Source organism: Melanerpes formicivorus, unplaced genomic scaffold, assembly GCF_026170545.1.
Source record: "Melanerpes formicivorus ecotype bairdi unplaced genomic scaffold, bMelFor1.0.p_v2 SCAF_3, whole genome shotgun sequence".
NCBI classification, from domain to species: Eukaryota; Metazoa; Chordata; class Aves; order Piciformes; family Picidae; genus Melanerpes; species Melanerpes formicivorus.
Genome location: NW_027142355.1, coordinates 14,068,224 through 14,473,168, shown reverse-complemented (window position 1 = coordinate 14,473,168; position 404,945 = coordinate 14,068,224). Strand labels below are relative to the sequence as shown.

At 41.5% G+C, this 404,945-nt stretch overlaps 12 protein-coding genes across 32 annotated transcripts; 7 read left to right on the top strand and 5 right to left on the bottom strand.

Moving 5' to 3' along the window:
• Window positions 1-15,762: 15,762 nt before the first annotated feature.
• PTPN12 (protein tyrosine phosphatase non-receptor type 12) lies at window positions 15,763-79,405 on the bottom strand. The gene is made up of 18 exons (XM_068167435.1): window positions 79,049-79,405; window positions 51,814-51,922; window positions 46,920-46,996; window positions 45,940-46,035; window positions 45,029-45,067; window positions 44,194-44,265; window positions 42,385-42,444; window positions 40,318-40,460; window positions 39,184-39,250; window positions 38,485-38,562; window positions 38,287-38,385; window positions 32,413-32,498; window positions 24,674-25,638; window positions 21,573-21,650; window positions 20,218-20,306; window positions 19,173-19,203; window positions 18,115-18,231; window positions 15,763-17,057 (listed from the first exon to the last, which is right to left on the bottom strand). Exons 1-18 carry the CDS (start codon window positions 79,145-79,147, stop codon window positions 16,996-16,998), a joined length of 2,367 nt encoding a protein of 788 aa, XP_068023536.1. The 5' UTR covers window positions 79,148-79,405; the 3' UTR covers window positions 15,763-16,995.
• A 35,596-nt stretch (window positions 79,406-115,001) lies between these two features.
• GSAP (gamma-secretase activating protein) lies at window positions 115,002-158,440 on the top strand. The gene is made up of 31 exons (XM_068167378.1): window positions 115,002-115,127; window positions 117,729-117,802; window positions 119,719-119,775; window positions 120,444-120,513; window positions 120,909-120,965; window positions 121,077-121,165; window positions 121,536-121,605; window positions 122,664-122,713; window positions 123,539-123,643; window positions 124,561-124,620; window positions 125,957-126,000; window positions 127,569-127,654; window positions 131,285-131,362; window positions 133,596-133,673; window positions 134,163-134,255; window positions 135,891-136,108; window positions 136,387-136,456; window positions 137,133-137,215; window positions 137,811-137,864; window positions 144,221-144,346; window positions 144,724-144,779; window positions 145,206-145,237; window positions 145,966-146,027; window positions 149,013-149,108; window positions 151,928-151,998; window positions 152,548-152,642; window positions 153,722-153,841; window positions 154,937-154,998; window positions 156,814-156,918; window positions 157,065-157,158; window positions 158,135-158,440. The coding sequence occupies exons 1-31, from the start codon at window positions 115,043-115,045 to the stop codon at window positions 158,233-158,235; spliced, it is 2,541 nt and encodes an 846-aa protein (XP_068023479.1). The 5' UTR covers window positions 115,002-115,042; the 3' UTR covers window positions 158,236-158,440.
• On the bottom strand, window positions 121,377-227,360 carry CCDC146 (coiled-coil domain containing 146). Of its 9 annotated transcripts, none has more exons than XR_010990947.1 (21): window positions 226,851-227,360; window positions 218,911-219,074; window positions 194,912-194,994; window positions 191,474-191,683; window positions 184,437-184,494; window positions 183,728-183,904; window positions 183,085-183,158; window positions 181,583-181,810; window positions 180,507-180,693; window positions 176,917-177,012; window positions 175,633-175,803; window positions 174,194-174,282; window positions 173,937-174,101; window positions 172,668-172,892; window positions 171,812-172,040; window positions 164,016-164,144; window positions 162,655-162,792; window positions 161,005-161,259; window positions 159,479-159,920; window positions 153,943-154,086; window positions 121,377-121,586 (listed from the first exon to the last, which is right to left on the bottom strand). XR_010990947.1 is itself a non-coding variant. In XM_068167357.1 (19 exons), the coding sequence occupies exons 2-19, from the start codon at window positions 219,061-219,063 to the stop codon at window positions 154,069-154,071; spliced, it is 2,679 nt and encodes an 892-aa protein (XP_068023458.1). In that variant the 5' UTR covers window positions 219,064-219,074; window positions 226,851-227,360; the 3' UTR covers window positions 153,825-154,068. The 9 variants fall into 9 exon arrangements, 6 of the variants coding, with proteins under 6 accessions (XP_068023458.1, XP_068023450.1, XP_068023444.1 ...); XR_010990946.1 differs by lacking the exon at window positions 121,377-121,586 and adding an exon at window positions 141,349-141,628; XR_010990945.1 differs by lacking the exon at window positions 121,377-121,586 and having other exon boundaries at window positions 153,825-154,086.
• FGL2 (fibrinogen like 2) lies at window positions 209,075-215,179 on the top strand. The gene is made up of 2 exons (XM_068167296.1): window positions 209,075-209,762; window positions 212,390-215,179. Exons 1-2 carry the CDS (start codon window positions 209,144-209,146, stop codon window positions 213,094-213,096), a joined length of 1,326 nt encoding a protein of 441 aa, XP_068023397.1. The 5' UTR covers window positions 209,075-209,143; the 3' UTR covers window positions 213,097-215,179.
• On the top strand, window positions 227,222-257,092 carry FAM185A (family with sequence similarity 185 member A). Its single transcript, XM_068167407.1, has 8 exons — window positions 227,222-227,715; window positions 233,630-233,739; window positions 234,875-234,967; window positions 238,551-238,689; window positions 242,418-242,459; window positions 246,720-246,815; window positions 249,065-249,199; window positions 255,710-257,092. The coding sequence occupies exons 1-8, from the start codon at window positions 227,322-227,324 to the stop codon at window positions 255,823-255,825; spliced, it is 1,125 nt and encodes a 374-aa protein (XP_068023508.1). The 5' UTR covers window positions 227,222-227,321; the 3' UTR covers window positions 255,826-257,092.
• A 5-nt stretch (window positions 257,093-257,097) lies between these two features.
• Window positions 257,098-315,507, bottom strand: FBXL13 (F-box and leucine rich repeat protein 13). Its single transcript, XM_068170926.1, is given in 18 exon segments — window positions 257,098-258,401; window positions 258,404-258,474; window positions 264,853-265,016; window positions 272,018-272,035; window positions 272,038-272,103; window positions 273,253-273,307; window positions 278,637-278,756; window positions 283,468-283,492; window positions 283,495-283,629; window positions 283,786-283,900; window positions 284,316-284,414; window positions 289,129-289,205; window positions 289,208-289,254; window positions 292,899-292,920; window positions 293,261-293,266; window positions 299,205-299,289; window positions 300,177-300,314; window positions 315,393-315,507. Coding segments are annotated over 18 exon segments (1,413 nt in total). The 5' UTR covers window positions 315,501-315,507; the 3' UTR covers window positions 257,098-258,339.
• On the top strand, window positions 288,097-305,617 carry LRRC17 (leucine rich repeat containing 17). Of its 2 annotated transcripts, none has more exons than XM_068167396.1 (5): window positions 288,097-288,181; window positions 289,102-289,188; window positions 296,298-297,169; window positions 300,908-301,063; window positions 301,649-305,617. In XM_068167396.1, exons 3-5 carry the CDS (start codon window positions 296,416-296,418, stop codon window positions 302,050-302,052), a joined length of 1,314 nt encoding a protein of 437 aa, XP_068023497.1. In that variant the 5' UTR covers window positions 288,097-288,181; window positions 289,102-289,188; window positions 296,298-296,415; the 3' UTR covers window positions 302,053-305,617. The 2 variants fall into 2 exon arrangements, with proteins under 2 accessions (XP_068023497.1, XP_068023490.1); XM_068167389.1 differs by having other exon boundaries at window positions 288,129-288,192.
• Window positions 315,508-316,115: 608 nt separating the features above from the next.
• Window positions 316,116-335,086, top strand: ARMC10 (armadillo repeat containing 10). Of its 3 annotated transcripts, XR_010990943.1 has the most exons (9): window positions 316,116-316,257; window positions 317,483-317,628; window positions 318,755-318,889; window positions 320,254-320,430; window positions 321,438-321,509; window positions 322,723-322,941; window positions 332,397-332,552; window positions 333,207-333,245; window positions 334,865-335,086. XR_010990943.1 is itself a non-coding variant. In XM_068167274.1 (7 exons), the coding sequence occupies exons 1-7, from the start codon at window positions 316,116-316,118 to the stop codon at window positions 332,478-332,480; spliced, it is 975 nt and encodes a 324-aa protein (XP_068023375.1). In that variant the 3' UTR covers window positions 332,481-332,575. The 3 variants fall into 3 exon arrangements, 2 of the variants coding, with proteins under 2 accessions (XP_068023375.1, XP_068023384.1); XM_068167274.1 differs by lacking the exons at window positions 333,207-333,245; window positions 334,865-335,086 and having other exon boundaries at window positions 332,397-332,575; XM_068167283.1 differs by lacking the exons at window positions 332,397-332,552; window positions 333,207-333,245; window positions 334,865-335,086 and having other exon boundaries at window positions 322,723-324,573.
• On the bottom strand, window positions 326,646-348,240 carry NAPEPLD (N-acyl phosphatidylethanolamine phospholipase D). 5 transcript variants are annotated; one of them, XM_068167225.1, is made up of 5 exons: window positions 347,998-348,240; window positions 335,662-335,971; window positions 330,892-331,538; window positions 329,789-329,903; window positions 326,646-328,649 (listed from the first exon to the last, which is right to left on the bottom strand). In XM_068167225.1, the coding sequence occupies exons 1-5, from the start codon at window positions 348,189-348,191 to the stop codon at window positions 328,524-328,526; spliced, it is 1,392 nt and encodes a 463-aa protein (XP_068023326.1). In that variant the 5' UTR covers window positions 348,192-348,240; the 3' UTR covers window positions 326,646-328,523. The 5 variants fall into 5 exon arrangements, with proteins under 5 accessions (XP_068023326.1, XP_068023353.1, XP_068023360.1 ...); XM_068167252.1 differs by lacking the exon at window positions 347,998-348,240 and adding an exon at window positions 347,740-347,965; XM_068167259.1 differs by lacking the exon at window positions 347,998-348,240 and adding an exon at window positions 347,532-347,708.
• A 17,095-nt stretch (window positions 348,241-365,335) lies between these two features.
• Window positions 365,336-377,458, top strand: PMPCB (peptidase, mitochondrial processing subunit beta). 4 transcript variants are annotated; one of them, XM_068167213.1, is made up of 13 exons: window positions 365,336-365,463; window positions 367,488-367,628; window positions 367,952-368,038; window positions 368,502-368,631; window positions 369,013-369,211; window positions 369,821-369,900; window positions 370,469-370,581; window positions 371,226-371,369; window positions 371,917-372,077; window positions 376,557-376,642; window positions 376,718-376,806; window positions 376,993-377,068; window positions 377,155-377,458. In XM_068167213.1, the coding sequence occupies exons 1-13, from the start codon at window positions 365,374-365,376 to the stop codon at window positions 377,205-377,207; spliced, it is 1,449 nt and encodes a 482-aa protein (XP_068023314.1). In that variant the 5' UTR covers window positions 365,336-365,373; the 3' UTR covers window positions 377,208-377,458. The 4 variants fall into 4 exon arrangements, with proteins under 4 accessions (XP_068023314.1, XP_068023305.1, XP_068023298.1 ...); XM_068167204.1 differs by having other exon boundaries at window positions 371,914-372,077; XM_068167197.1 differs by lacking the exon at window positions 365,336-365,463 and adding an exon at window positions 366,111-366,317.
• Window positions 377,385-394,708, bottom strand: DNAJC2 (DnaJ heat shock protein family (Hsp40) member C2). Of its 2 annotated transcripts, none has more exons than XM_068167172.1 (17): window positions 394,547-394,708; window positions 393,570-393,760; window positions 392,910-392,985; window positions 391,183-391,281; window positions 389,554-389,695; window positions 388,332-388,412; window positions 387,547-387,612; window positions 384,489-384,580; window positions 384,267-384,388; window positions 383,024-383,173; window positions 382,657-382,745; window positions 382,502-382,571; window positions 380,816-381,000; window positions 379,537-379,637; window positions 378,578-378,685; window positions 378,018-378,172; window positions 377,385-377,504 (listed from the first exon to the last, which is right to left on the bottom strand). In XM_068167172.1, exons 1-17 carry the CDS (start codon window positions 394,602-394,604, stop codon window positions 377,430-377,432), a joined length of 1,860 nt encoding a protein of 619 aa, XP_068023273.1. In that variant the 5' UTR covers window positions 394,605-394,708; the 3' UTR covers window positions 377,385-377,429. The 2 variants fall into 2 exon arrangements, with proteins under 2 accessions (XP_068023273.1, XP_068023279.1); XM_068167178.1 differs by having other exon boundaries at window positions 393,570-393,671; window positions 394,547-394,627.
• Window positions 394,709-395,005: 297 nt separating this feature from the next.
• On the top strand, window positions 395,006-404,410 carry PSMC2 (proteasome 26S subunit, ATPase 2). Of its 2 annotated transcripts, XM_068167150.1 has the most exons (12): window positions 395,006-395,170; window positions 397,251-397,288; window positions 398,672-398,753; window positions 399,740-399,839; window positions 400,137-400,268; window positions 400,857-400,929; window positions 401,061-401,156; window positions 401,405-401,569; window positions 402,443-402,530; window positions 403,259-403,461; window positions 403,964-404,060; window positions 404,156-404,410. In XM_068167150.1, the coding sequence occupies exons 1-12, from the start codon at window positions 395,101-395,103 to the stop codon at window positions 404,311-404,313; spliced, it is 1,302 nt and encodes a 433-aa protein (XP_068023251.1). In that variant the 5' UTR covers window positions 395,006-395,100; the 3' UTR covers window positions 404,314-404,410. The 2 variants fall into 2 exon arrangements, with proteins under 2 accessions (XP_068023251.1, XP_068023260.1); XM_068167159.1 differs by lacking the exons at window positions 395,006-395,170; window positions 397,251-397,288 and adding an exon at window positions 397,452-397,499.
• The last annotated feature ends 535 nt before the right edge of the window (window positions 404,411-404,945 follow it).

Below are 404,945 nucleotides of genomic sequence, written 5' to 3'. Positions count from 1 at the left end.
TGTTTAAAAACAAGGAAAGTTTGGAGTAGCGCCTTTCCTAGGAGCTTACACTGGCAGTGGCCCATGAGGTGATGCTGCCACTCTCTTACGCAGAGGCAGCCGCAGCTCTGAGGATGAGCCTTGTGTCCTGGAGCTGCGAGGGTTTGTTCAGTTCGCTGAGGTCGCAGCGACGTTTCTGGCTGCACCCGAATTTCCCACATTCTCACATCATCAGAGGCAGTCAGCTTATGGCCTGGAAGCTCTCGTGGGCCCGTGGGCAAACGCTGCGACAGATTTGCTGCAGTGTGCAGTGCTGTCCCACCAGAATAGTCGGATATCGGTCTCATCAGTAAGATCACCGCCACCAGACCGCTGCGCCTGGGTACAGACGTCGCACCGCTGCTTCCTCCAAAGCTTATTGGAACTTCTTGTAACAAATAGGAGCACCCCCACCCATGCCTTTGGCATCCAGGGCTGCCATGGGTACCAGTTCAGGTACTGACTGAAATTCTCCCAAGTACTAATGTAAGCAGGAAACAGTCACAGAAATAAAGAGAAGGTGCGCCCTTGTTCCCTGGAGCCTTTGCATTGCCCTTCTCGTGCTCTCCTCAGTCATATCTTGCAGATATGTCTTATCACAGTAGAAGGAGCAGAGAGGCTACCACATTAAATGTTATATGGTAGACTCCTGCCCAATCCAATTGCTTGGTGAAGTTTCACAGATAATGCATTAGCAGACAAACAGGGTTTTGAAGTAAGATTTCTTTGCTTCACAAACTATTTTCATCCGAGCCACAACTGGTCAGTCGCAGAATAAGCTCAGCCCTAGCACTCTATATATCTCCTCTTTTGTTTTGTTTTTGCAAATTGTAAACCAGGTGGGATTCAGTTCAGTGTTCACCCCAACAACAGTGAAGAATTTTCTGTATTCAGCCAGCTCAACTTAAGGGATTTTTCCATAGATCATGAGTGTGTATCCTCAAACTGTATTTCTGGGCATGATGGGGAAAATGGCATCTATGTCAAAGCAGGGGAAAGAACATTTCACAGCACCTGTTCAAGGAGTAGTCAAATTTGTTAGCATCCAATCCCAAACGGAAATCCAGGTGCAAATTTACCCACATGGACATAGGGTAGTATAACTAAAATAGGCCTGTGAGTACTAACGTTGCTTTCAAATCCCTCAGAAATGTGTTACTTGCAGGTGAGAAAAAAACATTTTAACATCTCTATAATGAAGACTTTGAGGCACCTTGTTGCACTCTCTCAATGTTGCAGGCTTCACAACCCATTTAATCTTCTGTGTTGGTATTGATACCAAAACAACAGCATATTAAGCTTATTCAATAAACTTCAGATATGGCATAACTCTATTCTCGCCCTCCCACTTTGAAAAGCAACAGTGTTTTCCTGAGAGCTTTGATCTGCAGCTAGAGTAAATACAGGGCATGCTTTTGGGCCAAGAAACTTGACCACAACTTCTGTGCAATGCTAGAGTCATTTAGGAGTGCAGTGCCATTTCTCTCCACCTGTCAGGCTTAGCAAGATTAATAGGCTAATTAGGCTAGATAGCTTCATATTTAAACAGCTGAATGTCTTTAAATGTACACTTGCATTAATGTAATTAAATCTTCATGTTTCTGAACTTCTTATTGGACATGCTAGATGTCTAAAAAAAGGCACTGAATCGTAATGTAACATATTAATGGCAACATACTAACCGGAAAGGAGATTGGAGGGAGGTGCGGGTCAGTCTCTTCTCCCTAGAATCAAGTGATAGAGTGAGAGAATATGACCTCATATTGCACCAAGGGAGGTTTAGTCTGGATCTTAGGAGAAATTTCTTTAGTGAAATGGTGGTCAGGCACTGGAATAGGCTGCCCAGAGAGGTGGTGGAATCACCATCCCTGAAGGTATTAAAAAATATGTAGATGTGGCACTTTGGGACAATGTTTAATGATGATAGGGGTGTTAGGCTGGTGGCTGGACTCAATGATCTTAGAGATCTCTTCCAACCCAAACAATCTTGTGATTCTGTGAAAATAAAACTGGTGACAGGGGGAGTTATAGCTCAAAACTGGATGTAAAAACTGACAGGTAAACTAATAATGTTCATCAAACTGACAGCACGCTACTAAACTTCAGGCTATTGTTTCCTTTGTTTTTGAAAGTAGCATATTGCACCTGCAAGCATTAAACCAAGTTTTTATTAGTGACTTCTTCAGAAAACTCAATTGAATCAAGGTGACAGAGCACCTGTTAAATGTAATTGTTGCCTGTTGAAAAACCATGTGACTAATATTTGGAGGCTTTCTGCCGTCTCCTAACCATTTGTCAGCAAGGAAAATTATAAGGCTCTGGAAATCCAGAAGCCAGCTCCATGTTTAAGATCCCACAGTCCTGCTGCCACGTGACATCTAGCTTGGTGAACATGCTCAAGGACTAGGTGTTGCCTCTTTTGCTTGTTCTGTCACTAATCACACAGATGGATGGAAGTGCTACACTATAGCTAGATCAAGCATGCATTATACAATATTGAACCCAGATTTCACTGTGTCTTCCTTTCTACTGCTTTTTACCGTCATTACACCTCTGGGTGCTGCTGCACAGGCCACAGACAGATGCTTTTGAGTGAGAGACAAACAAAATGAGAAATTTCAGAATAAAAGATATCTTTGAATAAAAGGGAGTAAATACAAGCAGTATACCTTGAATAAAAAACAGGTTAGAATCACAGACCTGTTCTGATGTTAATTTGAAACAGTACAATATATATAAGAAAATTATGCAAGCTCAAGAAATACCATCAAAAACATTGACCCCAACCTATTATGGAGAAATACAGTTGCGTCTTCTGCCACAAGTCCAGTCCCCCACAGTGACTCCACAGAGCTTTGTGAACTCAAGGAGCCTTTGTGAGGATCAGTTCTTGGTGGAATGACTGCAGCATGGTACAGACTCCATATATGCAGAGAAGCTTAGCTGTTTTAGTAGAAGACTTTAAATTGATTATAGAAATGTTATCAATGTGCTTTTCTCTGAATGTTCATAGGCACTTAGGGAAAGCTATGAAGATTTGCTAAACCATGAAAACCCAGAAGAGACCAAAGCACAGCAGTAAAAATGGCAGGAACATAACAGTCCAGAACCCAACATACATTAAAGACAAGCTTAGCAGAGTTGTGCCTGTTTATTACAAATGTCTTATCATATTAGTTAGAATAATGATGAAATGCTGATGTAATTGTGTTTAATCAAAATGTTTATTTAAATACCTATCTTGTTTCAGTACCTAAAGAAGCTAAAGAAGTGAGTGCATATGGAGCATATGCTCACCTAAAATTCATCACATGATAGACCATCTTCTGTAAAATGAAAAGCTGTGTGTAAGTCCAACAGATGGAGTTACAGTTTTGGCATTATGTTCTTAGCTGTCTATCTAAGTGATGCTCCGGAACCTTACTTGGGTCTCCACACAGAGATACAATTTTCAGAAACATTGTTTAATCTCTTTATAGTTTCAACAGTTTGCTGTCCCTGTGCTTACTTCCTTGGTTTGGCATCTGTTGAGCTCCTAATTCAAGCATGGAACTCGCTGTGCCAAGAATAAATTAAGAACAGTCAATAACACTTAGACATATTTATGATGGTTTCTGTAAGCAAAAGTAGCCAAATATCATTTTAATGCTATTAATTTTTCCTACAAGTCATTAAAATTAAATTTATTCACCTTGGAAATGGAGGTGAAAGCATTCTTTTCTGCACAGAATGTACTTACAAAGAGGGTTTCATCACGTAGAAGTGTGATTGATTTTAGAGAAGCCCAGAAAAACCTCATTTTAAAATTTGTCAGAACAACTATCAGCTTCCAAATTCTTCTGTAATTACCACCCAAACAACTGAACTCACTGAGACAGCGGGGACTCACTTGTTTCATAACTGGGACCTGCTGACAGCATGACAAGCCTTGCTGCAGGGCGGGGTTAGAACTTCCACCCGCCATTGTCCTTCACAAGGAGCAGAATCCCCATGCCTAAGCAACACGAAGGCACAGCCCAGCATCTTTGATTAAGCAGCTGGCAAAGGCAGGTTTATGCCAAAAAGCCTTTTCTTATAGCAAAGCAAGTCTATTTTTCTGACTGCTCAGGGGGTAGGAGTGGGTTAGAAATTTGGAAGAGGGACAGAGTAGACAACTGGGGACAGCAACGTTTTTAGTTATACCGCTCAGTTGCCAACATGTTGTAAGATCCATAAAAAAACACAAAAGGGATTTTACCTGCAATTATTGTTTCTTGGTTTATGTTTCTTTTTCAAGTATCCATATATTACTGTCATAACTCTTCAGTCTTTTTAACTTCTTTCTCTCACTTGTTTAACATGCAAAATGCCGTAGCTCCTGTATTTCTCTTCTGAAGGGAATTTCTAGAATGTCTATTGTTCTCCACTGCAGATTTTAGAAAAGTTGAAGTTACTTTACCAAAGTACTTACTTCAGAGAATTAATTCAGATTATTAATTTCCAGATTGTATGGACAACTCAAAGTGAGCCAGCAGAACTAACAGGAAAGAACAGCTCCCTCAGTAGCACGGAGGCAGATGACTACAATAAGGCAAATGTCACAACTGTAATCTGAAGGCCACAGAGTGAGCTACCGCAGTTTTGATATGCTGAGAAACTATCTCCACCCACATTAAATCCAGCACATCTCACAGAGGCTTCAGGCTAGGTTTAAGCACAAGGTATTGTACTTCCTTCTCATTAGAATATATTTATGCTAAATGATGTTTAAATGTATATACTGAATGGCACTTAGGGACCTTGAGATCCATTCAGGATGGAATGAGTAACATTGATATAAATCTAACACATTGCTTTCAACCTTGAACCACTGTCTTGGATATGAGAGAGAACCTGGCTGCTGCCAGCCTGCTCATGTAAAATCGCAGCTGTCCTGTACATTGTTACTTGCATGGTCTTGCCCTGACTTAGAGGCAGGAATGCTGACGGAGAGCCCCACATTCCACTAAACCTGGAGAGAGGATTTCTTGTCTCTCCATGGCCCAGAGGCTGCACCAAGTGAAGTTCCTTGTGCTGGTTGCTTTTGATGCTTGGACATAGTGGCGTTGGAGGAGGAAGGGAGAGAGAGAAAGAGAAACAGATGGAAAAATCCTTCACACATAAAATGCATCTTAAGTACTGAAAGATGAGACACTGAAAAGTGTTTACTTGATACATCTACTTAATACTGAGCTAAAAATTGACTCCAGCCAGCCTTCTGAACTCTGCAACTGAAGAGTGCAGAGAGTGTACAAGAAGTCATGTACCCAGGTGTCCTCTCTCTGGCTCTTACAGTCACATATACTTCAGTCTCTAGCAGAGCAGAGATTTCTTCTGTTGGTTTAATTATTAATTTAGACAAGCTTGTGATGTGGTCTGTCAGAGCACCTATACATGAATGAGTTATGAGGAAGTGAGAAGAGGAGCCCTGAACTGCCAAAACACAGAGTATTCAGTTTAGTGACAAATAGTGGACCCTTCCAAAATATTTTCCGTATGATCTTGGGGCTGCAGCCAGGCCCCAGAGAAGAGCTGCTACACTGGGAGCCACACTGCTCCTGGAGGCAGGGTTGAGCTGGACCTTCTAGATTGATCTGGAAGAGGTAGAAGAGAGACCTTTTTGGCTTGTGTAGCCATGCTGACTTCACCATCCACAGAAGGCTGGCAAGTGCCAGCCAGGTCATGAAGAGGCCTGATTTCTTTCTTTCTTTCTTTCTTTTAATTATCATAATAAAACCATTCTGTCTTATGACTCAGTGAGGCCAAGACCACCTTCCCTCTCGTGGAATAGCTGCTTGAGTTGAGTTTTTCTAAGTGGAAAATGTGAAAGGCAGAGAGGAGAGTGAGGTAAATTCAAGACAACTTTGACCACCACGCAGTTTCCAAACTCTAAAAGCTAATTTATCTGTAGAAATGCTTTTGGAGAATCTGAAAATGTATTTCCCAGAAGGGTAGTTTAAAAAAAAATCCACTTAAGAGTTTTTTCCAGCTTCATTTCACTTGCATTGCTTTGCTGAGGACACAGAAGGGGAAAGAGTGCTCAGGAAGACTTTTTGGAACTGCTAGGTGTCCTAAAGTACAATAAAGGCTGATTTACACTATCAAAATAATTACTTTCATTGCTTCCTTCCTATCAACAGAGGTTTACATAAATGTGCATTTACTACTGAGCAATGGTATCACACAGTGATGCTGCTCAGGTGTCACTTTGAGGTCTTAAAATCTACACATAACAACAGATTCTTTCTAAACTTGTCATTCTTCATTTTTCCACCTCCTCCACTTCTCAGCCTGAGATCGTTTCAGGGGTCAATGTGTCAGTATTAGGTCCCACCACCCTTTTTTCTCCCACTGTGGGGAGTAATCTTTCCCAGGGCCTGATCAGGCAAACCCAAGAAGGCTGGTACACAACTGCATGTTTTGTAAGAACCAAACCCCTACTAATTTATTTAAAGAAATGTCTTCCTTGTGCTACATTCCTGTTACCCAACCACACCTCTTCTGCCCTTCTGAGGGTCTGGAAACCTGCTTAACAAGTTCACTGCTGCCTTTTTTTAGCCAGAGGCAGACTGTTCCCTCTTTGTACTCAACTACAATTCAGCTCTTCCCATCTCTCTCCTCCTAAGCTACTGCTCCTTGTTCTTCCTGACTGCCACACTTACTCCTTACCACGCACTAAGCAGAGACCATGGTATTTTATGAACATGATTTAGGTTGTCTATCCAAGCAACTTCCTTCAATTTTGAAATGCTCACAAATTAATCCTCACCTCTCATGACCTGAGTTATGAGTCACTTTCAATTAACTCAGTACCAGTGCTTTTGCAAAACCTGATGGCATGGACTTCTCACATCAACAGAAAATATAACTTTGGGTTCCTTTCTAGAGTTAACAGTGATGGCTACTTCAGTTTAATTGTGTATAATCAAACAAATCAGAAACTATGTTACTGCTTTTTCAGAAAATTACCAGCCTTTCACTGCTGGGTTAGAATAGAATAGAATAGAATAGACCAGGTTGGAAGAGACCTTCAAGATCATCGTGTCCAACGTGTCATCCAACACCACCCAATCAACTAACCCATGCAACCAAGCACCCTGTCAAGTCTCCTCCTGAACACCTCCAGTGATGGCAATTCCACCACCTCCCCGGGCAGCCCATTCCAGTGGGCAATCACTCTCTCTGTGTAAAACTTCCTCCTGACCTCCAGCCTGAACCTCCCCTGGTGCAGCCTGAGACTGTGTCCTCTTGTTCTGGTGCTGACTGCCTGGGAGAAGAGACCAACCCCCACCTGTCTACAACCCCCCTTCAGGTAGTTGTAGACAGCAATAAGGTCACCCCTGAGTCTCCTCCTCTCCAGGCTAAGCAGCCACAGCTCCCTCAGCCTCTCCTCATAGGGCTTGTGTTCCAAGCCCCTCACCAACTTCGTTGCCCTTCTCTGGACTCGTTCCAGCAAGTCAACATCCTTCCTAAACTGAGGGGCCCAGAACTGGACACAGTACTCGAGGGGTGGCCTAACCAGTGCAGTGTACAAGGGCAGAATGACCTCCCTGCTCCTGCTGGCCACACTGTTCCTGATGCAGGCCAGGATGCCATTGGCCCTCCTGGCCGCCTGGGCACACTGCAGGCTCATGTTCAGCCTACCATCAACCAGCACCCCCAGGTCCCTCTCTGCCTGGCTGCTCTCCAGCCACTCTGACCCCAGCCTGTAGCACTGCATGGGGTTGTTGTGGCCAATGTGCAGAACCCGGCACTTGGATGTGTTAAATCTCATGCCGTTGGACTCTGCCCATCTGTCCAGCCTGTCGAGGTCCCTCTGCAGAGCCTCTCTACCCTCCAGCAGATCAACTATGTCCAGACACATAGAATTGGACCATACCAGACCCATCCTTCCTTCACTTACAGACAAATAAAAGAATTGTATCCAGTGCATGTAGGAGCGAAATCCTAAGGAGAAATGTACTGGATGATGCTGATAAAAGGTGTAAGTGATAGCACAAAGCCCAATATTCACCATAAAGTATATGCAGTGAAAGAAGAAACTATTTTAGAGGTGAAGCAAGTAAAAGGAGAGCAACTACATCCAACAGACATCAGAAAGTTTGCTTGTTTCCTTGTAAGATTTATGTCTTCTTCCTGCCAGCTTCTCCAGGCTCACCTGAACAATGAATTCTTACACACTTTCAAAAAGTGAAATCAACAAGAGAGCTAATAAAAACGTGAACAAATATAGCAAAATATTTACAAGTACTCAGATGCATGGGCCTTAGGTTTTTTTGTCCTTCTGACATTAAGTCTGAGACATAGCAGGTGGAATATATGCTAGGATGAAACCACACATCAGACTTCTGGTGAAGAGTCAGTAAGCAGAAAGCTCAGTACAGTCTTTGATGCTCCATGTTTGAACAATGGGATCCTCTTTGAACCAAGTTCAACTCTTCATTTGCCTTGACAGTCAAGCTCTCCATGGGATCTCAGCTCTACCTGCCCCAAAGATCCATTTTCTGCTGTGCCTGTGATCTTTTACATTAAGGGCTGTAACTGTGGATCAAAGCGAGAATGGTAGATGTGAAAGAACTTACACTTCAGCAGTGCAACTGAGCTCCATGGGTTTCAGCTAGTGAAGACACAGCTAACCACCCTCCCTACAAGGGCCCCAGAAGTGCAAACATTTACATGTATGCTTAATCCTGCAGATGAATGGCTGCTCACTACGGCTGTTTACATGCATAAGTTACTCACCTGTCTACAGGGCAAGTCAAAATGCAAACCTCTTGCCCTGGCTTCATGCAGACAGACTGGGTTTTCAGAAGCAAGAGTCAACTGGTTAAAGAAATCAGCTGTTACAGCAACAACAACTTAATACATCAAAGCAGAAGATATTTTCAGGTAAGTCCCTTCATGGAAAGACTACCCCAGAAGTTCAGTGTGAGACTTGAGCACACAAACAAGATTCGATTTGTGCACTGTTTTAAGATTGTGAATACTAAGCTTTTGCCATGAACAGTCTTAGAGGTGATGAAGTTCAGCATTTGGTACCAATCTTCAGGATGATTAGGAATACCATGGTAATGCAGCAGAGAAAACAGTATTTGCTAGCTCTAGTTGATGGCCCCACACTCAATATGTTTTAAGTGCATACAGTGAAATGGTCATAGAGAGTCATATCAGAGAGAGCCTTGCTGCTGATGGTTGCTACCAAGACTGTTACTAACCACTTTGCAGACTTCCTAACAATCTCAATAGGCTTAAAGTATGCTGAGGGTTCCATAAGGCTAGTTAGTGTGTTGCACTGGCCTGTCCCAGCTATACTAGCCTAGTTGAAGCATTATTTGCATTTAGTGCCGCTTTTGAGCCCACACATCACAATGCTCTGTGGAAGCTGTTTGAACTTGGAGTTAAAGAGCATTTAGAGGTCATGGGAAGGGCCCTTCTTTGGTGAAGGGCTGCAGTAATTGAAACTTGCTTGTATTGCTGAGATGCTACTTCTCTGTCACACACTGAGAAATCTCTTTCAAGTGGTAGTTACATGCAATTGTGTATGCTTGCATCATTTGCTCAATTACATGAAGCCAGCATTATCCTTAACTCCTTGTTCCTCTATCAAACCCCCCTTTTCAAGGTGATTTTAATTTCTGGTCTATCTTCAGTCCAGCCATCTCTTGCTCTGACTGCAATGTGCCAGGGTTATGCTGCAGGCAACAACTTTATACTTAGGAGCTCCTAAATGACACAGACAAATCTCAGTTGAGTAGGGAGGCAGCTGGGACTGCACAGTGCCTACAGCTGTACTGACCTGGCTGGCTACCAGGACTGAGCCTGCACCCCAAACACACTTGCATCAATTGGTATCATCCAGTTGCACTTGAGCCTTTGCCACCAAATCACACCTACAGCAGCAGCAACACTAATACCCCTGAAGCAGTTTGGGCATGGTCTCCTTAGCACTGCTGTTTATGCTTGGACATATGCTTAGAACATGCAGCTAAATGAGACTGCTTTTGTAGCAGAGCACAGAGGATGTGACTGTTGAGCAGTCTGTTGGTAAGCTGTGTAAGTAGGTGCACATTTTCCAAGAGCTGCAGTGGCTTCAGTAGTGATTTTTATGATGTATCTAGACACGTACTGAGTTCACAAGCTGTCAAGTTCAGCTTTTAAGACTTTCAGACTGAATTAGTGGAACCTTGATGAAGCTTAAAACACCTGAGAAAAGCTCTGCCGCCCTTTCCAGCCTGTACTTATAGAGAACTCTAGTGTGGGGAATTTACCTCAGCTTATGCTTCAGCAAGTTAGATCACTTTAAAGCAGGTTGCACTGATGTTGCTCAAGAAGCCCTTAAACAGTAAATCATCTTCTCTCCAGGCATCTATACCTCACTGTCATGTCATGTTTATTCACTCTAACTCCCATTACCCTTAATTTCAGTCCAAGACAACCAGTTAATGTTTGCCAGTTCTCTATGCATCAAGGGAGCTGACAGCTGCAACAAGTACATACACAAAATTGCACATTGTTGGCATGTTGTTGGCAGCAAAGACAATGAAGAACCTTTGAGAAAGAGTAAGCCAGAGCCTCCACACACATCATACTGGTAACATCCCAGGCAAAGCCCAGAGGACAAAATCAGTTGTGCTTTATGGACCAGCTGGGAGTGGTAGTGCATAGAGAGAAGTCCACTACCTAGGTATGGGAGGTTCTCACTGCAGGTCTGTATAGTTGCTCATCCTCAAAGAAGGAAAGCAAACTGTTTAAGTGTCTTAAACGTTCATAGCTTTAAGGGATGGTGTAGGAGTGAGTTTTACGGAGAAACAGTAACAAGTAAGGGCTCCCCTTGTAGAAACCAAAATACCTCTGATTCAACTCCTCAAATATTCCTTGACTTCTGCTCTCCCTTACCTGTAACATCACATCTTTCTTCCAGCAACTGCATGCAATTTTTGTCTTGTCTCCTCAACTTTTTCTGCTTGTCCTCATTTCTGTCCTGTCCTTGACCTCCATCTTGCTGTTGTCTTTTGTGCTTCCCTCACTCTACAGCCTTGAGTGTCTGTGTGGGTGTGTACAAGCAACTGAACATAATACCTGAGCTTTCTGCCTCCCAAAACACTGAATATTTGTTTTCATTTTTACCTCCATGCTCACTTCTTGTGTTCTTCTCCTGAAATGCCTTTTTTGGCCTGTGTCCAATCTGGCTCCTCTCTCAAACCAGTTTCCAAAGGCTTTCTTGATTTCAGATTTATTAAATGCCAGATCCTTTTGCTCCTTACACTGTCCTGAAAATTCTTCTTCCTGTACCTTATGCTTTTTCTGACTTTTTTCCTGTCTTACTACTCCCCAGGTGCTCTAGCAGTATGGGCACCCCGAGTAGTCCCTAAGAAACCCTAATATCACATAGGTGTGTTCTTACACTCTTTCTGCACAAAGGGCTTACATAATTTGTTTTCTCCTTTTATAGATGCTTAACCATTAGCTCCATGGTTAGGAGCTCCATTTGGCTTAATCAGGCCTTTTCTCCTGTTTTCCTTCTTCTACCCTTTCTTCTCATCACTGCCTTTGCTGCAACCAGCCCAATCATCACTGATGCCTGTTCCCTTCCACCTGGCTTTCTTTCCAGGTGCTCTGATTTAGGTTGGTCAGATCTTGCAGGTCTTTCCTGATGAACATATATAAGACCTTAGCTTCCCAGACTTCTTGCCCATCTCACTTCACCTTCATGAACAAAATGTCTTGCTTATAGCTGTGAGAGGGCAGCTGCCATTGAGATTTTTGTGCAGTGCCTCGCTTATCCTCATTTTACCTCTTGCTCTGTTTTCCATCACACTAAACAGAACAACTTGTTTTCAGTTTCAGTGTCCTCCACACCCTTACTTTTGCCCTTCCTGCTGTTCTAAGAGATCAACTTTTGCATGATTGACCTGCTATGCCAGCAATCATGGTCCTCTCCCAAGTTTTAAGGCCAGCCTTATAATGTCTCCCCTGCTGCCTCTCAAGTTTGCAAGTTTCTTTCAATCCTTCCAAAGCCTTCTGTTTGCATTCCTCCTCCAAGAGATTTCCTTGACCGAGATACAGCACAACCTTGGTTAGATCACACCTGTCATTTTAATGTCCTAACATAGAGGACTATCACATGTTCCTCGCACTCCTGTCAACCTTGAAATCAACTACCATTGGATATATTACCCCATTGGAAACTCATACCAAGCGCTGTATGGCACAGTGGGAATTACAACCTGAAACACTTTAATCCTCAAATGCAAGTGTCTTGCACCTGATCTGCATTTTCTTTCACATCCATCTGCAAAAAAACCCAGTCCAAGATTTCAACATATAAAAGCTCAGAAGTAATTTGAGGTTTTTCATTGTTCTGCACAGTTCCAAGTTAAAAATTGCAAGTACATGTAAGTGCAGCAGGTTCTCTGAACAGATAAATAAGAAATCAAATTACTGAAGTAATGCTCTAATTAGTAAAAAGAAGAAAGCTGCCTGCCAAATCAATACAAAACCTAAATATGCTGCACAATCAAGATGAGCAGTGGCATGAGTAGAGGTCAGCCTTCTGAGTATTCACATCTTTAAAATATAGAGAACTCATTTTGCTCTTGATGTGATAATTTACTACATGATTTACTTAATATTAAGATATGTCTAGATCTCTGTTCATTGATAACTTGCAAACTAATGTCCTTTCAATGTCAAATTCAATTCCAAATTGTGGTTTTCTAAGTGAGTTGGTCTGGCAAAGTTAATGCTGGGGGGAAACTTCAACCCATCACACAAATACATAAAAGCAAATAAAGTGTAGGAGAAGGGTGTTCTCAGATAGCTTTGGAAGGCCATCATTAGTCTCTGACTTAGAAAAGAATGCAAACATCTTGTGACTGAAGGAGAGAAACTGGGCAAAATTTGATTGGATGTGTTAAAATATTGTTATTTTAGCCTACTCTATGCCTTAATTATATGCATGCCAGTAAAAAATAACCAAGTAAGATGTGACACGTGCCTTCTGATGGAGTATATAACCTTGCTGTGTAATGTAATAAACGTCTTTGCCTGCTTACATCTTGTCCTGGAAGCTGTGCTCAGGGTGATCGAACACCTGTACTACAACAAATGCTGACCCCGACAACAGCGCTCTACTACAACAAATGGTGACCCTGACTGTGCACCTTGAGCAACTATAGATAACTCCGACCTGCACCACCAACAAAAAATTTGGCTTCATGGGGACTGCAGGGACGGCGTGCGCCGCCGTTACAGAATGGGAGTCTAAGCTGTTAGTCTCTCTGAGATTTGCTAAAGACTGTTCTTGCTAGAAGGGCAGCCTTCTGGTAACGGTCCCCAACTTGGCTTCAATAGAGGTGCAAAAAGTGCCAACAGCCCCATATTGAATTTAAAAAATAAAGAAAACCAAATAAATAAAAAAAAATTAGAGGCACGTCTGGAAAAATGAAGAAATTGAAGAGAAAGAGAATCCACAGAACTGCAAAGCAGAGGTGAGCAGTTGGAGGCTTGGAGCCTCCTTTTTTGGCAAGCACAACAGATCAACATTCAGAGTCTTCAATCAGATTTTGAAAAAAAAAAAAAAAAAGAGCTGTAACTCTCTTCAAAATATTTTAATTGCAGACAGGAGGGACATTTTAAGCAAAAAATATGACTTGGAAGAAGATACCTGTCCTGGAAGCCTTAAGAAATCCTGCTGTGTGTGATGTGCTGGCAGCACACGTCAACATCCAGCGGTGTGGAGCGAGGAAGAAGCAATGGCATTTGCTCTAACCATCTTGAGTTTCAGAGCCAGCCACAGCAGGAGGACGAAAGGCACCTCAGCAGGAGGTTCAAAAACGTGAATTAAGCTCAGAATCGCCGCTATCACCTTCCTCTGGGACTTGCTTGTTATCTTCATGGGAGAATTTTACAACTACTAGGGATCTTATGCAACTTTTCAACACCTCTGATGAACACTACAGCCTGCTACAGCTGTACACCTATATTGTTGTAGTATAGGTGTTGTACTAAAGTTATTGGGTTTTGAAGAAGCTGGTACGGCTGGAGAACATTTTGAAATGAAGATGTGAAACTATCCAGCACTAGGAGTGCCCAACACAGTACTTCTGTCTGTGCCACCCACAACAATGGATACAAGTAATGACACTGGGCAGGTTTTATGTCGTACACAAAATTGTCAGTTTACCTGAAATTAAACTGGTGAAAACAGAAAGCTCAGATGAACAGAAGCAGGCAACAGTGAGCCTTAAAACAGGTCTGTCAAAGGATGCAAAATCCCTACAGGACAACTGCAATTTCATATCACCAAAGCAAAGAGGCTGAGAACCTCCTGTGATGAACTCAGTTTAGAACACTACCCAAATCCAAGGTAAAAAGTATCACATGTATATACCTGAATTAATCCTTACCAGGTGGCCTGTACATAGTATACAGACTGCTGTCAGCCTTTGCTGTAAGGGAAATTCAGATGTGGAAAGTCTAAAATCTGCCATCTGCATAGGTCTATACTGTCTTGGTAGAGAAATATAGCAATGGTCCTGTCCTGGGTTGAATTGACTGCTGCTGTTATTCATACCATGCTGCAGTCATGCTAGCTTCAAAAATGGAAGTGCTGACTGGAGCAAAGTATTATGGGGCTTGAAGTTCTCATTGCTGCTCCTGAGTCTGGGTTCTTGGGTGTGGTCTCTTCTGCAGGCATGGCAGTAGAAAGAGTGGAAGTCGGATAGCTGCTGGATTTGGCTTTGTTTTGTGCCTCCCCCTCCCCCTGCCGTGTGTTTCATTGCAATTCTTCTGCAGATGGGCTAAGGTAATCGTGCACTGTATTTTCAGATTAATTAGATTATTAGCTAAGGTAATTATGCAGTGCTCGTGATATCTCATATTAAACTCTTATCTCTTTATCTCAGCCTTGAGTTGTGTGTATTACTCTTCCCCTCACTTTTGTGTTGGGGGAGCAGGCAGGTTAGTTTAGTTGCACTAAACCATTACAGGTCCTTAAAAAGTGCAGCCAAAATATATTTGGAATTTTTTTTATTTAATACAGCTACTTCAAAAGGTGAAGCTGATTTGGACCATCTAGTGATGACAGCCCATCCTGTGTTACAAACCATGGGAGGTTTGTCAGAGTGAGAGTCTTAAGTTAATTGTCTTCACTGCAGGGGAAGGGAACAAAGCTCTGGCTAACTTCATTCACCAACTAGGAGACATTCCAGCTGTCAGAACTTGTTACAAAGCAGGAATCAAGTTGATCCTGGTTAACCCAAAGAGCATATATTATGGAATAATTTATTTCCAAATGAGTAGCTGCAAAACTACAACCATAGGAAGTTGGGGCCTTTGGAAGAGCCATGCATGGAAATGAATCCACAAAGACAGCAATTGCAGGTTTTGTACCTTTTGGAAGTTACAACAGGACTGCTACCTGGGCCTCTTTTAGCAGAGAGGTCCTACAGGTACAAGTAGTAAATTAGACATACTGCTTCCATGGCTGAAGTTCTGATTAAAGTTTCACTACCTCAAATTAACATTTTTTTTTCCTCTAAACATTCTTCTTCATTTTTCTGGCATTATTGTTAGCCAGAACTTTGAAAGTAGTTACTGAAAATCAGGTCCTGAGGGTCATTGTTTTGCTCAAGTATGAGATCTATAAACTAAGCCAGACTGACATCCTTCACTGTTTTAGCTGCTTCTGAATACAGTTTTTCCTCAGAGTAAAACCACTCATAGTAAGATTTTGACTTTCTTTAATTTAAAGATTGTATTACAGAAAAGTTTAAGTAAGGAATCCTTATAAGGATTAACTCCTGACATAATATATTGCCAAGATACAGTGTAGCTGCAAGGGCTCTATGTGAACCTTCATATAAGTTGCTTTCTTACATACACAGTGGCTGACCAACAGAAATAGTATCTGCCATTTGGAAGAAGACAGTGGTATCCAAACAGTCCTTCCACCGCTCTACTCTAGTTCTCCCAGACCAGAAACACACTATAGTAAAACTTTTGTACAGCAAGTTGAGGGAGATGGGTTTTCTAGACTGCACCTGATGAAACATTAAAATGAAAATTAAGGAGTGTTGATGATGCAGAATGGTTTCTCTTTTACTGGCAGGTCAAATATACTAGAAACGTACAAATATTGATGATCTAATTCCAGATGAACTCCAAACACTGAGTTCTAACATACACAGGCTAAGAGAATTCAATACTGTTCCAAGGCACTTACTGAATCTCTGTGACTAGATGAAAACCAGAAGGAATTAGGTCTGACAGTTAAACAGCATATAATATAAAAATAACCTTTTGCTTACAATTTACAAAATGTATTACAATCTTTATCTCTGCTAACCTGCAATTCTGGTTGCGTGTCTCCAGCAATTCTTGTAAAAAACCCCAGAAACTATTTTCTAAAACTTCAGGGCAAATAATTTACAAATAAGGTACACAAAAAATTTAGATCATGCAGAGATTTCTTACATCTTCTGTTAATATTTTATGATTGCAACTTTATCAAATTATATACTTACTTGCCCTGTACATATACAAAATAATGCATACGTGATACTCGAACGTTAGCAAAAAGTAGTCCATAAACACAACCTGTCCCAAGTAGTATCTATTAACGTGTGCCTACAAGCAGCGTGTAACAGGGTTAAAGACATTAAGGCAATAATACTTGAAGTTACAATATAAATCATAAGTAATACTTTCTCCTAAGTGTAATAAGGCAGGTAGATGGCCCCAGCACAAAGTTAACTTGTAATACTGGAATCCACTGTGGTGAACAATGTGTAAGGTTTTACGTGGGATGTACTGCAGGAGTGTACCATTGGTAGTTAGATCTGCACTGCACTGTGTTAGTTGCTCCCCAGAAAAGGTCAACACTAGGTTCTCTAGTTCTCAGTGGCACTTGAGTTTTCCAGTATAATTTATTGATAGTATGTCCATTCGTTCTTGGCATCATGTCCATTCTGAAGGGGGCTCTCTTGGTCCTCTGGGCTTTCCACAGCGGTTACCAAAACCTAAGGAAAGAAATCGCAAAATGTTAGGGGTTGGAATGGACCTTGAAAGATCATCCAGTCCAAGCCCCCTGGCAGAGCAGGATCATTTAGGGGATGTCACACAGGAACACATTTGGGTGGGTTTGGAAAGTCTCCAGAGGAGGAGACTCCACAACCTCTCTAGGCAACCTGCTCCAGGGCTCTGTCACCCTCACAGTGAAAAAGTTTTTCTTTATATTCCTGTGGAACCTCCTCTGCTCCAGCTTGCATGTCTTGCCCCTTGTCCTACTATTGGACATCACTGAGCAGAGCCTGGCTGTGTCCTCCTGACACTGCCCTTCACATCTTCATAAATATTTATGAGGTCACCCCTCAGGCTCTTCTTCCCTAAGCTGAAGAGACCCAGCTCCCTCAGACTCCTGTGGCTCTGTGCTGGACTCTTTCAAGCAGTTCCCTGAGGTCCTTCTAGCACTGAGGGGCCCAGAACTGGACAGAAGTGTAACTAATAATTCTGTTGTATGACAGCAGTCTCACAAAGACTGGCAGCAGTCAGAAAGACCACTGTCAGACACATTCCAGCTGTTAGGGAAGAGTTTTTCTCTCAGGGCTAGAAAACAGCTCTGCAGTACTAGGAGCTCTAAAGGCACTGTGGCCACATGAAATACAAACATGAATTTGCATATAGTTGCAGTTCACTAACCTAACCCTCACTTGCAAGTGCTTTCCAGTACATGCAGTGTTACAGCCTTTGTTAGTATTTATTGATTTCCACCCCCACCCACCCCCTTCTGTGTACCAAACCATTTTTCTCAGGTATTCTTTCTGAAAGCTTTCAGTGCTCTACAGAAATTATATGCCTTGTGACTAATTGTACATTTCACACACTTGAAAGTGAGGAATGACTGACTCACTCATCTGACAAGAAACTCTTCCAGCAATGCTGAAGAGGCAAGGCAGGCTTCTTTGACTGGGTTCTGGACCTCAGCAAGTCAAAGGGAGACAACTAGCAGCTATTCAAACAGTTCTGCTAATGAAGTTATTTTGGAGCTAAATGATGTCTTGAATGCAGTGCAATTACCAATATCTGTCACTTCTTCAGGAAATTCAGAAACTTGACCTCTTGTATCAGTGGAAACAGAAAAAGAAGTCTGAGGTAAAATGTCAGTTGGTGTTTTGCTGCTTCTTTCAGGACGATCTGAAAAACAACCCCCCCTTACAGTTAGCACTCTGAACACTACTTGTAGGTACAGCTCAGACCAGAACACAACTTGCTTCAAACATTATTTACAAAGAAAAAGATCTCTCATTTCTTAGAAGGCACTTCCAAATAGCTTAGGAATCAGATTTCAGTGACAGCAACACATTCCTTTTCACAGCTAGGAGTTATTGTCGGAAGTTTGCATGGATATTTAAGGTCTGATGCAGCACCATTCAATGCACTGATATAAATGTATCTAGCCATGCTCTTTCTACACTGAAGGTGCTCAAGAAGACATGAGATGTAATGATGCGTTGTGTTCCTCTACCACAGTGTTAGCAAATCTGGTGAAAAACCTATCAGGTAATTAATGTTTGGCTGCAAGTGGACTGTGCAAGCTTCTTCAAGCACATGCAGAAGACACAGGTCAAACAGGCTTACAGCTGAAGCAGGCTGCTGTGAAGCTAAACATCAGCTGATAGACTACACTAAATGCTTAGCCTTTCCAGAAGATCAAAATTAAAGATGGACGTGAATAGGCAACACATATCCCCACCCACACTGCTGGACTTGCTTCAGCTTTAGTCTTGTGCTTATGAAGAGACTGATTTACCAACTTCCAACATTTCTATTGCAATAACACAGTAAGGTTTTGATTGAGCTGAACAAATAATTATTACAATATGCATTTAAATTCAGTATTTTTGGTCGTCACTATTTTAGCATATCTGAAGTTTAACATTCCTTTTTTAACTTGCTTCCTCAGAAGATCTCAGAAACTTTCAGAACAGGAGATCTTTTCAGAAATACCAGTGTTTTATCACTGTACTTGGATATCTTCAGAGCAAAAGCCAAGTCTAGACAGATTTCTGTTGTGTGGGAAAAAAATGTGTTTTGGACAGAAAAAAGGGAACATAAAAGCCTTTCCCATCACTTACCAGGTAGTATAGGTGAAGTTGTTTTCAAACCCTGTTAATAGGAAATATTTAAAATAACTTTATTAAATGCTTTCAAAATTGTAAAAACACACCAGAAATGTAACCTTATAAAAGCATCATCAAAAACTATGTAACATCTGTGGAAGTGTCGAGTCACACCTACTTTTCTGACCTGCTGTATCTCTGACCCAAACATGATGCAGTAAGTAATAATTTACTATAAGAACCTTACTATTTGATTAAAAACTGGTCACATTACAAATTATTACAAAATTTGGTATGTCAGTCCTCCTATTATATTTACAGTCCCTGAAAATTCCAATCTGTCCTTGTCACATTTTAAAGTGGTAGGAGATTTTAAAGAGGCTGTTATATGCGGTGGGGATGGGATGTAAAGAGGCACAGAAACAGGCCAGGATGTAAAGAGGCTCTGAAAGCATCTGACATTTCACCAGCTGTTTATGCTGGATGACTGAGCAATGGTGAAAAGTGCAATCTGATGGGCAGAAAAGGTGTTGTCTAGAATAAATAGGGACAGAAGGAAACAGGCTGCCCCTACAGAGGATATGAAATTGCCATCTCTGGAGTTTTTTGGGACCAATCTGGTTAAAGAAGCCTCATCAGAGTCCCTGCTTGATGCAGCAGGTTAGACTAGAGACTCCAGCTTCAATTAGCCTGTGATGAGAGAACTGTTTTCATTGAAAGAGTCCTCTAAGGTCAAGTCCAGCCATCAACCTAATGCCACCATGACCATTAAACCATGTCCCAGAGTGCCACGTCTACATGGGTTTTGAACGCCTCCAGGGATGGTGGCTCCACCATCTCCCTGAGTAGCCTGCTTCAATGCCTGACCACTCCTGCAGTTAAGGAAGTTTTCCTCTTCTCCAACCTAAACCTCCCCTGGCACAATTTCAAGCCATTTCCTCTCCTTTCATCACCTACTGAGCAGTAGCTGTACCTTTTCACAAATCTATATTCTGCTTTGGTGTAGCTGCCAGCCAAACAAGCAATGCCTGATTTGTTCAGACTTGTCTCCCATACTTACTCTGGAGAGTGTTTCTTCAGGGCGATGCTGATCATGCAGTGTGCTCCACTCTGACTGTGAAATCACAACTGGCTTCAGCAAGGGTGTGCCTAGGAGACATTAAATTCAACTCAGCATACTTGAGGAAACATTAGAACACAGCTTTAGAAATATTCTATACAGCAACTTTGTTTTTGAATTAAATGCTTGTGAAAACACAATCCTATCTTTATGAGAAGAGTGTTTAAGATAAGGGAAAACTCCACAACATCATTCAGAACAGGAGACTGCAGTATCTGCACTGTGGGTGTTCTTTTCCTTCACCTGAGGGCTTCTAACTGATAAAAAATTTGCATCTTTTTCAATACCATTCCATGTTTTGTTACACCAGCTGTGCAACAACAGCAGATCACAAAAAGACATAACTAAATAAAGAAAACACCCAGGTCAGGACAGTCATATCTATCCTTTACTGGCAGTGCAAACCCACAAATCTGGAGTGTTTGGAGTGAATCCAGTCCCTAAGAGATTTTTTGCATAAGAAAAAAGCTGTTTCTTGTGTTCTCCCAGAAAAGCAGCAAGTCCATAAAGATAGGCTCACTTTGAGCCTGAGCTCCTTGTGCTTGCAATGCTCAAGGGAAATACTTCCAGAAGTTTGATGGTTTTATTCTGAACACATCTATACTAACTACTCAGGCCAAAACTTCTGAAGCTTTCACAAAGTGCCACTACCCAAGACCTCAGTAAATAACTGTATCACATGAGGGGTTTTGGAACCAAATGTCAACCTAATTTATCATTTCAAGTAATCTCTGTTGTATTCTTCCATTACTTGCTTGATGAATGAAATATGAAGATATAAGCACATAATGTGTGTCAGTTTTCTCTTTCAGTTACCCTTGATACAAAGAATAAACTATGTTAAACTCAGATGAACTGGGCATGTTCCCTAGGTGCAGTGCATTATGAAGTCATCATCATTCCTTTGCCCAAGAAAGAAGCACTGTATATGTGGTTTCTCACTCTGTACCTGGGAGCAGTAGGAAACTCAAACAGCTGGGGAATTCCCTATACTATATGGCATTTCCCCACTGTATCTCATTTATACATCCTTTGGACTGAAAACCAGCTCCACTAAAATCAATCCTGAAGTATCCAATATAATTAAGTATCCTCTAACAGCATGCTTAGTCAGAAAAAGAAATTACTTGCCTGTATTCAAGGGCTTGTGAAAGCTAAGTTCAAAACAAGCCATTACATGTGCTAGATTGCATTCCATTTTACAATATACTAACCAGAAAGCAAGGGCATTCAAACACCGTATTGAACTGCACTCCACATTTTTCCCCAGTTATCACAAAGCATTAAGGACTCACTGTGTTCACTTGCTAATACAAATGATTCTGGTGTCCTTTCTGGGAGTGGGGGAGAGGAATCTTCACTACTATCAGCACCTAGATCAAACATGACATTGAGATAAGTTAAAGTACACTTACATTTTCCTATTAGGCTCTTGGAAATTGATATTTTGGTATGTGAGATAGTCCTAAACTTGGTATTTGATTTAAAGCAATGAGAAAATTTGCTCTAAATATTATAAAACATTCTGGTTTCCATTCCAAAGCCTTGGGAAAAACTTCTTGCTACTGACACTATCTTCACATTAAGGGGTATTAGCACTTAATGTTGTAAGAGAAAGAAAAGGAAAACGTATTTTCAGCCTAAATAATTTGGCAAATTTTGGGGGAAAAAAACCAACCCTCAGCCACTCCAATTAATACTTTTTCTTCATCTTTCAGGAACAGCATATAAGCAGAACTAACAGTCTGCACTGGACCAGGACCATTTGTTCCTTGAACTGGTGGATCTCTAACCACAGCGGTTGCTGTACTTTCATTGCAGTTCACGACACATCTACTTGCAGCCACTCCAAGTGAGTATATCTCATTTACAACACAGTGGCTTCTTGAATCCTGCAGAGACCAGCTGGCCTACCAACTCAGCATTAGCAGAGTTCCTAAACCATATTAAGAAGCCTGTTCAGAGATGGCTACTGTGGCGCCAGTAACACATCCCATCCCCAAGCCTGTTCACTCTCAGCTGGCAAGAGTGTACTAGCTCTTGAAGCAAAAGACCCATTCTAGTTTGCTAAGGAATTTGGAGTAGAAATTAAAGGTTTATAACCATTCCAAGGGGCTGCTGCCATAAGAGGTCTCAGCTGACAACTGCATTCTACCCAGGGTTCATCAAAATAAATGTTTCACCTGTGGAAGCCATGAAGCTTGTCCTGCCAACATGACAGCAGCTGGGACAGAAACTCCATCATATTTTACAAGAGGCTGTGCTCAAAGTGACTTCTCTGAGATCTGCTCCATCTCAAGTTTACCATACAGCCCAAGAAAACCTACACCTATTGAAACAGTCTCTAAAGGTATCAAACAAAGTCACTCTGCAGCATGCACTACCTGAAAGTGAGAGTTTGGTTTGGGTTCCCTGGGGTTTATTTGGTGGTCATTGTTGCTGGTTTGTTTGTTAAACCTCTGGGTACAACTACTTTTTACTTGATTTTAATTAAAAAGAGCATCTAATTAGGTGGTAAGATCATGTGTACCAATAGTTATGGTTAAGTAACTATAGTACTGCTAAGTTCACAGCAAGCTTCACTGGTGACTCTACCCACATCCCCTATTTCAGAGAGAAGGGATGCGGACAAGCATGACAATGACACAGCAGCTGTAAAACATGGTTTAGGATTACTGTTGCAAAGCAATCTAATCTTACACTCTCGAACCTAAGACTAACAGCCTCAGGATAAAATGGGAAGTGTTCACTATCACACAAGAGGGAGCAGGTACACCCTAGATAACAGAAAATTACAAAATCATATAATGCTTTTAAACCATTCATGTGAAATCAGCAACATACCAGCAGCACTACGTCTGTGCTGTCACTTCAGGATGTTTCTGATATGCAGTTACATGAAGCAAACTCTTGAGTTACATTTTTCACATTGTTTTTCACATTTATGTCATACCACATCTTATTTGCATATTCTTACAGCATCTACACAATGAGATGTTTAAAGAGGTAATGATTTTCAAACAGGCACAAACAAGCTGCAAGGATATGAAGCAGCGTTGGTTTTCATGACTGCCTCCTGTGAAATTGGCTCTAGGGAAGCTCTGTATTACCCGCTTCTCTAAAGCCTTAAGTTTTGCCTTCCAAGTCCCTGGGAAAGAAGGAAAAACCTTGGCTAGAAGCAGTGTGGGGAAAACACCGTAGTATGCTTGCTATAAACACAGAAGTGACTACAACAAAGGGCTTTGCCTGCTATGCAGAGCATGTTTGAAGTGTCACAGAGTTAACATCATACATGCATCGGCAAGTATTGCTTTGTGCATATACATCATCTCACTAAGTCTATATAAATCAGACTGTGTTGAAAGCTGCAACAGAGCTCTTGTTTCTGAATATCTGAGTTTTGGTAAAATCTTAGCTCACAAAGCAAGTATTTATTACAATTCAGCTGATTCTGCGACTTACATCATACACTGATCTCCATTTCGTCTCAGAAAGTCACACAAGCCTCACAGACTGCTGAAGCTAAGTCATGGTTGTAAGGAACTCCTAGCATGAGAGTCTCATCTAAAGAGAGCAGCTCATGTTCTCCTTTCAGCCTTACTTGGTGGTGTGTTGAACTTCAGGCAGGCAGTTATTGAGGCCACCTTTGTTCTTCCCAGTGTGCCAGCCTGACTGAAATCTGCGTCTGCACACTTTAGGACCCTTTAGCTCTCAATAAAAGATTTCAGTTTTTGCAGAAGCAGTCTTGCAAACCTTCCTTGCTCAAAAAATTGCCAAAAGGCATTAAAGGATTAAAAGCAGCTGAGTACTTTTCAAAGCACTACTAAAGCAGCACCTGGATTTTGAGATGAACAGCAACATCACTTAGTCTCCTCTGGCCATGTACAGAGAAAGAGGAAAGCAGGACAAAACATTTATAATGCAATTAAAATGCAGTGGTCAAATCACACTCAACTTCCAAGGCCTATACAGTGACAGAGGTTACAGCTCCAGCTTTAGGACTCACTCGTCAATCAGTAAACGTGAATTTGATGCATACTTGCACAAGCCTGGCTCAAATACTTCCACTACCCAAAGCTGCCATGGCTACAGACACTTCATGAGACTGGATGTGGAGGAAAGAACACACCAGTCAGTAACACAGAAGCCTGAAATTAAAAATGCATTCATGCCTTGCAATAAAGTTTGTGAAGCAGCTTATCAAGATCTGTAGTACCTTGGAATACAGAGCTTATGTGCAAAAATGAAAGCTGGGAGGAAGAGAGTTGTGCCCTTCCTGAAGCTGCCACACTTCAATTTACATTTAGAAATGGTGTTTTCAAGAAATTTACATTGTCCAGCCCTACATATGCAACCAAGTTAAAGAGTAGCACTTCTTAACCATAATGAAACCTACCTTTGCCATCTTTGGAACACGTTACAGCTGCTAAGTCTTGCCTAGCAATAGACATTGGCAACACTTTCCTGGCAGCACTGTTTTCAGTATTAGTGGCAGCAGAAACAGTGGCGCTTGCAGTTGAAACATTAGATGCGCTTCTGCTGACAGCTCCGTCAAAGTTCATCTCCTCCATGTCAGAGTCATCTGAGTGCAGAGGATTAGTAAAGCAGAGGGGTGCTCGCATAGAAACAGCAGTAACAGCAATGCTGTCAGTGGGAGGATGTTCAGCTGTGGTGTTTGATACCAGAGAGAGAGTTTTCACACTGGGACACAGGAGATCTGAAGACACATCCTCAGACCCTGGCGTACGCAGTGCATTGTCAGGCCCGTGCAGCGACCACGTGGCATGTCCCTTCTCTGCCAGAGGCAGACGGTCTGGTCTTGGTGGAGGATCAGAAACCTGCTGACTCTGCAGGCTTTCTGGTGAAGATATTAAGGCTGTGTGAGACTGTGGCACACTGCATTCCACACATGAGTTTTGAGAAGCATCTACAAATAAATCCCCAGAAAGTTGTTCCTGTGGCTTAAAGCTTTTATCAGTTACAGAGGATGACACAGGCTTCATTTTAGTAGCATGTCCCCTGTTCAACAAGGAGTTCCCATCAAAGCTTCGTGGCCCCTCCTGAAGAGGAACCTTCTTGATCTCAAAACTCAGGTTGCGCTCCAGCCTCTTTTCTGAACGTTCACTGGGCTCACTCTTCCCTGAATGTTCTGTGGACTTATTGTAATTCTCATTGAGGTCTGTTGAATGCTCTGAGGAAACCATGTGCAAAACTGGCTTTGGATGGTATCTGTCATTGTCCTGCCACACAGTAGTTACTGTCGGATAAGCTGAGGGTGGAGACGGTGTTAAGATTGGTGGTACTGGCTGAGGCTCCGGAGGCTGTAAAATTTCTTCTTTAGCATCTCCTTCCACAAGGCAACTGCAGAATACAACAAAACACAACCACATAAGTTCTCTTTTTGGCAGTGTTTTTTGGCAGTGTTTGAGACTCCTACCCAGCTAACTCCATAGCAAAGCTTTCATACCAATACTGAACTCCAAGCAGTGCTCCCACTGCATACAGACAATGGTTATACAATATGACTAATAAGGGAGGAAAGAACTAAGTCAACACACTCAGAATGTCTTTCAGAACATCAAAGGCATGCACTCAGACCACAACTAATCCTGAGTTCCAGGATTGCTCACATCCTTTCCCAGCAGTGTTTTGTCAGACTCTGAGAAAGGCCCTCTTGTGGCAGGATTTCTGTACTTTTTTTGCTTCTCTCAAAAAGTGGCTCAGAACTCGACATGGCATTCAATTTTCAGTAAAGCCAAAAGAAATAAATCTTTCCAAGACAGATTTCCATCTTCCTTTCATTGCTACTTTTAAATCTAAACAAGCGTTTTTATTTGAGACAACATGGTCTAGTAACATAGTTCGAGGTCCAGAGAGTCTTCCACATTCTCAGCCAACATTAATAAAGTATTAATTAAAAAACAGTACAAAAGCTTATAAGAAAAGCACAGAGTACCAACTTATCTTTCATATCCCTTCAGTATTTTACTACCCAGCAATCCACAGTTAGGGTTCTCCTATTACTGCTGGCAGATTCCAACCTGTCTTTGTCATACAGCAAGAGAAGAAGCAAGAATGATTCCAAAACCTTGATCACATTTTCAAAAGGTTACCAGAGAGCACAGCAGACAAATAAAGCTCCCTAACTACTGCAGAACTTAGCTGCTACTTCTCCAAGCACTAAGTATTGAATGCAGTTTCTGCTATGTTGGAATGAAGCCAACAGTAGGGTTGCTCTTAAGAGTTAAAGGGAACAGGGCTAAAGACCTTTGTGATCATTAACATCAAGCTATAGTAATACAGGATGAAGAACTCATATCGTTGTATGAATGACTCCAAACTGAAGAGAACTCTTTAGACTTTCAGTTTATGAATATCTTCACCCACTGAAGTGCCACGAGGTCCCCAGCTTCCAAATTATCTTCTAAAAGTCTCTTGACCTTCATATCTGGAAAACCCCAAATCCCCTTGCAGTTCTTCCATGTGTCCTCTTCCATTCTTTGCCTGACACCTGTTCTCAAAGGCTTGGACCTCAAATTTCACCTCTTCCTCCCTCTGTTGTGTGTGTATATTGCTGTTTACCTTTACATTAAGATAGCAGAAATACAGAGCCCATCCAAACAATTTAATCAAAAGTAGTCTCTAGACATTCTTGAAAAACAAACAAGCTTGAGCTTAAGATGTTTGCTTGAATTAGTAAAGATAAGGGGGAGCAGGGGTAAGTCAGCTTTGCTCCAGATTAATGTACACTAAGGACAGGAAAACATTTCTCTTCTAGGGAATGGAGGGAGAAAGAGAGTTCACTTGCACAAATATTGACATTCCCCTTCACCAGCAGTGATGCTTATCAGTAATCTACACTAAATTCTCCTACTGAAAATGAGGCCATTTCCTTCTGGCCTTATTTTCCTAATCCAAAGTTATAGATGCAGTCAGCAAAAGCAATTTCCTACCTGGTACAGACATACTACTAAGCACCACAATTAGCTAAAGCAGTAAATTAGCATTAAACTAGTTACGAGAAGAATACAGGTCCATAATATCAGTACAAAATTAACCAATTTCTTCCCTTATAACTGTTTCATGAAATCACTCTCCCATTGGGTACTGGTTGATAGTAGGCTGACCAGGAGCCTGCAGTGTGCCCAGGCAGCCAGGAGGGCCAATGGCATCCTGGCCTGTATCATGAATAGTGTGGCCAGCAGCAGCAGGGAGGTCATTCTGCCCCTGTACGCTGCACTGGTTAGGCCACACCTTGAGTCCTGTGTCCAGTTCTGGGCCCCTCAGTTTAGGAGGGATGTTGACTTGCTGGAACGAGTCCAGAGAAGGGCAACAAAGCTGGTGAGGGGGTCTGGACCACAAGCCCTGTGAGGAGAGGCTGAGGGAGCTGGGGTTGCTTAGCCTGGAGAAGAGGAGGCTCAGGGCAGACCTTATTGCTGTCTACAACTACCTGAATGGAGGTTGTAGCCAGGTGGGGGGTTGGTCTCTTCTCCCAGGCAACCAGCATCAGAACAAGAGGACACAGTCTCAAGCTGCACCAGGGGACGTTTAGGCTGGATGTTAGGAAGAAGTTCTTCACAGAAAGAGTGATTTGCCATTGGAATGGGCTGCCCAGGGAGGTGGTGGAGTCACCATCACTGGAGGTGTTTAGGTGGAGACTGCATGGGGTACTCGGTGCCATGGTTTAGTTGATCAGATAGTATTGGATGATAGGTTGGATTCAATGATCTCAAAGGCCTTTTCCAACCAGGTTAATTCTATTCTATTGGATTAACTACTAAACAGATTCCCAAAGCTACACAAACTGATGCCTTAGAGAGATGCTTAGAACCGATGCCACAAGAAATACTGCACAAGTCAGCAACCCAAAACTTGTTTAATCACCTTCCTTGTACACAGCAAAACAATTATGAGAAATGTTTCTCATTATGTTTGAAGTTATATTTCACTGAGTGCTTACAGTGATTAAATAAATTCTGTACCAAAACCATTCTTTGCCTTATTATTCCTGAAGAATATCCATTCCCAGAAAATTGCATTCTGATATATTTGTTTTTTAAAGGACATAGAAGACATCCAGGATTTCCTGGTTTTCTCTAAATACATCACAATGTTTCCATTTTACCAACAGCATGATATCCTCATTTCACACGTCCATCCTTACAAGTAACACTTTTGTTTCTTTTTACAAAGCAGAAATATGGGGATATGAATACATTTAAGAGCTCTTTGTCTGCCACTAGCTTTTCCTAAAACTCTTGCCAGAAAATCCTGAACATTTGGAGCTGCTGTATAATGCTTTCTTTAGGCATTTCCTTCAACAGCTGTGCTCTACAGATACTTCTCCCCCCAGAGGCTGAAGACTATCCGAAGATGAACTACTAATGTTACTACAAACAGGAGACAGTATAGGAAAGCCGGCTTGATTTCAATTGCCGGGAAACTAACAGAAAGCTCAGAGAGACAGAAGAGTCAGTGACCCAAAGAATACCAGATCATTTAAAGAGAAGTAAGCTTTCCTGTGCTGCATCTTCAAATTAACCCTGCATTGCTTTTATACACTGCAAAAGAAAGCATTTCTCCAGCACATTTGTAAGATCACAGCGTGTGACATGAAACAAGAGAAGCTTCCCATTCCTCGGCCTTGACAGCATCTCTTCATGCACACCTGCTAACGGCTGTCTTGTAGTTCGACTGCCTCCACTCTGCCTCACTCACACACCACTGTTAATGGCGTTGCTCTAGGTGACCAAGGCAGCCGTTTCCTGCACTTTTGCTGCCACACAGCCTGAGCATCTGGACTTAGTACCAGAGACCTCAAGTCAGTGGCTTCTAGCTGTCAGATAAATCATGACTTAAGTAAAAAATAACTGGGCAGGGAAAAAAAAAAAAAAAGATTTCTCATAGTAAAAGCTAATTATAAATTTGCTGAAAGTACAATAATTTATGGGGAAAAAAAACCAAAACAAACCCAAAACCAACCAACAAAAAAGCACACCAAAAAGTGCCCTTCCACAACTTTCCAACAAAACCAGACACATGGAAAAACCCAAACCCAAAGTGAAGTGAGGTCAACACTACTGCTGCTTTTTCTTCATATTCTATATATTCAGAATGCTAAGCTATCCTAGACTTAATGGAGAAGAGCTATATTATTAAAATAGGGCACCATGGGTTCAGACTTCAATGAAACTTGAACAGTGTTCAGAAGAACACCTTAAGTAATCCATGGTTATTCTATACGGCATAATGTAGGAGTTTATTTTGAAACAAAAGAGTGATGCCAAGGCTACAGAATGCTGCTGCTGCATCAACCAAAAAGAGGTATAAAGCTCACATTAAAATGGGAAAATGAAAGTTAATGGTAAGCAGGCTGCCACCAGACAACCACATTATAATGCTTTAGCATTAGCATGGAATAGACTAGACCAGACCAGAAGAGACCTTCAAGATCATCGTGTCCAACGTGTCATCCAACACCACCTAATCAACTAAACCATGCAACCAAGCACCCCATCCAGTCTCTTCCTAAACACCTCCAGTGATGGTGACTCCACCACCTCCCTGGGCAGCCCATTCCAGTGGGCAATCACTCTCTCTATGTAAAACTTCCTCCTAACCTCCAGCCTAAAGCTCCCCTGGTGCAGCCTGAGACTGTGTCCTCTTGTTCTGGTGCTGGCTGCCTGGGAGAAGAGACCAACCCCTACCTGGCTACAACACCCCTTCAAGTAGTTGTAGAGAGCAATAAGGTCACCCCTGAGCCTCCTCCTCTCCAGGCTAAGCAACTCCAGCTCCCTCAGCCTCTCCTCACAGGGCTTGTGTTCCAAACCCCTCACCAGCTTTGTTGCCCTTCTCTGGACACATTCCAGCAAGTCAACATCTTTCCTAAACTGAGGGGCCCAGAACTGGACACAGTACTCGAGGGGTGGCCTAACCAGTGCAGTGTACAGGGGCAGAATGACCTCCCTGTTCCTGCTGGCCATACTGTTCCTGATGCAGGCCAGGATGCCATTGGCCCTCCTGGCTGCCTGGGCACACTGCAGGCTCCTGGTCAGCCTACTATCAACCAGCACTCCCAGGTCCCTCTCTACCTGGCTGCTCTCCAGCCACTCTGACTCCAGCCTGTAGCACTGCATGGGGTTGTTGTGGCCAATGTGTAGAATCCAGTACTTAGATGTGTTAAATCTCATGCCACTGGACTCTGCCCATCTGTCCAGCCTGTCGAGGTCCCTCTGCAGAGCCTCTCTACCCTCCAGCAGATCAACTCCTGCCCCCAGCTTGGTGTTGTCTGCAAATTTACTGATGATGGACTCAATGCCCTCATCCAGATCATCAATAAAGATGTTAAAGAGCACAGGGCCCAGCACTGATCCTTGGGACACTCCTGTCAAAGAAAGGCTGCAGCTGAGTGAAGCTGTCAAACTATGTTACTGATAATGTATGTAGAATGATAGAACTGCTTGGGTCAGAAGGGACCTTAAATATCATCCAGTCCCAACCCCAACACTTTCCACTAAACCATATTGCTCTAAGTCCCATCCAACCCAGCCTTTGAACACTTCTAGTGATGGAACATGCTGCTCTAAGGTCTCCCTAGAGCTTCTCCAGGTGGAATAACCCAAGCTCCCTCAGCCTGTCCTCATAACAGAGGTGCTCCAGCCCTCTGATAATTTTTGTGGCTCTCCTGTGGACCCACTTCAGCAGGCCCATGTCCTCCTTTGATTTACTTTTAATAGCCTAAAGATGCTTGTAACCTCTAAGAAGAGCCGAGCATGGAAGAAGCCTAGAAAAGTACAATTAGAAGTTATACTTTGTAGGATTAAATACTAAAAGGATTAATTATCTTCCTCTGAGTAAGCTTCCTATCTTAAATGACAAAAGTCTTTAGCAGCATCTCATCCTTACTTAATGCACTGAGACGAGAGTTAACTTGATACTTAGCTGCACTGTGACAGGAAGAGAGCTGCAGATTTAAAGATAATACAGAGATGATCTGTCTATGATCCTGTCACAAACAAGAGACAGCTGAGAAAGCTGGAAAAAGCTGTAGAGATGTCACCATCTCATCTAGCAAACAGCTTCATGATTGTCAGAAAACAGCTAACAGGAACCATAAGCAGCACTATCCAAGCAAACAGAGCTTGTCTGGTAGCAGTATTGAAGACAAGCACCCAGAGGTCAAGAGACGTGAATCAATTTTCCTCCTGAAAACCCTCTCTTTAAGGAAAAAAAGCACCTATCAAAGCTTCCTTTAAAAAAATTAAAATGCAAGCTGCTTTACTAATTACACATTCTAGAGCCAACTATCACACAGTATATAAATCATTTCAAAGCCTTTTTGCTGTTTAAAAAAATGCTATCAGCTTTAGCAACTTGCTTGGAACTTCTTCAAAGATGGTGCCTGTACAGCTCAAGAATACATTTGGCTGGCATCCTAAAACGTCACCGAACAAAATATTTTAAGGCAGTTCCCAGAGAGGATTCTAAAACAAATAAAAGATGGGAGCGCAACTGGAGTTCTTTCAGAGTTTGTATTGAATGTGAGCTTATCCATAAAGGCAGTGACACTTAAACACCCCTTGAAACCAGTGCCTCCAGAAAAGAGATATACTAATACTTACAACAGTTGTACCAAGATACTTTCAGTCACAGCAACGCAGATCAAAATAAAAGAGGGACATGGAAAAAAAGTGGTAACAACGCTCTGGGGGAGAAAGCTACAGATGTGATAAAGAGACAGATGATAAATTTAATAGTTTCCTTCTCCATACAGTGATTACTTTTGAATCTTTCATGGATTCTGCTGGCTCTAAGTCATGATGAATCAGACTTCAAATTAGTAAAGTTACCTCCCACATCAAGACCAAACAGTGGGTGTTCTGAGCAGATGTGACTAAGAGCAAATCAAATCTTTCCTCAGAAACATCTTGCATGAGGGGAGGTAATTACTTTTCAAAAATAACCTGCATTTTAAAAAGACAACAGCTCTGCTAAAAGCTTCTATTTATTCACCTCTAAGGAACCACTTTTTCTGCCAGAGCATCTTAAGATCCTACAGTATCAGTAGTTTTAGTTGCTATTTCTGAAGCATGCCCATCTGTCAGCTTAAAACTGTATGTTAATATAGTTAACTACCTGCGGGTTCGTGGAGGCTTTGGTGGAGGAGAATCCTGCTTCTCAGCATCTGAAGAACTGACAGCATTCTCTGTATTATTTTCATCCTGATAGAAAGAAAAAAATAAAATCATGGCTGTAAGGCAGATACATACAATACTTCAACTGCAAGGTCCAAAGATCCATGGTAACAGCTAAAGAGAAAGATTACAGTATTACACAGTTTTGGCCACAGAGATCACTTTCAAAATTCCACTCTAAATTCACAATATTATTTTATATCTTGTTTATCCAACTTCAAGTTTTTCTGACTAAATATTGTTGTAATTGTACAATCCACTAGGAAAAAAATTATCCTCAAAAGCTCAACCCTATTAAAGAAGCTAACAGATGTCAAAGGTGTTTTTAAACCCTATGCATACAGTATGAAGCTGTTTCTAGTAAAGACAGGAAGGGGCTGAAGAGGCATTGCCATTTTTGCTACAAGTAATAGAAGTTATGAATATACCTTGCAAAGATGTGTCAACTCCAGTGTTTGAGGCACACACACAACCACAGCTTACAAAAACAAGTCTTTAGCATATTTTTCTAAAAAGGCAAAACCCCTCAACCCCAACCAAACAACAACAAAACCCAACAAAGAGGAAAGATGGTACTTTCAAATTCAACCACAGAATAAAAGTCAGTGGTTCATACAGTAGGAAGTTGTTGGGCAGATTCGTGTTCAAAAGCTTTCACTTCTGCAGTAGTTTAAAAATCAAGATCAGTTCACCCTGTTCTAGTTACATGAAATTAGGAGCAAGAATGTTACGCCAAAAAAAAAGTTACTTCACTGTTTTGCTTAATTAGTTCAACAGATTGATGCTTCTGTGAAGACTTCATTTACTTTCATACAACTCATTCCCCAGTACGTGAAGGAATTTTACTTGAGAGGCTGAAGAGGATAAAAATTTAATGCACTAAGCCATGCAGGCAAGCAATGTGTTCGTATCAACTTCACACCCCAGCATTTCTAAGTAGGCATGCTCTGTTACTACTGGATCTCCTCTTGTTTTTAACTGAGGAGATACTGCTTGCTGAACTCTCAGAGCGAGTCTGTTACTTGTTCTCAGTTCCATGTCACAAGAGATAGTGAACAACTGGTACTTTGAGCATTCTTGAGTGGTACCAACTCACAGATTTCCCCTTCTGTCATCTATCTAAAGAACTGAACTGGAAAATATGCAGAAAAACTAGCGTGGAGCAGAACAGAGGCAGCTTAAGTGTAGAAGTCAATGCAGCATCTCACTGGGGTGACTGCATCTGTTGAGAAGAGCAGATGGCAGTATTAAGAAAAAGCCTCCCAGCCTTCCTAATCACAGCTTACTGGCATCAGCAGACCTTCTCTTGCTTCTACAGACAGACGTTACATCCTCAGGCAGAACACAATTTTTTAAAGTATTGGCTTAGATAAACCAGGACAACATGCAGAGCTCACAAGGGTCAGCATAGAGAATTATTAGGGTTTTTTCATGTGCAATTCAGTCAATTAATTGAGCACTCAGTGCAGTGCCTTTCTTTCTTACAGGCCATTTCTACTGGGGCAAGCTTCTCACCCTGGAAAAATGAAACCATTAAATAAATGTTGGGGGGAAAAATACAAACTTTGCTTAACATTCGCTTTTATCTGCATCAACTGCTGAACAGATCAAGAGTCAAAACATCCTTGACTTGAGGGAGCAACTACTCCGATCAAGTAAAATCCATCCAAGTATTCTGTTCAATTACAGACATATACATAGATGGGAAATGTGTACACATCTATGAAAGCCTGCATCAACAAATGAAAAGACCAGAAAGTCAAGCAAGTGTGGATTACATCTGGGCTACAACAATACAGAGCAACTCCTGTTCCTGTGGTAATGTAGAAGAACCAGGAGTTTTCCTGGCAGATGCAGTGTCTGAATTCAGCTTGCTAAGGTGACCTAAATTGTGCCATCATCTCCTGAGGTTGAGTCTTTTCCTCACTGGATGAAGTACCAAATGCTGCTGTCACTAACTGCGCAAACAGAGGGCCACAGACTGAGGTTTCACAGACATTGCCTACAATTCAAAACTGCCCAGGAATTGCAATGCCCAATTTTCTTTTGGAACACACAGTGGAAACATTTAACATCATTCAGAAGCTTTCTGCACTGTTAAAGTACCATCAAATTTACTGCAAATACTATTCCAGAAGTAATGTCATGGTTTCCCTTAAAAGGAATCAAGGCATTCCTTTTGCCCTTATCATGAAGCAGCATGGGAACCACAGAGCATCAGTAGATAAGAAAAATAATTCAGACTGAAATGGTACACTCCGATGATTCATATTAAGTAAAACTTTACAGGCGTAGACAACAAGATAAATGCTTCTGAAGAGAATTAATTTTTTTTTAGAATGCTTCAATGGCCAAAAATCTCTTTCCAAGCTGCAAAACAGTGAAGAGAATTTGAACAACAATCTTTTCACTTAAGAGTTTCCAAACTGATAACATTTTCAATACCAACATTCTTTCTATTGCAGCCAATTCCTCCACAGCTTCTAAATCTGAGATCAACTGCAACAACAAAATTCTATCACTTTTACTGGAAGAAATCCAGGAGACACTTGAGAGTACCATCAATGCCTTATTTTGGAGAAAGTGTGTAATTGTGTAATATTAATACAAGCTTCTATCAGTAGATAAGCATAAACCAAGGACTTGCAGTACTGAAACATGCTTGGTACTGCAAAGAGACAAAATCCAACAACAAATATTTTTGAAGACACAGTAAAATATTTGTTGCTCATCTTTTAATCAATTTTCCTGTTTCTACATACAGAACATCCAACTTCATGGAATTTCTTTGGACTTCCCAAGATGATGATGGTGGTTCACTTCAGATCATGGAGATGTCTCTCAAGCAGCTCACAAAACATTCTACTGATACAAATCCAGCTGATATCTTACCAGATAATCAGCACTAATCAGCTCAGGTATGTTTCAAAGCTTCCAAACACAAACCCAAGTGTAGTACTAACAAAACTGAAGATGGCAAGACGACCCAGTTCATGACTTCAAACACATGACACTATCAGCAAGAGTTTCAGTAGGAAAGGGGGCCAAGTCCAACACTCAGTTCTGATTTGTCTGATAGTTTAAAAAAGATTGGGGGGAGATGGTGGGGGTGGTGTGTTTGTGGAAGAAGCAAAATAGTTTTGATTATTAAATTTAGCCCTAAAGTTTGCCCACTGTGGGGATTGTTGAAAGAACTCTATCTAGTATCTGAAGAAAGCTTTTCCTCGTACTAAGGGTATAAATATAATGGTTTTAGCACATGAGGACTTACAGGTCTATCCACTCACCAGATGTACAACTATATATAAGAGTATACAACTACTACATGATCTTATATGTGCATTTTTGGATCCTTCTATCAAACTCCAACAGACATTCTAACCCTATTAAAAGCCTATTTACAAACACTGTACTGTGGGTTTTGTTGACTTTTTACAGTGTTGTTTCCAGTAGAGTGAAACTGGCAAGTTCACAGGAAGATCACAAATTCAAGATTGTCTGAGCTACTTGCCTATGAATGCTGCTCCTTGGTGTTGATCAGATGAACTTCCTACTCTGCTGTTACTGGCAAACATTGCTTACAAAGCCTAGGTAACTCAATTCCAAACACTGCTTCAAATGGGAACAGCAACTGGGTAACAAAATAATGAAGCCAGCCCTACAAAGTACTGCAACTCTTAAAACTATTATAAAAATATAATAAATGAAAGGTAAGTGAAAATTTCCTCTTCAGTTTAGTATTATCTGCTATATAACTAACAGTAGTATATCTAAAGTGGGCACATTCTTTTATTTGGCATTAATTCCACTGAGCATGATGAAAACCCTCCCCGTGTATAGTATTCCATACTTGCTGCAGCATCAGCAGGCCATTTTTCTTCTAGTTCTGGTTGTTCTTTAGATAGGAGCTTTCTGACACATTTGATTCTTACCCAAATTTCTAGTGTCTGAATTCTGTAACATGGTTTTGAGATAAGCAGAGTAGATCTGCAGACAGTATTTGAGTTGCAAGGTATCCATACAATTACATTATGTTCTTTGCTCTTACTAGTTTCAAAGTAATTGCTAAAATTGTATTTCTTTGACAGCTTTCTGATTATAACCAAGGTCATATCCAAACACAACTGAAAGCTCACACTCGCTCACTGCATATTTGGAGTTAGATTTTCCCCGTCTCACTCCCAAACACATTAACCATACAATCTACTTTTTCTTGGTTTAGATACTTTAAGATCTTGGTTCAGATACTGTAAGATGTGCCACAGACAGCAGTTCCCTTTGTCACAAATATAGTATCAGCATATTACGTCTCCTCCTTATTCAGATCATATGAATGACGTATTAAGAGACATTTTTGATTTGTTGTGAGAATGTAGAATAATAGAATAAACCAGGTTGGAAGAGACCTTCAAGATCATCACGTCCAACCCATCAACCAATCCAACCCACCTAAACAACTAAACTATGGCACCAAGCACCCCATCAAGTCTCCTCCTGAACACCTCCAATGATGGTGACTCCACCACCTCCCCAGGCAACCCATCCCAATGGGCAATCAGATACAGATCAAAGTCCAATAACCGTACAGCAGACTGATCTGCCTATTAATTGATGACCAAAACTCAATTAATCAGGAATCACTCCATACAAAGTTAATAAATCTGCATATTCCAATCTCCACCATGCTCATTCCTTAGTAAAACTAAAAAAAACCAACCAAAAAAAAAACAAAAAAAAAAAAAAACCACAAAAACCAACCAACCAAACAAAAAACCAACAAACCAAAATACACACCAAAAAGAACACAACACAAAACAAAACGACAACTAAAAAACCCAAACCCACTAAAAATAAATCACAGCCCATGCAGGCTGCACACCAAACCCGTACCACATTAGAACGGCCCGCTCCATCCATACAGCATTTAGTCCATCAGGTTTTTGCTATGACTGAAGACTATAGCATTACTGCATGAACTGATTTGCCTTTTTCATGAATTAAAAACATTTCAGACTTCCTAGAAATCACAGTGCAAAACAGTTAAACCCCTCAAAGTAAAAGGATGCTTTTTAATAAGCTCAGATGCAAAATTACTTACAGATTTTCAAAAGGCCTTGAAGATACCACTCAATCCCTCTAGAGAGCTATATAGTCTACACCAACTATTTACTGAAGAGAGAGAGAAAATTACTGGGTAACTGAAATGGTCTAAGGGCATGGGTGGTACGCAGTTTCAGGCTGTAGGGGACACACAGAATATATTGATCCAAAAAGCCATTTATCGCATAGGCCCAGCAGCAGCCAAGAAAACGTATTTTAACACAAAATAAGGGGGAAAAACCTAGGGAACATGACATTTAAAACAGAAGCACAGAAAGAAAGAAAGAAAGATCAAATGCTTTGATAACCACTGAAGAATATTATTCTTCCAAGTATTTTTCTATGTTTGCTAAAAGGCTAGAGTATAAAGCTTCCTTACACAGGCAACAGATGAGCTGCCAACTGCTGCCACCTCACCAAGGTAAGGGCACACCTCCCAGTTTAAATACTGACTTGGAACCCAGCATTTCATCCATACAAAATTCTCCCTATTGCTTTCCTCATGGCAATTGCGTTTGGTGTAGGTGGTGAATATTCCTCTAATCATCGGAGATTCTCAGTCCTTCCTACTCAGCAAAAACTATTTGTAGTCCAAACAAGTTCTGTAGGTGCCTTAACAGCATTAACGCTTTTCTTGAAAACTGGACTTCACAGGCAAGTGTTGATCAGAAGCTAAGAGATACAGCTGAGTGAAATTCATATAGTAGAGACATACCACTCCATCTGCAATCTTCCAGTTGGCACAGCTCTCGTATTTTTGCAGCTGCTTCTCAAACAGTTGTGCTATGGCTCGGTGGACAAGCTCATACTGCTCCTGGAGTAGGTTAACAGACAGAAATTAGTGCAGGAGATCTTTACTGAAGATGCTAACATATGATCAGATTATCAAGATGGATTTAAAAACAAATGATACCTTTGTCTGCACTGCAGAATGCCTTTGCGTCCTCATTTCCTGTATTAAATTAAATACATTGAACTCTTCAGGTATTTTCTGAAATACAGAAGCAAGTCAATTACACTGTTGGTCAGCACAGCAACATAAAATCACTTTGAACTTCCATAGGTACAGCAAATCTGTTCTTTCCACACTGCAGCTATTCATTTGTTTGGGTTGGGCTATTTTTTGGTTTTGTTTTTTAAAAAGGCAATTTCTCCAGAATTTTTTCAAACATTTTCAAACATAATTTAGATCAGAAAAGAGCATATCAAGTATTCTGAAAATGAGACATCCAATGAAAGTATTAACATGACACTTCCAGCTTAATGATGCTTAATAATCTAAAAGCCCAGAAAGAAGTTTTATATGAAATATACATTTGAATTATCAAGCTTAAAGAGCCACAAGATCAAGCAGAGAAATTGAACAAGTTGAAGTCAAAATTATTTGTATTTAAAAATTTTAAAGGTACTCAGAATTTTCGTGGCTTTTAAGATAAAAAAAAATGCTGTCAAAGGAATGTTAAGTTCATACTAAAGCATGACTGCAATGAAACTATGCATCCACCCTGCCAAAACAGTTCCAGAACATTTCACTATTTTAGAACACTTGGGAGCTCAATCACTTTATGAAATGATGAAAATGCCATAAAGTTTCTTCTTTAAGATACCTTACCCCAGCTTTAAGCAAATTCCATGTATAATCTATGGCACAGATGGCTCCTGTTCTTCCACACCCTGCACTATGAAGATAAAGTTGGGGTGTTAGAATCACCTATGTATTTTACAAACACACTATGAGCTTTATATTTCCAGAGTCCATGTGAGAGAGAAAAAAAAATAAAAAAATCCTTCAACTAGCATTTTAAGTTCATTGAACATGACACTAGAGTGTCTAAAAAGATGGAAAATGAAACATTCTAGGTTTTTTATGCAAGTTTTTCACAACCAATTGAATCACATAATGGCTCAGGTTGTCAGGGACCTCCAAGATCATATACACCAATCTCCCCACCACAGGCAGGGACACCTCTCAAAGAGACTTGGCTCCTCAAGGCCTCATACAGCCTGGCCTTGAACACCCCCAGGGAGGAGGCATCCACAACCTCCCTGGGCAACCTATTCCAGAGTGTCACTACCCTTGTACTAAAGAGCTTCTTCCAAAGATTCAGTCTAACCCTATCCTTCCTCAGCTTCAAACCATTCCCCCTTGTCCTGACTCTAGACACCCTTACAAGAAGTCCCTCTGCAGCCTTCCTTTAGGACCCTTCAGGTATTGGACAAAGCGGCTGTAAGGTCCCCATGGTGTCTTCCCCAGGCTGAGCAACCCCAGCTCCCTCAGCCTATCCTCATAGCAGAGGTGTTCCATCCCTTGGATCATCTTTGCGGCCCTCCTCTGGACTTGCTCCAACAGCTCTGTGTCCTTCTTATGATGGGGACACCAGAAGTGCAATCATGAGAGATGCTTTAACCCTGATGTTTCTATTGCTATTCCTAGTTATACCTGCTTCAACAGCAGGGATTTTCCTGAAGTTTAAAATACGTTAACCAGCAGTACAGAACGTGTGAAGACTCGCCACATGTTTCTAATACAGTACCATATCTGTATTTTCAGGTCAAAGATGGAACTGATGTTCAGGAGCAAAGGCTTACCAACTGGAAACTAATTTTATCATCATACAGAAGACAGAAAAGTTCTCAGGTAGTGCTGCACTTGCTCCATGCAACTCATATCAAAAGTCTAGACTTCAAATATATATCAGCTAGACTTAAAATATATATCAACTTAAAAAACAAATATATTTGCTACCTGCAGTGTATACAGATGGGTACATCTTCATGCTCCTGGTATTCTCTCATCAAGCTGATCATATCCAGAATAGAATCAAAAGAGGAAGGGACATCATGGTCAGGCCAGTTAACATAATGGAATTGATAGACACTACGAGTCTCCTAAGCGGGAGAGAGGGAGAAGATTGTTAATGATTATACATATTTGAGGAGTTTGCATGAAATAATTAGTTCTATGAACCTTTAACTTTTTGCATGATCAAGCACGGACAAGCAGAGTAAAAACCAAACCTCCAAAACTCCACAGCTTGGAAGAAAACAAAAAGGTAGTTCTGAAATACTGCCAAAGTGCAGCTAATGCACAGGAGAAAGCATTATTGGACAGTTCACAGAAGCCCCTCTGTCCTGTGGGTAAAAGGATCCACAATGTTGCACTTTGTTAAAAGATTCTATATCCTTACAGTCTTAAAATGTGAAAGGGAGAAAGACCATCCCAAAAGGTTCTTTTTCCAATCACATTCTGATAACTTACATTGGAAACAAAAGGGGGAGGGGGAAGAGAGGAAATACTTTTTGTATTTTGTTACACTGCAAAACAAGTGCGTGTATGCAGAGGTGCCTGCACACAGAGGGAAATTAAAACAGGTGAGAAACGTCAGGCCATGCCTAGATACAGACAGTGCTTGCCACAGTAGGTACACTTTTATTCCAGTTAGCTGATGGCACAAGGGTACTGAAGGCAAGCTACAAAACAAGCTTTAGCACAGCCTAGTTAATCAGCTACCTGAATCCCTGAAATATCAAATTCTCTCATCATTACCCAAAACATCCACAGTGTAACTAGTTCTACTGCACTATTCCTTGCTGTTGTCACACCTGGATTTTCAAATAACCTCCCAGTCATGTCCTAGAGAGGTATATGAAGTTTTTGATCAAATATTACAAGCTTCAAGAACTCTGCTACTTTCTGTTCAGATAACTGAGGAGCAACATAGTAGGCCTCTTGAGCATGCTAATTCATTTCATCTTCCAACTGAACCAACTATTTCTGATGTTTTATTTTTGCCAGACCTGAGGAAGTGCTGTAGCTATTAAAACAGAAGAAATTCCAGCCTAAGAAATTTCAAAAGTACAACTGTCCAGTCTGACATTCCAGTATAATGCTTTCAAGAATGCAAGTGCTTTTATTTCATACTCAGTTCACATTTTACAGTATGTCTCATGTTTCACAGTAGTTTGCATCATAATCTTTCACTAAGCTGAATAAACTCCATTCTTCCTTAAAGACAATAACGGTAACCATTTACACCTGCCAGCTTAACGAACCGCATCAATGAATACCTGTCTGGTAAGCCAGTTCTACATCCTGAACACCAGAATATCAATTTTTCAAGAATTCAAGTCTTGAGCTCATTTTTAAAAGCAGAATTCTATCCTAACCCTTGAATATACTGCACACAATTCACCCTTGCATGAGTTCTCCAAGCAAGAAGTCCATGAAGCTCAAGTTAATCAAGAACATGCCATATTTTTCATGATCTTTTTCAATTCCTCTTTTTGGAGCATTTGACATGATAGAGTGAAAAGCACTGGAGAAAAAGATATTGCTAAGTTGTTGTCATTCTTGCTTTATTTTTATCTGGCAATAAAATTCTATGGATGGGCAACTCTCTTGACAATAAATGAAAGCACAGGGGAAATTCTAACAATGACACACACCTCATCCAAATAGAAGCTAACTGGAAGAAACAGGGAGTCTTGACAAGCTTGATTGAGTTTATCCCAAACAAAAATATGACGACATGAAATTCAACTCGGGTGACAGAAGCTTTCTAGTTGTCAACACATGCTATTGAAGACCATCCCACACCTTTGGTTAACCAAAGAAACACATAAAAGACAAGTAAAGACTTTCAGTACTCTGTTCTTGCATACTAAGTTTTTAACATCACTTCTAAACTTTGTATTTTACATAAATACAGTCAGCACCTACAAAGCAGTGAAGACATTTTAATGAGTTTCCTCAATTATATAATTTTAGAAACCTTTCTGTAACAACTGAGAGCAGAAGTTATCAAATACTTACATTTTGAAATTCAAGTAGTAATGTTCTAATGAAGTAATCTGTTCTTGCTTGCTCAGCTTCCTAAACATAAAGAAGATAGCAATTAATTGGGAAGGATCAATATGCAACATACATGATGCAACTAAAAGCCCAAACTTTAAACCTGGGTTTCTTTTCTTGAAATGTATTAAGAGTATTTCAAAGTACTTTTTTTGCTCTATTTCTCCATGCATCTACAGATTGCCTCCCAGAGCTATCCTCTGGAACACCTCTGCTGTATGATGGTCAGCTTTTATCTAACCTGTGACATCCCCTTCTATTTTCTCCCTTTCCATGATTTCCAGCAAAAATGCACCTGAATGGATCACTGTAATTAGAAGTATAGCTTCTAGGCTATCAGAATCTTCATATTATATTATTCATAGTCTCTTCTCCCAGGCCACCAGCACCAGCAGAAGAGGACACAGTCTCAAGCACCACCAGGGGAGGTTTAGACTGGATGTTAGGAAGAAGTTCTTCACAGAAAGAGTGATTGGCCATTGGAATGGGCTGCCCAGGGAGGTGGTGGAGTCACGAACACTGGAGGTATTTAGGAAGAGACTGGATGGGGCGCTTGGTGCCATGGTTTAGTTGATTAGATAGTGTTGGGTGATAGGTTGGACTCGATCTCAAAGGTCTCTTCCAACCTGATTAATTCTATTCTATTCTGTATGTGCCTTTGGAACACCAAGGGAAGTTTATATTGCAGTTGAACTTCAAGTTGTAATACTGCTGATATTTTTAAATTACTTTAGAAGCTTAGCATTACAACTTCCCCCAGTGACTTTAGGATGCTGCACACATTTTAATGTGCTCAACCATGTTCCATCAAGGAAACTATTGCAACACTTCGTATATTTGCAGGCAATAGTGCACAGCCAGCAGCAGTGGAGCCCATATGCAACACTGGACCCAAACTTAGTTATTTTGAGCCCTAGCTGAGATATCAGTTAGGACACAGATAATCCCTTTACACAAAAACTTGCCAGCCACGTGACCATCACAAAAAACTAAAAATCTTTACAGACTAAATGTAAATCCTGACAAGATTAATTTGAAGTGTACGTAATAGCTTGTTAAACTATGATGATAGCTCTTCCTGGACACCTTAAAGCACTTAGGCTAGAAAAGAGCAGCAATTCCTCCCCAAATACAATTAATTTTGAGTTAAGAAGAAAAAAAAAACCAAAAAACACGACAGTTTTGAGATCAGTTTGGAATGGATCAATTCCATTGTTTTAGAACAACTGAACAGCTAAGGCCAATCACGAACTGCAGCGTAAAAAGGTTACAGTAAGGTCATTTTAATGCCAAGGCTTCCTCATTTCCAAACGATAACCAACAGAATGAAATCAAACATGACTAAACTACCAGGTGGCAAGAGTAAAGACACAAAGATGTTATTTTATTTCCCCAATATAATTATGTGAATGTCAAGAAGTGTAAGTGACAAAAAGCCAAAATCCAAACAAAAAAAAAGCCAAATTCATCATCTATTCCATTATCAGTAGTCCACTTTTGTGGAATGCTAATTGACAGGGTTCCCTACTTTAAAAACAAACAAAAAACCCTCAGAAATTTAACAAACAAACAAAAAAAGGCACCAAAAACCATCTTAGGTACAGACTTTGTTTTCCACTGCATTTCTTTGAGTTTCTATGCAAAATTTGGTCATAAAAATATAAAAAGCACTTGTTTTGAAAACTTGTTTTCAGCTGTTCGTTGGGCAGTTATTTTAAGTTACAAAAGCATTAAATCCTGCAAATTGAACTTATAAATCTTTATACTTACACAAGAAACACGAAATGGCCCAAAAGTCACAGCTGCTTCTCCATACAAAGGCCAGTAACGTTCACATTTTTTCTGTTAAAGCAAAGAATCCTAATTTACTTCATGTGTTGTACTGAAACGCGATTAACAGAAGCAGAGCCAACACAACTATAACCTCAAATGCTTTATTCTGTCTCTCTTGTTGAGTGCTCTTCCTTAACACTTGCCCAGTGGTGCCTTGCTGGACTTCTTTAAAGACAGTAAAATGAACTTCCTTTTGGATACCAAAGGAAAAACAAACCCCAAAAAATCCCTGTGACAAATAAACAAACCTAGAAGGACAGGAACTTCATGGCTGCCTACATATGCACAAGCATGCCTCATATAGAGGGGAGCAATGAGAGCAAATTATTTTTTGTGCAAGGTTGGAGTTCACAACTCTGGGCTACATTTTTATTCCTTCTCAGATCCTATGAACATAGAGAGATTGAAAAGATGGATTGTTTTTGCAGCTGTATCAAATGACAGGAATTTCTGAAGGGCTCAGGATTTTTATAGTTGATCTACATCCCACAAACAAGATTTTCACCCATAGTGATGTGACCAGAGAGAGACCATTGGTACAGTTGTGTGTGTGGACACTTCTGTTCCACTAACAGCTGGATAATAATGTAACAGCACAACTGGAGTAAAGCCAAGGAGTCACATGCACCGTTTTCCATGCATCCAAACATAAGGACAGGCATTCCCATTCTATCTGTTAGATGATCTTTACAGTTCTGCATCTACAGCTTCACAGGTCTCAGCACACTGCTCACACAGGCACTGCTCATTTGGTTTAGTACAGTGTACATACCCTTCCCATTTCAAATTCTCGACAGGCCATTACAATTATCTGAAAAGAACAAAAAGATTCTCCAAGTTAGCTGCTTTTAGATTAAGCTTGCTTCTACCTGGGCAGAGGCTGATATTCCTCAGTTGATTACTGCTGAAGAGACTAACTAATATTATTTTCCTACCTGCAGATGCATGCTTTACAATAGTATCCAAGTTGTATCCTGCACAAAATAATCTACAACGTTCATACAATATTTTAAGGTTAATTTGAACTCACTGTCATCCTGTACAAATACCTTATTTATTCATCCTGACTGGAAAGACTAAAGTTAAATATCTGGAATAAATGTAGCTCTACTAGGTTAAAATGACAAAAAGTGCTTAAAACAGGTGCAAAAATTCATTTAAAACCCAAGAGCTTCCCAGGTGAAGCTTATTTCCAAAATATCCATGTGAACAGTACAATAACACTACCCCGACAAGTAACCATCATTTAAGCATCCGATAAAGCAAAAAACGACAAATTTTGTTGAACACACCCAATTTTAGTAATACTAACTAAATTTTAGCTAACTCCTGACAATAGCATTTTAAACAGCTGCAGTAAGTAATCCCAAACTAGCATCAACAGAAACAGGCTTTTGTTTGACATACTGCTTCTGTCCCATGAAGTCAAGAGTTGTCAGGCTCCCTACAGGACAGACGTAAACCAGGCACCAACCTATTCATTACTAAGCATAACTCCACAGCCATTCAGTAATGCTTTGACTCAGAACTTACATTTTGAGTATATTAACACTAATGTTATACAGAATGCTATTTAAACTACAAAAACATGATGCGAGGACTAAACAGACTAAACCACAGCCACCTCAGGCAAAAGATACAATTACTGTGTCATGAAATGTTGGCTTTTAAGCAGGTACTTACTGCAACATTGTATTCCCATATCATCCTCCAGAAGTCTATTACTGTGTTTGCTAATGGTCCCTGGGTAGCAACATATGCTTTTGGCCCATGTACTCCCTAGGAATGCACAAAGGTACCATTAATGTTTGTACAGAAAAAACGTGCATTGAATAAAAATATAAACATCCATGTAAATTTAGAACTATTTTTTGATACAACAAGAAAGGTGAATACAAAATTAGACCATTGACATAAGCAAAAATTTTGAAGGGGATGCAAGATTATAAAAACTACTGTACTGTCAGAAAGTGCAACAGAAAATAAGGTTTCTGAAATCTGCATGAGGAAAAGTTAAAAACCTTTCTGCCAAAAAGCATCACCTTGAACAAATGTAAGTTTCCCTCTCCCAGTAATACCATATCTCAAAAACAAAAAATTATTTTTGTTTAATATAAAGCTTGAAGATGTTTATATTCAGCTTTTCAACCTAAACACTCAGAATTAAGAACACCTGTTTTGGAATAAGCATTACTGTGTAGATGTAGTATTGAAACAAGACAACAAAGAAAGTCTAAGACATTCTCACTGTGAAAACAAGTGTAACCATATTTTAGCCCAATTCTGCCTTCCCTTTCAGAAGGTTGGATAGAATTCCATTGCCACATTTCTCATGAACAGCAAGAACTGCATATTGGCATACACAATTTGATAAACACCTTATTGTAATCCCTAAAAACAATCATATCTGGATTTTCCTGTGGTAGAGATATTGTTGCCTGTCATTTTAAAATTAAGCATTTTTCATATTATACACTTGGAGTAATAAAAACCTTTTTTTTTTCCAAATGCTTTATAAACTGTAAATTTATTTAAACCATAATAAAAGAAAAAGCTTCCCTCACATGTTTACTTTGTTATTTAGGAGGATAATGTTAAAACTGCACTGATATGAAATAAAAGCTTAACAAGAATTTAAGGACTATTAAGACAGCAGCACATACCTTAATAAAGTTGGCATTGATGTAGTCTGAATCTTGGGGGGGAGTTTTTAATGTCAGTTTAACTCGGCTATGATCAACTAAAAGAAGAATTGTTTTTTTAAACAGGAATTACAACACATGTAAATCAATATGGAACAGTAAACATGATAAATAGGTATAGAAGAAACTAAGGATTAGAGAATGTTTCCTAAATTTAAGTTATACCAGCAAGTCAATTTAATTTATTGGTAAAGCAAGCAAGGTAGGGATAAGCAGAGGAGCTCCTACTGCTATGTGCTTCTGCTGCTCAAGTTAACAGAGTACCAATTACAGGAAATCCAAGAGCATTTCATTACAGAGAAGCAGAACCCAACTGATCATAAATAATCTAAATTGTAGTTACACACTTAACACAGATCATGATGGTCAGAATTAAAGGCACATTTAGAGAAAGCAAACCAAATAAAACACCAGTGCGTAATAAAAGCAGAGGGCAGGTCTTAATATTCTTTGCCAAGGAGGACTCCGTCAAGTATTAGACCATGAAATGCACTGGGGTTTATTGGCCAGGCATAGATTGGTACTATCCCCCAAACACTAGGCTGAGCACTTTGCTGGCTCACTTCAAAACCAGAAGCAGCAGATTCCTGGTCAAGCTGTCAGCCCATGGCTAACCTCCACTGGGTTAGGAACTGGCTGGAGGGCCAAGCCCAGAGAGTGGTGGTGAATGGTGCCACATCCAGCTGGCAGCCAGTCACTAGTGGTGTCCCCCAGGGATCAGTGCTGGGCCCTGTGCTCTTTAATATCTTTATCAATAATCAGGATGAGGGGATTTGTGGTAATGGTTGTGACAGGCAGTGTGAGCAATCTGGCAGTGTAGGCCTAGAGCCTGACATGGTGGTAGGCCATGCCCAGCATGAGTGCGGAAGTGGCTAGCAGTATACCAGAACAGTGCTGTGCCCGCACTGTGTAACCAAAGCAGGGCACTGGTAGCCATAAACATAGAGAGTTATCTTGGAATGACAGGACACACACGTATATCAACAATCCCGCGTGTTAACCAATAATCCACAGTAGTACAGTGTGTGGTCACTCGTGAGGGGCCAATGAAGCCATGCCAGCAATGCCCCCCAAGCTTATATAAGTTGTAAAGTTTTTCTTAATACGCACTTCTTCTGCGCACTTCTTACTAGCCGGTCAGCTCTACTGTCTGCTTTGCACTATGCTTGCTTTAAAACGGAACAATGATGAAGCAATAAAGGAACAATACTAGATCATATTGATCAGCCGTATTGATTCCAATCTCTGTCGTCCCCAGAGGGATTGAGTCCATCATCAGTAAGTTTGCAGATGACACCAAGATGGGGACAGGTGTTGATCTGTTAGAGTGTAGGAGAGCTCTGCAGAGGAACCTTGACAGTCTGGACAGATGGGCAGCACCCAACAGCATGAGATTTAACACATCTAAATGCCAGGTTCTACACACTGGCTACAATAACCCCATGCAGTGCTACAGGCTGGGGTCAGTGTGGCTGGAGAGCGGCCAGGCAGAAAGGGACTTGGGGCTATTGGCTGATAGTAGGCTGAACATGAGCCAGCAGTGTACCCAGGTGCCCAAGAAGGCAAATGATGTCATCCTGGCCTGTATTAGGAACAGTGTGGCCAGCAGGAGCAGGAAACTCATTCTGCCCCTGTACACTGCACTGGTTAGGCCACACCCCGAGTACTGTGTCCAGTTCTGGGCCCCTCAGTTTAGGAAAGATGTTGACCTGCTAGAATGTGTCCAGAGAAGGGCAACAAAGCTGGTGAGAGGTCTGGAGCACAACCCTATGAGGAGAGACTAAGGGAGCTGGGGTTGCTTAGTCTGGAGAAGAAGAGGCTCAGGGCAGACCTTATGGCTGTCTACAACTACCTGAAGGGAGGCTATAGCCAGGTGGGAGTTGGTCTCTTCTCTGAGGCAACCAGCACCAGAACAGGAGGACACAGTCTCAAGCTGCATCAGGGGAGGTTTAGGCTGGATGTTAGGAAGGAGTTCTTCACAGAAGGAGTGACTGGCCATTGGAATGGGCTGCCCAGGGAGGTGGTGGAATCACCATCACTGGAGGTGTTTAGGAAGAGACTGGATGGGGTGTTTGGTGCCATGGTTTAGTTGATTAGATAGTGTTGGATGATAGGTTGGACTCGATGATCTCAAAGGTCTTTTCCAACCTGGTTAATTCTATTCTATTCTCATATTTACCCTCATTCAGAGGGTTCTGACATTTCATGCATTACTGTCTCAGAGAAAGTAGATCTTTCTAATGAAAATAGATATTTGAAAGGCAAAATCCTCAGCAGTCTTGAAAATAGCCTTTATTACCTGTTGACAGAATAAGTTAAATATCTTGAAATTCTTTTTGTTGGTGAAAAGAAACTTAAGTGTATCTTTGAAATAGGCATAACTTGGTGATTCTTACTAAGAAGGGTAGGTGGTTGGAAGGTTCATGACTCCTCCCAGCTCCTATTGACACCAGCACTTGCTAGCTATCATATAAAAATCCCCAAATTATTTCTACAATAGGAGCTGTTTTAACTAGAAATACAGATAAAAACATAAGAATCATCTTTGAACTGAGGAACAGAAGTATCTGCAGAAAGAGCATGTGCCCAAGCAATTTCTATTACTTTCTGCTCCCAGGATCATTTCCTCAACCACAGAACAGGTGCTACAACTTTAATGTTTGTTTTTTCTTGAATGCAGCTCTAGTAAAGAAAGAGCCTATTTGAAAAGAGGAAATATGGTTGGCTGGGTTTTTTTATAATCAGAAGATCACTGACAATAAAACAGGGAGCCGTGCCTACAAGAAGTACATGCTAAGTGTTACTGCCATACAGAAATAAAGCTGTACTTTACAAAAAGCTTCCAAGACAGTGACATTTTCTGCCAGAGTCATTATAACATACAAAAAATGTTTGTGTTAGCATGTAATGCTTCCTAAAAAAGCACAAGCGTAGATTACTAGATGTTTAGATTGCAGCTCTAAAGACAAGGCACTCAAATAAAGGCCTAGAGAAACCCTTCAAACACATTGCACTGCATAACACTCATTGATAGAATGGAAAGGCAGGAGCAATCTAAGCATGCACTCCTGTCACAGACTCAATACTAAACTACTTTAATTACTTTGATCTGCCACTTAAAAATGATAGGCTGGTGAAGGCTCCTATCTTCCCAGCACAGTAGATCCCAAATTCTAGAGCAGTTTCAATCCCCACATGCCAACATTTCCTGCCTGCCTGTATCTGACACAGCTCAGCTCTGTCAGAATTTTAGGTCTGGAATATAATTCTTAAAAAAAAGTATTCCACTGCAAGTTCCAGTTTGGATATTTCTTTACAGCTTAAAGGATCAGTTCACAACCGCAAATTAGTATCTTCAGGTAACCAGTGAACTGTAAGGTGGACGTGCACATGCTTTACTCCAAGGCTGGTAGTGAATTAGTACTGAGGTCCTGCTTTCTCTGATAGAGAATTTTCAGATAAATGTAGCACTAATCTCCATTTAAATTAAATTTGTTAGGTTCTTCCCACTATTTATAAAAGATAGGCAAAGTATCAACCTTCTTCCACCTTCAGAATATCTCATGGCTTTCATTTCTGTCAAGCTCATCTCCCACCACTTTACTCCTGAAACCTTTGGATGTTTGAAGATATTCTCACTGCAACTGACAACATACCTTCAATTTCCCTCAATGTCTACTTGGAGCTTTGTTCATTTTCCCCACTGTGATGTGTGTACCCTTTCAGATCCCAATGACTGAGGTTTTATTCTTACAAAGAAGAAAGGCACATCTACCACTCTAGCTGCAGCCATTCACTACTGTAGTAACTACTAAGCATCCCTGATACAGCCTATGTGCTACCAAGATTTTGCTATACTGATCAGGATCTACAAAATTCCAGCAAGGAGGAAAGAGTGTATCACTCAATAATAGGATGACAATAACAACTTCTCTTGTCTTTTTCATTACAGCCATTAAATGTGTTTCTTCACAACTAGGCCACACCTTGAGTACTGTCTCCAGTTATGGGCTCCTCAGTTTAGGAAGGATGTTGAATTGCTGGAACATGTCCAGAAAAGGGCAACAAAGCTGGTGAGGGGTTTGGAACACAAGCCCTATGAAGGGAGGCTGAGGAAGCTGGGGTTGATTAGCCTGGAGAAGGGGAGGCTCAGGGGAGACATTGCTTTCTACAACTCCCTGAAGGGAGGTTGTAGACAGCTGGGGGCTGATGTCTTCTCCCAGGCAACCAGCACCAGAACATGAGGACACACTCTCAAGCTATGCCAGGGGAGGATCAGACTGGATGTTAGGAAGAAATTCTACACAGAGAGTGATTGGCCATTGGCTGCCCAGGGAGGTGGCGGAGTCACCATCACTGGAGATGTTTAGGAGGAGGCTTGACAGGATGCTTGGTTGCATGGGTTAGTTGATTAGGTGGTGTTGGATGATGGGTTGGACACAATGATCTTGAAGGTCTCTTCCAACCTGGTTTATTCTATTCTATTCTAACTGAAAATAAAAAACAAATCAACCACAAAACCTTTAATACACTTAAACTACTTTGCTGCAGTGGAGCTTAGTACCACACTACTTTTCAACAAGTGATGCATCTTATATACCCTACCAAAACAGGAACATGTGCCTTTCCTTCTCACTGCTGCAGCAAGCATTATGTCCACCTTGTTAAATAATCTAGGGCATGTGGCTTTAGGGTGAAATTTACCACTAGCAGCGCTCCAAGTGCTGACAAACAGTAAAAATTCCAGCCCTGGACAAAAAGGAGCACATAGGTACACAATAATCTTAAAGACAAACTACATCAAGAGTAACAAGCACTTCCCTTCCTCTTGTATCACCACAGAAGTCAGACTTACATGGCAATATATCCTTGTATCTATTCTTTTTAACATTTTCTTCTTTTTCTCCAGTGGCTGTTGGGTAGATCTTCTCTGTTCTGTATTTTGTTGATAATCTTCTTAACCTCTGGAATAAAACAATTATATTTTCATGTCTCAAGATAACAGAAACATCACATGGTATTAGCTTCATTGATGTAAAGTAAGAAAATCACACATAAAAACCTCCTCTCCTTTTACAGTGTTTAAAAATCTCATTTTCAGGTAATCATCAGTTTGCAAACGCATTGAAGCCAGCTCTACATATCATGAGATAGGGAGCTTTGGGAAAGCCACTACAGCAGCAGTATGGAATACAGCTGTACTTCATTTGCAAAAGACACTGCCCTGTTAGAGAGTAACAATTGCACTAAGAACACCTGTGAGAAACAGAAAAATTGTTACCGCAGAATGCGTGGAGGAGGAACAGACTGTCTTAGGTCCAGCTGCTAACAGCCAGTACTCTGCTCTGAAGCCCATGGCTTCTAACACTGACAACTGAGCAGGAAGCAAAATCACTTTTAACAGACGCCAACTCCCAACGCCCAATTTCTGTCGCGTTTCAAGCTTACTTGGAGAGACAGGGTCCCGACTCCCAGGCACAATGTATTCACAATTAACATGAGTGATAAGAGGTTTTCTGTATTGCCCTGGTTTAAGACGGTCTGCTCTAAGATGACTCTCTCCCACAATCAGGAGTGAGAGGATCATGTAAAATGCCCTGTGGACTGCCATATGGAGAATTTAAGGGAATAACACAGTGTGCAATACACCAGCATATTTCACAGAAAAGCACAGCAAAAATCAGAAGGCTTCACCTATTTTAAATTCTAGAAATCTGAAACAGTCGTACTCTCCAATAATAAAATCCAGCCAACGCCTTCTAGCCACCCAGAAAACAACAAGAGCAACACAGCTGTTATCATGCCACTCAAATTAGGCCTTTGCAACCTTAAAACCGAGGAGAAAAGAAAAGAGTGTAGTTCTATTTTAAACACTAAACCTAAATTCAGAATGTAACCTGTATCCGTAACAGGCAGAGAAACCTGGTTTGTAACATGGTACAGACATAAAGGATACCACTGCACATGGGAGACATTGTCCTAATACAAGACTGCCCTTAACTGTGTCAAAACATTGGCCACAAGCAGAAGTCTAGAAATAGCAAAATAAATGCACATAATTTAGCTGTATCAGCTAAGAATTGCAAGACTGAGAAACAGTTTGAAATAGGAATACAACCCCCCCGTTGTGAAAGGGGAAAAAAAAAAGCAAAGAAAAATTACTTTCCAAGCACAGCCACTAGTATGATTTTAGATATTGTTTCACATCACAACCTGACTGTGAGTTTTGGGATTTCTTTTTTTCCCTTTTTCTCCATGTAACTGATTTTTATGAGACAAACACCAAGACTCTGCTTAGAAAAAGTTTAAAGGGAAAAAACATCACCCCTAAAACCCACAAATAGAAGTCATCTTGCATGCGAAAGGATACCCCTGAGGAAGTAATACCTGAAAAGGGTTAGGTGTCAAAAAGCACCCAAGGAAGATGATCCTCTTAGCTTTAACCTATTTTTAAGGCATGTAGGAAACAAAACTCTTTTCATAGGTACAACTTAGACCTATCATAACCCAAAAAGTCTAGAGTAACTAGTATCAACTTTCATTTTCTAGAAAGTGATGCTCTAAGAACTCAGAAGAGCCTTCTCTCTATGACTCCATCGCTGCACAATCTAGTAAACAGACTGGAAAGCAGGATTAGCACAACCCAGGTTTAAGGCAACAACTGAAAATTAAATAGAGATTGATTTTAACACACAGTTGTTTCTAAAATACTTCAGGATCCATGCTTTTAATGTTTGTTTGTTAGCTGTTCTGTGACACAAGTAATACTAGTAAGTACAGTACTGAAAGCAAAACAAAAGTGTTAGTAGCACTCCATGATTTGTAGTACTACCTGTTAGAGCAGTATCTACTTCATGCTTTGGAAGAGAAAAAGTACAGTGGAAACAAATTCTAAAAATTGAGCTTTACACAAAAAGTACCATAGAAATAGACAGTGCAGGACTCAGCAGAAGATTTCACCCTATACACAACAAACAAATGTCTGCAGAAAGCTATTGCCATGTGCATACTGGAAGATGCAAGAGATTCAGTGGCTCCTAGGTGACAGCCTCGTGACCAGCAGAAGAACATGCTCAATAGTGGAATGAGGTAATGATAGGGTAGAAGAAGAAAGAATTTTGTTTAGGCTGTGTTAAGTTGATGACAAGATCCATCTCAATCCAGTTTCATGCTAATTTACAATGAACAGCTGCCTACAATCCAAAGAACACTCCTTTGGGTTAAGGCAGCAAACAGCCAAGTCACTTCCCAGAAGATGCTCAGACTCAAACAGCAGGGTTATTAGAGATGTAGCCTGGGGCCTTGGCAGTAACAGGAGACATTTCCATGGCACTCACATACTCACTGGAACTGCTACTCTGATAACACAAAAATATACATTCTTCTAGGAACAAGATGGTCAAAAGTAAGTGTGTAGTCATGACTCATCATACTTAAAGAACTACATTCATAAGGCCTTAAGTGCCACTCTTTCAAGTTTAAGTCTGCTTATTCACTGCATCATAGAAGTAGGTTGTGGGGTGATGACAAATGCTTGCCACATGCGACAGAGGTGAGATGAGCCTTTGAAACAATTTGAGTTTCAGGAACATACTTCCACAGTGTAGTACAGACTGTACTACACATCTACTAAGGGATTAATAGAGAAATCTGATTAACTATGGTCTCTTGGGAGGTTTGTCTTTCATGTTTCATAGCAAGACAATAATGGGTCAAAAACCCCGCTGCACTTGAGAAAGCTTCTGTGAAGCATGCAAAAGAAAAATCCTTCCAAAATTAGCCAAGGAAGAAAGGAAGGCATCATTTGAGTATTAGACAGGGTACTCTACAGCGCCTTATCTCTGGTATTTTCTCAGGGAAGAGGGGAACTCATAACTGGAGATTTATATTGAATAAAGAAGCACCAGTCAATGAGAAGAGTGCTGATAGGTCCTGACACAGAGCAGGCCAAATGACAGTATTGAAAAGAACCAGCTAAAGAGTATATCCTGCTTCCTTCAGCATCACATCAAAACTAGGAACAGGAAAAGCCAAAACCAGAATGAATAACACAGCAGCATACTCTCAGGAATTAGGTACTGCTAGTGAAAGACTAACATTTTTCACCTTTCCAAATCTGCATTTTCCCTGACAGCACAAGTGTATTTAATTGATTTTTCCCTTTAATTGCTTCATTGACCATATAGAGCTCTTATTCATCTTACTTTGCTATGTGATTAAAAACTAAGATGCTGCTCAAGAAAGCTGTGGCAAATAATTCAAGAGAATGTTTTTACACCATGCAATCTGATTGTGTCAATGGAATCAACATATCTACAAAAAAACGCCAGCAGCTCATTACTGAAAACAGCTACTAAATAGTTAAGAAACCTCTGCTAACTGTAGCACCTAAACTATGCCGCCTTTATATTGTCTGCTATACGAATCACCTGTCTCATTTTTCACAAGTTGTTGAACTTTCAAGTCAAGATAGTAACTAAAGGCTTGAACTGTCTTTCGTACAATTTCATCAATTTTAGGGCAAACAAATCATGATTGTTTCTTATGTGAAAAACAATTACTACTACCTAAAACCATTTAAACTCCTGAAACTTGCAGAATAACTATGCATGCCAGTCTATTCACTTCCACAGAGAATACCTTTTGCTTTTGTTTCTGCTCAGCACTGAAAAAGAAAACAACAAAAAAACCCACACCGCACAACAACCCACAACCAAAGTTCTCCCTCTTCCTTCACAAGATGCAAAATTCTTCCTCTTTTCCCATGCCTTGGAACACATTTCCTTGAAGTCAGTGCTTGTTTTCAGCCCGATTCATACTAGGGAGGGAGGGGAGGGAAAGGCATCACAAGTGAAACAGGAAACACCAAGCTTTCATGCCAACAGAAGTAAACTAGAATTTTCTACCTGTTGATCCCCTGCTACCAAAGCTGCTATAAACAAAGCCTTTTAAAAAATATCCATTCCCTTCCCCCCAAAAAAGGTCTGCTGTGGCTGTTATGCCCTGCCTTTCTAAAAGATGTCAGGGTTTTTAACAGCTATGGCTCGCTGATTTTCCTGAAAGAAGGGTTGTGCCCTGCAAGCTTTTCACCAAAATTTACTTCAAGCTAAAAAGCTAGAGCCCAAAAAATGCTCTGTGTAAGAAGCATAGCTATTTGTGCAGTCAAGAAACACTGCAACTGAAATTTGGGGTTGAGTCCAACCCTCTGGAATTCAAAGGTGCTGTTCCTTTCAGTTATGTAATAACCTTCAGCGGACACTGGAATGGCTGTGTGATGACATGAGTTCAGTGTTGAATATGCTGATGTGGGACACACAAACAATTCCAATAAAAATATGCCAGGTTTATTTTTCCCCAGAAGTCTTCTTTCCTCAGTAAGCTTGAACCTTGTACAGAAAGTCAGTATCAGAGTCTTTTAGTAGTTTAGACCCAAAAGCACTGACCAGGCAAAGTGAGAATAACACTAATCTAGTTATGTTACTTCGTAACTGGCAAGTAGAATCCCATTGCCCCTCTGAAACCCACAGACACAAACATGAAGGAAGCCCTGCTTTTGGCAAGAACTGAATCAGTACTTCTGCACAGTAACACATACACAGGGAACATAGAAGGGGATGTAGAGGGAAAGAGAAGGGTTCAAATAGAAAATACATTTCTACAAACCGGAGAAAACATGCTTACAACTATTTTTACCCCTTCTCTGAGGCTGTTTCTGGAGGCCAAGGAATGTTGTAGTTATAAAGAGGCTATTTATGATGGAGTTCAATAGCATTTTAAGAGGCAGAAAGATGTAGCCCCATTAAAGACTTCAGCTGTAATAGCTTTAGCTAATAACCAGCACAATGATTATGGACAGGCAAAGAATATTTGATTCATAATTGTCTGTATTTGGAATGCCTGTCAATTTTTGTCTAACATCTGTGTCCCCATGAGTTCAAAGCATGTACTTTTCAACAAGGTTATGATAATTCTGGTTTCAAAAAGAGATAAAACAGAGCATGCAATGGCCAACATAAGTCTCATAATTCCAGAAGAATGTTATAAAGCAACTACTCAAATAAAACCAAAGCAGCAATGACCAGCATAGAAACAACAGCTCTAGATTCTATGTTATTCACAAGTGTGATTTTAGATTAGTTCTCTCCATGAAGGTCTTTGTTTTAAAGGCTGAACATTCAATAGTTGGATATAAAACGGATAAAAGCTGAATTGAAATCCTTAAACCCCTCTCCGCACATGCTATATCATATGCAGCTATCTTACACAAAAGTAATATAGGTATATGCACAGAATTTTCTATGACCTTATAGTACTACCACTCAGAGAAAATGTTTTTCTTTATTAATTTTGTTCAATTAACTGCTTAATTTTTTATTTTTTTTTGGAAGTGATCTTTCATTCTGGGCTGCATCAAAAGAAACCTGGCCAGCAGGTACCTGAGGAGAACCTACAAAAAAGCTTGGGAGGGACTGTTTCCAAAGGCACATAGCACTAGGGTGAGGGGCAATGTTTTTAAACTAGATAAGGGTAGATTCAGACTGGACCTTAGGAAGAATTTCTTTAGTGTGAGGGTGGTGGAACACTGGAACAGGTTGCCCAGGGAGACGGTGCAGTCTCTATCCTTGGAGACTTTCGAAGTCAGGCTTGATGGGGCTCTAAGCAACTTGATCCAGTTGGGGATGTCCCTGTTGTCTGCAAGAGGACTGGACTAGATGCCCTCTAGCGGTCTGTTCCAACACAGTGCATTCTAGGATCCAATGGCTCTTAAGCCTAACCGTTGTAGATTGTGAAGGTTTACAAGAAAATTTTAATTACGAAGACTCATTAAAGCATCCATCAAACTAAAAGGTCAAGTAGCAAACACTCTTTTAAAACCAGCACTGAGAACAAAAATCCCTGATTCTTCTAAAATAAAGCCTTCAGATACATTTTATTGCCTTCCATACACCAAAACTGCAAGTTGAACTTCAATTTCCAAACAGTTTGTTTGTAGCTGTTTTGCCTTTATTGTATTTGTAGTGTAATTACTTATGTAATTCTCTTGAAGAGCAGAGAAATGTTTACTTCACACAAAGCACACATTCAATAACATAAAGGCTCCTGAAGTAGCCAGTCAATGATGTTTGTACCCTGCAGGTTTAGTTTGTCACACAGGTCATTGTGAAATACAGTCTTGCAGTGCCAAATTTCAACAAATAAAAAGGTACCGAAGTCAGCTGGCAAACTTCATCTGGTTGAGGCAAGTGCCTTGTCAATTAAGCTGATAATAAATGTTAAATAACTCTCAACTGTCATCACTTTCAGAAGTTGAGTATTTACAATCCAGAATGCAGAAGTCAATAGTTTGTTTGGTGAATAATAAAACCCTTGTTGTATTTTTTTCTGTCTGAAATACAAACAACTTCATTCAACACCCCCAGGTTCTGGATGATGGATTTACTGCCAGGTATTTCAGAAACAGGGGAACACCTTCAGATCCTGTCTCAAGATTTTTATCTATAATTCTCATCTAAGTGGAATAAGTGACACAGTAATAAGACTCCACTTCCTTTCTTGGGAAAAGAAGCTGTTCCAATCTGAGCTTCAAATCAGTATTTGATCTGGTGCCAATTCAGAAGAGTATGTGAATTTTTACAAGAATTCAGGCGAGGCAAGAATCTTCCAGCCCAATCAGGCATTTTCCTTCATGAAGAGTAGAGCACGCTAACAGACATTAGATGACAAAGCTAGAGCATGACCAACAAGGGGAAGCTGAGCATGAAACATAAAGCAAGCAGGCAGATGTCCAGGGGGAAAAAGAAATGAAACTTAACAAATGCCAAATATGGGTGTACACCAGAAGCTGCCAATGAAGGAAACACACCTGCACATTCTCATAAATCACCTAAGCAGTCACTAAGGTAATAAAGACTTGGGATATTTATAGAAAAATAAGTTGCATTCAGTAGTGATTCCAGCATGCTGGGAAATTTCTAGAGATGAGGCAATATAAATTCTCATCGACCGACAGGAGATAAAAATATTTTGTTTGCCTTAATTAATGGGCCCATTGATTTGTCTTTTTAAATTGGTTGTATGCTTTTATTTAAATACATGGCCTGAAGATAAAACTGATTTAACTTGAAATTTCTGAAACTTTCCTCTGAGGACAGAGACATTCATATTCTACTTTATCTATTGCTTGCATCGCCTAAATTAGAAAATGGCATTGGGTTGGAAGAGACCCTCAAGGTCATCTTGTCCAACACCCCTGCACGGACACCTGCAACTAGAGCTGCTCTCGTCTGCATCAAGACTGTTCTTAAATGCCTCCTGGAGTGGGGCCTCAACCATATCCCTGGGCAACCTGTTCCAATATTTCACCATTCTCATTGTAAAGAGCTTCCTCCTGATGTCCAAACTAAATGTCTCCTGCTCTAATTTCAAACCATTGCCCCCATCCTTTAGCACAGAAAAAGCGTTAGTAGCACTTACATTTGATTGTCTGGTATTTCATGCAAAACGTGAATTCGGTTTTATGTTCATGTTTTTGGTTGCGATATTTTTTAAGCTCAGGATACTTTCCACCATCACCAAAGAACACCAGTAAGCAGCAAAACACTGTTAATATCTTTTGGGGGGGAAAGTTGACGTTTTTCTAGCCAAGGAAGCAATAGTGTCATTTTTTAAGTCTGTCACTAAACATTAAGTCTAACACTCTGCACACTGTCTACACTTTCTCTGACTCTGTTACATGGAGCCTAAAAGGCTTATTGTAAGTCACAATTCAAGTACCTTAAAACTGTCTCTTGTTTTAACCTCATTTAGAAAGTTACTATCTGGTCAAAAATCCAAACCCAGTAGGTTATAGTTTAAGAAACACTAGTGCAGAATGACTTAAACCAACAGACATCAAACCATTTGTAGCAAGGTACTCACAGGCATGACAATTTACTCATTCACATTGTCTCCAACAGCAGAACACACTGTGCTTATCTACTGAGCTATCAAGCTTTATACAGTATTTATTTACTTTGATGAAGAAATGTGAATTTTATGACTTCCACTGAAACTTTTCTTTTTGTCTGAAAGTAACACTAACATTCTGATGAACATTTTCAGAAAGTTTGGTTTCTGTTCCCTGATTAAGAACATTCTTGGGAAAACTGCTTTTGTTAAAGCTTTCCCTGCTCCTTGGTTGCCAGTCAAACTAGCCAATGTCCACGATGAGCTGCAAAGCAACACTACGTGTTATTAGACTTCAGGTGTCATTGGAGGGATAGATGCAGAACTTAACACAACTCAGAGGCACTGTCTGAGAAGTGAGAAGCGAGAAGCTGGAAGATCTGCCTCTTCATGCAGTACTTGACTACATAAAGCTACCTTCTTAAAACTCTTGTTCCAAACAACCCTATCTAAAGAAAGCAAAATATAGATAAAAGTCTAGGAGAAAGGTGGCCTTAAAGCAGCAGTTTGCTTGCTCTGTGCCTGTGAACCCATCCACTAGATGTCAGTGTCCTCTTGGGCAGAGAAAAATCTTGGAACGAAAAGCAGGCAGCTGAATCATAGAATACCAGGTTGGAAGAGACCTCAAGCATCACCTGGTCCAACCTTTCTAACTAGTCCTTGGTTATCAGGTGAATTGAGAAGAAGGAAATTCTCCTAAAGCATCACCTGGGCCACAACGGAAGCAGACAGCAAGTGTAACATTTGTGGATATCAGACAGCAAACAGGCAGTCCTAGACACAAAGTTTAGCCACTGAGGTAAGAGGCTTAAAGACCAAGAGCTCTTTCATACAACATCACTGATTAAAACTACAGCACATTGGTCAATAGATATTAAGGCATGTTGAAAATGGGTGATAAAAAGGCTGCAAAATAAAGGAATTTGTTTCCTATCCCGTAAAATGCCCCCACAACACAAAACATTTTAAGACCAAAAAACCAAACAAATGAACAAACAAACAAAAAACAACCCCAAGCCACAAAAGCAACAAAAAATTACAAAAGACAGACAAAACAACACAAACAACAACCAAAACCCACTAGACACAAGAATGAGCTTTACCTTTACCAGAATTCAAATCAGGCCCCAAGAGACTTAGACTCAAAATTAAGAGAATAAAGCAGTTTAGTACAGTCTGAAATCCCCTGTGATAGGCATAAGAATACCACACCCTAAGCAAAGGACAGAGAAGTCAAAGTTCAGGCATATTAAGTGCCTGTTGCAGGAAGAAATGGGTAGGTGTTTCTAGTCACATGCAAAAAATCTAGACAGTAAGATGAACTATAGATTTAGAATACTTCAGTTGGAAGGGACCCAACACAAATCACCTAGTCCAACTGCCTGACCAATTCAAGAGTGTCTAAATTCAAGTATAAAAGGACAGTAGCAATATAAAACCAGTCCTTAAACTGGACAGCAGAACCACACACCTGGAAACTAATGCCACCCCTACACATTATGGAGGGTTGGTTGGTGGGCAAGACAATGTCAGAGAGGAAGCAGCATCATGCATTACAACAACAGAAATACAATCAAAAGGAAAGCGAGAAAAAAGTAAGCCAAGTTGTAATCTGTTTTACTGCCCTCAGGACTGTATAAGACATATACCATCAAGGAAGTAATCACAGTAATTGTAGCACACACAAGAAACCTGGTTTTTCCACGTGGAGGTGACTGAGAAAGCTACAAATCTGAAAAAGCATAAATTAAGAATTTCAGAGGGGCACAATGCACAGATTTCTTTTTTTAAACATATCAGATTAATTTGCTGTAAAACAATCTCACTCTGTCTTGATCCCCCAGCAAGAAAAACACCCTGAAGTAGATTTGAGCAAGCACCAGATCTGGCTAAAGGCACAGCTCCAAAAGAACCATTTATAGTTCCTGCATACTTTATACCTGGTATCCTTGCCAGACAGGAAAAGGCTGGGGGGAAAAAAATTTAAAAAAAGAAAATTTCACCGCAAGTTTTTCCTTTAGAAATAGGAACCTTTAAAAAAAAAAAAAAAAGAAAAAAAGAAAAAGAAGGAAGTTGAATGAAAGGAAATTATACAGAGCTGAAAAAGTCAAAGCAAGCAACAGAGGGCCTGTCTAAACATGCCAGGTAGCAGTACTTGCTACTGTCCTATACAGCAGTGATGGGTCCTGGTGGCATATCACTGTCCACCTGCTCATACTGTATACACAGTCTGGGATCTTCTACTTGGACCCTGTCACTGAAAGAAACTGGGAGGATGGCTCCATCTCATGCCCTGCTGGAAAGCAGCTCCATGGAGAAAGGCCTTGGAGTCCTACTGGACAGCAAGTTCTCCATAAGAGAGCAATGTGTCTTTGTGGCCAAGAGGGCCAATAGTATCCCGGGGTTCATCAAGAAAAGTGTGTTGAGCAGGTCTAGGGAGATTCTTCTCCCTCTCTACTCTGCCCTGGTGAGACCACACCTGGAGTATTGTGTCCAGTTTTGCGCTCCACAGGGATCTGCTGGAGGGGGTCCAAAGGAGAGCCACAAGGATGATTAGGGGACTTGAGCATCTCCCTTATGAAGGGAGACTGAGAGACCTGGCGCTGTTCAGTCTTGAGAACAGAAGACTGAGAGGGGATCTGATCAATGCCTATAAATATCTGAGGGGTGAATGTCAAGGGGAGGGTGCCAATCTCTTTTTGGTGGTGCACAGTAATAAGACAAGGAATAATGGATGCAAACTAGAACACTGAAGACTTCACCTCAACACGAAGAGAAACTTCTTTACAGTGAGGGTGATGGAGCCCTGGAAAGACTGCCCAGGGGGTTGTGGAGTCTCCCTCTGTGAAGACTTTCAAAACCCACCTGGATGCATTCCTGTGCAAACTACCCTAGGTGATCCTGCTTTTGGCAGTAGTGTTGGACTTGCTGGAGGTCCCTTACAACATCTAACATCCTGTGATTCTCTCTCAGTAACCATAAGTCAGAATACAGCATTAGACTAGGTATATGCATGATTTGATTACAGAATTAAAAAAAAAAATTCTTTTAAAGATATAGGAGTCTAAAATTTACCCACTTTCCTCACTAGTTAAGAATATGCCTCTTGCACCATGTACAGCTGATTGTATTGCACTGTCTGGGAAGGATATAAAAAAAATTTCTCTCATTCACATTATTGCTTTTGTCCCAAACACCACAGTTGTTGTTATGATCACTTCAAATGTTCATTGTTTTATAACTAAGCTATTTTTAAGGGCCTGTCTTCTAACGAGCTCCTATTTCCCTGAGCAAGTCCCAGACAATTTTAGCCCTTTCACTCTAATGCTGTAAATAAGAAGAAAACAAGAAAACTGTCCTCAATATAGAAACAACCCCAGATTTTACTTCCCATGTGCATACATGCACTACAAGAATAGAGAGTTTGCTGGTCCATCTCTTTCCCAAAATCTCTTTCCATGTGCTGGGACACGTCCAGAGAAGGGCCACAAAGATGATCAGAGGGCTGAAGAACCTTTCCTACGAAGACAGACTGAGAGAGTTGGGGCTATTCAGTCTGGAGGAGAGAAGGCTCTGAGGAGACCCTATTGTGGCCTTCCAGTATCTGAAGGGGGCCTATAAGAAAGCTGGGGAGGAACTTTTTAGGGTGTCAGGTACTGATAGGACTCGGGGAATGGAACAGAAATAGAAACGGGTACATTCAGATTGAAAGTTAGGAAGAAATTCTTCCCCATGAGGGTGGTGAGACACTGGAACAGGTTGCCCAGGTAGCTGGTAGAAACCCCATTCCTGGAAGTTTTTAAGGCCAGGCTGGATGTGTCTCTGAGCAACCTGATCTCATGTGAGGTGTCCCTGCCCATGGCAGGGGCGCTGGATCTAGGCAATCCTTGAGGTCCCTTCCAACCCTAACAATTCTATTATTTTAATGAGCAAGTGATCCTTCAACAGAAATAAAGGCAATAATGGGAACATCATGGCCAAATACCAACTCTGACATTTCCTGTCCTATATACACTGTATCTTCTTCATCCAGCATGCTGACACTACTGGTTGGGTAAACACAGGTATGCTCAGTAACAACATAACTCATCTGTAGATTCACTTAGTCATCTTTCTGCCCAGTTATGAATATACCTATTGAATCATGAGCATCAAATTCTAGCACTAAAAAGAAAAAAAAAAAAAGAAAGAGAGAAACCCCCTAATGATATTTGTAGCAATTTGAGATCCTTTCCAGGCAGCATAAGACAATCTCACTCATACTTCTTCAGTGGTTGATACTTAGATGCCATTGAAAGACTGTAAGGTATACACGCTAATGGATTAGTGGGATGGAATCACAAGTTTCTCATATTAAGAAATTAGAAAAAAAAAAATAAAACCAAACACCCAACAGATCCTAGGTAATCACTTTGGATACAATTCCATGGTACACTTCAGATTTTAAAAGAAGCTTTCCTCTAACTTGAGGCATAAGTGCATAAACTGTTATCTATCTGTTTCTTCCCCATCATACATTACAGAAGGTAACAAGTTTTTTTACTATCTACATCATTGTAAGATATGGATAGAGGACTTTCTTACTTCTCCAGCTTTGGGATTTTTTAAAGTTTGGTATGACCCATGCTTCTTCACATAAGACTGCTCAACTTCTGGTACAATGAGCTATCACCAAAACCAAATTACACATCCACCCTGACAGACAAAGGTTAGCTGGACTGTTTTTACCATTTTGCAATAAACATTTAATATCAATGACAGCAGCTATTTATATATTGAGATTTTGCAAAGCAATCACTTATCCATTGCAGCAAGTAGAACAGATTTTCAACTCTCAGTAGTACATTCCAATTCCATTTCCCTTATTTTCCAAGTCATTAATCCCCTTTATTGCCATTTCTTCCTCTTATCAGAGCAAATGCTGTCTGTACAGCAACTTGCTACTGACATGGAATTCAACCCATACAGGCCCATCTAGGAACAGTAAAGGTGCTCAACAAATGAAGTATTCATCTTTTCTCTGTTTACAAATATATTTTTTTAAAAATTTAAAAGATACAGTTGTGGTCAAATTCATATCCTAATTCTGGAAAACTGGAAACCATTTCAGTGAAGTCATAGATTTAACAAGGTGACTTAGTAAGAACCAACTGAGGAAACATCAGAAAAGAGGGAGCAGGTGGATCCTATCAAAAAGCCTTGTTTGTAAAATACTGGTGACAGTTCCTGGCACAAGCTGCACTTCCACATTTTGACTCTTTCAACTCAGTATATTGCTCAACATACGTTATGCACAGAAAAACCAGAAGGCTGCTAACCTGCACTCAAACAAAGAGTACCTTCCCATTTTAGCTGACTGAAATGCAATGTAATCACCACAAAGAAACTCCTGCTGCCTCCTCCATCAAGATGTTTTTTTACCTCCCTCCAGAAAAGTCACACTTTATTGCATTTTACCAAGTATTGAACATGAAGATCTAAAATTGGAGAATGTACACCTAATTACATTTTCATATCTTGGAAATGCAAGTTTGTGAAACCACTAGTCATGGCTCTGCAGAATGATGAAATAAGCAGATGAAATAAAGGAAACAAAAGTTGCCTTACCAAAGTTACTTCCTCAGACCTATCAAAGCCACTCTTGGGGGCAAAAGAAAGGTAAGAAAGTATGGAATCAAAACTTTTACAAACTAAGGTAGGAAATCCTGAAAGGAAGCAAAATGTGGGTTTCTTATTTTTTATATAAGAATAAAAAAGAGCACCTGGGCAAGTGAGGCTATATCACACTGAACACCTTAACAGTTTTCAAGGCTGTCAACAGCAGCACGACCTACATGAATTGCTTTTCAATATGGACACATATGCCTTTAGTCAGAAAAAAACCAAACTTCTACATTCCTTCAGATGTGGAAGACTGCCTATTGCAGTATTTCGAGCTAGGAAACAGGGTAGATATTGCGTGTAGTTTGGACAACAGAAAAACAGTGATCATTTCCAAATATCAGGACTCCCCACACTCCCTGATAGGATAAGTATTTAAGCACTCTGTAAAAGTAGGGCACAAATGAAGTTTTCAATCTTATTTTCCTTTGATGGAAGTGGCAGCATTCTAAACAAAAATCAATAGCTTTAAAAGATCTCAATTTATTTTCAGTACAACAGTTAAGTTTAACCTTAACCCCAATGTCTGCAGCAGTTTGACTTTACCGAATAGCAGTATTTTTCTGAAGCAATGGCCTCTTTAATCCTTGCATTGTGCATTCCCTTAAAGGCTACCTTCTTCTCATTCCCAGTTGCTAGCATTGTGCATCAGTATTCCACTGGGGAACCAGAACAGCTATTAATGCTAATAAGTCCAGACAGGAACACACGTTTGTTCTAAAGAGACAGTAACTGCATGACAAGTAATAGGACGAAACACACAGGATTGCTATGTCCTGGCTTTAAAATAAAAAATGCAGAAATACATCCTTTAAAACCAAAGTAAATTAATTCACAGAAACAGTGAAGTATCACAATGACTTATCAGGACACAAGTGCTTCTTATGGATGTATCATGGTGAATAGCACATGATATGAAAGCAATTCAAGTACACTGCTTACTAGAAAATAGCACCATGACCACACTGCAAGGTGTGCTGCTGTTTTCTGAATGCTGATTGCATTCCTTGTAACTGTCCGGACTCACTATTTATGTCAAAATAAAATCAGGCATCAGGCTTTGGCCTCCAGAATTCTCTTAAAAACAAAAAAAAAAAAAAGGCTTATACAATGGATCACTACCACAGTTCCTCTTTTGAGGAAACTGATTCCTAAGCAATATAATCTAGTCGACTGCAAACTCTGGAGTATTAATTCTGGTCAAATGAACAAACACAGTATGAAAACTCACAAGGAACAGTGTGTATGATGAGTTTTACAAAGACCATTTCCAAAGAGAAACCAAAAAAAGTACAACTTTCAGACATACAGAGAAAACAGTTCACTACATTCAAAACAGCTTTGAAGAAACCTTTTTAATCCCTGCAGTCGCTTTTAACCACTCTGGTTAAGCCTCATTATTTGTCTTCCCAGGATCTTGTCCCATTGTCTACAGCTAACACATGTCTAAGATTTTTACTTATGAAAATAGTGTTTGTTATCAGAGTTAGACAATATTCACAAACAATTTATCTTTTAGAAGACAAATTCAATAAAATGTGTGGCTAAGATGATTCTGTTCTGAATTTAAAACCAGACCCAGGTAGACCAGCCAGTTCTACTCTGATAATAGAATTAAAAGAAACAAACAAAACAGAATATTTTTTTTTAAATCCATTTTCTCTCCTATAACTCAAAAATTGAGCCAATCAACCAATCAAAAAAAAAAAAAACAACCCAATGTTTGCACAGCTTACAATAATTTAAGATAATCACTAGACAATCACTTGCCTTCATTGCATTTAATCAACAATAACTTGTATAAAATTAATGCTTGTTCTTATCTAAAAAAAAGGCAAAGACAAAGTTGAAGAAAGGTATTTAATTATTCACATGGTTTTCCAGTCATCATGTAATGGCCTCTATCTTCCAAAAACAACTGATGGTTTAAAAAAATAAGGGAATAATTTTGTAGTACAGGGATAAGGTAGCATAAGCACAGGAGTAAAAGGGAGGTAATTAAAAAAAAAAATCTCAACAGAAAGAGCAATAAAATGAAAAAGATCAGAGTTGATACGTATTGAATCAAAAATACAGGTTGCAATGTGCGTAAGATCTGACAGAAGTATTATGCCCAGTGGAAGAGACACTTTGTAGTAATGATTTAACTATCAACTGACAGAAATGAAGAATTCCTAAAGGGTAGTTTGTTTATACAATATCCAGAAGCTAGATCCAACAAGCTAAAGACAGTACAAAAGAAAGCAGTTTGAATGCAAAAGGAAGCTCACACATGAGTTTCTTCTCTCTTCTGTAAATATCCTTCCTCCATAGCATTTCAGATACCCTTAAAATTCACAACACAATTTGCACAAAGTTCCCCAGCTTTTTTTCTGGAGGCATTTCTCAAGTCCATTCTATAAATTTGAAAGGGTTTATGTACATAACTTTCCGCACAATCATAAACACATTCAGCTGACCTACCACAGGAAGGTAAGACAGTTGTGGTCTCTACTCAAATAGATCTTCAGCTCAAGCATAAGAAGTCGGCGTAAGCTACATTCCTACAAACAAAACATTTCATGTTCTCACTTGTTACCAATACATACTGAATTCCAATAGCACAGTAGCAAGAATCCGTTAACAGGGAAAGGAAAACTAAAAATGACACAAATCTTCCAAGTAGTGCTGTGTTGTTATCACTTGTCTCGGAATAGCATGCAAGGAACAGTATCTGAAAGTCTACACCATCAGTACATGATTCAGGGAACTCCAGACCTCAAGATCAAGTTCTGGAGGTTTTAAAGTGATAATATAATGGCCTTTAAAAATCTGAAGGACATGGCACTGAAATGCAAGAACAGAAGGAACTAATTTTTGCATTGTTTTACTAATGTCAATTTCAGTGACTTGCTGACACACCCTGTAAAATCCCTTAGTTGACTAAAATTATGGTCACTTATAGTTGAATGGTACTGACTCTCTAGAAATAAATCAGCTCACTACTTAATTACATCCCTGCACTGAATTCAATTTCTATTTCACTGATACTTTTCTCACTTGGACACACATCCTGGCCTGATTGTACACCTAGTATGTCTGGAAGTTATCTTCACCAATTAAAGCTAAAAATACCATCAGTGAGGTTTTTACATTCACATACATTCTTCACCGGATGATCATACTACCTTACTTCACCAGAGTATTTTTTTCTACGAATTCAGGAAGGGAAGCCTATTATAAAACTGTACGAACAGGATGCTGGCTTCATTTTCACACAATCACCTATTTAAACAGTGCTAATGGTTTTTAAAATACTCTGCCAGAAAGACACATTACTACAGCTCTGCACCAAAAATGCTTACTAACATAGAGGTTACGGCATGCAAGCTCTCACTCAGACTATTCCATACTAGAATTACTTGTGGAATTAACAGGCATTTTAGAAGTAACTATTATTTCCCTTTAAGAAATCACACTTTATACATAGATTTATGGCAATAGCTTGCTGACTTCAGGACAGGGTTTTTTCCTAGTGTTATCAGTCTCTCAATTTAAATCACTGACTTCGGGCAATACATTTCTGTAATTTAAAAGACAGACAACTAGGCATCTCTCCACCAGTTTTCATGTTTTTCTACCTGTTTTTCCAAACAGCAAAAATAGGAAGTCAACATCCTAAATACAGTCAAAATGAAACCTGCAAATTCTAAAACATAAAGAAATGTAAACTCAAATGTCATCATCTTAACCAAAATATTAAGAAAATACATCGACAATTGAAGAAGCAAATGGAACAATGTTACCACTGAACATCAAAGCAATCCCCACCACAGTTCTGTGGAAAAGCCTTTAGAAAGGTTCTATTGTTTATAAGGAAAACAAGGGTTGCAATTGATTTGTGACTGCATGGTTTAACATTCAGCTTAATGACAACTCACTTCAGGCCATTCAGTTTCAAAAAAACAGACTCATGACTAAAGCTTTAAGTGCAAAGCTCCCGTGTTCCAGTTTTACAGCAAAAAGCTGTTAAAGGAAACAATGTAAGTTACATGTCTGCGACCTTACAGGAAATAAGTTAAAAAAAAAAATTAAAGTAAAAAAATAAATCAGTGTGGCTTTGGGTAATCACTTATACTACTAAAAATGGAAAACTTGCAAGAAATTGTCAAAAGCTTCTAGCTACCTGGGGAGACCCATACTATATCTAAAGAGATTATATTCTTCAGCATTTTGTGCAATAGGGCTGCTGCCCTATAGGCAATTTATAATACACTAATTTCTGTGAGAATTCTCAGGGTTTTGAAGCAGTTAAACTAACCTACATATGCCCTTCCCTCCAGAACAGTGGTTCATTTCCCAGCTTTATTTTAGGATAAATGATTCCCTTGGGTACTCCTACTGGACAACTGCTTTCATTTAATTTAACAATTACCTATTTGCTAAAATTGTCAGAATATACATGAGGGAGTAACTAATAATGGAAGCATAGCTTTCAGTCCTAATCCTGCTTCCCATGCAGGAAGGCAAAGATTCAATTTTAAAATAAAGAAATAATTAAGACTTATTTTCTTCAACCAGAAAAGTAGCAGTAAACAAACAAACACAAAACCCAACCCAACAACAACAACAGCTCTGCACCGCAAAAATTCAGACATAATATATCTACAAATGAGGCATCCCCATGATTGATTTCACTCACTCACACAGCAGCTAGTCATCAACTTACAAATGCAACCTATCTATAGACTAAATGCAGTGCACTATTCATGTAGTTTGTTTTCTTCTCTTCTGCTTTTCATGTTAATCAATTTCTCAATGCTGTGCAGTAAGACTTTGCAAATATTGGACAACTAAACCACTAAGAAAATACATCGAAGTAGAAAGTTCTATCCAAGCACCACATGTGCTAACAGAACACTGAGTGCCTTGAGGAAAAAAAAACAAACCAAACTAAAACACCACACTATTCCACCACAGGGTTACACATTAGAGAGCCAAATACAGTCAAAAAAGTGAAACATTTAGGACAGAGTAGAACACCATTCAGTCTTCTCAAGAACCATGCAGCTCCCACAGCAATCAGTTGTTTCAACATTATGCTTAATCTACACCGGCAAGTCCCTTCAACTCTTACAGACATGAAACCCATGTAGCATCCTTTGAATTAACAACTGCATTCCCTCAAAGGTAGCTGTGTCCTCCAAGAACTACCAGAGGAATAAAAATAATGCCATGCTAACATAAGTGAAAACCATCTTTTAAAAAAATAAACAATAGAAAACAATATGAAAATTCTAGAAACTCTCAAATCTGGCAAGTGACTGGGAATGATGCCCATCAGTCCAGACAAAATCCGCATAAACTAGAACCTTGTCTAAAGAGACACCCAGCTCAGAACAAGACATGGATATGAAAGATAGCAATCATAGCAGAGGTGCTAACTGCCCAATCTCGGAAAAAAAACAGGAAGATAAGGCAATGCCACTCATTACCACATTCTTTTCAGTCTCCCCTTGATTGTCCTTTATGAGCCGTCAAGAAGAAAGCCTTGGCCCCTTGTTCCCATTGTAGCCCAGCTGCACAGATGAAAGATGATCGTCTACCTCTTAAGAACCAGAGAAAAAACTGTTTCCCATCTCCCTGACCCACGTAGAAGCTGTTCTTGCTGTGATCATGAGGACTACAAAACATCTGTGTATTTTCAGATGAAAAACAAAAAAGCAGATGTCATCCACATGAGGCAGTAAGAATGACAAGACAGCAAGACAGATGCAGCAATATGCAAAATTGTTCAAGAGGACATGACTGTATTCTGACCTTAGAAAAACAAACAAAACCAGCTATGACTTACAAGACTACAAATGAAGAAAGTTAATGTAAAAAAGTTTAAAACAGACAGACAAGTTCAGTACTGTAACTGTAACAGAGATTGAAGTAGTGCATATGCTCTCTAAAGCTATATGGTTTTAACTAAGTTAACCTCTCCTTAGAGACTGATGCTTTACAACCCATGACTTTAAACACCACCACTCACACAACTAAAACTATTCTATTTCAATAATGTTTAAGAATCAAAGTCTGCTCTCCAACATAAGATTATGCCTTTCCTCAAAATAGAAAGGCACCTAAATTACATGGATGCACTTATGACGCTTAACAACTGTCAGGATTTCTTCAGATCATGGCAAATTAAAAACTGAACATGCCAACTGAACCATATAGCACTTACAACTTTCAGTTTATTAATGTAGCTGCCCTTGGCACATTCCTAACACCAGGTAATTCAATTATTTTTATTGGACTAAGGGGGCTCAGAATTAACTGTCAGAATTACTGGTGCTTCCTTCTAGAAATCTGAAAGAATGTAACATAGACCTTTATTTGCTTTTGTTCTTAATGACATGTCTAGCCTATCAAGCAACATCATTCACAGCTTCAGCACTCTTACAATAGCTAGATATTTCTCCCTATTGAAGCAACTGGCTACAGAAGCTTGCTACTTTGAACAGCCGATAATTCAATTCTTCAAGGCTTTTCTTTCACAACGCTTCCATTAGAGCAATATTGCCTTTAAGTCTTCCCATAAATCAATTACCACCAATAAAAGCACCTTTTAAAATAATTAAAAGTACCAGTTTGTAAAAGGATAGATAGAGGGCAGAATTTGGTCAAACTAGGTCATCCGTTTATACCTCTATCTGGTAGCTTTTGGGAAACTTATTTCTACGCTTCATCTTTTTAGCAGTGGAAGAATTTTTTCCTTCTAAAGTTGATGGCAAAAGGGTAGCTAGAACACAGCCCTCAGAGATACAAGCACTAGCTTTCCTATGCAAACCCCACAGTGCCTTTCCATCCCAACAGCAGTATTCAAAGATTCTTTAGAACACTTCTCAGACAAGAACAACGTTCCTGAGGTCTGACATACTTCACTCTGCTCTTCTTTCACAACTCCTTTCTTACCTTGCCGCTGCATGCTCAGCTTACTTAGTACAGCTACTAGCTTTGCACTTCCAGGGTCTCAGCAGTATTGGGTCTGAAGACAGCTTTGTTTCTCAAAGATACAGAAGGATTTAAGACAGTACTATTAACAATACAGCTGCTTTCTGGGGCACCTGGTTCTGGATCAAAAACTCTTCATTGACACATCAAGACTGTTCAAATTCAAACAAATAATTCATGATTTAAGTTTATCTTGTCAAGTTTGGTGTGTGTTGGGTTTTTTCCCCAGATGAAGCAGGAGAGCAAGAGCTTAATCTCTTTGCAACATTCACATGCTAGTTAACAGAAGCAGAAATGCACATCCATACTTCATTTAGGGCAAGCAGGCACAGCTGAGTTCTCTGAGCCTGCGCTGGTGTAACTGTAGCAACTGTGGAGCACAGCATTCCAAGGAAAGCACCAGGATGCAAACACTGCACTTCCTAATGGCACAAAGAGCTCCTGCACTACCCAATTAACTTATGCTGTACTCAGTTCCATATCTGACCTTTAGTACTGATGCCTCTCCCTCAGTGAAAGCTGTTATATAATACCATGAAGAAAAATGCCATCTAGCTTCTGATTTCAGTTCTACAAACAGATACTCAAGGTACTGCTACTAGCCTCATCTTTTCCCAACATTAACCAAGTCCATCACTATTTGCTTGCTGTCAAAATTTCCTGTATGCATATTAGTGTAGACCTGCAGTGGTACACAACACAAAATCCATATGTCCTAAAACAGTAACAGTGATGAAAACCAAACAGGTTTTCTGTTTATTACAAATTAATGGCTTTAAAATTAATTTAAAAAGCTTCAGAGTATTTTTGCACTTACTATTAACAGACATACAGATATTAGATAAGCAGATATTCAGAGTAAGCTTCCCTACTTGCAGAGCTGATGGCTTCTATTTAGCTGTAATAATATCAAGGGGAAATATTCTGAAGCTGCTACAGCTTTAAGTTAAATTATGTACACTCTGAGAAACAATTAATTCTTACCATAGCAATCAGCCACACATGTGCAGAGTAGTACATAGACATACATCCAGATCTATACATACCTGGATATACATATAACTGCCTATATTTCCAAGTATACATATATGTACAAAGCTGTAGACCAGGGTCAAGAGTTGAGGAACTACATCCACATGAGATATCTATATATAGGTATCTGTATATACATACAGATAGGTACATATAACTATATACAGCACAGCAAAAGGCACTGTAGAACTGAGATCAGAATAAAAGTGAAAGATGTATTTGGCGTGCCATTTAAATTATTTGGAATAAATGTAGCATGCCATGAGAAGCAAGTTGAAAAATCAACATTTGGTCCTCTGCAACAATTCTCTAGAACTCATCAAAATCAGTAGACAACCCTTTTCTCCATAAGGACAGTAGACTTACATACTGGCTGTCTTCAGAGAATGAGCCAAGAGCACTTACTGCCACAGAAGCTATTTGACACAAGCCAGATCATTGCCTAACTGACTTGTTTTAGTTTCATTTGCCTGAAAGAACTAGTATAATTTCAGGCAAAGTTCTCAAGTTCTCATACCCCAGAGTCACTATAGCAGCTTTTTGGTTGTATTCAGCTGCCTCTATGGTAATTGATAATGGCATCTTTGAAACACAGGAACAGCACTCATTTCCTCAAAGGGGACAAAAAAGCTGCATATCTTAAATGAGGAGTTGTTCACAGAAAGTTGCATTTCTTGTGTAACATTTTAAGAACAGCATTTCACAAAATTTCAGAAGCTTCTGAAGTGAATGGTTACTGAAATTATTATTCAGTCATAGTGCTCCAACCACATGTTGTCTGTGTAAGTGAAGCTTTTTGAATGGCCTGGATGACTGTCACTGCTCACAGGAAGTAATCACTGGTCTGTGATATACACAGACACACCCCACCCCCAGTAAAATTAACAGCACCTAGCTGAAATGTAGCTAATGGAAAGATGACTTAAAAATCCGCACAAGCAAATAAACACCACAAAAACCACAAAACCATTAAGGTTCAAACTAAAGCATAATATGGAAGATGAGTAGTAGCAGACCCATTTTTCACCCTGAAGTTATAAAAAGACTCTAAGGGCATCTAGAGTGACATTTGTCTATGAGCTATCAACGCACCTCTAAAAGCAGAGCTTCTTATAACAGATCATCTGCACAACATACCTACAGATCAAGGCAATTATTCTGTCACATCTAGGTGAACAGAAATGTTCAGAACTGTTGATGTTTGTTCAAAAGCCCACAATTCACAAGAATTTAATGCAAATCTGTATTTACACCAATTAAATCCTTTTTTTAAGTATCAAAAAACTAGTTGATTCCACCAAAGCATTTTTCCTAGCTTAGCCTTAGAGATGAAAATATTTCTCTTCAAAAAACACTTAACATGATAAAGCATTAAGTTGCGAGCTTATGTTTCAAGCCATATGCTTAGCTTTTATGCCTTTATCCTTCCACCTCACCTTTTTTTTAAATAGGATTTTCAGAGAACAATGAGGTAGAAGTACTTAAAAATTCTGAAAATAAAACTATCAAGGTTAAAAGCACAGAAACTGCCTTTTTGCTTGTTTCAAATCAAGGAGACATTTGAACTCACTTTCACACTTTAGAAAAGCGCACACACAAAGTTTTTACTATCTCCAAACTTGAGAGTTTCATCTTAGATGGATTTAAACAGAACACAGATACACAGTATTCCATTGCAGTTGTTAGCAGTGTCCTCTGAGTGAATGGTAAGGTATAAAAAGACCTGAGACCAGAAGTAAGTACTTAGTAAGTCCTTGCAAAGTCATTAAAAAAAAAGTGCTACTTAGACTGATCATCTAAGACAGGGTCGTTTTGATAGGGCTACCTCCAGGTGACTGCCAAGGGTCCCCTACACAGTACCCACTGCAAAAACCCCAAACACTTTCAGCCTTTCTGTGTTCCAAGACAACAGACTAGCCAGATATAACCCAAAGATTAAGCAAGATTGTCATATACCATAAAATATTTGAAACATAGCAAATTATTTTTAAGGTAAAGCTTTAGAGCAGTTCTCAGTTCTGCTATAATAACTGCAGTCAGCATCAAACAGAAACTAGAGTATCAGAATGCTTTTGCTGAGGTTATTGCGTAGGAAAACAAAATGTTACTTGCGGATACATTAAATAAAAATCAGGAAAAACTATTTTAGGTGGTTTGGGTTTTTTTCCTCTGAAATTTAGACCCCAGGCAAACTCTTTACCTTCATATGAAGCTTTGACTTCCAACCCTTGTTTGATGCAAGACATATGTTCATTATATAAAATCAGAATCTAGATCAGGCTGGTTGTATTTGTACAACATGAGACACCACGAGGAAGCAATCTATACTTCCTTTTGCCTAAATAACAATATCAGCAGAAAACAAGGAAAAAGCACACTCTTGGATGTAATTATACTAGTAAAATCCTGACCTGCATTATTCTAGGAAAAAAGCACATTTGCTGTATCTGCAGACATGCTTATTGGCAAAACACACAAGCAAGCTATGCTGTTTTGAACTATCCACCTCATTTAAACCTAATTGGGCACACCCACAGTATTGAAGTGATCTACTAATAACTCCTGCTTACTTTCCAGCGCATACTAATTAAACTAAATAAATTTGATTTCCAGTAACAACCTTGCTATTATTACCCAGATGATACAATTCATCCTATAAGTAAAGTTGGGGGGAGCAACCAGAAATAACACATCAACTTTCCTTCTACCGAGTGGAACATGTTCTCAGGCGTGTCAATAGCATTATTAGATAGCAGCCTCAGTCAGCTACACTATGGACTTCCAGTTATGTCTAGCCATGCTAATCAGTCTACCTACGTACAATTCTAGCTTCTTGACCCTCTCTTCCAGTGCTCCCTGGCTCCAGCCTATCAAATACTTTTAGTTCATTCACTCAGGATCGAAATACAATTCTGTGAGCCTATTACTCAACACATTCAAAGGCAATAAAGATGTGGAAATAAAGAATTGTTTTCAATTGCATTCACCCTCTGTTCGATTCCTATTTTTAGATTCCATTCTGACTTGGAAATGAAGTGATGAGTAACGGCAATTCCTATTCCACAAATTTCCCACTGCTTAGCAGCAACACTACATCCTGCACTTAAGTGAGAAAATACAACTTCCTCCCTCCTCCACTCCTCAAAATATCTCTACTAAATCTTAAAGAAAATAGAATACTCAAGGTTTTTACTCCCTTTTCAATAATTTCGAAGCACATTTAAGCATGGTTTCATAAAAAAAACATAAAAGACATCCAAAAACCCAAAGTGAATACCCCAACGTATTCTTAGTGAAAAAACCCAAACCATAAATCAGTAATTCTGATTCTTGTTGCCGTACTACTTTAAATATGCCTTACTACATGGATGTGAATATTGAGACTAATCTATTAAGGCCAAAGATCAGCAGCCTAGTTTCCTGGTTTTCCTATAATTTATTATGCAAAAAAATTACAAAGTTTGAAAGTGTTCAGAGAACAAAAGGAATTCTGCATTCAATTCTTTCCAAAGCACTTCACTCTGTTTCAGCTAATACATCTTCCTCTTTGAATGCCTCACCAGTTAGTTCCTACAACCCTATTTCCCTGGTTTTTTAGCAGCAATCTCTTTCCTTGCTGCTCTGTGAAAGTAATAGGAAAGCTTACTGACTATATTGTTGAAAGCTGTAAAAGCAAATGCTGCAAAACAGAGAAATTGAAACAAAAGCTATTTTTCTGTTCAGAGGTGTGCTACTGCTTAGGAGAAAGGATGACAAAACTATTGCATACCATTCAACTATCACAAGGCTAAAACATCAAGCTACTTATCAGACATGAAATGGCAAAACTGCGTTATAAGATCTAGTACAAAGTATTCAGCGTAAAGGCTATTAAAAACTCCTGCATTTTCCACTCATCTAGGCCACCCTTTCTGTGAAGTACACATAGTTTACATGAACAAGACAGACGTATCAGTGCAAGACCTCAATGTGTGTTTAATAAAACAATCACTAAACAAAGCAGTTCTGTCAAAATATTTAACCTTCAGATTCTCCTGTGAAGATGCTCTATTCAGCAAACAGAAGTGTCCCCCAATGCTACTCATTTTACATATTTCTCTCTTCCTTTCCCACACACTCAGATGTTTCAGCAGCATACTTCCAGTACTTGCAAAATCCTGCTCAAAGAGCGTGGCCGATTTCCCACGGGTTCCCACCCCACCCTGGATGAACTTGTTACTTCCCGAAGTCCACTGCACTTCCTCTTCCACCCCTGGACCTGCCAGCACTCCCAACGCCCCTCCACTTTGCGCAACATCTGCGGTCTCCTCCCCACGTTTCAGGCCATCCCTGACGTGTCACTTACATTGAGATTTGTATTCTTTTTTTTTGTTATTTCCAAATCACCAGCAAGGACTGACAGCTTAAAGGGCAAACGATGTGGTTTTGATTCTTAATAGCACCAGACAGTAAAATAAGATAAAGACACGCGTACATGTAGGTCGCTAACCCAGCCATCTTCAGTTCTCCTGTGGGTCACACTGGATTTTGATATTAAGTATTTAAGCATTGAAAAGTGTCAGTGGCATCTGCCCAATCAAGATTATTGTTCACAGCTCAGACCATTTATTCAAAAGATAAACCTCCTCAAACATTTTAACAGCCCGATTAAAAAGCTAAAACAAACCAGGAAAAGAGTTAGGTCTCCAATAAACTCTTCTCCAGCACACACGTTAACCAAAGGCTGAGGGTGAACTGGTCTGGAAGGAAGAAAGGACGAGGGATACAGGCAGGGCTGCGATGGGGGATGGGGAGCAAAGGGAGATGTTGGAGAAGATGAATATTCCTCCAAGGACTATTCTATATATTTAACACACCTCCTCGGAAAGAAGAGAAATCTCAAGCAAGCGGCTACAGGGGCAAATAAAGGGTAAAGGAAGGAAGGAGCGCTCTATTATCCCCAGATGACATTATACATGGCAACTCCGCCAGAAAAGGGGCTGTAAGGGAGAGGAAGCGCTAACAGCCCTCCCTGAGCCGCCTCTGTCCCCTTTATCTGCTCAGGGAAGGAAGGAGGGGCGGAGGGGGGGGGGGGGGGGGGGGGGCGGTGAGGAGGCTCCCATTTAATATTGCAACAGCCGATCACCTATCATCTCTTCAGGAGCTGAGTAGGGCAGGGACAGGGGGCTGCGGTGACAAACCTTCCTGGACGAAGGAGGCAGGAAGAAGGGCAAATTAAGGCGGCTACCTCCACCTCGCGGAACTCAAAAAGTGGTGGGGGGCACAGGAGAAACGACAGAGCTTCGGGGCTACACAATAGCAGGTCATTCCCGGGGAAGCGATGGTGCCCCTGATGCCCGCTTAGGCGCAGGGGAAGGGGCTGTGGGGGCAGCGCGGCACCACGACACCCCCCTGGCGGGACTACCCCACCCCCGCCCTGAGGGGAGGCATGAGCCCTGCTCGCACCCCCCTGCCGCGCCGCCGCCCCTCACCATGAAGTCACTGGCGAAGTTGTCTTCCCCATTGTGGTCCGTGTCCTTCATGGCCTGGACTCGCTTAATGAATCTCCTCAGGATCTCCTCCTGGCTCATCCTGCCCCGCCGCCCGCTCTGCGGAGCGGGAGCCACAGCCCCGGCCGGCCAGCCGCTCTCCGCCTCGAGCCCCCTGTGCCGCACGAGCCCGTCACCCGGCTGCTTCCCCTGCCTCGCCTCCTCTCTCCCACGCTCGGGGCCTGCCCCGCGGCCTGCTAGCGCGCCGCGGCTCCCCACCCCACTCACAGCCGTTCGGCCGTCCGCTCCATCCTCCCCTCCCTCCGCCCGACCCTTCCCGGACGCTGCTGCCGACACAGGGACACGACGAAGTCCCCACCTCCTACCCCCGCGCAGGCGCGGATCCCGCTTCTCCGACACCCACCCCTCCGCGGGAACCGGCTCTGCCTCACACCCACTGGCTCCTCTGACGGCGGCCTTGTCCTATTGGTGGCTGTGCACGCTAATCACCAGTTAGACCAGCCTCGAGGGAGAACTTTGTCTTTCCCCACTCTGCTGATCCCTCCCTTTTCCCATGGATGGGTCGTTCTGAAGGGCGCCCAATGGAGCACTGGAAGGGACCACTTGGAAGGCGGGGGAGGGAGGAGGGCAGAGCGAAGTGCGGTTTCCCCTGGCTGGAATACAATGGGGCCGTGGTGGGTGTCTACAGCTTCGGGGCCCGGAGACATCCGTCGGCCCTGCGGCATGTCGGGACCTGTAGTCTCGCCAGCGCTGCGTGGCCCGCGCCCGGTGGCCCATAGCGGAGGAGGACTGGGGGACTGGGGATTGTCGCCTCCTCGCGAAGCGTCCCACTGAAATGCCCAAGGGAAAAGGGTTCCCTCCTTGGGTGGGAATACAGAAGCCGTAGAAAGTGCCCCGGGGGCTGCCCGTGGTGGCAGTAATCGAGATGGGGCGAAGGGGCTCCCCGTGGGGCCGAGCCGCGGGCGGCGCCGCTACTGTGGTAAACACCGGGAGTTGGGAAGATGGCGGGGCGGTCGGTCGGAGCAGGTGACAGGCCGATCGCGGAGCCGTGACCGGGTACTGCTGCCCCAGTGTGCATACACACAGCTATATCTATATTGGTCTATGTCTATATCATCTATATATCCACACTTAATGTACCAGGGTCACACGCGAAGCTGAAAGGCGGCAGTGCTGCCCGCCCGTCGGTGCTTTAATGGGCCGGGGGTTCCTTTTGGGTGGCAGTAAGCAACACTGTAGGGAATCCGGGACACGGGTGGTTCAATATGTCCTGGGGGGAAGAGGGGTCCCCCCACCCCGCAGTACAGCAGCAGACTTCTTCGGGGCACCTCGGGCCTTCCTACTGGAAAATACTGAGAAATGTTCTTGCCTGGTGATGGACGTTTTGGCAATGTCAAAACATGACAAGCCAGCAAGATCATGTTATTTCTACTTTTATGTGAAAAAATTTAAATGTCCTCCATTTTGGTGTCCTGACTACATTTATAACTTCTGCTTCAGCAAAGGAAAAACATTTTAGAACTGCATGTAGGTATAGCCTTAGAGCATAATAAATATACTCAGTATTTTAAAGTGTAGTCTTTACTGATGAAGATCTTCATTTTTCTTTATTGTTGTTGTTGACCCAATAAAACTTTGTCACACAAACCAACGCTAAAGGTTCATGCTGAGAAGCATAACCTGATTAAAGCACTCCAGCCAAATCACCCATTTTCTACTTCTCATTCCTACCCACTGGAGCATGTTGTGCTTGCAGCTGCACCAGGATGACCATTTGTTGTAAAATACATTAAAGCAATTTAGGGACTGATTGAGCTGCAATATAAGCACATAAGAAAAATTGGGGGTTTTCTTCTCAGACAATTCAATTAAGATGCTGTTGCTATCAGAACAACCCTACATAAAAGCTTGGTCTTCCTGTGATGAGGTAAGGTGCTGCTATTTTAGATGACTGCCAAGAATCAGCAAAATGCATCTTACCACCCTCAGCCCAATTCATTGTCCATCAACTCATCACCTTCCTAGTGAACACAAGTTTTGAGCTATGACATGAAGCCCTGAACTGTAGCTGCTGCAGCATGACCACATGTTTCCTTCTGCACCTGCTACAGAAGCAGTCATCTCCGTCAGAGGGGCAGGGTGGAAAATTGAGAGCATTAGCATTCTCACATGGTTTGCTGCAAACCTCAGCCTCGTATGAAAGGATTATTTTTAAGCATTTGATGCTCATGGAACCTACTATATAGCAGACATAAGGACACATGAAGGAACTGGGAAAGTGCATTGGTTCTTCTGTGCGGAGGTAGTGAGTGTTGAAAAATTCCCACTGTACATGAATATTGAATCTTGAACACTCCACACAAGCACATCAGCTGTCTGAGCTCAGTCTCCTCTCTCTCTATTTTGCAGCAGCATCCATACGTAAGCTAATCAGTCAGCCCCAAAGAGCCACAAAGATGACTGCTTTTCTTGCTTTAATCTCCTTTTGCTTCTCCAAGACTAATTTCCCCTCTACCAAGAAGCAAAGGGAAATATAGAAACAAGATAGATGATAGATAGATAGATAGATAGATAGATAGATAGATAGATAGATAGATAGATAGATAGATAGATAGATAGATAGAACAAACACAATGATCACAAAGGATAGCTGTAACTCAGATCATCATAGAATCTTTTCATGCCACCTTGCTGTATTTGTATCTGCTTCAGGAAGGTTGCTTAGTTTGTTCAGCAGTTGCCCTGGCAAATCTACTGCCAGATGTCATGTAACTTTAGGTAAGTGATAGCTGAGACTAAGCAAACAATTGATCAAAATCTTTCCTGTGGTATGGTTTTCTTCACTGCTCATTTATTCACAGGACAGAGTCATAGTGGACTTGATTAGGAGAGAAGAAAAGATGATTTATTGCTTTTGAATCTCCTATCATTATTGCCTTCCACTGGAAGAACCCAATTACCAGTCTGGCCTTGTTCACAATCTGTCACTGTGTTGTAATAACCTGTTGTAGACTAGCAAGTGTAAGAGTGACCTTTCATTTGAGTAAACTGATAAGAAGGATCTACAGTCTCGAACAGGCAAAAGAAGGCCCCCCCAAACCAGGTATGTGTGGCAGCCAAATAAGGGAGTATAACAAGCAAAACAAATCAGACATGTCTGGGTGGAGAACTTTGCTTAGTGTTGTTTGAATACTCGTGAGAGCCGCTAGACAGTCGTAAGCTCAACAGCACCATTTTTGCCGCTCTCAGCCCTAAATGTTGCACGAGACCATCTCATCTTTGTGCTATGAACACAGAAACCTAAACTTTCAGTAGCAGAAGCAGTGTTTTAGCAGGACATCTGATCTGAAAAACTGTCTGGGTTTAGCCCAAGCATCTGACCAATCTAGCATGCATGCATGAGTGTCTATTTGTGTAGCTGTAGGAGAGAGGTGGAAAAAAAGAGAGGCACAGGGTGAATTACTCACCCTACAAATACAATAGGAAGTTGCACACAAAATCAGTAGAAAAAATTGTTGTGTCCTAACAATGTACACGAGCATGGTCCTCAGAGGAAAGTGTGTACATCAGCAGCAGCTTCTCTGCTATTAATCTCATTTTGTCTTGCCATGCACTATTCCAGCTGCTGCAGGGAAGGAAGACAGATTTTTTTTGTTTTGTATTCAGAGTTGGCTTCCCATGTTCCCACACGGTAAGCATGTGTTAACTGGTAAATGTCTGCATGCATACCATGGTTACACCCAGTCAATGGGCAGGAGTACCAAATGTCCTAGTTTACTAAGCTTCAGAGGTTTCCCTGAATGAGATGGAGCACTCCTCAAAGCTGTTTGGCTACACTGTCTGTTTAGCTTGGAGGCATGTTCAAAACCCAGTGCCCATCTACCCAAAACTGCACTCCATAAAGAAATCCAAGAACTGAGATGAGAGAACAGGCTGAAAGAACCCTGAAGCTCTGAGTAAGGCCATAGTCTCCTATGGTTTGATTCCTCCTTTGTCCATCAAAACCAGACAGTGCATTCTTTGTTTATTTGGGATGACTGCATTAGTGCCAGTGATAGCTCACTTCATCATGGATTTCTCCTCCCTTTTGCAGTAATCTACAAATTCTTAGATGTTACCTACCTATTTGGAGTAGCTTATTAGTTAGTGGGATGGAATTAGTAATATATTACTGTAATTATAATTATTACCAATACATCCCCTAAATGAAACCTCAAATAATTGTATCTATACTGAGTCTGATTTTTATTCTTTTTTAAATCACAATCATTTAGGATAAAAATAAGATGCTAACATTCAGAGGTTCTGTAATAATACTCTTGAAATGCATTTCAAATGCATTTGGTTGGGGTTTTTCTAAAAATGTAATGTTTCAATGGAAAATGCTGTTTCTATCAAAACATTTTCCAAGGAAACAATTTTGCCAAAGTTTTTCTGCTTTTTGACAAAAGCTGTGCACCATTATACTTACAGATGCAGGAATGTCTTTACCACTGAAGACAGTAGCACTTGGGATAGGCACCCAGCAGATGAAAGAACTGGAGTGTAGAGTATAAATACCAGGAAGCTGTTGAGCAGCTTAAGGGTGTATATGGAAAGTCCAAATGGAACATTTGCCTGTGATCTGACAAACTGAAATGCAGCCTATCTTTCCACAAATTTAGAAATGGTTTATGCAGGTTGAAAATGGCTAAATGAAACATTCAGGAACATTCAGTGGTTTTTTGTACACTCTGACTCTCCAAACATTATGGTATTTAGTCACTTTTGTTTCTGAAGAGGATACATACAATCACACGAGGGTTTAGGGCAGATCCTCAGTTACCATTTGACCACTTCGATTACAAGTAACAAACTAACAAACAGGAATGCCTGTGGTTGCTCAGTTTGAAAGGACACCATGGATAATAAATTTGAAGAAGTTGCTTTGTATACAACAAATTAATTGAATTTCTGATTCAAACCTGAAACTAATCTCATTTTAAGTGAGTCATAAAGACCTGATCAGCATCTGTATAATATGTTCCATTCATACTAATTAAGTGCCATATGACTGCTGGATTTCTTGACATTTGCCTCTCTAACTCTCCGTTAGGCAATGACTGACTCCCCTTCTAGAATTGCCACTGAAAATGCTACTGCTACAATTTCATTTCACCTGGCTCCATTAGTTTTTATTTGTATACTTACCAGCTTCTGGGATTCATTGCACAGTATTGCTAAAACACTTTAAATGTGGCATTTCTTATACAGCTAATAAATATTTTAGATCATAATGACTGTGTTTCATAATCAGTGCATAATTTGGATTCCTCTATAACTGTAACATACACACACATACCCTCATATGCACAGTTGCCATGCACAGAAGAAACTTTGTTCTTGCTGCTGTACTTATTGTGGCTACATTCAGGTTTAAGGCAGGTTTGAGGTATTGCTAACACACAACTGAAATGAAAATAAGAGTGTCCGTTATGATCATCAGCATAATCCTCTAGCATGACCAGTTCTAAAAAGAAATACTTAACATGTTTCATAGAATTAAAGATATACTTTATTGATTGAGGTATTTTGTTTCATTTTTGTGAATGTAAAAAAAAGGGGAGGGGGGGAGGGGGGTGGTGTCCAGAATACAGTTAATATTTTCTGCAGTACATAAATGGTGTTAAAATAAATACCATATGAACCCAAATGAATTGCTGTGTGTCCTTTCAATAGCTGGTTTTAAGCAGTTTCATTGTAAATCACAAGGAGGCCTGATGACAGCTGTTTATATATGTGGCTCTTAGTGTAGGAAGGCTGATTTAAGTAGGATACTTCCTTTGCCCTGTTGGACATAAGATCAGGAAAATCTGTATCTTTTGACCCTCTTAAAACTGGATATGCTATTTCAGAGGCAGAAATATTTCTATCTTGCAACTACGCTGCACATTTGACACAGCGTCACACATCCCTGGTTTGCTGTCAGCCATCAACCAGCTGCAGCACTATGGTGGGCTGCACTGGGGGAAACCTCATTTGCCTTCTTGTGACAGAGCTTTCATCATGGGTATTCCCCAGGCACATCCCAGCGCATCTGAAACACAAATACCAGCAGCAGAAGGTAAGCCTGTGTACAGGGCATGTTAAATATTTGCTCTCAAGTCTTTGCCTCCAAGTACCAGGAAAAGCATAATTTCAAATATCAGGGTGTTTAAAAGACCCAAGGGAAGAATCTGCATTTTCTAATGAGAGGCACTCATTCAAAATCTGATTTTGAAAACAGGTGATTGAACAAAAATTAAGTTTTCAGTATCCCTTAAAAAAAAAAATAAAAATCTCAGTACTAAAATCACGTGATAATGAATCCAAAATATGTGTAAAACTGCACAAGCTCTGCATCATTTATTTGCCTATTTTTTGTGTATCAGCCTCAAGAACAAAAGAATTAATATTTTTGTTACCAGTTCTATTTCAAGGTTCACACTCATTAGTGTAGCAATATTTGTATTCTGCTTTAAAATCCCCTCAGGATAATTTTGGTCTCTAGTTTTGTATTAATTGATACAAGTTAAAATATTTCCACTTCCCTAAAACATATCTTTACTGAACATAAAGCTCAAAGAATGATTAGACACAGGCTAAGCCAAAACGATTCAGCACCTGGCATTAGCATTCTCTGGATACACATCCTAGTCCATTTTATTCTGAAAATCCTATTAAATAATAATAACAAGGACTTAGATTGCTGCTACTAATGTGTTAGCTATGCTGGTGAACATGAGCTCCCTAAATGTTCCTCCTGCACAATGCTTTCTGTTATGACCATTAGTAGTTGTAACAGTCCGCTCAGATTCTCTACTTCGTAGATTTAATTTTTTTATCATTAGTTTGTTCAGGAAAATAGTGAGCTTTATAGTTTGGGCAACAAAACCATATTAAAAAGAGAAAAAAAGTAAAGAACAGCACTCCCCTCAAGTCCATGAACACTGTACTGTAGGGAGCCACTCCGTATGTGACCAGGTCTGGTTTTATGTTCACTTCAAACAAAGCTGGGTACGGTTCTGACTTAGACTTTCTGACTCTAATGTGTTTCCTCCCACATTTCAAGTGAGAGGCTTTCTGTTTTATCTGTGTACACTTAGCAAAGTGACATAAGCCCAGCATCCACTATATGTTCAACAATAGTCATATTTCATTATCAGAGAGCACAACAATGGTTCTATTGTACAGGGCAGCTCTCCTCAGAGGTGGAAGGAAAGCTGCACACAGGCTTCCAGAGTGGTCCATAAATACGATGGTGACACCCGACTGGCTCATGTAAACAGGAAATCAAACCAGGATGTAAACTGGACTGCTTCCATATTCAGTAATACTCAGCTAAAAATAAACAGGTTGAATAGAGGTAAGAAAGCCAATTCTCTCTGTAAACTAATTTGTCAACTTGAATCTTTCAAGACCTGATAGGCAAATTCAAATAAATGTAGTTTTACTGCTACTTCAGCAGTATGTTTCTGATGAGATTGCAGTCACATCCAGGGGGGCTACTAATATGAAAAAGGAAAATGGAAAGCCTCTCTTCCCAGAGAATACTAAGGACTTGGAGATGAGACTGCTTTGGAGATATGACTGCTTTGTGAATGCATCAAGTGATTAAAAAAATCAGGGGAAAAGAAGTTCTACTTAAGTTAAAGACAATTTTATCATGACAGTAAATAAACATGGACTGAAATTTAGGAGGAGTAAGGAGTTCTCAAGCAGTCATTACAGAATGAGGAGGGAAAGCTGTTTTTTCTTTCTCAGAGAATTATCTAATGCTGCTTCCTTCAAGAACATCATGTAGAGATCACCTAGGACATCTCCTGCAGCTTTCTGTTGCTTTTGATTTCTCTAACATTTCTAACTGCTGACCATATCTGTCTCAGAAAAGAAGTCTTTCAAAAAAGGAGGAATTCTTGAGGATTGTTCAGATGACATAAGAAATACACATTTTACACTCCTATGGCAGGGGGCTTGGAACTAGATGATGTTGAAGGTCCCTTCCAACCCAACCCATTCTATCATAAGAATTACTTGTTTATTAAGGTTAGGTATATCTCCTTGGCTTTGCTTTTGTTTTATAAAGAAATAAGTATCAGCATTGAAGCTAAACAGTAACATCTGCAATCACTTAAAAAAATGTTGGCATTCACTGTCGGCCTCTCTAACCAACCAGACTGTTATGATGGAATATGCTTTTTAAAAAGCTTATTTCTGCCTGTTGGCACCTATAATTTGAGAGGCCTTGAGCACAAGCCCTATGAGGAGAGGCTGAGGGAGCTGGGATTGTTTAGCCTGGAGAAGAGAAGGCTCAGGGGAGACCTTCTTGCTCTCTACAACTACCTGAAAGGTGGTTGTAGCCGGGAAGGGGTTGGTCTCTTCTCCCAGGCAACCAGCACCAGAACAAGGGGACACAGTCTCAAGCTGCACCAGGGGAGGTTTAGACTCGAGGTGAGGAGAAAGTTCTTCACCAAGCGAGTCATTCGTCATTGGAATGGGCTGCCCAGGGAGGTGGTGGAGTCACTGTCCCTGGAGGCGTTCAAGAGGGGATTGGATGTGGCACTTGGTGTCATGGTCTAGTCATGGGGTCTGTGTTGATAGGTTGGACTCGATGATCCTCGAGGTCTCTTCCAACCTTAGTTATACTGTGATACTGTAATTGACACTTTTTGAGTTAAATTCAATGCAGGAATAGAATCCAGAGAATCAAAAAGTTTAGCGTACAATGTTCAGTACTTAAAACTGTTCCATATTCATAACACAGACTTTGGGCTTCTTAGTTTCATGTCAAGTTAAAGTGGATGGTAAAATCTATAAATTTACAAACTAAAATAGAAAGATGAAGAAAAAATGATTCAGTTATGATAAAAGGAAATCTGCATAAAGAATGAAGGTAGACTACAATGCAGCTGCTACATTTCAGCATCACTCATTGAAGAAAAGTAGCATGAGGCTCTTTTTAAATGATATCTTTTCCTCCTTTTATTTAGTTCTTGTGTACAAGTATGCAGTAATTGCTCAAATAAATCAGCCATAAAACTGTTTTGCACATGTATTTGGCTATCATTTTTGATCATGCACTCTGGAAAGTACTAATGCTTCAACAGGAACGTGGCTTGGGTTCAATACTGATTGTATGTATCGCATGCATGTTTTCTGTCTAATCGTTTAAAACAGCAAAATGCTTTTTCCTTACTAGTGGTACCAATTTATGCTTTCCACTACAGGGAACACCCCAATTTTCATTCATCATGAAAGAAACTGTGCGTGATTAGAGTCAGGAACTATTATGCTTTGTGTTTTTTACAGATGACCATGGCGTCAGCTTCTTGGAAGGATATAGCTGCTGAAGAAGTGGCCAAGTAGTCTCTCAGAATAAGATACATAATTGACAACCATTTAATAGATGAAATCTGCTCTCTATAGACATAGGCTGTCTTATTGGAAATACCTGCACACTCCACTAGAAGCTCTTGGCATTACACTATTTTTCTCCCAAACAATCACGAACTCAAGAGGCTGTAACATACAAAACCACTTACCGTTTTTCATCATCTGGCCATGTCAATGAGCAGGTAATACCATGGTTGAATGCTTTGAATACTGAATATAAAAAAATAGAGAAAACTAAACTGCTCAGGTCCACAGACAACTACTCAAGCAGAATGCTCTCAGAGTTAGCTGTACTCATGGTTTAAATCTGCTTCTCATTTTAGTTTTTGCTTCCATTATACAAATCCAGAGAAGTCAACTGTCACAATGAGGTAAACCTGGTAGAATTAGCTAAATAGTCTTTTAACATGTGCAGCAAGATGTGCTATGCCTGAAAAGCCTGAGTTATGGTTAAACTCAAATCTAGATGCTTCTTGAGCTTTCTTTTTAGACTTTTTAAAGGCATCATGAGTGGTTGTCTTGAGGGAAGTGTTGAGCTCTATGCTGAGAAAGTGACCATGAGAGGCCTGTGTGCCATTGCCCAGACAGAGTCCCTGTGCTACAAGGTGCTGAGAGGCTTAGCGGTGTGCTGGTGAGTACAACGACATGAATGGCATGGCCCAGCCACTGGCATTCAAAGGCCACCCCAGAAAACCTCTTTGCAAACTCCTCTGTTGTTTGGAAGTCCAGTAATGCTGTGCTGGGACAGGGCAGCTCATAAGAGAGATGGACTTCGGGGTGCTGGTGGGTGGAAAGCTGAATGTGAGTTGGCACCGAGTGCTGCCAGCCCTGTCCTGGGATGATCCTCGGCAGTGTGGGCAGGGAGGAGATTCTGCCACTCTGCTGCACTCTGCTGAGACCCCACCTGCAGTGCTGGGGCCAGCTCTGGAGTCCTTAGCACAGCAAAGACAAGGACCTGTTGGAGTGGGGCCGGAGGAGGCCACAACCACGATGGGAAGGCTGGAAGCCTTCTGCTGTGAGGCTAGGCTGAAAGTTGGGATTGTTCATGCTGGAGGACAGAAGGCTCCAGGGATACCTTCTGGTGGCCTTACAGTACTTAAGGGACACCAGGAAGGCTGAGGGGAGAGACATTTTAGTAGAGCTTGTAGTGATAGGACAAGGGATGATGGTTTTAAACTAAAAGAGGGAGCTCCAGACTGGATGTAAGGAAGAAATATTTTTAGGCTGAGGGTGGTGAGTCCCTGCCCCAGGTTGCCCAGAGAGGTGGGAGATGCCCCATGCCTGGAACCATTCCAGGTCAGGTTGGATGGAGCTCTGAGCCACCTTATCTAGTGGAAGATGTCCCTGTTCACTGCAAAGTGGTTGGACTAGAAGACCTTTAAAGGTCCCTTCCAACCTAAGCCATTCTATTATTCTGTTCTATTATTCTTCTATATTGCTCGCAGAAATGCAGAACTACACAGGACAGGAAACACTCCACAGCGTTTTTGTAATGAGGCTTCTACAAAGCAATGATCCCAGCAGCACTGCTCAACCCATGTGGTAGCATGGACACAGCATCTTGGAGCTGTCTCCTGCATGCAAGTCAAAGGCACAGAGATCCATCTGCCTAGCTGTGTGTCCATGTCACACATCTCCCATAGAAGCCAGCTCAGAGAAGCCATCACTAAGCAGTGCTTATTACCCTGATACCAGTTTTTAAACAGGACTCCAGGACAGCTTTTCAGTACTTTGAACTTAAAACCTGTATTGGTTAAACCAGAAGAAACTACAATAAACAACAGAATTAGTAGACATCAGGATAAATATTTGTATGGGGTTCGGTTGAGCTGGAGTTAATTTTCCTCAGAGCATCTTTCCAGTGCTGCGTTTTGCAGTGCTGTGGCTGGGTGTTGATAGAACACCACTGTTTTGGCTACTGATGAAACAAGCACCTGGGCTGTGCTTTTCCAACATCTCCCCACCCCAAAAGTATGCTGAGGGGTGGGCAAGGTCTTGGGAAGGGACATGGCCAAGCCAGCTGACCTAAACTGGTCATGTGACATCAGTTCTGATATAAGAACTAAGTGAAAGAAGGAAGTGGGGGGATATTCATCCATGGCTTCTGTCCTCCAGAGAAACCACTACACGTTAGAGCCCAGCTTCACAGGAAGTGACCAACCACTGTGTGCTGATGGGAAGTGGAGAATGACATCTTGCTTTGCTTTTGCTTCCATGCACAGCCTTTGCTCTTTGCCTATGCTTAGCATTATTACTGGCTTTTGTTATATTTCCCCCTCTCCCCTGTCTATCTAAGAAGGGGAGTAATAGTGGCTTTGGTGGGCATATGGCCCTCAGCCAGGGCCAAACCACCACAATATGGTACAAGAAGAAGAGTTGAAAGGTTTTTGTAAAGGGAAGTCATGCTTCACTAATCTACCTGAGTCCTCTGACAGAGTCTACAAAACATGCTGGCAAACACAGATCTGTTTGATACCATCTGCCTGGATTTCCAGAAGGCACTCAAGAAGTTGCTTCCCTCAAGGCTCTTGAGGAAGCTACTCAGACATGAAGAAAAATTCAGAAGATAGGAAGAAGGGGGAGGAATTAATATTCACCTTTCCCAGCAGAATGGGTTCACACAGAGAGGGTCCCATCTGGCTCTGTGGTGAAGTCTGCATTGCTCAACACACATCAGAGGTGATGAGAAAACACTGCTGAAGAGGGATGAAAATGTTTGCTGGTGACACTGAATTAGTCAGAGTGGTAAAGACCACGGCTGATTACAGACTCACGGAAGAACCTCCTACCATGCAATGACACCACAACAAAAAGTCACAGTAGAGAAATGTAAAATGAAAGCAAACAGTGCTAGAATTCACCACAAAAGGAATCCACAACAGAAATTATCTTTTTGCTGTTGTATAAATACAGGACATACCCACACCGTCAGTATTTTTTATAGCTATGCATCCATCTGAAGACAGATACAGAAGTACTGCAAAAGACAGAGAGAAGTGCAGCAAGTATGGTTAAAGATATGGAGTGGTTACAGGGTGAAGAACAATAAAATCAGGTTTTGTGTGAAAAACACTAAGACATAGCTACAGATCAATAAAATCAGTGGCCTAGACAAGGTGAATAGGAAATAATTGGTTTTTTTTTCAATCCAAAATCTGGAAGATGTCAAATGAAACCAGAATATAAATAGCCTCCAGGAGAACAAAAGGAGCTATGCCTTCACTCATCACAAAAGGTCATCCTCTAACCTGTGGGACTTGTGACAGAACACTGTGGATGCTAAAAATGTACCTGAGGAAAAAATACTGCAAAATTCCGTGAAGAGAATAACACCGAGGGCTGTCCAATACAGACCAACGGCATCTAGCCAAGGAAGCCCTAGAATAACTTATCACCCAAAAAGTATTTGGGGAAAGTTTTCTACAGGGTCTTACTAATCTTCTCATGACACTATTGGAGACAAGGTGCAGAGCTAGATGAAAGTCTGCTCTGATGTTATTCAGTTTTGAATTTGGGTTATGCACTGTCAATGTAGAGTCAGTGTGCAAATACAAGTCTCTGTGCTGGACCTGCAGAATGAGCCTGGATTCTTTTTGGGCCGTGCCATCACACTGTGCATGCACAGCTACACCTTTTAGGGGAACATCAAACCTGTGGTACACATGGAGCCTCACTCTCCAATTTACTGTGAATGTCCAGGGTTCCCAAAACTATGCCAAGCCTCCACTCACAACTGTGCATGCTCACTGTCATTGAACTGTCAGATTAACCACGAAAAGGGCTCCTGCATGCCTCAAAATCTTAGATAAACACAGAATTCCTCTATATTGTGCCAGATAAGATTTCTAAGTGAGAAGGATGTATTCAGGAGAAAACAGAAGGATAGTAGTCCTGCTTGGAATATCCTCTTTTATCTGGAACAAATATGGCTTCACTGACTTGAAAGATAGGTTTTATATCATTTATATCTGCAAATGATCTGTGTCCTGGTCTCTTTGTAGGACCTAAAACATTGCCAGACAGTTACTTTTCTTTACCCTCATAATTTTTGTTGTCACAAGTTGCACTCTAATAATGACAGGTGGTTGAGTTTGTGAGAACAACCTCAAATGTCTGGAATTCTGCCAGATTGATCTTCCTGGTCTATACTGCACATGTGAATGAGGCTCTTGAATGCAGAGGTGTGGCTTTGTAGTGAAGTAAACCAAGATAGGGTCTTCATTATCTTCATTTGCCTTTGTGTTTGCTTTGCTGTTTCAACATAGTTTTCAAAGTCCATTGAACTCTGACTCATGCAGGCTGCAAGCATGGCTATGAAACCTCCATACCTTTCAAATACTTGAAATTCTTGAGATATTCTATGTGTTCTGTTATCTGAAACAACTTTATCATACATGTTGTTGGCTAATGCTGTCCTGATGGGATTAATTTACTTGCTGACTAATATATTAGCTGAATTTAATAAAACTAGAGCAACAGTCAGTCAACTCTGAGCAAGTCCTAGTCACCTCTGTGTTCAAACCACTTCCTTACCAGATGCTTCCAGGCTCTGCTCATTGTCACACAAATGAGCACAGGCTTATTGTAAGTTCACCCTTAATATTTTTTGTACAGTGAAGAAATAATTTCTTTTGTCTCTGCCTTGTATTGGGTGTTTTACTATTCTTGGATGTTCTCTTGTCAGCATAACACCAGCATGCATCTATGTGTTTTCCTCTGAACTGCTTCCTTTTCTTTTAGGACTAGTCTACTTCCTACAGTCAACTGTAAGAATTTATGAAGTTTTCTATTAACCATCCAGATTTGATTTTTTTCCCTGTTTGTTTCTTTAAAAGCACAATTTTACTTCTTCCTATGTCTGATAGATTATTTGTAAATTATGGTAAGTGTACTGTGCTCTTGTTTCTCCTTGATCTTGTATCTTCTTACTCTGACACTGAGTGAGGCCTGTTTGTCAAAACATAATATAAAGCTCCAGGCTGATACTAAATTGCTTGCTGTATTTTTAATTTTTAAAGTTTTATCATAGAAAAATTTTCAGCAGAGATACCAAACTTTCCTCAAGGATATTTTCTAGGAATACTTCATACAATTTATCTACCCAGAGCTTGTCCAGACTCTTATCCTTGCTGTCCCTATCACTGTGTCTCACTTCAAAGTTCTCATAAACACATGATCATTCTCATGTGTCTGACAAGAAAATATCGAAAGTTTCCTTTCTGTTACTGATGTGAATATGTCTTAGGTGAGGCTGGTGCTTTTGGCTGCTGCTGAATGATCATAGATAAACTTTCAGACATCTAGTGACAATGTGAAATAATTCTTTTTCTGCTTGAGAACAATCCTGCTACTTCAGCATTGGTGTTCTCCATTTGCTCCATTCCTGCCACAAGGCTGCTCCAAGGGCTGTTTATGAAGCAGTTTATCATTTAGCATTGTCCCTTGTTTCACACACCTTCAGGAATTATTTGGATTTCCAACTTGAAACAGATTATAAACATGTAGGATTTTCCCTTGTTTAACACACCTTCAGGAAATATTGGGCTTGCCAGCTCACACTCAGCTTTTTGCAGCCAGCTCAGCAGCGGCAGGCAGTCAACATAAAGCTGGAGCTTCCACAGATTTCAGCTGCTTGGCTTTTCTAAAACAATGCATTCTACATACAGATGTTACAGATTCCTCTCATTTAATCTCCTAAGGGCCTGAGCAAATGTGATTCATCAATAATGAACAGCTTAGTTTATATTTTATAAAGAGTCATATTTTAAGATGAAAAATGCCTGGTTTCCACGAGAGATTCTTATGCACCCAAAAGCCAGACAGGAGACAGAGGACAATATGGGAACAGATGTTTATAGCCTTTTGTCCCTATACAGCATTTCTGCCAGAGGACACTAGCCCTGTTTAGGTTTTGTATTCCACATGCTGTGAGAAGGAATGGAGGTAACCAGCATTAACATTCACTGGGGTCATCCACAGGAAAAGGAGTAGAGGGAATTCTGGATAGAGCTGCTGCAGTCTAATCAGCACCAGCTTTGCCAGTTCTCTATTTCGGGTGTACTGATAGCTGTGGACTTCTGGATCTCTTCTTTGTGGTGCAGCCACAAGAAATTAAGACATTGCCCTTGTCCTTGTCAAACTTTATGAGGCTGGCTTGGGCCCACCACTCCAGCCTGTCCAGGTCCCTCTGGATGGAACCTTTCCCTCCAGAATGTCAGCTGGACCACACAGCTTGGCATCATCCACAAATTTGCTGAGGGTGCCTCAGTTCTACTGCCCCTGGCCCTGACAAAGATGTTAAACAGCACTGGTTCCAGTACCAGTTAAAAATGTTAATGGTCAGTAACCAAAACATCAAGGCTTACATTTTATCTACCCTTCTTCATTTTTTTTACAGATTTTTGCATATTCCACATAACTCCTTATCAGTTCAGTTAAAAAACCCCAAACCAAACCAAAAACCACCCCCAGCATACTTCCCCAATGCCTTGACTCAAAACTTCCACGCATGCATTATAATTTGCAGAATAACAGCCAATTTACAATGCAAAATGTCATACAAATTTTTATATACAATTCAAATTGCCAGAACGATGGCACAGGCATTAAAAAGACTGCATTTTGAAAATCTCATCTTATGCAGGCAATATATTGCTGTTGCACCCATAAAAGAGTATCTTAAAACAGGCAGGTATGTCTCACAGGTCATAGCAGAATACACATCAGCACTCCAAGCAGTAGTTTTGTTTGCATGAAAATTATCACTGGGAAGTTTTACTGGGAAACTGAGTGCTTGGGTTTTCCATTAGAAGACTGACAGCAAGATAAGGAGTTATTTTGACTTTCGTCATGCTTGTGTTCTGCCAGTTCCCATGGAAATACCCATTGCTTTAAACTTTCTGGGAAAATCCCACTGAGTTTTAAACAAACTGTGTTTGTATGAAACTCTTTGAAACAGAAGAGTACAACTGTGCTGCCAGGATGCCTTTGGGGAAGCTACCATCACTAGTCTGCAGTCAGGATACAATGGTGGGGATGTTCAGAGATGGAGAAGGGCTAAGGGAATACAGCATTTCCAGGTCGGGACTTTACACCTACCCTAGTCACTTGTTAATACCAGAGGATGATTTGTAAAGTGATCAAGGGCAGAATCTGGCCAGCATTTAAGCAGTTAGAAGTTACTGCTACAAGACCTAAAGAAAGGCAGAAACAGTCATGCTTTGGAGCTCTCTGCTATCTCTGCAAATTGATTAAGATAGTGTGGCAGGAGTTCTGAAGCCTGGATAAAATGGCTAATGTGAGAGGTTTCCGTAACTATGAGGGTTAAAAAAAATCCCTTTTTGTTAATGATTCCTGAAATTCTAGATAGTCTGAATTTGTTGGTAGGCCCCCAAAATACCCCTTTACTTTATACAGACCCATTGTGCAATCTGTACATGTAATAATCCTGCTTCAAAGCATGCAAGGGGGCAGATGAGTACCTGATGAAACATACTTGTTATTTCTTAGTTTTGTTCTGCTGAGTTGCTTTGAAGCTTTTACTATCCTGAGCTTTTTACTATCTCCATTTACTATGCTTGCACTAAGTTCCCTCTACAAAGTCCAGAGTAATGGCAGGGTGACCACAGCCACTCTTCAGAGAGTTTGTAACTTACATTCAGACCAAATATTGGTCACTGAGGTAAAGACTTTTTTCTATTGTCAATTAAAATGTGTATTATGTTGAGAAGTTAATATTTACCATTTACATAGCATTTCATGTTTCTGAAATACTGAAAACATTTGACTTTGATTAATCTGTCTATCGTACACTTTCAGGTCAAATTTGTTTTTATGGGCAACAATGTTACTCCATCTTTACATGATAAGATAATTTGGCTTTAAATGTTTACTAATATTTTTTAAGAGGTTAAAGCAATGAATCAAATTTTGTTCTGATCTGCAAATCCATTGCTGCGGCCTTACAGGATTACATCGTTTTAAGCAATGGCTGGATCTGCTCATTTTGTGGTTAAGGGATTGTGTAAGGGCTTACTATGTTTGTGGGATAAAATTTATGCCTGAAACAAATTCACTGAACACGGGCACTTGACAACATCCTAGGTCCTCGCTACATACATTCTACAAGTGCAAAAATTTATGTCTACACCAATGTATGCAGATACAAGCATTCCTCCAGCAGGAGGAAGGGCCTCTCCTTGTGCAAAGGAACGCTCACAGGCTGTCACAGAGAAAGAAGAGTGACCACTACCTAGGTCCAATACAGGAAATCCTCACCCTACCAGTGCTATTGTATTTTATCATCTTACAAATATATTCAAGTAATTTCAGGTTTTCAAAACTGAATCAATCCCTCCTTAAATGAAGACAGATGGTGGATTCTTCTTTAGAAGAAACCTAAGAAATAACTGATTTAATTTATAGCATGGCAGGTTTAGTACAGACATTATGGAAATGCTTTTCAACCTGAAAGATTGTTCAACGCTGAAATAGATTAGTTTGGAAAGTCATAGAGTCTTTTATTGGGGATGGTTTAGGATACAGTGGACAAGCTCAGTGCAGGGGAATGGACCTGTGATCTTTTTGAATTCCATCCACTACAATTCCAGAAGGGTAGGACTGCTTCTAGACTGTTGCAAATAAATCTGAAAGTAAATGACCAACCCAAAATAATTGTACAATTGAATACATTTAAGAGAAAGAAAATGTCTTCACAGTTTTCTTACTCTTTATCTCAGAGCTGTGCATTTTATTGGTCAGCCAAGAAAACAAATGCCATCTTCTGATGCAATTCAATCCTGTCTGTGTTGCCCACATTGTTGTTTCTTTTTCCTATGTTGATTATAGATCAGAGTAGCAGGGGCTTAAAATTGCAGTTGTCAGAAGAAGAGGTCACTGGAGTCAGTGCAATTTTCAGAAATGTGGCTTATGCCCTCAGCATTTTCTCTGGGAGTGTTTTGTTGTAAATGAATCATATTTCATATTGCTGGATTTGCAATATTTCAGGAGGTTTGACAAAGCGGGATGGAATGGCTGAAGGTTTTCTGCTTGGTTTTTTTTTTTTGACTGCCCAAACATTAGAACAATACATTTCTGGTTTGGTCAGTTTTATGGCTCACTGCCTGCCCTTCTGGTAAAGGGATAGTATAAAGGAACCAAACTGAACACTGGTGCTCTATTGCAGTCTTGTTTTCTGCATCACCCCTCCAGAGAGGACAAATCCTTTTGAGTAGCCAGAGCTAGGCCTCTGAACCAAATTCTTCACTGGTGTAAGTCCTTTGATGTGTATAAACCTGACTTTTGCTTTCTTTAGTTACTGAAAATTTGTGATTTGTGTTTTAACAGGTATTTTTCATGGCACAAATTACATTTGTCTGTAAAAATCCAAATTCTGACCTAAATGCAGTCTTGGCCATCTAACACTGTAAAGTTAGAAACTGAATGCTGAAATGACACATTTGAAAATATACAATCATCCTAACTCATATTAGAGAAAACAAACCCCAAAAAATTGGCACATAAGCTTCACTCATATTCCCCTTAAATCCTGATTTTATTCCCACCAGCAAAATGACCTGTCTAGCCAGTGATTAGATTGCTAATATGTGACTTTGAAATGTGCACCCCTACTTTGCTTCTAGGTATAGTCTCTATAGATGCAAATGGAATGCAAATGCCCCAAACATTGCAGCAACTTCTGGTCCAAACCAAAACCAAATTATGTTCTAGTTTAGCACCAGTAAATCCCCAGTGTAGGTCAAAGGCACAGCCAGTAGCCAACAGAATAGAAGACACTAGCTGAGCTCTGAGCAAAAGTTTTACTGCAACAACCACACTGAAATAGGAATAAAAATCAGTAGCATAAAATAACAGTAGAGAGTGAGCTACATTTATTCTCTAAAGAGCAGACTAAGTGAATAGTATTTGTGGTTCTCAGCTGCTTCAGAAGATTGCAGAGTTATTTAGAGGAAATCTTTCCAAACTGCCAACTAAACTGAGGGACATCTTGTTTCTACATGTTACATTACCCAAATTGGCCATTACTATATTTAAATGAGGCTTTGTTGAAGTTTTTCACGTCCCGCCAGTTTTGGACTAAACCAAACAGTGGTTTATTGAAATAGAAACATTTTCCAGTTAGTCTGGCCTGAAGACAAGCCTTAACTGACTTTAATTCTGGAATTATTTCAGTTAAAAAAAAAAAAAAAAAAAGAAGAAGAAGAAGCAGAAGAAGAAGCAGAAGAAGCAGCAGCTTAAAGATGCTATGCTAATCATGTTAATTTAGCTTTGCTGCACAGATTTTTTTTCCCAGCTTTTATATTTATTACTTATATTTCCAAGATTCTAATAGCTGCTTCTATTTCTCTTTGCATTTATTCTGTATTCTAGACAGGAAACCTAACCCAAGATTTGGTTATGGTGTTTAGAAAGTATGTTGTAAAATGTAACTCCTAGGAGTTCAGCAATAGAAATAGGAATCTAGCATTGGTTTGAGACCAATGAACCAGTTAATTCACAATGACATTCTCCTTTCCATTGGGCAAATAGAGAAAATATTTACTGTGGTAGTTACAGAACTCAACACATCTTATTACTGTTCAAAGACACCCCATTTTAGGCAAAGATGATACATGCCTTACATGTGCACAGTTGTGCTAAAATTTGCAGCTATATCTTTCCAGGCTTGGCAATAATTTCTGTGCTTTTCTGCTTCTGCAGCACTTATGCCCCTGTCTAGTCCAATCCCAGCAAACTCATAAGAAAAAGCCACAGGTTTTCCCCACCTGTATTAGCACAACTCACCCTCACAGACTACTAGGCCATTTTAGTTCAGGAGCAGGCCAAGCTTGTGGTTGCAATCATTTTGCTAGTTGAGTTCATTACTCTTACACATTGCTTGCATGGTTTTGTATTACAGGACCAAGAGTTGTAAAGCACGTGGGGAACAAGGGAGAGAACTCTTTCTCCTCTTCCTCCACAGTTTCACAAGTTTAGTTTCTTAGGTAATTCTCAGTGACTTGGATGTTTTCATTATCCTTGGCTATGTTCTGAAACTTTATAGCCTCCACTAGAGAAGATAAAGCATTCCACCTCATACTCATCCCCTTCAGTCATGGGGAGAACTCTGTACTCCCTGAAGCTGTCACTGTGTGACTCCAGATTTTGTGCATCCAGGATCTGTAAGTGAGTGAGTAGCATTTCACCTGAAAGGACCAGTCTGCTCAGACTAAACTGGTTTTCCAGGAGCAACAGTGTTTCAAAACACTCAACTTTCCCTGCTTATGACAATGTTCATTGAAAGGAGATTGAGAGAGGAGTCATTAGAGTGGGGGTGCAGCTCAGAATAAAATGAAAGCAGCAGACACGGAACTAGTCTTCTGATGTTTGTAAGATGTACTTACACTGGTTGTTTGGAAGCAAGAAGTAACTGCACATGCCTGGTGAGCCATGGATGTATCTGAACATGAAGCACTGAGAGTGCTCTCTGTCCTCCATGGTGTGGGGGAGGTCATATCTTTTGGATCCCACTTTTAGATTAAAAGACACAGGATAAAAGGCTGAAGTACAACACTCAGGTTTTCAGTCATGTGAGAATGACAAAAGCTGTTGGGATTTGCATGTTGTGCATTCACACACTGCTCTTCAACATGTTTCTCAGTGGCATGAGCAGAGCCCAATTGGTGAACTGGTAGTGCAGCTCTGCAAGATGCTGGATGCCCTCCTCAGTGACCCTGATGTTTATTTCATTGTGTTGTTCTGTGAAAGCAAGTTTTCTAACTCCACCTAGATTTTAAGAAAGGTTTCTCTTTTGCAAACTTTCCACACTTTAAACAACTTCAGACCTTCCCAGAAATTACAAAAAGCAGATTAGCTGTAGCCTGTGTTACTTTCCACTGACCTCACTGGCTTTAGTTTAGGCAATTTGAGAGGTATAGATATTTAAGATTACCTGTGAAGCTACTTTTACATTGAGAACCAAAAATACTATTTTTGGATTTTGAGAAAAGGAAACTAATATTTACACTGTATATATAACTGAAATTAAAGTGTAAAGAATAGTATTGTGGTTCCTGAAGCCCAGAATATTCAGAACTCAGCTGAGATACAGTAAAAATAAAATAACTCAAGCCAGTCATGTGTCCTTAAGGTACTTACACAAGTGTAACCTCACTTCAGAGGGAAGTCACACAACAATCAGACAATTAGAGTTAACACATTCTTTGGTGCATTTAGCTCCTAAATAATTAAAACTGGCTTTTAAAGCCTTATTTACATTTTTGATGTAAATGTTGTTTTTCATCCTGAGAATACCACTCAAGGCTGTTATTCATGGAGTTCTTCAAATAAAATAGTGTAGAAACATTCACTCTTCATAATATGGGACACATACTCATTAGCTAACCCCCTTAGGCTCTCAGTCCAGAAAGCAGTTCAGAGCATCTAAATTGAGGTCCTTAAACATTTCGGAGCATGAAAGCTAAGCAAGCTTCTTGTTCCCATAACCAGGAGCCACAGATCCACTGATTGCGTGTGAGACACCACCCTGCATATTTCTCTACCCATAGACCCCACCACAAATGCATGAACACATAAACCCTACTGCAATTGCATGGCACTGCTGAGTTTTGTGGCTACTGGGCAAGAAGCAGGTGAGAAAATGGGTTTGGCATGTATTGACCACAGTCATAGCGTGGCCTGGTCTGGAAGAGGCATTTAAAGATCACCTACTGCAGCCCCCTTGCCATGGGCAGGAACATCTTTCACTAGATCAGGTTGGTCAAACTCACACCCAGCCTAAATCACTTATCATAATGAGGCATCCAGTGTCTCATCAGCCACATGGTAAAATATTTCTTCCTTATGTCTAACCTAAATCTACCCACTTTCAGTTATAAACCATTAGTCCTTGTCCTGTCACCACAGGCCTTCGTACAAAATCTTTCTCTAGCTTTCATACTGAAAGGCTGCAATAACATCTTCCCAGAGTCTTCTCTTCCTCAGGCTGAACAACCCCAACTCTCTCAGCCTGTCCTCACAGCAGAGGGGTTCCAGCCAATGGGTGATTTTTGTGGCCCTCCTCTGGACTCACTCCATCAGGTCCATGTCTTTGCTGTGCTGAGGGCTCCAGAGCTGGACACAGTACTCTAGGCAGGGTCTCACCAGCTCAGAGCAGAGTGGACTCAAAGAATCATTTAATTAGGAAAAGACCTTTAAGGTCACCAAGTCCAACCATAAACCTAGCATTGTCAAGTCTACCACTAAACCATCTCTCTAAGCACCACATCTACATGTCTTTTAAATGCCTCCAGGAATGATGACTCAACCATTCCCCTAGGTAGCCTGTGACAGTGCTTGACAACACTTTCAGTGAAGAAATTTTTTCTAATATCTAATCTAAACTTCCCCTGGTGCAACTTGAGGCCATTTCCTCCTGCCCTGTCACTTGATACTGAGACCAACTCCCACCTTGCTGAAACCTCCTTTTAAGGAGTTGTAGAGAGCAATGAGGTCTCCCCTCAGCCTATTCTCCAAACTACACATCTATTTCTGCAGCTGCTCCTCATAAGGTTTGTTCTCCAGAACCTTCACCAATTTTGTTGCACTTCTCTGGACCTGCTCCAGCATCTCAACATCATTCTTGCAGTAAGGGGTCCAAAACCAAACCCAGTATTTTAGGTGCAGCCTCACCAGTGCTGAGTACAGTGTAAAGATCATTTCCCTGTTCCTGCTGGCCACACTACTCCTGATTCAGACCGGGATGCTGGTGGCCTTCTTGGCCACCTGGACACACTGCTGGCTCATGTTCAGCCTGATGTTGATCAACACCCCCTTGTCTTTCTCTACTGGGCAGCTTTCCATCCACTCTTCCCCAACCCTTTAACATTGAATAGAGTTGTTGCAACTGAAATGCAGGACACATCAATCCAGGCTACCCAAATCCCTCTGCAGAGCCTTCCTACCCTCAAGTAGATCAACACTCTCACCCAGCTTGGTGTTGCCTGCAAATTGACTGAGTATGCATTCAATTCCCCACACCCAGATCACTGATAAAGGTATTAAAGAGCCCAAATCCTGAGGGGCAGAATTACCTCCCTCAGCCATTCTTCTTTTCACATAGCCCAGGTTTTCTGGTCTGGAAGTGACACCTTACATTCATTTTTCTTGTCCAACAGTACACCTGTGACCTCCTTTGTAGGGCTGCTCTCAATCTATTCATCCCCCCCAACCTGTATTGATATTGGAGATTGCCCCAAGTGATATGCAGGACCTTGCACTTAGCCTTGTTAAATTTCATGTGGTTCACATGATGCGATGGTGTCTTACTATTAAACCTGAGAAATTCCATTTATCTTGATATTCTGAAACCTTCAGCGTGGATGGTGTGAAGTACGGACTGTTTCTGCAGCAGTTTTGCTGTCCCCACCAGTCTGCCATCCTAGACAGCTGCTACCTTCCCTATGGCTAAAGCCAGCCCTGACAAGGTTCAGGGACTGCAACAAAAATGCAATGTGTGAACTACAATTGATAATTAGCATCATATGACCTTTGTGCCTGTGAAAAGCAAACCACTCATTTACATGCCTTTGTAAAAAGTGCTTCTGGGAACTAAGATATCAAATGGAAACTAGAAGACCTAGGGGGGGAATTTGACAAGCAAATAGGCATTGACGTAAGACGAATTACAAGGAATTTGATTACAATGTTAAAACACAAATTTTGGATCCATGGACTTCCAAGAAAACAAAAACAATTACAATGAATAAAGCTCCTGTATCCCATTTCAAATATATTATACAGGCATAGAAACATGCAAAGAACCGTAGTGAGTATAGTGAAAGGCAAGGGATGGATTTTACTTGAAGAGACATTAAATAGATGCCTCACCTTAGAATAAAGATGAGAGGTAAGGAAAACATCACAAATTTGTATAAAACCCTGATTAAAGAATGATTATGCATTATTTTCCTGATAATAAAAACTAGAGTACATCACAGAATTATCAGGCAGCACCAACTTCATGAGGTTCAACAAGACCAAATGCAGGGTCCTGCATCTGGGTTGGGGCAATCCCAGGCACTGATATAGGCTGGGCAGTGACTGGCTTGAGAGCAGCCCTGCAGAAAAGGACTTGGGAGTGCTGGTAGATGAGAAACTCAATATGAGCCAGCAGTGCGCACTTGCAGCCCAGAAAGCCAATCACATCCTGGGTTGCATCAAGAGAAGCACAGCCAGCATGCTGAGGGAGGTGATTCTCCCCCTCTACACCACTCTCCTGAGACCCCACCTGGAGTACTGTGTCCACAAGATGTGGACAAGAAAGATAAGGACGTGCTGGAGCGTGTCCAGAGAAGGGCCACGAGGATGATCAGAGGACTGGAGCACCTCTCCTGTGAGGACATTTTGAGAGAGTTGGAGTTGTTCAGTTTGGAGAAGAGAAGGCTACAAGGAGATCTTATTGGGGCCTTCCAGGGCCTTATTGGGGCCTACAAGAAAGCTGTTGAGGGACTTTTTAGGGTGTCAGGTAGTGATAGGACTAAGGGGAATGGATCCGAACTAGAGGAGGGTAGACTTAAATTAGACATCAGGATGAAGTTATTCACCATGAGGGTGGTGAGACACTGGAACAAGTTGCCCAGGGAGGTGATAGAAGCCACATTCCTGGATGTTTTTAAGGCCAGGCTGGATGTGGCCCTGGGCAACCTGATCTAGTGGAGGGTGTCCCTGCCCATGGCAGAGGGGTTGGAGCTAGATGATCCTTGGGGTCCCTTCCAATCCTGACAATTCCATGATTCTGTGTGATTAATTAAATACACAGAAGTACCATGTCACATTAAACTGCCACAGGAATTTTTTGATCCCAAAATAATTAATAGGTTACAGACTGCTTTGAAGACTGAAAATTACATCATAAGGAAATAAAATCTTTGATGTTTTTGTTCATGCTTTCTCTCAGCATCTGTTACTGGCCATGTCAGAGGCAAGATGCTACTTAAATGGACCTTTGATTGGAACAGCACAGTCAGGCTGAAGGTTTTTGCACAACAGATAATCACCCTTGTTTAGCCTTTGTCCCATCAGAGAACTTTGGCTGCAGTCATATTTTATTCGTAATAACAATACAGCAATGGCAGAAATATTACAAATATAAACTGATTACATTATATAAACTGATCTATTTAAAATAAGGAGCAGGCAGGACAAATCCAACCACACTGTAAGGATGAGAAAGTTCACAAGCTAATACATGAATGTTCTTGTTTAAATGATCTAAATATCTAATGGTATTAGAAGTCTATAACATGTGTATAGATCTACAAAATTAAGACCCAAAAAAAAAAAAAAGATTTTTAGGAATTACAAGACAAAAGTCTTTATCACAAGGTCAAGTGGCTGACAGTCTCTAACGACAGACTTATAAAAGGCCTAAGCATGAGCATAATAGGACAAAGAGCTCTGTCCAAATAAAGGAAAACCATGCTTCTTATCATCTAATGGACAACAAGCACATAGAGCTTATTTTGGGGGTTTAAAGGAAGTTTTTCAAAGTCTCACTTCAGAAGAAGGAAAGGCTATGAAAATGATCCAGAGCCTGGAAAGCATCTTCTCTGAAGGCATATGTGAAAGATTAATAGTGATTAACTTAGGAAAGAGCACAGAAGCCTAGAAGGTACTACAAGGAAGATAGAGCAGGAGTTCAATTCAAAGCAATTAAATGATGGCACTTCCTTAAATAATTCTTTCTTACTTCTCTCTTACTTCTCATGTACTGTGTAATTAGATTGTGGATAAAGGAGATCACTGAACTTTAAAGTTAAAAAGAAATTAAACATTTCAAGAATATGGAGAGTTCTAATTAATCTGGATACCCTGGAATATTAAATGTTAGACTTTGAGGCATAAATCAGTCTTTTTTTATTAGATTTCAGAATGAAATCTAATGCCCACAACAGGTGCAGTTGACAACTGCAGGACTTCTTGCATCTTTCTCAGAAACACATGAAATGGACAACTTCTGAAGGTACAACAATGCAATTCATCTGCAATTTTAAATACATCTTCTATTTCTGTACTCCTGCCATGACAAAAACAATTAAGTCATGCTGTGGAAAGAGCCCAGCTGCAGCATTCTAGTGGTTAGGGACCAGTAGCATTTATAGTGGAATGAGGATCCAGTAGCCCAAAATGAGAGAAAGGGGGGGGGGGGGGGGGAAGCCTTTTGGTTAAACACCAAGGTAGATGGACAGCTGTAAGAATATCAGATATGATGATTTCAATGCTTGTGTTTGCTGACTGGGGTTAGGCCAGGGGAGTGTGCGGAAGAAAAAATGGAAGAGGAGGCTGGCCAGTATGTGTTTGTAGGGAACTTGGCCCAGGTACCTATGGCTATGTTTAGGAGGGAACGGACAGAAGCTGGAGGCCTTAGAAGAAAAGGCAAGACAAAGCATGAAGGCTGCTGTTTGTAGGAGATGTTACAGAAGAAAATGCAAAAAATACAGAAAAAAGTGCCATGGTCACACTGCACACTGCAACAATATTCTACTTGCAAACAATTATACTTTGGTGAGAAAAAACCTGCTGCTTTGTTCATTAATAATTGTTATGATTCAGAAATTTAGTGACTGCTTTCATCTGAAAACATGTGCACTCTCTTCCAAAATAAGGAGAATCCAGTGCTTTCATTTGTTCCTTAGAAAAACTAACAATCTAATCAGAGTCAGCTTATTGTTATGGTACTGCAAGCAGAACTTAAGTGCTTATTTTTTCCTGTTTTTTCTTTGTTTGGCTATTTTTGTTTGTTTGTTCTTAATTTTTTAATTTATTTATAACATTGCAAAAATAACATATGCAGCCTTAGGAGATGATTCTGTGACATTTACCAATTCCAGGCATCTGGGAACTAAGCCTTCAAAATCATACTCATGAGAATTCACTCGCCAAGTCAGCTCACCAAATAAAAGCTCCTCACATGAGTAAAACTGTAAGAATAGACCACAGGAGGTGAAGGTCAGTGGTGAGTTTTGGCTGAGTCAGAGTTGGAGGATAAAGCCTTTATGAAACCTTTAAATAGTTAATTGTTACAAGAGGTCAGATTGAATTCTGGAAGTATTTTGAGAAAAGAAGCCATTGCGTGACCAGTGACGTACATCTCCCCGAGCCTCGGCCCATTAATGTGACATTTGCTTAGAACCACACATATAATAAGTGAAAGATATTTTTAGGATCTGCCAAGGAAATGCATTCAGATCTTGAGAGAACACTTTGCAAGGAAATTATTGCACTGTACCATAGGAGTGATTGTTACAGCACACAAGTAAGGTATCAAGAACTAGTGGTTACTAGTGGTTTCTAGTGATTCTTTTGATTTCTATTTGATTCTTCCTATTGATGGAAAGAAGAAATCAGGACAAGGATGATAAGAATGGGATTGTCTCTCCTGACTTATATCAGATAAGAGCTAATACCTAGGCAGGTGTACAGCCAGGTAGCTGTAGTCAGTGGACAATCAACCTCATCCTAATGCTGTAGTCTGGCACAAACTTAAACTGGCCTAACCGAGCACCAGCAAAAGCAGTTTTCCTAAGGCTTTTTGTTCAGCATGAGTGGTTTGTTCCCAGTTCTGTGGAATATTTTCATTTTTGTTGGCATAAGAGTTCAGTAAATGCAATGGGTAGCTGATATAACTGAAACCATCCCCTGCTGCCTCCTCCTTTCTCCCCTCAAGGTGATTTTTCAGTTGGATCAGTTATCTGGTCTGGAAACTATGCCAGCGGTGGTTGGACAATGGAGATGAGTAATGCTGTGCCAAAATGACTGTTTCCTTCAGTCTGAGAGCCAGAGGAAAGTGTTTGGCAAGGGCTCTGAGTGAGCCATACAAGTCTGACACTCCTGCCAATACAGGGAGGTCTTCTGTTCTCCTATTCCCCTCCCTGCTGCCAGCTGCAGTCTACCACCACTTCCCTTTGAAGCAGCTGTGACACTTGTAAAAAGTCTTCTGAGACCAGCAAGTAGGGCTCTATCACTGAGGCATCAGATGCACAGTAGAGCTGGCAAATGAAGAGGTGGGATGACCTGGAGATGAGGGTAGGGAGCAAAAAAACAAGAAGAGAAGGAAGTCTAGTACTTTCAAGCATCATGAGCTGTTAGATCGCCTGCTCATTAAACCTCACCTTCAGAGTTCCACTCCATATCCTCTGAACCCCCTTCCATATTACACTGCATGCTTTCCACCAGGCCTTCAGCTGCATATTCCCAGTAGGCATGACAGGAGATGGACATAGCAGGAGGCCCAGCATCTAGAACAGGGTTAGATTGTGGAAAATGCATCCTAAAATGTGTGGCAAACCCAGGTTCTATAAATTGCTTTCTGGAGTTCTTGTCTTTCTTCATTAAGCTGAAGGAGGCTTGAGAAAGAACTCATACTGGGGCTCTGTATTCAAGATGGCTGAAGCCCAATGAGATTAAATTCAATTGATGCATTCATCCTGTGCTGTCCCAGTCTGTAGTCTCCACTCTACCACGTTGTAGCACAAATTTTGAAGGAATGCATTTCTTTTTTCCTTTACAATAAAAATAACAATGAAAATTAAAAGAAACCCCAAAAGTGAAAGGAAGTGGAACATCATGATCTGCTGATAAATAGATTTTTACATTCCTTCCCCAAAGCATTGCAAGTCCATTACAGAGTACCAACACAGTTGCCTTGCAATGTAAAATGAAGCCAAAACTGAAAGATTACAAAGGAAAAAAGGCAAGTTTCTAAACTCTATTGATGCGTCCCAATGAGGCTGTAGCTGGAAGAATAAACACAGAGCAGAGCTTCTTCAACAGCTGTTGAGACAGAGTGCGCTCAGAGCTTTCATCGGCGCTAGCAGGGGTTAGTCTCTGGAAAGAACAAAAGAGCCTCAGAGCCTGGGCCACGGAGGGAGAACTGTCAGGAACAAAAAGGCCACTTGGACCACAATCAGTGACTTTGTTAGCTTCCATTCTCTTCCTCTCCCTCACTTTGAGGAATACCTTAATTGTTTCAGAGGCTTTGTTGACTTGAAACATGTTATTGGCTTGAGTATGTTATTGACTTCAGTGGAGATATTTAAAAGGTACTCTTCAGTATGAGCATGAATACTAAGATGGATTTTTTTCCTCAGTAGCTGAAAGACTGTTTCCTATGATTAACTATTAAACAAAGAGTTGAAAAACACACCCATGAAGCACTGGCATCTGTAAAGGATGCTGACTGACTTCAGTGAAACTGTTCCAATTTATATTGATGTTCTGTGGTTAAAGATACTAAAAAGATATTATTCTCCTACACTGAAATACAGGTATTTGAGTTTAGTGCCCTTGAATCCCAACTTTCATTTTTACTGCCAAAATAGTGATTTCTAATTGTATCTTATCTGTGGTTCCTAGAGGGTTTAATAAACATATTGACCACCTCCTTGAGGAAAACTGTTTATATATTTTGTGTTTGGCTGGCTGAAAACATTCTTCAAGGAAGCAACTGTCTAGACAAAATGACAATAAACCCTCTGTTGCTAGAACAGTGGGAAAAGAGGTTGCCCTGAGAATGCAGTCGTGAGCTGTTTTCTCAACTGTCACATGTTTAAATAATTATTTCAGAGATTAATTCTTCATAAGAAGTTATAAATTACTGATGCCATACACATTGATGATTTATGGCTCTGTGTGGTTTTTTTTTTCTCTATGAATTAAGCTTTGTTCCGTTGAGAAAGCCGAAAGGTATGTTACACTCATCAGCATCAGCGCTAGGATGGGGAGCAATGGCTCATCAGCCCTCCATTTGTTTCATGCCATGATTTTCTAACTCCTGATGCTTGAACTATTTGGTAAAGGATGAGAGGCACATTCACAATTAACACAAAAATTACTGGTAAAAAAATGCTGATGCACCACATCATCAGTAGTGCCACTACCACTTTCTGATTTGCCTGACTGTGGTCATGGCCTAATCCAGCTAAGCCTATAACCTTCCTAGAACCTTTTTCCCTCTGGGGGACAGGCCATTCTCATGTGCTAAGATCTTCCCCCTCTGGGATGGATGTACTCCATCTGTTGCCAGCTGACCTGGTGCCATAGAAAGTTCTCCAAGATTGAAAAACCCAAAATTCTGTTGGTAGCACCAGCCTCTGAGCCACTTGTTAATTCCAGCTGCTGTCCTGTTCCTTTCAGTATTCCTTCCTGCAACTAAGGGTATTGATGAAAAAATTACCTGTGCCCCTGACCCCTCAACCAGTTCTCCCAGAGCCTTGAGGTCCTTTTCGATTGCCTTGGGGCCTCTGGTTGCAACATCACTGCTCCCTAACTGCGTAATTATTAAGGGATAGTAATCAGAGGACTGTACCAGACTAGGCAGCCTCCCTCCCCAGGCCCCAGGGAGGCAGGGAGGCAGTAGACATCCCTGTGGGAAGGATCCGGCTGACATATGGGGCCCTCTGTTACCCTCGGGAGGGAATCACCAATAACTATTACCCTCCTCTTTTTTTTGAGGCAACAAGTCCTCATACACAAGAATTGGAGGGACATCCAAGAATTGGAGGGGCATAATTGGTTAGATGGGAACAGATTCCTGATAAGGAAAATAAAAAATAAAAGACAGAAAATTTTAATCTGCCATTATTTCCCCCCCTAAGAGCTTAGTTCCACATCCCAGAGGTTGGGCATCAGCTCCCGTACCTGCACACAGATTCAGTATGGTCTAGAAACCCAAGCTAAGTGTGATAATCAGAAAAGGAAACCGAGTATAAATATAAAGTGAAAGCTGTGATTTGGTTTTAATGGTGCAAGGAAAAAGGAAGCAAAAGTCAGAAATGGGTTCTAATATTAATTTCACTTGGCAAAGATAAGAATTTGTTTTGTTTTGGTTTGTTTTTTACACCAAGAAACTTCTCCACCTAGCAACACTGGTAGATACTATCAAGAATTCAGCAGGCCCTCTGTCTTAGTTCAAAGGCTGCTGAAGAAGGTGCTTATGGCTTTTGCATCAAGCTTTTAATTTTATGTAGTAGTGTTAAAGTGGTACAACACACTATACTGAGTTAATACTTGAAGTACTCTGAATGAGTCAGCTTTGCGGTTTCTGAGGAATGTGTGGTGTTTTCTAGGAATTCAACCTTGGTCTCTGGGCCTGTAGATATGGGCTCTAATGTGCATAGCCAGACTGACAGGTCAGGGAATGATGAGGTTTATACAACAAGCTCTAAATCTGGAATCTTTGCTGTAACCTGTCCAGAGAAGGGCAACAAAGCTGGTGAGGGATCTGGAGCACAAGCCCTGTGAGGAGAGGCTGAGGGAGCTGGGGTTGCTTAGCCTGGAGGAGAGGAGGCTCAGGGCAGACCTTATTGCTGTCTACAACTACTTGAAGGGAGGTTGTAGCCAGGAGGGGCTTGGTCTCCTCTCCTAGGAAACTAGCACCAGAACAAGAGGACACAGTTTCAAACTGCGCCAGGGGAGGTTTAGGCTGGATGTTAGGAAGAAGTTCTTCACAGAAAGAGTGATTGGCCATTGGAATGGGCTGCCCAGGGAGGTGGTGGAGTCACCATCACTGGAGGTGTTTAGGAAGAGACTGGATGGGGTGCTTAGTGCCATGGTTTAGTTGATTAGATGATGTTGGGTGATAGGTTGGACTTGATAATCTTGAAGGTCTTTTCCAACCTGGTTAATTCTATCCTATCTGTGATTTATTTTTTTTTTTTTCAGCAGGCACTCTGAGGTTCACTTTAAGGTTAATGCTGACATCAGTTGCCAGCATTTTATGTTTCCTTGGTTAATTTAACTATGCTAAAGCTAATTGATTCAGAAACTGCACCGACTTTGTCCATTTACTGTGAAAAGGATTTGCCTGTTTGGAAGTATTTCCTCCGTACTATATAAACTCACAAACAGGCAGACAAACCATCTACTTTCTCTTACAATGTATTTTTAGCAACTGAATGCAGATCTATGTATTTTTTATTCTCATGACTGTAAATTAAGCTCTCAAGAAATTGCCCAAAAAGCAGTTTATACAACCTTAATTACTTCTCTTTGAAACATCATTCATCTTGTAGGATACAGTCCACTTTCCTCATGATTTTCCTTTTGTTTTGTTCATAGCATGGATTACATTTTAGAAGTGAAAGAAGAGTGAGACTGTTACCTATCCCAGAATGATTGTGTTGTCATTCTTATATGTAACTGTGTGCGAATTTTTGAGGAAGTCCAGATAATTGCACCATGAAATCATAATGACATTCCCAAAGGTTATCAGCAATGTTGAGCCTGTAAGATTCACATGGAAACCTTTACCACTTGACCCAAAGAAACTGGCAGTAGTATCTTTTTATATGGATAAGCCATTGGAAAATAGTGTAATTCAAATGATTGGTTGGACAATAGAAACCTATAAATCCTGACTTCACTTCTGGGACGACTGACCTCAGTTCCACACAAGTTATAAATGTCTGTCTTGTCTTTCCAGATTCCCTCCTTCTTATTCCCTTCTGTTCTGGCTCCTGACTCCTTTTAATTCCTCCAGCTCCTGCTGGCACCATCCTCCCTTGCTCTATGTGGTTGCTCTTCTCATATTTCTGTATCACTATATCTTGATAGTCATCATCCTTTCCTGTTTCTCAAAACTCTTTATCTGTCACAATACCACTTCCGTCTTCTTACTGAAGACAGGGAAACTTCAGAGAGAATTTATCTTCCTTAATTTCAGGGACTGGCATCAGAGCACCTTCCATGTTCTGGGATGGCACAGTGGTGGTGAGGTCTGACTCTATTCCAGGAGTCTCAAGAAAGCAGATTTATAAGCTTCAGTGAGATAATGCAAACATACTGGCCATACAAAAATAATGAAGAGGCCTTTCCAGTGAAAACACAGTCTGAGTGGAATAGCCAATTCCTCAGCAAGAAAAGTTTCTCCTACCACACACCATGAAGTCTTTACTTGTGCAGACCTCCAGCAACCTGTACAAACTCTTCCAGTCCTTTCCTGAATAAGGACTGTAGAATACTGTCCTATACACAGACCACAAGTGACTGGATCTTCTCCATACTTAATTTTCTGCATAGCTACTCACTAATTCAAATCATCTAGGAATATTTCCAGTTGTCACAACTCTCAGTGTGTAACTATTAGAGAATGATTTACCCATCAGTTATGTGAGCTGTCTTTCAAGAACTTTAATAAGTGTCATGGTTGACTTGGAAACAAAAGAGCAGTAGCGGCTGTCTTCATTTGGTTTGGGTTTTTTAGATGCAAGACCATCACGCTAGGCAGCCATACTTAATCTTCTTTTCCTTTTGCATTTGGAATCCCTGCTGTTATAGGTAGACTCTTTGTTACCCATCTCCACATTTCTTTTTGTTTTACTTTACAGAACAACCAAAATTCTGCCACTTGGCCATCTTGGCCTTAAATGCACTCTATAGGTCTGAGCACAAATTTTCTCCACATGAAAATCCTCCTGTGTGGCACATAGTTAAAGAATCATTCATATAAGTTGCTTCATTTCCCTCCTTTGCTTACCTCTCTGCTTGTGTCATTCCCAAATACTCGTAATTGTGAATTAGTCCCACCTCCTTTCTAAAAAAATGCATCCATTTGGGACCTTTTGACTGTTTTCTACATTTTTCTTGGAAAGAAACATTCTGGTCACACTTTCAAGCTTTATTTCAAAACAGTGAAAATACAAGCTGAAATTCTTGCACAACCACTTGATCCACGATGCTTCCTGAAGGATGTGGATTGTGAAACTTGTGTAATGTTGTAGAAGTTGGCAATAGGGAGTTTGAGAAGAACCACTTGTCTGCTTTGCATTTTGACTATCACTTTGCAGGCATACCTGATTCTCATCTGGTCTTTATATACCTACAAAGCTTAGCAATGAGGAGGAAAGATGAAGAAAAGGATGTGGAGGTGCTGGTGGATGAGAAGGTCAGCATGAGCCACCAGTGTGCACTTGCGGCCCAGAAAGCCAATCACATCCTGGGCTGCATCAGGAGAAGCACAGCCAGCAGGTAGAGGGAGGTGATTCTCCCCCTCTACTCCACTCTGGTGAGAGCCCACCTGGAGTACTGCATCCAGTTCTGGAGCCCATATTACAGGAAGGATTTGGATGTGCTGGAGCATGTCCAGAGAAGGGCCACAAGGGTGATCAGAGGGCTGGAGCATCTACGCTATAAAGACAGACTGAGAGTTGGGACTATTCAGTTTGGAGAAGAGAAGGCTCCGAGACCTTATTGTGGCCTTCCAGTACCTGAAGGGGGCCTACAAGAAAGCTGGTGAAGGACTTTTTAGGGTGTCAGGTAATGACAGGACTAGGGGGAATGGAACGAAACTAGAAATGGGTAGATTCAGATTGGATGTTAGGAAGACATTCTTCATGATGAGGGTGGTGAGATGCTGGAACAGGTTGCCCAGGGAGGTGGTGGAAGCCCCATCCCTGGAGGTCTTTAAGGCCAGGCTGGATGGGTCTCTGAGCAACCTGATCTAGTGGGAGTTGTCCCTGCCCATGGCTGAGGGGTTGGAACGAGGTGGTCCTTGAGGTCCCTTCCAACCCTAACAATTCTACGATTCTGTGAAAGCTTGGTACTGGATTACAGATTCCAGCTGTCCTATACTCAGCATACGTCTAGATTGGTGTCTTTACAACCCATCCACTTTGATACCACTTGTGGCTGGCTGACATCAGCCAGCACATGTCAGAAAGGAAATGGTAATTGGAAGCAGACTATAGATAACAATGTAGTAGCATCTTATCAGTGCTGCAAGTATTTTCAAAAGCTAAAAAAGTCCCAAGCAACTAAACCACAAAACTGTTAAAGACTACCCTAAGGTTTACCTCCTCTGCCAATAAGCAGATGAAAGCAGGATCAGGCCCGGCTTAGCTTGCGAGAAGACGCCGAGCTCTGCCAAAGCAGTCTGCAGACACTCGATCCCTTCAAGAGGCCATTTCAGACAGCACAATCTCAGAAAACAGGGATACTGAGGGACACTCTGGAAAACACCTAACACTTTCAGGGGGAACCCGAGGAGAATAACAGACGATTGGGACCTTCCAATCAGAGGACAACAGATGACTGTAGACCAGATCTCACCCTAGGTACCCTGAGTCAGTCTGTGAGTAAAGCTTTGGAACGGCTCACCCTTTCTTCCAGCGCTTTATCGGAGGAGCCAGGGCGCAGGCCCCAACGGGAAAACCAGGGCCTTCGAGTCTACCTGGAGCTTGTCGGTCACCTGCGAGCAGGACGCCTCACAAGCCTCTGGGACTCTCCCGCTACTGCCCCCGTCCCCTAGGAAGCGGAAGACCACAGAGCCGGACAGTGAAACCGGGGACGGGGGGAGGCGGGAGCGCGCCCAACCACTCCGCGCCTCCGCCGACTGAGTGACACCCGCCCTGCCCAGTGGGTTTAGAGGCAGCGGGTGGACGCCCGGCGGCGGTGCCCGCCCCGCAGGAGGCGGCGTGAGTGGGGCGTGGAGCTCCGACGCTCAGAGCGTCGCCGCGCTGGATTAGCTGACTGCTCCGCAGCCTCTGCTGGTCAGGTCGAAAGAAGGGCGCTATGCTGCTGCACCTGGTAGCCGAGTTTGACCTGCAGAGGGATGTGGTTCCCTGGCTGGTGGCACGGGGCTGGGCCGCGGCTCTAGGTAACGCCGCGGCGGGTGGCGTTGCGCCGGCGGGCTCCGCTGCCCCTGGGCCGCCTGCTCCCGAGCTCCCCAGGGAAGACCGAGGACAGTCCCCTTCCTCTCTCCCCTCCGCTTGCTCCCGGTCGCTCCCATGCGCTGCCTTCGACGGACGGAGAAGTGGGCCTTGAAGCGAGGCCCGCTGTGTGCTGGTTCCCCCGGGGCTTGCCCTGCGCTGCGCCTTCCAGTCAGGCCGCACCGCCTCTGGCCACGGGGGGGTAGGGCCGAGGGGAGGGGGGCGAGGGTAGTGGCGGCGGCGGGGCGTTCCCGACAGGCTGCGGGGAGCGGCCACTGGCCCCTTCTCCGTGGGGCTCCTGTGCGGCGAACTTTGCCGTCCCTGTACTCCGCATCCGCAGCAGGGCTCGTCTCTTCGGGTGTCTGTAGCCGGGATACTGGAGTTGGACAGCTTGGATGTTTCCAAGGCAATTTGCCTCTGCAGCATTCCACCGCTTGCTTCTTCTGCTTCCTCACACTTCCTCCCCGCTCCCCTGCCAAAAGACTTTCAGTTTGACACCCTTTGTCACACTACTGCCCTTTCTGAGAAGGGAAAGAAAAACCAACAAACCACAAACGCTTTTGTCTACGTGATAAATGAGCGCTGGTTAAAATTAGACAAGTATTAGCTCTCGGCATCAGCGTAGCGAGGGCCTGATGTAGTGGTTGGAAAAACAGAATGACCCTTCTTGTATTCTTGGCCCTGGGGGTTTCTGGTTGTGTTTGTTCTCATTCATTTCCAGGGCAGCAACCTCAGTTCTGCTTATAGGAAACTAGTTAAAGGTACTGTAATAGTCATTGCTTTAGTACACGTAGATGATCGTTGATGCACTGCTAGATGAATTGGAAACCTCGGCACCTTTGATCGCTTTTAATTAACTCATATTTAACTAGTTTCCCTCGTTGAGGGGCTGTTATCAAATAGCTTAATAAGCCCTTGTTTGGCAGTAAACCTGAAAGTATCAGATATTTTTTGTTTTGTAGGAGAAAATTTTTACCAAGCCATCAATTATCTGTTAACCCCAGATAGTTTGCTGAACAACAGTTGAATACTGCTTGAGATAAAATGCTGAAATTCTCCATGCATAATCAATTAATCTAGGAATTTATGAGTTTATCTGTGATGAATTCAATGAGTCAGTCTTTGCATTTATGTCATCACAATCTCAAAATGGTGCTGACTTGGGAAAGGGACAACTGCATTCAGCTTTTTAAATGTATAGCCTCTTTATTCAGTAACTGACCCTGGTAAGGTGCATTCGATCAGATACCAGTATTGCTGTATTACATCTGAACTTCTGTGTATACTGACTTTCCCCTGATGTAGCACAGTCACATTAGGAATGTGAAGGTGGCAGGTAGGATTTGAAAAGATTCAATTCAACATCAAATAAATACTTATTCACAGAAAACAAATAATTAGGAGTCATGGTACTTCTGTGTCAGTGGTTTCTGATGTTGCAGTTTTTCATATTATTTTCTTTCCTGAGGACTTGAAAGCCCTTGATAATGTGTGAGAATTTCCAGTTGCATGAGAGCTGGGAGTAGCTACGAGAGGGGAGCAACATGTGAAGAGAACCAGCTTTGTTCTCTTTATTCCACACATTTTTGTATGAGCTGCTTATAATGGCCTTTAGGAAATTGAACACTGCATTCCCCTGAGTATGTTGATAAGTGCTGTTTTCTGGTCACACAGGTTGGGTTAGTTCTTTTGCAGCCCTTCATCTGGGTCTCAGTTATGGGGATGAGGAAGAAGTGATTCTACACCCCGAGTTTTACTGTTTTGGCTCCACATTCCCACCTAAAACATTCAGTGACATGAAAATCACCTCTAACAGTGAACTACTGCAGTTCCATGCCCCTCCATGGCTTCTTCAAAACCTTTAACATCTCTGTGTGAGGTGATACAGAAATTCATTTGCAGGGAGCTTTCTCGTGGACCTCAATGTTCTAAGGAAGTATTGTACAAGAGAGAAGTGTGAAGACAGACAGTATTCATCTTGAAAGTTTGAGGTGATCATTAAATTCTGGAAAGTTTTCAGTAACAGAGGAGCAGAATATGTGGTTATCTGAGACTTTCTCAGACATCACCATCTAGCCCTTAAATAGTGGCATTGCAGTGTAGTTTGATCTGAAGAAAAAAACCCAGCAAAAACCAAAATCTTTTTCCTTCTGATAATACTTGGAAAAGGTGTTTTGTGTTGTTTTTCATAGCACTTTTTTTCTGTGAATGAAAGATAGTGAAAAAGTGCTTTCCCATTTTCATCACAAAATGTAGTGGCCATTAGAATCACAAGTAAGAGTTTGCATAATTATTTTTTTCCTGTGTGTTTTGAAAGCCCTCAACTGTTTTTCTGTCTATGGTATTTAAATCATGGTGTAATAAATATTCTCCCTCTTCTTTCAGAAGGCAGCAATTTTGGCATGTATGAAGAATTATTTATACATAAAAGTGTAGTTAGTATCTGTGCTTGAAGTGTGCATAAGTGATACGGCTATGGTGGATTGAAAATTCCTTCCCCAAACCAGCTCAAAAAAAAATCCTGTGCTGTGTGGTGCTTATCATTTCAGATACTTCTGAGAAGCCATCAGAATTCTACATTCTAAATGTTGAGAGAAATGGAACAATTATTTATACCTGGAAGGTAAGGCTGTCTTGGCACATAACAGAGAATAACATTGTGTGTGTATCTATGCCTGGCTTAGTCCTTGTGTTTTAAATGGGTTGTAGTGAGGGTTAGGACATGAAAAGTTGACTGATTATGACTTGGGGGTTGGACAAGGTGAAAATATCTATCTCCACTTCAGACAAAGGTTAAAAATGATGAAATGAAATGTAAAGTATTTACCTAATTAATACATAGAATTTTTGCTGTTGTGGGTTTTTTTTTTTGAGGGGTGAGGATGCTGAATTTCCCCCTGAATGAAATGCCATTTCTTTAACAGATAAGCTTTTTGAAAGCAGCACATTGTTTCAGAGTATCTCAGGGAGTCTGAATATTGAATTCATGTGTACTACTTTAGTCAAATATATTTCTCCTGCCAATAATTATGTTAAGATGTCATTTATCTGACATTTCATTCTGCTTCTGCCTGCCTTTCTTACTTCAAGGTTCATCTATAGTGCTTTGTTGCAAGTTGTTTATTAGATGTCTTGAAGTATCTGGAGCTGTTATTTTTAACACAGGGCTCTGCTCTCTATGGCATATGTATAGCTTTTAGGTTGAAAGTCCTATAGTTCCAAGAGGGTTTTTTTTTCAAGGTTTGAGATGTTTTCTCCTCGATGAGCCAAGCCATGCTTCTGTCTGTGGAACCCAGCTGTATTCTGGAGGATCTTGGTTCTTGAAGAGGATATATTTGAGATAGCAGACTCAGTAGAGTAGGGTTGCCTTTCATTCCCCTTCAGCTCAACAATGCTAAAACTCTCCAGCTTTCTTGGGGTTAAGGGAAGAGGTGAGGCCTCCATCAAGGTGTAGTACATTTTAACTGTGGGTGGATGTTTCCTTTAGTGCAAGCATAGGGAGGGGAGGCTGTACAAGACAACAGTAATCATAAAAACAACACTAAAGAATGTCAAGTTGTGGGTTTTGTCATTGCTCAAAGCTTTAGAAAGACTTAATGAAAGTAGCCTATCTAGCTACCATCACACAAGGGGGGGAATGCCTTAACCACAGATTTCTTCCCTCTTCCCACAAGCTGCAGTGAAAAACAATGATGCTTACTGTTTGGGTACAAGCTTATGTGGCTGGATTTAATTTCAACTGTTTAGAGTACTTTAATTGACTTTAGCTTGATTTGATATACAATATATGCTGCCAAGCAGAACTTATTCTTTGTATTAAAAAAATAATTAGAATATTTAAAGCATAGTAAAAATTACCAAGAAGAAAAGTTTTTATTTGTATTATTCTAGAAGTGCCCCCAAGAAATCATTGTATGTTGTTATCCACAAGATGGAAAGGATGTGTATTATGTTTCTTCCCAAAGGCAGCAGCCTAATGGTGTCATCTGAGCTTGTGAAATATATTTAGCTTTCAGACAATCATTTCCTAAGGCAAAGTTGAAATCCCTTTTTTCCAGCCTGCAGCCAGGTCACTGGATGCTGTGTTTGGTGATGTTTGATGTTTCTGTGCTCCCTCTTGGAGCAGTGACCCACAAGTTGGTGAGGTTTGGAATACCAGCCTTAAATCTTCCAGGGGCCTTTGCACCCCCTCTTCTGTTCTTGTACTTGGCCCTACTGCCTAGACCTAAAACCAGTTTAGAATCAAAGTGAGAGAGAGACACTTGGGTTATGCATGGGATCATGGGCTGTGGACTGGCCACCTGTCAGCTTTATCCCATGTGTTGGTTCTAAAAGAAAAAAAAAAATAATCTTGGTTCTCTTTCTTGCTTTCCTTTCTTAGCATTACATAATTAGCTGCCTGTTTATAGGACAGGGAAATGTGTAAGGATGTGTGCCAACAGGAGTGGGGAAGAGGAGAGTGAGATAGCAAAAAAGTAACCCCAGTGTTTAACTTTGTATTTATTTACATTGCCAGTGCTAATTTGGGTTCATTCACAGGGAAATCAGCGAAATACTCATATTGGATTGTTTGATCTTCACACCAAACAAAATGAGGTGAGAGCAACACCAGGCTTCTCTCTGGTGGAGACAGTGCTGTAGTGTTTCGGTTTGATGCCTTGCAACGCCATCTGTTATGTCCTTAAGGAGTATATATGTATTTGAAATGGGTGGGAGACCAGAGAAAGTATTTGAGTGATGTTCATTAGTATTAAGATGCAGAACATTACAGAACATCTGAATGACTTTAAGCACAGTAAAGCATCATGGCTGCAATCTTGATTTCTAAACAGCCAACCCAAGCCCTCCACTCCTTTTTGTGCTGAACATGTGTGCTAAGAAGTAAATACTTTGCCTTTTTTTTTCTCATGTGGGCAACCTCAGTCTGTTTGGTGCTACCATTTGTCAAAAAATATTATAAACCTGAATGTATTGCAAGTCAGTGGCTGGAATGATGATAACAGATCCATAACAGTATTCACATAAAGGTCTGCTGTGCTGCCTTTGTGGCAGTGCAGAACTTAACCAGTAACAAAGAGATGAGCAAAAAGAAGTGATACAACTGAGGCTTGAAATGTGATTGTTCTGGCTGTGAACCTGTTTGTTTTAAAAATAAACATTCTGTATTGATCAGGAGAGCTTTCCTCAGAAGGAGTAATTAGATTATTTTCTTTATATAGCAAAAAGAAAAATAAATTGATTAGCATTAATCTGTTTCTTTGTAGCACCTCTATATGTTTGAGAGGGATCTACGCATAATCAGTTGTTCGGTCAACAATGAAAGGACATTATTGGGTAAATATGTGTTCTATCATTACATGTGTTTGTGTCACAGGAAAGATGGTGTGGTTTAGCAGGCTGATACATTTGGGTCTGTAATTACTTGCATTTGTTTTGACCCATATGTTGTCCACGGCAGTTTGTGTGGATCCATGATCAAGTAGTAGGTAACATCACAAAGACACATCTGTAATCATAGTGCTGGCTTACAACAATCCCTATATATGCTGACCCTTTGTTGACTTCCCCGTCCTGCCTCCTACATCTAGAAGAGCTTTTGCTGTTCATTTAACAGTATGTTTTTGGTAAGAAAAAGTTTAATGCTTGCTGTCCCAGAGTGTTTAGTAAGACAGATATCAAAATGCATGCTCATTATGATTCCATTGATCTGTGGATTTTTCTTCTCTTAGCGGTCAGCTTCCGTCAGTATACAGAGGAAGAAAGAGTAAGCCAGCTATTGCAGTCAGGTACTACAAATGGTTTAATACTGTTAGAAATATTCTACTCTTTTGCTGTCTCCCCCCCTGTAATTTCTCTCTAGAAAACAGCATTTTATCTAAAACATGTTCTTTTTGCAGTAACCAAGTATTTAACCTTGCTAATTGAAATTCGTCCCATTAATAATGTGAGAGTCCTGAAGGCTGTGGATAGCTGTGTTCGAGTACAGGTAATTTGTTCAACTAAGCATGAAATCTTTTTAATGCACTGTGCTAGAGACAGAAAGAGATTGAGTGCAGAAATATCTTATGTTCTCCTGCAGCTGTTACAGAGACAGTATGTGCATGTTTGTTCATGGAATGAACAAAATGGGAAACTTCATAAAATGTTTGATGTAGACTGTTTTGAGGTTCATTATTTCTCTGCAATCCCTCTAAGCTTGCAATTATTGTGGTTGGTGACTGCTAGTCTCTAGTAACAACTATTTTGTATTAATTAAATAGCGTTAGTGTGTCTCTCAAGTTAAGAATATGTAAATATCCAGCTCAGGGTTCTCAACTACTTGGGTTACTTACTTGCTTTTGTGAAACTTTCTTCAGTTTCTTTACCCAGATGAAGGCAGACGTGCTTCTACAGAAAGTCACCTCCTGCTAGTTTCAGAAGATAAATGTGAGTTAATATCTTGAAAATACCATGTAGTTTTTACTGTGAGATGACCATTATAGATTATATTTTTGGTAGGCCCCAACATCCAACACAGGCAAAAAAAAAAAAAGAGAGAGAGCTATTCTGGGGGTTCCATGTATCTTTCAAAACCTGTAAGAAGATTGTTTTCAATGTTGGCAAATGGCCAGCTTTGACTGCAATTATTTGCTTGGTTCATGTGCTCATCAGTTATCTTTATTTCTAAAAAAGATAAAATTGACTTTTATAGCTGCATATACAAATTCAGAGCAGATTGATTGGCTATGAGAGATGGATTGTGATTTAACATGTGACAAGTGGAATAAAAATAGGACAGTAGCTCCTTGGATACATCAATCTTTGCATGTTTGATCTAATGGGAGGGAATGGATGGAGGGTGGACACTTAGAAAAGGCTGTTAATCCCTCTTGCTTTTCAGTCTTAGTATAGAGTGAGATTACTTTTCCCATCCTTTTTGAGAGGCTCCTTTTCTCTGCTAAAGGTAGCTGGACCAGGTGGGCGGAGTTCACCTCCTCATGCATTCATATAGTGCTGGGAGCTGTCAGAAACGTTTTGACATACACTAGGTGAATCTTGCACCCTGCACACAGGCAAACTGACAGTAACTGTTAGGAATTTTGTGGGGGAAAGGATTCTGAGATGATATTCATGCTAGGAAGTAAACCAGGGCTGTGATGCAGTCTAAAGCACAGGCATGCAGTTCTGCGTGCTGTCTGTGTGTGCTCCCTGGCTTCGTTTTGCATGTTTCAGTTAGCAGTCTTCTTGCTGGAGCTGTGCTGAAGTGGGCAGAGAACTGTTTCCATGAGGTGTTGTGGCTAAGACCATGCCTCACCTCAGCAAAGGAAGTGAGTCCCGGGCTCTGCATAGGCACTTGTTAATATTTCACAGATTTGAACTGAGTTGAGCTTTCCTGCCCCTAATATGCTCTTACAGCATTCTAAGGGGTGAGCTTGCTCAGTGAGCTGTGTAAAACCCTGTCACAATCTGTGCTTCTAATAATGTTTTTCAAATGCATTTTAAAGATATTGAACAATTTGGCATTCGTGTTGCTGCAGAAGAGGAACACAAAGTGGTAAGACTTGAAAAATCTTGGCTTTTGAGGTTTTTTTGCTTTAATTGAAAATTTCAACAGATGGAATTTTACCTAACTGATTTTGTAGTTTTATACTTGGGCAAGACAAAGTGTATTAAAGTATTGGTAGTATGGCAAGTTATGCAGCTAACCATAAGGCTTATTGAAAAACCTGCATAATGTGTAAGCTATCAGGAAAGATACCTATTCTATAGTTGGGGTTTCTTTTTGTTTGCTGGATGTGTATGTTTTGCAGTAAACATATTGTATATACATTTTTAAACCATTAGAAATATTTGCAGTCGCCTTCTTAACTTTGCCCTTTGGGAGTCTGTGTGTCCCAGTAACTGAGTCATTTAAAAATCAAGCAAACAAAAGACGTAAAACATAGAACACCCACAGTTCCTGGAGTGTTTCTAATCCCTTCCCCCCCACATCTCTTTCCTGTTTTTTAAATGTGAATCTGTCATAAATTGCGGGTGTTTTGTTTAAAAGGTTTATTAATAAGCATACTTCCAATATAGTGTAAGAATTATGTCATAAAAGACAGTGTTCCACTTTATGGAGAAAAATGTAGCTTTGGAAGGAAAAAATTAAGGCCCTGATTTTCAGTGACTTTGAAGTCTTTAGTGTTTGCTTTTGTTTCTTCCCAGTGGTTCTGAATTGACTGTGGTATTTCACTCCTCTCCCCTTCTCTGTGCCATCTGTTTTTCTTTGTTTGCTTTATGCTTTTTCTGTCACTGCTTTTCACTTTAAAGCACAGACTGCACACAATTGTTACAAAATCTTATTTGACAACTTCAACTGTTCTTTCTTTCCTTTCAGGTGATTCATAACTCAGGTCAGCTTCCAAGAGTCAGAGTAGCAGATGATGTCATTTGGGCACAATGGGATATGATGGAACAAAGGCTCTTCTACATTGTTCCAAAGGTGAAATGAAAGTAGTTTTGTTGCCGCTTGTCTCGTGAGAATAAAGTTTTGAGTGTGGGGGGTAATAACAGCCTCAGTTTGTTTTTCAGTGTAGTAGGTCTTGCTCCTGTCTCAAATAACCCAAAGCAGAAGACAGACTTGCCTTAAGCTCTATTTGTGTGGTGAATTGCAAGAATACTGGTGGTCTTAGTGCTTTCTCTAAAAAAGAGTGGGTTTATTAGATGGTTTGGCTTTAAAAAGGTCTTGTATTCAACAGGATCTGATGCCAGAAACTGGTGTGAGTATAATGCCTCTGTTCTAGGGAATTCCCATGCAGAAAGTAGGGTGTACACAGACTTACTGAGTGACCAAACAAGGGCAGGTTCTTGGCTAGAAATGGTGTAACTCTTTTCCTTTTTTTTTGTGGTTTGTGGGTTGGTTTGGGTTTTTTTTTGGGGGGGGGGGGGTGTTATTTACACTTGATGGATTCTACGTAAAAGAAAATTAGTTCTTCTTAACTCTTAGCCACCAAAAAATGCAAGCATTAGGAAATAACAGGAAGTGAACTGTGATGGAGAAATTTGTTCTTGTTTTCGTTTCTGAGCTGACTGAAATAAGAGACAGTTCCTTTTGTGAGCGAGGTGCTTATGGAAATTCTTTTTTCACTTTCTAGAGCTTGTGTGACACGTACATGCTGTACTTGAAGTGGGGGCCCACGCAATTAGAGATGAGTGGTAGATAATGAGCTGGGACAGGAGGGAAGCATGCCATAGTGCTATTGTGGGGGGTTATATGTGGGTTTTAAAGTCATCTTTTGTCCCCTAACTTCTGCACATTTGTTGGCAAAACTGGTTGAGTGTGGTGTGGAGTATCCAGTCACTTTTCCATCTCTGTTATGCTTTCAGTTTTATTTACAAAACACATTCTCTTCATTCCAGGAATCAAAGGCTACTTTAAAATGTGTCCAGTTTTATCCTGATGAAAATTTTAACTCAATAGTAAGTCCTGAGTATTTTATTATGCAGTGATTTTGAGTGGGATGTAACTGCATGTTCCAGGCACTGATGGGAAGGTGTATTTCCATGTCTTCTATTCTTAGAATTTTTGGAGAGGAAAACTGTGTTTTGGTTTTCCTTTTTTTTTTTTTTTTTTAAAAAAACATTATTTATTCAAGAATATATTCAGTCAGATTCAAATTACACCACAGTCAGGTAACCTAGGTAACTTCAGTGGAATTGCACAGATACTGACCTAGAAGTAAGTGACATCCATGACCTAATAGTATCATAGTATCAGTCAGGGTTGGAAGGGACCACAAGGATCCTCTAGTTCCAACCCCCCTGCCATGGGCAGGGACACCCCACACTAGATCAGGCTGGACAGAGCCTCATCCAGCCTGCTCTTAAACACCTCCAGGGATGGGGCCTCAACCACCTCCCTGGACAACCCATTCCAGGGCTTCACCACTCTCATGGTGAAGAACCTCCTCCTCACATCCAGCCTGAATCTCCCCACCTCCAGCTTCCTTCCATTCCCCCTAGTCCTATCACTACCTGAGATCTTGAGAAGTCCTTCCCCAGCCTTCCTGTAGGCCCCCTTCAGATACTGGAAGGCCACAATTAGGTCACCTCGGAGCCTTCTCTTCTGCAGACTGAACAGCCCCAACTCCTTCAGTCTGTCCTCATAGGAGAGGTGCTCCAGCCCTCTGATCATCCTCGTGGCCCTTCTCTGGACACGTTCCAGCACCTCCATATCCCTCTTGTAATAGGGGCTCCAGAACTGGACACAGTACTCCAGGTGGGGTCTCACCAGAGCTGAGTAGAAGGGGAGGATCACCTCCCTTGACCTGCTGGCCACACTTCTCCTGATGTGGCCCAGGACCTGATTGGCTTTCTGGGCTGCAAGTGCACACTGAGAGCTCATGTTGTATAATACTGATAATAATACTGATCTTACACTTAAGTATTGAAAAGCAGGGTTATCAAATGCACTAAACAAAGAACCAGTGTACAAATTTTGTCCTTTATAAGAAAGAGAGGTTTGTTGTACAGAATATCAAAATGAGAATTGTTGAACATGTAATTGTTACCAAACTTTTGTCCCAGTGCCTGAAATTTGCTCCAACGTGGGAAGTTAAAGATCTCACAAATGTTTGATTCTTTTAAAAGATAAAAAAATTATGGGTTTTGGGGTGACTTACAAGGGCTAGGAAAGGATAAATAAACTTTGTTAAAATCTTGAATCTGTTTAAATGTGAGTTTGGCCTATTTTATTGGTCTAGAATATGAATCAGAGTGTACTGACCTCACTAAACAGATTTGTTTTGGTTAACAGCTGGAATCACACCTGGATATTTCTATAAATGACACACAATTAAAGTAAGGGCTTTTTTTAATGTTCTGCTTTGCTTTCATTTTAATACATAGGGTAACGTTTTACCAGCCTAAGTAACATTTGTCCAAACCCCAGCATCTTTCTTTGCAGTTGCCTACATCATACTGGAACATAAGCATAACATGAATACTGTGTCCAAGCCTCTCATTCCTCTTATTTTCATTGGAGTAAACTGTAACATGGAATTTAATCTTTGACTGCTTATTAAAAAAAACAAAAAAAAATTGTCCAAAGAGCTAGCTGTAGGTTAAACTATCCCTTCCCTGAGTTTTCTGTACATATTTAAACTAATTTGTTCTAATCTTGGACATCTAATCTTGTAGTGGTGATGTCAAAATCCCTGTGAAAGGAAGCTCTTAGTTTTTAATTGCTGCTCCATGTTTTACTGGACAGTTAGCCAGACCAGTAGCTCTTTTTTATATCCTGTGAAACACTGCCTGTATTATTTTCTCCTCCATCATACTGTTTCCATGCAGCCTATACTTCTAGAGACTAAGATTTGTCTGATTCTAGCTGTGTGAACCATGACTGTGTCTGAGCTTGTCTCCTTAAGGCTGTCTTTTAATTGAGGGTAAACTAGTTAGGATGGTCTGACTTTCAGTCTTAATTAATCTCATCCTCACCTATCTTAAATTAGTTGAATTTCCATTCCAAAAGGGCCTGTTTCTCTTTGTGAGCAAAAAAGTTGCTAGATCAGATATTGATCACCAAAGGGAGTCAAGTTTCACCCTGCCCAAAGTGTCTCAGAATGTCTCAATGCTATGCAAAAGGCTCAGTGTGCTGCTGCACATGCAGGCTGCCCTAAAAGGGCAGTACATCCCCTTGCAGTTAGTACTGAAAAAATTCTAGGCCTTGTAAGAGTGCTGGAATTTTAGAGTTTTTTCAAAATTATTGCAGAAGACCTTGGGAAAAATCCCTACAGGATCAGAATGTTTTCTGGAGAAAAGCCAAACCAAATGAAAACGCCACCAGCAAAGCAGCCAGAGCAGACTGACTACAATCTTCTGTTGCATGTTCTGCTGGCAGAAATAGGGCTTGTAGATGAAAAGATAAATAAAACCACTAAAGCACAAATAGCACACTACTGAAACATGCCATGGTCTAACAAGTTCCATACAAATGTGATTTATGTGCTTTCCTTTTTGCGTATTTCTGCTGAAATTAGTGTGTCTAATTGCAGATTAAAATGTAGCTTTACAAGATTAGAGATCATAGAGCAATGATGGAAGGTCTTGGAGTTCTCTGGTGTGATGAGTTTTTGGATTTGCAGTACTTCATCAGAGCTTTGACTTCAGAGAACGGGAATGGTTGGTCAGTGCTGCAGTAGGTGAAGATGTTTGCAGGCATAATCCAAATTGTTGTTTGTGGTAACAGTGTGCAGTCTCAGGATTCTCTTTTCTAACAGCATTGAGTGGACTGGTTAAAGCTTAATTTAACTTGAATTAGAGAGCATCTGATTATAATTAAATGAGTATGTTTTGATTACATAGTGACTGTTCTCCAGGTCTTTGGTGGACAAGAGATTTATTTAATGATCTTTCTTTGCCCATAGATTTGTGAATTTTGGATACAATCACTGTGAAGACCAAGATGTGGCATCTAAATCTTTGAATCTTCAGATTTTTACAAGTAAAGCAGGTAATTAGTAAGTACAGGTATTGGCAAAATGTTCTCCACTAGTAATTAGCATGCAGTGTAATCATAATTGATCACTAGTTTTTTGGTAAGACAGATCTGTGTTTTGGGTGGGTTGGTTGGTTGTTTTCCTGAAAGTTTCATATTGCTGTAAGCATGTGTGGTGGTGAGAGAAGGCCCAGCTCTCCCTCCCCCACAAAAGAAAGAAACCACAGCTAGCCCAGTTGGAGAAGCAAAAGGATATGCTATATGTACAAGCAAAATGAAATGCAGGTTATATATATACACAATATACAGTATTTGCAATATATATACAGAAATACACAGCAAAGAAAAATAATCAGAACAAAACTCTGTATTCCCCCTCTGTATCCCCTCTCTCCCCCTACCTCCCTTTTTCCCAAAAAAGGGTTAGAGAGAGAGAAAAGGTAGTTATTAAGGAGGAAAATTCTTATTAGGCCTCCAAGCGCATGCAGGATTAGTGCTTATCTGTTATCCAAGGTCGTTCTGGCTACTTGCTCAGAAGCAGACAGGCTGGAAAGGCAGAACAGACTGGACTCAGAAAAGATTCCAACTGAACTAAAACTTAAAGTTGCATTCTACCTATCTACCAATGAAATTCGTTTAGAATATCTGAATGTTTTCATTTTAATACCAAAACATTCAGCCAGAGTGTCCTAGCACTGTCCCTTTCTTAAAGGCACAGCCTCAAACAGTCACAGCATGTGACACTTATAGACGGTCTAAGTACATGATACTAAGTATGGGATACTTAAAGGTTTAGTATATGTATGTTTTTTTTAAACTTAAAAATGTTCCTTAAACCTTTAGGATTTAGGAGTCCCTCTGCATCCTAAGGTATGCCACGAGCTGGTTTTGTTTGTTATTAAAAACTGGTCTCAAAAGACATCTGTTCATCACAGATGCCTGCATTTTCAGCTTCTAAATTAAACCATACCACAACCAAGCAGAGATGGATCACATTAACCTTGGAATAGGTTGCAGAGTTGTGTAAGGATGTGATATGTTGCAGAAGTGGCTTTGCATCTCTTAAGGAGTGCTGTATGCACACAAGTGCATTGCTGAGGTATGTGCTGGTTGCCTTGAACTGACAATCAATGCAAGCCAAGTGAAGTACAGTTTCCTTACCCAAACTTTGCTTCTTATCAAGGCAGACAGCACACTTAAAAAGATTAGGGGGAAGGAATCAGAAGTGAGGGAAAGCCAAGTTTCTGTGTACCATGTATGGATTAGGCCACTTTTTCTCTGGTAGCAAGACAGACTATTTCTTACATAAATAGTGTGTCCAATAATGGTAAATGTATACATTTATTTCCTTTTAAACCTAAACTTCCCTAGGGTTTGTTCAGATTGAAGCATCTCCTTCTAGTTTAGGATGGAATCCAGTCTTCCTCCAGCCAGACTCATATGTCGTTACCCTGAAGTAAAATGTTCTTTTCCATCTGGTAGCAGTGTTCAGATCCTGCATGGAACCTTTCACATGCAGTTTTCATTGCACTTAGTGTAAACACAGAATTTGACAATTACTAAATGAGATCATTGTATGTGGCTTTTCAGTGGGTGTTGTTTGAAACTGAGGATTACTTTGCACAACCTATTTTCAGTAACTAAGAGTTTGAAGCAAATGGTTTTGATTGTGAAACCATATCTAGTTGTCAAAGAACACTGTGGGCAGTAACACTGAAGTTCTCTCTTGTACCTCCTGTTTGTGGTGGTTTACAAAGCTGGCCTGCAAGCTCTCTGGGGCACAGACTGTGCCTTCAGTGAAACTACTAGCACACTTCAGATGCTAATGCCAGTATCCCTTTTTGTACCATTCAGACATCTCTGTCAGTGAATAATTGGCATAACTTCAAAATGGAATATTCCATGCAATTTCCCATTTAATAAAACTGTTAGCGGCTGCTGCCAGTCTGAAACTCTGAATGAAATCACTCTTCCTTTCTCAGACTTCCACAGCAGAAGAAAAGTAGTCCTGTTCCTTATACCCAGCACAGACAAAATGTCTCCCTATGTACTTTTAGATTAGCTGAACTCAAGCAGTTCTTGTCTCAGAATTAACTTCGAGTCCAGAAAGCAGTAGTTATTTAAACAGCACTGAGCTGTTAGCTTTTCTTTTAGTGCTGGGCTGCTCGCTGATCCGAGACTGTCATGTTTCTATCTGTAGTAATAAAGCACTATTTGGTATTGTCTATTATTTTTACTTTGGTTTGTTGGACCAGAGTCCTGGAGTTGAAAGATACATGTCCTATTAATAGTCTCCCATAGGCACTGTTGGTGTGATCAGCATGCATTTATTACCTCTGACACTTTGCTCTGAGCAGGCTTGCTTGAATGTTGTGCAGTTTATGGCACAGCGCATACACGAGCTTCCAGGATACAGGAGAGAAATCTGCAGTCCTGGAAGGGAGCTGTGGATAATAAACCAACATTGTGGGTTGCTGGAGCTTTTCCAGTCTTCCTCATGAGGCCTGATGCTGCTACTTAAAAAATTATGCATGCTCTGAAAGATGCCAAGTACTCTGGCAAAGTGCCTTGTATGTTGTTTAAGTCACTCAGATATCCAAACAAAACTGCGTCAGACTATGTCCAATTAGCTAGGAATAAGCAAAAAAACCCAAACCATGAAATCTCTTTTTGGATGCACTGTTTACCTTCCCCAGAAGTGTGGAGTGGCCCAGCCACATCTGTGTCACAACTATAGTGCATCCTTGTGGTCTGAAGTAGGAGGCATTTAACAAGTAAAATCCTTGGTAGCTGTACATTTTTTTTGTACTTGTGGTTTTGTTGTACTCTGCCTTTTTCTGTCTATCTTGTACACATCAAGCTTCATTTTTTACAGAACACTGTCTCTCTTAGCATTACTCTCCTTTATTTTCCTTTTTTTTTTTTTTTTTTTAATCTTTCCCTTTTTTAAGTGGTAAACTTTCAATAAAGATAACAGGTGAGTAGTCATAGTTGTGGCCCAGCTTTCCCAACTGTATTGGGATAATGTGGTTTGGTAGCTGTTTCTAACAAGAGTGCCAGAGCATTGAAGTAAGTGGATTAAAGTTTTTCTAAGAGATGGAAGGAGTGGAGTCAAAACAATATCAGTCTGATTTAGAATTCTGCTGAGAGTGGGGAGCATTTCTGCATGGAATACCTTGGCTGGCATAGGCTTGTGCTGAGGACTGACTTTTCTCCTGAAACAGGGATTGACATCTTTCTGGGCTGCAAAGGGGAGAAGTGAGAAAGCTCCTGTAGTGTATCATGCTGCTGCCAATATGAAAGTATTTAGAAAGCAAAGAGATTGTTTTACTAAGTTGTTCTGTACACATGGAAAATCTGTAGAGATCGAGGTAATCTGTGGAGAGAAAGTCTTGATCAGTTTTTTCTCCAAGCATGATTTCTGCTGGGAAGGGCTAAAAATGTATGTCTCATATTGCTTCCTCTTCTCTCTTACTTTTTGGTTTGCTATGTAAATGATGGCTGGAGATATGTAGTATGTATTTCTGTAATCCTCACCTCTTTTTGAGAGGTTAGATTCTAATTTGAATCAGTTTAGGTTTGTGCAGGGTAAAGATGTGGAGGTATTCAGACAAGTCAATTTTCTTTTCCTTTTTACTTTTGTAGGAGGCTTGTGTGTGTGTTGTAGTCCAGCCTCTGCTATTGCTGATGAAATAATGTACTCCATATATTTTTTACATAAAGGTAAGATTAACCTGTTACGCTATGCTTGATTTTGGAGAATGTCACTTGGCTGAAAGAGTAACACAATGCCTTGCAAAGCAATTAACTGGCAAGATCTGCAGGCAGACCACTGTGGCTGGAGTTTGAAGAAAGCAGTTGCCTTCAGCTGCAAAGTTGACTTTCCTGTTGTAGACTTCTTGCCTAACACTGAATGAGTTACCTCAAACCAGTGGCCTATGAGTGGCTATTAATCTGGTCCCTTATTTCAAGCCAGGCTTTTCCAGCATGCTGAGTACAAACATCAGTGGAATCTGTGGGAGCTTGCAGGTGTATTGTATTTATGCCTTAAGTAGGGGAAACAGAGCCAACAGCTCTTAGCTTGAATGCCCATTTAGAGTTCCAGTTCAACATGTCATTTTCACGGCAAGTGGTGCAACACCCGCTGACTCTAAGAATAACTGCTATGTAAGTGGTATTCTAGCTCTTTAGTTGAACTTTTTTTTCCTTGAAAAGAACAAAGAATGTTGGTTTATGCTGATCAGAATGAAAATTGTCCTCAGCAAGATCTATCTTGTCTGCTCTGTGGAGGAGAGAGGTGAATTGTCAGTTGAGAAGCTGAATATTGTGAAGTAACCTTGTTCAAGTGGACAGCAGGTGTCTTAGGTTTTTGCTTTCTCCTGTCAGAGAGCTTGTCCTGTGTCAGAGCAGCATCAATGTGTTGCTTTGCTGCTGGAACCTTGTGAAATTGAATGCACTGCGTTGTTGTGCATTAAAGAATTGGAAAAGTCCCTTCTGGCTGTGTCAGTGTTCCACACTGCACTGCTGTGAAAGGCTGATTACCCCAGATGTACTCGAGACGTAGCTGAAGGTTGACAGCGCTGCTTGGAGCCAGCCATGGCTCTTACATGCACCTAGCTGTACCAGCAAGAAACTGGGAATCCATGTGTTGACCTTGACCAGCCGCATCTGAAATGATCTTCATGAAAGGAGTTTAGTGCAGAGCTGTTTGTGGGTTCATGTAAGATTCATCAGTCATGCAAGAGAGTCTTAAGACTGATCCCGAGGTGACCCACAGAAGCAGTGGTATATAGGGCCAGTAAGCCACACACTGGAGACATACAGAGTACAGTCTGTGCTGCAGCACCTGTAAACTCTTAATACAGTCACTCAATGCAGCATAAACACAACAGCCAGAGTGCTGCAGATGTGTTCTGCAGTGCTGATGTTAGCTTGCATGTGTTGGCATTGTTAAGTCACAGGGTGGCAGTTCATGAGTATATTGACTTCAGTCCGTGTCTTGTGTGAATAGCTATTTGGTTTAGATTCTCCTTCATCTGTTGTGTTGCTGTTGGTCTTGGAGACCTCAGTTTTCTATTTTCTTGCAGCACAGATGAAGTGCATCTCTCTGCTGAGCTCAGGAATCAGTCCTGGCTGAGTAGCTGAAGCATGGCCCATGAGCTGCTTTTTCCCTTGGTGGTCCTGTAAACTGTGGATCTCTCATCTTCTCTGGAATTTTCATGCAGTGTTTAGTAGCATCCTGTTTGTGACACCATTCAGCCTTTAGGATAGTGTAGCATGGATGTTTGGAGGACAGTCATTGTCTCTTTAGTTGTTTTAATCTTCAGCTGTTCTTAGAGTCTGAGGGAGTTTGAGGCTTCTTGTCATTTACTAGAGTTCAGAAGACGTTTGGCACAAGTATAGCATAAAATAGCAGCTGTGCTGATGCAAAGCCCCTGCAAACACAGCAGGTCTGCAGATAGCCAATGCTTAAACAGAGCTGATTCAAATTATTGCAGTAAGGCATCCAGGTAAACAAACTGGAAATTCTGTAAAGCAGTTGAAAGATCACCAAAATGTGAAGCACAGCTACATAAAGAATGTGTTTGGCTTTTGTGTTGTGTTTTTGTGGGGTGTTTTTGTTGTTGTGTGGGGTATTTAGTTAGTTATTTTTGGTGGGGGAAGGGATTGGAGAGGTATTTCTACACAAGCCTGCTCTGAGGTGGAATGCTTCTTTCTACATGAACATGTATAAAGAAGCATTGGCTAGTTGCCATGCACTGAACAGTGGCATTGTGTGGGTGCAGGTCGAAGTGCGCTGCAGCTCTGCATACGATGAGGTAAATTTGTACAGACAACTCCATAAAACAGTCTAAAATATCTCTCTTTGGGTGTATTGGCACTAATGAAGTTTTTAGCTATAAAGTAATACTTGGATTGTAGCAGCTGGTGTTTATTGTTTGGGTTTTTTCCTCAGGTTACAACAAAACTTTTACAGTTTCTCTAGAAAGAACAGAATCTCATCAATTGAAGGAAGTGGCTTTTATGAATCTTGGTAGGTTACTTGTGTTACTTCCCTGTGTGACTGCTGTTCTGGCCCCAGCAGTGAGACAAATGGTTAACCCTTCTCTATAAGGAAGGGACTTTTTTTCCTTGACTTTTAAGTAGTTGTGCTGTTTTGCTACTTTTTTTTGGTTAGGTGGGTGGTTTCTTGCTTAACTTTTCTATTTGGCATTTGATACTGCAATGTTTCACTATATCAATAAGCAACCTCCTCTGAAATTGCCTTAGAATCTGCTCTGGAGATCAGCTGCTGAGTTCTTGAGTGTCTCAAGGCTCTTGAATCCTCCCCCAGAAAAGCAAATGAATTGCTAGTGTTTCCTGTGCTAATACAACAGCAGCTTTTAATTAACTCCTTTATATTTCCTAGATGTAATCAATTGCATAAGAGAAAAGTGGGCTGAGATGAGAATCGTGTGCAACAGCCTCTTAAAGCAAATAAGTGCACAAGTGCTAAATTGACCACTGTTATTTCTTTAAATAGACTATTATGTGGCTGCTTATTTGCCTGGTCAGTTCCTGCACCTCCTGAATATTCAGCATCCTGATCTGCTGTGCTATAGTTTGTTTCTGACAGGTATGGTAAGACTGCTTCTTGAAGTAATTGCGGTGTTGTAGCGGAAACTTGTTCAGATCTCTTTACTTGAAGGTTTCATTTCTCAGTGTTTGCTTTCTGAAGGAGAGAGACTGAAATACTAAGATTGGCATTTTTGCCACTTTCCATTTTAAAATGGAAAAACCTGCCATGTGAGGAAAAGCTGAGAGAGCTGGGTATTTTCAGCCTTGAGAAGAGAAGGCTTGGGGAAGACCTTATTGCCATGGACCAGTATGGAAAGAGTGTGTACCAGGAGGATGGAGACTCCTGGAAAAGGATGGAGTCCTTTGGAAAAGACAAGGGGTGATGGGGACAAGTTACTGCTGGGGAGATTCCCATTGGACAGAGGAATTCCCCTATGAAAATATTTGGATGTTGGAATCATCTCACAGGGGAAGCAGTGGAGTCTCCTACTTTAGACAGGTTTAAGACAGCTTGACAGGATGCTGGGCCAGCTCATTTCAACTACTCTGTGGCCTAGAAAGGTTGGACCAAATAAGCCTTGGGGTCCCTTCCATCCTGGCATTCTGTGATTCTGTGTAAGAGAGAATCTGAAGTAACATTTCATACTTCATCTGCTGCCTACTTCCAGCTTGTTATGAAATGGGAGAAGACCTTTCACTGAATTTGAAATTCTGTACTTAGTTTTATAGTTCCCTTTCCTCCATCTTTGCACATACTTGGTGGTTCTCCACTGTTCTCAAATTTCACATGGAGATGTAAATTTGATTTTACATTTCCTTCCTCCAATTGAGTTGCTCTGAATGTGTGTGTTCGGAGGGTGTGGGGAGAGGAAATCTGTGTTTCCTTCACCTGATCAGGCTGATGCAATTTGATTTAGAGTCTCATCTGAGAGACATGTTGTTTCATTCCCAACAAACATGTTTATGGGAAGCAGGTTATTTTTGGAAGTGGGGGGCCTTTGTTTGGAACCAGAAATTTGTTGTTCTGATTGGCTGAAGGAGAGGTAAGTAGTGGGAGCTGGTGCAGGGGCAGCATCACAGAAAGCTAATACCTGTTGTATATCCATAGTGGACTAGTATTCTGCTAGAGAAGAGTGGAAAGCATCACTGTGGTACAGTGGGACTGATTTCTGTGATGCAAAGGGTCTGGAATTCTACTATATAGAAGTGTGGCAGTGAACTTTAGCGTTAGCATAAATAAAGTGGGTTTGAACTGATACTTCAACCAGTAGGCACAGAGCAGATTCTTCCTGTTCTGGCCTTTGACTTTGATGACAGGAGTTCCATCAGTACAAGTCTGTGTCATGAGTCTGCGTGTGCGTGGCTCTGATTTGTACTAATATGCTTTTGGATGCTAATTCTAGCAGTGAATCTCCACTACTAGCCTTGTGCCCTTCTCTAGTCAGTCCTGTGACAGCATTGTGAGCCTCCAATCTGTGCACCTCTGCTTCAGCAGTAGGGAAGGCGATCAGTGAGCGTGAACTGTGCTCCTCATTTACAGCCTTTACACAGATAGCATCATTCCTTCTCTTCAGCGTGGGACCAGGGCAGGCAGTACAAGAGGCAAACTGTTTCTTACTGCTGAGTACCTGCAAGTCTTAGCAGTCAAATTTTATGTTCTTAGTGCTTTTTGTTCTCAAACCATGTTCCTCAGGTGAGGATGCAAGAATTGACGTGTTACAGAACTGCTGCATTCGCTCCCTGCTCACATCAGCAGTGCTGGATTGCCAGGCGGGGAGGATGTATGCAGTGAGCATCAGTGCCAGCGCCTTGCTGAGCTTCCTGCAGGGCAGCCAACGAGACAGCCAGAGGTTGGCAGCTCTGCACTGTGCCCTGCTCTACTTCCGACTCCCAGAAGACTTGGAAATGCAGGTGGGAAAAGAATGTCCTCTAAGTTTTTTCAGCGGCTGACATAAATCAGGGTCAGAGCCTGAATGATATCAATCAAGGATTCACAGAATCGTAGAAATTCACCTTTAAGGGTCATCTGGTCCACCCCCATGCTGTAAGCAGGGACATCTTTAATTAGATTAGGTACTAATTTGGAGTCCTAATTGCCATGTGCCTTTTGGCAGTGCTTATCATTTGAGCTGCCCAAACCACTTTACTGCAGAGAGAGATGACAAAGTCCCCTGTTCTCATTTTGACAGATTATTTGGTGGCTTTCTGAGAACCTGTCAACGTGTCATTCATTTGACCCTATTCAAGAATTTATCATAGGTAGGTATTTCTTTCCCTGCATATTGAATTCCTGCATGCCCTAACTGTGACTTCAGAGGAAGCCATTATGTCACAAACTGACTCTCTTCTTTCCAAACACTTTGGTTACAATTTATGTTAACTGACCTGCATCCTCTAGTGACAGTAGCAGAAGTTTAAGAGATCGATAGATCTCTCAAAATCAGATTGGCAGTAAAATGTTTCAAATGCATTTGTCTAGTGAGACAAATAGATTTATTGGTGTGTTAGGTCACTGAAGAGCAAATTCTCTATCTGGCTCCTGTCTCGGACGTTTACAATGTAAATAAATGAGATTGGAGCAGAGGACCAAATCTCTGTTTTTCATAAGAATTTGGCACATCATGATATTCTCCTCTAAGAGCTGATTCCTCAGCCGAACCAGTGCATGTCCTGTGTCCTGAGCTGTTGTACAAAGGACCCCTGCAGTGCTGAGCTGTAGCCAAGCAGCTGACCCAGCCCTGCAGCCATCTGGACTTCTCTTCCTCCTTTTGTGCACAGAATGAGACCAGTTCCATCATAGAGGAAGCTGCTTCAGAGACAGCAGCAGGATTTGTCCCTAAAAAAGTTCCTACATAGGAACTGATTCTGGAGTCTTCTCTTGTTAAGAGGTAGTTTATACAATCTTATCCTTACAAATCTTTTTGCATTGCATTAGCTTCTCTCTACTGCAGAATGTGTGCAGAAACTCACAACCTGGATAAACTTTTGCCCTACACATCCCTGCTTGACTGGATTGGGGTAAGATGAAAGCTTGTTCTTTAATAGCTAGAGTGAGGTGGTTTATTCTCCCTTAGTACAGCCTCACATTTTCATAGGCATGCTCCAAATTCATGGGCTTTATCCCCATTTTATTTTGTCAAGTCTTAAGCTTAGTGGAGGTTTCCATGAGTCTTATTTTTTATTAACAAAAGCTTTTATAAAACAAGAACAGGTACTATAACGAAATGCGTGATTAAAGATCTGTTTTCATAATGAGGTATTTATTGCTTATCATATTATGTTTATAATGAATACAGACTGAATAGCCAGAAAAGTCATGCAGTTATTTCCAAGACAAATGGTAACAGTTAAGATTTATGAATAAATTTGCAGAATTGAAATAATTTCAGAGCCAGTAGCTTATTTCAGTTTCTCTGATCTGACAGTGTTCTAAAATTCAGATGAATGAGAGAAACATCTTCTGTATTGTTCTTGGGCAAAACTGCATGTACAGGTTTGGCTAGCCAGCTAGTTTCACAAAGGAAACTGGTTATGAAGATTCACTGAAATCCCCAAAGAGGCTCATGCTTTTTGTGACATGATTCATATTATTATAATTTGTCTGTGTTTCCAGAGCATCCCTGGAGTAACATGTACAACAGACATTATCTCTCTACCTGTCTTAGAGGTAAGTTCCAGTATAAACTCTCATTCATATTTACAGATTAGGAGCTTTTTCCCCTCCCGGTGTGTGTAGGTTGGGTGGGTGCTAAATAGCAATGAAAAAATGTCCCCCACAGCCTTATCCAAAAAGAGGAGTGAGCAGAAAATTGTGCTGTTTGAAGTGGTTTATGCATTTACTAGAATACCTGACTAGTTCAAATAGCTACGTCAAAGATGGATTTTTTTCTCCCCTTTCTGAAGAGACTTCTATTCAACAGGCAAACTCCTCCAAGACTTATTTCTAGCTAGATTTGATTTGATACTCAGTTATCTCTGAAGTTCCTTCCAACCCCTAACTTTCTGTGATTTGTGCAGCTTCATTAGCTGGAGATAAACTTGGCACCATGTGTAGGATTTCTACCAATGTCTACATATCCCACTTTGAGTGGTATTTCATTGTGCTGCCGCTGGTACCAGTGGCTCACAACCCTCTCGCTTTGTTTTGTCCAGAGCATCCTGTGATTACACTGATGCCAGGGTTTTGGCTAGCTCAGTCTAGACACATTCCTGCAGAGCCTGGAGAGGTGGTGGAGCTGGCTGGGAAGAGCACATGCTGTTGGGTAGGAAATTGTGCATTCTGTTGAACACAACAAAATGATTCTTCCCATCTGCCATCCTGCTCCCTCAGCTCCAGTTTAGACAAATACTTGAAACTTGCCTGAGTGCTCCCATACCAAATGGAAAGAGGCTTTTAAGAAGCAGCTTGTTGTGGAGGACTCATGGGAAGAGTCAGAATTTGGATGCAACAGTACCAGCAACACATTTGTAGATTCTGGATACGTGATGATGTTGTTTCATGTGGTGCTTTAAAGAACCAAGCCTCTCTTTCCTCCCTGGTGCTTGTAGCTAGCTCAAAGCTTCACACAAAGTCTTTTAGAATCAGTGGAGTTACTCTCTGCTCACTTACTCCACAACAGTACATCGTAGCTGTGCTGTGACAGATGCATATGACTGCTGTCAGGGAACCATGCTTCACATTGTTTGCTTGGGAAGGCTGTCCTGAGAGTTGGGACACCTGGGAAAATCAGATCTTGAGAAAATTTGTTGCTAGATAATCCCTGTAATTCACTGAGGTCCAAGTTAGTAGACCTTTGCTTTGTCTGAGATGGAATTTCAAGTGCTTGGGGGCAAATGCCTTCAGCAGCTATACTTCCTGATTGTGGAACTCATTTCCTATTTCTGTCTGAAACCTAAACAGATTGAGGAGGTCAGAGCTGAGCTAAAGACAAATATTTCATGCTACTTCTGTCTGCAAATTACTCTTGAATAAGGACAAAGATGGTAGCACAGGGAAAGGTTTAGTGCTTTGACTGCTTTGTGCTGCTCCAGTGGCACAAAACCACCATGGCTTGACTTCCTGTGGTGCAGTTGTAGGTGTTTCAGTTGGTGTTTGTCATTGGCATCACAAGTCAGATCATAGTGACAAATCTGGTCCTGCAAGTAGGATTTCTTTTGCAAAGACTTTGACATTTTTTGATAGACAATGTTTCACAGAAACAATGGTGAATTGTTGCTTTGAGAAGCTTTTTAGACTTCTCAAGGCTATGAATTGTTGATGGCCTTTGGGAGGGCTACATACATGTTAAAAAATGGTCCTAGGTAGGTCACAGGTGTATTTTTATAACCAAATTTCTCTTCAGTAAGAGATGCTGAGTCTGTGAGGAACAACAGTCAGTCCAGTTGTCAAAAAGCTTTACATAAGGATTGCAATTAATAAGATTCTGATTTGTGTTCTTTTTTAAACATAGAAACCATACTTGAAGGTGTGCACACAGGCTTGATGAGAAGGGGAGAAGGAAGGTGCAGAAGGAAGAAGGGAAGAAAATAGGAGGGGGTCCGGGAGAAGAATGAAACTATGTAGCGTAAGCAGCTGTCAGAGATCAGTGCAAGAAAAGGCAGGCTCTGCCTCATGCTGTGCTGAGCCACTGGGGTGAGGAATGATTTAAGGAGTAGCTGCTTGTGTAGCTAGGTAGTTAGTTACACAGCTTTATGAATATCTTCACTGCTAGGGACACATAGCACTACAGAACCCTGGGAGAGGACATAAACCTCTTAAAGGTCATTGTCACTTTCCATCCTTTCAGAGGGGCAATAGCAGACAGCTCTCTTTGTCTTAACTTACACCTGGTACTTAGGAAAGGTTTTCTGGGAGTTTTTCCACTGACTGCAGTCTTCTAAATGGTAACGAAATGGCTTTTAGGTCTTCATGCTTACTTATTCCTGATTCTCCAGAAGTGTTTGCAAAATAACCACCACCGAAGGTGAAGAAGCCTTCTCTTCCTAGGCCTTGCCCTGATGATGCTCAGGAAATAACAGGTTTAATTAAATGAATCCTTTCTTTTAGACTTCTGACTTTTCAGTGATACCTAATACAGTGCAGGTTTTCAGTGGTGTCTGCTTTTAATTCTGCAGTTTCTACTTCCTGTTACAGTTTTAGGCTCCCCAGTTCAAGAGGGACAGGGATATGCTGGAGAGAGTCCAACGGAGATGATTAAGGGACTGGAGCATGTGCCCTGTGAGGAGAGACTGAGAGAGCTGGGGCTGTGTAGTCTAGAGAAGAGAAGACTGAGGGGGGATTTGATAATTGTTTATAAATATCTGAGGGCTGGGTGTCAAGAGGGTGGGGACAGGCTCTTCTCAGTTGCACCCTGTGACAGGGCTAGAGGTAATGGATATAAACTACAGCACAGGATGTTCCATCTCAACATGAGGGGGAACTTCTTCGCTGTGAGGGTCACAGAGCACTGGAACAGGCTGCCCAGGGAGGTTGTGGAGTCTCCTCTGGAGACTTTCAAGACTGTGTGTTCCTGTGTGACCTGTGCTAGATTCTCTGGCCCTGCTCAGGCAGGGGTGTGTTTTGATTGGGATTAAATTAACAAAGTGGGAATTATATAGTTAACTTTATTTTGGGGTGGGGTTATTGGGAAAATAATGTATAAAACTAATTAAATTATTTACAGATGCTCTTCAGTCCTGAATTCTACCAGGATGCTTCTGGGCAACTGAAGTACAAGTTAGAGAATTCAGAAAATGGAAAGGCTAAGCCACAGAATAGCTTTACTCCACTTACAAAATCAGAGGCAAGCCTGAACCTTAGGGAAAGAATGAGAATGCCAGTTGTACTCAGGAGGATGGAGCAGGAATTTGGAGATAGTCCCTCGGTCACTCTTCAGTGGCAGGCTCCAGAACTGCAAGTTTATAATCCAGTGTGTGGATAACACGACACAAATCCAAAGGAAAAGGGAGTTGCCAAAATCAAAGTGTCCTTAGACACAACTGCCATGAGGGAAAACTCCTGCAGCAGCACTGTCTGAGCAGTGCAAGGGAAGTCACAGTTTGACGGCAGGCAGGGTCACTCCAGCAGCAGGCAGGGAGCAGGACCCCAAGGTAGGTAGGTCCCGGGAGAAGCCAGGTCTGAGTGCTGATCACTCCAATTTTGCCACAAATCCAGAGTGAGAGCAGAGCGAGTCCAGAATGTTCGCCAAAACTCATGCAAAAATGAGACCCAAAATGAGAGCACAGGCTGCTTTCTGGTTGCTCTATTTAAGATTTTCCTAGACAACATGTCCAGTGCCAACATATACTTTGGTGCAAAGAACCCGGCCAATCAGTTCCAAATCCCAGTGTGGGCTACCCGCAAGGGTGAATCCATGTGAGTGACCTCTGCCCCGGTGGGAAGAATGGGTGCCTTTTACCTGTCCCCAGGGGGCAGGGAAGGCAATTTCACACCTGTAAGAGAAGTAATAGAGTTAACCAGGTTAGAAAAGACCTTTGAGATCATTGAGTCCAACCTATCATCCAACACTATCTAATTAACTAAACCATGGCACCAAGTGCCTCATCCAGTCTCTTCCTAAACACCTCCAGTGATGGTGACTCCACCACCTCCCTGGGCAGCCCATTCCAGTGGCCAATCACTCTTTCTGTGAAGAACTTCTTCCTAACATCCAGCCTAAACCTCCCCTAGCGCAGCTTGAGACTGTGTCCTCTTGTTCTGGTGCTGGTTGCCTGGGAGAAGAGACCAACCCCCACCTGGCTACAGCTTCCTTTCAGGTAGTTGTAGACAGCAATAAGGTTTCCCCTGAGCCTCCTCTTCTCCAGGCTAAGCAACCCCAGCTCCCTCAGCCTCTCCTCACAGGGCTTGTGCTCCAAACCCCTCACCAGCTTTGTTGCCCTTCTCTGGACACGTTCCAGCAACTCAACTTCTCCCAGGCAACCAGTACCAGAACAAGAGGACACAGTCTCAGGCTGTGCCAGGGGAGGTTTAGGCTGGAGGTTAGGAGGAAGTTTTACACAGAGAGAGTGATTGCCCATTGGAATGGGCTGCCCAAGGAGGTGGTGGAGTCACCATCACTGGAGGTGTTCAGGAGGAGACTTGATAGGGTGCTTGGTTGCGTGGTTTAGTTGATTAGGTGGTGTTGGATGATAGGTTGGACACGATGATCCTGAAGGTCTCTTCCAACCTGGTTTATTCTATTCTATTTTTTTATTCTATTCTAACATCCTTCTTAAAATGAGTGGCCCAGAACTGGACACAGTACTCAGGTGTGGCCTAACCAGTGCTGATCTCCCTGCTCCTGCTAGCCACACTGTTCCTGATACAGGCCAGGATGCCATTGGTCTTCTTGGCTACCTTGCACTGCTGGCTCATGTTCAGCCTACTATCAACCAGTACCCCCAGGTCCCTCTCTGCCTGGCCACTCTCCAGCTACTCTGACCCCAGCCTGTAGCACTGCACAGGGTTGTTGTGGCCATTGTGTCTTCCCTCATTCAAACCTCCACCGATGGAGGTGGGGGAAGGGGGGTTTGGAGCACCCCGTAACAGGGGGTTGGACTCGATGACCTTCAGAGGTCCCTTCCAACTCCTAACATCCTGTGAATACATGGCACAAACTTGCAGTCTTGCTTCCCCCCTGCCACACACTAAACAAAATCCTGTGGCCTGAGTGCATTTCTGCAGCAGTGGTGGTGTTGCAGTTGCATCAACTGCTCACTAGATGCTACTCTTATGCTATACTCTTGATATTCCTCTTCATTTCTGATGAGTAGCATCTAGGGAACATGCTGCAGGAGTAGATTGCAGATCTTGCTTGTTAGCTCCAGCAGGCTGAACATGTGGTGCCATATGCAGTCCTAATGTCCAGCTGCTAAATATAACTAACATGAAGCAAAAAAGAGCTTGATTTTTTTTTTTTTTCCTCTGCTGCCACTACAACAATAAAGTGAAAGCACTGGCAGTGAGAGGGAACTGGCTGGCAGGATTGAGTCTTTGAAATGTGTTTTCCTTGGCAAATTGTAGTTTATAGTAGGAATTGATTTTTCAAGGCTTCTGAGAAGTTCTTCTGAAATTATCACTGTAGAAAAGTAGGGGAGAGAGAGCAAAATCCAACATGCTAACACAAGACAGAGGAATAGTGTGAACTCAGCTTCTTTTCCTTCAGCTGTCACTGCTGTGATGCCTGTGCTGGGAGACAAATGTGTATGAAGAGGGGCAGAACAGCTAGTACCACCTCTTGCTTTTGGAAACTGCAAAGAAGAATATCCTGAATCTTTTGCCTTCCTCAGCAGTGATCACATCGCTCTCTTTTGTAAACAGCACCTTCAGATCTTTACAGCCAGTCCAAGAGAAACCAGTGCATGTGTGTTTGGGTTTTCCTCTCCTGCCTATTCACAGCTGAGTTGAAATTAATTACAGCATTACAGTCAAAGGCTTGAGAATTGCTATGGAAATATTTGGGGCTTCTTTCTTTGTTGGGCTGAGGCAGTGTTGCTTGAGGTTGGCAAATGGGTGTTTGCAATCTAAGTATTAATGCAGCTTGAAAATGGTGGCAGTCTGCAGCTGCCAGGGTCACGGTAGTATTCCTTTATTTGGAACTACTTAGAAACCTGGAATGGGATTTCTTTGACCAACTGTAAATATTTAGAGCCAGGTCAATTGCCTGATGCTCCTGCAGTCAGTGGAAGTCTGAGACCATATGGACAGTGTAGGCTGTGAGGCAGTTCTTCCCAGCCCATCCCAAATGTGTGAAAGAGGTCAGAGGAATTCTGACCTACTTATTTCTTCCCAGTGACTTAAAAAGATTCTAAGATGACAAAGTGCATTACAGGCACCAAATCCTGACCTCAGGTTTAAGCTAAGCGATATCCCTGGTGTCAAATCAAAGACATGAAAGTACTGAAGTAAAAAAAAAAAAGTGTAGTTGCTGTGGACTTTTTTCACTTGGGTTGCTATGAATTGCTATGCCAGTTATCACTTAGTGGGAGAGTGATTAAGTATTTGAGTGCAGCCTGTGTTCATGCTTGCCCTGCAATACTTTGCAGTTCCAAAACTCTAGAGGCTTCTGGGAGAAACTCAACTCAAACCTGGAGAGCGTGAAGTACTCAGAGCCGCACTTGCACTACCACAGTAACCTGCTGAGGAGGCAATGGCGCAGCCTTTCTGAGGAGGTAAATATGCAGGCTTTAAACAGTCTCCAGAGCTGCTTTAAGGTGGGTGTTTTAAAGCCAAACAAAGAGGAATTTGCTTTATTTTGAGGATAAGGAAATGGGCGTATGCTTATGAGAAGTGGAAGAAGCAAGTCTTACTCTGTTAAAAGAATGCAGGAAACTAACCAAATGCAGAGCTTGCAGGTGCCTGGATTGTGGTGTAGGTCAGATGTGTGTCAGTGGGTGTGAGCAGGGGTGGTTGGGTTGAATCCCTACTACGTGTTATTGCCATTCAGAGGGAAAACAAGCTTAATTTCTTACCTGCATTTTATTAGAGTATATTTTAATTGGTCTTCTGCTTTTATTCATGTGGGGATATTTGTCTGCTCACAAACCAGAGAGAAGAGAGAAGCAGCACAGCTTACTTGAGGAATATTTTTGAAAATGCCCAAAAGTAGGTACTGCATTCTGTTTTATTTATTCCTTTTTGTTTGGTTCAAGCATATTGAATGATTTACTGTGTAATTTAAACAGTTGAAGAGGTATCTGATTGGATATCTTGCTTTAAAGAAGATGATCCAGCTGAAAATCAGTTGTTGGAATTCTTGTCATCGCTATGGCACGATCTGAAATACACAGGCCTCTAGAGCTAGGGAAGTTATGGCAGGTGGGAAGTTGTGCAACCTAGGCAGAATTTTATTAGTGCTATTTACATATTTACTAAATGTAGTCACATGCACAGGTCTTGGATTTCTTTAGCTGTCTTTGCAAGATCAAAGGGTCATGTGAACTTTAAGGTTGGTGTGAAAGTGTGTAGAGTATTCCATATGAAACAAGCTGGCCTTGTTGTTGTGTTTGTGTTTTTCTCTCCAAACCCCAGGGTGCTTTCTCATCTGGACACTTGGGACTCTGGTAAGTAAAACTTCTCTTGATATAGGCCCCAGGTGTAAGGCTTATTAGAATATTTTGATCTAACTGTTGTTTGCTGAAGATAAATTGCTGTGTGTGTTTTTAGAACTGAAGAGTTTGAGGGATTAAGATGAGCAGTTACTAAGTTAGATGAGAACTTTGGTAGTCATGGTAGGATCATACACTGACTATGACACCCTTGAAAATAAAGTTCTTACTTCTTACTGGATTTAACAACATAAACACTAAGCCTTTGTCTGCCAAAAGGTTTCTTCAGAGTTTTTCTCCTGGAGCAGAGTATGAGTGATACCATGTTAACTGCTGACTGCTGAGTCTTGTCCACTTAAGGCTGCCCTTGCAACTCTAGAACTTGTGTACAGCTGGTTGAGCTTGTTGGTTTGTGAATGACAAGATCTAAACAGTATATGCTGAACACCACATTATGGTAACCATTACTTAAAGAGTAAGACAGATGAAGTGTAAGGTGGTGACAGGCATCTGTGTTCCTCTGGGTTCAGCACTGGAGAGAGAAGACAGAGATCCAGGGCTGGTTTCCATTCCTCATTTCTCTCTTATGCAGTCCTCCATTCTTTGCTCTTTTAATGTTGTAGGTGAGTAGGTCAAACCACAATTGTCTGTGCACCTTTCTGAGCACTGGTGAAGCTGGCTGAAGTCTGGTGGTGGTTTTACAGGGGCATGTACTTGACTGATTGTTGCTGTGTTTATTTCAGAGGAAAGGCTGGCACCTCTCTTCCAAGAGGAGGATTACCAGCAGCAGCTGCTGATGGGACTGGTATGTGCTTTTGTCACCTTGTGCACTAGGGGACGCACAGCCTCAGCAAATGTAAAGCGTAATCTTACAAACCTCAGTGCTGAGTGGAAGCTCACTCGGGTACCATGGGACAACGATGGTGTTTCCACAGGTTCAGATTTCCTAGGTCAATGTTTTCTTCCCCATGCAACTTTTCTTTGGCTAGGAACTGTTACTCCATCCCTCTGGAGTTCATCTTGATCCATCAGTTATTTTTGGACTACTCTACATCTTTTCGACATGTATAAGTGAATTTACCACCCACTGCTTTGCTCAAGGAGATCACAAGTTGTCTTGCTCTGCAATTTAACACCTTTTTACTCTCTTCCTCCTTCTACCTCACTTCCAGGATTACCATGGCTGTTGTGAGACCCCTTCTTTGCACTCTTTTCACTGATGATTTCTGGGTAATAAATCCTATCTCAAATCCCTACCTGTCTACCCTCTGTCTAAATACACATATTTATCTCTTTTCTCTTACTATTACAACCAAATAAAGCTCTTCAGTGTATACTGGGATGTCTCAGCACTTTGTCGGTGAGCGGCACATCAACACTGTCCTGTCTGTCCAGCCTCAGGCAAGTTCTCATTCTCTGCACTCTTGCCCCCTTGTTTCCAAGTTCTGACTCTCATTCTTTGAACTTTCTCTGCATTGATTTCCTGCACTTCATTCAGACAGATCCAAAAAGCAGGTCACTACTGTCCCTTGTCTCTGTTCCCTAGCACCTACTGCTGTCCTGACACAGTGAGATTAACCCACTTGTAAACTCCTTGAGACAGATTTTTATTTGCCTCAGTTTTAGTCCGAGCTTTGAAACAAATAATGCTTCATGATAATCCTCAGCAAAGACCTGACATGGAGTTGAATTGGAATCTGAAGCTATATGAGATCAGAATATTTCAGAAAGGAGAGGATACGAAGTGACATGGGCTGTGTGATGACAAGTACCTGATTTTAAAGACTTTGCAATTAATCTTCAACCTGAACCTGAAGTTGTTGTTCATCACTCAGGTTCTCCAGTTCTTGGCTACTACCTGTGGTGAAGGCACATTATGCCCAGAATTAAGCCCCAGATACTGAAACTTGTCCCAGCCTGTGTGGACACATCCCCCTCCTTTCCTGAGGGGAACAAAGGCCAAGTGGTCAGCGAGGCAGCATAAACAACTGCATGCACCCATCGCAGGGATGCTCGTGCCAATACCAAGTGTGGGCATAATTCTAGCTTCACGCTTTCTATAGGCTGAAGCTGGTTGTTTACGAGAGTGCCCACTGGCAAAATCTGGCCTTGAGAAATTTGTAAGTATTACCCCAACTTGTAAACAAGTTGCCCTCTTTGTCCTCTTTCTCTTTGCTCAACCTACCAAGCTCTCTGCCTTTGCTATTAAGCCATTGCTAGTAAGTCTTCTCACTCCCACGTGCAAGCACGCTAGTGACCTCTGCAAGATGAGGAGAAGCCAGAATCCGGGCAGGCCCATCAAGCCTCAGCCCAAGAGTCTCCGGAGGAGGGACCCTCGCTGAAAGCCTGAGATGCCACAGCGTTGTATTGCCAGCCCCACCGGTCAGAAGAGCCCACAGTGTCTTCAAGAGGACTGGACCCCCGAGGGTAAGACTGCCCAGTTGATAGGGAAGGCGCTAGCTGAGTCCGGCAGTCCACAGTCTGCTACAGCCTTAAGTAGCAGACTAACGAGCTGCACAACCCTGTGTGCTAGCTTGGAAAGCAGGACCAACATGCCTGCATGACCCCACCGTTGCGAGAAAGAAGAGGAGCCGCCACTTCACAGCTCCGTGCCCTGTGAACCCCAGGGAAACCCAGAGCACCGTCCGTGCCTGTGCTCCAAAGCCGGGATCACTCCAACAGGGTCCTGCCCGCTCCTTCGAGCCAAGCAAATGGGAAGCCACCGCTCCACACAGCCGTGCCTCTTCCCCGGGGCCGTCTTCACTGGCCTGGAAGGTCGTTATTGCAGGGCTGACCCGGTCCAGGGACCAGCCCTACCGGCCCTGCCAGGCTGACCCCGCAAGACTGCTCCCTGCCATGCAGAGGGAGCCGCCTGAGTCCTGCGAAGGGAGCCTGCTTACCGGCTAGCCTACGTTCTGCCCCCTCTCCGCTGCCGCGGGAGGGAGAAGCTTGCCCCCACTGTCACCGTCTGGACCAGCCCAGGAGCCTGCCCCAGTGACACCAGCCTGCTGCAGCCTAGCACCTAACCTTGCTACAAACAAAGGACGCAGCGTACCTTCCACATGCTTTCCGCTCACTTTCCGTTCAAAGCACCCGCGCCTAGCAGCATAAGATTTCCAGTTCAAGCCTCTGACACATTGTGATACTCTGTATATAGTTAAGCAGCTGCCAGCATCCTGTCGAGTTGCTGCCTGGTGGACAAGCGGCAGAATTGCACCCTTTGTGCCATTAATAGAAATTAATTCTATAAATATTCTAATTGGGTCCAAATTGTAAATACTACACCACTTATGGGATGTACTTCACAATCAGGCACTAGAATCTGTATATAAAATAGTGATTAATCGGTTATAACTATTAAAATTATTAAAATTATTAATATAATATTCATAAATTAATAACATTGTCATCACACTACCACAAACTGTACTTGTGCTAGTTCTCTCTGTTGTAAAATCCCTCAGCTTTATTTGTGTGAGCAGTGTTCCTACTGAAATCCTCTTTAACCCTGTTGACTGAGGTGTAAGAACTGCAAGCTTTTTCTCTTCAGTGTCTCTTAAAGGTCAGTTTAGCTTTCATTTTGCTGAATTTGCACCAGGTGAAGATGTTCACATCTGCTTTAGAACTTGGCAAGATTGCAGGGTGGCCTAGAATCTTGCTCTGAGCTGGAGCTTTGTGACATGGAAACGTTTTGTTGGGCTAATGCCTATTGATCAGGTCCTATGGCAGCAGGGAACTGTCTGTTTGAAGATGCCTGGAGACACTGAACTGTTGGCTTTTTGTTTTCTAGATGGTTGCTCAGCTAAAGGATCACCTTATGAGACATCTCCAGTATGTTGGAAAAAAGAAGATCGACCAAATAGTTTTGGATTACGTTGCAAACCTGGTTAGTTTGATTTCATAGTTGCTGTTGTGGGCAAGCATGCATTTGTTGTAGGGTAGGATCTTGGCTATGTGTTGTGTGTATCCTGCATGTTTCTAGTGGGGAGAGATTGTTTATTAAGATGATTAACCATACTTGGCTGCTTAATAGTGTTTAATTGAGAAGAAGTAATAATGCTTCATGTTAACCAGACTTGTTTTGGTCACTAGGAATACAGAAGAAACAGTTCCCCTTATAGCTTGTACACATGTGATCTGCTCCCAGAAGTGAGAACATGAACTCATCCTGAAAGTTGAAGGAATAATGTTTATATCAGTTTTGTTTCCTGTAGAATACATTGCTGCATGTATTGAATGATCAAAGTGCCATCAAACAAACTCCCCTCAGGGCTGTTTTCTATAGGTGGGAATCTCTTTGTTGAGGCTGCTGTTGCCTGCATCTTTTCAGCAGTCCTGGTTGCTCTGTCATTGTCAGAGTGTTCTCTGAACTGCTAAAGCTTCCACTGAGGTTAGTGACTCACTCTGTAGCCTGACAAGTTGTTTCACTGTTAATCAGCATCTGTATCACCTCTGTATCTTTATAGGAAACAAAGAAAATATAGTGGCTAACCACAATAGGAGCAGTACAGCACGAATCAAAGCTTTGAACCTGAAAACAATGCTGAAAAAAAGCTTAAGTGAAATGTTTGTCCTTTCAGTTCTTTCCCAGTTATCATTTGTTCACTCTTGGCTAGGGTGGTAAGTTTGAAAACATCTGTACAGCCTTGATCTGCAAGACTAAATCACTATAGACTAAGTCTTGTGATCCGCACAAGTGTCAACTATTTCCAGCAGCAAATTCTCAAGGTTTTTTGTTGTTTGCTTTGTTGTTTTTAAGTTCACTAAAAGAAAGAATTCACTCAACTCCATTTACAGACTTCTTGCTCTTAGAAACAAAGAGAATATGTATCTGAAAGTTGCTTCTGCCCTCTGGCTGGCACATCTGTGAAAAACTCTAGAATCTGTTAGTCTTGGGTTTTCCCTCGTTCTAATCAGAAGCTCCTAAATTTTTCTGTATTCTAAATGTTTGGAATTTCTTCAGGGGAATGAAGTGTTCTGATTCTGACACCAGTTTTCCATGGCAGCATCAGCATGTAGCTGAGCTACCAAAGCTGATGAAACAGCAAGAGACTTGAAATTGCTTGTCTATTTTCAAGAGATACTTTTTATTACGTTTAGAAGCGAAGTTGTGGCTGAGGATAGGGCTCCTTGGTGTGTAGTCATCAGCTGTAGCTTAGCTGAAGTGGGATTAGAAAGGACATGCAGCATTGACAGTTTCTCAAAGCAGAGGAGTGGCTGGTTGCTGTCAGAGAACTGTGTGTGTTTGTGCACAGAGAAGTGACATGAGGAAGTGGGAATGAAATGTCTCAGTGGGAATTGCTTCATCTGCTGAGGACGTCTGCAGAGTCTGAGTGTGCTTGGTGATCTCTCAGTCTATATGCCACCTAGCCTGCAGCAAGTGCTGCAGCTGTGCTCTCACCCTCCCCTGCAATCACTTTATCTTAGCACTACTCCATATCTGGTTTTCTCACTCCTTTAATTTCAGTGGAGCAGCAAAGGGGAACAATAACTTAGAGAAGCAGATGAACAGCCAGCCTGTGACACAGGCCATCTACTTGCACTTTCTCACTTGGGTTCTTTCATCAGTTTAGAGCACTTCTGGTACTTGCTCAGAAAAATCTTACATTGTACATCAGTCACCAGAAGGTGGTGATTCTGTATCAGGTAGCTGTGCAGGGCTGGATGGAATGGTGGAGAGTGGAAGCAAAAGGTGCTGCCTCATAGAGCTTTCTGGCCAGCATAGAGAGAAGAGCACTGGGGAGCGGTACTGAAGACTGATACTGCTGTTGCCTGTGAACATCTCCTGTGTCTCCTGTTCCTTAGTCTGCTAAGAGGCTGGAGAGGTCAGAACCAATGAGGAGAGTGGGAAAAGAGGATTCCTGGTTTCTGGCCATCTTGGGGGTTAAAAGGGTTTGTAAGTTCTCATGACACCTCCCTGCAAAACACAGGGCACTTGCTTCCTGGGAGTTTCCTGGGATTGGTTGATTAGTGCACTTTGAGGCCTAGAGATAAAAGGCATCTCAGTTCTGTTACTGAGACATGGAAGTGGTTACATGGGACACATGTGAGGGGCTGGCAAGGGAAGTGATTTCAGTTCTTTCATGAGTGGTTTCTCTCAGCTGCAGAAGCTTAGAAAGCCCACGTGAGAACAGGGCTTGTGGCTTTTGTACTGGAGGTCCATCTGGGAGCACAGAAACAACAGTGTGGGCCAAGGGATTGTGGTACTCTGTGTTGAGAGGAATTTGCTTGTCTCATCTTTCCTCCTTGCTAGGACTAGATTTTTGGTTCCTCCTGCAGGCTTTTTTTTCAGCAAACTGAACATTCAAATGTCTTCAGCATCATCCTGTTTTGTTCCTTGCCAAATGCTCAGCCACTTGGACATGAGATTTTTGCTTTCATGGCAAACAGCTCTTTGAAAATGTGATGCAAGAGCATGAGATCAGTTGATATCCAAGAAGCATGATGTCTTAAGATGCTTTATGTCTTACATAGTGCTCTGATGAGCTGTAAGCACTTGCTTTAAACTTCTGGGGTAGGACAATTCAGTCACAGTTCCAGTTTTAATCAGTGTCACATTTGAAGCCTCTAGGGCAAATGGATAAATAATGAAGGTGTAGTAGGGGTCTTGTGGTAAGTTTTTACCAGGCTGGTGTGTGAAATGCATGAAGGTCACACAGCTCCTGTGCTCAGGCTCTTGCAAACAGCCTTTCTCTTTTGTTTTAGCTGAATCTGGTACATCGGATAATGAAAGAAGTTTGGAGGAGACACCACCTTCATTCCTGCATCTTCTGCTTGTGAGCAAGTAATTTGTTAAACTTTACCACCTGATTTTTGAAAGATGGGCACAATAATTCTGGTCCTCAGCAGCCCTACTGGCTTGGACAGTCAGTGCTTACTCTGCTGGGAGGGTTGCTGCAACTGCCATGCAGTCCCCATAACAAAGGCGCTGGCCCTCTCCAAGCCAATGTGAATATTAATCATAGAGGCAGTTTTGTGACTGGAGTCCAAAGCTGCTGGGCTCACAGTGGTCTCGACTGGGTGTTTGGGACTGAACATCTCTAAGAGCCAGATCACTCACACCAGCACTTGAGTCACCTGCTGCTTGTACTAGGGACTGCTGAGAGACTGGTAGTGGAACTAAGGGAAAGGGGACACCACAGAGACTGTGTCAGCATGGAACAGCTGCTGCTGTAGACACCTAAGTAAACCATATAGCACCCCGTGGCAATTCACCCAGAATGCAGGGTGCACTAAGTGCAGATGCAGTTCGACAGAGCGACCCTGTCTCCAGGTGGGTGGGGGCATCTCAAAACACTGATGTGCTGCTGCTTTTTAAAACACAGTGAGGAGAGAGGGAGTGCAGGAGAGTTTGCTGTGTTCCACATCATGAGTCGGATCCTGGAAGCCACAAATGGCATGTGCCTGCCTTTGCCTCCTGGTAAGTCCTGTCTGTTGCTGGTTTAATCATCAGCAATCCTTCCTAGAAGAGCTCTAGCTGCAGAGCAAGTGTTAAGTTACCTTTGGTAGTACTGAAATCTGTCCAAGACAGTTAAGGTGGGGAATACCCTCCATGAACATATGCAAGTGAAACAACCCAACACTGAATAGTTACTACAAACAGTAACAACACATCAGAGGTATAGTTCTGTTGTCAGCCTCCAGTAGAATGCCTGAGCACAATCTTAGCTCAAAACTAAGATTTAGACTTTTCATTTATATATTCTTCGTGGGCAACTGGACTTGTAAGTGTAATGGGCAGCAAGGGAAAATTCTGTCCTACAGAAAAAAAAAAGCTTTTTCTGATGCTGCTGCCCTGATTATATTTTGAAGTTGTTGCTTTTCTAAAAGGATTACTTCCAGCCTTGCTGATCTTGATAGTAGACTTCAATTTCACAGCCCTCCTCAAAATCCCTTCCAGTCTTTTCAAAGCACTTGCTTAGTTTTGTTAGAATTTGAAAGCATTCAGAAGTCTTTTACCTGTTTGAATCTTTCTAGTTTACATTTCCTGATGTGTCTCCACTGTGTGAAACTGTTTGGGTGCGATCCGTTACACTGTGTGGGTGCAAATGGTGCCTTGTGATGACAAGAGCATTATGTGGCTGATAAGTAACAAACCCAAAGTCTTAACTCTGTTGCTGGGAATATGTGGGTGGCATCCATATACTAAGGGTGGTGAGGCCTCAGGTTTTGATTAATTAGGAAGAGAGAGGAATATAGAGAGAAATCAATAGAACAATTCAAATATAAGGCAACAGTTTGGACATATTTAATGGCTATGATTATAGTGACTGTGTTCAGTCCCCTTGGCTTTCCCTTTCTGACAGGGTTGTACTTGAGAGGACTTAAACCATGCCTGAGACTACAAGATTTTTGATGAACTGATTTCCTCACCGGATAGAAATTGAAATTAAGAAAAGTGGTTGCTTTTGCTTTAGCTAGAGTAATGCCAGTCCCTAGTACAGGCTTAGGGGAAACCCCAGCATGGTTGTACCACCCAAGTGTGTCTCCCTTTCACAGGTTTTCACACTCTGCACTTGGGGCTTGGTGTTCGATGTCTCCCTCTGCACACCCTCCTGCACTACATTGATATTGGAGTGCTGCACTTGACAGAAACCTGTGTAAGGAAGCTGCTGAAAGGTATAGTGAGTTCCCTGGCTCTCCTTTGTTGTCATCTGGCTAAACTGGGAGCAGTGGCCTTTAGCTGCTCAGACACAGAATTCCCTGCCAGTGAGACTCACCTCTTCTTGCAGTGCTGTTTCACTGATGATGGTGCCCAGCTGAGTGGAGAAAGTTAGAATTCCAACTGTAGGGCTGCCAGTGCAGGCAAGGAAATCCCCATTTGGAGAGCATCTGAGTTGATCATTTTACCACATGCAGCTTCTCTGTGAAGTGAATAATGAAGCTCATCATAAAACTTGCTGGAGATCTTTGTGATTATTTCTGGAAGTGACAAGGAAGTCAAGTCTGCTGTTCAGGCCTCAGCTTTTGCCTTCCTTGTGTTTGGAACCAGATAATCCTAGAGCAGGGATTAGGAAATGGCTAGAAGCTCTGTGCTGGGAAGTAATTTAAGAATAAGGAGACAAAACCCTGCCTGAACCAGCATCTTGATATTTTAGTAAATATTAAGCTTGTGGACATTTAAATATAGTGTAATGTTAACTGCAAATGGGAGTTAGAATGAGTTGTATAGAAACCTGTATAGTCCTCAAGAGCAGAGTGTGTCTGAATGTGGCTTTATCCTCAGGAGAAGCTAAGTACCTCATTTCTACAGAGGAAGCTTAGGGGCCTCAGAGTGAAATGGGAAGTGGGAGAAACTGGCAGTTGGCATCACATCTCTGTTAACTATCTTTTCTGCATCAGAAAGGATAGAACTGCAGCAGAAACTTCCTGGGATGCAGCAGTACTGTGGTAAGGTTCTCCAGCAGTAATGCATTTGATCACAGCTGCAGCCACATCCCCTTACAAAGAGGGGATTTCTTTGGTGTTCATGAAGAGGGACAACACAAGACACTGTGCCTGGTCTTGACCAATGAAATACTGTAAATGTGGGAAGTTACACTTAGTCAAAACAGGTTTGAATGATTAAGTTAACTAAAATGGTGATGTTATCTACAAATACACAGGAAAATAATTATCTGAAGGCTATAAATGTAAACAACTCTGCAGTGAAAAGTGACAGTTCAAAGTTTTAGTTATTGTGGTTACTGGTGTTTTGGGCTTTCTTCTTTCTAGATCTGGATGACACTGAGCAGAATGAGAAGCTGAAGCTCAGTATTGTCATGAGGCTTCCTGAGGTAACCAATGACTTTGGATGACATTTCTTGAATCATGGAACTCATAGGAAATTCTTCCCTGTGATCAGGATCAAGCCAATGGAAGACTTACCTCTGAATATAATAGGGCACAAAGATCACCTGAACCTCCAGTTTCTCCATCTGCTGCTTATGACCTTTGGGGTACTAGATTTGTCCATGGTGGGATCCATGCAGGGGTCAGAGGACTGAGACTGTTGTGCATGAAGCTATAAGGCTTTAATGGTGTATGGGGTTTGTGTGTGTGGTTTTGAGCATCCACAAATGCCCTTATTTGTGACCTCTGCACTTGGCTTTATGTATTTTATCAAATATGTTCAAAAGCTGATAGAGTAAAAGCTGTAAAATCTGATCCTGTCAAATCTGTCAGGAGCTGAACTACAAAAACTCCTCTGAAGTTCCCAGCTTTGTCCACTGATAAACTTGACTTGTTTAGCCACATGCTGGGACTACCTACTGATGCTCCATTACAAGTTGAGCAGAATGAGAGATTGACTTCCCCTTCCCCCCACCCCGTTGTTCTTAGTGCACAGCACTGCAGAGGAAACACTGGGTGAGCAGAGGAAAAGTAGGGATCTCCCCTCAGGAACTGCCTTGCTGCGAAACAGGCTTTTCTCAGCATAAGTTTCTTATTGTTTGCTCATTATGGGCTCTGACATACAGTTCAGAGGGCCAGAAGTGCCACTTGGGTTTTCCTCTAACAAGGGCTTCTTTATTTGACAGCAGTTTTGAAAAGGGGCAGTGAAGAGGAGCCCCACAGGAGGCTCTTTGTCCTCTGTCTTGTTTTGGTCAGGGGTTGGTGAGCTGGGGTCAGTGCGGGGCCCCTCTGTGCTGTCAGCTCCAGGCCTGGTGGGTGGGGAGCTCCATTTCAACTGCACTTGGATGTGAAGAGCTGGGAGGAACTTCAGGGCTGTGCACTGCCAGTTCTGCACAGCAGACTCAGTGCCTTACTGTGTCTATTTACAGCCTTGGGGGAAAACGCAGAGAATAGTTTGTTTGCCAAAAGGGGACACTTTGGGGTGAATTGAGCTATTTTGAGCAGGGTTTATTCAGTAGATGACTTCAGCTGCATCAGAAGCAGGCATCATTGAAGCTGTCCAGTATTTCTAAATGAATTCTTTCAGTAGTCTGTGCTGCAGTACAGCTGACTGTGAGAGCAGGAGGAAGATCTAGGTGGGGAAAACAGCAGAAGTTGGAACTGGCTTTATTGTGTGTTTGTGTTGGTTAAGACTGGAAGCTTTGGGAAATCAGGACTTGAATCTCTTTTGCCTTTGGGAATGTGAATTGATGTTATTAATTCCCAGGATGGTGTCCTAAATAATGATGCAAATTCTGCTCACAGTATCTCTCCTTGTTGGCATTCTGCTTTTGTAAGAATCCTTAGGCTGAGCCTGAGCAAAGCTCTGTTCTGAACAGAGCACTGAGGAATGGGCCATCTGCGTTACTCTTTAGGAGAAGAGAAAAGGAGAAACAGTCATTTATCCTCAATTAATAGTTAAGTATACATGCAAAGTGGGACAGAGGCAATGGGGCACACCAATCAATAGAAACTTGCTGCATAGCTCAGTGGGTACTGAGCAGCAAAGGTTTGGTTCACAGCTATCTAAGAAAGGCTACAAATGATGACAGTTTATTGTCATAATTTCTTTTGTCTTCTATTGTCACTGTCTGAAAGCAAAGCATCTGTGATACAGCCTGGTTTTTGTTCCAGTGTTTTCCCTTGTCTTCCCCCTCCCTAAACGTCTGCTGTCCTGTGCTTACGTGCTCAGGTTTGGGGTTTTGTTTTTTGCCTACTAGGCTCTTGGTCAAAAGGTCCATCAGTTTTGGGCTCATCCCATAAATGCCAACCTCGTTGCACGGAAATACGTGAAATTTTTGCTGGAGAAGCTAGGGAACAGGCAGGTAAGGGCACAAAGTCATTTCACAAAGCTGCTGCTTTGACAGTGGTGAGATTCCTGGCTGCTCTGCAGGCTGTAAGACACTAAAGAGAATGCTGGACTTGGTACTGTGCACATTTCTGAACTAATCTGAAATGCTTTCCCTTACAGTGCAGTAGGCCTAGCCCTGAGAGGCTCTCAGTCCCTGTGGAGTTTTTGCCACTGAACTACCTGACCAATGTGTTGGCAGAGATAGAGAATCAAGGTACTGTTCCTTCTGTGATTGGGATATCAGTAGTTGTTACCCTCAGCTGTGCCCTGACTGTACTGACGTAACTGAGCTCTAGAACTCTAGAGATGGAACACTGTAGGTTTGGACATCTTTCTGCTGCTTAGGGCCATCAGGGCCTTCTTCACTGCAAGTCCTTCCATCCACATCCTCTGTGTTTGGAATCTTGTTAGGCAAGTTGTGTGTCTGAGAACACAAGTAGTGAAATGTGGTTCTTGTTCTGTGTTCAGATGGAGAGAAGGGCATGCTCCTGATTTATGCAGTGTGGTGCCTAAGGGGCAACCAAAATCAGACCTTCCACCTCAGGAAAAAGCACTCACAGCAGTAGGCCCAGAGGTACTCAGGAGGAACAGATTTATAATTTTTCAATGTTACTACTTTTTTTACAAACTAAATGTACCTTAGGGCACTTGCGTCAGAGTGAAGCAGCTGGAGATGTTCAGTTCCAGGGAAAACAAGGTCCATTAAGGCAAGTTTCAGGCTTTTTACATTGCTGCCTCTGCCTAGACTGGGGAACAAAGTAAAGTCAGGGCAAGGAGCTGGAGGCTGAAATAGGATTGTCCATGTCTGGACATCTTCCATTTTGGAGAAGAAAGAGTTAAACCATACAGAAGCATATGAGGATGTGCCCTGGGCCATTTTATGTACTTGCACTGACACAGCCATGATGCTGAAATCTTTTCTTGGATCTCTCCAGTGTAGAATTAGTATGGAAGTCCCTAGCAGCCTCCAGAGATGGTCACAGCTTTCCTGCAAGCAAGGTACCATTTACTTGTGTCCCTCTTAGAGGGAAGCTTCTGCTGTGGGTGAGCATCCAAAATGGGTATTTTGTGCAGATGGAAAGACAGGCCCATCTCTGGGCCTGAGATGGAGATGTTGAACAGGCTTCAGGACTAAGTTTTGGAGAACACTGAGGAGTTTAAATGCTGACTGCCTCACAATGTTGTTCTAGGTGTGCATCCACATGAAAACCAAGATCCTGTTAACGTCAGATTTGTAGAGGAAACAGCACTCAAACACACTGTGGCGCTTCTGGGCCTCAAGTATTCCTGAAAAAAGCAGCAGCTGAAGAAAACTGCCTGGGTTACTCCTTCTGTGAAAGCATTCACACACACACGACCAACTCTTTTGTTTGGTTGGAATGCCAGCTTGTTTTGTGTAGCCACTGTTACCGATGTAAACTACTCAAAATACTGCTTGGTGCAAGTTTTTTAGGCTGAAATCACTGACTTCTAGAGAAATCCTAGAGAGATTTATCTGACACAAACCCAGGTTTCCAGCAGGAGAGATCTGGTTTCACTGGTTTGTCCTGAAGTGGTCAAATAAATGCAGCTACAGCAGGTAATGAAACGGGCTGTGAAAATTGGTATCGCTGATAGTTATTTTAACCAGATAGTCCTGAAAAAGATAATCCATAAACTGGGCACTGTTTACTCATTTAGATTCATAGAATGATTTCTTGCTGTGGCCATGTGCTACAATCCTCCTGCCTTTGAGCTGGATTCACATAGGTCCCTTTTGGAATTATCATGAAATAGCATCCTAAAAAGCATGTGACAGGACTTTGTTTTCTTGAAGATATGTGAAATTTGTTGTAAGCAATACAGGGTAAGAAAAAAAGCTCTTTAGGAATTTACCTTAACTGTGCCTTTGACAGATTTTTACTCAGTTCATTTGGTACAACTTTTAGTGTTACAGTTTCAGCTTCATTTCTTTTTGAAGCTGATGGAGGTTGGTTTGCCTTAATTTTCAACTTTAATGTATATATGACTGAACCAGTGTTTGCTTTTCTTAGTTTTATGTTCTGGACTGTGCCATTAATTTAAAACAGTAGATTGCTATGCAGAGAGAATCTGAAGTTCTGATGTAAGATTGCTGCAGTCTTCACTGGATTTAAAACAACTCTATCAAAACTTGCTGATACTGATAGATTTTTTTAAGATGTTTCAACAACAGCCCCTGATATTCTGTCAGAACAGTGTCCAAACTGCTCCCTGTTCCTTACCAGTGAAATAAAATGACTTGGTAAGTTGGTGGTCATTCCCTTGTCATTACCATCAGTGGAGAGCTTCATTTTCTCAGTAACTGCATGGAGGGCAGGAATATTTTTCTCAATATAATTGAAATCTGTCTGGCAAGTGTAAACTCCAGCCAAGCCTGCAGCAAGTGGGGTGGGTGTGTTTGTGTGAGTGGTGGGGACTCTATTTCTATTATATTAATAAGAGAAGATTTTTGTAACTTTTTTTGTTTTAAGGAAATGTATTATAAAATATAACTGGATACAATAAAACCTCACCTGGAAACAAAAGAGCCTTAGTATGACGACCTCTCATTTTTCTTAAAGCACTGCACTGCATTTGGGATACCAGGCTCCTCATAGGCAGAAGGGTCACTGACTCTTCAACTATGCTGTAGTATCAACTCTTGTTTCTGACATGGCGTTTGGCTAAACACCAAGGGCCATTGTTTCAGTGCAGTGTAAATGCTGCTGACCCTTCAGATCCAGCTGCTGGTAATAGCCTCTCCTGCTTTCAGGTGCTGTCTGTTCAGACTTCAATGGGCTTCACAAGAGGCTTTCTGAAATGTCTCATATTTGAACCAGGCTCACTTGGTTTGAAAGGAGCCAGAGCACCGTAGGGCCGTGGCACCAGGAGGCTGAATTCATCATCGGGGATGTAGGCGGTTGGGCGCTGCACAGCTGTGTGCATGTTTGCAGCTTCTTCCTCCTCTGCAGCATGCTGTGGAAGAAATGCACTTTGATTGCTTACTGCTGGCTGTGAAACTCCAGTATTTTCCTAAGCCAACCTACAGAATGCCTGACAAAGGAAGTGCCATTGGTTTTTCCTGAGCAAAGCAGGAACCCCAGAGGGCTGCTGATTGTTCAGGGAAAGGAAAGTGTGAATTGTTCCCCACTTAGACCTGGGTGCACAATTCAAGCCTGCAGTGCCTCTGCCACTTGTGAAGAAAACAGATTAGATGAGCTCTTAGGTGGTGGTATAAGTGTGCACAGAACAGGGACAATATAATAGCTCTGTGCTTTAAACCATGGCTGTGCTCACGCTGACTGCAGCTGTTGCTAAATACAGTTACTGCAGTGAGCTTCTACCACGGTCCTGAAAGGGAAGCATCTTCAGCATAAAAAATGTTAGTGACTGAGATGTTTGTTCTCTAAACCAGTTTTACTGCAGCACTTTTAGTGTATACACAGTGTATTCCTCTCCCAGCATTGTGTGCCTTTCAGAGTCCCTTGGAGTAATCAGCTAAAGGGTTTACAAAGCAAAGCTAATTCCCCAGCAGCAAGTGTTTTCTCTATACACATCTGATTTCTATGCTATTTTTTCTCTTCTGGGAGTTCTCTGCTCTAGGTTCATTGGTGGTCTCAACTAGGAAGGCATACTATCCAGCAGGGTAGAATCTGAAGCACTGATAAGCTGTCTTGCCCAGCAGTTTGATTTCTTCCTACTTCTGATCTGATGTTCACTGCAGCTGGTACATGGGAAATGCAAATCAATATTCCTGAGCCCCACACCCAACCTTTTGCAGCATTAGTTTGAAATCAAATGGGATCTAAGCCTTCCTTTTGGTGTATTCTTTCCTAAAGATTCAATGACCAGGGCTAAGTGGTGTGCCTGAGTGCAGTTATAACTCCCAAACCCACAATATTTCACTTCACTGCTTGGCTCCATCTGTACTGTTGTCTCCACTGACTCCTGCAGCTCTCTGTTAGGCAGCAAGCAGCTGCTCAGTGAGCTAGCATAGTTTTTTTCTGAAAGAAAAGCAGTGAAACGAGGAGGTTGAAGATCTAAGTGCAGCATGACTAACCTTTACCTTAGCTCTGGCTTCAGCTGCTGCTTTTTGCATCTTCTTGTTGCGTAAGATCTTCAACCATTCATTTTCTGTTTCTTTGGGAGGGCGAAGGCCTTGATCTATCCTTGATGAAACAGTCATCAAAAACTGTTCTTTGTCTCTCATTTCCTGCTGGAGTTTAGTGGCAAGTGCTTGTTTCATGGATACCTCTGCAACAAGAGCCATCACCTGCCGGGTTCGGTCCTTTATCTTCTTCTGCATTTCATTTGTCTGGAGGAACAATTGCATGTTGCTAAAGCTTCCCTTTAGACACTCAACAGGGCATGCTACTTAGGCCTAAGTACAAATAAATATAACTTGACAGGGTTTTAAAAGTAGTGTGCTTGACAATCACGTCATGGAATAGGACCAGTCAGAACCACAGAAGTGGGCAGCTTAGGAAGTCCCATTCACTCCAAGACACAGGAAAACAAGTTAGTAATTCCTGCTGCCTTTCTTGGCTTAACAGCAAAACTCCCACTGTCCTCAAAGACCTGGTGCTCTGATTCTCACTTTCTGTAAAATTAACTTCCACAGAAAGGTGCAAGAAGCCTAATCCTTACAAGACAATTGAGAGAGAATGTAGATGGAGCAGGGCTGTGGGTTGTGAAGTTATCCTTTGCAAGATGATGACCAGAAAAAGAACAGGACAGGAATCCTTGAGTCTGAGTGGAGATGATTTAAAGAACAAATCCCTAACCCACAGCAAAACTGAAAGGCTCTTTTCTGACTGACAGGAATGGGGACAATCAGAGCAATTGTGCTTGTAACTTATGGCACACTGCCATTTTTACAAGAGTTTATTAGCCAATGGCAGTTATTTGGGTGTGTGAAATCACGTCACTACTTGTTTGGGAAAAAATATTTATTGAAAAGATTTGTTTAAAGCCTGAGTGCCAAATTTAACACCTAAGTAAAGGCACCAAAATTAAATAAATAGAAAAATCAGCAGCCCTGGCCCTGTTTTACATTAATTATTTAACTTTTTTTTTTTTTCTTTATATCTTTTACTCTATTTAGAGCTTTTTCGTGAAGGACATGGTGTGGGTCAGAGGATTTTTGCTATGGCAGCTAAAAGGAAATAGCTATAACTATATAAAAGCAACAGTACTGAAAATGCTGTGTTGTTCTTGTATGGTTCTCCCTAGCTAAACAACAAGGAAACCTTTAGCCAGATGTCAACTTTATCTTTTCATGTGATGGAGTAGAATTCAGCTGCCTCAGCTTTATGTCTTTTCAGCCTTTGGTATGTTTGTTGTGGAAAGGCTGTTAAGTAGACTCATCGGATGGCTTAGGTTGGAAGGGACCTTAGAGGTCATCTACTCCAATCATGTGCAAAAGGAGGGTTCTACAAGTTTGCAAGCATTTACCTGAGAACTAATCCCAGACTTTGATGAGAGGAGCTATTTATGGTACACCTTTCAAAGGCAAAGTGCAGTCACTTACTGCTTCTGGTTTGCCTGTGTTACTGTTACTACTAAACGGCTACAATTTCTGAAGACTAACTTGATTTGTCTCTCACTATTTCCAGCCACTTTAGTAATCTACAAGTGAGTCACCTTACTTCTTGCCCAGATATTTCATTTCTCACAGGCCAGCTTGCAGAATGTGCAAAGCCCTTCTTACCCTTTTAGCCAAGAGCAGTGCTTTCTGATTCCTGTTTGCTGCCATGGCGCGGATTCCATCTGTCAGCCTGGAAATGTGCTCATAGAGAATATCTTTTTCCAGTAACAACTTCTCCTTCTGCAGCAGCTCTGCCTCTAGCTGTAGTGAGAAGGTGTATACAGGGTCTAGGTGAATGACAGAGGAAGGTGCAGCACAAGGTGTTCCAGCAGTTGCATTGAGAGCTGCTGAAATCATGCTGGTGAACAGCTAGAAGTAATTCCTCAAGGCCTTTATCCTCTCTGCCAAGTATCAGGCCCCAGTTGGTTTCACTTGGTTACTGTCTCTCACACAGCTCTTCCATAGCAGACTTGGCCCTTTTGGGAGCAGGGAGTTACACCAGCACTATTGCTGCCTTGCTGTGATTTTCTTGAAAGCAATGGGGGTTTTACAGTGGTTTGTTTGGGGCTTTTTAAAAATCTTCTGGCTCTTTGAGTTGAGAATAATGAGAAGGTTTCAGCTCTTGCTTTAAATAACTTCTCTGTGCTGCCACCAAAACCAAAAGAATGTAGGAGGTGCAAAGACTACGAAAGTCCTGTGCAACTAAAAGGACTTCCAAATCACAAAGAGATTGGAAGAGAGCACTTAACCTTATCTCAGGAGTCCAAGCAACCTGGCTTTTTAACATGGAGGTTGCTGTGTTGTAGCCTGCTTGGCTAGGCAGAGTTCCTTCCTGTGAAGGAATATGGGACAGTAAAGCAAAAAGCTCAGGTAATTAAACCAGAAGTGTTCATGGTAAATCCTTACAAACTGGATTTCACCAGGAGGACTTAATTATATTCTGCTCCAAGCTTGCCATTACCTTAACACTTTCACAGCCCCACCTCAATCCTAAACATTAAACCTAGAGAGGGGACTTTTGTGCCCCTGCAAAGGGAACAGACAACAACAGCTAAGAAAATACCACAGCTGCCCCTTCCCTTTCTTTTCCCCCATATGCCATACAGGAGGTGCCCTGAATTAGCTTTCATATGAATTTCATTTTGCAGCCTCTCCTGGCAGCTACTGACAATGGTGCAGTCAGGTGTGCAGCTGCTTGGCTGGCCTAGCTGCCACTTCCATGCAGCTTTCCATGCACTTCTGTGGATCCCTGTTTACTGTGGAAACAAAGCAGTCCAGCCAGAAGATAGATGTTTGTTTGATTCTGTCATGTATGAAGACTATGCTAAGAGGGCAGTAGGACTGCCTCCTGCTCACAGCCCCTGCAGAGGTGAAACAGCTCACAGCCAGCTGCAAGAGGACAGCTTTATTAGCAATTTGTTATCACAGAAAGTGTATTTCTAAAAATCCAATATTTGATTGTGGAAAGTGAGAAGTAATGTTACCTGCTCAATCTTTTTTATCAGCTCAGGAGGAGATGGGTCCTTCCCTCTCAAGTCTCGCTTTCTACGCTCATTTGTGGGCTCAGCCAAGATGTCCTCCATGTGTTTAATCCTGTCCTTGCACTGGGAATGCTAGCAAACAGAAAGACACCACAGTTATTTTTCCAGCCAAAAAGCCCAAAGCTTTGCTGTTACTGGGTGACAAGAGAGGGATGGTCTCCATGTGTCTGACCTACAGCAGGAGAACTGCACAAACATAGCTGGGGTGGCTGCACAGCCAACACCTGGACTTGGAAGTGGGACTCCAGCCTTGCTGGGAGATGCTTGGGGTGATTGGGCAGTGTAGGACTAAGCAAAATGATTCTGGTCAAACATTAGGAACCATTTCCCTACAAAACCGGAGATGGCTGTCTGCCATAATGCTGTCCTACTGCTAGTGAATGACAGTTTGAAAAGCAGGAGACTGTCCCAAAAGGTCATCTACAGAGTGCACTAACATAAATCAGCTTCATCTTACTAGTGTTTTAGATGTTTTGCACACTTGTTCCTTTGAGCCCTTCTCCATGTGCAGCACAACCATCTGTAATTGTGTATTACTAACTCAGCGACCCAGAAGAGGCTTTTCTGAGTCACTAGGTATCATGACAAGAGTCCTAGACCACAAGATGATTATTACATGCTGAACATGTTTGGTAGGTCAGGAAAAGGCTGTCTTGAGGCCTGATTACCTTCACCTTCTCCTGGGTGGCCTGGATGGAAAGCACCTGGGGGTCCTCTGAGAATCCCCACCTAACTCACCCCCAGATCTTGATCCTGCAGACTTTAACAGACAAGGTGTCCTTGCACTAGGAAGGAGGGAGGATACCACAGAAGTTAATGAGCCTTTTTATTTTTTTTTTCTTTCAAGGAACTACAGTGTTGTACTTGCAGGGCATAGGAAAACCCTGCTGTCTGCCAGAAATTCAGTCCCACCTGCTGCTTTTTCCACAGGCTCCTTCTTTATCCTCCAGAACAGACTGTTTGAGGTGGAAATTTTCTTTTATTCCCTACAATCTTCTATTGTACCCACAAGATCTATTTAGGGATGTAGGAAGGATGCAAGTGCCTGACACTGGTTGCAAATCAAATCTGAAAGTCTCACTTCCCTGCTGGTTAGCAGTAAAGCTCTCATCCCTACAGGCATCCAGCTTTTCAGTGTTAAAGTTCTCAGGCATGTGTCCTGAAGTGACTCAGTGGTGGCAGTGAGCTATGTGGTGCTCTTGGGACCCAGAGAGGCAGGTGTTCCCTGACCTTTCTGATGTGAGAGTTTCCCATGGAATAATACTTTCCAGAATACACCAGATGGACACCGGTGCTTTGTGTAAATACCCACTGAAGAAGTGACTGGGCCCATTTCTTCATGTTTGGATTTGCAAGACTGACAGTGCTGAGGTTTTGTGCTTTGATATGCACCTGAACATCTGTCAGTACATTGTCGTTCCAACCTTAATCTATTAGTGCTAACCTACCATGACCCAAACAAGTTGATCTAAATGCTGTCAAATGCAGGTGATGATATTGTTAAGGAAACAAGTGGTCAGTGGCTCTTAGGAGCAGTCACCAGAAAGACAAAGTAAATGTTTACATGTTGCTACCGGGATGGGGTTTGTCACTGGGAATTATCAAGTCATGTTTAACTGGCAAAGGGAAAACTGACAGATCTTGGGTGAACACTTGTCTTAAACACTTCTTTTTCTGTTAAAAGAAGCCTCATGAAGCTCCTTCTTTCATGTTTTGTCTGAGAGCAGGCAAAGTAAAAACCTTAAATAACTGTAATGAAAGATTTCCTTGTCATGTCATGACTCAGTTTACAGTGACTGCCAGCTAGGTACTTGTTACAGTTTGAAGGGAGAACTTAAGCCTAGTCCATGACTGCAAAGAAGTAAAATAAATTACCACTGGATGTAAAAGGAAAATAATGATCAAGTCTATATAATTCATTGGATTGCTAATGGGAATACAGAGAGAGACATAACCAGCTCTTTCTCTCTTCTCTTCTTTTGTCACTTCTGCTTGCACCCTTCTCTCTCCTGTGGCCTTGCCAGGATATCTTTGTTTTGACTGCTGTGTGAGGTAATGGGAAGGAGGGAGGGAGTGGGGGAGGAGGTGAATGGGTCCCCTATATAATGTATATTTTGTACACAGTCATTGCATTTCATATTTCTAGATTGCATTTTGCTTGTAAATATAGCTTCATTTGCTTCCACCCTAAACTGAGATGGTCTGGCAATTTATTTTGGGGGGTAGTTTCTCCAAATTAGTTGGGGGGTAATTTCAACCCACCACAGTACTGAAAGGTTGAATGGAATTATAAACAACTAAGCCACAAGACCAATAATACATGGAGCGCATGAATGTAAGAGCAGGACCAGCACAAACAACAGGATGCAGCTATGCTTCCAGTGACGTTTCCTATCTGGGGCCACCCAGATAACCACTAACTCAGCTTAAAATGCCTTGCTGGAGGCAATAATACCTTAATGAGACTAGGCACAAGTCACCAAGTCAATTTTTGCATGATTGAATAGTTACATTAGAGAAGAAGGACTCCTGTAGCAAAACCACTGTCCAAGATAGTAAATTAACCCAGCTGACATAAAAAGCTTCATGTTAAACATTGGGCTTCGTTTCTTGGTTTTCAATACACTGTGAATCAGGAGTGATTAGATGCAGGCTAATCTGTAAGTCCAGAAAGCAAAGCACAATTAGAGATAAGCACACTGCTGTGTCTGTGTCAGGGATCTGACCATATGTATCTTTATTGTCTCCTGTTTGTGGTGTTTTCCTTGGACAGACTTTATCTCACTTCTGAGAGACTCTAAGTCTTAAAAACAAGGCCCCAATCTTGGAGTGGATTTGATAGAGATGATGAGAAAAGGCCCTGCCAGAAGGGCTTTCTATATCTGAAGGTAATCAGTCCAGAGGCATTCTTGAAGGATGGACAGACAAGAAGGAGTGCATGCCAAGACAAAGGAACTGCTCTGAATAGGTGGAGATCTGGTGCTTATTTTGGAAATGCCAGAGAAGGCAGGTGAGGTCTGCAGGGCATTAGGGCAGACATCATAACTGCTTTTAAAAATAGCAGGGGAAAGAAGCTATGGAACCACAGAAAACTTTGTTTTTTTGGAGAACAAATCTGGAAGAAATCATTCAGCTTGCTTTGTAGGCAGCTAGAAAAGGAAAAGAATAGGAGTCACAGCCAACACAAGTATGTTGAGTCGTGCCACACCAAACCCACTTCCTACAATGATAATTTAACAGGTCTGAGGATGACAAATAATACATCTGAATTTTTACATAGCTTCAATATTGTTTCATATGACACATACACAAGGTAAGGAAATGGATTCTTGATGAAAATTAAAGTACTGTATCAGCAGAATGAGATTAAGCTGAAACAGACTGCAAACCCTTTTTGGAGGAGAAGATTCAGAATTACCCTGTCCTGAACAAAAGGGATAATATCCAATAACAAATGCAAGGTACATGTAGGCAGGAAAAATTACCTGTACAAATATAGACTTGAGGCCATCTGATCAGATAGACTTTCTTCAGAGAAGGCTCTGGTTGCTACATGCAGAACCAATATGGCACCTTGCAAGAAAGGCTCCCATCCTATCTGCGCACAAAAACATCAATATAACCTGCAAGATGCCTGAATGAATTCTCTCACTCTCAGCTAATGCTATTAGACACTGCACCTCAAGAAAAATAATGACCAAGTTCCCAGAAATAAAGGAAATATTGAAAGAGAATGATGTAAGAAAAATCTGTAAGGGCTGATTAATTGAAACAGGAAAAGGATGGGAGAGGTAGATGATTAACTTTCTTCCATTAACAAGAAAGAGAATGATCCATTTATCATGTCACTGGTAGATAGAATACAAATCAATGCAGCAGGAAAGATCCAGGATAAAGGTTAAGAAAATCCTTCCACTCTTAAGAAAGGACTAGGATAGCTTGCTGAGGGACTGGGTGATGGCTTGAAAGCATGGCTTAACCCTTAGCAATGACAGGCAATCTGTTGCTGGAGCAGGAGCAGGACTGCCTGGATGAACTCTCTACCTCTCTACTAGGCCCATTTTTCTGTGGTTGGGATAATGTAGTCTGGAGTTGTAGTAAAACTTGGCCAAATGCCTCAAATAAATGGTTGGTGCCTTTATGCTAGCTGAACTCTGAGGCACTGAAGTTCCATATACAGCATCTTGACAGCTCAGCAGTGTTGAACTAATTAATGATTAATGCTAAGCATTTCTCATTGATGCATGAAGGCAGATTAGTTTTCACAGGTCACTTCAGCCAGCAGGAACAGTTCCCTGCTGTGCAGCCCCAATTAAAAGTTACATAGTTTCATGACCAGAGAAAACCACTTTAGGATCTCACTAGGCGGTTTTTGTGCTAGATAAAGGAAGTACCTGTAAGTATTTATGATTGTAATGTTTTACATTCACAGTAACGGGAATACCTAGTCCATGTTATTAGCACTTTTGCATTTCACTATTTTCAGAAATTTCACTAGTATTCCCTAGCTGAAGCCTACTCACCCATGCTCTGCTCTCTTGGGGAAGTATGCAAGTTCTGCTGAAAAGCACATTGGTGGAACATGCATCAGGCTGGTGATCAAGCAGCTCATGTGGAATAGAGGAGTCCCAGGTGACATTTTTGTTCTGTCTGAATTGGCACACAGCCCTGAGCTGTGCTTTTGCAGTAGGGTACCACAGCCACCCAGACAGGGGTGCAGCTTCTGCAGCCTATTGCTGATTAAAGCATGTGGTGAGAATACTGGGACTTAGATTCAAACAGTGTCTCTGTAAGAGTCAAAATATCTCAAGTGCAAGCAACAAATACTGAAATCTTTTCTATTTTGTAAGGCTGAATCTTGTTTTCCTTTCAGATCTCTCTATATGTTTGAAGTATTACCAATTATGTATATCTGTTGTTGGAAAAATCCTTCAGCATTTAGTACTAGAACGTTAAATTCACCTGTGGAGTGAGAAAAAGAAAGAAAGGTCTGGGGTAATGGGAAGGGTGGGAAATGCAGGAGAGCAGGGGAAAAAAAAAATATTGGAATAAGATGGCAAAACGTGAACAATACCAAAGATTTAAGGAGACAGGAAGGGTAAGTAAAGTGAAGAAGAAAATGTAAGAGGTACAGGTATGGGATTCAGCCTAATTCAGATGATCTAAACTGTATTTTAATTGTAGATGCCTTTTGAAGCACTCTTATGATTCAAAGTTTCCCATACCACTGATGAGGTGAGAGAATAAAGACCTCCAAAAGGAATATTGCGCTCCCTAAGTACAGGTGTCAGGATCTCCCTCTGGAGGCTAAGGCATCCAATTCTTGCCACTAATAGAACTTGTTCAACTACCCACTCCCAACAGAAAGTTAAGGTTGGCATGCTGGCTCTTACACAAGGTCACAACAGTAGGGTTAAAAAATGAAGAGAAAAACTCAGAAATGAGATTTCCTATCTGCATGAAAGGACATCTGTGGGCCCCTTGACAGAAACTGGGGTTCTGTGGTGCACTGTTCAGCTGTCTGCACATTCATAATTAGCTAAATTGAAAGATAGACTAATGGTAGTACAAAAGGAGCTCCTGTTACAATTTCTTCAGATTTCCGCTTGGCTTCAGAGAATAGAATAGAATAGAATAGAATAGAATAGAATAGAATAGAATAGAATAGAATAGAATAGAATAGAATAGAATAATTAACTAGGTTGGAAAAGACCTTTGAGATCATAGAGTCCAACCTATCATCCAACACTATCTAATCAACTAAATCATGGCACCAAGCGCCCCATCCAGTCTCTTCCTAAACACCTCCAGTGATGGTGACTCCACCACCTCCCTGGGCAGCATATTCCAGTGGCCAATCACTCTTTCTGTGAAGAATTTCTTCCTAACATCCAGCCTAAACCTCCCCTGGTGCAGCTTGAGACTGTGTCCTCTTGTTCTGGTGCTGGTTGCCTGGGAGAAGAGACCAACCCCGACCCGGCTACAACCTCCCTTCACGTAGTTGTAGACAGCAATAAGGTCTCCCCTGAGCCTCCTCTTCTCCAGGCTAAGCAACCCCAGCTCCCTCAGCCTCTTCTCCTAGGACTTGTGCTCCAGACCCCTCACCAGCTTTGTTGCACTTCTATGGACACGTTCCAGCAACTCAACATCTTTCCTAAACTGAGAAATGGACACAGTACTCAAGGTGTGAGGTTGGTTTCATAGACGGAACAAGTGATTTGGAGCTGTGTTCACCATATCAAGTCAAAGTCTTGTAAGACCCCTTGCAACTCATACCTGAACAGAACATGAGACAGATTTCACCATGGGGCAAATCTGTAATCAGTACACAAGTTAGCATTGTTTTACTTAAAGCACAAAGATAAAGCCAGATAATTTGAAGCTGTTTCTCACTAGCTTTAATGACTGTTGGTAGGGGAAGAATATGAATGCTAGAAAGAACTGGCTGGGTTAATGGCCGGGTTGAACCATGCAATGTTCAATAACCACAGTATCTAGTTATTTTAAAGGCTGGTAACTTGTTATTTGCCATTGTTCACTGGAAAATTTCTGCCTTGGGAACATTTGTTAATACTACTCCATGTGCAATATCTCACCACTTTGTATTTTTCTACTTTTTAAACCATGTCAATATTGCAACGAGCTTTAAAGCGGCTGTAACACTATCCTCCTTTTATGAGTGGTTTTAGGCTTCACATGATCCATCATCACAAACAAGAAAGTTTTAAGAATGCAGAACAAGCACTGCAAAGCTTTATGACTGATTGTTAGTCCACAAAACTCATCTGCTTTTTGTCACTGTATTTGACTCAGTCTCATTCTAAATCTTACCTGAAAATCTCTCTCTTCTAGTTGTCTTTAGTTACTGTATGTTTTTCATACTGCCCCTGTTCATCATTTAAATCTGTAATGGCAATGCCAAGTTCTTTGGGGTATGACTTGCATAAGGTATTGTCCAACATCTTACTCTTTCAGCAGAACATACAACTTCTTTATAAGACCAGAAGTACCAGAATAGTGCTAGCACTATCTAACAGTGAGTCACAGCTCCCATGGATGTGATTATGAAAGGCAGTGGTACAGTCTCATTTATGATTTTGTGCAGACATTAACAGAATATGTATGGAAAAAAATTCCATCTGGAGAGAAGGTCAAAAGTAAATGAGCCATTTCAGAAAGCAAGGAAAGAATGTCCCAAACACTGCACTTTGCTTAATGTCATGTTGTAACTAGAACTACAACTTACACTGGTGTTATGTAGGAGAAAATCTATGTGGATTATATCATTGTAGGCAGCAGAGCAGGCTCAGGGTCAAGTGTGAATTGCGTTATTATTTTCGAAATTTGAAGAGCTAAGTAGATCTTCCACCCCTCCACCTACCCCATCAATACACTTTTAACAGATTTCATCTACATTCCCATTTTTTCCCCATGACTCCCATTCTCCATCTTAGTCATGCTGACATTTCAGGCTGTGGGGAGCATTAGCTGAGATTCCATGCCCAGGAAGCATCTGGCATACACACAGCAAAGGGCATCAGCCAATTACCCATAAGTGTAGAAACTCACAGATCTGAAGTTAAAAACTTATATCAGTGGTTTGCTAGACAGGTGTATTGCTGACCTTTGTTTGAAAATACCTCCTGCATCCAGACATTTTTTTTTGCTGTGCAATTATGTTAAGCCTTAAAATACAGAAAAATACAAACAAAACAAACAAGGTTTTATTTGCCACCAACCTGTATCTGAAGTACCACCAGCTGTGCATCCAGGGCATTCTTCACTGGCAGTGTTTTGAACCACAATTTAATCTGTCTCTTCTTCTCAGCTACCTTCAACTTCAGCAATCTGATCCTTTCATCCATAGCTTGCATCTCAAGATCTCCATTCCTACAGAGCAGCTCTTGCGTGTTTACTTTTTCATATAAGATGCATAGTTCTTCTTCTCGCTCTCTCAGCAGAAGACCACTACAATAAACCCAAAATAAAAGGGCAAAAATTTAAACAATTTGACTCACATTCAGCTTATATTCAGTATATTCCATTCAAGAACATAACTGGTGACCAAAGACAGCAATAATCCAGGAAAATGCACAAAGCTTTCACAACTCTCGTTTAATATCATGACAATGTTCTAAATCTGTGATATGTTCTAAATATGTGATAACAATAAACAATTGCAAAGGTTACTCTAGTCTCTCATTTGATTTGGAAAGCTCTTTTGGCCTTCCACAGAATTAATTTAAGAATGGTTTAATGATTATGATCAGGGATATTTACATCTCTGTTGTTTTTATACGTCATTTGCACAGAAATGGCAGCAAGAGGCTGAGGTTCTCAACCAGGCAGTAGCCAAGGCACCCTATCTATTTTAATAGTAGTTCTGAAGGATGAACACCTTCACCAATCAAGATAAAGTCTGTGTAATGCAAAGCATCACTGACATTGCACTGAGCCAGATGACTGTTTAGCCAGTAGACTGCAGCGAGGCAGCCTTTTAGTATTCCCAATTTGGAGTGCTTGTAAATTGAGAACTATTGTTGATTTATCAGTGTCAAAATTAAACACTATATGAGATAAAATTTCCACTCCTACCTGTTTCTTTGTTGTTGAATAGCCCTTTCATATTGGTTGCATTGCTGCACAATTTCATCTTCAATGTGTGTGACTACGCTGGTAAATTTCTCAAGCTCCAGACACTGTTGCTGCTCCTTTTCTTTCATCTCATGCATGATCTGTACAATTTTGCCACAATCACTTTTGAGACTGTCTATAATTGCTGCATTATTTTTATTCTTCAGGTGTAGTTTCTGCAATTTTCTTTAACATAACAGAAAAGTAGGAAGGTTTTCAGTCTTTTAAATTTGAAAGCATTTTCAGCAACTAACAGCAGATCTTAAACTAATTTCTTAAATACACAAAATGTCACTCTGCTTCACAGAAGAACTACAAGAGGGAGAAAGACTCTGAGAACAGCTTTTGTCTGCAAGCTCTTTCCAGCTTGAGGAGAACTGGATTGTGGCCCTAAAGCACAAATGGAGCCCTGCACTAGCTCTTTTCTTCTCCATGGGGTAGTCCAAGTGGACCCGAGAAATGAAGTTCAAGAGCAGAAGCATAAACTGTGGTCCTAATGTGTAGAAATTGTTCCCCTCTATTTGAAGAGTGGCATTTAAATACTTGTTTGATTGCAATTCAAAGTTCTGGGCCTCTCAGTTCAGAAAAGACAGTGAGCTGCTTGAGGGAGTCCAGTGCAGAGCCATGAGGATGATTGAGGGAGTAGAATATCTTCTGTATGAGGAGAGCCTGAGGGAGCTGGGGCTCTTTAGCTTAGAGGAGACTGAGAGGTGACCTCATCAACGTTTATAAATACGTAAAGAGTGAGTCCCGAGAGGATGGAGTCAGGCTCTTCTCAGTGGTGCCCAATGACAGGACAAGGGGCAATGGGTGGAAGCTGAGGCATAGGAAGTTCCATGTAAACATGAGGAAAGATTTTTTCACCGTGAGGGTGACAGAACACTGGAACAGGCTGCCCAGGGCGGGTTGTGGAGTCTCCCTCTCTGGGGATACTCAAAACCCACCTGGATGTGTTGCTGTGTGATCTTTTATAAGTGCTAGGGGGTTAGACTGGACAACTTTTCAAGGTCTGTTCCAGCCCCTGCAATTCTGTGATTCTGTGATCTACAAGTGTATTGTTTACAAAACAATGTATCACAAAGTTCACACAGGAAAGAAAATTACCATTTTCCATGATAATTACTATCAAGGATGGTACAGGCATAGCTCCAGTTGGACTAGATTATCTCTTAAGATTTTTTCTAATCTTACATTTCCATAATTGTGCTCTATAGTTTACTTAAAACTCACCTTTCTTTGGTTAGAACAATACTCCTCAAATTTTCCATTTCATTTCCCAGCAATTTTATCTGGTTTCTAATTTCACTTGCTTTGTGCTGATAAGCATGCACCAAATTTATACATTTGTTCCTTTCCTTTTGGATAGCATCACACATTTTAGCAAATCCTTGGAGTCTGAAGAAATGACAAGTGTGAACAAAATTATTAAAATTTTATACATTGGCTACAAATTCTTTTTAGCTAATGTATGATTATTATTGTCTTACTGCTTTTGAATTTCTCTTTTCCTCATTTTATAGTCTCTTATTTCAAGATCCTTTCTTTTTATTTCTTTAATAATATGTTGGATTTGCACCTGAAATGTAAATAGACATCAGTGAGCACTTCAGATGTGTCAAAGAAACACCTCAAAAAAAGTTTTCAGAGTAGCTATTCCTCTTAGACAAGGAAAAGACAGCAAGGTGAGATTATTCTAAGAACTTTCTCTATAGCAAAATGCTTCTATCATAACAGCATTTCAGAACACAGTTTTTTCTAGGTATATTAAGCTTACAACAACTGTTCTTAATGTAGACATTAGGTGCTACAATCATAAAATGCTTAGTCCCTTGTATCTGGAGTTCTTCTCTCTGTTACTCAGCCTCTCAGTTCCATCACAACATAATGATTTGGCACGTGCACCACTGAAACAGAACCTTTTCAAACAAGATTTCTTTTTTACCCTTTTCTGGCTGTGACCGTTTGAAGCTGTGCCTTTAAGAAAGGGACAGTGCTGGGACACTCTGGCTGAATATTTGTAAACAAAGACAAGTCTAAACAAATGTCATTGGTAGATTGGTAGAACACAGCTTTAAGTTTTAGTGCAGTTGGAATTTTTCTCAGTTCGTTCCTTTCCTTCTCCCTTTCCAGCTTGCCTGCTTCTGGGCACCTAGCCAGAGTGACCTTGGATAAGATAAGCATTAATCCTGCATGTGCTTGAAGGCCTCTTCCTTAATAACTGCCTTTTTCTCTCTCTAATCCTTTTTGGGAAAAAAAGGGAGGTAGGAGGAGAGAGTGGGGTACAGGGCGGGGAACCCTCCTCTGTCCAGAGGAGGGAATTTTGTTCCTCTATTTTTTTCTTTGCTGTATATATATTGTAAGTACTGTATATATTGGGTATAAATAACCTGCATTTTCACATTGCTTGTAAATATAGCATCCCTTTTGCTTTTTCCGACTGAGTTAGCTGTGGTTTTTTTTCCTCTTTGTGGGGGAGGGAGAGCTAGGCCTTCTCTCTCAACCTGCTACACTGGCTTTTAAGTAATCACTGATGAATGGAGCAGTACATTTTCATTCTGTTACGGCTCTGAACCTTTTGTTTTCTGTTGTGTTCAGTCTTTAATACCCCATGCCATTAACCTTCAAAGGACAGGCCTCTTCTCACCTCCTACTGCTAGCAGGAAGAGGAGACTGATATGCAAAAAGCTGGTGCACGTTGGGTTGCAGCTACCTTATTTCAGTTCTGGCATTATATTTTAACATGCTCTTGCACTTCATCATAAATTACCAATGAAACAGCACAGTATTGTGATCTTCCTAGGTTGTGATGGAACTTCAAAAGGTAAGTGGGAAATGGCAGTCCGTGAGGCTCTCCTCACTCGTAATTCAATTTGCCCATATGTCACCTTTCACTTTATGAGAATCTTACAGTCATATGAGATTTTACCCGTGCTTTCTGAACATCCCTGGATTTCTTTTCCCTCTCTTCAACTCTGAGCTTGGTCAGATGAACAAGTCTGGATAACTCATGTCTGTGTTTTTCCTGCTCTCGGAAAAGCTGGCTCTCTTCAGCAATACATTCTTTTAACACCTGGGCATCCATATCTGACATGGTTTCCTAAAGGAAATTCAATTCAATTCCTTACACATTGATGCAGCAATGTTGGCACACCTGAAGTCAGAAATGCTTTGGGTTTATCTGCCAAGTATGTATAAACCCAGAGTACAGAGATATTGTTAAAAAGGGAGTATTGCTTTAACATTCCAGCTGAAAGGCCATGCACAATCCTTATAATAATGTCAGAACATTGGGCAGGATGGTCCCTTATGGCTGTGTAATCTTAAAGTAAGCTTGCTGTCAGTTCTTAACTACACAATATATGACACTAGGCTTTCACATTAAGAGACCAAATTTAGACATTGAACACAGAGTAACATAACTAGTCACTGGAATTGTTGGAGAGTCAGTCAGTACAGCCAGAGAACTCTGAAGAGTTATTTGTTGTACCCAGTGTATGCTAACCTCTTTAGGAGGTGTGGGGATGGCTTCCCAGGCTCCATGGACTATGGTGGCATGCCAGATACATCAGCCACACACAAATAGTTATGTGTTCAAACAGAGCTGAATGTCATCTGATAATGCTAATGAATTCAAAGACAGCACAAACAAAACTGATGTAAGAGAAAGAAGCTAAGGAGGTATGAGCTTAAGATGAAATATGTCTGAAATACATTACTTCTTATAGTCACTTATAGCAGAGGCAAGTGCTAACATTCTCATAATGCAGACAGCTGCATTCCCACACAATACATGGCTGTGCTGATACATACACAATGGGGAGAGACACCCACAAATGACAAAACTCTGGAGATTAAAGTGTAGTGTATGGATACTGAATTGTCCTTGTTTCAGCAGCACATTGTGCCATATCCCAAGGAAACTTACAGCTATTGTTTTTCTAGTTCAAATGTCATCAATTATACCCAGAAAGACTTAACCTAGAAAGTAAATTTGCTTTCTACCTTTCAATATGTGACCAGTAGCACCAAAAGATGTATTTGAAACATGACAAAGAAGTGGTCTTTAAAACAGAACAAACACCATCACACTTTCTAACCAGAAAGCTGCAGCTACAAACTCTCGCCCTTTTTTCTTCAAACAGTCCCTTTATTCTCATGACTGAAACTCAACCACTACAGTGACAAAGTATGAGAAAACAGAACTCAGCACCTGCTCAGCTAAACGTATCTTGGTCACTTCCACTTCTTTCTGCAGCTCTCGGCGTCTTTCCAACAAAACTCCATTACTTTTAGAGAGAGTTTCTACCTGCAAACACAAACCAAGCACACTGAGTGTTGCTAACAGAGATGTAAAAAAAATGCAAACTGTAGGTCATATATTTGAAGCAGTTACACAAAGGAAGAAATTAATTTTGTCTTGCTACCCTAACTAGTCCAAGAGGTGTTTGCTGAGTAGAGTTCCTCAGCAATATATCCACATTTCTCTTTTTTTTAATGTATTTTAAAAATATAACTATAAAGGCTAAACTTCACAGAGCCCAGTTTAAGCACTGAATTTCTAGGAGCTGTATTTGTTAGCATCTAAACAGTCATTAAAAAAAGTAAAGATCACTAAGACTCACCTTCCAAACTCACAGAGGATTTTTCTGACCTTACACAGATTTTAATACAGACAGCATTTCACATCTGTGTAGATTTGTTCTATTTCATGGGATTTGTTATTAAAGTAAAGATTTTGATGTTTCATCCTTAGACTCTAGGAAGTCAAAACTAACACCATAAACAGCCATGTATTATTTTTTCTTGGGAAAATTTCTTTATTCAATCAGATTTTATAATGGAGTGCACATAGGAGGACACATTAGAAACTATGTTCTAACTGAAATCTATCATCTTGTGAGACCTTGAATACTGCATCCAGTTCTGGTGTCCCCATCATAAGAATGACACAGAGCTGCTGTAGTGAGTCTAGAGGAGGGTCACAAAGACGGTCCAGGGTCTGGAGCACCTCTGCTGTGAGGACAGGCTGAAGAAACTGAGGGTGTTAAACCTGGAGAAGAAATCTCCTGGGGGGGACCTTAGAGCTGCCTTCCAATATCTGAAGGGATCGTACAGGAAGGCTGCAGAGGCACTTTTCATAAGGGTGTTTAGCAATAGAACAAGGGAAAATGGTTTGAAGCTGAGGGACAGTAGGTTTAGGCTGGATCTTAGGAAGAAGTTCTGCAATGAGGGTGGGAGACTCTAGAATTGGTTGCCCAGGGATGTTGTGGATGCTTCCTCCCTGGGGGTGTTCAAGGCCAGGCTGGATGAGGCCTTGAGCAGCCAAGTCTAGTTGAGAGGTGTCCCTGGCCAGGGTGGGGAAGTTGAAGTAGATGACCTCTGAGGTACCTTCCAACCTGAGCCATCCTACAATCTGAACAATCCCACCACCACTACTTGCCTGACAAAACTTGTAAGGCAAAAAGTTGTATCAGCCTCACATGGACTAATTTCCATGAGGAGGCTCAGGGGTGACCTCATTGCCCTCTACAACTACCTGAAGGGTGGTTGTAGCCAGGAAGGGGTTGGTCTCTTCCCCCAGGCAACCAGCACCAGAACAAGGGGACACGGTCTCAAGCTGCACCAGGGGAAGTTTAGGCTTGAGGTGAGGAGAAAGTTCTTCTCCGAGAGAATCATTGGTCATTGGAATGTGCTGCCCAGGGAGGTGGTGGAGTCACTGTCCCTGGAGGTGTTCAAGACGTGGCACTTGGTGCCATGGTCTAGTCATGGGTCTGTGGTGACAGGTTGGACTTGATGATCCTTGAGGTCTCTTCCAACCCTGGCGATACTGTGATACTGTAATTTCTTAGATTTAAACTTAGGAATTCTTCAATAAATAAACACAGCAGGCTAAGTATGCAGGCAGATGTTGCACATTCATACAGGTGGGGAAAATATGACATTGAATCACATGTCTGGAAGCTATTCAAAGAGGATACATGCAACCCCATGGGATCGCTCCCACATCTCAACCACATGTTAGGACTGCCAAACACTATCACTCAATATAGCTAATGAGATGGTTTGCATTTATATTAAATAATATTATAAAGCTGGATGTTCACCTGCATTAGAGAAAGGGAAACAAGAGGCACAGTAAAGGTCAAACTGCAGAGTTACTTAGGTTTCAGCTGCCAGCTCTGAGATTTGATTTGACTTAGGTTTGCTGAAAGGTCAATAAAACCTATTCTAAGGATGTAACTTCCACTCTTGTGGAAGGAATAAATACGGCTCTTCTGTGGACCCCTGTTTACCAGTTCTGCTGTGTGGAAGGCTGCAGTATCTGGAAGTAGGCATTTCCACAGTTTCAAGATGAGATTCTACAGATGCCATTAAGTTCTTGAGTCTCAAAGTAGAAAGCTCATATAAACACAAAACATGACTAAACTCAGGCACTTTTGGCTGTCTCTGCATTGGCCTGGCTGAAGAGAAGGCATGCATGGAGCAGAAGAAGGGGCTCTGTTCCAGGCTGGTGGCAGCCAGAGCGGCCAATTCTCTTTCACACAGAAGATTGGTGTTTAGCAAGAGCCGATCTTTCACAACTTACTGAGAAGAATAACATATTTGAAGGAAGTGTTCCTGTAATTAGCTTATTCTAGAAACCAGTTATTTTGCACTTGGCACATGACTGAAAGTAAGAGAAATTTGGGGAAGCACACTGTTTTAATACTAGCAATTAATTCTTGTGAATTTTTCACTTGGAGCCACAATGGATAAATGGAAATCCAGCTTTCTAAGCAGTTGAAGGACCTTCAACTACTTAAAATATTTTAACTCTTCCTAGGTGTGCTACCAAGGCTTCAACAAACAGTCTCAAGCTAGCAAAGGCCAAGCAGAATTTCCACTCCAGTAATGCATATGAACAGCTCATGCTGCAAAGAAGCAATGGTTTCACATTTACTCTTCTAAAAGAGCCATGAGAGGAAGCAGAGAAAATGCAGAGCGTGGGAGGATGGGCTAAAATAAGGATATTGCCCAGCCTGTTTGTGTTAGAGTAGCATCCTGCAACTTCTGGAGTAAAATACTGCTTAGAATTCTACGCCTACTGCCATTCTCTTTCCTTCATTCTTCATGATGATGCTACTTGCAAAACACATCCAAGCCTAGAGGGTAACCTAGTATTAGCACCGAGCCTTTAGGGGTCTCATTACAGGTCTCTCCCTTTTGCAATGTGAAGGGGTTGGGCTTGGATTTCACCCAGGACTCTGAACCAGAGCCATCAGGGACTTATGGCATTCAATTTGAGCATTACATGGGTTTGAACAATTGTGGTTCTCCCTCCAGGAATAATTCTTCAATAGAAACACAGGAAGAAATATGATTTCCCAGATTCTCTTAGCTGATACTGGACAGAAAGTCAATATGCGGTTTAGGATCGAAGACTGGAATATGAGTCAGGCCTTTAGTCAATATTTCAGAAAATTCAATGTGAAACTTTTTAGCGTATTTACAGAACTTTCCTCTCTCCTTCCAGGTGGGCTTACATTACTAATAAGTACATGTATGACTTCAGAAGAACTTCAGTGAATCACAGAGTGGAAGGGTTGGAAGAGACCTCTGGAGATCATCTAGTATTTTTATTACAGCCAGAGCACCTAGATGCTTCTCTGTCAGTTGTAGCAACCCTCTTGACACTTTCACCTGCCTAAGACATAAAATGATCTTCTCCCCTTCCTCCTTTTACAACCAGTCAAAAGAATTCACAGACAGATTTCTTGCAAGCAAATTTAGAATCCTTATGATCAATGCATTCATACAGACCTCCAATTTGAGTCTTTCGTGCTGTGACTTATCTTGTTTCAAGGAATCATAAATCACATTCAGTTGTAACTCCAGCTTTTTTAAATTTCTCAGTTCTCTGTCTTTCTGTGTTTGCTTGTGGAGGAAAAGATCCTGCTGCTTTCTTATCTCCAAGACACGTGTTTTTAAATTATCTTCCAGAGCTGCTCTGTGGAGACAAACACAGAATTTTAGAAGCAGGTAACCTGACCAAAATACACACACAAGCAGTCACAATCATTTTAGTAGGTTTTAAGTACTGCATCAGTATGGCTGAGCAGCAAGAGAAACTCATAAACTACTCACATAAATTACCTAAAAATACAGCAGTCAATGATAATACTCCTAATAACAGCAATAAGGTCTCACAGTCCAGAGTGAAGAGAAATTATTATTTAAAAGATGAGAGCACACCTCTTAGCATGAGGGATTCTTTACATCTTCACTATTTCAGTTTAAAGAGTCCCTACCCTTTAATACAAAGCTTTGTAGGAAAAGGTATTGTTACAGAGCACATGGCCATGAGTACAACTACACATCTTCCTCTGCAAAGAAGGGTTTGAAGCTTTCATTGACTCAATCAACCTAACAGGTTATTTGACCAAGTATATATAACCTCATAATTCAGGGGTATATTAGAAAGGTAATTAGTCAGTCCCCACTGGAGTATGTGAGTGAAAAGTAAAACACTTAAATACTTGTTTTTTTTCCCTCCCAGTTCAATATACTTTCTGTGGGTTACCCCACAAAAATTAAAAATTTCTCTGGATTAAGAGACCTTCTAAAAGATTTCTCTATCAGAGCAAAAGCCAGTTTCACACTCCCAGCATTTTATCAAATGCTTATTCTTTTTGATATCTTTCTTCAAGCCAGATCCCAGATTCCAAAAGTCTGTACAAAACATTCTGAAGTCAAAACCAAGCCTGATAATTTCTAATCTGTGCTGACTGCAGCATAGAAACTTGAAAATATAAGTAATAGAGCAGAAGAAAGAAACAGGTCTTGGAGAATAGAGAATTGTTCACTCATACTACATGGTTTATGTTTACTCCTCTAACCTGTCTAATAGGACTGCTGATTCCTTCTCTCTGCTGATTTCTAGGGATTTTGTCAAAGCAATGCATTCTTTTTCTTTGCTTTCCAGCAAAATTTGTTTCTCATGCAATTCTTTCCTTACATCTCCTCTTTCTTGCAAAATCTCTTCAGTCCTTTTTTCAATGGCTTTCAGAGTGGCATTCAGCTCATCTATTTGGTGATTAAGGGCATCTTTCTGCTTCTCTGCATCCCTGGGGATATATTTTAACAGAACAGTAGGGATTAACAGCTCCACCTGTATATTTAAATGGCAAAAATGCAAGCTGCCAGTTTTCATGGACATGCAAAATCATTTCAACACCACAACTATCTACACTGTATGTTTGCAAGTGGACTATATACAGAGAAAAATTTCAGATGCTAACATAGTGTAACAATAAAATTGTAGAGTGGCACTAACATGAGTTGAGCAACATGACAGTATTCCAAAGAGTTCTAGAAAACTGATTTCCGTCAACACGACATGGGTGTGACACTTCTAAACATAATTCCCAAGACTGGGAACTCGGGTTAGTTCACTCTGCAATGTGACACAAGTATAAAGTCTCATTTAAACCCTTCATCTACAAATTCTGCTAGTTTTTGAAATTGCTTCTCTGTAACACCACAGGGAAAAGATTTTATATTTATGCTGCATTAAGCAGTGAAGAAAATGTAGAAAAAAACTATTATGCAAGTTTTAAAACTGAGGAATTGAACATGCTCAAACAATTTCCATGTTACAAATAGGGACTGTGAGCAGCAAACACAAAAACTTCAGTGTAACCCTGTGCCTGGTCAGATATCTCGATAGCAATTGGACTCCTGGGGTCTGTGACTGACCTGGCTGAAACTGCACAGTGCTAACTAGATTTTACACACAGAAAGCAGCACGTAATGCTGCACGGTAGGGAAAACTCAGCTACACAAGAGAGAGAAAGAAAAGTCTGGCTACTGCATTGCATTTTGTCTGTTGCAATACTGGAGACCAGAATTCACATCAGGAGCTTACAGCAAAGCAGGTCTGACTAATAAACTGGTATAGCTGTATTAAAGGAGAATGATTACTTAGCTCAGGCCAGACCATCAGTTGTGAATGCTGCTGCTTTCACTGAGGCCAACAGAGATCAGCTGATGAACAGGCACTGAGGACCCTAAACTATAAAAAGCCTAATTGCCAGACTCCAGGGTAACATAATTCTCCATTACAAATCTACTGAGCGGATCTGATATACAGTAACACAGTACAGTAAGATGGTTAAGCAATTTTTGACTAAGCTTTCTTCTACAATGTCTTTGTTGTACTTAAATAGACAGTGTTTCACAGCATACAGGATATTTTTTCCAGCACAGCACATGCATTTTAAGTGGATTATAAAGGGCTCTTTCTAAACATTGATCCTAAGATCACTCAACAATGATACTCAACCATCTCTGTAACAAATGGATGAAATCATGCAGAGATAATTATTCGTTAAGGGCATACCTTTCTTTTTGATTCATCTTCTCAGTTTCTTTTCTGAGATGTGTTGGAACACTGAGGATCTTAACCAGCTCATCCTAGTGACAAAACAGAAAGGTTAGATTAATAGCCTCAAAATTTGATGAGATTTCACAGATGTAATATTCACCTTGAGCTGTTGTGAAAACAGCCAGGTAACAGTTTCAAATTGCTTGAGCTTGTCCCAGGGAATTGCAGCTTTTGAAACTAGACATTGATAGTTATAATTTCATTATGTTTGCAAGATACAAATTAGGCTTGAATATTATTAATACACCTGACCATGTTATCCCAAAGACCTGCTGATGTTTTTAAATCCTCAGCATAAATCTGTGTTAACTTGGAACTGAGTCTCTGTTAGACCAGCCTACAATAATACAATGTATCAAACAAGTCTTTAGAGAAACCACTTTTTAATGAAAACCATGACTGTTCTTATTTCCTGTAGAAGTGATAATGGATATGGCAGAGCAACATGGTTTTTGCCTACTGAAAAATGGTGAAATGCCATTTAATGAATTTGGAATGACAGTCATTCAGAGGATTCATTTCCTTGGCCGAAGCAGGCACTCATATACACATACATGCACACAGAGATATAGACAAGACACAATTCATTTAGGGTTACTTTTAAAGCAGCCTGCTTCTCCAGGAGCTGCTCCTTTTCATTTTCATCTGCTAACATCAGCTTTTGCTTGGATGAAACATCTTCTTTAATTGCATTAATTTCTGCTTTCCTTTGAACTACTTCTTTGAAGAGCTCATCACAATTGTCTTTCAACCGTTTCATTTTCTTTTCTATTTCCTTTAAGAATGAAGGAAAAGATCAGATGAATTTTATTTTCCCTTCTGTATTCTGCAGGTTTGTGATATTAGAGAATCATTAACATTGATGACAACATATTACAACAAAGTATGAAACATATTTTTTTACCAGACACGTTTCTTCCATCAACAAACATCAGAATTTTAATTCCAACAAAACCACATTTATTCATCAGGATTTACAACCATAAATGTATTTTCCACACTTACACTGTAGAACCAAAACCCTGCAGCCATCTTTACTAGCAGTATCCATTTGCTGAATACAGTAAAAAATTTTCTTGAGCAAACTTCAGAAAATCCAGATCTTTTCTGAATCAGTTGTTTATTGCTAGCCCCAGAGTTATAACAGCTGAATAATAAAATATGGCCTCTCCTTGGTTTCTCTTTGTATTCAGATTTAAAATAAACTCCAGAGCTACACACACTGTAGCTGTAGACATTTTCATTGATGTTTCTATATGTTAGCTAACAGAACACAAATCATGGCTTTTCCAATGCTTTGTACTTACTCTTTGTCTTGGAATTCTTTCATACTCATTTTCCAGAAGGCTTTTTAATTCTTCCAAACTACAAGAAAATCAAACCAGATATATTATTAGCATGATTAACATTACTACAATATTGAACAGTGAAAAAAAGGGGAAGCTTGTCTTGTGTTAAGACTAAAATGTATGATAAGTTATCACGAGAGACAACTGAAGGGTGCTGACTGGCAACTGGGAGTCCTGAAAGATTGGCTGTACCTGTGCAGGCTTTTTCTGCAGTGCATACATCTAAACAGGGATGCATTTATGTTTGCACTTACCCCCAGGTTGTCTAAATGTATAAGTACAGCAATAGGGGCAATCCATATTCCAAACACATGTTGGCAGAATTCTTAGTTGAACTCCTTGTGAGTGGCATAATCACACTAATTATAATGAACATCCACTTTGCACAAATACCTGTAACAGTTTGACTGCCACAAAATCTGATTAAGTCAGTCCTGGGCAAACTGATCAAAGAGGGTGCATTATTCGTCGTCATTCCGTGCTGTGCCTTCTTTAATATCATGCCACATGATCATAAAACAATCTCCAAAACCAGGAGGGAGAGCAAAGTTGACACTTGTTTTGCCTTTGTCACATTCCTCACTCATGAGGACAGATTCCTGTGGAGCCCTTCCAGTTAACACAGACTTTTCCATCCAGCAAAAGTAAAATGATTTGAACATTGCATTTTCTGTGACCTAAACAAAGGCAACACTGAACAGCAGGCAGCAAGGTACCTTAAGAGCTGGCAGACCACTATGTCCAGACAAAAAAACAGTGAAAGTGAGAAAAGAAAAAGGGGGTAAAAGAAAGAAGTTAAATCCCTGCCTTTAGAGCAATGAGTTTTGTCCAGCTGCCCACAGCCAAAAGTTAGACAGGCGCCCCTATGCTAAAATGCCCAGGCCTCCTTACTGTCAGAGGTAAAAATGGGAGCATGGCATCTGACATCCCAGGGTCCCATTTTAGGAAGACACAAATTATCAGCTGAACATAACATATTTCTCTCTGTTGACTCCAGAGGAAAACCAAAGCAATTATCTCAGATTAAGATATCTTCAAAGATTTTAAGTTCAGTCTCTGGTTTAATAGCTATATGGACACAGAAGGTTGATGCAGGGTGAGCAGCTAAAATCTGGTCTTTCATTTAGCATCTGTATCTTGCTATCTGAATCATGTAATCTGTGATATAGGGACCTCAGCCTCATCACTGCCTTTAAAATACTTAGACATCAATCACAATGACAAACAAAATGGCTGCAGCTGGCATTCGGCATTTATAATTCCCATTGGTTTAGAGCCCTTCTGTGATGAGCGCATTTTTCAACATCATGTGGTTTTTATTATTATCATTACTATACCTATAACAATATACAGAATGAAAAGAAGATGAAACTCTTCAGTTTAAGTATTAATGTTTCCAAATGTTTCCCACATTGCTTTCTTTATTTTCATGAAGCTTTATGGCAGTACTGCCCATGAAAAGCTATGATGGATGCAGATATAAGGAGCTGCAAAAAAAAACAACCCACACTTGGAAAATTGGACCATTAATGAAAATACATTCCAGACTTTTCCCTGAGAGATGTCTACAGCTGCAAGCTGACCCAGAAATAAAAAAAAAAAAAAAAAGGCCAGAGAGATTAAGAAATATAGTGGTAGTTGTCAACAGAGTGCAGCTCCTCAGCTCACAAAATAGCCAAAATGTTGCTATCATTACGAATCCCATCACCAATTCCTTCAGCTGCTCTGATCTGTATAGCTGGCATTTCTGAGGAACCCATAGAAGGTGCTCAGCACCTCACAGCTAAATCTAGTGGCCACAAGTAGAAGATATCACAGCTGACAGGATGCCAGCATGAGGTTCCTGTAAGGCTCTTAGCTATAATTTGTACGTACTGGACAATGCAGTCACAAGACTAGTTGATAACTTTAACTCAATTTATTTTACTTATGGCTTGTAATTCTTTACAAGAAAAAGTAGACCAAAGCTTCACTCCTCACATTCTAATTACTAAGTGACTAATCCTGAAATAATTACAAGCATTGAAATAATTTTCCATACTTGCAATGCTTCTACAAGGACAAACTTGGTTTTGCAATCCTGACTTGGATTCAACAGTACTTCTGTGAATAGCCACTTTGCTACATGTGAAGGCTGTAGATTTGACCTAGACTTTAAAATAAAGTTGTTTTCCAGAATCAGACCTCTTTAACCTCACTAACTCTTGTGATAGATAATTATATTACAAAATAATTGCTTACTTTAAAATAGATAAATCAGATTCTATATTTATTATATATGTATTATTGTTGACACTATTACCTGACAAAAAAACCCCATAGCTTCTTTGTCTCACAAACCAAGACTCTGAGACTCATATGGCCATTAGAATGAAAAGTTTTTGTGCTATAATCTTTGCTGATCACATTCATCCTTTCCTTGTTCTTGTGCTAATCTGGTTGCCTATATCCTTATTTACTGAGGCTTGTTCAGTCCCAGTCATATGGTGAAAATTCATGGTTCAGAATGCAATTGTAGCATTTTTCCTTTTACTTTATTACACTTACCTAATAGTTTTTGAGGTGAAGAACATGCCAGAAGTCAGCTCTGATTCTCTCAGTAAAATCCTTCCAATTGCTGTGTAGACACACTAGCAACAAACCCAGCATAACCATGCAGCAGAACAGGAACATGAACATGAGCTTGAGGAGGCACATACCTACAGTTTCTCTCAGGCTGACTTCCTCCTCAGCCAATGTGCACTATTCAAGCTATGAGAAAAGTCGCAGAATTTCTGAAAACCTGCTGATATGGCAGGGCTGAAACCCATTCAAATTTACTCTTGGAGTGCTGACTGCTCATTGGAAGAGTAAAGGCCTTTGACACCGTCCCCTGTAGCAAACTCCTGGCCAAGCAGTCAGCCCGTGGCTTGGACAGCAGCACTCTGCACTGGGTTAGGAACTGGCTGGAAGGCCAAGCCCAGAGAGTGGCGGTGAATGGTGCCACATCCAGCTGGCAGCCAGTCACTAGTGGTGTCCCCCAGGGATCAGTGCTGGGCCCCATGCTCTTTAATATCTCTATTGATGATCTGGATGAGGGCATTGAGTCCATCATCAGTAAATTTGCTGACGACACCAAGCTGGGGGCAGGAATTGATCTGCTGGAGGGTAGAGAGGCTCTGCAGAGGGACCTCGACAGGCTGGACAGATGGGCAGAATCCAACGGCATGAGATTTAACACATCCAAGTGCCGGGTTCTGCACATTGGCCACAACAACCCCATGCAGTGCTACAGGCTGGGATCAGAGTGGCTGGAGAGCGGCCAGGGAGAGAGGGACCTGGGGGTACTGGTCGATGGTAGGCTGAACATGAGCCTGCAGTGTGCCCAGGTGGCCAAGAAGGCCAATGGCATCCTGGCCTGTATCAGGAACAGTGTGGCCAGCAGGAGCAGGGAGGTCATTCTGCCCCTGTACACTGCACTGGTTAGGACACACCTTGAGGACTGTGTCCAGTTCTGGGCCCCTCAGTTTAGGAAAGATGTTGACTTGCTGAAACGTGTCCAGAGAAGGGCAACAAAGCTGGTGAGGGGTTTGGAACACAAGTCCTAGGAGAAGAGGCTGAGGGGAGCTGGGGTTGCTTAGCCTGGAGAAAAGGAGGTTCAGGGGTGACCTTATTGATCTCTACCTGAAGGGAGGTTGTAGCCAGGTGGGGGTTGGTCTCTTCTCCCAGGCAACCAGCAGCAGAACAAGAGAACACAGTCTCAAGCTGCACCAGGGGAGGTTTAGGGTGGATATTAGGAAGAAGTTCTTCACAGAAAGAGTGATTGGCCATTGGAATGTGCTGCCCAGGGAGGTGGTGGAATCACCATCACTGGAGGTGTTTAGGAAGAGGCTGGATGGGGCACTTGGTGCCATGGTTTAGTTGATTAGATAGTGTTGGATGATCTCAAAGGTCTTTTCCAACCTGGTTAATTCTATTCTATTCTATTCTGTTCTGTTCTATTCTATTGAATTAGAATAGAAATATTTCCTTCAGTTGTTGCAAAAGCTATCTGACTGATCTGGGAAAAAATCATTTACAGAGGCAAGCAAACAGGAGATGAAATATGAAATATGAAAAAGAGCACAGAATACTAAGGGACTTTGTGACAAAATGCAACTTCGCTGATGTTATGGCATAACTACATGACTTGTCAAGAGAAAAAGTTTACTGCTGTCAGATTTGGATCTGAATGCCAAAGGGGTGCTCTTAGCTATCAGAGAATGTGAACTGAGGCAGGAAGTAAAGGAAACAGACTAGAGAGATGATTGAAAGAAAGAAAGGCTTATAGACACAGGGGAGCAGATCTGCTGAGGCTCTCACTTCCAGCTCAGTGGTTTTTCTCAGTAGACAAGATCCAAGACTTCTAAGAAAAGGATAAAGCAATAGATAAGACACACAGATATTGCCTTCAAAAGCTTTCCTCCTCCACGTTCCCCACCTGTTCTACCTAAGAAGGTGAATAAGCAACATGTTTGTTTTCAGACTAAACAACCACTAGTGAAAGCTCCCAAGAGAAGTTCCCTTGTAAGTGCCAAGCACAGCTGTGGCTGTATTAACACAGTTGAACAACAGGGGAAACTGTATTGCAGACAGATCAAGGGCCAAGAGAAGTTTGACCATGAGGATCTATCTTTCTGAGTGATGAAGGAAACCAAGAAGTTACCTAATAGCACACTTCTAATATCTTTGATGCAGCTTCCCCTCTGTAACACCAGCCATGCACACCAAGATTTTGGAAATTGCTTTATCACTTGTATGAAACCATCAGGCATACAGGTCCTCATTTTACATCAGTGTTCCTGTCAGACCACCTCCTACTCACAGCTCTATTCTGGACATTCATTTCCACTTTATTTCACAGGCACCAAACCCATCCCCTTCTTTACAAAGGTGTATTCACATGCAGTAGCTGTTTTGTTTTCATAGCTCATTTCTTGTGTCCCCACTAGTTTCACTTCCCACTCCCCACACAGATATGTGTTCTGCCAGTCCTGTTCATGCAGCACTACTCCCTGCCATTTCTCTAAAGCAGCATCTTCTCTCCCAATAAACAAATCCACAGAACCGTGTCCCATCCTCTTCACTCCACACCCACAACACACGTAAGACACAATGCTCCCACCAGGCAGTAAACAGATTCCAAACAAGGAACAATCCTCAGCTCTTCCGTTTAGAAAGTTGACAAATTGGGAGTGGAATAAAAAAGAGGTCTGCCAAACTATCCTGCAGATGTTCACTGTCTCATCCAATACAAGAACTACAAGGCACAAAATGAAGCTTGCGTGAGCCAGGTTCAAAAAAGAAAGAGGTGGCAGTTCTTGTGTAGTTAACCTGTGGAACTCATTGCCCAGGGTGTTGCAATGCCAGAAGTTTATTTGAGGAGGACACATGAAAGTTCAAGGAAGAGGGGTCAGCTGAGGATTCCTAAATACAGAGGACTGTATCTGACTCATGAAATCCCAGCATCACAAATGGCCGGAGGCCGCACTTGTGGGTGTTATTAGATACTGTGCCATGTGGACCTCTGATCAGACTGTACAGCTGGGTTTAATCTAATGCAATACAGAGAAGGAAACAGAGGAAGTTTCTTATTACAGTGAAAGAACACATCTCAAAGTATGACTGACCTAAAAAGTGCTTTTTTAATCTGCAAGATAAGATAGTAAACTCAAGTACAGAAATTAATGCAGGGTATGTGCTAGGGGAATTGAAACAATACCTAGAGTGTATTTGTGTCGGACAGAAACCACCTTTTGACTATAGCTTGAAAATACAGTATATTAAATGGCCTCTAAACATACAAAACCCCATCATACTTTTGAAAAGTAAGAAAAAAAATGAATCAGTTAAAATTATTCATAAGCTGTGAGGACAAACAGGTAAAAGCACGATATCTTGAAGAGCTCATTTCTGGACTGCTTGGAAATTGCAATAAATTCCGTATTTAACAATTATTTCAGGAAACTTCACGTTGCTTAGTTATCTCATAGCACATAATTTTTTCCAGATGCTTTCATGTTTCTTTATTTCTCCCACTCCCAATTTGCTTCCCTCTCAAGCTTCTTTCTCACTTAGAGCAAACATTTAGCTGCAAAAAAAAAAATAAAATCAAGAAATAACTGCCAGAAAAATCTGCTCTATGCAGTTTTTTCAGTGCCACTGCTCTCCATGGAGAAAATAGCTTTAACTGCTGAGATGCTGACATCAGATATTCGTATGACAGTATGAATTCTGTATGAATTTGTATGAATCAGTTATTTGTATGAACTACACTACAACTGGATTGAAAATAGGTAAAAATAGCAAGGACCCCACAAAAAGAAAATGTAAGTTCTTCTCTATAGGAGAATATTTTAAAAATACAATGCTTGTAATTTACTATAAAAGCTTTAACACACCACACTAATATATGCAGATAATTAAAATATATACAATAGCAACCTTTCTCTGGACTTTTCTCTTTTTACAGAAATGACAAATAGTCACTCCTTTCACAGCCAACTTTTAATTTTTTCTATCATAAGGATATAGAATGACTTCTCCTCCTTTAAATACCTGCCTAGAAAAACTTGACTACACTGTGCTTCTGATGTTAAAATAGCACTGGATCTATTGATGACATTTTTTCAGTAAAAACTCAGGCCTCTGAGACACTTTAATCATAGACATTAAAGATGTCCTAGACTAGAATTGTTTCCATACTTTTTTTTCTACCTAGACATTAATCATGCAATCTAGTAAAATTTAAACAGCATTTCAGAGGACACCATAGCATGGTCTAAAGTCAACACTTTGCACCAAATTTTGCACCAGGGTAATTTTATTCATCAGTGAAATGTTGCTGTCACTAGGGAAAGGTTTTGGCAATTTGTTTACCAAAAGCCATCAAAGCAACGTATCGCATAAGATAGAGATCAGATGATATTCTGTTACTAGCTAGCTAGATAAGCTATGACAAAACATGCATCACCTACCATTCGATCTGGAACTGAACCTCATACTCTCGGTCTTTAATGGCCTTGTATTCATTTTGGCAACCAAGAAGTTGTAGCCTTATTTGGGAAGCTTCACTGGAGGAGTCTTCAGGGAACTGTTCTGCTTTTTCCAGTTCATGTTGTTGCTGTTCCAGTTCTACACTAAGATTTTTGGCTTCCTGCAACAGCTGGATCTCAGATTCCTGTAAACTATATTAAATATAAAAACTTAGAAATAGGCAATGAGAAGCATAAGCTTTGCATTTACCTACCTGTAATATTTAATTCAAGGCTTTCAAGACGAACAGGAGGTTGGATCAGAGACCTCCTGAGGTCTGTTCAAACCTGAATTATCTTATGATGCTATGAGAACAGTGGAATCTGATATGAAGGTATTTTTCTCCACACCTGGAGCTGGAGTGAGCTCTCTCATCTAATAGTTACTCAGTCTAATATATGTTTAGCATTTTCTGGAACTAGTGAAGAGACAAGGAATATGTTTTATCCTATGAAGTGCTAAAGGCTTGATATGAATCAGCATGAGGACCAAATAACAGAGAGGTATCCACCAGAACAAGGCTCACTGTGGGCTCTAAGACTTTATAAGTTCTTTGTAAATACTGGGACACCTACAAGTGCTGAACTGCATGTAGCTACTGCTGCAGTGTTACCAGGACCTGAAGTAACTCACTTAATGACACACAAGTTATAAACAGACTTGTGGACCTCTGTGGAAGCTTACTATAAGGCTTGCTGCCAGGATCAGTTATCTGATCAGACTTACATAACCCAAGTCTAGCTTCACAGAAACAAATAGTGGGAGACTGATGCTCATAATATACTTAGACACCTACCTGGTGATAGCTAAACAACAGCTCTTAATACATTGATTATTATGGAAAAGCCTTGAAGGGACTTACAGTATGAAAACTCATAAATACTATACAACATATAAACCTGTTCTTGATACTACAGAAATCATTGTGACTTATTAAAACATTGTAACTTGTGTATAATGGCATGCTAAAATTAGCCACAAATGATGTAGAAGAATAAAGAACTCTATCTCTTGCCATTTATTAATTACAAACATCATGTAATTTAATATCTTTTAAAACAAAGGACCTTATAATCTCCAATAGTGAGGAACTCTACACACAAATTGTAGTTCAAAGATGACCTTTATGGCTTAGCAACAACATCAAAATTACCTATCATACTGAAGAACGGAGCTGAGATGGTAACTATCAAAACAAACAGCATACAACTGCAGCAGCATAGCTGAAACAATATAGCAGAAGTGTTGGGTTGTGTAACATTTCTACTTTGATAACCACTTCCTTTTGTTAAACAAGAATGCCAGGAAACCACTGACATCAACAGAAAATAGTGTGCCTTTATCACGAACCAGTAACTTCATGTGTGATGTACTTACAAATTAACTTTTGAAGGGAAAAGTAAACTGAGATCAAACTCAACTGCAATAAGCAAAAAAAATAAGTTATTGCTCCACTGAACTGTACTGCACATGTAAGGCTGGAGAAATAAAAATCCATAGAGTTGTGTTAATTGGAAAAGACCACTGCAGCAAAGAGTACACACACATACTGAGCCTGTCCTCAGGGCTCACTTGACAGTCAGTGGAGACAAACAGGCACTTACAGGTATCCATTAAAAGATATCCTCACTATTTCTTTCTACTGTCAGATAAGAGACTTCTGATACCTAGTTCAGATGTGCATGCCTACTGATGTTAGCAAGTGAATCCCACTTTTTATTCAGAGATTCATAGAATGGTTTAGCCTGGAAGGGACCTTAAATTTAGATCATCTAGTTACAACCCCCCTGCTGTGGGCAGGGACACCTTGCTCAAGGCTTCATCCAATCTGATGTCTGAGAAGTCCTTAAAATATGCAGGTTTTGGTAACGGATATTCCATGCTTTCTTCTAGCAGGAAGAACAATTTCTCTGTGGGAATCAGCCCTCTCTCATGTGTTAGCCTTATTCTGCTTCCACACATCTAAGAAAAGAATGTGACACCATTCTCCCTGATCCATTTTCACACTCCAGTGGGAGCCTTGGAAAGAATGAGAGATGGAATCTACCATCTCATGGTTTCACGCTTTTGGTGCATGGTGTTTACTGCAGTTTTGTGTGTGACAGAACAGACAGCTGAGTCCCGTTCTAAGGTCATTTTCCACTTACACACACAAAGGAAGTGTCTTTGCATAAAAGAATTTTCTATACGAAAGAATAAAAGATATAAATATACAGAATAAAACATGTAGCAATATACTTGTCATTTGTCCAACCAAAGGCTGGTTTCAAACTAATACCAGGTGAAAGTTAGTCAAGTTCAGAAGATACTGGAATTGAACAGTCGTGTGGTAGAAGCCTTCTCAAACAACTAATCCAGTCCCACATAATATGTTTAGTTCTGAGCATCATAAAAAATGCTTCCTGCATTTTCTGGGGACTTGAACTGATTTAGGAATGCTGTTTTTAATTTTGCTTCCCCAAAAATATTTGCTATGCAGTAATTTGAATAAAGTCAGTTGACTTTTTACAAAGCTGTATTCCAACTCCCCATTTTATTAAGTTGAAACAAGAAGATTTATCTAACCCCAAGAAAAATTGTGGGTTTAGGATTTTGGGAAACTCTTCTCAAATTCCTTTACATTGCTTGGCACTTGTTATTCAGGTTGCCAGGAGGCACACCAAAGCCTGGCATAACCCAAGTAAGCATCTTGAATTATTTTTGGAATCCTTAAATAAGGCTTTAGCTTCAGTGACAGAATAGACATGGTTCTCTTACAAGCAAAGTAGCGATAAAGGTTTTGATACAGGCTGCTATGGCAACTGGGCCAAACGCTGTTTATGTGGTGGATATTATGATACATATTACAGAATTATAACAGGAATATTCCTATTGATACTGATTTTACTGATAATTATAGGTATACCATAAGTAATCTCAAAGATCTTAGTCACAAATACTGATGTAGTATTGCAATGCTTGCAACAAGCCCGCTCTGTGCTGTGACACTGCTCATTCTTCCTCGCGAAAGGAGCCTTTAGCTTCTGCAGTTGCTCTCTACAATGTTAGCTCAGCAGATCAGAAGCTTTTCAGGTTACAATTCTGGCTACATGATCTTCAACTACTTATTTATTTAAGCTTCTGTATTGTCTGTTACAATTTATGCTTCCTTCCATTGTCATTATTATAATGTTTATATTAAAACCAAAGATGTTGTTCAAACAAGTGTTTAAATATCCCAAATTGCCTCAAACATTCCTATTAAATATTACTGCTTTTCAACTTTGTGTTCTTACTTTCTCTTTATGAACAATTACTGTAAAAAAGCTTAAATGAGCAGAAAAATTGCCTTCAATACATAATGCTCTGGCTACTTAAAGTTTAAAAAAGAATTATTATACCTTATCACAGTCTTGTGCAGCAGGGTGTACTTTTCTTTCAGCTCAGTTGCTCTGGTGCCTGTGATTTTTCCAGCAGAAAATAGCTATGGATGGAAAACAGACAGTTATGAAATCTGCCTAGCACTAATATTTTCATCCTGGTGCAACTTTTTGTAACTATAATTGGCAGCCTTATTGTTTATACAGTCTTTGGTGACAAACCAAATTAAATACACAACAAAATCAAGTACATAGATAAAAAAAAGCTCTTTTACATCATAAATCAATGTATGAACACACAGAATGCGTCTGTCATAACTACAGTGCTGCCCACACCACCATTTCTTCTCTGATTTTCTGTCTCCATGAACATTTTGTGATAATTCTGCCATGACTTTGGACTCAGGCTCTAAGTCACCTGTGTTCCACACTGCTTAATTGGTTCAGTTTTGGTATGTAGCAGGTGGCGTGCACAGCCAATATGCTTGTAAAAAGGAGGAGCTGGGCTCATCTGGCATCATCGGCAGGCCATAGAACTCACTGCTTTCATGTCTGTGCAGACCTTCAGCAAACATCAAACTGCTCTGCATATTTAGTACTGCACAACCTATATGTATGAGCTGCACACCCATCTCTTAAGTAACCCTTTAGGTGTCTTGAAGGCAGAATCTTGGAAAGGGTTTGAGTTGCAAGGCACCTCAAAGTTCATCCAGTTCCAACATCCCTGCCATGGGCAGGGACACATTCCACTATACCAGGTTGCTCAAAGCCTCATCCAGCCTGGCCTTGAACACCTCCAGGGAGGGGACATCCATGACCTTTCTGGGCAACCTGTTCCAGTGTCTCACCACTCTCACTGGAAAGAATTTCTTCCTAATCTCCAGTCTAAATCTCCCCTCCTCAAGCTTCAATCCATTCCCTGTCATCCTCGCAGTACAAGTCAAAAGTCCCTCCACAGCTCTCCTGTAGCCCCCTTCAGGTACTGCAAGGCTGCTCTAAGGTCTCCCTGGAACCTTCTCTTCCCCAGGCTAAATAGCCCCATCTCTCTCATCCTGTCCCCACAGCAGAAGTTCTCCAGCCATCTGATTATCTTCATGGCCTCCTCTTGACCCACTCCAACAGTTCCACATCCTCCTTGTGCTGGGGGCACCAGAACTGGATGGTGTGGTCTCACCAGAGCAGAGGGGTAGAATCCCCACATGGCTGCCTCTTGGACTGTCAGTGGCCATTGCTGGCTTACGGGGAGTTCATTATCAGCTGACACCCCCAAGTCCTTCTCCTCCAGGCTGCACTTGAGCCACTTCTCACCCAGCCTGTATTTGTGCTTGGGATTGCCCTGATCCAGGTGCAGGGCTTTGCATTTGGCCTTGTTGAACTTCATGAGGTTGGCTTGTGCCCACCTCTGCAGGCTGTCCAAGTTCCTCTGAATGGATTCCTTTCCTCCAGTGTGTCAAATGCACCACACAGCTTGGTATCATCAGCAAACTTGCTGAAGGTGCCTCAGTGCCACTCTCTATGTTACTGACAAAGATGTTAAACAGCACTGGTCCCAGTACCAACTCCCAATTGGGGGTACCCCCTAAGACCTTAATTTGGGCCAATGACTCAATCCTTTTCCATATAAATAGGAAATCAAACTAGGAGCCAGATTTTACCACTGGAAAATATCACAGCAGCAATACGATATCTTGGTTACAGGTAAGGAGAACCAGGTTAAATCCAAGTTAAAAAAAATAAGGTGATCTGCCTCTGTAAAAGTGCATAGCTCGCCTTTTATTGCAGCAAGTCAAATCTGCACCTTCTAAGAGAACTCGCCAAGAAATGTGATGGTGCAGATGTCCTGAAATAACAAATGAAGTTACTGCAGCGCCAGGAAAATCCCAGAAGTTGTACTTCAGCCTTTATGTTTAACAAGAACTCCAAGAAGAGGCCTTTTCCTAAGCTAAGGACCATTTAAGAAAGTCATCTGTGGGCTATTTTGTAGGTGCTTGTTTCTTAAATATATCCAGGAGAAAGTGTCCAGAACTAGTCCCATAGTCAAGAATCAGAACCCAAGCTAATATGCCAAAGGAAGTCTACATTTTGTTGGTAACTGTTTGATTTAAATATTTTTTTAAGATCCAGTGCAAATATTTCATGGTAGCAAAGACAACCTTTGCTGTCTGAGGCCCTGAGAAAAGGAAAGGAAATCTGCCTTTCATTTGTTTGCATGAGATTAAAGATAAGAAGCTCTCATGTTTATTTTGGCATCCCCTATGATACAAAGACACCATTCACTGAAGTTCACAATAATAAATAGCTCTTCTGTGAGAATGAAAATACCTCCCTATCTCAACCCATCTATGACTTATATGGAAGTATCATTGTCCTGTTTGAGTCGTACATAACTAATGTCCTTTCTCCGTACTCCGCTGGTCTGTACCTGCGAGTGCCTGCTTGTCTTACTGCAGATCTATGCTACATTTGACAATGTTTCTGCAAAAAGAAACTTCCTTGTCCTTGAGGCTATGTCTTTTCCTTTATATCCATAAACTTTTTACACCTTTTACACTTAATTTCTCAGTGGAGTTCAGAGTGAAGTTCTCTACGCCAACAAGGCTGGTCCTACACCAAGTGAAGAAACAAATCTTTGAGGCCTACATAAGGCAGACTGTATGGATAGCATATCAGCATGTCAAAGGGAGGTCGATGTCTGTGAAAAGTATCATCACCATATAGTTCCCATTACCACAACTTTATCTGGAGAGTTATCAGAGAGTCAGTGCTGGGCTACTCTAATCCCAGGATTTGTTATTATAGACCAGCACACGGATTTTCTCCAAGATTCTTGGGAATGCAGAAAGGAACGAGGTCACCACTCGAGGGGAAGAAACAGTCAGTTGTGAAAGAAGGCAGGCTAAGCATGAGCCTGCTGTAGAAAAAAAAAGGTGCTATTTGTGGGGATAAAACCAGGCAAGGGTTAATGCCTCTGATACATAGATATCTACTGCTTTCAAGGCTGCCTGTCCCACAGGTGTGAGAGCAGGTGATGTGTATGTGAAATGAACCTCACTCAGAAGCTATGTTAGCTGAATCAATGGATGCTCCCGGAAATCCACTGAGCCCCTAAAGGGAGGCTAGCAATTGTTTTCCTGACTTTTTTATCAAGCAGATGACCAGCAAATCTCCAATGCCTGAACACACTGCCAATTGATAACAAAAAATTAGAGATAGGGCTGGAACTATAGCTGTGCACAGTCAGCAGAAAATGAGTAATTTTTTTTAAAAAAGATCTGAAAAAGGAGTAGGGGTCACCTCTCTTTAGAGCCACCATTCAGCGAACAGTATAAAGGGTAGAGCCTGCCTTGTTTGCCATCAGGGGGCTGAGAAGAGTTTTCTAACTGGAATGACTTTGATTCCTACTGATATCTAGAATGGAATTAGAGCAAAGAAATTGATTGTACCTCTGTCTTCTGAAAAGGCTGTTCACAGTCCTGAAGCAAACCACCTCTTGTGGCCATGGACATCCTCCAGCTTGATGGCAAATTACAGTAACTCTAATAACAACCTTTCCTGTATAGTTTCTTCTCAGAACATTTTACACTTCATTCCATTGCACATTTGGCCTTCTTGGCTTGTAATCACAGACTTTGCCTATCCCTTATACGTGGCAATATCCTTCTGCCTCTGACATTCCACTCCAGGTCAATGCTGTGTATATTTTTGTTTACAAGGACAAACATCTTATGGTCAAGAACAATATCAGCTACTAAGTTTCAGGGTAGCTGTCAAAACAGCATTTGAAATATTGTAATCTAAGGACAACAATCAGACTATCTTATTTTTGTACATGTTTTACTTAATAACTAGTAGATATAATAGGTACAAAGTAATACTATGTTCATAATGTCCATTCTAAATGGCACATACAGAGGTCTGCACAACAATGTTTTAAAATGCAGCACAATCATAGAATGGAAGGGATATCCAAAGGTCATTTAGTCCAACACAATACAAGTTAATTTAAAAAAGTCTACTTGGAATTGATTAAATTAATACTCCCTTCCCTGATGTTCTTCACCTCATCCAGAATAAATCTGATTTTGCAGGCAAATGATACATTTGAGTGACAGAAGCCTGTATGGAAGGAAGTGTCTTGTACAAAGTACCTAACACCTCAGGCTTTCAGAAGAGAAGTTCTTGCCAGAGAGCACTAACATCATGTGTACAGGTCAGAGTCCCCAGATTCCTGTGAAATCTAGAACCATGAGTCTTGCAAAGATTAAAAACCAAACAAAACCAACTAAAAATCTTAAACCAGCCAATTTTTAAAATGCAAAGCAATTTGATTAATTCCTAATAATTGTAGCATGAAAATTTAATGCAAAAAACCCCAGAAAATATTTCTACCTTTATTACTATTTGTAAAAATACTTTTGAATATGCACTGGGTTAAGTCAAAAAACACTCTGCTTTGGCAGCAGTGACTGCCTCCAGATTTCAACCTTAGGGAAGTAAGGTTCCAAGTCAGTTCAAAAAAAGTCATTACTTAAAAGTATGCAAATAAAACAAGCAATGAAAAAACAGCCAGCAGTATTTATTTATGTGCACACACAAACATGGCATTTCTAAGTTATGGTTTATGGCCATTTTCTTCTACTCTGTTGGATGGTCCATCTTTCTATTAAAAACAAACAAACAAACAAAGCTGTGTACAGGACTAATATCCCAAGGTTTGAAAATATGTTCCTTCTATTTCACTCCTCCCTTTCCCTTCCAAGACAGACTCAGATTTCAGTTTATTGCTTGGAAGCTCTCACATTGCTGAACTAAGTTTAATACCACTTCTCTGTAGTTCCATTAATTGTGTTGCTATATTGAAAAGGAAAAGAACAAGTGAGAAGGGAGGGGGGAGGGAGAGGGCCAGAAAGCAGCTTGTGAATGGCAACTGAGGATGGGTTTTTTTAAGTCCGGTGGTAACCATAAATGTCTTGGAAAGCACTGAGAGCACTTTGTCATACTGGTAGTCTTAAATCTAGTCTGGACTATAGACAGAGAAACAGTATTAAACTGCTGAGTCTTCCCGTCTCTTTCTGTACCACTTGCATTTAAATACGTTTAGCTTTTCTCAGCTTTTCTTTCTCATGATACAATGAGATGGGCTCCCATACCTTTAATGCACTTAAAACAGATAAATCATCTGGGTAGGCTAAAACAGACTTTTCTTATCTACATGGAGAATTATTGGAAAGTTGGATGAAGAATTGGCTGCTAACAGAGCGTTGCCTGGCAACTTTCTGTTTTCCTTTTCCCCATACTCCCATCAGTGTAATGGCATAAAAAGTATACATGGAAGAAGGTATCTTATTATTTGATTTAGTTCTATTGCTCCCTTTTAATTTAAAATTTCTGTTATGTTTATTTTACCCTATTAAGTAACCCTTTCTTTTACTTTACACTTACCTTTAACTGATTAACATGAGTGCAACTTTCTAACCTTGGTACATTTTTTCATGTTACCTCACTATTTGGAGCCTGGCTCTTCTACCAGTAAAATAGAATATAACAGACCCAAACCAAACCCCTAACTGAATTCCAAACTAAACTGTTTCCTTCAAACAGTGAAAATCCCATGAAGTAAAGCATTAGGTACTCCTGTATTATGACAAAGACTGTGGAGGAAGATTCTGCTGAAAAGTGGAAAGGGAAGAGCAAATTTTTCTAGGTGGATTTTGTTGGCTCTGGGCAGGAACCTTTTAAGTACAGGAATCCATGAGAAATCCAGAGAATGCTTACACTCCAATAGCTGCTCTGTACAGCTGTGCAACTCTTCCCTATACACATAAAAGTAGTAAGCTCTTATTTGCTTGCTACCAACACTTCCCCATCAGAGCTGTCTTCAAAAGTCTCTCAAAGACAATTCCAAGAAGATGTGAGCATAATATGAGGATATACGTAATGTGATGGAGGTCTTGTATAACCTTCCAGCCTGACTTCAGGTCCACTAGCCCCTAGATGTAGGGCCACAGTAGCTTCTTCAAGGCTGGAAGGTGAGACGTTGGTAAGAAAATGTCAGAACATGAATGAGAATTAAACCCACAAAAGGGAGAGGACTCACTTGCTAGACAAGGTACTCTTCCACATGAGCACAACTAAGGAAATCTGGCCCTAACTTCTCACTCACCCATTAAACACAGTAGGCTTTTATTCTCAATCTTAACAGATTGCATTCAGTCTTTTCTGACAGTCAGCTCGAAGCAATACAATCATCTGGAATTTCAAAACAAGTTTTCTGTAACTCAAGTGTGATATAAATAAGAATTCTGACATTTCCTGTTTGAATTTCAAGGCTTTTAAAGCTTCTTTTGGACTCTCCAGAAATGAACAAAACTAAGCCAGATTTTAAACTTTAAAAGATCTGAATGTTGATCTAATTTTAACTTCCCACACTACGGATAAAAAGCAACAAGAAATGGAAGGTAAATATAGCCACTATCAAGAAATTACTGACTGACAACAATTACTCATTATGCAAGTGAAACACTTGAAGGCTTCTTAGGAAAGACTCAATTTCAACAGTCTCTAAAATCTCTGCATTTCAGAGAAATGCTGCAGCTAACACGTGTTTCTAGTTAAGTTCCCAAAATAAGTAAAAAGTATTCTAAGCTCCAAAGAACAATACTTTCCACCTCTCATTCTAAACTGCAGGTTTTACAATGATAATGAGACGTTGTGACTATACTTTATGTTGTTTTGCACAGAATAGCCAACATTTTCTAGTATTTGTTTCAAACACCTGAAAGGGTTTGTGAAACAACTTAACTGCCTTATATCAGGAGGAAACAGACAAATCTCAAGAGATTAATACATTTTATAGTGTGTATACACTAGGGATTTCAGGACAGTATTAGCCACATGGCAGATGGCTCTTCTGGCCAGTCTTCTATGTGAGGTTTGGAATTTTTTCTCTCTATTTTTCATTAGAAGAGCTTTTTTAACCTTTTTTAAAAAATATATTTAAATGTTTAAACATTCAGGGAAGAGAAAGGGTAAGGGCTCATCTTTGAACAGAACGGTCTGTATCTGTCAAAATCCTCACTGAATCCACACCATTTGTTTACTTGCCACTTGGCTGAGGTGGTTTTAGTCTGGGGAAAAGGCAATCCCATCTCCCTTCCAATAACCCCATTTTCAGGAGTTATTTCTAAATTGCTGAGGGGCAACAGGTATAAGTATGCTGAACCCATACTATAATTCTTACATATTGCTGGCTATAAGTCTATTCCATTCTTTAGACGAGGTGAGCTAGGGATATCTGCTGGTGTTTGACTTGCCTGTGCCTGACACCTCCAAACTAGCTGGACAAAACTTGGACCCATGATAATACACTAAGGGAACTGAAACTTTTCTCCTATGTTCAGCCCATTGCTCAGAGCAAGTTCATAACTGAGCTTGCACTTATGACAGAAGAGTACAGAACTGGAATGGAAAACAATGAGCATCTCCTTCAGGTCTTCAGAATCACCCTTGCCATCAACTAGAACTGATATGCTACCAATACAATCATCATGCTAATGTGGCTTTAAAATGGCCAAATGTAATAGTTTATATTGTTCTCAGTTTCCAAGAAGTTCTATAATATCTCATTACTTCTGAAGATTGTGACTTGGCTACTCCAAGATGAGGAACCCAAAAATGAAGGAAAACCATTAAGTCTATAGAGGTAGTATTTGTAACCTCTGAGAAAATAGGTTTCTCTTAAAAAAAAAACAACAAACAAAACAAGAAAAGTACTGGTCCTGCTGACAGAGAATTTAATGGTCATAAGGACTTCTGTGAGACTTTCATCCGATTCCCTGAACAATACATAGGATATAGGACAATTTTTGCCATCTTTACCACTTTTGCTACAGGCCTCGAAGTATGCACTTCATCTTCAGAATGCCTGCAAATTTTCAGCAAAAAAATTACTCACATGTAATATAAAAGAGGAGGAGATTTGGAAAAAACAAGGCTGGAAGGAAACTCTGGATACTATTTAGTCTGACTTCCACCTCCAAATAGGGATGACTTCAAAGTAAGACCAGGTTATCTCAGGGCCTGTCAAACTCTGAATATGGATCCAGTGGCTGAATAAGTATTGCACCAAAACAAGACATTGGCTTGTTCTGAAGCACACTGAGTCTAAACACTGACTAGCTTACTTTGCTTCACTCACTTACTTCTTTCAAACCATGCAGTTCAAGATAAAAGTATTGCCTTTAGAATTTAGGAAGCACAAGGATGACAAAGAGATGCCAGAAGATAATAATTAAGCCAGTATATTTAAGATTCTGATCCCTTTTAATAACAAAATTTAACTCAATAAATCACTTCAGACTGCTTTCCAGCATTTATAAGAAATAACAAACACCCTCAGTGAGGCTTTTACTGGCCTTTGAGAATAGAGGGGGCCAATGACAACTAACTAGCTTAGACCAAGCACCAGATGTTTAGATGACCTAAACTCTTTTTTTCACTGTGCTGCATCACAATTTATACATACCCAGTAAATATCATAACATCATTTTTATTCTGTCATCTATACCACTTCTTGGTGGTATAGATGGTTCAAGGGATGGTGGCAGCAGTGGAACTTTGGGTTCTTTGATCAAGGGGCAACTTTTACCTGCTGGACCAAGATGGGCTGAGTCTGTCTAGAAAGGGAAAGAGGACTCTAGCACTAGAGTTAGCAGGGCTCATTGAGAGGGCTTTAAACTAGGTTTGAAGGGGGTGGGTGATGAAACTAGTCATTCCGGAGAGGAGAGAGAAGGACATAAACTAGAGTAAGTGCAGAAATCAGCAGCCCAGCTGAAGTGCACCAATGCACACAGTATAGGTAACAAACAAGAGGAACCGGAAGTCTTGGTTCACCAGGAAATCTATGATGTAGTTGCCATTACAGAAACATGGTGGGATGATTCACATGACTGGAGTACTGCACTGGATGGTTACAAGCTCTTTAGGTGAGACAGCTGAGGGAGAAGAGGAAGAGGGGTGGCCCTGTATATTAGGGAATCTCTTGATGCCACAGAACTCGAGGTAGAGGATGAAAGGACTGAGTGCCTGTGAGTTAACCCCAGAGGGAAGGCTAACAAAACTGGTTTCATTGCAGCAGGTCTGCAGGAATCAAAAAGGAATTTTGCCAAAAAGACAGAGCAGGGAGAGGCTTCTGCATTTGGTATGTCATTGTTCTTAGAGTATACTCTGCTTTATTTCCTCCGTAGACTTGGCCAACCACAGCATCTTCTGTGGCTATAGATAAAGGAAATACTAAGCAGTACATTCCAGGTTTTGGGCAAGCAGGTCTTTAGCTGTCATGGAGAAACAGAATGAATAGGAACTTAGCTCCTGGATGTCTTCTTTACAAATATGGTCTTCACCTTAACAGACACAGTGATATTCTTTGCCCAATGACCATGTGAATTTTGTAATCCATATTACATTTACAATTGCTTATACAAACATGTGGTCTGCTAATGACATGCTCTGTGTCAGTATCACCTTTCTGCCTGTCGCCAGATTTCATAACTAAAGCAAAGATCAATTTAAACAGATAGAACAAGTAGTAGGTGGATTCTCTATGTCATCTGTACCTCAATCAGCAATACCAACAAGTAAAATCAAATGGCATAGGACTGCCTTTGCATACTTTGATGTGTTCTCACAGACACAAGGAAGATGAAAGCAGTCCAGTGGACAATATTAAGACTGCTTGCATGAAGAACGACTAGTGAATTGAATAAAGAAAAGCAATTACTGAAAAAGAATCCTAAATCATAATTGGTTTCTCGTATGAACTTGTAGTATGTATTCCATATTATGGGAAATCCTGAAAATAACATGTCACGGCATCACTGAATCTTAACACAACCCAACTCTGCCACCAAAGGGGTTTCTATGAATGAGCCCAGATGTGGTTCAGGTTTGTTCATCCCTATAACTCAGGCTGCTTTGGATGCTTTGCAGAAGCTCTTCTGCAGATGTTAATCCCCAGCATGAAGCCAGAAATCAAACAGATGGCAAGCTGTCATCTTTTAAATAGCCACAGTCACTAGATAAATTAATATCTGCCTACAGCCTTAACTTTGCTGTTTTCTATTTGACCTACATTCCACTATCTGGCAGGAAGAAACCACCCTTTGCTCTGAAAAATCATGGGAATTGTCCATGCTGCTTTTGATAATCTTTGAATAAACAGTCCTCAGACAAGTCTCTTAAACCAAAACATTTTACTACTTTAACCTTGCAGCTATGGGTACTTTTGGAAACACCACTGAAATCTTTGTTAGTATGGTAAGCTCTCAGTTATTTACTTCATCTTTAGGAAGGTATGTCCGTAAGATCCCTCCGCAGAAGGAAAGATATATTCCTAAAAAGAATAAAAGAGATTAAAAGCTACATGAAAATGACCTTTAACCAAATAAAGGTGCTTGGTAGAAAATTCTCACTTGTGGACATCAGCTGTTACTCTGTTAGATCCTTTCACAGTTGACAGATTGGCTTTTGGGCTTTGTGATTGCTTAACTATTTTAAAGTACTACATAGAACACTCTAGGGATCTAGAAAAGCCCCATCTGGGAAGAAACTTTGTTTATAAACAAACTGTAGTTCTCAGTTTTGATCTGGTCCAGTATATTTGTCTATTACTTAAGCTGCATCAGCATCTAACAGTTATATATTGCCTAGTGCCCTTTCTAAAGGCAAAGACTTGTGGAAAACTCAGTTTTGAAAGTTTGCTTCATTTATCCCAAGGGAGATAAGAGGCATGAAACACTGCAAAAAGCTGTGACATACCATTCTGAGTGCCCAAAGGAAGAAAAGAGACCTGACAAATTGCTGGGAGTGAATGTTCCCTGACAGACAGGAGAAAAGACCAGTCCTCAAGACTTCTCCAGGTATGAGAAGCACACAGACATCTGGCCTCCAGAGAAATGTGTCTTTCAGGCCCTAAACAGTCTGCTGATAACCTAACAGCAGAACAGACTAATAAAATAGCAGAGCATCACAAGATGACAGAAATCTCATTCAAAGGAGGAAGTAAATATCCCAAACCAAAGGTATATAAAGGACCAAAGAATGAATGTTTCTGAACAAAGCTGTTTGAAAAGCTCACATACCTCACATTACCTCAGGTTACTATCTGAATTTTCTTTTCTTTGACATTCAGCATTGCTAGAAATGTCTGCCCTTTTTGAAGTTAGTGAGTTCTAGTGATACTCTTGGCTTTCAATGCAGCATAATCATACGCAAAGCAGTCATAAACAATACTTGATATGTATTCAAAACATTACAAGGCAACTCATAAGATGTGGTCCACCAAGAATAATTATTAATTACAGAATCACAGAAGGCAGGAGTTGGAAGGGACCTCTGACCTCTGGAGGTCATCTAGTCCAACTCCCCTGCTAAGACAGGTACACCTACATTTGGCTGCACAAGAACATGCCAAGGCAGGTTTTGAAAGCCTCCAGAGAAGAAGACTCCACAACCACACTGAGCAGCCTGTTCCAGTGCTCTGTCACATTCAAAGTAAAGATTTTCTTCAAGTTCAAGTGAAAGCTCCTCTGGTTTAGTTTGTACCTGTTACTTCTTGTCCTATCACGGGCCACCATTGAGAAGAGTCCACCCCCATCCTTATGACCTTCACTCTTTATATATTTATATACATTTATAAGATCCCTTCTCAATCTTCTTTTTTTTTCAGGCTAAAGTGCCCCAGGCCCCTCAGTCTCTACTCTCAAGCCCCCTAATCACCCTCATGGTCCTCCTTTGGACTCTTGAACTGCGGAGCCCAAAAGTGGACATAATACTCCAGATATGGCCTCACCAGGGCAGAGTAGAGGGGGAGGAAAACCTCCCTTGATCTGCTGGTCACACTCTTAATGCACCCCAGAAGAGCACTGTCATTCTTCGTCATCAGGGCACATTGCTGGCTCATGGTGAACTTGTTCACCAGCACTCCCAGTTCCTATTCCACAGAGCTGCTTTCCAGCAGGTCAACCCCAAACCTGTACTGTTCATCCCCAGGTGCAGGAGCCTACAATCGTCCTTGCTGAACTTCATGCGGTTCACCTCTGCCCAACTCTCCAGCCTGCCCATGTGTCACTGAATAGCAGCATAGCCTTCTGGTGTGGCAGCCACTCCTCCCAGTTCTGTATAATCAGCAAACTTGCAGAGAGCACACTCCGTTCCTTCATCTAGGTCAGTGATGAATGTTGAGCAAGGCTGGACCCAGCACTGAGCCTTGGGGAACACCGCTAGCCACAGACCTCCAACTAGATCTTTAGACAGATACAGAATAGTTTGTCCAAAATCCAAAGTCCCAGAGCAGATAGGAGAGTTCATCGCAAACTGAACAAAAACCAGTGAGTAGGGATTGTGGCTGCCCAAATAGCAAGGATTTAGGAATACTGTTATATTTCTAAATCCCCTCAAAAGAGCAGGCAGAGCTTTTCTCAATTTGATAGGAGCAGACATATAGGAGAGCAAAATACCTGATTTTAGACTGATGAAAAAAGAAATGCCATAAATGAAAACAATTCAAATTTTACTCACAAATTAAAGTAACAAACCTAATCTGTTACAAATATTTCAGTTTTGATGCAGAAGTGATATCAATACCTTACACCCATGATGCAGTCTGCAGGGAGTCTTTCACCTCCCATGATCTGAAAGGCAGAGATATACACGTTTCCCATCTAACTAAAAGCACCATGGCAGGTTCTGGGAGGTTAATTTAGAATACAGCAGAGGTAGATTCAAAGTTAATTTCCCAGGAAAGTGCCCAGGCCATTGTGCTATGCAGGAACCCACAGCAATTGTTGTAACAGGTTAGACAAATAGGGTTTTTTTTACCAAAACTCCTTCCTGCCCTGTCAGGGTAAGTAATTTTCCAGAGATCATGAACCTGTGTGACTAATGTGTTTAATGTTTAATCTGTATTATGACTAATTTCAGACAGGGTTTAGAGAAATGAATTGTTCAAACTGGTCTAATTAAACAGTAACTGGTGTAAAGCCGCTTTACTCATGCAAGTAATTTGTCTCTCAACTGTGTTCTGAATGCACGAAGGCATGGCCATGGAGTGTTGCTTTGGGGCACAGGAGAAAGCACAAGGAACATTAAAACTGTGTAGGCACCGTGTGAGAATGGCCAAGGTAGTGCAGAAGAAAAATGAGGAAGCACATGGCAGTTGTCATCTAGAGCTGAAGTATTCCATCTTAAAGCTTATACAAAGGCAGAACAAAAAGAAAAGCAGAAACAAAAAGTCAAGAACATAAAAAAAGAATATCCCAGCCTGATGGGCCCGCAGGAGCTCCTTCACTAGCTATCTGCCTTGCTTTAGATTTGGAATTCAGGACATTACTCAGAACACCAGAATCTGCTTAGGGTTTTCTGGACAACCAATCCTACAGCTAGGAACCTATGCATCAAAGGGGGCTCTGTGTGTGTGTGTTCCCATCAGTTAGATTCAACAAGAAGTACTCAGAACTACCTACCAAGGAATTTTAAATGTAATGTGTCACATAAATTATTAGTAGTCCAGATAACTCTCTTAAGCAGTGCCAGGCAAAGTAGGAAGGAGAAAGCGCTGCTCATCCTCCTTAGCTTGTGACTGTGTCCTGAACATGTTTGAAACAAAACCATACGTGTGTTTCAGTATGCTTTAGGATTTAAATAATTTTCATTAATATATCCACCAATTTAAAACAAGTTTTAGGAAGAAAGGGAGTGAAAGTCAGTGAAGATATTGCTGTGATAAACCTTGCATAGGGAAAGGGGCTGGTTTCCAGTTTCCCCACCTGCTGTGGTAAAACCAGCCTAGTTTTCAGAAGCAGCTTTTGAAAACTCCAGAAACAGATGTTAAAGACTGCTGTAACACAGAACTAAGCGATTTCCATAACCCCCTACCCACACCCCCACACCCCCCCAAACAATACAAAATAATCCATGTACAATGAGGATTGAAATTAAACTGCCTAAGTGATCAGCACACATGCATTCCATCCTTTTGCTTACATACAGTAGTTCTGTGTCAGGAATGCCCACTGCAATGCACTGCTCTGGAAAGCACTACCTCCTTTGCTCTGCTATTAATCACTCATGATGCAAGCACTCCCACCCATTTCTGAGAACAGTGGAGGCAGTCTGATAACTTACAGGCTGTAAGCTGCCCTTATAAACTTGTTCCACTTTTGCATACTTCCTCATACTGCTAGCTTCTCTGTGAAGATGAAGCTGATTACTTACTTAGTCTTGCTGAAGACAGCTCTCCTTGCTTTAACAAATGTCTTTGCAGTTGCTTTAGAAGATGAAGAGGAAGCTAAAGAGAAAAAAGTTGCTGAGACTTGTCCTATAAAGCTCAAAACTAATCAGAAGTGTGATGGAGAGGATTGTCCCTATCAGATAAATCTGCCTTCGATGACCATCCAGTTACCTAAAGAATTCAGACTGTTTGAGAAGACTCTCAAAGAAGTACAGACCCTTAAAGAAGCAGTAAACAAGCTGAAGAAATGCTGCCAAGACTGCAAGCTGCAGGCAGATGACAACCAAGAAAGAGACAGTAGTAATGAATTTCTGCTACCCAGTGCAGAAACTCCTTCAGAAAACAGCAAAATCCAAGATAACAGAGTAAAGGAGCTGCAAAGCAAAGTTAACAGAATGGCAACCAGCTTAAAAAATGCAAAGAGCCAGATCCAGACACTGCAGGGTCATGTAGAGAAGATGAGCCTCATAAATATGAACAATATTAAACATTATGTTGACAATCAAGTTGCTAATTTGACATTTGTTGTTAACAACCTTGATAACAAATGTTCTTCTAAATGTCCAGCAATGCAGCCAAGACCTGGTAGGTAGCCTGTTCATTCTTACTGTCTGTATAAGCTTTCTCTGCATTTCACAAATATCAGTTAAAAAAAATTAAATCTATTTTAACCAAGTTGCTGTGCTAATAACTTTACAAGTTAGGTGCTTGCTCTTTTAGTGTTTATTTGTACTGTTGTAAAACATTGCAGCTGCCACAAGAGGGTTACAGAGAGCTGCAGGTGTTCGGTTCCTCCTAGAACTGCACCTTGTTGTGTGACTTAAAACATGAATTTTTGAAAGGACCTTTATTTGCAATTCAGTTAATAAACATTAAAAAAAAACACTTGATTTTACACACCATGCTACCCTTCATTAAGGGTATTAAACATCAAAGGATGACACATTTTCTTCTTGCATGAAAAGGGGAGAATTTTCTTTAGGTATGCCTTACAAAACTCCATGGGGTTTTGTCAATGTGGGACTGAAAAGGTTTGTAAGATATTATTAAACAAGTGCATCGAGTAAGTGCTTAGTTTTTAACATATTGTTTCTATCATCACAACAAATATCTGAAAGGCTCAGCTAAAAAAGCTTATCAACAGTATTTCTCAAGAGGGTAACATATGTATGATAATTTTCATACTAAATCCTTAGCATGAAGATAATGCATAAGCAATATGAAACAGAAATCAGGAGTTAGCACTGACCTAATTGTCCTAATTAAAATCAAGAAATAGAACTAATAATTTCTTTCTAATGTTGGCTTACTAAGGGAAGTTTAACAGGGGGGTTTTTTGAAGGCACAAAGTTTTTATATCACCTACAAGAATCTCTGAACAAACCCAAGCAATATTCACTACACTGTTTGTGTATTCTACCACGGATATCATACACATGAGGATAGGGCTCTCTAGAGACTTAAGCACAGGAAGATTAGGCTGTATCATCACTTTTAAGCCTTTGTTGCTTAGCATGTAAATGTAAAAATCAAACTCTTCTTCTGCCTACCCATGTTGAAATTTGGAGACTCTGCAGATGGTACAGCATCTGTACAGATGACATTCTTGAAAGTGTGACAAGAGCAAATGAACAGAGGTAATGCCTTGAGTATATCAACAATCTTAAATCATACATAAATCAGTACAAATCAAATAAATTAATTCAGACATGAAACATCACCAAAAAAAAAAGAGAAAAGGCAATACATTGATAATAGGCAACAAATCAAACTCAAGTACAGTGCTTCATAAGCAGGTTAGATTAATTTAAGATGTTTCTCACACTGAATTGTTGGACAGTGTTTATGATCATGTTAATATCCCTTTATATTTTACAGTAACTGATGCCAAACGTTTTGTAGCACCAATACATAAATGTGAAAACTAGCAAGGGTAGCAGCTATGACTTTCTCCTACACAGAAACTGTTCCTGCATCCACTCAAAGTAATAACAAAACTTCATTTCAATGAAGAGTTGATGTGGATTATAAAAGTACTTTATCTGAAATTAATATTCTCTGTCAATATCTGCCCTGAAACTTAGCCCACCAAGATCTTACACAAAGTTCAGTGAAATAAATTGTGGCTTTAGATTTGGGGTTTGAGCCTCTGATTTCTGTACTTTGGGCTATCACAGATGCCCAGTTTTCTGTACTGGCAAACAAGGAGTCCTAAGACTTATTCCCTGCTGTAGAGTGCAAGCACTCATCCCTTTCCAGTGGTTTGTTTAAACTTCCTAGGAAAAAAAAAGCAATTCAAGCCTGCAAATTAACATGCCCATAAATTCAAAACTGCACTATGAATTAACACGATGGGTTTGATTCCTCACTCAGAACCTCAGAGTTCTCTGTATCACCCACTTAAGAACAGGATTACTGGATAACATAAAGCGGTCTTAAAAGGATTTTCACTCTGCCAAAAAACCCTGGGGTTATTTTTCTTTTGAATAAACTGCATCACCCATTGTTGAGCAAAATCTGTGGTAATGGCAGATGCTCAGAGTTTTCCTTACTATAAAGTCAGCAACACCACATACACAGGACAACACTGTTACTTTCCTAGCTTCATCTTTCTAGAAGTCACAGTATTACTATAATGGATGAGATAATTTGATTACTTTTTGTCCTGCTTTCTGAAGTACAATCAACATGACCACTGAACAAGGGCCAGATTCCCACATGGACAAAGCTTTGCTCTAACATACTGCTGAATGAAGATTTAAATGACAGGCAGGGATTGATGGTATACTTTTAAATACAAAAAGCACCAAGTGTGTAACCCCAAAACACTAGAAATATGGACTAAAGAAATCAGGCTGAATTTACAGAAGACAATGAAAGGATAAAAAGAATAGTAGATAAAATGGAAAGTAGACAATCAAAATGCCTCATATTCAGCAGCTTTTGTTAAAGAAAGTAATTTAAATTGGGAGTTTTGGACAGGTATCTAATACTGTGTGGCCATTTGAGCCATGTGATCCTAGGTGGCATCTATTATAGAGTAAACTTGAGGGAAAAAAACAGGTTCTACCTAGAACTGAAATTGCTTCCGCACTATTTCTTATGTATAAATCTCCCCAGTTCAAGCTCTCTATGCCACATCAGAGTACAAAATTGTGTTTAGTTTGAAATGGCAATGATGTTTCTCATAAGATTATCTGTTCTTCCACCAGTTATACAAATAATGCAGAGAGACTGTGCTGATCATTACATGGCAGGCAGAAGAAGTAATGGGCTCTACAGGATTAGCCCTGACCCCAGAAATGCTAGCTTTGAGGTTTACTGTGACATGCAGACACAAGGAGGTGGCTGGACAGTACTGCAGCGGCGTCAGGATGGCAGCACTAACTTCAACAGAACCTGGAATGACTACAAAAATGGCTTTGGAAACCTCAGCAGGGAGTTTTGGCTAGGGAACGACAAAATTCATCTCCTGACAAAGAGCCAGGAAATGCAACTGAGAATTGAACTTGAAGATTTTGATGGTATCAGGGAGTACGCAAGATATGATCACTTCTATGTGGCCAATGAATACCTCAAGTACCGACTGAGTGTTAACGGCTACAGTGGCACAGCTGGGGATGCCCTGCACTACAGCAGGCATTACAACCACGACCAGAAGTTCTTCACAACTCCAGACAAGGACAATGACAGGTATCCTTCAGGAAACTGTGGAGCATACTACAGCTCTGGCTGGTGGTTTGATGCGTGCTTGTCTGCCAACCTCAATGGCAAATACTACCACAAGAAATACAAAGGTGTCCGCAATGGCATTTTCTGGGGTACATGGCATGGTATTTCTGATGGTATTCCCAGTGGATACAGGCAAGCCTTTAAATCAGTAAAAATCATGATCAGACCAAAAAGCTTTGTGCAGTAATTCTATACCTTTCTCTTAACTAGTTTTCATTGGATTGCACTCAAAACATACTCAGTATTAGAATTCAAGTATTCAGTTATGTTTGGCGTAAAAGAGCTCTAGACTAAACAGCATCCTGCCACATACTCTTTTAGAGATGGTCTGACCCATACCATGTATTAAAACCAGCGTGAATGTTTCTAAATACTTTCTGCTAAAACTTTGCACAGGTTGAGTCTTGATATCTTTATGTAAATATTCTAAACACTGCTTTTGGTGCTTTTACTGACTGTGATATACCAGTTTTTACCATTTCAAAGTTACATCATGGCAACATCAGTGTCATTAAGTACTACAAATAATTATTTTTAAAAGACTAGGAAAGAGAGGGCCACATGATCTGCTCAATCACACACACACGCACGCACACACACACACACACACACACAATAAAAACACTTTGAAGAAAACTTAGAAAATGAAGATGAGTCCTCAAACATTATCTCTTTTATCAAAGATCATTCAAAGAAATTGGTGAAGGAATTGAATAAATGCAAGTGGAAATAACGTAGAGAGTATGTAAGGAAAGACAACAGCTCTTGCTCATGTTGGTCCTCCACTCAGGCTCAAAGTTGTAATGTCATTAGTAGGAGGAAGCAGCTGTTACGTAGCTTATTGCACAATTCTGTGGGCAGGTAGACAGGTAGGAAGGAGACACATCAAGAAGAATCCATGTCTCTAAACACATACAAAAGACTTTCCAGGCCACTTTGCCTTCACCTGGAGCTTTTAGGCAAGCCAAATGCTATAAGATGACTCCTGTAGACACTCCAGCTCTCATTTAAATACTTCTCACTCTAGGTACAGCTAGTACTTAATATTACATGAAAGATTATAAATTTCTGTAAGATACAAGAAGATTGTGTTCTCCCCACTTTCTGAGCCACAGAAATGCGAACAAACCACCAACAATTACAAACAGAACAGAGAACACACGAAAGACTTTTTTCTTCAAGAAAGTAACAAATGAAACAATCAAACTTTCATCAGGAAAATCAATCAAATTTACATCAGGAAGTGCAAATTAGCTCTTGCTGTAGATAGCTGGCTCAAATGTAGGTGTGTGTATCGATTGCTTATCGTAGGAGGGACAAGGTTCTGTAACTCCAGTGACTAACACTGAGTGGAGGTGCAGTTAAGCTTAGCAAGAGGCTATTTCGCTCATGCCAAATCTTGAGATGTAGCTCAAGACAGTAATTCTTTACCAGTTCAAGTGTGGTCTTTGCTGGCATTGCCTTTTTGATAAAAAAGAGACATACCAGAAAAAAGAAAAAAAAGTGTTCACCTCACCCAAGGCTTTACAAAGATGACCTTTACTGTTTTGTAGGATTATGACAAGAACTCTTGTGGTTACAAGTTATGCAACGTGCAACAGTGGCAATTGCTAAATTGTAAAATATTAATATATATTTTAAGGAAGTAAATACTTTGAATGATATTTCTGTGTAAAGTATCATTTGGTTTAGTTTATTTCCATTTTAAAGGCAATGGAAAATTTTAATTCTAAGATGTATAATCTTCGCTTGAGAACTTGTTTTGAAGTTATAGAATATTTATTTTGGAATAAAAAAGGTATTGTCTAATTAAAAAAAAAGAGGCAATTAATGAAGCATTGGTTAGAAGAGCAAATATCTATTTGCATATGGTTATTGTAAGCGTTTTGCATTAAATGCCCAATATGCTCCTATTCTTCATGTGGTAACTAGCTAAGTATTTACAGCTTCTATTTGAAAATGTCTTTTTCCTGCTAATTTGTTAGAAGAGAAACTGTTCTCTTTATCTTATTTGAAGGAAACTTTGTAAAGCACAGACATTTTAACAGACTAAGCAAATGTGACTAACATAAGCTACAAAACCCTGACTATTTTTTTTAAATAAAAAAGCAGTGTGATTTCATCACATACATCTGAATGTTACCTGCCTGGAACTGTTGTAGCTGAATCTCTAGCAATGTGTACTAGCTTTTAAGTGTAACGCCAGCTACTTTTTGCAAGCATTATTTTGGTTTACTTTGGTGTAATAAAGTCACACTGTTAAAGCTGGACTACTCTCATAGATGTTTGTGGGGACTATCCAGAAAGTTCTCATTGACTCTTTTATTGATTTTTCTGTAAAATTCAAAGCAAAAAGAAAACTTCAGATGTCCAACAAAGACAACTCAGTGACATGCCAGGAAAGTAACTGCTAGTAATGATAGCTCTGTTTGATACAACACTGCAGCTGCCAGACAGTATCAAAGACTGAAATCTCAGACATCTTTTTGAAACCACTCATATTTTGGAAGAGAACAAAGTAATTGACCAATCCAGAGTTTACACAAATCTTTATCTTCAATATGAAAGAGGAGACACAAACTCAACTGGTTTTTGCATTACACACAACCTGTCAGATCACTGCAATCTTCATCAAAGCATGTGCATAGAAACCATAACCCAAATTAAAGCATGCCAATTTTTTGTCCAAACAAACACATTTGGCCTCCGCTTAAGGCTTAATAATTCAAACCACATATTTCAATTTACAGAAAATATCTATGTAGCACTGATTAGCATATGAAACCATTTGTGGGTTTGTTCTTGCTAATACTTACATGGTGAACTTCAGTGAAGATTACTAACAGCAGGCTTCCTAGAAAAATTCCTATGACTCGTTTCCAAAAAAATAAAGGCACAAACTCATCTTTCAATGCAATCAGACAGAGAAGAAATGAAAATGAAGTCTGAAAGCAGCGATTAACCATTTTTTTCTTTGCTTTTTAATGCAAGTATCTGTTTCCTTAATGGTGTTTTTTGGGATATACTGCAGTGAAACTCAGAATGAGCAGCAAGCAGCACAGTTTGACAATCTTTTTTGAAAATAAACTGAAATTTATGTGATTATTTTCAAATGGAAATTAAGATGGTTCTCAACTCATACCTAGGACACCATGTTTACAAGAAGATAGAAAGGTGCCTATCACAACAATCAGTCTGTTTAATGTTCACCATGTAAACTACAATGCGCTTGCTGAGAGCTGCTGCAAAAACCCCAGACACTCCAGCTTTTATCAGCTCTATAATCCCACGTTACCACCCCTGACTCTCCAAGTGACCATACCAATACAGCTAAAAAAAGGTTTATTTAATTAGCACTCAGATTCCTATTGGTGGAGGTGGAAACAACATCTGTCTTTGCTCTCTGTGTCAACACACTTACACAGCTTTTATACTGTGCCAGGAGCATTTCAAGTGTGAAATGTGGAGTGTGCCAGGATCAGTTTAAGTAAAAAATGTTGTTTATGTTCAACAGCTGTGTTATGATTTTTACATTAATTGAACACATACATGTTTGGAGAGTACTGAAACAAATTATCCACTGCCATGGTTACCATGCAAAAATATACTGATTATCACGCTTTATAAGAGTAGAAACAGAAAGCACACAGAATCATAGAATCTTACAGGTTGGAAGGGACCTCAAAAGATCATGCAGTCCAATGCCCTGTCAGAGCAGGACCACCTACAGCAGGTCACACAGCACACTACAGTACACTTAGGTGAACAGAAACCAAGTTGGTGCTCATATTAAAAACAAAAATTAGTTCTTAATCTCCTAAACTAACTTTTCTAGGAAGATCTTCATTTAAAGAGGTATTGACTTGACATTTTTAGACAGGAACATCGCCTACACCTACCATTTAACCTAAGTTAGGAGAGAATTAAAACCAGTTTGTTAGCAGAAGAAATTGGAGAAGTCTGTCTAGAGTGAGAATGTTAGGCTGCTGGAATGCTGTTGAAGAAATGTATGGAATACAGATACCTAGTATTTCTATTTGAAAGATGTTGCCAACCGTTACATGGTTTTCTCCTCTTTCCTGCACCTCAGATGAGGATGTTATCCCATTTAGTTTTGTTGTATTTTGTTTGGGGAAGGAAAAGATCTTTTACTAGGCATATGCTTCCTGTTGACATACCAAAAATTGTACCACAACTGAAAATTCAAAGAAAATGTATGGCAGTAGCTGGAAAATAACGTACTCTTCGTGGTACAGTTTCCATACTTCCAGTAGACAGCTGGATTTCTGCAAGGTGGGACATCAACTGCCATTAAAAGTTGAGCTGTCCTGAACTTTTGCAGCTGCCTTGAACTGAGAAGAAAGGAGTTTTGTGCTACAGCAACACTGGAAGCTGTGAGCTCCGCATATACTGGCACTGGACTGCAATTGAAAAATCTTTTTCCCTCCCATATGCTTCACTTGAATGCACATGACATTAGAGAGGAAGACTGTGCAGCTTCATGCCATGCTCAGTATGACCTAGTAGCAGGACAGGAAAGGGACAGTCCTATTATCCTCTTCTCTACAAATTCTCAGCCCTTCCTTTCTACTGACCTAAGGTCTAAGGCAGAGAGTTTGCTGGGCTAGCCAACCAATCTGACAGATCCAAACTGGAAAAAGCTCAAAATAGTGAAATTTTAAGTAAGAACTTTGAGAAAAATGTGAAGGGTATAAAAGAGATGCACATTTTTATTATAAAGAGTGCAGAAATGGACTGCTCTCCACTCTCACTGCAGGAAAGACAAGAAGAAAGTTGCACTCACTCAAAAGGAAAATTTACAGTTGTATTTAGGAAAAACACCTTTTTAAAAAACTCTAGCAATGCTAGATGAAGTGCTGGAAAAGGATACCCAAAGAGCTATCTCCATAAATTAAAGCTTTAAAGGATAATTTAGACAAATATCTGCAGAGAATTTACTTCAGTGCAAATTCTGGATTATTTGATCTCTTAATGTCTTTCCTGGTATTACATTTCAAAGGATTCCATTTGATATCTTACTTCTAGAATACCAGAAATATTTTAGAATGTGTGCTTAACAGAAAATTCCACAAAAGAAACCAAGTTCCAAAAAGTTTCTTCTGTCAGCATCAGCTGTCAGTGAGCCACTTACCTTGGATTTTTCCTGCAGCTGTTGAATTTTTAAAAAATCATGATGCAATTACCTCTATAGCTAGAATACTACAAAACCAAGAACTCTCTACTCTCATTCCTCTTAAGGCCATGATCACTGAAAGAAATAGCATGTTTATCTATAGAATAGAATAAACCAGGTTGGAAGAGACCTTCAAGATCATCACGTCCAACCTATCACCCAACACCACCCAATCAACTAACCCATGTAACCAAGCACCCTGTCAAGTCTCCTCCTGAACACCTCCAGTGACGGCGACTCCACCACCTCCCCAGGCAGTCCATTCCAATGGGCAATCACTCTCTCCGTGTAAAACTTCCTACTGACCTCCAGCCTGAACTTCCCCTGGCGCAGCCTGAGACTGTGTCCTCTTGTTCTGGTGCTGGCTGCCTGGGAGAAGAGACCAACCTCTGCCTGTTTACAACCCCCCTTCAGGTAGTTGTAGAGAGCAATAAGGTCACCCCTGAGTCTCCTCCTCTCCAGGCTAAGCAGCCCCAGCTCCCTCAGTCTCTCCTCATAGGGCTTGTGTTCCAAACCCCTCACTAACTTCGTTGCCCTTCTCTGGACTCGTTCCAGCAAGTCAACATCCTTCCTAAACACACTAAAACACACTAAAACACACTAGCCCATCAGGAGCATGCCCCATGTATATTTCTGTTTCACAACACCTTCTTGCCAGTCAAAAAAACATCAGAGAAGAAACAGAGAAGCTACAGTTAGCCTATGGTTACAACTTTAAATTTCTAACAACAAAACAGACATTTCAGATTAATTGATTTGGACAAAATATGCTCTGCTGTAGGCAGGAAAGGCTGGGTTATGTCGTACCTCATCCAAATACTGGAATGCAGGACTTGCTGTTACATCAGTGGATCCCTCATCTTGGCTATAAACTGTTGGAGCTAGAGCACAGATAGGTTGCTCCTCAATTTCCAATTCTGTGTCACTGGAACAAGAACTTTCTCCACTTGCCTGACTCATTGTTTGAAGTTCTAGGAAGTAACAAAAATACCAAAATAATGTTAATTAGATCCAGGGATATATATGACTGTGCAAGGCAAATGTGCAGTGTAAAGAACACAACATGGACCCATGAGACATAATGTGCCAACAACAAAAGTCACGACATGAGCAAAATCGGCGAGTCTACAGTTCCAACCCTGACAGAGACTTGTAAGAGGCTTCCTATCACTCCATCAGGAAGTAGTTTTTAATTCTTCTAATAGCTGTAGTTATTATCACATAAATGTCAGACAATGCACAAAACAGTATGTCTTAAAGAACAGACAATAAATAACAGACTTAAACTAGAAAAGGGCTCTGGGGTCATCTAGTTCAATCTTCTGCTCAAAGCAGGGCTAATTTCCAAACTAAATTGGGTTGTTTCAAGCTTTCACCAAATTTTGACAATCTGTTAAACTGAGGAGGCCAGACATTGTCTTAAGGCAGGTCCTTATAAAGCAAATGACCAAGTGGATGGGACTCCCATAGGTATAACCACTACAATTTACATCTTATCCAAGAATGTGTTTCCCCCTCTCTCCATCCAACTAAAGCTTAATGTTCATGGTGTCCCTTGACCTTGCAGAAGGTAATTACATATAAAAGGAACCCTTTGACAGAACATACAGATCTTGAGGAGAAAGAACTGATCTAACTTATGTGAGTAGTATCACTGAAGTTATTCACAGCTCTAAGTCATTGCATGGCCATAATTAAACACAAACAAACAACAACAATCAAACCAAGCAAATAAATCCTGAAACCGTACAAAATGAGAAAAAAATTATATAGAATCTGGAGGCAGAAAAACTCTGGGAAGAAAAAATAATTCTGAGATCTTCTCAAGTCAGAGCTCCTATGCAGCAGTTACATAGCAGGTTACATAGCAGGTTATATTTTTAGTATCTGTGACCTCTGCTAAAACAGACTCATAGACTTGTTTGGGTTGAAAAAGCCCTCTAAGATCAAGTCCAACCATCACACCAACACCACCATGGTCGTTAAACCATGTCCCCAAGTGCCATGCCCACACATTTTTTTTAACACCTCCGGGGATGGGGACTCCACCTCCTCCTTGGGCAGGCTGTTCCAGTGCCCAACCACTCCTGCAGCAAAGAAATTTTTCCTAATATCCAACCTAAACCTCCCCTGGTGCAACTTGAGGTCATTTCCTCTTGTTCTATTGATACCAGGTAGAAGAGACTAAACCAGGTAAAAATTCAGCCATTCTCATAACATATGGGAGACCCTTCTCTTTTAAAAGAAATTAAGGGCAATCAAAATTAAAACTGCAATAAAATTGAGAAACAATTCTGAGACTATTTCAATTAGCATATACAAGACTTCTCCAGTGAAACAACCACAACACAGTTTTTGTATTCCACAGCCAGAAAGATGCCAGTTAATAAAAACTCTTTTCTTTTTTTTTTTCAATTGTGAAGTGAAAATGGGTATAAAAATGTCATGTTGCATGTATCCAGCTTTGGAAAAGCCGCTTGTCTATAAAGGCAGGGAAATTTAAACTGGCAAGTTTATGACCTTCTTGAGTCCTGTTTGGAATTTGTTCTTGAACATTTTGACTTTCAGAGAGATTTGAGTGGCTGTATTTGTTTATTGAAGAAAAGAAAAAAGAATTCATGATCCCTCCTGGAGAAGTCAACACATTGTGAAACAAATGTAAACATCCTGGAAGCCAAGAAATACTCTGAAATACTGTACACAAACATGTACACACATTTAGAAATAGAGCAAATTTTCATCTATAAAGAACTACTGAATATTTTAGAATATGCATGTTGTGGGCTGCTGCTTTGTTTGTTCCACTAAACCTAGCTGAGGAATCCAAACAAAGGAAAAAGCCCAGTGCCAGAAAAAAGCACAGAGGCAAAAACTCCAAGCACAACAAGGCCAAACCCTAAGGGCCTCATGGGTGTAAGCATTTTTGCCCATATGGGTATGTGAAATGTTGATGCCAGTCAAAAAATACACTTCCTTGCACTACAAGTCACCAAGCCTCCAACTTACTGGGCAGGGAGAGAATAAAAATGATTGCCTGAATCTGAAAAGTTTCTAGTACTATGTTAAGGCACAACTAGATACAGCTGAGACAGGAAAACAATGAGGCAGCCTTAGCTAGTGTGATAAATGCTTCAAAGAGGGAAGGGGAGACAGTAACAAAAGATACATGGGACATTAGAAAAATTCTAGCATTCTTCAATTACCTACTACATAATTAAAACTCAGCTCATACAAAATAAAGTTCAAAAGCAAAATAGAAATGTTGTCATTTTTGCAGTATCTGGGAAATAAATAGTCTAATTCAAACAGAAATCAAGGTTGGCATGATTTCTAAATTTACAGAATAGTTCAACAAACACGGATGATTTCAAACTGTAGAGCTGCAAATAATCTCACTGCCTTGACCCAACACACAAAACTTCAGAGAAACAGAATTGCAAGTCTGTTTTGGAACCCAGGTCGAATCAAGCTGAGAACCATAGAATGTTAGGGTTGGAAAGGACCTCAAGGATCATCTAGTTCCAACCCCCCTGCCACTGCCAGGGACACTTCACACTAGATCAGGTTGCTCAGAGCCACATGCAGCCTGGCCTTAAAAACCTCCAGAGACGGAGCTTCTACCACTTCCCTAGGCAACCTGTTCAAGTGTCTAACCACCCTCATGGTGAAGAATTTCTTCCAATCTGAATCTACCCATTTTTATTTTTGTTGCGTTCCCCCTGGTCCTATCATTACCTGATGCCCTAAAAAGTCCCTCACCAGCTTTCTTGTAGGCCCCCTTAAGATACTAGAAGGCCACAATGAGGTGTCCTTGGAGCCTTCTCTTCTCCAGACTTGTGAAAAAGCAATAAGAATAGAAGTCTGAACTGGGATTGCCAAGATGAATGCCAGGTCTGTACTTCAGAACCTTTCTGGCAAACAGCACTGTTGATAGTCAAGAAAGTGAAGAATTCAGGGAGGTGACACTTAGCTGCACTGACTCTTTGCAGAGCAATAAGTGCAAAAAGTAGTGAATTCTCATTCCAAATATGAAGAGATGAAGCTCCATGTATGAAGATGCACCAACCAGACTGATTAAGAAGACATCAAACGCATAAAAGTCTCTGTTGAGGGAACTACACTTCAGGTGATCAATTCATTAACATATACTAATTAAACCCTTTGAACTTTATCTTTACCCCTAGCATTTGTAAAGTCAAATTAGAAACAGATTCATGTTCAGAAGCGTCAGGAAGATTTTTATAGCAATGACCCTGTCTTATGCTTCAAACTCAGCCTGAATGTGCTTCAAATTTAAAAAAGCACAACAGGGGGAAAAAGTAATCATAAGAGGTATGAATTAATCATGAGAATAAAACTATTTACAGTGCTAATGCTGGAGGCAAAAACTGTTACATCTTGAAAAGCACATGTTAAAATAATGTTTGTAAAATTATTTTAGTAAAACATTTTTTATGAATGTACAGTCAGGGAAATTTATAACATCAATCTACTAACATCAGGCCAGAGTGTGAAGTCAATCAAAACAGTGAGCAGTTATTTGTGCATGCAGCCTGACTTAACTCATGAGGAAGTTCTCATGAAGTAGCTGATTACCTGTGTCCCATGAGGGTTCGTAAATGGATTTATAGAGGGCACAGTAGACATTGACATATGTGCCACTTTCCTTCCTGATGGAAATGATCCATTTCTTAATATACTCCCTTATTCATTCATTCTTGCCACACAAATCTGACCTGTGTCAGTTAAGATGGATTAGTTAAGCTGGTGTAGACACATAAATGCTCCAGCTCACACAGAATCATTTTAATACAACTCAAGTCTAAGGTTTAGCCAAGTTTAAACAAACGAGTGTAAATATGCATTAAGCTGAGCTCAGGCCATAAACACAGCTCTCCTTCCACAAACAGCTGCATCTGTGCATGTTATATATTACTTCCACCTCTTGCAGGAAGAGATACCTTCCTCCTTCCTCTACACTTATTTGCAAGAGGACCAGCTTTATAACGTCCTCAGGCGAAAACCAGCCAAGGAAGCCCCAGTAATTTTAATCAATGTTATGAGCATCCCCTGAAATGTCTTTCCTATAGTTTCTTCCCTAAAGTTAAAGCTCACAGTTTATAAGCATAGCCTTTCTGTTTTAACTGGTCAGAGCCTGGGCTTCAGCATGAAGGGGTTTGTCTTTAAATAACAAAGCTATGCCAATATTAAATCATCATCATTAATACTACATCATGTGAAACAGGGCACTATAGTATGCATGTCATTCAGAATGGATCCTTTGATTAGACCCTACAACCTCATAAGCAGCTACTTTGGGGAAATCAGAGTACACCATACACCCAAACTGCTAAACAATTTCTTGTTAGGTTCCACTGTTTCCCCTTGTTTTCAAGTCTCTGATATTTGGGATGGAATCACCCTGAGCCACACACAGACTAGCTACTGGAGTTCTAATTAGATATGGCTAAGACAGGGGGAATTGGAATGGTAAGATTTGCCACCTCCCTTTTCACGTGGTTTCCATGAGGAACTTCATTTTCTCAGAAAATTTTGGCAGTGTGACAAACCAGAAATCCCTGCAATCCAAATCATTGTATGTTTTGGAGACTATCTCCCTCTGCCACCCTTGAGAAGAAATGGTTACCATCACTACACACACTAAAATAGAATCACAGGATCAACAAGGTTGGAAAAGACCTCAGAGATTATCAAGTCCAAGGGGACTTGAATACTGAAGGGGAAACAAACAAACCATACTTCATCTACTCACTGAAACATAAACATGCCTTGAGAACTAAAGTGGCAGTTCAGAAATACATCACTGAAAAAATACAAAATGCAAAGAAAGGAGCTAATGTAATGCAATACAAATATTTCATCATAGAAAGACATCAACATTTTTAATGAACTTGTAAAAATTATCCAAACTACAAAATTCCTAAGCCTTATGATATGAAGGAATGTTGATAATTAGTTGACCCTGTGATGTTAACTTACATCTGCAGGTGTAGGACCCTCAGTATGAGCCTAGCACCAGCAAGAACGCTCCCTGCAGGATATGCCCATTTCCCCGAGCAGAGAAGCGACAATATGTTTTCATTACAGGTATAGAAAATGGGTGAACTTAATCCTGACCAGGCAGGTTTATATCCTGTGGGTACCTGAAGCTGCCTGATCTTATTCTGTGATTAATTCCAATTAGAAAAGTTACAAAAACCCTATTCCTTCTACAGCCTGTCCTTTATGTTCTCTTTATTCAATTCCTTTTCCCTTGAAACTTCTCTCTCACTTATCTTAGCCTAAAAGCACCTCCATTAATATTTGTTTTACAACACTTCATAATCTCTTTTTACTGTTGCACTCCGCCACGTGCCATACCAGCTGATATAGAATTCAGTCGAGCATGAAAATAAAATAAAATCAATATTATAGCCAAAATATAGATATCTATCATAAGTACATTGCAAATATGAGGATGGAAAAAGAAGAACTTCTTCTTAGCAATTACTTTTTTTTTTCTTCAATATTTTTAACTGTAAGTATGCTCAGATTGTATCTAATGAAAGGAAAAAACAACAAACCAAACCAAAGGACACAACAACCAAAGAACACAAAACAAACCAAGACAAAACAGCAAAATATATGCATAGCTTAAGCATCTTCAAATGGATTCTTCAACAAAGTTCTCAATTATGCAGAACTTGACAATTCTGAAGATAATGCATAGCATAACACAGAGACAAACGTGACACACCTCTGCGTACATAAAAAGCATGGAGCACCAAGATACTTGAGGAAAATCGGGCGGTGGGGAAGCAGCACTAACGTTTCACAGTATCACAATATAGCCAAGGTTGGAAGAGACCTCGAGGATCATCAAGTCCAACCTGCCACCACAGACTCATGACTAGACCATGGCACCAAGTGCCACATCCAATCTCCTCTTGAACACCTCCAGGGATAGTGACTCCACCACCTTCCCGGGCAGCCCATTCCAATGACTAATGACTCTCTCAGTGAAGAACTTTCTCCTCACCTTGAGCCTAAACTTCCCCTGGCGCAGCTTGAGACTGTGTCCCCTTGTTCTGGTGCTGGTTGCCTGGGAGAAGAGACCAACCCCTTCCCGGCTACAACCACCTTTCAGGTAGTTGTAGAGGGCGATGAGGTCACCCCTGAGCCTCCTCTTCTCCAGGCTAAACAATCCCAGCTCCCTCAGCCTCTCCTCATAGGGCTTGTGCTCAAGGCCTCTCCCCAGCCTTGCTGCCCTTCTCTGGACATGTTCAAGTGTTTTGATGTCCTTCTTAAACTGAGGGGCCCAGAACTGGACACAGGACTCAAGGTGTGGCGTAACCAATGCAGAGTACAGGGGCACAATGACTTCCCTGCTCCTGCTGGCCACACTATTCCTAATGCAGGCCAGGATGCCATTGGCCTTCTTGGCCAGAAGAGGTAGGAGATGATGATAGGGAACAGCAGCCCTGACTTCAGGTGGCAGCAGGAAGCCCCAGCTAACCAAAGCCCGGGGATTCATTTCAGAGTCAGTTAACAGTTACTTGCTGAATTGGCTGTCACCTAGCGGAACTACAGCACACTGCACTACACTTCTTAGAGGTCAGAAACTCTCCCTTGACAAACTACCTAACTTGCAAATTCGGCATTTGGTTTCAAGAGTGAGAATTTTGTTGTGTTTTTTCCCAAATCAACTATTTCTGAAGACTTAAAAAAGGTAACTTCTATTCCCCATCATCTCTTATATTTATTTTTGTCTTTTTGCCCTTCTACACTAAATTAACATATGGCATGCTGGTCCTTTTGGTGTTTCATCTAACAACTTTTGAGTACTTGCCCTGGATGCCATTATTTCTTGGGTTGCAACATAGCTAAAACAACACACCTTTCTATGCATGTTTTACTCTCATTGTTATTAAACTAGAACTATGGCAAAAATGCATCCACTGACTTTACATCATCTATACCCCCATCCCCCACAGAATTAAAAAGATTACTATACACCAATAATGTGGGCTATTAAGTCCATTAAAGTCCTTTAAACTCAATTAACTAGTTCCTTCTTGTTTGTAAACCCTAGAAGTAGAAGTGTCTCATGACATATTTGTACAGAACTTGAGAAAACATTTATTTGGCTGGCTTTAGAACTGATGCATTCTAACTACTAAAAAAATTACAATAAATAACATGTTAATCAAGCTGTCTTGGCAGAAAGCAATTGTGAAGCTCTGAAATATGACTTGGGGGAGGGGGGGAAGGAAACGTTTTTCCAGCTCATCTGCCAAACTGCTTCTTTATCTCCTGATCGTGGACATTTCAGCACGAGTCTCACTTCAGGCTTATGCATAACAAAGTCCAGCTTGCCACACAAAGTCCTGTTGCTGACTCCATCCAATTCCTCTCTTTTTCTTTCCCTCTTCCTTGCAGGTGTTAAACCCTGTGGCCCCTGAGGGTGCTTCAGAAGGGAACTGAGCAGGCTGAAATTCAACCAGCGCGGCTCTTTCACTGGAAACAAGTACTTGGCCCCCACACCCTGAGGCACACCGTTTTCTCACGCGCGAGACGGCGCTACCCTGAGCCACCAGGAGGGTGGCCCGACTGGGCCTGAGGGAGCCTAGAGCTTGCTTCCCGCTTCCTACTTCTAGATCGGAGCTGCGGCTTTAGTTCGCGCACTCTCTGGCGCCGTCCCTCCAAGCCGCCCAAACCTTGGCGCCCGGCCCGCCTCAGGAGCCTACCTGTGCAGCTGCAACTGACCCCATCTTGCCGACCCGCGTCCCGCGTTCCTATGGCGACGCGATCACGTCCTTTGGCCTACCCGGCGCCCTCTCTCTCGTTTCTGATTGGCTCCAGCATGCAGCCCTGCTGACCAATAGAGGCAGGCTACGGAGATGCTCCTCCTGCCTCCTTCGCTGATAGGCCGGGATCGCCCCTTTTCTGGCAATTATAGTTCCCGCCGCCTGCTGCCGAACTACAACTTCCAGAAGCCTTTTCGGTAAAGGGCGCGAGTGGCGTCCGTCGTTGCCGGGGCGCGGGCCAGCGGCTGCCGCCTGTTTACCGCCGCCCCGGTGCCTCTCCCCTCGTACAGCCGCGCCGCGTGACGTGGCGGGGCGGAGCTAACGGCTGTTTGTCGCGCGTAGGAGCAGCTCCCTGCCCCGTTCCGCCTCTCTTTGGGGGCCTTCTGCCAGCGGCTGACCCCGCCGGGTGACATGAGGGCGCTGCCCCCTCGCTGGGGGCCTCTGGCTGTGAGGGCGGCGGGCAGGTGGTGGGGTCCGCCTGTTCTCCGCCGAGACTGCAGCAGCTCCGCTGAGGCCGGCGAACGTAAACCTCTTCAGGAGTGGGCGTTTACGGTCAGCCCACGGGGACGGCTGCAGGTACGGCTGCCGTGCCAGGTGAGCATCCGCCCGCTGGACCCGCAGCGCTACCCAGGCGCAGACCGCGTGCTGGTCGCCGTCAGTGGCGCCGACGGCAGTCCCCCGCCCCGCGGCCGGCAGCAGCACCGCGTCCGGGTGGAGTACGACGAGGCACTGGAGCAGGTGGCGATCGTTGCGGATGGCGTGGACAGCAAGACTGCCGTGGATGTCAGGACGCCTGTGAAGTTCGGTGGGTGAAACGGGGGTGGGTCTCTTCCTGTGCCTTCGTTGGGAGAGGGTGGCACGCCCAGCTGTCAGCCTGCCCGGCTGCTAGTCCTCTTCTTCCGGTATGCTAGCACATGAAGCCCGAGGAGAGACGGGATCGCAGCCGCAGGTGGGGCTCACAGGGGACTGCCGGCACTACTGCCGCATCGGCCGGAGGCGCTGGTGGCAGCGGATATTCGGAAACGGCATCGTGCGCCCTTAAGGAGTTTCAAAACGGCCCGGTTTTTTCTTAGGTATACGCGATTTGTTGTTGACCGTTTTGCCAGCAGTAGGTGTGAGGACTTAAGAGCTCAAGTGGAACTTGCGATGCACACTTTTATCTTTGCTCTGACAGCGGGTGTTCCAGAGAAGACATAACTGCAGCTCAGGTGGGAGACAACAGTTCACACTGTGTTGTGTGCAACTGCAGTTAAAGGCGTTGTACCCAGTAGGATTGTTGGACCTACCATCTCCATTAATGGTTGTTATGCTGAGTGGCCATCTACTGATCTCATAAGATTGTTCTGGTTGATTAAAAAAAAACTTCTGCAAGGTAAAAATATAGATTAAATACTTGTCTTGTACCAAATCTTGCATTGTGCTTTTGGGCAGAAGGCAAAAAAATCTGTGCAAGGTTACTGGTATGGAACCTACAAAAAACTTTGGAGAGTGGCTGTAGGGACTGAAACCAATAAATGTCTGTACCAAACTGACATGCCATCAGTAGCTCTAATTTTGAGGAAGTGAAAGTGCAAGCTTGCTAGGATAATTCCCTTCATTGACCTGAGGTTTAGAGATTACTTGACCTGGAGAAATCTCTGTCTAGTCATTGATGTGTTGGGTTTTTTTTTTTTGCTGTGGATTTGTGCCATTACTTATACACACACACAGAATCATCCAGGTTGGAAGAGGCCTCTGAGATCATCAAGTCCAACTGATCACCCAACCCTAATTAATCAACTACACCATGGCACTAAGTGCCTCATCCAGTCTTTTCTTAAATACCTCCTGGGATGTTGACCCCATCACCTCCCTAGGCAGCCCATTCAATGGGCAATCTCTCTTTCTGTGAAGAACTTCTAAGATCAAGCCTACACTTCCCCCTGCACATCTTGAGACTGTGCACAGTGCAGAATAACTTTCACTATGACTGGAAAACCTTTTTGGTTTAGAAAAAGCCCAGCCCTTTACTTCAGGTGGCTCTTGTATACTCCTGCTTTGTTTCATTTGATGCTTTGCCATAGCTGTATGTGAGAAATGGTGAATAATTTCATTATATTTCAGCTTCGTGCGTCTTGCCTATGACTTATGTAGATCATGGTGCTATATTCTCTTGGTTATAAGTTCTCCAAACCCTTAAGCAAATGTACTCTGCACCTTTTATCTTCTCTTACATTTCCCCTCTCTATCTTGAATCCTGCTGTTTATTACTCTGACATAGTCTACTTTTTTGGAATGCTGTTGATAATTGAAGGGGTGTTTCTTAAATGTGTTTGCCAAAAGTTGCTGTCTCTTGTTTGTCTCTACATTAGTTGTTAGGAAACATTCTATAAGTAAAACTGGAGCCTTCCCCCTGCTTTTCTGCCCTCACTATACTTTGTTAGAATGGCTATGCTGATTTGCACCATACGTCCAGCTAGCCCGCTGTCATGTCTCCAGAAGTAGTCATGAACAGATGCTTAGGGAAGAGTAAAAACAAGGCAATCATAAATAATATTTCTTCTGAGTGTTTTCTTAGCCATAAACTGTTTCCACTTGAGGGATTTACTCAGTGTGTTTTTCTTCTGAGTGTCCACTTAAAACACATAGACAGTTTCAGTGTAAGAGCTTCCTAGCAAGCTCCATCCCCCAATAATGAATCCTGAATGATTGTCTAAAAATCATTTAGCCTTTGTCCTGCCTTTGAGCATTGTCTTACCCTGATTATTAACCAGCCCCACAGACTGTTACAGCCTTCCTTGAAACAGACTGTTAGTTTGTAGTTTTCTAAGTTGTTTTGCTTGGGTTTGTGGTCACTTCATGTAGTTGAGGTACACTGGACAATATGTGGATTATAGTCCACTTCTACTAGCTGCAGTTTGTCACCTTGTGATTAGCATGATGTTAGTATTGTCTGTTCATGGTGTTATCCAGGTGTATTCAGAGAGAAGTATCCATTAGATATCATTGCATAAGCAAAAGATCTTATCCCTTGTGAAAACATAGCAAACAAGAAACAAACTGTTGTTCAAGCACATTGACTTTTTGCTGGCCTTCCTTGAATGTGTGAGGAGGATATTAACTTATTCTGTTTAGACCCTTTTGAGTCTCAGTCACTTAGCTGTAAAAAGTTGAGGAGTTGATGTGTATGTCTTCAGAGTATTCTAGTTTCTTAATTTCTGAAGTTGAAGTGTTTCATAACATCTTGTGCAATTTAGGTTGGAGTTTGTCCAGGAAACTTTAAGTTAGCCAAAACTCCACAGACTCTGAAGAGCATGGACAGAAGATACTAGATGATGAGCTTAAATATACATTTTAAACCAAAGGCAACTTGTACTTGCTGGGCTGCTTACTAAACAATCCTCTATCTCTTAGTCTCAAGTTACATGCTGTGTATAGCCTTTCAATCTCATACACCATCTCATAATTCTCTCTGGTACATGTAACCTTCAGAAATGATAGATGTCAATGAAAGCCCATGAAATCTCTTCCCTTTTTAGCTAAAATATTGTAGATTCGTGTGGACTGAAGTAGGCAAATTGAATTAATCTGTGGTTCTTGAATGTTTCTGTAAATCATCAATGTAATTTTATTATATCCTTTAAATTATTCTTTTGCCTGCTTATGTAAGGAGAGAACCTAAGCTTCTGGGACTTTTTTGGTCTTTTTTTGTTGTTTATTTGGGGGTTTTGGTTTTGTTTGGGTTGGTTGGTTTGTTTGCTTTGTACTTTTTAAATGTAAAAAACAGGTGTGAAGGTTTTTAGCAGTGTGTATTTCTGAACTCTCAATGTATCTCAGAATAATAGGGATTGGAAGGAACCTTGAAGGATCAAACGCCCTGCCAGAGCAGGATCACTACAGGCCTTTGGAAGCAGTTTCTCTGCAGCTTTCTTGTAGGCCCCCTTCAAGTACTAGAAGTAGTCCTGAGGCACTAGAAGTATTTTACCAGTCTATTTCAAATGTAACAGCTTAAGGTGCTATTTCTGGGTTATCCTTGTCTACATTCTGATGCCACAGGTGGTTTGTAGGTTGTTGTTTGTTGTTTTTTTCCCCTATGCACCTTTATTTCCAGTACAGGTCTTTTCCACTTCAGATTTTCACATGTTCTTTGAGATTTGCGTAGATAAAGTTGGCTTCAGCCCTCAGTTTTGCTAAGGAGGAATCAGACTAGCTAATTTTGGAGCTCTGGTGCTGAAATGGATCGTATCTTTTTCCTCCCAGCTTGTTGAAATTTTGTTAGCAAGATCATCCAGCTCCTAGGCTGTCTCTATGTGGGGACAGTCATGTCTGCTTCAAGGGGCCTGTTCGTGAGGCGCAGGGATTCCATTCACTGCTCACTATTTTTTTTGCTATATCAAGGCTAGCGGTGCTCTGGGACTCTGCAAGGGATCAAGGCACAAAGGATGTTTCCAGAAACCCCTGGTGTTTTTAGCAGCATGCTTGTGACTCCCCATATTTTTGTGTTTTTATTTCAGCCCCTGTCTTCAGTACATCTAGGATTACACTGCTGCTCTACCTGTCAAATAATGTCCATAATATGCTCTGCAGGATCAGAAGTTTTTATTAACCTTATTCTTATAAAAACCATATTATGTTGGCATTGTGGTTAAACCCACTGCTCTTAAGCCTTTTCCTCCTGCCTTTTGAGGGAGGCTGTCAAGCTGATAAGAGTTAAAGATGTGCACAGGCAAACTAGATTTTGGACCTCTCACTTCCCTTAAAGCAAAAATAGCTGAAATCTTGGGCATAGGCCCTTCAAAGGACCATGCAGTTTCCCAGTGGGTGAACTGAGCAGTTATGAGCAAGAAAGTCTGTATTTCAAAAATGACAGTTTTCTTTCTAGCCTCTCCAGGTCTGTGCTGTGCAGGTACATACTGTTTAGAGCTTACATGTTTGGGGAGTGCCTCTGTTTGTGCCTCTCTGGGAACTGTTTAGACAACCCAACCATTCCCTAAGAAGCAGCACTTTATGGAGAAGTTTCATCTGCCCTCCTTACCACCTTCAGAATCTGCAGATCAGCGTTGGTCAGATTAAAAATGAGTGGTATCGGAAATATGTCAGTCTGGTGAAAACATCTGGGCTTTGCCAACACAAAATCTTGTGGTGCTTTGCCTCTGATGCCTCTGAGTTTTGCCAGGTTTTGTGCTTTTACAGGCCTCAAAGCCTTTCTTAGTGTTTACTTAAATTTAAGAAACTTACAGTTTGAATTAGAATCTTGGTCACAGTAGGTCTGTTTTGGAAGTCTTCTGTGAAGAGACTAAGAAAATAATACCTGCAAATAAAACAACTTTCTGGGAAACCTTCTTATCCACATGTTCTAGCTGCCTTTCTTAGGGAATTGTTAGCTGTGAACACTGTCTGCATGCTTCACTGAATTTAATGTCTCAGCTTACCATGGCTAGCACTCTTGTGGCAACACATTTTGTCTGTGCCTCTTGAATTCTCCTGGTTTGTCGGTGACAGCATTTCCCTTTGTTGTTAATTGAGGTATTCAGTCTCTTCCCCTCATGATCTGCAAGCTATTGTCATGGTTCCAGCATGAGCACCAGTGGGACTGTATTGATCTTTAGCCTATATATGTTATGCATGCTCATTCTTGTCATCCTTCTGGTCACCTCAGCAGATAGTGGAGATGGAAGAAAGACTTTCACAAGTGCTTAAAATGGAGGTTTCTTTCCCAGATAATCTCTTCTTTCTCTCTCAACTTTTCAGTTCTGTCTTGTAGCATACAATTCTGACTCCTGTTCAGATTTCCTTTTTCTTCCTTACGGCTTTTTTCCTTAGAGGAGTCTTTACCTTTTTCCAGTGGTTATTAATATAAGTGATTATTAATCCAGTCAGAATCTCCAGACTGCACATTCTCAAACTTCTTCCCTGTTCTTTAAACTCAGGGGTGAACTCAAATGGCAGAAAAATGCTTCTTCTGCTCCTTTGTGAAGCATTACAAACCCACATACTTCTCTCTTGATAAGAGAAGTATCTACAAGATGTAGGGATTTTGTGGGATCCTACAAACAGTAAGGTGAGGTGATTCAGGCCAGAGGCAAATAGATCTGTTCGTGCCAGGGAGGTAAGTCAGGCCTTGCAGAAGGCTAGGGAGGATTGATGCATGCAGACTTTTCTGTACCTCTTTTTTTGTTATGCTACTTGCTAGTTGAAGGAGAATAGATCTAAACAAGACCTATGTATTTGTGCTACTGAATCTTGTTACCCAAACAGCCTGCTAGCCTTCCTATCCCAAAAGCTATGTCAGGGTACCCAAATGTCTTCAGTAAAATTGCTAATAAAATTGATGATTAAAGTAGCTATGAGATGGAGGTGGAGTTTGGGAGTAGGTTAAAAAAACCTCAAACACACACAAACCCCCCAACATCCTAATCCAAAACAACCTTTGCAAAAGGACCTCACCCTGCATATTCCCTGCTAGGGGTTACAGTCACTCTGCTGTCTCTCAGTGATCTCTTTTGATGCAGGATGGTTATACACAAGCTTACAAATTTGTCAATAATACTTGTACCTAGTGACTATCATGCAGCCAAATGGCCAAATATTGCAAGAAGGGTCTTTAAGTAACAGAGCAGCTGCTTCCCCCCCATCTTCCCCTCCCACTGCATGTAGTTACTATATAAACTGATAAAGTACTATGTTAAATAGATCTGACTTTCTTAATTCTGTTGCTAATAAAATTCTTTCAATTCTAGATTTGGATATCAAAACATCAGGGACTGGCTGCGTGAAGGTACAGAAAATAGAATGTGATAACTGCAAAATAGAAACAGAGAAGGGGACTAGTGTCTTGCAGTCAATAAAGGTACAAAGAACCTTCCCCCACTCCATCAGTGTTTTGTGTTGGTGGTTGTTGCTTTTTCTTTAAAAAAGGATTGTGTGATAGAATGAAAATGTAGACTGCATTCCTGGAGATGAGAAGTACTCTGATATTTCTAAGTGTTACTATGTGTGTACCTCAGCTGTTTTGTTTGTGTGTTTGGTTTTTAATTACTGCATGCAATGGCGACAGAGCCAATAGCACTAAATAACATGGAGTCTGAAGTCCAAGTACCTTTGATTGCCAGTCAGCAGACACAGTGATGGTAGTAACCCTGAGAAACAAATGTTCAGTTAGAAAAGTATAGAAGTCAGCTCTGTTTTCCCAGAGGCTTCAAGTATCAATGACAATGCTCTCTAATGCACTGAAAAAAAGGCTGCAAAATGACCAGTTCGCGGGCTCTGAGACCAATGCCTTCATGGCCTCATTAGAGTTCAGAGGAGCTTGGTGTTATTTTTCCTCTGTCAATGCTGAGCCTTGCTCAATTCACAAAAATGTCAGGAAAACTCAAAGTGTAAAATATGATCCTTCCCTTTAGTAGGGCAACAGTAACTCTGGTTTCTAATTCAGGTTTTGGAATTACACTCTGTTTTAGCAGAAAAGCAGAATTATTGGTGTGAAGCAGAATTGTTAACCTTCTGGATTTGGCCAAGGTACTGCAAATCTGACGGTCCAGATTCTGTAGCACAGTACAAGGGCTGGTTCTCCCCTTGGAAAGGAGCAAACTGAAGTGAGGCTGCCCTCCCCTGGATGGAGTAAAGAGCTGTTTAATATTGCTTCACTGTCACACTGTTCACAAACCTCACTGAGCAGGAAAGCTGGTCCCCCTTTCTTTACAGTAGAAAGTGAAGGAACATTGATCACTGACTTCAAATATAAATAAAGGTTCCTCAGCGTCATTCTCTTCCTTGTGTTTCTTGTTTTGGTTTTGACTCTACTGGAAATAAACAGCACATTTGGTAATCACTAGAGAAGAAAACTTCACCGTAAAATGAAAGCTTGTGATTCAAGGTGGTTGTTGTGGTGCAGCTTAGAACAACAATGTAACTTGTTTTCAAATTGCAAATATCCCAACCATAGGATTTTAAAACTTTTGGTTGTTTTTTGGTTGTTTTTTCAGAGCCATAAAATTGATATAAGAACAGATGGTGGCAAAGTAATTGGCCTTGGAACACTTTATGGAAATACAGATATCTGTGCAACAGAGAAGGGTGTAAGTAATAAGTAAAACTTGCTCTTCACTGGCTTATTCAGTTTGTGTGTTGCAAAATGACTAATATTTGAACAATAGGCTGAGGAATGTTTAGTGACCCTCATTAGCTTATTGTGATTTCTCTGTTAACTTATTTGTCTGTTTAGTTAATACTATCTCACTTCATGCTTGATTTGAATTAGTAAACAGGCTCCACAGAAAGAGCAGTAACAAATGTGATTATTCCATCAGCACAGTGGCTCTGCTAGCTGATACAGTTCACCAGCTTTAATTAGATAGATGCTCTTAAACTCTTAAACTCTTTGCTTGGCTGATGTTTAGACACCTGGATTCTGCAGTAGGCCCATGAGTTTGTTTTAATGTCTCATGAATGCTGTCTTGATATTTCTATATGCTGTACATACACTTCCATCATTATGTGGTTGCAAGAAAGGAAGAGTGGAAGGATTTGTATATTTCTTCACAGCTGAGGAAATACAATCATATGTAGTCTTGTGAGATGCAGAAGTTTTGTAGAGAAGTAGGTTGCTTTTTTCAGCAGATGGCAGCAGGAGACAAAGCTCCTACTGCTCTAATCTGGCTTTGTTTCTTGCCTGAAGTACTCAATACTTCTCTGTTATTTAAAATAATGTAGAGCTAGGCTCCCTTACACAGTATTACAGTTCTCATACTCAGGCTGGGTTTTAGGCTCAGCTTGAAAGCTTAGGTATCATAATGTCCATGCATATGGTTGCATTAGGACGCCTTTGTTCTGAAGCATTGGTAGATGAAGCCTGGAAGTAACTTGGTTGCATGCAGGATTTTGTCAGAATCAATAGGTACCCTTAAATTCAGTACAGTCCATACAGCTAATGTTAAGTAGTATATGACTGGTGTTGATAAAAACAAGTGGATGTTAGAAAAACAATTAGATTCGTCTATGCAAAAATGTCTCATTTGCAGGAACTGAGATTGTTTTGTTTTAAAATGTTTTTTCAAACACATTGTCCTTTTGAAGCGAAACAAACCATGCAGATAAGCTGGATTTCTTCTTTGTAGTCATGAATATTTATAATAGTCTGTAATATTGCTGGAAGTCCCTCTTGGAGTTGTAAGCTCTTGAGTGAAGTGAGTAATTTTGACAGGCAGTTACAGCTATGGAACAATATTTTGGCTTACATTATTAAACTTGTTAACAAACCTGACTGTGTCGTGTGAGATGTCTTGTCTCAAATGGCCACTTGTGTAATAATCACTTAGCCTCATGTCTCCTATGTGTGTTTGTATGAGATGTTTCTTCCATCACTTGTAGTCATTATTATGTAATTATGGTTCTGTTAGCCTTTCCAGCCCCCTCCTGGAGGTGGGTAGGAAAAGGATGTGGTAAAATACACTAAGCACTTGAGAAACAAAAGATTGTTAAGGGGGGAAATGGAGAAGATATTAGTAAATATTTTAGCAAGGATAGCACCAAAAGGAAAACCAAGAAGTGGAATATGTGTGGAAGGAGTAATTTTCATAGCAAGGTGCTGGTTTTCACCTTGAAAATGTGTTAAGGTACAAAAACTTCTCAGGCTGATTTTTAAAGACAGTCTGTCAGTTTTGCTTTAAAGGGTAAGAAACTAATGGAACCTGGGCACGTGGTGAGTAACTGCAGCTCCCAAGGGAAGGAAGTTTTCCAGAAAACCTGGTGGTTCAATGGACAATCAAATTTGTTTGACTGTGGAGTCATTAGCTAATCTGTGCCACAGGGACTTGTCTATAACACTTATTAACAGAGCCAAACATCTACGTTCTGCCAAAAAATTCATAAAAGTTAAAGAATTTGAAATTGAAAACAGATTTTGGCTCAGTAAAAAGCAATCCTGTTTGTTTTCTTTCATGCTTTCCCTATCTAGAGTACTTATTTATTTATTTTAGTCTTGTACTTGAGCGGTCTGACCTCTCACCCCAGCTCCCCCCACCTCAATTTGGGTTACTCTGAAACAAATGTTAATTTCACTGCTAGGTTTGGGTTCATTCTTTATACTAACTAGCTGACTCAGTACTTTTTGTCACGTGCTGAGATGACTCCTCTTATTGCTGTGTGTTTTTAAGAGAGGTAGTTTAGGCTAGTAAATGGGCAGAGTTGCTGTGTGAGCTTGTTTATAATAAAGCACTTAATATTTAAAATAAGAGAAATACTAAATAGAGTCAAAATTTGCATACCATAGCAACAGAGGTAGCTTTTTGGGCTTTCCTTGTCCCATTTAGGAATAACACAAGGCAGCCAGTTTGCACTCAAACTGCAGATATTCTTGTCTTATTTCCCCTCTGCCTTAAGTAGTCTCTATTTTTACTGTGCTGATAGCAATGATTACCCTGATTTAACTGGAAAGGTTCTTTGCAAGTAATTTAACGCTCTTGGAGGCCTACTTTGTGTTACAGCATCGTGTCCAAAGTTGTAAGTCAACAGTCCATTCTGTAATCTTAGGACTTGAAGTATAAAGATGATGTAAAGGTTAGTATGTTGGTAAGGTCACAGTAGAATGTGGTTGTCATGTAGTCCATACTAAGCCAGCTGCTTTAGTTCACAGGACAGCATGGAGTTTGTGCAACGCTACCCCTTATTTCACCCCTACCTTACGTTTTATGTAATGTACACTGGAAAGGCCAACATTGATCTAGAGCCACATGATGTAATTGATAAGGATTTTATGCAATTTGCATAGTCTTCATAATTAAAATAAAAATTGAGTGAGGATTAAGTAAGAAATACTGCAGGATTCTATCATAAATCAAGGTTAACTGAGAAAGACTAGCATTTCTTTCACATGGTAGTCACTATAAGCATGCTGTTTTGTTCAGGTAAGTGCAGGTTAGGTCATACAACAGGTTCCTTGTACACAGATTATCTCCTTTATCATCTTTTCCTCCCCAAATCTATCTATAGCACGACTTCTCCAACTTACCCTTGTCTGCATTTCTATTGAGAAGTAGAAATGGAGATGTTCTCTCATTTTTCAAGACTTTGAACAGAGGCCTTACTAAACAAGGAAACAGGAACAATTTTACTGAGAAAGGGCAGCTGTGGCCTTTTTGCAGACTTTCATCAGAGCTGTGTAAATGAAGTGAGCCAGCTGAAGGTCTGACTAAAGAGCTGTGTGTAACAGAAGCACTGGGTAGGTTAGCATGTGGTGTCAGAAAACTGTGTACTGATGCTCTTAGTGTCAGAATAGTTACCAACATTAAGGCTTCATTTTTAAAGTTAATTGTTTTGGGGTTTCTTACCTTCACAATGAAGGGTTCTGGGGTTTGAAAAGGAATCAAGCTTTTCTTTCATTTATTTGTGACATTTGGGTCCTTCACTTGAGTGATGGATGCAGTTAATTCATGGGAATGTTGTAAAGAATTACTAACTTGGTCAGAGCTCTTGGATGAAAAGATTATTTTTTGTTGTGTTTTTGTTTGTTTTATAGCTTTTAACTAAGAACTTGATTCTGTTTGTTCTGCACCAATGACTGCTTTCCATTTATTTTGCCTCTTAATACTGTTACTTCCTTCTGCCTTTTCCAACTGTGATGACAGGTTTTCCATTATGTTTATTTAAGTCTATTTCTCTTAGAGTGTGAATATAGAGAAGCTGCAGGGGACATCTATCAAAATATCTACTGAATATGGGCTGCTGAAAACTAAGTACCTCTATGCAGAGTCATCTTCTCTGTCTTCAGTAGCTGGTGATATTCTGCTGGGAAGCATTCATGGTAAGAAAGAAAGAGTGTCACATGGTTGGGGAAAGGGTGCCGCAAATCTCGCTGCTTTGAAGGCTGTGTTCACAGTAGCCAACAGGCACAGTATATGAACAGAACAGCTCTACATTTGTTGGTGACTGAGTTGATGAGAATTAACTTACCATATAGCACGCTGTATTTATTTCTTTTAAACAGTTTTGCAAGAACACTTGTGAAATGGCAAAAAGCACACATTACAGGAAGGAGACATCACACATACTAAGGATGTCAAGATATTTTACATTTCAGCCATGAAAATTGTATACCAAAAATAGTAAAAAGGCTTTTCCCCCCTCTTTCCATAGGAGAAGTAATTCTTGCAGCAGTGGCAGAACTCAGGCATATTTAGACATTTTTAGCAGCAATAGTCTGTGTGCTGGCATTCTATGCTAACAGAGGGGACAGTTTCTGTTCTTTTTTGGGGAAAAAGAGTCTCTAATCCATCCACCATTTAACCTCCTTCACCTAGAACTAAAACTAACTTGAATGTCTTTTATATAAACAGCGAGGGAGGTTGGAATCTCTGGTGTTTTTTCAGTTTAATAAAATACCCGCTTGGTTCTGACTGTGCTGTGATGTTTGTGGTGATTTAAGTAAAACAAACTGAAGGATGTACAAAGGGTGAATATTACACAGGTCAGAGTTCCAGGTTGTCAGCTTTATGCCTTATAAACAATTTGCTGTAATTGCTTAGAAATTTTGTGTTGTCTTCTTGCTTGAGAAATGACTCTCGTTTCTTCCTTAAGGGAGTAACTCCTTTGTCCAGCTATACTAAGTTTAAGAATAGTTTTCAAGCTTGTTAGGTAAAGTCTGGTAGAAATAAGCTTTATTTCCCTTCTTGCTGTTACTGTGTTTTTCTAACATGTAGACTGGTACTTTTGTCTGAGAAGATGTTTTGCTTTGGTTTGTGGCTTTTTTTTCCTCTCTAACTTCAAACCAAAATAATGATGCTGTGAAGTGGTCAGTTTGTGACCACTTTCTTGCCTCAGCACACATCTGAAAGATTATTTGTACTAGCATTCCATTTTTGTACCAAGATAACTGCTGTAGTTAGTGACTTACATCCTTAATAATGCCCTATTGCCATTTAGCTGGTGAACAATGTGAAAATACAGATCACCATACAAGTGACGCAGACATTTGCATTACTTCAGTCTTATTTTCATGAGATCTCTTCTAAATGGGTCTGGAACACCTAATGTTATGTTAGCTGTTTCCTTGGAAAACAACTGCATGACAGCATTTGCTTTGTCCTTCTAGTCTGTCTGTTCAGAAAAATATTTCTTGCAAAACATCATGCTCCTCAATCATGTTTTAGTAGTGAGAGCAAGTATTTTTAAAGGCTTTTATTATATTGCCTACACACACAAACATTAATTGTAAAGATATACTCCTGTTGTAACTTCATGATAGAAGGAAATGGGACACTTTCACTCCTAGTCTTTGCTCATGAGGTGACTCCATTTTTTTAATTAATGTTTGTGAAAACTTGGGCAGATTGTTTCTGGGGCAATTGAGGCCACTATTCCCTATAGCCAACAGTGTGCTGATACAGTTAGCGTAAAATCAGCACAGCTGAGCACAAAACTGGACTGGACTTCATGGCTTTTGCACTAAGAACTTTGAAGTTAGGGCAATGCAAGCTTTACAAATCTGTCTGAGACCCATCTTGAGCAGTACAATTCCAACACTGTCAGTGCCCAGGCGTTCTTTTGCATGCTTCATACTTCTATGGCAAATGAATAATGCATTATTTTGAAGAAATTAGTCTTGAGTCATTTTTACCAATTTCTGTAATGGGCATTAGAGATGTCAGGCACCATGAAGCTTTTGAGTTGACACATGAAACAGGCAAGAACTCTGAGCCTGGGAAATGTGCTGCTTTCTCTGTAGGCAATAGTGTTATGGTGAAACTTCCTCACAGCAGGGCACAGAGGGGGAAAAAGGAAAGCCCTCTTGGCAGCTGTGCCAAAGTCTTAGGCTGAGTTGCATTAATTGTTAATTTGTTTAATCCACAAAATCATTTGAGCGGGAAAGGAATTTGACGTAAGTCCAAACTAATGCTTAAAGCGGGCTCAATTAAAGCAAACCTACTCATGGCTTTGTCTGTTTAAGCTTTAAATATTCTCTAGGACAAAGATTGCGTGACCTTTCTGGGTGACTTCTTCCAGTCCTGAATTCCCCTTCTGGTGGGGAAAAACTCCCCTCTTTTTTTCCTGTTTTATGGGGGTTTGGGTTTTTTGGTGGTTGTGTTATGAAATTTTGGGGGAGGGAGTGAAGGGTTTGGTTTTAATAATTTCCTTTATGGCAATATGTAACCATTGTCTGCTGTTGCTGCATCATCGTGAGGAGAGTCTGGCCCTGTACCCTCCCATTAGGTAGTTGAAGACCACAGCAAGGTTTCTCCTGAGCTTTCTCCTTTTAAAGCTCTCTGAACACTTGTAGTATGCTCTGAGCCCCTAATCTCAGTACCCTGCTCTGGACACAGTATTCCAAATGAAAAGCTACCTGGTGCTTTTATTTGCTTTTTGCACAAGAATAGCTCTGCCACTTTGAGAGCCTTCAAAACATATGGGTGGGATCGTGAACCTGTCATGCTGGTATGTTCACATTGTGCCACATTAGTCACATCTGCCATCCAAGCCTGTGGTTAAGAAGAGTTGCCAAAAGCCTAGGATTTGTTACAGTTTGTACAAAAATAAGTACCAGTTAGGATAAATTGGAGAAGGGGTGAGATAATTATAATGTGCCTTTTAAAAGCAGCTACAATTAAAGCCAAACATCTTTCAAGTCTGAAATATGACTTTTGTTTCAACTCTGATTTCCAGAACCCTTAAGTATTTTATGTAGAATGCTGTTGAAATGATGAATTGAAGCCTGTTGATGATAGGCTGCTTTTTTAGCTTTCAGACCACTAAGAAAAACAGTGCAGGTCATATAGAGTGGAATGCATCCTGCCCTAACGGCTGTTTGCTGCTGTGCAATTAAGAGAAGGGAGCAGAGCTTTGGTTTTGCCTTCAAAAAAAAATTGAAAATTGAAAATTGTTATATTACAAAATAGGGTTTTTTAAACATTTTTTGGTGAGGGAATTATACTTTTGTAGCACACATGGAACTATTGAAGTCCCTACCAACTTTTTTAAACCATTAGTAGTATAGATAGCTTTTCTTTTTGTAGGTGCATCTATTCTTCCAGATTCTCTTCACACTCTAGGTAAGGAGTGTTATGTATTTGGTAGAGGGGATATATGTATATAAAAGAGGAAAATACAATCTGTTTCTCTTAGGTATCTTATTAAACTGCTTGAATCATCCATAGTTCTGTTGCATGCATCAGAGCAATTAAAAAGAAAATTGGCCCCTAAATAAACTAATTATTGTGCTTTATCCTTGCAATGCCTCTCTGCTTTTTCTCTCCCTCACATCCAGTCTGTCTTTAAGTTTTACTCAAGAGTGTTTTTTCTTGTCTGGAATCACATTGCTGTTACCCATAGGTAGTAGGATTTTTGTTTTTAAAGCAGTAATATTCACACAATAGAGCAGTTTATGGTATTTTGCTCTTATATGCTCTATATAAGAGATACTACTACAGCTGCACTGCCCTTGTATGGGATCTTATTACTTTAGCTTTTGTTATGATTTCAGAAAACAGTTAACTAGTATGTTTAACATATTTTTTTCCCTGTTTCTTTTCCTAATAGGTAACACCAGCCTTCAGACCAAAACAGGGAGTATAACAGTAGGTAGGTTCTACTTTTTCTCTGAGGTATCTTTTTTCACTCGTCCCTTCTGCTTTCCAAAAGATGAGTATCTGCAGGGATAGTAAATAGGAGATGATTCCTTACAGATATTTCTGCCGTCTTTTCAAGAGCAGCACTGATAGCCTGCAGAGATCCTTTCCAAACTTGGCTGTCAGCCTTTACCAGTTGGGCAAGGCTGTCTAGTTTTTGCTATGACAATACCTTCTGAGCTTTGCAAGTTAGATGAGACTAGATGTCATGTTTTGTGTTCAGATGTGATAAAAGGACACAAGGAAAGACTGTGTGCATCAAATGCAGTAATTTTGCATTTGAACCTTGTTGTCTTTCACATTTGCTGATACCAATGGCTAGCTATATTCTGTATTTACTTTTGATACCCCAAAGCGTTAATCACTGATATCTTGCATGTTGTATGGGGAAGGCTTCTGAGAACTTGAACATTTCCAAACTATTATTGTAATCATTGTTTTTTCCTTCAGGGACTTGAGCTTTCATATAATAGGAGGATAACTCAGAGTTATCAATTGCAGTTGATGCTGTATCAGTTGCATTATTCCAGGAAAATATTAGGAACTCTTCTTTAACCATAATGCATGAACACAAGTGAGAAACTCAAATTCTTTGATTTTCTGCCATAGAGATAAGAAGTAACTTAATCCTAGATGAAGCCAAATTTCTTTTGTATGTACACAGAAGAATTTTCCCTTCTGTAAATAAAGTTGGTTACAGGCCCACAGCTCAGACTTCTGCTAGTGGTAGCACTCATAGTCACTAAGCATGGTGCAGAGACGAGATGTACTGTTACAGTTCTTATGTTTCTAAGTGATTTTTACTGACTCTCTGGAAAATGAGTTGGTCTTTAAACCATAGAATTAAATTAAGCTTGCTAGTTGGCTTCTCCTTCAGTTAAATAAACTCAGAATATGAAGAATGTTTAAATAAAAGTTTCTTAGCACAGGAGGTAGGTTTTTTCCATCAACATCATGCTTATTTTCCTTAATTAGGCAGGTTCAGCTTAAGTGTTAAGATACCTCTTAAAATTGAATAATAACTTTTTTCAGATTTCAATTCTGAAGGTCTTATTTGGGCTTAATCTTTTCCTAAAGAACATCAAACAACCTTTAGATTTTTATTAATTTTTCCAAAGGCAAATAATTGTTAAGCTTCAGTGGTTCAACTCTAAAAGCATGAGAAAGAAAATATTGAGTTCTAAGCGAAAGGGGTTTGTGTTTGAGAAATGTATTCCAGAAGATAGTTGGTTGGATTGCCAGACACCTGACAGGGTTTTGCTGTTAGAAACAGGAAGAACAACTCAGATCTTCCAACTTCCCTGGCTGTGTTTTCATTGAGATGAATTGAGGATTTGATCAGTTAATGTGGCAGTTCAGGCTGGGTGCCTCCTGTTACTGCCACATAGGTTACATCTCTGGTGTCCCGAATGTCCAGCCCGGTAGGTGGACACAGGGAGCTGCATATTTCATACCCATAATATCCTGCACCCTATAAATCCAGCTGCAAAGTCTTTCACTTACTCTTTCTTCCCTCTCTGCTCCTGTTGGGAGATGCTTCCTACTAGGTAATGGTGGGGGGGTATCTCAAGGCATCTTAGGCCTGGCTAGGCCTAATGCCAGGAGAAAAAGGGAGAGGGGCAGTCTCAAACCTGGCCAGCTGAGACTAGCCTAGCAGTGGGGGGAGGGGGCAGGAAGAAAGAGCCCTGGGGGGGGTTGGATATACCCCTAGGTGGGGAGATGGGAAGTGTTGGGAGGCTTTTGGGTCTGCTTTGGATTTCTTTTGTCACTATGCTTGTAGGTTTCTGTAAAACACTAATTTCTTTCCCATTTAAACTTTCCATCACTTCTGCAATCCATTGTGAGAGTGTCATTCTTTTGCCCCTTTGGGGGCAAGAGAGGATCTGTCTGGCCTCAAACCCAGGGCACCCATGACAGTGCAGTCATCTCTACATTTTGGGGATGCATCCTTACAGGTCAGGCTAAAACATAGTCAAGAGTGCTAGATTCTTTTCTTAAAATACTGTGGGGCAAATACTACTGTGTAGTTCTGTGTTAAAATGTGAAACTAATGCTGTTCTCACCCTTTAAATTTCTGCTTTGTTTAGTATTTATAAAATAAATATAAATAGAATTAATTTTGTTACTGTTTGTGTAAATCTATTTTGATATTTTGGACACTTCATGGAAAATTCTGTCTGCCATATGGCAGAGGCTTAAAATCAGTGTTTCACACTGACACTGTTGAAATATGGAAGTAGGGATTCCTGATTAGTCACAAACAAATTGCTTTTCAGCCCTATACTAGAAGCTTTCTTGTAACAAATGTTCTGAAGATTTTGAATGGATTTGAATTTAAAACTTATTTTTACTTCTAGCTGAAGTTGCTACTTAAAAGAAAACTGAATAACCTTACAAAAAGTAATGTGGTACTTGGGTTTTAGAACAGCTTAATCTTTTTAATTTGGTAAATTAATAGTAAGTCTCGGGCTGGAAGAGACCTCAGGAAGTGCTAAAATCCCAGAATGGTTGAGGTCACAATAGACTTTCAGAGGTCATCTTGTCCAGTCCTGCTGTTCAAGCAGTCTTTAGTCTTTAACTTCCTGCTAGAAGCCTTGCCATCTGTGAGGCTCCCGAGTGCTTTATCCTGTGTCTTGAAAGCCTCCAAGGATGCAGACACCCTCTCTGGGCAAGCTGTTCCACTGTTGACTGTCTGAGAATTAAATGTTTTCAGGCTGAAACTCTTCATTCAGCTTACATCTGTTGTTTATTTGGCTCTCATTGTGCACCACTCTGAGGAGCCTTGATCACCTCCTAGCAGATACTATGAAGCTCTGTCAGCTCCTGAAGCTCTCATCCCTTGGTCTGTCCTGATGGGGAAGGTGTTCCCTCACTATCTTGGTGCTTCTGTGCTGAATTCACTTCAGTTTGTTGATGTCTACCTTCTCTTGGGAGCCCCTACACCGTATGTTGTATTCTAGATGTGGTCTAATGAAGTGCCGAGTAGAGAGACATGATCCCTTCCTCAATACACTGGCCATGTTCCAGTTAATACTGCCAAGAACGCCATTGGACTACTTTCCTGCCAGGGCACACTGCTGGCTGATGGTCAGTCCTAGAAGTTGCTTACTTTTCAGTGTTATTGGTATGGTCTGATTACGTATTCCCTGTGGGGCTGCCAAGTCAAATTTTCCCAGCTGGGGAAAAAAAAACCTTTTCCTTCCTGGATTACCTGTTTAATTTAACCCCATTAGGTATTGAAGAAATAGGTCTTCTGTGTTTGGTATAGTCAGAAAGCTTGCAGTGGTTGCTTTGAGTCAAAGGGGAGGAAACAACCCTAACCTGGCAAGGAAAACTGTCCATTGAGATCTTTGCTTTTGCCAATCCCATGGAGATTCTGTGGTTGATTGTTACTAATTTGGTTGGAAACATCTGCAAAAATACCTTTTACATGAAAATGTCAAGCTCTCAGTACCAGAAATGTTCATTAAAGAGCTTGATTCACATTACATTTTCTTGGTTTAATGACTTGAACTTTCAAATATCTATTATGAACAACCTTTTAAAAAGCCATCAGTAAAATGTTTCATTGCCACTAAAACAAAACCTTTTTTCCTAGTTCATTGATTTCAGTTAATGAAGATTTGCTGGTTTGTTGTTAGCCAAAGATGCTCTCAGTTTCTCAGCTGAATAAATGTGGATTGGCTACTTTTTAAATTACTTCCCTCTCTAAAGAAATACATTCTAGCTGTGGGATGATCCCTTTCCATGTTTTCACTGTCATATGTAATACACTGCTCTTCCACATCTGTGCTTGAGAACTGGCCTCAGAAAAGCTCCAGATGAGCTTATTTAGAGCTAAAACTGCTATGGCAAGAGTACAGCATTAATGCTGGACATCATTGTGATGATTAACCAAGTTTATTTTTATTTTTTCAAGTGGGAAGCATCTTTCAGGTTTCATTTAGTTGGTTTAGCTACTTTTGAAAGTTTGACTGTTTCTTTTTTTGTTGTTTGCACACCCAGAAGCTGAGAAATGTCTCTATCAGGACTTCAAGGTTTTTTGCCAAAACTTTAATTCCTGGTGTTGTATCTAAAAAGATATTTCACTGACTGTCTCTTGCTCCTGTTTTTTCACACTTCTCTAGAGTTGCTCCACAGCACAAAGATTCCAGCAACATTCTATGTTAAAAAATGAATGATACACCAGTTCTCTCCTCTTTGTTTTCTTTAGATTCATCAGATGGAAATCTCAAAGCTTCTACACAGCATGGGACAATAGATGTTTATGTCAGTCAGTTAAGAGAAGTGGATCTGAAATCCCAGAAAGGTTAGCAAACTAAAACATTTTTTTTCTGTGTCAACTTATGATGTAATAGAAAAGGGAATAAGTTGTGGGTTTTGTTTGTTTCTTTTTCTGTCTAGTTTGTGATTTTAGGTTATCTATGTTTTCTTTTAATCTCACTTTTACAAGTATATAAACATGTGGAGTCAATTCTGGAAGGGGCAATGATACCTAAAATGGATTACAGAATTTTTGTATTTTTCAATATTTTCCTTTTTCTTGGCAATATACCCAGCAGAAATCTGCAGAGTTGGATTCCATTTTCCATTTGCTTTGAGCAGTTTACTCTATGATGCTGTTATATATGTGCAGAGTGACAACTGACACATTTACATGTCTTTCCTGCCTGTTAAGGGCAAAATGTCATGTTACAGAGACTGGAAGGCAGAAAAACAAAGATGAGAAGGTCTTACACTGCCATTCTTCCTTTTTTCCCTCCTGATTCATCACTAGAATTACACATCTTAGTGAAGCTCACTCCTAAACTTGGATTTGTAATTCTTCCATGCAGAAGACAGGATATGTAAATGACAAAGCCCTGAATACATCTTGGTTTGCAAAAAGCCCCCTACAGCATTTTTATGCATCATGATGTCAGGCACTTCAGGTGGTATAAATGAACATGGTACTTGATACCCCTCTCTTATCTATGAGACAGGGCTTGTGCCCTTGTAAAACCTAGCAGATCCTCAGAATGGGAGTCATGAAGGAAATGCACAGAAATCACTTGTGCACCATCCTGCTGTACAAGCTGTTCTGGTTCCTTCCACTGGTGCAAAGGAGGTTATTTTTATGTAACTTCTCAGTTACCTTTTGGATCAATTACTACAAAGTTAATGTCTTTGTGATTTAGTGACAAAGTGGAACATATTTAATAAAAGCTATTTCAAGACGTTGCCTGCCATCTCCTCTGGCAGCACGGTTTAAAAAAGACAAAGCTCACGAAGTTCTGGTTGTGCTTCTCTAACTTCAGAGTAACTGCTGACAGCTGCAGTGTAGAAAATGCCCCATTGGTGATAAATTAGCTGCACATGTGCTGGGGTTTGTGAGTCACATAGCTGAGCAGCTCTCCAAGGAGAACCCAAGACAAGGCTTTTTCCATTTCTTTTACTAAGGCTTTTGTGTATCCAGCAGAACTTAAGCTTAAATGATACTGACAGTTACTTGTTCATTAGGTCTGCCAGAGGCAAGTGATTGTGCTGAATTTAAATTGAAAGCTAGAGGTGCTTTCTGACTGCTCTTCAGCTGTTAGGACATCAGTTTTCTTGTGTTCTGCTTCAGCTTTTGTGACCTACTTAAAGACAATTTACTTTTAAGCCTCTTTGGTGGGTTTGGGCTTGGTTTATTTATGTTTAGTGCACTGGGCAAAAACTAAGAAGCACATGTACAAACACAAAGATTTTTGTGTTAATGTGTAGAGTGCAGCTTCTACACATTGTGACCAAGTCATTATAAACATGACTAATGTGGGCAAGCTGAGGGCCTGACATCTACCTTCAGGATAGAAGCACATACTGAAGGGGAGCAGAATTCAAAACTTCTTTTTCCAATGTCAAGAGTAGAATTAATTATTCAGGCCACCAAAGCTGCAATTTTGCTAATAGTTTAGACTATGTATCACAAAAATGTAAACTGGTTAGTGACTTTGAGCCTGAATCTGCTTGAGGATGTGAACAGCTGGCCCTGTGCACTAATGCAAAAACTGTTGCTAGTGCTGACAGTGTGTAAGAGGCATCTGATCATGCCAGAGGGGCAGCTGTTTCATAATGTGCCATGCACTGGAGGGATCAGTCATCAAATCCCATCCCCTGTCCTTGCTCAGGAGTGTAAATATGCAGCTAGAAGATGCAAGTAAAGTCATTACAGTTGAGAGCTGTTAGACTTGCTTCCCTTGATCATTCCTGCAATGGGATCCTCTACCAAGAGCCACTGCTAGTGGTGTATGTCACTGTTAATTTTTCTTCTCTGCCAGTGAAATACTGTAACAGCATTTCCTGCCTGTGACATACAACATTCTGGTTTTCATAAATGAAAATATCTTCATTTATCCATTCAGAGTAAAATTAAAAAAAAGAGGTTTCTGTCTCTAGAAGCTGTAAAAACAAAAACCAAAACCCACAATCCAAGAAAATAAGCCAACAACAAACCAGCAAAACAACTATTTGATTAGTTCACAAAATAATTGCCTAGTTTGATCTCAGTGCTGAACTAAGTTTCATTTATATTTATACCAGGTTCAATTACAGTGAAGGTGCCTGCATCTCTTAAAGCCTATTTACAATTGTCTGGTAGGAAAGTGGATGTGAGCTCAGAGATCCAGTTAGAAGAAACACAGAGTGCCTTCAAAGAGGACCATGTAACTCTAAGTGGTAAGACTTACTAATCTTGGCTTTCAGTAACTGTCTGGTCTTACTCAGAGGAGTTTATTGCTCTTGGCATCTTGTTTTGTCTGTTTGAGGTTTTGGTGGGTTGATGTTTGCTTGTGCCATTGTACTCCCCATGTTTCTAGATAGCTTTTTTAATTTTGCTTGGTAAAAGATGTGTAAACACAAACTGCCTCTCTAACCAGAGTCTTAGATCATTTGCAGCATTATTCCTGTGAATCTGTGGGAGGTAATCAGGGCTGAATTTGACCCATTGCTTGGTTGGCTTAGACAGTCACATAAGAAATTGCCAGGGAATGTCTATTAAAAATATACTGAAAGTTTTCTTTTTCTGTCAGGCAGGAGGGGGAGAACATAGCCTATTTATAAATGTACAGTGTAAATGTTAAGCAGTGAAGGACAGGGTGAGAAATGAAGTGTGGGAGATAGCTAGAAGAGCTGTAGAGGAATAGAGAGTATATGGAAAGGTGCCTGCAATTACTGGAAGCATTTTTCCAATGCATTTCAAATTGAACTTGGGAATCCCAAGCTATGCTGTTTCCTGCTTTGGACAACAGTTGTGCAATTCATTGTCAGGGTGTGTGTTTCTCTCCTCCCCTCCAGATGTGTCTATCTTGCAGTTAAGGCTGTTGCTGTTACCAATTACTCCATTTGCTCAAGAGAAAGCATTAACACAATGAGTCTGAAGGCTCCAGCTTTGGTTTTCAAATGTGTTATGTCACTGTGACCTGATTTGATAGCAGATTGGGTGAGGCTTTCAGTTTTTCTTTGCTTTTAAACCTAAGGGGAAGAAAAGCACAGAATTCTTCTGTGTAAGATGATATTCTCAAATTAAGGAAATGTTAGAAGTGTTTACACACAGCTTTAATCTGTAGCCTGCTTGTTTAGAATAGTAGCCTTGAAATGTATAGGCTTTTTTCTTGCCTTGAACTGTAACCAGCATTTAAACTTGCCAGTGCTTATAATACGATTGCTTTTAAAACCATGGTTACAAGCTCTCAGCCTAGAAACCTGTGAAGGATCCCACATTCTAGCAAGGCTCCAAGGAACGAATCTCCTCAAAACTCTTCCCAGTGAACAAGGACCACTAGGCAGGCAATCTTGTCACTGGAAGCAGTGAAGAGTGAGATAGTCACAGCTGAGCAGCTGCTGTGGTTCCATGTTCACTCAGTGTTTATGTAGGATACTCCTTGCTGAAGCGGATGCAATTTTTCAACCCACCACTCTGTGTGGAAGTGATCTTGGCAGCTGAGGTCAAAAGCAGCTCTGAGTAGTTAACCCTTAAATTTATGTATCCTAAAATCATGGAGATCAGCTGGAATTATGGAGAGGCAGCAACATTAGGCCAGTGATGACCAGTTGTTTGAAGAGTTATGGCATTGCACAAAATGTTTATTAAATGCAGCTCTAAATTGATTGTAATACAGCTGGATGCAAAATAGCCCCTGGAAGGAATTTCCTGTAGAACACAGCTCAGCTGAACCAGTGCTGGCCTGAAGTAAAGCATCCTCATCTGTCATCATACTCAGCACTGAGCTTGGAGTGTTTTCTCGTATCATGTAACCAGTTCTTCATAGGAGCTCTGTGCTCCCTTCTCTTCACTGATCAGCAGAAAACAAGCCTGAAGGTTGCTTTTAACATCTGTTTTGCTCTTTCTCTTGCCATTTGGAAAAGAGGGCCTCCCCTTTTTTTTCTAAGCCAGCAATATTCCTTTGCTATGATGAGGGAGATGCTTCCAGCTTCTCCTTCTCTTTACCTTATCTGTGGAGATAATGCATAATTTCTGCAGGCCTGTCCCCTCATTCTCAAGAATCTCCTCTTCTTCAAGTTGGTATTTGCAAATTTTCTTGTAGAGGTAGATCCTGAAATAAAAACTCTGTAATGCTGTTTATATAGCATGAAAACATTATCCAGTGTTGAAGTTTTAAGTTCAGAGGCTGTAGCTGATCTTCTGCTGTAACTAAAGTATAAGATGTAGACAGAAGAGGGAGTTTTGCAAGTGGAAAACCTCTGTACCACGAGAGTATGGCAGCTGACATTGTGGAAAAAAAATAATCTACTTCTATATTAACCTCTGAGCTCAGAAGCATAACAAACTGGCCAGTTCTCATGTGGATGACAGGAACCAGCTGCTTTCAGGAAGCTTTACTTGCATCTGGGAATATTGTGAGAAATCTTCTGCAGTGGGAAGACAGGGTAGAGTTCTGTGACTTGGGTAAACATATGTGCCTAGTCTGTCACCTGCTTTAGGCAAGCCTTTCCCTGCTCTGCTACAGTGGCTGTAATGTGCTGGCATCTCACCTTGCTTCGTGGCTCCCGTGGGGAGTCAGTATACAGCAATCCCACAAGCAGTCACACCCAGGGCTCTGCAAGATATCAAAGCAACAGAGCAGGACTTAAAGCTAGAAGAGGAAAGCCTGGAGTGAGTGCTTTCAAAAAGTGTCCTTCAAATATCTTGGAAGACTGGGGCATTTACTAAGAAAGGGCAAGAACTACAGAGCAGTGCTAGAGAGTTTACTCTTTGGTCTAATTTGCAAGGGTAAGGCATCTGTTTCTACTAGCATCAGTAGGCACTGATGCCTGTGCCTTCCACTGTGTGTCCAGGTCTGCTGTACTCTTAAATCAGCCTGTAGGGATCATTACCTGTATCTCAAACTACGTATGGTAAGGGGCAGGATAGCAGTTAAAGAGTGTCAAGCAGAAAAGGAGCTTAGATTGTCAAACCAAAGGAGTTGCAAGCTGGTGGAAGGGCATGGTTAAAATTCAAATAATCTTCAAATTCAAACATTTAGGGCATCTTTCTAATAAGGCCATTTCAGTTCGAAGTACAGTAGGATAATTATCTCTGTGAGCCCAAAAGGAGGAATGCAGGGGGTTCAGATACATGTGTTCTACCTCAGTGTCTTTCAGGAATGACTTGTTTCTTGCTGCTCACAGAATGAATGGCTTCTCATCCAGTAGTACTGGGGAAAGGGCCTTGTGAGGTGCTGTGGACTTTCCCTGTAGGGTTGCTTCAGAGCCGGGGTGAAAGGAGCTTGGTGACTGCCTGAGTCTCATACACCACACAAAGCTTTACAGATGTTTTAACTGCTTTGGTCACCAGAAATTCTGTGGTGTTTGAGGTAATTTCTGCTGCTTTAGCTGCAAGGTGTCCCAGGGTTAAATAGAGCTGAAGGGGGACAGTAAGCAAGGCAAGCAACCTGCCTTTAAAATCACTGGAAGAGCTTGTATCATGGCAGCCTGCTGAGGCTTAGGTTTCTTCTGAAGTTGAACAGCTGTTTGCAGCACTTCTCCCACAGTGAAGCTGACTGGGGCCTTTTGGACTGAGAGTTAGGATTCTGATCCCAGCAGTAACATTATCCACTTGCTTTGTCCCTCCCTGTTTTCTCTGTTCTCAAGGTGCTTCAAAACTGTCCTCCTTTCCTAGAAGCAACTTTTATTGACTCCCTGCCACTAGAATTGAGGGAAGGGCTTTGTTTTACAGTGTCTCTCTAAATACTCTTCCTCTGTGAAGCCTTGATCCTTAAGCAGCATCTTAAAAAGACAAGGACAGACCCAGGTTGTATCTGGAAAAGATTACATTCTTTCAAGTCAGGGAAAGTTCATCCAGCTGTTAGAAAGTACATAAGAGGAGATGCTGTCCTGCAGATTTGTATTGGTTTCAGCTTGGACTGAACTCAAGCTGTCTCACAGCCTTTGAGATACCCCAGTCCTAGCCACACCAGTGAGCAGTGTTTACAGGCTGCCTGCCCAGGGATGTTGTGGAGTCTCCCCCTTTGGAGACTTTCAAAACCCACCTGGATGCATTCCTGTGTGGACTATGCTAAGTGATCCTGCTTTAGCAGGGGTTTGGACCCAATGATCTCTTGAGGTCCCTTCCAACCTCTGACATACTGTGAAATAAGCTCCTTTTCATGTGTTTTATGATATGAAAATGGAGCTCTTGTTAACTTCTCCAGTCTTCAGGAAGACAAGTGAGTGGAGTCAGTGCTCAGCTGTGTAAAGCTCTGCCTTTAGACACCAAACAGGGGACAAACCCTCTTTCCTTGGTCTTCAGTTGAAATGGTGGCCACACAGCACACCGGTATATGTATCTTTTCCTGAGTTCATGCTGTTGTCCTGACTGGTGGAGTTTGAAGTGAATTTTGTTTTTTCCCTTCCTTATGCTCAACCCATCAGGCTGTTTGCCTTCATGATTCAATTGTGCTAGCAAAGTCATCCTCAAGCCACTGATGTTCATAGTGTTCAGCCTACAAGCCGTGAGTACAGTTAAGACTGAACTCATCAAAGTATCTCTAACCAGACCTTGGTACTTGATTAGGGCCTCACATATAAAGCTGTTTAAATAATCTTAAGCTTGATTTGAACCTGCAACTGGCAATAGGCTTAATAACCTTCAAATGGCTTGAAGATCTTCACCCCTAGGGAGTAGAACCTGACACTGTCTTGCAGGCAGTTTCATATTTTCTGTGTTCCTTTCACAGGCAAATGTCCAAAAGAAGCATAAGGAACCAAACATTTTTCTAAGTTCACATTAGCAAACGTAAAATAAGAAATGGAGCCCAGACAGCCCAGCCTTACAACAGCTCTTCTTCATTTGTTTCTGTTTTTCTGCAAAGCTCTTTCAGCAAAAGTGTAGCAGGATGTAAGCAGGGCATGAAACTGTTCCTTTCTACTGCTGATGCTGTGCTTCAGTGTTTATTCTTTGTGCAGAAGTACAAGTCACGGCAACAGACACAGGAGAGGGAGGAATTAACACCAAGCACTCCAGTGTGCATATCCTGGAAATATATCTCTGCCTGACTTTTATTGTCTTCTCCTTAAGGGAAAAAAACAAACCAAACAAAACCAACCAACCCCCCCAAACCATAGTATTTTCAGTGCTCCACAACTCTGTTAAGAGATCAACTGAAATTTTCCTTTTCATTGCTGTTTTATTTTGGGGGGGGTTGGGTGTGATGTTTAGTTTTTCTTTTATGCCTGGAGGCTGTTTCTTGTTTAAAATTCAGGTGGATTTAATGTTTTAAGGTCTGTCTCCTGTTCAAAGGTAGACTCTGTTTTCTGTTCTGCATTGTTTGATCCAACACTATTGATTCAGGAAAGCATTCTGAAAAATTGAAGCTTTAGATTTTAATACCTTTCATGTACAACATATTTGTCTGTGAGTCTGTAATTAGCTGGGGAGCAGAACTGTGGAGTCTGCCTTACAGTAGGAATTACACTGAGACTGCTGATGCCTGGGGCAGTCAATGGTGCAGAAATGGTACTAGAGCATTCACATGAAGATCCTTGAAGGCATGCTGTGCTCTGATAACAAGGGACACTGAAATAACTCTGCTGTCAGTGTTGGACTTTTCTGACAGTCACGTACCTCTAAGCAGTACCTCAGCCTGCAAGTGATGTGGCTTTGGCCTGTGACCTTATATGCATCCCACTTAGAAGCTCCAAAGCTATTGAAAAGTTCTGGCACATGGGCTTGGGCTGTAGCAACCAATGCAGTGATGTCACTTGGAGTTTTGCCACTGGTTTTGACTTGCCCAAAATTTAATTTCAGCTGTGTTACAAGTCAGAGCAGAGCATGTTTGCAAAATTGCTTCCCTGCCATCACTCAAGTTAGTTCTAAACTTAGAACTTTCATGCAGTGAGACAAAAATTAATGATAAAAGATAATCTGTAAAGATAAACCAAAGTGAAGGCTGAGCTTGTGATGAAGGCACTAATTTGGGTTATAAAAGATCCCAGCCGAGCTCCCAATTTGGTCATTTTTCTGCATAAATCTGGCCTCACTTTCTTAGCTGTGAAGTGAAGGTGAGTTGAACTTTCTCCATAGCCTATTCTACAGTGAGCTTTACAGAACATCACCTTGCACCCTAAGTCTGCATGAAACACGTAAGGCAGGCACTTCCCAAGGATGGATTGAAGCCATTATCAGAGAGCAGTGATAGCAGCAACATGTCTGGTCATCTGGAAAATCTGGTTTTGCACAAGGCTCTTTGTGCTTGCAGTGAAGGTGAAGGCTTCCCCAATGAGTTAGCCATATGAATGTCCTGTGTAGAGTTATCTGTTGGATCTGCATGGTAGTGGGGGGCTGCAGGGACAGCTTCTGTGAGAAGCTGCTAGAAGCCAGCCAGCTCCAACATGGACACATCAGCAGAGCCAAGGCCAAGCCCAGCAGTGACAGTGTCAGCACCTCTGGGATAATGTATTCTCATCCAGAGAATGGAGTGATGCTTTGTGAGAGAAAACTCCATAGGCACCAAGGTCATTGAAGAAGGGAGAAGGAGGTACTCCAGGCATTGGAACAGAGATTCCCCTGCAGCTATGGTAAAGAGGTCATGACAAGACAGAAGTAAATGTCAAACCCCTCTATTAGAAATGCTTACATTCTCCCAAATAAGTCTTAGGAATGTTCCCAGGGGGCTGGAAAAAAGGGCAGTGTGAAGATGATGTGTTTGCTGTGTGTCAAACTCAACTGAACAGAACTCTCTTTTCTAGGTCACATGAACCAAAAGAATGGAACAGACAAACGGATTAAGGCTGACACACAAAATGGCAAAGTGTGTCTTAAAAGCCAAAGCTGGATCCAGTCTGTCAAGCTGAAGAATTCTTAAAGGTGAAATAGGCCCAAGAGATTCAAGCAGGAAACTGTAAAGGACTATTTCTGTAACATTATGACCCTTGGCTCATGTATTTGCTTAATAGAAAGGAGAAAAAATTCATGAGGGTGTCTGAAGCCAGGATTTGTCCCTGACAGTGGCTGGTGCTTACTAGGTCTGTTTTAACTTTAGTGCCTTTTAGGAACAGCAAGATCTTAGATATGCAGAACTTGTGTGACCTGGCCTACTGACCACAGCAGTTTAAGAGCTGGAAACTTTCAGACCTTTAAAAATAAAAAGCATTTCCTATGTGTCCTATTTGCAATATGAACATTCACTCCCAAGATGACTGTTCTACAAGCCATTTTGTACCTCTGAATTAAATGTCTCACTACGGTGGGAATTCTGCTGGTTCATGCAAAGTGCAGAGGATTTTCTTAATCCAGATGATTTGTATCATGGATAGGATAAAATCACTTTCAGGACTGTAGTTCTTTAGTCTTGGGTGTCTGACCCCTAAGCAGTTTCTGCCATGGGTACTGTAAAGCTATTTACATGAAATCACTGAACTTTCTCTGTCATCCACAACCACTTGTTTGTGGATGGAAATAAGTTTAGCTGTTTACCAGTGTTTGTTCCCCTAAAGGAAAGCTGCCAAAGAATGGAAGCAGTGGCCTAATAAATGTGAACTGTAATCTGTTTGATTGTTCCCATTTCCAGGGTCTTGCTATCAGCCTTGTATGGCAGCACTGCAAGCTCTTCAAGGCAGGAAAGTAGAGGAGGTGAGGGAAGCAGATATGCCCTGCACAAGGGCATGCAGGACTCTTGTGGAGGAGTTTGTGTTACCATAATACACAGTAAATGGAGTTTTTAAAAGCCATTCCATACTTCTCTGTGGTACCTTATGAAAGAAGCAATGACATTTGTGTTCTAAAGCTGAGATGCAGGAATTCCTGGCAGGAGAGTGGCAAAGAAGAGTTCAGAGTTAGCTCAGGTTTTGTGTCTGTACTTCAGATCATAATGGTGCGTCGTGAAATGAACCTCTCTATTCCATAGGATACTCCAAGAGGTATAATTGGCCTTGGCTAATGGACTTTGGTAGTCAAGGGCAGCATTTTTAGTGTAATTGGGGGTGCTCAGTTTATCATTCTGTGCACTGTTTGGCTGAGGTAAACACTGATGTGTTGCAAATTAGTTGTATATTTAATATAAATACTAATATACAAATCAGTAGTGATATTAGTTCTTAAAGCAATCAAATATTCCTCCTGTTTGGAATTATTATTCATTCTGCATCTTTTAAAAGTATTATAATAAATGAATACTGATCTTAGATTGCTGAAAAATGTTTGAAGCTAATAATTTCTGTGCATTGCTGCAGACAGAGTGGAAGGAGCACCTCTGAATCCATACTGCTTTGTGCAGTAGGTTTTTCACAAAGGCCCCTTGATGGTTCCATTATTCACCTGCAACACAAAGCCTGACAGCTCCTGTGAGTTAAGGTTGTGCTTTTTGGGACCTGCTGCAGCAGCAGTTCAAGGGAGAACACAATAAGCAAACAAGTTCTTTCTTCCATGTTCAGAGGAAAGCAAAGAACTTCAAGATATCATAGTAACTGTCCTACCACTAAAGTCACTATGATTTTATTCTTTCCAAGCTAATAAATGTTGATAGCAGGTCAAGCTTTAGTGTAAAGGTCAAGAATGAGCTGAAGAAAGACAGACAAATCTTTGGGAGCTTCCCCAGAGGCATTTGAGCAATGTCTTGTTCTGCTACAAGGAGGTGAAACTCATTTGCTCTGACAAGGAAGATGAGTTATCAGTAACTGACAGATCCCATCTGTGCACTCTCTTTTTTGTCCATTTGATGGGAAGACATGTTTGTGTAACTGGAGAAACTTGTCCTTTAGCACTTTCCTCATCTCTACTCCTTTTTATTTAATTCTTCTGCCAGCCCTCAGCTCAGACCTGCAGATGTAAACAGCAGCTCACTTAGAGCTGCACTCAGCCTGAAAGGCTTTTCTGAGCATTAGGACTCTGGGTGCATGAGTGGCTATTGAGAAGCACAGCACTGTGCTGGAAGGGACACATGTAGTTGTATGAAGGGAGGGGTGGTCACTGCCTCTTCATTGTTCTCTGTTGCTCAAGAATACTACTTGATGAGTACCAGCTGTGTCACATGTGAGGTGCTGTGAAAAGGCAGTGTTTGTTGTGGAGAGGATCTTTGTGCCAACCAAGCCCCCCCAACACTCAGATTTATTGATTGCTTACTCTGTGTGGGCCTACAGAAACTTCCTGTTCCTGGAAGAGGAAGGCACCTGAAAGTCAGCAGTGTGGTTCCAGTGCAGCTGTCTTGCTTGAAGGCACAATACAACTGCGAGAGTGCTTCCTCAGTAATGTGGTGAAACAACTCTTATTAAAGTGTGATTAGTTTTAAGGAAAATAATAGTGTCCTCCTCATGCCCTAGAGATAAACCCTTGAATGGTAGAAGTTGTGCAATTTCTTCATCTTTCCTTTTGAAGGATTTGTTTACACAAGCTTTGCTGTGTGTGTTTTGGTGAAGGAGAGCATGCTATCATCACAGTCATACCAAGCCAGGAAGAAGGGTCAGCATCATTGTGTTGTTGTCTCTCCAGCTTGGCTGTGTGTTTCAAGACAGCTCGTCTGCAGCAAGAGGTAAAAAAAATAAATACAGAAGTTAAAAATAAAAGCACACAGAGGCTGTTTCTGCAAAGAACACTAAAAGTTTTTTAATGAACAAAAGCTCCTTCTTAAACTGGAAGCTATCACTATTACAACAGATGTTGTAGAAACTAAAAAAGAAGATATCTGGTTAGGCCATAGAGTCATGGAATTACTCTGGAAGGGCCCTCTGGGCATTGTTTAATCCTGGTCTTGCTCTAAATTAATCCAACTAGGCCAGATGGGTCATGGCTTTGCCAGCTGAGTTCTGACTATCTCCAGGGATAAAGATTGCACAGTGCCTCTGGGATCTTGTTCAAGGGTTTGACCAGGTTCCTGGTTGAAAAATAGTCTCTTTGTACTATCAGAGCACCTTTGGGAAGAGCCTGGCCATGTCTTCTCTTCTGATGAAGAGTTACAGATAGTAAGATCTCTCCCAGCCTGAGCTTTCCCTGCTTGAGATTGAGCAAAGTAATTCTCTCAGCCTTCCTTTGTATCTTACATCCTCCAGTCCTTTAAGGGGTGTGGTGGCACTTGTCTGCTTTGCAGTGTTACAACACAAAACCAATGGACCAGAGCAAAGTTACACAGAAAGAGGGGAAAAGCAGGCTTGCTGAGTGAGAAACCCTAAAAAGAAGCCAAAGCACAATGCTCTCCTCTCTCCTCTTTCCAGCCAGAGCTTTCATTGCTTTCCTGAGCTGAAGAAGCTCAATCTCCACTTCCACTCTTTTGAACCTCTCTTTCTATCACTTCTGCACCTTGGCTGCTGGCCTACTCCAGGCTGCACAGAACACCCTTCTCCCCATGGCTGGTCCCCATGGCTCATTCCTGTGCTCCAGACAGTCCCTGGAATAAGCCTTCTTGTGCGGGCTAGAGAAAAGCCAGCTCTCCATCTCCTGTTGTCTGCTGGAGTTTGGGGTGTCACAGCACAGCAAGGCAGCCTTGCTCCATGCTGGCTGCTTGCCTAAGCTCTGTAACAGAACAGAGGACCTGGCACCTAGACAGAAACAAAGACTCACATTCAAGCTGGCTGTTATCTGCTAGGAATGCTCCTACAGTCTGGATTTGCTTTGTCCCCGAAGTGCAGACACTAGCTGATGCCCAAAGAGGCAGACACACACAGCTGCCATACTTGCACCACCGCAGCAGGAAAGGGGACAGAGGGAGGGGTGCGAAATAGACAAAATTTATGATGCAAGGAGGCTCTTTTCCAGCTGCTGCAGGGTTGTTTGTTAAGCTCTGACAGTGGCACATTGTGTGACCCACAGCAACACAAGACTGGGGCTGTTTCTGTGCTGGGGAGGCCCCTGCATTGAGGAATGTGTGCACAGTTTATATGTACTATAAGCTCTGAGCTGTAAAATAAAAAGCAACTCATACACATCCAAATTCCTGTTTTTCATGGAAAGTGCAATGTATGGTGGCTGGCTGAAGCCTGTGTAAGGAGAGCTTTTACTGCTTTTTTAGAAACTTATGTTGTCCCTTGCTTGGAGCTACAGCTGATTAGTCTGCCAGAAAGACCCATTCATTAATGATCAGCACATGGCAAAACAGATTAATTTCTTTAAGCTGTGCTGCACTCTGCTAGACTCTACTTACTTATTTACATGGTGTCTTAAATGAACACACTGATGAATAAAAGCATTGCAGCACAGAATTACCATGCTCTTTGGCAAAGCAAGCATCTTGGCCCAAGCCTATGGCTTGAGAAGCACTGCAATATATAACTGAATCCTTACCCAGACTGTCAATCCCTTTTGCTAAGAGGGAGGAGCTAGGAATTACAGTTTTGCGTTAGTACAGTTCTGCATTTTGGGCTGAACCCTGATAACTGTATCCATCATAATAAAAAGCAGAGATTTTGAAAAAGACTTTACAAAAAACAAGAGCAAAAAGTAACAGAAAATAAAATCTTAAACATGAGACACCTGTTTGTAGTGCAAACACAAGAGAAAGGAAGCTGAAGAGCCAGGTGGAGGCAGGCAGCTAATGGTAAAAGCAGAAAGCATCCAGCAGCATGCTCCAGGTTATAAAAAGTGATAAGACTACATAAAATCTGAAGTATTCTGGGATCAGTCAGCTGCAATAGTTGTATCATTTGATGGCAGCTGGTTCAAGTGCACAGGAGGCTTAAACAGCACTCCAGGTGCTTTCATGTCACTTCTCAAGTGTGCTTTCCTGTCAGTGAGGAGACAGTTCAATGACATGCTTGTTGCTTCTTCAAGAGAAAACCTAGGAGCAATGATTCCTAGTCCTTTACCAAATCATGCACAGACTGCCTTCATTTCCAATTACCTCTGTGTTGGACTCCCAGATCCTCCCTCCCTTGAGACCTGAATATTTGGGTAATAACTGAAAAATTCTGCTTTTTCAAGAAAACAGTTTCTAACCAACAGCAGCCATCAGAAAACACAGCAACAACCCCCCAAACAAATCAGAATGCTCTCCACTTGTCAAATGCATTGTAGCTATTAAGACCCTGTGGCATTTCTGTTTCAAAGGCAAAAACTGACGCACTATTTGTTGTTGGGTCACTTGCTAACAGAGTAGCCAACAAGTTTAAAATAAATGTAACTGGTTTCATAGTACAGACAAGAAGGAAAGTAGTATTTAAATGCTCTTAGAGAACAGCTTTTGATGGGAGCAAACTGTTACAGATGAGACAAGACTGGCTGCCAAGGGCTACTGAAGGCAAGGGCAGACTTCCTTTCTCATTTTGCACCAGAAATCTTCCTAGACAGCCACAACCTTTCTCAGCACTGCAGCTGACTTTAAAGGGTATTTGTGTTTGAAAGCATAAAGAGAATGTTTTACAGGGCAGAGAAGAGTTTCTTTGAAGCTCTCAGTGAGTTCTCTCTTGTGGGATTAGTCCCAGGTGACTTAGAAGCACCCTCGTTACACTGGATCGTTACCTTGCTTTCTCTCTACTGGAAGAAATTAATTGTACCAGTACCACACACTCCCACAGACTATCCATGATCCTTTATGGCATTGAGGAACAGGGTTAACTGAGAGTTCATTAGCCTCTGGCTGCAGAAATAGGCAGCAGGATATCAGGCCATAGATCTTCTGGCATTGAACAAACCTGGCACCAGACTGGTGTGTTGGCAAACATCACGTTGAATGTTCCCTGATACTGGAAAGAGTGGACAGTTCATATGCTCTGAGCTGCTCCCTGTGGAGCTGCATTGGACTGGATTGTGAAGAGCTTGGTGGCTCCAGATGTTTCCTATTTCAACCTAACAAAACAGTAAGAAAAGGGAAAAAACAGACTTTGAAGAAGAACATAACACAATACAAGAACTGCCTCTGTGTTTGCAAGGCTGAGCCTGCTGAGAGATGGCTGCTAGGACTGGTTAGTGGCTCACAATAAATACTGGGGAATTCCTTTAGCAGAATGAAGTATAGACAATTAGAGATTATGTAGGGCAACTTTAAACTAAAACTGTATTTCTTCTATTACATATTTAGAACCCAAGACACCAGCAGTGTCTTAGTTCTCCAGATTAACTGATTTTTACGTTATCCCATCTCCTTAAATGGGGAATGAAATGTCTCTGCAGTGTAGGTTTCACACCTGCAGAACACAAATCACGCCTGAAACCAGCCTCTTCTAAATCCTGTGAAAACCAAAGGACCTGAGTAAGATTTTAATAGTTAGTCTGGAAACAGAGAATGGGGCCCTGTTCAGTTTTCTGACAATCTGTTGCTTTTCACACACAGAGGTTGTGAATGCAAGACACAGTTGTGTAAAACCATTGTGAGATAGCAACAGTGCTGCCTCTGCTTTAGATGTCGCTGATGACGGCCTGTAGAAGCACTGGTATTTTATTGTGCTCTTCATGATGGAAGATAATTTTTTTGTTAATCTTTGCATTATTGGCCTTCAATTCCAATGTAAAAGAAAAATTTCCAAAGTGTGCCACATGCAGCATGTGGAATGTATCTGAACACAGCTGTGACTCTCCTGTGTTTTCTGAACACTATTCCATCTAATTCAATGCTGAATTTTTCTACCTGATCAATCCAACTGATATGTTTTGTCCCAGAGTCAGATGGCACAGACTAGGAGTTTCCAGTCATTGAACATAGGGTGCTGAGAGGTAGACACTGGGGCTGGCAAAGAAAAGAACTGTCCACCAGCTCATACCAGAAAATCAGCAACTCAGGGTTCAAGAAAGTAAAAGCAGCAACATTTGCCTAGTTCTAAAAACCACAAAAAGGGCAAAGATGACCCTGGGTGGAGATGTGTGTCTCATGGTTGCTTTTTGTTTTGCAAAGATCTGTAAATCTCTAGGGATTTCTTTGCAGTAAGGATAACTGGTTGGGAAATTCCTTGGCTGAGTCAGAAGAGTTTAGTCAAGGCATTTGGAGAACCCATAGCAATATGGGACTCTGAGGCAGAGGCATAATCCTGGGTCACCCTGCAAAGGCTGCAATAATGCAAATGGTTTCTGAGAGGTCAAGTCAAGCCTTTGATGAGGGCTCACCCAACATTGCCCAGAATTTGCACAAAATTCTGTTTCTACTGCATCTCACTGCTATGGGAAGATGTAGAAGCAATGGCTGCCTTTGGCTGGATGGAAGTAGAGCCTGAAAGGGATGGCTGCTTTTGTCTGAATGAAAGCAGAGCCTGAGAAGGATGACAGGGGTGGGGAAGGTGTTTCTTTCCTCTCCATTCTCTGGTGACCAGTAATAAGATAAGAGAAAATGGACTGAAGCTGCATTGGCCATTAGGAAAAGGTTCCTAACTGAGAGGGTGGTTGGTCACTGGAACAGGGTCCCCAGGGAACTGGTCCAGCCCCAACCCTGTCAGAGTTCAAGGACGGTGAGTGCATTCTGGACGATGCTCCTACTTGTATGGTTTAATTTTAGGAAGTCCTGCAAGGAGCAGGGAGTTGAATTAGATGACCCTTGTGGGTGTCTTCCAACTTGAGATGTTCTGCAATTCTGTTATTCTAAACCTAACCAGAACTGACAGGCTTTTAACCGCCATGTGCAATCAGAATTGGTCCACTGACACCAGGGGGGAAGCTGGGTTACTTTGTGGTACATTACCTGTTTTTTCCAGATGTAGACACACAACAAGTGTGTTCCACTTGATGAAACTGAACTTGATACCTTGACTCGCTGGCTGTAACCATACTGGATTCTGAGCACAGACCCACATCTACCATATCCTGACAGCCAGTCACTGGCAAACAGGCTCCCACAAGGCTTCAGAGGGAGCCTGAGTACCTTCTGCAATGGCTGGCAGCATTAGGTTCAGTCTGGGGTTTTCCCACATGTTCCCATGTCCCCTTCAGGTGATATCCTGTGCCTGCAGGAACTTCCTTGCCATAAAGAGAGACGGGGTCCCTATTCCTCTTCACTTCTACATATCATTAGAATATGTAGAGAGCCACATCAGGCCACAGGGATCCTAATGCAGCAAAGTGAACATAGAATCATAGAGTTTTTTGGGTTGAAAAGCCTTCTAAGACCATTGAGTCCAACCATCAACCCAATACCACCATGGCCATTAAACCATGTCCCCAAGTACCTCTGAGGATAGTGACTTCACCACATCCCTGGGCAGCCTGTTCCAGCACCTGATCACTCTTGCAGCAAAGAAATTTTCCCTAATATCCAACCTAAACCTCCTCTGGCACGATTTCAGGCCATTTCTTCTCATTCTATCATCTGATACTAGGGAGAAGAGACCAAACCCCACCTCACTGGAACCTCCTTTCAAGTGATTACAGAGAACAACTCAGTCTCCTCTTCTCCAGACTAAACAACCCCAGGTCCCTCAGCTGCTCTTCACCAGACCTGTTCTTCAGACCCTCCACCAGCTTCATCGCCCTTCTCTGGACATGCTCCAGCTCCTCAATACCCTTCTTGAAGTGAGGAGCCTGAAACTGAACCCAGTATTCAAGGTGTGGAGTCACCAGTGCCAAGTACAGGGGGATGATCACTTCCTTGCTCCTGCTGGCCATAATGCTGATCCAGGCCAGGATGCTGGGCACACTGCTGGCTCATGTTTACCCAGCTGTTGACCAGCACCCCCAGGTCCTTTTCTGCCCCAAAGCTGGAACATTGCATGGGGTTGTTGTGTCCCAAGTGCAGGACCTGGCACTTGACCTTGTTAAATCTCCTGCAACTGACCTTGGCCCATGGATCCAGCCTGGTCAGATCCCTCTGCAGAGCCTTCCTACCTTTGAGCAGATCAACACTCTTGCCCAGTTTGGTGTCATCTGCAAACTTATTGAGAGCAGATGACACTAGATAAAGAAGCAAGATGGCTCAAGCCAGATAGCAGGCACCATAGTGACAATTTAGAGAAAAATAATGAATTAACATAATGAAATATCCTCTTACTTGGTAATATTTCTGCAATACAGCATCTTGAGGGCCCAGAGTCTCTTACAGCCTTTCCAAAGACACTTCAGTGCTTTGCCAGTAAGATGAATGCAACCTGAAACATCCAAGAAATGAAGATAACGGCAGGCTGCAGCCAAATACTGGATACAGCTATCAGTCATCTGTAAATGAAGCAATGAGAGATGCAGAAGTTGGAAGATTATTCAACAGCTGAAGATAAGAAAACATAGAGCATGATTACAGTGTCTGATTTGTGGGAAAGCTGTATTGTACAATATTTTGTGAAAGAAAAGTTTAGCACAGCAGAATTCTGAAGCCCTGCAAGAGGCTCTGTAGGAGCTGTCGCTTAACCATCAGGACCATATTAGGTACTGCTGTGAGTCCAGCACAGTCCAAAGTATTCTTAGGATTCTTTTTTCACTTAATCAGAATCGTTTCACTTTCTCAGCCTCATCATTTTGCATGCAGCAGATATGAACCTTTAGCCTCACCTGCTGTTGCATTGCTCTTACTTAACTATTAGGCTGCACTTACAGTTTTATCAGTTTTGCATCTCAGTTCTCTGTTACAAATAAGTGTCTCACAACAAGACCTTTTTCAGGCGTAGCTCTGGAGCAGAGCTGAGGGAGCTGGAGAGGCTGAGGGAGCTGGGATTAGAATAAACCTTTATTAGAATAAACCAAACCAGGTTGGAAGAGACCTTCAAGATCATCGTGTCCAACCCATCAACCAATCCAACCCACCCAAACAGCTAACCCATGGCACCAAGTACCCCATCAAGTCTCCCCCTGAACACCTTCAATGACGGCGACTCCACCACCTCCCTGGGCAGCCCATTCCATAGTGCAATCCCTCTTTCTGTATAGAACTTCTTCCTAACATCCAACCTGAACCTCCCCTGGTGCAGCCTGAGACTGTGTCCTCTTGTTCTGGTACTGGGTGCCTGGGAGAAGAGACCATTGTTTAGCCTGGAGAAGAGGAGGCTTAGGGGTGACCTGATTGCCCTCTACAACTACCTGAAAGGTGGTAGTAGCCAGGAAGGGGTTGGTCTCTTCTCCCAGGCAACCAGCACCAGAACAAGGGGACACAGTCTCAAGCTGCGCCAGGGGAGGTTTAGACTCGAGGTGAGGAGGAAATTCTTCACCGAGTGAGTCATTCATCATTGGAACGGGTTGCCTAGGGAGGTGGTTGAGTCATCGTCCCTGGAGGCGTTCAAGAGGGGATTGGACATGGCACTTGGTGCCATGGTCTAGTCATGGGGTCTGTGTTGATAGGTTGGACTCGATGATCCTCGAGGTCCTTTCCAACCTAAGTTATACTGTGATACTGTGATACTGTGAAGTTTCACCTCACAATTCTATTTTTCTAAACTGAAATTCATTGCCATTAATGCTGGAAGTTGCATTTCAGAGAAATGTGAGACATGAAGTCTGCAAGACACACAAGCAGCCACTCAAGCTACTTAATTGCTCCACTGATCTCAGCAAGAAGAGTCAAGAATACATTATGCATATATTTTAATTACATTGTTCGGTCAGAACCAAAACTCAAGAGGGCATACTAAATACCTTTTAAAGATGCTTGATTAAAATCAGGAGTGGGATGGTGGAAAGAGTCATGAGACTTTCACTTGCATAAAACAGCCAATGTCATGAGAGTCTAACAGGGACACATAGGCAAGATTAAGCTGGGACCTCATGTTGCAGAACAGAAAATGATCACACCAGTTTGTGACACAGTCCTCCTGGGACACAGAGGTAATTCTGCCCTTTGCTTATTCCAAATTGAGCTATCTGCTTTAGAGGACTGAATTTAGAGGACTGTGATGCTCTGAGCCTGTGAATTACAGAATTCTCTGGTCATGGAACCATGTCTTCAGAACTCTGCTATTTAAATAGCTGATTCACTTAACAAGAGATTTCAGTTCTCGATGTGGAGGATGTTTCCCACAGCAACTTAATTTTTTTCCTGTGAAGAATTACTTCTGAATCATAGTATCATAGTATCGTAGTATCGTAGTATCATAATATCAGTCAGGGTTGGAAGGGACCACAAGGATCAGCTAGTTCCAACCCCCCTGCCATGGGCAGGGACACCCTACACTAGATCAGTCTGGCCAGAGCCTCATCCAGCCTGCTCTTAAACACCTCCAGGGAGAGGGCCCCAACCACCTCCCTGGACAACCCATTCCAGGGTTTCACCACTTTCATGGTGAAGAACCTCCTCCTCACATCCAGCCTGAATCTCCCCACCTCCAGCTTCATTCCATTCCCCCTAGTCCTATCACTACCTGAGATCCTGAGAAGTCCTTCCCCAGCCTTCTTGTAGGCCCCCTTCAGATACTGGGAGGCCACAATCAAGTCACCTCGGAGCCTTCTCTTCTCCAGACTGAACAGCCCCAACTCCTTCAGTCTGTCCTCAGACTGAATCATGCTCAGAACTACACTGCTGCCTATTGTGCAGTATCAGCACTGGCAAAATTACTTGTTCACGTTGTAGGTACAGAGAAATGTGACAGGGAGGCTCTCTGCATGTCCACTAGAGCCAGTGCAGTTTGTTCAAAGACAGCTAGTTTGCACAAGTAGATATGACTAAAGCGACTTTAGAGTAATCTGCAGAAGACATACCAAAACACTCTTAAGGCACATGTATTTCTGTATCGATTTTCCCCATGTTCTCTTGCTGATTTTTTGTTTTCAATTATTTTCTTATAGAATATAGCTGATGTTGCAGGATATGACTGTCAGACTTAACATATATCCTTTAGAACAGGTTCATTCTTACCTTAATCTCCTGATGATTCTTAAACAGTCTCTGAGTGGAAAATATTTCCTTACTTAGCAGCTGGATTCCCTCTATTTATACTAGAGATTGCCAAAGGATTTGAAAGAGCCATTAGCTTTAACATCCACAGGTGTACCCATCTAGTTTTATGGATTCAAGTTAAACAAAGACTTGTAAACTTATGTGTAGGTTTCTTTGGAAGAGCCTTCATGTTCTTTTCTGAAAATAGTGTGGTATTAGCAGTTAATAGCTTGGCTTCATAACCATTTAAAGGAAAGATACCATCTAGGAACAAAGCATTGGAAGGAGATTGTAGGGTCACTGAGTCTATTTCTTGTTCCCATTTGAAGGAACTACAAAATAGGACCAGTTCATTCCCTAAGCAGGAGCCATCCTAACATTTGTTAATGCTTTGTCCCCATCTCCCTTCCCAGGATACTGTCCCAAAAGTTCTGAAAATCAGAAACGCTTCCAATTTCCATCCACCCCATTTTATTGGGGTTTGGTTTGTTTCCCTGTATTAGTATCCAAGGTGCAGGGAAAACATTACAGAAAAGACTGATAACAACACTGCCTAACTTCAATGCCTTTGGGCAGACCTCTATGCACAACTTCTAGTGCCATTCCTGTTGTGCAAAAACAGCTTACTATGTGTCTAAAAGCAAAGAACAGAGGAAATTGAAACCTATATATATAATAACTAATGGTGAACAGTAGGTATCTGTAAGATACAAACCAAAGGCTGTTGTAAAGAGCAGAGCAACTACCTCGGCCTGCCATAAGCAGCCCCTGGGGTTTTATTCCCCAAAGGACTTAGATTGCTGTGCTCGGAATCCTCAAAATTATTAAGCATGGATTTACATCCCTGAGTGCATCAGCTCTTTCTTAGGTACTACTGCTGTTCTCAAAGAAGCCAGAGCCCTGCCATGTAAAGCCACAGGTAAAATTCCTCATGTCCCAGGTTTTGCTTTACCTGGGTTCAGAAAGAGTGCTGGAGAAAATAAAACATGCAAATACCAGGAGTTATTAAAACAAACACATCACCCTTTGGAAGCACCCAAACTACCAGAAGCTGAGAGAGTATTTGTAAGAAGCATCACTAAAATCCCTTTTTTCTTCACCCTTTACTAGACATCAACCCCTGGAGAGACAAACCTTTACCTTTGTTTGTTGTTTGTTGTTTGTTGTAACTACAACACTCTCAGAAGCCAAGTCTTAAAACTCATGGAATGCCCGCTGAACTTGAGCTATGAATTCTAAATTACTTGAGTACGTTGTACAGTTGTGACAAGACACAGATCATAGAATCACAGAAACACAGAATGGTAGTGGTTGGAAGGGACCTCTGGAGATCAGTTAGTCCAACTCCCTTGCTAATACAGGTATGCCTAGGTCAGGTTGCACAGGAATCCAAACTCTGAAAGTTTCCAGAGGAGACTTCACAACTTATCTGGGCAGACTGTTCCAGTGCTCCATCACCGTCAAAGTTTCTCAAGTTCAAGTGAAATCTCTTGCAGAGGAATGGTTAAGAATCTCAGGGCTGCCACCATGGCTGAACCATGACCTCCTGGTAAAACTAAAGGGCAAGTTGGGACTACACAGGAAATGAAAGAAGGGACAGGCATCCTGGGAAGAGTATAGGGACATTGTCCAGTCATGCAGGGACAAGGTCAGGAAGGCCATGGTGCAGCTGGAATTGAACTTGGCAAGGGATGTAAAGAAAAACAAGAAAGGCTTCAACAAATAGGTTAACCAGAAAAGGAAGGTTAAAGAAAGTGAACCCCCCCTCAGTGAGCAACAGTGGGGAACTTGTATCAATGGACAAGGAGGAGGCTGAGATTCTCAACAACTATTTTGCCTCAGTCTTCACTGGCAACCCCTCTCTTCATGGCTCTCATGTTGATGGCCCACAAGTTGGAGACCAGGGAGATAAAGTCACTCCCACTGTAAGTGAAGTCAGGGTGCGTGACCATCTGAGGAACCTGAAGATATAGAAGTCCATGGGACCTGATGAAATACATCCCAGAGTCCTGAAGGAATTAGCTGATGTAGTTGCCAAGCCACCCTCCATGATATTTGAAAAGTCATGGCAGTCAGGTGAAGTCCCTGGTGACTGGAAGAAAGGAAACATTACACTACAGGCTGCTTGTCACCTGAAATGCTCTAAACCCAGAAACTGGATGGGTTTTATTAATGTATAAGAGAAACTACACTCCCTCCAGAATCCAGCCTCAGCTGTGATGACTTCATCACTACATTCTCAGCTGGGGTATGTAGTACAAGCTGACACCAGGCTCTTACTGCCTGTGAGATAGGTTTATCTTGTTTTTACTGGCATCATTTGTCTACACACAAATTTAAAATACCCTGCAAAGTTAGGTTCTGAATTTTCTCTTAACTTTAACTCTACATTATTTTGCAGATAGCACTAAAATTATATTCACAATCAAAGGCAATGGAGTTTTGTTTGCTGTCTCCATCTCTGTATCCCTGATTCTGTGCCTATAAAGAAAATCACAGAAAAGGCTGTGAAAAATAAATAATGTTAGAAAAACATTTAGACACTCCATAGAGTCAATTACCATAGAAAGGAGATAACTTTCTAACTGCTTTGCAGAGTTTTAATTCTGTGTAAGGCCCGAGGACACGAGCATCAGTGAAAATGCAAAACATGGAACACTAAATTGCTACTCATTAAGAGGGCATCATCTGAGTTATGAATGAGCAAAGATCCTACTCATAAAAGATGTGATCACATATATGTTTTCACACTGTCACAAGGGCTGGGAACAAGTAACAGAATTAAGACTGTACAGTCAAGGTTAGTTCTGTTCATATTAATTTGGGTTATATTAGTTATTTAGAATTATTATTTCAAATCAGTTATTCCATAACTTTCTAGCAATTTACCTTTTCACATATTTTAAGTATTGTGTATATAATCAAAGGGTAACCAAGTCATGCAGCATACAACAGGGCTACTCTCTTTTTTCCATAGAATCAGAGAATTTTTTGAGTTGGAAGGGACCTCCAAAGGTCATCTAGTCCAACCCCCTGCAGTACGCAGGCACATCCTCCACTAGATCAGCTTGCCCAGAGCCATAAACTCATGTTTAGATTGACCTTACAAAAAAGTTCTTGCCACTTAGAGTTATTTCACACCTCTTCTTTTTTCTCCTACCTAGATCCATGCCAATATGGGTTCTGTAACTCCTGTAGGTATTCTATTCTATTCTATTCTATTCTATTCTATTCTATTCTATTCTATTCTATTCTATTCTATTCTATTCTATTCTATTCTATTCTTTCTCCTCAAAAAGTTCAAATTCATAAGCAGACAAGGAAATCATGAGACAACTGAAACAGCTTCTGAGCCATAATCATAGCACCAAGCAGATGTGAATATTCCCCTTCAAATGCACTGGTGCTACATGAGGTTCCATGAAGTACAGAAGGTGCACTTCATTGTTGTTTTGGGTTCAAACATAGAACTTTACATAGAAATTCATGAAAGGCGAGTCAGAATTACTCCTAAAGCAGCAAATCCTAATGGCCTGCTAAATGTGTTGGGTAACTAGATTCAATCCAGATGCATCCCTGACTCATCCTTACAATATATGGCTATAAAATGATGGTTGTTGGAGCTTTATAATGGAAAAAATGTAGAAGCTGAAGGCTGGGATTGTATGATGGTATTGCCTGTACCTGCAGTCTTGTGATCTGCAAATGTTTTTGGGCATGTAATTGATACAATTAAAACCCATGACCCTAGGTGTTTCTGTTACATATGTTAGGAAAAACTCTCAGTTACAGAGAGAAGTGCTGTCATTTGGTTGTAAGTCCTCAACCCTTCCTAACAAGACTAAGCATTCTTTTTTCTACTGTAAATTACCAACCAGATTATTTCTTTCATTGTTCTCAAACACAAAGCAGCAAATCTATGCAATCATCCTGAACTTGTGAAATCTCAAAAAGGATTTAGGTACATTTCAAGCAACCTCTGTTAAGGATAGGGAATTCCACAGCTGAATTACACATTTTGGAAACAATAATCTCCTTTTCTTTATCCTGAATTTATCCTGGAAGTAAATAGCAAAAAGTCAACACCTATCCAAGTGTTCATGCCACTTGCAATTGAACAGATCTCAGTCATATTCCCCTTACAGACTGTAAGTTCCTTGCTCACTTATCTGTTCCTTTTATGGAGATTGTATCACAGCTCTGATCATCCCCTTAGAGAGAAACGAAAAGGGAGAAGCATTTGTAAGAGTGAGAATGCAAAATGGTGCTATGGAAAATGAATGATGATGATGATGATGATGATATGAAGAAATAGAGAGGCTTCCAGGAAACCCTAAGCAGAAAGGTGAAGCCTTACCTGAATCCCAGTATCACTGGGATGTTTCTGCACTCTGATATAGAAAGTTCCTTTGTTTTCCCATTGCAGCCAAGGGCTCTCAGGCCCTAAAAAATTCCAGAAGAATTAATCTTAAAAATCAGTAGATGGACCATGTGAAGATAGTCAATAATCTCTTCTGCTTGTATATTAAAACTTCTACCCAAGAGTTACAGCACCTTTTCAGACATTCTCTTCAGCAAACCGCATACAGTTTATCCTCTGAATTTTGCTTGCAGTACATAGACAGGAAGAGAATTCTTTGCAGAAATAATTCAATTGAGAAAGCAAAATAAAAATAATTAGTTAAAAAATGTAGATTTTCCTACTTGTTCAGCAAGAAGCTAAAGAAAAGTACTGTAGTATGAAATACTTTTACAGGACACAGACCAGACTGTCATAAATGACATACATTTACACATCTCCAAAATTTAGCTTTGAAGGAACTTTTAACAGTTTGGGGTTTGTTTTGGGTTTGTTTTTTTTGTTTGTTTTGTGTGTGTGGATTTTTTTTTTTTTGTTGTTGGAAGACCATAATGCTGTTTGCTACAATCAAATAATATCTTTAAACTTCTGTCTATGATTTGCTTACTCTTAAGAGTTTCATGGCTACAGCTATGGTACAAGAAAACATTTGAACTGGTACAGTCACATTCATAGGTGAATGAGCAACCCCCATATTCAAGACAACAGGGAGGTGAAAACTTTGGTAAATTCCTATTTTAGGAGTGCAAAGAGATTCAAAGATGCTTTATGATTTTTACTGCTTGTGCATCCGGAACCAGGACCATGCTTTGATCCTAAACTCACTGATCGGAACAATTAAATGTTGACTTTGTAAAATGCATGTTGATCCTCACAATATTTCTATGCTTCATATCATCAAAGTAAACTTGTCTGAAAACTGAAGTGATCACTTTATTCCATATGGTTAATAAGTTATCTGTAATTAGGCAGTGAACAGCACTGCACAGAGAGGAAACGTCCTCTTGAGAGAATAAGCACATGTAAAGTGTGTCTGGAGTGCAGATGTGGACACTGTCATGATAATGCTGCAAGAGTGCGGCTGGAGTTCAGATTTTGCAAATTCCTGAAACCTCATGGGCTAAACGAAATGAAAAAATGGCCCAGTGGAAGAGCTCTCCAATCCTGGATGCTTATGCAAACAAAGACATTTGCATTTTTCTCAGCAGATACAGTCAGGTGGTGACCATTACTTTCATGGTTTCATGGAAATCCACAGGCTGCACATTTGTACAGAGCAGAACCCTCCTGTTCCAGATGAAAAACAATTATGTACTTAAATCCCAAATGGGTTTGCATCAGAACTTGCCTTTCTTATGCCAGAGACTGATAGTGGAGATGTGGTCTTACAGACATCATTTCTTCTTGCATTTTTCTCTGTTTTAAAAGTGGCCACTTTAATGCACTTGGTAACAAAATATTAAAGAATATTATCAAGATATTTTTGCTACAGGACCACAAACACTGCTGTGCCTTGAGTTCACTTGCCATCATTTTCTAGGATTAGAATGACACTGAATCACAGGACACTTTTCTTTCTCTCTTTCTTTTCTTTTCTTTTTTAGTGAAAATCAAGGTCTCCTTTGAGGTGTTTCATTAATAATTCCAGATTTGAGAAGGGAAAGAATGAAGCCATGGACGACAAGCAGTGTCATTAGGAACTGTCTATTATGTAGATACTTGAAACTTTCACATTTCAGAAAATAAACCTCTTCAGATAAGACCTCCACACTCTAATCTATATGAAATTATCATACATACAAAGGAGCCAATTGTCACTGGTTTCATTGGATTTCCTGATTTTTTTCAGTAATATTTGCTGATAAATATCATCAGAGGTCCCCATCCAGGATACTGATCTATTTCTAGAGACTTTTATTGTCTATACTAAGCCTCACACCACTTTTTATAGATACGATCAGAGCTGTCACATTACCATTAGAACTCCTGGAAGGCGATGCTATCAAAACAAATACTGTGCAGCATACAGGCTAGGATCCCCCACTCTGTTTGACTCCAGAAACATACTTCCCCTTTAGCATAATGAAATCACCCCCTTTATCTTACGTCAATCTCCTTTTGCCATAGAGAGAGGGAAGACTTTGCCCTGTGTTTCTTGTATAGCATGCACAGTACCATTTCCATTTAGTAAACAACTTCAAAAGAAACTTCTTATTCCTCTCCAACAGCTGGGGTTTTCAATCTAATTTTGCATTTTTATACTGTTTCCTTTATTTTATTTTATGAGGCCTATACACATTTACAGAACATGATTAGTTGTTATCCCACCATAGTTTTTGTAGATGAGAAAATGAGTATCAACTACACCAGCTATTGAGGAGCTTCACTCGCCAGAGACAAAAGCCATTGAGGCTACAGCATGCCAAAGAACTTTCTATTATCTATATTCACAAGCTGTAAGTCTCTCTGCCTTTCAGCTGCAGACTCTAACAATAACCATGTGCTACACTGTTTTCAACTTCTTCTGAGATCTCTATTCACATATCTCTTCAGAACCTTAAAGGTCAGCATCTGTAATGTATCTATACGTTCCAGAGATATCTCACTTCCTGTTTGTAGCCCAAACCAAACAGATTGACCTCAAAGTGACTCCAGTATTGGAAGACCTCCCACCTTTCATTTCTGAGCCATTTCATATTACTCATCCTCTGAAATGCTCAGACTTCTGCATAGATTAGCCACAGACAGGCTTCAGCTTCATGGATCAGCTACTGCAAGAGAAGGATTTCGTTCCTATCACTCATTATCATTTTGCTGATAACAACACATATGTGGCAGCACAAAAATAATTTTCAGACAGCAAAACCCTTCTGGAAAATGGCTCATTTCTTAAGCAAATGTAGCTGTGGTGTTTCCAGTTCCTGCCCTAATATTACAGGAACTGTAGAGACATTTTTTCTATTGCAGTGCAGAGATGCCCCTGTCTGACTTTGTGTATAACTCATGCCATACAATTTAATTTCTCTGCCTGACACTCTTTAAGGTTAGAACAGATCCCAGTTTGTGAAATAAGGTTGCCAGTGTTGTTGATATTAAGTCCAGATGACCTGGCTCCCAGTGTAACTGAAGGTTCTGGAAAAATATCAAGCCCAATTGTCAATATTGCTAAGTACCACTAATGACTACTGATCTGCACGGGCACTCAAGGTGCTGCACATCTGACAGCAATTCTGTTGACTCTCTCTTAGTATTTCCTCTCTCCACACAGAATTAAGTTGCTAAGTATCCAGGTCAAATTCTCTCTTTTCTCCCAAGAAAACTGGAATGCTAACATCTGAATTTGGAGCCCATTTTAATGTATTTTAACATTTTCTTTTCCCTGCCTGGGAATGCATGTGATTTGTTACATCCTCCCCTTTGGAAATCAAATGCAACTAATTAATTTTCAGACTGTTGCTGGTTAGATCTATTGGACTGATAATATTTTTTTTTCTCAACTTTTACAAGGCTCTTCCTCAGTTCTGTTGGACTGAAATGTGGAGCTGGGCTACGGATTCAAATCACCATAGATTCAGAATCCCACTGAAAATGTAAAGAAATTACTCTAGATATCTGTAGAAAGCCAAAACTCTTCTGCTGGGTTGTCATTGTCCCCCCAGCCCTCCCAATTAAGAAACTTCTTATTAAAATATTAGTAAATATTTATGTTAGAATCATTGAATCATAGAATGGCTTAGATTGCAGGACCAGCCAGGATCCAAAGATCATTCAGTGCAAACACATAAGAACAGACAGTTGAGCTCACTGTTTATACATGTACAAAACCACCACTACAGAGTTCCCAATGACTGCAAATAGTCAGAAAATCTGCGACTGATCTGTGACTGTAGCGAATTGATACCACAGATACCTCCTGAGGAGGCATTTAAGCCACAAGAGAGAATGTGGGCTTGGATTATTAAGAGAGAGAATTTCATGCCTGACAGTCACTGAAGAAGAAAATGCAGAAGCAAAGAATATTTCTTTGCATACTTCATATTTCCTTTTTATCTTTTATTTCAGAAAGGTGCCCAAATTCTTCCCATTTTAAAATATTTTACCTATTTTTTGTGTTTCAGGCTCTTATTTTTTTTCCCCTCTAGTTATTATACTACATATAGTTCACCACTGATATTAATCTTCCCTGTGTCTGTGCCAAGGCATCTCCTGGTTTTGCTGCTAGATGCTCTAAATAACTCAGGAGTCACCTATTCTTTGCTATGGTTTCTCGGTCTAAATCCTGCTTTACTTAAGACATTTTCCTCAAATGTCCTGACACTTCTATACTTAATTCATGTCACAAGAAGATGGGTGGTCCAGGCCATATGCATCAGCAGCATGAAGATAAAGTCAGTCAGTCAGAACACAAATCTCTAAGAAAATCTGACTCTCATATTTTTCCTTCTCTTAAGCATGTCATCTTATTGCAGGAAATTCTGTTTTCCTTCAGTGGGCAGAATGTTTCTACTGTCATTAAAAAAAACCAACACACCAAAAACACAGAAAGGAAAATTCTCCATAGTGCAAGTCTGTGTTGCACATTCTTCATTTTGACACAAAATAGCAAAACCAGCAGAGTTCTACTGCATGGACTGCATGAAAGCAATGAGTCTTACGGCTTCTCTTTGCCAGCAGAGCATTACAGAGCTGATTACTGCGCGTAAGGCATTCTGCTCCCTGTTACATTAATGAAGCAACACTAACAAAGTGTACATTGAAAGAGACCTTAATACAACTTCATCTGTATGCTAATAAAATGCATACTAAAAAGTCAGAGCACACAAATAGTAGCTTGTCAGAAAGCAGACTGCTCTATTTCCTTTTATCATATGATGTTTTAAGACTAGAAAATATATTTATTATACATGTGTGAATATTATATTACTTGAACACAATAGCCAGTACTAGCAATCAGAAATTGCAGAAATGATAAACAGTCTGTTTCTGGGTTAATTTATCTGTCTTCTGACAGAGAGAAATCTGAAAGCCTTAGCAGTGCAGCATAAGTAAAAGAGGTTGGCTTACAGCCAAGGTCATGGGCTGTGTTATGTGAAAACTGGAGTAAGAAGCAACAGAGCCTTTTAAAAGCCTAGCTGTGGCAGGCAAAGGGGAAAGAAAATATTGATGCTGAAATATCATGAGACTGCAATTCAAGGCAGCATAAATTTCATTCAGATATAATTACATGAAACTTAAAATGATCACATTAAATGAAGCCTTCTTGGGTTTCCCAACCCTCTTTATTTATCCTTTTCATGGTTCCATAAAAGATATGGCATTTTAATTGCCTTTTTTTCCACAATTTAACTATTTTTGGACAAACTCTGTGCTAGAGCCAAATAATAAAGTTTTTGTTCAGAATTCTGTTTGACCAGTGACTGAGTGAATAGTTTCTTCATGAGGTTTCTCCCAGGAACTGCAGAATGGGCTCTGAAACCTGTGCAGAAGGTAGTATCTGCCAAGAACATCTAATGCAGAGGCCTGTGATGTTTAACCTGGCTCCCTCACTCACTGTCATGCTTTCCAGACTCTTAGCAACTCAGTACAATTGAAGTTACCTTGTTAGCAATTCTCTCACTAACAGTAATTTCCTAGACCACAGTGTAGAGCAGTACCTCTGCTGGAGCCAGCATTCAGGATTTAGTTTGTGGAAAACACAAATTTTTACACACTTACAATTTTTCAAAATATTTTTCCCTGCCCCCACCCCCAAGTCTCCCTTAGATCAAATCACCCTAGAGCACCATGAAAAGAAACACTCTAGACCCACTGAATTGTAGCAGACTTTTGCTGCCTAGCTCATGTCCATGGATTGTACTCATAATGCATAAGCATTTCAAACCATCAACAGCAATGACATTGAATCAAAATATGGAAATCAAGGATCTCTATTACAAATAGTTTTTACATTATATGATGCTTGACTTGATCCCATCTCCAAACCCCTCACATCTTGCACCAGAACTTCAAAGATCATGGCAATGACAGAATTCAGTATCACATGACTCCCATCCACAGCTACACAAGTAATGGTAGAAGCAATGAGGCCATTGCCAAGTTCTGCAAACCAGCACTCACTGACCATATATGGATGACTGAGTTTTACCGTGTAATTAAGCACTGTAATGCACCACAGCCAAATGAGACCTGAGAAACATGACTGTTCAGACAATTCATCTGTGGTCAGGGATGCTCAGCTATCCAACACAACAACTGAGGAACTGGAATTAAAGAAGTTTAGAGGTAGAGTGCTTTTTGTTCATACAGACATCAGGATTTAAGTTTGCAAAAATGTGACTTATGAATATTGATCTTTTCATACAATATGGTCACTTAAAACCCTAAGCTAAGCACTTTTTTCACCCTAAAATCAGGACTTCACAGGTATCTGTATATATAATGGATCATTTTTAAGGGACTCACAATGCCCACAGGGACTACTCGTTTATCTAGTAACAATTTGCTGTCTATGATTGCCTGCATAATTTTACCCACTTTGGTAACATATTCAGAGCACTAACATTAGAAGCATGTTGAAAGTCTAACCACACATGAAGAATATACTGCACTACAGTACCTTTGTCCTATTTCTGTGACAGAAGCATCAGTGAAACGAATACAATTTGCCAGATTCAGCTCTCTTAGCTTAGCTCCTGAAGAGCCTTGTACAAATGGCCTTACACCACCGTCGCTGAATCTAGAAGAGAAATGCAGGGAAAAGTCATGATACAGAATTTTTCTACTCCAGACAAGTCAACATACAATTTGCATTCAGCAGCCTGTATGGTAGATCACAGAATCACAGAATGCTAGGGGTTGGAAGGGACTGCCAGAGATTGAGTCCAAACCCCCACCAGAGCAAGATCACCTAGGGCAGGTCACACAGGAACACATCTAGGCGGGTTTTCAAACTTTCTAGAGAAGGAGACTCCACAACTTCTCTGGGCAGCCTGCTCCAGTACCCTCACCATAAGAAGTGTCTCTTCAAGAAGAGGTGGAACTTCCTGTGTTTTAGCTTGTACCTGTTTTTCCTTGTCCTATCACTGGACACCACCAAAAAGAGCCTGGCACCTTCATCTTGACACCCACCCTGCAGATATTTATAAATGTTGATAAGGTCCCCTCTCAGCCTTCTCCTGACTAAACAGCTCCAGGTGTCTCAGTTTTATGAGCAGTCAGATGAGCAGAAATTAATAATGGTATATTTTAAACAGCTTTTTATAACCCAAAAGTATTCAGAATAATTAATGGCTTGATTAGAAAAACACTGCTCTTTGGAACCACTGAAAAGAATAACTTTCTGAAAGAGTCTGTTGGAGATGATGAGAATTTCCATTAGTTCCACCACTCAGATATGATAGCACTCCAAAAAGAGGGCTTAGAAAGTGTATGTAGAAAGTATCAGAACCTGCTTAAACACTTCAGAGTAATATTAGTTTGAGTATCTCTGTTAAAGAACTGAAATAATTCAAAGCAAAAATGCTTTTCCAGCACAGAAGCAGAAGTCACGGGTAGTGTATGTATGGTGTAGCTGTTCTGTACACACATGTGAAGAATTAACCTATGCTCTTCCTCGGAGTATTTTACTTAACTATGCTTCACACACAAATTGGTAACTCACAGCAAACACAAAGGTTATAAAAATTAAGTAGATGGAAAATCTTTCAGCCAAGTTGAATGGGTTAGAGAACTGACCCAAATTTGTTTCAACACAGTCGACACCTCTGGCATATTTAGCTTTACTTTCTGCGCTCAGATTCCAGTGCATTCCCAGTATTTACTCTGTGTTCCCCAATGTATAACAAAATTAACTGCAGAATTCTTTCGAAAATTATAATATTTTGGCTTGCACAGTTTGTTGAGCACAAATAATCACTGCAAATTCCAAAGTCCTAGAGACACATTAATAAAACTATAACCTTTATTTAGAATAAACCTTTAATTAGAATAAACCAAACCAGGTTGGAAGAGACCTTTAAGATCATCGTGTCCAACCCATCAACCAATCCAACCCACCTGAACAGAGCCTCATTGTCAGACCATGAACTACAGATGTAAATCACAGCAATAATTCCAATTTGTGGCACCTGTGGTGTTATTTCACAGTGCAGCACTTTTTCATTCCAGATAGATATATCTAAGAAACATACTCTCAGAAGAATCACCTTGCATAAAATCTGTAAGGAATGCAGAGCCTGGCAACATAGCCAAGCTAAAAAAAAAAGGGAGGCAGATTTTCTGTAACCATACTGGGCCTGGGGGCTGAAATGGTCACCTTGTAACTTTTGAAATAGTTCTACTGTGAACAGAGGTGCTGAAAGTCACTAATCAGGGATTAACTGTACAGGACCACAGACCAGACATTATCATACATGAACATTCTTCAAATGGAAAGATGTCTCAAGGGTATGAGCCACCACTCTAGCCTGTGTCCATTTATAGACACCTTTTCACTCACATATGTATTATTTCTAAATCTAATAAATATGATCATTTATAACTATGATCAGTTATAGATGCCTTTTTACTCACACACCTATTATTTCTAAATCTAATCATTATGATCAGTTAATTCCTGTCTTCAGTTTTCACACATAGTCAAGTTAGGATATACATAGAATATACATACACAGAATATACACAGAATAAACCAGGTTGGAAGAGACCTTCAAGATCATTGCGTCCAACCCACCAAAACAACTAAACCATGGCACCAAGCACCCCATCAAGTCTCCTCCGGAACACCTCCAATGATGGTGGCTCCACCACCTCCCCAGGCAGCCCATTCCAATGGGCAATCACTCTCTCTGTATAGAACTTCTTCCTAACATCCAACCTAAACCTCCCCTGGCACAGCTTGAGACTGTGTCCTCTTGTTCTGGTACTGGTTGTCTGGGAGAAGAGACTAACCTCTGCCTGTCTACAACCTCCCTTCAGGTAGTTGTAGAGAGCAATAAGGTCACCCCTGAGTCTCCTCTTCTCCAGGCTAAGCAATCCCAGCTCCCTCAGCCTCTCCTCATAGGGCTTGTGTTCCAGACCCCTCACCAACTTTGTTGCCCTTCTCTGGACTCTTTCCAGCAAGTCAACATCCTTCCTAAACTGAGGGGCCCAGAACTGGACACAGTACTCAAGGTGTGACCTAACCTGTGCAGTGTACAGGGGCAGAATGACCTCCCTGCTCCTGCTGGCCACACTGTTCTTGATGCAGGCCAGGATGCCATTGGCCCTCTTGGCTGCCTGGGCACACTGCAGGCTCATGTTCAGCCTACCATCAACCAGCACCCCCAGATCCCTCTCTGCCTGGCTGCTCTCCAGCCACTCTGACCCCAGCCTGTAGCTCTGCATGGGGTTGTTGTGGCCAATGTGCAGAACCTGGCACTTGGATGTGTTAAATCTCATGCCGTTGGATTCTGCCCATCTGTCCAGCCTGTCGAGGTCCCTCTGCAGAGCCTCTCTACCCTCCAGCAGATCAACTCCTGCCCCCAGCTTGGTGTCGTCAGCAAATTTACTGATGATGGACTCAATGCCCTCATCCAGATCATCAATAAAGATGTTAAAGAGCACAGGGCCCAGCACTGATCCTTGGGGCACACCACTACTGACTGGCCGCCAGCTGGATGTGGCACCATTCACCACCACTCTCTGGGCTTGGCCATCCAGCCAGTTCCTAACCCCTCGCAGTGTGCTCCTGTCCAAGCCATGGGCTGACAGCTTGGCCAGGAGTTTGCTATGGGGGACGGTGTCAAAGGCCTTTCTGAGGTCCAGGTAGACTACATCAACAGGCCTCCCCACATCCACCAGGTGGGTCACCTGATCATAGAAGGAGATCAGGTTGGTCAGGCAGGACCTGCCCTTCCTAAATCCATGCTGGCTGGGCCTGATCCCTTGGCCATCCTGTAAGTGCTGTGTTAATGCACTCAAGATGACCTGTTCCATAATCTTGCCTGGCACTGAGGTCAGGCTAACAGGCCTATAATTCCCTGTCTCATCCAACCGGCCCTTCTTGTGGATGGGCACAACGCTGGCCAGCTTCCAGTCCTCTGGGACCTCTCCAGTGAGCCAGGACTGCTGAAAAATTATGGATAGTGGCTTGGCCAGCTCCTCTACCAGCTCTCTCAGCACCCTAGGATGGATCCCATCTGGTCCCATGGACTTGTGGAGATTCAAGTGGCTGAGGAGAGCTCCAACTACCTGCTTCAAATACTTCCTGTAACCCAAGAATTCTGAGTTGTTAGATTTGCTCTGTCTCTTGCATTTCTCACAATATTTTCCATATGACTACATTTGAAAGGCTTTGACTCATAAGCTAAGATAAAATGTCAGTGAAAAAAGGGAACTGACTAAGAGCACCAAGATGGCTAAGCATTGCAAAATCTGTTCTTATTAAGATTCTGCCACCAGCATGGTGCTTCCCTTGATTTCTAAGAGAAATTCCTGTTTCTGACTCACAATATGAACTTTTAGGGCAACACTGTCCAAATAAGAAAATCATAAATACTAACAATCTCCCTTTTGTATTTTCATATCACCTCTGATAAACTCTTCAGTAAGCTCAGATGTGTTAAAATCTAGAACTTTGTTATGCTGAAACTTCTACAGGTGTCTGCAAAAGTAATAACACAAGTACAGAGTTTTACAATACTACTGCTTAAAATGTTTTAAGGCAATTCAGCAACGCTTTAACAGTAGAGAGCGTAGACATGTGCAAACACACTCTAGGACCAAGATCTGGCTAACAGCCTGGAAAATCCAGCCTTCTAAATATTAAACCAGAAAATGCAAGCAGCTGTTCCATCTGTCCAGCTGAACTATCAGCATGATGTCATGATATTACTCCAGCACTTCTCAGCTCATCTACAGGCAATGTTATCAGAGCTTTAAACAGCTTAACAGGCAAAAAAAACCACTTTGGTCACAAACTAAAGCAGAATCTCTACAACTTCACATCAGAAATTTTAAGATAAACAGCAGCTCTATCTCATTTTTATGATTTAATAGGTCTGTTTGTTTAGAAACGTTTGGAGGTTTTGCCTTCCCTGTTCTTTTGTTTGTCTTTGTTTCTACTGATACATGACATACCTGAAGCTGAGAACAGCCTTCACATCACGTATACCCTTCCTCTGCAGCAGGAATTACAATGTTTTCTTGGAAGTTGTGTTTCTATCCTAGTATTAGCTATTATTTTTGCTTGAACTGGGACAATAATGACTAGATTTTGAAAACATGAAACAGGAACAAAAGAACTACTTGTATGAAATGGTTTTTTTTAATGTTAACATACATGTACCAGCATTCTAAGAGTTTATTTTTAAAACTGAAAGATGTACTAACAGACTTAGTATGAGCACAATTAACTTTACTGATATTCCTCTGCAATGCTTTGCAGAAATCTGGGTTTAATACAGTACCTTATGCAGTCTGCTACGTTCAGTATAAAATATGTTCCAATGGGGAAAGCATCTTCAGACCAGTGTCTGTGATCTTCTGGCAATCATCCACATGAATGTGCCTGACGTACGGGTAGCTTTTAGTCATCAGTTCAAAACTTGAATCAGTAATTTGGTTATTCCCTGTTGGAATACATAAAGACACAAATTACACGTCTGACACGCATTAAGGGTCTGATCCAAATACCCATGGAAATCAGCCAAAAGATTCAGATCAAATTTTCTGGATTAATTTTAAAAATCCATCAAGCTAATAATTCTTTGAATTATTACACTAACCTTCAATGTTGACCTTGATAAGTTTACATTCAGCAAGAGCTCTAAAAGTTGTATCAGAAAGATGTGGAGAGTCAAGAAAGACAACAGACATCTGCTGGCATTTTTCAACCAGAGCCTTTCAAGGAAAAAAGATCAAATTAAATTTTCCTATACCTAAGCAGTCACGTAGCAAAAGACAAGCAAATATTCTGCCTAGGATACCAAAGATTACCATGTCAAACAGTTCTATTCCATTTTAACAGTGATTGGAATATAAACTACTGAAATACTCCATACGTTTATCATGTCGGGAACAAAAGGAAAAGAAGTAACTAGAGACCTAAAGTATGGCAGAAAATTCTTCCTTGATGGTCAAAATCAGTAGCAAAATAATATTTGCTTACACTGAAAAAAATAAAACCTACTCTTTTATAAACTAGACCATAATGAAGCCATTCCTGTTTAGCAAAAGAAGACAACTGATATTGAGATTATAACCCAGTTTGAATATCAGAAAGTCTCTTGAGTACAGATTTATTTTCATTTCTTACCTGAATATATCTGTCAGTAAGAGTTGGCATTTTGTTGATTAGCAAATCTCAAATCCCACTGCATCCATTGGCAATATTTCTGAAGCCATCAGATGAAACCTGAGTAAAAAATCAAATATTTATGTTGTAACAAGTCTAACAAAATCAACACAGGAAAGGTTTGAGATTTTTGTCAATAATTTACAATCGCAGGTACCTAGATGCTCACTTAACCATGAAATTAATTAATCCTTTTGAATGAAAAACAGACCAAGGAGGAATACTCTGAAAGAGCTGTAGAAGGAAAAAGAGCTGTTTTGGGAACAGGAGGGGAAGCTATAGAAAAGGATTAGACAAGAAGATAACCATCTTGGAACCAAGAGCGGGTCAGACCATGTAGAGTCTGTTGATACACTCCAGCACTCCCACCCCCTCCAACTGAGGCATGTATGCTAGACAAAAGGAAACCTTGACTTTGGGAATGTGGTTAATGTGGGTAACACACCAGTGAGGATGTGCAGATAGTACTGCTGAGACAGTGCAGATCATGCCATATTCAGCTATGCTTATTGTTCATACCAAAAAGAGTTTGCAAGCCATGGTTCAAACGAACGCACCACTTGCAGCCAACTACAACTCACTCCTAGAACTGCTAATCCAAGGAAGGTACCAGACTTAAAGGGCCTGTTGCATGTTGTTTTTAGGATTTTTACCATGAACACATCATTAATGACTAAGAGTACCCACCCAGGCTAGGGACTACAGTTAGAGAGCAGGAATACAAGATCCCTTCTGTCTGGGTACCTACAATTCAGATGCAAGGACAATCAAATGATGGATCTTAGTTACCTTATATATTGCTTTGGAAAAGAGTTTTAAAATGTCATTGAAAAAAAAGTAAACACAGACTCAGGAGCCTGGTTTTAAGCTCCTGACTTTGCAAACATACTCATTTAATTGAGCAGTAAAATAAAAATTTGCAAGGTCTAAAGGGTGTTCTGACAATTGTAGAAAAGGAATCACAATTTAGAAGACTTCAAAACTGAGGCAATAGGTAACATCTAAGTCAAGAAAGTGCCAACAATATTGATAGTGATTTTAAAATTAGACTGCAAATGCTAAAGCCTTTGTTTATGCAACTAAAATTAGAAATATAACTGAGGAGTCTGTGCTAGGCAGTTACGAAATCTGGGATATCTGTACAACAAAGACAAAGAAAGATTCCAAGACAGGTCAGTCCTGAAAAAGTCCAATTCACCTCTGGAGACCTTCTCTCCTTGCTTGATTGTTATATACACAAATGAAGGTAATTTTCTAGGCACTGCCTTAGATTAGCATCTAAAATGAAGTGAATTTCCCATTCTCAAAAGGTTAGCTAGTAGGTTGCAGGTAATCAGATCAAACTCATCCATACTGATGGACAGAAGTAGTGTATCTATTTCTGGAACTCAATAATGGTTGCACAATGTTAGGGGCAGTCTAGAAGAGTTCTAATCTCTTTATCTGAAAAAAAACCCACTCTTTCCTTAGCAGCCATTTGAGACTACAAATTACATTTGCTTCCATGCAAGGCAAACCAAATTATATTGAAGCAGCTAACAATATCCCTGCTTCAAATTGTCATTTCACTTGGACTGTTTTGTAAAATTAAACCCGGAAAATGGATCTCAGGCAGCAAGTTGAGATAGATCCAGTGTGAAACATACATTCAGATAAAATGCAATTAAATTTCTCACCATTTAGATGCTGCTGCAGTATTGTGTGTACTTGTCTTATTTTTCTTTTTTCCTTCTTAATATTTAATTTCTTTTCTATAGTCCCTGTGGATTATCAATGAAACGTCAGGCACTCTTGAAGATAAGGTGTAGAAAATCTGGTATTTTGTGCACATTTTTAATAAAAGAATTGCTTTCTCAACTCACTTGGAATTTCAGTGTTTCAAAGACTGCCTCAAGAGGAAACAGCTTGACCCAAGAATCAATGTTAGGATATATATGGAATTTAATAATGCGTTCTTTGCTCTGGATCAGTAAAATCCCACTTAAACCTCCTTCTTCAAACCAGTTGTGAGGGAGGATGTTTTGAAATTTACTATGAGTCTTAGATCCTATAAAATTCAGCAAAATAGATTTTTCCTGTATGACTCAGTAAGATATTTTGTAAGTGTATTATTTTTCTTGCATGTACAGAGTTAGAAGTCAGTGCAATGATTGTACATAAGATCTAATTCCTCGGCTCAGAGGAGTTTTCAGTCTAATATGCAAATGACTGCTCTGGGTTTTTTCCTTAACTGTATGCCAGTATACTGTGATCTGAAGGTACATCAAAGGAAACATGCAACACACCACAGGTAAAGACTTGTCCCCATAGATTTAGAAAATAGAGAAATAATGAATTGCTTGTAAATATGTAAAGATTTATTTTATACTGTTATACTTATTAAATTTAATTTAATCTTTTTATATCTTCATAATCTGAAGGAATAGGGGCACTTAGATTTTTTTATTCAGATTTTGGCTTATTTGCTACATACACAGTACTGCTTTTGAATTCTTTCTTTCTCACCCTGAACAGATTGTACCTGTGGACAGGAGGTATTTATAAGAAACACTATTTTGTATTTCTACTGTTGTCCATGCACTCTGAGTGCAGAAAGTGGAAAATCAGCGTTCAAGATTGAGGAAGTATTCTTATGGTGCAAAGGGGCTGTGCTTTTATCTTTGTTTTGAGTTTGTCAAGAATAATACAATGAATTGTAACACCCTTTCAGCTGCTTGGCACATTACATTGATGGCTTGCCTCCATGTGCTATTTTTCTTTTAATAATTCACTGTCAAAAAAAAGCTTATCCTAACAGACTCCTGAATTAGCCTGTTTCTAAATAGAAATCATAGAATCACAGAATGGTTTGGATTGGAAGGCACTTTAGAGATAGTCCAGTTCCAACCCCATTGTCATGGGCAGGAACACCCTCCACTAGATCGGGTTGCTCAAGGCCTCATCCAACCTGGTCTTGAACACTTCCAAGGATGGGGCATCCACAACCTCTCTGGGCAACCTGAGGGTTTATTAAAAAGCCTCATATCTCCAATTCAACCATCATTATTACCATGAATTAATAGAAGAGGAAAGACTGCCTTGGTTTATGGCAACAGACTAGGAAATGTGTGCTTGATTCCAAATTCTAACTAACTCGATTTTAACTAGCTATTTAAAAGTCATGATCTCCAAGCTGCCACCTGCAAAATCATGAGCACAACCACACATTTTACAGATGGCCTTTCTAAACAGATGTGCAAATCCTACAGTAGTAACGGTAATCGAAGAACTCCTATGAAAAAAAGTGTCATGGTAGAATGAAGGAAAAAATAGGAAGCAAGAATTCCACAGAATGTATGTTTTGTTCTATAGAACACTTGCTTAGCATAATTGAAATGTTTGCACTCTAGTTTCACTGCACTTCTATAAATAGTTCTGGAACACTGGCCTTACAGATGTTCCCTTTGTTTAAATTCATCCAGTGGTGGTGGTGGTGAAAAAAATTCTATGTTGTTAAAATGCTCTCTGCAATAGAGATGCAATTTGATGCTCTTTTTCGTTTTACCTGTGTACTTAAGCACTATTCCAGAATCATTAAGTACTGTTCCAGAATCATGGGGAAACCCGAAATGGAGGAAGCTGTGGAATCCCTTCCAGTGCTCTCAAACTCACTTTCCTCTGGCGAGAGGAGGGTTGTGATTTTCCCAGTTTGACGATGATCAGCCTTCTCTGACTATTATTAGCTAATGCTTTCTAGAGACAGATCAGTACAGCTCATGATTGCACTTCTGGACAAGCAGAAATGTTGCTTTTGGAAAAAAAGAACCAGTTCCTGGCATTTTGAAAAGGTAACTCAGAGGTAGGTAGCTTTTACCTTCCCTCTAACCTCAGCTCTTATTTCAGATTCCACACTGTCACTCCACAACAGTCTCTGTGTGATTCTCAGAGAAAAGAGACACCCACAGTAACAAGAGGTCAAAATAGGACTGCTTCCCCTATCTGTCTCCACCTCTGGCTCTGGAAAAGTTTTGTTAGACCAGAGTTAAACCATTAAATTCCTCAGCCTCATCTCTTTCTAATTTAACATATATTTTCTAACTTGGGGAATCTCTCAGCGTATAAAGAAATAAATGTGGGAGTCCTCCTTAAAACATTGGCAGACTTTAGTTGCTTTAGAGTTTGTCTCTCACACTGCTTTGGAAGTATGCTTCATGATAGAGTCTGTATTAGAAAGTTTCTAAAATAGTACCAGACTGTAAAACCTTGGTTGTCTTTAGAAGCTTAGTAGGAGACTCAAATAATCCAAAACATTAACTATTTTTAGACTTCATTAATAAACATTATATATTAAACTGATATAAAACAGCCACAGAAGTCCCATTTTAATTAATTTCCTTCTCAGGAAATCAAGTGTAAATTTGTAAATTTCTGTTGCAGAGTAGCTTTTATATGTATTGATCTCTTAGTAAAAGCTGCATTTTCAAAGCTGCTGATTTAAAATCCCAACTAATAATGACATAAAATGAGTCTATTTATGGCTACAGAAAGCAAGCCTTGTTCTCATTATGCAGTCAGCACTAGCTGTTTATAGATCTGACAGTTAGTTGGAAGGCATCCAAACCTATAGTGCTATTATTCCTTAGTAAAACTTAAACAGCTGTAGTCCTGTAATTCAAAACCCTGGAAGTCTGCTGCAGTGCTTGTTCTGCTTCAGTATACCATGAATGCAGGATGCAGCCAGTCACATAAAGGATTCTCTTCTTCACAGAATGAAAGAAAGATGTGAATGACAAACCTGAATGCAACCTGAAAGGTCCAAATAGCGGAGCTTGTGGCAGCCTTTTCCAGAGCCCAGGTACAGTAAACCTTTGTGAATTTTCTGCAGTGAGCTAGACTCAGATGCTGTAAATTGGGGAAGCTGCTTTGTAAGAAAAACAATCCAGAGAGCAAATTATTACAAGGGTATCTTACAGAATCAAGAGAACATAAAATACCATATTTAAACTAGTCTGAAAACTACTGTAAAGAAAAGATGTTTGAACTGAAATAGAATTATCTACTTGCTGAAGTTTCAAAATCTCTTCTCCTGCACTTTTTACTCTGCTCCTTGTACTGCAAATTCCTGGAGAACAGCACTATCACACAACATATTCCACCATAAGAAAATGGAATAATTTTAAATGTATCTCAAATAACTGCAAAAGCACAGAAGTTTAATTACATGGGCTTTTCCTGTGCATACTTCAAAGGAAAGAGACTTTTCAAAATAAGTTTGCTAGACTGTGTTTGCCATTGATTTCACAAGCAGTGCCTGCTGGAAATGAAAACCACAACTCTGTCAAAGGATGTTAAAAGTATATGTGCACAGCTAGAGCTTCTCAAATCATGTATTGATTTGCAAGAGCACTATTAAAAGAATCTGCAAAACTGAAAGAGATACAGAAGAGAATTACCCAAAAGAATCACCCGGGGTTAGGGCTCGAGCTGTTCTTTAGGAAAACATTTCTTTATAGTAAATGTTAGTTACAAGAAAGCAGACTGTGTGAGTGGAAAATGTTAATCAACAGCACTCTGTAACAGCAAGAGTTTATATCCTGAATACTCTTAAGTTTCCATCTGCAGCTTTGGTTTAGAACATACTGAAAACTATTAATTTTACTGAGCTGCATTTCTAACTGGAATAAATAACAATTGCCACAAGCACAGAAATGAAAGCATGCAGAAAAACCAAACCCAGAATTAGGACCTACTGCTCTGGTAGACATTTACTTGTAGAGACACAGTCATGCAGTTCTGCAAGTCAGCAGAAGTGGCTATTTTGAAGAGAGATGGGAACACCCACTGAGGAGCTGACTGCTTAAGGAGCGGCACACATTTTTGGAACTGCTGACTTGAACTGAACATGAAGAGAAAATACAAAGGAAAATGAGAAAGAGTGTTCTTCTGAAAAAAAAAAAAAAAAAAAAGAAAGGTATAATACAAGAATATTAAGAAATTAAAAATAATATTATATTTCATAGGGGGCAAGAAAACCAACACTAAACACAAAAAACCCCAAGACAGTATGCATGAGAGCCGGCTACTAGAATATAAGGGCACGTATTTGTGGTGCATGGTTTTATAAACAGAAACATTTTATTACTATGAAATGCAGTAATCAAAGTACCCTTCATAGCACCCTTTACAGAAGCACAAGCCTTTTTCCATTTTAGTGACATATTCCACAGAAAGGGGGGGGGGGGGGGGGGGGGAATACAACTCTGAGAGAACACTTCCAAACTTATCTAACAAAATAATTAATTAAGAGACTGGCAGTTCTGAGTCTTTTACAAGTGTATGTTGCTACAAGGTTGCACAACTTAAGACTCACTGAAGCCTTTCGTACTGCGCTTTGAAGACTGCAATCAAAACACTTTTGAAGAGACATTGATTTTCTTTACAGGTCATATGACCCATTTTTATGATCTGAGAATTTTAACACATGCCACCTTCTCCCATTTTTAAAGTAACAGAGCACACAGACTACTACTACACACAGATACAGCCAAATTCTGCAGCTCTGTCATGCTAGTTTTTCAGTTAATTTTGGCATTATCAATCTCGGAATCATTTTAAAGCAATCTGACAAAATCACCTTCTGACATTTACTCCTGCTTGACAATACTTATGTCTACTATATGCAGCATAACTTTTCAGAGGAGATTGTAGTTGATGATCCCTACTGTGTAATATGGAGGTTAAAATGCCTCTACGGAACAGTAGGAGAGAATCAAAAATGACCAGAGTTTTGAGCACACAGTTTACATTTCAGTTGTTCCTTGTTCCAGTAATGGGCATTTGATGCACAATAGCAAACTTTATGTGCAGTAGTGTGAAAGGCAATACTGCCACCTCTAAGAATTTTCTGTTAGTTGCTTGCTAACAGAGCTACTGCTCTTGAGATGGCATGCAACATGTTTATGACATTTGTCTGCTATCAAAATCTTCACAGAACACCAACTTTATTAAATTCCCCATAATCTCAGAAACAATGAGCTTTGCTTTTTATTCAGAAGTTGTCAATAAAACCAGTGGTATTATACAGGTTTAAATCAGAGTTAAATCATGTGTGATTTGGAACATGTTTGATTAACACAGTACAGCTTAACTGCAAAATGTATTTTGTTGGTGGAGATTTTTTCTTTTTGCTTTAAACATTTTGTGGCATTGGAAAAAAAAATTATTCCTTGGACATGTGCTTTTTATACACCAAAAAAAGGAATGGTTCTGACTCTTGGTGGCAACAGCATGCTTGGACAACCATAATAACATAGACTGAGATTACTTCTAGAACAGCTGTTCCAAATTTCAACACGAAGATATGAAAGCTAAAAAAAAAGCCAAAATATCAGCCAACATAGAGAAAACATAGATCATTAGGAGAAGAATATTGAGGAAAAGATGAGTGGTAAGATTGGAGAAACTAAATGGAAAACTTAGCCAAAACAAGTGCTAGCTCTGTGAGGATGTGGCATTATGAACTAAGTTTTAAAAAAGTCAAAACGTGCTATGAAAATGCCCAAGAAAATCATGTTTCTGGACTTCCTGGGGCTGTTGTTGAAAGGCAGACATAATTTCTTCCTCATAGGAAAGAGAAACAAGGTACAGCTAGCTTCAAATCCAAATACATCTTTGTGATGGCTTGTGTCATAGACCAGCAAGCCTCTTTTCCTTTATGGCAGCTTTATATGCAGCAACTCTACCTTCCAGGCAGACTTCAAATCTCACGAAGGAAGACACCTAGAAGTGACTTCTCTACAAAAGCAAATGTTCTACCTTCAGCTCACTGAGCTTCCAAATAACAGTTTGGAATAACTCTTCTGCAGTTGTCACACAAGGCCTTGGCTCACACAATGCACCTACCCACTACTCCCTTTTGCAAAATTAAATTTTTAAGAACGTATCTAACTTGCAGACCTCTTGCATCACCGTGAGTATCTGGTCATGCCCAAGACACTTTTTGCTAGCTTGTTCTTTTGAAACTTCCTATAAAACTCTGTGAAATACATCAGGTAGCCTTGCCTGTATTTTAATTACACAAAAAAAAAAAAAAAAGAGAACAGAACTGCTAAGTCAAGTATATGGGGCACTTTCTTCACTTTGTATAGCACACAGAATGCTGTAAATCACTTGTAAAAAGCATTTCTGCTACAGCTGCCTTTAAAGTTCTCTGCAAGATTAAAACAAGCACGTTTTCTCCATAAGCTCTGGCACACTTCTCTAACCAGCAGTACACTTTACTAAATGCTACCTTTTTAGCTCTAGCCCCCAGGGAGAACGTCAGAATGAGTAAGTGTAAGGCTGTCACGTTTTATTGACTTGAAAAAGTGGTACACCTATATTCTTCTATATCATTCCATCTGAATGGAGTCAAACACGCTGACCTGAGAATCCTGGTCAACAAATTTCAATGCATGCCAACAGCCTGCCCTTCTGTGGCCAGCTGCGCTGGCTGTATTGGCCAGAGCAAATCTCTGCTGTCCCATTAGTCAGGCTCTGCCTAGGGATGTGCTTGTTGGTACATACCAAATATGCATCAGCAAGCATACTAACAACCAAACAGAATCAACAGTTACCAAAACACTGAGTCTTTACAATTTGGCAAGCCCTGGCCTTTTCTAACTTACTGCCTTCCTGCAGGAACCTACAGCAGCACAATCCTTGAGAAGCATACGACCTCTAAATAGTAACACTGTAATTATCACATCATACAGCAAGTATTATGTTATGTAGCAAGATGATTCTGCAGTTTTTAAATGATTCTACAAGTTTTTATATGGATTCCTTAAAAATCTTTCTCGGTATAAATAAGCTTTTATGGGAAAAGTGAGGAGTACTCATACTTAACCCCTGGCATTCAGAAAGATTTAAGTCTTGCAAATTCTTACATTCACCTAAAAAAAGAGTAAAAGTCACATTACAGTTGAACAATTTGAACTCTCAGTGTATGACACAAATGTCAGTATTCCTACTAAAGTTTCAGTCCATCTAGGCCAATACCTTCCCTGAAACCATGGCATAGTAGATTACTGAGAAGAAAGCACAAAGAACTAGGAGTAGAATACAAAGCTGGAGTAATCTGTCCTGAGGAAATGTCTCACCTTACACTCCACCAACTAATGTTTGACATAGGAACTAAGCTCTTTTCAGTCCTATGTTATCAAAGGACCAGGAAGTTACTTAATTAAGCAATTTGGTATTAGAAAATGCCAGGATTAAATTTTCCACCTCGGTTTATCTATCCCTCCCATCCATATATTATGACATCTTTTCCCCCTCTGAAGGTGGAGGTGTAGTAACCAGATCAGTTGCAGGAAAAGCCCTGCTTATTTTCTGCAGGTATGGACTTTCAGAGTGATCAGCTGCCTGAGACAGTCTGTTCTCTGTATGCCTAATCTCTTAATTTTAGAATCTCCTGTTTGCAGAGATTGTTGCAATTTTAGCAAAACAATGACAGCTAGACACTTGACACTAGAAACAACACTTACACACCCCTTCTGCCAAATTTGGAGCCTATTCTCCAGCGCAAAGATGTAAAAACTCCAGTTAAACATAGCAATACTTTTTGCCTTAAAGCACTCTTTAAAAAGAACTGATCTGTCTAAACTGAAATGAAAAAAACCATGGCCTGATACATCCTTATGTACCTAATATGGAAAATGCAGTATGAAAGATTGATGGAGTTCAAAATTATTATTATTTTTAATCTTCAAAATACATTTTCACATGGTAAGCCACACACATTTTTCAATTACAACCAAGCATTAGTACAAAAAAGGATCTGCATATTCTGTTCTCCAGGGACTGTGACTTCACTGCTAACTTTTAATCCTGTCTAACTCAGAGGCTTTTTGAAGATGAGGTTGATACTGAGAGGGATTGAACAGCTCAAAGGTACCTAACTAATTAAAATCATTGTTAAGGCTGCTATGCCCCAGAAATTACACCTGTCTTATATGTTTTGTGCCCTAGCACTAAATGCAACACAGCTAGAATTTTACAAGTGAACCTGCACATGCTCCTGAAAGCAGCTGCTTGCTTTGGTAGGAGAGCCGAGTATAATTTAGTAAGCAGACAGAATGTAACAAGTCCTCTTCAGACCCAAGAGATGGAAAGGAAGAAGAAAGACTCTTTCCGTAGTTATTACCTTTCACCCCCCAAGTTCTTTTTCTGTTTCGAGCCCTCTTGGACAGAATAAGCTATTCTACTACCAGAAAGATGAACAGTTCTAAACCACACCGGGAATTCCAGGTAGAATTCAAGTTATTAAAACACATGAGTAGTTTATATTGACTAGCATACAGCTGCCAAAAAAGTAACAAATCAAATGTCCCTTTTTCATGTAAGGGATACATTGTCAACACTCATTGTCAACACTCATTGTCAACACTCATTCTCACTGTGAAATAACAGAACTCAAATGCAGGCAGACAATGGTAGCTATGGGAACAAAAGGAAGAAAACAGTCAATGGGTTTTCAAAGATACTGTTAACAACTGGCCACATTGATCAGAGGGATGCAGTAGGACACACAGACAGGATTGCACCACCTGTCCAATAAGTAAGAACTGCACACATACTAAGAACACCCTGCAGTCAAGATATGGTTTAAACCAATCTAACAACTGGTTTAAAAATTTTCATTTAAAAGATGTTTACCCCATATTAGTTGATTTATTGTGCCACCTTTCCCTCAGATGCAAAAAATAAACAAGTTTTTCTGAGCCCCAAACAATGGTGGCTTAGAAACAGACCAGCTGTGCAATGACAAGCACTCAAGATCAGCATTCAGTACCTTCCCAGGTGATAAAGTCAAAACAGAATGAGCATAATGCAAAGACGTCCACAGTCATAGAGAGACAAAAACTAAGCAGTTAAGGCAAACAGCAAAGAACTTCAAGATAGTTCCAGAAAGAATTATACCAGCAGAAGTAGGAATTTTGTGGGATAGGAAAAAAATTAGAAAATACAAACACCTGAGGAGTTAAAATGCTTTTAAGGAAACACAAGCTTGTGGCCCAAATTCACTGAAAATTAAGGGAAAGGGCAGGGCAAAGGAGTCCTACAGGAATTTCAGGAGAGAACATAGGCCAAAACATTACTAAAAATATTGAGGCAATTTAGGACACGTTTGCAGGGTGCAGTTCTTGTCTTCCCCTACAATAATTCATAATGATTGTTTTTTACTTTCTTGGAAGGCAAAAGTTTCTGGCTTACCGCTCTGCACTCTCCCTCCTCAGGAGGTCCAGATCTGGAAGTGTTTTGAAACAGGCCACTGCCAGGGCCTGTAGGTTCTCTTTGCACTCTGCCTGTGCTCAATGACATAGAGCCTCACAGACCCTTACAAAATACTATTTATGGGTCCTCCTCAGAGCACTTCTGCCAACTTTGCCTACTTGTCAAGGGCCACAAGATGCACTTGGTAGTAGCAGGGCTAGTTATGATGAATTGGGACTCAACCTTTTTATAGTCCATACTTGAGTGCAGTCTAAACCTGGGGTCACTGCATGACTTTCTCTAGTTTGGCTCTTGTGTGTATTCCTTTGGGTGGAAATCAGAAAGCTGGAAAGTATCAGCTTCCAGCTTCTCTTCATTGCTCATCTTCCAAGATGAACTGAATACACAAGACCCTTCTAGGAAAAATCAGTTAGAAATTGGTCCATATAGTATCACATGTTTAATCAAAATGAATGATAGCAGACCAGAGACAGAAGAACCAACAAAAAAACCAAAACAACAACAAAAAAACACACAAAAAAACACCAAAAAACAAAAAAGAGATAGTCCATTAAATCTTTAAAGTATTTGTGAAGCTCCAAGTAGTGTGATGATTGAGTACTTGACTAAATGCTGTGTGTTATGTACAATCCTCCATGAAAATGCCTGTTTCATCTCATTTAATGTTTTACTTTTCTTCCAACACAGGGATCCCACACACCCCAGGTGTGCCTCCTCAGATCTGTACAATACTGACTTAGACTATCCAAACATTTCAACAGTTCCAGCTGTCACAGAAAATACTTGGGCCCAGCTGAATGTCAGGATGCAAGTAGTTACTATTATACTACTACTTCTTCTTTGCAAAGCATCTGACTGTAGGAAGACAAGGAACAGGAGTCCGAGAAACCATGAAAGGGAAAACATCTTAAGGAAAGCACCTAGCACTGCTAAGCGCAGTGCCAGAGACCTCCCATGTGAAATATACACTTATCTTCATGAGAAATACCTAGATTGTCAGGAAAGAAAGCTGGTTTTTGTGGCACCTGATTGGCCAGAAGATTTAAAACACATGCTGCTTGCAAGAAACAAGATTCGTAAATTGAAGAACAATATGTTTTCGCAGTATAAAATACTAAAAAGTCTGGATTTACAACAGAATGAGATATCCAAAATTGAGAGTGAGGCTTTTTTTGGGTTGAATAAGCTTACTACACTCTTGCTTCAGCATAACCAAATTAAGAGTTTATCTGAGGAGATTTTTATTTATACACCTAGTCTAAACTACCTGCGTCTTTACGACAATCCGTGGCATTGCAACTGTGAACTAGAAACTCTCATTACAATGCTGCAGGTTCCAACAAACAGGAATCTGGGAAATTATGCCAAGTGTATGCACCCAATAGAACTGAAAAATCAAAAGCTAAAGCAGATAAAAGCTGAACAGCTCTGTAATGAAGAGGACAGGCGAGAGCCCCAAAACATAAAGCAGAAGCCTGAAGCTGTCAAACCAGAATTTGATTCCTCTTTGTGCCATATGTATGTGTTTCCTGCACCAACGCTGAACTGCCAAAGGAAAGGTTTGTAACTCCAGGAATGATTTCAATAGTCCTGCTCCTTCACTTCATCTGTCCACAGGTTATTTACAGATACTAATACAATACTAGTAATTGCTTTACTTAAACTAATGCCAGTAATTGCTTTTCTCTCATAACTACAAGCAGCAAGTAGGAGTTTTTCCCTGCATTTTCCCTCTACTCTGCAATCCCAATACCACAGACTGGAATTCTTTCATGCTCCAGTACAAGACATGCAACACAAATCAAGGTGAATAAAACTAAGCACATACTCGAGCTGCTGAAGAACCAGCACCTCACTAGTTTAACTTTACAACTATAAACACACTCATCAGTTAAGTTACAGTTGTGCTGAAATTGTTTTAGTGGTAGGGAAAAGAACAAAGTGTATTTTCTTCTTCCCAGTATACAAACACAAAAATAGCAACAACTTTGACAGAAGTGATCTGTGAAGCAGGACTGGAGCAGGCAGCTGTGCTCACAATGCCCAAAGGAAAGCCTTTGCACCCTCACATTTCTGGGCAAGATTTCTTCTACTAAGGGAAGAAATTTTCTGCTTTTGTTCATAAAGAAATACCTCCTTTGTGTTCTTCCTCCCAGCACCAAGCAAACATTTCAAATTTGAAGTGCCTTCAAGAAATGTTTTTCAGACACTTGGATCTATTCCATTCTGAAATCCTTCCCAGGCTCCTAAACGTCACAGTTAAGCCTTAAGGGTAAAGCAGCTGGGGCACAGAGCAACACAGAAGTGCACATTTATGTGTGTTTTCTATTTCCCATACTTTATCCCACGATGAAACAAAGCAAACAGCAAAACAATTCAGAAAAGGGCCATTCCTCAGCATCACAAATTTGAAAAGCATTACTAGAAGTAGCCAAACTAGAGAGGATTTTTTTCCCAGCTTCTCTGCAGCACAGGCTACAATACCAGAATATGGTTTGCCCACTTGTTTCTTGCAATGTGTTTGCTAAACTTCTATTTGCCTTAGCAGTGACTTACAGTAGTCACTGTACCAGTGACTTACCAGTGACTTACTGCCTCCAGTATAAGGAGGCAACACCTAAGTACAAAGAATTAACCATTTTGCTATTTGATTATGCGGTTTATCACGTTATCATGTCTGAAAAACACAGCTCACTTTTTTTCCTCTGTTAATACTTTCTCCTTCCTATGGCTCACTTTTCTCTCTCTTCTACCATGTAGCAACTACATACTTGTAATTAAAGATTTATGCTTTTTTATTGGCTAACATTTATTAATTTCTTAATGTTTACCTACTTTCTCTTTCCTTGGAAACAGGATCTTAATTAATCAATTACAGATTGCAATCTCAATAATCCTTAATAGGCTTATGGCTATCCTTATGGCTCCAGTAAACTGTACCACTGAAAAAAACTCAGGGATATATTATAATCTTAGAATAAGTATCATAGAATTGTTAGGGTTGGAAGGGACCTCAAGGATCATGTAGTTCCAAACCCCATTACATGGGCAGGGACACTTCACACTAGATCAGACTGCTCAGAGCCACATCCAGCCTGGCCTTAAAAACCTCCAGGGATGGGGCTTCCACCACCTCCCTGAATGGACTGACTTTGTGGCTCTCCTCATTTAGTGGTACCAAAGAGATGAGCTGAATATATGAATATTCAACTCAAAAACTTTTGGCAAGGAAGAAATTACTTTTTTCTCTCTACTTCATGAAACATTCAGTATGGCCTGCTCTTCATGGCAGTTTCACAGTCTTTTACAGCATTTCAAAATCTGTTTTACTGTCTTTAGCATTAATAATGAAGGAAGGAAGTTACTTCAACCTCTACATGACTGTACTAGAGGGTACAGGGACTCCCTTCTTAAGTTCATGAACTAAGTCTGTCAGTGCAGGACCTCCTGATATGGACACATTGAGTGCATTCATTATCTTTTAGAAAGTATCAGATCTATTTGTGCATATGCTTGACAGCTGGCTGCAGACATGCCATGGACATTTGGGATTTCTGAATACATGAAAATCTTTGATGAAAGCCTTGCACTTACCGTCTTTGCATATGATTGCTGTGCAGCAGATGCACCATTTCATGGGAATTTTCATCAGAAATAGTGGTATAACGCACTTAAAATCCTGGAAGGAAAAAAATTCTCTAAATTCACATAGACAAGAGTAGGAGAGAACATGCATTGGTTGCCAAAGCAGTAAGATGACATGAAAAGATGCAACCCATTATTTCTTTCCAATGGAGCACATGGATTGACAAGCAGTGTACCAGTACCATGTATCTCTAAGAAGACAACACAATAGGTCAGCAGCTATCAGTTAAAGTAATTCAAACAGCATCTTAAAATACACATAACCATGTGTATCTTCTCCTCTTTGAAGAACTTGTCTCGTCAGAGCAGTGATATGCCACATCTTTCAGTACTTCAGAATGAAAGTATCTTTCATCCTTGACTCAGTCTTACCAAAAAAACAATGAAAGTTGGAATCAAATGTTTTTTCTATTTGCTTTTCTGCAAAAGAATTTGTGTTTGTAAGAACAGTTGAAAAAACTCTCCTTTCTAGTACTGCTGATCTCTGCAAGTCTGTATTCAAGCATTAATTGCATTCATTTGGTGATAAACAATCCCTGAAACTTTGACATCTGCACAAGCAGCAAGCATTCTAACCAGAGCAGGCTGGAGCAGTTAAAGTGTTTATATATTTATAATACCAAAGCCCTGCTCCAAATCAGATCTGAGGCTCTGAAATGTTGCTTTAATCTCAAAAACAGCTGATGCATTAGACATTTCAGACCTCCAGAAGTACACTTAGAATACACATTTAAGCACGGATCCAGAAGCTGCTTGCTTTCATTCAAAGATGGTTAAATTAGAGATCCACTCATCTTCATGCAATAATAGCCCAGGAATAGAACACTCACTCAGTAAACACAGTCCAGGAGATTAGGTTTATTAACATTATCCTCAGAGGATTCAAACCACAGTTTGCTCTTCTAAAGAATGTTTCCGTACCACTGGACTAGAAGCTTTCTGTAACTCTTTAGCAAGGGACACTGCAAGGATATCCACACAGGTGACTGAAAGGGTCTTGGCTGCCTTGGCAATGCCAGTAGGACAGAGAGGTAGGCAGACAGAACTCCATTGTGCTGCCTACACATAGAGTAACTGTAAGTATCATAACAAACATGAAATCTGAAACAGTAATAGAGCACTACACAACTCTAGCTACAGCAGTATAACTGTAATGACAAACATTACTATAGATACTGCAAAAACTATAATTTTTATTGCTGATAACACTTAGAACATTTCACCTTTAGGCAGCACAAAATAAGATATGAAGGGCAGCACAATAGGAGTTGATTATGGAAGATGTTCATATACCAGTGAACACTTTTTTTAGTTACTCTGGTTTAAAGCCATTCACACGTACTTTTATTAGTGTATTAACTTCACTACCTAACTGGCCCCTGTGTCAATTAATAGTACAGTTCTATTAAAATAAAAGTACAGACCACAGAAAGAGGCTTTTACTACAGGCACTGGTGAAGGGAGAAACTTGCACATGAAAGGTAATGATATAAGCAAAGAAATTAATTCAGAAATTGAAAAAACACATTGGCAGTGGAAGTGGGAATAAAGGCAAGAAAACAAGAAAGAATGCTAGACTGACAGAACTCTGTGTGGCATGCAAGTGAAAATCATCTAAGGCTGACACAAGTCATGTCTTTTTCATTTTTAAGATTTAAAGAAAGTTCCAAGTAACATACCTCCAGACATAGTTAAACTTGACATGTCCAACAACAAAATCAGACAGCTACGAGCCAAAGAGTTTGAAGATGTCAGTGAACTGAAGATACTAAACCTGAACAGTAATGGAATAGCTTACATTGATCCTGGTAAGAGTACATTTAAATATTTATTAAAAAGGGAGTTGTATTTTATTTACTATAGACTGTGATAACATGTCTATAAGATATAAATGGGGGGAAAGGACTTAAAAATCTAGATGTTGGTGCAAATTTTACCTTTTGTAACACTCAACTCGTGGAGTAATGGTTTGCACTGTATTTCATGCATTCAAAGAATGGCTTGAGTTGAAATGGACCTTAAGCATCATCCAGTTCCAATGCCCTTACCATGGGCAGGGACGCCTTCCACTAGACCAGGTTGCTCAAGGATGAGCGTTTGAGGTCCCTTCCAACCCCTAGCATTCTGTGATGGCTTTGATGAGCAAGTCAAGCATTCATTCACCTTCGCCATCCTTCCTCTACCTTCACACATACTAATTCAGTGTTTATAACTTTAACAGCAGCACAAGTCCCCTAATGCCAATATTTTTATACCAATACATCACTTGTCAAGGCACAAGCCATATTTTAAAGCTCAGTCTCTGAAAAGTCTTTTGTAGCCGTCTGCAAGAACGGCTATTATGAAACTGTTTTTATTTAAAAGGTACTAATAACTATTTTTCTGTTAACTAGCTGCCTTCTCAGGCCTCAACAACTTAGAGGAGCTGGATCTATCAAACAACAGCTTGCAAAATTTTGAATATGGAGTACTGGAAGATCTTTACTTCCTGAAAATACTGTGGCTGAGAGAGAATCCTTGGAGATGTGATTACAACATTCATTACCTTTTCTACTGGTTGAAGCACCACTACAACGTTCACTACAACGGCCTCGAGTGCAAAATGCCTGAGGAATACAAAGGGTGGTCTGTTGGAAAATACGTTCGGAGTTACTATGAGGAGTGTCCAAAAGACAAGCTGCCCACTTATCCAGAAACTTTTGATCTGGACAAAGAGGATGAGGAGTGGGAACGACACAAAGAACAATCAGTTCAGACAGTGAAAAAGCATGGTGTGATTGTCACTGTGATAGGCTAATAAGGGAATCTAGTGTGGGGATTTTAGTACCTTGGGATATTTGACTGACAAACCCACCTTGTTTACATTTCCTGTTCATTGTACTGATGGTTTGTAGGACTATCTGCCTACAGAGATTTATGTTTATTGCAGTTAGTTACAAAATGGCATTAGTTATACAGCATCCCTCATCAAGTAATTGTTTCTGATAATTTATTCTGCACATTCTTGTGAAATACTTTGGCAACTATTTGAAATTATGTAGTGGAAATCAACAGACAAAGATGTGCAGAATGTGGTGGGCAGTATCTGGGCTTGTGTTTGAACACAGGTTATGTGTTGACATGGACTTGCTGCAGGATTGTGACCAAGACGCAATTTTCTTGAATGCAATGACAGGGTTTTGTATCCAGCAATTTCCTGAAATATTCCCTGAAAACTTTTCTAAGATTTTTGTATCAGTTTCCTGTTTTTTTACTGTGTATGAAAAATCAAACTGAAGAAAAATCTTAAATACAGCTTTAGAAAACCAGGAATGGCAGCTGTCATACTGATTAGGAGTCAAATCCAGAAGTGGGATTCTATTCACTGATTCACCAGTGTTCCTGCTCTTGAGTTAATAATTCTGCCTCTTCCATACTTGACCTGCCTAAAACCAGTAGCCAAGATGTGGTTGGTTCCCAAGACCCAGCTCCACATGTTCATATTTGCCTTGTTTGAGTTTTGCAAAGACAGAACTAAAGTCTTTCTAGGATGAATTTTAGGTTGTTGTGTCAGTTTCACACAGATCCCAAAATATCAGTTTAGGTGAAGACGACCAGTGAAGACTGATGTGGTCTGTACCAAACATGGCAGTGCCCATGCAAACTGAAGGTCAGTATGTTTTGGAGTGCTCACCAGATGGGTGGTACATCCTCAAAGCCCAGCTCACTTGTGAAACACATTACAGCACCTCCTATCACACAACTGCCTATGTGAATATACATTCATTAAAAGCTGTGGTTATGCCAACACTGTGGCACAAAACTGTCCAAAGGCTCTAGCTGAACGTACAATGTCACTAAAGATAAAACTCCTTGCTATATAATGCACTGGCTAAAAGTTCTTTGACAAAAAGAAGCTGGTTTTAGTGAATTCTTAGCTTTTGCAAAGATGGAGCAGGGGTAATGCAGGCAAACACCTTCCTCTGACAATGTCTAGCAGCAAATTCCCTGAGAAAAGACTGTATGAGCAGGAAAAGTATAAAGAAACTATGGCAATAGTATAGAAGGAGGCAGCCCAAGGATAAATTTCTTTAAAATATATTTGAAAAGCATAATATGGGGGAAATAAGTAACAGTTGGTCAATACTTCAGCATTAGAGAGTTCAATGCCATTTCTCTGAGCTTCTCCAAAATGCACTGTAAAGTCCACCCTCCATGAAGCACCACAACTTCCATGTCTAAAAGAAAACCCTAGGCCTCCTTCTTCCTTTGCATGCTTTTAAAGTCCATTATTTCAGTAATTCAGCTCTTGATTGCCCTTTTTTCTCTGTCCATACCCAAGAAATCATTGGATGCTAGTGCACTGCCTTCCCGATATGCAACATCTGTACAGAGCGCTGCCTTAAGGAATGACCTAAAGAACCAGTGACCTTTCCTCTACACAGCACGCATGGAACACAGAAAAGATTCTTTTGTGCCACATTTTGCCATGACAGGGTGCAGGAAAAATGGGGAGGTCTGACCATACTATGAACACTACTGGGAATAAAACACTTGAGAAGCTTCAAAGAAAATCTTAGCTCCTGCACTATGAACAGCAGCTTCCAAACACAGCTCCAACTCACACGTGGAAGTTAAATGATTCTCTAGAGTCAATAAGTGCATGGAGTAACACCACAAACGGCTGAGATGTTATCCATGCATCTCATATACTCATGTTTCTTTGGCATAGTAACACACCAATTTGCCAAAGACTGAGTTGGAATCATGTACCATTCACATGTGGGTATAAAACACACCTGCACACACTGTACACCAGAGCTGTAATACATAAAAACAGTTGTTTAAAATGGCAGCTAATTAATTTACAAAAGAAAAAAATCTTAACATAATTAGTCAATCAGACCTAAAGCCCAGTTAGCATCACTGCTGTTGCAGCACTAACAATGAAAACACGCTGCCAAAATCTTTGTCATCTTGGATTTGTTTAGAAAGATGAGGTCAGAACTGCAGCTTGGGCAAGTGCAAATGGAAAGGTTCATCACATCTGTGGACTGTAACTGAGCAGACACTTCAGTGCAGTTTATTAGCTGAAGAAATGTCAGAGAATTTCAATATTGTTTTCAATCACTAACAAAGGATAGAGAAACAGGTTTGCAGCAGTTTCAAACTATCCATAAGAGGTTCAAAAGAATGGCAGAAGCACGCTATAGGATCAATAAGCTTTTAGAGTAGAAATATGTTATTAATCTAAATAAGCAACAGTGCACTGACAGATGTTTACAATTAATAGCACTGCACTGAGGAGACGAAAATTAACAAAATCTTTGATTTGGAGCCAAAGAAAATGTAAGCTATCCACAAAAAAACAGAAAATATGTTCGTAGATACATAAATTTAATGTCTTTGACATGCAAGATAAATGGAAATGAACAGCAGTCAACACACTGGTCTCTTCTCATAAGTAACTGATAGAACAAGAGGGAATGGCCTCAAGTTGCACCAGGGGAGGTTTAGACTGGACGTGAACAAAGAAATTTTTCATGGAAAGGGTTGTGAGACACTGGAATGGGCTGCCCAGGGAAGTGGCCAAATCACCATCCCTGAATGTGTTTAAAAGCTGTATAAATCTGGTGCTTGGGGACATGGTGCAGAGACAGATGTAGTGGAGTGGGCAAAATGGCTGGACTTGATGATCTCAGAGGTCCTTCCTAGCCTGGATGACTCTCTAGTTCTATTCTATGACACTGATGCAACCCATATGCTGATACTTCTACATTAATTATTTTTACTAGATAGGATGCGACAGAACACTGTGATGGAACAGGCAGGGTGTATACAGAACTTAATTGTTCTTTGCATGTTTTTAGCTCTAAACATGGTAAATATTACTACGGGTTTAGTTTTTGTACTCAAATACATAAGGAAATCAAAATCTCAAAATGGATTTACATTCCCAAGCACAGCCTCCAGAATGGAGATGATTTGGTTGTGTGAGACTTCTTTTGGCTTGCTTCCTTTTATTAGCTGCCAAAATTCATTATAATATTACATTGTTTCACTAAGCAACTTGCATGCTGATATCATTAAACACATTCTTTTAACCTGTGATTTAAAAGCCAAGACCATAATCAAATATACTTTTTATTCGTGGCCAATTGTTCTTCTTCATCACCACTCTGGAGAGCAAACTGTTCTCACCCATTGTTAGAGCCACTTTCTAAAACAAAAGAAAACACACTGGCATTGTTATAGGCTGCAGTATCACTTTCAGTCATGTATCATCTGATTAATAAATGCATTATAGTCAAAACACACTTTTTATTTGTAAAATAAAAACATTTTCCTTTTCTTTGTTATGCATTTGCATTCAATTAAAGTGTGGGCTAGAAAACAGTCTATCAGTAACATTCTCCTTCTTGAGAAATTCTGAAGTTGTGCCAGGAATTTCTTGGGATCTTGTCTAGTTGCAGCAGCAAAGTTTTTCCTCCTGAAAACACTACCAAGATACTGATAAAATGGCTGAATAACAGTCAGGATGCAGGTAATTCCTAACACATCAAGTACACTATTACAGCTAGCACTGAACCTCTTGATCAAAAGGCTTTTCTTCTTCTGTCCCCCTTCTCTACTCAGTAGAACATACAACTGTATTGAGAGAAAGATTACAGACCTGAAACTATTGCAAAATGCTGTCACAGAAGAATCAACTTCTGATCACATGGCCACATGTACTTCTGAACATATTATCAGGGAGGACTAAGATGGTTTTCTACACCCAGAAGACTCCTGTTTTGGCAGTACAATCAAGTATTTATTATTTGTACTAAAACAGGGGGATGATCTCTTCCCTACTCTTGCTGACCACACAACTCCTGATGCAGGCCAGGATGTTGCTGGCCTTTTTGGCCATATGGGTACACTGCTGTCTCATGTTCAGCCAGCTGTTGACCAACAGCCCTAGGTCCTTTTCCAGCAGGCAGCTTTCCAGCTACTCTGCCCCAAGCCTGCAGTGTGGAGTTTACTATGAGGGTGACTGAGCATAACTACCCAGGGAGGCTCTGGGGTCTCCATGCTTGGGAGAAGCTCAAAAGCAGTCTGGACATGATACTGGGCAACCTGCTCTATGTGGCTCTGTTTGAGAGTCTATGGCATTTGAGCTATGACAGCCAGGTGGGCCTGTAGTCTGCAACAAAGGAAGGGGAGCTGCATTCAGAGTAATTTTACAGATCTCATACTCACATTGCTTCATTATGGCTGGACATAGAGAGAAGAATATAAGCAGTAAGTGTTTCAAACCTGAAGGTTTTTCAGGGACTACAAGAAGTTCCATTTCACCTAAATTAAAATGACACTTGTTAAAACACCTCTCCTAAACCTATTTGAGACAATATAATTTGGACTAAAACTTTCTAAAGCAAGCACACTACTTTTAAATTCAACTTGAAATTAATAGTTAAGAGTTTTTGTAGTTTCTTCCTCAGAGATCTTTTTTAATGTAACTAGTATAATTTGGTAAATACATCTATAAATCTTTAATCTTAGAGTATTAAAGTCAATTCTACCATGATGTAAAAATATTTTCTGTTTCAACCTATAGAAACTATCCAAAGACTATAATTTTTTTTAGATAGAAAACGACTAATCAAGGAGGAAAATCACTGATAATGCATCTTTTACCACTAGAATTTAATCACACAGGTAATACATACAAGTTATTTGCCTGCTTCTCCCAAAAGCTGCCTGTATTCACTTCATATAAACTACCTGAAACAACTTTGAAAAGCAGGTTTTCTGGCTTTATGTTTTCATTCTGTTATCTTGGGAGCTTGCTATAACCATATTTATTTTAAAGGCATTTAGGTGGCTCAGAATAAAGTTGGGGACTTACAAAGTTGTTTGGTTTTTTCAGTACAGAAATATGTAGGCTCTTTCCAAGAGCAAATTCCTTCTATACACCCCATCCTTTTAAAGACTTGCATCCCATGATATTTATAGTTGGATCCATCACAGGTTTCTTTAGCCAAAAGTCTGTTCAGTTTAGGCATGTAGATTATTTCCTTAAGTTCAAAACTCATTCGAATTTAGAACTCCAAGGTATTTTGACATAGCTCACAACAAAGATTTGAAGAAATGGAACTATGTAATTTGCTAGAATGCAAAAGAAAATATTGTCTGTGTGAATTTATGAATAGGGTTTTGTTTCATATTAGGGGAACAAAATCAAGGCTTTTAATTTGATACTGTCTTGCTAGTAACCTCTGGAATCTTCAGTTCTGAAAGGTCTGCTGAAACATTTATTTCATGTTAGGTCAAGACCACAGTGGGCAGCTTTAAAGCACAGTAATCATTTTCTGTCAATACCCAACATTAAGGTATTGTGGTACCACTGACTCTCTTAGGAAACTGTAATTTACAAAGCAAATGGTTTCCAGCTGGCTCTGAGGAAGGATCTTGTCCTAGCAGTAAATACAAACAGACAGATATTTTTCCTGCATGAGAGAAGAACACAAAGCTGCAATAAATGAGGGCATTCTAGTAATGATATTTACTAGATACCCTGTGACTTTGAAATGATCCACCAGCAAATAGTGCTTCCAGTGCCAGAGGTAAACAAGTCTCCTTATCCCAAGTTTCATAGCTTTGAGAAGTCCAGACCCACTTTATTGTCTGTGAACATTCAGAGCAAGCACAAACTGGGCTGGAGGAGACAACACTTGGTAACAACCTCCTCTTGAAGGAGACTGTATCTACATAAGGGATGTAGATAAGGTCTATATCCAAAAAAAAGGAGCAAGAAGATTCAGAGAGGGAAAGGAAGGAGAGAGGGAGGAAGGGATGTTACAGATTCGTTTCCTGTGACATCAGTGGCATGAGGCACGTGTATAAAATTAAGTATCTGCATTTGGATTAGACTTAATTTTAAACTTAGAGTTCAGCATAGTCTGTGCTATTCAAAAGAAAAACATATCTTGTCTCTCTGAATAATAATAATAATAATCATCATCATCATCCAGGTTGGAAGAGACCTTCAAGATCATCGCATCCAACCCATCAACCAATCCAACCCACCTAAACAACTAAGCCATGGCACCAAGCACCCTGTCAAGTCTCCTCCTGAACACCTCCAGTGATGGCCATTCCACCACCTCCCCGGGCAGCCCATTCCAATGGGCAATTACTCTCTCTGTGTAAAACTTCCTCCTGACCTCCAGCCTGAACCTCCCCTGGTGCAGCCTGAGACTGTGTCCTCTTGTTCTGGTGCTGGCTGCCTGGGAGAAGACACCAACCTCTGCCTGTCTACAACCCCCCTTCAGGTAGTTGTAGAGAGCAATAAGGTCACCCCTGAGTCTCCTCATCTCCAGGCTAAGCAGCCACAGCTCCCTCAGCCCCTCCTCATAGGGCTTGTGTTCCAAACCCCTCACCAACTTCACTGCCCTTTTCTGGACTCATTCCAGCAAGTCAACATCCTTCCTAAACTGAGGGGCCCAGAACTGAAATACCACTGTGACATTTTTTCAATGTTTAATGGAAAAACATAATAGGATAAATTAAAGCTTACAAACTACCAGATAAAATTAAAACATTTCAGCAGTAATTCCAGTGTATCCCTCAATGGCAATTATTTGCACTAACAAAGGCTGTAATTTAGCTAGACTAGCTTCTACTCTTGAAGGCCCCACAACCACTAGTTAGCAATTTTGTCATTTTTATAAAATTTTGCCACAAATCAGTCTTCTTGCTTCTGGACAAAACTTTGTTCCTCTCTAAGTTAGCACACATACAAGCTCTCACTCTCCAAAGTTACATTTTCCAAGGACACAAAAATAACGAACAAAGCAATTTAAAAAAATAATGTAAACAAACTGAATACAAACAAACTCAGTGGGCAGAAATACCTTCTTCATTTCCTAACATCCATACTGATTCCCACTCACTGTAATACAGTTGGTCTCTATAAAGATAAATTTTAAACACAGGAAATAACTGAAGCAACTGCTATCTGCTGGGTCAAGGCAACACAGTGGTATAAAGGCTTGCTCACTTTACAGGTCCAAATGCTGCAGCAATGCTTTAAGACATAGTCTCTTGCTGTTGAATTAATGTGGAGCATGTGCTTGGATCCTTTTCTGGAACCATGGTGGGTGGACAAAAGAAAAGAGGAAGGCTCTATATCAAAACAATGCAATGGACATAAAGCAAAAGCCATGTACAACACAGAGGCAAGAAAAGGCACCCAGTCAAGTGGGCCTTCACTCTGCAGCAGTAGGGAGCAGGACATGCATGCAGGGGGAGCACCTTGGGAGCTGCTGCAGGCTAGAGAACTTCCACATGCCAATCAGAACACTGTGTAGAAACAAAACCAGACAATAATCAGACAGTAATGTAAACTGGAAGGAATCTCTGACAATCGTTGAACAGAACTGCTGTTCTGCAATAGGGAAGGGCTGGTGGGAGACGTGATCGTGGGAGGCTGCCTAGGGTGCAGTGACCACGAGATAGTGAAGTTTTCAATATGCAGGGAGATAGGGAGGAGCACCAACAGGACCTTCACCTTGGACTTCCGAAGGGCGAACTTCAGCCTATTTAAGAAACTTGTCTGCAAAGTCCCCTGGGTACCAGCCCTCATGAACCAAGGGGTTCAGGAGGGTTGGACCTACTTCAAACAGGAGCTCTTGAAGGCACAGGAACTGGCGGTTCCCACGTGCGGGAAGGCGAGCCGGCGGGGAAGGTGACCAGCCTGGATGAGCAAGCAGCTCCTGGAGGATTTAAGGGGGAAGAGGAGGCTGTATCACCTTTGGAAGGAGGGGAAGGCTTCTCGAGGTATGTTCAAGGAAGCTGTTAGATTATGTAGGAATAAAATTAGGGAGGCTAAGGCCCAGCTGGAACTGAAGCTGGCCACCTCAGTCAAAGATAATAAAAAGCATTTTTATAAATATCTTAACAATAAGAAGAAGGGCAGGAAGAACCTGCACTCCCTAGTGGACCTGGAGGGGAACACGGTGACTGAAGATGAGGAGAAGGCTGAGGTCCTGAACACCTTCTTTGCCTCAATTTTAAACAGCAAGGCAGGAGTTCAGGACGAGTGGCCTCCGGAGCTGGGCGATGGGGTCGGGGAGCAGTGTAATGCCCCGGAAATCCAGGAGGAATTAGTTCAGGACCTGCTGAGCCACTTGGATATTCACAAGTCCATGGGACCGGATGGGATCCATCCTAGGGTGCTGAGAGAGCTGGCGGATGTGCTAGCTAGGCCACTCTCCATCATTTTCCTCCAGTCCTGGCTCACCGGTGAGGTCCCAGATGACTGGAAACTGGCCAACGTGGTCCCCATCCACAAGAAGGGTCGGATGGAGGAACCTGGAAACTACAGGCCGGTCAGCCTGACCTCAGTGCCAGGGAAAGTGATGGAGCAGATTATCCTGGTGGCAATAACTGCGCACCTGAAGGATGGCCAAGGGCTCAGGTCCAGCCAGCATGGATTCAGGAAGGGCAGATCCTGCCTCTCCAACCTGATCTCTTTCTATGATCAGGTGACCCGCCTGGTGGATGTGGGGAGGCCTGTGGATGTGGTCTACCTGGACTTCAGCAAGGCCTTTGACACTGTCCCCCACAGCAAACTGCTGGCTAAGCTGTCAGCCCGTGGATTGGACCATTACACTCTGTGCTGGGTTAGAACTGGCTGGAGGGCCAGGCCCAGAGAGTGGTAGTGAACGGTGCCACATCCAGCTGGAGGCCAGTCACCAGTGGTGTCCCCCAGGGATCAGTGCTGGGCCCTGTCCTCTTCAACATATTCGTTGATGATCTGGATGAAGGGGTAGAGTCAGTCATCAGCAAGTTTGCAGATGACACAAAGTTAGGGGCAGATGTTAGTCAGTTAGAGGGTAGAAAGGCTCTGCAGAGGGACCTCGACCGACAGGACAGATGGGCAGAGTCCAATGGGATGGCATTCAACAAGTCCAAGTGCTGAGTGCTGCACTTTGGCTACGGCAATCCCATGCAGAGCTACAGGCTGGGGTCGGAGTGGCTGGAGAGCTCCCAGACAGAGAGGGACCTGGGTGTGCTGATCGACAGCCGCCTGAATATGAGCCAACAGTGTGCCCAGGTGGCCAGGAGGGCCAATAGCATCCTGGCCTGCATCAAGAACAGTGTGGCCAGCAGCAGCAGGGAGGTCATTGTGCCCCTGTACTCTGCTCTGGTTAGGCCGCACCTTGAGTACTGTGTCCAGTTCTGGGCCCCTCAGTTTAAGAAGGACATCGAAACACTTGAACGTGTCCAGAGAAGGGCAACAAGGCTGGTGAGAGGCCTTGAACACAAGCCCTATGAGGAGAGGATGAGGGAGCTGGGATTGTTTAGCCTGGAGAAGAGGAGGCTCAGGGGTGACTTGATTGCCCTCTACAACTATCTGAAAGGTGGTTGTAGCCAGGAAGGGGTTGGCCTCTTCTCCCAGGCAACCAGCACTAGAACAAGGGGACACAGTCTCAAGCTGTGCCAGGGGAGGTTTAGACTCAAGGTGAGGAGGAGTTCTTCACCGAGAGAGTCATTTGTCATTGGAACGGGTTGCGCAGGGAGGTGGTTGAGTCATCGACCCTGGAGGCGTTCAAGGGGAGATTGGATGTGGCACTTGGTGCCATGGTCTAGGCATGGAGTCTGTGTTGATAGGTTGGACTCGATGATCCTCGGGGTCCTTTCCAACCTAAGCGATACTGTGATACTGTGATACTGTGAAATTGTAGCTGCCCCATCACTGGAAGTGCTCAGGCTGAACAGGACTTAGAGCAAGCTGATCTAGTGAAAGGTGACCCTGCCCAACGCAGGGTTGTTGGACTAGATGGTCTTTGAAAATTCTTTCCAACTCAAACAGTTCAATTATTCTATGATTCTAAGTTAAAAACAATATTAATATGTAAAGAAAACACTTTATGCACAGACACAATGAAAGGCATCTCTCTTCAGTTTATATATCTTGAATATTTATAACACTAATCACACCAATTTCAACCTTCAAATCTCTTCAGTCTCTAACAAAAATATAATTTGCAAGCTGTACCTTGATAGTTGGCTATGTCAAGAAAACATTCTCAATCCACCCCTCAGCACTGCAATTCATGACCTATAACAGGATTTTAAATAACATACAGGCAGCTAAAAGGCTTTCATCACATATTTTCCACGGGCCTATTTCCCAAAGCCAGCTGCTCCCTCTGCTGGGTTAAACCAGAAAGTGTCTGCCACATGAATGTCATTTTTTTTACTATTTCACGTTCTTTACATTTTTTTCAAACAAGCACAACATTTTTGTCCTTTGATTTTTCTGAAACGTCTCCAAGACAGGAAATCTAAACTGTCCAACCATACACTGGAGTGCAAGGCCTCTATTTAACAGTGGTGAATTCCTTTACAAAACTTCAATATGGAAGAAATTGTAATACCTGCTCATGCAATCTTCATTCAGGTACTCCCCAGTGACGCTTGGGGCAGGTATAAAACTGAAAACAATTAAGCTGAATCTGTATGAGTCTGACTGTTTGTACTGGACTTAACCAGACTTTCAACAATCTGATATGCCATCAACAATTTTTCTCAACTTGTAAATGCACAGCACCTAGCACAACATATCCTGAGTCATTACCTAAGTTTCTAAACATTACTATGACGAATACTACAAGAAGTAATATGTGAGATCGCTCCATCTAAAAAATTCACCAATTTTGATTTATTTTGACTTGTTGCTACAAACGTGTGTTACTCCCCAGTACTCCTCACCTTCCAGTGCTGAAGATGTGCTGCTCACTATACATTCCAATTACATCACCATTTATATATTTCAGCTATTCCCATAACACTTTGCTCAAATGTTAGTACAGTGCTATAAATATTAAATATTATTATCTCATATCTACCTGCAATAAGAGACTATGCCCTAAAATCAGAAGCATTTTGCAAAGAGAGTAAAAGCCTTTCATTCCCAGGGAGTTCTAGAAGGGTCAAAGCAGCAAGTTAACAGTAATAGCAAAACTGGTGCAAAACTATGACAAGACTTCCAGAGACTTGACAAGTCTGCTCTGCTGCTGCTATTCCATTGAGGGGAAGAGGAGATAAAAAGGAGGGTGTGCAAAACACAAAATAAGACCAGGGATGGCCATGAGCTTCAGCCTTCCAGAGGAGAAAGCCTGGCTTTCCTCTTCCATTCATAATCCTATTCCTCCTCCTACCACTTTAGCCATTTACCTGTCATGGCAAAAGACATTTGGGTCAGACAAAAGAAAAGTCTTAAAATGGCTCAGCACCCATATTTAATTTTAACATTCTAAGAAAACAGCTATGAACAAGAGTGGAAGTTTTCAGACACAGAGATTACAGTTTATCCGACTCTTTATGGGCACTGTTTAAAAGTCAATTTGGATGAGAACTGAAAGAGATAAATCAGCCAGGAATGAGAAATTCGGATGCAGCAGGGAATCCCACATTATCTGGACTCCAACTATGTCTGGACTATCTCCAAACCACAATCTAATCATAAAAAGCATACAGAAATGACCATTTGAGCATTATAGCTTTAACCTTGGGGATGTGTATAAATGTTCATAGGTCTCAGCTTAGCTTTGTGTTGCTTAATACAGGGACCAGTATCACTTCAATTAACTTCACACCAAGCACACTGCAACTTCATAAAGAAATTACAATGTAATAAAATTAAGTAAGTATGTCTAGATATCAGCATACACCAACTTGTAAAAAATAAGGAAAAAAGTATAAAAAGGTCTTACACAAGTCAATTTTTAACTGGTTCTTTAAAAAAAAAAAGAAATCCCTTTAATCTTAGCCTTAATTCTTGCAATTTTTGCTTAAGTTAGTATCACTATTGCTATACAGGTATTTATAACTTTTGCTTGGAAATGTAAATATGAGCTATTTTTTGAGTACTGAATCAAGAAATACACCTCATGTAGATACATCTTATCTTTTGGTTTTCTGTGCTTAAAAACAGCGATTAAGAGACAGACTCTCAGGAGACATACTCAGGCTGTGTGACAGCACTGCACTGTAATTATTCTAATTGGCTAAAGTTTTATTTATTAACATTTCAATGGAAATTCTGGCTGTAGTGGCTGCTTGCATATGGGGTCTATTTTTGGTAGCTTAAAAGTATCAGGATGCCTTTTAAACTTATATTTGTGCCTTGTGCCTTTGTTTTAAGCAAACTGAAAACCAGCTGCTACAGAATTTGAAACAAGCAGAGATGAATGTGATGAACGGGGGAAACTAAAGAAATACAGAGAATCAGTTAAGGATCCTAAAGGCAAAACCATCAGCTCTGCTTCCCTTCCCCAAGTCCTTCATGTTGTGCCAGCTTTACTTTCTAACATTTCATGGAAGTTTATTTATTCCTGGGCCAACAAATATCTAATCCACCTGTATCTGAAACTTGGTCCATTGCCATCTTGCCCTTGGACAGGCTATTAAAAACTACAGATTACACCTGCACTGCTCAAACAGGAGGGAACTATCCAGCTGAAACAACTTCAGCAAATCTAGGGAAGCTGCCAATTCAGTTCACTGTGTTTGTCTTCATCTCAGTCATTGTTTGAGTTTAAACACAGATTAAGAAGCGAAATCACTTTACTCCATCTTGGATTTTCTTTCTGAAGGTTTTGTAAATTGTTTGACGCAAACTATTAACAGAAAGAGCAGAACAAAGCCATGCCCCACAGCAGCAAAGAGATGCGACAGAGGGTGTGCAATGCCATGGAAAACGCTGAGGAACCCAACAAACCAGTACCAGGGCACTGCTGAGGGAATAAGGGGGACCTGTCGGAAGGTGGGGTATGTCACTTCCATACAGCGTATGCTACCGGGGACGTCTGTGACCCCACTGGCTCCAGCGAGGACCAGCAAGCCCACCAGCTAGAATGACCCGCCAGGTGGAACCGGGCCGGGGCAGCTGTGAAGATCGTTTCCCCACCCCACACAGCCAGACTTCGCCTCACGCAGGATGACCCTTCCAGCCGTACCCGACCGCCACCGGTGGAGCGGGGAGGGCGAGCAGAAGGGAAGGCAGGGGGTCCGTGTGAGAGAAGGGAGGGCTGAGGGAGGCGGTGATAGGGGGGAAGAAGGGAGATTGCTGTTTCCTGTCTTTTCAGGGCCTGCCGCCGTTACCTCATAGATATCGAGAAGGTTGTGGCGGCTTAAGTAAGCTCTGAGCTCCGGGGTCGCAGTCCTGAGGGACGCCATGGCCGCGCTGGGCTTAGCTGCGGCGGCGGTCATGTAGCAACGGGTCCATGGCCGAACTACTGCGCAGGCTGAGCTGCGCCATGGTCCCCCAGCGCGGCAGACACCATGTGCCTGCTCCACCAACGGCTGCGCATCAGTGACCACCCCAGGCTGCCCCCAGCTCCCCCATCGACTGGGACAAGGAGCAGTAGAAAGGTTTTCATATACTGAGAGGCAGAGAGGAGAATCATAGACATAAAATTGTTTTGGTTGGAAAAGACCCTTGAAGTTGTTGACCCCAACTGTTAACACTGCCATGTCCACCACTAAGCCATGTCCCTACAGCTACATGTCTTTTAAATACCTCCAAGGATGGTGACTAAGCCACTTCCCTGGGAAGCTGGGTCCAATTCTCAACCGCCCTTTTAATTTGCTTCCAACTGAGCTGGTCTCGCAAATTTAATGTGTTGGGGGGGAGGATTTTCAACTCGATACAACCCCTTCTTGCACCACACAGAGAGCTGTCGGCTCAGCACTCCGAAGTCCCACGCCAGAGCAGAGCCGCGAGCCCCAGGCCTCTGTTGCAGCGTGGGAGGGGCAGCGGAGTTGAGCCGCGCCGGATGGGGCGGTGGCTTCCCCGGCCGCTCAGCGCGGCCGCGGGCGGGGAAAATGGGGGAGCGGCGAGGGGCGGTGGTGCGAGCGGCCGCCATCGTACTTGGGGCAGGCGCCTGCTATTACCTGTGGCAGCTGGCAACGGGCGGCCGCCGGCGGCAGCGGGCTGCGGTCAGGGCCGCCCGGAGCCCGCCGTCAGGTGAGGCGCTGGGCGGACAGTGTGCTGTGGCGGACCGAGCGGCCGCGGCCGTGCCGCTGCTGTGCTGCTAAGCACGGAGGAGGCCCCGCGCAGCCGTGGCGGGGTGGGGGGGCCCTGAGGGAGGGTTCCAGCCCCCGCTGAGCCGCTGCCGCAGCCTCTGCTTCTGGAGCGCTATCCTAGATCGCTGCCTGCCTGTGGCCCTGGAGACCGGGCAGCCCCGTGTGGGAGGGGGAGCCACAGAACTGCTTAGTGGCCCTCTAGCAGCCATCTGGCTTTTCTTAGAGATTCTAGAGCACGTTTTAGCTTTAGAAAAGCCCAGGTTTTTGTTTTGAAGTTACCTAAAGCGTACCACCAGTATATTAATGGCCTGGTTACCCATTCTCTTACTGAAGCTGTGTGCTCCCTGTAATTCGAAGCTTAAACAAGGATAAAAAACAATGTTGTTTTTCAGGATAGCTCATGGATTAACATAGTCAGCTTTGACCTCTTTTCCACAAAGAATACTGTTTGCCTAGTGAGATGGTGGCAGCAAATACGTGGAATTATAAAGGGCTGGTTAGTTTCCCAAAAGGTATCTCGAGTCATCGATGACTAGTCCAGGAGTCATAGGCAGGATCTTCAGGCTGTTCAGATTGCTAAATAGTTCTGCCTCCAACCTGTCTGAATATGATGTTTGAAGGCATTTGTGTCACCCTTTTATAGAAGCGAAGTATTCTATTACATCATCCTGACTCAAGCAGCCTTCTACAGTTGGTTGAGCGATGTCTGGGATCAGCAGTGTTCCTAACCTTGTGGCTGCTGCATTGTCAAAAGATCTCGGGGTAGTAACAAAACCTCATTAGCATAGTTCCTGAAGCCTGCAAGTCACGAGTTTTGTTTTCCTGCAGTGTCCAAAACATTTCTGTGTTTCAGGGAACACAAGAGGAAAAGAACTTGTTTGATAAATATTCTAATTTTGAAGGGGAGGTTTGCTATTGGTTAACCAAAGAGCAGCATATCTCAACCTCTTACCTCTTCATTTTATTTTCTACTTTCAAAAGGGGTAGTCTCAGAAAAAAAGAAGATAGAAGTCTTGCTGTTGTAAGAGGTTTTTCCCCCTGATATGGCTGCTGGATACAATCACACAACAAATGCTACAACCTCAGCTTTTTAAAAATTGTTCAATGGTATCTAAGTGAAATGTTTCAAACTTGGTATCAAGTATTTAATTTTTAAACCCTTACAGACAACAGTCTGCCAGCATCAGCCCATACTGTGGATGCGGATGCTATACAGAAACTTCTTCATTTGCTCCAGGTCACAGATGATCCATTAATTCAAGAGCAAGCTTTAATCACTCTCAGCAACAGTGCTGCCTTCTCTGTAAATCAAGTGAGTATTGTTCGATAGAAAATAACAACAGTGTTTGAATGTAAGGTGCTTGTGTTCTGAAAGCCATTTTACTCTGTGCCTTAATTTCTGGTAGCCCAAATAATACAATGTAGTAGCTTCACAGAATTTATCTCAGCTTCATGTTTGTACAAATTAGAGTTCTGTGTTTTAGAAGTGCTATGTCTTTCATTGCTTATGTTAATGAAAGCATTGAATATGAGAAGAGTTCAATACTTCCTGGATCAGATCTGAATTTCACTGAGATAATTTAAATTAAACTTTTAACTTTATAAAGTTAAATGCCATTTACATCCTAGCAACATTCCAACTAGTCGAGTCTCTTCAAATCAATTGGAAAAACACTGAGCTGGATGCAGATTTTCATGCCTTTATAAAGGTTTAAAAGGTTTAACCTCCAGGGCCCCACCTTTATTTTTTACTTTGCTTTCCTTTTTGTGTGATTCTTATGACAGCTCTTTTCTGGCCCCTCAAAACTGTTTTCTTGATATAATCTCCCAGCACAGAATGTAACTGAATCCTCAGGACCTTTGGCCCTTTTTTTTTTTTTAATGGTACATGTTTTATCAGTGATGTTGAGAATCTTAAGTGAGAAAGAATCAAATATAATGAAAAAGAAAGGTGACATTTTAGAACTTTAATACTTCTAAGAATATAAATTATTGTTAATAATTTACTAATAAGAGATCTAAATATGTATATAAAATACATATAATAATAAATCTTCTTATAAAGTTTCTTCTTTAAATTCTATTCTGCTGACTCAGGATTTCTAGATATTGTGATCATGCTGAACTATTCTATAAAGTCATTATGCAATAATTAACCTTGATTCTTTATAATCTGAAATGCTTTTAGCATGATTTGCAGGCCAGATTGTAAAAGTGTTGTCCCATTCTCAAAGAACTCAAATAATACTTTGACTCTCTGGCAGGACTATTCTTAATTTCAGTGGAAGCCATATATGCTAACATTCTTTAAACAGAGTAGTCTGTTCTGGAAGTCTTCACCCACACATTCCAGTGGCATTAATATGGAAACTTTGAGGAATGTTTTTGGCATTTAGTAATTTTTTTAAATCTTATGAAATATCTGTTTTTTATTTCAGGATATAATCCGAAATTTGGATGGCCTTACTATTATTGGAGGGATGCTCTCAGATTGTGCCCCCAAAGTTAAAGAAAAAGTACTAAACACACTTAATAATTTGAGTATGAATATTAAAAACCAGGAAGTGATACAGGTAAGTTTCTGCAAGGGAAAAATCAAGCTAATTAAGACACAGGAGGCAATAAAAGGCTGTCAGGTTATTTGTTAAATACAAGCCAGAATGCCCAGATGTTTCATGACATGAGACATGAGAGTCAGCAGATCTGGATGATCTCTTGTTCTGTCACAGGTTGCCTGGGAGAAGAGAGTGACCCCCACCAGGCTACAACCACTCTTCAGGTAGTTGTAGATGGCAGTAAGGTCTCCCCTAAGCCTCCTGCGTGTCCCAATGCTAAAAGGATAACTTAAACATGCATTGCACCACTGGCACTTAAGTGTTTTTAAAACACAGCTAGGAACCAAGGCAGTTTGTGCTCAGCTGTCACCAAAGGCTGTTAAACAGAGATTGTGCCACTGTGGTTATAATAAAATTGTGAGGCAAGATTATTTCCAAACATGTCTGGAACATCAGGAGTGGTTGTTTAAGAGGCTGGATTGCAGATTGAATTTAGCTTGGCTCCTTAGGCAAGGGAGAAGAAAGCACTAATTGATCCTCTGGGTTTGTCTGAGACCCTGAAAATGGTTACAAGTCTATCTGGTAAATAGAGTAGAGGCTATGAGAGTGAACACATTGACTATCAAAAAGTCTCCACTTATGGCATCATCATATTAATCAACAGATCCAGAGGTGTCCAAGCAGCCAGCTGATACAGATTTGAAGACTTCTGCTAGCTCCTTCATTAGCTTTATAGAAAGGCAGTTTGACTGGATGTGATGGCTTGCAGCATCTTTGATGCTGTATGTTTTTAAAGTTGTGGCTGCCAACAGGAGAGGTTTATGTAAGTAGGAAACAACTCCTTTGGTAAAGGAAAAGTGATTTTTTTTGTTTGTTTGTTACGACTCTGAGATTTGTTCTATACTGTCATCTTGGAGAAAATTCAGTAAATAATGGTTGTTAAAGTCGGTTGTCACCACTGTTCTGAGGAGTACTCCAGTGAGTGGACCACATGGTTAGCAGAAAGGATTTCATTCCAAGACTTGTCCTTAGCTTATTCTCAACTGCTCTAAGTTTGTTTGTTTGTTTTTAAATAATTCCCTAAAGCAACTGTACAGCTTCTGAGATGAAGTCTAAACAACTGGGGGTTTTGGAGCCATTTATGCTTCAGGAAGGTTAGCATAACCCTAGAACACCAGCCTCTGTCATGCCAATAGTATGTTTGAATCTATTCAAAGCAAAAGAAAAGTATTTGTTTCCAAGAACCTTGATCAGGTTCTGTATTCAGCCAGCAGTGTTGAGGCATTTAGGCTACTGTGGCTAGACCACTGATACTATTTGTGAATAGAAAACCTGCTTGTAGCAAAAGACATCTTTTTTTTCTGTCCTTCCCTTTTCCCCAGGTATATATCACACAAGTTTGTAGGAATGTAGAGTCAGCTCCCCTAAATTCTGATCTGCAGCTGGCTGGACTCAGATTGTTGACAAATATGTCTGTTACCAGTGACTACCACCATAAGATGATCGATTCCATTCCGTGCTTTCTTCATTTGCTTTCAGCAGGAACTGAAAGGACACAGGTACTGGGTAGTGCATTGCTGTAGACCAGTTATGGAGCTGCTTTACTTGCTTCCTTTTTGCTCTTGTGAAATGGTTTACATTGTGCTTAGAAAATCAGCTATTCACCAATGATAGCAGATAATCAGTGAAATACAGACCTCTGCTACCTTCTCCATGGAAATGTAAAAAGAGGGAAGGAAGGAATCTTGCTAGTGGAACCACTGGGCTAGAGCTTTACCAGAGCAGTGCTGTGTGCCCTGTTACTGTCCTAGGCCTTTGCTACAGCAACTGCAGAACTTTCTTCTGCTCACTACACACTGCTACTGCATAACAGAGCAAGGAGAATCTGCATGTGAAAGACTTCACTGACAAATGACTCTGCCTAGATAAATAGGCCAAGCATTGATGACCTAAGTTATGGCTTCCTGTTACCTTATGCTTATTACGTCTCTTGCAACCCCAGTGACTGCAAGAGGAAATTGTGCTTGTGATTTCTTTCATATTGAAACCAAACTGAGTGTTTATTCAGGATGTCCCAGTACCTTCACTATCAATGTGCTTAGCTGCTCCCAGATCTAAACCAATTTTCCAAAATACAAATTGCCACTAGACTTGGCAGACTTATTTACCTAAGTACAGAAAGCAGCACTTGGGCTTCTCCTAGTTTTTCTGTAAAAGATTAGTGTCACAAGGTCCAGGAAAGGACAAAGGTATATTTGTATGTGCTTCTGGTCACATTTGAAATACAGTACCCAACCCTCCTCTCTGTATTTAAAAAATCATTCCATGTTTTGCCTACTAGGAATTCTTTACAAACCTTGCCTTACCTTAAGTCAAATTGGAGTTTAAAATAGCTATATTTAATACACACCTGCTAGCGACTCCCTAAGCTCTCTTTTTTGCTATACCAAAGGCTGAAGTGCTCTACCTTTGTCTCTCCAAGCCAGCACTGATGCTACTGATGCCCATTACTGCTGTACTTACTGGTTTTGGAGCTTGCAATGAACTTGTGTGTTCCTCATTTCAGATTCAGGTTCTGAAAGTGCTTGTGAACTTATCTGCAAACGCAGCCCTGACAAGACATCTTCTCAGAGCTGAAGTAAGGTTCTTGCTGTTTCATTATGGTTTTAGCATTTACATGTGTCTGTGTGTGCTGCTATTAGAAGAATGTTAATGGATCAGAAGTACATATGCAACTCCAGAGTAAAGTCAGTTAAACTCCATAGCTAGAAGTGCACGTTGTTTCCCAGGCTGGCTTTCTTTCAGTGCAGTGTACTACAGGTAGTGGCAGAGAGTGGGGAGTCACAGGGCCTGTGCAGTGGGAGGTTATTGGTCATACTTCCTGTACCGTTCCAAAGAGCAGCAACTTGCAGAAGTCTATTTTCACCCTCCCTCTAAACCAAAGGGGCAGTACCACAAGCTTTTTATATGTCATTTACATGGGAGCTACCCTAGTAAGTTTCAAACCCAAATCCTCATTTCCAGACACTATATAAATAGAAGACCAGGTACAAAATCAAGTATAGCCAGATGTAAATGAGCCATCACAGCAGCTGTTTCTATAGCTGACACATTGTACCCGAGACAACCAAATTCCACTGAAATCCCCACCCCTTTACCCAAGGGCAGCCATAGAACTGTTCTCTTCAAGCACAGTAAGTGAACTTTTCCTGTGCATTGATGTAGGGTTTTGTGGGGTGCTTTATCTGCTATGGCTGACCTTGGCATACAGGTTTAATTCAGTTACATCCTTCCCTCACACCAAAACAAAGGGTCAGGAGCTGAAAGGATGCTGCACCCTTCTCTCCGTCCCCAAAGTAAATAGCTTTAAACATGCAGTGGTTTTTATTTTGGAGCTGTCTGCCACATGCAAAGTTAGTCTAGATATTGCCAGCTTTGCATTATTAAACAAGATCAGGGCAGCTAAATAGTTCTGTTAAAAGTGTATCATTTTCTTGTTTATCAGATGTGATGACATAAAAACACTCAGATCACTGAAGAGGGGAAAAGAAGTGTTATTGAGAGGGGAAGCAGACCTCTTCCACAGAGGAGTTTTCCAGACAGCCACATTTTGGAGATTGAAAGTACAAAGCATTTCCTAGCTTGTGGTGTACAAGCTATTTTTTTCTGAAAATGAAAGGTGCATGCAGCCTTCTGGACTGCTTTCACAGCATGTGGAGTTCTGGTTTTTTTCATAGAGTTTTGGATTTAGATGGTTTAGGTGCAGATTTTTTCCCCATTCTTTAAGTTAGATTTGGCTACATGTACTCATTGCTGGTGACTGAGTATGGATTGTTTCTTGAATGCCCTAGGCACCATCACTGCTGTCGCTGTTTGACAGCTGTATGAACAGCGATATTCTGCTCAGAATCCTGACCTTTGCAGCAAACGTGAAAAAGAAGGTGAATGATGGAGAAGGCAGCACAATCCAGGACCAATACAGCAAGGATTCCATTTTTGTTACACTTTGCAGAGACTCTACCTCATTTGCTCAAAAACTGGCAGCTTTATTGCATCACCCCAATTCAGAGGTGAGAGAGCAAGTGGTAAGAATATTAACACAATAGTGAATTAAAAGGAGGGGGGGAAAAGCTATGCTACAATCCCCCCCCAATAAGCAAACACCACCACACCCCAAACACTACCATTACGAGGCACAAATCTGTTACCACAAAGGGAATGCAATGCATTTAATACAGAGAGCATAACAGGTATTTTTTTTTACAAGCCAGGTACAAGCAATAGCTTCATTAGTACTGAGAAACCCCTGTACAGCTGGTACTTGGACACAGAGGGGAAGGAATGGGTTAGAGCATGGCAGCTTTGACATGTACAGTAAACTTTTTAACAGATGACTAGAGGGACTTGAATAATCTTCTCAATGTAATAATGGATTTCTGTTCCCTTAAATATTTGCAGATATTGAATAAATACCTCTGCAGAGTAGTGCATTAAAATGTAGCCATTAGGGATAATTTCCATTCTATTAATTTAATACCTACTATATGGCTGTAGAAAATATTCAATAAAAACATGATCAAATTCTCATTGGCTTCCTAGAGAGTTAGTGTTTGTGGTGAAAGCTGCACATAAAGTTACCCAGCCTGTATTTTCTCACCTTCCCTACACAGAATACACATTCTTATATGCTTAGTACCTCCATTTCTTTTAGCCAAACTGCAGTGCAGTTAACCACAACTGTGAAAGGTTTCTACACTTAGAAAAAACAGAAGAGATTTTATCTTGCTTCTTAATTGTCTAAGAAAAGCATACATCCGTTCCAAAGTACTTTTGAGTCAAAGCTTATCTGCAAGTCCAATACAACATTCTCATCTGTGTAAAAAAGTGTGCAGAAGCAAGATCATACATGGTTTTACAAAAGCTTCCTGTTCTGTAGCAGCTCTGCTTTCTTTAGAGGACTTTGTTCCTGTTTCTTTGCAGTGGGAACATCACTGGACTAAGTACTTCTCTTGAGTTAGTCCCTATGAAGTTTTAGTCCTCCAGGTAGTGTTAATTCAAAGTGAAATGAATAGATGTAAACATCACTGTAAGAGAACCCAAAGGCAGTCTCACTAATGAACACTAGAGCACACTTCACACTAAAACAAGATTACTGCAAGTTCCTGAACACTGCGTCCCAGAGAAATTGCAGTGTCAGATGGAAAGGTTATAAGAATTTTCCAGCTCTGCAGAGCTGCATTACCTCAACTGTTATATCTTTCTAAGCTAATAAACCTGCTCTGCTCTTAGTAAAAATATTACACTTCTCTTTCTATAATTCAATAGATACTTATTTTCGGTAGGGGAAACTACAAGAGAAGTATGACCTTGGCGAGATGACGTATTGTGCCCTGATCAATACAAGGGTAAAGCTGCATGTATCTAATTTATCTACCTAGGTAGTTTTAACTGATCAGGAATACAATTAAGGCAAAAACAGAAGTTGGCATGATTCCCAGTCAGAATCCTGACAATTGCTGCACTGACAGCAAGCTTCCCTTTCTCCTTGCCACTGCTTCAGAAATACTGTTCAGTTTGTAATAAACAAGTTAGGTTACAATCACTTCCTGTTTTGTCACTTTCTGTAGCTTTAATCTTTTGTCTGCTTCTGTGTTCAAAAAAAGAAAATTAAAGCCTAGGTCAGACACTGAGATAATTTACCAACCCTGCCTTTCCCTTCTGACAAGAGCTTGGACTAGTTTGTTCTAGGTATATCTGATAGAAACGTGTTTTCTTAAGCTCAGCAACTGAGATGTCCAGATGTCTCTCTCTCATTCCCTAACCCAATGAGATTTTTAGATAATCATCTTTTTCATAATTGAAGTTGATCTCTTATCCTATGCTGTGATAGCTGACAGGAACAAGCAGCCATTGTCCTCTTTTCAGAAACAGCCATGAAAGCTTGTTACAGCATTGTCTCAGGCTTCTTCTGCTCTAGAAAGACCTAGTTTGAATTGCTTTGTTCCTAGAACAATGCTGCTAAGATGTTCTGAAATCATGCAAGACTCTCCAAAGGATCTTTGTGTATGATTTTTTTAATCTGCCACTTCGCTTGCTAGCAGCAAGCAAAGTGTAACAGTCAGCATTCTCCATACAAAGAGATCCAAAGCTGCATGTGATCCATTGCTGATGTTTAGCTTCACAAGTCAGTACTGTTCTGCCGTGTGGCTGCTTACCTTGGGATGCTGCACTTTAGTTTCATCTTTCCAAAGGACACAATTTTACAGAATAGTGTATTGATGATTTTGAAAATTGAAAACAAAACCAGCAAACCACAACTTGAGCCTTAACTGTATCTTTTTAAGTACTCCAAATATCCTGCAGCTTGGGGACCTCTGCAATGTTATGCATTATTGAAACTACAGGTCTGTCAGCCTGACCTCAGTGCCAGGCAAGATTATGGAGCAGATCATCTTGGGGGCAATCACTGGACACCTGCAGGATGGCCAAGGGATCAGATCCATTTTCTCCAACCTGACCTCCTTCTGTGATCAGGTGACAGCCTGGCAAATGTGGGGAAGGCTGTGAATGTAGTCTACCTGGACTTCAGCAAGGCCTTTGATACTGTCTCCCACAGCAAACTCCTGGCCAAGCTGTCAGCCTGTGGCTTAGAGAGCAGCAGTCTGTGCTGGGTTAGGAACTGGCTGGAGAGCTGAACCCAGAGAGTGGAGGTGAATGGTGCCACATCCAGCTGGCAGCCAGTCACTAGTGCTGTCCCCCAGGGATCAGTGCTGGGCCCCATGCTTTTTAATATCTTCACTGATGATCTGGATGAGGGGATTGAGTCAGTCATCAGCAAATTTGCAGATGACACCAAGTTAGGAGCAGATGTTGCTCTGGTAGAGGGTAGAAGGGCTCTGCAGAGGGACCTTGACCGACTGGACAGATGGGCAAAGTCCAACGGGATGTCATTCAACAAGTCCAAGTGCTGGGTGCTGCACTTTGGCCGCGACAACCCCATGCAACCTGGGGTCAGAGTGGCTGGAGATCTGCCAAACAGAAAGGGACCAGGGTGTGCTGATTGACAGCTGGCTGAACATGAGCCAGCAGTGTGCCCAGGTGGCCAAGAAGGCCAATGGCATCCTGACACGCATCAAGAACAGTGTGGCCAGCCGGAGCAGGGAAGTCATTGTGCCCCTGTACTCAGCACTGGTTAGGCCACACCTTGAGTCCTGTGTCCAGTTCTGGGCCCCTCAGTTTAAGAAGGACATCGAGACACTTGAACGTGTCCAGAGAAGGGCAACAAGGCTGGTGAGAGGCCTTGAGCACAAGCCCTATGAGGAGAGGCTGAGGGAGATGGGATTGTTTAGTATGGAGAAGAGGAGCCTCAGGAGAGACCTTATTGCTGTCTACAACTACCTGAAAGGTGGTTGTAGCCAGGAGGGGGCTGGTCTCTTCTCCCAGGCAACCAGCACCAGGACAAGACACAGTCTCAAGCTGCACCAGGGGAAGTTTAGGCTCAAGATGAGAAAGTTCTTCACCGAGAGAGTTGTTAGCCATTGGAATGGGCTGCCCGGGGAGGTGGTGAAGTCACCGTCCCTGGAGGTGTTCAAGAGGGGATTGGACATGGCACATGGTGCCATGGCTTAGTCATGAGGTCTCTGTTGATGGGTTGGACTTGATGGTCTTTGAGGTCTCTTCCAACCTTGGTGAATCTGTGATTCTATGTTATCCAAATAATTATTGAAACTATTACTGAAATACCCTCCCAAAATCAACACAGAACAACTGAAAATAGTTTTAAACCAATTTTGGACAAATTCTGGTGAATACAAGAATTACCTTTTCAAGTACAGAAATGGTGATGTTTGTCAGATAAGCCCATACAAAAGGAATGTTGAACTACTTTTTGTCACACAGAAGTTCAATCCTGTTCCAGAACCCTTCCATTGCAGGAACTTGGTGAGGGGCTTGGAACACAAGCCCTATGAGGAGAGGCTGAGGGAGCTGGGGCTGCTTAGCCTGGAGAAGAGGAGACTCAGGGGTGACCTTATTGCTGTCTACAACTACCTGAAGGGGGGTTGTAGACAGGCAGAGGTTGGTCTCTTCTCTGAGGCAGCCAGCACCAGAACAAGAGGACACAGTCACAGGCTGCGCCAAGGGAAGTTCAGGCTGGAGGTCAGGAGGAAGTTTTACACAGAGAGAGTGATTGCCCATTGGAATGGGCTGCCCGGGGAGGTGGTGGAGTCGCCATCACTGGAGGTGTTCAGGAGCAGACTTGACAGGGTGCGTGGTGGCATGGGTTAGTTGATTGGGTGGTGTTGGATGAGAGGTTGGACGCGATGATCTTGAAGGTCTCTTCCAACCTGGTTTATTCTATTCTATTCTAACTTGGACTAACCGATGTTTGCCTCCTTGTACTGTTATTTGTTGTCAGTAAGCTATACAAGACTTCCAGAATTACCCAGTATATATTTTTAAAAGATAACTGTCAACAGTAAAAGATCACTTCAGTTTGTTCCTAGCATGAAATCTCATTAACTGGCTTTAATTTGTTGTCAGAATTTCATGTCTTTAAATTGCAGTATGAATAGAAAATGTAATGCACAGCAAGAGGAAAAAAAAATACACATATCCCACAGACCAAACCAAATCATGAACCAAAGGAATGATTTGCCATTGAATTCTGAAGGAGAAAACCAAGCCTTTTTCTTGGCAATGACAGGCTTTAATTCTGTCCATTAGCATGGCAATTTGATACAGATAGATGTAGCCAGGTTTCACAATAATGAACAACCCTGGGTGCTCTCCTTGGACTTTAAAATTATATGGAAGCTACACGGAAGAATAGCACAGCCCTTGCTTAAGCCTTTTCACTTAAAGGAAACAAACCCAAATTACCAACAGGCTGAGTCAATGCAGAGACAAGCACTATTAAGAGATCCTTTCATCTCAGTGACTGCATTTAACAAGAAATTTCTTTAGGACATGTTCAGACCTAGCTTACAAACACAATAGAATGAAAGTGCACAGAGACTCTGGCCAGCAGTAAGTTTGACACATCAGAGGTGCAGTAGTAATTAATCTCTCTCTTTAAAAGGCACATTGCTTTAGATCATTGGAAAATCCAGCTTTTGTGGTTCATCAGTATATGAAAATGTAGAAGCACTCAGTAAAATCACTACTGTGCTTGTGCTTTAACAACACAGCTGTATTGGAAGACTCCACCCCACAAACCATCCTGTGAAGGTATCAAGGTACACAAGGCGTAACCTGAGGATCAATGACTAACAGATGGGAGGTGACATTCTAACGATGACCAATTCAAGTCAGCCAGTCCTGCGCTGAGGCCATTATTGCTGCTGCAGGTATGATGAAGAGTTTCAAAAAGACCCAGTAGTTATCAGTGGGGTACATAAGAGTTATTCTCAGGCAATACTTAGATATTAACCAGGTTTTAGATCACCTCTCAAAACCTCTAAACAGAAGAATTAGTAAAATTTATCACAAAACTTGTATACAAGTTTTAGTTCTGAAACTGGCAAGCTTAGCATCTAAAAATCCATTTCAGTCCAAAAAATCTACTTTGGAAGTACATCATAATTAATATTGGTAACATTAATTGTTAGTTCAAATCAAATAGGGCTTGCCAGGATCTTCTCCTGCTCTGCCACTATTCAAACCCATCATTTGTACTCAAGTCCCGTGATTCTCCATGGTTTAAAACAAAGAAGTCTTCTTTTTTTAAGCCGTATCGTTCAAGAGCTTCATTCAGTTTAACTGGAGGATCCAAGTAATACTAAAAAATAATAAGAATAACATGAGGAAAAAGATAGCAGTGCAGTACTCAGGGGGAAAATAATATCATTGCTCCAAACAAGGACTTGCTTACGTCTTAAACATTGCCTAAAAGTTTGTCAAATTGAGATGTTTGATTTTCAGTTTTTAAAGGCTAGGAATGCTGATTTACAGGTGTAGAATAACCAACAAGGCACAACTCAAGTCTTCTGCAGTGTGTTAAACTAAATCCCTTAGAAGCAGAAACATGGGGGAGGTGTCAGCACCTGAGAGATGGTGTTTTCCCTGGTGTAGTAGAACAGCTGACAGCTCTACTGGGGCTGAGGTTACAGCATTGTGTTGTTTTGTTTCAGAAAAGGTGCCATCACAGAAAAATCCTTCAGTTTTCTGTGCTTCTGAAGACACAATAGCATTTGTATTGTGGGCACTGGTGACTTGGCTTCTTGAAAGCATCCAGTTAGAGAAAATGTATGAGATGAGCCCATCTAATAACATCAGAGCTGAATTTATGTAGTGGTACTCCAGCTACAAAGTTGAAAAACAGCTGCCAGACAAGATGTATCAAAGCAGAGAGAGACGCTGCCCTTTCATGGCAGGTGTTAGTTACCCTGAAGTTACCTGGTAACCTCTTTATAAATACTCCAGGAGGCAACTAAACGTCATTTGGGAAAAAAACAACCAACCAAAACCAACAGCTCGCTCAGTCTTTCCTGTTCTTGCTGGTATTTAACAGTGAACCAGCTGTTCAATATATTTCTTAGACAGACACAATTAATACATGCTGCACTGACCCGCAGGCATGCAATTCTTACTGCCTCCAAGGGATGCACTGATCAGTTCACCTCTGTTGCTGCATGTCTTCCCATCTTTCATGTTCCTCAGCTTTTGGTTAGCAGAAGTCACTGACACTGGTTTCAATAATTCTGCACTTTCAAATTAATCTTAACCACAGAAAAATGTTCTGTAATTAGGTATGAAAACCTTAGCACTGTTCTGACCTGCAGTATACACAGTGACTTTTCACTCATACGGAGGTTATGCTTTAAGCGTACAGAGAGATGAGTTAAACTGCATGAGCAAAGCTCCATCAGTGCCTGTGCACTCAGGAAAGCTGAACTCCTGCAGAGTGTTGATGTTTACCTCGTTGGCTAAAGCAAAGGTCCCCCAGTGAATTGCTACAGACTTCTTGGCCTGAACATCAATATGGATTCTTACTGCTTCTTCAGGATCCACGTGCTGGTGTTTCATAAACCACCTAGCAAAACATAAAGCAATTTTCTTGTGTGTCATCTAATTCAGAGCAAAATTTCTTCTTTACTTTCATTAAGTTGCAAAGAATCTGAAAACAGAGATGTATTTGCTCACCTTATCAACTGATGGAGCAACACATAGGACGCTCAAAATCAGCAAGCTGGAGTATACCCACAAAACAGTAATGCATACATTTCACACCCTTTTTCCTTATCTGTATCTTTAGTTAGTATAAGGATATATTACTGCTGCCTTAAGGCCACAGATCTAAATTCATCCCTTAAAAAATTCCATGCTAGCAGCGTATGCCAGAAAGCACAAGCTTCAGAAGACAGCCTAAGGGAATGGAGTGAAAGCAGGAGAAACCCTGGCAGTCCATGAAAGAGACCAGATTTTTACCTCTTTATTCAGACTCCCAATTTCCTTTCCCAGCATAGACATGCTTTGCAGCCAGCACTACAAGAGCACTGTCATCTAACAGTTTAGATACTCTGTCATGAGCAGGATAGAGACATCTAATCAAGCAGATCTTTCACGCTCTCTAAAGGAGTAATCTTTAGCTCCTGAAAAGGTGCAGAACCAGCAGAAAGCCCGAGACAGGAGAAAAATGTAGTAAATGGCATGCATCTGAATGTGCTGGACTAAGTGATGCTATTTCAGAAAGACAGCCACAAAGTAATTCCAGATTTTCACTCAACATTTTTCATGGAAGAAAGTAAGCTCTTACTGTGCTCAAGACCACAGAAAAACCTCTCTAAGAACATCAGACATACACAGCCAAGCATCCTAGACACTTCAGCTGTATCTCAAATTGCTTGCTCTTTTTTAATCATTCAGCAATTCCTTTTGCCTCAGCAATTTCCTCCTCTCGCCACTATATTCTCTTACACACCCTTAGTGCAGTACACCTGCAGTATTCGCTGATGAGTGTATTTTTGGTCACCAGTTCACCATTTCATTCATGTATTTTGATCAAACTTTGGGGTTCATACCTTGGCTCATATGCTCCAATGGGGATGGCTGCAAGATCAAAAGGTCCAAACCTTTTACCTATCTGTTCAAAAGCAACACAGTATCCAGTATCTCCTGAAAAGAAGAATCTGTTCCAGGGGCCCAGGACAGACCAGCTGCCCCAGAGAACCTTGTTGTCATCTGTGGCAGTCCTTTTACACCAATGCTGAGAAGGGGTGAAGACAAAGGTGACGGCGTCATGCCCGGGGACACAGTTCTCCTCCCACCAGTCCAGCTCAATCACATTCTCACAGCCACACCTCTGCATCCAGCCCAGGAGCCCCAGGGGCACAAACCAGCGCAGCTCACTGCCAAAGCGCTGGTTCAGGCTCATCACAGTGCCGTGGTCCAGGTGATCATAATGGTTGTGGCTGATCACCACTGCATCTATCCTGGGCAGCTCCTCCACTGAGCACGGTGGGCCTCGGAAGCGCTTGGGCCCCAGCAGCTGTGTGGGGGAAGCTCGCTGGCTGAAGATGGGGTCAGTAAGAAAAATAAGTTCATCCATTTCCACCAGCACTGAGGCATGGCCCAGCCATGTCACTCGTAGACCAGTTCCTGTCTTCCCAGCAAGTTCGGGTCTTTGAACAAAGTAAGGTTTTAGTACTGGAAGCTCTTTGTCAAGTTCCTAGCAAAACAGAACACAACAGGCATGACATTTCAGAACGTGTTTAGCCATGGAACAGAAGCTGCATACACGGCACAAATCATTCCAGCCAAGATCTGCATTTTCATTCTATTTTTAGCAAACTAGAGAAATGGAAACACAAACCAAATACCTTTATAATGATAAATTTTCTAGCTACTTCCTCCTAGTTTCACCTAAAGTTTTTGTAACATTGTTTTCAGTTCTCTGTTAAGAGAGAAGAGAAGGCTTGAGAGTGTTCCATTAGGTGAAGGGCCTAATAGAGCCTGAAAGCATTGCGGGGAGAGCACTGCAAGGCACCAACATCTAGGGAAAGGCTCGGCAGTCAGTTGGCCTTCCTAACCTAGGAAATAATCTATACACTGTTACTATACCAAATGTTCCAGCTTAACTTGTGCAACTAAAGGATGCATCCTCTAAACCCTAACACAAATAGTCTCAAACCCACAGATGCAAGGAAAATCCACACTCCCAGAAGAGCTCCACAGAAGCTCTGACAGCATTCATCAGCCTGACTCTCCCATACAGAAGCAGCACATGGAGGGACCCTCACCTGCTTGATGAGAGCTTTTACAGCTCCCTCTACCCATCCTGCCAAGAATTCCATGAGCATTGTAAAACACAAACTCATCTTAAGACAGACCTTAAGGCACTCAGCTGTGCTTCCTGTGATGTTTTATTGAGGCCTTCAAGGTAATTAAAGTTTCATGATTACTGAATAAATCACTGTACTGATCTCCCTGTACATTCAGGATGCAGTCCCATGAATAACTTAAAATCAGACAAAATCCATACTCTGGGTAACAAAGTTATGGAAAACTTCCTCCTTTCTTATTCCAGGGTGAATACTTAGGGAGTCTCCACTCACATCTGGTGGGTCAGAGAACTGATCCAGCTGAACATCAATCCAGAGGAAGAAAATAGACAGCTGTCAGCTTGGTCAGCTTCCAAATTTGACTCGCGTGTAGCCTCAAGCTGGCACAAAGGAAGTCACAGGTAGGTAACATCTACTGAAACTCATGGTCCAGCCACCACTCATTGTCTCATTTTGAACCAGAGCTATTCTCTTCATTGCAAATTGGCTGAGATCCTTATGCAGGAGTTTTCCTATTAAAGAAACCCAACCAAAGTCTTCTCAGAATTCTGACCATCTCCAGTTCTGCTACACTGTAGCTGAGGTTCCCTTCCCAAATACTTCTGGTCTGAACTCCTTGCATCTCTTCAAAAGGATTTTCCTGTGTTAGGCATCTCCTACAGTTTTCTCTCCCTGGTAATCACAGATGTCCCAGCACCTCTGGTTCTTAGTCAGGTTCTCCCTGCAGTTGTTGCTGCTCTCATTCGCTAGCTATAGGACAGATTAGCTATGTCAGGGAGCTTCTACAGAGGTGCCCTCTCACTCATTTACAATCCAGCTGATGTCGTGACAGTTAAGGAGACTGGGATTTCCCTTGCTAAAACACTCCTCACAGCTTCAGGAAAGTTACTTTCTCCATGATATTTTTTGATTTGGAGGGCATGTGCTGGGAAAAACCATGCACACCTCCATCCCCTGCAGTCCTGCTGTAAGGAATAAAATCTTTATGAAATTGTATTATCTGAGAATTAATGGACACAACATGTCTACTGGAAAACTTTCTTTTCTGTCTCCAGGAACAAGAAATAGAGAACTTTCTAGAAACTCAGTGTAAGGTGAGTACAATGCCATCACTTAATTCCCACAAGAGTAAGCACAGTATGAGTACTAGACTGAGACAAACTGCAACAGAGCTTTGAAACATGGTATAAATGTCAAATCATAGAATGGTTAGGGTTGGAAAGGACCTCCAAAGGTCATCCAGTCCAACCCCCAAATCAGTTATCAACAGAAGCAAAATGTGCCTTATGCTATCTTATTTTCATCACTGCAGTCATACAAAAACTTCACTTGTGGTGCCCCTTCCCCCCTCCCACGCTCTTCTTTCCTTCCTAATGCAAAGCCAGAAGCAGCACATGACAGGCTTTGGTAGGACTTGCTAATTAGCTTAGGACTTTTGGCACTTGGTGCATGCTGGAATACCACTGGATTTTACAGAAATGAGAACAATCTCAGATGTTGATACAACAACTAAAAACTAAACACATCTCAAGAGCACTGAAAAACACTCATTCATAACGGCTGTAATGGAAATGCAAGAAGTTTTTGTGTTCTGGACAACCACATGGGCCTGCTGGTGAAGGCATGTTTAGAATACACAGAGCTTTACACAGGGAAACACAGAGATGGGATCAGGCCTCTTGTTTTCTTTGCTTTTTTTCCCCACATTTGCAAAGTCCTTGGTACAAATAAAGTTAACCTGAGCATCACTGCAGGGTGTCACTATGCACACTAGGCACAAGTAGGATTCTAGCTGAAGGATGTGCTATCTAGCAGAGCTAAATAAAGCATGAAGCCCTTAGTCTGAACATCAAAGAACTTCACAGGTTCTTTACAGATTGATTTAGGTGTGGAACAAACATAAATGGTCAAGCATCAAAGTGGCAGAGGACTCAAGAAGTGCATTTTATTGATCCCTATCTAGGGTTTTGCAGGCACTTAATTAAAAAATTTCACATGCAAAGCAACAAAATTAGTCCAAAATTAATCCTGGCTGGGTCAGAGAAGCAGCTTCACAAGTGGTACAGTGTAGATTTCATTGTAATCATCCTTTATTGCAGGGATAATCTGTAAATTAAAGAGTGCTGCAGCTCTCCACTGCCAGTAGAGTGCTATATATCCTGCATCTGCAGTACACCTTTAGTCTGTCTTCCAGCTACTTCAGTCACTAACCACAAGTGGCAAAATCTGAAGCCTACTGTGCACATACAGAGTAGGACAGTGGTCAAAGGCAATTGCAAACACCATGGGGTGAGTTTTACACAAATATAGCCCAATATCATAGTGTAGCCCACTGTCTAGAAAGCTGTACACACTGAGGCACAGCCACTGACTGCTACTTCTACAAGGTGCAGACAATGTCTAGAAGCAGGACTTCAGTCAGTTGTTACTATTACAGAGCAATTATAGCCAAGATTATTTCTCCCTTAACACATCCTTAAAGAAACCTTCACCCCTCTGACCACCTTAACACTGCCTTCCTGACAACAAAGCTGTTCAAATTCCTTCCTTCACAAGTAATTTACCTAAAATACAAATGGAAAGTGTAAGTCCTTTGCTAAATACTGAGTGGGAGGTTTACAGCTTGGTCATGCCTTTTTTTGCTTGGTTAAAAGCTTTAATAACACCTGCTTGCTGAAAAGTGCTTTCCCTGTTTCCACACACTTCAGTACAGCTTTTCCAGAGTGCTGCCGACACAAAATACCTTGCGAAGTGACCTTAACTGTCAAACTGTTAACACTTCTTGTGGCCACAAAGATAACCCATGGCTTTCCATGGAGAAGCAGCTCCTCGCAGAGGTTGCCTCCTCTGCTTCCTTCTTTATATAAAACACTTGACAGAAGCCATACCCCAAGAACAAATAACGAACAAATAATGGTGTGGCCCAGTGAACTGGCACTGCACCTTTAGAGTTTCAGTACAAATCATTGCTCAGGTTAGCTTTTAACAGATGGATTATTTTTTTCTCCTGGTATATTGAAAGAGAAAACTACAGATTTGCAAGCTCTTTCGTGAAGAAACGTCAGCAACTGTTTATTGCATTTTCATGAAGCAGTTGTAAAGTATGTAGTAAATGGCAGTGTGAAAAATAAAAGTCAGGTGAGATATGCCACAGCTACTTCATGAAATATAAATTACAGTAGTATCATGCTTCATAGAGCAACATCTATTAACAAAGAAAGAATGTAACTGCAGAGCTAGGGGGCATTTTTGCTGGTTTAGTAAATAAAAATTGAGCTGGATAAATCAAAGGGTGTAGTGCCAACAGAAAAGGAGGATGAAAATTAAAGAGGCAGAAAGTATTAGCAAATCTTTTGGAAAGAATAAAGTGATAAAGCAATCAGAAAAACAAGACTTGAAAAGTCTCCAGAAGGTGCTCCGTAAGTATTAGTCAGAAACTGTCCTATTTCATTGATTAAAGCAAGGATAAAGGTAATGTCAGTCAAGAAGAGGAAGCATGCAAGTGTTTACCTGCTTTGAGCTTGGCACATTGCTGTTATTCTTTTCTGTGAGGGACCATTTCAAAATATTTGGCAAGGTTGGTGATTTCCATGTTGGCCATGGATTGACAAACCTCCCATCTTTGCCCCTCTTTGATTTAGTTACATCCTCTTCTAATCTGTAGTCCAGCCTGAAGCTTTTCCTGGAGGTCCTGGAAGAATCGCTGCCCCTGGAGCTTCGGCCTGAATTCTGACGCTTCCTCACTGCTTCTTTAGGGTACTGGTTAGACATAGTCAAAGGCTGCTCCTCCTCTGTTTTCTTATCCATGGCTTTTGGAGAACTAAAACAGATTTTGAATTAATCAGTCTTTTCTTGGACCAACATCAATATCCATAACAATGAATCTTCTCACACATACTAGAAACAACTCTGTTGTTCTTATTTTATGATTTACTACATTCTTTTTTCCTCAACAAAATATGTTTTTAGAACAGTTGCTGTTACACAAAAGACCTCAAAAACGTGCTGTGGCAAGTAGACAGGAGATGAACTCTTTGTAGTTGAGGAAGAATTTTCGTCCCTGGTATGCACAGCTTCAGATACTAACACCATTAGCTGCCAGCTGCAAGAGTAGGGGGAAGGGTTCCTCAATTTACATTTGGCAAGAAGAAGTTCCTCCTGAAACCTGGGGAGGTTTAGTGCATGGTGTAACATGATCCTGCAAACCTGTTCAAGAGACCCTGGAACTAGAATATGCTAGGATTTGCCCATCTAGGGACTTTGTCTTGTAGCCAGAGCAGCAGCTTCTACTGACAACGTGCACATACAGCAGAGAAGTCAGAACACAAAAGACATTTGGTCCTGTATTCTCCAAAAGCTTATTGTAATAACAGTAAACCCACAGCTTTAAATGTAATGTTGATACACATTTAACCAAACTGACCAGTGAAAGGCCACAGAAAATGGGAACATCTCAAATAAGTTGTGGCTGCAATGTGTGCTATTAATTCCACAACAGAAAGCAAAAATGAGAAAATAATCAAGCAAATATTACTCCTATAACATCCTAGTTCTGCCACATTTCTTAGAAAACAGCAAACTCAGCAGCTAGAGCCTCTTATTCCAAACTGCATTGATGGGTTGCAGAGTTTAGGAACATGAAGTTCTATTTCCAAGGTGTACAAAAAAATCCCCATTTCATTTTAAAAGCTGCTAATGCAATCCAGTTGAAGGTAAATGCTCCAGTTTCTGCATGGACTTTATTCAGCTGACTGGCAATTTACTGTTCTGACAGACTGCTGTGCTACAGAGTACACAACTCTGGGGCTTACAAACTCTCCCTGATAATAACTAGAAGATGACACATGAAGGCTGTACTGCCATTTAGCCAGACTTGGACAGGCTGGAGTGCTGGGAAGGGAGAAATTGAATGAAATTTAACAAGGAAAAGTGTAGAGTCCTGCATCTGGGAAAGCTGGGGGTCCTGGTGGACTAAAGGATGCCCATGAGCCAGCAACATGCCCCTGGGGGCAAGAAGGGCAATGGCGCCCTGGGGCGGATTAGAAGGGCTGTGAGTAGGTCAAGAGAGGTTCTGCCCTGGTGAGGTCACATCTGAAATATTCTGTCCATTTCTGGGCCCATCAGTTCACGAAGGACCTCAGTGAACTGCTTGAAAGAGTCCAGCACAGAGCCACAAATATTCTGAAGGGAGTGGAGCATCTCCCTTGTGAGAAAAGGCTGAGGGGAGCTGGGTCTCTTTAGCTTGGAGAAGAGGAGCCTGAGGGGTGACCTCATTCGTGTTTATGAAGATGTGAAGGACAGTGTCAGGAGGGCAGAGCCAGGCTCTGTTCAGTGATGTCCAATGATGGGACAAGGGGCAACTGGTGCAAGCTGGAACAGAGGAGGGTCCGTGTGAACATAAGGGAAAACTTTTTCACTGTGAGGGTTACAGACCACTAGAACAGGCTGCCCAGAGGGGTTGCAGTCTCCTTCTGTGCAGACATTCAAAGCCCACCTGGATGTTTTCCTGTGTGGCCTGTACTTGGTGATTCTGCTCTGGCAGGGGCAGTTGGACTGGACGAGCTTTCGAGATCCCTTAAATCCCCTAACATTCTTTCAATCTGTGACCTAACAGATTGTAAACAGACATCACAATAAACTGCTTAGGTGCAGGAATAAGTTTTATTATGCAACTGTGAAGTTCATCCTGTAGTAAAAGTCTCCCCCCCCCCCATATTTCAGCCCATTTGTTGCTTCATCAATTCAGATACTTAAACTTCAGCTCTGTACTCATATGAGATGTAGTGGGCTGAGGCATGAAAGCCAGTCCACTCAAACAACATTTTCAGAAAAGAGAATTACAGCCCACATTTTTCTTAGAACTTGCACAGTTCAGTGTGCCCCTCACAAGTTCCTAATGACAAGGAACCAGAAACACATTGTCACTGCAACCCTTGCACCCAAGGCTTTGCACAAAACAAGTGCTAGCAAACTGAACCCAAATGCATTTACAGGGTTTCTGCAAGCTCAGATGCACAGCCAGTCCCTGCTACTTTGTCAGCAAGCAGTTCCTAAAGAGAAAGCAGTGTCAGCTGCAAAGCTGTGACTACTGATAAATATTGTGATAGTTTCTTTAAAACACACATATTATTTTGCCATACAGTAAAGAAAAAATGTGGTCACATCCAAATTCACCTCTAATGAAGCAGCTGAACAACAATCAGCAAATACTGCTGAAAGAATGCCTTTGGTCAGAATCCTGGTTTAATGTAATTGCTCTGTACTCTAGTTTTACTGAAACCACTCTGCTTCTGTATTTCCTATTTAGCAATAAGATCCCACATCTGCATCACAGTTCTAACTGAGCTGCCACTAAACAGTTACTGGAATAAGGAATAAGCCTTCAGTAAACAGCCACCCAAATTATTCTGCACCATTTTAAGCAGATACAAATGACAACAAAAAGAGTCAGCACCACAAAAAGGAAGACAGAAGACCCAAAATACGGTAATGGGTATTTTAACTGTTACTTTAACTTAGGAGGGTTGGCAAATTTTGCATTCTTCAAAGACTAATCTCAATGCCAGCTCAGCTTATTAATTTAGCAAAGCACGGAGACAGCATAAAACATCCACTCTTCTAGAAAGCCTCATGAAAACAAATCACAAAAGTTTAATCAGATAGATACTTAATTCCAGGAAATTCTTCTATTAACAGCTCAGATGTCTGATTTTTAAATATATAACTACTGTAATTACTGTTCCTACAACACACTTGCTAAGAGAGAGCAGAGTGCCTCAGGTTTTATTTTTAAGCTGCTGTTTATCTATTTATTCATCTCTAAAATAGGTGAATTCTACTTTTGCTTACATTTTCATATAAGCCTTTGATCTTATTCCGAAAGCATAAACCTCTAGGGAAGTGGGGATCAGCTATGCTGATTAAACAAACACAATGCCAAGGCACTTAGGGCACTGTAGGTATCTGTCTGCCAACATACTTTCCCCAGGAAGCACATACATTACTGTCATTAGTATTCCATAAGCAGCTGAAGAGGTAAAAGAGCTCTGCACTCACAGAATACTTTAAATCAGTTTACATGCATAAAGCAAGGGACACATTTACAAACAACTGACAAAGTAATCCTGATGAACTTCAGATTCCTTTAAAACATCAGTCTAGGAGTTCATTTCTGGTTTGTTTAAACTGGTAAAATATATCCTACAGTATTCATGGAATAGAGTCAATAGGATCTATTTTTTCTTATAAAAAAATGTAAATAATTTCTTGAAAGACAGCAATCATTAACTTAAAATATAATTCAAGCAGTTATTCGTCCAAAGAAATTCTTACCCTTTCACAAAAGAAAGTACCTACAGACAAGGAGATTTGGCAGCTATATTTTAAATAATAGAAAACACACGACCAGAAGTGAGCTGATTTTTCATCCAGTTTTCAGAATTCTTATCTCTAAAAAAGAGATAATAGTTTGGTACTTGCAAAATAAATTTAAGCACTGGATTGACAGTCAAATTATGAGCAATAGAGACACCAAAAATCAAACTGGAATAGAGATGTGTTCACTTGGGAGGGGCAGGGGGAAGGGAGTCCTGTCTAATGAATAGTCATTATTGTAATGTTCCAGAAGAAATCATCTATTTTCCAAACTTTTAAACTAAGAAGAAAATCACTACTCAAAATCATTAACAAATGGAACCCATCCTTCAGGATGAGGTGACTTATCCCCAACAAAGGCCAGTGGATTACCACCATTTGTAAGAGGTGCTCAGGCAAGATAAAACCCAACTGAACTCAAAAGGAAAGGGACCAAGGCATACCATCTACCACAGGAAACCCATCTGTCAGGAGAAATCCACAAGGCCAGAAGGTACTCTAGACAAACCATCACTGTCTGCTGAACAAGATGAATCAAAATGCAGGGCTCACGTATCTTGTTTCCCAGCACCAAATACTGAGAGGTACCTAGTAATTCACAAAGCAAGGGAGGAGTTGTGGATCAGGCAGGACATACCATTGAAATCCCACCTCTTTTGTTGCAGTTAGCAGGCTTACAGCTGTAAACAGGATATAGCCCTCGTGACTACAGGTTTGAGGCCAATTATTTATTTTAACATTGCTTATATACCCCAAAATTTAAATACAACTATTTTGGCATTGAGCCTTCTGTTTAGTTAGGAAAATAATTGAGTAGTTTAACTAAGTATTTTTATACTTTTGCTTTCTGTTCTGAAAGAAGGCTGGAAACAGAATACATGAACATTACAAGGAGCACTCTGCCATTAAGTTTTTCCTGTTTAAATTATCTTTTAAACAACAGAGCTTCAGACCAAATTAACTTTACTTGAAGAAGAAATGCATTAACATAAAATCTGTTGTGCAAGTCTTCACCTTTTCCAGCCAGCCTCCTCTAACCTCCACTACTCCATAACTGAAATGATGTAGCTCCCCCTAAGCAGCCATGCACAGACATGCTACTGACCATGAAGCCTGCCAGAACAGACTCACCCTTCTCTTCCACACAGAAATGTGGTCCTTATTTGGCAATTCCATAAGGCCCAAAGTTTAAGAAAGAGTTATTATGAAGCTATGGTTTCCTGGAACTCAGAAACATTCAGAAAGCTTTATACTTACCTTGAAAACATTCCATAGCTTTCCAAATATCCCTAATTCTATTTCTGAAGCCATAAATTCATTTGTCATCATTGTGTTTCTGCAGAACTACATCCAGAACTGGGCTGCACTATGCACCATCTCAAAGTGACAACACACAGTTCCTAGCAAGCTCAGACTGCTGCAGCCTTCCCAAAGCAAGAGAGTCTGAGCTTTCTGCAAGCCATATACTTCTACACAACCACAAGATTTTCTTTCAACATATTGTTTTTAATGTCTGCAAAGATCACACTTTTTGGCTTGAAACAAAACAAAACAAATAAAAATTGGGAAAAGGCTGCTGTACACTCAACTACCAAACAACTGCCAGCTAAGTTTTGGCTGTGTTTTCATTTTCTCCTTCAGGTTTGAAATTGCTTGCTTTAAATAATGAACAGTTTGAGAGTGGAAAATTCTGAATGCATTTAAACTTTCATGGTGCAGTAGTTCAGGGCTGCTCATCACACAACTGCAACTCATCAAAGCAAGTAGCTCAGCTTTCTGCAGACCAATTTGGAAGTGTTCTTTCACTTTCTTGCACATTTTTTAACCACTGCAACAGCAATCATTTCAGGTGCTCTTGATCTCAGAGTTTCTCACACACACACAAAAAGGTCTCTCAAGCTTGCAGCTTGCTGATTTATACATTCATTATCTGAGATTTCCTATTGAATGTTACAAGCAAGCACAAGCATTGTAAAAATTTCCATTCACAGAATGTTAGAGGTCAGAAGCAACCTCCAAGGGTCATCCAGTCCAACCCTCCTGCCATACCAGGACCACCTAGGGCAAGTCACACAGCAACACATCCAGGTGGGTTTTGAAGACCTCCAGAGATGGAGACTCCACAACCCCTCTGGGCAGGCTGTTCCAGGGCTCTGTCACCTTCACAGCAAAGGGTTTTTTTCCTCATATGGAGATGGAATTTCCTGTGCATGCATTTACATCTATTGCCCCTCATCCTACCACTGGGTATCACTGAAAAGACACTGATTCCATCCTCCTAACAGCCACCTTTCACACTTCTGTAGATATTTTAACAGCCAGATTGGGATTCCTTAGGATGGCTTACTCCCATATTTTCCAAATATTCACAAAGAAACAAATCCATGCCAGTACAGCCTTATTCCATTATTTGCTGTACCATTTGATTACATAGCTATAGGCTGCCAGGCCAGCTTTTCTCTGTTCTCAACAAGTTTGTAAGGATCCTGATTCTACAGTGTTTTTTCTGTACTGTTCAAGAAAGAGGAGTAATTAAATAGAACAGAAACAGCTCTTTCCAGAAACAACCTCAGAACTAGGATGAATCCTTTACTATTCTTCTCCAGTTTTAAGGTCCAACAGGAAAACAAAGCAAAGTTGTATTTAAACATAACAGAGAAAAAAAATAGTTACACATAAACCAGATGTGGAACATCTCCACATGGTCATCTGTTGTTAGACTTTTTTCCTGCAACAGCTGTATTACTTCAGCAGCCACCACCATTCTGCATTCATTGCTCTCCTGGGCTTGTCAAAACAAACATTTGTGTCCACGTGGTGAATTAGTTCAAGAAACTGATCCAGCTGATAGTCACTTCTTACCTGGCCATCCCACTTGTATTACTATGTAACCATGCAAGTGTTTATACCACCAAACTGGCCGGGCCAGAGAAGGCTGAGAACAGGAATATACTGCTGTAAACAAAGCCCACCTGTGCCAGTACTGCTATAAAAAAAGCAACTCATTAAATAACCTCTCAGTTAGAATTCACTTAGTAGAGCTGAGTTACACTACCAAATTAGGTTCAGTAATGCCCCCTACCCTTAATATATTTAATTTTTCATTTGTTCCCTGTCCAAGGCTTCATCCACATTTACGACTGCTGCTACTCACACTCTACCATTTCATATTACACCAAAGGAAATTCAATAGCTATCTACAACAAAAAAGACAGCCCACTCCTTACTACACACTGCAAACTCTACTCTCCTGGCAGTCATTATGGGAACTAAACCAATAGAAAGTTATTCAGAGCCGTTGGGGTGCCTATCAGCTACATCCTTCCATGCCTCTGGATACAAATGCAAATGGGCGTAGAGTCAGGCCTATCCCTAGTACCTGGAGCCACCTATTTCTCAACCCTGGGTTAAATCCCATCAGCTAAGGGCACTGTATCAACTGTATAAAGATGCCTCTTACTGGAATTGGGACTATGCATAACTGTTTTCCCTTTGTTTCCAGGTGCCCCAGCTGATTGCCCCTGTCCTATGTGGTCACTTTGTAGTTCTCAAACATGTTTATGAACTGCATTTAATATTCCAGAAGTTTCTGTTACATGCATACTGTTTAGGTTGTGCTCCCTGACAGTAGTTGTCCATAGAGGCCACTCATATGAACAGAGACGACCAACCCAGGAGCCAATTCTCTTAGCTATACAATTTCAGCAAATTATTTCCCTTTCTACCTTCATCTCCTACTGCAGTCTGGAATAAAAGGATTCAGAAGTATCCATCACATTTGAAAAAGCAGCCTAGGCTATCATTACCATTAAGCACAGTCTAATTCTGTGCTATTGCTGAAGCACTCACCCAAGGAAAGCAGGAGTCAAATTCCCATGTCAGAGCAGAAAGTGCTTTCCTTTGCTCTCTCTAAACAACTCATTTCATACAACTATTTAATGCATAGGGAAGAATGTTGGAAACAAGAGCTGTAATGAAAATTTTCTTACCTGCTCTGCAAGACTCAGGCTGACAACACCCTGAAGCAGGGTTTGTGCCTTGCAGCTGTGTTACGCTATGCAATACAATAACTGAATCACCAAACACACGTAGACAGCTTTTAAAATCAACACATATCATATGCACACAGATGGGTGGGTAAACCATGGTTTCCAACAACAATGGCAATCTCCACAGATGGTCCTTCACATTTGTATAGAACTTCAACCCAGCTTTTCCAAAAGAGCAAACATGAAATTTGTACCAACCCAGCTACAGGATCTGGACTGCAACTTTCATGTTCTGGTACCAGCTGAAGTATATATGCAAATGAGCAGTTAATTTCAACTGCTCTACAGATGGGACTAAAGTTCATAACAGAGGCAAGACTTCCCAGGATGAGGCCTACTGTTAGAAAATATAGCCAAATGTTCAAGTTTAGCATTTACAAACTTTCTCCATGCCCATGCATTAACACCCTATGCATCTTGGGGTTAAGCTACGCAGTGTTGAAGCAATGTGAATGCACATTTTTCTAAACTAAAATGAAGTTTTAAAATATTGCAAGTTCACACTGCATCCTGAGGGTAAAGGTTTCCCATCTAACATCTCACGTCAGTTAGGTATGACAAAAAATAAATACCACTAAATGTAGTGAAACTAAGGCTATACTCAAGCATACTGTGGCAGAAACTTGAGTCCTTTTGCGGCACACGGCCATGAAGGCAAAGGAAGAATTGTTTCTATAGAAGTACACAGAAAAAAAAAAACTATTAAAACCTTGATCCATAGGTTTCATGTGACAAAGCAGGATCTGGATCAGTTCATTTATAAAACACCTCTGCCACTTTTATGTCTGCAACCACACAATCGCTATCTCTACCTCATTTACTAAGCCTTTTCTTTTCCTTTTCTCTCTGTGCCAGAAAGGAACAAACTCCTATGCAAATCTTCTCTAGACTCACACCAAGAATAATCCTTTAAAACCCTATAAAACTTCAGTTGCCCAGGAAGCACAGCAACACCCAAGCACAAAACAGTTTTATTTTCAAGTTAATAAACAGTCATGCATTTTTGTCTATACATATCTAAATGCTTGCCTATTTGATTCCAAAGTCCAAACACATTTCTCAGCAACAAAAAAAACCTTTCCCTAAATTGTCTCTAAAACTACTTAGATTTTCAATGTAAGCCCAACATTTGCTTGTCCCAACAACATTCTCTCTCTCCTGTCTGTGTATGTATGTACATACACCTCATAAATAGACCTATTTTAAACATCTGACTTCAAATTTATTGGAATACAAATAATTTCCAGGTCACTTATGATGACAGAATTAGAAGGGGTCTGTTGTTGTTGTTGGGGGGGAAATAATTAAAAAATCTTCTCTTGAGTGCAACTGTTCAAAGACCTTCTTTCACATGAGTTAAGCTAGAAGCTCACTAGCCTTTCCAAGTATAAAAACTTTGAATCTCCAAAACTTCAGACTGGAAAGTCATAAAGTCCTGACTGTTCTTTAACTGAAACACACTTACTAGCAGGGACTCCAAGTTGAACATCAGCCATATCAAAACACAAATAGCCAAAGAAACTGGAAGTGTCACAACATGGTAACACTTTTCAAGACAACCCTTTTTCCTGAATATAATCCTCCTCCATTCTATCCCCATGACTCTAGATGTCTCTTCATGTTTGCTAAATGAAAGGCAGACTGCTTTGGTTGTTATTCAACAACAACAGTATTAATATTAAAAGTTGTTTGGTTAGTGTTTGGTTGGTGTTGGGTTTTTTTAATTATGGAAGAGTCAAGGCATCTTTCCAACACAAATGTGAGCAGCCTACTAATTTTCAAGGTACCATCCAAATGTAGGTGTTTTAGGAAAACAAGGTGTTTCATTTAAACACACCTAAACAGATGCACACAAACAACTTGTTGCCACAATCTCATTGTCAGAAACAGTTGAACCTCATTAAAACCCTCCCTCAAAAGCCAGTCCACAGCATGGGAGAGTTCTGCCTCAGTTGAAACTAGTTACAAATACTACAACCAATAAACCCTGAAATCTTATCACAGGCCGTACTCAGCAGGCAGTAGCACTACTACCTCCAACCAGGGCAACAGATCTTACACCAGAAAAATGTCATGATATGCATCTTGATACACATTCCTTTTATCAGACCTTGCTTTCTGCAGTAGGACACAGTGGCAGCATGCTGTTTTCAGTGCCACTTGGCAGTACCCAGTTCTCTGCTGAATGGTTCTGTAAGTTTTATGTGATTGGGTGCAGTTGTTTGCTATTTGACCCCGAATTGCTCCTCCTTTATACAGCTGCTAAATAACAACATATTACATGCAAATAGTAAATAACACATCACTTCTTTCCTAGACTGTGTAAGAAAATTCAAACCAAGCACAACATCTGGTCTACAGAGAAATCCTTTTTACTCAAAGCTGCAATTAGGCACAAGATGCCCAAGTACTTTACCAGAGGTAGGATTCTGATTGTAACGCTAGCCAGTACATTGCAGCTACATACGTACAGCAATTGACTGGGAAAAAGGCGGGGGGATGGTGGGCAAGTCAGATCAGGAAGGGATTCATAGATGTGACAAAAGGCAAAAAAAATCATTTCACAGCAGGTATGTTACAGACAAAATCAATAATTAATACAGCAGCATTTCCATTTTTCTCATCAGAGACAAAACAACTGCCTCCCATTTGCAGAAAAGAATGCAAAGACTATTTCTGGGTGGAGAATCAGCAGTTTTGGTTCAACATTGCGCTTATAAAGGCTGAGGAGATAGCATATTTCTGCTGAGGCAATTCCTCAGGTCTGCTTAGCTAAATGAAGAAATAGTATTGGATTGGTTCCTTTTAAAAAGGCTGCAGATATCTTTTGATTTGGGCCAAGCTGGAGCCAAATTAACTGTTATTTATATTTGAACAGTTTTGTTGTTCACTTACTTCCTCCTCTCCTGAATGTGTCCTGTCCATCACAGCAAGGAAATCAGACAGAGCTTCCAATCTTCAAGTATTCAAAACTCCCATTATCTTTTTTATAACAGCTATTTCAATTTCATATAATTTAGGGTATTTCTAATGCAACTGTTGCAATAATTCTTGCATTAACAATATGTTATTGAAATGTTATTTCTTCTGGTATTCCTTAGTGGTTTAACTACAAAATTAATCAAGTTTCATATTTTATTAACTGGTAAAGCTAATACTATAAATTAAAAAATGCATTACTCTTTTTCAAGGGTCTTTTGTCAAAAAATAGAAGATATTTTTCCTTTCACTACCTTTAACCTTTTATGTCACTTTTGTCCGTGTAGTTTGAAAAATGAAAAAAAAAATAACAACGTGCAAATCATTCTTCCTTTTAAAACTGAAAGCTTGCTTCAAAATCGCCATTCAGGAAACTGAGTGACAAATCACAATCATCACTAGAAATAAGCATTTTTGCATAAGTTTAACATGAACTTAACTGCACATTGTCAAGACATTCAACAAATACTTTCCCTAAATCCTTACTAGAGATAATTGCGAATCACTAAGATTATTTGAGTGAAGTAATTAAATTAAATGACTGTTAATATCTTCCAGTTCACACAGTCGCAAGAAAATGCAAGGAACAAAAAAACGCTCACGATAAACATCTGCTCGTGTCTCTTCTTCAAAAGAGAACATTCCCTAAACCGTCAATAGTACGAAGTGTATTTTTCACAGGCGATTACATAACTTGTTTCTGAGCTCTGCTGCAGCGTATTCCACTGACGATTTAAGGGAGACGAAAGCATCGCAGCTGGGAGGGAGGGGGGCTGAAGGTAGGATTTCTGCTTTCAGGATTTCTCTCATCAGTGTGAAAGGCTCTCCCCGTCCCAAGTGTTTTCGGAGCTGATGCTAGTCGTGGTTTGTCAGTCAAGACCGCGGTACCTCTCGGGGGCGACCTTAGGGCTACCTAGGCAGGAATCGTCCGCGTCCCGCGCAGCGCAAGCCCCGACACCGCGCACAGCCTGCACCCACCTCGGAGCCCAGACAGCACAGGAGAGACCAGTTACACAGCTCCATTTCGGCCACGAGCCAGGGCTCAGCGGCCCCAGGCAGCTCGCCCACCGCGTAACTTTAGTGAGCGGACGCCCGCACTCGCTGTGCCCCGCTGCCGCCGGTGGGGGCTCCCCGCTTCGGCCCCGCTCCCGCAGGGGTTCTGCCCAGCGCCCCCCGCCACACTCACCCGGCGGGACCCCAGTACCGTACGTCCCGCTCTACCCAGTCCCGCTGCCGCGGTCGGAGCAGGTGCGCAGCACTGCGCTGCTCCAGCTCCTCTGGCCGGGCTTCGAAAACGACTGGTCGGGCAGGTGCCGCTCCCTCGAAGGGGCGCGGGGCGGGAGCCGCCGTTCAGGTTTGTCTCGGTCCCTCCCAGCCCACGGGAAGGCGCAGGGGCAACGACCCCCGCCTCCAGAGCGCTGCCTGCTGCCGGAGCGTCGCTCACCTCCCGGGCTGCTGTTGGCCCTGAGGAGTCTCGTCCTCCTCCTCCATGCTACCGCTCCACCCCCTCCGCGGCGGCTCCGCAGCTCTCCGGCAGGAGCCGTTGAACGGCTGCGGCTTCCCACCTGACCAGCCCGCTGCGGAGGGCAACGCGGCGAGCTGCAGGCAGCAGCTCCACAGCGCCCTACCCCTCACCATGGCGCGGCGGCACTTCCGCGCTCCGCGGGGCCGTTCGGGCGCCCAGTGGGGCTAGCCGCCTGGCGGTGCGTTAGCAAAATGGCGGCGGAGAGGGGGTCGGGGCTGGCCTGGCCGTGGCAAGCCGGGCGTTCTCGGGCTCGGGGCCATAGTGGGGTAGTGTCAGGGTTGGCAGCACGTCGCTATGGCTAGAGCTCGGACTACTCGTCGGCATCTGGGAAACAGGAGCACTTCGTTCTGTTCCCGGCGGGCACTGGCGGTTGGTGAACGTTGCCGGCAGTTCCATTTGGGAGTACGAGCACGCTTCGACCACCGAGTGCTGAGGTGAAAAGTTTCCCAGTCAGTTTTTTCGGCAGCCTCGAGGGCACCGTCACTCACGGGAGATGCGGACCGAAGGAGACCAGGCACGGCCGTCGGCCGCCCTCCCGCAAAGTAGGTCCCTGTGTCCCTACAAACGTTTCCCCGCATCAGGTAGTTAGAAGTCGTGCCCAGATTTCTTCAAATGCTGGATTACAACCGTCGCCTCCCCCTGGTTATGCCTTTGAATAGCTCACACACTGCAGCTGATGGCCTGGAAAGTGATGGGGGTTGAGTGATTTGGTACCATCGTAGAGAAATGAGGTTCTCAGAAATGTGTGGTTCTATTAATCTTTCCTTACTTTATGCACATAATACAATGGAAGGTGAAGGACAAAGCTACGCAGTTGTGCTACCAAAACAGTTTAATGCACAGCAGCACTATGAAATCTGTCTGGAGCTCCAATAGCATATTTGTGTACATTTCATCCTGAAGTGCAGGAATGGATGTCCAGAGAAATCTTGCTTGTGTTCAGAGGCCAGACTCTCGAGGTGGGTGTTCGGAGGCTAGAAACATGAGCCTTACTCTTCTTATCATTGATCTAGCATTCTCTCAGTCTCTGTAAGGTAGAGGACAAGTAATACAACCAAGTTATCTTGTTCTGTATGAGAAAGACAGGTGTGGTTTTATTGCTTATGGTGAGGCAGATTTGCTGACCTTTGTCAGTGGAAAAGACTAATTCATTTCTTACTTTTGGCTCTTCTCACCTGACATTTCCCAATCAGTTCATCCTATCAGTATGTCCAATGCTGATCTGGCCTTGTAGTGGCAACGACTTGCACATTATTAAATACAAATCCAAACTGACTTAAGTTATTTCTATTGTTACTTTATGGAATCTAAGATCTTCTAGGCAAGTTAGATGATAAAGCTGCTCTCCATAGCGCTAATCAATGGCCATTAATAGTTAGCAATAATTAGTGCCTATGTATAGGAATTTGTGTAAGCCACCAGGCAATTGCCTCCAGGCTGGCAGGCACTGATTGCCAACAGCAGCATGTTTGGGATGCTCATCCTACACATCAGCTGAGCATCTCCTGGTAGGCAGATTTAATTAAATGACTGTAAACATCATGTTTACCATTACAGATCCAAACCTCTTACATGATAAAGCATGCAACACTTGGTAGGTCTGCAGAGAAGGAACTTACGAACTACTGTAAAAAAAAAATAAAAATGTGCTTCTAAATATTATGTGAAATATTCTCTGATACCTAGCTGTTATCTTTTGTTGTCCCCTAAGCAGAAGTTCAAAATAGAAGCATAAAAGAGAGACTTTAGTCTGTGTTACACCAGTAACAGGCCAGGAGCATTCTCCAGCCCTAACACCAATTTCTGCAACGTGGATTTTCACACAGACCTTCCTAGCCCTGAAGAGCAGGTGGCTGCATCAAAATTCCTGTTGAAATCCTCCCTGGCCCACACTAATGCCTGAAGCATGTTTGGACACTCTGTGGGGGAGTGCTAGTGGGCATGAGCCAAAACTGAGGTAGCAACCTTGCTATCAATGTACTGGTTATTAAAGTGTGGCAATGTTCAGGCCCATGCCCTGGTTTATTGGAACACATGCAGCCTTAGATGAGAGGTAACTGTGGATCTCAGGGGAAGTTAAAGTTGTTACTTTCGTTTCCAAATTCTGTGAAGCTGGCAGTGTCTTCTGAATAAGCACAGCCAAGAGATGATGCTGTTCTGCTCAGTTCCTGCTATGTATTGTAATATTGCATAGCATTTTGCAAAATTACTATCATTAATATTTCTTTAGGAAATTCAATTACAGTGTCTAAAAGGCCTGATCAGATCCATATTCCTTTGTGAGCAGCACTGTGCAGAAAGAACAATTCTTGCCCTTTTGAGATCGGATTTAGAATTGGGCACAAGATATAGTAAGAGGTTTAATAAACAGGAAAAAGAGCTTTTGGGTGTACAAAGGAGATAAAAAAATGAATAGGTAGGGTGTTTCCTAATATGTTTACATTGTTGTGAGTGTCTTGACATTGTATTGTGAGTTAGAAACTGTAGAGCGAGGTTCTGCTTTCTTTTCAGGCAAAATGATGATAAACTGTTTTGTGTTTTGTTTTGCTTTTACTAAAAAGTTTTCTACTAAAAAGCATTACTAAAAAGTGTCCTTCCAGTAGTCATTCCAGATTGAGGGATTGAGTTTGTGATTCTTTTTTTGTTTAAGGGAACATATCTTTCCCATAGAGCCATGGCTTGAATGTGAATGTCGCCAATTGCTGTAATCTCAACGATAACCTCCAGTTTAATTTCTGGTGGGACCAGATTGCTGCTCTATACCTTGTGGTCTTTTTTCTTGCGGGTTTATTTTTTTGTGTCTCTAAGTACTTGGCTCTAGCTCTGTGCTTTTGTTCACCACAAAGCAAGTGGGTTACTGTGAGGCCAATAGGCATCATCTGACAACCTCAATGCTGGGTCTCAGTGGGTCTTTCAAGATGATCTGGCTGCCTTCACGGGTGTGAGTATAGCCCTTCAGCAGGGAGTGGCCATTGTGAGTCCTCTGGAATGTAGGAAGAAAATGCACCCTGCCAAGATACTGCTTCCTTGTCTGGCAGAGGGTCAGCCTGCAAAATGAGAGGGCTGCTGCACTGGCAGTACCAAAAGTTCTCAGAGAGGGACTAGATCTGTGGGAAGGGAAGAAAGCATGCAATAAGAGTGTGGAGGAATATATTCTTAGGAACTTCCTGATGGAAATAGGCTAGCTGGTGGTGCTCCAAGGCTGCCTCAAGAGGATGCTGAGTGCACAGGCCTGAGTTTTCACCAGCAGTGTCCCAAACCGATTGCTTTCAGGATGATTTTGGAGGTGCACAAATACAGTGGTGAGCTGATCATGGGAAAGTTTATTTACATGTTTTGTAGGAGCTGTCTATAAAGCTGCAGATTGTTAGAACTGTCTCTTCCTTCTCATGCTTGAACATAATACCTTTGAAGTCTTACAGACAGACAATGTTTATTTCCTGCTAAACAGTGACACACCTATTCAGAGATCCTAGCACAGGAACAACTCATTCGAATTCACTGTCTCATTTTTGAGCTTAAAGTTGGTGAACTACCTCTGACAACAAGGCAGAACAAAACCAGAGAGGCTCATGGAAGAACTGGGGCCACAATTTCCTCTTATCTTTTCAGAGCACATATGAAAAGCCACATAGAAATATAAATTCATATACAACCAGGCTTTTTTTTCTCTTTTTCCCTGAAAGAAGGAAGCCAAGCAAGCTTGGTGTCCTGTGCATTTTCACTCATTGCTCCGTGTGTTCACCTTTCAAGTGCAGTAATCCAGCCCATTTCTCTCCATACATTCCATGACATCTGTCTGGGCAAGAGACAGTGTATGCTGTGGTTAATACAGTCAGCTGTATGTGCAGGCAGGCTGGACAGCAAGTGCATGTGTCCATGACAGCTGGCTAAGATGCTGCTGTGTTTCCCATACTCAGGGAACTAATTTAAGTCTCCTTCCTACATCCAGATACTGGTGTTAAACAAAATTACAGGAACTCAATTAGTCTGGGCTTACTTCAGGGGGGTACTATTGCATGTTTTGAGGCTGTGGTACCTTGACTGAGCAGAGCAGGTGCCTTTGGACTATCATTTAGATTCCACCAAATAGAATTCTTTAGTGTTTACTTTCTAGGAAAACTAGGCTGCAGGGAAAAGGACACATGCATACCTGGGTTTGTTTCACAGTGTGAACTAGGATGTATGCTGAGTTGTCTCCCTTTACTAAGAAACCAGGGAATGCTGTAAGATGTCCTAATCCACAGAAAGTCCTTGAAATTTCCTTCTTTCAAATATTAATGAAGTTGGCCTGTTAGTTTAGCAGAAAAACACAGGGCGTGGTTTCACAAGAAACTGGTTAAAAGCAGGTCCTGCTGAGAACTTCTCCATAATTTCAAACAAGATAGTTTTTAGATTACAATGAAAAAGGCATTGTGAAATGGAAAGCAAGAAAAAAATAATGACTTTGATGTAAAGGTGCTGTGGGGAAATAGTCATGAACAGGAAAGAAGGTGTACAACCATGAAGTAAGCCAGAGCATCCTTGTGATGGCATGTAGCAATCCAGAACCACAGACTGCACTTTTCCTTTCCTGTCCAAGCTGCTTTTGTAGCTTTATTATACAAGCATCACAGAAATACAGGGCTATAAGGGGCTTCAACAAATCCCAGAGTTCAAGTCACTACTTTCAGTGAGGATTTTTCATAATTGGAATATTAGTGTAACTGTCAGCACCCTGTCATCATGCAGGCATGCCATGTGCTACAAGAAGCTACTTTCAGCTGCTAAGCTGCTGCTTTAGCACTAATGGTAACTGCTTGGTTCTCAGGCTGACCTCAGTATCCTGCTGCCACGCTCCTGAAATGAGTGTGAAACCTATTCTTCATCCATGGCTCGTGGGAGCGAGAGGGGAAAGGAAATCCGCTTTGGTTTTAGCAGCTGGCGCCGAACAGAGGAGCGACTTACAAATAAATGGAAGTAAAGAAGGATAGCATGTGACTAAAGCCATGAGGGTGACTATTTTTGTATGCCCACAGATGAGCAATGCTCTGAGTGGCATTTGACAAAATGTCACTCTCAATGTGTAGACATACATGATGATGTCATTTAAACTGGGATTCAGGAGGCTTCCCTATTTAAATTCTGCCCAAGCTCCTGACAGCCTGCATGACCTTCTGCAATATACTGAGCTCCATGGGTCAAACTGGTCTTCGCTGCAACTAGAGAGGCTGAGGGAGCTGGGGTTGCTTAGCCTGGAGAAGAGGAGACTCAGGGGTGACCTTATTGCTGTCTACAACTACCTGAAGGGGGGTTGTAGACAGGCAGAGGTTGGTCTCTTCTCCCAGGCAGCCAGCACCAGAACAATAGGGCACAGTCCCAGGCTGTGCCAGGGGAGGTTCAGGCTGGAGGTCAGGAGGAAGTTTTACACAGAGAGAGTGATTGCCCATTGGAATGGGCTGCCCGGGGAGGTGGTGGAGTCGCCATTGCTGGAGGTGTTCAGGAGGAGACTTGACAGGGTGCTTGGTTGCATAGGTTAGTTGATTAGGTGGTGTTGGATGATAGGTTGGATGCGATGATCTTGAAGGTCTCTTCCAACCTGGTCTATTCTATTCTATTCTATTCTATTCTATTCTATTCTATTCTATTCTATTCTATTCTATTCTATTCTATTCTATTCTATTCTATTCTATTCTATTCTATTCTATTCTAAATTGACTGCAATGGAATTATTCTGGGAGTGAATTTGATTTCCCAGATATCAGGCAGCAAAGCTGGTTCACTGAATAAATGAAAGCAAGCAAGCATAGATGTCACTGGAAAAGAGATGCAGCTGAACGGAGTCTTCTAGTTTTGGCAAAACTGGAGCAGAACTGCAGAATGTTATTTAAAATACATAAATAATTGTTGAGGTGGTTTACTGGCACTGTAACCTCCATGGAGGTAACAAAGCTATGAATATGTCATTGTCTTCTTTAAAGGCAAAGTAATTATCATGTATGTTCTTTATAACTGGGGAGATGGCTGGTGCTTCTGTAAGTATTCTGGTATAGATATTTTCTTCTTTAGAAAAACCCAAAAGACTCAAACATACAGCACACTGTTGCACAGTGATAACCTTCATCTACAGAAAAATGCATTTGGAGTCAGATAACAAAATAATGGTGCTAGTTAAGAAAATATAATTGCTATTAACAGTACTTTAGCAACATAAGCAGATGGTAAAATTCTCTATAAAATAAAAATAAAATTTAAATTATATATATATATATTTTAGAAACCACAACTTTTATGAATTTTGGAGTGGATAAAGAGCAAGCAAGTTGCTTCTTTGTAGCAAATTCAGTGAGGGACAGGTGCAGTTCACATTTAATCACAGAGGTACTGGAAATATCAAGTGACATTTCTCAGAGTTTCACTAGGGCCTCTACAAAGGTAAGGGTAAGTTTCTGTAGAGCTGAAATGAAGATGCAAGATTGAGAACATGTTGTCAAGCCCAAGCAAAACACCACCAAATCTTGGTATCTGTATACCTGTGTCATGAGGAAAACTTTGGGGAGTTTGGAAAGTCATTTGTCCAGAGACCTGGACAAATGGTGGCTTACGGAGCAACTGCAAGAGTTGTTCTCCAGTACAGGTATAGATAAGCAAAGGGTTCTGTTGTTCTTGCCATACCTGTTTGTAAACAAAATGAGCATTTATAAAGCAAAGGGTCTTTTTATCACAGCTCTTCATGTGATTTAGGTGAAAAAAGTTTTATAAACCACAAATTAGAATCACCTCAGTAATTGCCAGTGCCATATACTTGGATAGGGAACACTGGTCTATTTCCCCCTCCTTTTTCATGCCAATTTAATAGTGAGGACAATGGAGTTGCTTGTCTAGACATTATTTTAAAGGAGATCTGAAAGTATTTTCCAGTTTCTCTTGCTTCAGAGCAGAATCCACTCTCTCTAATCAGCTCCTGACAGATACTTGTTCCACCTGACATTGAAAACTTGCAGCCATGCTGATTCTTCAGACCTCTTCACAGTGAGTCACTGCATAACATTCCTGACAATTGAGAAGTTCTTTGTAAAATCTAACTTCTAGTTTCCAGTAGTAGTTTAAGGCTATAACTTCTTGCCATATCAGTAGACATGAAGAGCAGTTTGTAACTCTACAATAGTTTTTATCTGTTTGAGAACTGATATTGTCTCTTCCCTCAATCCTCTCCTTGCTAGACTAAACAAATTAATTCTTCCAATTTTACCTCATGGGTCTCCTTTTCTGTACCTCTGAAAATTGCATGGCTCTGGTGTGGTTTCTTTATTGGTCTTACTTCAACTAAAGTGCCCCAAAATAGATGTCCTCCAGCTGAAGTCTTACCAGTGCTGATTTTAACAGAAATTTGCTTTCTGTGGCTTTTATAAAGCTGTTTGTGTGCCCCAGCGTGAAGTCTGCTTATGTTTCAGCAGTATGACAGCACTGGGGCGTTTGGTTTATGATGTAGCACTACTTGTAGGTGCTTTTCTGAGGGGTGTGCTGCTTGCCTCCATCATATTCCTGTGCCCCCGACATCCTTCCATCTTCAACAGCATCCTGCTTTGTTCAGACTGTTACCACTGGTTTGTTACCATTTTTTATTCTGATGTTTGCCTTTGATAGATGTACATTCACACTACCTAGTTCACTGCATTCAGAGCATGTGACAAACTGATTCACTATCCTGTCTCCTGAGAAATGGCCACACACCCATCAGGAAGGATGGTGTCATGGGGCACAGCTAGCACTAACACAGCTATGCCATGACCACTACCTGCCCACTTCCATGTGGCACTCAGGGGAAGGAAGACAAAAGAGAATGGGGTATGAGATGGGAGTTCTCAAGGAAAATTTATTGTGGTTCCTAGATCCAGAGTATTTCACATGTGCTTCTGCAGCACCAGGTTAAGAGCCGCATTACAGTCAAGATACAAAAATCTACTTCTCCTTAATACGCAAAGTCTATCACAGTTCTGGAATGTGTCTTTGAATGGTTTCTGGCAAAACCAGATTACCTGTCACTTACCTCCATAGGATTACAGGATAATTTAGTTTAAAAGGACCTCAGGAGTTCTCTAGTCCAACTCCCTGCTCAAAGCAGTGACAGATATGAGATCAGATCAGAATTTATCCTGTTGGATTCTGAAAATCTGCAAGAGTGTGGACTCTACAAGCTCTCTGGGCAACTAGTTCTGTGGCTTGTCAGCCTTATGGTGAAAATGCTTTCTCTTAAATCCGGTTTGAACCTCTCTTATTTCAGCTTACACCCATTGCCTGCCATCCTCCCACCACTTAGCACTTTGAAGAGCCTGGCTCCATGTTCTTGATAATCTCTTTGCTGTTGTACAGATGCTTAGGAATGCTTAAAGTTTTACTGTTAATTTGGCAAAAGAAGCTAAAAGGCAAAGGGATGCCATTCCTGAATTCCCAAGTTTTGTATTCTCCCTTCCCCCCCCCCCCCCCCCCCATTTGTATAACTGACCATTTCCTTTCTTGTTTAACTTTTACAGTATTTATTTAGAGAGGGAATGAAACAGTTACATCTGAGAACTAGCAGAGAATGGTTGTGGGAGTTGTATCAGACTGACACAATTTAGAACATTTAACTTACCTAAATTGTCTTAATCTGTTCCTTCCCTTTTCTATATGGAATTCTCAGTCCCTTCTCTAACTTACAAATCAAAGCAAGAGATCCCACACAATCATTTGCAGAAGTTAAAGGAAGGAAGTGGCAAAAGGAACATTAGGAGGCATTTATTCACTGAAAGGGTGGTCAAAAACTGAGAGCCTTCCTGGAGATGTGGTTGATGCCCCAAGCCTGGACAATGCCCTTAATAACATTCTTGAGCTTTTGGTCAGCACTGAAGTAGTCATGCAGTTGGACTAGATCATTGCAGGTCCCTCCCACCTGAAATATTCCATTCCATTCCATTCCATTCCATTCCATTCCATTCCATTCCATTCCATTCCATTCCATTCCATTCCATTCCATTCCATTCCATTCCATTCCATTCCATTCCATTCCATTCCATTCCATTCCATGTTCTACTCCAGAGTGTCAGCCACCATTTCATGCAAGTCATCTGTTTAAAGGCAGATACTTTGAATTAAGTTGGAGTGTCTCACTGACTGTGGTGAACTTTGAGTCAGACCTTTAGAGTTTGTGAGGATCAGATAGCAAATCTTAATTATGCCCATAGTTTCTACTGCTTTATTGCTGGCTATGTAGATGGTTTTCCTTATTCACATATATATGATTTGGGGTAGATTTTACATAGGCAACAAGAAATGTATGAGGGTCTTACATAGATTAAATAAAAATTGCATTTAAATGCCACTTTGACAAATACTAAAAAAGAAGAGTTTCAAGAAGATTTGTGGAGTTTAGAGCTTCTAAATAAATTCCTGTGATCAACTTATATGTATAATTATACTAAAAACCACTCCTAGTACTCAACGTGGGATTAGAAATGAAAAGACTGAGAGAGAAATAATTTCACTGGTAGAAAGCCAAGAGTAGGAAATACAGGTTGTCATGGGGGAAAAAAATGGTTAAAAAATAGCTGTGAGACTTCTATGCTATGCAGCTGGCAGTAAGTTCTGAAGCTTTCTGGTTTGATGTTTTATACCTGATTTGGGAAAAGTGTTTCAGGATAAAATAAATATATTACACAGTACAAAAAGCAGATCTACCAGCATGCACAGACTAGCAGGATGATCACTGGCCACAGTCAGACACATAGGAGATTATGGATAACACTTAAAGTAGTGCAACCACTATGCAGTGCCAGCAATGCAGTGACTGCAGCCAGCTAGAGACTCACTGCTCACCCCTAACTCTGCTGAATCTGCTCAGCAGTAGTGACTTGGATTCCTATTCCAAACCTTCTTTCATCTGACATACCACAGCTCATCTTCTATGAATACCATATTGTGTTTGAAGATGCCTCCTAGGCACATCTCTTAAGCCTCTCATATTAACTCAGTCCTTCCCTATGTACTTAGTTAAATGGGATTTCCAACTTAAAAATATATATATATATTCCAGAGGTGCACAGACACCAATTCCAAGGCAAATTTGGAAGTAAATGGGTTTAAGGCATCTCTATACTCATCTGTCAATTTGAGTATGTTCTGGAAATGTCCAACTTACTCCTTGTCTACACACCTTGTCTATAACTCATTACCTTGTGTGTATTCAAATTCTTGTACTGCGAACCTGGTGATTATCTGAGTGTATGAATTGCATGGCTGTTGTTAAGGAGAAGCATAACAGTGCACACCAGAGAAAATCTATGCATGCACCATGTCTGGGATTAGTGGAGGTTTGGCAGCCTGTTTGGAATTCTCTGTATCAGCTGCCAAACATCTGGAAATTAGTAGAAAAATGTAGAAAAGAAAATGGCCAGCAAAAGCAACAGCCTGCCATGAAAAATGGTGGGTCTGGCACTCTGAGCTATAATAAGGGTTGAGAAAGGTATCAATCTGTGTCATGGAGCACAGTGTGTTTGAGAAGCTCCAGATACGGTTTCCCTCAGAGGACTATTAAAAAAACAAGCCAGTGAATCTGAAATCGGTCTACAAAAAGATCTTTAATTACAATGCACCACTACACTCAGAGCAATCAGGGTGTTAGCTTGAAATGCAGAAGTTTAAATATCAGCTTTAGCAAGTTAGCTGCTAATGTGAGCAGACGCATCCAACCAATGTTATCCCACATTCTCAAACTCTTTCTGCTGGCTTCTCAGGTTATAAAATCCCCAACGTTGTCTTTGCCAACCATCTGTCAACACTCCTAGTTTTTCCCTTGCTAACTTTTACAGCGTGGCTATTCATCACCACAAAATATAGTTGCTACAGAGTCTTAATTCTGGATATATGCAAGCATCAAAAATCAAACTTTTGGCAAAATAAAGATAAGCAAGACAAGGAATACTCAGATGATTGCTTTATTTGTATTGAACTAATGACAAGAAATATTTAAGTAAAGATGCTGCAGAAGTTCCAGCCTGTTGCATTAAAATGCTGGAGGGCCTTACAGAATATAAGCTCAGCTTGTTGTGCCCTTGAGTAAGTGCATTTATAACCTGTATGTCCTCTAATAATTTAATAAAATATATGGATTTGATCTTTAGATAAGGGGAAGCCTGGGATGAGCTACTAGCCTGAAGCTTAGCATAAAATTTGTTTTGCCTGAAGATAGCTGCCTAGAAGCTGGGTATCTTTAGTCTGCTGAACTATTCATTCATAGCTCTACAGTCACTAGGAGAGAAAAGCACCATGATGAAACATTTCTTAGTAATCATCCAAAGAGAGGTCTCCAGAACACAGTGGTTAACTCACATTTTGGAGGTACCTGTTTCACTCCACTCACTACTGAGTGCAGAGAACTGGTTATACTGCTGAAGTTGTGTGATGAATGTACCTCAGTACATAAGTGTGAGGCAGGCCTACAGCACCCAACAGATAAATTAGGACTCAAATTTGGCCAGGCTGCAATAGTCTCATGGACGCTGAAGTCTCCAGCATCATGGCAATCAGTCCGGACTATAAAACCCAGCTGAGAAGTGTGACAGAGCTGTAAAGCTGAATGCTTATATACATTGCTTCCACGTTTGGACTGCAACAGGGAACCATGGCAGCTCAACAAACACTGCCCTGGATCAGTGACTGTTTTGGGTCAATTTATATTCACACTGCATTCATCTCTGCATAAAACTACATGGTCTGTACTTTGTATTTACTAATGATTGCTTAAGTATTACTGAGATGATAGGGATCAGTGACTGAGAAAACAGGCTTTAAAGCAGGAGATAACAGAGTAAACTCAGTTATCTGGACATTAATATAGCATGTAACTATGTATTAACTACCTAATGAACTATGACAAGTGGCAGTAACAGCATTTTTCATGACATGGAAAATCTGCTCTCCTGTGAATTGTTAAACTGCTCACAGCTTTGCTGCCCAAACTATGCTGGACAGAGCAACAAATCACAGAATCAAAGAATGTCGGCTGTCCTGGCTGCCTGATCTGGTGCCAAATTCTCATATTTTCAGCAATTGTATTAATTTAATTTCTCACTGTGTGAATTTTTATCTAATTATACTAGAGACTTGGGTGAGCTTTTAATTATTTTCTGGAGACAGTACTTTGCTAAAGCAGCCTTTGCTCAAAATGAGCAAAAGGTTGAAATAGATCTTGGTGTGTTGGGAACATGCACAGAACACCAACACAAGCAATACAAAAGGACTAATTTCCAAGACTATTGTTCTGTAGTGAGCCTGCTAACAGGCAAAGAGAAGCCTGTCTTGCTAAAGCAGATGAACACAGGAATTTCCTATTGAGCTACTGCATTAAGCTGAATCTTCTGTTTGGCATGTTCTTAAAAAATGTTATGAACTACCCAAACTCCTGCCATTTATCTTGCTTATAAAAGCCTTCAGAAGTCAGGCACTAGGTTGTTTGGTACCTACCAAGAGGTGCCTCTTATTTCAGTGCATGAATACCTACAAGAAAAAGAACTGCATGCAGACAGAATACTATAGCATTAACTGAAGAAAGTTTTAAATCAGCAGCTTCAAAAGAATGCTCTGTTAATGAGCAATTGAAATGTTATAAATTCAGCCAACGGCCTTTATGTTTAATTTAGACAGTTTCCCTTACAGCTTGAGAGTTCAGAAGACCAGTGTCAGTGGCCTGTGGGCCTTTGCTGTTGCTGCCAAGTGATTAACCATGGGAAAGAAAAGCTATTTGTAATTTAATCACCTGGAGGATAACCAATAGCTAATACTGATAAAAATACTCAGCTAGCTGCCAGTGAGCCTCATGTACAAAAATTAGACAGTATCATGTCCACAGAGTTTGATTTGTATTCTCCAAACAGCTTTAATCACAAAAACTCTGCTAAAAAAAGTATCATGTCTGGAGCCCAAGCTGGAGCTGGTTTGAGTTCTGCATGCTTGCCTAGGCTAAAACCAGTTCCCAGCAGCAGGTTCTGGGCAGATTCATGAAGTGCAATCTGTATCACTGCTCTAAAAAACATAGTGGATTGTAAACAGTGAGCATGAGAACTTTACAAACAGCCAACACAGCACTAAGCAGTAGTGCAGCTGAAGGCAATTTCAATTGTTAATGCTATTACTGTGTGCTGGTTTCAGCAGTTTTGAAGGTCTTTTTCCTGAGTGGTGCTGTTCTGATGCTCTGCTGCTCTGGCCTCTGAGGCTGGATCAACCTGTAGTAATTCAGGACAGCTCTTCGCAGCTGCTGCAGTAATCTGATTGTGACAGTGAGTCTTGCTTACGTGAACCTTTTATTTTAGAAGAAATATTGTGTCTATACTATTGAAAGAAAAACCTGTCAGTGTGATCTTGTTTTATTTGCTCCTATCGGGATTGTCATTCTAGTTCAGAGTTAGAGTAGTGCTTATTTCAAAGTGCTGGGTTCAGCCCCTGTGTTGGCACATCATTATGTATGCATCAGGTATGGACACGCAGCGTTCCGATTTACATCACTGTCACTGCTACTACATGGAATTGTTTTACAAAGAACAAGTATTACACTAGAAGCAACCATGAGTGCTGGACCAGCTGAATCTTTTTCTCATATTGGGTGTTAGAGTCTCTCCCTGTGTGTGTGAGCTGATGCTGCAGCCTTCTCAGCTGGCAGGTCCTGACTGATCATTTTTATGAGCAACGGCCTTACCTCTGAGACCTTTGTGCCATTTGGTTGATGTTGGACAGTAATGAGCATAGACATGTAATTTCCTCAGAAAACCAGCTGGAACTATCTAATTCAGATTGGCTGCTACTGCTGGTTTTGGAGGAGTTCCTGATGAGTTTGAAGGGTAAAGCCTACTTAAAAACTGAAAGTGCCATCTGGTCCTTTCCCGAAACCTCTTCATGAGGGATACTAATCTAAACCAGCTACTTGGTGTAAAATACAATGCTCTTCATGCTTAGGGTGAAATCTGAAGTCTGAGCTTAAAGCAACCAGATTGTCATTCTGAGACTGCCACCTAAATCATATGCCTCGTTCATAAGGCTCTGCAGCACCCTGAACTTGGCACACAAACTATTTTTGTATCCTACTGATGGTTGCAGGATAAATAACAAGGGTATTGCTTATAAAGACCTCCCCTCTGCTAACCCTGGCCCTTCTACTTCATTGTTGCTTGAGACTGGACACATAAGAACTCTGAAGAAAGGTCTCATTTCCTCCATCTGGTTGCTGCAGATAATACTGTTCACCTAAAGCAGAGGATCTGTTGCTGTAATAGTACATTTCCAAATAACTTCATTTTACAAAAAGCTTGTTAAATAAAACAGTGCTTTGGATGAGTTTAGGGGTGAATGCTTCTGTCCTCAGCTCCTACTCTTACAACACCAGTATTTCTTGGATTTTAGAGCATTTTGAACTGAATCATCATTTCTTGATTTAAAGTCACATCTCTCTAATGAACTTTGCTGGATATTAAATTTTAGATTGCATTTACATATGAGACACTGCTATTTAGTTAAGTATGAGACATATTATGAGGATAATCAGTTTATCTTAAGCTGTAATTCTATGTCTAGCAAGGATTCAAATTTCTGGGATGGAGTGTGGCTAATGGCTTAGTGAAGTCTGGTAAAATACCTTTGAGATAAATCCCAGTATAATGAGATCAGCTAGATCTAGCTGTAAAATGGAAGAGAAGCTTAGTGTTAATTTTCAAATGCACAGTTTGGTTCTCTACTTTTATTTTACAACTTGACAGAGATGCAGCCGAATTTGAAAAATATGCTGGAACTGGATGGATCTTTTGAATATGCATAAACTAAAAGGGACAAACTAAACTGAAAAAGGGAGAAGTAGCTGCCTTCCTGTAAGGTTAGCTTCTCTGTTCCATGGAAACTAATTTGCCTCCAATGTAAATTCTCTTGTAAAAAGATGTGTCTACTTTGCAGCCATCAGATCCTTCTTACACAGGTTATGTAGGCACTAGAATAAATCAGAGAGATCTACAGTTACATAGGCAATCATGGGAGCACTGTCAAATCAGGTAGTGCCCAGCTGCTTGGCATTTAAGTTTGTATTTTAACTAGTGTGTTAGCAACAGTTTGACTTTTAAATACATGCAGTATTTCATGCTTTTGTGTTTTACCATTTTCATGGTAAATTCCAGTTACATTCCTCGTGCCATAAACTGAACAGGCCCCACTGCAGGAGTAAAACTGCTCTTTAAACACACAGCATATGAAGTGGCAATGCAAATTTCTTATGGCAGCCAGTACAATTTCATCCTGAAGTGCACAGGAGTGAGGACCTACCTGTACAGACAGCAGATTTCAGAAAAGCTAAATATTTAAAATACAATGGCTTTTTCTAAAATTGCTCCATGGTTTGGACTCTGAGAAGGTGAATCACGGTGAATAGACTTCTCAGGCATTACCATCTGAGACAGCTCAGGAGCTACTAACAAATGTCATTATCATTTGTAAGTCATAGTACTTTTGTCACCTAAAATCCACCTGACTGATAGCATTTCAAGGGGAAGAGAGCACCACTTCTAACAGCTCTTGTGAATCAACTATGAGTAACAGCAACTTGGCAGTAGTAGGAGACAGCCTACACTGAGAAGGATCCTCAGTTGCCACCCTTTTCAAGATCCATTGTTGAAGGTGAGCCCTGAAGAAGAGATGGAGTAACTGAGGGCACTCATTAACTCATCACTGAGCTCCTTCAGGAACTGGCTGTGTCTATTAAAAAGGGAAGTGTGCAGAGAAGGCACCTGCTGAACAACCTGGGGAAAAGCTACTACATCTGGGGCCAGGATCCTCTTTGTTCTAATCATTTGCTGACAGCCTAGCTTCCTCTCTCTTTTTGGAGCAGAGCAGGACAGCAATAGGGAAAGTTTGTAGCATCTGTACTGAGGCAGAGGATGTCAGAAGTACTGTGCTGCAGTCTGAGGCAGAGGGGAATTCCTGGGTTAGGAAAATAGTACCAAAACCCAGTGCCTTCCCCCCAGCATATGTAGTACAGATTTGGTTTAAGTAACATTTTGGTTCTTTGTGTTGAGTCACACTTAACACACTGTGGAACTCGGGCAAACAATAGAATTTCTCCTCTGTTACTCCCCTCACTTTTTAGATAATACTTCATTAACCAAGTAAAATGCTCCAACTTCAGGGGAAAAAAGGTGGCAAAATTAAACAGGAAATAAAAACTGATGGTACTGCTTTCTGCATGTCTGTACTTATTTCTCTAGAGCCATAGCTTTAAGCATAGTCAGGGATGATCTCTGGCACTGAAATTAAGCTGCCTCTGCTGGTACATTGCCAGAACTTTTCCCAGCCTGAATCTGGCTCTTGTCATGCGCCACTCCTGCAGGCTTTTCCCAGCCCCTGGCAGACGGGAAAGGCTGTTCTCAGCAGACAGTTTGCACAGCACTGTCCTGTCTTGGGAGCTGAGGCAGTTCACCAGCACTGGCATGGGCAATTTCCCTAACAGCTGGCTTTGGTAGAACACCGATTTTAATGTGTAGATGAAGCCTTCTTGTCTGTGACAGTCCAGTGTTTTAGATATTGAATAAATTTCTTAAAACATGACCTTAGTTTATTATAATACTGTTACTGTTTCAGGATTTCCCCAGTCAGTGTGGGTCTGTCTTGCAGGAAGTGCAGCACCTAGCTGTGCCAAGACAGCCTGTTTCAGTGCTGTGCCACCCACTATAGTGTGCAACAGCACATAGCCAAAGAAACACCAGTGGGTGATGAGCTCTCACCACAGCAGCTCACAAACTGAAGAAACACAGGACTTTGTGGCTACTGAAACTGTCAATGGTTTATGGAGAGGAAAAATTCGCTTTCCTTAACTGCACCGTTCTGTGGAATAGGGTGATTAACCTAGGCCTCTTCTGCAGTTTGTAATTAGCGAGGTCTGAAATAGTTTGGGAGTATCCCAGTGAAAGTATGCATTACAAGAGCTACAGGGCCTTTGTGAGGAATACCAACTTCACACAGCTCGAGTCAGGCACCGGGCTTCACTCCCACTGCTGGACACACACCACTCAGCCTCGGTGGAGGCCGCGGCGTTGACACTTCCTCACCAAAGGGTCAGTCACCTTCTGGGAGGAGCCGCGAGGGTTGGAAACGTACTACACCATGTCCCCAATCACCGCCAGAGGACAGCGGAGCCACGGCCGGGGCGACCCTCTACTTGACAGGCCGGCGGCGGCAGGGCGGAGCTTCTTCGCGCATGCGCACTGCCCGCCGGAACTCCGCTGCCGGCTCTCCGACCCTCTCATCAAGATGGCTGCGTCTACAGCTCGGTTAGCGGCTCGGCGGCTTTTCCTGCCTTGGTGTACTCGGCTTGTGCGAGCGCCCGACTTGGGGGACCGGGTAGGCGACCGAGGGGGAAACGGGAGGGAGTTGCGGAGAGCCCCAGCGCCCCGGCGGCTTCCTACGCGAGTAGTGAGGTTGCTGCAATGGGGGCGGGGATATTTGAGGCCGGGAGGCGCGATGCCCGCTGGGAGTTGTAGTCGCTATGCTGGCGCTGGATGGGCCCCCTGCCGCGGTGCATGGCGGGAGTTGTAGGCTCTGCCAGGCTGAGGGGCAGGCGGTGTCACCCCCTCGGCTGAACATTGTTCTCTAGCGACAAGGCCGGGTGACCCGGGCAGCAGCGTTTACTCCCAAGGTCCGCTGTTACCTTTCATTGTCCGCCGTGGTACCGAGGAGTCGGGGTTGGCTTCGAGTCTGCGAGAGGAAACGGTGCAGCCGTGGCTTAGAGCCATGCCTTAGCGAGGGGCAGCAGCAGCCACTAGCTCGGTATGGGGCCTGCTGTGCCCACCCCAGGAAAGCTCCGACAAAGTGTAAACCCTCCTTTTCTTATGGCTAAATGGAGGCTGCCTGAAGATGTGAGCCTATAGCTCTTCACTTCTGTCATTTTCCCCGTCCTCGCAGTTTGAAGCCTCAGCTTTTCCTTCTGAAAACAGAAGAGGAAGATTTTGTTTTCAAAAGCAATTTTTTCCTTTTCTGTAATGTAGACTAGCAGTGAAAATGGTACCTTGCAATGGCCCATGCTGGCAGCTGACCGGCGGGAGAGTAGCTCTGTGGAAGAGGCCTTCGGGTACAAGACAGCCACAGAGCGTCTGTCAGCAGAGCAGGCTGGCAGCAGCCTGGGCCGAGCAAATGGGAACACAGACGATCAAAGGAATGGATTAGTTTGCACTTGGCAGGTGGTTAGAGTAATGGCGGTGAGTTTTGAGCTTCTCAATGTAAGGAGGACATCAGTGACCTGGAATATGTGTTCAGCTGAGATGGCTGCGGGTTGGAGCATGTGCCCTGAGTTTGGGTCTTGTTCAGTCTAGAGAAGACACAGCTAATACTTAGGAGAAGGCTATCAGGAAGACACAGCTAGGCTTTTCATAGTGGGGCATGGGGGCAGAATGAGAGGCAATGTGCGTAAGTAGAAATGAGAGAAAAAAATGGATATATAGAAACAATTTTTTTCCTATAAGGCAATCAGGCCGTGGGGCAGGCTGCCCAGGGAGACCATACAACTTCCCACCATCATCATAGATTTTCACTTGACAGAACCTCTGAGCAAACCAGTCTTACCAGACTGATCTTGCTTGGAGCAGAAGGTTTGACTGGAAACTTCCCAAGGTCACTTCAAACTTGACTTGTCCTGTGATCCTAGATAAGCAAATTTTGACAGATATAGCCTGTTGATATTCTAGGATGAGAGTGGGTGAGAGCTGGAATTTGTACTCTCACGTTTAGGGCAGTCATGTGGTGAGGAAATAGCGTATTGCTTCAAGTACACATTTGGGGTGCATACTAAGATTTGTTGACACTGAAAAAGTGCAATAAATAATTTTAAACTCCATTTTCCGGTCTTTTCTACCTCATTCTGATTTAATGTGCTTTAATTGCCAGACAATTGATAAAAGGTGATGATTTCAATATCTGCCCCTGTTCTGAGTAACAACTTGCAGTCCTGGACATAGGCCCTTGGACTGTATCTCACTTCATTTTAGATGGGAGGTACCCCAAAGAACTCCAGCTGTTAAAGGATATATTCAAGGTCCTGCAGGCACTTGCTGGCAGAAATGGGAACCAATTGTGACTGTCAGAGTGTCTGGCTGATGGTATTAATATACTTTTCTGTCACATCATCTTGCTGGAGGGCGCCACATACAGTCTTCTATGGTTTAGTTAACTTCATCTGCTGAGTCAAGCTAATCCATCCCTGATGCGAAGTAGTGGTGAATAAACCTTGCTCAATAATTTTCTTTTTTTAAATGCATGCTTTAAAAAAAGATCCACAAACTTGCTGTTTAAAGTCCAGAATACACTTTCCAGAAGAGCACCCTAGGATGTAATTTAACAATCTGGGTGTGACTGATGTTTTTTCTTTACAGTGTGTGCATATTGGAACAGGTAGGCTCAGAGCTTCCAAAGCAGCAACAGAAGTAATCTTAAATGTTCCAGAAACTAGAGTGAGTCCCCTGGAAAATGGGTTGCAGGTAGCTTCTGAAGACTCTGGACTCTCAACATGCACAGTAAGTAACTTGTAAAGGGAAGGGGTTTTTGTGACTCTTCGTGTGTGTTCATTTCCTTGTGGAACTAAGTTATGTTCTTTCAGTGTTTGTTAACAAGTTTTCTTAAGACTTCTGTTTCCTGTCTAAAGTTTTAAGGCTTTTGTAAATTATTTGTCATTAGGTTGTTTGAGAGGATCAGCATTTTCTTTTTTTCTCAAAAACTTGCTTTGTTTAAGTCAAAAGCCTTTTAAAAGTAGGACTGGGAAACCTGGGTCTAGTTAGCACACAATACTGACAACTCTGCCTTGTTAGCTGGTAAAATTACTTTTGGTTTTTTCAATGAGGTCGGACTTTGGATTGATGCTGGAAGCAGGTATGAAAATGAGAAGAACAATGGAACTGCTCACTTCCTTGAGCATATGGCTTTCAAGGTCAGTATGAGTGTTGATGTGAAAGTTTACAATGGATTTTTAAATTATATATCTTTAAAGATCAATGATAAGAACTTTGTCAGAATTGTAGAACTAAATTTTCCAAATCAAGGAGAAAGGAGGGAAAAAACCCAACCTGGACAACTTAGACTTTGGTTCCCATTAGAAAATGAAACTGAAGTCTTAGTTCTGTGTAGCTGATACACAGCAGTAGATGAGTAACATGGATCACTTTTAACTTCTTGTAGTAGTCTTAGAAGATGCCCAGCCTCCCTTTTGCCAGCTTTTAATTTTCATTTGGTAGCACAGTAAGATTTACATCCAGTTGAAGCTCAGAGAGATTGGTATGCCTGTTGCCTTTCCAGAAGACTTCCTTTCTCTTGACCTTGAATTTTCCAGATGAGTAATAATGTAGTAGGTGAATTAAAGGGTCTAGTTTGATTTTCTTACCGGTTTATTGCAGGGAACAAAGAAGAGGTCTCAGTTAGACCTTGAACTAGAAATTGAGAACATGGGAGCTCATCTGAATGCATACACATCCAGAGAACAAACTGTCTATTATGCCAAGGCATTTTCAAAAGATTTACCAAGAGGTAACTGCTTTCATTCATAAGAAAATCAGCAGAGAATGAAATGCTTGCCCAGCTCTTGATGGGGCAACGCTGAATTGTGCATGTGCATTGTTAACAGTTCCTTCCTTGCCAGGCAAAAAGTCCTTTCCTGAATATCACAGGAATGTGAGAATGCAGGTATGGAAAGGAGAGTGCCGGAAGGGAAGCTGATATTTGATACCCTTTTGTCTTTAGATTCCCTAACAAAAATACTTTTTGGACTTTTCCCTTTCTTTTGTCCCCTTGCAAATTTTAATAGCAGATTTTGGGTCACTTGGTCTTTGGAGTGGGTTTTACTTCCAGAACCAGATTTTTCTGGCAGTCTGAAATACACTTTCTATTCCCATCTCTGTTTTCAATTAGCTGTGGAAATTCTCGCTGACATAATTCAGAACAGTACCCTGGGAGAAGCAGAGATTGAGCGCGAGCGAGGAGTTATACTTCGAGAAATGCAAGAAGTTGAGACCAATTTGCAAGAAGTTGTTTTTGATTACCTTCATGCCACAGCCTATCAGAAGACAGCCCTAGGACGGACAATTTTGGGACCCACTGAAAACATAAAGTACGTTCAGTTTGTGGCTGTCATTCATTGTGTGGTAACTTTTTTTACGTTGAAAAGACTGAAGATGCAGGGAAGAGTATCAGTTGTCACTGTTACCCTGGAAGGTAGACGAAATTGGGCTGGGTATGACTGTAACAAGAACTCCCTTATTGCCTTAGTTTGCCTGTATGCAGGTGCCAAACAGTGTGTAAACTTCATGTCTGCTGCATGTCTACATTGTTTGCCATCTTTTCCTCCTGTTTGTTAGAAATGCGTCTTTGGAATGCACATTGGCAGTGGTCCTTTATGGCACCAGTTGGGTATTGGCCATTATCATAAATACAGCTCTTTCAGCAGGTGTTCATAGCAGTGCAGACTAGAAGACTGCTAAATCTGCTGTTTTCAGATTGGTGTGAGATCACCACACTGAGCTGGGATTCTGACTCCTCAGGGAAGCTAGAAGAGCCTTAAAAAGCAAATGCATCAAGTTCTTATTTATTTTTAGGAAGTCAGCCTCTGTGCATTGTCAGAACTTAAAATTATTTTGATATTGCTTTGTTCTATACATTTATCTTTTTACTCTAATAGACTTTGCTGACACAGCAGTGATGTTTCCTTGACTGTTTCTAGATCCATAAACCGAAATGACTTGGTGGAATACATAACAACACACTACAAAGGACCCAGAATGGTCCTGGCTGCTGCTGGAGGTTCGTATGAGGTGTTCACCCTGGGTCATGTGAAACTGCTTAAAGGCACGGTCTTTTAAATGTCTGGGAACTACATGATGGATGACCCATTGTTCAGTAGGTCCTGGAAATTCATTGTTAGCCCTCTGTGTTTTGTGCCTTCATGCCCTTTTGTTCCCTTTGCTCCTCAGTAATATTCCCCAAACTGTCTTCAACCAGTAACTAGAAACGAATTGAAGGACAAGGTCATTCTTCCATGAGGGCAGGAAAAGAAGTGCCTAGAAGGGGTTCAGTGTGAAAAGGGCAGTAGAAAAGAAAGCAGAGAGAAAGAGAAAGAACATCAAGGCCTGAAACTGAGAGCAAACAGCTTGATTTGGTGTAGTACTCATAGAAGACTATTGAAGACAATTAAGGAGGCTGATCTTGATGATCTTACTCTTACAAGAGAGGGGTGGGGAATCTAAAAGTAAGGAATTAGAGTGGGGGAACAATAAATTACTGGTTGGTCAAGTTAATTTAAAATGCACAGCAATTTAAGTTAACTGTTTACAGAATAACTTTATAAAGTCTGTGAAATATTTTTGTTCAGGAGTCTCTCATGATGAGCTACTTGACCTTGCAAAGTGCCACTTTGGTAACTTGCCATCTGCTCCAGAAGGAGGACTGCCACCCCTGCCACCTTGTACCTTCACTGGTAGTGAGGTAAGCTGTCAGATGGCTTTTTGAGCTGGCCCTTATGTCTCCTGTGAGCATAACTGATTCAGCTTTCTGCTGGAGAGAGTTTCTTGGCCACAGACTCAGCAGATTGAAAGGCTTCTTGCCCCTGGAGAGGGCAGTGGAGTAGCTGCTTTCCCAAGCAGTACTTTCAAATCTTTCTTGGACAAGTCTCACTGCTGCTGCTTTTTCTGCTTCATCAGTTCCTCGAGGAATACCTCCCTTACCCCTGTTGCTACTTTGCATTTATCCTCTTACCTAGGATGTCGGAGCATTTTCACTGGTTGGGAATCCCTAATTTAAAGGATATGGCAGAGAACTGAGGCATCTGTGTTCTACTCTCAGCTCTATTTAGATTTTGAAAGTGAGCAGCTTTTCTTGCTGCTGCTTCTTGTAAAATGGCTTATAAGGCCCCTCTCTGTGTATGTGGCCCTGGGCTTCCTGTTGGTGAGCTGCTCTGAAATCACCACAGGAAAGATTAATTAAGGGCCACGTGAAATAAAGCTTCATAGGCTTTAACTTTTGGTTCTCTGGGTGCGTGTTTTATAATCTAGACATGATGGAAAAGTCTGTCTCCTGTCTACATTACCTTGTGGAGGCTGAAGTGCAGTTGCTCTCCTGTGTTCCCACAGATCCGTGTCAGAGACGACAAGATGCCCTTGGCACACATTGCCATAGCTGTGGAAGCAGCTGGCTGGTCACACCCAGATACCATCCCACTCATGGTGGCAAACACTCTGATAGGGAACTGGGATCGCTCCTTTGGAGGAGGTGTGGTAAGTCTAGCTGCCAGCACCTTCCTGCTCCTCATCAGACTACTGAGAGCTCTCTGACTTGGGTACTGCCAATACAGACCCATTCAAACCTCTCTGATGGTGCTACTGCTACTTGATAGCTGTTTGTGAAGGTCCTTTTTTTTGAATTGTGAGAGAATTTGTTGCCCAAGAGCTAGGAAGATCTTAGGAAGTGGTTCTAAACCATTTCAAGAGATGATTTGAGGTCTGCCAGCCCTTATGGGAAGTAGGATGTTTTATACCCTTATGCTGTCAGAGGCTGTGGGGATTGGTAACTGTCCCTTTCTTGAACCTGAGTAGCTTTATGATTTTGGCTTCAATCTAGGCTGGTAACTTGGAAATGTGAGGTTACATGCAAGGGAAGAAGCTGTTAAGATGAAGAGATAGTAATTAATCTCATAGCTTCTGCTGGAGCCTGTGATACTGCTGTGTGTTTTCATTGTTGGAATGAAAACAGGAGACCATGGAGGTGCCTAGTAGGCTTCCAGAATTCTCCCTAAACTAATGTATTGTTCTTTTGCCTCAGCAGAATCTATCCAGTAAGCTTGCTCAGGTTGCCTGCCAAAGTAACCTGTGTCACAGTTTCCAGTCCTTCAACACCTGCTACACTGACACAGGACTGTGGGGACTCTATATGGTCTGTGAGCCATCCACGATACAGGACATGGTGCACTTTGTTCAGAGGGAATGGTAAGCTGACACCTCTTTCTCTAAAAAGGTTGTTTTCTGGGGAGGGACAGGCTGAGATAGTTTGGGCTGTTGAGCCTGGAGAAGTGAAAGTTCCAGGGTGACATTAGAGCTACATTTCAGTATTTGAAGGGGACCTACAAGGAAGGCTGGGGAGGACTATTTAGAAGGACCTGTGGTGATAGGATGAGGGGCAATGGTTTGAAACTGGAACAGGGAAGATTTAGGTTGGGCATCAGGAGGGAGTTCTGCACAGTAAGGGTGATGAAATACTGGAACAGGTTGCATGTGGTTGAGGCCCCATCCCTGCAGATATTCAAGATCAGACTTGATGTGGCCCTGTGCAGCTTGATCCCGAGCAGCAAGAGTCCTGGTTAGGAAAGCCAAAGCAGAGTTTGAGTTGAATCTAGCCAGGGAGATGAAAGGGAACACTAAGAACTTTTACAGGTATATTAATGGGAAGAAGAAGACTAGGGAAGGTGTGGGCCCACTCAGAAAGGAAAATGGTGACATGGTCACAAGTGATGAGGAAAAGGCTGAGGTACTTAATAACTTCTTTACCTCAGTCTTCACTGCAAGGGCCTCTAGCCACACTCCTGATGTTATGGAAGTCAAAGCCAGGGACGGGGAGGAAGAACTGCCCATTGTAAGTGCAGATCAGGTTCGTGATCATCTGAAGAACCTGAAAGTGTTCAAGTCCATGGGACCCGACGGGATACACCCACGGGTACTGAGAGAACTGGCAGATGAGGTTGCTGAACCCCTCTCTATTATATTTCAAAAGTCATGGCAATCTGGTGAAGTCCCCACAGACTGGAAAAGGGGAAACATTGCCCCCATCTTCAAAAAGGGCAAGAAGGAGGAACCAGGGAACTACAGGCCAGTCAGTCTCACCTCTGTGCCTGGAAAGATCATGGAGCAGATCCTCCTGGAGTCACTACTCGCTCAAAAGAATAGTGAAGAGGTGATTGGGAACAGTCAGCATGGCTTTGCCAAGGGCAAATCCTGCCTGACCAACCTGGTGGCCTTCTATGAGCAGGTGACAAAATTAATAGATGAGGGGCGAGCAACTGATGTCGTTTACCTGGACCTGAGCAAAGCCTTCGACACTGTCCCGCACCACATCCTGGTCTCCAAACTGGTGACACATGGGTTTGATGGGTGGACCACTAGATGGATAAGGAACTGGCTTGATGGCCGCACCCAAAGAGTGGCTGTCAATGGCTCCATGTCCCAGTGGAGGCCAGTGACAAGCGGAGTCCCTCAGGGATCAGTCCTGGGACCTGTCTTATTCAACATCTTTGTGGGTGACATGGACAGTGGCATTGAGTGCACCCTCAGCAAGTTTGCTGATGACACCAAGCTGTGTGGTGCAGCAGACACGCTGGAGGGAAGGGAGGCCATCCAGAGGGACCTTGACAGGCTGGAGAGGTGGGCACAAGCCAACCTCATGAAGTTCAATAAGAGCAAGTGCAGGGTCCTGCATCTGGGTCGAGGCAATCCCAGGCACAAATACAGGCTGGGCAGTGACTGGCTGGAAAGTAGCCCTGAGGAGAGAGACTTGGGGGTGCTGGTGGACAAAAAGCTCAACCTGAGCTCTCAATGTGCACTTGCAGCCCGCAAAGCCAATCAGATCCTGGGCTGCATCAGGAGAAGTGTGGCTAGCAGGTCGAGGGAGGTGATCCTCCCCCTCTACTCAGCCCTGGTGAGACCCCATCTGGAGTACTGTGTCCAGTTCTGGAGCCCCTATTACAAGAGGGATGTGGAGGTGCTGGAACGTGTCCAGAGAAGGGCCACGAGGATGATCAGAGGGCTGGAGCACCTCTCCTATGAGGGCAGACTGAAGGAGTTGGGGCTGTTCAGTCTGCAGAAGAGAAGGCTCCGAGGTGACCTAATTGTGGCCTTCCAGTATCTGAAAGGGGCCTACAGGAAGGCTGGGGAAGGACTTCTCAGGATATAAGGTAGTGATAGGACTAGGGGGAATGGAATGAAGCTGGAGGTGGGGAGATTCAGGCTAGATGTGAGGAGGAGGTTCTTCACCATGAGAGTGGTGAAACCCTGGAATGTGTTGTCCAGGGAGGTGGTCGAGGCCCCGTCCCTGGGGGTGTTTAAGAGCAGGCTGGATGAGGCTCTGTCCAGCCTGATCTAGTGTGGGGTGTCCCTGCCATGGCAGGGGGGTTGGAACTAGATGATCCTTGTGGTCCCTTCCAACCCTGAATGAAACTATGAAACTATGAAACTATCAAGTTGGAAGTGTCCCTGCTGACTGCAGGGAGTTGGGCAAGATGACCTGGGAGGGTGCCTTCCAGCCCAGTACAAGTTAGAATAGAATAAACCAGGTTGGAAGAGACCTTCAAGATCATCGCATCCAATCTATCATCCAACACTACCTAATCAACTAACCCATGCAACCAAGCACCCTGTCAAGTCTCCTCCTGAACACCTCCAGTGACGGCGACTCCACCACCTCCCTGGGCAGCCCATTCCAATGGGCAGTCACTCTCTCTGTGTAAAACTTCCTCCTGACCTCCAGCCTGAACCTCCCCTGGTGCAGCCTGAGACTGTGTCCTCTTGTTCTGGTGCTGGCTGCCTGGGAGAAGAGACCAACCTCTGCCTGTCTACAACCCCCCTTCAGGTAGTTGTAGACAGCAATAAGGTCACCCCTGAGTCTCCTCTTCTCCAGGCTAAGCAGCCCCAGCTCCCTCAGCCTCTCCTCATAGGGCTTGTGTTCCAAGCTCCTCACCAACTTTGTTGCCCTTCTCTGGACATGCTCCAGCAAGTCAACATCCTTCCTAAACTGAGGGGCCCAGAACTGGACACAGTACTCGAGGTGTGGCCTAACCAGTGCAGTGTACAGGGGCAGAATGACCTCCCTGCTCCTGCTGGCCACACTGTTCTTGATACAGGCCAGGATGCCATTGGCCCTCTTGGCTGCCTGGGCACACTGCAGGCTCATGTTCAGCCTACCATCAACCAGCACCCCCAGGTCCCTCTCTGCCTGGCTGCTCTCCAGCCACTCTGACCCCAGCCTGTAGCTCTGCATGGGGTTGTTGTGGCCAATGTGCAGAACCCGGCATTTGGATGTGTTAAATTTCATGCCGTTGGACTCTGCCCATCTGTCCAGCCTGTCGAGGTCTCTCTGCAGAGCCTCTCTACCCTCCAGCAGATCAACTCCTGCCCCCAGCTTGGTGTCGTCAGCAAATTTACTGATGATGGACTCAATGCCCTCATCCAGATCACCAATAAAGATGTTAAAGAGGATGGGGCCCAGCACTGATCCCTGGGGGACTCCACTAGTGACTGGCCGCCAGCTGGATGTGGCACCATTCACCACCACTCTATGGGCTTGGACCTCCAGACAGTTCCTAACCCAATGCAGTGTGCTCCCGTCCAAGCCATGGGCTGACAGCTTGGCCAGGAGTTTGCTATGGGGGATGGTGTCAAAGGCCTTGCTGAGGTCCAGGTAGACTACATCCACAGGCCTCCCCACATCCACCAGGCGGGTCACCTGATCATAGAAGGAGATCAGGTTGGTCAGGCAGGACCTGCCCTTCCTAAATCCATGCTGGCTGGGCCTGATCCCTTGGCCATCCTCTAAGTCCTGTGTGATTGCACTCAGGATGACCTGTTCCATGATCTTGCCTGGAACTGAGGTCAGGCTGACAGGCCTATAATTCCCTGGCTCATCCAACATGTTACATGGAATTCTAGTGGCTACATGGGGAAACGATCCCACGTGAGGTATGCTGTCTTGAAACCTAGGATTCTAAGCAATATTAATTCATCAAAGGCTTAAATGTGAACTGAAAAGATGTCTCTAGGTGCTGCTGTAGTGCTTGAACTGCAGATGCAATTAGAGACATATTTTAAGAGCACAGATTTAAAGTGGTTGAAGGTGAGAGAAAACTTGATACTGAGATTTCTTTAATCACTGAGATAGTTTTTTCCTCAGTACCATTGTTCTATGAGGTTTGTGTACAGCTCCTGGAGAAAAATGGCTTTATTCTAGCTGTGTTTGCTGCAGCTTAGCAGCAGAGAAGATAGGAACCATTCCTGTTGATAGTAATGTATTAAGGTATCTAATGCATGCCCCTTGCCCTAGTGAAATGTTCCTTAGGCAGTGGGGTAATTAGCTCACCAGGGCTGAACAGATTGCCTTCCAGGCTAATTATCTCTAATTGTTTGGTTCCTACTAGCTTAGCTACATCTGTTCTTGAGATTGCAAGTATGGGCTACCCTTGGCTCAAAAGATTCATGTAATGCACTGCAACACAGTTGTTCTAAGGGGGATAACTTGCTCTGGGCTAGATGGTGTGCTTCCAAAGCACCCTGCTCTTACACCGCTGCTCTCCATCCTATGGCTTTTTCCATCCCAAACTTCGTTGCCAGCCATGTCTATAGAAAAGATCTATCTGGTAGGTGTGCTAATGTGTATGCATCACAGGCACATTATTTAATAACTGCATTTTAACTGTCTTCTAGGGTAAGACTTTGCACAAGTGTTACTGAAAATGAAGTAGCTCGAGCAAAAAACCTTCTCAAGACAAACATGCTGCTACAACTGGATGGTGAGAATTACAAGGGGTTTTTATTCTTAGTGGAGTTGTATGCTAGGAGCTGAAGCATGTTTTCCCCTTTATTAGGGTCCACACCAATCTGTGAAGACATTGGAAGACAAATGCTGTGTTACAAACGCCGGATCCCCATTCCAGAACTGGAGGCAAGAATTGAAGTAAGTGGGAGTCACATTGCAGCTTTTAAATTTGGCTCTGATGAGAAGAGTAACAATGCAGCAGTTAGCTGACAATCTGTGTTGGAAACACTGTTTTGTTGCCTCTTCCCTTGGTCGTACAGCATTGGATCACTGGCTCCTAGTCCTTTAGCACTGGTAACAAAGGTCTGTCTTTACCCCTTTTAGGCTATTGATGCCCAGACTATTAGAGAAGTATGCACAAAGTACGTCTGTGATAAGCATCCTGCAGTTGCTGCCGTGGGTATGTTGCCTAAGTTTCCCATCACCCCTCCACATCAAGAAGCATCAGTTTAGCCTGTGTGATGGCCAACTTTCTTTAACTTCTAGGTCCAATTGAACAGCTGCCAGAATACACCAAAATCTGCAGTGGCATGCATTGACTCTGTGAGTAGTGATGGACGAGGACGTGCAGTGTGGCTGAGCTTTAAGACCCCAAACGCTGGCGCCTACAGCCCTCTTTAAGTGCATTTCTACAACTCAAAGGCTTTGAGAAGATTAAAGCTGAAAAAGCAGCCAGGCCCCTCTGTCTGTGTAATTAAGGAAGGAATGGAAACATGTACGGTATTTGCATTTTTATTATAAAACAAAGATTGTCAGAAGAGTCATTTCTTGGCTTTAGTAGCATTCAGCACTTGCTCTTGAGCTGCTTTCTTTGCCTTGACCATTTCAACGAGTTCCTAGAGAAGTGGGGGTAAAAAAAAAAAAAGAGATACTTGTCTTTTTTTGGTGGAACTTGTTAACAATGCTCTGGTTTTGAACCCTACATACATTCACCTGAAACACTCTAGCTCTCACCAGAGTGAGGAATTCAGACAGCTTAAGACCTCAGAACAACTGATGTTACAAATGAATACACTAATGGAAGGCCAGTGCTCATCTACTTCCCCTACAAGAGGCGAGGGACAGGACTTTACCCTCTACAAGAACTTGCTGTCAGAGTGTAAGACAGATTTAATGAGAATTTCTTTCCCAGCTTCCAGAGCTACTACTTTCACTGAGGAAAACTTAGTCCTTCTGACTCTCCTGGGGCTGAGTTACCAAAAAACCCTCAACAAAACTAAACCCTTTTTCCATATGGCTCCCTCTTGTGCTAGCTTGCTGTTGTTGGGTGCTATCTTGGTAGGGAAAGCAAAAGATGCTAAAGGAGCTGGGCTAAGGCCAAGCCTGGAGGAGGGAGGGCAGTGCCTTACCTTGTATCGCTTCATGCAGTCTTTTTTTGACCGTCCCGGAACAGCTGCTGCTATTTTCTCCCATCTTTCAGGAGTATTTACTGGGTAAGTCTTCAGTGCTTGTTCTAAAAGCTTTTGTTCTTCTGTAGTCCAAGGAGATGAATCTAAAGGTGATCCTGTTTTTAAATGTGAAAGTAGACAGTAAGAAGCAAAAAAGAACTATTTAATAAGAACTCTTTGAGATAAGCCTATGAAGATACTGTAGAAATTACTCCAATTGATTTAAAGTACTTGCATTTCTGGGATACTAAAGTCTGACCTAAGGGCTTCTCACTACTGAAAACCTGAAAGAAAACAAAACTACCTGAAACTAACTGGACAAATGGTCCATGGGATCTTTATGTAGAGCCCAGAGAAGGTAACATCTCTTGTCAGCTGGGTGTTAGCTCACTGCAGCTGTCCTGTGAAGCCACATCTTGTGTAGCAAAACCTCTTAAAACAATTCAGTAACAGAGCCTGAATCACTGCAAGTGCTACACGAGTTTGTAAGATACTCAGTTTGCTCATAAGCAAACTTTTACCTTCAAACCTTTCTGAGGGGGCAGCGCTGTCCATCTGAGGCACCACAGCATGTTCCTTTTTAAATTTGTCAAAGGCTTTCTTGTTGATGTCATCCTTTTGGTGAGGGTCTGCGAGCAACAGACATTGAACAGAATCATTATTGCAACAAAATCAAAGCCAGATGCAATCATAAAACCATTTTGTAGTCATTATTAGTTTACAATAAACAACCCACCCAGATTCCTTTTCCCTTTAAAACAATGGGTAAGAGGTTGGTAGTTAGAAAACATTTTCAGGGTTTGATAAACCAATTGTCAGCTCTCCAACCCCTGTCCTGCTTTTTACTTCTCAGATGGATACTTTCTCCATATAAACATAAGTCTGAATCTGCAACTTCAGAGGGATTTTTCTCCTGAGTAAGGGATGTGGCATAAAACTCAGACATTAGCCAGGGTACTGAGCATGTCAGAGGTTAGAGGCAGTGGGAAATACTGTGCAGATCTGCAGTTTGGAATAGAGAAACTTCTTAAAAACTGTGGTTTTCTCAATAGAAAAACATGTTGATTTTCCTTGAGAGCTTATTCCAGAGCTCTCCAGGTTCCATTTACCACAAGAAGAGATGAGTCACAAATTTGGGTGCCTTACTCCTGGTACTCAATCTTTTTAAAGTATATCTAGAGCTTCCTTAATTTCATTTATTCCAGATGCCTTCCTTTACAGAGAGCTCTCTCAGAGGCCCATTTGTCTGAGCCTAAAGGAGCTCAGACAACACCTGTGGCCTAGACATACAAGTATCAAGTTAGATGAAGAGAATTCCAGAGGTGGTGACTCACACAACAGCCATTACACTGAAAGTAAAGAGCCATATGAATAAATGCTCCTGAACTAATTTCTTTTGGGGATAGATAGAGGATTTTCTCCTAACAAACACAATGCTGGTCAAAGGTATCTTATTGCAAAAGTAAAGTAATAGAGGTACCAAGCTTTTGGAGACTCTTTGCTTTATTGATGACATCTTTTGCTGTCCGTTTTATTCCAGTAGTAGAGTGCAAGTTCATGTAATTGGCAATAACTTCCCACCTGAAGCAAGAATGGAAAGGATAACCAGCACATTACCTAACTTAAGTTTAATCACACTTAAATACAAACTCTCGTGGCAACTCTCTGGAATGGTTTCGAGTCCCCAAGTGCAGAAGTGTCCCATAAGAATTCAGTCAGCCTGGATGAATGTGGCACCTGATACAGAGAAAGGATGGCGTAGAATGTAGGTGTGTCAAGTGCAGGCTTCTCCTCAGCATTCTGTGCAGCTCTTGATGAACACCTCAGACATTAAATACCGCAGACTGCACTGAAGGCTGAGAAGTAACTAACCCTGTTTCACCTGCCTCCAGAAAAAATACCTAAACATCAGGTAAAGAGGCTTCCAAAATGAGATACCTGGAACAGCCCCAGCCCCAAAATTATTCCTAGTACACTGTTAGAAAATGAAGGGAATATTTACACCTGTGCAGGAAGCAAGCTGAGAGCTGGGTCTGCTCTCAGCGAGTGCTCCTGACTGCTGAGCTGCACTGCAGGAACAGGTACTGGCATCACCTTCACAGAGTATGACAGCTTGTTTTTTACATGCAAGTATTCAAATCCTGCAACAAGGATTCACAGATCTAACACCTCCAGTGGAAGATGGTATTTTACTCCTGGGAAAGAGAAGGATTTCAGACATGCTCCTGTTCTTGATGCTTATTAGCAAGCTGAGTGCCAGTGAGCCCAGCCTTTTTCTTTTCCCCCCACCTCTCCCCTACAGAGACCTGAGACTCTGGGACTTGACTTATCTCTCTGGCTGTTTTCCTCCTACTATGTAGAGCAGGAACCAGCCTCACATTCATGCTGGAGCTACTGGAAATAGCTCACACACTGGTATTCCTACCCATCTGCATCATGGTCACTGTTGAGGTTTTGTTCTCTTAAACGACTGGAGTCTCTACCGTAACAAGCCCTGTGTAAATATGCATGTCAGCATAGTCTTGGTTGGTAGGTAGAGGCCCAGGCTGAGAGGAAGTAAGATACAAGGCCAGAACTAACTCCACTGACACAAGTCATCACACTAAGAGAAGACAAACCACAGGCTGCTGAAGAGTCAAGAAACAGGATGGAGTCATCATGCTGACATCATCCTTAAGGTGGGCTTAAAGTAAGTTGTATGATGTCTATTATTTAACTACAAATCTTTAGCAGGGCTTTTAACATCAAACCTGAAGTACCTTGAGTTGGTCCCTGCTGGGAAGAGGTTCACAGCTTTAATTAACAACTGCAAATCATCTTCTGGCCAGTTTTTGCTTCCCCCTCCACCACCAGTGGTTGACTTTTCCGAACTCTTCGATGCTTGGCGCATTCGAGCTTCTGCCTCTTCCTTCTCTCGCCTTATTTGTTCATTTATTTCTTCTATCTGAAGGGTTGCAAACAAACATTATTGATGTACACATTGTGCAGTGACATAACCCCTCTGGGACTGCCTTCAGCCTTGAACTTTGCCATGTTTCTGTTCTGTATGTTACGCATAAGGAAATGGAGGAGCTTATCTGCTCTACTCTTGCTGTTCTCCATCCCATGCATAAACACGGCCATCCCAGATTGGGAGCTACAGCAGGAATCCCTCACAAGTTGCCTAGGAAATTAAATGGACTCTCCCAGGGTTAAAGCAAACCTTCTGAATCTGGTGTGAATGTTCAGGCTAACACTTTACAAGACAGATCCACAAAAATATCATTAGTGAAGGCAGTTAAACTTCCATGCTGATTCCCAGACTTTCCAGTCTAGCAGCTACCTGAGCCTGGTTAAGTCAGAAATTCTCAGTTACTATGACTGTGTTAAGTTAGCATTAACTGCAACAACCCAGCTTTTAGTTAGTAAGTGCTTACTCAGGGTTGAATGGCCATGTGTTGTTTGTTAGCAAGCAATTTAGCAGAACTTAAGTTATCCATTGCCCATCTTTGTGAACTGTATTCACAGCTTGAGACTGCTGTGAAAGATATTTATGTATCTGCTTCTGAGTGTGCCCAGTCCAGCCCTGGTAATAGTGGAAAACCAAATCCATGACACCTGTTGGCAGGACACCTACAATAGGTTTCTCACTGTCTCATTGTAAAATCCTCCTGCCCAGAGGGAAGTTATTTAGTAGGTATTTGTTATTAATTCAAAGTGGAAGTTTTAACAGGCACGGAAAGACGACTGTTTGGAATGCTCTCCTGGAGATGGATTCAGTCCCTAGTGGAACACAAGGGATTCGAGTCTCGTCTGAGGAGTAAACCTGACCCTGAGCTGCGACAGACCACCTTCCCCACCAAGGAAGGAAGTTCATAGCTGTGACTGGAGAAGATGAGGGAAAACACTTTATTCTGCAGGATGTGGGCTCAGCCATGTCTGTCCAAATGGCTTTTCCCCGCTGGCAAATTTGGCAGATCCTTGCTCATTTTTGTAAATCTTGGATCTCAACCATCTTGCTTTTCCCATACTTTGGTGTCCAACCCTCTGCCCTTCCACTGGCTACAGCCTCAGCACTTAAGTCCTTTTGTACATCATGGATCCTAGAGCAAGATTCTCCTTGCATAACCAAATAGGTTAAGGCTGCCCCTCCTTCCCCCCGGGTAATCCCTACTCAGTGTTGGGCAACACTAAATTCCTGTGTGTGCTGTACAAAAGGTAGATTCTATGTTCTTTATTAATTAAAAATATATCTTTTTCCTCAGCTGGCCTTACTTATTTCACTAGCCCTGAACTGCACTGTGTAAAACAAAGTTGAGCTAAGTTTGCCTTGGGACTCTGAACCCTAGGCCTTTGTTTCACAGGCAGGGTTCCACAGCAGCTCTGTCGGATCTGACTTGGATTTGGTGCTGTGGGTTCCATCGATCAGGTTACTAGTATCTTGATTTGACACTCAGCATAATTACCTGTTTTACTACAGCCGCCTTTCCTCCTTCCTTTGTGGTGGATGTAAGTGCTTCATTCAAGCATTGCAGACTAAAAACAAATTACTGAGTTACAACAGAGAGCCGGCAGGAAGAGGGGGGTCAAAAGGAGCAGAAGCAGTAGCAGCAGGGCTTACCTTGCTAGCTCAAGACGGTCACAAAGCTTTTCCACCTCCTCCATCATCTTAACACAATCTGCCTCATTATCAGAAAAGTAATTCCAGTTCTGGAAGCAGAAATACATGTTCTGCAAAGTTCTTGAACTTTGTTGCCCTGTCCCTTCAGACAAAGGCATTCTTCAGCCACTGCTGTCTCTCGACCTGTTTGGTCAGTTGCACCCATAACTCAAACACATTAAGTCTGTGTTTTAGTCTTTAGCTTTTTAGTGAACCCACTTCCCGTACCCAGCTCCAGCCACAGGCACCAGTAAGCACATGCTCAGGCCTGACCGAGCAGTGATTTCACTGATCTAGCCTCCATTTCACTATAATCATATTTAAATACCTTGCATGTTGTTCTCAGCTTTTGCCTTTCTTTCTTGATAGCTTTTTTCTGTATCTCTTTTTCCTTTTTTGCTACCAATGCTTGTTGCCTAACTTCTTCTTCTTCCTTTTCTTTTGCTAACCGTGCTGCTTCTAACTCTGCTTGCCGCTGCTGCAATCAGAAGGAAAAACAAATTAAGAAAATAATTAAACAAAATCCCCTCAGCAGAGTGGCTCTGTTCTGGAGTCACTCAGCCACCAAATATTACACTGTACTGCTCCTGGGCTTGGTGGGGTTTGCTTGTGGTTTCTGGAGAAGAGGAGGCTCAGGGGTGACCTCATTGCCTTCTACAACTACCTGAAAGGTGGTTGTAGCCAGGAAGGGGTTGGTCTCTTCTCTCTAGCAACCAGCACCAGAATAAGGGGACACAGTCTCAAGCTGCGCCAGGGGAAGTTTAGGCTCGAGGTGAGGAGAAAGTTCTTCACCGAGAGAGTCGTCATTGGAATGGGCTGCCCAGGGAGGTGGTGGAGTCACCATCCCTGGAGGTGTTCAAGAGGGGACTGGATGTGGCACTTGGTGCCACGGTCTAGTCATGAGGTCTGTGGTGACAGGTTGGACTCGATGATCCTCGAGGTCTCTTCCAACCTTAGCGATACTGTGATACTGTGGTTTGTCAGAAGTTCTGAGGGAGGAGGTGGAGCGTTCAAATACTCACTATGAGGACTCCTAGTTTATAAATCCTGACTTATGTATGAAATTTCCTATGCCTGCCCCAAGAGTTAAGTTTGGGAAAAGGCAGTGGCATTTGCTCCTGCTTCATTAACAGAAGATCTTGCAGTGCTGCTGTACTGGCTTTTTTAGTCACTTTTTAGCACCTTAAGTTCTGTTTCATTCCTGGTACCTGTTGCCAGAGCTTTCTTTTCCAAACTGGTAACATTAATCAGGGCTGTTATGTAACCTCCAAATGTTTCATGCCCATTAACCATAAACGCATGGCAAGCAGCTGTACCCACATTATGAAGGACAGCAAGGCAGAGAAGGGAACAGAGGAGTACATGCAAAATCAGAACTTAATTTTAGAACATTCCTTGTTTCAGACTCATGCTCTGTTTTCATCTCATTCCTATGACAAATCCTGCATTGCCTGTGGCAAAGGGATCAAAGACAACATATCTTTGATCCCCAACCGAACTCTAACAGCACTTTGTGATACACCCAAGAAGCTGCAGCAGGGTATCTCAACCCAAGTAAAGTATTCACTTACTTTTTCTTTCGCCTCCTGTTCTTTCCGTTTTGCTTCTACCTTTGCTTTCTTCTCTGCTTCTTTCTTTGCCTTTTCTTCCTCCTTGAATTTCTTTATCCTGGGATCACAGCTATATGCATTGTCTGGTGGAAGAAAGGATGCATCATGTCCAGAAGAAAACCAGGAACCTTCCACTGTTAGCTAACGAATCTCTCTTTAAAAGCCAGCAGTTTGCATACTCACCAACAAGTGTCCTAATTCTGTTCATTTCTTCTTTTTTTCTCAATGCTCTGGCAGCTCTGTTCTGCTTTTCAATCCACCTCCTTTCATCTCGACTGAAAAAGGAGAGCAGAGTTACTTCAGCGCTCACACCCTACAGAAATTCAACAGCAAACTTGAAAGAAATGTTTCTCCACACAGATGTGCTTCTCTGAACACTTCAAAAACAGACTTCAAGAAGTTGCAGGCCCTAAGCTCATGTCAAAGTGCTGAATATTCACACAATGACATCAACTGGATAAAACAAGCTGCTTATCTACCACTGCAGGGAGAGATCATGGACTTGAGTTTTCCAAATGCAATCCACCTGCTGACCTAACATTAAACCCAAGCAAAATGACAGAGATGTTGCTATACAGTTTAGCTAAAGGGCAGCAATAGAATCATGTAACAATGCAGGTCATGATTCTGCGATGCCAAGTAACCCACCTGCACAGAAACAACACTTTGTATGAAGTACTGTGACACTGGGGTATAATACTGCAGAGTCAATCCATTGCCACACGGCTCAGGTCAAACAGATTAAAACTGGTTAACTCTGAAAATGTTTGTCAGTGCTGTCAGCACAGAGGCATATTTTCAGTGGAGGTCTGCATCCCCAGCCACACAACCAAATACAGAAAAATCCCCCCCCGAAGAAAGAAAATCCTGTAACAGAGTAGGAGCATACTGTGTGCAGACTGAAAGTTTAAACTGTCAACAACATCACCTTTGGCAAGGAGGAGTGACAAGAATCACACCCATCTGAGCAGAAGCTGAGGTGTAACTCTGCTGTTCTCCATACTACACACCATTTGTCTAGACAGCTTTTGGAAAGGAGACTAATGGCAAGAATAACCACAAAGAGCTAAGCAAGTAATGCAAGAGCCTTCCAGTAAGCAACACAGATTGATCTGTGCCACTAATCAAAAATACCAGCAATACAGAACTGAGTACAGTGCCTTCATAGAATCTTCACAGGAGAGAGAACACTGGGTCCAGAGAGGCTCAAAAAATCAATTAGCAGGAAAAGGCATAGCAGAAGAGGAACTGATGCTTAGACACAGGCCTAGATATGGCACAAGTTTTAGCCACAGAGTATGGTAAGCACTGAATCCAGCTATGAAATTGATACACATTCAGATTGGAGGAAGAGGTCCATACAATGCCCGTGATACAAGGATGACTCAGTGAACGGCTGTGCCCTGTGAAGTATGTGCTAGACTAAATGATCTGGTGCTCTACCTTAAACGTTCTGGGTGTAGAGCTGCAGGAAAGATACAAATAGAATGTGTTTTCCAATGCCAACATGATCTGAGTAATTCAGTGACTGTCACCACGCCAACAGAGCCACAATTTTCATTAACATCACGCCATCAGAACGAATCTCTCTAAATTCTAGACAGTATCACTCTGTTTCAACAGTTTAGTGAAGAGCTGGAGAAAGCAATGGTACCTGCCTACTCAGCCTCTCTATTCTAGCTCCAGGGTCAATCTGTGTTTGAGACTTGCTGGAACTGCAAGCCTGAACTTAAACTCACAGCATCACAGTATCACAGTATCACTTAGGTTGGAAAGGACCTCGGGGATCATCGAGTCCAACCTATCAACACAGACCCCATGACTAGACCATGGCACCAAGTGCCACGTCCAATCTCCCCTTGAACGCCTCCAGGGTCGATGACTCAACCACCTCCCTGGGCAACCCGTTCCAATGACGAATGACTCGCTCAGTGAAGAACTTCCTCCTCACCTCGAGTCTGAACCTCCCCTGGCGCAGCTTGAGACTCTGTCCCCTTGTTCTGGTGCTGGTTGCCTGGGAGAAGAGATCAACCCCTTCCTGGCTACAACCACCTTTCAGGTAGTTGTAGAGGGCAATGAGGTCACCCCTGAGCCTCCTCTTCTCCAGGCTAAACAATCCCAGCTCCCTCAGCCTCTCCTCATAGGGCTTGTGTTCAAGGCCTCTCACCAGCCTTGTTGCCCTTCTCTGGACACGTTCAAGTGTTTCGATGTCCTTCTTAAACTGAGGGGCCCAGAACTGGACACAGTACTCAAGGTGCGGCCTAACCAGAGCAGAGTACAGGGGCACTATGACCTCCCTGCTCCTGCTGGCCACACTATTCCTAATGCAGGCCAGGATGCTATTGGCCCTCCTGGCCACCTGGGCACACTGCTGGCTCATATTCAGGTGGCTGTCGATCAGCACACCCAGGTCCCTCTCTGTTTGGGAGCTCTCCAGCCACTCCGACCCCAGCCTATAGCTCTGCATGGGATTGCCGTAGCCAAAGTGCAGCACTCGGCACTTGGACTTGTTGAATGCCATCCCATTGGACTCTGCCCATCTGACCAGTCGGTCGAGGTCCCTCTGCAGAGCCTTTCTACCCTCTAACTGACTAACATCTGCCCCTAACTTTGTGTCATCTGCAAACTTGCTGATGACTGACTCTACCCCTTCATCCAGATCATCAATGAATATGTTGAAGAGGACAGGGCCCAGCGCTGATCCCTGGGGGACACCACTGGTGACTGGCCTCCAGCTAGATGTGGCACCGTTCACTACCACTCTCTGGGCCCGGCCCTCCAGCCAGTTCCTAACCCAGCACAGAGTGTAATGGTCCAATCCACAGGCTGACAGCTTAGTCAGCAGTTTGCTGTGGGGGACGGTGTCAAAGGCCTTGCTGAAGTCTAGGTAGACCACATCCACAGGCCTCCCCACATCCACCAGAGGGGTCACCTGATCATAGAAAGAGATCAGGTTGGAGAGGCAGGATCTGCCCTTCCTGAATCCATGTTGGCTGGACCTGAGCCCTTTCACCTTTCAGAGCACCTGAGAAACCACTCTGTGATGCAAGCAAGAACTATTTCAGTTACACGGGTAAGACAAAAAGGAGCCCACAGGCAGTCTATGCCTCACCACTAAGGTGGGAGAGTGGAATTCAGTCTAGTTTCGACTACCTTTCTTCCTGACATAGACATCATAGACAGTTGGAACTCTTGCTGTTTCAGTCTCAGTCTCTTGTCACATTTCTTTTTATTTACATACCATTCTGCTTTCTCTTTTTCCTCTTCATCTAAATAGGAAAACTCTCTCCAGGAATCAAAATTATACCTAAAGTAAATAAATATTTTAAAAATAAGTGAATTAAACAAAAGAAGGAAATAGCATCACTATTGTAAATAATCTTTCTTTTCTCCTGCTGGGTGTTAACAGGAAGCTGTACTGTTATTTACAGTGTGTAATACATCAGTGGTGATGGTACTGCACCTACGGTGACTCCACTGTACAAAGTCAAAACACAAACTGCTACTGACAGTAATGATTTACATTTATCTGCACTGCAGGACAGGGTGTTTTAGGACCGCTCTAAATGCCTATAGTGCAATGGTCTAAGCTCTCATTATAGGCAGTGGATCTACAGTGCAGCTTGTGGAGCTGAGAGAGAAATTAATTTAAACCTTGTATAGGCATCTGTATCTAGCAGAGAAGTCAAACAATAATCTTTACTGACTTTATTGGATTAGACAGAGCTCCCTTAACTAGGAGACCTTAAATACCTAGTAGATCTCACTCACTCTTCTGGTTTTAGTGGAAGTATGAACACCACTTATTTACAGCCATTGTGGTCAGAGAACTGCCAGAAGCTACTCTTGAATTTAGAGTACGGATGCATCAGTCAGGAGAAAGCTATCTGAGTTTGTGGCAGGTACCAAATAGCTGTCATTTTGTGATGTTACTGGGTCAGGACAGGCCACAGCAAACAACCTACCAAAAAGGTCTGCAAGCCCTCTTGAATGCTATGCATGAAGCTGAGGTAGCAGCTGACTTACCAAAATGAATAGAAGGCATCCACCTCTTCAAAGGAAGAGTTCATGTCCCCAAGCTTAGGAACATTTTTCTTATTTGACCACCTGAAAAGAAAAGGATATACTGATGAGACAATGCAGATACCCTCATCTCACAGCACAGTATGTGGTAAGCACAAAAATCAAAACACCAATCAGAGGCTCCCTCCCACCACCACAGAGGGGCACCAGGAAAGAAGAATAAAATGAGAGTTCCTTCTAAATATTCTCCAGATTGGCACTTCTGGGAAGCTCTCCCAGAAAAACAAACTGCTGCCTGAGTCTGCATGCCTACAAGGAGATCTGATGAGCTCAGGCTATCTTTGCAGCTACTCAGTTCTCCACACACATTGTCCTGGTAGAGCAGCTTGCAGAAAAGGGCCAAAAGGTGCTCTGTGAAGAAGTTGGCTCTGTGGTAGGCTGTAGAAAGTTTGCCACATATTGTAATGGAGTGTGAGGGAACGATGCATGCTTTGCCCCCATTCCATTTTAACTCCAGAAGGACACCTTCCATTCTCGAATTTGTTACTCCCTGGCATAGCATCCATTTCCAAGCAGAGAAGGGAACAACCTGTCTTACAACCACACATCCAGGTCTGAATCTCTGGAATACTTAATAAAAAATTTCAGTAGATCCACTTCAAATAATCAACATCGTTCAGAATGTGTGCTGAAGTGTCTCACATCTAAACACTTTGTTCATACCTGTAAAAGGTAAAATAAAGGCCTGTTGTGACAGCCTTGATACAAAGTTAATCGACAAGCATAAGTCAAATGCAGAAAAAGTCACACACCTTATGGGAGAACCACCAAATACTGTTACATTTACCTTCTCTGGTGAACACAGCTAGTGTCCCACCCTCACAAGGAAATCCCAAAGGAGGAATTTTCAGTCAGTAGCACACACACACACTGGGTGTACTCAGTGTGCAGTACAAAAAGGACAGTAAGTAACAGAGCTGAGAACAAACTTCACTTTTTTAAGTCTCATGGGTTAAGCTCAATGGCACCAGTGTGACAGTTCAGATTAGCATAAAATTAAATAATAGAGAATGCTCTATTTTATTTGCATTACATTCCTACCAATTTCATGCATCTGCCAGTATCCCTTAAAAATCGCACCCAAGATCGATTTCAAACACAATGCCGCTGAAGTCTGCAAAGGCTGATTCTCCAGTCACAGTCCAAGCAGGCTGACATAGCTCACCTGGCATTTCTTTCAAAAACTGGTGAAAAAACTTCAAAGAAGTTTTCTTTTGCTTCACTTTTGGAAGGTACAGAGTTATCAAAAGTAGGATCTATGCTGTTGAATGCTCGTCGTTTCACAGGATCAGACAGTATTTCATAAGCTGAAAAACAGTCAGCAGACAGAAGGCATGGCAATGAAGTGAGGCTTCCTGAGAAGGTGGGAATGTTACATTACTACATGCTTAAAACAGTGTTCTCAGATCTGTGTTTGCTCTGCTGTTCTGAACAGTTTTGTATTTATTGTACTGATGCCACATAGCATTGCTGTCCATTCCTGTTCAGCTAAGTAGGAGGATATTTATGAAAACCAACACATATAACCATTACAGTGTCACAAACTGGGCTATATTTAAAGTACTTTGATAATTGTACATTTGGTTCAGATACTGGAAGTTTGGTGATGGTGTCTTCAGGCTTTTATCCTACACCAGATCCCTGCAGATAAATTGATAAAGCAGTCTCTAAGATAAGCAGGGAATAAAAGCAGTCTCTTGAGTTAGTGTGGTGCTACAACTGGCAAGAACAGGAGCCATTCATCAGTTCTGCAGCTGGTGATGGAGCTCTTCTGAGATTCAGTGTCCAGGCAGCTCAAAACCACACAGCTGTTCACTCACTTCCCTCCTCTGCTTCCTTCAATGGGTGGGTGAAGGGAGTCAGAGAAAGGTAAACCTCTTGGGTTGAGATTAGAGCAGTTTAATAAGACAGGAAAGAAGGGGGAAATTATGCTAAGAAAATATAGAAATGATACACAATGCAGTTGCTTACCATCCACTGACCAATGACTCACAGCAATTAGTCGCCCCCCCACCAAGTCCCACAGTTTTGTTGCTCAGCATAATGCCACACAGGCAGTTATAGTGTGTGTGTGTGTATATATATACATATGTATGTGTGTGTGTTTGATATGCCTCTGGTCAGCTTGAGACAGCTCTTCTGGATGTGTCCCTTCCCAACTTCTTCTAAGCCCCCAGCCTCCTCCCTAGCAGAGCAGTGTGAGAAGCTGCAAAGTCCTTGAGTGAGTGTAAGTGCTGCTCGGTACCAGCAGAGCCAGAACATCAGGGTGTTATCAGCATTATATATCATCACACTGAATCCAAACACAGCACTGTACCACCTGCTAGGAGAAAATTAACTCTAACCCAGCTGAAAACAGGACACTCAGAAAAAGTATGAACCATCTGCACAAAAAAAGCAGCCAAACTGAATCAACAGATACTCTGCTGGCTGAGAAACTAGAATGCAGATTCTTCAGCCGCTGGTGGTGTCTTTGGGAATCACTTCAGAGCAGGACAACTGATCCTAGGTGTTTGACTACCTCTAGTGGCTGCTTGCATAGGCTGACTGTTGCAAGTACTCCCATTCTGTAACCAAGTGCCACGGCAGACAAACACCTACCAGCTGCATTCACATACTTCTGCCTGGGGGGAAGTTATATTGGTGGGACCTTGAGCTCTTGAGGCAGGTTTCAAAAATGGAAAAGAACTTTGCTGGCTTTTTAGTAACTTGACAACTCTTTAAAGGACTAACTGTGCACTACAGATGGTTCAGATTATCAAGTAAATTGTGAGAGTATCTAATAATTGCTTACCTTTAGTTATGCATGTAAAATAATCATTATCACCTTCTCCTATCTGTTCCCCTGCAGCTTTTCTCTTGTCTGGGTGATGCTTCAAAACCATGGATTTATCTAGCACATAGATGCATTATGTTTAGAAATGCTTCATCATCAACAGTTTATTTCTCACAAAGTAATACAAGAATGCAAATTCATATTTCTCTAATTAGATTCTTAAACAGAAAACCAAAACCACAACAAAACAACCCAAACCTCCAAACCCCAACACAATCTGGAAGAAAACAGAGATTAATAATCTTTCTTTAACACTAGTGTCATAATTAAAATAATTTCATCTTTGCTGGGACACAAAATAATCACAATTCAGAAACTATTCCACCTTCATCATTCTCTGGGACTTATTCTAATATTACGCACAGCAAAGTGTTTCAGTAACTCTAAGTGTGCAATTAGCTTCAAAAGCATGGTGCAGTTTCAGGACCTTAACTGTACAAGATTGTACAATTTCCTATGCAATCCTCCCAATGAAACAGAAAAATAATTAATGCAATTTTAATTGTTATGCCCAATGACAAAGTAGTTAAAAATTGTGTTCTCAAGTGTATTTTGTGTATTCAAGTTCTGAACACAATTCAAGACGAAATTCAGCAACTGAACTACAGCCATGAGCCTGAGAAGGGCACAGCATCCACCCATGGATGACATTCACACCCATGACTGTGGTCATGCTCTCATGCTGCTTAGGCCCTAAATGCTAAGGGACCAGTAGCATAGGCAGAGTATCAGTGAAGTTCCTCTCAGGCTTGCCTTAGTGTTTAAAGGCACTTCTTTGCCAAAAGCTCTAGCCTTGCTAGCACACAACATCACCTGTACCTTCTTAGCTCACTAGAGTATAGCAGAGAGAAGGTATCATGTGAGTAGTTACAATGACCTGACTTTAGAGAAACAAATCAGAATCCTTGTCAAAAACAGGAAAGCACAGTATATGCTGGTGAGAAGGACTCACATCTCTACACCACCGGGTCATAACTGAACGCTGTTCAGATCCTGCAGAGAGATGCCCCCAGCTGCTGGTCAGCAAGATCAGTGAGACCACTTGTCATCACCAGAAAAGGTGCTGTACTCTGCTATTCTAGCACATATTTCACTGCTAAGCAGTGTGCACCTGAGGCAACAGTTTCCTGTGCCAGCTGGTAAACACTGTTGTGTTTTATTATTTACTTCTCCAAACATCAAGGAAACTTAACCTCACAGAACTACATATTTAATGGCTTGGTAATAACCCACAGGTCCAGCCACAGGAACTCTACAGCTTTCACGTGGTAAAGTGACTGAAGGAGCAAATCCAGGCTTCTCAGTGGCCTAAGTAACTTTTAGTTACTTGAACACCTGAGAACCCAAGAACTACTGCTCTGTTCCATCTGGCTAATTCTGTTGTCTTCTCTCTGCCTTTCCCTGAGCCTGACTGCAGGCTCAAAAACTCAGACATACAGTGTTTTAGTCTCACATGTGTTCACAATAAGAAAAGCCAAACAGGCAAGAAAACTGACATGTGTTTTTTAATTCCCCAGCTTTAAGCCTGTGGATTTTGGAGCTGCAATATTAATTTAGAAGGCTGATCAGCAACACACAATCAGAGAACAGGCATTTTTAGACCTCTTTTTTAGAAGTAAAAAGCTTGTCTGTGACATGCATGTGTTTTCATGTAGAAAAGGTGCTTATGCAGGAAGAGTACTTACGAGCTGCTTTGATTTGTTTCTGAGTAGCCCTGTATCGTATATTTCCTAGCCCAAGAACTGCATAATGGTCTTGATTCTGAGGGGAAAAAAAAGGTAGACTCCTAATAAACACTGATAAATGCAACCCAAAAAGCCACAGCACATGCAGAAAAACTTTTCCTTCCCATCTTTGAAAAGCAAGAGATAGGATTGCTTCCTCAATATTAGAAAGAGAACAATGCTGTAAAGACTGTAATTACTGAATAAAGGAACATCAATAGTCTGAGCCACTGCTACAGAAAGTCAAGTAGCTTAATCTACATTGAAGCATTGAATCCCAAGAAAGTTCAATTATTGGAAAACTGAATTGCTGTCTATAAGTATTAAGAGTGTTACTACAATTCCAAAGTAAGGGAGGTGGTAATAGGGAGAAAATATTTTGACTGCTTACAGGTAGTAAAATGAAAAACAGCTGTTAAGCTCTTATCCTGACATGCTTGAATTCCCCTGGTCAGTCATGTGTGAAAAATACAAACCCAGGTATCATGCTAATGGACACAAGCCAATTCAGATGCAGGTGAGAGGGGATGAAGAGCATCTTTAGCAGCTGGGAATGGCAAATAATTTTGATGTGAGATTTCCTGCAAAAATAATTATAATTAATCTATATTAACCAAATACCTTCCAGTCCTTTGGATCAAGGGTTTTTAACATAGGAAATTCTTCAAGCTGCAATTCTTCATCCCCTGACTCTTCAGAAAGCTCCTTCTCATCTTCTAGCTCCTGGAAAGAGGCAGAAACATTTATGTTTCTCCTCTTAACAAATGCTTCAAACCATCTTCCCACAGGTTCCACTTGACAGAGTATTGATGCTATAAGCAAAAACATAAAAGCAACTTCACCTTTTGGAATTTACTTCTTTTTTTCTCTTTTAAATTAAACCCCATCAAAGCCCACAGAGTATTGCACCACACAAGGCTGGATACATTGTCATTTTCTACTTCGCTCTAAAAACCACGAGACTGCTTTATGCAGTGCAAGAACCAAAACACATGCTCAGCAGACTAGAGCTTCCAAACACTTCACTGTGTTCTCCAGTCTTGAAAGGTACTTTCCCGTGAGAGGAAGGCACACATGAAACGATATTTAACATCTTCTTTGCTTCGGTAACATGGGGCTACAGCGGCAGCAACAACATTATATTGGGATCGCTCTTCTCTGCCTTGCCGCTCCCCCTGTTACAGGCCACTCCCTCTGGCAGCGAGAGCAGACTTGTTGCTCCACACACCGACTTGAAATGAGCATTGAGGCAGATGCAACACGCGAAGAGGACAGAGTTAAAGTAAAGTAAACAGGAAAGCTCTTCACAAACATAGGATTTTTCAACTCTAATGCCTAAGCAGGTGCCTGGGGGATGTTTGTTCTTCTTTTATTTTATCCCGGGCACACGCACTCGCTCAAGCCACGGGAAGCCCCGGTCCTGACATCAACGGCACAGGGTTGCCCTGCGTCCCGGCAGCACGGGTAGCGGCGGAAGATCCCGACAACAGCCCACCGGTCCCCTCCCCGACTTGGTGGCTCGGTACCGACTACAGGCCCACGGCCGAGCTACTCCTCCTCCAGCCTCCGCCCCCGCCCGAGAGGCCAGCGGTACCTACCGGCCGACAGCGCCCTGGTGACGGCCGTGACCTGCCCCTCCTGCGCGCTCCGCAGCATGGTGGCGGCGAGCGGCGGGCCGGAGTGAGCCTCGGTCCTGGGCACCGGGCCCCACTCGCCTCACCTCGCCGGTTGCCAAGAGCCGGCGCATGGAGGCGCCCGGCGAGCACTTCCGGGGCGGCGGCAGCGTGCGGCGGGATAAGCGGCCCGTCGGGGTCCAGCCTCCTCTCCGATCCTCTCGCCCCTCTGCCTGCTCCATACAGCCTCTCTGCGATGGTGCCGGCATCCACGGCGAGGATGGCTAGACCGGCGGCAGGCCGTGCCTGAACCCGCGGCCTGGGTCTAACTGCCGCTATGGCAGGCGGAACTCTATGGCGGAAGCAGCAGAGCCGGGGGGAACAAAATGCAGCTGTCCTGGTGCTGGCGGCGCACACGGGTCGGTGCACCCTCCTTTGGTGTCCCCCCTGGCGCGGCCTGACTCGGCTCGGCCGGAAGCCCCCGCGGTGCTGCGTAACGCATCCGGGGCAGAGCGCGCCACGGGCTAGAGGCTGCCAAGATGCCGGACTACCTGGGCGCTGACCAGAGGAAGACCAAGGAGGAGGAGAAGGAAGATAAACCCATCCGTGGTGAGAGGCGATGCGGGCGGGCGCCCGGCCTGGCCTGGTTTTGGCCTGTCCTGTCGCCTCCCTGTGGCTCACTAGCCGTTGTCGCGGCCATGGGCGGTGGAGCTGGCAGCGCCATCATTTCGGCCGCGGCCGGGTGCGGGGCGCCAGGGCAGGGCCGTTTCGGTGGGGAAAAAAAAAGCCATTGCAATCCCTGTGGTGCGTTTTGTGCGCGGTTCCCCCGGCCCGGAGCTCGGCTCTGGCGCGTTGGTGATCTCGAAGAGGCAGTAGTGTCAAACCTAAACATTGGTCTGTGGTGTTTGTGGGTTTTGTTTTGTTTTGTTTGTTTAAGATTCTGTGGGAAAGCTAGGGAAAAAGCAGGTCCACGAAGTCGCATCTTGTTCAGGGCAAATGTTTAGGCAGCCCGGTGAAGGATCGATTGATCGGGGGCTGTATAAGGAATACTGTGCAGGGCGATTATGGGGAGTGCCTTCGCCCTTCTGGCACTGTAGGGCAGCAGCTGCCGTCTGCAGCCGCGATCCACAGGGTATGGTGGATCCAAGGCTCACTACGGTTCCCTTATAAAAGGCTCCTAAAAAGCCTAATTTGCTCTTCGTAAGACAAAAGGCCTTTTGCGGTTAATGATTAGTTAAAAGACTAGCTTACTAAACCACGATACCTCTTTTCTATTTGTTGGTGGAGGCCAGTGGCTGGCTCCAATCCCTCTGTTGCCCCTGTCATTAGTAATTCAGTGGCAGCAGGAGCAAGTGAGGTGGCAAAGTTTCCTGGTGGTATCGGCACGGTGTGGTTGCTGGTTGCTTCTCATGTTTGAACTTCTCCTGCCTTTTAATTTCATGTTAGTGTAGATTAAACCGTGCATCTGGAGACAAAATCAGTACTGTATGCAATCAGCACTTTGAACTGTTCTCATTCAAAGACATTAAAATTATAACAACATAGTATTTAGTAAACATGAAAAAAACAGCGGAGTGGTACACACAGGGAAAAAAGCAAAGATCAACAAAAAGAAAATCCTCTCAAAATACTGTATGATACCCAGATGTGTAATACCTGGATCCTCAATGGGGGGCATGTTTTGGACTCTACCATAAAGAGATGCAGTAGAGTTTGGAAAGAGGGAAAACAGGGCCAGGGATGCTTAAGGTGAACTTTACATTTGGTTGGGTGAAGAAGTAGCTTTTGGGGGAGGGGGAAGGGAATGTTGAAGCTCTGGAAAGTGATAAGAAAATAAGTAGGGGGTGACAGTTAGATTTGTCTTAGTTAACTGAGAGAGTTCTCTGGAGCAGTCCTGCAGGACTCTGCAAAAGCTGATGCTGCTTGTCCAATGGGGGAATTCTGAGGCTTAAGTACAGTGTTTAAATTTCAAGTGTAAGTCAAAAGAAGCACAATGCTGACTTAAATGAGAGGTTGCCTTTTGGAGTATTGTGCTAAAGTTTGCTGGAAGTTTGCAATGATTCACAAAACTGATAAAAACATTAATGTAAGGAAAACTTTATGAAGCTGTGATTGTGCTCATAGACCTTCTCAGTGAAGAAGGTATATTGGGCCAGACTTTCTCTCTTCTAGTATGACCACTCTGATGTTCTCTGGTTTACAATATGAAAACTCAGCATTCTATTAATTACCAATTCCAGGCTGCTTTAGTAGCTTATGGTAGCTTTTTGTTGCTGACGTAACTTGGGTTTGGTTGCTGTTCCTTGCTCACACTGGCCATTCTGGAAAAGAGACATCACTTGTGGAAAATACTGGCAGTTTTTTGATTGATACTTTCTTAAATATTAAGAAACAGAGTTAAAAAGACAAAGTTTTGATATCTTCATTTCCTTCTCTGTACAATCACGGGTTTTTAAGGTGCTCTGTGAGGCAGGGTTTAAGTAACTTGCATTCTCTGAGCTGAGTGGTACAGATTTATGGCCTGAAGTGAGCATCTTAGATATCTAATACATTTTTGTCCCACATTGGTGTAGTTGAAACTCAAAAGAATCTCTTTGAGATACATGTTTTCATCTTTTAGAAGCAGAGAATTGGTACTGCTAGTTTTGGTTTTTCAATTGGAAGCTAAGTCTCTCCTGTCTTGTTTCAGCTTTGGATGAAGGAGATATTGCCCTGCTGAAAACCTATGTAAGTAGTACACATACACAAGGGTGTTGACGGGAAAAGGCAAGTCCTGGTAGGAACTGAATGCAGGAGTGGAGTGATGTGGAATTAGTGAGCAGTTGGTAAATCTGCTTCTCCTAATGCTTTTCTCCTTTTGCAAAATACTTCATCCCTTTCCATCTTCCAGTGAGAAAGCTCCAAAACCCGACTCATGACCCTAAAAATAATCCATCAGGTTTGTTGACTTGAAAATAAAGAAGGTTTTATTTATTTACTTACCTATTTTTTTCCCCTCTTAATTTTGTGTGTGTTTGTAACTGATTGTCATAGTGTCTGACAGCTAGGGCTTTGCTAGGGCTTTTGCACTAACCAATTTCCTTGCTTTATAAAGAGCAATAAGACCTCTTCTCCAACCAAAATGACTTGTTTTAGCCATCATTTAATAAACCTATTAATGACAGACCTTGTCAAAAAGAATGTAATCTGGGGAGGCATTTTCCATGAGCATTAAGACTTAAAATGTACACCTCTCTTCACTCAAAGTACAGTGGGCCTGTAAAAGCTCTTGAAAAGTGGAACTTGCAGCCTGGAGCACGTCCAGATTTGAACATTTGTCAGAAGTCTGAATTTTTGTTGATCCTGAGACTATTTTAGGAAGCTCTGGAGTACAGCTTGTGCCCACTGTGGCACCTTTTTGTTGCCAGTTTGCTATGAAAGGGATCACTTGAAGGAAATCCAGCTCCAGTCTGCCTGCATTAGGCAGGGAAAGGTAGCAGAGCATTTTATCACAAGCAAGAATCTAATTTCTGGTTGAGATTGTGGAATGTCCTTCTCTGGAGATACTCAAAACCTGCCTGGATGCTGTCCTGGGCAGCCTGCTCTAGGTGACTCTGCTTTAGCAGGAGGGTTAGACTGGTTGATGTCCAGAGATCCCTTCCAGCCCCTCCCATTCTGTGATTTGCCCCATGAACTTTATGCTGTCTTCTGTGGGTGATGGAAGAGTTCAGTAGGTTGGTGAAAGCACTCAGATGATTTCTGGATAGTATCTACAGAATTCTGTCTCTCTTAATTTTCACTAAGCTTTGGTTTGGGTTTTTTTTTCATTTTGGAACAATAGTGTTAAAATCAACAATTATTGACTCCCAGGAAAAACAAATCCTTAAAGGTTAGAAATGTGAAAAGATGTGCCTCACACAATTGGTCATTTGTGCAGCTGCACTCTAGTTTAGCAAACAGCAGTATTGTTACTGGACCTGAGTAGTGTCTCTTGGCTGCCATCAATAGCTGGCTGTTCCACCAGGAGAGTCTGTGGAACACCTTGGTGCTCAGCAGCTATTGCCATTCTGTCCTAAATGTAAAATTGTGAAATCTCCAAATTCTGAAATCTACATGATATTCCTTCCCCAGGGCCAGAGCACCTACTCCAGGCAGATCAAGCAAGTAGAAGATGATATTCAGCAGCTGCTTAAGAAGATCAACGAGCTTACTGGTACCTTTCTTTCTTAAGACAGCTTTCAGTAGAGGACCCTCATGTACCAAAGCAAGTGTGTGAGAAAGTCAATTGCAAACAGCTCCTGCATTGGTTTATTATTGTTATTTTTCTCAAAAGAATGTTTCTTTGCTTGGCCACCTGGGATTTTTGTTCTATGGGTGATGGTCTTTTTGATTGGACAGGGATAAGCTGTCCATGTGATTATGTAATTGTGTAGTTTAACACATTTTTATCAAAAACTGTCATTTTTCTCTATTATGATGGCATGAAACAAATGCTCCTTTCTGCAACTGGGTAATTTGCTGTGATTTGCATGATGCTGCGTTTGAATAGTGAGTGAACTTCCATAGACTGCTAAACCCAACACTAAGGAGTGGCAGCAGTCTTTGTATAATGAACAAAGACACCTCAGAGCAGGCAGCATTTGAAATCAGATGGTCAGCAGTGGCATTTACACTAAAAATCAATTTGTTCCCTAATTTTTCTTGTTTCACTGATGTATTTTTGCTGCCCTGCTACTAATCCTCTAGTGGCCCTCACTATTCTGGGAGACTGCAGTTTCTCTTTTCCAGTGAACTCCTTGGTTCTTTCAAACACACCATGGGGGTGGTACCTTTTATATCTATGTTTTGGGAGTTTTGTAAGGTTTTCCATCTGTGTGAATTCCTGAGCTTCTGCTAACTTGCACTAAGGCTTTTCCTCAGCAAAACACTTGCAGTTTCATTCCTTTGTGAACATTTGGGAGATCTCTGTCAATCTTGGTTGTAGTTATCCCAACACTACAAAAATGTGTTAGAGGGTGGGCCAGTTGGGATTTGCATGTTTATCTGGCACAGCCATGTAGGCCTCATTTCTTTAGGAAGCTCATTTTTCAGGAATTTCATCAGAGAGATCTGTGCATGGGTTTGGGAGATCTCTCACAAAGCTTATGTCTAAGGTTCTTGGTGTGGGAAGGGTTGCTGAACTGTCTGTATTGTATGCAGGAATCAAGGAATCTGACACTGGCCTGGCTCCTCCTGCCCTCTGGGATCTGGCTGCAGATAAGCAAACTCTGCAGAGTGAGCAGCCATTACAGGTTGCCAGGTGGGTGCACTCGTCTCTCTGCAGTGGGGCTGGGTTCCAGATGTGATTGACAGCTTTTGTTGTGCATACTGAAAGTGCTTTCACTGTGTCAGCAAGGATCTGTGTCATGCTTGATGCTGCATGACCTCCTTCATGCCTGTACCTATTTCTGTAACTGTTAGCTGATGCTGTAGCAATGGAATCAGACTACAAGAGATACTTCAGTGTGACTGGAAAACAGGACTGTCCTCCTGATGCTCATACAAACAGTAAGCTGCTTGGCTTGCCTGCTGGTGTTAATTGTGTGCTCTGTATTAGGTGTACAAAGATAATCAATGCAGACTCCGAGGATCCCAAGTACATCATCAACGTCAAGCAGTTTGCCAAATTTGTCGTGGATCTCAGTGACCAAGTGGCACCTACTGACATAGAAGAAGGCATGAGAGTTGGGTACGCAGAATCTTTGTTCTTCTGAGTTTTTCAAGAGCTTCCTTATCTGTTCCATTAGTTGGACAGGTCAGCATCTATCATTATATCCTTTTGCAGTAGTTGGAATGGTAACAGCAATGTCTTTGTTTGGAGACAGTAACTCCCCTACATGCTGTGCCAGAATCTTGCCATTTTGATGAAAACTCTGTGTCATGGACCAAAACCTGTCAGTTTGGGCCCAGCTTCCAAGGGCATTCATAGCCTGCTTCCTCTGTGGTGTCCGCACAGTTGCACACAGGGCAGCTCCAGGGCATGTTCACCCCAGAGGTGAAGCCTGCTGCTTTTACAGTCAGTATTTTCCCAGTTTGCTCTGTGTGGTATTTTGAAGCTTAGCTTTCAAAATACTTCAGACTTAATATTTTTGGAAACCTTAAACTTCTTTGCAAAAGGAGTGCCAGTTTCTAGCCCATCTGACTATTAGCTTTAAGGGCAGGGCTGTGCTGATGCTACAGAAAAGAGGTTAAGAATTCATCTTCTAATTTATAGTTGTTTCTACATGGGTTTAATTAAACAGTGTTAGAATAATAGTCTTTTATGCTTTCTCACCAGGGTGGACAGAAACAAGTATCAAATCCATATCCCCTTGCCTCCAAAGATTGATCCCACAGTCACCATGATGCAAGTGAGAACTGCCTTTGCTTAATATGATACTGGTTTGCCTTGTAATCTTTGCTTTGGCTAGATTTTGTTCTGCCCTGTTGAAGACTGATATGCAGCATCAGGCTGTTAACTCTCACTCAACTTGTTGTGCAGGTAGAAGAAAAACCAGATGTCACTTACAGTGATGTTGGTGGCTGTAAAGAGCAGATTGAAAAGCTGAGGGAAGTGGTTGAAACCCCTCTGCTTCATGTAAGTAACCTCCAGATTGAAACTTTATTTTATAAGTATTCTGGTCATCTGTTAGCATGGGAAAAGGCAAGAGAAGATCATTTAGCTGGGTGTGGACACCTAAGTGGGAGGACAAGTGGTTTAGCAAGTGAAATCTGGCCTAGTCTGGTCTGTAGTGCTCTTCCTTGATGATTGTCTTAATTTATAGATACTGTGTGATGCACATCATCTTTACTGTGTATCTGACCTTCTGCTTCCTACCATTACAGCCTGAGAGGTTTGTTAACCTTGGCATTGAGCCTCCCAAAGGAGTGCTTCTGTTTGGGCCACCTGGGACAGGCAAAACACTTTGTGCCCGTGCTGTTGCCAACAGGACTGATGCCTGCTTCATCAGAGTCATTGGATCTGAGCTGGTGCAGAAGTATGTGGGAGAGGTGAGAGTAAATGCCTGGTGGAGTGTGCAGATCCCTAGTTGTGGGGACCAGACACCATAGTGGGTATGATGGGTACTTGTGTCTGTTGGAGGTAGGAGTGGGGAGGAACCGCTGGACAAATCACTGCAGATCAGGCCTGAAGTGTGTGGTAACTGACAAAAGGGATTTTGCAGGGCAGAGTTTAATCTGCAGTCTGGGAGGACTCCAGAATTAGGATTCCTTTTCTAACTCTGCCACGTATTTTTCACTAGGCCCTGGGGTGACCAACTTGATCTGTAGTTCTAAATTTGAGAGTAGTCATTTCCTTCTTGGTTATAAGTGGCTTTAAGGTTTGTTAATGTTCTGTTATACAGAATCATAGAACTGTTTAGGTTGGAAAAGCCTTCTAAGATATCCAGTCCAACCATAAACCAAACCACCATGTCCCCAGGTGCCATGTCCACATTTTTGAACATCTCCAGGGATAGTGACTCTACCACCCTCCTGGGCAGCCTGTTACAGCGCCTGATCACTCTTGCAGCAAAGAATTTTTCCTAATCTCCAACGTAAACCTCCCCTGATACAACTTGAGGCCATTTCCTCTTGATCAATGTCTTGATAGTGGGGAGAAAAGACAAACACTACTTCCAGGTAGTTGTAGAGAGTAGTGAGGTCTCCCCCCCCAGCCTCCTCTTCTCCAGACTAAACAATCCCAGTTCCCTCAGCTGCTCCTCACCAGACCTGTTCTCCAGACCCTATATTGCAAATCAGGGGTTTATTGTTGGAAACATAAAAGTGCTTGGGAGCATGAGAAGTTTAATTTTGGTAGTTTTCCTTCAGAGTTGTGAATCTTTAGTAAAATGTTGATCATTGTGGTTCTTTTTCTGCTTTCAGGGAGCTCGAATGGTTCGTGAACTCTTTGAGATGGCCAGAACTAAGAAAGCTTGTCTGATATTCTTTGATGAGATTGATGCCATTGGAGGTATTTTGTAGTATCTATAGCTCTAGTCTCACATGAAATCTTCCAGCTTTTCTATTCACGTTGTAGTTCTTTGTGTTGCTTCATGTCAAGAAATGTGCTTGTAAATACCTGTTTAAGCAAAACTACTGCCAGCATGTCTTGTGCATGGGTGGCTGTCAAGAAGTGTTTTAGATAGCTTGGACATGTTTAGCCCTGCTGAAGTAATTTGTTTCACCTTTGAAACACCCAAATCACTTTACTGAAGAGTCTCTGCATTGTCTTTGCAGAAACTACTGTGAGTTTACCCCTGCTTCAGCTCACACACTACAAACTAAAGCTTTATTGCATCCTGAATCATTTATTTCTGACATTTTTTTCCCCCAAAGGCAGTAAAATATGTATTAAAGATGTTTAAGATAGATTACTTAAGTCTTTTGAAAGTACAGCAGTTTTTATGTGGACAAGGCAGGGCAGACCACCAGCCACACTACGTTTCTCAGCTCCAGCAGTGTGGCCAGTGGTTAGGCAGGGAGAAAGGCATCCTTAGGATGAAAGAGCTCTGACTGACAGCTAACACCACTTAACCCTTTCTTTGAAACAGGTAATTTTCAAACAGCCCCCTCAGAATCCATTAAGCTTGCCACCAATAATTGTGGAATTCAAATTTATTTTTCCAGGTGTCTTATATGTAGGCACTGTGACATGTCCTCCATGCCCTGAAAGTCCCTTTCTTTGTGTCTCCTGGCCAGGTGCTCGCTTTGATGATGGAGCTGGGGGTGACAATGAAGTGCAGCGTACTATGCTGGAGCTTATCAACCAGCTGGATGGGTTTGACCCACGAGGTAACATCAAAGTGCTGATGGCCACAAACAGACCAGATACTCTGGACCCAGCTCTGATGAGGCCTGGCAGGCTGGATAGGAAGATAGAGTTCAGCTTGCCTGACCTTGAGGTGAGAAAGCTTCCTTTGGCAGTGCATTCTGATACCAGGGTGTGCTTCAGTGACAGCGTTGTTGTCTGGGGCAGGCTGTGGGGATTCACATGAGCAGCACTCATGAAACCACATAGAAGTGGAGGGGTTAAAGATGCACCAAAAGGTTTTCCGACACTACACAGATTCCAAGGAGCCTTGGTGAATAGCTGCATGCACGATATTTTCCTGACTCAACAGGTAGAGAGTCCCTCAGCCAGATCTGTGATTTACTTCTTGAGTTGCAGTGTGTCTTGTTTGGCTCTTTGAGAGAGATTTCTTGAGGCACTTTTACCAGTAAGGCTCTTTTAAAAGGTACTCTCTTAGTATCAGGGACATCTAGACGTGCTAGTCCTGACACAGGAAGATATAGTTAGGCATCAAATAAAAGATGTATTTTTCATCTGCCTGTGGGCAGCTGCACTTTTGAGAGTCAGCATCTCTTTCCCAGCACCAATACTTGTGTCCTCCCCTCCTTTTCCAGGGCCGAACTCACATATTCAAGATCCACGCTCGCTCAATGAGTGTTGAGAGAGACATCAGATTTGAGCTGCTGGCCCGGCTGTGCCCTAACAGCACAGGTAAGCTGAACGTGGTTTATTGCCTTTAGCAATCTTGTGGCTGCTTCACCTCCGCTGGTGGTCAGTATTGATGTGGTTTCCTCTCCCTTGCACAGGTGCCGAGATCCGCAGTGTCTGCACGGAGGCAGGCATGTTCGCCATCCGGGCACGGCGGAAAATCGCAACCGAGAAAGACTTCCTGGAGGCAGTGAACAAAGTCATCAAGTCCTATGCAAAGTTCAGTGCCACCCCCCGCTACATGACCTACAACTAACACCTGGCAGTGGTTTTCCTATTTGTGTGAAACAAAAAGCCACATGTGGTAATTCCTGTCTTGTTCTTGGAAGCTAGAAATAAACAGATGATTCCAACTGGTATGTGTGAGTTTGTTCTGTGCTAGTGGCTCAGGGGAGACCTTATTGCTGTCTACAACTACCTGAAGGGTGGTTGTAGCCAGGAGGGAGTTGGTCTCTCAAGCAACCAGCACCAGAGCAAGAGGACACAGTCTCAAGCTGTGCCAGGGGAAGTTTAGGCTCAAGGTGAGGAGAAAGCTCTTCACTGAGAGTTGTTAGCCATTGGAAGGGGCTGCCTAGGGAGGTGGTGGAGTCACCATCCCTGGAGGTGTTCAAGAGGGGATTGGATGTGGCGCTTGGTGCCATGGTCTAGTCATGGGGTGTGTGGTGACAGGTTGGACTTGATGATCTTTGAGGTCTCTTCCAACCTTAGCGATACTGTGTTGCTGCTGGAGGGAAGGAACCTCAGTGACATTGCAGCAACACAGCCTAAAGCAGTGAGAACTGTTGAAATCAGGTACCTGGGCAATGTTACAACTTCAGAGTTTACATCTTTAGTCACCCTTTATGTCCCAAAACTAGAGATGCTGAAAGATCCTCAAGTGACTACAGT

Bases quoted from the DNA above. Each gene is read 5' to 3' on its own strand.
- LRRC17 (XM_068167396.1), top strand. From the start codon at position 296,416: ATGCAAGTAGTTACTATTATACTACTACTTCTTCTTTGCAAAGCATCT. The intron at 297,170-300,907 runs GTTTGTAACTCC...TTCATTTTTAAG, and splicing joins GCTGAACTGCCAAAGGAAAG to ATTTAAAGAAAGTTCCAAGT. The intron at 301,064-301,648 runs GTAAGAGTACAT...TCTGTTAACTAG, and splicing joins AATAGCTTACATTGATCCTG to CTGCCTTCTCAGGCCTCAAC.
- FGL2 (XM_068167296.1), top strand. From the start codon at position 209,144: ATGAAGCTGATTACTTACTTAGTCTTGCTGAAGACAGCTCTCCTTGCT. The intron at 209,763-212,389 runs GTAGGTAGCCTG...TTCTTCCACCAG, and splicing joins AGCAATGCAGCCAAGACCTG to TTATACAAATAATGCAGAGA.
- FAM185A (XM_068167407.1), top strand. From the start codon at position 227,322: ATGAGGGCGCTGCCCCCTCGCTGGGGGCCTCTGGCTGTGAGGGCGGCG. The intron at 227,716-233,629 runs GTGGGTGAAACG...TTTCAATTCTAG, and splicing joins CAGGACGCCTGTGAAGTTCG to ATTTGGATATCAAAACATCA. The intron at 249,200-255,709 runs GTAAGACTTACT...TCTCTTTTCTAG, and splicing joins GGACCATGTAACTCTAAGTG to GTCACATGAACCAAAAGAAT.
- GSAP (XM_068167378.1), top strand. From the start codon at position 115,043: ATGCTGCTGCACCTGGTAGCCGAGTTTGACCTGCAGAGGGATGTGGTT. The intron at 121,606-122,663 runs GTGAGTTAATAT...TGCATTTTAAAG, and splicing joins GCTAGTTTCAGAAGATAAAT to ATATTGAACAATTTGGCATT. The intron at 144,780-145,205 runs GTAGGTACTGCA...TCCAAACCCCAG, and splicing joins ATTTTTGAAAATGCCCAAAA to GGTGCTTTCTCATCTGGACA.
- CCDC146 (XM_068167310.1), bottom strand. From the start codon at position 219,063: ATGAGTCAGGCAAGTGGAGAAAGTTCTTGTTCCAGTGACACAGAATTG. The intron at 194,995-218,910 runs GTACGACATAAC...TTCCATCCATAG, and splicing joins CATTCCAGTATTTGGATGAG to CTATTTTCTGCTGGAAAAAT. The intron at 175,804-176,916 runs GTGCTGAGTTCT...AATTTCCTTTAG, and splicing joins AGATACGTTTAGCTGAGCAG to GAAACCATGTCAGATATGGA.
- PTPN12 (XM_068167435.1), bottom strand. From the start codon at position 79,147: ATGAGCCAGGAGGAGATCCTGAGGAGATTCATTAAGCGAGTCCAGGCC. The intron at 44,266-45,028 runs GTATGTACACTG...TTGCTTTAACAG, and splicing joins GAGAATTTGAAATGGGAAGG to AAAAAATGTGAACGTTACTG. The intron at 21,651-24,673 runs GTAGGTTTCATT...TGTTTGATCTAG, and splicing joins GTGTTCCAAAGATGGCAAAG to GTGCTGATAGTAGTGAAGAT.
- DNAJC2 (XM_068167172.1), bottom strand. From the start codon at position 394,604: ATGCTGCGGAGCGCGCAGGAGGGGCAGGTCACGGCCGTCACCAGGGCG. The intron at 384,581-387,546 runs GTATGTAAATAA...CTCCTTTTTCAG, and splicing joins GAAAAAGAGAAAGCAGAATG to TCGAGATGAAAGGAGGTGGA. The intron at 378,686-379,536 runs GTACCTCTATTA...TGTTGCTCGCAG, and splicing joins AAAGAGTCTCCAAAAGCTTG to ACCCTCACCAAAAGGATGAC.
- PMPCB (XM_068167187.1), top strand. From the start codon at position 366,141: ATGCTGGCAGCTGACCGGCGGGAGAGTAGCTCTGTGGAAGAGGCCTTC. The intron at 368,039-368,501 runs GTCAGTATGAGT...GGTTTATTGCAG, and splicing joins TTGAGCATATGGCTTTCAAG to GGAACAAAGAAGAGGTCTCA. The intron at 377,069-377,154 runs GTATGTTGCCTA...TTTAACTTCTAG, and splicing joins TCCTGCAGTTGCTGCCGTGG to GTCCAATTGAACAGCTGCCA.
- NAPEPLD (XM_068167225.1), bottom strand. From the start codon at position 348,191: ATGGTGAGGGGTAGGGCGCTGTGGAGCTGCTGCCTGCAGCTCGCCGCG. The intron at 335,972-347,997 runs GTGAGCGACGCT...AATCTGTTTTAG, and splicing joins GGCCAACAGCAGCCCGGGAG to TTCTCCAAAAGCCATGGATA. The intron at 331,539-335,661 runs GTAAACACTTGC...CTGTTTTGCTAG, and splicing joins ATGTGCCAAGCTCAAAGCAG to GAACTTGACAAAGAGCTTCC.
- PSMC2 (XM_068167150.1), top strand. From the start codon at position 395,101: ATGCCGGACTACCTGGGCGCTGACCAGAGGAAGACCAAGGAGGAGGAG. The intron at 399,840-400,136 runs GTGGGTGCACTC...GCTCTGTATTAG, and splicing joins CAGCCATTACAGGTTGCCAG to GTGTACAAAGATAATCAATG. The intron at 403,462-403,963 runs GTGAGAAAGCTT...CTCCTTTTCCAG, and splicing joins TCAGCTTGCCTGACCTTGAG to GGCCGAACTCACATATTCAA.
- ARMC10 (XM_068167274.1), top strand. From the start codon at position 316,116: ATGGGGGAGCGGCGAGGGGCGGTGGTGCGAGCGGCCGCCATCGTACTT. The intron at 317,629-318,754 runs GTGAGTATTGTT...TTTTTATTTCAG, and splicing joins CTGCCTTCTCTGTAAATCAA to GATATAATCCGAAATTTGGA. The intron at 320,431-321,437 runs GTACTGGGTAGT...TCCTCATTTCAG, and splicing joins CAGGAACTGAAAGGACACAG to ATTCAGGTTCTGAAAGTGCT.